The 537,331-nt window shown below is 45.1% G+C and overlaps 10 protein-coding genes across 17 annotated transcripts in view; 3 read left to right on the plus strand and 7 right to left on the minus strand.

The window, feature by feature from the left end:
- Positions 1–13,777, minus strand: part of FAM81A (family with sequence similarity 81 member A) — a 23,192-nt gene extending 9,415 nt beyond the window's left edge. Inside the window, exons 1-3 of the mRNA XM_035132252.2 lie at positions 13,716–13,777; positions 10,986–11,259; positions 9,317–9,435 (exon numbers count right to left, since the gene is read on the minus strand). Of these exons, the coding sequence (XP_034988143.1) occupies positions 9,317–9,435; positions 10,986–11,259; positions 13,716–13,762 (440 nt within the window). The 5' untranslated portion in view covers positions 13,763–13,777. The remainder of the gene's footprint in view (positions 1–9,316; positions 9,436–10,985; positions 11,260–13,715) is intronic.
- A 33,810-nt stretch (positions 13,778–47,587) lies between these two features.
- Positions 47,588–173,133, plus strand: MYO1E (myosin IE). The gene is made up of 28 exons (XM_035132347.2): positions 47,588–47,765; positions 90,162–90,305; positions 93,862–93,951; positions 94,820–94,914; positions 100,510–100,597; positions 106,779–106,868; positions 109,531–109,662; positions 110,440–110,574; positions 114,852–114,984; positions 115,951–116,147; positions 124,846–124,926; positions 126,222–126,308; positions 132,573–132,659; positions 133,428–133,595; positions 134,147–134,232; positions 135,551–135,632; positions 136,619–136,725; positions 141,711–141,809; positions 145,197–145,341; positions 152,267–152,381; positions 153,146–153,315; positions 153,583–153,728; positions 158,018–158,164; positions 165,900–166,057; positions 166,172–166,267; positions 167,425–167,626; positions 169,168–169,337; positions 170,217–173,133. Exons 1-28 carry the CDS (start codon positions 47,763–47,765, stop codon positions 170,291–170,293), a joined length of 3,330 nt encoding a protein of 1,109 aa, XP_034988238.1. The 5' UTR covers positions 47,588–47,762; the 3' UTR covers positions 170,294–173,133.
- On the minus strand, positions 173,127–180,118 carry CCNB2 (cyclin B2). The gene is made up of 7 exons (XM_035132348.2): positions 179,875–180,118; positions 177,932–178,087; positions 177,115–177,273; positions 175,646–175,882; positions 174,907–175,047; positions 174,368–174,478; positions 173,127–173,319 (listed from the first exon to the last, which is right to left on the minus strand). Exons 1-7 carry the CDS (start codon positions 180,001–180,003, stop codon positions 173,197–173,199), a joined length of 1,056 nt encoding a protein of 351 aa, XP_034988239.1. The 5' UTR covers positions 180,004–180,118; the 3' UTR covers positions 173,127–173,196.
- Positions 180,119–186,799: 6,681 nt separating this feature from the next.
- RNF111 (ring finger protein 111) lies at positions 186,800–240,828 on the minus strand. Of its 4 annotated transcripts, none has more exons than XM_035131178.2 (14): positions 240,559–240,827; positions 226,779–227,684; positions 221,021–221,147; positions 203,662–203,825; positions 202,860–203,057; positions 201,451–201,764; positions 200,243–200,492; positions 199,602–199,968; positions 197,631–197,756; positions 195,934–196,060; positions 192,294–192,386; positions 190,896–190,991; positions 189,395–189,498; positions 186,800–188,171 (listed from the first exon to the last, which is right to left on the minus strand). In XM_035131178.2, exons 1-14 carry the CDS (start codon positions 240,599–240,601, stop codon positions 188,054–188,056), a joined length of 3,033 nt encoding a protein of 1,010 aa, XP_034987069.1. In that variant the 5' UTR covers positions 240,602–240,827; the 3' UTR covers positions 186,800–188,053. The 4 variants fall into 4 exon arrangements, with proteins under 4 accessions (XP_034987069.1, XP_034987068.1, XP_034987070.1 ...); XM_035131177.2 differs by having other exon boundaries at positions 189,395–189,522; XM_035131179.2 differs by lacking the exon at positions 240,559–240,827 and adding an exon at positions 239,982–240,236 and having other exon boundaries at positions 189,395–189,522.
- Positions 240,829–247,664: 6,836 nt separating this feature from the next.
- SLTM (SAFB like transcription modulator) lies at positions 247,665–291,451 on the plus strand. 2 transcript variants are annotated; one of them, XM_035130871.2, is made up of 21 exons: positions 247,666–247,953; positions 256,912–256,999; positions 262,523–262,587; positions 262,984–263,145; positions 264,811–264,858; positions 265,905–265,929; positions 267,262–267,730; positions 268,301–268,350; positions 270,000–270,112; positions 274,061–274,210; positions 275,023–275,132; positions 275,919–276,073; positions 279,950–280,041; positions 280,603–280,766; positions 281,457–281,637; positions 282,492–282,616; positions 282,750–282,917; positions 285,066–285,380; positions 286,265–286,385; positions 289,326–289,483; positions 290,832–291,451. In XM_035130871.2, the coding sequence occupies exons 1-21, from the start codon at positions 247,714–247,716 to the stop codon at positions 290,938–290,940; spliced, it is 3,108 nt and encodes a 1,035-aa protein (XP_034986762.1). In that variant the 5' UTR covers positions 247,666–247,713; the 3' UTR covers positions 290,941–291,451. The 2 variants fall into 2 exon arrangements, with proteins under 2 accessions (XP_034986763.1, XP_034986762.1); XM_035130872.2 differs by lacking the exon at positions 264,811–264,858 and having other exon boundaries at positions 247,665–247,953.
- A 3,477-nt stretch (positions 291,452–294,928) lies between these two features.
- Positions 294,929–315,342, minus strand: MINDY2 (MINDY lysine 48 deubiquitinase 2). Of its 3 annotated transcripts, XR_004693572.2 has the most exons (10): positions 314,342–315,342; positions 309,694–309,751; positions 305,655–305,746; positions 304,732–304,890; positions 304,046–304,148; positions 302,752–302,894; positions 301,874–302,047; positions 300,893–301,090; positions 299,665–299,784; positions 298,386–298,522 (listed from the first exon to the last, which is right to left on the minus strand). XR_004693572.2 is itself a non-coding variant. In XM_035131438.2 (9 exons), the coding sequence occupies exons 1-9, from the start codon at positions 315,191–315,193 to the stop codon at positions 298,397–298,399; spliced, it is 1,878 nt and encodes a 625-aa protein (XP_034987329.2). In that variant the 5' UTR covers positions 315,194–315,341; the 3' UTR covers positions 294,929–298,396. The 3 variants fall into 3 exon arrangements, 2 of the variants coding, with proteins under 2 accessions (XP_034987329.2, XP_034987328.2); XM_035131438.2 differs by lacking the exon at positions 299,665–299,784 and having other exon boundaries at positions 294,929–298,522; positions 305,682–305,746; positions 314,342–315,341; XM_035131437.2 differs by lacking the exon at positions 299,665–299,784 and having other exon boundaries at positions 294,929–298,522; positions 314,342–315,341.
- Positions 315,343–321,439: 6,097 nt separating this feature from the next.
- On the plus strand, positions 321,440–370,140 carry ADAM10 (ADAM metallopeptidase domain 10). Of its 2 annotated transcripts, none has more exons than XM_035132174.2 (16): positions 321,440–321,784; positions 335,372–335,522; positions 338,558–338,676; positions 340,325–340,483; positions 347,615–347,718; positions 348,830–348,979; positions 350,616–350,708; positions 352,242–352,425; positions 355,018–355,181; positions 356,052–356,235; positions 357,377–357,527; positions 360,759–360,942; positions 361,351–361,459; positions 362,602–362,822; positions 366,593–366,719; positions 367,811–370,140. In XM_035132174.2, the coding sequence occupies exons 1-16, from the start codon at positions 321,730–321,732 to the stop codon at positions 367,903–367,905; spliced, it is 2,250 nt and encodes a 749-aa protein (XP_034988065.2). In that variant the 5' UTR covers positions 321,440–321,729; the 3' UTR covers positions 367,906–370,140. The 2 variants fall into 2 exon arrangements, with proteins under 2 accessions (XP_034988065.2, XP_034988066.2); XM_035132175.2 differs by lacking the exon at positions 321,440–321,784 and adding an exon at positions 331,942–333,036.
- A 2,307-nt stretch (positions 370,141–372,447) lies between these two features.
- Positions 372,448–438,873, minus strand: LIPC (lipase C, hepatic type). The gene is made up of 9 exons (XM_035132173.2): positions 438,717–438,873; positions 394,185–394,360; positions 390,871–391,050; positions 386,655–386,772; positions 384,298–384,531; positions 382,752–382,994; positions 376,868–376,988; positions 375,486–375,704; positions 372,448–374,300 (listed from the first exon to the last, which is right to left on the minus strand). The coding sequence occupies exons 1-9, from the start codon at positions 438,799–438,801 to the stop codon at positions 374,201–374,203; spliced, it is 1,476 nt and encodes a 491-aa protein (XP_034988064.2). The 5' UTR covers positions 438,802–438,873; the 3' UTR covers positions 372,448–374,200.
- Positions 438,874–457,682: 18,809 nt separating this feature from the next.
- LOC118093108 (tetratricopeptide repeat protein 24-like) lies at positions 457,683–478,993 on the minus strand. Its single transcript, XM_035131902.2, has 8 exons — positions 478,876–478,993; positions 472,251–472,948; positions 470,878–471,093; positions 469,079–469,207; positions 466,603–466,724; positions 462,819–462,923; positions 460,199–460,238; positions 457,683–458,942 (listed from the first exon to the last, which is right to left on the minus strand). The coding sequence occupies exons 2-8, from the start codon at positions 472,918–472,920 to the stop codon at positions 458,893–458,895; spliced, it is 1,332 nt and encodes a 443-aa protein (XP_034987793.2). The 5' UTR covers positions 472,921–472,948; positions 478,876–478,993; the 3' UTR covers positions 457,683–458,892.
- Positions 478,994–483,450: 4,457 nt separating this feature from the next.
- Positions 483,451–518,490, minus strand: AQP9 (aquaporin 9). The gene is made up of 6 exons (XM_035131855.2): positions 518,116–518,490; positions 499,665–499,791; positions 491,843–491,980; positions 489,709–489,827; positions 487,245–487,462; positions 483,451–484,123 (listed from the first exon to the last, which is right to left on the minus strand). The coding sequence occupies exons 1-6, from the start codon at positions 518,215–518,217 to the stop codon at positions 483,934–483,936; spliced, it is 894 nt and encodes a 297-aa protein (XP_034987746.2). The 5' UTR covers positions 518,218–518,490; the 3' UTR covers positions 483,451–483,933.
- Between the last annotated feature and the right edge of the window lie 18,841 nt (positions 518,491–537,331).

Below are 537,331 nucleotides of genomic sequence, written 5' to 3' on the forward strand. Positions count from 1 at the left end.
GGGATTATTTGGAGTTGTCATAGGCACTTTTTCTCTTGCCTCCCGGCAGCTTATTCCAAAAATACTCACCTTACCTGCCATACTATCACAGACTAGAATGTCATTTAATTGTTGATAATTTTATTACCGTGCTCTTTAAAAAAGAAGAAGTTTGAATTCGGACACACTTCTGGCACATGGGGGTTTTCAAACTCGCACTCTGAACCTATGCCAACTTACTCATAAGAAAAGCAGAAGGTTTGGCAGTAGAGTCAGAGCATTGGTCCATCTTGCTTGGTGTTGTCTATGACTGCAGCAATTAGGGGCTGCTCTACCCAAAAAACCAATACAGAATGGAAATGTATAGGGGAATACATGAAAAATATGGTGTTAATGCAGAACTTCTAATGGGCAATTGTTAAGTTATGTAAGGATAAAAGAAGCAATCGCAATTCACTAGACATTATAGAAATAAGCTCTTATGACATTACTGTATACTAAAGCAACTAGAAACAATTTAGTGACAGTAAGATCTCACACAGGTGAAGGGAAGCAATGGGGAGGAGGGGAGGGATAGATAGTATTTAAGAAATAAAATAACATATGCGAGAGAAAAGGATGTAATAGATTCTTACAGAATAGCAACACAATGTAACTAGAACAGAAGCTAAATGAGGAAGTGAATGTATTTTTATTAATGTATTTATTATTATTATTCCTTATTGGAAGAAGGTTATGTTGACTTAGTTTCTCTTTTGTCTTTTTCTCCCCCCCCCCCTTTATAATGTGTTGCTTGTATATGGTGTATGTGCAGAATAAATAATAATAAAAATAGTTTGGTGTTGTCTACAGTGACTAGCAGCAGCTCTCCAGGATTTCAGGCAGGAGGTTTCCCTCAGCCCCACCTGGAGATGGAACCTGGGACCTTCTGTATGCAAAAGAGGTGCTCTGCCATTGAACCCAGCCACAAAGGTGTCAGAGCTGATTCAGTGTTGATCCTCTGTGCAGTGTCCACATAGAGCCAAACTATTTTGAAAATGGGTTCTCATGTGAATCCCCTAGAGCCCGGGTCTCCACTTCCTTTTGATCCTGCAACTTCTCCACATGTGTAATCACCTCCTCATTCACTGATCTCCCTACCTGGCCTGTTCCTGTTCATAATACCAACGGCTGTTCTCTTCTGGCACAACTGTGTCACAGTTGGCAGCCACTGGCTTAGTTACGCTCACATCAGAGAGAGGTGCTGGACAAAATTGTATCTGGTAACTGAGTTGTATAACAAACATGGGGAATGGATTTCCATGTACACAATTAACAGTTGTTGAATATAGAAACTGCTAAGATAATAGACCTAGCTCCTGTGTTTTATATAAAACTAGCTGGCCCTGCCAGGCCCTGTAGGCCCTAAATGGTCCCTCAGAGTCCCCCTTCAGACCCCCCTGTAGGCCCTAAATGGTCCCTCAGAGTCCCCCTTCAGATCCCCCTGTAGGGGAGTCTGAAGGGGGACTCTGAAGACCCCTTTCACAGACAAAACCACAGGGGGGCCTACAGGGGGGTCTGAAGAAAGACTCTGAGGGCCCATTTCACAGACTAAGCCACAGCAACGCGTGGCAGGGCCAGCTAGTTAATGATAAAAATGATAAATTGGTGATAAAGCTCATATACAACAGTGGACACAAACCTCCACTATAATATGATATAATGTAATACAGATATGGATAACAACCAATAAACAACTGAAGACCCGTGTATCAATTAAAATGCATCATGATACTAAATTTAAGTTTTATTGAAGTTGAACAACCAATATGAAGGCTATCTAAAACAGAAATAACAGTCCATGAAAACTGTAACATAAATAATAGTCCAGTATAAGTTATATGAATTCCGCATATGTGAAGTCAGGTGACATGTCTGATGCATCAAATAAAGCTGATGTACAGATTCCATGTGGCAGCAAATTTAATAGGGTGAAAATTCCAGAATACTGTATGTTTTCATTTTTGTGTTTCCTCAGAAACTACTGTGATGGATGGCAGCCAAGCTTGACTCTTACCAAGAGATTCCTAGTTGCACAACAATACAAAAATCCATAGGTAACATAAAATGGTAAGCCCTCATGGCAGATGTTCTGGGCTACAAATCCCATCAGCCTCAGCCAGCAAGGTTATATGATACTGGGACTGATGGAAGCTGTGATCCAAAACTTTTGGAGGACATCAGTTCAAGGAAGGCTTCTGTTCAAGAAACATCCAAATCTGTCTAGTAAAAAGTGGACTTGGGGTACACAGTCCCTCTTTTGAACTGGCTTTTGCTGCCTGCATAAAAGCTACCAGCTCTCCCCAACTTTCAGGAAAAAATGGTTCCTGAAAAGCTTTCTCTGCCTGCTACCCAGAAATAAACCCCATGTATGCTCCAGATATATCCAGATACAGAGGGGACACAGGTGGTGCTGTGGTCTAAACCACTGAGCTTAAGGCTTGCTGATCAGAAGGTTGGTGGTTTGAATCCCTGTGATGGGGTGAGCTCCGGTTGCTCGGTCCCTGCTCCTGCCAACCTAGCAGTTTGAAAGCATGTCAACGTGCAAGTATATAAATAGGTATTGCCCCAGTGGGAAGGTAAACGGTGTTTCCGTGTGCTGCTCTGGTTTCGCCAGAAGCGGCTTAGTCATGCTGGCCACATGACCCGGAAAAACTGTCTGCGGACAAACGTCGGTTCCCTTGGCCAGTAAAGCGAGATGAGCACCGCAACCCCAGAGTCATTTGCAACTGGACTTAACTGTCAGGGGTCCTTTACCTTTACCTTTATGCTCCAGATAAGCATGCTAGTATAGTGCGGTATACAAATTTGATAGCTAGATAGCTAGATAATTGTCTGGCTTTAGCAATCAACACCTTTCTTACACACACTCTTTTGCCTAGCATAATCCTCTCCTCTGTGTGGCATCCTCTATAGGCCAATGGCCCATCTAGTCCAGCATTCAGTTCTCACAGTGGATAGAGAAGTGTCTGTGGGATGCTGACAAGCTGGACATGAACACAAGAGCACTCTCTCCTCCTGTGGCTTCCAGAAACTAGTACTGTATTAAGATGCCTGCAAATGACTAGCCTGCTAGTGTTCCCTCTACTAGCTTAATTTGTTGCACTGGGAGGGGGGGCCTACTAGGGAAGATCTGTCATTACACCCTCTCTTATCCCAAGAGCGAGGGAAGAGGAAATACTGGTAGAATCCCAGACTTAACTGCAGCTCTGTGCCCTAGTGTTAACTTTCCTGCCCTTCACACTTCCATTTGTCTAGGCACAGGTTGGCAGTAAACAACAAGTTTTCCCTATGAAAGCAGTAGGACAAAATAAAACCTATTGGACTCGTGCCTAGGAATCGCAGCACAAACGGAAGTGTAGATGCGCCTTAGGTGCTGCTGAATCAGCAGCTGATGCCGCTCTCGGTTCTTCCCCTCCTCCCCGCAGAAAACCTGCTTCCCAGAAGGGCTAAAGGTAATGGTCCAGTCGTGACCGACTCTGGGGTTGCGGCGCTCATCTCGCATTATTGGCCAAGGGAGCCGGCGTACAGCTTCCAGGTCATGTGACCAGCATGACAAAGCCGCTTCTGGCGAACTAGAGCACGGCACGGAAACGTACCTTCCCGCTGTAGCGGTTCCTATTTATCTACTTGCATTTTGACGTGCTTTCGAACTGCTGGGTTGGCAGGAGCTGGGACCAAGCAACGGGAGCTCACCCCGTCGCAGGGATTCGAACCGCCAACCTTCTGATCGGCAAGCCCTAGGCTGAGTGGTTTAACCCACAGCGCCACCTGCGTCTGTCACCTAAATGCAGTTCTAATTTCACCACGGCAGCGTCAACATAGCGCATGCACGGAGAAATGGGCTAAGCCCACACACCATTGTGGTATTTGAGATGGGCTAAGCCCACACACCATTGTGGTATTTGAGATGTTAGGATTTCTGCTCCAGGAAATAACTTTTTCCAACGAATAGGTTTTTTCCCCCAGGAAAGCCGAATAAGAAATATATTTTTTGGCATAGGCTAACTTGAAATGAGGTCATTTCTAAAACATAATGCAGTATTCAAATTAGGAAGAATAAAAAACTTTCCCCCATTTTCTTTAGTTGGAAAAGGGTCAAGTGTTAACATGTGCTACGCAATATACTTCACAACTGATTTTTATTTTTTTTTAGTTACCTGATTTTTTCCATGGGCACAGCAGTCAGCAAATCAAAACAGTTAAGTGTGTTGGCTTATAATCTCATGCATTCTTACTAGGAAATAAGTCCTACGGAACTCAGTAGGACTTGCTTATGAGGAGGCGTGTATCGGATTGCACTGTGTGCAAAGTCTTAGGCAATATGAAAGGTTGAATTACAATAAATCAAAAGATTCAGTGGAATGTGGGCTGAATTAAGATAGCTTTTTTGAGAATGGCCCCTGTTAATAATGTAACTACACCTTCTGTACTTTTGCCATAATAAATTTGTGAGCATCCACAGACTAGCATGGCTACTGTCATCCTAAACACACTTAGCCCTACAGAGCACAGTGGAGCTTACTTCTGAGTAAACAGATGTAGGATTGTGCTACACATGTTAAGATTTGCCTGTTCTAATGTGATTTATTTATTTTTACTCAAGCACTTTTTAACACCTCCTGTTTTGGATATGTTTCCCAACATCTGACTTGGACTCATAGAAAGAAATCAGTTTGCAAACCTCTGAAAGGATCTGGATTTGAAAAGCAGCAGCAGCAGCAGCAGCAAGCGGGCTCACCAACACAAAAGCAATCGGAAAGAGCTGGTTTTTGTGCTAGATAGTATAATCTTGACAAACCAGAGTGAGTGTCTAAAATAAACTGTAAAATTATGGCACAGTGCTGTCTTCCAGATCTCAAAGAGGTAAAGGGAGGATTTCTTCCACTGTGTAGCTGAAAAGCCTTTTTAAAATCGCTGACAGTTCTAAGAAGCGGCTGCATAATGTGAAAAAACTCACTGTTCTATTACTTCTGCCAAAGCTGTGCCAAACAACACGCCTTGCGCTCTGTGAGGAAGGCACAGAAAAGATGTTTTGAAGTAAGGTGGGCCCTCCCTGGCCTCCATCGCAGCATGATGTTCCTCTTTGAACAGCCTGTTCCAGTGCAACAGAGGATGGTCAGTGTGACCCTCCAGAGTTCCTGACACAGCTTTGAAAGGGGGTTAGTCAGATTTGCAGAGGATTAGTCAGTCCATCCTTGGCTAGTAATGAGAGCTGCATGAAACTTCCACATTCAGAGGCAGTCTAACATTCAGAGCCAGTTATGGGGGATAGAAAGCAATAGCAGGGAGAATGCGACCTCCCTCTGCCCACAGCTCAGCTGTTACACACACCAGTGTCAGTGTCAGGACATACTGCAAGAGCAACTAAAGTGGCAAATGAGATGTGGCTCAACATCCTCTACTAAGCTGCAGATTCAGGAGCTAAGAACCCTTCACCTGTGGGGCATGCAAGCTAAAAAGCCTCTCACAGGGCTTTGCAGGGTGTGCTGTGCAATGTGAGAACTGTGTTGTTGGGACGTTGGATCCTGAACTATGTTCCTCAGGTCTTACACTGCCATTATTCTGAGCAACAAAACATCCTGAGAGCGGTAACATGGCTAGCCTTTGGTCATGTTCACACAACACTGTAAGCTGTAAACCGTGCCCATTTGATTTCCTCCTGGCTTGTGCTGAGAATAAACAAACCATTATCCCTGGCTTGGTTCTTACACCCCAGCCTTGACAGAGTACTCTGAGGAAGCTCTACAGAGACTCATCTCCATGGAGTTTGACCTTATCATCAGCTGGATGAAGACTAACACCTTGGGTCAGAATGTCCCAGTGGTGCAGTGTTCCCTGCCTGCACCCGGGGCATACGCATGCAGGGGCCAGCACACCATGGGCGGCGGGGGGGAGGGCACACCGCCAGAGCAACCCCTACCCACTGCTGTAAAGTGGGGTACATTCACGTTGCCCCACAAGCTCAGTGTTACTTTGCAAGATTTGCAAAAATGATGCAGGGTGCCCCAAGTAGGTGTGCACCCTGGCCCCTGCAAGCTCAGCGCTGCTTTTGTGAGCGGCATTGGGCTCGCAGGGGCCAGGGTGCATGCCTGTTGCGTCCTTGTCAGCTGCCCTCAGGATGCAACAGCTCACAACGGGGCAGGGCACTGTGATGCCCCCCCCAAATTGCACTCAGGGTGATGGCCCCCCTCAGCCCCTCTCCACACCATGCCACTGAGCACTCCACACAAATCAGCATTGGTTACCACATTCTTTAGGTGGTAGATGATTTTGTCTACTTGAGCTCCACCATAACCAGCAACCTCTCAATTGACAATTGACAAAAGAGTACTGGTAAGTATGTGAGAATGTGAAGCTAACAACCAATACCAAGATGAAGATCTACCAGGTTTGTGTGTTGAACACATTGCTTTATGGAAGCGAGTTGTGGGTAACTTACAACACTCAGGAGTGATGCCTAAACACTTTCCACATGTGCTTGCGTCAGGAAGATTTTGGGCATCAAATGCCAGGACAGAGTCTCAAACAAAGATGTGCTCTCTCAAGCCCACATTCCCAGCATGTTCACACTCCTGTCTCAGCAACATCTACCCTGACTTGGTCACGTCCACGGACTTGAAGATGGCAGGATCCCCAAGGATGTGCTCTATGGGGAGCTGGCTTCAAGTACCAGGCCCACTGGCAGACCAATTCTGCAGTACAAAGATGTCTACAAATGTGACATGAAGGCTGGCAACATTAATTGTGCCATGTGGGAATCCCTCGCAGATAACCACAGCACCTGGAGATAATCAGTCTGATTGTGTATCCACAGCAGTGACCAAAAGAAGAATGACCCCGGGAGGAGCACAGAAAGAAAAAAATGCCATCGTGCATCTGCATCAGCACAACTGGATGCCTTCAACTGCCCCAGCAGCAACAAAACATGTCTCTCCTATATTGGTCTCTACAGCCACAGCAGGTGCTATAACTCTCCAATGGTTTGACTTCACCCCCCCAAAGGCACACTCTTCCACTGTCTTCCGAGACAGATGGGTGCCAACAACAACACATTATAAATGAGCAGACGCAACAACTGTGTCACAGGGAAACACAGAAAAAGCAAGAGTGGAATGGAAGGAGAAATCATAGCTAAATGTTTCGGATCCCTCAGCAAAAAGAAATAGACTGGTGGTGGTGGCTCATAGGTTGAATGGAGTCCACCAAGACTCTCTATCAAACTCCCAGGACTTTCTCCAGGCCACAATCCACGTCAATCCTGCTTCACACTCTGCTTAATTGCCCTTGCCAAGCTAGACTATGTCCTTACATTTTAATAATGCCTCTTGTGCCCTGGATGGAGGATGGAGATGGGGGGGCACTAAGTCCCTGAAAGAGCTGTTTCCATTCAGAGTAGACCAGCCTTCCCCTAACATCTGGTGCCCTACAAATGTTGCTGGGCTCCCAATGCCACCAGTCCCAGCCAGCATGGCCACTGGTCAGGGATGATGGGGGTATCTGGAGCATGCCAGGTCAGAGAAAGCTGGAGTAAGCAATTCTGGGGTAGACTGACATGTGGCCTGGCTTAAGTCTATTAATGCAACTTCATGTATGTTACCACATGTGTCATTAGGGACCGTTGGGGCTGAAAAATGATCTGCCAAGGAGCTATGATCCCTCCCCATAGGAGGTCCCAGGCTCAGTCCCTGGAATCTCCAGGTAGAAGGATCAAGTAGCAGGTGAATGGAGGAGGCAATGCAGGGCTGGATGGACAAATAGCCCATCCTGTTGTAAGACATTTCTGCATTCTCAAGAATGCATGTGTATGCATATAATGTACATGTCAAGTAGTAATTTAACTGGTGATTGAACCAGCCTGCCGTCTTAGGAAATACAGTCAAAATTATAGGAATAAACATGGAATGGATGAATCTGCCAATTTTGGTTCCCCCTCATTGTTCCAATCTCAAATTTGGTTTAATGCACCTAGCCCATCATTTGCAATTAAAAAAGAAAGTCCTCCCAAACAGTTGTCAGTATTTTAGTGACTATTTAGCCTAACGTTTTCATTTAGGATGCAATTTTGCCCAACACACACATTTTTGCAAACAATTTTCCTTAATAGAATGCATGTTTTGTGTTGTTTTCACAAATTTATGTGTTTTCTGCACACTTTCCCCTAGCATGTTCAGAGATGTGCCTTGCTTTGTGTATTGCTTTCAGTAAGGGCAACTTTAGAAGGTTCACATAGAAAGTTTTGCAACCATAATCAAATCTCTCTCTCTGCCCCATCCTTGTTATAAACAGATCTGAAACTGCCCTTGAGCAAGGCAGTGGCAAGCCAGTGAATGGCTCAGACCCCCCCAAGTGGGTGTGATTTTGGTCCACAACCGTTTTCTCACATAATCTTCTACAAAGAAGGATAATCTGCCATGCTGCAAGATACCCCAAGTTCTACCACCAAAGGGCAGCAGCCTGCTTTTTCTGACTCACAACAATGCACATCCCTGATCACTGGCACAATTACACCTACAATTTTTCAAAGAATATGATGACACCTACAAGGAAGAAAACAACAACTAGCTTTCAGAAACACCTGACAGTTTAATGTGCAGAAGCAGTAGGCTTCAGTGTGCTATTTTTGCTTTCCTTGTGTGGGAGAACAAATGATCAACAAATTGTCATGGACAGGGAATTTTGCCGATTGCTCCCTTCAGCTGGTCTTCAGCTGCTGAGCTGTGACCCAAAGGCAGTCATTCCCCATCAGTATTGCTACCATTTTCTCTTTGTCTTCTTTAAAGTGGGGAAGGCAAAAAGATAGTGGAGAGAAAACGAGAAACAGACCTCCACTAGAGACTTTGCCTGAGTCATTGCTTTGAAAATACTGATCTTTTACATGTGAAGAACTGAATGTTTTAGGCTGGGATGAAGTCTTTGCAAAACACCTTGTTGATTACTATTGGTGTTGTGCGTGACTGGAGAGGAACCATAACACAGTATGTAGAATATGCAGCAGCCTACCCCAACCTGGGGCCCTCCAGATATTTTGGACCAAAACTCCCATCAGCGTAGTCCAAAATGTTTGGAGGTCCTCAGGCTGGGTAAGGCTGATCTACAGATTATATTCAGTCCCAAAGCATACAAAGCTTTGCAGAAGCAGCTGCTTCTCTGCTTTGCTTCAGTGCCAGGGAATGTTGTCCACTCTCTCACTGCTGTGGGTGCAAGTATGGCTGATTCTGCCTGCCCACCTCCCCCCAAAAAACCCAGAAATCTGCTTTAGCTGCTAGAGAAATAACAACAACAAAGAAAAAATTACCTTGCAACCCGACCTCTGAGATCTCCCAGACCAGATAACTGACGCATCTCCAGGCTCTTCAGTGTCGAATTCGTCCCGTAACTGAGGTTATCCCTGACACGGATCTGTTCCTGTAGAGCCTATAATTGCAGAGGAGTGAAATGGGCAACTCCCCTCTTAAGTGTGTGGTGCAGAGAGGCTGATGGAGCGTGTCAACTGGCCAGAGTCCTTCACACATGCTCCAGTTACCCCGGGGTTTGACTGCAGGACCCGTAATCCCCATGCACATTCATGCATCTACCCAAATCTTATCATAGACCATGCTGGCTGGGGCTGATGGGAACTGTAGTCCAAAAACCACTGAAGGGCACCAGGGTTAGATGGAAGGCATGGAGAATGGATCTATCACTGGCAGTTTTGTTCACATTCAGACACACTCTGCTGCTACATACCAACTGTGAGAGGAGGGTGCTCCCTTCATGCTGAGATTGTGGGCTACCCAGAGATATCTGGTTGGCCCCTCTGGCAAGGAAGATGCCACAGAGAGAGGCCTTTAGTATACCTAAGCAGGACTCTGTGCTGACTGTGTATACATATTGTTGACACATGAAAGACACACATGATCAAGCCCATCAACCTGGCTTGTGAAAGAACCACACACACACACACAAAAATCCCTCCCATTATTTGCCCATATACCACAGCCAGTTAGGGTTGCTTCACTGACAAGTGGTGTGTGTGTGTGTGTGTGTGTGTGTGTGTGTGCGTGTCTCTTTGTGATTTTGGGTGAAAAACCAGAAGGTGGTAATTATGCATCTCAGATATTTTGATTAATTAAAAACAAGTAGACTGCAATGTACCTTAGTGGGGATGGTAATTATCCCAGACTAATTAACACTGTGTGTAAATGTGTGATCTTATGTGTGTGGTACTCATTTGCTCTCAAATAGAACTGTAAAGAATTTGTCCCAATTCTTCCTGTAAATAAGCCTGCACCTTAGCCTAACGGCAGGTACATGAAACAATTGCATGTTTCTTCTCTGTGTATGTTCTATGTGCATAACAGGAGCCCCCCTGGATCAGGCCAATGCCAATGGCCCATCTAATCCAGCATCCTGTTCTCACAGAGGCCAACCAGATGCCTATTATGGGATGCCCACAAGCAAGTCCTGAGTGCAACAGCAGTGCTCTCCCCACCTCTGCATCAGTCTCTACTTTCCTCTGTGCAGAAATTGAGACTGTAGGTTCTTTGGCAGCAGTGAACTGTCTATTTGTACACTATAAAACACTAGGCACGTGGATGGCACTATACAAGCAATAAATCCAACATTTGCTTTCTCTTGATTAAAAAGGAAACATGAAGAAGGGCTGCAGATTCTTAGGTTTGAACCACTCATGTGGTGTAACTCTTAGTGTTGGATAATGACCTGTAAGGCCTGGGTTCAAATTTCCATGAAGCTCACAGGGTGACAATGAGCTAATCACTGTCTTTCTGTCTAGCCTATCTCACAGGGCTGTTGTGAGGATAAAAATGGGGAGGGGAGAACCATCTATACCACGCTGAGCTCCTTGGAGGAAAAGGTGGTATATAAACGTAATAAATTTAAAAAATAAAAATAAACCATGCACCTTCAGAAATTTTAAAATGTAAAGACTGCGTACACCATACCACCGGAGAATTACCACTGACCTCAATGTCCCGGTTCAGCTGCCTGACGATGGCTGTGATGTTGCGGATGTGCTCCTCCAAGAGCTGCCTGGCCAGCCGGTCCCCTCCGCCTTTGTTCTGCATCCTATGCAGCGTGCAAACAATGTCCTCCTTGATGCGAAAAGCGTGTTCCACAAGGGCAGCTGTCGTCTTCTCATGGCTGAGAATCCTGTCTTCTAGCTGGTCCACGAGTCTTGCTGACCCAAGAGGAATGGCCGTCAGAGCTTGGCTGTGGAGGGGGATGTTCCGGATTCGTCTAAAAGAAGGAAGTGATGGAGATGCTTGGTTTTATGGAGCAAGTGCTCATCCAACACCCTGCTTATTTCTACAATATCTTATCCTCCCCCTCCTCCAAGGAGGTCAATAAAGCACCTTCTGCCATTTCATTGTCACAATGACACTATGCGGCAGGCCAGCCTGAGAGACAGTGACTGGTCTAGGGTCACCCAGTGAACACAGAGTGAGCGAGGATTTGAACCTGGCTCTTGCCATACTTAGTGCAGCACTCTAACCACTACACTACACTGCTGAAGCCATTATAATTAACTGTTTGTTGTGCACCAGAATCAGCCAGGATATGCATTGGTCTGTGTATTGTGCAGCATTGTTGTGAGCCATGAGAGGAGCAGGATTATGCTCCCAAGGACCAGGAGGGATCCATCCACACACCTGGTAGTGAATCAGTTTCCCCTCATCTGGACTGGTGAAAACTGATTTTTGGGTCAGGCTCAGATCTTCACCTCAGCAAGAGCCAAATTCTGGCCTTTTCTCTGTGGTTTTTAGTCTCTCCAAGCATCAGTGCTTGTTCCTCTTCTGTCTCCAGGTGTGCCAGCCAGTTGTAAGAACCTAATAAGAGCCTACTGGGTCTGGCAGAAAGTGGCCCATGTAGTCCAGGACCCTGTTCTCACAGTGACCAATCAGATGCTTCTGGGAAAGTCACAAGGACCTGACCACACGAGCACCAGCCCCTCCCATGGTTTCCAGCAACTGGATTCAGAAGCACAACTGCCTCTGAAGCAGAGTATAACCATGATGGCTAGTAGCCATTAATAGCTTTCTCCAACATGAATTTGTCTAATCCTCTATTATACACACCTATCTTACTTGCCTTTCTCTAAACCACCCCCCCCAAAAAAATACTGCAACCTTTCCTCATATGGAAGTTGTTCTATCCCCTTGATGATTTTGGCTGCTTTTCTCCCATGTTTCCTATCCACTTGTTCTGCGGCCAAATGCATCCTTGGCCTAGTCCTCCTTTGAATACACCTCTGTGCTCAGATATTGGACTGCTACCGATTCCACTGCCAGATGGGCACTGGCGCTTTTGTGGCTCTTAGGAAGGGTCCTGCCAAGTCAGAGACAAGATTAGGGCAGGGCGATATCTGGTTTTCAACATCGTGATACATCACCAGCTAAACATTGTGATATATCACGATGTCTGAAATAAGGATGGCGCTATGTAGAGACATTGGCTGGCAGCACAGTTTTCCTCACATTGTGATTCCTGCATAACACACACACACCATGATTTGCGATGTATTGCCAGGTGAAAAATTATGAAACTGATATCATGATATGGACTTCAAACCGGTTTTGGATGATATATCAATATATGGCCCAGCCCTAACCAAGATCCATTGAACCCAGCATCCTCCTTCCCACATCAGCCAATCAGACATTATCAGGAAGAAGCCTACAAAGAGAGCTGGAAGGCAAGAGGCCCCCTCTCATGGCTGCTCCCTAGCAATGGGCAAAAGTATTTGGGTCCAAACAGGCAAATCCTTTTTTGACTCCTCTCACATTCAGCTGAGCCAAACCTGAAAATGCACCATAGTGGGGAAACATGAACCCTGTGTGTTTCCTGACATGCACTGAACCTGGGACATTCTACAAGCAAAGCACCAGTTCTTTTGCCCCTGAGATTTGTCCTGACCCTGTAAGAGCTCCATGGAAGGATAGACATAGAGTAATAAATGGGCCTTCCTCACCAAATCTTAAAAATCTTAAAAAGCAGAGACATCACCTTGCCGACAAAGGTTTGTATAGTTAAAGCTATAGTTTTCCCAGTAGTGATGTATGGAAGTGAGAGCTGGACCATAAAGAAGGCTGATCGCCAAAGAATTGATGCTTTTGAATTATGGTGCTGGAGGAGACTCTTGAGAGTCCCATGGACTGCAAGAAGATCAAACCTATCCATTCTTAAGGAAATCAGCTCTGAGTGTTCACTGGAAGGACAGATCCTGAAGCTGAGGCTTCAATACTTTGGCCACCTCATGAGAAGAGAATACTCCCTAGAAAAGACCCTGATGTTGGGAAAGATTGAGGGCGCAAGGAGAAGGGGACGACAGAGGACGAGATGGTTGGACAGTGTTCTCGAAGCTACCAACATGAGTCTGACCAAACTGCGGGAGGGAGTGGAAGACAGGAGTGCCTGGCATGCTCTGGTCCCTGGGGTCATGAAGAGTCGGACACGAGTAAACAACTGAACAACAACAACATCACCACCAAATGTTGTTTGACCTCCAACTCCCATCATTCCCAGCAAGTACATTCAATGGTTGGCAGTGATGCAAACTGGAGTCCAGCAACATATGGAGGGGGCTACTGGGTCTGGGAAGCCTTCAATAAATAAATATTTCAAATCACACACACACACCCCACACACCCTTTGCCACCTCATTGAAGCCAGTTCCCTCACATGCCTCAGGATACCTTTCAGTTGGGCCAAGTGTGGAGAATATCGGGCTTCGCTGTGCCATCCTCTCTTTCCAAGAATTTATGCCTGTTGGGGAAACAGCAACACAACATGACTGAAGCAGTTAAATTCATCTGTTTATAGCTGGCACTGAACAGCCACTTTATGCCAGCAATGCCACCGTTGGAGGGCACTTTTGGAATCTGCACAGCCAAGACAGCACAAAACTTTCCCATGGAGAAGGCAGTGGCTTGTGGAGACTCCCAGGGTTATCTGCAACATGAGTTGGGCAGAAGCAAAACACATGGGCCAAGACCCCTGGCATAGCACCAAAGAGCCTTGGGGCTACACTATCAGAAACACATGAGGACACTGTTCCCATATTTAACATGCAGGTAAAGCTTACCTGTGTGCAGAGGTCCAAAAGAGGATGTGTTAGGCCCTGGCACTCTGATGGAATACAGGAAGGCCCTCTAACATTGAGTCAGGAGCAGGCCCATGTCCTGATGGGCAGCCCTGGTTCTCTAGTCTAGGATTTTAGTTACCTCACCTTCCCCATCATCACCCAGAGTGGTGAAGAAAACCTTTCCTCCACAAGTGGCCACATTCATACCACACATTTAAGTGCTATGAATACCATTGAAACAGTCATGACTTCCCTCAAAGAATTCTGGGAGCTGTAGTCTGTTAAGAGTGCTGAGAGATGTTAAGAGACCCCTACCCCCCCCAGCTACAATTCTCAGGGTGGTTTAACTGTCAATCTCTCTTCACAGGGAACTCTAGAACTGGAACTCTGTAAAGGAAATATGGGCCTCCTCACAACCCTCAGAACGCTTAACAAACTACAGCTCCCATAATTCTTGTGGGGAAGCCATGTTAATTTATAGCAGTATCATTGTGCTTTAAAGGTATGGTGTGAATTTGGTCAGAGTTGAGGGTCCCAGAAGCAGGGGAGGGGAGGGAGAGAACAGCTCCAGTACTGCTCTACAGCGCTGTGTGATTAAGAAGTTTAAAATAATATATACATTTTAAGCATCCCATCCCTTAGGCTGATGTCAAGCCTTTTGAAGGTGACTTCTGACCCTTTTGTATCTCTTTGGCTTGGGCTGTCTTTCTGGGCGTTACTTTGCACCCCTTTCTCCAGCCCACTGGTCAGCAGCTACTGCCCAGATACCTTCCTGGAAAATGTCCAGATCTTACTCTCCCTCTGATCGACCATAGGTTCCCATTCCAGCCTACTTTCTTTCTGCCTCTCAGCCAACTTTCATGTGACTGTGCAAAAGGAAAGCAAGAAAGAGAAATAAATGGGAGGGGAGCTGATGGAGCAATGGAAGGAGGGGGACCCCTCTGCAAGTGACCAGTTTGGACCCCTGGAGACAGACTCCTGGCTGTCCCCCAGCAGCCTGCTGGGTGGGGAAGAGAGGGAGAAAAAAAGGGGTAGCTCAAGCCACTTTTTGTCCTGTCTCCATCTACCACCTAAACACCTCACATTGTTCCCCTGTATCTGTTTTAGATTGCGAGCCACTTGAGGACAGGGACCTTTCATACCCATTCATTGTAAAGCACCCAGGCGGCACTATGCAAATCATCATAATCATAATAATAACAAAGGCCCATTTCATTCCAGCACAATAACCTGCAATAAAAAATTAAATCAGACTCACTGCTTTGCTTTCTGAATGGAATTCACAAAGATTAGTTAGTCACCAAGGCCGGCTACCAAAAAAGAAAAGAAAAGCTGGACTGGAGTCCCACTTGCCACCTCAGAGGCCATTTGCTCTGAGGCTGATCTCACATGCTCTGAAAACACTGGAACACCCACTGAAACCTGGCAGGATGTGCCATCAGGAGGACTGCTTGGGGATTGCTGATTAAACATGATGCAATATGGTGCGCAGATGGAAAGGGAACAGAGGGGTTATTTCGATGGAAGTGCCAGCTTTGCAGAGAAAAACCCCCACAAGGGATATCCTGCAAAACATCACAAGATACAGCTTGTCCATTAACCAAGGCCATGCTTCCCAAGCACTGCATGGAAAAGAAAGACTTGCTGTGTGCTCCTCCACTCAAAATGATACCACTTCTCTTGGAGAGAGCTTTTGAAAATAGACCTGCTTCCATGTCCGTAGGAACACTATATACATTAGAAATTGCCTGTCGCCTGTCAGCCCCCATCCCACAAGCTGTTGACTGAGATTCTGGGGGTGCCATGGAATTCTCCAGCTGCTTAGGGGAGAGGTATCAGCAACAGATTGTCAACAGGCAGTGCTGCTTATGAGAGATGAGTGAGAGGTCATTTGTTGGATAGGAGAAAAAGATATCTAGCCTATTGGACTTGGAGGGGTTTGACTTAATATACGGTTGGCATGCGTACTTATGGTATGACAAGTACATAGAGCATGGGTAGTTAACTAAGGCCCAGGGGCCAGATCCGGCCCAAACGCCTTCTAAATCCGGCCCACGGATGGGAATAAGCATGTTTTTACGTGAGTAGAATGTGTGCTTTTATTTAAAATGCATCTCTGGGTTATTGTGGGGCATAGGAATTCATTCATTATTTGTCTTTTCAAAATATAGTCCAGCCCCCCACAAGGTCTTAGGAACAGCAAAAAAGTTTGCTGACCCCTAACAGAGAGGGTTCCTAAATCATATAATAAGGAGGAGTTTATACAATTTGGATAAGGTATAAGGACCTTTTAGAAAGGAAAACACCACGATGGTTATCACCTGTGGAATAATATATATATATAATTTTCCAGGCTAATAAATTTAAAATGGCCTCACAAAATAAGAATCTGGCATAGACAGCTGGCCAATCAAGGAAAGGCTTTATTCAAGAGGGAGAACCAAAGATGGACCTTGTGGAGGTAATGATGGAAATGCGGAAAGATCTTCAAAGCCACACCAAAGTGGTAGGTGAATTATCAACAGAAATAAAGGCTCTTGCAAGTAAAACAAGTAATTTGGAGAAAACAGTGCAAACTCTTCAAGATGCAGTTCAAATAAATAAAGAGGAAAATAAAAAAATAAGGAAGGAACAGGAAAATATGCTGGAGGAAGTTGCGGCAGCCAGAGCAACTCAGGAATTAATGGTGGATAATTTGGCCTTAATTGAATTAAGGCAAAAAGCGATGTTTTTGAGATTCAGATCTATTCCTCAGCAATCAGATGAAGTAATAGGGAATACAATAACTGAGGCATTTCCATCTTTGCTTGAGATGCAACAACAGGACGTGGATACAGCTATTGATTGTGCATTCAGGGTTAAATTTCCATATGCTAAGAAGAAAATATTTCCAGGGACTGTCTGGTCCTTTTTAATTCTAGAAGTATCAAAGACAGGGTGCTCCAGACATTATTAGAAAGGTATTGAAATAGATGATGAAAGGATTATAAATTTTAAAAGAGATTCCAGTAAAACTATTGAAGAAGAGAGAGGATTACAAATTTTTGACAGAGGCCCTTAAAAAGAAAAAATCCCGCTTCAGATGGGAATGACCTGAAGGGATTTCCTATACTTTGTTGTTTAGTCGTTTAGTCGTGTCCGACTCTTCGTGACCCCATGGACCATAGCACGCCAGGCACTCCTGTCTTGCACTGCCTCCCGTAGTTTGGTCAAACTCATGTTCGTAGCTTCGAGAACACTGTCCAACCATCTTGTCCTCTGTCGTCCCCTTCTCCTAGTGCCCTCAATCTTTCCCAACATCAGGGTCTTTTCCAAGGATTCTTCTCTTCTCATGAGGTGGCCAAAGTATTGGAGCCTCAGCTTCACGATCTGTCCTTCCAGGGAGCACTCAGGGCTGATTTCCTTAAGAATTGATAGGTTTGATCTTCTAGCAGTCCATGGGACTCTCAAGAGTCTCCTCCAGCACCATAATTCAAAAGCATCAATTCTTCGGCGATCAGCCTTCTTTATGGTCCAGCTCTCACTTCCATACATCACTACTGGGAAAACCATAGCTTTAACTATACGGACCTTTGTCGGCAAGGTGATGTCTCTGCTTTTTAAGATGCTGTCTAGGTTTGTCATTGCTTTTCTCCCAAGAAGCAGGCGTCTTTTAATTTCGTGACTGCTGTCACCATCTGCACTGATCAAGGAGCCCAAGAAAGTAAAATCTCTCACTGCCTCCATTTCTTCCCCTTCTATTTGCCAGGAGGTGATGGGACCAGTGGCCATGATCTTGGTTTTTTTGATGTTGAGCTTCAGACCATATTTTGCGCTCTCCTCTTTCACCCTCATTAAAAGGTTCTTTAATTCCTCCTCACTTTCTGCCATCAAGGTTGTGTCATCTGCATATCTGAGGTTGTTGATATTTCTTCCGGCAATCTTAATTCCTGCTTGGGATTCATCTAGTCCAGCCTTTCGCTTGATGAATTCTGCATATAAGTTAAATAAGCAGGGAGACAATATACAACCTTGTCGTACTCCTTTCCCAATTTTGAACCAATCAGTTGTTCCATATCCAGTTCTAACTGTAGCTTCTTGTCCCACATAGAGATTTCTCAGGAGACAGATGAGGTGATCAGGCACTCCCATTTCTTTAAGAACTTGCCAAAGTTTGCTGTGGTCGACACAGTCAAAGGCTTTTGCATAGTCAATGAAGCAGAAGTAGACGTTTTTCTGGAACTCTCTAGCTTTCTCCATAATCCAGCGCATGTTTGCTATTTGGTCTCTGGTTCCTTTGCCCTTTCGAAATCCAGCTTGCACTTCTGGGAGTTCTCGGTCCACATACTGCCTAAGCCTGCCTTGTAGAATTTTAAGCATAACCTTGCTAGCGTGTGAAATGAGCACAATTGTGCGGTAGTTGGAGCATTCTTTGGCACTGCCCTTCTTTGGAATTGGGATGTAGACTGATCTTCTCCAATCCTCTGGCCATTGCTGAGTTTTCCAAACTTGCTGGCATATTGGGTGTAGCACCTTAACAGCATCATCTTTTAAAATTTTAAATAGTTCAGCTGGAATATCATCACTTCCACTGGCTTTGTTATTAGCAGTGCTTTCTAAGGCCCATTTGACTTCACTCTCCAAGATGTCTGGCTCAAGGTCAGCAACCACACTACCTGGGGTGCACGAGACCTCCATATCTTTCTGGTATAATTCCTCTGTGTATTCTTGCCACCTCTTCTTGATGTCTTCTGCTTCTGTAAGGTCCTTACCACTTTTGTCCTTGATTATGGTAATCTTTGTACGAAATGTTCCTTTCATATCTCCAATTTTCTTGAACAGATCTCTGGTTTTCCCCATTCTATTGTTTTCCTCTATTTCTTTGCATTGCTCATTTAAGAAGACCCTCTTATCTCTCCTTGCTGTTTTTTGGAAATCTGCATTCAGTTTCCTGTATCTTTCCCTATCTCCCTTGCATTTTGCTTGCCTCCTCTCCTCCGCTATTCGTAAGGCCTCGTTGGACAGCCATTTTGCCTTCTTGCATTTCCTTTTCCTTGGGATGGTTTTCGTTGCTGCCTCCTGTATAATGTTACGAGCCTCCATCCATAGTTCTTCAGGCACTCTGTCCACCAAATCTAAATCCTTAAACCTGTTCCTCACTTCCACTGTGTATTCATAAGGGATTTGATTCAGATTGTATCTTACTGGCTCAGTGGTTTTTCCTACTTTCTTCAGTTTAAGCTGGAATTTTGCTATAAGAAGCTGATGATCTGAGTTACAGTCAGCTCCAGGTCTTGTTTTTGCTGACTGTATAGAGCTTCTCCATCTTTGGCTGCAGAGAATATAATCAATCTGATTTTGATGCTGCCCATTTGGTGATATCCATGTGTAGAGTCGTCTCTTGTGTTGTTGGAGAAGAGTGTTTGTGATGACCAGCTTGTTCTCTTGACAGAACTCTATTAGCCTTTGCCCTGCTTCGTTTTGAACTCCAAGGCCAAACTTGCCAGTTGTTCCTTTTATCTCTTGATTCCCTACTTTAGCATTCCAATCCCCTGTAATGAGAAGAACATCCTTCTTTGGTGTCATTTCTAGAAGGTGTTGTAGGTCTTCATAGAATTGGTCAATTTCACTTTCTTCAGCACCGGTAGTTGGTGCATAAACTTGGATTACTGTGATGTTAAAAGGTCTGCCTTGGATTCGTATCGAGATCATTCTGTCATTTTTGAGATTGCATCCCATTACAGCTTTTGCCACTCTTTTGTTGACTATGAGGGCCACTCCATTTCTTCTACAGGATTCTTGCCCACAGTAGTAGATATGATAGTCACCCGAACTGAATTCACCCATTCCCTTCCATTTTAGTTCACTGATGCCCAGGATGTCGATATTTATTCTTGTCATCTCATTTTTGACCACATCCAGCTTACCTCTATTCATGGTTCTTACATTCCAGGTTCCTATGCAATATTTTTCTTTACAGCATCGGACTTTCCTTTCGCTTCCAGGCATATCTGCAACTGAGCGTCCTTTCGGCTTTGGCCCAGCCGCTTCATCAGCTCTGAATCTACTTGTACTTGTCCTCCGCTCTTCCTCAGTAGCATGTTGGACGCCTTCCGACCTGAGGGGCTCATCTTCCAGCGTCATAACTTTTATATGCCTGTTGTCTTTGTCCATGGAGTTTTCTTGGCAGGGATACTGGAGTGGCTTGCCAGTTCCTTCTCCAGGTAGATCACGTTTAGTCAAAACTCTCCACTATGACCTGTCCATCTTGGGTGACCCTGCATGGCATAGCTCATAGCTTCTCTGAGTTATTCAAGCCCCTTCGCCACGACAAGGCATTGATCCATGAATGCCTTGTCTTATTCCTATACTTATGAAGGTAAAAAATTCCTATACTTATGAAGGTAAAAAAAAATAGAGGTGTGTAGAACCAATGAAAGCACATGCCTTTGTAATGCCTTCGTGGTGAGATTTTGGAAGAAGAAGAGGAAGAGAAGGAAGAAGAACAGGATAAACAGTAAAGAGGGAATGGGGTAGAAGGAAAACTGGAACTGTCAAAATATATATGTATATATATGTGAATGATAAATAAGATATAATAGAAAATTGATCTTATAGTTATTTCATGGAATGTAAATGGACTAAATAACAAAATGAAAATGAATAAAACGGTGCATATATTGTCAAAGCAGAAATTAGACATCATTTGCTTGCAGGACACACAAATAAAAAGACAACATAGAAAACTACTACAGTGGTACCTCTGGTTGCGAACGGGATCTGTTCCGGAGGCCCATTCGCGACATGAAAAGGCCACATCCTGAAACACCGCGTCTGCGCACACGCTGAACCCAGAAATAACCTATTCCGGGACTTCCGGGTTCGGCGTGTCCATAACCTGAAAATATGTAACCCGTGGTGGACGTAACATGAGGAATGACTGTAATAAATAAATATTTATAAATAAATAACAAATAAAGGTCTGGGGCAAGAGTTTATATCTTCTGATAAAACCAAAAAGGAAGGGGTAATTATGTATGTTAACCCCAAACTAGATCCTAAATTCATCTTTAAAGATGAGGAAGGCAGAATGATGGTTATTGAAGTGAGACTAGATGGAGAACCAATTACTGTAGTGGGAATTTATGCCCCCAATGAACGGAAAACTGATTTTTTAAAAAATGGAAGAGAAATTGTTTGATTTGTGTGGTTGTAAAATAATAATGATGATTTTAATTGTGACGTTTTCCTTGACCTAGATATAACTGTACGGAAAACAGATTCAAAATAAGGGTCATTGCCGAATGCCTTTTTTGCTATGGTGTCCAATTTTGACTTAACTGACCTATGGCGACTTAAGCATCCAAAAATTACTTTTTTCTCGAATGCAAACAATTCTTCAAGCAGAATACACATTTTAGGGGCTTTGAAAGAGTTAACAAATAGGGTAAAAAGGGTAGAAATCCAACCTAAGATATTATCTGATCACAATGGCATCTTGATGACAATAACAAGAAGGAAATATTTTTCATTTAGGTGGAAGTTAAATGGTGTGGTATTGCAAAATGAACAAATTGTGAGTAAGGGGCAACACTCCCTTACAAGAATTTTTTGATCTCAATCTAAATAAACAGATTTAATTGTAGTATGGGATGCCCGTAAGGCAGTGGTGAGAGGTTTCCAAATTCAACAAAATATTTTTCAAAAGAAGAGAAAGGGGGAAAAAGAAGGAGGAGATATTAGATGCCTTATTGAATAAGGAGAAGGAGTTAATCGCAAATCCAAATGATAAAGATGTGTGTCAAGTGATTAAAATACTGCAAGCACAATTTGACTAGCCCAAAAGAGATAAGAGATTTGACTAGCCCAAAAGAGATAAGGAAAGCGTTTAAAAAATATATATTTCATTATATCATTGTGAGAAAGAGGACTTTAAGAAAATGGACTCCAATTTAAGTGACTTTAACATACCTCGAGTACTTTAACATACCTCGAGTATCTAAGGAAAATTGGCAAATTTTGAATGTACCCAAATTGATAGTGGAATTGCAAATGGCAATAAACTGAATAAATATGGGGAAAGTGGGCGAGGTCGCAACCAAAGAGGACTGACAACTTAAGTTGACAGAATATGCAGAATTTGCAGATTTAACACACATAATAAGAGAGCAAGAAGAACATATAATTAAAGAAGAGTGGAAAACATTTATTGAAAATATGGAAAATAAATGTATAAAGCTGAAAACACTGGCAGCAATAAGATAAATTCAACCGAGTAAATAATTTTAGATATAAAAGTGGAAAACTGATTTGAATGGTTAGCGTAAAATATGCAGGAATGTATGATATGTAAAATGAACCATGGAAGGAGAAGAAGGGAAGTCATTGGATATTTTAAATTTTTTAAAATGTTTATTTTTAAATGAAAAACTGACAACTTAATTTTAAAAAATTAAAAAAATAAGTCCTCCAAAAATAGACTGGCACAATAAGCTAATAGAATACGCAGAGCTAGCAGTGTTGATTGCAAAGATAAGAAAGCAAGATGAGTCTGATATAAAAGAAGACTGGGAATACTTTGGCGAACATTTAAAGAAATATAACAATCAGATAAACTTCCAAGTGGGGTTAAGCTTCCAAGTGGAGCAGCAGTTAAAATAAGCAGAAGTGGGGTGGTAATTAAGGAGATGCAGCTTAAAGGTAAAGGTAAAGGGACCCTTGATCATTAGGTCCAGTCGTGACCGACTCTGGGGTTGCGCGCTCATCTCGCATTATTGGCCGAGGGAGCCGGCGTACAGCTTCCAGGTCATGTGGCCAACATGACAAAGCGGCTTCTGGTGAACCAGAGCAGCACACGGAAATGCCGTTTACCTTCCCCCTATTTATCTACTTGCACTTTGACGTGCTTTCGAACTGCTAGGTTAGGTTGGCAGGAGCTGGGACCGAGCAACGGGAGCTCACCCCGTTGCAGGGATTCGAACCGCCGACCTTCTGATTGGCAAGCCCTAGACTCAGTGGTTTAACCCACAGCGCCACCCGCGTGGAAGTCAGAGTGTAAGATAAACGATGACAATTGTATAACTGATGTACTGTACTAAGATATGTAAAATGCATAAATTTTAAAAAGGAGAAAAAGATATCGGGGCTGGCAGGTGGGAGTGACTATTAGCAGGAAAGGGATTCTGAGAAAAAACTAAGAGGTTGGGCAGATGAGATACAGTGTACCTAGCAGAAGAGGGTTGAGGGACCTGAAAAGAATAGGCCACATGCTCCCAGTTTCCCAGGGGAGGGCCTCTCTTCTCTGTCCCCTGCTATCTTTGCTACATCCCCGCCACCATTCTTCCCTTTGAGGGAGGGATGCCTTATGGCAATGTTGTTACTGTGCATCATCACTGCACAGAAACACTGACTGGTTGGGAGAGCAAATTATTCCTCAGTACAAATGGAAATAAAATGAGAGGCATTAATGGGGGGGCGGCGGCGGCATAGCTGTCAAGTTTTCCCTTTTCTTGCTAGGAAGCCTATGCAGCATAAGGAAATTTCCCTCAAAAAAAAGGGAGAACTTGACAGCTATTGGGGGGTGTCGTCCCATGCTGTGTGTAGTTTCAGACCTTCCAAGTGTCTCTGTTTTCCAGGGAAAATTCTGGATTTACAGCAGCTGTTCCAGTTTCTGATTTGATCCCAGAATGTCCCACTTTTCCTTAGGACAGTGATGGGCAACCATTTGAGCTTGGTGTGTCAATATTCGCCAAAAACCTGAGCATAACTCGGGTGGTGTGTCACTTCGAGAGAAAAAAACCATAATTTCCCAGAGTTGTTGAGATTTTGGGGAGGAGCTGCTGACCCAAGTTTTGGAGGTTTTTTGGGGGTGTGTGTGCAAAAGTTGCTTTGCTTTTGGGGGGATGCCCCAAAGCTGCTGTGCTTTTGGGGGGGAGAGAACAGAAATAAATGACGAATAATACCTTCGCTGGAACTAACACGCAGCACTGACATAGTCTGCCAAAGCGCCCCAAAAAACCCACCACAGAACAGGTTAAAAAACGAACACTGTTACACCCAATCATCGTCTGCCAAAGCGCCAGAAAAAACAGCATAGAAAGGGTTAAAAAACCAATCACTGGCTACCAGCAGCAGCAGCAACAACAATAACAAAAGGATCCAGTTTTAACAGCGGAGACAAGCTGTAGCGTGAGGAGGAGCCGGAGAAGAAATAGGGGGACAACAACAACAGCACGAATGGGCCGATGGGGCGCGTGCCCGCAGTGAGGGCTCTGCGTGTCATGTCTGACACGCGTGTCATAGGTTCGCCATCACTGCCTTAGGACGTCCCTATTTTCATCAGAGAAATGTTGGAGGGTATGCAGTTTGCCATTTCACACACACTGCCATTACTGAGGTCTATTTTGAAGGTTTGAAAACATGATGCATGGCAGTTAAAGTTGTCTAATATATCTCTTCGGTCAAAAGAGCTGCTGCCCTCCTAGCTTTCGAGACAGGCTTTTGAAGAGGCAGAGGGGTGGAGATGAACTTCAGAGAGCCCAGCAGAAAGGTGGGCTGGAACAAAACCCTCACTGCAGACCCCAAAATAAGTAGCATATTGTGGCATCCTCATGGATGATATACAGCACATGCCAAGTGATGTGGGTTAGAAAATTTTCCAATTTTTTTCATCAGGTCATTATTAACAATAAATGAGTGTCAATAGCAAATACAATATTATGGAAGCTTGGAGATTTCCCCCCTTTTTGCTTTGTTCACAAGTAAAACGAACACTATAGGTCTTCAGGAAATTTCGCAGTGCAAAGTAGGCTAATTTGCATTGGAAATTTTTCCAGTACAACTTATTTCCAGAGAAGTCACATTACTGGCACAAGCTTTGCATGCAGAAGATCTAAGATTTAATCATTATTAAAGGCAACCACATTAGTTATGGCATGAACTTCCAAGGACTAGCAGAATCTCCTCCATCAGATGCATGACGAGTCACATCAGATGAAGTGGCTTCATGAAGGCTTCTGCTAAATTTGTTAGGCTTTATGAGGCTGCAAGACACTTTGGTTATTTTGCTCCAATAGAATAACACAGGCTTCTCTCTGGAAGCTAGTAGAAAAAACCTCAGGAACAGAAGATGGTTCTAAGGGGGGGGCAGGCTTCCTTTGAAATGCTAATAGGTGTTTTGAACTGTGACAGGAAAAGAGAGTAAAACCCCTCCCTCCCAGCAGTCCTGGGGCTGCTCAGGCATTTGCTATTTGCTCAGCAAGAAAAAATACATGTTAACTGTATTCACTTCACACAACATAAGACCATAAGAAGAGCCTGCTGGATCAGTCCAATGGCTCATTTAGTCTAGCATCCTGGGGAGGGTGTTAAAAGGCCTTTCACAGTGCAACATGCTTTATGGATGGGCTCTGTAGCTAGAAGGAGACTCGCTTTGCTAATCACAGCTGTCAGCGGTGGAGCAAGGTGACAGGAGGAGTTTTGCAAATCACCTGAGGTTCAGTTGCGGAACCAAAAGGCTGGACATAGTTTAAGCAATCTCTATATATATATATAAATGTTCCCACTGCGTGCGCGGAGGTCACAGCCTTGCCCTGTAACCGCTGAACAAAATTGCATCAAATTAGGACAAAGCGTACCTTGCCCATCAGGGAGGGATCGGGCATATTTCTTTTCAAAAAACCACACCTTTCACGCCTAAAATAATGATTAAACACAAAAAGGCGCCCAAAATAGACATCACCAACAAAAGGTCTGAAGACTCCAGCAGCATCCAATAGAAAGACAGATCGCACACTGCCTCCAAAGCCGCGCCACCAGATGACATCACAAAATTTCACAGCAACCAACCGAAAACAGGCCTTTTGCAGCAACAAGGCGCAACATTGCCCAGCAGACTGAATAGCCCGCAGACTAGGCCGCCTTCCAGACTAGGCCAAGTGAAGGTAGGGGCCTGCCTGGGGGGTGTGGGGGGCCAAATAGGGGGCACAGATAGGTAATGGGTCAGAACAGGGTGGGGGGAGACACAGGGATGAAACCTGCACTCTCCACAGTATCTCGCCTCGGCATTTCAGACTAGGGCACTTTCCATACTAGGCCAAGTAGAGGTAGAGGCCTGCCTGGGTGGGGGATGGGGGGGCCAAATAGGTAATAGGTTGGGACAGGGTGGGCCCAATCACAGGGATGAACCGGGGGTGGGGGGGAGGGACAGAACAGGGTGGGGGGAGACACAGGGATGCGCCTATGTAAACATAACACATGAAAAACAGGGGGACTCTGAAGGTGAGGGGAGTCTGAAGTGGGACTCTGAGGCTCCATTTAACAAACTGAGCCACCGCAACATGTGGCAGGGTCAACTAGTTATTTAATAAATAAGCTGCTCTCCAAGTGACAGAGGGAAAAGTTGAGAACTTGGGAACTTCCCACCCACATGCAGAGATGCCTTCACGAACAGCTGTCTGGGCGAAGGTGTTGGGCACCATTCATGGTGGCCTAGCAGCAGACCAGAGAGAGCTGACCCACAGCCTAAAGAGGGAGGAGGCGGAGAAGGCGGAGGGGTGATGAAGAGAGCACCTGTTGCTAAAAAATCAGGTTAAGTAGAGCACCTGTTCCTTTCATGCAGAAGGTTCAAGTTTCAATCCATCTCCATGGAGGCGAGAGAGGTTCTGTGTCGGCCAGGAAGTAATGGCTTTTTCCACCTGCCATGCCCCACGCTCCAGCCCTAGGAGATCTTATACGGGAGCTGTTTCTAGAGGAACAACGGTGAGGGGAGAGAGACACTGTTTTCCATCAGGGGGTGGCTGGTTTCACCTGTGCTGCCCCATGTCTGGCCCGAAGAACCTTCAGAAGGGAGTTGCTACCCATGGGCATTATGCGCATGTGTACTTCAATGAGCTGAATAGAGTGAAATAATGAGTTGTGGGAGTGTGGCGAATGTGTGCAAGAACCTAACAGTGCTTAATGTAACTGACCTGTAGAAAGGACTCTATGAATTGAAAAGAGAGGAGCTTATGTACCCTTTTTAACTATGAAAATCCTTTTAAAAAAGAACGATTATTTAAAAAACAACAATGCTTAGTGTATTTTTTGGCTGCTATTTTGTTAATGTTACTTTGTTGACTATGAAGGTTGCATTGATTTGTTAATCATATGACTTTTGCTTTAATTGTGACGTATAGCTGCATTTTTAGTTGCTGCTTTGCTAACAGTGTTTTATAGATTGTAATTGCCTCACTGATGATTTGTTAATTACTCTATATGATCTATGCTGCATTTGTGATGTTCTATGATGTTTCATAATGTTATTATTTATTGTTTGCAAGTCACTTTGGGATTCATTTGAATGAAAAGCAGTATAGAGATATAATAAATCAAATCAAATCTCCAGGTAAGACTCCCTGCCTGAAATTCTGGAGAGCCGCTGCCAGTCAGTGTAGACAATACTAAGCTAGATGGACCAATGGTCTGACGTATTTTCTATGTTCTATTTCCAATGATGAGAGGAGGGGAAAACCTCCTAGCTGATGGAATGGCAAACACCAGGGATGGCTGTGCTCTGCCTCCAACTGGTATCCACAGTCTGGATACCAGTTGCTGGAAACTGCAAATGTGGAAGAGGGCTCTTGCATTCAGGTCTTGCTTGTGGAATAATAATAATAATAATAATAATAATAATAATAATAATAATAATAATAATAAAGGATTGTGGACCATGATGGGCCTTTGCCTGGATCCTGCAGGGCTCTTCTCATGTTGTTATGAAAAGACAGAGGCTGCAACTCTCCCTGCTTTGGCAGGGCCAGCCATTGAACCGGCTACCAACAACTGACCCCCCTGTTGCTGGGAATGTGAACTTTGGATAACACTGTACAAACGAGCATGTTGGATGTTGGAGAGTAATAATTAAGCAGAGATTCCTGCCACCCACCCTCAGACACTGTAGAAATCTCTCCCCACTGTAAGAATAATGTCAAGCAAGTGAGACGTCTCACTCTTACCTTGACTGTGTGTGTGGGGGTGCCTCAAGAGGGGGCTGGATCCCTGGGTCCGACTTGCAGACTTCCACTGTCAAGTTCTCCTGCCCAAGCCTCATGGAAACAAACGAGAGATGAGCAAGAAAGCCCTTACACCTCTCCCATTCATTTCTAGGAAACTTGTGCAGGAGAACTTCTCAGCTCATGCCTCATTAGGAATGGGGGAGGAGGAGGTGCTATTTGGATTCCCCACCTCAGGCACCAAAATAAGCCTTGGCCCATCTCATCCCAGCCTGAAAGGCATCTTTTTTATGTATGTACATCAGCCCATTACAATTAACACAACGGCAAACATACCCGAAGAAAGAAGCCCCATCAAAAACTGCTTGTCATAAGGTGCAAAAAAGCTCCCCACCACCAACACAATGCACAGATCTCCCTGCTGTTGATTTGTTTGTTTCAAGTCACCCGCTGAAATGCTCCCTCTCAGATGCCAGTTTATTTTGGATTTTCAAAGGAACATTTCTTAATCCTCCACCCCACTGTACGCTATTTTGAGAGAAGTCACAAATGTACAACACATCCCCTCCCTAGGGAGACCCCCCCAGCAGCATCCCCCCCACAGCCTAAGAAACTCACAACAGAACATGCCACAGCTGCATCCAGGGCCCCGTTGACAGCATTCAACATGGCTTTGTTCCCGACGCCTCAAACTCGTGTCTTCGGAAAACCAAAAGTCGTTGGGATCATGGCATGGTGGAGGGAGGCGGCATACAGTGTCTCCGCTGGTCTTGACAGCGAAGGCTTCCCTCATTCCCCGCCCCCACTCTGCTTCCCCACCCTCATGCGAGAGACGTGTGGTCTCAGTGCCAACACACCTGAAAATATGGAGGTGGTGGGAAGCAAGGATGACAGAAATGAACCGAAGGTCAACGCCAGGAACCTCAGCACATCCGAATGCAAGTTAAAAGTCTGACTGGAAGCAAGTTGTCTCCCAAGGCTGCTTACCTGGGTCTGGTTAGGGCATGGCTGGAGTGCCCCAAATCTGCTTCTGAGCATCATAGCAGCATATTCGATTACACTTCTTGTTTGGGGGGGGTGTAGGTATTTTTCAGGTCAGCAGCCACACCTAAAGGCTTTCCAGGATGAAGCTGGGATGTACTGGTGCCCCTCTGTTGCTGCTTTCCTGTCTCCACCGCGGCAACCGAGGAGCATGGCAACCGAGCAGCCCCCTCGCCTCTTCTTGGCTGGGCCTCGTAGAAGGAGAAGCAAAGCAGCAGCTGGGAGTTGTTGCCAGGACGCTGTCGCTATAGCAACATGCATCTCAACCTCCATGAAGCAAGGCCCTCCTCAAGAGGAGAGAGAGAGAAGGAACTTATTTATAGGGAACAAAATATCAGCACATACAAATCCTCTTTGAAGAGGCTTAACCCCACAATTATTTCCTAGCGGGGTCAGTTTCTCTCAGAAGATTGGCAGGGGGAAGAACAGTTTCTTCCCTTTTTCAAAAGCAAATTGCCAGCTGTGACGAATTCTAATCCAGGCAAAGCACAGACACAGAAAGAACATTTTGGCTTCCCATAGCTCAAGCTTATATGCTGTTCAATGTGCGCCACAGAATTCCTGCAGGCACACAATGCTCGGCTGTAAGGAAATGAAGTTGGTACACATAAAAGGTCCTGGTGACATTTCTTTGGGCTGTCATTCACAGAAATTAATTACCCCCTCTCCCCCCACCAGTAAGAGAGTTTGGCCTGGTGGCAAAGCAACATGGTGGCCAACCAAAGTCAAGACAGGCAGTATTGTTTTTTTACAGAGAACTAAAGGAACCCCATGCAGGGCCATTGAGGCAACCTTCCCACAAGGAGGATGTTGGGCTCCATGAAAGGCTACAAACCTCAGCCATGTAGCATCATCCCTTGGGAAGTTCTCCTGCACAAGCCCCCCCCCCAATGGAAAAGCACACACAAGAGTCCTTACGCAGGATAATTTCTGGCAGGTTGTGCCTCCAATGGGAAAACTAGGAGGAACTGTCACTTGGCATTTCACCCCAGCACCTCAATGCTATAGCAAATGGCCTGCTCCAGGCAGTCGGGTCCTGGGACTGGCTGCGAAAGACATCATTCACATTTGGGGTTCAAAACAGGCAGAGATCAAGTTTCAGAGCAGCAAATGTGAGAGGCTGAAGGCAGGTGTTTAGGCAAAGCCAGGTGGGGCTCAAGAAAACCCACTGCAAAAAGTGGGAAAATAGGAGGTTGGCAACAAGGTTTTTGCACCAAATATGATATTTTTTATTATAAATTTCTGTACCAGCTTTCCAAAGATCACAGGGTGATTTACAATATCAAAACACAAAAATATACACCAGTTTAAAAGGCCAAATATTGTTTAATTAGCCATAGGCCTTGGAGAAGAGACATGATTTTGCTTGTAATGAAGGCACCAGGTGAGCCTCTCTGGGGAGAGCATTCCACAAGTGGGGAGCCACTGCAGAAAAGGCCCATTATTGTCTTGCCACCCAGTGGACCTTTCATCACAGAGGAGGCACACGAAGAAGGGCCTGAGATGATGATTGCAGGGTCTAGGTTTATATGGGGTTTATATGGGTAGCGGCATTGAGGAATTATGGTCCTGAGCCATTTTAAGACTTTATAGGTCAAAACCAGCACTTTGAACTGGGACTGGAAACTAATTGGCAGCCAATGCAACCAGGTCAGGATCGGTGTAATATGCTCAAACAGTCTTGCCCTGGTGAACAACCTGGCTGCCAAATTTGGCATCTTCAGAGGCAGCTCCACATATACATATAATGCGTTGCAGTGATCTAACCTAGAGGTTTCCAGAGCACAGACAACAGAATTTAGGCTAACCCTGTCTGGATAGGGGCACAGCTGGGCCACTAGCCAAAGATAATGGGAAGCACTCTGCACCACTGAAGTCACCTGAGCTCTGGAGCCAGGATTTATGGGATCTGCTGGATAGAAATAGGTCCCTTTGGGTCAGCTGACAGGCTGCTCAGGCAGGCTGGTACTGCAGTCTAGATGGCATCCTGGCTCAGCTTGCCAGGATTGCAGTGGAAAGTGGAAGTCAAGCCTGGTGGTGCAGGAAGGGCTGCAGCTCAGCAGCAGAGTATCTGTTTTGCATGCAGAAGGTCCCAGGTTCTGTTCTCAGTGGCATCTCCTGATAAACCTGGTAAAGAGAAAGACCCATCTTTGGAACTCTGGCGAGCCATTGCTGGTTAGTGTAGAGAATGCTGAGCTAGATTAACTAATGTTCTGACTTAGTCTAAAACAGCTTCATATGTTCCTGCCTTTTTAAACAGTCACAGATCCGCTGCAAAGAATCCTGGGGATTATGTTGCGTGAAAATGCTGGCAACTATTCTCAGGGTTGCCTGGGAAAAGGAAATGATTTAAAAACCAGTTTAAGCCTGCAGTGTAGACATGTTCATAGTTTTTGGTCCCCCAAAGAATCAGTCTTTAGTACTATTGCCACCACCCAAATTTATATCCCATTTTTCAGTTCAACAAGTTTCCAAAGATGCATATAACACATTTCAAAATGCAAATATAATAATGAAACAACAACACACGACTCGGAACCAGCACAAAATAATGAAAACATCGGAGAAAAACATATAATTTTGCAGCAGCACATGAAATGGTGGCATATGACAGCAGGAAAATAACAAATTACCCATCAGTTGCAGAAGATAAAACTCAAAATTACCATTCAAATATCAGGCTGTACCTAGCCCCTAAAGCTTTCAGGGTGCTGGGTGGGTGTCTCTGAGAAGGACATTCTAATAAAGGGGAGCCACAACTGAAAAGGCCACTTGCTTCTCCCCTGAAGGAGGATGAGGCAGCACCCACAAGAAGACTTCTGACATAATGTTTTGGCAGGTTCATATAAGAGTAGCAAATCCTTCAGAGCTGTCAAAAGGCTGGAACTGTCCAGGAAGAGATCTGTCCATAAAAAAGGAGCTAAATAAATAAACATTGACAGTCACATCACCAGCTCCCTGCCTAGCCAAGAACACTAAATTCAGAGTAAGCCCTCCCTCCCCCCACCTACATGTATTGGGACAGATTACAGGTTAGGACATCTCCATGGCTATCCTAGCAGCCATGAAGTTATTGAAAAATCAGTCGGAATAACGAGGTCCCCAAGAATGAGCGTGGCGTACTAAACAACAAGCCTCACCTTTCTGAGACCACTTCTGTTACTGAAGATGCGAACATTGATAGCCAGGTTTCCTGGAGGAGATGGGACCATGATGTTCTACAGTAGAAAGCCCTCCTGCCCCATCAGCGAGCATGAGAGCTAGTGTGGCACAGTGGTTATGGTACTGGACTAGGACCTGGGAGAGACGGGGGTTGAAATCCCCACTTGGCCAGGAAGCTTGCTGGGTGACCCCTGGCCAGTCACTCACTCTCAGCCTAACCTACCTTGTTGTGAGGATAAAATGGGGGAAAGGAGAACCATGTATGCCACCTTGAGCTCCTTGTAGTGAAGGTAGGATATAAATTAAACAAACAAACAAACAAACAATGGCCTGGAGCAGAGCTTTCCAAACTTTTCATGTCAGTGACACACTTTTTCACACTTTTTAGACATGCATCATTTCGTGACATGGCAATTCAGTTTTACTAGCAAACCAGAGGTTAAACTAACACCTTTCCAGCTCTGGAAAGAGTAAGAGGAACGCTCGTGCGACCCACCTACACACTGCAGCTGACACACTAACGTTTGGAAAGTTCTGCTCTATTCTGTTATTGCTGTAAATAGGACTGTCAAAGGTAGAAGGTAACATTGCTCAATAGTTATGAACTTCTGTCCAGTGTGGCAGCAGGCTGTTTTTTGGACAACAAATACAATCAGACTGAATAGGAAGCTGTGACTTATTTGGAACATGGAGGAAACAAGACGTTCTCAGAAAAGAAAAAAGAGCAGAGCAAGAATAGCAGACTAGGGGCAGAGCTAAGGGAAATGTGCCTCCCCAAACCCATACTGTGCATACTTTAGATTTTAAATAATAATAATAATAATAATAATAATAATAATAATAATAATATATTATTTATACCCCGCCCATCTGGCTGGGTTTCCCCAGCCACTCTGGGCGGCTTCCAACAGAAAAATGAAATAAAATAATCTATTAAACATTAAAAGCTTCCCTAAACAGGGCTGCCTTCAGATGTCTGCTAAAAATCTGGTAGCTGTTTTTCTCTTTGACATCTGATGGGAGGGCGTTCCACAGGACAGGCGCCACCACCGAGAAGGCCCTCTGCCTGGTTCCCTGCAACTTGGCTTCTCGCAATGAGGGAACCGCCAGAAGACCCTCGGCACTGGACCTCAGTGTCTGGGCAGAACGATGGGGGTGGAGACGCTCCTTCAGGTATACAGGACCGAGGCCGTTTAGGGCTTTAAAGGTCAGCACCAACACTTTGAATTGTGCTCGGAAACATACTGGGAGCCAATGTAGGTCTCTTAGGACCGGTGTTATGTGGTCTCGGTGGCCGCTCCCAGTCACCAGTCTAGCTGCTGCATTCTGGATTAGTTGTAGTTTCCGGGTCACCTTCAAAGGTAGCCCCATGTAGAGTGCATTGCAGTAGTCCAAGCGGGAGATAACCAGAGCATGCACCACTCTGGCGAGACAGTCTGCAGGCAGGTAGTGTCTCATTTTCCATACATTTTAAACTACAATGGTTTGGAAAAACAAATCTTGAGTTTCACTCAGTGCTGAAAAGCATAATTTGTTTGGGCTTCATCTGATTGAGGTAGATCTGAATTATGTGACTCAAGGAAAGGCAATGCCATGAGAAGCACCTGGGGTCTGGCTTGAGCCAGCGACAGTCCTAGAGATTCTGCTCATCTCAAGGGGAATTTCATGTTGGAGTCAAGTTGTTTCCCACTCACAGTCCTGGCCCAATTGCTAGCTTATTGCTTAGCATCACGACAGTTATCCCTTGTTAATGATAGGTGCTGTTGGCATTAGGTGTATGAAACTCACTACATGGTGGGCAGGATGAACCATTAGCAACATGGCTGGAGTGTGGCCAGTTCAGCCCCAGAGAAGTACTGAAACCCTGTTAGGCCAGCTCTGGGTCACTTGATTCCTCAAAAAGTTGATGATTCATAGCTGAACTGTTTGAACTGTCTCTACTGGAATGAAAACCACTTTGTCTGAGGGTTGGATAAGACCCAGGTGGGCTTACCACCTTAAAAAAAATCACATGCCTAGCTTGTTCATTAATAGGGTTGTTGGGGTGGATGTCTAGTTTTAATTTGAGACGGGCTGGATCTTAACCCTGTACCTGCATTTCCTCCCTTGGATCCATCACTACAAACACTTTAAGCCCAGCTCACGCTGCGAAAAAAGCTCAATTGGGGAAGTAAGTGGAAGCTTTTTCTATTTATTGTGATTCAGCAACCATGGCTGGCCTTGTCCCATCAGTCATCACATCTAGTTTGGTCCTGAGGTAAAGTGAGGTGGGGACACAGAAGCCTTCTCCGTGGGCCCTTCTGGTTTCTGCTGACCCGTTCACATGTCCGAGTTATCCACTTGCTGTTGCAGACATTAAGAAAGACAAACGTCTTCCTTGGGAGAGAATCAGAGAATCGTAGGCTTGAAAGGGACACCAAGGATCATCTTGTTCAGAGCTTTCCAAATGTTGCATGTTGGTGACACACTTTTGAGACACGCATCATTTCACGACACAGTAATTCAGTTTTGATAGCAAACCAGAGGTTCAACTAACCCCATTCCAGCTGTTGGGAGCATTTGCGTGACACACCTACACATTGCAGCTCACACACTAATGTGTTTCGACACACAGTTTGGATAACTGTCCTCGAGTCTGTTTGACTTGCCTGCTGTTCTGGCTCATGCCCACTAGAGGCCACTGTTCTCCCTGACAGGTTGGACATCCATTCCCCCAGATTTCTGCTCCACTGAAAAAGTGCCCACTAACTTTACAAACTGGACACTTACATTTAAGCAGATCTTTGGGAGGTGGGGTGAGGGTGTTAGAGGAAAGCTGCTCACTAGAGAAGATGATTTATGAGCCTATGGTGATTGTGTAGGGCATGTGGGTGTAAATGCAACCATTACCTCTCAATCCCAACAACCCAAGTTTCAATTACAGTCATACCTTGGTTTAAGTACGCTTCTGTTTGAGTACTTTCAGTTTAAGTACTCCGCGGACCCGTCTGGAACGGATTAATCCACTTTCCATTACTTTCAATGGGAAAGTTCGCTTCAGGTTAAGTACGCTTCAGACTTCTGGAACCAATTGTGTACTTAAACCGAGGTACCACTGTACATATAAACCACGCTGTCTCCTGTGTTCCTTGAAAGCAGGAACCTGGTTGTTTCCTTTCTTAAATTTCTTTATGAAGTTGGATCAAATACCATAACCAAAACCTAGCCATATCTAGTACAAGTGGGGGCAGGGGGCAACTAACCTATGAGTGTAGGTCCAACCAAAGAAATCATATTAGGCTTCTTCAAGGTGGCGTTAGATAATCATAGAATCTTAGAGTTGGAAGGTACCCCAAGGGTCATCTAGTCCAACCTCCTGCAATTCAGGAATCTCAGCTAAAGCATCCATGACAGATGGGCATCCAACCTCTGTTTAAAAACCTCCATGGAAGTAGAGTCTACCACCTCTGGAGGGGGGGGTCTGTTCCACTGCTGAACAGTTGTTACTGTCAGAAAGTTTTTCCAAATGTTTAGTCGGAATCTCCTTTCTTGCAACTTGAAGCCATTGGTTCAAGTCCTACCCTACAGAGCAGGAGAAAACAAGCATGCTCCCTCCTCCATGTGACAGCCCTTAAGATATTTGAAGATGGCTATCGTATCTCTTCTCAGTCTCCTTTTTTCCAGGCTAAACATACCCACCCAGCTCCTTCAAGTGCTCCTCATAAGACTTAGTTTCCAGACCCTTGATCATCTTGGTCTCCCTCTCCTGCAGGCCCGTCTTAAGCACATCCAGTGCCGTGGCGCAAAGGTCCCTCCGGTGCCCCCTCCCTTCCCAAAATTTAGCCTGGGGTGGAGGGTACCATTGGGGAGGGAGGGAAATGAAGACAGAAGACTCTGAACATTATACTTCTGTTGCTGCAGCCTAGAATAGCATTAGCTTTTTTTGCTGCTGTATCACACTGTTGACTCATGTTAAGCTTGTGGTCCACCAAGACCCCTATATATCCTTTTCACATGTATTGCATGTAAGCCAGGTGTCCCCCATCCATATAGTTGTGGTTGAAATTTTTTAAAAAGGGTTTAGTCAAATTAACAATGGTTGAAGCGCCCTCTCCGATTGCCTGGAGCCTGGACCGCCCCGTGGTTTTCCACGGATCTGAGGGCAATGAAACAATCACTGAGACGGCTAGAGCGCCGGTGACGGATAACTCATTCTGAAGCTGACTGGACACGGGTTAGAGCTCAATGTTGAGCCTACCAAGTGGCGGTAGCGACGGCGAAGAAGACTTTCTTCACCGCCTCTATTGCATCTGCATAAAAAAGCAGCAGGAGACTTTTTCAGGTGGTTCGCAGTTTAGTGGAACCACCTGCTCCATCAGGGCCCAGTACGGGCCGCATAATCTTCTGCAATGATTTTGCAAAGTTTTTTGCAGATAAAGTCGCTCAGATTCGGGAAGAGGTAGACTCCACCGTGGGAGCAGGGCCGGGGCGGGAGATGCTAGAGTCTGGTCTAGTCCAGTTGTGGGGGATCAATTCCAATCTGTTACCTCTGAGGATGTGGACAGGCTGCTTGGACGAGTGAAACCAACCACCTGTCTCCTTGATCCTTGCCCATCCTGGCTTATAAAAGCGAGCCGGGAAGGGTTGGGCGATGGGCTCCGTGGGGTGGTAAATGCTTCCCAGACCCGCTGAAAGAGGTGGTTATTAAACCACTTCTTAAAAAACCATCTTTAGATGCGGCCAATATGGCCAACTATCATCCAGTCTCAAATCTTCCATTCTCTCTCTTTTTAAAAAAATAATTTTTATTGGATTTTATAAAGAAAATACAAAAAAGGAAAAATACAAGACAAATTCAACAGATCTTATTCCCCAAAATTCTTCACATCTTAATAGCAATAAAATAGGTAAAGAAAATGAAAAAAATGAAAAAAATGAAAATAAAACAATAATAAAAATACAATAGTTCAATTCTAGAACTTCCAATCTGAACATTTCGGACTTCCTCATTTCCCCTTCTTGAGTTCTAATTATTACAATAACTCTTGCAGTTTCCAAATCTAAAATCACATTCTTTTTTCTAGGTTGTAACTTCTTTATTGCTAATAACCTTTCTCACTTCAAATTACTATTATTTAACTACTACTCTCTACCCCTTACCCAAAAATATTTCAACTTATCATCAATATCTCTTACCCCCTATTATTCCCACCCACAAAACAGAATCTAACCCCCCTTTCCCTGGAGTCAGTGTCTCCAGATGCATCAGCCAGTTCCTTAATACATTCCTTAATACATTCCGAGTTCAGGCCATTTTTGTCAATCAATACAAAGTAATACAAAACTCCCTCAACCCACGCCTAATCTGTTCCAGTCCAAATTTTGCCGAACCCTTACCCCCCTCTTCTGTGGTCCCCACACTTTATTTCCATTCTCATTGTCAATCTCTTTCTGCACCTGTTTGTTTCTTCCCCTCTCTCACTGGGGTATTAACCTTTCTGTTCCCCTTTTTGGGGTGCTTTTGCACTCCCACCCTGCGCTGTTTCACCTCTCTCACCAGTGAAACAGTGGTTTCTTCTTGATTTCCTCCCTGTTCCACCTCTCCCACCGGTGGAACAGTATCTTTCTCACAAATCAAGTCTGTTGGTTCAGCATATTGTCCTTCAAAATTGCATTTATCCTCTTCTGGGCTTTCTCCATAAGTCACACCAACACAGTCATGCACCTCTAGTCTTTTTTCTTCTCCCTTTTCTTGCTTTTTAAGTTCAAATAATTCCTCTGTTTCAATGTTTAGTGCTGGTACTTCCACAGTCTTGTCCCTCAAAAGGCATGTATCAAGTTTGGAGATGCTCGCCTCCTTTGTCAATTCCACAATTGTTTTCAATATTAATAAATCCCACTGTGTGTCTTCCTCACCACCATCCAGAACTTCCTCTCCCAGTCCTTTGCCGGATTCCTCCTCCATGTTTGTTACAGACAGGCAGTGTGTTCTTCCGATCTGCCGCGCTGGTGAGAGGACGCAGAGACCTCGAGCTCCGAGGTCTCTGGCATCGCGGAGGGGGGGGGGAATCCGCGGGGCGTGCGGATTCCCCATAAAAACCCCGGGAAGAGCGTCCCGGGGGCTTAGCAGCACAGCGGAGCTTCGGACGCGATTCCTCCGCTGCCCGGGAGGTTCGGTAGAGCCCCCGAGAGCCAGCGGAGTGGAGTCGCAGGAGCCATTTTGGGCAACATCGTCACCTCCTAGAAGTGAAGCCCCGAGTCTTCAGCCTGCAAGCGGCAGATTCTTCCCACCAAAATAAAGATTTGGACTAAGTAAGTGAAATCTCTAATTAGGACTAAGAATTGGATAATTGGAAATTTAGGAATAGGTTTTTTTTAAAAAAACGGAAGTCAATCTCTTCCTACTGCTGAATTAAGAAGCGCTAAAATATCCCAAAGTCGAAAGAGAAATTGATTCCCTGTGAAAACCCAAAGAAAGGAAGGTTCTTTTACCCCTACTAGCAGGGTGTAGGGGGCTAGACTCCTCGGTAATAAGAAAAATCCCTGCAAAAGAAGGAGAGAGGTGGGGGGGAAACCCCTTCTCGGTCCTGGGCCGGCACCCTATGAGGTACAGCAAGGAAATATAGTGAAGTAAATTTGACAGCTGTCAAAAAAGGAAAGAAGAAAAAATAGTGACTGATGTTATTTGATACTTGAAGAAATTGAATTGATTTAAAGACTATGAAAATGGTTAGCCAAGATGGATTCTACCGTTCTTGAGGATGGAAATTTCCATTGTCTTTTGTCCTCTAACCTCCATTCTGCCTGCGATTGAGAAAGAATGTCAACATCCGGAACATCTGCCTTCCAACAGACTGTGTTACAATATTTGGAAATACTGGGAGATCTCTTAAAGGGACAGCAACAATTCAGCCTATTGCTAGCTAGCATGGTGGATCAGGGACAGGATTCAAATGACACTTTTGCAAATGAAAGGGATCTCAAAAAAACAAGCTTCGGATGATGCACCACAAAACAAGGAGAAAGAAGAAGAAAATGCTCAACATGAAGAGAAGACTTTCCAAAAAACAACTGAGAAATCAGCCACCGTGGAAATGCATCACCAACAATGGGAAATGATTTTCGAAGGAAATGGGGAGGTTTGGAAAAATGCAATTGGGCGAAGTAAGATTGAGGGGTGGGAAAAGCAGAGGGAGGGGAAGACAAAGACTTGGACTTTAAATTGGATCAGACTTGGTGTGGGATGAAAAAATTGGTAAAACTGTATTCAGGCTGGTTGAAAAACTGTTTTGAAATCTTGGCTTGACAACGGAAATGCTGAACCGAATGGGGGAAAGAATCCAGGGGGGGAGGAGGAGGTAGCTAGGAGAACAAGGTTAAGAGGTATGAGCAGAGACTTGATTAAACATTTGGCATTTCTTGTGGGGATGTGGAGGAAGGGCTGGGGAAAATAATCTTAGATTAGTATAATAGAAATTGTATGTTTAGATAGGTAGTTAGGGGGATATCTGCCTGTCTCCCTCCCTGTCATCCTGGAGCCTCTGGTGGCAGGGGAGGCTCTGGGGGTGGGAGGGTGGGGTGGGGTGAAACCCAACTACAAAATGGACCTCCTTCGGATGGTCGCCTCTCATAGGTTCTCCTAGTGGCAGGAGGGGGCCTGTGGGGAGGAGGCACGAAGAAGGCGGAAAAATTAGTTTTATTTTTAAAGAATAAGAATTGAAGCTAAGAGTAAGAAACCCGCTAACCAGGAAGAAGGGATTTGAGGAAGTCACTAATATAAGGTTTAACAAAGTAAGAAATTGAAAATTATGATATTTTTTTAATTGTTTGTTTTTCTTTTTTGTCTATTATGTTATGGGACTTTATGTAAATAGCTGGGGGGACACCAACCTGTTTCTCTCCCTTCACCCTAGGGACTCTTGGTGGCAGGGGGAGGCTCTGGGGGTAGGGAAGGGGGTGAGGACAAACCCAGCTATAAAATGGACTACCTTTGACTCTCAACGCCCGCAGGATTCTCTTGTGGCAGAAGGGGACATGTGGGGGGTGGGAAAGGTGGATGGATATGTTCTGTATGTTCCTTTTGTGTGTGTGTGTGTGTGTGTGTGTGTGATCTTATAAAACCAATAAAAATTATTATTATTATTTTTAAAAAAGACAGGCAGTGTTGTTATTATTTGTCCAATATAGGAAAAGGAAAAAGATTTTAATCCAGTTTGGTCTGAATCTCACCCTTAGTTCTTCTTTTTTCTTCTCAAAGTCAGTACTGAGCAGCCTTGGAGTTATTTTTTAAAAGAAATCCTCTTTATCCGTTTACAGCTCTCAGTCTCTCACTCTCAGCCAGGCACATTCCTTTGTATTGTGAAGACTAGCCGATATTTCCTTTGACCCGGCTCCAAGTTCACAGGGAGTTTCTTTCATGTCAGATCTCAGTCTTTTGCAGAGATTAAATGCACATTTAACTTTTCCCTTTACTCTGCATCAGGAAAAAGTTATTTAAGGCAGTATTTCTGGGTTTTCCAAGCTTACTGCTTCATTCTGTGCTCAATTAGGGGGGGGGGCTGACTTCCTTTTTACGCCTCCTCCCGATGCCAAATTCTTAATCCCAATTATTTAATTTCAATTTACTTAGTCCAGGTCTTAACTTTTTCAGGAAGAATCCACCGCTTGCAGGCAGCAGGCTCGGGGCTTCGCTTCACGGAGGTAACGATGGTGCCCAAAATGGCTCCTGCGACTGCCACTCCGCTGGCTCTCGGGGGCTCTACCGAGCTTCCCGGGCAGCGAAGGAGTCGCGTAAGGAGCTCTGCCGGGCTAACTATGCCCCCGGGACGCTCAACCTGGGGTTTTTGAGGGGATCTGCGTGCCCCCACAGATTCCCCCCCCCCCTCCACGATGCCGGAGACCTCGGAGCCCGAGGACTCTGCGCCTTCTTGCCAGCGCGGCAGACCAGAAGTTCAAATCTCAGGCAAGGTGATTGAACGAGTGGTTGCTGAACAACTCCAGTCGGGATTCAGGCCTCATCATGGGACTGAAACTGCTTTGGTCGCACTGGTTGATGATCTCCGGCGGGCTAGGGAGAAAGGTGAGAGCTGTTTCCTAGTTCTGCTGGATCTCTCAGCAGCCTTTGACACCATCGACCAGAACATCCTTCTGGACCGCCTAGAGGAGTTGGGATCTGGGGCAATGTCATACAGTGGTTCTGCTCTTTCCTCCTGGGCCGTGTTCAGAAAGTGGGGGGGGGGTGAGTGTTCGGACCACTGGGCTCTCACTTGTGGGGTGCCTCAGGGCTCTTTCCTTTCCCCCATGCTTTTTAACATCTACATGCAGCCGCTGGGAGAGATAATCAGGGGGTTTGGGCTGGGTGTTCATCAGTATGCGGATGATACCCAGCTCTACCTCTCTTTCAAATCAGAACCAGTGAAGGTGGTGAAGGTCCTGTGTGAGTGCCTGGAGGCAGTTGGAGGATGGATGGCAGCTAACAGATTGAGGTTGAATCCTGACAAGACAGAAGTACTGTTTGTGGGGACAGGAGGCGGGCAGGTGTGGAGGACTCCCTGGTCCTGAATGGAGTAACTGTAACCCTGAAGGACCAGGTGCGCAGCCTGGGAGTCATTCTGGACTCACAGCTGTCCATGGAGGCACAGGTCAATTCTGTGTCCAGGGCAGCTGTCTATCAGCTCCATCTGGTACGCAGGCTGAGACCCTACCTGCCTGCAGACTGTCTCGCCAGAGTGATGCATGCTCTAGTTATCTCCCGCTTGGACTACTACACTCTACGTGGGGCTACCTTTGAAGGTGACCCAGAAACTACAACTAATCCAGAATGCAGCAGCTAGACTGGTGACTGGGAGCGGCCGCCGAGACCACATAACACCGGTCTTGAAAGATCTACATTGGCTCCCAGTACGTTTCCGAGCACAGTTCAAAGTGTTGGTGCTGATCTTTAAAGCTCTAAATGGCCTCAGTCCAGTATACCTGAAGGAGCGTCTCCACCCCCATTGTTCTGCCCAGACTCTGAGGTCCAGTGCCGAGGGCCTTCTGGTGGTTCCCTCGTTGCGAGAAACCAAGTTGCAGGGAACCAGGCAGAGGGACTTCTCGGTGGTGGTGGCGCCCGCCCTGTGGAACGCCCTCCCATCAGATGTCAAAAAGAAAAACAGCTACCAGATTTTTAGAAGACATCTGAAGGCAGCCCTGTTTAGGGATGCTTTTAGTGTTTAATAGATTATTTTATTTCATTTTTCTGTTGGAAGCCGCCCAGAGTGGCTGGGGAAACCCAGCCAGATGGGCGGGGTATAAATAATAAATCTGATGTATATGCTGGACTGAGGTCTCCTGGTCTTATACTCTTAAATTGTGTGTGTGTGTGTGTGTGTGTGTGTGTGTGTGTGTGTGTGTGTCGGGGGGGGGAATACAGTGTACTTTAGAAGCTGTTGCTGTGGTTACCTTTTTAATACACACCTGTTGCCCTTGTATGTCAACCCCCCTTATCTCTGTTTGCAGAGATGCTCTGACGTTGGGGATGCTGCAGCAGGCAAGTTGCCACCAGCCACTTCCTCCTTCCTTGAGAGCTTCCAAAAGAAGTCTGCTTGGACTCCAGATCTGTCCCAACTGCTACAAAACTCCTGTTCTTAAGCAGAGCCATAGCTAGGTGATCTTGCACCCCTGGCAGAACCATCCAAATTCTGCCCCCTAACCACAGACAAATTAGCTCTTCTTTCCACCTCTCCTCCAACCCCCCTCCACCCATTCAATTCACCCTCTATTTAAAATCTTTTCTTATGAAGCACCAATCGATATTTTTATTTATAGACATATTTATGGACAAATTTTTAAGCCGATTTTGCACACCACCACCCCGCCTGCATCCCTAGTGGGGGCTCCTGCCCTGCTGCTGAAAAGAGGCTGCGGGTCTGGCTGGGCCCCTTGGGCCTGATCCTGCTGCAGAGCTCTTTGGATGCTGTGCTTTTATTTTTGGCCCTTCTCCCTCTACCCCTAACCCACCCAGGAAGAAGCAGAGGCCTGGGCCAGCCACAGAATGAGGACCGGTCTGTAGGGGAAGCAGACTTACTATGGATCTTGAGGAGTTCTCGTAGATTGGGGAAAATGAGGGCCAGCTCCTCCTGTGGTAGTAGTTTGTCCTGATACATCTGCTGGTAGAATAGGACCACCAGAATTTTCAGCGAGCTCAGGTGGGAGGCCTCCATCATAAACAGCTCCGTGCAAAGAGGCAGAAGGGGAAGAACGTCAGGTAGAGACCGAATCCTAGCAGGGTCTGGAAAAGAGGCAGCTAAAGCAGGCTGTTCTTTCAGAAAAGACTAGGGCTCTGCCTTACAGGAGAGATGGATCCTGCTATCCTCCTGAACTGGGGGAAAAGCCCAAAGAGTGGCCATTGGTGGGGCGCCAAGGAGTTGGGTCTTCCTGGCCCAAAGTGACCTCCATGTTGACCAGCAGGTGGCTTTCCAGTGCCTCAGACAGGGGTCTCTCCTTCCCAGGCCTTCCTGGAGATGCCACTGTACTTGGAGCTCATGCAGGCAAGGCAAGTGCTCCACCGCTGAGCTATGGCCATTTACCAGCCTGGGCACCAGGAAGCACCCCATGGCTCTGGCGGTTTTAGGGCGGCATGCCCGGTGTGGCCGCACTGGGTGCCACATTGCAGGGGGTGCCAAAACAATGCTTTGGAACAGAGGTGGCAGTGGGCTGGGGGGGGGGGAGTTGCACAAGGTGGCACTGGCATTTGAGAGCCCAAAGGCCACCACTGCCATTCTGGGTCTTGTTTGGAGAGAAATTCTCTCCTGGCCATTTTCGAGAACTCAAAAGTTCCAGGCCACTCTTTGGAGGGAGAAGGACTCACTTCCCAGCAGATCTCCCAGGCACTCCCTCCCTCCCCATGCTTTAAGAAAGTGAAGATCCCCCTGGACTCCCTTGTACAATATTTCTGAGTGAGACCTGAGGTAAGAGCCACAGAAAGACCCTCATCATGGATGGCTTCCTGACGGAGGACCTCCTATGACGGCAGAGAACTGGTGATGTTCTGGCCGGCCGTCTCTCTCCATAGGCTCCCATCGTACTGAAAGACTTCTTCCAGCTCAGAGGGAAGGGTCTGCCTTGGCTTTAAGGTCGGAGACTCTGGCTGTTCTGTGGAAGAAGGGAGAAGCAAAGATCTGTTAGAATGTAATGTTAAAGTGATGACTAAAATGCATAAGATGTTATTGGAATGGGAAACAAAGGCTGAAGAAGTGAAATCTTCAACAACACGTTGGACAATAGATATTGGTCATAACATAGAAATGGAAGCATGAGAATTATTGTGGAATACGGATATCAAATTTACAACTTGCTATGGTATAAGAGAAAATTATATGATGAATGTTATATAGATGGTATTTAACACCTAGTAAACTGGCAAAAATGTAGGAATCAAAAGCAATTAAGTGTTGGAAGTGTAAACAGAAAGGTTCGTTTTTTTCACATGTGGTGGTCTTGTAAAAACTAGGCAGGTGGCAGGGACATGAATCTTCAGGATGCCTCCCCCCTTCATAGCTATGCCCCCCTTTCCCATGACTTTACCTTCTACACCACCAGCGGCACATTATGCAAAAGATCTTCAGAACCAAAAAGGCCCAGAAAGACCACAAAAGAAGGATCACTGCTTTATGGGCTGCTAACTGATCCAACTGGCTTTCAACTGACCCAGGGATCCTTTTAAACAACTCACCTGGTCTCCTAGGAAACAAAACATTATGCAGGGTTCCACAGCTGGTTGTGAGGTCAGAGCCTGGCCAAGGACTGGAGCCAATGGGCTCTGGGCTCCAGGAACGCTCTCTGTTTCAGACAGCTGGATCTAGGCTCCCCTTAAGAGTTTCCCCAAATCCTCCCAACTTTGCACCCCTCTGGAAAATCGAAGAAAATAAGGCAGGCCATGACTGTGGTTCAGTTTCTGGCACCTCCTTAAAACTCACCTGTTTGCCCAGGTGTTGGCTGGCTAGTGGTCCATCATTTGGTCATGGTGTATTACAGGGGTCACCCAACTTACCGTGCTTCGGGCCGGTGCCTGCAGAGCCGATTGCGCTGGAGGGCGGGAGAGCGCGTGCCCATACGCGTGTGCACACGCTATTTCCGGCGCACTTCTGGGTCGCAGGAGCACCGGAAATAGCTTGTGTGCATGCGCACGGGCCTCCTCCGACCCGGAAGTGCACTGGAAATGGCACTTGTGCATGTGCAAAAGCTATTTCCAGTGCTCCTGCAACCCAGAAGTGGGCAGCCGCGCTGCGCTGGTAAAAGCGGGCGTCGGCAGGCGTCGGTGCGGGATGGATAAATGAGTCATTTGGGCCATAACTGGCCCCCGCGCCGTAGTTTGGGGGTGCCTGGTGTATTAGATTCCAGTGGGTTGAATATTCTTAAAAATTGATCCAAAGTCACCCAGGGAGCTTGATAGCTAAGAGGGGACCTGAACCTTGGATACCGCAGTGTATTAACAACTTGGATGGCTTTAAAGGAGGATCAGACAATGAAGGAGAAGGCAAACAATGGCTACTAGCAATGGTTGCAATACTTTGCCTTCACAATCGCAATCAGTAAGGCTTTGGAACAAGGCCAAATTATTCAGGGGTGTTTACCAAAGGCAGAACCAATCAACAGTGTGGGTAAATAGTTCAAGCAGAGGGCTTTATAACAGGGAACACTTTTGGGGGGCTGGGGAGGGAGGACTTTTCTATCACTCTGTAAGTTGGGCCCTTATATGTCTAACATGCTTAGGACTAACACAGGAACACCACAAGGATGTGTGCTTAGTCCGCTCATTTATACTCTTTATACGTATGATTGTGTCGCTGCCCACCCTAGAAATAGGGTTGTCAAATTTGCAGATGACACAACCATGATCGGGCTCATCTCTGATAAGGAGGGTGAAACTGAGTATAGAGATGAGGTGGAGCGGCTGACAGAGTGGTGCAGAGTCAACAACTTGCTCATAAATACAAAGAAAACTAAGGATCTTGTGGTGGACTTTAGGAGACAGAAGAACGAGGTCCAGCCACTTTTGATTGACGGATTTTGTGTGGAGAGGGTAACAACGTTTAGATTTCTAGGCATTGAGTTACAGGAGGATCTGTCCTGGAGTGTTAATACAAGGGGGCTTGTGAAGAAGGCACAGCAGAGACTGTATTTTTTGAGAATTTTAAGGAAAAACCATCTTCCACAAAAGCTGCTGCTTGCCTTCTATCACTGTGCCATACAGAGCGTGCTCACGTACGGTTTATGTGTGTGGTACGGAAGCTGTACTCAGAACAGAGCAGGGCTGTGTAGAATTATTAAAACACTCTCCACCTTAGAACAAATCTACACCACCAGGTGCCATAGAAAACCACTAGACATATCAAGAGATCCAACGCACCCTGGTCACCATTTGTTTCAGCTCCTGCCATCGGGACGGAGATATAGAACTATGCAGGCAAGAACGAGCCGTCTCAGGAACAGTTTCTTCTCTAGAGCAATTTTGGCCTTAAATGGAAAGCCTGGACTTTGGAGTCATCTTATTTTACTTGTTATTTTGTATTATATTTACTGTTTTTAATTAGGTTTTTGTAATTTTGGATTATGCGGAATGCTTTATCTGAGTGGATGTAGCAGCAAGGGGACAATGACAATAAAGATATCTTATCTTATCTTATCTTAAGTTGTCTTAAATCTTTTAGCTTGCGGGGGCGGGGGTTCCTTTCCTTCCCCAACAACACCTTCCTGGAAGCAATGCTGGCTTAGAAGATGGAGAGTGGAAGGACCTGGTCCTCGGCCTACCTCACAGGGTCGTTGTGACATAGCTGCCAAGTTCTCCCTTTTTTAAAGGGAAATTCCCTTATGCTGAATAGGCTTCCTCGTGAGAAAAGGGAAAACTTGACAGCTATGCGTTGTGAGGAAAACGTAAGGAAACAATACCAGCCATCCAAAACCTACATCAAACCAGCTGCGTGCATGCACACGAAAGCTCATACCAATGACAAACTTAGTTGGTCTCTAAGGAAGAATTTTTTATTATTTTCTTTCGACTACGCCAGACCAACACGCCTACCTACCTGTAACTACAGCTAATCTGAGACACGGAGGGCAGGACTGTAATGCGTGGACTCGACAGTAGGCTCCTGTCTAGCGCTCACGGAGCGCGTAGCCGTCTCCCTCAGCGGAGCCGCCCGCCTGCCCTGGCTCCACTCCGGGCTCTCCCCCTCAGGAAAAAGCGTGCAGGGCAGGATGGGCGGGCCGGCGCCGGTTCGGCCTTGTATGGGAAACGAGGCGCGGCTCGCGGGCCCGCGGGAGGAGCCCGGAGGGGAGGCACCGCCCAGCTCCTCTCGCGCCGGCTCCAAAGTTCCCTCAGGACTCGGCGGCGGCGGCTGGCTGTGTGATGGCGCGGGCGCCCCGCCGGCCTCCCCACCGCCGCGCTCGGGCCGGAGCGCCTTGAGCCCAGCCTGCCAGTGAGCGAGACAGCCGGAGCCGGAGCGCAGCCGGCCAGCCAGCGAATCATGGTGAGTGAGGCGTCCCGAGAGCGACGGCTGCGGGCCTCGGCCGCGGGGTACCAGGGGCGCTCGGCTCGTAGCGCACGCGGCCTCTTCGTGCCCGGAGGACCAAAGCCTCTCCTGCCGCCTTCGCCGCTCGGTTTGGGGGCCAACTCGGAAAGCCGCGGGCGGCGAAGTTCGCTTGGTTCTGCAAGAGTGGGGAAGCTCTGTTTGTAGCCAGGGCGGAGAGAAAAAGTCAGAGAAATACAGTATAGGCATCGCACGCCCACCGAATATATTCTTGTGTCTTTTGCACTTTGCAATTAACCCCCCCCCCCCAAAAAAAAACTCGGGCAGTTAGTTACTCAGGAATAAGCCTCCTCGGATTTGCGCACATTTGTTTCTCTCCCTCTTGGTTGGCGTGGATTCTGGCCCGTGGAAGCTTTTGTGTCGCGGTGTAGTCTTGTGTCTGTAACGTCATTGGCGTGTACTGTATAGCGCTGTTTAGAGCTCCGCGAGCCGGAGTGAAGGTTGGACAGGCCCTTCTCGCGAGGAGCTGCCAGTGTAAAATCAGCAGCGGGCGAAGGAGCTGCTGGCTACCCCTTTGCGGTGGTGCAGTAGTAAAACTGCTAGCACATGGGCCAAGCTAAGCAGGGTTCTGTATGGTTTCAAACTGGATGGAGGGTCACTTGTTGAGATTGCAGGGAGTTGGACTAGATCAGGCACCCCCAAACTGCGCCCCTCCAGATGTTTTTTGCCTACATTTCCCATGATCCCTAGCTAACAGGACCAGTGGTTGGGGAAGATGGGAATTGTAGTCCAAAACATTTGGAGGGCCAAAGTTTGGGGATGCCTGGACTAGATGATGCTTGGGGTTCCCTTCCAACTCTACAATTCTGTGTTTGCCTCTTGAGAATCAGTGTCCACCTTAGGAAGCAGCCCCTTGGTCTTGTGCTCTGGCTTTCCAAAAGTCCTCCAAATGGACTAGTAGATTAGTCCACTAAACCACTGTGGATCTTTGTTTTGAGACCAGCTTGGAGGGAGGATGAGGATGGCTGTGCTAGACTCCCAACTCCCGTCACCTCTACCAGCATGGCCACGGCTTCAGCTTGATGGGAGTTGTAGTCCAACAGCACCTGGAGGGCCACCTTGAACTAGGACAGCCTCCCCCACCTAGTGTCTTCCAGAAGTTGTTGCACTGCAACTCCCATCAGTTCCTGGTAGCTGGGGTTGGAATTAGCACTGCTGTGCTGGCTGGGCTGATGCAAGTTGTAGTCCAACAACACCTTTTCTTCCTTGTGACTTGATCCATCACATACCCTCCAAAATTTCTCCAATGAAAATAGGGACATCCCATTCTATAATGATACTATTTACAATTTTACTATTTATACCCCACACATCTTATTCTGATCTTGCCGATCAGAAGGTCGGCGGTTCGAATCCCTGTGACGGGGTGAGCTCCCGTTGCTCGGTCCCAGCTCCTGCCAACCTAGCAATTCGAAAGCACGTCAAAGTGCAAGTAGATAAATAGGTACCGCTACAGCGGGAAGGTAAACGGTGTTTCCGTGTGCTGCTCTGGTTCGCCAGAAGCAGCTTTGTCATGATGGCCACATGACTTGGAAGCTGTACGCCGGCTCTCTCGGCCAATAATGCGAGATGAGCGCCGCAACCCCAGAGTCGGTCACGACTGGACCTACTGGTCAGGGGTCCCTTTACCTTTACCTTACAATTTTACTATTTATACCCCACACATCTTATTGGGTTGCCCCAGCACTCTGGGGAGCTTCCAACATATACAGTATAAAAAACATAAGTGTGCATGCACACGAAAGCTCATACCAATGACAAACTTAATTGGTCTCTAAGGTGCTACCGGAAGGAATTTTTTAATAATAAAACATTAAACATCTTTTTAAAAACAACCTTCCATATACAGGATTACCTTCAGATGGCTCATAGGTTGGATAACTCTTTACTCTCCAGTATTTCTCCAATGGCTTCTCTAATTCAGGAACGTCCCTGGAAAATTGGGACACTTGGAGGGTTTGGAATCAGATTTATTTTGCTGTGGTCAGCCCCCCCCCCTGCAGCCTGGTGTCCTGGTTTGTGAAGACTGGACTAGGAGTTGCTGGAGCTACTTTTGTTCTTTTCTGGAGGAGGAGGGGTGGCAGTGTGTGGGAGGCTGCTGTGGAACATCTGGTCTGCATTTCCATGGGGGGTGGTTAGCCTGGCATGAGAAGGAAGCAGAGAGAAGCTTTACCACCCAAATTACTCATGCTACAACTTATTCAGCAGATGTGTGCGCCTCTGCTGCCATCCTCCTTCAATGCCTTGCTGGATCCTTGCCAGAAAGGAGATCCTTGTTCACATGCTGTGCTTTCTTGGGTTGCTTCTGCTTCATTGCTGCCTACCATGAGGATTTTGGCCATATGTAAGTGTCTCAGAATGGGAGCGATGCATAAGATCCAGTCCCGTGGGGCACTATACCAGTGTTTCTCAACCTTTTTTGGGCCACGGCACACTTGTTCCGTGAAAAAAATCACGAGGCACACCACCATTAAACAAGTTAAAAAATTTAACTCTGTGCCGTCCTATATTATAATTATGACTGTAAGAAACACTTGCCAAATATTGCTTTCCGGCGGGTTAGTGTTGTGTATTGGCGGCCGCCAGGCTCGTTTGCACTGAGCTTTGGGAAAGAGGAGGAGAAATATTGCTTTCCGGCGGGTCAGTGTTGTGTATTGGCGGCCGCCAGGCACGTGACAATGCAAATCGCCCTTCTCATCGCCGCACGTCGTGGCACACCAGCCAGCGTCTCGCGGCACACTAGTGTGCCACGGAACAGTGGTTGAGAAACGCTGCACTATACTATGGAAAGTTCTCCTGCACCATTGTGCTGCAACTCGGATTCATTTCAACGGGGCTTGTGCAGGAGAATGTCCTGCAGGATTGCGTCTATTGTTTCTGAGGGGCGGTGGTGGAGAAGTGCCCCTTGGATTTCTCACTTCTTGGCATCAAAAAGTCCTGGGCAGGCCCATGAGCTCGAGAACATGCTCTCCTGGCTCTTGGCTTCCTCTTTGGTGTTCTCTTGCATTACTTCTCTCCATCCTCTGCTCAATATTTCTGGAAGGAAGTCCCCAAATTTTCTCTGGTTTTTGCAGTCTGACTCTGTTCTGGGTGTTCTGCTGATTTGCAAGGCTTTTTAAACTGTTGGTATTCCCAGACTACAGGTTGGCAAACAACTTCTGGGTTTCTGATGACCACCCACTAGTGCAGAGGTCAGCAAACTTTTTCAGCAGTCCACTGTCCCTCAGACCTTGGGGGGGGGGGCAGACTATATTTTGAAAAGAAAAGAATTAATTCCTATGCCCCACAAATAACCCAGAGATGCATTTTAAATAAAAGGACACATTCTGCTCATGTAAAAACACCAGGCAGGCCCCACAAATAACCCAGAGATGCATTTTAAATAAAAGGACACATTCTACTCATGTAAAAACACACTGATTCGCGGACCGTCCGCGGGCCAGATTCAGAAGGCGTTTGGGCCAGATCTGGCCCCTGGGCCTTAGTTTGCCTACCCCATGCACTAGTGGAATGGATACCTCTGCCTGCCTTTTCATTGTCCTTTAGAAATGGATGATGGCGCCTTTTTCAGAGCTGTCCTTTCTATTTCCTCTCCTTTCTCTGAACCAGTGCCAGTTTCTTAAGCATGTAGAAGTCTCCATCTCTTCTCTTCAAAGGTACTGAACTTGGAGGCCAGGGGTACGCCACATGTTGGTGATGATGGCCCAGCTTTTGGTGAGGCAACTGTCACTATTTTTGTCCTTTAAAGAGGCTCTGGTTTGCTTGCAGCTTCTCCTCCTTATAGCACAAGGTGGGTGGAAAGGAGGAAGGAAGCACAATTCATTAGTTGGATGGGTTACCTGGAGAGCTGCTTGTTTACCACATGAAAGCAAACATCAGAGAGCCTGGAGGTGGAGCTGGCAGGATTCCTGCATATGTAAGAAGGTATCTTGGTGTCCTCAAGGCTCAAATGAATGCCTTTCTTGAATGCTGGGCGTTGGCATAGTTACTAGGTTAGCTGGACTGTCTTGGCCTGAGGTGGAGGGTGCATGACGTGAAGGCATAGAAGCTGGTCTGTCCATATGCTCATTCAGGAATTTGGTCCTCCCTCCCACCCTTTGCTGGCATATGAGGAAAAGTAAACACCTACCTCACAGACTCATTGAGACTTCTGGGAGACCAAGAAGCCACTAAAGCCTGTCTGCCATTTCAAAACTGAAGCAAACACTTGTGGCTGGCCCAACTGAACAAGGAAGTCAAGCGGTTGCTTGACTTGGATTTTAAGGGGTGAAGAGGTGCAGCCAACAATACTTTGTGGTGGATTCTGGGGTGTGGCTCCTGTTTTGCACAGTGCATCTGGTCTGAAATATGCACCCGACAATGTCTTTGAGGCTTCAAACAATATCTCTTAAGCATCACATTTCTTACCAAAGCCCATCCCTCAAGTACAGTGTGTGTGGGCTGGTGCCAAGCTAAGACCACTGTGCCAGCAGATCACTAGGGTTTGATGACCATCTTGTCATTGCTGGCTTCTGTGAAACGGTCAGGCCTGCCACCTGGGCCTCATTTGTTGGGCAGCAGTGGTGAGGTGGCAGTGTGTTTTGGAACTTAGGGACTTCTGTGGCCTTATGCAGGGGCAAAGCTAGGCTTTATTTCACATGGGTCAAAGACCCAGTTTGGCACCCCCATGTGCATTTGCACACACATGCATAGACACAGGCTGGGAGCTTCAATGGTGCCCTTCTGGAAGCTTCACCCGGGACAAAAACACTGGCTACACTGGGGGATTAGATTAGACGGATCAATGGCGGTGGACATCTTGCCTCTTCACAGGCTAAATAGAGGCAGATGCTGGGGGCAAATAACAAGGGGTGGGGGGGGGGGGAAGAGGATACTCTTGTGTTGGTGCCTTGCTCATAGGATCCCCTGAGGCACCTGGTAGGAAACCAGGATGCTGGGAAAAGTTGGAGCTTTCTGTGCTGCTCTAATTGACCATGCCTGCCTGTTTAATCTGTTGAAGAGACTGGAAGCTGTTCTCTTGTTTTCTTTGGGCAGCCATCAATGGTGACTTTTTCCTAACCTTGAGGCTTGACTGTGGTGATGCATCTTAGGAGTGCTTTTGGAGTCTGCTCTGACACCATACCTGATGCCCTGCACTAGTGTTTCCCAAAGTGTGGTAGGCGTACCTTCAGGGGTATGTGAAAGGCTTTCAAAGGTTATAGGGCAGACTTTAATTTTTAAATACCACATGTATAGTATTTGCTCTAGTCTGGACAAAATACCGTAGTATTATTAAAAATGCCCTCCAAATGTTTTTGCCTGGGAAGGGGTAAGACTAAACTCTCAAAAGGGGTATGCAATTATTATAAGTTTTGGGAATACTGCCCTGCATGAACCTTCTCTCCTAACAAGGTGACCCATTGTGAATGCTTTGTACCCATGCCCACATGTGCTTCTTCTTGAGCCTTCAAGGATGGTTTAGCCCCCCCCCCCCCGGCCAGTCACTCGCTTTGAGAGTAAACAACTTCCAGGTGGTTAGATTGTCAGACAAGCTTAACTTATAGGTGTCTGCAGGAGGGCTGGTTTGAAAATAGTACTGTAGGCTGATAACTTCTGTCTTTTTTAAACACTTGAAGACAGAGAGAACATGGTCTTCTGAAAAAAGAGAGAGAAAAAATACAACACATTTATTGGGAAAACTTGTAGACCTTTTTCTGATCCCTCCTTGCTTATGAGTTGATCCATCAGATTTCTTTTGCTTATCAAAGACAGGCATCTTCAATCTAGTGTCCTCCAGGTGTTTTTGACCATGATTCCCATCACCTCCAGCCCAGGTTGTATGATGCTGTGGTTGATGGGAAAATAGCTGTGCTAGCTAGTCCAAAACATCTGGAGAGCACCAGATTGGCACAGTTGACTTGTGGAGCCTTCTATTGGATTACTATTTCAAAGCGTAAAGTCCTGTAATGGTGGTGTCTAATAGCTGAGTCTGTAATTAACCCTTATCCACCGTGGCATGTGGTTGCTTCCACACCTCCAGCTGTCACATGCCCCCACCTCTGACTTGGTGGTGCCATGGCCAGGTGATGCAAGAGGCTAGTGGGGGTTCACGGGTCTCTGTGAAGCCATAGCCTCTGAACATAAGAAAAAAAGATGCATCTGCTGGATCAGGCCAATGGTCCATCTAGTCCAGCATTCTGTTCTCACTATGGGAAGCCTGCAAGCTGCACATGAGCGCAACCAAACTCTGCCCACCTGCGATTCCCAGCAACTAGTCATAGTGGATAGTAGCCATTGGTAGCCTTGTCCTCTACAAATTCATTCAACTCTCTTTAAAAGCCATCCAAGTTGGTGGCCATCACCACCTCCTGTGGGAACGAGTTCTGTAGTTCAACTGTGCACTACACGAGAGGTTTTCAACCTTTTTGGGTCCACGGCTCCCTTGACCAACTACATTCTTTCTAAAATAAAAAAAATTCCTTCAGTAGCACCTTAAAGACCAACTAAGTTTTTATTTTGGTATGAGCTTTCGTGTGCATGCACACTTGTGCATGCACACGAAAGCTCATACCAAAATAAAAACTTAGTTGGTCTTTAAGGTGCTACTGAGGGGACCCAGGTGGCGCTGTGGTTAAACCACTGAGCCTAGGGCTTGCTGATCAGAAGGTCGGCGGTTCGAATCCCTGCAACGGGGTGAGCTCCCGTTGCTTGGTCCCAGCTCCTGCCAACCTAGCAGTTCGAAAGCACGTAAAAGTGCAAGTAGATAAATAGGAACCGCTACAGCGGGAAGGTAAACGGCGTTTCCATGTGCTGCTCTGGTTCCAGAAGCGGCTTTGTCATGCTGGCCACATGACCTGGAAGCTATACGCCGGCTCCCTCGGCCAATAATGCGAGATGAGCGCGCAACCCCAGAGTCGGTCACGACTGGACCTAATGGTCAGGGGTCCCTTTACCTTTACCTTTTAAGGTGCTACTGAAGGAATTTTTTTTATTTTACTTCGATCCAGACCAACACGGCTACCTACCTGTAACCATACATTCTTTCTGCAACTCTCCTGTGGGGGAAAATACCCTGAGACTCGTCCCTGAGCTGCCTTGGGAGGCAGCAGTGACAGTAGCTGGAGCCACCGGGCCTTCATGGCAGAAAGGCTCCCCTTCACCAGAAACTCAGCTCCCAGGCAGGCATTGCACACAGCAAGCACAAGAAAGGCCAGTGCGGCACCTGCCTGCCTACCCAGCCTCCCACTTGTCTGTTCATTTCCAACAGCAAGGACCGGCTGGCTGGGCTTCCTTGCCCACTAGCTTGCTTACTCTGAGGCTGCCTCTGCTCCTGGCAATCAGTACCCCCTGGCCGGCCCCAGAGGCACTATTCACCTGGGGAGCTTGTAGCCAGGCCTGCAACAAACAGCTGTGTGAGCCTTTGGGAGGCAGAGAAGTGAGAGGGCATAGGAGGAGTGAGGGAAGGAAAGAGGGGCAGAGGCCAGTGTTGCCTGCGGCACTCCTGACCACCATTCAAGGCACCCCAGATTGCCATGGCACACTGGTTGAAAACCCCAGTGCTACACAAAGAAGTACTCTTTTACCTGTTTGAGGTAAGATGATGATGATACATCTGTTCAGGGCCAGGCAGTTTTAAAATCCTTTCTTGGATACATGCATTGTGTTTTAAGTTACTGATTTACGAAATAATCAGCCTGTCTGGATGGAGGGCTCCTTAGTCTGAGCCATGAAGCACAAGATGCTACCATACTGTCCTGGGTGAGATGCTTGTGCTGCATCCTCCACTTGGATCAGAATCCATGGCTGCTTCTCAGTCCACCTCAAGTCCCAATAGAAGCTGGATCTCGCTGGGCACACTGTTTACTGGCGTTTGTGGGATTTTAGGTAAAGGTAAAGGGACCCCTGACCATTAGGTCCAGTCGTGACCGACTCTGGGGTTGCGACGCTCATCTCGCATTATTGGCCAAGGGAGCCAGCGTACAGCTTCCAGGTCATGTGGCCAGCATGACAAAGCCGCTTCTGGCGAACCAGAGCAGCACACGGAAACGCCATTTTACAACCCCACTAAACAAGCTCCTCTGAAATAGAGGCAAAGCCGTGTTCAGGTCACACAGGTGTGATTGCTTAAAGTTGTTTTGGCTCTGGGGCTATTGACAGGTAGGCAGGGGGGGGTCAGGTGGTAGCGTTGAATGCATTTTATTTCAACCCTAGGACTGATAGAGAAAAATGTTGTGCTGCAGGTTAAACTGGTAATCCAGGTTGACCCAAGACATTTTGACACTTGAGGTAGAAAATCTGAATCTCTCACTCTCATTCTCTTTCATTTCCCTTGCTCCTAAATTAAGATTAGATACAATCTACTGCAAAATTTGTTATTGTGATTGTGTCAGTCTCAACCATCCCTTCATAGATAGCTCAGTGATGGAGCCTGCTTTGCATGGAAAATGTTTCCAGGTTCAGCAGCCTCTGGCATCTCCAGTTAGGGCTGGGTAAGACTCTTGACTGAAATATTAGAGAGCCTGACAAATATCTGTACTTCTGAATACACTTTTTATTATTCTGTACCTACATATTATTAATAAAAATAGGCCAAAAACATAGAATCAGAAGAACCTTTATTTTCATCAGCCACTAGTCATAGAAATAAAATAAAACAAAATACAGTGTACTGAAGATAGAGGTAAAAACCTAACTTTACAAAATACATTCTGGAGGTTTACATCAATAATCAAATAATAGATTTTATTCTGATTTTCCCAGCTAATTTTTTTGCAGTTTTTGCTGTCACCTGATTACCTTTATCTGCTAGAAGAAAGGACACAGTAGCAATGGTTGGGCGACCTGGTATGGATAGTAGTAGAGGGCTAATAACCGCACTTCTCAAATCTTTATAAAAAGTGGAAGCCAGAAGCACATGAACTACTGATTCAATACTGCCATCTCCACATAGACATAACTGTTTTTCCAGTGGATTTTTTTTTGAAATTGGCCCTCAAGTACAGCTGAAGACAGTATATTTAATCTTGTGTAAATGAAAGCGGATCTGTATTTTGGAATTGTTTAATTTTGGAAATAGGATGCAAATGTATCAAACTGACTAGGTGGAAAATAATCATACCATGGACAAAACTTCCTTATCATGGCAAAATTATTCTGTCGCTCAATATCTTATAGGCGCTGTCTAATTCAATTATTTGCTTTACTGAAGCCCAATGTTAATAACTGTTGTGGTGATAAACCAGAAAAGTAAAGCTTTTGGTTGACAATTTTAGTCCAAGTGCTCTCATGACAATCTTGTGATACTAAGGGTAGTAGACTGGTGAGGTTTAAATTTAGCTGAAGCCAATAATTAAATGTCCTGCACCAAATATTTAATTCAGCAGAGGGGAGATTAGCTTCCAAGTGCAATGAAACATTTGAAACACAGAATGGAACAGAAAAAAATGCCTTAGGAACTTAGACTGAACAGCTTCTGTAGATACAGGGTGAGCACCTGTCCAAATCTGAGCCCTATATAAGAAAACATAGTGGATAGCCACTGCTGGCATAAATGGGCCAATGGTTTGACTCAGGGGTCCCCAAACTAAGGCCCGGGGGCCGGATGCGGCCCAATCGACTTCTAAAGCCGGCCCGCGGACGGTCCGGGAATCAGCATGTTTTTACATGAATAGAATGTGTCCTTTTTAAAAAAAATGCATCTCTGGGTTATTTGTGGGGCCTGCCTGGTGTTTTTACACGAGTAGAATGTGTCCTTTTTTAAAAAATGCATCTCTGGGTTATTTGTGGGGCATAGGAATTCATTCATATATTTTTTTCAAAATATAGTCCAGCTCCCCACAAGGTCTGAGGGACAGTGGACCAGCCCCCTGCTGAAAAAGTTTGCTGACCCCTGTAATGTAGGCTGCTTATTCTGTTTCTGTATTGGTGAGAGGTGCCTTGAGGAATTATACTCCAGGGGGCCAGATGTATTCATCTCCCAGTCTGCCACTGTGAAAAACACCCCAAAACTAAGACAATTTACATTGCCTAGGAGAGCAGCCTCTGCTGGTAATCTTTTCCCACAACCTGTCAAGTCTTCCAAAGTAGTTTTGTATGGCTGAAGAAAGCTTGAGCTGATGGGTCTGGTGTAACATCATGTGGTTGAAGCAGATCTGGTCTCTGTGCAGCATATGAGATTGTTGGCACTGGTCCTCCCTTTTTGCACTCCTGAAAAGTGCACTGGCCCACTCTTGTCCTAAACCAACCTAAAACTGGAAACCAACAATTCTCTTTTGGGCTGCTGTGTCTTCTCTAAGTGTTTGTGCTGTCGTTGCATCCTGCACAGTGGTGCCCCCAACACTGCAGTCTGAGCACCGCAGCACTACTTTTGATTTGCTGATGCAACAGATCTGTCCATGTTTTTTATCCACTGCAATAGATCTGCCATTGCAGAATAAAATGTGAAGTGCTTGCTTTTCTTTTCCAACACAGTGCCCTTTCAGGGTGAAATCATCTGGCAAGCTAGCAGTTACCTGTGGGGTGGGATAATTAATAATAATAATAATAATAATAATAATAATAATAATAATAATAATACAGTACTCTGCCCATCCGGCTGGGACTCCCCAGTCACTCTGAGCAGCTTACAACACATATAAAAACATAGTAAAACATCAAACATTAAAAACTTCTCGATACAGATGCCTACAGGTGTCTTCTAAAAGTTATATACAGTGGTACCTTGGCTCCCAAATGGCTTGGTTCCCAAACAAATCGGCTCCCGAACGTCACAAACCCGGAAGTAAGTGTTCCAGTTTGCGAACGTTTTTTGGAAGCCGCATATCCATTTCGGCTGTCGGCATTGTTTCTGGGGCCAGTCAGCAAACTAGCAGTCATGCTTTGGTTTGTGAACATTTTGGAATTCAAACAGACTTCCAGAACGGATTGAGTTCAGGAACCAAGGGACCACTGTAGTTTTTAATCATCTTGACATCTGAAGGGAGGGTGTTCCACAGGGCGGCACTACCAATAAGGATGCAAGGAGGTTCCCTGACAGAGCTGTTAAGGGCAGGAAGTGGAAAAGGAATCCACACTCTGGGCACATCAGGACAATGTCTGCAGCCTTCCAATGCCAAGGGTTCAGCTCCACATTATATTTAATGCATACTGTAAAGCTCTGGCTCTTGTTTTTCATTAATTAATTGCAGGCATAAAAAAGGTAAAGGGACCCCTGACCGTTAGGTCCAGTTGCGGACGACTCTGGGGTTGCGTGCTCATCTCGCATTATTGGCCGAGGGAGTCAGCGTACAGCTTCCGTGTCATGTGGCCAGCATGACTAAGCCGCTTCTGGCGAACCAGAGCAGTGCACGGAGACGCCGTTTACCTTCCCGCTGGAGCGGTACCTATTTATCTACTTGCACTTTGATGTGCTTTTGAACTGCATATCTCCCTCCAAATTACTGTCACAGCAAATTACAAATCACAGCACAGAGTGAGGAGAGATTTATCCCCTTCCCTCCCTAATCACCACCACCCCTTAAAAAAAAAAACTCTGACCAACTGTGCAGCTACAAGGCTTAGAGAAAAATCCTGTTGGAATCAATGGGAATATTTCTAAGCCTGGGGAGGGGAGGTATAAACCTCTCATTTCTCTGTGCACTGTGATCCCAATCCCTGCCCTAACAGGAGACAGTTAGCAAAATGTGTAGTTAGGCCCAGAGGTGTTGTAATATTAGCTTTACAACAGTGACTTACAAATTGTGTTTTCAGCAGTCCTGGACTACTTTGGGAGCTAATTGGTGGATTTTGAACTAGACCAGTGATGGCCAAACTTGGCCCTCCAGCTGTACAGCTCCCATCATCCCTAGCTAACAGGACCAGTGGTGAGGGAGGATGGGAATTGTAGTCCCAAAACAGCTGGAGGGCCAAGTTTGGCCATCATTGAACTAGACAATTAGAATGTTAACCGTGGACATGTTTCTGCTGTAGTTGAACTGATGTTTGCAGATGTTCCTGAGTTCAGTCCCCACCATCCCCAGTAAAAATAAGAAAAATTGATTGTAGACTTGGGAAAAGCCCAGAGAGCTGCTACGAGTCATATGAACAGGACTGGGCTAGATGGATACTGGTGTCCTGCCCCGGTGCAAGGCAGTTTCTTATGGCAGCTGTATTGGATGTTTTAAGAGCTCCTCATGTCAATTGGACTGATGCCTCTTGAAGCTTAGATTCTGATGGTGACGCCTGGCTGGCCATTTGTGAACTAGGTACTGTATATAGAATGTTCCAGGCTCCACGTCCAAGATGTAGCTGTTCCTCAGCAGATGGATTGATCAGTTAAAGGTTCCCCAGAGGCAGAAATTGTGAAAACATCTCCTTTGCAATTCTGATCCTACAGAACCGGTGCATTAAAAAAAGCAAACCTTGACATGTTTGTGTGAAATATATCTGTTTCATAAAGCTGCAGTTCTGTGCACATAAATGTGTAGCCTGGTCTCTTCTTTCTAAAATTCTTGCCACACTGACCCTATCTCCTGCACCCTTCCCTACATGCTGTGTAGGAGTCCTGGGGTCTCCCTTTTTGTAGTACACAAAATAAAACAGGTCCCAGGAGCTACCGCTGCTGTCTCTTCTGATCCAGCTCTGGATTTGAAGCTTACAGGAGGAATCTCTGGATTGGCAGCTGGAAAGCTCTATGGAGTTTGGAATTGGATCCCTTGAAATCAGTGGGGCCTATTTCTGAGAATCCATCAGCAGAGCTTTGGGTTCCATGTCCCCTATAGGCATGCAGGACAGTTAGGTTGGATCTTGCAGTCTTTGTGGAGTTAACTTGGCTGGGGCTGTTTGGGTGGGTGGATTGCTCAGCATTGAGACTCCCTTTGCAAATGAAGCATGAATTACTGCTCAACAGTACATTGGAAGCTTCATGTAAATAAGCTTGCATAAGGGTCTTTTCTTTCTCCCCACCCCCACCCCCGATCATGGTGGGTGCCAAGCCACAGCCACAAATGCCTTTGCTGTGCTACAGTTATGAAACTGATGCCCTTAAATGAAAGTCTATGAACTTTGCCCCTTTAATGCCTTGATGTCTGGATCAGGTGGGGTGTTGTATAAACATATTCAACTTTAGCTCATTTCCTTTTAGGTCAGAGGCCCAACTAGATGATGTAATTAGCAAAGTGGGGAGTGATTATTTAATGTATAAATTGCAGGCTCACAGAACCCAACATGGATCAGAACTTGGGTGGGGTGAGGGATTTAACTATCTGTCCACACAGTGGTCCTGATCTAGATTGGGGGTCCCTGCACCTGCTGTTTGCATGAAGAAGAAAGCTCCCATTGGCACCAATGGGATTTCCCCTCCCTAGTTCAAATCACAGGGGCAGGGGAGAAGGGGTAATGCCCCTTACCTTCGTGGGGCACAATCTTTAACAATCCCTTTGCATCTGTTTCCAAACTTGCAGCATTTACTGTTGAGGTATCAAGCACTTGCAGCCCACTGCATTTAAGCAACAATTTTTTGAATACTTTCTGGTGGTGTAGTGGTTAGAGTGTTGAACTAGGACCTGGAAGACTAGGGTTCAAATCCCCACTCTGCCATGAAGCTCACTGGGTGATCTTGGGCCAGTCATTGTCCCTCAGCCTTACCTACGTCACAGGATTGTTTGGGGGATTAAATTAGAGGGGGAGAATCATGTACGCCAGCTTGAGCCCTTTGGGAGAAAAAGAGGGAATATAAATGCATTAAACAAATAAATAATGTTCAGATTCTAATATAATACAGTGGTACCTCGAGTTCCAAACACCTCATCTTACAAACTCTTCAGGTTACAAACTCCACTAGCCTGGAAGAGTTACCTCGAGTTGAGAACTTCGCCCCAGGACAAGAATGGAAATCGTGTGCTGGCGGCGCAGCGGCAGCAAGAGGCCCCATTAGCGAAAGCACTCCTCTAGTTAAGTACAGTTTCAGGTTAAGAACGGACCTCCGGAACGAATTAAGTTCATAACTAGAGGTACCATTGTAATCTCCTATAGTAACTTTTCTAGCAGAAACTTTTTGACATTCCAGGGTTGCAGCCTCTTCAATGAAGTGTCCATATAACACACATTTTAGAGCCTATGTTTTCATAATAGCACGTGAAAGTGCTTCAGAGTGTGGTTCTTGGGAGAGCGCTATGCCTGTGTGCATATGTCTGGTTACAGGTAGGTAGCCGTGTTGGTCTGGGTCAAAGTAAAATAAAAAAATTCCTTCAGTAGCACCTTAAAGACCAACGAAGTTTTTATTTTGGTATGAGCTTTCGTGTGCATGCACACTTCTTCAGATACACTGAAATAGGATGCACACTGAAAATAGGATGCACACTGAAAATGTGTGCATATGTACTCATCATAAAGGGTTTTCTCATCTCTCTGCCATCCATTTTGGTACCTATTAATGCTTCCTTTGTCAGGGTTACCTTTTCAGATGTTGTTACTCTTGCCTTATTGATTTTGATGACAGGTGTGACATTTCGGCATCTCAGCTGTGGCAGCTCATGAACGTTAGACTGCCTTTCTAGAAACGGGAATATTCTTTGTTTGTCAGCCACTGAATAGTTTAGGAAGGCAACAATTTAGGCTTATGCTGGGGACACCATTCCCACTCTCGGAGAGCTGTGTTGTGGACATTGAAGTTACCGAGGGAACATGGACACTTCAGGCCTTGATGCCACAGACGTTCATCCCAAGAATGCAAGGGGAGAACGCCTCCCACAGCCAACGTTTCCTGCAGCCAATCAGAAGCCACACTTTGGTTTCTGAATGTTATGGAAGTCGAATGGACATCCGGAATGGATTCTGTTTTACTTCCAAGGTATGGCTGTAAACCTGTTTGGAAGCCACTGCAGCCAGAAGTTTATTCTCCCAGAGACTCCAGAAAGTTCTTCCTGCAGCACATAGTTAAACTTTGGAACTCACTCCCACTGTATGCAGTGATGGCCAGCAACTTGGATGGCTTTAAAAGATGATTAGACAAATTCATGGAGGAGAAGACCATCAATGACTACTAGCAATTATAGCTATGCTCTGCCTCCATAGTTGAAGGCCATAATGCCTCTGAATACCTCGTTGCTGAAAGCCATGGGAGGGGAGAGTGTTCTTGAGCCCTGGTCCTGTATGCTAGTTTCCCACAGGCATCTGGTTGGCCAGTATGGGAAGAGGCTGCTGGACTAGAAAGGTCATTGACCTAATCCAGCACTATACAGAAACCTGGCTCTCCCCCTGCTATTCTTATTTGTCTGCAGTCCATCAATCAAAGTAGGGCAATTTGTACTGCTTTTTTAAAAAATCTGAGGCTTCATGTCAACTTTTAATTTAGATGATCCAAGAATGCAGGTGGCTGAACAGTTAAATGCTTCCTATTACATACCTGCTTGAATGTGGTGCTATGCTGGTCACAGTCTTAAAACCACAGAACTGTAAATGCAATAAGATGAGTTTGCATGTTGCTCGCTTTGTGGTTGTAGGCTTTGGTTAAAATCCTGACTACAGAACTTTGGTTTGCAGTCCCCAGAGACTCTTCTGTTTCAAGTGTATCTGAAGAAGTGTGCATGCACACGAAAGCTCATACCAAAATAAAAACTTAGTTGGTCTTTAAGGTGCTACTGAAGGATTTTTTTTATTTTGCTTCGACTCAGACCAACACGGCTACCTACCTGTAACTAGTCCCCAGAGAGTTAGCGACGCATACCTGTGAGGAAGATCACAACCGATAGGGGCACCACCACCACTACTCTCCTTCTTTCCATGGACTAATCCTTAACTTTATCCTCTCCTCCAATAAAGTCATCTTGTTAAAATAAAACTAGAGTATCTTTTTTGCTGTAGAAATATCTTCAAGACCTTGTAAGCACTGATGTGATTACGTAAAATAGGAAGGGCAGAGAAGGGGCACCTAATCCTTTCCCTCTGGTCATCTATAGATATATTTGCTCCAATTGTCATAGAAGTTACTTCACTTTCCTCTGCATACCATGAGGGTTTCAAATGCTGTGTAGAGGTGGGTATGAAAGAAGCAGCTGGAATGGTAATTGGTAGAAGAAAAGGAGGCAGTCTTTCCTCCGCACCCCCACTCTGTTCCTGGATTGCATCCACTGTATCCACCATCCACTGTTCCTGGATTGCATCCACAGTGGTAGTTTTCCTTAAGGGTGCCTGACTTTTCTCTTTGCCTTGCATAAGGTAATCTATGCACATATCTGTCTTGGAACCATGGTGGAAATGCAGCCCAGTGCACACAGAGATTTCTAGTGAGGGTAAAAGGAAGAAAAAGTGATTTGTGTGTGCAGCAATAACTGGAGTTTAACTAAAGAGTGTTGACAGATTGTATTATCCAGTTGATGTGTCTTCATGAGAGAGAAGATTGCGCCTCACCGATGCAGCTTGTTTCTCCCTCTGTCAGTATGAGGGCAGAGTGGGATGGTGGCTTCACTCAGTGGTATATCACTGCTGGAACTGCCACTGCTCCTGAGACCCTTTGCTACCAGCGCCAGCTGGAGGGAGCCAAGAGTGGTGGTGGTTTCACCTGCGATATACTGCTGAGTGAAGCTGCCATTGCGGTCTGCCCCTCATCCCAGTCCTGGGTGCTGTATCAATACATCACCCAGGTCTATTTAGTGCAAAAGGCAACCTGCATGAATGTTGTTTTCTTGTTTTCTGCGGGAAGCTACGTGGTTACATTTGGGGGTGGGAGGAAAGAGATGTATGGCAGAATCCTAATAAATTAAAAAGCTGGTGGTTCCTATTGGGTAATCAGCAAGAATAAAAACCTCACTCCAAATAAGTACCATATTTAACTAATTAATCTCTTTAAGCCAGGGGATGAAATGTGGGCACAGGAGGACTAAATAATAATAATAAAATCCTACTACTACTACTACTACTACTACCAACATTACAAAATTCCAGTTGTTTTCTACTCAGTCTTCACCAATACTTTATCCAGCTCTGTCCAAGCCTTCACCTATGTCTTGAATGTTCAAGATTCCTCAGTTAGCAGGACCATATGCTGCAAAGTTTTGCTAAGATGTACCATCTCAGGTTACAAGTAAGGAATAGCACGTTTGAATACTTTTTCATATAAAAAGCCTTCTGCATATAGAACACTTGCAAGTTAGGGGACACAACTGCTTTTTTATTATTCAGTTGTAGTGGAGTAATGGAGACAAGTTTTTCCTGCTGTGGGGATAGGCAATTTGTGGCAATACAGTGGTACCTCTGGTTAAGAACTTAATTCATTCTGGAGGTCTGTTCTTAACCTGAAACTGTTCTTAACCTGAGGTACCACTTTAGCTATTGGGGCCTCCTGCTGCCGCCGTGCAATTTCTGTTCTCATCCTGAAGCAAAGTTCTTAACCCAAGGTACTATTTCTGGGTTAGCGGAGTCTGTAACCTGAAGTGTCTGTAACCTGAAGCGCCTGTAACCCAAGGTACCACTGTATCACAAATTTTATGGTCTGTTTTTTAGTATACCTAAAATCCTTTGCTTATTAGGGGCTATCCCACATTTTCTTCAAAAATTGGCTTTGCACAGGTAACTATCATAGAGTTATCTAAATTTTCAAAAGTAGGAGGTCCGTAGCTTGACTTTTGAAAAATAGGGGGTCCTCAGTAAATAGCTAATTGGAAACCACTGCCTTAGAGATCTGATGTGGGAGCAGTGGACTTTGGTGGTGTCTTTGAGCACTTGAGCTATGTGTCTCCCTCTACGTACAACCTGTGTGTGTGTAAACCAACTCACATGTTTCACTAAGCCTCTAGTGACCTCCTTCCAAAGGGAACCTGACCTCAAAGAAGTCAGATGAGCACAACAATATTGATTGCACTTCAGAATGCTTGCCTATCATGGTATATGACAAAGCAGACTCTTCAGCCCTTCATCCTGACTTCCTGTCTGCAAAGTTATCATCTTGTTAGCACAGGGGTAAGGAACCTCTGGTCCTTCAGATGCTGCTGAATGCAGTTCCCATTACCTGTGGCCAGTGACCACGCTTACTGGGGCTGATGGGAGCTGTAGTTCAGCAACATCTGGAGGGCAAAAGGTTCTTCACCCCAATGTGAACAGTTTCTCTAACTCCATTAAACTAGGGACCTGAACTTCTTGGCCTGCTTGTATTATTTTTTGGCACCCTCAGCAATTGAGAACGACTGTGAGGCATTGCTGCTCCACTTTGTTCCACCTCTGTGAAATTAGAGCCAGAGGCCTAATTTCTAGCAGATTCTGTTGTGTTGGCTCGTGGTGGAGAGCTTACCGTCGACCTACATTGATGTGTTTCTTTAACCTAGTTTTTGCTGACAAAATTGGCTGAATCAAAGAAAAAAAAACCCAGTCCTTGTTCCTCCAGAAGTTAATTTGGAACTTACCGGTAGATCAGCCGCCTTCTTCCTCAGCTATGAGACGTTTTGGCACCACAGGCATTGGCCTGAGAGGCCTCCTTGCTACTGGCTGTGAGCATCTCTGCACAGGAAGCCAGTGGCGGCTCTCAGAGCCCTCTTGCACTCGTCAGCTGAATCACCTGGTCTGCTGAGCCCAACATCTATAAATTGTTTGCTGCTGTCACCCTTGTGACTAATCTGTATGTCTGAAGCTGGTTGCCGTCTGGAGGCTGCAGCCTTGATTTATGGCTCTTACAAAGCAGGGCCTCAGTTTTGGCAAATGCTTTGTTGCACTTGGGTGGAGTTGCAGCCTCAGTAGTGCTAAAAGAGGCGGGGGAACTCTTTAGAAAATGAGTGGTATGTGCTAGCATGAGAGAGCAAGAGAGCCCTTTTTATTGGGTGACATTTGTTATGTAAAAGATTCTGGTTGTTCAGTTGTACCAGGCTTGGGAATAAATTTACAAGCACTACTAGCGCACCTAACTTTTTATTTGCTTGCCTGTTCACAAGTCAAAGCCCAGTGATTTAACAGCCGAAAACTTTACCTTTTTGGTACAAACTTTTAAGTTTGGCCCTTATATTTTTATTTAAAAGATGGTTGAGATGTTGCTACCTTAAATTTTATATTGTTTCAAATGTTGTGTTTATACTTGTAACCTGCTCTGGGGTCTTAGGAAGAAGGGTGGAGTATAAGTCTGAAAGTAAACAGACTAGCCACTTGTGGCAGTGTAGCAGCCTGAAGAACAAGGAATTGGTGTTTTTTTTTCCAGTTTACAAAAATGTCTGTAATTGTGCATCTTTTAAAAATATGTGACCAATGACTGGCTGTCTTCAAGCCTGAGCTACAAGAGCATAGAAAGCTTTGAGTGACTACCCCGGGTCAAAACAAAATAAAAAAAATTCCTTCCAGTAGCACCTTGGAGACCAGCAAAGTTTGTTATTGGTATGAGCTTTCATGTGCATGCACACTTCTTCAGATACACTGACCCCTGGGTCAGTAGTCTGTGCCACCCTTCCCCAGATGACAGATTAATAATAATAATAAACTTTATTCGCATTAGCCAAAGGCCATAGCAACAATAAAACGGTACACTGTATACAATAAAAGATTTGTTAAAAGCACAAATTAGAATCCAGAATTATCAGTCAGTTAGTGGCCCTTATTCTAATTGCCCCAGCAATGAAGCTAGCAACCTTAGCTGTTGTCTGGTCATTTAGTTCTAATAGAAGGAAATGCATTATGGCCATGGTTGAGCGCCCTGGGATGGTTAGAAGGAGTGGAGTAATGATCTCGTTCCTCAAGTCTTTATAAAGGGAACAGGACAGGAGGACACATGCCACTGATTCTATACTACCATCTCCACAGGGGCAATGTCGTTTCTCAAATAAGATCTTTTGGAATCGACCCTTGAGAACTGCAGATGGCAGAACGTCCAGTCCACGGTGTGGAGTTGTGAGGGGTGGGCAGCAAGCTGTTTATCCTAGGAGCCTCGCTGGTCAGTTGACCAGCCCTTCAGGCTTTCCCAGGCAGCAGCAGCAACAACGTCTGCTATGTCCAGTTCACACCAATATCCTGATAATGGTACCCTGGAAATAAGGGGACCAGCTTCCCGCCAGGACCCCACTCTAGGCAAGGAAGCTCTGGGGGCTGCCGAGGAGCCTAGTGGCAGGCAGGGTGAGGATCCAGCCAAGGAGGCGGGCAGAAAGGTGGAGAGGAAGAAGAAGTCCTCCAATGATCAGGGGTGATTGGAGTTGTAGTACAGCAACACCTGGAGGGCACCAGTTTGAAGAATGCTGCTTTTTGTTGCAGCTCTCCAGGATTTTGGACAAGGGGGGGGAATATCAGTGGGGACTAAACCTGGGACCCTTTGTGTGCAAAGAAGAAACTCCAGCCTTTCCATCTCTGGTTCTGCTCTCCTTGACCTGAGAGGGTTTGTGGGGGCTTATTTTGCAAGGTGCTAGAAGAACCATAGCAAAAGGCAGCAGATCTGAGTAGAAAACCCATTGTAGAAAGTGTCTTGCTCTGCTATTCTGGCAGAGCGTGGAATCAAAGTAACATGGCTACTGCTACTTTCCACTGAAAACCCTTAACCGGATATGGAGATACTTATGAACAGGGACTTGCTTGCCAGGTTGATGCAGTGGCATAACTGCTTTAGGGATGGTTGTCAGGTTAAGCCAAAGCCAGTGGCAAGGCAGCTGCCAGATTTCCTGAATCTGAACGTGCTACATTCTTAATTCTCTGTGTCAATTCCCCATGTTGAGTTAACTTGAGATGTTCTGGTTTCATTTTGTAAGAGATGTGTCATTGAGCCATATTGGTGACAGGTAAGAGAAAACCAACTGCATTCTGAATTATTTCTTGTTAGGGAGTGCCAGGATTCTTTGATGTTGTGCTTTGTTCCTTCCCTGAGTTGGGTCCTGCTAATAAAACAACCATGAAAGTCAGCGCAGAGTGTAGACTTGGGAGGGGAAGGGAGAATAATCCAAATGAGCACATTCATAGCCCCTCCCTCATTTCCAAATTTAACCAAGCTTTAAGTATGTGTTACTGAAAATGACCACATTTTCCCCTCCTCCTGTTTCCCTCCTGTCTATTTTAGTTTGTAAGTGCTAGGGCAGCAGAGAGCGTCCTAGGTTTTCTGGGTAACCCTGGAAGGTGTTGCATTATATACCAGCTTTCCCAAATGCTTTGGACTAAAATTCCCATCAGCCCAGTTCGTTCAGCCTGGCCCAGGGATCAGGGTTGACTGGAGTTGCAGCCAAAATATCTGGATGGCAGCAGGTTGGGGGAAGACGATATGGATATGCCTCAATGGAACTAATTTGTACATTATATAAAACACACTGTGGTTGATGTGGTGGAAGATGCACAAACATTCACATTCTCTTCATGTGAGTATGGCAACCCTAAATGTGTGAAGTGACTCAGGGAGGCAGTGGCTCACTGGGAAACAGATGTTCATATGTTCCGCTTTTCTCTTCTTTCCTCCATTTCATTCTAGAAAGGAACAGTGTCCTGAATCTAGGGAGTGTGAAAAATGGTCTGGTGTTGTCTCCCTTTCTAAAACTTGACCCATTGAAAGGGCCATAGGGCAGAGGTAGAGCATCTGCTTTGCATGCAGAAAGCCTCGTGTTTAATCTCCACCAAGGGGTTGGGGAATGTCCCCTGCCACCAGCCATGTGATATTGAGACTGTAGTTCAAAACATCTGGAGGTCACCAGGTTGGCAATGGCTGATGGCTAGCTGTCCACAGCTGAGCTAGGATTTGACTGGGAAGCTATGCCTTCCTGTCCTAGCTGTTGTTTCCTTTGGCTTGCCATCAATGGCCTTGGTTTTGCTTCTCTGCAAGAAAAACAGCATGCCTATGCTAGCTATTTTTTAAAAAAACAAAAAGCCCCCGGATTTCAAAGATAACTAGTGTTGTGGACAAAGCTAATTGTATTTATTCTTGGATTTCTTGACTTGTTCATTTTTACAAGGTACATATTTGAGTGCCCCAGACTTAACAGCTGCAGTCAGTGTGAGCCACTGCCACATTTTTCTTCCGCTATTGCTGTTCCAGAGGCAGGAACTGACCTATAAATGTGTTTATCCTCTGTTGTCCCAGAGTATTTTTCCTAGGGTTGCATTCCCTTAGTTTTGAAGCCAGTGAGGTGGGCAGATTTCAGGCTTCAGCATCTCTATGTAATGAGCCAATTCAATAGTATTTCTCAAAGCAGTGGAAAGGAAATACTTGGTCTGGGCTGATGGGAATACAGTAGTCTGAAGCTCAGACTGCATATTTCTCAAAACACACTCAAGGAATTTTCTCCTTCTCTTCTCTTTCACTAAAACTAAGCTGAGGTTTTCCTGTTGGTTCATAGTTTTAGTCTCATGTGTTACGTATTTAGGTGAATTCTTGTTCAGCCAGGGTAACTTGGGGTCACTTTCTACTTCTTGCATAATCTACCTCTCAGGGTTGTTGTGAAGAGAGAGGTCAGTGATTGCTACCCTGAGTTGAGCTCCTTGGGAGGAAGGGTGCAGTAAAAATGAAATGTTATATCTAATAGTCCTTACTTTGACATATTGAGCTGTAATTCATTTGCTTCCCTTCCAACTTGCTATTCTATATTTTTTAGAAGTTAGAATTCCAAAACCAATTGTCATTCTTCATTTTTGCTTCTTTTCAAAGCACGCAGTACAGTCTCTCTCTTTTTCATACTGGACTGAATACTCTTGAGATCCGTATCATGATACAGTTTAAACATGACTTGTGTGTTCCTTGTGGGTTTATTTCTCAGAAGAATGTTTGTGATTCAGTTTTTCCTCTAGATAAATGTTCTGGCTTCTGTTGCTTATTAACCCTCTTTGCATCTGGCTCCGCAGCAGACAGAGATGAATAGTATTTCAGATCCCTTTTAAATTTCAGGACTGAAATTCATCCTGAAAATATGTGGTTGAGTTGCAAGAGCTTATTTAACGTGCAAAAGCTGGGTGGGATCCTCCTCCTCCATGCAGATCAGTTATTCAATTCATGTGTTGAAAAATGAGCCAATTCTTTGGGAACCTACCATGAAATAAAAATTACCACCCTAAAATATGCTGGTAATAATAGTGGTTGGATTTCTGTAGCCATTATGGAAGAAAATGGATTAGTCCTCCTGTGAGGAAGAGTTGGGGCATGCTCAGCCTGGGGAAGAGAAGATTAAAGAGAGACAGGAGAGTGGCCCTCCAAGAGTTGGAGGGCTGCTGCAGAAGGCAGAACTGCAGCCAAGCGGATGGATTTGTCAGGGGAGTAGATTTCAGCTGCACGTTAGAGAAGAAGCTTCTGAACAGTAAGAGCTCTTGGGACAATGGGACTGAATCTGCCTTGGGAGGTGGTGGCGGCTCACTTGCACAGAAGGCATTTAAACCAAGGCTGGAGGATCAACAGCCACTAGGGATGCTGGAGCTGCCCTTCTGCACTGTAAATCCTGCAGATGGTTGGGGGGGTTGGACTAGATGATGTCTAAGATCCCTTCTGCATCCATAATTCTGTGATTATAGTCTTGTTCTATGGTGTGGGGAAAGCTTTGGCTTTCAAATAAAAACACACACTATAAAATTAAAGGCACATTACCTCTTGAATATTATATATATATATATATATATATATATATATATATATATATATATATATAAGCTCTCTGGTAGCTAGCAAAGAGCATGAGCGGGAAAATCCCACTTCAGTCACGAACTGCTAGGTGGCCTTTAAGGAAGCCTCTGTTGCCTCAGCACCACATCTGCAATAGATACTTAATGTTGCTGACCTGCCTTGCAGGGCTGTTGTTTAAGAATTGCTGTGAAAATGTTGGTGCTTTGAAATGTGATCTATCAGAGCCAAATACAATTATCCAAGCTGCAATTCTGTGGGGGTTATGAGTGGCACACTTAAGGCCAGGAAACATTTTCTTTGTTTTATTTAATTAACAAGATTTATATACCACTGACTGCAGTAAAACCTCTAGCAGCATCTATGTTGCAACCCAGTCAGATAGGCAGCATATAAATAAAACAACAACAACAACAACAACAACAACAACAACAACAACAACAACAACAACAACAACTAGTCTGGATAGGCTTGTTTTAAGCAGGTGCCAAAAACAGTATAGCAAAGGTGCCTTCCTGATGTCAACAGGTAGGGAGTTCCAAAGTGTAAATGCCACCATGCTAAAATATTGATTTCTTACTGCACAGATCAAAGCAGTCAAGTGAACACGTATGGGGAAAGGCGATCCTACAAGTAAATATATTCCTGGTTTTGTACAGCTTTTGGGGAGAAATCTGCCCCACATGTGGTGGTATTTCTGTGACTCTGTGCCACCCTGGCTTAGTCTTGTTGCAATTCTCACTTAAAACATAATTGATAAACTTGGACCTGGCATTTATTAAAGCCTTCCTATTAACCCATGGGTCTTACCTTGGGGGCTTGTGTTGAAATGAATTTTTGGGGACAGACTCTGCTCTAAAAAGGAAGAGAAGTATTGAAGAAGGGAGGGCTAAAATGGAGCTGCATCATATGCCAACATCTTATTCAGCCAGTGGTTTACTGTACATGGGTTTGTCTGGTTACAAACTTAATTCATTCCGGAGGTCCGTTCTTAACCTGAAACCGTTCTTGACCTGAGGTACCACTTTAGCTAATGGGGCCTCTCACTGCTGCTGCGCCACCGCCGCACAATTTCTGTTCTCATCCTGAGGCAAAGTGCTTAACCCGAGGTACTACTTCCGGGTTAGCGGAGTCTGTAACCCAAAGTGTTTGTAACCCAAGGTACCACTGTAAATGGAAAAAAGTAATACAAATAGAGCATTTGTCTGTTAGTGTCACACACAGTAACTCTTGCTTAGAAAGTGGCAAATTTATGTTTCTGGTGAGGAGGGAAAGACAACAGGGCATTAAACACCTGTTATGTTCTTGTTTCCTTTCTTTTTAAAAAACACCCAGCAGAGGGATTCAGTTTGTGCTTGGTGTAATCAAGTTTGCATGTATCATAACTTTCACACATGAGAACCAAGGCCAAAGCTGGATTGATTTATTTTTAAAGTATGGACATTGTCCTAAGGAAGGGGCAAAACTAGGCTTTATTTCACTCAGGTCAAAGACCTAGTTTGGCACCCCGCCATGCGCATTTGTGTGTACACACACACACAGGCTGGGAGCCTCAATGGCACCCTTTTGGAAGCATCACCTGGAGCAAAAAAACCTGGGCTAGCATCCCCATAGCTACGGCTCTGTCTAAGGCAGGGTGGGATTTCCTTTTCCAGACCTTAGAAGTTCACATATTAGTCTGGACTCCAGATTGGCCAGTTTGTGCTTCACTGCAGGATTCATGCTTAGCAAAGAGCCACAGTGAGATTTTTTTTTATGTTGTTAAAAGCAGCAGAGAAGGATCCTGGGCTGGCTCAAAACGTACTGACAGGATGAGCAGCTGAATCCGAATTCAACAATGTGAATGGGGCTGTGTCCTGCACTAGAAGGAAGCAGGCTAGTTTACTGGGGGCAAGGTGGGGAGGGGAGTGCAAGCAGTTGATTCTCCATCTCTGGAATTACAAAATGCAGCTTTTCCTCTGGTCTGCCTCATGGGGCGAAACACACAGAGGTTCCCTGATAAGTGTAAAACAGAAATAAGGGGAAGCTAGGCAGTTTTCATATTATCAAACAAGGTTTTATATAAAGGTAAAAAGGTAAAGGACCCCTGGACAGTTAACCCCAGTCAAAGGCGACTATAGGGTGTGGTGCTCATCTCGGTTTTCAGGCTGAGGGTGCCGGCGTTTGTCCACAGACAGCTTTCTGCGTCATGTGGCCAGCATGACTAAACTGCTACTGGTGCACGGAAGACCTTGACGAGTGCCAGAGCGCACAGAAACACTGTTTACCTTCCAGCCGCAGCAGTACCTATTTGTCTACAGTGGTACCGCTGGTTACGAACTTAATTCGTTCCAGAGGTCTGTTCTTAAGCTGAAACTGTTCTTACCCTGAGGCACGCTTTCGCTAATGGGGCCTCCTGCTGTGTGTGCGCGCCACTGGCACGCAATTTCCGTTCTCATCCTGGGGCAAAGTTCGCAACCAGGAGCAGCAACTTTCCAGGTTAGCGGAGCTCATAATCTGAAGCATTCGTAACCAGAAGCGTTCGTAAACAGAGGTACCACTGTACTTGCATTGGTATGCTTTCGAACTGCTGGGTTGGCAGAAGCTGGGACTGAGCAACGGGAGCTCACCCCGTCACGCGGATTCGAACTGCTGACCTTCTGATTGGCAAGCCCAAGAGGCTCAGTGGTTTAGACCACAGTGCCACCCGTGTCCCATAGGAATCTATATATAGCAAGGGGTAGGGAACCTTTTTGCCCCAGTGGGCCAAATCATGACATCAGATGACTGACAGGTCATCTGCCTTCTTTGCCAGCACGTTCCCCGCAGTGCCAAACAGCTGATGAATGGAGGGTCTGCTTTCCTTCAGGGAGCATGCTGGCAAAGCAACACCCAGTAGGATTGAGCCCCACCTATCAGCTAACAGCAACAGCAGCAACAACAATAATAATAATAGAGGGCTGCCATACGTCAACAACTTTCAGTGTGTCCTTGTTTTTACTTTTTGAAATATGGCAACCCTAAATAATAATGGTGATGATGGTATTCTAATTTATACCCCACCCGTCTGGTTGAGTTGCCAACTGATGATATCAGCTGATTGACAGGCAGGCATCACTTGGGGGATAAAGGGTAGTATATCCAGGGTACATATCTAGTACAAGTCTTCAAAGGACCTGATGCTGGAAATCCTTATAGTGGACTTTGCCAACCTGGTGCCTTCCAGATGTTTTTTACTCCAGTTTCCCAGCAGCCCCAGCAGCCTTGTAAGGCAAATTGGCATTATTTCCATAATACAGACCTGTGGATAAGGCTGTGATATGAGACTTGCTTAACATCACCTCAGTGCTTTTTTTCGTTAAAAAAATGTTTAGGGGTACTCTCATATTTCCTACTCATATTGAAATACTGTCCCTCATTGAGGCCAAACTTAGATTCACAAAATATTTAGGGATATGTGTACCCCTGCGTACCCCCAGAAAAAAGTACTGTGACACCCCAATGAGTCGGTTGCAGAAGGAGAGGTTTGTGGCTTTTATCCCTAAGAGATTCTCTCCTAGGGACGCATGCCTGGCACCTACATACAAATTTCTTCTTAGTTCACTGTGAAGCCTTAAGCAAGCATTTGAACTGGAGAGTTCTGCACCAGCATCCATTGCCAGGGATTTCTGAGCTGTGCGTCTCCCATTATGCATGGCATCCTCTGTGCCCCTTTGTATTTCCTTTCCAAACCGCTGCTTGGGTTACTTATTCAGTCTGGACAGCTTTGGGTGTAGCCTAGCTATTGTGTTTGTTATGCAGGAACAGTTAAGTCACTTGGGAAGGCAATATTCAAAGATGATCCTCTGCCAAAACACCATTAGTAACTTCCTTCTTTTCATATGGTCTGAACCTTCTTCACCAACTCCTTCTGTTCCTTTTAGAAGAAACACTGAAGATTCATTTAATTAGTACCAGCAGGAAAGTTTCAACATTAGTAAAACTAATTCTGACAACCTCTGTGATCTGTGAAAAGCATATGTTGTTTGGTTTTTTTTAAAAAAAATTGTAACACCAGGTGAAACTGAATAAAAAATAGGAAGCTGTTGAGGGGTCCCTTTTCAACACACATCAATCCAGAGTCCCAGAGAAGGACTTGCATTATTACTGTTATTATTAGTATAGTAGTAATAATAATAATAATAATAATAATAATAATAATAATAATAATAATAATAATTTATTTATACCCCGCCCATCTGGCTGGGTTTCCCCAGCCACTCTGGGCGGCTTCCAACCAAATATTAAAAACAATACAGCATCAAACATTAAAAACTTCCCTAAACAGGGCCGCCTTCAGTTGTCTTTTAAAAGTAAAATGGTTGCTTATTGCCTTGATATCTGCTGGGAGGGCGTTCTACAGGGTGGGCACCACTACCAAGAAAGGCCTCTGCCTGGTTCCCTGTAACTTCACTTCCTGCAGCGAGAGAACCGCCAGAAGGCCCTCAGCGCTGGATCTCAGTGTCCGGGCTGAACGATGGGGGTGGAGATTCTCCTTCAGGTATACAGGACCGAGGCCATTTAGGGCTTTAAATGTCAATACCAACACTTTGAATTGTGCTCGGAAACATACTGGGAGCCAGTGTAGATCTCTCAGGACTGGTTTTATGTGGTCCCGGCAGCCACTCCCAGTCACCAGTCTAGCTGCCGCATTTTGGATTAATTGCAGCCACCTTCAAAGGTAGCCCCACGTAGAGTGCATTGCAGTAGTCCAAGCGGGAGATAACCAGAGCATGCAGCACTCTGGTGAGACAGTCTATAGGCAGGTAGGGTCTCAGCCTGCGTACCAGATGAAGCTGGTAGACAGCTGCCCTGGACACAGAATTAACATGTGTCTCCATGGACAGCTGTGAGTCCAAAATGATTCCCAGGCTGCGCACCTGGTCCTTCAGGGGACAGTTACCCCATTCAGGACCAGGGAGTCCCCCCAAAACAGTACTTCTGTCTTGTCAGGATTCAACCTCAATCTGTTAGCCGCCATCCATCCTCCAACCGCCTCCAGTACTCACACAGGACCTTCACCACCTTCACTGGTTCTGATTTGAATGAGAGGTAGAGCTGGGTATCATCCGCATACTGATGAACACCCAGCCCAAACCCCCTGATTTTCTCCCAGCGGCTTCATATAGATATGAAAAAGCATGGGGGAGAGAACAGAACCCTTAGGCACCCCACAAGTGAGTGCCCAGGGGTCTGAACACTCATCCCCCCCCACTTTCTGGACACGGCCCCGGGGAAAGGAGTGGAACCACTGTATAACAGTGCCCCCAGCTCCCAGCCCCTCTAGACAGTCCAGAAGGATGTTATGGTCGATGGTGTCAAAGGCCGCTGAGAAATCCAGCAGAACTAGGAAACAGCTCTCACCTTTGTCCCCAGCTCGCCTGAATCCCGATTGGAAGGGATCCAAATGGTCCGCATCTTCCAGGCGTGCTTGGAGTTGTTCAGCAACCACTCGCTCAATCACCTTGCCCAAGAATGGTGAATAGTTGGCCATATTGGCTGGGTCTAAATATGTTTTTTTTAAGAAGCAGTTTAATGACCGCCTCTTTCAGCAGGTCTGGGGAGCCTCCCTTGTAGAGGGAAGCATTCACCACCCTGCCCAGCCCTTCCCGGCTCGCTTTTATAAGCCAGGATGGGCAAGGATCAAGGAGTCAGGAGGTCGGTTTCACTCGTCCAAGCAGCCTGTCCACATCCTCGGAGGTAACAGATTGAAATTGATCCCATATAACATGACTAGACAGGGCTCTAGCACTCTCCCACCCTGGCCTTGCTCCCACAGTGGAGTCTACCTCCTTCTGAATTTGAGCGACTTTATCTGCAAAAAAGTTTGCAAAAGGATTGCAGGAGATCTTGGGGTCCCTACCAGGCCCCGATAATGAAGGTGGTTCCGACAGATTGCGAACCACCTGGAAGAGTCTCCTGCTGCTGTTTTCTGCAGATGCAATAGAAAGGCGAAGAAGGTCCTCTTTGCCGTCGCCATTGCCACTTGGTAGGCTCGATGTTGAGCTCTAACCTGTGTCCGGTCTGATTCAGAATGAGTTTTCCGCCATCGGCGCTCTAGCCATCTCAACGATTGTTTCAGCACCCTCAGCTCCAGTGAAAACCATGGGGCTGTCCGGGCTCCATGCAATCGGAGAGGGCGCTTCGGAGTCAGACAGTCAATAGCCCTGGTTAACTCCACATTCCAGTGGGCCACCAGGGAATCAGCTGAAAGGCCATCAACATGGGATAAAACATCCCCTACCACTCTCTGGAAGCCAATTGGATCCATTAAGTGGCGGGGGCGGACCATCTGAATCGGTCCCACCTCCCTGCAGAGGGTAAGGGTCGTGGAGAAGTCCGGTTGCACCAGGTAGTGATCTGACCATGGCACTTCTTTTGTTTCGCTTTTACTTAGTGTCAGATCACCACCATCCATAGAGGTAAACACCAGGTCTAAGACATGTCCGCGGCTATGAGTTGGGCCAAACTTTTTCAGGTTCAGCCCCATGGAGGTCATGCTTTCCACGAAGTCCCGAGTGGCCCCCTGTAGGTTCGTGTCGGCATGGATGTGAAAATCCCCCAGGACAACCAGGCTAGGTGTCTCCAGGAGCACATCCGCCATGACCTGGAGCAGCTCGGGCAGGGAATCCTTGGCGCAGCGGGGATGTCGGTACGCCAAAAGGAATCCTGTACTTCCCCTATTGCCCAACTTCCAGAACATGCACTCAGAAAACTGGGTCTTCCCAATAGGACGCCTGGTGCAAACTAATGACTTCCTAAAAATCACTGCAACCCCCCCTCCCCACCCACATGCCCAGTGTTGCTGTGCATAAGAGAAACCTGGTGGTCAAGCAGCGGCAAGGACAGGCCCATCTGCTTCATCCAACCAGGTCTCTGTCACACATGCCAGGTCAAATCCACCATCCACAATCAGGTCGTGGATGGCAGTGGTTTTATTCATCATTGACCTGGCATTATACAGCAACACTTTCAGGTCGTGTGGGTTTCCCTTGCAGATTCCAGTATCCTTTCGGCCAGGACCAGACCTGGAGACAGGGATAGTCCTCAAAAATGACTAAGCCTGCCTCCTCGGTAATGACATGGTCTGGTCTTAGCGTAAAAAATCATTAAAAGCCACCATTCAAGGTGCAGCAAATTAAGAACACTTAAAGCATTTAAAATCATTTTCGTCACTTGTTGCAGATTGCTGCTCAGAGTATGTGTGAGTGCAGGCCCTGCCCCCTAGGCCTGATGGAGTTGGCTGGAGGAGGGAGCGGTCTTTGCAAGCACTCACTGAAGCAGCAACGGCAACAGTATTAGTAGTAGAACAGGGGTCAGCAACCTTTTTCAGCCGTGGGCTGGTCCACTGTCCCTCAGACCTTGTGGTGGGCCGGACTATATTTTGGAGGGGGGAAATGAACGCATTCCTATGCCCCACAAATAACCCAGAGTTGCATTTTAAATAAATGGACACATTCTACTCATGTAAAAAACACACTGATTCCCGGACTGTCCGCGGGCTGGATTGAGAAGGCAATTGGGCCGCATTCGGCCCACGGGCCTTAGGTTGCCTACCCCTGTAGTAGAATTACACAACTTTTAGGAGACATCTGAAGGCAGCCCTGTATTGGGAGATTTTTAATGCTTGATGTTTTTACAGTATTATGTTTTTTGATATGCTGTAAGCCACCAAGAGTGGCTGGGGCAACCCAGTCAGATGGGTGGGGTATAAATAATAAAATTATTGCTGTTATTATTATTAGTAGTAGTAGTATCTTGCCTACCTGACTGGGTTGCCCCAACCCAGGATAGCTTCCAACAAAATATAAAAACACAGTAAAACATCATTTCTGCAGCAACCTGAAAGTTTTATAAAAAGCAATAATTGATTTAGAATTTTATTATCCCCACACTCATTTGTTTTGTTATTATTATTCTAATTGTTTTGTTTTACATTTATGTACATTATATATGATGCAAAAACTTAATAAAGACTTTTTTAAATAAAAAAGCAATAAACCTTTACAGAAGTCTCCCTCCACATTTGTAAACATGTTTTGCATGCTATATTGATATTATTTTCCACTATAGTCCCATTTTATGAAACCACATAATCCAAATGTGCAGAAATTATTCCAAATGTTAACAAATTATGGTTTAACGTGAACAAGAAGAGTGTTTGTGCCCTTTGTTAGAAAAGCCCTTGCTTCACTCCTCCTCTGCACCTGCTCTTGCTATCCCAGGGAGGAAACAAACCAGAGGCTGGCTTTCTCTTACCTTTGAACCAGTGCTTGAGGTTTGTTTCCTGCAAACAAACTATGGATAAGCCAAGAACAAACATTTGCTTCCATTTGTAATTTGGAGAGAAGCAAACCTTGAGCACTAGCTCACACACAATGGTTTGGGCCTGCAACAGCCTCTGCACAGCCTCTGGTTTGGGGCTGCAGCAGCAGGAGCAAAGCAGGGACCCTTTGAGCACTGGGTGCAAGCACACTAGTGCTTGTTCATGTTAAACCATAGTTTATTTTTAACTGCTATGTCCAAGTCAGACCAATACAGTATGTTGTAAATAAACTTTTCCCCTGGAACAACTTAAAATCAGTGCTGCGTGTAGTGGTTTGAGTGTTGGATTAGATTAGAACCTGGGTTCAGCTCCCCACTCAGTCATTAAGCTCACCAGTCACTGCTTCTGAGCCTCAATTTTCCTCACAGGGTTGATGTGGAGATTAAATGAAGAGGGGGTGAATGATGCGTGCCACCTTGAGCTGTTTGGTGGGAAAGTGGGCTATAAATGCAGTAAGAAAGCGTATAGAAAATATAGTTTCCCTCTCTGTCAAAATCTATATTGTACTTGAAGGGATGCACCGAGGGATGGAGGATAAAGGACTAATGTGGTATGTTTCTCTATTGATGGTGGGGTGGGTGTGAAGAATAGTGAGATATTGCTATGTTCACATTTGGGCCAGTTTGTTTGTTTTAATACTAGCTTGACTTCTGATGCGCAAAGAAACAGACAAGACTCATAAATATTTTTGCTGTTACAGTACTTAAAAAGAAACAAAAAGAACAAGCTTTTTCAGGCAGCAGAGCAACTCGTCTGATTATGGAACTTTGCATAAAGTTCCACGTATGTTGATGGTATTATATGTATAATTTCAGCTGGATTTGCTGAATGCTGGGAAAATAAATTCAGCTGTGGTGGCCCTTTGCTCTCCTTTGCCAAATGCTTTAAACTTTTAAGCAGGTTTGCTGGATTTCCTTCTAGCAGGTGAAGTCATGGAATGAAAGATTATCCCCAGAGCTTTGTTGCTATTGCTGTGAAAATGCAGGTGTGCAAACAAGGAAGAAAACAAAAGGCAAGCTGGCCTCTCTGTTTGCCAGATCAACAGGCAAGCTGCCTACTCACCATACACTGCGGAGTGCAGTCCCTGCAGCAGCGATAGCAACTGCAACAGGACATGGCAACAATGCCTTTCTGGTCAAATCCAGTGGTGGCGAGTATGTCCTTTTAAGGGTCTCCTTGCATGCTCTCATGGGTCAGTTGCATTGTGCTGGGAGGAAAAGGGAAGTTCTCTCTTGCTATATTTGGATATTGAGCTTTTATGGGCATAGAGAAGAGCCTGTCCCTCAGGAGCAGCGAGTCATGGCTGCACTTGGGGTAGATGCCAACCAGGAGGTCCAACACCTCCTTACTCAGGATGTTCTTGCTGGGCCACGGCCCACCCAGCAGGCATAATTAGGACAGGTTGCAGGATTTTGATCCTTTGGAGCCGGATGAGCAATGTGAGTATGCCATACTAATGCAGTACTGTCTTCATAGTCTTTGGAGAAGGCAGCATGGGAAACTGCCTTAGACAGAGCCACACCATTACTTGCATCTGGCCCAGTATTGCTTCAGGCTATGGAAATGCCAGGGAGTAAATTAAGAGGACTCCTATATGATAAGACTAGGAGTGGATTGGTAGGACCATGCACCACAGGGCAGCCTTCGCCGACCTGATGCCCTGCAGATGCTTTGGTCTACAACTGCCATCAGTCTCACCATCATACAGCCATGAGGTTTGCGGCTGATGGGAATTGTAGTCCAAAACATGGAAGTCTGCATGGGATGAGGGTGGGGTTATCATGGTGCCTTCTTGTTTGTGCAGCTCCTTCCTGCCATTCAGTGTAGTGCTATGTGACATAGAGGAGGGCGTTGAATGCAGGCACATGCTCTAAAAACAAATAATTAATCCAGACGCTTGGTGCTGAAAGGGAAGGGGAGAGAGAGAGAGAGAAGGCAATGTTTGGCTGGGCACTTTAGCTTGGAAGAAGATAATTGCATAGCTGGTTTTTCAGCTAGCACTATGGGTTTAAGGGATCCTGCAGAATTTTGCACATGACTCTGAATTTTACCACACCTGGGCTCTTCCCTGTTGTGTCACCTCTGAAAAAGTGACACTGCCAGCACTTAATGCCACCTGAACTCTCAAGTGGAGCTACTGGCTCAGCAGTGACTCTGGACATAGCCATAATTAGTACATTGCCACCCTTTCTTCCTAAGTTACCACCCGGAGTGCTTCTTGGTCTTGCTCCAGGCCAAGGGCAAGACCCCCAAAGGAAAAGCTGCTGGTGTCATTCAGACAGGGAAGGAACTTGAGGTTCTAGCATGTGGGGTCTCTCTCTCTCTCTCTCTCTCTCTCTCTCTCTCTCTCTCTCTCTCTCTCTCTCTCTCTCCCTCTCTCTCTCTCTCTGTGTGTGTGTGTGTGTGTGTGTGTGTGTGTGTGTGTGTGTTGCTGAGCCTGTCTGAAGCCCTGACAAGATGCTTGAGTTTGTTTTCGCAGTTTATGTGCTGAACTCTTTCTCTTCTCTTGTGTTCAGAAATAAAGTCTTCAAGTTGGCAGAAGCAGTGAAAACAAGAGGGTAGTGGGGTTTTTTAAGCACTGCTTTTGTGGGTCTGCCTTTTTTCTTTTCCTTTTTTCAAGAAGAGCAGGTGGAGTGGAGTATACTCCCTAAAAGCTGAAATTCTTAAGAAACAAAGGCATAAGTCAACCCATAGCTTGGTGTTGTCTACATTGACTGACAGCAAGATTTTCATACAGGAGTTTTTCCCAGTTCTCCCCAGAGATGCTGAAGACTGCACCTGGAACCTTCTGCATGCAAAGCAGGTGTTCTGCTATGGAACAGTAGCCCTTCCCCATGGAGGAAGAGCCTTGTCATAGAACCGATGACCCTGAAATTGAACCGATGACCCTGAAATTAAGAGCCTTTTGCTCTCCCAATTGAGCTGTCCTAGGTTGTTGCCTCCCACCACATGGGGCCAATTCCCTGGACTGTGCATATGATTTTAAAATGCATTAGATCCATGTCCAAATCCTGCCTTTCTCTGGAGATCCCTGGTGATTGTGAGCAAACATTTTCATTCCAACCTACTTGACATGATAGTTGTGTGGAGGCAAGTTATGGGAACTCTGTTGGAACTGTGCTCCTACAGAGCTTGTGTTCATTTCAGTGAGGCTTGCACAGAAGATTTCCCAGTGTGCCTTGTGCTCTGTTCATGTAATGGGAAGACGGGGGCGGGCTAGGAGACTCTGCTTATGTTCTTCCTTGCACAACTATATTGCAAGGTAGGCCTGTCACGTCCCAGTGCTATCCAGCAATCACTGCCACTACCACCTCTCAACACGTACAACGCCCAGATGGGAGGGAATTATTTGTTTGAGGAAATATTTTGAAAGGCTTTTGCTGTGAGGAGTCACTCAGCAATGGGCAGTGCACATCACCCCTCCACATCTGGTACAGAATAGCTTTCGGGAAAAAGTTGCCTATATTCCAAAGCATAGGCAAAATATTTATGGAATGTTTCCTACTGCAAATTAACTCCCCCCCCCCCCACAATGAATTGCTTTTGTAAGAGTGATCTTAAGTGCTTATTATTTCTCAAGCTGACACAATATGAAGAGTGTCTGTTTATTTTGGCCTCTTTAGGGAATTTCTTTGGAACACAAAATCTCACAAGGGATTTGCTTGATATCCCACCCAGCAGACTTTTCTGGGACCCTGTACTGTTTATCTTTGTTCTAATTCTATGTGTGGTTTTTCCTTTGCCTCAGAATAAGATGGCTGGTTAGCAGCTGCATATATGACAAATGCATCTAATGAGTATGGAAATGCAACTTTTGGCAATTGCTTTTGGAAACCTCACCTGTCTAGAATGGCGACCTGTGATGTCTCAGGTTTAGTCAGCCAAATGTGGATACCCTGTCCTGGCTATAACTTTCTGCAGGCAAACATCACCTTGAGACTTGACCTCCATCCAGCGGTGGACCTACATTTGGGGGCCCCTGAAGCTTGAACTGTTATGGGGGCCCTTCACAACCAGCAATGAGGTCTGGGTAATCACTATTCTCTTCTTCAATGGGGTTGTTCCATGAAAGATCACCACAAATTTTCTGTGAGTTTGCGTTTTTGGTATCCACTTAAGTACATTTGTGAACTCATTGTTATTTCCCTAGTGTCTTGACATCTGTTAAAAGGGGGTGGTGGTGATTAAATTAGCCACAGTGGAACAGACAACTTACAACAACACTCCACCGTTACAACATCTGTGCTACTGACTCTCAAACTTTGGGATTGTTGAAATATATACAACAATAAAATTACTGGTAATCAATTTGACTCAAATTGGGTCTAGACCCCAAAATTTTAAGCAATGTGGACTAAAGTTGCCTCTGGGGCTCCTCCAGTATTAGGAGCCCTGAAGCTTAAGCTTCATTAGTTTCATAGTATATCCACCCCTGCTTGTTTGTGTTCTCAATGGTTCCATTCAGTTCCTTGAGGGAGCCCTTAGATTTATCTAGGAATTTGCTCTGCCCTGTTACATGGTCTCTGTAGGCCTTTGTGGCTGTTGTGTCATCATCTGTTGCATCAAATGCACTATATATTTAATGCAGGATCATACCACTTTAAACAGCCATAGCTTCCCCCAAAGAATCTGGGGATTAGTTTGTTTAGAGTGCTGAGAGTTGTTAGGAGACCCCTATTCCCACACAGAGAGCAGCAATTCCCAGAGTGGTTTATTGATCAGTCCCTGTTCCCAGGGAACTCTGGGAATCCTAACTCTGTGCAGGGAATAGGGGTCTCCTCCTATCAATGCTCAGTACCTTTAACAAACTGCAGTGTCGAGGATTCTTTGGGGGAAGCCATGACTGCTTTAAACATATAGTGCAGATGGGGCCTCCCTCTCTGATGTCAAATTTTATTTAAATAGCTGCTGGTGCCTGGTGACTGTGAGAAGATGAGCCCCGGAAACATGGTGACTTCATTTCCTTTGAAGGTGGGCAGGCTCCACATGGCTGATGAGGATGTGGATGCTATTCATCCTGAAGGGCTTCTTTTTGTCCTCAGGAGACCAGCTCAGACAAGGAGACTTGAGTGGAACTTCTGCCCAACAGAATGAAGTCACTCCAACTTCAAAGAGGTTAAGATCAACTACTGAATACCACAACATCTTCAGATCACTTTTTTTTGTCCTAAAGTTGTGTTTAGAGAAAATATTTGTTTTCCTGACTTAAAAAGATTGCTGTGGCTTGCCTTAGCAGGATCCAAACTCCCTTTTGTAACATAAAATGTTGAGGAGGAAAATGGGCACCAGTCATCTGAGGCCACCAGCACAAGATGGACGTTTTTGGTTTGGTTTTGGTGGTAGTATGAGAAGATTTCGTTCAAACAACCAAAGGTGTTCCTGGTGTAGAAGAGAATTCATGTTGGCTCTTCTTATTCATCTGGCAATCAGCTTTCCATCTACACAACTTATTTTTGTTGGATATTCCTCTTCTGCAGCAATTCACAGAGCGTTACCGATCTCAAATGAAGCTTCGTGCAAATAGAAAAAAAATTATGGAGGTAGCCATGTTGGTCCATAATAAAAAAACACCAAAAGACACTGTCATCACATCTTTATTAGAACGAACTAAAATGTCGCCATCATGAACAAGCTTTTGAGTTTTGCAGAGTAGAAGCCACTCCTTGGGAGGCACCATGGAGGCAGAGCATAGCCATTCTGTCTAGTACCCACTGTTAAGACTTATCCTCCATGAATTTATCCAATCTTCTTTTCAAGCCATCCATAGCTTAACTGAGCATAGTGTGAATAATTCTGCCTGAGCCTTGCAATGACCCTGAGTTCTAATATTGTGAGAGGAGGAAAAGCTTTTTCTCTACCCACTTTCTTCACACCATGCACAATCTATCTGTCATGTCCAATACAAGGAAAGGTCTTATTTGAATAACTGGGACCAGTTGAATTGTTCAGGACTGTGCTTGCCCTGGGGTGCCCAGCCCAGTGGACTGGGCTGGGTGGGATGACCAGAAACTCACCCGGGGCTGAGCAGAGGCGTGGTTAACAGTCCAGGTCAGCAGCAGTAGGTCCAAGTGAGGCAACCAGTTCCAGGGGCTGGGCGAAAGCAGAGTCAGGAAACAGTCCGTGGGTCTAGCCAGCAGATAGTCAGAGGTCAGGAACACGCCAAGGGTTTGTCCATAAACAAGGTCAAAGTCCAGTCCTAGGTCCAGGAGTCCAGCAAGGGGTCAGTCCAGCAGGGAGCAAGGCAGGAAGCAGGGCAAGGTCACAGGTGGGCTCACAGTAGCAACTATGTTGCTCACGCAACTTGGGTCTGGGTCTGGCTGGCTTTTATCTGCCCTGAGGCATGGGGTGACTCTGATCCTCTGGTGACTCACCTATCTTTCTGGCCTGGAGGCGAGCACTCCTCCTGCAAGAGCTTTGTTCCCTTTGCCTCTCTGCCCTGAGCCTCTGCAGCTCAGGAGAGGCTGGTGGGTTACTGGACCCAGGGGCAGCATCGGCTTCCCCTGACGGGGCTGGGAGTGGAGCAGCTGCAGGCAATGGGTCCTCCATCACATGGGGCCCAGAGCAGACTCGGCTGATGACTGCACCTGAGGATCCTGCGCAGGTGAGGACCCTTCAGGCTCAGGCCCTAGACCAGGCTCAGCTGGTTCTGGAGGCAGGGAACCTTGTGCAGGCTGGGAGACCTCAGGTTCAGCATCTGAGTCCAAATCCCAGGCCATCACAAGGACTTTGTATGTGAACACTAAAATTGGACTCAGTAGCACATAGGCCAGCCTCATCCACTCTGGTCTCCTCCATATGTTTTGAACTACACAACCACAGAGAAGATGGGACTTCTAGTCCAAAACATGTGGAAGATACTAGGGAGGCAAACACAGAGACAGGTAGCCAGTGGAAACTTGCTGCTAAAATATTTGGGTCCTATAACTAGGAATTGAGGCCTGATTCTCGCATGTCTTACGCACGGCTGAAATCAGCTCTGGGGTCTTTGATCTGCTGCCACAGTTTAAGCTGTGCTTTCCTCAGACAGCTGCAGATCCAGGAAGAATGTGTCTTTATTCCAGCATTATCTCGTAGTTTTAAAGACGTTTCTTGCAGCAGCTGAAAGCCAGAAGGAACTTTGGTGGGTGCAAATTGGCTTCCGTTTGTGGAAATAAAGGCTTGAGAAGAAGCAATACTGCAAAAGAAACAGGGGGGATCAAATATTCTCTGGAGCCAAAGTTCAGAGAAGCATGTCAAACGGGTTGGGTGGAGGAAGCAGGAATCAAGGGTGTGTACTGTGATTGTCAGCTTTTAAACTCAATCTCTGTCTCTGTCTCTCTCTCGTTCGTTCATTGCTTGGAGGCTTATGATCTGACCCACTTTACCCTCTGACCAAAATAATATTTGTGGGTCACAGATGGCTTCCTGTGAGGCAAAAACCTATCTGAACTGTTTGTATCTCATTGCAGCAGTAATTATATCCTTCTGGTTTTGAGTCATAGCATGAGAGAGAGAAATGTTTAAACAGTAAAGAAGCAAAAGAACTCTGGGAAATGTCCAAATACAGCTGGTGCCTGCTGCCCTCTTTGCTATCAGCTCTCCATGACTGTGAAAACTGACGTAGGCTGAGCTATAGATGAGAAGCTGGATTTCATGTTGGATTTCAGCTCAGCTATGAATGCATTTGTCAGCTTTAAGTAACTCCCTGCCCTGCTGATTTCCCTTCCCACTCCCAAATATACAGTATTGTGGGGGCATAATACCGGTACTTTATATCAGCCTTCTCCAACATGGCAACCTCTAGATGTTGCTGGACTCAAATTCCCATCGCCCCAGCCAGCATGTGGTTAGGGATGATGGGAGTTGTTGCCTAAAAAATCTGGAGGGCAATAGGTTGGGGAAGGCAGTTCTAAATGTCTGTGTTGACATCATCCTAACATTAGCACTTCTAATAGGTGTTTCGTGAAGTCCTTCAAAGATGGAAATCCTCCTGCATCCTTGAGCAGTGTATACAGGTGGTGCCTGACTTTTTAGTTTGTTGCTTTAGATCCTGTCATCCAGGCATTTGGTAAGCCATTATATTGGTATTGCCCCCTCTGTCCATGGGCACGTCTTAAGCAGTGGTTAAAACTGTACATTGTTAAAGTTACCAGTTTAGCTTCCAAGGTTTGAACTTCTCTCTTCAGTTCTCCTGCTCCAGGGTTGCTAATGTGGTGCCCTTCAGAGATTGCTGGACTACAATTCCCATAATCCTTGATCATTGGCCATGTTGGCTGGGGCTGATGGGAAGTGTCTCATTGGCTACTCCTGTGCTAATCTGAAGGGCACCAGGTTGACAAAGGCTGGCATGAGGTTTTTTAGGGACTTACAGCTGTAAACTTTTCCCGTTTTCTTAAAAAATAAATAAAAAATCTCTTGTTTAGTCTTGTCCATGCAAAAGACAGATTTCCCAGGCTTTCATTTGTCTGGGACACATCCTTTCCAAGCCAGCTCTTCTCATCTGACTTATGTCTCTCAATGTTTATTGGGAAACAGTCTTCCATGGCGTTAATTCGTCTTCAGGTTAATTGCCTTTTATCATGGGGGGGGGGGGCGGTTCTGATCAGCATTTGTCTACTCTGATGACTTTCCTGTTTCTATTCCAGGCAGTGTTTTGGTTCCTGGTTTGTATTGTGGGGGGCGGGGAGTGTGTTGGTTCTTTCTTTAAGGATCAAAGGGCTTGGTAATTGTGTGCTTTATAAACTAGCTCTGAGTTTTGTGCTTCCCCAAAACAGCAGTTGCACCTGTGTTTCTCTACAGGTAATAACACTGTTCTAAGGAGATCACCATTGGCTTCTCATGCATTTTCTGGGTTCAATCCAAGGTACTTGTTTTAACATTTAAACATCATACAGATCATTTGTCCACCAGGCTCAGTGGTTTCAGTGCTGACTTGCAGCAGCTCTGAAGGGTTCAGGTGGAGGACATTCCCAGCCCTACCTGGAGGTTCTGCTGGGGACTGATCCGGTGGCCTTTTGCATGCAAGACAGGTGCTCTGCACACAGCTAGGGACATATCCTGAAGCAAAGGTGAGGAAGCTGTGGGGGCCCTCCAGGTGTTGCTGCACTCCAGCCCCCCCCCCCCCATCCCTAACCATGGGCCATGCTGGCTGGGACTGATACAAGTTATGGTCTGATAACATGTGGAGGGCTCCAGGCTCCCTATCCAGGCTTTATTTGGGACTTTAAAGACCCTCCCATGCAAACCTGCACCAGATGCCCTTGGCCAGGGTGGGGGGATTAGGGCAGCAGTGACTGGGGAGAGGGAGTTGAAGGAGGGGGTGTCCCATTTGAGAAATGCCCTTCCCTGGCATGTAAAGAAGACAGCAGCCCATTTATCATGCAGGAGGCAAGTTGAAACCTTTCTGCTGGCTGATGCTTTTAGTGGTTTCTATCATTTTACTGCATGTTTTAATTCCTTGTTTTATTACAACCTTGGGACCAGTGGCAAAATGCTGTTGCCTCAAGCCCTGCCCATATGTGAGCAGGGCTTGGAGAGCGTAAACATCAGCCAGAAAATCCTGGAAGCCACAATGCAGCTCACATGCCCTCCTCCCACAGCCCCTTCTGAGTAACCTTCATTCCTCAGACTTGTGTGGTACCGGTATTTGGATTTCAGTGACTGTTTGATGGGCTTAATAAAAAAATTCCTTCAGTAGCACCTTAAAGACCAACTAAGTTTATATTTTGGTATGAGCTTTCGTGTGCATGCACACTTCTTGTGAGCCTTCCTCCTCCATTCTCCTCAGTGCAAAGTTATGGTGTGTAACTTTCTCCCTCTTACCTTTTGGTCACAAATGTTGGAACAACCTTTTTATGTGTTTATGGCAAAACCTTTACGGGAGACATATACATAATAAATCAAACATAAAATCCAGAAAACATAGTCTGCGTGTTTTACTGTTGTGCAAATTATTCAGAGCCATATTTATTAAAACCTGACCTTCAGGACTGGGTACAATGGTCAAAGGCAAGTGGGAAAGTCCCCCCCCTAAAAAAAAGGTCCCTGGGGATCAGAGGTTGAATATCACCATGATGCATTAATACATGCAAGAATATGCAAGGACAAATCTTTAGAAATCTCTTCCAGCCAATCAGCATTGCTGCATTTATAAGAGGAGAGTTGTTTGACAAATCCTGTGATGCCATTGTTGAGTAGAAAAGCCGCATTTGCATTTTCAGAACTTGTGATTGAATAGTGGCAAGCATGTCAGGAGCAGAGCTCACACCTTTGGTACACATTTCCTAATGTACACTCCTGACTGGGAGGAGAACGCTGGCTAGGTGTATCATTTGTCTCATGTAGCAAGCTCTTTTTTATTATTCATTCCATAAAATTTATGTCCCAAAACTCATATTGACTAAACCAGCACCTCCTGTTTTATGCTGGGAACTGCGCTAAGATCTACAGATAAAGGGCTTTATGCAAATTTAATAAATAATGATAAAATCAAATAGTCATTTTCTTCCTGCAGGGGAGCAAGGGGCATTACCGATATCACTGGCAGAGCCACAATGTCAAGCACAGCGGGGTGGATGACATGGTCCTTCTCTCCAAGATCTCAGAAGATTCCATTGTGGAGAACCTCAAGAAGAGATACATGGATGATTACATATTTGTATCCTTTACTGCAGTGCCTGGGGGACATTTATCAGCTCGATGGTGGCATTTCCTCATAGGCATAATTCTGTGGTCATTTGTGCATGCTTGGATGTGACCAGAGATGGAAGTAGAGCAATGGATGTGATTCTTACCCTTTTGTGTACAGGAGGCTATATTCTAGCCAGGCAAAAGTTAGGTTTCTATGGGCACGCCCCCTTTAACTCCACCCAGACAAGTAAGAGGCCCTGTCACAGTTCAGGAACACATTCCAACCAGACAGAAACCCTCAGGGAGGATGTCCAGTGGGGTGTGTGGTCCCAAGTTCAATCCCCTTGAATTGTCTCTTCTTCTCTGCAGATGGAAAGCTAGCACACCTAGGGTTGATTGGTAGTGACCCTACACAGCAGAACAGAGACTATTTTTAGCAACAGTTTTCCCCATGCCAAAAGTAGAATAAAGATGTCAAATGACCAGGGCCAGTCTTTTCTCCCATTGTTGCCAGTCTGTCAAGGGAAGCTGCACCCGTTAGATTTTGTTCTGTCATGTCTCCTGGGGTTCGGGAGAAAAAAGTAGTTCTGTGCCATGTTACGGGTGTGGGGCACACGCTAGCCCTCGTTTGGCTTGTAAATGTTAGCTGTGTGTTTGAGGATGACGGGTCTGTGGGCTCTGAAGGGCCTTGAAAGAAAGATGGAAGCAGCAGGGATGTTGTGGAGGAGAAAGTGAACGCGCATAAGAGCATCATCCCACCCCAGCTGCCAAACCTGCTTTCGTGCTTGAAATATCAGGGACTTATGAAAGGATTCCATTGACGTGGGACACAATGGCTTGCTATTCTGCTCCCCGCTTTCACACTCTCAGGCATAATCTCTGCAGACATAAAATCCAGTTTTGAGCTACTCAGCAGAACGTAGAGTCTCTCTCTCTCTCTCTCTCTCTCTCTCTCTCTCTCTCTCTCTCTCTCTCTCTCTCTCTCTCCCTCCCCCTCCCTCCCTCTCTCTCTCTCTCCCTCTCCCTCTCCCTCTCCCTCTCCCTCTCCCCCAGTTGAGTCTTTGCATTCCCCTTGTGTGTTTGAGGGCAGAGCTATATAAGTTACACATGTGATTTGGGTTAGAGCAAAGCAGCTGGGAGGGGGCTGCTATGGAGTGGGAAAGCAGGGGGAAGTGATTAATTCTTCACCACCCTTTCCTCACTCAGGTGTGTGTTGAACCTCACAAATGTGTGAACCCCCCCCCTTCTCCCTTTGAAGGTGATAAAGCACTATGTTTGCATCACTTGCCATAGAATAGTGGCTGGTGGGAAAAGAGTTGACATCTCCCCACATACAGTACTTCTTCTTCCCAGCCCAGCCATTGCACCCCTTCCTTTGTAGATGCTATGTCTCTATTGCTAGGCCCCTTGCAGAGGGTTACCATATTGACCTGAACATAAGCCTCACACTGGACATCTCCCCACATACAGTACTTCTTCCCAGCCCAGCCATTGCACCCCTTCCTTTGTAGATGTTATGTCTCTATTGCTAGGCCCCTTGCAGAGGGTTACCATATTGACCTGAACATAAGCCTCACTTTCCCCCCAAATTCCGACTGTGGAAAGTGCGGCTTATATTTGTGACCTTACGGTATGCAGCCAGGTGTGAGGGGCAAACAGCACCAGGGGTAGGGCAAAGTGGTGTCTGCCCCGTGCGTAGTCCCCCGTCCTCTCCCCTAAGGCCGGGAAGGGAGAGAGTGAAAGGTGTGGCTTATATTCAGATGCGGCTTATATTCGGGCCAATACAGTAGTTCATATGCTGCTTTTCCACACTGGACTGTGCTAGTAAAGCTCAGATATCAAAATAAATATCAAATAAATATCAAAATACAACACATGTGCTTTGTTACGCAGTTCTACGTGTCACTTACGGTTCTCCCTTAAGGACTGTTCTTAAGGACTGTAATCTTGTTCTGGAGTCAAACAGACTTGAGCAACCAGGCTGGAGTTTGTGTGTTGTCTCAAGCTGCTTTTATCACAGGTGGCAGTCTTCAGTTCTGTGGAGAGATCCTTCAGTCTCTTCGTCTGAATGGGTTCTGCCACCATGACTGTCCTGTCAGTGCAGATTGTTGCAAAATTCCAGCACCAGTCTGGTGCCACCTCATAAGCCCCCCCCCTCATAAACTTACTGGGCTTCTAACCTGCACAGACAGGGATGATCCTTTTTCTGCTGCTCTCCTAGTCTGTAACAGGTGTCTTCTCAAGGCTTGGCATCCCATAATCTCACTCAGGCCTAAAAAGCTTTGCAAGATCTGGTGCTATTCTCCTGATAGCTAAGAGCAACACTCACTGCTTTCTTTTTTCCACTTCCCAAATTCCTAAAAGGGAGGCCTTTTAGTTTTCATCTGGGCATTGGCTCCTGAATGGCGCAGCTGTCACCTCCATCAATCATGGGATATTTTTTTACAGTGTTCCTCATATTGGAAAAGGTTATTGAACCATTCAATAAATTATTTACACTGAATCAACAAGTTGCTTCAATATATTTTATGTTCACACAAACAGTTCTGGATTTGCCATAGAGATGTCCTGAGTGGTGCCAGAGTTCCATGGACATCTTCCAAATGTAGCAATTTCACACAATATGGAAGTTATGCTTGTTTGCCTTAGTTGCTTTTTTATTATTTTCAGCATGACATCATCTTGCAGTTATTATCCCAAGACAATGGGCTGCTGTGTGCAACACTGAGTGCTGATTGTGCCTGTGTTGAGTGTGTGTCTGTGTGTTGAATAGCAAAGCGTTAAATGTTGCTATCACTCATGCAGCACCAGTCATCCAAACACAATATGCATATCCTGATACTAATGTATAGGGCTGCAACGTTGAATTGCTTACATGAGTCAGTAGAAAAGCATATTGATCAACTAAGGAAGTCTACTTTGAGAGTTGGAGAAACTGCAAATGGCAAGTGTCATCCCAAAAGAGACACTTCCTCTTCTCGCTTGCACAGGAGGAGATGCCTCTTCCAAAAGGGCAGCTGTTGTGACATACCGCATGGACATCATCTTAAAAACAAAGAAAGTGTGTATTTTGTGCCTGAACTGTTCTGCTCCTATGCAAATTCATGCAAATTTTATTATTTCATTAATTGACTATAATTTCATTTAAAAGAACTGGAGGAAGGGAAAGCATTGTACACAGAAGGCCCCAGGATGAAACCCGAATAGCATCACCAACTGAAAGGGTTGGGAACAGAATCTCCACAGCCCTGAGACCCTCTCCCCCCCCCCCACCCCAGAGAGATGAAGCTGGTCAGGGCAGAGGGTGGTGGGGACTGGATGGATAAAGGGTTTGATCTGGTTTAGGGCAGCTTCCATATGAATTTCTCTAATGTTCCTGTATGATTAAACAACTAAGATTTATTTTGCTTGGTAAGCATTCTACTACCTATGTTTGAGCCTGCAAGCTGAAATGTTCGCACATTCACACATGGGCTGCAATATAGAAAAGCAGAGGGTGGGCTAATTGGGTGAAAAGGGAGTTTGCATCATAAATTGATTTTTATTTTTTTAAACATTGTGAACCTTGACTGTTCCAAACACAGACATATATTGGATCAGTGCTGATCTCTGTGAACCCATTCAAGCAGATGCCATATTTTGGAGAGAAAGAAATTGAAATGTATCAAGGAGCTGTAAGTGATGATTTCTCTCTTAGCTTATTTCATTCTCAAAAAATGTTTAAAGGTTTGCTGAGGTCAGTTATCTCTTCTCTTTTTTCTTTTTAATTTGTTTTCCTAACAACAAAAACAGACAAGTCACATGAAAAGAAAATGGATGTTAACAAAATAATATAAATACAAAAAAGGAGCTTTTGAGGATAAAGTCCCAAAGAAAGATTTAAAAAACAGGAGTAAATGAACAGGGTACAGTACAAGTATGAAATTATTGTTGGCTTCTGTGCACATCTGGGGGTGAAGCCAGACCGCTGCATTAGCAGCACTGAAGTGACCTCCCGGGGTGCAAGCCTGGGCTGACCAGATAACAAGACCTCCATCTTGGCCTCGTTGAAGTAGTCCAAAGGAAAGCAGAGCAATATGTTTGGCTGCAGGAGTTGCCGGAAGGAGGCATACAAGACGCCATCCAACTGTCTCAGGGCTCTGTTTTGGATTTGTGTAGGGTTTAGTCCTTAGCCTTTTCTTCTCCTGAAGATATCCCACAAGGCGGCAGAGGTTTTGGATCAGAATTTTCCTTCTGTTAGATGGGCTACCTTCCATTGAGCCCCATCTGCCCCTCACTCCCCCCCTCTACAGCATGTGCAGAAGCTTCTTGACCATTGGACCCACTATTGGTCCCCTCCACTCAATCCACCTCAGTATCTCATTGCATCAAATTATCTGTTTCTAGAAGCTGTCTGTCAGTTTCTGGATGCCCTTTGGGGGAAAAGGTTGATGCTGTACTGTTTAAATGGCTGAGAAGTTATCTTTTTGTTGTTGATATGACCTTTCTTAGTAACAGTTTCATTTATTGCCTGGTGCTTCACATGTATTTCCCTCCCCGTAGGCTCAGTATGAAAATCCACCACATATCTATGCTCTAGCGGACAATATGTACCGAAACATGATAATTGACAGAGAGAACCAATGTGTCATCATCAGGTAAGGACCTGCTCTTTAACCTCATGATTTGCATTTATGCCCTGGTTTGGATAAGGGGCACTGGACACAGTCTAGAAGCCCACCCTGCTTCTATTGCAAATAACTTAATGCTATGCTTGAGCAGACTTGCTTCAAAGTGTTGTTATCTGACTTAGTGTAGGCCCACTGAATTAAATGGATATAAGGCAGTCACAGTTAACTTAGTCATGTGTGAGAGAGCAAGTGTGAGTCTCTTTGTGTGTGACAGCAAGTGAGCACTGTGGCTGATGAGTAAAGAACATGAGTTTCCTCCCCAGAAAGCATCTGGCTTTTTGAGTCTCGAGTCTCCAGGTCTGTTCCACGATCCAGGGCCCACCTCTCCCTTCCCTTGAGCCTCCCTGGTTGTAATGTCCATCCTGTTAAATACGTCTTGCTCAAGTGTCCACCATTCATTCTCATGTGGCCTTCCATGTACCAAGTTCCTTACATCCAGCCTCAATTCTGGGTGACAGTGCTAATCTACAAATCTTTGTCAGGGCCCCTTTTCTATTAGCTGGCTGATTTCTGTCAAAGACCCTTTGGATTATTGGGGACAAGTCATTTTCATTTGTTTTTTGGAAGGCTAATGTGATGCAAGAAGTACTGGCTGATATGTTATAAACTCCCAAGTACCTTCCTGCCCTTGAGCCACTAGTGGCCAACTCTGCATTTCAGAAATCTTTTTGTGCTGATCTCTGTATGGGGTGGATATGTTGCTGTGGCAATAAATGAAATGCGGTCATCTTCAGGGTCCTTTTCCCTGCCATGCTCGATTATGCCCCACACTTCTTTGGCCTGGGAGCAACCAGCCGTCTTTTATTTCCCAACGTATCATCATTGTGGCTTTTTGAGTCTATTTCTGGAATCTGAAGCTTAAAAATAAATGTACTCTTTACTGCTTACAGGAATTCTCCTTGAGTGTGGCTAGGGGTAAATAAAAGAAACAGTGACGTGGTTAGAAATGCAGCTTCTTGTTTTACGCTGTGCAACACACATGCGGCAGCGCTGTGGCTGAAGTGTTCTCCTCCATATCAACTTTATGACACTCAACACTTAGGTCCCAGAATGACTGTGCTTGAAATAAAATTTTACCTTGAGGCATTGGATTGGTGGTTACAAACATAGTCCCTACAACAGATGAAATTACATTGCATATTAATTTGATAATATCTAAATTTATTATTATTAAATAATTACAGCCCCTTCATTATAACGTCCCAGGATAGGCTGCAACAATTAAAAGGCAAGCAGCTCATCCACAGGGGTTGAAGGGGGCAACTGCAGCTATTTATAAGATGCTACTGGGCACTCAGGACCCGGATGGAAGAGGACTGTGAACCATTTGGAAAGCAGATCCCATTGTCTGATTTATTGATTCAGAATGGGTTTGTGGACTAAACCTCATTTAAAGGCCACCTCTGCAAAGATGAGAAAGGCAGGCTTAAAACTAATACACAAGTGGCACTAAAACCCTGTTAGACACAGTTACACAAATCTGGACCTCTCTCCACTGGCTCTACCTTTGTGGATAATGGAGGAGTTCTGAGCCTGGGGAACACGGGTAGTGAACCTGTGGTTGTTTCTCCACCTCCCATCAGATCCAGCCAGTGTGACCAATGGTCAGGGATGATGGAAAGTATAGTCCAGAAAAATCTGGATTGCCATAGTTTCCCAGCTCTGTTGTAGAGAATAACAGAGGCCCAGACAATCGGGTGTGCTTGCCCTGTTGACCCCTGGAGCTGGGCAAGCCTCAATACAACAAAGAGGGTGTTGCATTTAATTGAATAACCCTTTAAAAATTATACATCCAGTTGCTCATTATGGAGAAGCTTAATTTTACCTAGAAATCAGGGTGTTTGATACCGCATGATTTCTTGGGTTCAGTTTTCAACTTTTATATTTCAACATTTAAATGCATCCTCCTCTTTCAGGGATTTTGTAATCCATCTCTTTGTGTGTTTGTAGTTTATTTGTCATGGCATTATTTTTTCTAACTTATTCTGCTTTTGCTCTTCCAATGAATATGGTGTTGCATCTTCTAGCACTTATGCATGCTTCGCGTGAATGTAAACAGCTGACTCAATACAATTGAGGGGGGTGTTGCAGATCTCTCCACCCTATACATGTGTCTGATGGTGGCATTGGAACAGGGACACTGGACTGAGCCTGTTCAATGCAGCCTCCACCAGCTAAACTCCTGCTTTGTTCTGGCACCAAATCCTGCTTTGATTTTTCATTTAATTGTAATAGCACTAATGCATGGACTTCGTAATTTATTTAAGCATATAGTTGAGTCTGACTTCTCAGAGGCTGCTGAGCTGCCTGTGGCTGTTTCTCTTCCCCCCCCCCCACAAACCTCTCCAAATGGAATGCATAATAATAATCATAGAATTGCAGAGTTGGAAGGCACCCCAAGGGTCACCTAGTCCAACCCCCTCCAATGCAGGAATCTCAACTAGGTCATAAGATGACATGTGAGTCCAATTCAGCTCAATGGGACTTGAGTAAACATGACTACTGGCAATCAGCTTTTGTTTTAACTGTTTCACACAAGAATTGTTGCCATCCTCAGTGGCCACCTTTCCCCCCTCCATACCACAAACTCTTTGAATTTGGCACTACATGTAGGCATTATGCCACCTTTGATAGCTCAGATATCCCCTCCCCCAGCTCTCTTGTTTCTGTTAGAAGGCAGGTTTTTAATCTTCTTTGTTGAGAATATGGCTGTGTGTTCTTTGAGTCCCCAAATCCTTAATTCTGTAATCGGACTATTTATGCACTTTCTAACAAAAGCCATGTTTTTAAACATCTTGGAACTTCCTGTCAGCTGGTTGGTTGTTAAGTAACGTGTGTGAGCAGCTGTACTGGTCCTCCCAGAATGATAAAAGCAAGCCAAATGAGTATTTAGAAACAGGATTTACAGAATGCTTTTTGAATTTTCAAAATGGCTTTACAGATGCTGGGAAGGCTCAGATGTAGCATTGAAGATCAAACCTAAGGAAGCCTGCTTTGCAGCTTCTATAACTGCTGGGGTTTCAGTGTTGTATTTTTAGCTGTTCCTATTGTTCACATTGATTTATAGTTTCAGTTGCTTTAAGTTGATTTTATGTGGGCTGTGCATTGTAATTTATGCACTATACTCCACCCTGGGATCTATTATGATGAAGGGCAGGCTTCACATAATAGGCTTGTGGGCTCTCGCCTGCTCAGGAACAGCCACAACCAGAGGTTTAGAAGCATAACTTTCTGTTTTCACCTAACTGTGGCTTCAATACCTCAAGAGCACCTGCTCTGCATTCAATGGCTGACCTCTCCAGTAAAAAGGGCCAGGGAACAGAAGGGCTGTTTCCCACCAATAATCTTTCTCAGCACTGATGGGCCCCTTTCAGGCGTAGTACATGCCTGCTTATCGTCTTCCAAAGCAATTACTCTTTTCCCAACTTAAGAATGGGAAGCGTAATGTCGGTGGACAGCAAAAGAGGTTTAAAGACACTCTCAAGGCAAATCTTTAAAAATGTAATATAAACACCGACAACTGGGAAACACTGGCCTGCCAGCACTCCAGTTGGAGAACAGCCTTCACTAAAGGTGTCATGGACTTCGAAGAAGCATGAACTCAGGACAAAAGGGAGAAACGAGCTAAGAGGAAGGCACATTTGGCAAATCCTCACCAAGATCAACTCCTGCCAGGAAACCTTTGTCCCCATTATGGAAGGATGTGCGGATCCAGAATTGCCCTCCATAATCACATATGGACACACTGTTCATATTCATAGAAGAGAATCTTAACTTGCCTACGAGTGATCACCAAAGAAGAAGGGGTGGCCTGGCTCATAGCTCCTGTTCTGAGCCACCTCAGCACACCATCTTTTAAAAATAATGTTTTTTACTTAGGCCAACCAGTTTTTAAGAGTGCTAGAGAAAACTTTTGTATTGTTTGGGGCTTGGGGCAAAAGTAGCCTATGGTGTATTATATCAGCCTTCACCAACCAGGTGCCCTCCAGATGTTTCAGATTACAACTTCCATCTGCCCCAGTATCGTACAACCATGCTGGCTGAGACTGATGAGAACTGTAGTCTGAAACATATGGAGGGCACCAGACTGGGCAAAGCTGTATGATATCATGTCTGGTAGTAATCTAACTCGGATACGGGTGGCGCTGTGGTCTAAACCACTGAGCTTCTTGGGCTTGCCAATTGGAAGGCCGGCAGTTTGAATCTGTGCTATGGGGTGAGCTCCTGTTGCTGTGTCCCAGTTTCTGCCAACCTAGCAGTTCAAAAGCATACCAGTGCAAGTAGATAAATAGGTGCCATTGCTCTAAAACCAGCATCAAACTGTGGTTTAACACTGTAGTTGTTTTCCACAAGATTTGAAAGAGGCCACCAGCATGGGCATCAGTAGCTTCTAGGCATGATGACTATATATGCTCCCTCCTGGATCAGAGGCAGTATGTAGTTGGACATCGGCATCCTATGAGGACTAAGTAAGCCTTTGATCTGATCCAACAGCTAGGCTTTTCTTCTGTGAATCAAAATGTATATTGTTAACCTATATATTATTTGTTTTTCCATTATAATTTTTTTGAAAATGTCCGCTGAAATGAGGTAGTGCAGAAAACAAAGGCTCTCTGTAAAACTTAGTCATCACTCTTGAGTGCTATACAGGATGCTTTTATTGCCCAAGTTTCTGTACATGGGAACACTTAATAGAGGCATCAAAATTCCATGAAATGGATATGGGGTGTATTATGTTTCTCTCTCTCTCTCTCTCTCTCTCTCTCTCTCTCTCTCTCTCGTTTTTTTTTTACCCCAACCTTTAGTGGCTTTGAGTCACTTATAACTGCTTTGTTTTTTAAAATTTAAGATACATGTTTTTGCAGAATGCTTCTGGTGAGAGATCCCTAAAGGGGGATGGAATTAGAAAGGAGAGTGCACATTTTTATATGCTTATTGGAAAAGCAATAGAAGAGAGAGGAACTGGTGCACAACCACTCTAGAAAAATCCTTTTGCTGGAATGACCACAGTTCCCTGGAGGGATTTCACTGATATTTAAGAAGGGCTCAGAAAGAGTCAGGCCAGCAGGAATAGGACTCACTTCTGGTTATTGCAGTTCATAAATATTGTACTCTTGTCTTGCTTAGTTTTACAGTTTTTATACGGAACAAATTTATCAGGCTCCTGATCAATAAAACTAGAATAAAAAACATTGTGTGCAGATGTAAAGGAGATCAGATATAATGTGCAGAGATTAGAAGCCTCAGTTTCTGGTTTCATGCAAACTGTTGTTTGTCTTTGCATCCAAATCTTGAAACTATGGGTTGCCTGCAAATCAGGATTATAAATTCACTTTGAACTGCAGTTTCAATCCAAGAAGGAGGGCATACTATGCACAAACCATAGTTCACTGGATGTGAATGAAATGACAAGTTAGAAGGGCTGCTGCAAAGCGAGAATGGAAGGGAGGAATGCATAAGGTTGAGGCTCGAGTCTGTTTGTACTTGTAATGCCAAACCATGTATTTGGGGTCTCTGCCTTTGGATGGCTTCAAATATATCCTACTTCTGTTTTTCCCCTAGTGGTGAAAGTGGTGCTGGGAAGACTGTGGCAGCTAAGTACATCATGAGTTACGTCTCCAAAATATCAGGAGGAGGTCCAAAAGTGCAGGTAAGTGGATACTGCTGGGAGAAGTATTTGGACCATTGACTTGGGGATGTATTTGTACCATTGGTTATCATCAGATGACATTCCCTTTGGGCTCCTGTGTAGCTTGTTCATAGGCTAAGTGGGTTAATCTGAGGTTGAAACTTATTGAAAGGAGCCTTGGGTTAGTTGTTGTTGTTTAGTCGTTTAGTCGTGTCCGACTCTTCGTGACCCCATGGACCATAGCACGCCAGGCACTCCTGTCTTGCACTGCCTCCCGCAATTTGGTCAAACTCATGTTCGTAGCTTCGAGAACACTGTCCAACCATCTCGTCCTCTGTCGTCCCCTTCTCCTAGTGCCCTCAATCTTTCCCAACATCAGGGTCTTTTCCAAGGATTCTTCTCTTCTCATGAGGTGGCCAAAGCATTGGAGCCTGAGCTTCACGATCTGTCCTTCCAGGGAGCACTCAGGGCTGATTTCCTTAAGAATGGATAGGTTTGATCTTCTTGCAGTCCATGGGACTCTCAAGAGTCTCCTCCAGCACCATAATTCAAAAGCATCAATTCTTCGGCGATCAGCCTTCTTTATGGTCCAGCTCTCACTTCCATACATCACTACTGGGAAAACCATAGCTTTAACTATACGGACCTTTGTCGGCAAGGTGATGTCTCTGCTTTTTAAGATGCTGTCTAGGTTTGTCATTGCTTTTCTCCCAAGAAGCAGGCGTCTTTTAATTTCGTGACTGCTGTCACCACCTGCAGTGATCAAGGAGCCCAAGAAAGTAAAATCTCTCACTGCCTCCATTTCTTCCCCTTCTATTTGCCAGGAGGTGATGGGACCAGTGGCCATGATCTTGGTTTTTTTGATGTTGAGCTTCAGACCATATTTTGCGCTCTCCTCTTTCACCCTCATTAAAAGGTTCTTTAATTCCTCCTCGCTTTCTGCCATCAAGGTTGTGTCATCTGCATATCTGAGGTTGTTGATATTCCTTCCGGCAATCTTAATTCCGGCTTGGGATTCATCTAGTCCAGCCTTTCGCATGATGAATTCTGCATATAAGTTAAATAAGCAGGGAGACAATATACAACCTTGTCGTACTCCTTTCCCAATTTTGAACCACTCAGTTGTTCCATATCCAGTTCTAACTGTAGCTTCTTGTCCCACAGAGATTTCTCAGGAGACAGATGAGGTGATCAGGCACTCCCATTTCTTTAAGAACTTGCCATAGTTTGCTGTGGTCGACACAGTCAAAGGCTTTTGCATAGTCAATGAAGCAGAAGTAGACGTTTTTCTGGAACTCTCTAGCTTTCTCCATAATCCAGCGCATGTTTGCTATTTGGTCTCTGGTTCCTCTGCCCTTTCGAAATCCAGCTTGCACTTCTGGGAGTTCTCGGTCCACATACTGCCTAAGCCTGCCTTGTAGAATTTTAAGCATAACCTTGCTAGCGTGTGAAATGAGCGCAATTGTGCGGTAGTTGGAGCATTCTTTGGCACTGCCCTTCTTTGGGATTGGGATGTAGACTGATCTTCTCCAATCCTCTGGCCATTGCTGAGTTTTCCAAACTTGCTGGCATATTGGGTGTAGCACCTTAACAGCATCATCTTTTAAAATTTTAAATAGTTCAGCTGGAATATCATCACTTCCACTGGCTTTGTTATTAGCAGTGCTTTCTAAGGCCCATTTGACTTCACTCTCCAAGATGTCTGGCTCAAGGTCAGCAACGACACTACCTGGGGTGTACGAGACCTCCATTGGGTTAGTTAGGGGCATCTATTCTTGCTTGTTCATCTAATGGTATCATTAATCCTGTCAATATCTTAGTTCTACAGAGACTGGTGGAAGCTAATTCCTTCAGTGCCTCCTGATGCTCTTTTGACATAGACCTGTTCAGCTGTGTCACTTTTTCCTCCCAGTCCTCGCCCTCCACTCTGTAACTGATGAAGGCCCCTTCTCCTTTGCTAACATACTCCCACTTGCCTTCCCTTGGCTCCACCCATCCAAAGCTGCTGTTTCCTGCATAACCCATGGAAGCCCCGTCCCACCAGCATGGTTGGCTCAATGGAACCTCCATGTTTGGGGGCAGTATAGCTCTGTGCTGCAATGCTGAGAACAAGCAATGGATTTCGAGGATAAGTTTTTTTTAAAAAGTGTCCTTTTCAGTAGAGGGCTGTGCTGGAACAGCACTAGTGGACTGCTTCCAATGCCAGTCAGTTTGACTTTACCTAAAACATTCAAATGCATTCATGTTTGCCCTTCAAAAATTTATTTGTTCTCATTTCTGCCTCTGTTCCCCCATGCTCCCACTAAAAGAAAGGAAATCCCAGTTTCCACCACTTCTGTTTGATCACAACCAGGCACCCCAGCAAAGCAGGATGTGGCAGTCAATGGCAACTAGTCATGATGGTTATATCACCTCCAGCATCAATGGCAGTATGCTTGAGAGGGAGAGTGCCCTCACTGGTGGGCTTCTTAGGGACATTGCATTGGAGACCGGAGGAAAAGAATGTTGGGGTTGGTCTGGGACTTCCGGTCTGCCGCGCTGGAAAATGGAGGCGCAGAAACCTCGCGCTGCGAGGTTTCTGGCACCGCGGAGGGGGGGGGAATCCGCGGGGGCACGCGGATCCCCGTAAATACCCCTGGTTGAGCGTCCAGGGGGCAAATTTTGCCTGGCGGAGCTCCAGAAGCGACTCCTCAGCTGCCCAGGAAGCCCGCAAGAGCCCCTGAGAGCCAGCCGAGTGGCAGTCGCGGGAGCCATTTTAGGCATACCATCGTTACCTCCAAGAAGCGAAGCTCCGAGCCTCCAACCTGCAGGCGGTGGATTCTTCCTGAAAAAGTTACGATCTGGACGAAGTAAGTTGAAACCAATTTGAAACAAGAATTTGGCAGTGGGAGGCGGAGATTAAAAAGGGAAGTCATCTCCCCCCCCCCCCGATTGAGTAACTAAAGATCGCAGCAAGCTAGAAAACCCAGAAATGCTGTAAAAAGAGCTTTTTCCTGAGGCAGAGTAAAGGAAAAAGTAAGCGGTGTATTTATCTCTGCAAAAGACTGAGATCCAGCATGAGAAAAGCCCCCTGCGAGCCTGGAGTCGGGTCAAAGGAAAGATCAGTCAGTTTGCTGATTAACGTCACAATACAAAGGAATGTGTCTGGCTGAATGTGAGAGACTGAGAGCTGTAAACAGTGAAAGAGGATTTGTTTTGCCTTGAGGCTGCTCAGTATTGACTCTGAGGAAAAGAAGGAGTAAAGAGAGAGATTCTGACCAAGTGGGACTGGATTCTTGGCTTTTTGCCTATTTGTTCACTTTTCATATATATTGGACTAAAATTTCAACTCCACGGCCGGTCTGTACAAAGATGGAGGAGGTTTTAGACAAAGGAATAGGAGAGAAGGTTCCAGAGAGTGGACAGGAAGTCACACAGTGGGACTTAATATTGGCAACAATTTTGGATCTTACTAAGCAAGTGAGCATCTCCAAGCTTGATGTAAACTTTCTGAGAGAAGAGACTGTCGAGACATTTGTTTTTGACTGTAAAACACAGGATCCAACAGATATAGAAGATCAGGAGAAGGGAGAAGAAAAAAGATTGGAAGACCAGGACTGTGCTGGAGTGACGTATGTAAAAAACATAGAAGAGGAGAAAGATAATACTGAAGGACAATATGCTGAACCAATGGATTTATTTCCTGAAAAGAACACTGTTCTACTGGTGGGAGGGGTGGAACAGGGAGGGAAAGTAGGAGAAAACACTGTTTCACTGGTGAGAGAAGTGAAACAGGAGAGGGTAAAAGCAAAAAAGCACTCCAAAAAAGAGGTTGGGAAAATCAGCGCCCTGGTGAGAGAGGGGAGGACACAAACAGTTGGGGGGCAAAAAGAGGATTAAAAGGTGCAAAGATACAAAGTGATGGGATTACAGAAGAGGGGGGCAAGAGTTCGGCAAAAGTTGGTATGGGACAGACTAGGGGTGGGTTGAGAGGTCTTGGATTATTTGGTATTGTCTGAAATAATATGGTCTGATCTTGGAATGTATTAAGGATTGTATGAAGAACCTGGCTGATCCATCTGGAGACTTCGATTCCAGGGAAGGGGGGGTGGGGACTTTGTTGTGTGGGTGGAAGTAAATGGGTAACAAATTAGGATGTGAATCTTATATATTTTTGGGTAAGGGAAAGAGACTAGGGATTAGATAATAATAATTTTGGAGAGAGGATGTTAAGAGAAAAGAGGTTAAAGTACAAGGAGAATGGATAATAGCAATGAAAAAGATGAAAAAGTTGAAATTTAGAAAAAAGAATGTGAAGTTAGAATGGGAAAATGCGAGAACTATTTTTAACAATAAGAACTCAAGAAGGGGAAATGAGGAAGTCTGAATCTGTTTTTTTTTTGTTTTTTTTGTTTTTTTTGTCGTTTTTTTATGTATTTTTCTTTTTTGTGCCTTTTTCTTTTTTCTTGTATTTCTTGTTAAAATCTAATAAAAATTATATTAAAAAAAAAGAATGTTGGGGTTGGTCTGATCCAGCAGGGCTCTTCTTACTTCTTTCTACTTGCTGCATCTTGCTCTCCGCTTCAAACGTAAAGAGGCAACGGGTGTGTATGTGATGTTTCTAGAACACTGAAATCTGGTGACCAGCTGCCCACCCTCTAGCCCTCCCATTCTCTATAATCCACACAGGCTCTCCTCTGTAGGAGGATTTGGACAGGGAGTCTCTTCAAATCCTGTTGTGTACCTGTACAGGTACACAGCAGTGCCAGTTCTGGAGGCTCAGAGCCTTCTCTATCCTGAATGCCATCTTAAATCAGAAAAAGTAACAGCCTGAAAATCAACCACTTTGACCCTTGCTGCGTGTGCACTTCCTTTTCAGGCAGAGGTGTAGAGGAGTTGCAGCAACTGAAGGGTAAGGCAGTGAGCTAGCGGTGGCATCTGGCTGACAGGTGTCCATGAGATCACCAGCGGATGGGTAGATGGGCTATTTTAAGAAAGCTGGTAGCTGCTTCCTCCTACCAAGCGGCTGCTGTCATTGCCCCTCAACTCCCTGCTGTTTATTTGCTTTACTGTACTCGCGTTGATTATGCCCTTCCTGTTTTCTTTCCATGGGAAACAATGATAACTGTCTGCATGGTTTAGTCTCTGTTAGTAGTCAAAGAAACAGTGACTGGACGGAAATATGCACTGTGTTGTTTCTGGAATTGGTTTAATTGTGCACTATAAATAGCCTTTTCCGTTATTTTGGGGGGAAATTCTACCGTTTTCTGCAAAAGCCAAACTGAAAACTGTACTCTTGCCAGAAAACAGGTGATGAAATTGGTACAGTTGTCTTTTGATTGCTGGATAGGGTGCATATATCTGTCAGTCTGTGAATATTAAAAGTCCACCTGCAACCTTGTTGGAGGCCTTGTGCACTCATTTGAGGCTGGTGTCTGAAGGTGGATTTAGCACATGAATAAAGTGCCAGAGACGGTCAAGTCACTTGTCCCTCTGCCTCATAACTTTCTCTAAGAATGATCTCTGGTACAGGCAGAGGCCTCATTCCATCTCTGTTCCTCAAGATCCTTCTAATGTTCAGGTGCCTGGGAGCAAACCAGGGGCTTATGCCCTCTATCAGTTTTTCTTATCCTCAAACCTCCTTTTGACCAAGGGAGCAGGGTTTGAACCTACAAGCACACTGGAGCTAAAACTACTGGGAGTGCCAGATCTAGACCCTAGCTTTTGTTTACGCTGGATCCCCTCTGCCCAGAGTAAGAGTGAAGAGCCCACGTGGAGGCAAAGGGAAGGAAGATGAAAGGCCATTAAATACTTAGCAAGATTTCCCTGGAAGTGGGCTCCTGAGACTGCATTGGGGGGGTCTCCTTTTTGCTTTCCCAGCTCCTGGTGAAATCAGGTCTCTCCTTCACAGAATCGAGAGTAATTTGAGGGGCACTGTAGCGTCCTATCCTCTTTCTCCCTGCACCACACAAATACAATAGGATTCCCTAATAATTGGGGCAGGTGAGTATCCATGGTTCTTTTGCCAAAACAATGCAGAAGAAGACTCTGCAGCTCCCTGTGGGAACCTGTTACTTGAAGATCATAAGGATTGCCTTGTTGGGACAAATGTAAAGGCCCAACTAGCCCAGCACTGTTTAACAAAAACTTTTGGAAGGTTTTTTTTTTAACTAAGGTATTTTTTCTTATATGCAATTAACCGCATTTATTCTTTTGACTCTAGCATGTGAAGGACATAATTCTGCAGTCTAATCCCCTTTTGGAAGCCTTTGGGAATGCCAAAACAGTTCGGAACAACAACTCCAGTAGATTTGTAAGTCATCCATGGAAACTTGCAAAAGGGCCACCACATTGAGAAAGGGGACACATTGCTTTGGGGGGTGCGGGGGGTGGGAAAGGGATATTCTCTCAGTACTTGGAATGAACTAGGGTAATTTGGTTTAACTTGTTCAATGAATTAATTAGAAAATCTCTTAATTGCATCTGAAAGCAGTTCCTATAATTTCCAAGCAAACTGAACATAAGTTAAGTTCTTTTTGTGCTGGGACGTTGAGGCATTTTTAATTCAATTCCATTTTAATTTAAATTCCATTGTTTATTTTCCTATATACATAAAATGTTGCCATGCTCTGCAGTTGGTGTGAAAGCCTGATAGGAATGCCAGCCCAGTGAGAAACGCCAGCACAGGCAAGCTGTTTGGGGAAGCACCTGCCCTCCCTCTGTTAAACTCATCAGCAGTAGGGTTTAACAGAGGGGTGGGGATATGCTTCACACAGCCTGCAGGAGGGAGAAGGGGAAAGTGCTTCTTGACCCCACTCCATTAAGCCTTGCTTCAGGCAATGTTGGCTAGCTGATGGGAGGATGGAGGCTCACACCCACCCCATGACATGGGTTTGTATGTGGTTGGCAAGTGGAGCGAGCAGAGGCAGAGTGTGCGCAATTTGATGTTTTCTTAGTCTTAAATATATATTTTACTTTAGCAGAGCAGCCTGTGCAATTCTGTAGTAAACTACTGACTCAACCAAGAAATGGAGTAACATAATCCTCCCACCACAGCGGGTGGCACTGTGGGTTAAACCACTGAGCCTAGGGCTTGCCGATCAGAAGGTTGGCAGTTCGAATCCCTGCGATGGGGTGAGCTCCCATTGCTCGGCCCCAGCTCCTGCCAACCTAGCAGTTCGAAAGCATGCCAAAGTGCAAGTAGATAAATAGGTACCGCTACAGCGGGAAAGTAAACAGTGTTTCCGTGCGCTGCTCTGGTTCCCCAGAAGCGGCTTTGTCATGCTGGCCACATGACCTGGAAGCTGTATGCCGGCTCCCTCGGCCAAGAACGCGAGATGAGCGCCGCAACCCCAGAGTCGGTCACGACTGGACCTAATGCTCAGGGGTCCCTTTACCTTTTTAAACCCCCCCCCCAATGTGTTGAGGATATTGATTTTGTGCTTCCTTTCCTATACTCCTGCCAAGGAGAGAAAGAGAGAGTTTGAAGGGGAAAGAGTTGCAAATGTTTGTGCCTTTTTTGTTCTAGAAGCATGAAGGAATATTCCCTCTTTGGGTTAGGACAGACAGAGTAGGGTTTCCCATCCTCTGCAATGTTGAAGGTGATATGATAAGTGTCATTGTACATGGTATGTACACTCATTTTCCCCCACCCCACCTCATTCTTGTCTCTGGTCTATGTTTTATTTGTTTGTTTTGTCAAGGAAGTTGCAGACATTTGTTTGTTTTGTCAAGGAAGTTGCAGAAATAAAACAATTATATACTCAATAACATAACACAATAAAATCATGCAGCACAGTTAACTAAAAAGTTGCCCTGGCAGAAGGCCTTCTCCGTAGTGGCACCTGTCCAGTGGACTTCCCTCCCATCAGATGTCAAGGAGATATAACTCTGAGGTCTTCTAAATCTGAAGGCAGCCCTGTATAGGTTTTTATGTTTGATGTATGTCTAACTGTGTTTTTATATTTTGTTGAAAGCTGCCCAGCGTGGTTGGGGCAACCCAGTCAGATAGGTGGGGTACAAAGATGATGATGGTATACAGGCAAAATCTTTGCATTCAAAGGCCTGCTGAAAGAGGCAAGCCTTTAGCTTTTTAGCACCTTTAGCCATCTTAAATGTTTAGGAAACCCGAAAACCTGTTTCACCACAGTCAGAAAAGGAGTTTCTTCAGGTTTCTCCAGTTAATAAAATAAGGCAGAAGACTTACAAGGGAGAGAGACTTTTTGCTGGTGGCCCAAGTTTCTCCTTAGCTGAATGTATATTGGTTTTAAATTGTTTTAGCTGTTGTGTCTTCGCATGATCCTAGTTGCTTGTTTCCTGCTACAGTATTGTGATATATTTTAGTTTAGTTTCCATGTGCATATTGTGAATTGAGTCGTGTAATTTATTATTTACGTAAACCACACAGAAAACTTGGTTGGACGGACGGCATACAGATAAAGTAAATAAATAAGGAGAGAGGGTCTCAAGGGTGTGGAAGAATAAAGGTTTAATGATGCATTTGGGGGGATATTTATATTGGGGGAACTCAACTGTGTCCTCAACTGTGCTGGGTAAGCAGATGAATCCGGTCTCTCCTTCTATTCCTGTTGCTTGTGATTTCCCTGTCCACTGCCATGCCACCTTTAATAATAATAATAAAAAACAAAACAAAACAAAACCCCTCCATTCTAGCCCAAGACCTCACATGGAAAGTTCTTGGAAGAATGTATACCATGCATAAAATTATTATCAGTGACTTTTTTCTAGAAAAATAGGTGCCGGTACTCACCATGAAGTTATTACAGTAAGTGTCACACTTTTCAACAACAACAACAAAGAGGTATCCTTGAGTACCCCCTGAAAAAAACCCGCACTGATTGTTGTTATTATGCAACTTAAACCTTGCCTGCAACCAGTTGGAAAAGGCCTAGTGTCATTGAGGTTAATGTTTACTTCATCCATTTCCAGCAGTCTGCATCCTTTATGTCTTGCAGGGAAAATATTTTGAAATCCAGTTTAGTCCAGGTGGGGAACCAGATGGAGGCAAAATATCCAACTTCCTGCTGGAGAAGTCACGGGTGGTCATGAGGAATCCTGGAGAAAGGAGCTTCCACATTTTCTACCAGGTTAGCTACCTTTCGGGGAGGTTTGCATTAGGCCTTTGGTTTTCTGTTGGAGTTTCTTTGGGGGGGGGCGGAGATGGGGTCCCTCGTTGGAATGTTGGGCACAACCCATGTCACAAGAATGTTCTTTTGAGTAAGCCCCTTTGTAATGAGCAGGAACTGCCCCCGTTTGTTTCTATATGTTAGGGGCCAGGAACCTTTCTTCAGTCTGAAAGCTGCGTTCTTTAGTGCATCATCTCCTAGGGCAGTGATGTGGAGCCTCCAGCAGAAGTCCTAATTTGGCTGAAGAGGCCAGTTTTCCCCAAGCCACATCCACCTCCCCTACTGGTAAAAGTAGCCACAGGCAGATAAAGATATGGTTCCCAGCTGAAAGTGGGGTTTGCAGGTGCCGCTGACCAGCCCCGCCCACCTGTAAAAATGGCCTGCAGGGGTTGGAGCAGGCTTCCTCAGCCTCGGACCTCCAGATGTTTTGGCCTACATCTCCCTTGATCCCTAGCTACCGGGACCAGTGGTCAGGGATGATGGGAATTGTAGTCTCAAAACATCTGGAGGGCCAAGGTTGAGGAAGCCTGGATTGGAGGATCTACTTCTCCACCCCCCTTCTAAGGGGTACATGACTGTGGTGGGTGGGGCCAGACATAAAGTGGGTGGAGCAATAGATGTGATTCTAACCTTTGTACAATCAGCTTCATTCCAGCCACACAAAGGTCAGGAGCTTCTCTGCTGACTGGGAGAAGCTGGCCATGCTAGCTGGTCTATTTTCGGCTCTTTGTCCTGCAGATGATTGAAGGTGCCTCCACTGAGCAGAAATCCAGCCTTGGCATCACCAGCATGGACTATTACCACTACTTAAGCCTCTCAGGATCCTACAAAGTGGAGGATATTAATGACAAATCTGATTTCCAGGAAACTTTGGTAAATTCTTCACCATCTTACTACCTCTCCCCTCAATAACTTTGTGGTTTAAGTAAAAACAATAAAATTTCTGCTTGTACAGCAATTACAATGCGTGTGAGATTGACAACTATTTTGCACATTTTTTTCATTTAAAACCTTAGAGGCCCCAAACAGATTATGGGCTATTGACAAGCAGTAGCTGAAGACCAAGGGGAGTAGGGGCACCAGCACCCTTGGGGAGTTGTGAAGGCTGGAGGAGCCCCATACCTCAGCCACTGGAAACCCTTTTTCAGGCTCTTCAGCCAAGGATAGTAGCAATTTGCTTTTTTATTTGAAAAGCAGGGGAAAGAGCTGTGCGTTCCTTTATTATGTGCAGTGGTCTGTTTGACTCTCACCGTTTCTTCATGTGAAGAAGGCACCAGAATCTCCCCTGTGGGTTGCCCATGGCAGGCAAAGATTGGTAATGGCAGAGAAACTGCAATTTCACAGAAGGTGCTTTTTGGGGCTCTTCCCATTGACTGGATACACACTGACTGGATATACACTCCCATGGAGCACAGCCCCAAAATTATCTGACATTGTTGTTGTTGTTTAGTCGTTTAGTCGTGTCCGACTCTTCGTGACCCCATGGACCATAGCACGCCAGGCACTCCTGTCTTGCACTGCCTCCCGCAGTTTGGTCAAACTCATGTTCGTAGCTTCGAGAACACTGTCCAACCATCTCGTCCTCTGTCGTCCCCTTCTCCTAGTGCCCTCAATCTTTCCCAACATCAGGGTCTTTTCCAAGGATTCTTCTCTTCTCATGAGGTGGCCAAAGTATTGGAGCCTGAGCTTCACGATCTGTCCTTCCAGGGAGCACTCAGGGCTGATTTCCTTAAGAATGGATAGGTTTGATCTTCTTGCAGTCCATGGGACTCTCAAGAGTCTCCTCCAGCACCATAATTCAAAAGCATCAATTCTTCGGCGATCAGCCTTCTTTATGGTCCAGCTCTCACTTCCATACATCACTACTGGGAAAACCATAGCTTTAACTATACGGACCTTTGTCGGCAAGGTGATGTCTCTGCTTTTTAAGATGCTGTCTAGGTTTGTCATTGCTTTTCTCCCAAGAAGCAGGCGTCTTTTAATTTCGTGACTGCTGTCACCATCTGCAGTGATCAAGGAGCCCAAGAAAGTAAAATCTCTCACTGCCTCCATTTCTTCCCCTTCTATTTGCCAGGAGGTGATGGGACCAGTGGCCATGATCTTGGTTTTTTTGATGTTGAGCTTCAGACCATATTTTGCGCTCTCCTCTTTCACCCTCATTAAAAGGTTCTTTAATTCCTCCTCGCTTTCTGCCATCAAGGTTGTGTCATCTGCATATCTGAGGTTGTTGATATTTCTTCCGGCAATCTTAATTCCGGCTTGGGATTCATCTAGTCCAGCCTTTCGCATGATGAATTCTGCATATAAGTTAAATAAGCAGGGAGACAATATACAACCTTGTCGTACTCCTTTCCCAATTTTGAACCAATCAGTTGTTCCATATCCAGTTCTAACTGTAGCTTCTTGTCCCACATAGAGATTTCTCAGGAGACAGATGAGGTGATCAGGCACTCCCATTTCTTTAAGAACTTGCCATAGTTTGCTGTGGTCGACACAGTCAAAGGCTTTTGCATAGTCAATGAAGCAGAAGTAGACGTTTTTCTGGAACTCTCTAGCTTTCTCCATAATCCAGCGCATGTTTGCTATTTGGTCTCTGGTTCCTCTGCCCTTTCGAAATCCAGCTTGCACTTCTGGGAGTTCTCGGTCCACATACTGCCTAAGCCTGCCTTGTAGAATTTTAAGCATAACCTTGCTAGCGTGTGAAATGAGCGCAATTGTGCGGTAGTTGGAGCATTCTTTGGCACTGCCCTTCTTTGGAATTGGGATGTAGACTGATCTTCTCCAATCCTCTGGCCATTGCTGAGTTTTCCAAACTTGCTGGCATATTGGGTGTAGCACCTTAACAGCATCATCTTTTAAAACTTTAAATAGTTCAGCTGGAATATCATCACTTCCACTGGCCTTGTTATTAGCAGTGCTTTCTAAGGCCCATTTGACTTCACTCTCCAAGATGTCTGGCTCAAGGTCAGCAACCACACTACCTGGGGTGTACGAGACCTCCATATCTTTCTGGTATAATTCCTCTGTGTATTGACATATGGTACACAAAAGGAATATGCCACTGGCAGGAAATTGCAATATAAAGCAAAACAGACAAGCTTTTGCCAAGAGGCAGTAAAAAATATTGGCCTGTAAAGTTTACAGTTAGTGGGACTCTTGAGTAGGGGAGGCAGGACAGCGGATTTATTATTCCAGTTTCAAGGGCAATTCAGAATTGACTCAGATGCAAGGAAAGGCACACAAGTGAGCTGTGGTTTCCCTTTCTCCATTTTAGATATAATATGGGGAGGAGGGATGGGGGCATGTATTTTGGCTTGCTGTGAGATCCCTGAGCCCCTGATGACTTCCAAAGTTTATGGATCTTGCAAGAGGCAAATTCAGCATTCTGCTTTATAAGAGATGTATGAGTTGATGATTGTACTGTGCTGTGCATGTACATTTTGACACTTGAGACATATAGTTTTAGGACCCACCTTATTTATGTGATTGTAAGTTGTTTCAAACTGTTTTTATTACTGTGTTTTAATGCTGTAGCTTGCCTTGGCATCTTAGAGTGATACTGCCCTCTTCATCTGCAGATTTCAGGGTAGTTCACAACATGAAAATGCAGTATAAAAGTACAAATGCATGATAAAAGCAAGAACAAAGCAGATCAATAGACCCCCCTCACCCTCCCACAAACCCTCACCCCCCTCCCAAACACATTTAAATGGGGCATAGGATGTTACCGTAATTCTCATCCTAGGCTTTTCCAGCTGACTCCTGTTCCCCTCCCTACCCCATTCTCTGGACTGCCATTGCTCCTACAAATTTCTGTGCCATTTGCAAAGCCTGCAGTTTCCTCCTCCTGTGGACAGATGTGCATTGTTGCACTATGACAACCTTTGTTAATAATAGTAATTGATAATGCACCATGCTTTCTAGTGGCCAAGGGTATTTTGGCAAACAAAGCAGGTCTCTCCTCTAAGGGGCTTATAAGAGCCCAGGAGGCAGTGGCAGCTGTAGAGGTGAGAAAGCAAAAACAGAAGGGTTCTTCCTTTGTCCTATCCCACTCTAGAAGAGAGGACTGTTGGGAGCTCCTTGCTAGATCAGGCCAGGGGCTCTTCTAGACCAAGGGTAGCAAATCGTCATTACATGTGAACTTGGGCTGTGTTTCAGTTGGAATAGGCGACTGAGGATTTAACATGAAGGATTTATGGGAAAGGTGAGTTCTGAGGAGGGATTTGAAGGTTGAAAGAGTGGTACCATTTCATTATTATCGGTATCAAGTTTATTGCTTATAGCCAAAGGCTGCTGCGATGTATACAATGTAATTCAGTAAAATATATACAAATTTAGTACAAAACTTAGGACATTTACATTATCAAAACATGGCCTAATCAGCACAAAGCTATGGAAACACGTTAATATACCAGTTGAAACATTAAATAATAAAATTTATAAACTAAAATTATCACATGGCCACTGATTTATTAAAAGAAATATTAAACAATACAATTGATAATTCTGTACAACTTTGGTGAGAGAGCTGCATCTTGGTATGGATGGGGGTCAGATAAATTCATCTGAGGATTTAACATGGTTTATGGGAAAAATGAGTTCTGAGGGGGGATTTGAAGGTTGAAAGAGTGGTACCATTTCATTACCGTGTTTCTCCGAAAATAAGACACAGTCTTATATTTATTTTCCCTAAAAAACACACACACTATGGCTTATTTTCAGGGGATGTCTTATTTTTCCTCCTCCTCCTCCCGCGGCCGGCATTGCTGCTGCGCCTATCACTATGTCTTATTTTCGGGGTATGGCTTATATTCCTTGAATGCTTAAAAATCCTGCTATGGCTTATTTTATGGCTACGTCTTATTTTTGGAGAAACTGGGTAGTTGCTATAGCATGGTGGTTAATGGAAGGCAGTTCAAATGTCAGCTCTGTGAAGAGGTGCGAGCTCACCTCTCCCTCAGCCTCTGCTAGGATAATGATACCAGGCTACCTCACAAGGATTGCTGCAAGATAACATTTTGAATGCTATAAAAGTGGTGCAGAACTACTACTAGAATTTTGCACAAATGTCATTTGGTTATTAAGGTGGGCTTTTAATTCAGCCACTGCTTTTTTTAAAAAAATAAAAATAAAAACCTTAATTTTTGCAGCATGCCATGAATGTGATTGGGATCTTTGCTGAGGAGCAGGCTTTGGTGCTGCAGATCGTGGCTGGAGTCCTTCACCTGGGCAACATCAGCTTCAAAGAAGTCAGCAACTATGCAGCTGTGGAGAGCGAGGAGTGTAGGTAGTCCCTGTGGATTGCCAGAGCATTGAGATTTGAATGTGAGGCAGAGATGGCAAGGGGGGAAGCTAGTTGCGTCAGGGCATGCTCAGGCGCTTTGATATAAGGGTCATGGTGACACATCCCATTTCGCTGCTTGAGGCAAAGTGGGAAGTGCCGCCCTACCCCTACAGTACCCCATGGCCCCTGCCAAAGTATCCCTTACCCAGGTTGCATGGCACTGCTGAAAAGTAATGATGGCGACAGCTGGGTGCAGCAAGATCTCACAAGATTTTGCTGATACTGGGGCCACTTCACCACCACCAGCGGAGGCAAGATGCCAGTGGGGGTGGGGTGGGGGCGCCCAAGGCAGCTGCTTCACCCCACCTTGTGGGTGGGCTGGCCCTGGTAAGGATGGACCCAAGGGACATGATGGGCTATTAATTTGGGGAAATAAATTAATTTAAGGTGTCTTTATTTAGGGGTGATTTAGGGATTAATGAATGGGGGAATTGGATTGATGTGGAACAGGGTCTGTTGGGAAATTAAATGGGGGTAAATGAATCGAAGGTGTGGTGCAAATTAATTGAAGGAATTACTTAGGGCAATTTGGATAGGAAATTAGTTCCCCCGCTGCCTGTGACTCTAAATTTGCATCTGTACATATAAATTAGCATTTGCAAATCTGTGCCTGTTTTCCTTTTCCAGATCAAGTGTGTAGGCTCTGATCTAGAGGTGCCTCCATGCTCACAGGAGACTCATGGACACTTAGTGATTTTCCCATTCTCCTACCCTGACCCCCAAAGCATTGTGCCCAGAAAATTTTAGAGAACCGGTTGATAAGCATGTTTTACTACTACACCTTTGTGGGCTGCTTTGTTGGATGCAGCGTCACTTACTTTGATTCTGCTTTGGGGTTGCCGTCCCCTTGGCTAACCTTGCAGTCATTGTAAATGTTCTATTTATGTATTTGTTATTTCTTGCAGTCTTGGCATTCCCGGCTTTCCTCCTGGGAATTAACCAGGGCCGACTCAAGGAGAAGCTGACCAGCAGGCAGATGGACAGCAAGTGGGGCGGGAAATCGGAATCCATCAACGTGACCCTCAATGTAGAGCAAGCCTGCTACACCAGGGATGCCTTAGCCAAAGCCCTTCACGCCAGAGTGTTTGATTTCTTGGTGGATGTAGGTGTGACAATTCAAGTTTTTTTTGGGGGGGGGGTGTTTTTGGTTTAGGTGGTTGACTTGAATCAAAAATTGTGGTCTTTATCATAAACATAGGCACCAACTCATAGGGGCGTCGTCGTCTTAAGCCCCCTCAATAATTGTTGGCAGCGGGCTGAGCTCCCCCAATGTTTAGGGGGCATAGGAGGCCAAGTGTAGAGCCATGCATGGCACAGCACCAGCGGCCAGCTCCTGAGCATCAAGAGAGGAGCTGCCAGCAATTAACATATAGCCAGCAATTAACATATAGCAATTAACATATAGCCAGCACGTGTAGAGACAAAGTCAGAAAAGCTAAAGCACAGAATGAACTCAGGCTCGCCAGAGAGGTTAAAAGCAACAAAAAGGGCTTTTATGGGTATGTCCGTAGCAAAAGGAAAAACAAGGAAACAGTGGGATCACTCAGAGGAGAAGATGGTGAAATGCAAACAGGGGACAGAGAAAGGGCAGAACTCCTCAATGCCTTCTTTGCCTCAGTCTTCTCCAAGAAAGAAAAAAACGCCCGACCTGAAGAATATGGAGCAGATGATTCAGCAGGGGAAACACAGCCCAGAATAAGTAAGGAGGTAGTACAAGAATACTTGGCTAGTTTAGATGTATTCAAGTCTCCAGGGCCAGATGAACTACATCCAAGAGTATTAAAAGAACTGGCAGAGGTGATTTCAGAACCACTGGCAATAATCTTTGAAAAATCCTGGAGAACAGGCGAAGTTCCAGCAGACTGGAGGAGGGCAAATGTTGTCCCTATTTTCAAAAAGGGGAAAAGAGAGGACCCAAACAATTACCGCCCAGTCAGCCTGACATCAATACCAGGAAAGATTCTAGAGCAGATCATTAAGCAAACAGTCTGTGAGCACCTAGAAAGAAACTCTGTGATCACTAAAAGTCAGCATGGGTTCCTGAAAAATAAGTCATGTCAGACTAATCTGATCTCATTTTTTGACAGAATTACAAGCCTGGTAGATGAAGGGAAAGCTGTGGATGTAGCCTATCTTGATTTCAGCAAGGCCTTTGACAAGGTGCCCCATGATATTCTTGTAAAGAAGCTGGTAAAATGTGGGCTAGACAATGCTACCATTCAGTGGATTTGTAGCTGGCTTACTGACCGAACCCAAAGGGTGCTCATCAATGGCTCCTCCTCATCCTGGAGAGTAGTGACTAGTGGGGTGCCACAGGGTTCTGTCTTGGGCCCAGTCTTGTTCAACATCTTTATCAATGACTTGGATGATGGGCTTGAGGGAATCCTGAGCAAGTTTGCAGACGACACCAAATTGGGAGGGGTGGCTAACACCCCAGAGGACAGGATCACACTTCAGAATGACCTTAACAGATTAGACAACTGGGCCAAAGCAAACAAGATGAATTTTAACAAGGAGAAATGTAAAGTACTACACTTGGGCAAAAAAAATGAAAGGCACAAATACAGGATGGGAGACACCTGGCTTGAGAGCAGTACATGTGAAAAGGATCTAGGAGTTTTGGTTGACCACAAACTTGACATGAGTCAGCAGTGTGATGCAGCAGCTAAAAAAGCCAATGCAATTCTGGGCTGCATCAATAGGAGTATAGCATCTAGATCAAGGGAAGTAATAGTACCACTGTAGTCTGCTCTGGTCAGACCTCACCTGGAGTATTGTGTCCAGTTCTGGGCACCACAGTTCAAGAAGGATACTGATAAGCTGGAACGTGTCCAGAAGAGGGCAACCAAAATGGTCAAAGGCCTGGAAACGATGCCTTATGAGGAACTGCTTAGGGAGCTGGGTATGTTTAGCCTGGAGAAGAGAAGGTTAAGGGGTGATATGATAACCATGTTCAAATATATAAAAGGATGTCATATAGAGGAGGGAGAAAGGTTGTTTTCTGCTGCTCCAGAGAAGCGGACACGGAGCAACGGATTCAAACTACAAGAAAGAAAATTCCACCTAAACATTAGGAAGAACTTCCTGACAGTAAGAGCTGTTCGGCAGTGGAATTTGCTGCCAAGGAGTGTGGTGGAGTCTCCTTCTTTGGAGGTCTTTAAGCAGAGGCTTGACAGCCATCTGTCAGGAATGCTTTGATGGTGTTTCCTGCTTGGCAGGGGATTGGACTGGATGGCCCTTGTGGTCTCTTCCAACTCTATGATTCTATGATTCTATGATTCTAATTGATGCTGCGATGTGCTGGGTTCTGGGCTCCTAGCCTCCTCCTGATGCAAACACGTGCATGACGTAAGAGGAGCGTGTCACAGAGCCGACAGGCAGAGCAGGTCATTCACAGGTCAGAGAGAAATGAGGCGAACTTGCAGTTAGTTTCTTTATTAAGGAAATTAAAAAATACAACGAGGCTCATAAAGGCAGAATCCTCCAATGAAGCAGTTGTTCGAACTGGCATGCAGCCCCTGCTTCGCTCTCTAGCCTTCTGAGTCAGGGCTCCTCCCTCTGTGGTCCAGAAGTCTCTCTCTCTGTGCCTGTCTGGCTCGTTGCTCAGCAACGTGTAACATTTGTCGCGTTCTAGGAGTAAGGGGCTGGAGAGCCACCAACAGAGAAGCTGTCAGGATGGATCACCCTTCGATCACCTCTGTCAAAGCCTTCATCCAAACTGGAAGCCTCATCACCTTACCCTGTGCTGGACCACCTGCCTCTTCTGCCTCTTCATTATCGCTCAAGCTTCCTGCTTCTAGTACCTCCCGGCTTGTCCCCTCCTCTGAGGTGTGACAGGTCTGACCAGGATCCAGGATCTTAGCCATCATCTTCTGTGCCTTCCTCGGGGGGGGGGGGAGTTCTTTTGGTGTGTGTCTTTCTACCACTCTTCCTCATCCAGCCAGTCCCTGACACACACATGTGATGTCGCATAGTGGGCCCCCTCAGGATCAGTGCCTCTGATCCTAAGGACTGATCCTTTGTTGCAAAACTTCCCCAAATCTGAAAATACTGTTCAGGACTGCAGCCTGTTCCACATACTACTAGAAGTGGCTAACTTGTGGTCCTCCAGATGTTGTTGGACTCCAACTCCTTCCTGAAAATTAAAAAAATATTTTAAAGATCTTGGCAGCTCCTGTCAGCCCCAGCCAACATGTCTGATGATCAGCGATTATAGGTCCACAGTCCATATTGAAGGCCACAAGTTAGCTGCTCATGATGAACGCACACAGACACTTGAAAAAAAAAAAAGTTTGCCTCATAGAATAATGGAATAATAGATGGAATAATAAATGACCAAGGGTCATCTAGTCCAACCCCCTGCAATGCAGGAATCTCAGGTAAAGCATCCATGACAGATGGCCATCCAACCTCTGATTTAAAACCTCCAAGGAAGGAGAGTCCACAACCTCCTGAGGGAGATCGTTCCACTGCCAAACAACTCTTTACTGTCAGAAATTTGTTTTGAATGTTTAGTCAAAATCTCATTTCTTGTAACTTGAAGCCATTGGTTTTAGTTCTCCCCTCCAGAGCAGGAGAAAACAAGCATGTTTCCTCTTCCATGTGACAGCCCTTAAGCTATTTGAAGATGGTTATCATACCTCCTCTCAGTCTCCTCTCTTCCAGGCTAAACATACCCAGCTCCTTCAAGCGCTCCTCGTAAGGCTTTGTTTCCAGAACTTGATCATCTTGGTTGCCCTCTTCTGCACACTTTCCAGCTTGTCAATATCCTTCTTAAATTGTGGTGCCCAGAAGTGGACACAGTAGTCCAGGTGTGCATCTTATATTTGTACATCTGTTTCTTCCTGCCTAAGTGCAGAACCTTACAATTTGTCCCTACTGAAATTAATTTTGTTAGTTTGGGCCCAACTCCAGGCTGTTAAAGTCATCTCAATTCCTTCATCCAAGTCATTTATAAAGACGTTGAACAGCGGGCCCAGGACAGAGCCCTGCGGCATCCCACTTACCACTTTTTTCCAGGATGATGATGAACCATTAATGATAACTCTTTGGGTTTGGTCAATCAACCAGCTACAAATTCACCTAATAGTTACCTTTTGTCAGCTTCCTTGCAAATCCACATTTTGTCAGCTTCCTTGCAAAAATATTATGGGCTTTGTCAAAAGCCTTACAGAAATAAAGATACACTATGTCCACAGCATCCCCCCGACCCAAAAAGCTTGTAATTCAGTCAAAAAAAGAAATCAGGTTCATCTGACATGACTTGTTTTTGAAAAACCCATCTTAGTAATCACAGTGCTCACATGCCAACTTTTGAATTGTCTGTTCTAGGACTTTCTTGGTATCAGTGTCAAGCTCACCAGTTGGTAGTTACCTGGTCTTCCTTTCCCCCCCATTTTGAAGATGGGGACAGCATTTGCCTGTCTCCAGTCTGAAGGGACATCACCTGTTCTCCATGAATTCTCAAAGATCATAGAAAGGATCTATGAGATTACACCCGCAAGCTCCTTTAGTACCCTTGGATGCAGTTTGTCAGGCCCTGGAGATTTTAATTCATTTAAACTAGCTAGGTGTTCCTTACTACCTCTTTTCCTCTCTTGGGCTCCCTCCTTACATCATTTATTCTGTTATCACCAGGTTGGGCATCACTTTCCTTTGGGATGAAGACGGGGCAAAGTAGGTGTTGAGTAGTTCTGTCTTCTCTCTATCACCCAATAGCATTTCTCTGTCTTCTGCATGCAGAGAACCTCCCACTTGCTTGTTCTTCCACTTACTTCGGATATAGCCAAAGAAACAATATTATTATTATTATTATTATTATTATTATTATTAACCTCTCTTGCAGGCCTGAGCTCATTCTGAAACAGAAGTGGGGAATATTTTTCAGTCCAGGGGCCACATTTCCTTTTGGGTAGCTTTCCAGATGCCACACGTTAGTGAAGGGGGTGGGCAGAGGCAACTGGGCAAAGCAGCAGATGTGATTCTTTTCTTTGTACACTTGACTACATTCCAGCCACATAAAAGCCAAAGGTTTACACAGGCAACACATGTGCACACCTCCATCCAGGCAGGAAGCAGGCATTACCCCAAATCAAAGACACATTTCAGCCAAGGGAAAGCCCTTGAGGAGGATGGGTCAGTTGGGGTGTGGCTTGGGGAGAGTCCCAAGAGGTGGACAGAGAGCTGCATTCAGCTCTGAAGGCTGAACTACTCTAGCCCTGTGCTAAAACCTAAAGCTGGCATGAGGTGTGTGTGCAAAGCAGGAGAAGCTGAAAGAGAAACATTAAAAAGAGCAGAACTGCAAGAGATGAATATGCCAGCCTCTGTCTTTTAAAGGGCCAGAATGTTCTGCTGAAACCCATATAGAGGATTTCTAATGAGCATGGCTCACTGTTGCTATCATGTGGCTTTTCTGTAATGCGTGTTTTGAAGCTGGTAATTTTCTCCAAGAAGCAACACAGTGACTGTAGGATTGCCTCTGTTTTCACTTTTTGCTTTACCAGATTGTTTCCTAGGCCTTTTTTTATAGCAGCTTGGTTTACAAGCATCACTGGGTGATAATAGGCATCTCAGTGCCATGAAATCTTCACCTGCTGACCCATAGATGAAGTTGTTGTTCAAAGTTCAAGAACAGGCTAGGCTGGTTTTTTTCTATTCCCTTTTTCTGGTTGCTTGGCAACCATTAATATACTGTGTCCTGGGCGTGGGTTTCTGCAATTGCTTTTCACGAATCTGTTCAATGAATTTATCTATTACTTGTTTTTATGCAAAAGGCTAAAAGCATGTTCTAAAGAAAGGAGAGCCACATTTTTGCCACAGGGTGTCTTGCACCAGAGGTTCACCTGATATCTTCCCTTAAGCATCACACCTCCCATATTCTGTAGTGGCTGCAGTGACCATTTCAGGCAGCCATGCGGCTCTAGCTCTGTGACCCTCCAGATGTTGCTGATTTCATCATCCTTGAATCATTGACCAGGCTGGCTGGGATTAATGGGAACTGGAGTCCAACAGTATATGGAGGGCCCCTCATTCTCCAGCCCTGGTCCTACTCACAGCAGTCCCTTTACTGTTTGGGCCAGAGAGGTAATTGTGTCTTTTTTCCTTCCTTGTTCCTTCTGGTGTTTAATTTATTAGAGAAAGAGATTTGGAAGACATATTTCTACTCTCCAGTAACAGAGTTAACACAATAGTGATTGCTCCAAGCACATTCAAACTTGCTTAGATTTGCATCTGCCCTCATCCACCTTTAGACAAATATTCGCCACAAAAATACTTAGACTAGAATAAATTGCAGACACTTAGCTTTGAAAATAAGTGAATATCTTACTCACAGCTCTCCATCCCCGGCAGTAAAACAAAGAAGGAAAAAGTTCCACATAACTTTTTAAAAGATCATGCAATCTTTGGGTTAGCAAAGATGCTGGCTATAAAATATCATTTTAGATTCAGTTCATTTGATGCATTTGAGTTGTGAGGCAAGCCGCATGGCTCCTTCTTGCTTGTTTTAGGAAGCACAAAGAGAAAGATACAAGAAGGTAGAGAGCAGAGACATCGAAGAAAAATTAACCTCTCTTTCTCATTCTGAGCTTTAGCCAGCCTGACTTTCCCCCTGCAACTGTTGGCTACTCATGTACAGTATACTCTTCCTTTGTGATTTCCCCTTTCTTCCATTTCGTATACATGCCCTTCTTAACTTTCAGCTCACCTGTAAGCTCCTTATGCAGGCACACCAGATTCCTTAGATTCCTCCCACTTTTCTTTCTTGTTGGAATTTGGACCTTCAATATTTTTCCTTTTCAAATCTCCCATCCTTGGATTCAGTTCTCTTTGAGTATTTCTGACCATGGGGTCACACCCAGTAGCCCCTTAAGCTTTTTGAAATTGGCCTTCTTAAAGTCCAGAGTGCACGTCCAGCATGCTCAATTTTCCCTTGCCTCTGTATCCTGAAACCCAGGAGAACATGATCACTTCCTCCCACATTTCCTAGTGCAGTACTTCCACTGTTGGTCAGTTCCTTCCTAATGGTGAGGACCAGATAGATGATCCCCTTCTGAGGATAGATGATTCCACCTTCTGGGAAATGAAATTGTCAGCGTGGCAATGGAGGAATTTGTCAGACCTTACATTCTTGCTAGAGTTTGAGTCCCAACAGATATCAGGGAAGTTGAAGTCCCCCATGATTACTATATCTCTCCTTTTTCAGTGTTTGGTTATCTGCTCTAGTAAGGCACCATCCAAGTCTTCAGTCTGGCTTGGTGGTCTATAGCAGACACCCACAATAAGGTCACTGTAGATTCTCTCTCCTACAATTTTTACCCATATACTCTCAATTGCCTTTCCATGCTCCAGGTCATGGATTTCTTCACAAGTATATATATCCTTTACATATAATGCCACTCCTCCTCCCTTCCTGTTTGGTCTATTCCTTTTGAACAAGTTATACCCCTCAATTCCTACATTTCAGTCATGAGTCTCATCCCACCAGGTTTCAGCAATGCCTAGCAGGTCGTGTTTGCCATCCTGTACTAAAAGCTCCAATTCTTCTTGCTTGTTTCCCATACTCTGTGCATTTGTGTAGAGACAACTGAAACCATGAGTTGTCCAGCTGCTTCCTTCCTGTAGTTTTTTGCCCTTTAGCAGGTTTCTAAAGCACCACCTCAGTTTCCTGTGCATCAATGAAGCTATTATCCCCAGTGCCAGGTGCTCTTCTGTCATTTGTAATGTTGTCTCCCTTTCCCTCGAGATATAGTTTAAAGCTCTCCTGATCAGGTTCTTGAGACTCTTAGCAAGCACAATCTTGCCAACCGCTGTGACGTGTGCAGCCTATCTTTCACTAGAAGTCCTTCCTCAAGGAAACAGAGATGGTGATCCAAGAAGCCAAATCCTTCCTGATGACACCACCTCCACAGCCAGTGGTTTATCTCAAGTATTTTCCTCTCCCTGGACTACAACCTTCAACAGGAAGGAGTGATGAAAAGACTACCTGTGCCCCAGTTATCTTCAGCTCCCTGCCCAGTGTCTCATATTCCATTGCTATGTTTTGCAGGCTGTGTGTGGCAGTATTATTTGTACCCATATGAATCAGAAGGAAGGGGTAGGGGCCAGTGGTTACTCTGGTAACTTGAGGTCAGGGCTCAGGTTAACCCAGGCATCCCCAAACTGCGGCCCTCCAGATGTTTTGGCCTACAACTCCCATGATCCCTAGCTAAGAGGACTAGTGGTCGGGGAAGATGGGAATTGTAGTCCAAAACATCTGGAGGGCCGAAATTTGGGGATGCCTGGGTTAACCCTTTCATGCATGCAAGTGTAAGTCAGTATTACAACATACTTGTATTTTCTCTCTCTCCTGTCCAGCAAACAATCCTGATGCCAGAGAGAGGGAGGGAGGGGTCTGCGGCAGAGGTTTCTTTGTTTCTTCTGGTGAGAAAACCAGCTGCATGCTGTTTGTGCTGCTGAGAGACTGGACAAGTGAAGATGCCCCAGAGAGTCCCCCTCTCGCCTTTCAGGGCAATATCACAGAAGAAGCAGAAGCAGATGGGGTTCAGATACTAGCCTTCCCCAACCAGTTCCACGCCTGGGGTTTGGCCCTGCAGTTGCCATCAGCTCCAGCATGATATGGCTGTGATGGTTGGGACAGGTGGAAGTTGTCGTTCAAAACATCTGGAGGGGACCAGGCTGGGGAAGGTTGCCTTAAATGTTTTTTTAGTTTGTGCAACTAATTCATTCATTAAATTCTTAGTCCTTTTTTCATCAAATACTTAGATCTTTAGACAAGTCTCTTTCTGTTTTTGTTTTATTAGTCAATTAATAAGGCTATGGAGAAGGATCACGAAGAATATAATATTGGTGTCTTGGACATCTACGGCTTTGAAATATTTCAGGTAACAACTTAAAACATTATTTCAGTGACAGCAAAAATATCCCTGTTTTTCTGCCTGGTTTGGGCAACCTGTGGTGCTCCAGGTGTTGCTGGACTCCCAGCACCCAATACCTTCAGCGTCCAACATGGCCAGAGGGCAGAGGTTGAGGCGAATTGCAGTCCAGCGGTATCTAGAGAGCCATGGCTTCCCAACCACTGTACAAAGAAGAAGGAAATTTACCTCCTTTGGCATCATGGCTTTGTCATTATCTACATGGCAATGATGATAATATTGCATAAATTAAATTCTACTGCATACTGCCCTGAAATCCATTTTTGGATGAAAGAGAGAGGTAGGGGTGTGTGTGTGTGTGTGTGTGTGTGTGTGTGTTAAAATTTAAATAAACTAAAAAACTATATAGATGCATGGTTTTGCTCATGCTATCATGATGGAATGTTAGGGAAAAACTGGAGTCAAACTGTTGGGACTACTGTAGCTTATTTACGTTTTGGATTTATCATTTACTTTAGTTAAAGCAGTTTTATCTCACACTCGCTCCCAGAGTGACTTAAAAATGGAATTAATAAGAGTTTGCCTTGAGTATATTTGAGAGAAAACAGTGGAATACTGGAAACACTGTTAATAGCATTGAGAAAGCATAAAGAAATAAGAGGTATAAAAGAGGGCCCCTTGTCCTCAGTAATACAATTTAAAGGCTGTGACACAAAAGGAAATAATTTGGAGGGAAGAGGAAAGAGGCAAACTCAGGCATTATTTCTTAGTTACAGAGTTCTGAAATGGGAAGAGTTCAAGAAGTGGAGCCAAAATTTGCTGGTTTTTAGCAGAGTGGAAAGAGTGGCCACACAGTCCTATTTCTCTTTCTCCTATAGTTTGGTGGAAAGGCTGTCACAGTTTTTAAATTTAGTTTAATTTTCATAAAGTTGCAAAATTTATGCCCTGCACCCACAGTACATGAATGGAAACCTTTGGAATAAAGTTGGGACATACATACTGCTTCCTATAATTGGAAACAAATATAATGTAAAACAAAAATGCTTCGTATAATGCAGGGTTTGAATGAACTTGTTTAAGTTGTTCTAGGAACAATAACTGTTCCTTTAATGAAAACTCAAGTCTTGGAAAGAGCTTTGGAGAATCTAGGCTACTGTCTTCTCTGCTGAGGTTTACAGTGCAAATGTAAAAACCAGCTGTTAAACTTACTGAAAATATATTGCAAAAATTGACCTAATTGGTAAAAGGGGTGTTTTTATGTAGGACCTGAAGCTAATGTTTTGATAGCTTGTTTTCTCTCCCAGAAAAACGGGTTCGAACAGTTTTGCATCAATTTTGTTAATGAAAAGCTGCAGCAGATCTTCATTGAATTGACGCTGAAGGCAGAACAGGTAAAAAAAAAACCAATTTGTGTAGGGTTTTTTTTCTACAAATACCCACAAAACTGCCTTCCCCTTGTCAAATGTGGCCTGGCTTTTTGGGTGATGACTATTTAAAATTTGTCTGGCAAGTATATTTGAGAGAAAACAGTTGTGGTTTTGCTAGTACAATTTTGGAAAATAATGCAGCCACAGTTGTAAGCAGATTCTATCATCTGACATGGTGACTCAAGAGTGAGTCTCAGCAGAGAGAACAACCATCCTGTCAGCTGACTACCTTGTGGATGTTGACTTGCTGCCACAGATGGCTGGCTTACATTTGTGTTGGATAGGGCTGTCAAGTGAAAATGGGGAATATCTGCTTCCTCAATTTCCTACCAACCTGTCTCTTTGAAAGAAAAGGGGTTTGTATTTCCCCTGCTACCAGCCAGTCTGAAGAGCCTGTGCATTTGTTTGTTTTGTTTTGATTTATTATATTTCTATGCCACTTTTCATTCAAATGAATCCCAAAGTGGCTTACGAACAATAAATAAGAATAACATGATAGATAGACAATAATAGAACATCACAAATACAACATAAATAATATAGAATAATTAACAAATAATCAGTGAAACAATTACAGTTTGTAAAACGCTATTAACAAAGCAACAACAAAAATAAGCTAAACATCATAATTAAAGCAAAAGTCATACTATATGAATAACAAATCAAAACAACATTTATCTATATATATAAAAATGTAAAAATCGTGAAAGTGCGTGTTCCACTTTTCTCTGTAACCACTCAACCGATCGTCCTGAAATTTTGATACAACGATCCAGGCCACTCCCCGAGCGTTGTTGGAAAAGAAAATCCCTCAAATCTCACACCTGGGCAGGTATAAACCTGGTTTTCCACCAAGTCAAACAGTGCCCTCAAGTGGCATTATTCCCTCAGCTCCTCCTCCTACACCCCTCCCTTCCTGTGAAATTATGCCACACCCACAAACCAAATAATGACATCATCAACCAAGCAACTGAAACCACCAAGGCGGCCTTTGTTGTATGTAGGCCCCTGCCAGGCCCCCACTAGGCCCGGGGAAGGCGATAACCCACAGCAACGCACTTGGGGGCACGGCAAGGGGTTTTTAGTTTAAAATTTAGCACCACTACCCCCCCTAAATCCCCCACCAAATAACCACAAGACAAATATAAATACCATCCTTCAAAACGTCATGAGATACGCCGGTCACGGAGGGGGGGGGTAACAAACAGAATAGATCATGGATCGGGACACGTGGGGGCAGTCACAGGGATTAGCCACAACAACGCGCCACACCCACAAACCCCGCCTCCACCATGAGATCCTGCAAAACAGGGGGACTCTGAGGCTCAGGGGGATCTGAAGGGGGTCTATTACCCTCCATTTGACAGACTAACGCACAGCAACGCATGCAGGGCCAACTAGTTATCTATAAAACAGTACTGTATTAACAATATTAACAAAATAGGAGTCAAAAAATAAACTTAGCACTGTTAAGTTCTTGCACATACTCCCCACACTCCCATGGCTCATAATCTTTCAATCTATTTAGCTCATTGGAATACACATGTGTGTAATGCCTGTGGTAGCAACTCCCTTCTGAAGGTTCCTTGGGCAGGAGGTGGGACAGCAAAGGTGAAACCAGCCACCCCCTGATGGCAAATAGAGTATTTTGCCCCCTAAGTACTGCAGGAAGCAACAGAGCTCATTTATCCCTTGGAATATTTGGACTGTGATACTGAGTGGGGCAACTGAACTTAGGCCTCAGAGTGTGTGGTCTGCTTGGTCACTTGGAACAACTTCGTCAAGTAGTTTTCTAAAGTGGGAGTGACAAACCCAAGAGCCTTCATCACACACAGGAAATTTATCTCCCTTGCTCCTGGACCCCACCAATTTTGGTAGATGTTGGTGAAAAGAAACGTTTTTTAAAAGCAGACAGGGATGGAACGATTTTTAAAAAACCAAGTCCAGTGTCTTAAGGGGGGGGGGAGACAAGTCACTACCTCCCCGATCACCAGATTTGTCAGTTGATGATAACCTCAGCTGGTCTGTATGTGTGTGCAAGCGTGGACTCACCCACTTTTGGCCACACACACTCCTGGGAAGCAATCCCTGGATGGTTGGCCAAGGGCGACTGAGCCCCAGGATGGTTGGCCAAGGGCAAATGTGGCCTTTGAGCCAAAGAGAAAGGCTAGCCACCCCTGAATTAAAGGAACTTCGAGTAAGAACCCTATGAAATGTATAATTTAACCTCCTCCACTTAAAATTAGTAATTGTTGAATCAGGGCTTAGACTTGTAGGCTGTTTCCAGTGTCAGTGGTGACTCAGCCTGGTTTTCCTTCCTCTGAAAAGCACCCATGATCTATGATTTATGGAAAGCAAGCTCCAGCTCCAGCCCCTCATATTTTAGAAATTAAGCTCTGTCATACAAACACACACCAGCATCTTTACCTTCCTTGTTTTGAAACACTTGGAGTGACAACTGCTTTGGTATCGAAATCTGCAACAACTAGGCAGGACCTAGTGTGTCTCATCTCACACAGTTCATAATTTTAATTACAGTAGGCCGAAAACGTATGTGGGGGTTACTGCCCAGCCCCCCATGCAACCATCGCTACCTGTCTGAAGCTGGTGCACTGAGCAGGCGAGATCTCAGGAGCCTTGCAGGGCCTTCCAGAGTCCTTGTGCAACCATCACAGAGCCTGGAAAGGACTTAAAAACACTTTCTGCAGCAGAAAACCTGGTGCTGAAAGGGCTTTTTAAGCCCTCTGGGCTCTGGGAAGGTTATGTGAGGGCGGTCTCCCACCCTCTTTCCATTCATTCATTTTTTCATTTGTTGACGAAGTGTGCAAAGCTGTGATCGTGTAGGTTTGGGGCCTAGTGTTCAAAACCACCACAGTGTCATGGGCTGGCCAAATCAGGACAATGCAGATGAAGGGTTTGTCAAGGACCAGGGGGAGGGCTCTAGCTTGTTATGGAGTTCTTTGCTGGAATTGGGGCAGCCTGATAGCAAGGATCTGGTTGAGGAGGTGATATTCCTTCAACCTGCTCTCTTGTCTTACTCATCTCTACAATGAGAGCTGAACCCCACCTCTCTCTCCATCTCCACCTCCCTCTCCACAGTGGTCAGAGCCCTTCTCTGGCACTTCCACAGTGCTTGCTGCACCACCTACCCAGGCGCCATCAGACACTGAAAGGAGCCCTACCTCTCCAGAGGGGGATGTTCTGCTGGTGCTGTCTGCCTCTCAAGGGGCAGAGACACTTCCCCAATCACCTAGATCCAGGAGACGCCAGGGGAGGAGAGAACAGGTGGCTCCACTTAGTGAGAGATTGCAGAAATGCTCGCTGTACTAAGCTGAGCCCACCCCGTTCCTATATATAGGATAGCAAGGGGGTGTATCCGTGTCAGATCAGCATTCAAAGCTTTGGGAGTTAGTTAGCCTGCCTTTGTTTTAGCTGACTCTAGGATTTATTATGTGGCTTAAGACAGCAATTTGCTTATGTACTGCAGAACTCTAAGCATTAAATCCTTTGGAGAGTATTCTTCAAGTCTTCATTCTTGATGAGTAGGAATCAGGACAGACAGCAATTGCCACAGTTTGTAGATACTGGGCAGACCCAGGGCAAAAAGTCTAAGGCCAAAGGCTGTTCTTGGGTGTTGGGGTATCCAGAGTGGAGCTGCCTGCCTGCCTGCCTGCCCCTTCCTATTTCATGCATCCTTTGGCTCAGGTCCAAGAACTCACCCCTGATATATGTCTAAGCTTGTAAGTAACAACTCAGCTGATCACTTGTGGCAAGTAAGATCCTCCCCACCTGCCCCAAACCAAACTCTATAAAGGTTGTGGCTTTTTCTTTTAGGCCACAAATGGAAGCATGACTGGGGAAACACGTTAATCATTTGTGTGCCTTCTCACAGCAGATTAAAATGGTTCCACTTTTCCCTCCTGAAACAATTCCTCAAAGAAATTCTAGTGACTTTTGTGTTACGCAAGCACCACTCAACACTGTGGGAGGAATTCAACACCAAGCTAAAACGAATGGTCTGCCAGCACCCAGATTTCTGCTTCCTCGGCAGAATGTCCTCCCCTCTCCTCCCTCTGTGGCTGCTCTGGGGTTTCCCACGACCTCCTACAGTGGGTGGGGAGAAGAGCATTAGTGCAGAAGCCTTTGCACTGGCTTCTGCTAGTGGAACTCCTTAGCTCAATCTGGCCTTGTATATTCAAAACTGGGTGTTTCCCCTAGGGAACAGGCAGCTATTTGACTGGGAGAAAGGTAGCTATATATATATATATATATATATATATATATATATATATATATATATATATTTGTAAATAGAACAGGTTTTATTTAAAAATTTTATAATTTACTAGCTGGCCCTGCCACACGTTGCCGTGGCTAATCCCTGTAACTGCAACTCCCCTGTGTCGATCCATGATGTATCCCGCCCCTCCCCACCCACCCCCGGCTTATCCCTGTGATTTCCTCCCCCCCACCCCACCCCTGGCTTATCCCTGTGATTTCCCCCTCCCTGTTCCGACCCATGACGTATCACGTCCCCTTCTCCCCCCACCCCCGGCACACCCCTGTGACTAGTCCCATGTCCTGACCTATCCCGTCCCCTCCCCCCACCCCCCACCCAGGTGAGTCAGTACCTCCATTTGGCTTAGTTTGTAAAGGCTTCGGCCTCCATTCGGCCTAGTCTGCAAAGGCTTCGGCCTAGTATGTAAATGGCAGCTGAGGTGCTGTTGAGAGGTAAGGTTCTATAGGTGTAGTACCAGTGTAGCCGCCACTAGAGGACGCTGGTTTGCAACCTGGTTCTTTTCCCAGCATGCACTTTCGGCTGAGTGGTGTGTTCTGGGACACATTGTTTTGGGGGTTTTACATGGTGCAGGTGTGGCATCTGTCTTAGGTAACTTTCTAGGGTCCTTTGGACATTCGCTTTGGACGTTGTGTTCAAATTTGAACACAATCGGTGAAGCAGTTTTGGAGAAAAGTGGATAATAACCCACGTGCCCAGTTTACATTTATATATAGATAGATAGATACAAAATACAATTACATAAAATGATAGGAACATAATGAAATATTGTTGAAGCAGAAAAACATAGAATCATAGAGCTGGTAGGGCCATCTTTCTAGTGCAGCCACCTCCAATGTAGGAAACTCAGCTAAAGAATCCATGACGGATGGCCAGCCAACCTCTGCTTAAAAACCTCCAAGGATGGAGGATCCAGCACTTCCAGAGGGAGATCCATCTTCCATTTTTCATAAAAAGTAAACACTTATTTGACACAAGTTATTTGACACAGGGGGGAAACCTACGGATACATTCTGTATATGTGGGAGAATTTTTAAAAGCAAATGTCCCTCACTGACCTGGTGCAAAAAGATATTGTCGTCTGGAGGAGTCCTCACTGGTTAGATAAAACACTATAGTCCCACACAGCCTTACTTGGGAGTTCAGTGTGGATTTCTTCTGAGTAGACAGTTATTTACTAGATGCAAGTCAGCAGCAGCAGATGACCCCGCTTGGCTAGGCACTGGGGTGGATTTCACCCCGTGCCTTGCAGAGCCGGGCCAACACTGCCAACATGCTCTGCGCCCCTCAACAACATCCGAAGGCGCTGATCCGCTAGGCGCTGAGGTGGATTGCACCCTGAGCCTTGCAGAGTCAGGCCCAGGCTGCCACCAGACCCAGCTCTGGCGGTAGCAACAAGCACCTCTGTCTTGCCCAGCCCTATCCATTGCCACCCCACCACTAACCTGACCTGGGGGTTCTGGATCACAGACTCTACTGGTCAAAATGGGAGCCTCAGCGATCAGCCTTTCCTGCCAGAAACTAACCAGGACTGCTCCAAGAAAATGCACATGGCAAAAAGGAGTGCTAGGCCCTGGTGGGCTGCCCACTTACCCGCTTCTGATTGTCCAAGCAGATAGCCAATCAATGAGGATTTTTTTTAAAAAAAAGATTCCCCCCTTCACGTTTTACTTCCCTCTGTGGCCCCCTAGCCTTGTGCTATGCCCCCCCTTACACATTTTTCACCATGGCCCCCTTGGAATATCCTGAAGCCCCCAGTTGGGAAACTGCCCTAATGTCAACTGGCTGGGCATTCATTGCTTTAGATGCTACTTGCTATTGAATCTGTTTCACAGACGTTTTGATACTGCAGAGTTTTGTGTCAAAAATGTCCATAATATGCGCCTGAATCGCTGTATGTGTGTTTCTAAGCTCTTATTTCTGTACTGCAGGAGGAATACGTGCAAGAAGGAATACGCTGGACACCCATAGATTACTTCAACAATAAAATTGTGTGTGACCTCATAGAAAATAAAGTGGTATGTGTCCTGAGGGCCTCCCAGGTCTCATGCAGAGAGAAGGCCAACATGTCACTGACAGGGATTGAACCTGGGGCGTTCTGCATGCAAAGCGGGTGCTCCCTCAGTCTACTGTGGCCTGTCTCCGCATGTTCAGCAGCTTCTGGTTGGATAGCTCCCAGTGGGCCACAATGATAGCCCTATGACACATGGAGAAAACTGGGGGGAAATCCATGCTAATTCCACTAAACATGAACTAAACACGAATGGATGCCAGGAGGAGCAACCACACCTCCTGCAGAAACCAGCCAACCCCACAGGCTTCACTGGTAGCTTAGTCTCTGACCAGTTGGAAACAATCCTTTAAAATTCTACAAAGAAAAATTGAAAGAGAGGTCCTAATTTATGGCACCTCGGGGTATCTGAACAAGCATCACCTTGTCTTAATTGTACCAAAATCTGCTTCTGTTTTGTGCGGGTTTCACAGAGTCAATAGGTGTGAACAAACAGAAGTTTTCTGAAGTGCAATGGCAGTGTGTGTGCTCATCACTGCCCTGAGCCTTTGATCTATAGGTGTTTGAGGAGGGTACTAAAAGCTGAGATGACATTTATTCATAGTATATATAGATATCCTTTCTGTCAAAAGGCACTCAGTGACCTTATTTGTTAAAAAATGACTAAAATCCAATTAAGCACCTTGAGTGCCTGGCCTAGAGATAGGGGCAAGAAGCCTTGAAGGTTTTGCTGGAGAGAGGTTTGTACACCACCTGTTTCTTCTTGGTACACTAGAATCCTCCAGGCATCATGAGCATCCTGGATGATGTATGTGCCACGATGCACGCTGTGGGTGAAGGGGCCGACCAGACCCTGCTGCAAAAGCTCCAGATGCAGATTGGGACTCACGAGCACTTCAACAGCTGGAACCAGGGATTCATCATACACCATTATGCTGGAAAGGTGACTCTCAAAATGCATCGGTGAAAGAGGGGGGGGGGCTGATTCACTTTCTTTCCCTTTTTTTTTAAGGCTGATTCAATTTCTGACTGATCTGAGACTTGATTTTGCTAGCATATACCATGCAAGGCTGTAGGGAGCAGCCAGGGTGGGGGACTCCTTGGCATGGTGCCGTCATATCCTCAGTGTCAGTAAACAGGCTTTCACCGGCCCATTTTAAAGACTTGTTTACATTTTTATTGGGAGGTAACATTTTTTTTAACCCTGCATGGGGAAAGGTTCCTGGGTAAGAAGCAGGAAAACAGAACAGGAAAAAAATCCAGCCTCTCCCTGGATCTTCTGGTCTCCCAAACTCTCTTTTTCCAAAGCAAGCAGCATTGGCTGATTTTAAGAGAGAGCATGCATTTAGCCCCCTAATTTCCAGATTGTGCCTGAACAGATTGCATTATTTTCCAAAACTGCATTGGCAATTACAAGAACTATTTTCCGTAAGTGAAGTACATTTCACTGCCATATCCCTTGCAAATGGAATAAAAGCTCACTCCTTTCCCCAGGTGTCCTACGACATGGATGGATTCTGTGAGAGGAACAGGGATGTTCTTTTCATGGACCTGATTGAACTCATGCAAAGCAGTGAACAGTACGTAAGACATGTTTCCTCCCACTTAGGGTGGGCATTGCACATGTGTCCCAGATGTAACAGTTCGTATTTCTCCCCTCTCCCCCAATCTCTCCCCATCTGTGCTTTTGGGTACAGTTTCCACTTGCCTGCTGTAAATTTAATAACATAGAGTAATCCGGGCAGTGGCTCAGGTACCAGCCTTCACCAACCTGGTGCCTTCCAGGTGCTTTGGGCTGTACTGCCCATGAGCCTCGACATCATGACCATGCTTGCTGGTGCTGATGGAAGTTGTAGTAGAACACATATGGAGGGTCCCAGGTTAGTGAAGGCTGAGATAACCCTTACACTGCACTCTTCTGGCTAGATGGGAGGAGAATTAATTGGTTCCATATAACAGTCCAGGAATTCCAAAATAGGGAAAGTGACCATTTGGAACTAACTGTTGATGGTATAAGCAGTGCTTAATTTCTAACATTTAATAAAGATCTGGGCTATTTCTTAAATATGAAAAATGCTGTTTGGAATAATGTCATCTTGAATCAGGATTCAGAAATACGCAATTTCTCTTCAATGAAAGAAGGTTCAATCTGGAACTTGAGGAAAATCTGCAGCATCCCTTGGTTACTGTCAGGGCATTACTCTGTTGGACATTAAAGTCATAATGAGAGGACTGCTTTTGTTTTTTAAATAATAATAGCACCTAATATAATATTATTATTAACAGGAGTGAGACCTTGTCATCATATATCACCTGTGTTAGAGATCTCCAGTGGTTGCCCCTTTGCTATTGGGCCAGGTTCATGGTGGTACTATTAGTATATAAAGCCCTTAACAACTTGGGACCAGTTTACCTGCGAGATCTTCTTACCCCACATGCCCCCTTCTGACCACTTTGATCTGCAGAACTGGCACTGTTGCAGGTGCCACATGGTAATTGTAAGAAATTGGTCTTCTAGTATGGCAGCACCCACACTTAGGAGCTCCCTCCCTATGGAGCTGTACTCCTTTCACTGCCTACTAAAAACATTTTTGTTTAGACTAGTTACCTAGACACGTAGAGTGCTGGTGTATGTTTTAATCTGTTTTTATTTTATTTTGAATAGTTTTTAAACTGTTTTTCCTGATAATTTTATTGTTTTATTCTTTTTGCAAACCACTTTGAAGTTTGTTTGTTTTTATAATCAAGTGGTGTATAATTTTTATGAAATAAACAAGTCAGGATGGCCCAACTGACTGATGGAGGAAATGATCATATATTCACCTGCTTCTCCATCAGCCTCTTGGTCTTTTGTATTATCACTCTGTGCTGACCTGTGTCTTATTTTTCCTCTCCTAGGCCTTTTATAAAGGCTCTGTTTCCTGAGAATCTCCAAGCTGACAAGAAAGGCCGACCCACAACAGCTGGTAGTAAAATCAAGGTGTGCTCCAGTTTTTTGAGAGTCCAGTCCTACAATTGCACACTTGGAAGTGTTATGTGGAAGTTGTTGATAGGTCCTGGAAAGTTTCAGGGCATGGGCTCCATAGACCCAGATTTGCCTATGCTCATTTATATGTACAGATGCACATTTAAAAGTCAAATAAGGCAAATGAACTAATTTACGATCCAAATAATTAATTTGTCTGTTAATTTGTCCCCCCAAAATGTTCTTCTCCAGTTCATTTTCTTCCAAATAGATCCTTCTCCAAATCAATTCATTTTCCCTTCAGTTGTCTCCATTCATCAACAACCCTCCCAATCATCTCTAGATAAAGTCATCTTGAATTAATTCATTTTCCCCAATTAACATCCTGCCAGGCAACCCAGAATCCCCACCCCATTCAATTCCCCCATAGTTCATTATTTCCTCCAAAGCACTTGGGTACCTAGGAAAAGATTTTGAGCCCACTCCCATCAACACTCCTGACACTTGCATTGGATGGTAGGGGAACCCAGTCAGCATTGCCAGCCGTCTTCATCTGTGTGGGAGGAAGGCTCTTACTGTGGTTTCCCCCTCAAACACCCTGACCCTCAGCCATGCCAGGCAAACTGTATACCAGTGTGAAGGGATTCTTGGAACCTGTTGATCTTGGCAGGAAGATTGCCCATGCAACAATAGTTCTTCTGAAGGGCGATTTCAGGAGAGACTGCTGTTACAAATCAGACATCCTTCTTTTCTCAGAGACCAGGGTCAGTAACATTATCGCTTACAGTGCGTTAGTTTTCTGGCTTCAGTAAATTCTCTTGGGATCCTGTTTCTGATATAGTGAAATTACCATCTAATTAGAAAACAAAAAGGAGCAAAATTATTATCAGTAGCAGTTATAAGCAGCAGCTAGTACAGTATCTAAATATATGCCATTATTATTATTATTATTATTATTATTATTATTATTATTATTATTATTATATTATTATTATTTGCAGAAACAAGCCAATGACCTTGTTGGCACCCTGATGAAATGCACGCCCCACTACATCCGTTGCATCAAGCCGAATGAAACAAAAAAGGCTCGAGACTGGGAGGAAAGCAGGTACAGAGGAGACAGTTCCCACTGCTAATGCATATTAGATTGTTCCCTGCATTATGCCCAAGATGGCGAAAGATTCACTTCCGTGGCATGTAGTATACTTAATGTGTGGCTTCATGAGCAAGAGTAGAATCATCTACAGATGTAGGTTGCCTGTTAATTGAGACCACAGCAGAGACACCCATGGAGAAACAGCAGACAGGCAAGACAAATGCAAATACATTTTGTGCTGGCTTTATAGCCCTTCCCCCATGACTCATTCCCTTTACACCTCACCTATCTCCTTGACTATCCCCCACAGCTCTGCCCACCCCTCTCCCCAAAGCTTGCTCCAAGCCCCTTCACTCACAGCTCAGCCCAACCCCTTTTAAAGGAGCATGGAGATGCTTCTGACGGGTGCCTCCCCCTCCTCTATTAAGGAGCTCATCTGGGCTGCCTGCCACTTGCACTCCTTGCTCTCTGTCCTACCTGCCATTCTGTCATCAACATTTTTATGTATATAGAAAGAAATTCTAAATACAGTGGTACCTCAGTTCTCGAATGTCTCCATTGATGAGTGTTTGGAACCCGAATGCCGAAAACCTGGAAGTAAATGCTTCCGTTTTTGAAAGTGCCTTGGAAGTCGAACAGCTTCCGCTGCATGTTTTTCAATTTTCTCAGTTGAATTTGCAGACAGCCCTTTGTGCCTCCTTTTTCGAACGTTTTGGAACTCGAACGGTCTTCCAGAATGGATTACGTTCGAGAACCGAGGTACCACTGTACATTATTTTGCATGCACTTTTGCAACCAAGTGTTAATGGTGGTTAGAGTGGGCAGAAGTTACATAAATCTTCTGGTCAGTCTAAAGGAGGGCTGTGAAACAGAAGCCTCCATTTCCTTGTAGGTAATACTGTCATAGGCCTCTGAATACCAGTTGCTGGAAACTGCAGGAAGGGAGAGTGCTCTTGTGCTCAACTCCTGCCTGTGGGTTCCCCCCCCCCCAAGCATCTGGTCAGCCACTATGAGGTCCGGATGCTGGATGGGCCATTGGCATGTTCCAGCTGGGTTCTTCTTATGTCCTTAGCCTTCTGAGTTGGGCCAGAAGCAACAGTGGGTGGGATCAAAGGGGAAAGTGGGTGGAGCAATGGATGTGACTTACCTTTGTAGACTACACTCCAACCATACAGTAGTCAGGAGGTGTGTGTGTGTGTGTGTGTGTGTGTGTGTGTAGATAAGTACCGTGTTTCCCCCTTTTTAAGACACCGTCTTATTCTTTTTTTTACTCAAAAAAACACACGGTGTCTTATTTTCAGGGGATGTCTTGTACCTTAAGGCTCACTCCGCAGAGGCGCCTTGATTCTCAGGACGCTGCTTTTAATTAAGCTGCCTTTGATCTTCCCCGGTGGTCCCGGGGGCCCTTTGCCAAATCGGCTACGCCCGCGGCACCCGGGAGAGGGCAGCAGTTCGCGGCGAGCCTTCGCCAGCGTCCTCTTGCTCCCTCTTCCCGCCGCGCAGAGCAGCCGTGGGCGCGGAGATGCTGCAGCGCCCGGAGAGGCTCGCCAGGGAGGCGGGCCGTTTCCTCGCGCCTCGTGGGCCGTGTCCGTGCGCTCAGCGCCGCCGCCGCCTGCGGCCCAGACCCAGCCGCTTGGGGAGCCTCCTTTGCAGCCAGTCCCCGACGTGGAAAGAGGCAGCTCCCGCCGGGGGTGTCTCTCCTGCCCCTCTCCCGGACCTACACAAAGGAAGGAGGCGGAGAGTTGCGCAACGCCGCCGAGAGCGACCGAGGCGCTTGGCTGCTTCCATTCCCGCCGAGAGGCCGCTCGGGAGCGCCATGAGCGAGCCGCCTCGCCGTCCTCCAAGGTTTCCTTAAGCCGGAAGAATATGGGAATGCCGTCGCCGTCGTGGGATCGCAGCAGGCGCACTGATCTTATGTGGGAAGCTGGAGGATGACCGAGCGCTAGTAAGGAAAGCCGCGCTTCTTTCGCTTTGCCTGTTCGCGTCCGAGGGACTTCCTCGTGGCCCCTTGAATCCCGGCCCCATTTACCTGGGGGTGGGGGTGGCGTGGCTACAAGACCCACAGAATTCGACCTAGTTGGGATGGCGCTGCAAAGTTGCAGTCCTCGACGCACTTGCTCCATTGCACACGCTGGGGATTATTTGCGCGGAAGCCCGCGCGGGCTTGCGCTGCGCGGGATTTAGGCTGGTTGCAATCCTTTTGTGGGCGTCGACCCCCATTGCACTCCGCGTGCTATTATTGTGGCGTCCGCTTCTATGCACTAGAGGCCACTTCAGCGCACGTAGGCTTGTACAAGGTTTTAAGATATGGCTTATTTTCAGGGTATGGCTTTTATTTCCTAAACGCTTAAAATCCTGCTATGGCTTATATAATGACTACGTCTTAAAATAGGGGAAACACGGTACATAAACATGTGCATCCACACACGCACACATGTGCGCACGCACAAACAAACAAACAGTACTCCATCCTCCTTCCATCCAGTCAAGCAAGCACTGAGAATTGTCACAGTTCAAGGACACATTCCAGGCAAGCAAAAGTACTTGAGGAGTTTCTGGAGCAGGGCTGATGTGAGGAGTAGCCTGGGGAAGGGGCATGACCTAGGGCCACTTAAGGAAGCTCATTTGATCCACAAACATGTATCTTTAAATGACATGCAAAGCAAAACTCAGAACACTTTTTCAGCAAGCCTATCAAATCCTTATTTTTTCCAATTTATATTTAAAAAAATTGGTTATCTTCAAACCTAATATATTTTTCCTAATTTTATTCCCATACTGTATTTTGCTATTTTTCCAGACTGCAGTGTTACCAACTTGGAGAATTCTTTTCCAAGCTGAACTTTTAAAAAAGCCATCTAAGTACAAGATGCATTGCCAGTTAGGGTGTGTAGCTTTTTTTCTAAAATCAAGACATTCCTTTTGCATTTTTCACTGCACAAAACCAAGGGTATTTGGGGTGATGTAGAAAAAAATTAAATCTCTAAAATCAATTCTAAATCTCCATGTTGTAACTGGCACTGCCCTCTAGTTCTTTCAAATTTTTAAAAATGCCTTCCATTACAGTTGTTCTGCCCCCATCCCATCCCATCATACTAGTTTGCTGTTCCTCCACCAGTGGGGAGGGGAGAGGGGAGGAAAATCAAATTGTTCACTTTACTGTTATGTTTGGAGAATTGGAATCCAGAATCTTGTTCCCCTTCCAAAGCCTTCTGGTGGAGTAGCCATAAAAAGAGCTGATCAGCCAAAGTATATTTTCCTGTTTATAGATTCCCGCCTGCTGACATATGGAATAATGCAATGGGGGGGGGGGGAGAGACAAAGTCCTTTTTTCTTACTGCTTCACCAATGCCAATCAGTCTCAAGCTACAAAGAACTTTTAAAACTGTTTTTAAAAAGTTTTGGGAAAAGGCAATTTTGAAGCATTCTCTCTCCCAGAACCAAAGCCTTTCAGGTCTGAATATCAAGCTAATGAGAAGCATTATTGTAATTCTGGGAAAAACTGTTATTTTTAAAGCACACACACCATTTTCATATTTTTATGAGGTAGACTAGCAAAATTATAAGTCTGGCTTGGTTCAAAACTAAAGAACTTAATTATTCTTACGATAGCCTGAAACAAAAGTTTGCTTACTACTGACTTGGGATGGAAAGTTCTTAAAATTCTTTGTTAATATTCAAATGTCCGTATTCTTGAAATGTGGAATTTGTTAACTTAAAATCAAAGAAATAATGCTGCTACACAAATTTGTTCTCCTATGTCCTGGAGCTACTTACATTAGAAGATACTGCTTTCCAAAAGTGGATCCAATATGATTCAGAGGGCTGTAGCCAATGCTCTTCATTGTGGAAGGATGTACAGATCCAGAATTGGCCTCCACAGTCATTTACGGACACACTGTTAAGACCATATTCATGGAAGACAATCTTACTCAGCTACGAGTGATCTGAGTAGGACTAGTGTTGAATGCAACTCTGAAGGAAGGACCCTAGTCCAATGGCCAAGCTGCTTTGCATGGTCCAATTCTCCAGCGGGATCCCCAAGTGGCGCCAGGAGAGATTCCTGTCTGCAACCCTGGAGGACTGCTGCCAGTCAGTGTAGACAACACTGAGCTAGATGGACCAATGATCTGACTAACTCTGCGGCAGATTCCTCTGTTCCTGTGAAAACTGGCATGGATATAATTCCAACTGGCCGATTCGTACTTTTCTTGCACATGCAAACATTGCAACATGTTATGTCACAAGAGTTTCCTTCAGCATAATTCTCCACCGTTGAAATCCAAAGTGTTGTTTAGGGGGTATGTGTCCCCTGCATCTTTTTCCCAGCACAAACACAGCAGGATATCAAGAAATTGTCTTGACAGCTGTGTATGCTAACTCAGGCCAACATTAGTTGGATTTCCCCTGACTTAAATCATACCCACAGACACACATTGGGGTTGGGGGGGGGTCTCTCTTGCTATTTACACTTTTTACTGAGTTTCTTCATATTACTACATAATGAAAGAGGCAATGCTTTAACCCTCCTCCATTTCCCATATCCATGCATGTTACATTCTCCTGGCTGCCAGGGCTGTTGGAAGTTGATGTCCAGCATTTTGGAGGACCTGGACACTCTTGCCTCTGGATGTTTCTAACAAGCACTGCAAATTCCCTGTGCAGTCTTGACCCCAGTTATCTGGTGGCACTTGTTTTCAGTGACTAAGAAAGATCTTATGATAGGAAGGTCCCAATATCTGTTTTGCACATTACAGATGAGTGCACCAAGCTTTTCCATATGATAAGGAGATTGCCCAATCACCCCTAACCTGGGTAACAGCAGCCTTTCCTGTTACCCAGACTCTGGGTGCTTTGCTGTCACTTGAAACTGATGCTTTTTTCCCTTCAATCTGTGACTGTAAGGGCTGTGAGTTGTTCTCCATGTAGAGCTTCTGAAAATGACTTGAAAGCTTGATTTCTCCCTATCGTCTTGTTTTCTGACCCTTTCCCTGCAGGGTAAAGCACCAAGTGGAATATCTTGGGCTCAAAGAAAACATCCGAGTGCGGCGAGCGGGTTATGCCTATAGGCGAGTGTTCCAGAAATTCTTACAGAGGTATAGTATTCCTCTATGTTACTTTCTTCTCTTCAGGGAGATTTTGAAATGGAAGGGAATATCACATTCCACACACACACACACACACACAAAAAAAAAACATTCCCAAGTTTTCCTCTCCATTACTGCATAGAATAGATAGGAGCCTAAAGAAGCCCAGGTGTGTTAAATTTTGACTCTTGTTTGCTTGTCAACAAATCTAAAAATAATGTTTCTCTTAAAGTGAAGGCAGACCTAAGATTTGAGGAGCAGCTGAAATGCTCTTGCACCCCCCTTGTGTGTCATTGTTATTGTGTTAGTATTATTATTACTAACATAGCACAAATACTTAAACATACGCCACCTTATAAATAGAGAGTTGCAAAAGCTGCCCTGGCAACTGTTTTGTTGCTGACACTTCCCAGTCGATGTCTTCCTTCTGTGTTTGTCCTCTCCCACCCAGCGCCACGTTCAAACTGACCATGCTTGAAACTTGCTACTGTATTCCAGAGCTTGTGTTATGGTGGAATAAGGAAGCCTTCCCCAACCTGGTGCCCACTAGATAGGACTCATGGGAGTTGTAGTCCAAAACGTCTGGAGGACCTCAGGTTGGGTAAGGCTGGAATAAGGTATGTCATTTTTCAAATGAGCCGTACTGCTTTAAGGAACAACAGCTTTGTCTTCTCCATATTTACTCTCCGTACTGTTTTCGCTGTGATGGAGTAGCAAAAATGACAGCTGCTGCCTGATGAAAGGAATCTTAGTTGATTAATCATATAAGATTACATTAGTTAATCAGTTGATTGTTCAGGGACCTCCTGCATTGCATTTTTGAGTTGTATGTCACTTTGCAGTGTGTTATATGAAAGTGTGGTTTATACACATTTAAATAAATATATGTAAATGTGCAATTTAAATTCACACTTTAGGGAAATTGTTCTAAAGAAAATAAAGCATACGTTCTTTTGATTTTAGATTGTACATACATACATCCTAGATCATTCACAAAGCATCCTCCTCCTCCTCCTCCTCCTCCTCCTCCTCCTCCTCCTCCTCCTCCTTCTTCTCTCTCTCTCTCTCTCTCTCTCTCTCTCTCTCTCTCTCTCTCTCTCACACACACACACACACACACACACACACACACACACACACACCTTCACCTTCTAAGATGTCCCCCTGCCATCTGTAGTTTTTATCATTATAAAGAAATAAATTATAACCAAGAGCACCCTTTTAGTTTATCAAAATGCTTTAAAGTCGTCCATGCGTTGCAGCCCTAGCTGCTAAAACTCCTCCTTGGCTCTTCTTCCTTCCTCCCTCCCTTGCTCTGCTTTCTCGTAACAATGGCTTGCTTTTGCTTCTGTTTTGATTTTGTGTGTGCTGCAAATTCTTTCAAGCTGGAAATGCCCCACATCTCTGCTATGTCTAAGGGAGGATGGAAGCTGGTGCAGTTTAATAAAGAAGCGAAAGGCAGTTGTTAGGGAGGGAGAGAGGAAGTGGGAAAAGGATCCCACACCAGAACTGCAAGATTGGCTCCCCTGAGGCAGCAGGCATTGCTCTTTGTGCACTGCCAGAGAGACAACTGAAGGATAACATCTTGCTGTCTAAACTGTTTGGTCAGCCCTTGTTTTGTTTTGATGTTGCCACAACTGTCCTGTCTTTGCTCACATATTAATTATGATTTCCAAGGTTGTTTTCTTGTTGTAACAGCCTTGTGGTGGTGTAGCGGAGAGGCTGGGGAAACACAAATCTTAGTCTAGCAATGAAGCTCCCGGTGACCTTGAGCTTCTCTCTCCCTCTCTCTCTTTGCCTGACATGCACCACAAGGCTTAGGATACAATAAGGGAACCCCCAGGTAAACAACCTTGATCATACTGGAGGAATGGTTAGGTTAAAGGTAAAGGGACCCCTGACCATTAGGTCCAGTCGCGAACGACTCTGGGGTTGTGGCACTCATCTCGCTTTACTGGCCAAGGGAGCCAGTGTACAGCTTCTGGGTCATGTGGCCAGCATGACTAAGCTGCTTCTGGCGAACCAGAGCAGCACACAGAAATGCCATTTACCTTCCTGCCAGAGTGGTACCTATTTATCTACTAGCACTTGGATGTGCTTTCAAACTGTTAGGTTAGCATGAGCTGGGACCGAGCAACAGAAGCTCACCCCGTCGCTGGAATTCGAACTGCAAGACAGTAAATATGTTAGACTACACAGCTGTGATTATATAAACCCTAAGTTGACTTTTATGTACAGTATTATCTTTCTTCAGCTAGATATGGTGCCTTGGGTAGAAATTTAAAAAGCTATAAAATGTAAGAAAATACCTTATACCAAGTCAGTCCAATGTTTTCTCTGATTAGTTACAGTTCTCCATGGTTTTGGGGCCTGTTCCAACTCAGTAGGGTTAGAGGCCAGATTTTAATTTCTCATGCTTCAGTTGCTTCATTATCCCAGAATCCTTGGTGTAGAACATTTCTGTAGCACCTGGGAGGGAGGGGCTGACCTCCATCTTGGAATTTCCAAGTTTTGTACTTCTTTGCTTTTTGTTTTTCCTCTCCTGACCCCCCTCCCGACAACTCCCCCCCCCCCCTTTTGTGTAACATCTTGCCTGATGAACAGTTCTGGAGAACCTGAAAACTTACCTCACTTTATGACATTTTGGTCAGCCTCAAGTGTGGATTTTGGAATAACAATGATGCTCTTTTATTCCTTGAACTGCATTAATCCATTCTTGAACAAACTGAAGTGTGGGTGGCTTTGGATGGTGCTTATATTAGAGCAGGAATTTCAATTGGTGTATCTCAACAACTGATTTTTAATTTGTCCTGGAATTGCTCGTAGATGAAATCTATCACTGAGTGGAATGGCAGAATCATTTGATGATGATGAAGATGATTAAAATTTCAATACCACCCTTTATCTGAAGATCACAGGACAGTTTACAAAATAAAAACACAAAAATACATAACCTAGTAACAAACAAAAACAATAACTGCCCCCAACAGTTTAAAAGCCCATAGATGGTTAATAAGCCAAAGACCTGGGAGAAGCGGGATGTTTTTCCTGGCACCTAAAGATATGTTACAAAGGCACCAGGCAAGTCTTTCTGGGGAGCACATTCCACAAGCAGGGAGCCACCACAGAAAAGGCTCGTCCTTGTGTTGCCGTGCCCCCCCCCAGGCCTCTTGTGGAGGAGGCACCTGAAGAAGGGTCTCAGGTGATGATTGCAGGGTTCAGGTCAGTTCATATAGACCTTAAAGCCAACAGCAGCAACCACCCGTTCTCTTAAAAGGTGGACCTTGAGATATTTTATTTGTGTTTGTCTTTTATTTTTAACCATGGGGCAACACAGCCAGATGGGGTGGTGGTGGTGATGATGATGGTGAAAATGATGATGATGCTTTTCTGCAGGTACGCCATCCTGACCAAAGCAACCTGGCCTTCCTGGAAAGGGGACGAAAAACAAGGGGTTCTCCACCTCCTCCATTCTGTCAATGTGGATTCTGACCAATATCAGCTTGGGAGAACAAAAATCTTCATCAAGGCACCAGAGTCTGTGAGTAGAAGGGCAAAGTCTTGACTCCAAAGCTAGGTCTGAACTGTAGAATTGGGGAGGGGGAAAGGGGAGGTCACTTGTCAGTTCTGCAGTGTGTTGCATGTCTGTTTGTGTGTGGTATGTGTGTGCTTTGGTGGGTCGGTGGGAGTAAATGTATAGTGCATCACCTGGTAACACAGGCAGCCTTTCCTAGATGTTGTTGGGACTCCAACTCCCATCAGCCCCTGCCAACATAGCCAGTGTCAAGGATGAAGGGAGTTGCAGTTAAATTATATCTGATGGCCCTTACAGTTTCCTCTGCCCTGCCCTAAAGAATCCTAAGAATTGTAGTTTGGTGCTGAGGACGATTCACCCCAACCCTATAGAGCTAGATTTGATAGAGTTCCCTGGCAGTAGGTAATGACTGCTCTCTCCACACAGTTAGGAAGCCTGGGAGGAATGTACAGTTTCCAGTCAGAAGTGGAGAGCCCACTGCTGAGACAGCTGGGTGCATGTAGACACCATGCAGTCATTCACCTGAACGCACATAGGCTGGTGGTGGATCCCACTGCTGCTGTGATCTTGCTTCCTCTTGGGTGTGTGTTGAGAGGACTGGACTTCTGCTCCCCTGTGAACTGCAGCTACCTGCCTCAGCAGTGTAGGCTTTCTTCTTGAGTGAGAGAGTGCATATTTTCTGGAGGTGATTCCCAGTTTGCCACCAGGGTTTGAAGGCAACTGGGTTAAGTATGGATCAGACCTAGGCCTTCTACTAATTGCATCTCTCGCTTGGGTGCACCAAGATAAAGTGTTTTTAAGAAGGAACAGTGAAGGAAATAGAAGATCATTCTTTATAAAACTTCTCTTATATGTTTGTGTTGAAAATCTATTGCAAGTCATGAATGTGTGGTTTTTTAAAAGAGGGATGCTGGTTTTTCTTTCTGGGCACAGGAAGTGTGTCTGATGCAAACTTTAATTACTTCTGATGGGTTGCTCTGCTTTGATAGATTTGCTGCAATTAGTACAACTTTCTGGGAGTCAGTGACTCCCAGAAAGTTGTACTAATTGCAGCACATCTATCAAAGCAGTCAGCCATGCAAGTAAAGTTGCTGTGAGCAGCTTGTTCTCCCAGCTCCCTTTTCCATTTTTTTAAAAATGAGGCAGAGAGGCATGCTAATTATTTCAGGAGAGAAAGGTTGGCCACAGTATGCTGAAAACTGTAAGCTGTTTACATATGTGTGAGGACACGTGTAGAAACTCTAGGACAGACTTTGCTAACAGCACAGCAAATGAGAGCTGTAGTCCAAAATATGTGAAGGGCTCCAGGCTGGTAAAGGCTGCTGTTTTGGAGGCAGAAGGATCAGACCCAGAGGGTGCAAATGACACAGGGGAGTTCCTCTACGCAAGCTGTTCCACAAGTCCTGTTCACTTCCATGGAGCTTGTGGAGGAAAACATCCCAGTGGATTATGCCACTTGCTAATTAGTGGGAAGGCAGTGGGCACCATCCCACTTTAGACACCAGTAGAACTTGGTGGAGTTGTGGCTACCATCCTTTGCTTTGTCAGCTATGTTGACATGTAAGTGGAAAGAATGGATAGGCACAGACTCGGGGATGTGAATCCTGGAAGATCTGCTTCCTTACCTTGCAGGCCTTTCCCCACCTGGCTTGGGAGGGTCGAGCCTGACTGACTCCAGCTACGAAAGCTGAGGCTGCTGAACAACAGAGGGTTTTTGTTGGGGGGTGATTGCTGCTGTTGGCTTTTTGTATATTTATTATAGATCTCCTTGTGATTTACCGTATGTGGAAATGGTTCAGTTTGGTTGTACATTTTAAAATGTTTTTATTTATTGTTTATGACTACCTTTTTTTACCTTGTAGTTATGTATTTTTTCCATGTTGTAAGTAAGCCACCTTGAGAATGGCTTGAGCTATGGAAAGGCAGCATACAACTAAAATTATCTATGCATGTGGATGCTGGGGTTCTCCCTTCCTGCTCTACTGAGCTACTGCAGTCCTGGAATGGCAGGATTGAACCCTGGTGGCAACTTGCAAGCTAGTTCAGGACTAGGGAGGCTGTCAATTTAAAAGTCCCACTGCACCTGCTCTGTATGCAGGTTGGTGTTCAACCTCCACTTCAAGAGAGCCAGGTTGCAGGTGATGAGAAACTCCTGTTCTCTGCCTGAGGCTCTGGAGAGCTGCTTGCTCACCAGAGCAGGATAGATGGGCCAGACGTTTGACTTGGCATGAACCAGTTTCATATATCACTCCCACCCCAGCAAAAAATCTGGCCAGACTGGAGGATTGTGCCACACACCTTGGAAGCCAGAGGCTCTTGGCAACAGCCCACGGAGCTGGGGAATGTGCAGGGTTAGGAGTGCATTTAGGAAGGGTTGCAGGACTCAGCTCTGTCCAGGGCACCCTGAAAGATCTCTGCATTGTATCTCTGCATTGCTTTCCTCTCTGTGAGCATCACACTGTGTGCAGGAACTCTGTGCCAAGACTCCAGCAATCAGAACGTCAAGCAGATGCTGCTAAATCCCTTGTCGGCAGCCATCATGCTCTGCTGTCTCTCTCCTGTCATCTGCCTGAAAGCAGATGTGAAATGTGTGAGATAGGCCAGATCCCCTTTTGACTTTAAGATGAACCGCTCCTTGTTTCCAAAAATATCCTCCTTTCATCCGCTGCTGGTTGATTGAAGACATACATGTCTTGAAGGAAGGTGAATCTCTGCATTTTCTGTCTGCGGGACTTCCTAAATCATTTCACATTTCCCACACCTGGCCTTTTCTTGCAGTGCTGGAATTTCTATTTTTAAAGCAGGGGAAACTGACCCACACTGACCTATTTGTGGCAGTGGCATATTTGTGGCACACTCCACATATTTGTGGAGGTTCTGTCTGTTGATCCAAGTGGGTGGCGCCCACTGAAAGTCAGCTTCAGTATGCAATTTGTTAATGAGACGTTTGTTGTTGTTGTTTAGTCGTTTAGTCGTGTCCGACTCTTCGTGACCCCATGGACCATAGCACGCCAGGCACTCCTGTCTTGCACTGCCTCCCGCAGTTTGGTCAAACTCATGTTCGTAGCTTCAAGAACACTGTCCAACCATCTCGTCCTCTGTCGTCCCCTTCTCCTAGTGCCCTCAATCTTTCCCAACATCAGGGTCTTTTCCAAGGATTCTTCTCTTCTCATGAGGTGGCCAAAGTATTGGAGCCTCAGCTTCATGATCTGTCCTTCCAGGGAGCACTCAGGGCTGATTTCCTTAAGAATGGATAGGTTTGATCTTCTTACAGTCCATGGGACTCTCAAGAGTCTCCTCCAGCACCATAATTCAAAAGCATCAATTCTTCGGCGATCAGCCTTCTTTATGGTCCAGCTCTCACTTCCATACATCGCTACTGGGAAAACCATAGCTTTAACTATACGGACCTTTGTCGGCAAGGGGATGTCTCTGCTTTTTAAGATGCTGTCTAGGTTTGTCATTGCTTTTCTCCCAAGAAGCAGGCGTCTTTTAATTTCGGGACTGCTGTCACCATCTGCAGTGATCAAGGAGCCCAAGAAAGTAAAATCTCTCACTGCCTCCATTTCTTCCCCTTCTATTTGCCAGGAGGTGATGGGACCAGTGGCCATGATCTTGGTTTTTTTGATGTTGAGCTTCAGACCATATTTTGCAATACCCAAATGCCTCATTAACAATAGCGGGCGATTTTAATGCTAGGGTGGGAATTGACAATGAACAATTAAGTAGCGCTTTAAATTGGAATACCACTGATGATATCAACATTCAATGAAAATAGGAAGATTCTCTAGAGACAAGGTTGTAAACAGGGAAGGTATATACTTGCTCAAGCTGTGTAATAATTTTAATTTACAAATTGTGAACGACTCAATAGATGGGGATAAAAAGGTAAAGGTAAAGTAGAAATGGGGAATTTACATCTCCCCCCCCCCCAAGATGTAGTGTCATTGATTATAGTGTCTCTTGTGGCACTGTAAATCTGATAGTGGACTTTAGAATTGGGACGCGCACCGAAAGCGATCACCAACCATTGTTGATGCCTATAAATTTAAACTTTGATTTAGAAATAACTAATGGTAACGACACAAAATTCCGTCAATACGAGCAAATGACCCAACTAAAATGGTCCCAGGAAATGAGTGTCAGGGCCGGCCCTACGGCCAGGTTGGGTGGCCAGGGGGCTCTGCGCAGCTGCCGCTCTGGGAAACAGGGCGGGGCGGGGGCGCCGGAGGGATCTGTCGCACCACGGCGCCAGGGCGCCAAATATACTTAAGACTGCCCTGATGAGTGTAGTAGGGGGGGCAAAACCTTACAGTTGATTTTAGAAACCAGGTTCTCTCTAAAGAATATCAATTCTCGTAGTGACATTCTGGAAGTATATAGTGAACATTTGAAGAGCTTAACACTCCACCAAAAGTCAGGGCACTTAAAAACAGAACTAGTCCCTGGTTCAATGATGAATGTCTTCAACTTAAAAGAAAATGGTGCCAAAGTTCAAAGATAACCATACCAAACTAGAACCCCCTACAGGTGGGTAGGAGTCCGGTATAGTAATTTTGGGTCCAATGCCTAAAGCCATTTCGGGTCTAATGCCTAAAGCCAATACCACTCACTTTCTGTAACCAATAAAAGTTGTGGGCTTTTTTCGTGCATTAACTGAAAATACTGGTGTCCACGTGTTTTATTCATCAAAGGAGGGGGTGCAGGGCCTTGACGCACAAGCACCTTTTTCTTACATTAGTTACCAGGATGAAAAATCTAAACTTACCAGGGAAAGAACAAATAGGTTTTTCCAAAGGCTACTCTATCTTAGACTATTGTCTCATACTTACACATTTGGTTGAAAAATAAAGACTTCAAAATCATTCCAAGATTTTTGCAGCTTTCAAAGATTTTCGTGGTGCCTTTGATTCAGTTGATCGTGTGATATTGTGGAGGAAGCTTGTAGAGTTTTTGTTGTTGTTTAGTCGTTTAGTCGTGTCCGACTCTTCGTGACCCCATGGACCATAGCACGCCAGGCACTCCTGTCTTGCACTGCCTCCCGCAGTTTGGTCAAACTCATGTTCGTAGCTTCGAGAACACTGTTGTAGAGTTAGGAATCAATTAACGCTTGCTGATCCTAATACAGAATTTATATTATTTTAACATCTGCCAAAGCAAACTCAATGCCAAAGGTCACCTCTCTTCCAACATCCCTAATATGAAAGGTGTAAAACAAGGGTGTATTCTTGCCCCCTTTTAATTTATTTTTTATCAGATCTTCCAGAGCACATTAAAAAAATAGAAACACATGCCCCCCAAATCAATCAAAACCCAGTTGCACTGCTACTGTATGCAGATGGTGCAGCCTTATTATCACTAACGGGGGTAGGTCTGGAACATCTTTTACTCTCCCTGATTTCCTATTGTGAAACCAATAAATTTTCAATAAAATATGAGAAGAGAACAATTCTGGGAAAATTAGAGAAATGGAAAATAAGAGGACAAGGAATCCAGCTAGTAAAGATGCACAGATATCTCAGAATTTTATTCCAGATGGTTGGTCAAACCATCACACAAGTGCTATAAAACAGGCAAAGTGTACTTCCTCAGCAGTAGCTCGGTTTTCTTTTAAAAAAAGGTAACCAATTTATATCAGCTGCTATTCAGATTTATCAAGCTAAAGTGTCATCCCAGCTACTTTTTGGGACCCCAGTATGGATACACGCATATAATAGTGATTTAGATAAGATACACGCAAGTTCCTTGAGATGTATCCTGGGGCTCCCAAGTTCAATCAAGTATGAGACGATGTGTGCAGAACTAGGTATACACACGATGGAATATTGGGCATGGGCCAGCACTGTAAAATACTGGTTGCGTTGCCATTTTCATTGCCCACCTTGGAGTTTGCTTTCTGACTTACTTAAGGACTCTTATGAATCTAGTTGGTTCCAACTCTTACATAGGAAAATCAGATCTATTGGTACAGTGGTGCCTTGGTTCCCGAACAGCTTGGCTCCTGAACGCCAAAAGCCCAGAAGTAAGTGTTCCGGTTTGCGAACGTTTTTCGGAAGCCGAACATCCGACGCGGCATCTGATTGAGTGCAGGAAGCTCCTGCAGCCAATTGGAAGCTGCGCCTTGGTTTTCAAACAGTTTCGGGAGTTGAATGGACTCCCGGAACGGATTAAGTTCGAGAACCAAGGTTCTACTGTATTGACTTGGAACTCTTGTATAATTCAAGTGAGCAATATATTTATCGCAATATTCAAACCAGATTAAGGGACATTGAAAAACAAAATATCGAGTCAGCTGTAAATAAAATTTGCTCCCCTAGGTTTTGTGGTTTAAATAAAGATAACAGGGTCACTTATATCTCAAAATTAATAATTCCAGTCCAACACAGGGCCTTTATATTAGCTTGACTGAATGTTTTTCCCTCAGATTTTGTCAATGGCAGATATTTAAACTTCCACACAAATGATAAACATTGCAGTTGTTCTTTGAATGTGCCGGACACTGTAGAACATATTCTTTTCTACTGTCCATTATACAACCAGCTATGCAAACTCATGCTATCCCCCTTTTTTGGGTAGTCTTAACATCATGACACAATGAAAATATCAGATTCTATCTGTCTGACATTAACTGCAAGGGTGGCTGAGCTTTTGTCAATAGTATCTCTACGGTGGTGAGTTTCACTATTTAGTGGGAAGAAACCCCAAATATATTTTACATGCTATTTATTTGTATATATAAATTTTTACATATGGATGTTTCCTATATTTTTACATATGGATGTTTCATGGCGGCCTATACTTGGAATGCCTTATAAAGGTTTGGCAAAGTAAGCAATTGGTTGCCCAATGCGGTGTGCCATTTGACTTCTGCTTCCCATCCTTTCCTCTTCTCTCCCACTTGCTGAGGTGATGGGCTTTCTTTTTATTGCAGCTGTTTTTGCTGGAAGAGATGCGGGAGCGGAAGTACGATGGCTATGCACGGGCCATCCAGAAGGCATGGCGGAAATACGTGGCCAGGAAGAAATATGTACAGATGAGAGAAGAAGGTATGTCTCAGCTGATAATAATGTAGTAACTCAGGACTTTGCCCCTGGCCGCTCCCGCCTGTCAGTATTTTTATCTAATGAGTGAAGTCAGCGCTATGATTGACAAGTGAGTTGTTTGGACACTAGGCAGTAGAGTCCTGGAGTGATTCTGTTTCTGCCTCCCATTTTGTGCGCCTTCCTGCTTCCTACAAGTTATTTTCTGCAAGTAGTACTACAGAATAAGGGTGTGTGTGTATGTGTGTTACAGAATCGCTCCCCAAATGGCAAATGCAGGTTGTGAAAACTCTGCAAAGTGGCTTAGGCATGTCTGCTGCTGTGCAGGAGCTGATATCCAGGCACTCAGTAGGAATTCACTGCATTGTTAACTTTCGAGAATAATGGTATATGTGTCTACTTAAGATGTAAAGTTCTTTGTGTTTAATGGGGCCTACTCCCTGGTTAAGTAGGTGCAGGGTGGCAGCCTGTGCATTTGTTTAAGGTTGGCATTGTGAAAAACAGGGGTATTGTGCCTTTAACAGCTCTGTTTCCACAATCAGAACCTGTAGGACATAGCTTATTTCCCATAGTAAGCATGAGGGTCTCTGAGGGCAAGGAGTAGAAAATCAGCAATCACTGTAATTTTATATTATGCACTTCCCTCTCTCCCCCTCACCTCTAGAAAAATGTAAATGGAATGGCATCTCCTTGCTTCTCAGAACTGTGAAACTCATCTTTATAATTGGGGCTGCAGAGTAATCACTTCTTCCTCTCTCCCCATTTTAAAGCCTCTGACCTGCTGCTGAACAAGAAGGAGAGAAGGAAAAACAGCATCAATAGGAACTTTGTGGGTGACTACATAGGCATGGAGGACCACCCAGAGCTGCGGCAATTTGTGGGAAAGCGGGAAAAGATCGATTTTGCTGACACTGTCACCAAATACGACAGAAGGTTTAAGGTAGGAATGGGTCAGGGCAAAAGAACTACACAGTGAATTCTGCCTGGGCTGGCTGGGTCTCTGTGCCATCTTACATTTCCCCCCTGTGGGCATCAGAATATATTGAGCTGCCTGCTGGAGGCAAGTTCCATCACACCCAGGTGTCTCCTTATTTCTTTCCAGATGATGGAACTTGGGGCCTAAAGCTAAATCAATCCTTATTCCTCATTTTAAAAAAAATCTATTTAAATCTTATGGGCATAAACACAGGTCTGCTCTCATTTCCAGGGCATCAAGCGAGACCTCATCCTCTCCCCGAAGTGTGTGTACCTGGTTGGGCGTGAAAAGTTGAAGCAAGGCCCAGAGAAAGGCCTGGTGAAAGAGGTGCTCAAGCGACGGATCGAGGTGGAAAGGATTCTCTCAGTTTCACTAAGGTCAGTCCCCACCTCCTCTTTTTTTCACAGGAATAGGCCAGTGGGGGAAGGGAGAGAGGAGGAGAGCTAAGTTCGGTGGGAGGCAGGGTTAGGGGGCAGCAGCAAACTTTAAAGTTCCAGAGCAGGGCCTGTTGGGCCCCCCCAGATGTTACTAGCTTCCTGCTGCTATCAGCCCCAACCAGCATGGCCAATGGTCAGGGATGATGGGTATTGGGGTCCAGCAATGTCCAGAGCATGGCCACAGGTTCCTCCTGTTCTGCTTCATGACATGTATTAAATTTGCCCATTTCCTGGAGGTATCTGTTTGGCCAGTATGGAAGGAAGCTGGATCCTGGGACTGGATCTGATCTGATTTAGCAAGGAGGTCCTTCCTACTGATATTAGCAGTAATAGCTCACCAGTATACCGCTGAATATTAAATTCTGGAGATGGCAGTTTACCTTCCTGCCTCGCTTGTGGGCTTCCCTGGTTGTCTGTTGTGGGAAACGGGATGCTGAACTAGAGAAAGATCTCGTTTGACATCATCTAATAACTAATCTGCATTAAGTGATCCTGAGTGCCGGCTCTTTCTCAACAATTTGGGAAGTGCCTTGCAGGATCAGACCAAAGTCTCCCTCATCCAACATCCTTGTCCAGAATCTAGTCAAGAAACAAACCACTCAGTCACAGTTGGGGAACCTGTCTCTCCAGATCTTGCCAGCTCCCATCATCTCTGACCACTGGCTATGTTGGCTGCTGGAGTTGGGAGCCCAACAGCATTTGGAGGGGCTCCCACAGTCTCCCCTCCCATGACTCTCTGGGGCTGATGAAAGTTGGCAGAGGCAGCAAACATGCTGCTCCCCATTTCAAAAAATCCACTGTTCTAATGCTGATCCTGTAACTATCACAGTACTAAAGGGATAAAGGGACCCCTGACCATTAGGTCCAGTTGTGATCGACTCTGGGGTTGCGGTGCTCATCTCACTTAATTGGCCGAGAGAGCCAGCGTACAGATTCCAGGTCATGTGGCCAGCATGACAAAGCCGCTTCTGGCGAACCAGAGCAGCACATGGAAACACCGTTTACCTTCCCGCTTTAGTGGTACCTATTTATCTACTTGCACTTTGAGGTGCTTTCGAACTGCAAGGTTGGCAGGAGCTGGGACCGACTCCCCCCCCCCCAATTATTAGTGATCAAACCAAATTAATTTAATACAATTTTCCACTCTTATTGCAATCATGTGTCCAAGATTCCCCCCCTCATAGCTGCTTCATTTCTTATTTATATCCAGTTGACATCCTTCACTTGCCATTAAACCATTCTTCCAGCTGTCCGCTTTTTCACCTTAAAACAGCACCTCAGTTTCATCTTGTAAATATATAATCCATTTCACGTGTGTAGCCCTTTAGGTACATTTTTGTTCCAGACCTGGAGTGTTGGAAGAGTTTGTTGTTCAGTTCTTTGCAGTGTTTCCATTTCGCTGTTATTAAGCTGACTTGCGAACCGCAGCCATAAAAATCTCACAGAGTGAACTTTCCAGACATCCGCCATTAAGTTCCCCTCTGGAGTTCTTTCTCAGCCCAGGATATACAGCAAAATCTTTTCTAAGATTCAGCCTCACTTCAACAACTACCGTGTTTCTCCTAAAATAAGACACGTCTTATATTTATTTTTTCCTCAAAAAAACACACCATGGCTTATTTTCAAGGGATGTCTTATTCGGGGGCTGGATCATAACAGGGAAATGATTTTTTATATGAATTTTACAGATGCTGTACAACAGAAATCACGTTTCTCTTTCTCAGGACTGATTAGCCAGATGCTGCCTGAGATCACAATTGGCTTTACCAAATAGCTGTTAAGTACTTTCCTTTGATGCCCAGATCTCATGGCTACCATAAGGTTTCTATCTTTCAGGACAAAGGCAAGGTGATAATAGGAAGTTGTCTTTATCTATCTCCTTAATCTCCTCTTTCATATGCATAACCTTTGAAGCCTAGGAATGCAAGTTGTCTGGGTCTCTCGGCAAAATGAGAAGGGAGGGGATGTCAGTTTTAAAAAAACCACCCGCATGTCTGCGAGAGCTCGCTACTTTCCTACCGTAGCTGCAGTTTGCCTGCCTCGCTCTCTGTCTCGGCCATCAAGAGGAAATCAACAAGCAACTCATGGCTGGGCACATACCGGTAGAATGGAAGGGGGAAAAGGTGGGGGGAAGCGAGAGGTGGGCTGTGTGTGTGTGTGTGTGTGAGAGAGAGAGAGAGAGAGGGAGAGAGAGAGAGAGAGAGAGAGAGAGAGAGAGAGAGAGAGAGAGAGACGCACAGGGGGAGAGAAAGAGACTCGCACAGGGGGAGAGAAAGAGACTCGCACAGGGGGAGAGAAAGGGACGCGCACAGGGGGAGAGAAAGAGACTCGCACAGGGGGAGATAAAGGGACGCGCACAGGGGGAGAGAAAGGGACTCGCACAGGGGGAGAGAAAGGGACGCGCACAGGGGGAGAGAAAGAGACTCGCACAGGGGGAGAGAAAGAGACTCGCACAGGGGGAGAGAAAGGGACGCGCACAGGGGGAGAGAAAGGGACGCGCACAGGGGGAGAGAAAGAGACTCGCACAGGGGGAGAGAAAGAGACACACACGGAGGTCATTCATGAGGCGTCTTTAATCGCTCCTCTTTTCTTCTTCGTGCCTTCCTCTCCTCTCCACCGCAAATGCCACTTTTGTCCTCTTCACCAAGTAGAGCTCACATACGGTAGCACTACGGCTTATTTTCGGGGTATGTCTTATATTTTTTCAACGCATGGAAATCGTGCCATGGCTTATTTTATAGGCATGTCTTATTTTAGGAGAAACACGGTATCTAGCTGTGGGTCATTCCTCCAACAACATCCCCATCCAGTGGTATTCATAAATAAAATACATTCAGCCTCGGTCAAGGGGGGGGGCATAGCAAAACCTTGTTATATTTCTTGTAGAGCATAAATCAAAGCCCCCCCCCCTTTTCGGAGTATCAAACAGAGTAGCAACTACAGTCGCACCTTGTAAGTCGGACAGAATCCGTTCCAGAAGTCCATTTGACTTCCAAAACGTTCAGAAATCAAAGCACGGCTTCTGAATGGCTGCAGGAAGCTCCTGCAGCCAATCAGAAGCTGCAGAAGCCTCATTGGATGTTCGGCTTCCAAAAATAGTTCACTAACCGGAACGGTCACTTCGGGGTTTGCGGTGTTCAGGAGCCAAAACATTCAAGAACTAAGCTGTTCGAAAACCAAGGTACATATGCCTCTTTATTGTAGGGTAGGACAAGAGAAAGAAAGACCATTACAAAACACAAAACATAAAGCTCCTTGTCCTCCCCCTTTCCTTTCAGGCTGTTGTAAGGATTCTCAAACTTCAGAAAATCATTCAAATACCTTCAGAAAACCAGTCCCGGTTTTTTGGCAGCTGATTGATTGCAGCCCATTAGCATATGATGCTTCAAGAGCACCTCTTGATTAATGCCAATTATCCAGATTGAGGAGGAACCTTCCACAAGCCATGCCAGTAAAGGAGGCTCGTCCATGGCCGGGGCACACTCCCAGATCGCTCCCATTCTGCCTTTCAAGTTGGCAGACACGGGGTTGCGCGACATTGCGGGATGCAGTGAACTCCCCAGGCCCCACTGAGGAACATCGAGAGGATTTATGCCTCATCTCCTCTGTCCCTTGCCTGAACTTCTTCGCAACCCCCAGAGGGCTATGAAGAACAACTGTCACTGACTCGTAGGTGTGACTGGAAACCACTACTTCCTGTTCTTGAAATGTAATTCATTCACTCACCTTCAGAACAGCTTGTATGCTGTTCTGAAGGTGAGTGAATGAATTATGTTCTGCCAGCTGTTCCATCTCATTCCATCAGACATAGAGGCCTGATCAATCTAAATGGGAATCAGCAGTCAGCCAGAAGGATATGAATATATTTGTATTTCAAGAACAGGAAATAGTGGTGGGCAGGAGCTACATAAATGAGCTGACAGTGTCCTCTGCTGGAGAAGTAGAAGCAGCTCATTCTCCTAGAGCAGGTATGTCAAAAGTCTGTTTCAGGGGCCTGATCCTGAGGTTAAATCCTAAAAAAGCTCAACAATTTGGGGGTTAAATCCTAAAAAAAGCTAAACACCTTTGGGGTAAACTTCAGTTCTAAGAAAAGCTTAACAACTCTGGGATAAAATTGTAAAAAAAGCTCAACAACTTCAATCCTAAAAATAGCTGTCAGCTCATTTCTGTCCTAAAAGGGGTTAGAGGAGAGGCCAGTTTCCTTGTGACCCTGGCTTTTATTTCTGCAGCATGATGCAGGATGACCTCTTCATCATTCATGAGCAAGAATATGACAGTCTCCTTGAGTCAGTCTTCAAGACGGAGTTTCTCAGCCTTTTGTCGAAGCGCTACGAGGAGAAGACACAAAGGAGGCTACCTCTCAAGTTCAGCAATACGTGAGTGACAGGCTTAACAGCAGCACTTTCCTCCTCTGTCATGCTGAACCACATGAGCAGCCACAGCTGTGCCTTTAGGGGCATCAGCAAAGTCAGTCGGAAGTATGGCCCTGAGATAGCGTGTGATCATCACAGAGCACATGATGATGATGGTAATGGTGATGATTTATTTAATCTATATACCACCATTCATCTGTGGATCACAGGGTGGTTTACAATATAAAAATGCAAATATACATACTATAAAAAGGTAAAGGACCCCTGACAGTTAAGTCCAGTTGAGAATGGAGCTGGCGTTTGTCCACAGACAGCTTCCGGGTCATGTAGCCAGCATGACTAAGCCGCTTCTGGCGAAACCAGATTAGCACACGGAAACGCCATTTACCTTCCTGCCGGAGTAGTACCTATTTATCTACTTGCACCTTTTGACGTGCTTTTGAACTGCTAGGTTGGCAGGAGCAGGGACCGAGCAACAGGAGCTCACCCCATCACAGGGATTCAAACCTCCAACCTTCTGATTGGCAAGCCCAAGAGGCTCAGTGTTTTAGACCACAGCACCACCCGCGTCCCTTATACATACTATAGTAACAAAAAAAAGCACTCCGCCTCCCACTTTAAAAAGACATAGATTGTTTAATTAGCCAACGGTCTGGGAGAAGAGGAATGTTTTCACCTGGTGCCTAAAGATACAGTGGTACCTCGGTTTACAAACACAATTGGTTCCGGAAGTCTGTACTTAACCTGAAGCGTACTTAACCTGAAGTGAACTTTCCCATTGAAAGTAATGGAAAGTGGATTAATCTGTTCCAGAAGGGTCCGCGGAGTACTCAACCTGAAGCGTACTTAACTTGAGGTATGAGTGTAATTGGTTCCGGAAGTCCATACTTAACCTGAAGCGTACTTAACCTGAAGCGAACTTTCCCATTGAAAGTAATGGAAAGTGGAGCAAGCCTACCTGGAGAGAGCATTCCACAAGCAGGGCGCCACCACAGAAAAGGCACGTTCTCGTGTTGCCACCAGGCCTCTCCCGGAGGTGGCACACATCAGGGCTCAGATAAATGTTTGGGCCCAGTACTTTGTGCCTTGTGAAAAAGACCAACCCTGCAGTAAAGATGAACATCAGTGTGAGGAGGGTGTCAGCAGTTTCCTTATGGCATGCCTGGAATGACCTCCCCAGCCCGCCTTTGGGCCCAGTCATACAGCCCGGCTCTGTCACCAGGCTGAGCAGTCTGTTGAGGGAGGCAGGGTGTAGTGAGCTCACTTCCATTTGGTAGGAAGCACCAGAGTATGGCTTTCAGTTGAGATTTCTGGTTTCTGAATGAGGGCGAGGCCCTGCTTGGGCCTGGGAGAAGGAGAGCCAACCCGTTCTCACCTGGACACCCTTGCGGTGGGCGTCTCTTTCCAGGACTCGTTTTTCCAAGGTAGCCCCCCCCCAGGCTCCTGGAGTCCTCATTTCTGTGGGAAGGAGAGACCACAGCCAGGTCCTTCTGGCTGCAGGAATCCCCCCTCTCCCCATGGTTTCATAAAAAGTCCAGCCCCAGGCCTTTTCCAAAAGCATGAGAAGGGATAGCTTTTTCCACAGCTGGGCTTGCAAGAGAATGGCGACCATTTGTGGTGATGGGGGGGGGGGGACTCGCTCTGCTCTGTAAGAAGGAAGAGGGAAATAAATGCTCCATCAGAAGGAAAAATAAATTCTGACACAAAGCCCACCATCCCAGAATGTTTTTTGTTTTTAGGCAAGTCATTTCCCAGCTTGTGTAGGAGTCTCAAAAAAAAGCAAGAAAAAAGGATAGTGAGTGCATTTTGCTGGTGTCATTTCCTGGCTGAGGCAGGGGGCTACGAATAGCTTTTTTGTAGCTCAGGGCTCATTCTCTGTGTATCAGCTTGTTTGCTTTTTGTGTATGTCATTAAATGCATAATGCAAGGGTGGGCAAGTCTGCTGTCCAAAACACCCAGCAACAACATGACATCAGCCCTGATGGGAGAGGCATATTCTTGTGCAGTGGGCATTCATTTCAGTGAAGCCTGACTTTAAATTTCACCTCCCAAAGCAGCAGAGATTTTTCAGAATGTCAACAACTCTGCTCTTCAGAGATGAGACCAAACTTTGGGAAACAGACCCCGCCTTTTGGGGTCGAGTGGGAATTCGTTTTTGTCCATAAGCTTTAATTAGCTTGTGTTTAAGTAAACAAAGTTACCGGTCCAGTCGCGCTTCCAGACGTAAATCTTCCCTTTCAGCAGAGCTTTTTAGCACAACGGCAAAGAGTAAGGTGAGTCAACAAGAGTTAATTCAGGAACTCTGGAGCAGGTTGCAAACTCAAAAGGCTTTATTTACAAAAACGTAGCCAGGAGATAAGGCAGACATTCTTCATCTCTGGCCAAGTAAAACTTAAACAAAACTGTGCCTCAGTGCACAAACTTGAGGCATCACTCCTACACACAGCAACCAAAACTAAGAGATAACACTACTGAGAGAAAAAACGCTCCTAAGAGAAAAAACGCTTGCAAGGAACTGACTATTTATACAGGCTGTCAAACATTCCCGGATGTTTAATTAGGTTCAGCTGCTCAGTGTTTAGAGCGACTAGTATAACTTAACCCTTTAATACCAACACCCCCTCTCGCTCGTGACACTGAGCTGTAACAAACTTAATTCAAATTCAGACCTGAACAGAAATCTTGATGTGATTGCAAACTTAATGCTTTTGTAAAACCATCTGCGAGATTATCTTTACTCGGGCAGTACTGTAGCTTTACCAAACCTTGTTTTACACTTTGATAAACGTTTTGATAACGGATGTCAAGATGTTTCGTATGTGCCTTGAATTGTCCTGATTCAGCTAATCTAATGCAAGGTTGATTATCTTCCCATATTCTGATGGGTAGAGGACATTTCCCAAACAATTCCTGAACCAGTTGTTTATAGAACTCAAGTTCTCTGCAAACATCAGACACTGCAGTGAATTCCGATTCAGTGGAACTTAAAGCTAAGAGTGATTGCTTTCGCGATCTCCAACCAATTAATGCATCTCCAAATTTTATAGCCATTCCTGAAACTGATTTTCTATCTTGTCCAGCATCTGCCCAACTACTATCAGCCCAGCATTCAAGTTCTGTGCTGCCCTCTGCTGACAGTTTTAGGCAAAGACTTTTGGTAGTTTGGAGATATCGCAACACTCTTTTTACTCCTTGCCAAGCATGAGTGGATGGTTTTTCAGCTTGTCTACATAACATATTCACAGCGTACGTAATGTCAGGCCGAGTCCACTGTGCAATGTGGAGTAGACTGCCTATTGCTGACTGGTAAACCTCGGGGTTACTGAACTCTGCTTGTTGCTCGGCTTGAGCATCTTTTACATAACTTAGTTCCATTGGGGTTTTTACACCAGCACATTTATCCATTTTAAATCTTTCTAGTAATTGTTGGATTTTAGCCTCTTGGCTGAGCCAATAACTTCCTTTTTCATCTTGCTGTATTTTAACTCCTAGATACACGGATACAGTGCCTAGAGATTTTAGCTTAAACCTTTTCCCAAGTGTTGTGGCAAACTTTTGTGCACATTTATCATCCTTTCCACAGTACAATAGATCATCAACAAATATCAGAACCACTTCTTGCTTACAACCAGCACTTTTTAAGTACAGACATGCATCTGCCATGCTCTTCTTGAACCCCATGCTCTCTAGAGCATCAGATAAACAGACATTCCAGTTGCGGGCAGATTGTTTCAGCCCATAGATGGATTTGTGTAGACGCCAGACCTGGTTTGGCTTGTCTCCCTCAAAACCTGGCGGTGGCATCATATACACTTCCTCCTGTAAATCTGCATTCAAATAAGCCACATTGACATCAAAATGAAATAGCTTGTTTCCCTTCTTAGCTGAAGAAGTTAAAAGCATTCTTAATGTCTCTGACCTCGCAGTAGGGGCATAGATTTGGGAATAGTGTATGCCTTTGCGCTGCGAAAACCCTTTGGCAACTAGTCGGGCTTTGTATTGCAGCTCACCAGTGGTTGTGGGCTTTATACGATATACCCATCGACATCCCACTGCTTGTTGGCCTTTAGGAAGTTCAGTGGATGTAAACACACCGAGAGACTTCATAGAAGCCATCTCTTTCTCCATCGCTTCCTGCCACTTTGCAGCTTCTGAGCTTGAAAGCTGTTGTACCTCTGTGTAGCTTTCTGGCTCACATTGGGCTAAATTTACATATACACTTGTCACTTTAAACCTCTCTGGTGGTTTGCCCTTTGTGGTGCGTTTGGACCTACGCAATTCCACCTCTTGTTCCCCCTCTGACTGTTGGCTGTCAGAACCTTTCTCAGACTTTAAATCTGGATGCGCCTCTAGGGATAAAGACCTTCGTTTAGATAATTCCCTTGGGCTTGGCGTTGTTGGCGACCTGCTGCGCTTTTTCTGCCTGCTAGGTCTACCTGTGGGCGATGTCGGAGCACTCCTAGACTCAGGCTTCTCTGCCTTAGGAGATGTTCCTTGTGCATGGTCAGAGTCTACATCTGAACCCTGTGCACCATCATCTTGTTCTGGTTCACCAACCTCTGGATTTTCCTCTCCAGTGTGAGTTCCTAAATCATCCCTCAAAATATCGGGGTTACCATGCAAGCGAGTCCAACCGGACTGCTCACAAAATTCAGCGCTCCTGCTGATGACCACTTTGGTAGTATCCCCATCTGGATTCACGAACCTCCAAGCTTTAGAGCACGGTTCGTACCCACAGAAAATGAGTTTCTTTGCTCTTGGACCTCCCTTTCTCCTTAACGCTTTTGGAATGAGAACATAGGCTGGAGATCCAAACACCCTAAAGTAATTCACTTTGGGTTTCTTGCCATATAAAGCAAAATATGGCGTGGTGTCTATAACAGAATTATAAACGCGGTTCAAAACATGAGTGGCCGTCGTCCAAGCTTCCGCCCAATAACTCTGAGGTAGCTGCGCATCGTACAGCATAGAGTTTGCCAACTCCTGCAAAACTCTGTTTTTGCGTTCGGCTACGCCCCCTTCTTGGGGTGAGTAAGGGGTGGACAGACGATGCTTAATTCCCTTTTTCTTAAAGAAATTTTGCAGCACAGACCCGGTGAATTCCGTACCGCGGTCCGACTGAAAAGCAAGGACTCTAGTACCAAATTCAAGTTCTACTGCTTGAACCCAATTTTTAACTGTTTCAGCAGCATCCCCTTTTGTCTTAATTGGAAAACACCATGTGACCTTTGTCTTGTCATCTGAGAGACAAAGCGCAAACCTCGAACCTCCGAAGCTAGCAGTAGGCATCGGACCACATAAGTCCATATGCACAAGCTGAAACGCTTTGTCAGATTTCCTATCTGACCTGGGATAGCTGCACCTGTGAATTTTCGAACTTTTACAAGCAGTGCAATCCAAAAACTTTGTACATTTGTTTAGCTTACACCCTTCAGATAATTCAGGCTGTCTCTTAACGTATTGGAAGTTAATGTGTCCGAGACGCCTGTGCCAAAAATGAACGCAATAATCATGAGTGGGAGAGTTTATACAGCCAGCTTGGACCTGTTCAACTGCATCAGAATTAGTCTCAAAGCTGTATAGTCCATTCTTGCACTCCACCTGTAAAAGAGACACACCATCCTTGGAAATAGTGCAAAACCCACTTTCAAACACAGTTTTAAACCCATCTCTGTCAAGTGTTGATACAGACAAAATACACCCTTTCATCCCCTCTAGCACATAGGCATCAATTTCTGTGTTCAAACAGGTCAGGAACACTGTGCCTACGGATCCTAGAGAACGTGTGGATGAATCAGCCATCTTGACAATTTTTGGAGTTTGAAGTTGCCTGCAATTTTTCAAACGAACACTAGATGGCGCCACCAGGTGATGGGATGCACCACTGTCAATAATCCACCATTGATCACTCTTGCAGTCACGAGCTCCCCTTAAAGCCATAGCTGAAGCTATGTGCTGTGAGCTGTGGGCTTGGCCACGCCCTCCTCCTCGTCTCCGCCGTCCTCTGGAACTCCTTATCTGGTAACTAGGGGCAACGGCTTTGAAGTTGTCCTGGCCTGCATCACGTGGACAATTCCTAATTAAGTGGGAGGGAGAACCACAGCGGTAGCAGCGTCTAACTGCAAAGGCATTCACTGTGTTCTCAGGCTCTGCACCCCCACTCCTGGGCACAGCACAGCCTCCCCTTTCAGACAAGCCTTTTTCTCTTTGTCTCTTATCCTGTTCATCTGCAAGTCTAGATGAAATATATTCCAGCGTTAAGTCACTGGCTTTCATGCATTCCAGAGTCAGAGCAAGAGTCTGGTAACTTTTATCAAGAGAGGACAACAAAATATACGACTGCTGCTCCTGTGTAAAAGGAATGTTCAGTTGTCTTAATTGGTTAAAGACAGAGACCATCTTGGCAATGTGCTCTTTCACACACGCTCCCGGCTGCAGACGTAACTCAAACAGAGTCCTCGTGGCATGGATCCTGGCCCCAGCAGTGTTTCTGGAATTTAACCGCTCCAGGGTCGTCCAGACCTCATGCGTGGACTGTAACTCAGCTACATAAGGCATTTGTTCCTCGCCCACCGCTAACGTTAAAAGACCTTGAGCTTTACGATCACGTCTCTTTGCAGCTGCAGCTATCGCCCTGTCTGCTGCTGAAGCGTCTTCTGCAGCCTCCACAGGAGATGCCTGTGTACAGTCCCATAACTCTTTAGCTTGCAGCCAGACCCTCACCCTGGCCTTCCAGTCCTGCCAATTTTTCCCATTCAGCCTTGCAAAGGGGACTATAAAACTTTCCTGGGGCTGTGCCATCCTCCCTGGGGTTTAGGAAAAAATACTCACACACTTGTAGACTGCTTGCTTGCTTCCCAGCTAATGAGGTGGCTCCTGCAGGCGTCTTCCAGCGAGTTCAAAACTGCACAGTGCCTCTTTAAAACTTTCAGCACATTGCAGGACTCAAGCTGCTTTCTTTTGGCTGCTTTTTTCTGCTTTCCCCTTTGCTGGCAGCCTCTTCTTGGCTTTGCTCCAGTCCTTTCATAAATCACTCTGGACTTCAAACCTTATCTCTTTTCACGCACTGACCATAACCTGTCCATAAGCTTTAATTAGCTTGTGTTTAAGTAAACAAAGTTACCGGTCCAGTCGCGCTTCCAGACGTAAATCTTCCCTTTCAGCAGAGCTTTTTAGCACAACGGCAAAGAGTAAGGTGAGTCAACAAGAGTTAATTCAGGAACTCTGGAGCAGGTTGCAAACTCAAAAGGCTTTATTTACAAAAACGTAGCCAGGAGATAAGGCAGACATTCTTCATCTCTGGCCAAGTAAAACTTAAACAAAACTGTGCCTCAGTGCACAAACTTGAGGCATCACTCCTACACACAGCAACCAAAACTAAGAGATAACACTACTGAGAGAAAAAACGCTCCTAAGAGAAAAAACGCTTGCAAGGAACTGACTATTTATACAGGCTGTCAAACATTCCCGGATGTTTAATTAGGTTCAGCTGCTCAGTGTTTAGAGCGACTAGTATAACTTAACCCTTTAATACCAACAGTTTTCCGTGCCCCCAAATTATACAACGGTGGTGTCTGACCCTAGAGCCACTTTCCTCAACCTGATGCCCTCCAAATATTTCTGACTACAACTGAAGCTTTGATGCTGAAGCTGATGGGCTGCAGCGGCTGCTCTTGGGCATGTGGGTGATATTCTTCTCATGCAACTAACTTGAGTTTTCCTGACCACTTTGTTTCAGGCTTGAAGTGAAGCTAAAAAAGGAGAACTGGGGGCCCTGGAAGGCTGGTGGGTCCCGCCAGGTGCAGTTCAGCCAAGGCCAGGGAGACGTGGCCATTCTCAAGCCAAGTAATAAAGTGCTGCAGGTCAGCATCGGGCCTGGACTCCCAAAGAACTCCCGTACGTATGAAGTCCCCTGAGGTCGCAAGGAGGGAGGGGGAGGAGGGTCAGCAACCGTGACCACCTGGCCCCTGCTGTGCAGCTGCCTGAACAGGTTTGCATCTTGCCTTGCAGGCCCCACCAGAAGGAATGTAACCCAAGGCAGGAGCTGTTCCAGCAGAACCACACAGGGCCAGCACTACCCTATGAGGGCCGCACCGCCTCCCCCTGGTTTGTATTTTGAAGCAGATGTTAGCAAATGATGCTCTGGTTAGGGGAACAGACATGGCCAATAATGGAAGACTTCCGAACTCCTTGACTGGGGTGAAAGATGGCACCTTTGATGGTTGTCTTTTGCCCTCTTCTGGAGAACTTCCCATTTTAGGAAGAGCTTCCCTTTTCCAGGCAGCTGTTTGGGCCCATCAAACTTAACATGGCTTTAATTGACTCCTTTGGAAATGAGGTTTAGCAGTCACACTTCTGTATTTTTTTCTTAATGTGGTGTGTGTGTGTGTGTATTTGTGTACAACACACCAGGCCAAGTTCAAGGTGGGACTAATTTGCTTGCGTGATCACCTTACCCCCTATGTGCCCCATCAACTGCTTCATGCCGCTTAATACTTCTTCCACACTATGTTTGTCAGATGTAGCAATGAGAACCAGGTGTAGTATTGTAGTATTCCTCAGGCCATTTCTGTTCTAATTTCTAAAGGAAAGGCAGGGTATATACTGTGTATTTTTAACAAATGAAGTCCCAAAGTTTGCCACAATGGGGTTTTTTTTTTCAAAGCAACTGCTGTCACCTGTGAATGTTTGGGTGAGGGTGTTATACACTAGCCATGAAAGCTGAGAGAGGCAAAATTTCAAAGATAAAGGAAGGTAGAACTGGAAAAGCGATTTTAAAAATGCAACCAGAATTACCAAGAGATTGGAAAATGGTGAGTTGCCTTATCAAGAGTCGAATGACATTTAATACCAATTAGTGGGAGCAGCAGCAGCAGGAGTTTGCTTCCCCAAAACATCTGGTTGTCCACCGCAGGAGCAAGGTGTTGGGTGAGAGGATTCTATGCTGGCCTAAAGGGGCAGGGCCTGCTTTTGGTGGCTTTATGAAGACTGGGCAGAATTTAACTGGGAGAATTTTCAAATGGGTAGTAGTCCTTGTGGTAGTCTCTTGAAGCAAAAGCAACAAAGAGTCCTGTTAGTTAAAGACTAATAAAGAAACATCAGTAGACATGCTATAATAAATGTGTTAGTCTTTAGGGTGCCACAAGACTCTTTGTTGTAACTGGGACAGAAGTTATCCAGACTTAGAAAGGTATTCTGTGAGGGGGTTCCCTGTGAATGGAGGGTGTGGGCTCCCCCAGGCTCACGTCTTGAACTATTTCTAGGTCTTCATCAGAATGGGGTGATAAAAATCCCACAACACACACCCCACCCTCAAGGCCTTGTGAGCCAGCGAGCCAGCCAGAGAAGCCTGTACACAAGTATGGCGCAGCCCCCATTGCCTCAGGTCTTGGGTGGATCAGATCGAATTTCCCAGCAGCCAGACAGCTTGGACTTCCTCAAGGTCCCAGACCAAGGGGCGGCCGGGTAAGTGCACCATCCAATACATTTAAGTGGCTAGCTTGCTTGTCTGAAGTCAGGCAGCTGATTGGCTGAAGGGTTGTTTCTGCGTTCATGAAGGAGGTCTTCTGTGCCTGGCAGTTTCTGTGAACTGCAGTGGAGAATCTGGTGCCCTGCCAATTCTGTGTTCTGTAGAGTGCTTCATAGAGGCATCTTTTGACAGGTGGTCCCTTGATAAGAGGCCGGTCATCATCCAGAGAAGCACACGTGTCAGGCCTGCTCCCCAACTCTCTGTACCTGTTTGGGCAGCAACAGAAACCTGATGCAATCATTACTCCCATGTAGGGTATCCTCAACTGTTATGTTGAGTCTAGTTGCCTATGTAGGAAGGCCAGCACACAAGTGCCTCTTCCATGACTAGAAAACCTAGGGCAAAGCTAAAATGCAGGCCCCCGCCCTGGGTCTGTAGGTGGCTGTGCCTTACAGATGACACATCCATAGGGCTAGAATCTCTCTTTTATAGAGGTTTCAAGACGTATGAGAAATCTGGCTTAGAGTAGATAACTTCAACTCATTTTGCTGCAAAATGGAACACAGGAAGCTGCCATTATAGCGAGTCAGACCACTGGTGCACCTACACTGAGCATTATTACTTGGCAATGACTCTGGGGGGTTTCAGAGAGGGGTATTTGCCAGCCACACCTGGGAATGTGGGAGATTGAACCAGGGACCTTCTGCATGAATAGCACATTCCCTATCACTGAGCTATGATTCACTTCTAAATATTAACATGCACAGGTTTCCTAGCAATGTTCCCTGCCATCTGCTCTCCCCCCCAAAAAAGTGAACATGGAATCTTTTTCCTGCAAAGCATGTGCCATGTCAGGGAGCTACGACTCTCTCGTGCATGTGTTTTTTTCTATTGATTTTAAAAAAATCATTTGCAGGGAAACAATTTCAGTAGGTTGGAGATTAATGTGATTTGAGGTGCTGCATGTCCCTGCAGCTATTCTTCCTAGCTCAGATTATCAGTGTGTCTCTTATCGGATTTACAGATGTGGGTGGCACAAGTACTGTTTTGAAAACATCTGTTGGGAGGGCCGCAGATGCTATTTATGCTGTGGAGGTGTTAACTTTGTACAGTGGCCAGCAGTGCCACCTGCTGTTTTTTCAGAATGACTGCATGCTTTCTGATGGGAATCCACCTTTAATTCATGGGTTCACATTTAAGAAATTAGTAGACTGTATATTTTAATTAGAAGGTGTGGAGTTCAAAGAGTGCTGTTGGATGAGACCAAAAGTTCTTAGTCCAGAACAGGCATAGGCAAACTCGGTCCTCCAGATGTTTTGGGACTACAGTACAACTCCCATCATCCCTGACCACTGGTCCTGTTAGCTAGGGATGATGGGAGTTGTAGTCCCAAAACATCTGGAGGGCAGGGTTTGCCTATGCCTGGTCCAGAATCTTCTTCCTCACCTCTTGGGTACTTCTTATTCTAAGTGCCCAGGTGTGGCAACAAATTGTGGGTGCCAGGCAGGCCTAATGACTTCCCTGTGTGTCTCTGCAGCGTTCGCAGGCAGACTACAAACCGGCCCCCACCTGCAGGAGGCAGACCCAAGCCACAGCCGAAACCAAAGCCTCAGGTACCCCAGTGCAGGGCGCTGTATGCCTACGATGCTCAGGACACAGATGAACTCAGCTTTAATGCAAATGATGTTATTGATATCATCAAAGAAGGTAAGGCCTCTTTGTTTTTACATTTTCTCTTACCACTGGTGAGGTAGAAATATTGAAAATATGTTCCACCTTTCCATCTTCTAGAACAGGCATAGGCAAACTCAGCCCTCCAGATGTTTATGTTTTGGGACTACAACTCCCATCATCCCTGACCACTGGTCCTGTTAGCTAGGGATGATGGGAGTTGTAGTTCCAAAACATCTGGAGGGCAGAGTTTGTGTGTGCCTGTTCTAAAAGGACCCTCCCCCCACCTCTGCTCCAGAGAAACATGTGGAAGCTTTTGCCTCTGCTTCTAGTTAAGCAGTTTGGTTAACCATCCAAACAGGGAAATGTGATTTAACCTTAACCATGGTTAGAAACAGACCTAGTATCCAGCCAGTTAATATTAAACTACAATCCTACCAGTATTTGGACTACATGGGAAATGATTTAACTAAAATCTAAAGCTTTCAAAAACTTGCTTGGCTCTGTGGGAGAAGGGAAGAGACCAGGAAGACTCATTTACATCCTCAGTGCAAGGGTGGCTAACCTTTGGCCCTCCAGATGTTGCTGAACTACAACTCCCATTATCCCTAACCATTGGCCATACTTGCTGCAGCTGGTGGGGATTACAGTTTAGCAACACCTGGAGGGCCAACGGTTCCCCACACCTGGCTTAGCAGTATATGCAAATATGGCCACTCTTTTACCATCTCCCAGTTTTATTTATCTGATAAGTTCATTCTCACAAAGGTAAATGGCAGCATTTTGCTCCCACCCCTAGTTTTCTTTCAAACCAAGTCAATCTTGTTGTAGATGTTTCCACAGTGGCAAGTTTGGAGAAGGTTACGTTGGGACAACCCACAGATTTGCTTCTAACTCACTCCCTTTCTTTTCCAGATCCCTCAGGCTGGTGGACAGGCAGGTTAAGAGGGAAAAAAGGACTCTTCCCAAACAATTATGTGACCAAAGTATAATCCTGCAGCCCCCTCAAGAGGCCCTTGCGACCATAAAGGTGCTGTCAGTTGTGCTTTTCCAACTGCTGTGGTCTCCTTATAAAGCTACAGTTCTGTGCAGCATTGATAACAGGCAGCAGTCGTTCCATCAGTGAAACTGAAAGGCAAAAGATGGAAGACGGGAAAGTCCCCATGTTTACTCTCCAAAAAGCCAAAGCCGATGTGTCAGCTGCCCATGAAACCAAACCAAGGAATTATTTATTTTATTGAATGCTTTTTTCTCATGAAGGAAGAGCGTGTTTAAATTCCATTCTTTTTTTAAAAATGCCTCAAAATAGCAAGGTGCTCTGTGAGGACTTTGGAAGAGTTACATACACACTTTTTACAAGTGCCTTTAGTTGCTCTGGTGACTTTCTTCTAAATTATGTAACAAAATAATGGCATTATTATGCACATTTCCTCTGTTGATGACTTTGCGGAGGATCACAGTAATAAGTTATGCTGCTACCTGCCTTAGAATAGTAGGATTCTATTTCTTCTTGGACTCTTGTCATTCTCTTCCCCTGAAGCATGTATTTTAAAAGGCCTCACAGCAAGCTTGACCAGGTTTACTTGGGAGCTACAATGATTCTGCAAGGGCACTGCGACCAAAGAAAGGCAACCTTGTATGCTGTAAATGGTTTGCATTTATGTTGACTTGTTAATGTGGCTGGCCCATGTTGGTTTTTATTATTGATGCATCTGTGGGGGGGGGGGCTTCCCAAGGAAGCTTTGTGCATTTAATGAATAGAACTTAAGAAATATACATTTTAAAAATGAAATAACAGGCAAACCTGTATGAATGTACACAGCAGTAACCCACTGTACTTAATGATAAAGGTAGCTCAGTTAGCATTTTGGGGCTGGGTACTTCTACCTATGCACTATTCTTTAAGGATAAAGTCAGTGTTACAAAAGCTTGATTAAGCCCAGCTGCCTTTCCCATCAGCCACAAAAGCTGTTGCTTACCCAATGCATGTTAATTTATCCATTCTCTTCTCAACCATCATCAATAAAAACATAGGAACTACCGCAGCAGTGTGGGGGCTTTTATCGCAAGTGGGAATTATGCTCTTGTTAGTGAAAAGTACTGATTAACAGTACACATTGCAGCTGAAGCATAAAAAGTGTTCCGAGAAAGAGACCGCAGCCTAGTGGCAGAGTGTCTGCTTTTGCACACAGGGGGACCAAGCCACATTCAATCCCTGGAGGTCTCATCAAGGTGGTCAGTAGGATGTGGCAGGTTCCACTTGCTCTGCATCTTATGGCTGCTGGCCCATTCTCCGTGGCCAGGAGCCTGCCAGACTCTGCACCAACCTTGCCTTGTCCTGAGGGGCCTGCAGATGGGGCCAGCTCCAGCCAACCTTCTCTTTGTACAGCATTAGGGCTTTCCACCATGACAGATGCCTTGAGAATAAAAACATTCATGCTGCTTTCATGCATATTTAGCTGCTTCTGCTCCAGAACAAATCTAAGCAACACCAGGAAGTTCTGTGCCATAGGAGCTCTGCTCTGTCAAATGTAGAAGAAAAATGGAGCTCAGAAGCACGTAATCTCAAATCTAGCTGCATCAAAGCACTGGAGCAGGAAGACAGAAGTGTTTTCAAGTGGCTTCCAGAAACGCTAAACTTTTAAAGGTAGCTGCTACCACCAGAAGTTCAACACACTCTGCCACAATACAAGATTTAAATGCTACAGTCAGAAATGCTAAGGATGGTACCAACAAGCTTACAGAGAAAGAACAGCAGCAGCCCCCCCCCTGTCTATCCCCTTCCCACAGCACCCTACAATCAAGGCTCAGGCTGTATTTACACACCAAGGGCAAGAGGACTAGGAGTGATTGGGCACCTCCTTGTTGTTCATGAGGCTTTGTTAAACTCTAATTGTCCCATTTTACCTAAACCTGCACACACATGGAACAATCCCCCCCAAACTAGGATTTCAGGCCATGGGTTTGACAACATTGAAAACGATGGCTTAACCAGCCTCCGGCCTTAGCAGTAAGGCTGCTTAAACTTATTAGTAAATGGTAGAGTAAAGCTAAGGCTTTGCCCAGAGCTTCTCATTTTCAAGAAGCAAAATATTTCAAATACTATCCTTTAGTAAGGTACAGTGGAATTCTTACTGATGCACAAACACAAAACCAGCAGTAACTTACAGGTATTTTAACACCATCGGTTTCAGATCTCCTGACCTAAACTGTATAGAAGGCAAATTGTAACAAGGTGTGAAAGTGGAATGAAAAGCATAATTGCTTGTCATTTATTCCAGATGTTTAATTTTGGTTACAAAAAATGTTGAAAATGACCAAAAGCATTTTCTCTTGGCCTGTGAATGCCACTCTGGCTCAGTGCATCATTTTCATTTCCGGGGGTGGGTGGGAGAGAGGGCGGCAGCAGAAGCTGCTTCAACCTGAAGTCTTAGTCAGTGTCTGGCCAAGAACAGCAAGTCATTGTTGGCCAAGAAAACACACGGCAGTGAGGGGAGTGGGGACCACTTCTGGCTCCTGTGCATAAGGAGATGTGCAACATTTTCAAGGCACTGAAATGCTGTGGAGCAGAAACAAGAAAGGAAGCTGCCTCCTGGCCTTCTCTGGCTTTCACTTACCCTGGTAAGCCCAAGCAGCACAGTGAGAAGGCCAGCTAGAAAGAATGAATGGACTTGCAAGACTGCCAAACTAGCAAAGTGCTGCTCTACCTTGGGAATACCATTAAGACTCCTGCATTTTGTTTTTGTAAAAGGACATTTTTTTACAATATCTTTATTATGTACAAGAACATGGAATATTAGTTTAAGAGAAACTGTAAGCATCCACCTTAAAAAGACCTCCAGAAGGCCACATCCAAAAAAGGCATATTTTCTTCAATGTAATGATTGGGCAGTGCTCACATCAGCTGCCTGGCTTCACCCAGCAAAGGCGCTGCAAAGTCTTTAATGGTGCTGGAGTTCAGCTGAGGGATAGTGCTGATCCTCAGGAATTTGCTGCTAGAATATTTGTTCTTGACAGCCTGTCAGAGGTGTGAGGCGGGAGAAGGTTAGGTTGCAGAGAATATGTTTACCTTGCTGCAGGAATTAAGCTGTTGGTTTTGTTCCTGAGAAAGTCATCACTTACACTTGACTACTTATAGGTGAATGTCAAATTCTCTCAACATCTATTGCTTTTACTTTTATTTTTGATGGCAAAGAAACCAATATCTCCCAGCTCCCTGCTGCTCTGCTTTCTTTGGCCTAAGGGGCTTCCAGCATTCCAAAACAGAGCACCCAGGAAGGCAGCCTTTGCAAACATGGTGCGCTCCAGGTGTGGTGGCTTGGGCTCAATGGAGCTTTAGCCTAAAACACCTGGAGGCCAACAGCTTGGTGTAGTAAGATATTGATGCAAGTGTTCCTTGCTTGTGTTATAAAGAGGCAATCAGAAAAGAGCAGTAACATTCAGACTATACAGGCTCGAGTGTCAGATGTTTCAAGCTAAAAGGGGCTTCCAGCAAAGGAAGCACACCAATACCCAGGAGTAGGGGGGGTTGTGTAATTTTTTGCCCTTGTTTTCTGTATTCCTCTCATGAGCATGCAGAACAGTCAGCATGCTCACCAGAAGCAAGTGGACAAAGTGAACTCCTCACTTCCCCCTTTGGGGTAAGGAGCACAATGCAATGCTAGAGCAACTGGTTTAGTACCAGGTTCAAACCATAACAGCTTTTCCAGAGGGCTGCTGCCAGTCAGTGTATACAATAATGAACTAGGTAGGCTCATTGGGTCCAAATATATAAAGCAGCTCTTTATGTTCCTGGAACTTCAGCTGTCCCCCCCATGATCACAGTTGGTGGGGTGGCAGCATTGGTAGAGGGGTTCTAACCCCCAATATTAAAGGCAAATAAAGCCAGGACCCAAATCTCAAAGTGTCTGGATTTGCCTTATTTTAAGAGAGTGGCAGTTTGCATTCTAAGCAATGTTCTCTTTCCTGGAGTGAACACACCCACCCATTCCCCACAGTAGTTGCTTGTAACAGGAACATTAAGCCTACTAGCAGCCAAGGCTGAGGAAATAGGAGCAGATACTTACAAGGTGTTTTGTTAGATTCCTGTTGACTCTGACAACATTCTTGGCCATGTGCTCCATAACAGGGGTAAGACTCTCCTCTTCATATCCAGTATAATAGCACAGCTTGGGGTTCTACAAGGGAGAGGTGGCGGCGGTGGCTATCAGAGCCTGTCCCAAGAGCACTGTAAACCCCCACCTGCCAGGGCCACCTGTAGCAGCTAGGCAGGGCCCAGCATATCCTTTTGAGCTGTCAGTGGACCTCACAAGCAGACTTGCTCAAACATTCATGAGTCAGTAACATGTCTGTAGGTTTGCAGGACTGCTTTAAAGGCATCTTAGAGCAAATCAGTTTCAGACTTTAGGTTATGATGCCGGTAGGGCCTGAAAGCACCTGTGGCCAGCACCTTGTTCATGCTAAGAAGGTCCAGGTCAGTGCCTGGAGGCCAGGAATGCCAGGTATCATCTTCACAGACTGTTCCAGGGGCCTCTAGTCCAGTTACTTGGGGGGAGGATGTGGACTCTGCCCCCTTCCATACTGCTTTCACTCAACCAGGACTCACCCACTGGCCTTCTGAGAAGACCTTCCGAGACAGGCAAGCTGCTGCAGCTGCAACCACTGAAGGATTATAATGCACCATATTGTAGTCCAAAAGGGTCAGCTCCATCAGGTACTTTGCTAGCACGTACGATTCAGCAGATGCCTGGCAAAACAAGAGCACTTGCATGAATGCAGCCTGCCTCTAGTTTCAATGCCTACCCAGAGAAGCTCATGTATCTCAATCTTTGATTTTACTGGAACTTAAACAAAAAATGGCTTCCATGGGACTAGAGGGCTTGCACAAATTACTGAATATTCCTGTGTACAAGACTACTTTTTAATCCAGGAAAATCTTCTCAAAAGTCGGGGGTTGTCTTATACGCCGGGTCGTATTTCTTATACGGTGAGTATATCCTAAACTCTGTATTTTAACTGGAAAAGTTGGGGGTCGTCTTATACGCCCAGTCGTCTTATACACCGGAATATACGGTAGTGTGTTCACCTCTGGAATCTACACACAGCACTAGGAGACTGTTTGGCTTGCACATGCCCCCTCCCCTCATTACCAGATACTGAATGTAATGCCCAAATCAAGTGATGCCATAGTTGGGTCCTAAACCTCCTTCCCACTCACTCCAACACACAGGTGTTGTATGGACACTCCTTTCAGAAGAGGCTGGTAAGCACCCCTACCCCCTCAACCATACTCAACATCCTATTACCAGGCTACCCAAGCTCAAGGTACTGGCAGATGGACCTACATTGGAAACTTTGGCTATTCGCCTCAGGAAGTGGATTGGTAGCGGTCTTCCTAAGGCAAAGTTAAGCTCCTTAAGGGTCTTCTGCTCCATTGCCCGGATCTGAATTGGTGTGTATGCTCGGTCAGTCATGTAGACAAAATCCAAAATACTTGGTGGATAGATCTCTTCATATTTTGCAGCCAGAAGCATCGCAGTAACACCGACCAACTGGAGTTCCTTGCGGGAGACAGGCTGAGCCTAGTTTGACACACACAAAACTGGTTGTATTACACAAATGTTGAGACACAAATGTTGAGATATAGAGACACTGCCTTGCTCCTCACTTCTGCACAGGAACAGCTCTCAGGAACTGACAAAGAGGTTACTTAATAGGACCTTCCTTATAGTTCTCAGATGCGGGTGGCGCTGTGGTCTAAACCACAGAGCCTAGGAGCTTGCCGATCAGCAGGTTGGTGGTTCGAATCCCCACGATGGGGTGAGCTCCCATTGTTCAGTCCCTGTTCCTGCCCACCTAGCAGTTCGAAAGCACGTCAAGTGGAAGTAGATAAATAGGTACCGCTCCGGCGATAAGCTAAACAGCGTTTCTGTGCGCTGCTCTGGTTTGCCAGAAGCGGCTTAGTCATACTGGCCACATGACCCGGAAGCTGTCTGCGGACAAACGCCGGCTCCCTCGGCCTATAGAGCAAGATGAGCGCCGCAACGCCAGAGTCGTCCGCAACTGGACCTAATGGTCAGGGGTACCTTTACCTTTACCGTTCTCAATAGTTTGGGTTTCAAGTGTGATGGTGTTTTGGAATCAAGATAGACAGAAGCCCCCCTGCCCTCTGCAAAATCAGCTGCACCATGGTCTCAAGAGGGCCATGTTCTGCTACCTACAGCTTCCCAGAGATACAGCTCCTAGGGGCAGTTTGGAGAAACGAACACCTCACGTTTTAAAATGGGGGTGGTCCCAGAGTATGTCCACCACCTAGTTGAAGCTAAGTTGGTTTGAGTCTGATCAATGCCTAGAGGGTCATCATGCACACACATTACACTTTGGGTTTCATGTGTGTGGGGGGGGGGGCGCGGATATAAGCATAAGGAAACCAAAGTTTGGCTAACTGGAATGTAGTGAGTGCCAACAACAAATTCCCAGTATACCTTAATTCAAAGCATGGGAAGAACCCAGTCACTGCTTTTACATCCCAGTGCGAGAGATTAAGCCCATGCTTAAACCTCCCTAGTTGACAGGTCCACTGTTTCAATATAAATCTCCCATCCCCAGTGTGATTATGCCTTCCGTGCTCTGATAGTTGTGGTCCAAAACATCTGGAAAACTCTACTCCAGAGCTCAGTCTATGCAACTAGGAACCCCACATCCATCCAACAAGCCCCCCACCCAGCAAAAGCAGCATCTCAGAGCTCAAAACAGGGTTTCATGCACAGCTCCACCGTTCAAGCTTCATATGTGCTATAAACGCCAAGCTTACTTGCAAGAAGCGATCTATGATGGCCACACACATGTAGAGAGTGTCCTGCATAAGTTGGAACCTTGCATGGAGCTGGATCAGCCAGTCAACAAGAATAGCCCGCATCCGACCATTGATCTCTGTGCCATCAAGGTAGAAGGGAAAGACACGCTGCTGGACCTGTTGGAGAGGGTCAACTAGTTCAGAGGCTTGTCCCATGTTTAGATAATTGGCAAGTGGGGTGCAGCCAGAAGGGAATCAGACCTAAAATGCATTTGTCAGGGTCCAAGCCCCAAAGACTCTGGGGGTATGCCTACTTAGTTGTTAGCAGCTCCAAGTAGGTGTGTTGTTCTAGGAAGAACTCATGATGCAGTAGATTCATTAGTAAAAAATTACTAAGGCAAAAAAAGCTTGACAGTTCATTGCCAGATCCCTGGAATGACAATCTCTTTACAATCCAGTTGCAGCAAAATATAACAGTAAAAAACTTAAACGTACTATATACACTAAGCAAGTAAAAATCAATTCAAAAAGACAGAGTGAAGGAACAGCAGAGAGTGAAAGCAAGAATAACATGAGATCCTATTGGACTGCATTTATAGGCAGTTCAGGGGCAGTTTGACCTTGAAACACAACGAGCTCATTCCAGCTGCATGTCTGTCCCTTTGGAAATCTTCCAGACACTCTGGAAAATGCTAGAACATTTCTGTTAGCTTCTACATGAGTTCTGTACCTCAGAAACGCCATCATAGCTGACAGGATTCCCCATCCAACAGCAGTGGCCCAAACACCACACACCAAGTGGGTAGGAGGAGGTTTCGCTGCCAGGCATAAATACCTCCAGTTGCCTCAGGTACTGGTAGATATCCTTCACGTAGTCACTGCACATCTGGGGGTCCTCCCTGTCACCAGCATCAATATCTTCTATATTGCCCCGCAGCATCTCAGAAAAGGCTTGGCACAATTCCACTTCCATAGAGAATGAATTGGGATCCTAGTTTAAGAAGCAACCCCACACACCCCAGTTGAAATTATTTTTAACTGGTACTTTGTATGATTTTCTTGGTATTTCACCCTGACCTTTTTTGTATTAATAACCACCTGATGACCATTTGGTAGAAAGGCAGGATGCAAGTTTAATAAATAACATCTAAGAAAATGAGATCGCAGAAGTGAAGCCACAACACCAAATGGGAGATTTTGGAGGCCCACCAATGCTCTTGTAATAAGCTACATAAAAAGAGGATGGGAGAGTTCTGATCACTTCCTGCTCATGGTCCCTTGCACGCTTGCACTCGCTTACCGTTTGCCAAGCATCTGACCTTTGCTTTCTTCCAAATAATAATCTGGCAAGTTGGGTTATACTTGCTCAAGGGCACACAGGTCAACATCAAGTCTCAAGAGGAGTCTGAACCCGCATGTCTTTCACCAAATGAGGATAGAAAAACTTGCATATCATTTGCAACAGCCACATTCCAAGAGAAGTGATATTACTTGAATCTCACATAGGAAGAACAAGCCTCCCCCATGCCATCTTCATCCCCTGTCTTGCAAAGCAACTGAAGATAGCAACTGGTTCCATTCGCCTGGTGCACCAGGCACCTGCCTGAAAAAGTCGAAAAAGAAAACTGGGACCAAGCAGATTCCAGCAGCACCAGTAGAGCCTGCTAGACCTCTCCCACTTTGGTGCAGACATGCTTGTCAAAAATAGGAATTAATTGGGTTGGGAGAGCCAAGTTAGATAAACTGTAGCAGCACAGTTGGCCATGAGAACATGGGAAAATGGGTATCAAACACTGTATTTGTTGTACTGAAGACAATTAATGAATGTTCACAGACCTCTTTACTAAACACCTGTAAACTACACTGCTACTTGTGGAGGTGGGAAGCAGAAAAGGGGAGAACATTTAGAGAGGTAGCCAGTGCTGTGGTGGAAAGAGTTAGGAAGAGAATTTGGGGGGGGGGGCTTCTAAAAATCCCCAGGCAGCACAAGTCACTCCCCACTAGACAAAAAAAAATAAAAGCAGTATGCCACCAATATGTGGTCTTCGCCGCGGGATCACATCCAACCAGTGCTATATCAGCTGCACTGGCCCCCAGTGGAGTACGGGGTCAGGTTTAAGCTGCTGGTTCTAACCTTTAAAGCCCTATACGACCTGGGACCCTCATACCTATGAGACCGCCTCTCCTGGTATGCCCCGCGGAGGACCTTATGGTCTGCAAACAACAACGACTTGGAAGTCCCAGGCCTCAAGGAGATTAGACTGGCCTCGACCAGAGCCAGGGCCCTGCGGGACTTGACATCTTTCTGCAGAGCCTGCAAGACGGAACTATTCCGCCAGGCCTTTGGTCGGGGCTCAGCCTGACCCCTCTCCTTTTACAAGACCCTGCCTCTCTAACTCTTCTCACCGGCTCATACAAATTGCTGAGCCTGGGGAGTACTTAAGGTTCCCAACCCGTATAGTTATAGTTAGTTTGCGGGTAGCCATCTGATCTTATTTTGATTTTAATCCAATTTTAAGCTGTATTTTAGTTGATTGTTGAATTTTATGTCTTAATGTATTATATATTTTGATGTTAGCAGCGAGAAGGGCAGGATATAAATAAAACTTATTATTACTGTATTATTATTAGGTTAATTAAAAGTTCTCACTTCCAAAAACCAACGATAAACTGCTAAGGCCTTCAGCTGCTACTTGGGAATTCTCTGCTTCCTGATGAGGGAAGGCAACAACAGAAATCAAGAGGCAACACCACCCACAGCTAAAGGGCTCAAGTTACCTTGAATCCTTTGGGTCTTTGGGTCACCACCCTGTTGCTGATTTCTTGCAGAGGCCACCGTGGACCATTCAGCAGGCTGCAGGTCTTGCCATGATCTACTATCATGTCTTTCTTCAGATGGTTTGGCATCTAGAAAGTGAGGACCAGGCATTACTTCTTCAAGGGGCTGTGCCCGCTCCCCAAACCCACTGATTAAGATTTAGCCACTATGTGGGCCAGCATACTAGATTCTAAAAAAGGCCCAGAACATTCTACAAGGTCATCCACACTCGAAACTCTGCAAACTAAATTATGTAGTCGTAGGCACTGCATGTCTTATTGCTTAAGCAACACTCCCAAAATACTGTGAAGATTTCTGCAAGTTCAGCCATGGAAAAGGTGGGACATCAGACAGGATGACAAATAAGCCCACAGTTTACATGTTGGTTAAACTCCAGGGGCCACACCTAAAGCCAAAATCACATATAGTCAAAACCCATTCAGTTCAATGGTGGGTGGGATTGCCAAAGTCATTTTTTTCACAGAACCCCACCCCCTTTCTACCCGTTTATATTATTACAGTATTTAAGTGTCACACACACAAAGCTGGAGTTAAATGTGTGTAAATTGTGGGATTACTGCACATGGATTTTGATTGTCATTTCCCACACACTTCCAAGCATATATGTGAGGCCTTAGAGTTTTGATGCCAATAGGAATGAATTCTGTACTATCTGGTACAGCTTATGTTTTATCCACCCCTTGAATGGAATAAGAGAATTGTACAGTTGGAAGGCATCCCCAAGGTCATTGAGAGTCCAACCCTGTCTAATGGAATCACAGAGAAGTCTGTGCTCCCACAGTGCCACAACAAGCCTACAGGACATTTCAGCAGTATCTCAAGAGCAGTACCTGCAGAGAGAAACTGGGATAAGAAAGGCTGGCGCTGCCATTACAGCATAATGACTGGACATAGAGACACAAAGCTGGTTAATAATAAATTCATTACAAAGATAACTGATGTGCAACACACACACACACACACACACACACACACACACACACACACACACCACTCTGTTCTGTCAGGGGGTTAGTGCAGTTTTGGTACCTGCTCCATGTCCAGAAGGGGCATCAATCCATCCCACCTGAGCTTGGAAAATATAGAAAATGTGCCACTAAGGGGGAAAAAACCTATGCCAACGCTAAGGCTGAGGTTCAAAGACGAACCAGAGAATTAAAGAACTCCTGGTGGATAAAAAAAAGCTCAAGAGATCCAGCACTTAGCCGGCACTCATGATGCACAGAATTTATTTAAAGCCACAAAGACCATCTATGGGCCAATAAATCATGGCATATGCCCCCTACGCTCAGCAGACAGTATCACACTTCTAAAAGATAAAGAAGCTATTGCACTGCGCTGGAAAGAACATTACCAACATCTTCTTAACCACAACTCCCCCGTAGCTGCTGACATCCTCTCACAAATCCCACAAAAACAAATTAAAGATGAGCTTGCAGTACCTCCAAATGAAAAACAACAAAGCCAGCAGATCTGATGGGATACCTGTCCAAGTCTTCAAAGTGGGCGGAATCGAACTTACACAACTTCACAAGCTCATCGAAAAAATCTAGGAGAGAAAGGAGATCCCAGTAGATTTTAGGGATGCCAAAATTATCACTCTCTTTAAAAAAAAGGCAATAGAACGGATTGCGGAAACTATCGAGGTATCTCTTTATTAGCTGCGGCCAACAAAATTATTGTAAGGATCTTAACAATATCCAAGGCTACCCTTTCTGAATCCCAAAATGTTTTTAGACCTTCTAGGGGAACAATGGACATGATTTTCACTGCTCGACAGCTTCAAGAAAAATGCAGAGAGCAAAACCAACCCCTGTATATGGCATTTATTGACACTGTAAATCATAATGCCCTGTGGAATTTGTGAACATCATTCGGCTCCTGCATGATAATATGACAGCAACAATCTCAGATAACAATGGCTCTCAAAGTGAACCATTCATAGTGGGATCAGGTATTAAACAGGGTTGTGTTATCGCCCCAACTCTATTCATTATTTTCATTGCTGTGATCCTACACTTGGTTGAATGGAAACTCCCCACCGGAGTAGAAATCATATATCAAACAGATGGAAAGCTCTTTAATCTCAGTAGGCTGAAAGCAAAGAGTGTAGTTACTGTAACTTCCATCTTAGGGCTTCAGTATGATGACGACAACGTAGTGTGTGCACACTCAGAGGATGACCTCCAAACCATCCTAAATATCTTCACAGAAGCTTATGAAAAGCTTGGCCTATCGCTCAACATCCAAAAAACCAAACTGCTGCACCAACAAGTACAAAATGGGACCCAGGTGGCGCTGTGGTTAAACCACTGAGCCTAGGGCTTGCTGATCAGAAGGTCGGCGGTTCGAATCCCTGTGACGGGGTGAGCTCCCGTTGCTTGGTCCCAGCTCCTGCCAACCTAGCAGTTCGAAAGCACGTCAAAATGCAATAGATAAATAGGAACCGCTACAGCGGGAAGGTAAACGGCGTTTCCATGTGCTGCTCTGGTTTGCCAGAAGCGGCTTAGTCATGCTGGCCACATGACCTGGAAGCTATACGCCGGCTCCCTCGGCCAATAATGCGAGATGAGCGCGCAACCCCAGAGTCGGTCACGACTGGACCTAATGGTCAGGGGTCCCTTTACCTTTACCTTTACAGCACCACAAATCCAACTCAGTGGTGTAACATTGGTGTTGATCACTTCTCCTACCTGGGCAGTTATCTTTCCACAAGGACTGAAATTGATGCCAAAATCCAACATTGCCTGAGCTCTGTGAGTGCAGCTTTCTCCCAATTGAAGTGCAGAGTGTATGAGAACCGGGGCATTTGCAAGGAAAACCAAAATGCTTGTTTACAAGGCTATTGTACTACCAACTTTACTGCACACTTGTAAAACATGGACCACTTAAAAATGCCATCTCCAACTCCTTGAAAGATTTCATCAGTGGTGTCTGAAAAATTGCACACTTCACTTGGGAAAACAGGCGAACTAATGCCAGTGTACTGGAAGAAGCAAAGATTCTTCAACATCAACTTCGTTGGACTAGTCATGTTGTTCAGATGCCTGGTAATTGCCTTCCAAAGCAGCTACTCTATTTCGAACTTAAAAATGGAAAGCATAATGCTACTGGTAGTCAACAAAAGAGCCTTAAAGCTGCTCTCAAGGCAAATCTTTAAAAATGCAGTACAGTGGAACCTCGGTTTATGAACACCTCGGTTTATGAATTTTCGGTTTATGGACGCTGCGGACCCATCTGGAACGGATTAATTCACTTTGCAATACTTTCAATGGGAAAATTCGCTTCAGTTTATGAACGCTTCAGTTTATGAACAGACTTCCGGAACCAATTACACCCATGCTTCGGGTTAAGTACGCTTTAGGTTGAGTACTCCGCGGACCCGTCTGGAACGGATTAATCCACTTTCCATTACTTTCAATGGGAAAGTTCGCTTCAGTTTATGAACGCTTCAGTTTAAGTACTCCGTGGACCGTCTGGAACAGATTAATCCACTTTCCATTACTTTCAATGGGAAAGTTCGCTTCAGTTTATGAACACTTCAGTTTATGAACAGACTTCCGGAACCAATTGTGTTGATAAACCGAGGTACCACTGTATAAGCATAAGGTGATTCCATGTTCATGGAAGACAATCTTACTTGGCTACTAGGGATCGTTGAAGAAGAAGGAGGGGTGGGGGAGAGAACAGTGGAAACCAAGTTTTACTCAGAGTAGACCCACTTAAATTTATGAGCATGACTAAGCTGGGTCGTCTAATTTTAATGTGTCTGTTTTGAGAAAGACTTTGCAGCAGAGCACCATATTCACCCCCTTGGAATCATTTATAACCTGCTAGATATCAACAGTCAGGGGTACCTTTAGCTTTTTTAGATATTACAGAAGGCCCCAGGGGTTTACAACGAAAATGCCACTAGCGGGCACAGAGAAAGTGGAGCCAGTCCCAGAGGGAAACTCAACCTTCTGTGAAAGTTTGTCAAAAGGAAATTTCTCTACACCCAACAACAACACGTGACCAGCGCCGGTCGGTCTTCAAGGGGCAGCGCGTTCCGCAGGCACAAAAACTACAGTCAGGCCAAGGGCGGCTTCTTGGCCCAGCAGGGGAAACAGCCAGGAGCGGCACTCTGCACAAGCGCCGGAACCACTCCCCGCTCCGGCCTTTAAAGCCAACGAAGCTTTTCCCCTAGACCCCAAACCTGGCCGTGGGGTGGCAAGAAGAAGCCCCGCCCCCCGCGGCAGGTCAATCTCGGACCACCCAAGCGACCCTTGGACCAAGATACGCGTCACGGCGCACCTCATGCACACGTGCAGTTGGAGCCGCGCACGAGTGGAGAACAAACCCAAGAAGAAGGAAAGCCGGTTCGCCACACGTTGCCACCGAGCCAGTGGCGGGGAGTTTCACGGGCCACGACTCAACAGACCCCTTCGTAGCTGCGTTGCCATGGCCAGGACAGCCGGCTCCTCGCACTTTTTCAAGGCCGCCGCCGCCGTCTCGCCCTTCTGAGGGGATCCTAGCGGCGTCGCCATTGGCTCTTCGCGTCGAGCCCGCCCCGCACAATTGGCTGCCACTCTCTTGCGCCCGCCCCTTATTGTGTTGCCAAGGCGACTGCGGCCTTCAGCTGCGGGCTCCGACGCCCGAGAAGGGAGAAAAGACATTCTCTCAGGGGCCGCTAAAAGCGCGCAAGGCGACATGGGAGTTGTAGTTCTGTCTGGGAAGAGGGGAGCATCTTTAGGGTTTTTTTGGAAGCCGTCGGATCAAAACCTGCCGTTTCCTTTGAGCGGAAAGTAAACAATGGCTGCTTACAAAGATCAATAAAGTCTTCAGCTTTCGAGACTCAAAGACAAAACACAAAAGAAACGGGGACTGAGAGGGAGGAGGGGGAAAGTAAACCTGGGCACTTGTTACAAAGTTCTTCTAACGATCAGGTGGAATGGAAACGGTTCAAAGGAGAGAAGCCCAAAGTTGCTGGTCTCTCATATGAGTTGATGGGAGAGGCCCTGAAACCCCATCCCAGACCCTTTACAGCAGGCATCCCGACTTCAGCCCTCCAGATGTTTTGGACTACAATTCCCATCTTCCCCGACCACTGGTCCTGTTAGCTAGGGATCATGGGAGTTGTAGGCCAAAACATCTGGAGGGCCGCAGTTTGGGGATGCCTGCTTTACAGTAACCTCATGCATAGTGGAATGACCCACAAGAATTGCCCTGCTGGGTTCCTCTGTTACTTGCTTGCAAATGATCCTTGGTCTGCCCCATGGTAGTGATATTTAAGAAAAATAGTTTTATGTGAGTGACCTGGTATTTGGACCATGAATAATTATTTTAGGGTGTGGTGTGGTCCTATGGATAAAATTGCTGTTACTTTTTACATTTTATTGGATTCTGTCCCTTAGCAAAAAAAACCAACCCAAGTTATGTGAATCTCTAGACCATGGGTAGGCAAACTAAGGCCCGGGGGCCGGATCTGACCCAACTGCCTTCTAACACCAGCCTGCGGACGGTCCGGGAATCAGTGTTTTTACATGAGTAGAATGTGTCCTTTTATTTAAAATGCATCTTTGGGTTATTTGTGGGGCATAGCAATTTGTTCATCCCCCCCCCCCCATATAGTCTGGCCCCCCACAAGGGTCTGAGGGACAGTGGACCGGCCCCCTGCTGAAAAAGTTTGCTGATCCCTGCTCTAGACCTTCCAAAAAGGAATTAGCCATGTCTATCATCTCTGATAGACAGTAAGAGCTGTTCGACAGTGGAATTTGCTGCCAAGAAGTGTGGTGGAGTCTCCTTCTTTGGAGGTCTTTAAGCAGAGGCTTAACAGCCATATGTCAAGAATGCTTTGATGGTGTTTCCTGCTTGGCAGGGGGTTGGACTGGATGGCCCTTGTGGTCTCTTCCAACTCTATGATTCTATGATTCTATCAAACAATGCAGGAATTGCATTCAGGTTTCAAAAAACACCCACACCAAAGCCCAAATGTGTTCTTAGCATCAGTCAAGAATCCATAATGCACACTCTCTCTGAATCCTAAATAGCTGTAGTGAATTTTGCTGGCCTTAGGAGTAAATCATCTCACCCAATTCAAAGAATCAATGATCACTGCTACATGAAATCACTTTTCGTTACATTGCATTGTGTTCCTTTTGTGATACTAGTATAGGTCTTGGGGGGGGGGATTAGCTACTGTATATGTTGCCAACTTCCTAACATGCTGTACTAGAAAAAATCAGTCCTCACTAGAACTTGATTAAGAAAGCACAGTATGCCCACAGTAATTAATAGCTTGAAGATATCTTGATTGAGGTATAATGAATGTGCACAATAACACTCATTCACCTCAATTGGAGAGTGATATTGAAACTATAACCATGATTGGGGGTGGGGTGGGGGAATGCTTTGGCTAGCATTAGTTCAGTGGCATTTTTTCTTTTCCTGTACTTCTCTATTCTGTTCCCCAGCAGTCGGCACAGACGTGTGAGTCTCCATTTTCAGAGGTAGCATGTCATGCACCATTGGTGGGTAGAAAGTGCTGTTCAAGGAAAATAAAATTCAAAACCCAGCCTTTGGGGCTAGTTTTATTCTAATTGGATTTGGGCTTCATTTTGCAGCCAACATCACTGTATATAATAAAGATTTATAAGCTGTGTCTTTATGGATGTTATTGGACTCCAACTCCCCTCCATCACGGCCGGTGGTCAGGCACAATGGGAGTTGAGTGTACCATCCTTAATTATGTCATTCATTCCTTGTACCTGGGGTGGCTGCCTGATCTTAGGGCAGTCAGTACAAAGCTAGCAACAGCATTAACAGTCTGATTTCTACCCCAAAAAATTAAGCAAATTGATCCTCAGAAACAACACAGGAGACAGGTGGATTCAGCTAACTTTATTAACTGTAAAACTAAATTTAAAAAAAAACCCAAACACCACCCAGTTCCCATGACAGGGCAAGGGACCTTCCAAAGTTCTATGAAGTCATGGATATTTGCCTTAGGAAGTTAAATTCAAAGTCTTGATTTAATCTTTGTGGCAGTTACCCCAAACCCCAACCCCAATTTTTGTATTTTTATTTTTTTACAAAACCAGCTTGTGCAGATCTTTAGATGAATTTAGCATTAAGACTGAGGAGCAAACAAACAAATAAAAACAGCCTGTCCTCCCCCCTGTTTTCCTGCAAACTTATTTTATTCAATCTGCATGTATCTACAACCCAGCTAGTTGAAATCAAATATTTAGTGTTCATTAGAGCTGTTTCACAGCAGCAAAATATTACGTTAGAGAAATTCAAATTGCTAGACATAAGAAAATGGTACATACAATCAGACAGCAGTCTAAATGTTTTTAATATTGACATTCAAATATATCTGCATTGTGCTGAAGGTTTAAGAACATGAACATGTGATCTGAAAAGGATGATCCAATAATTGGTTATGCCATTTGAAATAAAAGGATTTGAAGGTTATGTTCCCAGTTATTTATTACGGATGGTGCAACTTGGAACAAACAGCGGCCTGCAGAGCTCTCACAAGGCTCCCATTCACTTTCAGGAGGCTTGTACAGGAGAAGTGCTTGGCGTCTCTTTCCAACACAAGTATACAGCAGCTTTTCCCCCTAATTAAGGAATGTCTTAAAAACACAATAATATCCTTTTTGATCTTTATACATTTAGAACTAAAATACATGATTAAATTAAGGACTCTGAGGTTAGTATTGAGTGAAATCATACTCTGAATAAGCCTGACTCTATGTAAAAAAAAACCCAACCCAAAACCAAAAAACCACACAATTCTACTTTCTAAAGCAGATAATCTTGCCTGCAAGTTTGGAGAGGTCACTAAGCCCATAACATGTGCAAAGAAATGCAATACAAGGAACCATGCAAAATGTACAAGAAAATGTGTTAAGAGTAGGGGAAACTGTACGGTCTAAACAAACAAAAGAAAAGCTTTATAAATACACTGAACTGTAGGTTTAGCATTAGGTATACCATAGAGCAGACAAACAGCACTCTAGCAGGTTCAAATGCTTCCAACATCTGCACAGGTAAGTCATGCCATCTTTGGTTGACTGCAGTACCAGGAAGGATGAGCGTGAAGGAGAGCAAGAGGTTTTAGGCAAAAGGGTGTCAACTTTCGCTTGGCAGCTGAGCCTCAATGTCCACTCTGCAAATGGGGCACTTCTTGTTTGTGATCAACCACTGATCTACACACACTTGATGGAAGAGATGCATACATGGAAGGCGCCTATGAACAAGAAAAATGGAAGGAGAGAGGTCAGCATTTTGCAGCCAAGTATGGCTACCTGAAAAGATACATCATATAAAAGTCCTCCATTAAAAAAACACCCTACTTTATTTTATATTGCATTTTAACATACTGATTAGGAGATCTGACATTTCTTTCCAAAATGATGGGCCTTGTGGCATAGGGCACCTATATTTTGTAAAAGGATGGCATAGTTTCTGAGTCTCTACTCGGCCTTGCAAGCTTGTCTCTGCAACCATGAAAGTCAGAATTCCCCCCCCCCCCAAAAAAAGTTTGCAATTCCCTGGGTATTATATGGTGATCTGAGGATGTACTAAAAGCACATGGCCACAATAACACTAGCACCCTAAACAAACTAAATTAGATGGTTCAAGATGCTGAACTGAAATAGTACAGCAGAGCTTTGTCCTAATGTCTGTCAGTGCAGAAGAGTTCACACTGTCTACGGCAAGGAAAAAATGGCACTGACCAAAGGGGATATAGGGGGATTTTCTTTTTATCAATAGCAGAAGTATGCAGTCTTGAAGATGGTCAAAGGCATGGGTGAGCCGCCTTAACCCAAGTCAAACCACTGGTCCTTCTAGCTCAGTATTGCCTACACTGTCTGCCAGCAGCTATCCAGGGTTTCAGGCAGGGGTCTCTCCCAGCTTTCCAACTGGGACCTTTTGCAAGGCAGGTGCTCTACCACTGAGTTATGGCCTGTCCACATCATGTTTAAGAAGTGTTTAAACATTTATGATTCCAGGTGAAGCACTACAGCAAGGAAGAGCTTTTCAACAACACTCAATATGAAATTGGCTACATGAAACTCAGCCTTTTCTCAGTTTTTGGACTACTATAGTGTTAAATGTTATTTTTCTGTTTTTAAGTATGTTTTGATGTTATGTTCCTTCTTATTGAAACATTATAAATATTTCAGTTTTTTCACTTCAGGCCCTGTAAATGTCAAAAGGGAAATACACTACAGTCCTGTTAACTGATGACCTCTAAAAATCCTGTGAACAGTATTTTCTGATGACAGTTCATTATGGCACTTTCAATGTACTGATGACAACTAACTGGGACTGGAATAGACTGAATTTCCAAATGCATCTAGTAATCCTCAATTTTGAGAAATATAACATTTCTAAAAATGGTTTTTAGAATGCCAGGGATTTGGTCCTGGCTTGGGGTTTGGTTTGGTTTTTAGTTGCGGTATTTACCTGACATCTTCACCTTCCTCTAATATAGATAAACAAATGGTACATTTTTCCTCTGTATCTTCCTCAGTTCCTTCCTCCCCATCTTGTTTGCCGTGCAGTTTCCTCTGTGAGAACCAATCAGTTGTTACCTTATTAGCAGAGATGACATTATTGGCAAACTGAATAAGATCTGTTTTATGCACATTTATTAGTTCTGTTATGACTGCATTGGAAGTACACACATGAAGGTTTTAACAAAATGCAACAAGCAGGCTAAGCAACCCACCCATTTCTAGCCTCCCCACAATCATTTTAACAACATATTAAACTTCAGTGATTGGCATAGACATTTGCAACAACAAACTGGCATAGACATTTGCAACAACCTTAACAATTTAAAAAAGCTAAAGAATCTAAAATTAAAGGGAAACCAGTCCTGGACAACATTACATTAGGAAACTAAACCGATAGTGATGATGACATCTGGGGCTCCAATCCTAAAATATGCATTGGTGTACAGTGGTGCCTCGACTTACGAATTTAATCCGTTCCGAAGGCACCTTCGTAAGTCGAAAAACGCCATTGGAAACGCGATTTCCCATAGGAATGCATTGGAAACGGAAAAATTCGTAAGTCGAAGCAACCCTATCTAAAAATTCGTAAGTCGAAAAATCCCTATCTAAAACGGCTGCGGTTTTTTTCCGGATGCCGAAACATTAGTAAGCGCCGCGGCCATTACCCCCATTCGTAAGTCAAAAAATTCAGTTGTAGAGTCGTTCATAAGTCGAGGTACCACTGTATAATCCTGGAAAAATGGTGCAACAAGCTGGCACAAACTCATGTGATGCAATAGGTAGGCCTGATAATTGGGGTGAAAAGCTCAAATTTCTGGTCAGCTGATGTTGGTGACTTTAGGCAACTCTTATTCCCCAACTCAATTTCAGCACTATAATATAAACTAAAACTCCACTGATAGGATTGCTGAGATTGAAATTACTACAAATCACTTTTGCATGCTGCACAATCAGCAGACTTGTATTACATGCCTGTTTTTGTGGCTCTACCTTTTGGGTTATCAAATGTCCCTACAAATACAAAGAGCACATCAGGGGAAAGGAGAGGTTGGACTCTCCCAACATGCTAGTTTGTATGTGTTGACATTTGATGGAACTTGTGTCTCTCACCTATTTAATAACACTTCTGAAAAGAATGTAAGCCTCCAAAACTGTGGATTGAGTAAGAACTGCATTTTCAGCTCCTTAAGGAGAAGCATTCAGTAGCAGTCCTAGGCTAGGTACACTTACAAAACATGTCATTTGTCACTTTCTATAAAAGAGCCATCTAGTCACGATCTTTCTAGTCACGATCTTAAGAGTACATTCTTAAAAGGGGGTGTGTTCTATTTTCTATTATTTACAGATAGGTAAGTAAGAATTTGTGGAACTAATATTTGCAAGTTTAGTTGTCCAAAATGTATTCCCACCCCTCCACATGGCCCTAAAACAGCTCAAGACATGCTCACCTTTTTGTATTTGTGTGGATATGTGCACCTTTCAATTGTCCCTTGCGAAGCTCCACGATTCACATTTCCTAAACGTTCTTCCAGATGAATTAATTCCTGGAATCAAGGAGGAACCGAGAGAATTTAATATCTTGGTCCTCTCACTTTCTCGTTTATTCATTCTTCAAATGGCAAAACAGTTGTCTCAACTGCTTAATTTACATGCATGTTATTTGAAAAGTAGTATGTAAGCAGTATTCTATTTCTGATCTCCTCTAATACCACAGTGGTCCTGTCAATCATCAGCCCCTCATGCTGAGAATGGCTTACCTGCTCTGATGTCATAAAGAGGCTCAGCATGAGATGGCTTAGTGCTTAAGGGGGTTCTTGAGTCCCTACATGGATAGGGAACATCTGTAACTCTCCAGATGTTGTTGGACTCCAGCTCCTATCAGCCCCAGCCAGCATGGCCAATGGTCAGGTATGCTGGGAGTTGTAGTCCAGCAATATCTGTGGAGGGCACAGGTTCCCCATCATTGCCTTAAGACTCTGCAATCCAAGGTTGGCAAATAACCTTCATGAAACAGATCCTCTCAATCCCCTTGTCAGGGCTCCACAGGCTTTTGGAAGATACCTAGTTGGTTCAAATAATGTCAGCTCCGCTTGCTGGTGAGCAGTCAGCTTAACTCTTGTGCTTATGCACAGGATGGTTTGTTGCATGTTTAATAATGATGGTAGGATGACGATAAAATGCACTGAAAAGGCTGCACTTCCTGATTCTATGACAAGAAGGGCACCAAGGCTTTTGGCTGAAACACAGTAAATCAGTTTTTGTCCCCAAGAACACAACTTAAATTGAAAGCACTTCCTGAACATGTTTCCAATGTACTAGAACAGCCTTCCCCAACCTGGCACCCACAGGATGTTTTGGACTGCAACTCCTATCAGCCCCAGGAGTTATAGCCCACAACATCCAGAGGGCACGAGGCTGGGAAAGACTGAACTAGAACATTAAGAGTTCATTAACTCTCTGCATCCGATGTCTTAATTTCTCTGATGTGCATAACAAACCTCAGCTGCAAACGTGGCCCAGCTTCACTTAAGCAAGAGGAGTTTAACGCCAACTGTCCTCCCCTTCAGCAAGCCACCTCAAGCAGTACCGCATCCTCTCAACATAAACATTTATTGCAGTACATAGTCCATTAAATGCCACCTACTGCTGCATAAAAATAATAAAAAAGTATTCTATGCTTTTGAAACACCAGCCTTGTTCCCAAGGCACAATTAAAAGGCCAGAGGTCATTTTAAAAATATAATCTAAAACCAGAATAGTTTACATTTAGCTCTGCAATGTACCCCTCCCCCGTGTCCCCTCAAGCAAAAATCCTGCCACATAGCCAGGTTTATTCTATTACAAACCTCAAAATTGCCCCTGAAAGGGCCTCTGAATGAAGTTCCATCCAATCCCGATGAAATGTAACGAATGTGAGGGTAGCCCGCCATGTCAGGAACCTATTCAAATAGCAGAATGAAGTTAAATCTAATTGCAGAACAGTTTCGAGTATTTTACTGTCCATGTTGCAAAATACAGAACCCTGCTGCTTTGATTCTCATCAGCAATTGACAGAAAGCCATCCCTTCTCTTTTTGTAAGGGCTCCTAGAAACAAACTCTTTCAAAGAAGGAAACCATTCTGAACATGGTCTGAACCTGGTCCAGAGGATGACTTGTTCTCACCCAACCAAGACCTCAGGTGTGAGAGTATTTCAGAAACATTTTGGCAAATTATGTGCCTCAAACATAGTAGACATGAAATCTAACATGATGATGGTTATTATAACAAAGCTTGCAAATTATCTAAGAACAAGTCAAGGTAGTTCCTTAGCTCAGTGTTTCTCAACCAGTGTGCCTCCAGATGTTTTTGGGACTACAACTCCCATCATCCCTAGCTAGCAAGACCAGTGGTCAGGAATGATGGGAGTTGTAGTCCCAAAACATCTGGAGGCACACTGGTTGAGAAACACTGCCTTAGCTAGCCAGCTTCATGCATTGTTCACAAGAATTCAAATATGGTCTTAAAAGGGCAGGGACTCCTTCCAACAATGATACAACACTTAGAATAAACTGCAGTTTCAACTGACTGTTGGTGCATGCCTCCCCATACACAACCTCACCATGTTAATTCAGAACCTACACACACACACACACACACACACACACACCATTAGAAATTCCAACACTTTTTTATGGAAAGGAGAGAACAAAAAACAAACCCCAAAGGGAACACAGCAAGTCCCTTCAACAGAGGAGAAAATATAATAATAATAATAATAATAATAATAATAATAATAATAATAATTTATTATTTATACCCTGCCCATCTGGCTGAGTTTCCCCAGCCACTCTGGGAGGCTTCCAACAGAACATTAAAATGCAATAATCTATTAAACATTAAAAGCTTCCCTAAACAGGGCTGGCCTCAGGTGTCTTCTAAAAGTCTGGTAGTTGTTTTTCTCTTTGACATCTGGTGGGAGGGCGTTCCACAGTGCGGGTGCCACTACCGAGAAGGCCCTCTGCCTGGTTCCCTGTAACTTGGCTTCTCGCAGTGAGGGAACCGCCAGAAGGCCCTCGGCACTGGACCTCAGTGTCCAGGAAGAACAACGGGGGTGGAGACGCTCCTTCAGGTATACTGGACCGAGGCCATTTAGGGCTTTAAAGGTCAGCAACAACACTTTGAATTGTGCTCGGAAACGTACTGGGAGCCAACGTAGGTCTTTCAAGACCGGTATTATGTGGTCTCGGCGGCCGCTCCCAGTCACCAGTCTAGCTGCCGCATTCTGGATTAATTGTAGTTTCCGGGTCACCTTCAAAGGTAGCCCTCGATAGAGTGCATTGCAGTAATCCAAACGAGAGATAACTAGAGCATGCACCACTCTGGCGAGACAGTCCCAATGCACACTGTAAAGTCAGTAAGAACGCAGCAAGCAACCCCACTTCCAGGAATGCAGGCCTAACATTTGCGGAGCAGTATTCACCAGCCTGGTACTTTCCAGATGTTTTGGGTATACTGGCTGGGCTGATAAAAGATTTAGTCCAAAACATATTGAGCGACAGCAAGCTGCTAATGGTGAAGGCTGCTTTTGCAACATTGCTGGCATTGGCTTCAGAATCTCATGTCTCCTAAAAGGCCACAGAGATCTCGAGTTAAAGTCATCCCACCAAGCAAAGCAAAAATGAAACAAGAGACATTCCAGTATGCCTTCATGCCTAAAACAAGGAAGCAGTCAAAAGAACTTCAGGTTCAGAGAGTGTTTACCACAGCTAGATGCCTATCAGGTAGATTCCACATTCTGCACTTCCTCACCAATTTAAGCAAACCGCAGTTCCTCAGATCCTTTAATTCTTGAATTAAGATGCAATAGAGGTCACTGGATAGAAAGGCAGGGACTAAATCTTTAAAACAATAAATGCCCAAATCTGGATGATTTTCTGTCCTTCCAATGACATGGAATTAACCTTAGCAGAAATGATGCCTTCCCACCTGGCTGACTAACTAGAGCACTTCTAGTGTACTCTTATGCATAGCAAAGAAAGCCATCAACTCACAAATCCAGAAATTTCCTGGAGACCAGCCATAACCGGTGCAACTCTACTTACACAGACCATCCTTCAGGACTTTGTAAGAAAGGCACAAATAAAAGTTTTAATTCCTTTGTCAACCATCATCTGATCACACCTCTTTTGCTTTTCCAACAGCAATTTTCTAACTGTTTCATTTAGGTAAGACACCCTTGACAAGGGGTATTCTCTGACACTGACAAGCTGCACAGGGTCAAAGATAGTGATGCATAAGGCCCTTGCACAGTTACGCTAAGTGCTGTACAACAGGGTTCATGACATTCTCTGTAAACTGGGATGAAGAACCTGTGGCCCTCTAGATGTTACTACATTACAACTCCCATCATCCCTGACCACTGGTCATGCTAGCTGGGTTGAAAGATGTTGGGAAACCAACAACATGGGGCCATAAGCTCCTGTTGTAAGAGAACCTGACAATCCAGGTGCTATCATTTTAACCGGCATTTCATCTAGCACAAGAAGAAAAGCCAGAGATGTGTGTCATCTTGTTAACCAGAATCGCAGAATGTGGATTGTAGTACTACAAGCAGAATTTTCCTTTCTAATTCAGGAGCCTAAGCAGTCAAGTAATGCCACTGGAAAAAGTTACAGTATTCAGGTACAAAGCTAGGCAAGAACTGCCAGAACTTGTCAAAAGTGGTCTCTTCCTTTTGCATAAGCTGCCTTTGTGTTCTGGAGTCTGTGATCAATCTCAGATTCTGCCAAATTGCACATAAAAACTTCATGCGTGCAGACCAGCAGCAAATAACCATCCTTGCTTCCAATATGCCCTTCCTGTAATCCCAAACCCCAATATTTGTATTAAAATAGAGGGGCTGCTAGAATTCAAAACTACTTCCACCAACCACATCAAATGTGAAATTAAACAGTAGCAAAAGTAACTAGAAGATAATCCTCTTAGCACTTTCCAGTTAATCAAGGAGTATTGTAACTTAGCCTTGCAAAGTGAGTTATAAACTAAGCAACAGCAACAACAAAATCAGATGCAGAGTGTCAATGTACTACTGGCTAATTTAATTTGGGTTATATTCTGATTTCCAATTGAGAAATGTGGGCGAATTAAATCCAATAAAAGTTCCTGCCAGTTAGGACAGAGATGCAGAACAGATGCTGCGGGACTAGAACTCCTACCATCCCATGCTGGCTGGGGTTGATAGGAGTTGGGAGTCCAACAACATATGGAGAACAACAGGTTTCCCAGCCCTGGGTTAGGAAGCCCACCTTTTTCTTTTTTCACAAAAATCTTTGTATATGTCAATGTTCCCAAGAACAAAATTTCAAATGAAATGGAAGCAGGGACAACCTGCCATGGACTCTGACACAATCCTCACTCTTTTCAAAAGGGAGGAGCTGCCCCCAGTCGCTCTTGTGCAGCAGCAAATGTCAAATACTGGCAGTGGCTTCAGAGTTGTTCTCCTTACCATTAAAGGAAGAGCACCTATTTGCAAGTGGTGAAGTCGAGGAGGTGCATGATAGTGAGCCAAGTGAGGATGCAGCGGGCCTGGTGGGTAGGTAGCTGCAGTCACTCCTGCTTCGATTCCCAGCTCCCTATTGGGGGAAGGAGAGAATTCACTTTTAGTCTAGCTAGTTCCTGTCTTCTAGGCAGTGAAGGCAGCATCACATTCCCCATTCAGGAAATGAAATTATTTCACAGCAGCAATAACTTTGACTCATGCAGTTTTCTGGAGATGCTGTACATAAACATTGGAAACAGGAGTTCTCTGTTGATTATCTGTTTATTTCTAGGCCCGGATCAAAATGCCTGTTTTCATTCAGGTATGTTAGATGCTTTTGAAAGCAAAGCCTTCTCAAGGAGGCTTTCATAAAACGTAAAATGAAACATACCAGCCTTTCCCTACTTGGTGCTGTTAGAAGCTGTTGTCCAAAACATGTGGAGGGCCTGAGAAAGGCTGCAATATGCAATATGCCTACTCATAAAATACAATTACTAATTTACTAAACAACCATCGTATAACACAATATAACCCCTGCACAGACAAAAAACAACAAAACAAAAACAAAATTAGTAGCACACAACTGGCTCACACTTAATAATAATAATAATAATAATAATAATACAGTAATAAATTTTTATTTATACCCCCGCCCTTCCTGGCCCAGAAATCGGGCTCAGGGCAGCTAACAACAAATATAAAACATTAAAAACTTCTTAAAAACAGCTTAGAAACAACATAAAGTACAACATAAATGAAGCATCACCAGAGCTAACTGACCAAGTTAGTCCTGCTATGGCCAGCAAGGAGACCAGGGAAGTATTTTGATGTGGGGACCCAGAAAGGTTTCTTCAGAGAAAAAGGGAAGGGAAAAAGGAATGGAGGACCAGGGTAATCAGGGATCAGCAAACTTTTTCAGCAGGGGGCCAGTCCACTGTCCCTCAGACCTTGTGGGGGGCCAGACTATATTTTGAAAAAATATATGAACAAATTCCTATGCCCCACAAATAACCCAGAGATGCATTTTAAATAAAAGGACACATTCTACTCATGTAAAAACATGTTGATTCCCGGACCGTCCGAGGGCCGGATTTAGGAGGTGATTGGGCCGCATCTGGCCCCCGGGCCTTAGTTTGGGAACCCCTGGGCTAAATTGAAGGCCAGGCGGAATAACTCTGTCTTACAGGCCCTGAGGAAGGAGAGCAAGTCTCGCAGGGCCCTAGTCTCATGGGACAGAGGATTCTACCAGATTGGTGCCATCACTGAAAAGGCCCTGGCCCTAGTGGAGGATAATCTGACTTCTTTAGGGCCCAGGACCCTTAGGCTGTTATTATTCGCGGACCTTAGGGTCCTCTGCAGGACATACCAGGAGAGGTGGTCTCGTAAGGATAAAATGAGAAATCTCTCACAGTTGCTTTGAGGAAAAATAGGACACAAATGCAATAGATTAAAAACAAAGCCTATTTAAGGAGGAACTCAAACACAACTCAAAGAAGCATTTGCATCTTTACAAAAAGAACTGATCTACAATAAACTAAGAATTTATTATTGATCAGTTGTCTTTGCAAGTATGATGAACATGGATGCTTTGCTATAACTTCTAAAAGTAAATGTTGCTATATGTTTTGCTGATGTAAATCAAGAGAAGGTAAGAGCTTACTAACCAGGCAGATCTCTCTGGTGCTTGACGTGGGTGCGAAGACATTGTCTGTGGTACATGAATGTGATGTCCATGGCCGTAGTTGGGATGCATCCGGTGAGGATGTGGTGGTGGTCGTTCATGTGCTCTCCTGGTGGGGGGGAGTAGGAGTATTGAAACCTTAGGAATGCAAAGCTTTTCTTCCTTTCTATATTACCTCACACTGCAGCCTAAGGGTGATACGTTTCTCAGCTTTCATTTCTGAGCAGCCTGCTTCATTCACAACCTCCCCACCCTGTCTCAACCAAAGTTCAATCTGGTGAAGGCAAGGAGAGAGATTCTTCATTGAGAAGTATATGGCTAGTGCGGGGCAAGATGCTTGTGGACAAATAGTCCTTTGATGTTTGTTTTTAATTTCTTTTTCCTTTTAACATGTTTTTAACTTTCTATAATTTTTTGTCTGGTTTTATGTTTATATTGTTGTAAACTGCTGAGATATATTTTATTATACAGCAATATATAGTAGTTTAAATAAACAAATAAATGTGAGAAAGGCTGTATAAATGCTTGACACAGGATATTTTAAGTACTATATAAAAATGGCATATTTCTAAAATGATTCACAGATAAATTGAACTTCTAGACTTGAGGTGGCCATTTCCCATTTCCCATTTCCCAATAACCAAGCCTCAGTAACTCGAGCTTTTTAATGAATATCAAGTGAAAAGCCCTATCTCAATTAGCATTCCTTTTTAAAACCCAGAAACTGGATGGAGTTGCTGTGATGTAATTATTCAAAGTGACAGAGGCTGACATTTTAATTAATAGCAGTTCCATTACATCTAAACATTAGAGTGCAGATGATAGGTTCCTGTTCTTAATGAGATTTGCTCCCAAGTAGAAGTGAGTCAACTATTTACATCCATTCATGTCTTTAGCTGTCTGCTCAAATTAGAGCCCAGGGAGGAGGATAAGGATGGTGCAGCTTTTAGACCTTGCTGTCCTTACATCACAGCAAATACCAGTTAACCTCCCCAATCCTTTCTTCTGAGTTTAAGAGTCAGTGTGGTGTCCTGATTATAACGCTGGACTAAGGCTGAGGAGACACTGGTCCAACTAGCCGCTCAGCCATAAATCTCACTGGATGAACCTGGGCCAATCAACCACTAGCTGCACAGTGCCTTTCACAGGGTTGTTGTGAGGAAAAAATGGGTGGGGAGAGAAGCAGGTCTACCAACCTGAGATCATAGGAAGAAAGGGGGCATTAAAAGAAAAAGGTAAGTAATTTGCTTTCAGCTGCTGTTCAGAGGCAGACTTATAGCTCCTTAGCTACCTCTTGGCAATTGCAACTAAGTGGGTGAACAGTCTTCCTCAACCTGGCGCCCCCCAGAAGCTTTGGACAACAGCGTGGGGAATCTTTGGCCTGCCAGATGTTGCTGAACTACAAATCCAATCAGCCCCAGCAAGCATAGCCAATAACCAAGGATGATGTGAGTTGTATTTCAGTATAATTATTATTATTATTATTTATTTATTTATTTATTTATTTATTTATTTATACCCCGTCCATCTGGGCGGCTTCCAACTGAATATTAAAAACAATACAGCATCAAACAAAATCTGGAGGGCTCAGGGTTTCCCTGATGTCGGTCCCTAACCAGCACAGCTGAAGAGCTGCTGCAGTCCCAAAGTTCTGGAGGGTGCCAGGCTGGGGAATGCAGTGATAAAAGATCAGGTGATCTGCCTGTATTCTAAAGGATTCAGAAAGAACCCTTATTGAAGCTGTTCTGGGTATAAGCTTTCTTATATCTGAAGAAGTGTGTATGCACACGAAAGCTTATACTGTACGCAGAACAAACTTAGTTGGTCTCTAAGGTGCTACTGGACAATGTATTATTCATTTCCTCACTGAAGCTGACATTCTTCTATGCCACTATCCACCACTAGCTGGCAGCAGCCACTGCCTGTTCCTCCTCCAGGCTAAAGCCCGACTTACGTTGGATGCTGCATCATTCTTCTCCTTTGGACCTCCATCCTCTGGATCACCTCGTGAGGGTGCAGCCTTTGGGCCGGAGATGCCGTGGCAGGGATGTGATGGGAAATAGACTGGTGGGTGGCTGGGAGGGGCTGTGGGATTGGGGCAGCAGCATTGGCCAATGGGTGTGGGGGCGGCGGAGGTGGGACAGGGTGGGAAGAGGCATGCGAGGATATGGAAGGGTGGAAGGGGTGGACGGGGTGAGGGATGACATAGTCCACTTGTGAAGTGGGTTGTGGCGGCTGAGGGGGAACAGGGGGAGGGGGGTTTCCATGGGAATGGGGACATGCAGCAGCTTGATGATGAAGCGGCCGAGTCAAAGAGGCATCTGAAAAGGGGTAGCAGAGAACAACAAACCCTGTTAGTTCATTACAACTATCTGCTAAACTAAGATCATCAGCTGCTCTTGACAGCAAACACACACACACACACCCAAAAAATCAGATGCCCATGGCAGATGCTTTGCTTTACCCTGCCACAAGGGGAGGCTGCACCACTGCCAATTGCACCACTTTGCAGAGACCCTGCCAGTTGCCATGAAGCAGGATATCCCTGGATGGCCTCCCCTGCCCAACTGATATAGAGACCGCAATCATTCTTACATGACATATAATGCCGGCAGGATGCCAGAGAAGCCTGCGGTGGGGGCTGAGGCTGGGGCTGGGCAACCATGTTCGCACTGTATCCATCTATGGCAATGGGCTGGCTGGGAGTAGCACCCGCCTGGTGCCCGTATATGGCTGTTCGGGAAGAGGCTCCTGGACAGCAGGGGTCAAAGGCTGATGCTCCGTGGAAAGAGCTGCTTCCGTGGTTCCTTATGCCATTGTTGCTTAAGTCCACTGGGAGTGCCTGCTGCAAGGAGGGAGAGCAAAACAAAAGATTATTTGAATATTCGTGGAACTGTGATCAAAAGGCTGCTATAGGACAAGTCACACAAAAACACATATGCACAATGCTGTCCATTAGCAAAAGATAATAAATAAGCTTTTGTCTCTGAATGGTATGATTAACGTTTGCCATTAGTAAATTTAACAAGAGGCCCGCAACTAGTTTTTCACCATGAAACTGGCATCTCCCTTGTAAACCTGCTAGTCAGAAGATAGAAGGAAACCCATTTGATCTCCACAAAGAGCTACTTTAGGATTCAGAAATAAGAAGTTCCTCCTTGGGCTATATTGGCCAACATTCCAGTTCAAGTCAAGGCACACAAGTAGTGCTTGGGAAAAGCCATGACTGAAGCCTGCCAGCAGCAAGAGGCATAGGAAAAATCTGAGTTTCCCTAGCCAGATACCCTAACTCCAAACTTTCCCTAATCCCACTTTCATCTCCACCAGCCTTTGCCCTCCAGATGTTTTGGGGGTAACGGGTTGAGTGCATACATTTACATTTAAAGCCTGGGGCCCAAAAATCTGAGAGAATGTCTGCCCCCATATAGACCTTTCCTTGCCTTGAGACCTGCAGAGGATGCCCTGAGCAGCAGCCCTGAGGCAGCATGTAGTGCAGGAGTATGTCAGAACATCAGAAAAGCCTGCCCGCTAGCTCAGGCCAAAGGCCCAACTAGTCCAGCACCCAGGTTTCAAAGTGGACTCCCAGGTGCCTGCAAGAAGCACACAAGCAGAACATCAGCCCAGCAACACTCCCTTCACTTGTGATTCCCAGCAACTGCTATTCAGAGGCATAGTGCTTCTGACAGTTGAGGCTAGTGACCTAGTACCCTAGAAAAAGCACTCTGCACAGCACAGCACATGGAGAAACTATTATCCGTAACTCTTAACCATGACCATAGTGAAGCATTCTCAACCAAACCTACCTGCTCATGGTACGGGGTGCCAGAACTGCTACTTGATCCTGCAGGTGCTGGCACTGGGGGAGGCCTTTCAACAGGGCAGCTGGATTCGCTGAACGATGGTGAGAGAGGGACGCTTGCGTGGGGGTTGTGGTGGTGGTGATGGTGGAAATGATGGCTGTGTTGTTGAAAACAGCTGGCGTGAGGGTGCCCCAGGATGTGGTGGTTCTGCGAGGAGCCGCCGCATGGAGAATGCTGGGGGCAGCATGACGGCAGCCTTGGCATTGCAGGAGGGCCAGATTCCAGTGTTGTACTTGAGGTATTTCCTCTTGAGTCATCTTAAATTGGGGGTGAAAGAAACATGTGAACTCAGCTGATAACACAGGTGCAGTAAAAGTAAAAGCCAAACCTGAAAACTCTGCAGGGTGTACAACTGGATTAGTTATTTGCTTATTAAAGTGAGACCACTGTGACCTGCAACAAAATGTTGCAGTGTGAAACGCTCCTCTTCACGGTACCAGTTAGTCACACCCTGCTCCACGATACTCCCCTCCTCCACCCCTCTTGTTTTGCATGCAGAAGGTCCTAGATTCAAATTCTCAGCACCTACAAGTAGCAGATGATGGGGAGGACCCAAAGAGCCACTGCAAGAAGAGTAGCCAGTCTTCGGCTAGACTTAGGCCAAGGTTTCAATCTCCCTGGTGTGGGATTTTTCTGCACAAGCTGCATTACAGGGCATTCTGAGGCACTCTGTTTGCACTGGGCACCAGAGTAAACTGTTAAGACTCACCAGCAGCCCCTACAAACTGGATGCCCTGGAATGTGCTTCAAACTTTCCTGGGGCTGCACACTGTGGGTTAGGCACAAGTTGTCACTCAAATGTTTGCCATTATAACATTTTCAGTAAGAAACCCCAGCATTCCCAGGAACACATGCTCCCCTACTAGGATCACAACATACAGGGCCGTCTTAAGCATATCTGGCGCTGTGATGCGAAGATCCCTCCGGTGCTCCCCCCCCTTTCCCAGCGCGACTGTCTGGCGGGCGCAGTGCGGCTACCGCGGGTGCAGCAGCGCGGCTGCCTGGCGGCCTGACGCATTGCGTCACCCAGCCTTGCCTTAGGGCCAGCCCTGACAACACAGTCAAGCTTACCTCAAGAGCCTGTGGAGTCTATATTTGCTATCCCAGTACAACAGATTGACCCCAAACTGGGTAACACTCTTGATTTTAAAAAATCACCGCAGCTCCCTGTAGTGGAATCTCATATGTCGTCAATAAAAAAAATACACAGGAAGGAAACACTGGCCCCATAAATTCTTTGCCTCTCCAGCAAAAAACATGCACTACATTTTCAAAGTAGTAAGCACATCGACTTTGTGGTACGCCAGCACTTTCACCTACTGCAGAACGGTAAAAATAAATAAAATTCATACCTCCTGCTGGATTCCCTGCAGTCCCACTATTGGTGAGGACAACCAAAGGCTCTGGGGCCAAGGAGGACTGGCTGTTGGAGATGCTAGAAATTACGTCAGAGACCTGCTCTGAGGTCGTGACACTAGGGCCACCATCGGACGTGGAATTTGCAGTCTGAGATTCCACTCTAGATGAAGTTGTTGGCACAACAGAGGGCTCTGTATAAAAATGACAACAACATAAAGAAATTTAAGCACCTGCAGCCTGTTTAAGTGGGTTATAACTCAGAACTCATTTGACACGCATCTTGGGCAAACACAAGACAGACAATGTGGGGTTACTATGTGACAGGCTGTGCCCAAACAGTACCCTTTGGGAGGAGTGCATAGAACCAGTCTAACAGTGATATCCACACCACCAACCTCAATAGTTCCACAGTTATTCATATCAGAATCAGTTTAACATTGTTGTGTCAAATGTTCCCATGGGCCGAAAAAAGGCTGGCAACCCCTGATTTATTCTGATCGCATCTGTGTTGGGGGGCAGGCCTGCAAAAGCTCAGGGTACCAACAGTAACATCTGAGGATGCATGTATACAAACATAGGAGTGATCCAGAGACTTTTCCATATCTGAAACATCATGAAAGGCAGCTCTGAATCTGGCCAGACCCAAAGTACCTTATGTGATGCAAGCAGCTTTTAACATGGCAATCCAAAAGTCAAGAGTTTGGAAGGCCAGCTAACACATCTTGTTTCTTTTCAGAACACTAATCTGCTTCTCACTGATGGGAGGGTCAAGGCTCTGTCACGGCTGCAACCTACCATCCTCATCCACTGTGAGGTCCACTACTTCTGCTGCATTCTGTCTCAGGGGCTGAATGACTGTGGAGATTCTACTACGGTTGCGCTGCTCCTGTGGCCGTGAAGCATGCGAGTTTGAACTGTGGCCCCAGTGGGATCGAGAATGCCCAAGTGACGATCGAGACCTGGAAGCATAAAGTACAAATGCCTGAAAACTCAAAACAAAGGTTCTCTTTTTTTTTACCATGACAGGTCTGGTAAGATGACCACTTCTCCAATCTGTACCACCGACAGCTTCAGATAATTCAATTCAAAACTGTGTTTTGTTTTAAGTGGTATTTTGTTTTCCGGATCAATTGTGGGCCACCTTCAGTAACATGTGCTCTATTTAGGGTCCAAGGTTCAATCCCTGGCATCCCCAGGTAGGTGTGGGGGCAGGGGGAGGCGGAGGAGACTTGTTTGAAGCCAGACTTAATGACTGGTTGGTGTACAGCCTTGGCTACCTATTACATCTGAAGCAGAGGTCATCGTTTACGGCTCCACAACAAGTCACAAACCCTGGCTTGGACATAATGGGAAATCAGGTTTGTTTATCCCACTCATGCCGGGGAACAGTGAAACCAGAGCATACCTGCCAAGTTGCTGTCAGAGAAATAAGGGACCGGGCCGGAAATAGACCGGAAGTAGCGCTGCTGCCATTTTGGAACTGGGCGGAGCATGCTCAGAAGTGACTTTTGATACTGCTTTGCCCAGTTCCAAAATGGCCGCCGTGCCAGAAGTCGCACTGCAGCCATTTTGGAACTGGGCAGAGCAGCATCAAAAGTCGCCGCCCAGTTCCAAAATAGCCGCCGCGCCAGAATAAACCGGGGGAAAACAAAAAAGTCCATTATTTTCAGCTAGGAACAGCTGGAAAAATGGGCATTTCCCGGGGAAAACGGGAGACTTGGCAGCTATGAACCAGAGTGATTAGGCAGATACACCAACATGCTGCTTGTTCACATTAGAAAGTCTGGCTCCTCAAGAGAAATTGTAACAAATCTGAAGTTTGAAATTAATTATGAAAACTTAATAAAATAAATACATAATAATAATAATAAAACCTGGCTTCTCATTACATGTGACCGCTTTAGTGTGGAGGATAGCTCAGCCAGGGCCAGCTGACCCAGGATGCATGGTGAGGCATCTGCCTCAGGTGGCAGGATCCACAAAGTCAGCAGATCTGGCTTGCAAGGGGCACACGGCTTACTGCCGCTGCAGCAATGGCTGAGGTGCACTCCTTGGAGGATGGATCTGCCTCTACCTTCGCAACCCACCCCTATGCCACGGCAATCTCTTGGCCCTGGCATGGTACGTAGGTGTGTGCTCACCATTTTGTGGTTCACATCAGGTGCCAAAATGTCTGGCACAAGCCCTGTGGATCAACGGTCTGAATCAGGATAAGGCAGCTTTCTATGTCCACAAGACTCTCAACGATTAAGGCACTAACTAGTCTGTGTCATCTAATCCTGGGTTTGCATTCTCTTACGATCATACCGTGCAAAAGTGACGAGATACCAACCGAAGATGAATGACAAGACAAACTTATGGACTATGCCAAAATGGCCAAATTGACTGAGAGACTAAGAGACAAAGATAATAGATGTATTTACAGAAATATTGTAAAGAAATGAACTCGCTAGCAGGATTTGACTAAACACTTACAATCACAAAATAGAAAATAGAAAGGACTTGATTCAGAGAATACAGTATTAAGATACAACCAAAAAGCAGGGAAATTATTATACAACAAACCAGAAGAAGTTGGGGGAAGTCGTAGGGAGGAGAGGGGGAATTAGGTTTGTGTTTATATTTGAGATGATGCGATTGTGAAGACAAAAAATGTAAAAATCAATCAAAACTATTTAAAAAGAAAGAAAAGAACATACTGTGCAATAACACATGGGCTATCTTTGCAAAATTCTAGCCCCAAGTAGTACAGGGTGGTCCACCACATACTGGCTAGAGGTCCATGATGACCTGTCACAATCCAGTCTCATTGCCCCAAGAATATGTAAACAGATTTTCTACTGCAGTGTAGCTTTGGAGAGTATTGAATTACAGAGTGGGAGAGATTCAAAAGGACAAGGCTTAGACTGAACCTAGCTTAACTGTTAAACTGCAGGTGTGAATGCGCAGTACAATAAGAGTAAAAAATGGCACAAAGGCTACCTTTTACATCACTAATGTACAGACCTAATGAGCAAGTGTAGTGTCATTATACACAAGAGCCTCAAATCGAAATTCATGCTTTTAATATATATATTTATTTATATATATATATAAATGCTATTTTAACCACATTACATAAAAATAGGAAGCCATTGTAACAAGACTGAATACTCAAACCCTTTACTACACAGCCAATTCAGAAAAAGCATGATGCGAATATCAAGTTTGCCAGAGCATCTTCACTACCATCCATCCAATCAAAGATCAAATTATAGGTACCCATTATAACAGTAATGTTAGACTGTTAAATTGAGTTCTCATAACTGCATCCTTGATTGGTTCAAGAGTTTTGCCAAGTAACAATGCTTACTTCCAAGTGCCATTACAGCAGAAGAATCGTATACAACACAGAATTAAAATTACAAAATCCATATTAGGAAAATTAAGAAACCAAACGATCAGGAAACCAAAATAACTCTGACAAGGCATAGACTGGATGGCTTTAACAACAGTCAAAATACCTTCCCCGCCGCCCTCTCACTACCTAGCCTGATGAAGTGTTCTAGAAAATTCCAAAGCTGACACAGTATTTTGTGATATTTTGATTGGCCTAATAAAAGTATTGCCCTATTACGTATTTGCAATTTTTCTTAGAAGCCAACATAAGCTACCTTTACTTTTTGAATTAAAGTTAGACTTGAATTAAAGTTAGCTCACCCACATTCTGGGACGTGGGTGGCGCTGTGGGTCAAACCACAGAGCCTAAGGCTTCCCGATCAGAAACTCGGCGGTTCGAATCCCCGTGACGGGTTGAGCTCCCGTTGCTTGGTCCCAGCTCCTGCCAACCTAGCAGTTCGAAAGCACCTCAAAGTGCAAGTAGATAAATAGGTATCGCTACAGCGGGAAGGTAAACAGTGTTTCCATGTGCTGCTCTGGTTCGCCAGAAGCGGCTTTGTCATGCTGGCCACATGACCTGGAAGCTGTACGTCGGCTCCCTCGGCCAATAATGCGAGATGAGCGCAGCAACCCCAGAGTCGGTCACAACTGGACCCAATGGTCAGGGGTCCCTTTACCTTTTACATAAGATCCCAAGTATAATCTTTGACATCTCCAGTTCAAGAAATCAGTACGCAGACTATGCTTGCAGAAGTGTTGGGAGAGATGCTGCCAGTGAATGCAGACAATACTGAACTAGATGGACAAATATTCTGACCTGCTAGAAGCAGCTTCCTGAGTTCCTAGTTGGCCAAAGTCGCAGTCCTAGTTGCTCTGCAAATACAGGGATGCGGATGTTCGGGCAGGAAGCACTCTGAGCCAGTCTCTTTTTTTTAATAGTTTAGGGAAAGGTGCATTTTGTATGCTTCCAGAAGAAAGCAACACTACAGTATCTTGTTCTCTTTCAAGCAAGCATATGTATTAAGTAACAATTACATTAGTGAATTGCAAAAATATGTTTACTGGAATCCTGTGCCCACAAATTCAATCCCACACCTCTGGGAAACATGCATGGATTTTCCAGCCTATTATGGGCAGGACCATTGCTGCTGACCTTACCCTACCTGTTTCCACCATCATCCACCATGGATGTAGCAACCGAGTAATTTCGTTGTTCCCGCAAGGGGGCAATGACAATAATCTTATCTTATCTTATCATCTTATCCCCAGTAGACAAGCGTTCCCTGCTGGTTTCTCATTCCTGTCAATCCTGTTATCTGCTTCTCTCTTCACCTGCTTTATTATGGTCTGCCTCTCTGGAGTTCTTCAGAGTTTGCCTTTCTAGTCCATAATTTAATTTTGTCGCTCGCTTGATAATTTGGGGAAATCAACCTACTGAGAAATGCCTGAGCCCTCCTCTCCACACCTCCAAGACTCACTCTACTGTGGGTGGGGGGATGAGACACATTTCTGCCTATATTGATACCCCTCATATACAGTCATGGGGAAAAGAAGTATACCCTCTTTGAAATTTTAATATTTTTTTACATATGAGGACATATTAACATTCACCTGTTCTTTAGCAGGTTTTAAATTAGGTAAATACAACTTCAGATGAACAGAAGATGACAAATTACACCGTGTCATGATTTTTTTTAACAGAAATGAAGCAAAAATGGAGAAGGCATGTGTGAAAAACTAAGTACACCTTATGATTCAATAGCTTATAGAACCACCTTTAGCAGCAATAACTTGAAGTAAACATTTTCTGTATGACCTTCAGTCTCTCACATCGCTGTGGAGGAATTTTGTCCCACTCTTCTTTACAATATTGCTTCAGTTCATTGAGGTTTACTGGCACAGCGCTTTTAAGGTCCCGCCACAGCATTTCAATTAGGTTGAACTGGGTCATTTGACTGGGCCATTGCAGCACCTTGATTCTTTTCTTTTTCAGCCATTCTGATGTATTTTTGCTGGTGTGCTTGGGATCATTGTCTTGTTGCATGACCCAATTTCGCCCAAGCTTCAATTGTTGGGCAGATGGCCTCACATTTTACTCTATACATTATGGCCAAACATCTCCACTCATCTGTTGAAAGGACACTGTTTCAGAAGTCTTGTGGTCTGCTCAGATGCGACTTTGTAAATCTAAGTCGTGCTGCCATGTTCTTCTTAGAGAGAAGAGGCTTTCTCCTTGGCAACCCTTCCAAATAAACCATACTTGTTCAGTCTTTTTCTAACTGTACTGTCATGAACATTAACATTTAACATGCTAACTGAGGCCTGTAGAGCCTGAGATGTCTCTTTTGGTTTTTTTGCAATTTCTCTGAGCATTGCACGGTCTGCCCTTGGGGTGAATTTGCTGGGACATCCACTCCTGCAAAGATTGGCAACTGTCTTGAATGTTTTCCGCTTTTGAATACCGGTAATCCTTCTCACTGTAAAATGATGGACTTAAAATTGGTTGGAGATGGCCTTATAACCCTTCCCAGTTTCATGGGCAGCAACAATAGCTTCTCTAAGAGCATGGTGTCATTTTCCCCCCTTGGCATTGTGTTAAAACACACCTGAATGCCCTAGACCAGCAAACTGCTAAAATTTCAGCTTTTATAGAAGTGGACACATTTGCTGATGATCAATTAAGCAAGGGCATCTGCTTAGCAGCACCTGTCTGCTGCTTAGTCCCTTAATTCCTATGAAAGCAGTAAGGGTGTACAGTGGTGCCTCGCTTAAGCCCTGTAAGACGAAATTTTCGCTTGAAGAAAGGGTTTTTTCTAGCGGAGGTTGCCTCGCTAGACGAATTCGTTTTACGAAAAATTCGTCTAGCGAATCACGGTTTCCCATAGGAATGCAATCAAATTCAATTAATGTGTTCCTATGGGCAAAAAAAAATTCAAAAAAATTCAATGCATTCCTATGGGATTCGCTAGACAAATTTTTCGTTATAAGAATAGACCCGTGGAACGAATTAAATTCGTCTAGTGAGACACCACTGTACTTAGTTTTTCACACATGGCTTCTCCATTTTGGCTTTGTTTTTGTTAAATAAATCTTGAGACGTTGTAATATGTAATGTGTTGTTGTTCATCTGATGTTGTATTTACCGAATTTTAAGATCTGCTAAGGAACAAGTGATTGTTATGTCCTGATATGCAAAACCACAGAATTCAAAGAGGGTGTACTTTCTTTTTTCCATGACTGTATACTGTATCAGTATTTTACAACGATGTCAATAAAGTAACCAGATACACATTAATGTTGCAGTTTCAGCATTTCCTAGGTCAGAGCTTTCCAAACTTTTCACTTTTGTGACACACTTTTTAGACATGCATCGTTTTGCGACACAACAGTTCAGTTTAACTAGCAAACTGAAGGTTAAACTAACCCATTTCCAGCCCTGGGAGGAGCATGGGGAGTGTTCACATGACACATCTACACACTGCAGCTGACACACTAATGTGTCGTGCAAGGTGGATTTGATTTAAATCAAATCTACTTAAATCACAATTTAAATCACTAGTCAGTAAGACTTGATTTAAATCATTTTTTTCACAGAAAGACTCATTCTTGATGGTATAATCTTAATATTGACAACCAGAGGAAGGTTACATTTTTGGAATAATAAATTTTCAGAGTACTGTAGTTTTTACAGTTCTATCAAAAATTACTGATTTCGTTATACTACATATTAGAAATACATAGACAGTTAACTATGAAATAATGGTGAGGTTTAACAAGTTAACTGTTTCTATTTGGACAACTTTTCTGCTGTACTTTATTGGAAGGAGAAAAATAATCATTTCCATAATAACCATTTAAACAATTTATTTGACTGAAACAATAACATTATAGCATATGTATCCATGTTTGTTAACTGATGTGGTTAAACAGGTTTTTTTTAAAAAAAATAGACTGAGTTTTAGCACACATGGAAAACTTAAAACAAATCCTTATTTCCTGATGAATAGCATTTGGACTATAATGTAACTTAAATAGAAAACTATATTTAGAAAGATTTTTCCTCCAAAAGCATTTTATTTTAAAAATCTGATTTAAATTTAAAAAAATCCAATTTAAATTTTTTTAAAAAATCCAATTTAAATTAAATTTTTTTTTAAAAAAATCATTGATTTTTATCCACCCTGGTGTTGTGACACACAGTTTGGAAAACCCTGGCCTAGGCTGACCATGGCCTCATGCAAGTACCTTTTGATTTCTCTCTACTTTAAAACTGATTCCAACTGACTCCTTGATGAATCCAGTGCTGGACTCCATGGACAAATGAGTGATACTCGTGCCAGGCATAAAACTGGGTGAAAACTCCAGCTCAAATAATCTTTAATAACAAACCTGATCCCATGATTTAGACAGGCAATAAGCTGGATATTATCAGCTGTGATCAGGAATCTCTGCATGCTCAGCCAATCAACAGGCTGTTGGTGCGGTGCTGAGGGGAGGGGCTTAGGGAGGCAGATTCATTTTAGACTAGGAAGGGATTGGTTTTTGTTTTTTTGTATTTTAATGTACATATTGTTAGAAATAACAGCAAAGCTCCCATCAATTCTACAGGGTGAGGGATCCATACATTTTGAGAGTCTGAAAACGAAGGAGAGAAGACTTTACTTGGGTCTCTTTCTCATTTGCTGAGGAGACTGAATTCAGGTTTATTCATTTATCTTTGATCAAGGCATCATGGCATCTATCAGCAGAGTTTCATCCAGGTTGACACTTTAAAGCACTGCTGCAAGATGAAAGGCCAAAATAATAGACAGCTTGAGAACTATATGCATATCTGTCCCTAGTACAACTACAGATTATTCCTGCAGTTAGATGGAAAGAGACTTTCATGTGCAGCACAGATAAAATAATAATAAATGGTTTAATGAAGCAGGAGCAAGGAAGATGGTGAGGCCTAGAGTAAAATGAGAGAGAAAAGCAAAAAGAAACCATGTATTAAAAGTAAACTCACATTTGTTGACTTACTTTACACCCCTATACAATGGCAGGACCAACTTTTCATATGCCTGAGGCACACGAAGGACCCACACTGGAAAGCTATGAAGTAATCCTATTAAATGGATTGTGTGGTAACTGGTTGTCTGTGTTGAGACAGATATATTATGAGGTAGCTGTAAATATATTTGAGAGTAACCATAGAGCAAATAAATTGTGTTTTCAGCCTGAAGTCATGCACTGCCTTGTTTAGTAAAGCTCCGTTTTGAACCCAGGATGGCAGCTAGAGAAACTCAAGACCCGGAGACATAGCAGCCAAAATTAACAAAATATTGAGCTAAAAAACTGAAAGGACAAACTTCTGCTTCGCCAGTAGAAAGCAATGTTCTAGTTTAAAGGTAGCTGACATAAGCAGCTGCTATAAACCATGTTAGGCCACTGGCCCACCTTGCTCAGTGGGATTTAAACTGACTGGCAGCATCAGATAGGAGTCCTTTCCAGCCTTATCTAGAGATGCCAGGAATTAAACCTTTGGACTTGCAAAGGAGCTGGTTCTCTGTGGAGAAACAGTTCCCACTCCCAAATTTGATTTCTAAGGCAAAAGCTTTGTTTTAACAGAATGTGTAACAGCATTCACACTACTGAAAGTGAAGAGAAATCTGTACAGTATATAAATGGTCCTCACTTCTATATACAAGTTATCAACAGAGGGCAGCTGGCTGTTTAACACTGCATTGCCTCGAAATAGAAGTGTCTCTGAGAGAAGGTACATGAGGGAACGAAAACTGGTCAAATCTGATTTGTCAAGTTATTGGACATTGTATCTCATCCTACTGAACAAAAGTAGTGGCCTGTTGATCACCACCGACTCCACGTAAATCTTACCAGTTGGGAAGAGACCCTGGTTGGAAAGAAAAGGGGTGTCTCAAGGAAGAGGCAGTTAATGGCTGGGGAAACCCAGCCAATGGGCAGGGAATGAATAATAAAATTATTATTATTATTATTATTATTATTATTATTATTATTATTATTGGGTAGATCACTTAGAAGAAGTCAGTCAGGGGGGAGTGGTCAGCCAGTAATCAACCTCTCCTAGACAATGACAGCCCCGTTTCTCAAGCTCTGGGAGGAAGACCTTTCATTGCCTACAGACAGCCACCCAATCTTAAACAACTCCTCACCCACAATAATACCACCAGACTTAACATGGACACTGGTACCAGAGCCTGCAATTAACCCAGATGCCAACTTTGCTGCCACATACAACAGCATTACTGGCCCCAACAACATCAAACATACTATCTCAGGACTATTTAATTGCTCATCTTCTAACATTGTGTATGCCATCAAATGCCAACAGTGCCCTTCAGCTCTCTATATCGGCAAACAGGCCAAACCCTATGCCAAAGGATAAATGGACATAAAACTGACATGTTTGTCTCTCCTGTTCATAGCTCACAATCTTTAGACTTTATATTAACCTCTGCCCAGTGTCAAAATCTCAGATATATAAGCTAGGTGCCAAATAGCTCCATAAACCAAGGTTACAGTCGCCAAAACAGAAGGTATAGTTGCCATTTTAGGGCAATACAGCTCTAAATCTAAATTTTTCAAATGAAGGACTGACTGTGATTGATTTTGCAGAAAGCTCATATATTGGTGATATATTGATTTTTAAAGGAAGCACAGACAGCTCATATACTGGTGAAATTAACATAACAGAACACGCTCCAGTGAGCACATACTTCTACAGTGGTACCTCGCAAGAAGAAATTCATTCGTTCTACAAGTTGTTTCGTATTGCGGAAAATTCATCTTGCGAAGTGCAGTTTCCCATAGGAATGCATTGAAATTTAATTAATGCGTTCCTATGGGCAAAAAAGAAGCGGGGGGGGGGGAGGCGCCGACTCACCCGCCACGGCCAGAAGTCTTTAAGGCTCTGGGGAGGGGGAAGCAGGAGGAGGGCCAGGGTTCTCCTCCTGCCGCAGCCTCCGCTCCTTCAGGCACCGCCACTGTTGCCGCCAAGGGCTGCCTGGCGAGCCCCGCTGCTGCTCCTGCCGGATCCTGCCAGCCCACTGGGGAGGAGCCGCGGCAGCCACCATGACCGCCGAGGAGGGTAAGGCCGGAGGTCGCCAAGGAGGACAAGGTCGGAGGCGCAGAGGCTGCCATGAGCGCCACGCCGTCGGAGGCAGAAGCAGCGGCTGTGGGCGTCACCCCCGGCCGCTACGGCAGAGTCCTAAAGGTAAGCAATGGCGGCTTCCCTTCCCGTCACGAGGCTGCTTCGTCTTGCGAAGCATGGCCATAGACGACTTCGTTTTGCGAGTCTTCAAATATGGAATAGTGGTAGCCAAGAAAGTAAAATATTTGGGAATATGGTTGACGGCAAAGAATATTAATTTGTTCAACGACAATTATGAACCGGTGTGGAAAGAAGTAAAGAAAGATTTGGAAATGTGAGCTGAGAGGGTTAATAGCTCAGCAGTCGCCCTGCATCACGGGGCCTCTGACATTTCATTCATCCAGAAATGCTGGGAGCTGTGTGCTGTTGTGATTCTGTGTAACATGAAATGTCTGTATATTTTTCTGTCTGTTCCTGTTTTGCTCTCAGTCAGAATGGAACTGAATAGTCCTGGCTGAGGAGCTCTTAATACATCTTCTGTATTTTAACGAGCAAGGAGTCGCCCTGATTTATCACAGGCACAAGAGGCTGATAACGCTGATCGCTGCTACTCTGTGCTATTTGATCTGAGGAAGGAAAAAAGCTTTTAAGGGACTTTGAAAGTAGAAGACTGGCACAGCGGAAGTGTGCCGGGCATTATGTGACGCAGCTGGAATGTGAGTGGACAGAAAGACTTTCACCTTCTGCCCCAGCTGCTGCACCAACAACTCGCACGTTATCCAACAGGAAATACGGAATAGACTGAAGTTGTCGTTTTATGGAAGAGTAGCTGCAATCAAAATGAATGTATTACCTAAGATGTTATTCTTATTTCAAACAATTCCTAAAATTAAAGGGACAGGACAATTCAAAGAATGGCAGAAAATTTTATCTAGATCTGGCAGGGGAAGAAACCACGAATAAAATTAAAATTATTGGTTGATAAGAAAGCTGAAGATGTATTATGAGGCGTCCTGCCTTTGTTGGTTGAGAGAATGGATAATATTGAAAAATACAGATCTGTTAGATTTGGAAGGTCACGACAACAGATTTGGTTGGCATGCTTACCTCTGGTATGAGAAGGCAAAAGTACATAAAGGTTTTACAAATCATGTGATAAGAATATCGTTGTATGAGGTCAGGGAAAGAAACAAAAAACTGTCGGAAAGGAAAACACCATGGTGGTTATCACCTATAGAGGTTTTGACTGTTAAGAAGGTAAATATGAAGGGAGGTGGGCCACATATGAAGAGATTTTGGTAAAATCAGACAGAGGTTGGAAATTAAAACCATACAATGAAATGGAGGTGGTTTTGACGGGATGGTTGCAATACCACCAAGTGAATGATGTACTGTCAAAAGATTAAAAAATAGGATTTGAAAATAAAAAGTCTAAATTTCAAATTGAATTGTTGGAAGGCAGAGAGAAATTGTTATCGAAAATGTATAATTTTTTGTTAGAATGGTTTACAAAAGGTGAAACGACAAAAGAGGTGATGACAAAATGGGCAATAGATTTTGGGTACAATATTGAATATGATGCATGGTTGAAATTATGGAATGAAACAATGAAATTTACTGCATGTACCGCCTTGAAGGAAAACATAATGAAGATGATGTATAGATGGTATTTAACACTGGTGAAATTAGCTAAAATGTATAGGATGAGTAACAAAACATGTTGGAAATGTAAAGATGGTGAATTTAATCATATGTGGTGGACATGCGAGAGAGTGAAAGGATTTTGGGAAATTATATATAAAAAGTTGAAAAAGATGTTTAAGTATACTTTCCCCAAAAAACCCAAAGCATTTTTATTAGGTTTAATGGGAGAAGAACTTGCAAAAGGAGATCAGAGACTGTTCATGTATGCTACAACCACAGGAGATACCAATGATTGAGGAGTGGCAAACGAAGATGATGGACTATGCTGAACTGGCAAAGCTGACCTGCGGGATCCGAAACCAGGGAGAGACAAAGTTCCAGAGGGAATGGAGTAAATGACTACATAGAGAAGAACTTCAGAAGTTTGAAGACACTTGCGGGACTGAAATAAATCCTACGATGTGAACTTGTTAACTTCTATAAAAAGGAACTGTGAGATGAGAGGAGCAATAAAGCCAAATGGCGGGAGGGATGGAAGTCACAAGCTCGGCAGAGCAAAAGGATTGAGAAGGGTGAATTTAAGATGAAATGTAATTTGTTTGTTTGTTTATTTGAAAAACTTAATAAAAATTATTTATATAAAAAAGAAAAATAATAGAGGGACTAAGTTCAGGATGGCTGTGGGAAACAATAAAGGCAGTGTATTCAAGAAAAATCAGGACTGAATAAAATCTACAGGACACAAAAGATGCAATTAGAACAGGAAATCTCTTCCCTAGAACAAAAGCAAAGGACAAGAACTTCAAAACAAGTTTACTAACTATTACAAATTAAGCAAAAAGAACTAGAAGCAATGGAAATAGATAAAACAATGGTACTACAATTATATATTTTGCCAAGTTGCAAAAAGATAAACAAAGGAACAATTACAGGTATATTTAAAAAGTTTTTCTCCTTTCTGTATACCTCCACCTCTCTCCCTCAGAAGAAATTAAGAAATTTTTAGACACTATAGTCTATACACTGGAGCTGAGGCTCCAATACTTTGGCCACCTCATGAGAAGAGAAGAATCCTTGGAAAAGACCTTGATGTTGGGAAAGATGGAGGGCACTAGGAGAAGGGGACGACAGAGGACGAGATGGTTGGACAGTGTTCTCGAAGCTACGAACATGAGTTTGACCAAACTGCGGGAGGCAGTGCAAGACAGGAGTGCCTGGCGTGCTCTGGTCCATGGGGTCACGAAGAGTCGGACACGACTAAACAACAACAATAGTGATACAGTGGTACCTTGCAAGACAAATGCCTCGCGCAACGAAAAACTTGCAAGACGAAAGCGTTTTGCGATCTTTTTGTTTACTCGCAAGACGAATTTTTCTATGGCCGTGCTTCGCAAGACGAATATTTTTGCATTTTTTTTTGCTTTGATTTGTTTAAATTGGAAAACCGTAAGATGAATTTTTCGCAATACAAAACGACTCACGGAACGAATTAATTTCGTCTTGCAAGGCATCACTGTACCTATAACTAAAGGACGACGACAGTAAATGTATGGAAAAGGAGGAGATAAAGGAAGTAATTAAAAACTTGAAGGTGGGAAAATCAGCTGGCCCTGATAGATTCTCAGCATCCTTTAACAAAACAGTTAAGGGACAAACACTTCCACAAACGACCATGCTATAACAACGATATTTTAGCTGATAGCAGACTTCCTGCAACCTAGAAATATTCAAGAATAGTAGTTATTCCCAAGCCTCACAGGGACATCTAATTTTGAGTCATACAGACCAATCTCTTTATCCAATGTTGACCAATCTCTGGTCAACAGATTAAAAACATTTATTGACAATTATAAATACCCAGACTCCTAAAAAGATGGGAGAGGAGAGGAGGCTGAGGGAACAATCCAAAAGGGAGGGTGTTTTCAAAAAAGGCTGAGAGGCTGCCAGCTCTGCAGGCAAGGAGTGACATAACTGGGTTCCTGAGCCCCACAGGGGTGCCACAGAAAGAATGTATTTGGTCAAGGGAGCAATGGACTCAAAAAGGTTGAAAACCTGTGCTGTATGTAATTAAATGCATAAATTTGAAGAGAAGGGTTCTCTTGTTCTAAATTTAGAATCAGCATCCAACTGTTGCAGAGGCGGAAGGACAGGGACTAGAGAATACAGTGGTACCTCGGGTTACAGATGCTTCAGGTTACAGACTCCGCTAACTCAGAAATAGTACGTCGAGTTAAGAACTTTGCTTCAGGATGAAAACAGAAATTGCATGCTGGCAGCGCAGCGGCAGTGGAAGGCCCCATTAGCGAAAGTGGTACCTCAGTTAAGAACCGTTTCAGGTTAAAAACGGATCTCCGGAACGAATTAAGTTCTTAACCCGAGGCACCACTGTACTCGGCATCTGTACCATCAGATAGTGAAAAGCATGGGTAGGCAAACTAAGGCTTGGGGGCTGGATGAGCCCAATCGCCTTCTAAATCCAGCCCGCGGACGGTCCAGGAATCAGCGTCTTTTTACATGAGTAGAATGTGTGCTTTTATTTAAAATGCATCTCTGGGTTATTTGTGGGGCATAGGAATTCGTTCTTTTTCTTTTTCCCAAATATAGTCCGGCCCCCCACAAGGTCTGAGGGACAGTGGACTGGCCCCTGCTGAAAATGTTTGCTGACCCCTGCTGAAAAGGAAAGAGCATAGCTGGGCAGAAGATTTAACATATGACAAAAATGGCAACAATCTGGCCCATACCAGGGGCTGCCTATAGCTAACTTGGAAGTTCCAACTACCAGAGAGTGACATAAATCAATACAATGAAATTTAAGCAGTGCCAGAAACTGGGATATAAAAGCTAGGACCAAATGGCTCCTGGAATCTGGGTTATAGGCACAAAATCAGAATGGTTAGTTGCCACACACACACACACCCCAATGCAGCAGCACATTCCATTCATTTTTGCGAAATAGGTCTATGACATCAAAATTCTTGGAAGAACAGGTCCAACAGTACAATCCTAGCCATTTCTACACAGAAATAGATGCTACTGAATGAATTCAATAGGGTTTACACCAAGGCAAATGGGAATAAGATTGTACATGTGAAGAATTCTTCTGGATTCCTAGCAAACTGAGACCAACATTTGCAATCACCTAGAAAACTTTCTTTATCCATCAATTTTCATCAGACAAATCTCTATTTCACAATATGGAATTCTGTACAGGCCAATTCACCCCATGAGAAAAATGCATGCATTTAGAATGCATTTTACATTAAGTCTTTAAGAAAAGTTACATGGGGGGAAATATAATAGTTATTTCTTTTTAAAAACAACAACAACAGATATTCTACCAACACTACAGGTTTTCTGTTTTAAATTTTGGCCCAAAAAACTAATTCAGGCATGTTTAATAACATGAAATTTAGCAGGGATTTTTAATACAACTATGTGAATGTCATAGCTTCCTGGCAAGAGCAACACAAGAATGGGGGAATCCCATAATGAAGGCTCTGCTATTTCCAACTGCAAACAGCCTATCCACCAATTTTCCTACAGGAATTTTTGTGGAAGAGAGCCTGCTAGGAGAAATTCGCCTGGAGCCTTCATTTTACACCTTTAGGTGCCAGGCAAAAAATGGTTCTTCTTTCACCAGGCCTTTGGCTGACTGACATCCAATGCCCTTTTAAAATGTGTTGGGTTGTTTCTATTTTTAATTTGTTTGAGTATTAGCATACTTGAGCACTGCTTTCTATGGCTTCTTTAAAGTGCCCAATACAGCAAACAAAAGTGTTCTTTTTTAAAAAAGGCAGCTACATATGAAGCCTGGAAAAAACATTTTAGAATTGTAGCTAGGGGTTGAAGTCAGGCCAATTAAGAAAGGGGGTTGTTTTAAACTTTTATCTTTTTATTTAAAACTAGCTGGCCCGGCCACACGTTGCTGTGGGTTTTTGTGTTAAATGGACCCTTTTCTGTTAAATTGACCTTCAGAGTCTCCCTTCAGAGTCCCCTCACCTGCCCTGTCCCAACCCTGACTCCCCTACTGTAAGTTTCAAAAATAAGACTCTCCCACCCACGCGTGTTCCTGAAAATGTTCCCACCCCCACTGCTTTGGCTGACTCAGGGTCCTACCTTCTCCCCGCATGGCTATGTGTCCCCCCCTTTGTTGTGCCTCATTCCTGAGACACCCCCCCCCCCCGTTGTGAAAGACCCTATTCTGTTTGCTTTTGCCTGTGGCCTACTGAATGGTGTGGCCTACTCAGTTTTTCCTGCTTGGCAATGCTGCGGCCTATTGAAAAAGCTGGGCCTTGTTGCAGCAAAAGGACTGTTTTCAGTTGGTTGCTGTGGAATTTTGTGATGTCATCTGGCAGCGCAGCTTTGGAGACGGCAGGGTGCGATCTGCCTTTCTATTGGATGCTGGAGTTTCCAGAGCTTCTGGTGGTGACGTCTAATTTGGGTGCCACTTTTTTGTGTCTAATCATTATTTTAGGTGTGAAAGGTGTGGTTTTTTGATAATTTTTTAATGCCAGATCCCTCCCTGATGGGCATGTAACGTTGTGGCCAAATTTGTTACATTATGATTCAGCGGTTACGGAGAAAGGCTGTTACATCTGCGCGCGCAATGCCTACATTTTTTAATATATATATATATAGATAAACAAAAATTATCCAGTAGCAGCAAAAATGTAATGTTTTTTAAATCAACTGTGATGTCTTAGCATTCTAAGATCAGCAGTTAATAATATTTTATACAAATTGGTATAAATTAGGGAGAAATGAACATGTGAAAAAGCCCTAACTTATGATGAACACAGGAATTCTGAATATATAAAAAAATTGTCCAGTAGCACCTTAGAGACCAACTAAGTTTGGTCTTGGTATAAGCTTTCATGTGCATGCACACTTCTCATGATCAGTAATAATATTATTTTCCCCCATTGAAAACATAAGTTCTCTTTCTCGTAACATCATATATAATACACAGCTCTTAATACAAAAAGAAACATAAAAGGGAGCTTTTAGTATCAGCTTACGTAGTAACTTGGTTATATTTTGAAGTAAGTTTGAATTAAGTGCATTGTAAAAAATATTCTCCTTACTTCTAATCATTTCAACAAAAAATATAGCACCCAAAGCAGAAAGCCACTGATTTCTATTAACAGTTATACATCTCTGAATTATTCCAAAAGCAGAAACACCAAGCCTAAGGAAATACACATATACTTTGGGCAGGATTTTTTTTTAAAAGGTGAACATACTGTGTGTGCTATTACTTAATCTAAAACAGAAGGACTCAGTGTTAATACCAAATTATATAAAGAAACTAATGTGTAGTGATTTTAGCTCTTGATCACACTCCACATTTATCAACATGATTTGCCCTGAAAAGAAATACTGGTAACTGACTAACTCTCCAGACATTCATTAGACCTCATACTGTTTTGAAGAGATTTCAAACATTAAACTCTAACCTGCCTGGCCGAGGGAGGCTCCTGGGAAGGGTAGCGAGCCATCTAAGTTATGTTTATCCTTGATGGCTCCCACATCCCTTTGCATTTGAAAAGAGCTTTATAACCAAGACTTTCCAGTACTTTGACTTGTTGCCACTGACCTGTGTCCTCCACTGTTAGCAGCACCAGTGTACCTGTGTGGGGAGAAGGTGCTGTCCTATATCTCTCCTCCCAGCAGCAAGTCAGATCACTAATGTGTTGATTAGAATGCTCTTTTCAAATGCAAAGCGCTGTGAGATCCCTAGTTGTGTTTCCATTGAGCTATTGGCTGGGAGGCATTTTTCTTCCTGTGCTCTCAGTTGTCAGCTGCAGCATTTGAATGGTTCATCTAAGTCTCAGTCAGCAGCCGAATACCATGACTATGCTTCAGGAAGTGATCTCAATCAGGGAATTCTTAGTTGCAAAATGCACTCCCCCACCACCACAAATTTTGAACCCTAACTTTAAGGAACAGCTGTTCAATAAAGTCTAGCCCTTATTCACAAAGTTATTATCATATTCTAAAAGAAAAGAACATCGGTCTTACCGGTAACTTTCTCCAACTGTTACAATCTCTACTTCACTGTCTGTTGAGGTAACATTGATTTCTTCATTGGCAGTGACTTGGGGGGTGGAGGATGCTTCAATCACCACCACATCTTCATCAATACTCCCTGAAAGGCAGAACGCAAAGGAAACTGAAGACTGAAACAAGTTGCATTAGATTTGAATCGCACAAGGTATTAACTATATCTGGTGCACAATGGAGGGAATCAGTAAGTGTTGCAGAGGATGTACCTTACAAAAAGTAATAATACAACTCTTCTACGCCAATTACATTTAGTTTTAATGAGAGTGCTGCCACTTTTCAGTGGTGCCTGGGAGCAGCTTTTGCCCAAAATAGACAAGGAGCTATTTGATGAGTCAGGAGCAGATTAGAGCTACCAAATTGTTGTTCCCATATCAGAGTAACTCAACATTGTTTAATTTATATCCTGCTTTTCTGTGAAGTTCAAGGAAAGACACATGGGGGATTGGAACACAACCTCTCATCCAGGTACCAAATGGCTTAGTGTCAGCAAAATGCTTGCCTCATGTGCCTTCATACACAGGGAATCTGCAGCCCTTCAGATGTTGCTGGACTTTCTCACTGGATCCCAACATAAGAAGATAAGAGGATCCCTGCTTGACCAAGCCAAAGGCACATCTAGTACAGCTTCCTGTACTCACAGTAGCCAACCAGATGCTTGCAGGAAGCCCGCAAACTGAGCAAGAGCATGAGTACAACAGCATCTTTTTGACCTGCAATTTCCAGCAAGTGGTATTTAGAGGCATTGTGCCTCTGACAGTGAAGGCAAAATATAGCCATTGTGGCTGGTGGCATGGTCAGTGGTCAGTAACATCATGGTCAATGGTCAGGAGTTGGAAGTCTAGAAATATCTGAATGGCTGCATGTTCCCTGCCACACAGTTTCAATGGAAAGCAGATAATTGAGAATGGATTTGTAACCTCGGAAACTGTATTTTATTTTCAAAGCTGTGATTAAGCATGCCCTGAAAAACATTTCTAATTCCTAAGCATGCCCCAGCACTAGAGGCTTTTACAGACTTTCCTGGATTGTGTAGTATTTCAGTTTAAACTCGAGTCACTGAACACGTAAAATAAAGCTTTGTCTTACAAGTGAAGACAGATCCTACAACTGTCTATTTTCTGCATGTACAAAGAGAGAAGCCACTTGGGGTCATACAGTGCAACTGGATGGTCAGCAATACACACAACACATAGCTAAGCTATGGAATTTGCTATCTCAAGATGCAGCAACATAGATAGCTTTAAAGGGGATCAGACAAATTCAGTGGCTGCTAGTCATGAGGGTTGTGTATTACCTCCAAGATCAGACACACCATACCAATATCTGTCACAAAGAAACATTAGGCTTCCCATTAGGCCATCTGTTTGGGTCCCACAGGAAACAATATGCCAGCCTATGCCTCTGAAATGATCAAGCAGGACTCTTCTTATGCTGAGGCATCCAAAAGATGAAATGCTATAGTAAGGTGCCTTTAGCTACCCTCACATAGACTGAGTGCATGTGTGTTGCAGTCATGACAAAAAAGTACCATTTCTAAATGCCTGCCCTCTGAACAACCATCATGGAACCAACCAGACGGGCAGCAGGAACTCTGGATTTAATCTTAAGCAATGAAGCGGTCCTGGTGTTGGATACAAATATTATTGAACTGACTGGAAACTGTGGCTATAGTGCTATCCAATTCAATATACAGTGGTACCTCGACATCCGAATGACTCGACTTCCGAAGTCGACAAACCCGGAAGTCTTTTCGCCGCACGCGTGGTCAGCGCCTGCGCAGAAGCTTTGCGCATGCGCAAAACAGGCACTTCGACAACCAAAGACTTCGACTTACGAAGAGCGCCACCCATGGAATGGATCGCCTTCGTAAGTCGAGGTACCACTGTATGTGTAAATGGAACTATTTCCAAACAAAAACAAAACAATCACATTTGACTTCAAAAGAGGTACAGCAATTGCTTTTCAGCTTCCTTTTCAGCAAACTCAAGAGGGTCAAAACTCTCCAAAAAATATTGGGAGTTGTTTAGAATCATAACGTGAGAAGCTCACCTGGAACATATACCAGATAAAGAAAAGTACCTTTTTAATACATAAAATATGGTGCAAAAATGTAAGATATAGAGGAAAAACAGAGAAGAGGAACTGCGAAAGAAACAGTTTATTCAGTATAGAACCAGACCTGCGTTGAGGGGGAAGGAAGTCAAATAGAAATGAATAAGAATTGAAATAGGAATGTACCAGTATGTAATAATACAAACAAACAATAACAATAACAACTTATTATTTGTACCCCGCCCATCTGGCTGGGTTTCCCCAGCCACTCTGGGCGGCTTCCAACAGAATATTAAAATACAATAATCTGTATCATTTGTTCTGTGTTATATCTTTTTGTAAGTTTGTATTTCTTGTGAGTGACGTCTGTGTTGGTGTTGGTATAAGAAGCTAATACTGTAAAAGCATTTTAAAAATTAAAAAAGAAAGAAAAGAAAAACAGATAAAGAAAGGCACCACCAAAGGCTAGAGGATGCTAGTGTGCTTAACAAGCAAAGAAGCTACCATTTTAGAGGCATGACAGCTTCCTTTAGAACAGGCACCCCCAGACTTCTGCCCTCCAGATGTTTTGGACTACAATTCCCATCTTCCCTGACCACTGATCCTGTTAGCTAGGGATCATGGGAGTTGTAGGCCAAAACATCTGGAGGGCCGCAGTTTGGGGATGCCTGCTTTAGAAAATGGAGTAAGGCGAACAAAAAGGAATGCAAACTTTGGAAAAATAAATGCAAGCAGACAATATAGGACGCTGAAAAAGAATTTGAGGATCACACTGCTAAAAACATTAAGACCAGCAACAACAAAAAATATTTAAATAGTTGCAGGGAACCAGGGAGGATGGTGGACACTTTCAATGCCAATGGAGTCAAAAGTCTGATCGAGCAGTCTCTCTTTGTGCTCCTCAGCCAAGACTGGTTGAAAAGCCTAAACAGAAATTACTCCCATGAAAGAGTTTGGTCATATGTGGTCCCTTGTGGATGGGTTACCACTGTGAGTTTTGAAAGAGGGAACACCAGTCATGAGCGGGAGAGTTAATGTCTGCATCCCAATTGCTGATTCATACAGTTTCCATTTCTCTGTTTCATAGTAACAACTTCTTGCATCTTAAAGACTAACAGATCTACTGTTAAAATGAAGTTTTAATGGACTAGAGTCCATTTCATCAGGTGCATCAAGAGTTATCCTCGGTGGACAGCTATATACAGGAGCAGAGATGTATATACATGTACCCAATGCTTTTTAAATTAGGGAAAAAATGTGCCTGTACTCACCATGAAGTTGTTACAGTAAGTGCCACACTTTCAACCTTTGAGGGGGCACCAGTACTGTGTACCCTTGAGTACCCCCAGAAAAAAAGCACTGCACATACCTGCCAAATGAAAGTAAACCTTTGTGCATCTGATGAAGTGGATTCTACTCCACAAAAGCTTAGATACAATACAGACGAAGAGATCTAAGGTAGTATGAATTCTTTGTTGTGTGCATTGAATTCATATCCTATTATTCAGATTTTACAGAAAACCTCCATGGGATCTTCCTGCTAATATGAAAAAAGCATACTTACAATGACTGTCCACCCAAAGATGAGAAATATCAAAAACAAATGGGCTCACTGGATACATGCATCAACTTTTATTCTAGTCATGTGGAGCCGTTTCACATCTTTGTCAGCAAGAGGCAAAGAGAGACACCTAAACGAAGGCAGCAGGAGTGTGCAGGTAGAACACAACCAATGTACATGCTAGTATGGGCCAGCCTACTTCAACAGTTAGGTAAAAGGCAAAGGTAAAGGACCCCTGGACGGTTAAGTCCAGTTGAATTCGACTATGGGGTATGGCGCTCATCTCCGCTTTCAGGCCGAGGGAGCCAGAGTTTGTCCAGACAGCTTCTCTGGGTTATGTGGCCAACATAACTAAACCACTTCTGGTGTATAGAACACTGTGACGAGTGCCAAAACGCACAGAAACACCATTTACTTCCCACCACAGCAGTACCTATTTATTTACTCGTGCTGGTATGCTTTAGAACTGCTAGGTTGGCAGGAGCTGGGACAGGAGATCACCCTGTTGTCTGGATTTGAACCGCCAACTTTACAATCAGTAAGCCCAATAGGCTCAGTGGTCTAGATCAGTGGTCCTCAACCTTGGGCCTCCAGATGTTTTTGGCCTACAACTCCCACGATCTCTAGCTAGCAGGACCAGTGGTCAGGGATGATGGGAACTGTAGTCTCAAAACATCTGGAGGCCCAAGGTTGAGGACCACTGGTCTAGACCACAGCACCACATGCGTCCCTAAACAAAGTTAATAGAAAATTGGTGTACAGTGGTACCTCGTGTTACAAATGCCTCAGGTTACAAATGCTTCAGGTTACAAACTCCGCTAACCTATAGGAGTTACCTCAAGTTGAGAACTTTGCCCCGGGATTAGAACAGAAATCGTGTGCCAGCGGCGCAGCAGCAACAAGAGGCCCCATTAGCAATATCATGCCTCTAGTTAAGAACAGTTTCAGGTTAAGAACGGACCTCCGGAACGAATTAAGTTTGTAACTAGAAGTACCACTGTACTACATCCATACATCATGGGCTCATTTTACTCTCATTCATGGAATGTTTCTACAGACTATAGTACAGCAAAGGCTAGCAGAAAGTGGGCAGTCACAAGAGTAACCTATGCTGAATTTTTAGAAACAATACTGCATGGGCTTAGCATGTTGTGTGAACCAGGCCATTGTGGTTCTGATTATACTGGAGATCAGAGATGGACACAGGAGATTATGTTTTTTTTTTGGCTACTTGCAGCCTTGTGACATTCTGTCTCTGCTGACTATGTGACACTTCTAGGGTTATCAGAAGTTTGAAACAAGACTGTTAAAAGTGTGTCTCTTTGCCTGTGCTTCTGCATGGCCAGATATAATCCAGAATCTCTCACACCTAATTCATGGTACATGCAAGAGATGTTCTGCAAGAGGTACATAACTGTTTACCCTATAGATTAAGGGAAATGAACTGGACCCAGACCAACGCTCACCCTTCTAAGATGTGACAAACTTAGATATGACAAACTTAGTTGGTTAAGGTGCTACTGGAAGGAATTTTTTTTATTTTTTGTTCCTTCTTATGTGTGTGTGTGTGTGTGTGTGTGTGTGTGTGGTGGGAGGTTGACTGCTGTAGTAATAGGACTTGTTGGCAGGCCACCTTGGGCAATAAAAATTTGGCACACCTCATAGAAGCCTTTTGCTGAAATCAGGCAAAGTCTCTTCCCTCCCAAGACGGAGTCACTTTGCCCAGCCGTGGGAATAAAACCCAAGAATCTGGGCTGCAGCCTCCTCTCCAATCATCTCCAAAATCCCAGCACCCCAATAAATGGATGGCTGGATCCCACATAGAAAGATATGAAGCAACTTCTACTGCGTCAGAGTACTTATCCATCCGGCCAACATTGCCTCCCTGACCAGCAGTGGCTCTCCGTAGTCTCTTGCCCTGCAGCCCTGAGAGCCTTCACCTGAAATCCCTGCAGCCTGAACTGAGAACCCTCCACTCACAAAGTACATGCACTATTTCTTACCCTCCAGCTAAGCAACCAGAGCTGCAGATTAACTATTTGGAAAACTCTATGAAGAGGAGCAGGATAACACAGTTATTTGACAGCAAGGTGGTTTTACCTGAAGGAACAGCAGTACTGTTTGGGTGGTTATCGCCAGTCGACACAAAAATATCTTCCTCTCCTTCAGTGGATGAGCTGGAAGAAGAATCACTACTGATGTCATTCTCACTAGAACTGCTCGAGCTGGGCAGCAGAGCATACTTCCGCCGAGCCAATACCTCCCTTTTCTTCCGCTGCATTAAAATCCGCTCTTTTTGGTTTTGCGTCCGCTGGGAGGAGCTGGTTTTCACAAACCGCTTCCTATAAGGGAGCCTCCTCAGAGTACTGCTGCTATGGAAACAGGGCCTTTTCATCAAGAGCCCTGGAACAGACTCTGTCTCTGTCCGGGGCCACTTTTGGGGCCGAGTACCATGAGTTCTGCTTGAAGCATTCAACACCGGCCGAGCATGCCTCACAGGGGCCGCCTCCTTGTCCTCCTCCTCAGACGTTACTGTGTCAGAGTCTCCAAAATGCAAACTAGATGAAGGTGAAGAGACACAGTCACTAAAAGATGAGTCATTGTCTTCGCTTTGCGTATCGAGACGCTGCCTTAACCCTAAAATCCGGGGGTTCTCTTTTCCGCCACAGTTCTGAGCATAGGAAGGACCAGCCTGCTGGTTTTTACGCTTCTTGCGCATGACTATGGTTTCTTGCTCCGGGCGATTTCCATTGAGGTCCTTCTGCTTCTGAGAGTCACCACAAAGGTGAGAGAATTCATCCCCGACTTTGTTGGCAATCATCTCAACTTCTTCAGGGAAACTTTTGGCTGCCTCAATGGGCTGAGGAGGGTTCAAAAGGATCCCTTTCAGGCTCTCCTGGCTCTTTGGTGCACCAGAAGAAACGTCACTCTTCATATCCGCTTCGAGGGTATAGACTGTATTACATGTAGGAGTCCATTGAGACATGGGAAAACGGCAGGGAGGGCCTGACAGAAATAAAAATGGAAATATTAGAATAATGAACAATGCAAACACTAGCTGTCAGAAGAACATCCCAGTAACTAAATAATTCACTTCTTCCCCTTCGTAAGTTGCAGGAAAGTCTGTGGAAATCCAGTGTTTGGCACCTACCATCACAGGAAGTTATGCTGTGTTTTAAAACTCTATACAGTCATACCTCATGTTAAGTCCACTGCGGATTGCATCTTTTCAGGTTATGGACGCACCAAACCCAGAAGTCCTGGAACGGGTTACTTCTAGGTTCGGTGTGTCTGTAACCTGTGCACATGGGCAGAAGCGCTGTATTGCATCACGCACATGCACAAATGCGCCGCTTCAGGGTGCGGCCTTTTCATGTTGCGAACGGGCCTCCGGAACGGATCCCGTTTGCAACAAGAGGTACCACTGTACTTCATTCAGTAAGTGCATGCCAACAGCTTTTGAAACTAACCGGGTGCAAGCTGCAACCAAGTGGAGATTTCTGGTCTCAAGGAATGCAACTTGAAATCTCCACCACTCACAAAAGCTGTAAAGCTGTTAGCAGTTATTGAGCTTCTGGCATTCCCTTGTTATTCCTCATCAAGCCTTTTCCATAAGTAAACAAGCAAGCTCCTCTTTCAAAATCCCAGAAACAATGCTTTTTGGAAGGCTGTAGCAGCTACTTTTTCAGCCCCGCACACCCCCACCTCCCCTCCCGAGCAGCCTGTTTTTAAGCCTTTGCCTGTTTTTAATACAGTTTTGCTTTAGGTTTTCAGTTTTGCTTTAGGTTTCTGATGAATAGTACGGTAGAGGGGTGGATTGGTACTACTGGAAAGATACTGCTCAAAAGTAACAAATTAGGTTGCAATCCCAGTAGGAACTAATTCTGTGTAGAAATGGTTAGGATTGTGCCTTTCTTCCAATAATTTTGATATTATAGAATAGACAGTTTCTTGCCTTTTAGTATTTTTCTTATTCACTGTTTGTTAGTGGCTTGGGAAAGGGGGCTTTATGGTGGGGAATAGATACTTAAATCTCATTGATTTCAATGGGAGCATTTCAGCCTGATTCAGTACATGCTTTCAGTACTTATTTTCTCTGAAGTAATTTCCAGTTTATTAAATAGAATTTATCACTCAAGAAATCATGTGATAAGGATTACACCCCTAAGCATATCCTTAACTCTGGCCCACTGAAAATAGCACAACCAAAAAGTACTTAACTTTGGCTGGATGGTGCCCAGTAACTAGAAAATACAGTACTCTTATCCTATACAGTATCATAGTTCATTTAGCATTTACCGGTAATTACTGTGTTATTGTAAATGAGACCACCGCATTTTGTGAGAATGAACATTAGTACACCTGTTCTGTTGGAAAAACTGAAACACTTTGCAGCTAGTTGTTTTATTTCTCAAGAAAATGGTGTGGAAGATGTAGTTTTGGTTTTTAAATACTGCAATTAATTTCCAGGTCCGTAATTTTCTATGTCATTGCAATCTTTGGTTTCTTGATGCATAATTCTGGGCATGAACAAAGCCCAAAAAAGATGCTTGCATTTCTCTTTATTTTAAAATGATTTTTAAGGTACATTAAAAAAATCATCTGTTAAAAAAATTACATCAACATTCTACACAATGTGTCTCAATTGGTTTACCGACACAGTTTCATTTTGTAACATTTCCTGAAGGCTCCAAGATGTAATAAATATTGTAAGAGGTCAATCGGGTGTGGTGGCTTTTTTAAAATCCCATGTCGTTTTCTAAACAAGCAGCTTCTGAATGAAGCACTGGAAATTACTATTTCATTGTGAAATTTCTCACAGAATATGAAATGATTACAGCTGATCCTGAGCACCCTAAGATGTAGTGTGAAGCTTTTTAGTATAAATAGTTCATATTTTAAGATGCATTGTTTATACAGGGATTGCAGATTAGACTATACCACGGGTGTCAAACACAAGGCCCGGGGGCCAAATCCGGCCCGCCAGACCTCATCATGTGGCCCGCCGAGCGCCCCAGCCAGCGGAACCCAGCAGCGGGACCTTGCTGCTGAAGCGCCGCGCCGACAAAGTGCCGACAAACAGCTGGGGCCGGGGGGGGGGGTAGAAAGGTGGCCGGAGCAGCGCTGCGTGGAGCGTCCCGAGCCACAGCAGGAGAAGGAGGAGGCAGCTTGCAGGGTCAGCGCCCGGCAGCGCCGCACGGAGAGTCCCTAGCCCCTGCGACGCAGCAGTGCTCTGTAGCACTTTGAATCCTCCTCCTCCTGCCACGGCTCGGCGCCTGGAAACGGCTGCTGCTGCTGCTGAAGCACAGACAAAGCACCCAGCAGCGCCGCGTGGAGGAGGAGGAGGATTCAAAGTGCTACAGAGCACCGCCGCCTCCTCCTCCTCTTGTCTCTCCTCCTCCTCCTCCTGCCGCGGCTCAGCCTCATGAACGTGAGCTCAGCAGCGGCTCAGCCTCACGAACGTGCAACTCTGAGGCTTTACGCACTTCTCCTAAAACGGACACCCGCTGCCTCACGCTGCACGGGAAATGCTTTTTGCCCCTGGGTCCCTTCGCGCTCTTTTCTGGCGCTGAATCAAGGCGGCGACCCCCCCTTCCCTTTCTTTCTTCCTCTCTCTTGTTCTTATTCTTTCTTTCCCTCTCCTTCCTTCTCCCTCTTTCTTTTTCTTTCCTTCTTTATTCCTTCTTTCCTACTCTTCTTTCTCTCGCCTCTTTCCTCCCTCCCTCCCTCCCTCCCACTCCCTCTTTTCTTCCTTCCTTCCCTCCTCCCTCCCCTCCCTCTCCCTCTCCTCAGAAACATAGGATGCTGCTTTATACTTCTGGCCCTTAAACCCTGGAACCAGGAGAGCAGCTCCAGTGAGTCAACCTCAGCCAGTCCCTTTGGTGAAGGGTGGTGGCTCACTGGCAGAACATCTGTCCTGCATGCAGAAGGACCCCAGCATCTCCAGGTACTAGTAGCTCTGCAAAGGTCCTGCATGAAACCCTAACAAGCCACCACCACCCAGTGCAGTTACCAAAAATCATTTTTCAATAAATTGTACAATAATTGTACATTCGAATATCTACTTGCCATTATTCTGACTATGTTTCTGCTTTCGGAGCTAGTTATTACTTACATTATTACAAAAAACAGTAATAATTGAATGCAGTGACAATAATTTATGATAATAAAGAGTGGACACATAGTCCTACAGATACAACCGGCCCTTTGAGGGTGACCAAACTGCTGATGCGGCCCCCGATGAATTTGAGTTTGACACCCCTGGACTATACTTATCATCTTCCTACCTGTTTGCCGTCCCAGTGTAAAAATAACATAAACATATGAATGTGGGTTGCAGGAAAGGCTTTCATGTTTTCGAGATAATTCCAGTTTTCATATTTATTTTATAAAATCTCAAGTATAAAACTGACTTCTCTAATCCTAGCTTTCATTGCAGTTTGAAGAAATCTAACTAGTCATAGAGTCATAGTTGGAAGGGACACAAAGGGTCATGTAGTCCAACCCCCTTGCAATGTCTGACTCTTGTGTGTGTGTGTGTGTGTGTGTATCTGTGAAGCTGGTACAACTGAATGACTGCAATTTATGAAGAATTGTGATGTGATGCAGGTTATTTCTTTTGCCCAGTAGTGTAGCTCAAGTGGTTCAAGCAAGGGGGTATGGGTGTAACTTAACAGCCTTTGAGTGTGTTCAGAAAGCTGTGGTTATTCACTGCTTGACACAACCAGGAAAACTGTATGATGCTGGCTGTTTACAGACAAGCAGGGAAGGAGGAGCATTTTAAGAAAGAGCAGCACTAAAGGAACTAGGGAAAGGCTGAGGCTGAGGCATAGCTGGGGGGCCCACTGGGCGGCACTTACCACACCCGAGCCACGTGTCTCTCCTGGGAGTGACATGGTGGCTTGGGTGCCTGCAGGCTCCGCATGTGGCACCGCTGTGCTGAGGGACAAACTCCTACATAGGGTGACTTCTTCCTTTCTTTATCAACAAACAGTGGGAGAATCACGATCAACCTTGATGTTGCTATGTTTTATTTTGTGCATTTCTACTTGACCTTGTCAACAGATTATTTCTAAGGTGGCTCACAAAATTGCAATACTTAAAAAAAATACAAATATTAAATACATCATCACTATAAATGTTTTAGCAGTAGAGAAGTAAAAATCAATTATTGCATCATTTATAATTTATTATTATCCATCTTTCCAGGAGGAGGTAAAGGCATCATATGGCTCTCCCACTCCACATTTTACCCTCACAACAACCATGTGAGGTAGCCTTGATCTGGTGAGATGAAAGACGGTGATTGGCCAGGTCAAAATCACCCAGTAAGCATCATGACTGAATGGGGATTCAAACACTGATATTTCAAGTCCTAGTCTACCACCCTGACCACTGTACTAATATTATTCATCATCAAAGCAACACAACGAGTAGGCAGAACTAAGGACACCACAATCTTGGACAGAGGTGCAAGTAGCACTATTATTACCTGGCACTAACCTCACTGAGGACCTAAACCTCAGGAGCATCGAAAAACAGAGTCACCACACCCTTCACCACAGTAGGTAGGGATTTCCAAAGGGCCACCCCTGACTGGAGGGCAGAAGGTTCGTGCGGGACTAGGTGGCCCTCAAGACATTCTGGTCCTGAGCTGTGGGGCTTTTATAAGTTGATGCCAACAGTCTTGGCTTGAGCCTAAAACCATTGAAGAAGTCAGTGAATCTTTTCCAACACCCCCTCCCCAATCCTCTAAACATCAGGAGCTGACTGAGCTTGACACTCCAGAGAACATCCTACATGATGTATGACAACTCTCCTAAGCAGACATAGAAACATATTCCACTCTGCAGCCAAAACTCAGATTCTCTTCTCTCTATCATGCCCCCTCCTATCAGCAGGGGTGGGAGACCTATTTCAGCCCCAAGGCCACATTCTCTCATGCATAACCTTCTGGAAGGCTGCTGCATATGAATGGTGGGCAGGGCACAAAAGTGGGTTTGGGCAGAGCAATGGACATGGCTCTTCCCTTTATACCAGGGATGGGCAAACTGGTGGTCCTGTTTGCTGATCTACAACTCCCATTATCCATGGGCTGATGGGAGTTGGGAGTCCAACCACATATGGCACCCAATCTTCCCTGCTTTATTCAAGGCAAACAAAATTCAGAGGTTTCTACACCTACCCACATTTCTCCATCCAGGTAAGCAAGAGGTCTCATTACAGTTCAAAGACACATTTCAGCCAGGCAAAAGCACTCAAAGAGGACACAGAGCAGGGCCAGTGAAAGGTATGGTCTGGGTAGACCACCCAATTTAAAGTGCTAGTATGAAACTTTTAGAGGACCAAATTGTATGAGGAAGCCTACCTGAGCCCTAAGATCAGCTTTGGAGTTTAAGATCTGAGTGGCAGATAATAGGGAAAGGGCCTTTGCTGGGGGCAGTACAGATGCATAACTCCCTCCCTAGTAAGATCTGTCAACCCCCCTCTCTTGCCCACTTATTGTAAAGACCTTTCTGTTCAACAAGGTATGACCCACCCCTTCCCAAATTGGGCAGCGGAGGTCTGGAGACTCATTCAATGATGTGAGCTGGCAGAGAGGCCCAGGAGAGCCTCGGCTGACAAACCATGCACATTGGCAGTGATACTGGGTGGTACCTGAGCTTTACTCAGAATAGACTCAGTGAAATTAATGAACATCACGTCAGTGCCATTAATTTCAGGTCTACTTTGAGTAAAATGCTTTGGATGCCAAACCAGAGAGTAAAAACACTGCAAAGTTAAATAACTAACACTGGAGACTACAAGAGGTATTGCATAAGCCATACTTGTAAGCCAGTTGTTAGCAAGGGTTCTTTACAGGCCTTTCCATGGGCAATGCCTCTGCAAGAGATTCATTCCACAGAACAGCTGCAACGTCTAGAACATCACCATCCCCTAGTGGTACGTGGGATTACCTGGGGGGCAGTAAGAGGCAAGGGGGTGTCAGGGGGGTGCTGGAAGTAACTGAGGCCAAATCTGTCATCTCCATATTTACTTCAGAGCTAACTCCATTCAAGTACAATAAGGAAACTGTACCCATTTCCAAACCTGTCTTTGAGCTAGAAGAGAAAAGTGGGATGTTGTTGACAGACAATGGAGTGCGCCTCTGGGGGTGAAGTCAAACCGCTGTAAGCACCGAAGTGACCTACCTGGGATGCAAGCCTGGGCAGTATGCAAGCAGGTCCTGGGCTGCCCAAACCAAAGCTCCCCTCCCCCTCTTAGCCTCAATGATGTGGTTCAAAGGAAAGCAGAGCAATACGTTTATAAGCTTTTTGTCACCATTTGGATATGCTGCTTAAGATATGTCTAAGTGATATGAGGGATCTTCTTTTGATAGAAATTCTATATTAGAAATCCATGTTCAGGTATATTGAGGAAGTTGTGGTAGTGGAGAAAGAACTACCTGAGCTACAAAATGACTGAGCTGAAGCCAAAGATTAAGAAATCATACAAGTTTTGGTTACAAAAGGAAATTTCTGATTGCTCTCTGCACTATAGACAGAGGTTAAGAAACTCCTTGCTGCATTTCCAACATGAATCTTGATGGAACACAGTTTAGTGCTGTTGTCCAACTTCTCCCCAAGCAAAGAAATTGACTTCCAGATTACTAAATGTGGTGATTTAAGAAGACTCTGCTATGTGGCTTTAGACCAGAGAGTGAGAAACTGGTATAACTTCATCAAGCCCATCCATTGCATTCAGAATTTATGGAACAGTGAAGGAGTTACTAAATGTGATATCTAAGAAATGACGCTCAGACTTTGAAAAGCTGGTAGCACTGGATTAAGATAATCAATTTTGTTGAATTAATTAAACTACAGTAGTTCTAACTGGATTTTGAATAAACGTGCAATTAATTGTTCGTTGAAGTTTATTGTGTTTTCATCTTCCTTAGTGGGTCATGCACACAGCTATTCTGAATAATGCTGCTTATATGGTAGGGAACACTGAGTTTATGGAACCAAGGGGGCGGTGGCCCCAAAACCACTGATCTATAAAGTTGCAAAGACATGTGTGGAAAAGACTCCTGCAATCACATGCAATTCCAAGCCTTCAAATGTTACAGCTGTGCTGTGGAATGAACCCATAGAAAAGCAGTTTCTACAGGTGTAAAATACGTTAGGAAGGCACCACATATTCATGTCACTATGTGACGGGGACTACCTCTGAAAATTGATTCTGGACACGGATTTTCCATTTTTAAAAAAGCTTATTTTAAAGGGCAGCAATAACCAGAAATGAAAGGAAAATCTTACCATGAATTTCTATTCCCAGAGGCACCTGAAGGACAGCCCTTCCATCTGGGATAACTCTTCTCTCTCACTGGTAGGCCAGTGAGAGGGAAGAGTCATCTTAGATGGAAGGGCTGTCCTTCAGGAGCCTCTGGGGAACATAGCTTTCTACTGGTATGGAAGATATCAGCATACAACAAGAGTTAAAGCTAAGGAAGAAGTGGCAGCATCTACCAGGGTTTCCATTTGAGCTCAGACTTTTATAGTTTGTATTGCGGCAATTCAGAGTATCGGCCTAGAGCAGGAATGGGGAATACGTGATCCTCCAGATTTTGCTGGACTATAACTCACATTATCCCTGACCAATACTGGCTGGGACTGATGGGAGTTTGGAGTCAAGCATGTGGAGTGGCAAAGGTTGCTCACATTATTGGTGCTAACGTCACAGATGAGGTTGATGCTCCGGCTTCCTACACCCTCAATGGGCATATTGCAGAGGAAGGGAAGTGGACTAATTGTTACTGACTAGCACCACAGTAACTGGTGCTTCCATTGTGCTGTACAGTAGCTTGTTGCTAGGTAAGAGACATTATGATCAGGGTGGTGGAGTTGCACAATTGCTGCAAACTCTGTACTGTAGTGTGCAAGTCACAGTCCCTGTGCTTGGGACTTCTGGCAGCATTCCTATGATAGCATGGCTGGCTAAGTTCAGAATATTGAATGCAGATCACAACAATATCAGAGGCTCCATGTTACCCATCTTGGCTGCTCATTCAGACATAAACACAGTTTTACTGGTTTGCCGCCACCCCCCCACCCTTTCTGTTTCAGGTTGGTGTGTGTTGGCTGCTATCCAACTGATGCTTTTATTAGTATTCATGGATAATCTGTTTTGCTCTGCTGTGTTATGTTTTTGTTATACTGCTGTTTTTAGGAGACTTGCCATGTCAACCCTGGTAGAAATGTGGCATGCACAATTTATAAAAAAAATTATAAAAATTTAAGGACAGCCCAATTTTCTGGTCTCATTGCTACCCCAGTTGTTTTCCCCCTACTGCCATTTTAATAGTAGCAGTATTCAGAGTGGTATATTAACAAGTACTTTCATTAATGTACTGAAGACCAAGCACCACAGCAATCCTCATCCGTTCACATTGGAGAGAGCTGCTCATATATCACCAGGATTAGTTAGTAGCACTGCAACAGTATTAGAAATTCTGATAGATAGATGGATACCACCAAATGGCACTTTAAACCTGGGTTATGGTTGCCACAATGGAATAGCTAGGTGCCGTTTTTGTTCATTTTTTTGTTTTGCAGTCGACTTCATTATCATTATCATCATCATCATCCCTATCATTTCTATATCACTTTATATTTTAAAAAACAAATCTCAAAGCCATTACCAACCTATCAAATAAAACAATCCAGAATAAAACAATGACATATTTCAGATCCTTCTCTAAGTGACTTTTTGCTTTCCCCAGCCGTCATCCAGAAATTTCCACCTGGTCGCAATTGGACCTGTGCGAGTCGCAAAACATACCTGGCACCAAGCTAATTTTGAACACTCCTATACAAACTTTACCAGCTTACCCCAATTATTTTGGGCTACAGGAGAAAAGGTGGGGTATAAATAAATATATTATAACAACAACAACAACAACAACAACAACAACAACAACAACAACAACTTCACTCAGTCCCACCAAGCATGACCATACTGTGAGCCAAAGCATCTGGATAGTGGAAGGCTGGTCCATAGTGCTATATCTCCTGCTATGGACCCCTTACGATCCTGGAGTGGTAGTGGTTGGGGGATAAGCAGATCACCACCAGTCATTCCAGTTAGCATCAGGGGATCTCTTACTATCATGTGCAAGATAGAACTAGACTATCATGTAACCCAGGGAGGGGGGAGCTTACCACTTGGGAGATTCATTCACATGAATGACACCCCACTCAACTTTGTAGAGAGAGACACAATACATTGAGTCCTTGTTAACATGATTTCCTCACCACTGTGACCCACCATTTCAGGACAGACCAGATGGCATATAGCCAGTGTGTTTAACTAACAGCAGATCCACAGCCAGACACAGTAGTTCTCTCATCCCACTCTATGCATATACAGTATATGTTGTGTATATAAACACAATATACTCTTGTACATTTGCCCTTCATAATCTTCTCACCACCTTCACTCCCCCAATTGCATGCAAAAATTGAACCTTGATTTACATTAAATTTACCTCCAACCTGCCTGGCAAACAGATTTCACAGTACAGTTAACATGTGATTCCACAAAATATATACCCTGGGAGGACAACAAAGCTTGCCAAGAACCAGAGTTGCCACATAATCCAACTTGCTACATGGCCTTTGACAATGTACAAAGATACCACCAGATATTTTATTTTGAGCGGGGAGGAGTTAAGATTGAAATGCTCTCATCCTCTCTCTGTCCTACTACATTTAGATTTCTGATTCCCACCCTGTTCCCATGCTGAAGTCGAGGCTTTCCATGTAGTTCAGGCACTGACCCACCCCAGACCAGCTCAGATTCAGCAGGGTCGGTCCATTGCATTTGTTCAAATCAAATTTCAAGCATTAATAGAAGGGCTACACATTGATAAAATAAGGACTCCAGGTCACAAGAGTAATTCACTCCTCTCCAACCTGCAGACAAATTGTGAACAACATTTGGTTTGTTAATTTTGTATACCAACCATAGCACAAAAAACCTTAAAACAAATTACAGAGCAATCTTCAACCACTGCAAATACAGTATTTCATCTTAGTCCTACTAGAACCCCATACAACCACCCCAAGTCCCAAATCCTGTTCTCCTTTTCTTCAGGCTCTCTTCACATCAGGGCCATATACTTAAGCTTTTACTCTCCATTCATCAGAAGTCCAATGCCACATCCCTACTCTGTTTTAGAATCCACATTCCATTCACAAGCAAACACTTAAGTAGGGGGATAGAATCCACTCTGAACATGTGACAGAAATAAAAGGGGCTGTGTTGAAAGTGTGTCAAGAGATACTGTATTGAGTTCACATTAAAGCATCTTGGGCATATTTTCTCTAGGGATAGCATACAGCAAGTGATCACCCTAAGTCTTGCCCTTGGGTCATTCCATATCAAGTGATCCTTTTTTTCTCTCTCATGTCATCCAATTTTTGTCATATTTTGTACACTTGTTGAATGATCAAAACTATGTTTAAATTATTATTTTTTAATCTCATCCCGTTTTTGAGTTATGAGGGTTTGAAATTTCAAAAAAATGGCACTTTTGGCCTTGCCAGACTACACAAAAACCTTAAAAGCTCAGCCCAGAATTGAGACATTTATAAACTAAAAATACCAATCTCTTCAAAACTTCATGGGCTTTAATGTGATATGTTGCATGATTGGCTTACTTTATATTTTAAAGGTAAGTTACAAAAATTTTAAATTTCAAAAGGTGATTAAAAATCATTATGATTTAAAATATCCAAAAATTGTATTACCGGTATTTAATATTTCTAAGAGCTACGTGCAAAATTTCATATTGGTATCTCAATGGGATCACATTACAAAATTGTTCTGTACACACGTCTGCCTTATGGGGTTCTATTTAGGATAAATGTGTCTTCTTAGAGTAAAATATAACTTCAGGCATTTCTTTAGAAAGTTATTCAATTAAAAGGTATCTGAACACTAATCAAGTTTTTCTTTTAAAAATGTGTTCCAAAGCAAAGTGATAGCTTGTTGTTGCATGACAGAATTAACACTTCAAAAGAATTCTTCTGAGTACTTCATTTCATGAACATTGCAACAAAATACATGGAGGAGATATATCCAATGAAAATGCTGTATTGAAACTTTTGAATAAACGTTTTTTTATTAAATAAAAATAGAAATAAATGCTTCTTATCAAGCAGAAATGTCAAATGAAGAGAGGCATTTATCTTGCTAAACACACTCATTCGTTTGAATGAATGAAAGTCTAACAGCCTTATGTAGTGATCCCATACACACTCAGAAGCAAGCACTAGTGACTTCCAGCAGGTGTTTTCACAAGTAAACCTGCACAGAATTGAGCTGCATGCATGTTTTGTTTGCTTCAGCCACTTTCAAGCAGATTCCCTCTTGCCATCTTTTTATGCCATCATATTCTGTTACCTTTGCAACTCATCTCCCCATTCCAACCACATTCTGGCTGTAAGTTTCTAAAGGCAGAGGACTGCCTTTTGTTTGGGTTCCCATACAAAGGTGCCATGTGCACCGATGGTGCTGTATTATTAATTAATCATCACACTTCATAATGGAAATGACATAAAAGACAACAATCCAGGAGGACCCATTTATAAAGCTTCATTTCGTTTTTCCACCCTCCACTTTAAGCTTCCACACCCTTAAGGTGCTGGAAGGGGAGGGGCTGCTGTATAGTCGTGGCCCTTACAACTCCCCCTCTTTCCACGCCCCTCCAACACATGCAGCAAAAGAATCTAAATTTAGATTGTTAACTTCTCAATGCAGCCACTTGCCATTTTTTTTACTCATATCGCCGACGTTCACTAGACCATCGAGGGCGCTAGACCAGGGCATAGTGATTACCAATAATTCCATTTCTTTATCCAAGATCACACAGGCCCAGCGCGGGGAGGAGGAAAGCGAGGCACAAGAGGCCGGCCAAGCCCCAGCTGCACATATTTTGCCTTCCCTCCTACCCCACAAGCTCTCACGCTGCGTGGAGCTGCCACCCTTCCGTCTCCCCCCACCCAACCCAAACTGTACACCTCTCAGGACAGGGGCACCTCTCACAAGAGCGCTCCCGGGAACGCGGACGGCGCTGCACCAGTCAGGGCCATTAGCCCATCGCCGCCTATTAATCTGCGGTCTCACACCTTCCCTTCCGCTGTGAAGCGGCAGGAAGCGAGCGGAGACGGCGGCCAGCCCCAGCCCAGGGGAGCCCCACTCTCAGGGCAGCCTTTCTCCCTCCTCCCATTCCCAGGGCCCACGGAAGCCTCCAGCGCGTACCTGAGGGCGCTGAGGTGGGCGAGGGCGAAGCGGCCTAGCCCGGCCCAGCTGGCGCCGGACCCTCCTCAAGGCTGTGCTAGGCGCGACGTCCTTCCTCTCGCCCGGTCCCCTCCTTCCCTCCCTGGTTCGGGGCCGAGGGCGCAGCCCCGAGCGGGGGCAGTTTTGTTTGCTGCGCAGCCCCCGCCCCCGGTCCTGTTTCTCCTGCCGCCGCCACCTCCCTCGTCTTCTTCTGCTTCTTCTTCTCCTCTGCCAGCCGCTCCCTCCCTCTCCCTTTCCCCCTCTCTCTCCCTCCGCGGACGCAAAAGCGCGACACTCGGCGACGCTTTACGGCAAAGCCGCCAAGCGCCACCGGGCAGCTACCTAAAGAGGGCGCGAGGCTCTCCTCGCAGCGCGCACTTCTGGAGTGCGATAGGCGACTCCACGTGCGGGTGCAGGGCAGGGAAAGACAGGGAGGGGTGGTTGGGGTTTCTTTGGTTTTTTGTTTTAAATAAGCCTAGTTAAAGGATGGTGGTCTTGTTTATTTTAATGAGTTAAAACAAAAGGGAACCCTGACAAGATACTTATTTCATCAGCCTACCTGCAACCACAGGCGGAAAGCCACGCTCTCCTCGAGCAAACATCGAAGCAGCTGAATGAATGCACACCTTGGTTTTTCTGTGTGTGCGTTTTTAAAACGACTGAATAAACGCAAAACTTATTTGCCACCACTTTCTACGCACCGTCCAGCCGAGGCATATTAGCGAGCCGGAAGTGTTTGTACGGAAAGCCGTTAAGATTGCAGCCACTTTGTCATCACCAGAGAGACGCACTAACGTCCCTCCCCACCCCCCGCTGCCGCTCCTATCACCGCTGTTCCTCAATATGGGCGACGCGCCACCTACTGGCCGGAGGAATACGCAGCGACTTGCTGCAGAGGATCAGCCTGCAGGAAGGGTTCCTGTATGCGCCTTGGTGCTGCTGCAGCAGGACTGCGAAATGGGTGGCTATGGCCCATTGTAGCGTCACTCTGACAGCCCCACACACTTCTCAGAGCCGGCTTTCCAGCAGCGAGCTGCCTTGGGTCCATGAATGGGTCTTACTGGTAGCCCCACCACCACCAAAGCAGCCTCAGCTTTCCTCCAGATGCGGGGCGGAGTAATGCTACCTAACCCACCTCGCGGGATTGTTGTGACGGTCTCAAACGATCAAAGAATTGTAGAGTTGGAAGGGACACGAGGGTCATCTAGTCCAACCTCCTGCAATGCAGGAACCTTCTGCGCAGGCACACTTAACATGAACCTCCGAAATAAGTCGAGTCGACAAGTTCTGACAGCTGGATGCTAGGAGGAAACCCCTGTGTGTGTTCAGTGGGACTCCCAAGTCAACAAAGCGTCCGCCACAATGTAAGTGTTAGTTTCTAAGACGCCTCAAAACCCTTCGGAGATTTGGATCGAGAGGGCTGCAGCCCTGTGCTGCCTTTAGGAGGCAAAGAAAAGTGAAAGGATCCCCAAGTTTCAAAATTAAGAAATTAAAATGAGTCGAAAGTGGGCCCGTATAGGGGAAAAGAGGGACGTGTAGAAACTATTAAATTCTATTTAAAATTTTAACTATTAATTTCGGAACTAGAGAACTTAATAGCCTGCACTTCATTATCCGCACGTACCAAAGCTTTTCACCCGACTGCGTAGTCTTTTCTCACAATGCTCCATGGAGTTGGGCAAAGCTAATCCTGCAGAGAGGAGTCAGAAATAAGCGTCGGTTTGCGCCACTTTAACGGCCAGCTTTCCCCCGAAGAATCCTGGGAGTTGTAGTTCGTTGCGTGGCCAGTGAACTGAGCTATTCCAGCCCCCGCACAGAACCATGGCAAAAGGTCATCCAACTGTGGACTTTACAACCCTAATTCCTACCCTACCCCACGTCTGCTCTAAAGCACTACAGAATTTAGAGGGGGTTACTCCCAGGAACTGGAGTTAGGATTTTGTGTGTGTGTGTGTTTAATGCTTTAGGGTTTTTTGTTTTTTTAAAAAAAATGCTTTATTGTTTTTAAACAAACATAACAAAACAGAAAACCAGATCAAACAGTATATAACGATCAACAACAAAAAATCCAAAATTAACACTCATTGCATACCAAAAAGACACAAAATTAAGTTCATCCTTAAGTTAATTCTAATGTGACTTCCAGTCCCCCCACTGTGGTTCCTAAGTTCCCTTTCAGTGCGCACTTAATTTTATCTCTCCTAAATTCTCTATCACTCATATTCTTCAACAATCTCTTGTTTTTAAGGATTTCCACTTTAGGAGTAAACAAAAGGGGGCTAATGTACTGTAGTTCACATTTCTTTGGAAGATTGTTAAAACATATATAGTATTTGTGTGCACATCTGTGTGTGTACACACACACAGAGAGAGAGAGATTTATTACAGTGCCTAACAAAACGGAGATTTTCAATTCTTTTTTTCATTTTTTTGCAATAATTTTTATTAAGTTTTCTATGTTCATTACATTATATTCATTACATTCATCATGGCTTTAAATTCTTAAATTTCCAATCAAATAGAAAGAAAATAAAAGGAGAAAAGAAAACAAAGGAAGGGAAAAACATAAAGCTAGAAACAAAAACAAAAATATTATTAAGTCCAATCTCTATTCGACTTTATATGTTGGACTTCCATTCTTCTTTCTTCTGTCTTCCTTCTGTCATCTTTCCCTTTTTCGCAGATATTTTCACAGTTCGTTTTAATTTTCTTCTCTCTTTCACAAATTATAAACATAACATTGAATATACATACATTATATAACCTGACTTTTAATCAATCATGTATTTACTATACCAAATTAATGATTTTCAATTCTTATAGCAAAAGGTTTTGGCTACTGCCTCCTTCAGGTGCTCTGAAGTGAACCAAAGGGTTCTTTAGCCAAGGTGGCAGTTCAAAGAATATTTGCAAGTGCGCCCTTTGCTGTAGCTTAGCAATGCTGAGCTGGAGAGGCTTTTCTTATAGGGCCATCCGTAAGGGAAGTGCAAGGAGCCATCTCCCAGAGCAGCGTTTCTCAACCGCTGTTCCGTGGCACACTAGTGTGCCGCGAGACGCTGGATGGTGTGCCGTGACGTGCGGCAACGAGAAGGGCGATTTGCATTGTCACGTGCCTGGCGGCCGCCAATACACAGCACTGACCCACCGGAAAGCAATATTTGGCAAGTGTTTCTTACAGTCATAATTATAATATAGGGCGGCACAGAGTTAAACTTTTTAACTTTTTAAATGGTGGTGTGTCTCGTGATTTTTTTCACGGAACAAGTGTGCCGTGGCCCAAAAAAGGTTGAGAAACACTGTCCCAGAGTGACCCTTCTCACCTGTAGCACCCCATTTATGGATCACCAGACCCTTCAAGTGTCTCTATTTTCCAGGGACAGTCCTGGAATTTCAGAAGCCGCCCCGGAATGTCCTGCTTTTCCTTAAAGGTAAAGGGACCCCAGACCATTAGGTCTGGTCGTGACCAACTCTGGGGTTGTGGCACTCATCTCGCGTTATTGACCGAGGGAGCCGGCGTACAGCTTCCAGGTCATGTGACAAAGCCGCTTCTGGCAAACCAGAGCAGCACATGGAAATGCCGTTTACCTTCCCGCTGTAGTGGTACATATTTACAGTATCTACTTGCACTTTGACGTGCTTTCGAACTGCTAGGTTGGCAGGAGCTGGGACCAAGCAACGGGAGCTCACCCCATCGCGTGGATTTGAACCGCCGACCTTCTGATCGGCAAGCCCTAGGCTCTGTGGTTTAACCCACAGCGCCACCCACATTCCTCGCTTTTCCTTAGGACAGGCATCCCCAAACTTCAGCCCTCCAGATGTTTTGGACTACAATTCCCATCTTCCCTGACCACTGGTCCTGTTAGCTAGGGATCATGGGAGTTGTAGGCCAAAACATCTGGAGGGCCGCAATTTGGGGATGCCTGCCTTAGGATGTCCCTATTTCCATCGAAATGTTGAACGGAATGGAGTCATGCAACCCCCGAGCCAAGGAAGTAACTACACAACCTTGAGAAGACATCTGAATGCAACCCTGTATAGGGAAGTTTTTACATGTTTAATGTTTCATTATGATAGATGTTGGAAGCCGCCCAGAGTGATGGTATAAATATTATTATCATTATTATGATTGCTGAATAAGACATCCCTATTTTCATTTGAGAAATATTGGAGGGTATGGAACACACTCCTCCCCTCCTTATAAATTCAGTTGGCACAAACTTTGCTTTGTTTTAGGTTCCAACTGAAAATGTGTCTTTTTGCCTGGTCCACAGAATGCAGTGATTTGACAGTTAATATTGTTTTAATATGTTGTCATTGTTTTCCCTTCCTGCAATCCATCCAAAGGTTTACAAACCAATCCAGGTTGTTGAAAAGTTGTTTAGATTTACTAAACAAGTATTAATTCTCTTACACAATGCAGAATGTATTAGTACATCATCATATAGCATCATAAAACTGATTATATTTTAATTATTCTTTGGCGATCACTGGTAGCTGAGTAAGATTGTCTTCCAAAAAAAACAGTTTAAACAATGAGCAGAGGCAGAGCTTCATGCTCCGGCACTGGGGGCGGAGAGCAGGTGGGGCAGGGCTGGTGCACGTTCTGGGGGTGTGGTGCACAGTATGGAGGCGTGGTGTGGCACAGCCCAAGGGGGCATGGTGCACGTTCTGGGGGCGTGGCGCGCCGCCCGCGGGCGGGGGGGCACACAGCATGGGGGGAGCAGCCGCAATGGCACCCTCGGGATCGCGCTGCCCAGGGCGAAGCGCCCCTATCACCCCCCCTCTTTCTACGCCCGACAATGAGTCTGTAAGTGACTGTGAAGGCCAAATCTGGATCCACATGTCCTTCCAGTCCCCACTGGTTTCCAGGCAGGAGATGATCACGGTGTGGGCCTTCCTTCCTCTTAGCATGTTTCTCCTAGCGTCCTGAGTTTGAGTGTCTTCAAAGCCCATGACACCCTTGGTAAAGGCTGTTCTCCAACTGGAGCGCTCGCAGGCCAGTGTTTCCCATATGACAGTGTTTATACTATTTTTTTTAAAAGATTTGCCTTGAGACAGTCTTTAAACCTCTTTTGTTGACCACCAGCATTACGCTTTCCATGTTTAAGTTCGGAATAGTTTGCTTTGGAAGACGATCATCAGGCATCCGCACAACATGACCAGTGCAACGAAGTTGATGTTGAAGAATCATTGCTTTGACACTGGTGATCTTTTAATATATTTTAATAGCAAGCCTTGTCACCGTTATGGTTTATAGAAATAATGATCACCTATGAAAATTACATTGGCTCAGCCAATCTGCTATCACGCAAGCATGGGATTTTCCATAAAAAAACACTATATACATATCAACAATTGGCCCTTTTTAAATCTTCCTATAATAATACGGTGCAGTATATTCCTAATCACTATCGCCTGTCTTTCATGTTGTCTTGATTACAATTTATATAAAAATGCAAGCTTAATTATTACAACCCCCCAACCTTAGAGCATGGGAAGTCCGCTCAAAAAATTAAAATTTGGTAAAAAAAATAAATGCAAGCTTCATCAAAACTATCTTCAAAGAGAAAAGAATATTGTGAACAAATAATTTGGATTACAGTAAATGTACTTGGTTTTCAGATGGTGGATTAAGGCCTACTAGTGGGTCATGGTCTGTTCTAAGGTGAGTCATAACAGTAGTTCTACCACCATACAAACATATGTTAAAAAATTAAGAAATGGGTCCCCACTTTAAAGTTGTGGATCAGCTGGCGATCAAATACAAATAACTGCCATAATCTGGATAGGAATTATTTAGACACCTATTAAAATTTACATAATAATAATGTAGAAGAATAAATAATTTATACTTTCTGGTGTGTGGTTTTTATAATACAGTCGTGAGATATTCATTTATTGTTGCTTTAAATCAAAGTTAAAAATGTGTATGGCTCACTTAGGATTTAAGCTGTGCAAGGCTTTATCCTGTATGCTTAAGTACAGCTCTCACTAAATTTGAAAGTGGTGTCATAGTGCTTTAAATGTGCGGTGAAATTGTGGCCTTGCTCCACACCTTATTTGAGTGCTTTGGTTTGGCAGGAATGTGGCCTTAGTCTGTGATAACGTCTCTTCCTTGCCTTGAAGGGTGAGGAGAGGAGATGAGGATAAATAAGGGAGTGATGCAGAGCCTCTGACCTTTGTGTGTCTGTACTGGAACCTACCGTACTATTTGTCCTCTTCCCTTTTGCCTTTGGTCCTACCTACTTGTAGGATGCAGACCCCAGAAGGCTGCCTGTCAGCAATTGCAACCCCCAGGGCTGAAAAAGATCCCCCAAGGCAGAGGATCTCAGGGTTCTTGTAGATCCCACAATCCTGAAGTCTGTCCATCCTTGGTGTAATGAGTGTGTGCCTGTTTGTATCTACGTATTCACACATTACATACCTGCATATATTACTGTATTTGTTCTATCATTTGTGTTCTGCTTCTTGCCAAAAAAGGCTTCCAGCTTACACACAGTTTGATCAATTGAAACAATAGATTGATCATCCTTACCTGCAGGGTTTATAATCCTGTAAGCAAGCCATGGTTAGGCAAACTAAGACCCTGGGGGCTGGATCAGGCCCAATCGCCTTCTAAATCTGGCCCGCGGACAGTCCGGGAATCAGCGTGTTTTTACATGAGTAGAAAGCGTCCTTTTATTTAAAATGCATCTCTGGGTTATTTGTGGGGCATACGAATTCCCCCCCCCAAAAAAATATAGTCCGGCCCCCCACAAGGTGTGAGACCTTGGTGGACTGGCCCCCTGCTGAAAAAATTTGCTGACCCCTGCCATAAGCCCATTGAGATTAAGCACTGTACTCTTTTTGGCACCTGTGGAAAACATTCTTCTTTAGACATGCCTACCCAGATGCTTAGAAAGTTGAGGTAATTTAAATCTGTTTTAGTATTTTAATTTTTGCACATTTTAAAGTAGGATTGTGAATTTTTCTGTTCTATTGCTCTCTCTTTTCATAAACCGCATTGAGGTTTGTTTTTGCAATCAAGCAGCGCATAAATTTTATGAAATAAATGAACAATAAATGAAACAATAAATAAAAGTCAAGGCACAAAAGGGGGGGAGCACAAAGAAGGATAAAAAACAAAAGCAAACTCAATTCTTAAAGTTAAGTAATAATAGTCCTTATAAGGACTATTATCAGACTGGAAGCAGTCTGATGGAATCAGCCGAGGTGGGAGACCTGGGGCTCCACTTATCTCCCATCACTCCTGCCTATAGTCAGGCTGCCTGGCCTAATGGCAACTGAACTCCAACAGCATTTTTGAACGCTCAAACGCCCCGCCCCCTCCACAATAAGCCCCGCTTCCCTTTCTCTCTCTTCCAATAAAGTTCAGGCTCCTGCCTTCAGGCAGTCCAACTAACCAATCCACATGCTTGGAAGACGCCACTCGCGGCGTGCGAGAGAAAAGGCGCAGCAGAAGACAATGCTCCATCCAGTTACACGCATGCGCTCAGACTCGTGCACGGCCCGCTCGCCCGCCCCGCATGTCCGCCCGCTACGCAGCCTCGGTGTCTCAGAGCCTCCTCTTGCATCCGGGTCCTTCCTGACCGCTACTCGCCAATAGGCGAGGAGGCGAGAGGAGTGCGCGTGCGCTCTCGAGGGCCGGCCTGGCTCATTCTGTGGCTGAGGGGGAGGGGCGCTGCATTGTGCGAGCTGCAGAAGCGACAGCAAAATGGCCGCTGCGCCGTCTGGGGCCGCCGCCTCCTCCTTCGCCTCCCCATCCCCCTCGGCTACTGCCGCCTCTTCTTCCTCCTCCGCCTCTTCGGCCAGCGGCGCCCCGGGCCCCAACCAGACGCCGATGGAAAGCAAGAAAATCACGGAGCTGCGTGTTATCGACCTCAAGTCGGAGCTGAAGCGCCGCAACCTGGACGTGGCCGGCGTCAAGACCGTCCTCATCGCTCGCCTCAAGCAGGTGAGGAGGAGCGGGGTAGGCCGCGGGCCCTGCAGCCAAGCGCCGACCTGGCCTCGAGGGAGCGGGTAGGACGCGGGGCCTCCGTGAGCGCCCGGTTAGCCTTCCCTCCCCGCCCTCTCCCTCTCTTCGGCGCTCGGCGTCCTTCCGATCCCTCCTAACCGCCTTCCAACGGGGCAGCGCTGCAGGCGGCGGGCGGAAGGTTTTCCCGCGTCCCGTGAAGGCTTTTCTTCGTTTGTCCCCGCATTTGCAGGCTGATAGCGCATTTCTCGCTTTGGGGACGCCGTAGGGTTTGATAGGGCTTTTAAAAAAACTATTTCGAGAGATCTATTTGTAGGCGGTTCTGTGGCAATGGCTGTTCTGGATCCTGCCTTGAGATCTATTATAGGGCAGCCGATAAAAAATGTGCTTAATAAAACAAATAGGTAAAATTGAAAGTGAAGGAAGGAGGCGGGAAACCCTCAACAGTCAGCGAAGGAGAGAGGGCATGTGTGGAGTTGAGTTTGTGCTCAGCTAAGTCACGATGCATCTTCGTTTTCTGCATAGTGGTGGTCTCTCCGCCCCGCCCCCCCCCAAAAAATTTGCTCCGCACAACAACCCTTGTGAGGTGAATCAGACCAGCAGTTAATGACTGGCTCAAGCTCTTCCAGTGAACTTGATGGCTAAGTGAGGATTTGAACCTGGCTGGTCTGACTTGTCAAACCATTATTCCATGTTGTCTCCTGAGAATAATCGCATATGGCTGTGCATTTATAATTCAGTAAATGTTGTTCATACCACACTTATTTTGAAAGTTCTGCATTGGCTGCCTTATCACTTCTGGGTTTCGCTTAAGGTGTTCATGGTCTTTAACTTTTAAAACTTTAAAAGATCTGGGACACAAATTCATGAAGCAGCACCTTTTCACATACTGTACCAGCTTGCCCATATCTTGAGAAGAGGCCTGCTCCAAGTTCCTGCTTTCACCATGATTCTACAATAGAGAATCACAAACGAGAGTGATGTTTTCTCTAGTGGTATCCCAGATTTTTTTTAGACACCATATGAAAACATTTCTATATGCTCGGGCATTTTAGATTAGATGGGATATTTTGTTTTGTTTTATTGAATGTTATTAGATTTGCTTTTGGTTTTAAAATGGATTTTTATATTGAATGAAATTTATTTACTCTTTCTACACCATTATGGGGGACATGGGTGGCGCTGTGGGTTAAACCACAGAGCTTAGGGCTTGCCGATCAGAAGGTCGGCGGTTCAAATCCCCGGGATGGGCTGAGCTCCTGTTGCTCGGTCCCTGCTCCTGCCAATCTTGCAGTGCAGTTCGAAAGCACATAAAAGTGCAAGTAGATAAATAGGTACTACTACAGCGGGAAGGTAAACGGTGTTTCCGTGTGCTGCTCTGGTTCGCGAGAAGCGGCTTTGTCATGCTGGCCACATGACCCGGAAGCTGTACGCTGCCGCTCCCTTGACCAATAAAGCGAGATGAGCGCCGCAACCCCAGAGTCGTCTGCGACTGGACCTAATGGTCAGGGGTCCCTTTACCTTTACACCACTATGGAATTTTTTAACGAAGGGTTGTTAAATATTTGAAATAAAGTAAAATCTTGTTTGTTAGGTTCTCAAAGGCCTATTGTAGTTTAATGTTCGTACAGCACTTATAAATGTTGGGGGCTTCCTAAATAATCAGGTTATATCTTCAACCCTTGGCATATTTAAGAAAATCACAGGTTTGTCTCCATGACAGTTATCCTGCTACAAGTTGTTTCTTGTACCTGAAGGCATATGTAGTGAAAGTTCTGTTAATCACTAATTGCTGTTAATGTTTTCTTGACCGATTTTTAATTTGCAAACTGTTGAATCCTGTACTGCTGTACCCCCATTTCTTCACAGTTGTTACCCTACTTGCAGATGTCATAATTCCCGAGTCTCAGTTCTTTTGCCCAAGGCACAGAACAAGGGCAGCTCCATAGGTTGAGTGTTAGATTCATTGATTTATTTAAGAACACTTTTAACCCATTCTTCATTGATGGGCAATCTCAGAGTGGTGTACAGTAAAACAAATTAAAATTGCAGATAGACAGCTTAGTCTAATCACAGGGTAGGCAAAACCAACACCTAAGCATTAGTAAAACAAGAATCAAAAGAAAGTCAGAAATAACCCTCCTGCTTAACAAAACCTGTGCAAACAAATAATACTTTTAGCTAGCAATGAAAAAAGAATTTGTGCCAGCCATAACGATGGCATTCCACAACCATGACACCTCTACAGAAAATGTCCTTGTATGCTGTCTGTATGGCATAATCAACATGTTACAGGTGTGAGCTGAAACTCAGTGACTTGCCCCTCACCTTTGAACACAGATCATATATTGTTTTCAAGATGAACATGAATAAACTGTGATTAAAATACCAGATTAAATGTGTTGGGTATGGCCAGGAGATTTAGTCCCCCTCCCCCCTGCTCATCCCACGCATTTATTTTCCGCCCAGGACTACAATTGTTTCAAGTACGTACTAGATTGGTTTAACTTTGTTGGGCACAGGTGTCATCATTTAGTTGCAGAGAATCTACTGGGACTAACAGGGCTGCTGCATGACGTGTGCAGCTATCCTGTACCTGTGGAATTGCTTGGACTGTACCTGGGTCTCATATCCATGCATAACAGACTCTCGGCACAATTATGGTAGTCGGTCTGCTCAGTCTTGTTCATGTTCATTCAGAAGTCTCGTTCACTTCTAAGCAGTGATGTGGGTGGAAGATTTTATCAAAGGAGCAATTTCCAGAGCTTTATTTTTCCACGGTAAAAAAAATACTTAATAGTTTATTTGGTAACACTACATGGTTGCCATTTGCAAATAAATTTTAGGCAACCTTGGCAATTCCAAAGTTTTTAATTTGAGTACAAAATACAAGTAAAATATCCAAATACTACTTGGGGGGGGGGAGGCTGTGACCATCATTCTTGATGATTGGCCATGCAGACTGGGGCTTTAAGGGAAAACATGCTGTGCTTGTATTATTTAATTATCATCATTATTATTGTCATTCTGTGCTACTTTTCCTCTCATAGGAGGAAGCTCAGTATAGCGTAGTTTACAGCATAGTAAAATTTGATCTTAAGAAATCATGTTATAAAGCTACATATCTTGACAAAAACACCTAACTCATCCCAGGGACATTTAAATTTCTTGTGATGATGCTGGTATGATCCTGTTCAATAAAATTTCTGTAGCAGTCAATCCATGAGGTCTCTCAGTTACCCCTTTATATATTTTCATTGGAATGAAATCCAAGGATACTTTGCAGGAGAAACTGGAGAAGGAGAGAAACCCGCACATGGTTAGGCAGCTTAAGTCACATTGAACTCAGTGACAAAGGTGTACAGTACCTAGGGTCGTTTGCACCCTTGCCAAGGAGTGATATCTGCACCCCCCCTCCCAAAAAAATAACTTCTCCAATTTTTGATCTCACCACTTAATGAACATACATTTAAGCTGGCTGGGGAAGGGACCCCAAGGGTCGTTTTGTCCAACCCCCTGCAATGCAGGATTTTTTATTTTTGTATCTCATTGCCATTCAACTCCTGTCTTATAATTTTCTCCTTTGTACAGTAAGTTTTTTAAATGGTTATTAAGGAAATGATTACTTTTCTCCTTCCAAGTACAGCAGAAAAGTTGTCCAAATATAAACAGTTAACTTATTAAACCTCACCATAATTTCATAATTATCTGTCTATGTATTTCTATTAGTAATAATAATAATAATAATAATAATAATTTATTATTTATACCCCGCCCATCTGGCCAGGTTCCCCCAGCCACTCTGGGCGGCTTCCAACAAAACAGAAATTCTAAAATACAGAAATCCATCAAACATTAAAAGCTTCCCTAAACAGGGCTGCCTTGAGATGCCTTCTAAAGGTCTGGTAATTGTTGTTCTCTTTGACCTCTAGTGGGAGGGCATTCCACAGGGTGGGTGCCACTACCGAGAAGGCCCTCTGCCTGGTTCCCTGTAACTTGGCTTCTCGTAGTGAGGGAACCGCCAGAAGGCCCTCGGAGCTGGACCTCAGTGTCTGGGCAGAACGATGGGGGTGGAGACGGTCCTTCAGGTATACTGGAACGAGGCCGTTTAGGGCTTTAAAGGTCAACACCAACACTTTGAATTGTGCTCGGAAATGCACTGGGAGCCAATGTAGGTCTTTCAGGACCGGTGTTATGTGGTCTCGGCAGCTGCTCCCAGTCACCAGTCTAGCTGCCGCATTCTGGATTAGTTGTAGTTTCTGGGTCACCTTCAAAGGTAGCCCCACGTAGAGTAGTATAATCAAATCAGTAATTTTTGATATAACTGTGAAACTACTCTGAAAATTTATTATTCCAAAAATGAAACTTTCATCTGTTTGTAAATATTAAGATTATACCAGCAAGAATGAGTCTCTGTAAAAAAAAATATGACTTAAATCAAGTTTTACTGACCAGTGATTTAAATCAAGACTTACTGACTAGTGATTTAAATCGATTTGATTTAAATCGATTTGATTTAAATCAAATCCACCCTACAGTAAAGCAATGCCGCTTTTCTCCCATTGCTTTTCATTTCTTCTCATAGTATTTTTGCTGGCTTGCCTGGAAAAATAAAGGTTTGCTCCCTTTATTTGGATTCTGCTACATCGTTTTTTTCTAGGAATGCTGGTTGAGCACGGGGGTGGGGAGAGCAAACTGGAAATCATGACAAAAAGGAGGGGTTTTTTTGCTGGTGGTGGGGACGTCCTACCTGTGTACCTGCCCGTTCTGAAGTTTGATTTTGGGTATCTGGTGGTGTATCTGGTATGCAGGGAACAGTGTAAGTCAGGGGTCCCCAAACTACGGCCCCCGGGCCGGATGCGGCCCAATCGGCCTTCCAATCCGGCCCGCGACGAGCCCCGCCGCCCGCTGCCGCCGCCCGCTCTCACGGCGCGCGGCGCAGCGGCGATCTAAAAAATCGGCAAAAAATCGCCGAAAATCCTTTGTGCGCATGCGTATGGGCCTCTCCCGACCCGGAAGAGGTCATTTCTGGTGCACTTCCGGGTCGGGGGAGGCCCATACGCATGCGCACAAGCGATTTTCGGCGATTTTTTTCCTGCCCGTGTGCATGTGCGCATGCGCACGGGCGCGCACTCCCCCGCCCTCCGGCCCGCTGCGCGCGCACTCCCCTGCCCTCCGGCCCACCGCGCGGTCGGCGCGGCGGGCACCGGCCCGCCGCGCGATAAGTCTGGGGACCCCTGGTGTAAGTGTTTCTACTGTATTTTGAAAAAAAGAAACCCATTCTGGTCTAATTCTTTGTTCTGGTCCTGCCCATTTGTGACTGATATTTACTGGATGTGTTGTCGTCTGCTTTTTGAACCTAAGTCTGCAGCATGAGACAGAGCATCTTTCTAACCCTTCTTGGAGATGACACCATGTTGTTTGGTGTAGTTTTCAACTAAAAGAGGCTGTAAGGCACGCCAAAAGGATCTCTTCAAACTGGATGAATGGTTTAATCTGGTCCAGTGTTAACAAATGTAATGCTGGGGCAAATATTCTAACATTACATATATGCTGTTGAGGTCTGAGCTTGCGGTGACTGACCAAGAATGAGATCTTAGGTTTATAGTGGATAGCTCAATTAAGAAGTTGATCCAGGTTGTGGCAGCAGTAAAATGGGTGAATTATAGTTTAGTGACCATTAGGATAAGGATTCAAAATTAAAATTCAAAGAGAAAAAATGGTCTTGGTAGGAATATATGCCCCAAATGAAAATAAATCAAAATTTTCCAAGAGTTAGAGACAGAATTACTAGATTTTGCAGATGAGAAGATAATAATGATGAGGATCTTAATGGAGTCCCATCATTAGAGAAGGATCAGGAAAAAAGACATGAAAGAAGGTAGACACCCTAAAACCTTTTTTGAAATGACAGAATTACTGAAGTTGACGGATATATGGAGAGTTAAGCACCCGTTCGAAAAACATTTCACTTTTTTCTTTCATGTTCATGGAAGCAGGGCCAGACTAGATGTGGATTGGGTCTCTAAGGAATTGGAGCCAAGAATTTAAAAAAAATGAAATAGATCCAAGAACATTGTCAGACCATAATTCTATAATTATGGAAATACAAAAAGACACTCAGTCCACCTTTTGGTGGAGACTGAATGAAGAAATATTGGATGACAAAGTTTTCCTGGAAAAGACAATAAGAGAGTATTTTGAACAAAATTTAAATAAAGGAACCAAACCTCAAATAGTCTGGGACGCTAGCAAGGCGGTGATGAGAGGCCTATTCATTCAACAAAATTCATTTTAAAAGAACACAAGAAAGAAAAAAGAGATCTTATACAAAATAGCAGAAAATGAAAAAGAACTAATAAGAGCACCAAATAAACAGCAAAACAGGCAATAAAATTATTACAATCACAATATTCCATGATAATTAATGAGGAAATAGCATGGAAAATTAAGAAAACAAAACAGGGTTTTTTTTAATGCCAATAAATCAGGGAAACATCTGGCATGGCAACTGAGAAAAAGTGAAGAAAACAACTACAGTGGTACCCTGGGTTAAGAACTTAATTCGTTCTGGAGGTCCGTTCTTAACCTGAGGTACCATTTTAGCTAATGGGGCCTCCTGTGCCGCCGCCGCACAATTTCTGTTCTCATCCTGAAGAAAGTTCTTAACCCGAGATACTATTTCTGGGGTAGCGGAGTCTGTAACCTGAAGCGTCTGTAACCTGAGGTACCACTGTATTTAACAAACAAGAACATTATAGCATACTAGCTGGCCCTGCCACGCGTTGCTGTGGGTTTTTGTATTAAATGGAGCTTTTTCTGTTAAATGGACCTTCAGAGTCTCCCTTCAGAGTCCCCCTTCATTTTGTATACAATCATTCCCCTCAGTACGCGTGTTCTGTAAAATTTTGCCCTGTCCCAACCCAGACTCCCCTACCAACGCATGTTATGTGAAATCCCCTCACCCTTCCCCGACACATTTATCCTACCCAAAGGCACGGCCCTGTAATAGGCCCATATTTAGTTTGTTGTTGCCTGCAGCCTAGTCAGTTCTCCCAGCTGGACAATGCTGCGGCCTAGTCAGTCCTCCCGGCTGAGCAATGGTGTCAGTTTTCCTGCCTGGGCAATGCTGAGGCCTAGTCAGTTCTCGCAGCTGGGCAATGCTGCGGCCTAGTCAGTTTTCCCAGCTGGGCAATGCTGCGGCCTAGTCAGTTCTCGCGGCTGGGCAATGCTGGCCCTTGTTGCTGCAAAAGGCCTGTTTTCTGTTGGTTGCTGTGGAATTTTGTGATGTCACCGATTGTCTGCAGCCAATGGAGACGCTGCTTCTCCGTTCTTTTCCCCAGCATGCACTTTCGGCTGAGTGGTGTGTTCTGGAACAGGTTTTTTTTGGGGGGGTTAACGGGCAGGTGTGACATCTGTCTTAGGTAACTTTCTAAGGTCCTTCGGACATTGGCATGTGATGTGTCAAAATTTGAACGCAGTCGGTCAAGCGGTTTCGGTGAAAAGTGGACACACACCCATATGCCCTTTCTACATTTTTATATTTATATACAGTGTGTGTGTGTATATATGTATATGTATATGTGTGTGTGTGTATATATATATATGTGTGTGTGTGTGTGTGTACGTACATGTTTGTTAACTGATGTGGTTAAACATTTTTTTAAAAAACACCGACTGAGTTTTAGCACACATGAAAAACTTAAAGCAAATCTTTATTTTCTGATGAATAGCCTTTGGACTATAATGTAACTTAAATAGAATATATTTAGAAAGATTTTTCATCCAAAAGCATTTTATTTAAAAAATCCAATTCAAATAAAAAAATCCAATTTAAATTTTTAAAAATAAACAGATTTTTTTTTAAAAAAAATAATCATTGATTTTTATCCACCTGCTTTACTGCTAGATAAGGCTGGGCCATGTCAGCTTTTCAACATGTATTGCCATATCGCGATGTTTGGCTGGTGTTACATCACACTGTTGAGATGCAGAGGATGCAATACACAACACACACACACCCTAAGTTAGGGGAGGGATGAGCGCCATGTTCCTGCTTTGCATTGCTTGCTAGCCTCCTCGGCACCACAATCCCTTTCCCTGGGATAGCCGTTTTCCCAAGGAGCCAAATTCTCCTATGGGTTCTGCTGTGCTCCTGCCTGATTTCAAGCATCCTTCACAGCACACCCAGATCTCTGTGCTCCGTCACCCATCCTCCACCACCACCACCACCCTCCGATTTCAAACATCCTTCACCACACCATTCTCCATGCCCCACAGAGGCCTAGGAAGAGGATGCCCCCCAGCCTTAGTGGCCCAATGGAGACTGGCCAAACGCAAGGCCATTATCTTACCTTGGGCATTGCTAGGCCTGCAACAGGCACTCAGCTCCCAGGCAGGCATTGCACACAGCAAGCACAAGAAAGGCCAGAGCAGTGCTTGCCTGCGTGCCCGGCTTCCTACTTGTCTGTCCGTTCTCAACAGCAAGGGCTGGTGTACTGGCTGGCTAGGTAGGCTCCCTCACCCACTTGTTTGCTTACTCCAAGGCTGCCTCTGTTGCTAGCAATCAGCACCCACTGGCCAGCCCCAGAGGCACCATTCGCCTGCAGAACTTGTAGCCAGGGCTGCTACAACAAACAGCTACACAATTTGGGAGGCGGAGAGATGAGAGGGCATCAGAGGGAAGGAAAGAGGGACTGAGGCTGGTGTTGCCCACGGCACCCCTGACCATCATTCAAGGCAGCCCAGGGTTGCCTTCTCATTATATAAAGTGTTATTACGATCTTCATCAAGCACCTCACCAGAACTATGCAATATGAATTACACTTTGTCCTTTGCAAAATGCCCTTAACATGATGTTTATTGTATCAGTGCAGAAACTAAATTGTACTTCATGAGTAAAATGTTTGTATAACCCAGGCCTGTGTTTCATTTTGTTAGGCTATTGAAGAAGAAGGAGGGGACCCAGATAATATTGAAATAGCTGTCTCAGCTGATACTCCAAACAAGAAACCAACCAAAGGAAAAGGTCAGAACTTCTGTGAAAGTAAACTTTATGAAAATGGTGATGTTAGTTAAAGAATCTGCTACTGAATTTTAAAATACTTTTCTGCAAGTAGAAGGTATCCTGGTATTTATTGAGATACTATTTAATTGATATCCTTGTCTTGATCACACCAGTTTGTTTGAAGCCTGCGACTACACTGCCCTTTGTTCCTTTATAGTACAAATTGCTAATTTGCTAATCTCCAGATGTTACCAGACTCCAACTCCAGTTTTTGCCATCCTGGCCATAATTGGGGCTTCTGGGAGTTCTAGTCCAGCAGCATACAGCGTGGTAGCCATTCTTCCTTTCTTGGTTCAGTCAACATTTAAAATTTATGCCTTGTTTTTCTTAACTTAAAAAGCACAGCTATCAATATAGTTAGTGGTTCAGCTGAAAATTTTGACTGAAATTATTCTTCTAAATGCATTTGATTTGTCATCATAAGTTTATTCTAGCCAAAGGCCATGACAAATTTGTAAAATCATACAGAACATAAATCTACAATATAAGAGAGAAAAGATACCAGAGGTACCAACTAACTTAAATGTAACTTGATTTCAGATTATACCTCTGAATCACCAAAACAACTTATAGCAATTTTATCTAAAACACATTTTTCCTCAACTTTTTTGCTGCCAGTGTGTAGAGGGCCCTTCCATTATTGTCATTCAAAAGAAGCTCAACCATTTCTGCCAGAATGTAACTGCTTGCTTGTGAGAACAAAGGTTTCCGAAAGTGATCTTCTGGATCTCTATATAAAGAGCAATCTAACAGATAATGAGTGATGTCTTCCACCACAAAGTATTTCTGCATACAGGACCTTGTTATGGTAGTGGCCACCCAAGGTTGCAGTTGGCATCACTTGGAAACACAGCTCAATAAAGGCATTTCTTAAGAAACGTGAGAGTTTGGTCAGATAACTAGCTCTGAAATGCTTTGCTGCCAGGAGTGGGTACGAAGGAGGAAATATGGTGTTCCTAATTAGTTACAAGTCCCGTCTGGATTGTAGCCAGAAGAGCCAATCTCTTAATTGACACCAGTGTTCGAAATTAACCAGTTGCTAGTCTTTTTTTTTTTTTTTGCAACTCAAGACCGCCATCTAGCAACCAAGTTCAGCTTTCCGGTCGCGTGCTCTGCCACTACCTGTGCAGGAGAGCTGAGGGGAACATCTTTGACTGAATTTGCTCTGAGGACTGCTAGGGAGCTCCAATACAAAAAAACCCACAAAAAAACAGGCCGCCAAGCCAGCCAGCCAGCCTTCCTCCAGGTTCTAGAGAAGGTTGCTGCATGCTTAACGCAGGCAGCACAGAGGAGAACAAGTGCTGCTTCTAGTTGCAAAAGGAAGCATATTTTACCTCAATAAGCCAACTCCTGTTCCCAGAAGCCAAAGACCAGGAGGGTCTCCCTACCCAAGAGAAGAAAATCACCCACTAATGTTTCCCATTTTTTTTATGTCAGATGACAACCCTCCCAATGCCACAAATTGCAAAATGAACCAAATAATTCTTTTTACAAAAAAATAAACAGAAAGTGCTGTTGCATTGGGGGTGGGGGAATGGTGACTAACCATTCTGTTTTTGTGCCCACAACCCAGGTTCCAGAAGACATTTGGTGAATAGTTTTTGCATCTCAGTTTCTAAAACTGATTGACAGTTATTCAAGGTCAATGCAGAGCTCAGTTCTGGAAAATAATAGTCTAAAACAGGCATCCCCAAACTTCGGCCCTCCAGATGTTTTGGACTACAATTCCCATCTTCCCTGACCACTGGTCCTGTTAGCTAGGGATCATAGGAGTTGTAGGCCAAAACATCTGGAGGGCCGCTGTTTGGGGATGCCTGGTCTAAGACATCTTGACAGAGTTTGTTATCACCCAATTCCATATAGCACAGCACAGGAAAACACTCCATTGGCATAGTAAAGGTAAAGGGACCCCCTGACCATTAGGTCCAGTCGTGGCGATTGTGGCGCTCATCTCGCGTTATTGGCCGAGGGAGCTGGTGTGCAGCTTCCAGGTCATGTGGCCAGCATGACAAAGCCGCTTCTGGCAAAACAGAGCAGTACACAGAAATGCCGTTTACCTTCCCGCCGGAGCGGTACCTATTTATCTACTTGCACTTTGACATGCTTTCGAACTAGGTTGGCAGGAGCTGGAACCGAGCAACGGGAGCTCACCCCGTCACAGGGATTCGAACCACCGACCTTCTGATCGGCAAGCCCTAGGCTCTGTGGTTTAACCCACAGCACCACCCGCGTGGCATAGTAGTGATTCTTTTAATATATTTTAACTGGGTGCGGTCTGCTTTTGCCTCACAGGTTGACCACCTGGATTCTATATATGGATATTGTGCACATTTCCCAAAACTTTAATGCAGTTAAAACAGACCCACAAATTTCAATGCTATAGGGCATTAAGTAAGCACTGCTACCAAATATCTTTAGGGCAGGTTCAGTCAGTTTCCCTCCCTTATTGTAATAGAACATTTATCAATGCCCCTATGGTTTTCTAGGCTTGGACTTTCCATTTCACACTTCAAAGAGACAGTTTCACTAAAGAGTACACCCAAGTATCTAAATGACGCAGTTTGTTCTATAGCTTGCTTCTCTAAACATCATTTATACCAAGGTCTGTCTTTTCCAAAATCACAATCCTGGTTTTATAGTAACTTATAGATAAGCTTTCCTGTTTATAGTATTTAGTGAGCACCTCCAGGAGATATTTGAGTTCCAGTCAGGAAAGTGAGAGGCGCACTAAATCATCTACTTACATCAAGATTGAGATCATTCTGTTCCTAATTACCAGAAAGTTAAAAGCCATGGGAGCCAGTATGCAACCATGCTTTCACTCCTCATGACATTTTACAGGCATCAATCATACTACCATTTAAACCTACTATGACCCTCATTTTTGTGTTTCTGCATAGTTCTTGAATCAATCACAGAAGTCTATATAGTAGTCAATGTTGGCAATTTGAAATTTCTTGCACAGTCTCTTGCAATTAATAGAACTGAATGTAGCAGCAGATCAATAAAGGTTGCATAGATTATTCTTAATGTTATTAATATATTTCTTTATAATATGGTTTCGAGTAAAACATTGGTACTGTGTCCTCTGAACCCTGCTTATGCTTCATGAATAATGTTACTTTGCAGCCAGCTATCAAACAACCTAATTGGCTGGGCCCACCCATGAATGTAAGTGGAGAACACACTGGAGAGTCCTCATGGCCCTGAAGAGACTTTTCCCAGAGCCCAAAGGGGACTTCGTCTTCGAGCTCTGGGAAAAGTCCCTTCACGAGTCATGAGGACTTTGGAGCCAGAGCCCGAAGAGGACTCTTTGGGCTCTGTGGTTTCCCAGCGAGCCAGAGAGGTAGCAGGGCTTTGTTGAGACTGCTCCGCCTCCCACCTAACAGCTGGTGTGCAGGGTAGTCCTGAAGGAGCATCTCCACCTCCATTGTTCTGCCCGGACACTGAGGTCCAGTGCCGGGGGCCTTCTGGTGGTTCCCTTGCTGCGAGAAGCCAAGTTACAGGGAACCAGGCAGAGGGCCTTCTCGGTAGTGGCACCCGCCCTGTGGAACACCCTCCCACCAGATGTCAAAGAGAAAAACAACTACCATATTTTTAAAGGACATCTGAAGGCAGCCCTGTTTAGGGAAGCTTTTAATGTTTAATAAATTATTGTACAGTATTTTAATATTTCTGTTGGAAGCTGCCCAGAGTGGCTGGGGAGACCCAGCCAGATGGGCAGAGTATTAATAATAATAATAATAATAATAACAACTATCATTATCATTATTATTGTCCAGCAGCAGCTGCTTCCCTACACATCAGCAGAGCAGCTCAAAAAAGTCCCACTGGGCCTCCAGCTCGTGAGGACACCCTCTCCAGAGCCCGAAGAGGACATTGGGGAGTTGCCTGTTTTTAAAGAGCGGAAAAAAATTATGTTCCCTTATTTCCAGGAAGTTGTACCATAAATTATGCAAAATTTCAGCTTTTCCCATCACAAGTTCTGTAACAATGAAAGTTTAAATATAATTTAACATAAAGAGCTGTCAGACAAGTAGCTTATGTTGTGCAGTAAAGACAAAACTTTGCTCAGTAAATTTACTAAAGATTTTGTTTTGTAGTATATGAGGGGAAAACCAAGAAGTTTTTTTAAAAAGAACTTCGCTCAGTTAAAAAATTACAGGCCACTCTATGAAGTTGTGGAAGCACAACTGCTGAAAAATAAATCACCCATTGCTAAATCAAATTGAGTGATGTGATTCTCTGCTCAACTGAGCTAAATAAAGATATTCAAACACTGTTTTTTGCACAAATTGAGTGCTTTTCAAGGCAGGCATCTTGAGTTCCAAGGAATAGTGTTCAATGAAGTGGCTTTTCTGAAAAAATCTGAAACTGCCATGTTTCCTTAATATTGTACTGGCATTTAGGGGGGGAAATCTCCATAGAAAAATTAAGCATTGGGATTTTTTCACTTTTGGAAACATTTGTTTCAGTCATCATTAGTAGTATGTGTGCTCTAACCCCACAGGAACAGTGACTAGTGGGGGCATGTGAATACTACTTGTTCTTCGTTTTTAGTGGTGTACATTAAATTTACAAACCCCTTAGAATATTTGGCTGTGGTAGTTGTTTGGTTAGTAAAAAAATGAAAAGCATTAAGTTGGTTGAGATGCATTTATTTTAAATGGCTACTCCATATCATGTCATCCAATTTTCTTAATATTTTGTACACTTGTTGAATGACCAAAACTAAGTTTAAATCTAAAATGTTTATTTTTTATATCATCCCGTTTTTTAGTTTTGAATGTTTGAAGTTTCAAAAAAAAAAAGGCCGATTAATTTGTCTGATGTTGACATCAAATCTTAACCTGGGGCAGCAAATGTACCCCTCAGCTGTTGTGAACTCTTAACTCCTTGTATTACTGTACTTTATGATACCTGTTTGGAAGATTTCTTAGGCTAACAAGGAGAGTTGTATAGATACGCAAGTGATAATGTGATATGAGAATATAAGTTCAAGCCATCTGTTTCTTGCAAGAAGGGGGTATTCTGTGATTCCTGTGAAGCAGGGCCAAGTAGCACTGCGTGATCCTAGGGCCAGTAATGCAGCCGCACTACGCAGTAGAATAACACATGAAGGGGATGTTAATGATGAATTTCCATAACTGAGAGGCAGAGATGCTCACCAATTCAAATCTTTTACTTAATAGCAGGCAATTGCAGAAGACTATCAATCTAGATTGTCACAGGATAGATTTAGATTAAGTTGATTAAGTTCTGTCTGCACCACAACCTCCCCCCAAAATTTAATGTGAATAAGGCATCCTACAGCATTCAGTATGTTGTTGCTATGGTTTGTTTCTACTTGGGGTAAGGGGCTAGGTTATATGTTTGTTTTTCTGGCGTGCCTTATGCGTTGAGGGCTTTCCTGAGTCTTGTGGTGAGAGAAACACTTGAAATGGAGCAGATACAAGCCTGTCATTGGCATATCATGTCTTTTAGGTAAAAAGCAGGAAACTGATGAATTAAGTGGTGATGCTTCAGTGGAAGACGATTCCATGGTCAAGGTAATTCTGCTATGAAAAATAAAACTGGGGATCCAGTCCTAAGTTTTGCCAATTCATTCTCACTTCTAAACAATTTTGACTGTATCTTTGATACTGAATTTGCAGTTCATTGTTATTCAGACTAAGTTAGGTGCTATTGGTTGCCTTTGATTTCAGTGGGAGTTAAGTCATCACTAATACGTCCCATTGAGCTCAGCTTCCTTCATCTGTATACAGATGAGACCTTGCATATCAACTGTAATAAAGTATTGTTGTGCAAGTTATCTGTCAAGGAAGCATGAATTTGATGAAGAGATGTTATGTTTAGTTAGAATCCTAGGTTTTAAGGCTACTGAATTCAAGATAGAAGAAATTTCCTTCTGATATATTAAGTTTAAGTGTTGCTCCTATTGAAAGGAGAGTGAACTGGAAGCTCAAGATGCAAGTGACCAGGATGGAAATGATGAATTGAAAGAGTCGGAAGAATCCGCAGAAAATGGAGAGGAATCTAAAACGGTGCCTCGTGTAGACAAGAAGAAAACTCATTCAAAGCAGACAGAGAAGGACTTGGAAATCCAGGTATACTGCAATATAAACAAATTTTTAGGATGGCATCTAGACTTTCCTTTCAAAATTTGTCCCATTAAGATTCCATAATGGGCCTGTCCCGTCTTGGGTCAGTGCCCCTTCTTCCACAGCAACATCCACCTCGTTGGTGTTGCTGCCTCATACAAAAGTCAGACCAAGGGATAGAAATTGCACCTCCTTTCCTCCATGAACAAAGTGGAGAAAGAAAGAAACACATTCCCTGAGGAAGGAGCAATGATGGAAGCAACAGAAACAAGTGTTTTGTTTCCATTTGTGTATGTGCTAATCTGTTGCCTCCTCTCATCCTCTGTGCAATGTGAATGTTTAAACCAATGGAGCTCTTATGCACTAGCCTGAAGGTGTCATCTGAATTACTCATGGTTGCTTGGGTTCTGTGCAGCAAAACACGCTTTGTTTCTGTTTATCTGTCTTTCAAGGCCCCTTCTGTGTGATGCCATCACTCTCATTGGACATGAGAAGAGTTGGCATTTATGAAGTTGTTGGTGGGATCAAGATGAGTCGGCGGGAAACTTTCCCCAACCTATTCCCACTAACTTGGGAGTAAGTGCCATGGAACTCTGTGAGACTTACAGCTGACTAAGCCTGCTTAGAATCAAGCTGTTAAGAACACTTTCTTTAGCTAAATAAAGTAAGGGAGAACAGTAGTAAAATAAAATAATTCCATCGATCTGCTCATGCAAGAAGATAAAAGCCCTAAATAGGATTTTTGCCATGGGAAACAATTGCCCAAATTTTGATCAAGCTATAGAACTTGTAGTTCTTTGTGCTAAACAATCGTAACAACCAGCACATATTTGATTAGACACAACCTCTCTGTTTGTCATCTTCCCTACTCTTCTTTTGGCAGGAATGTTTGTTTGCAAGTGATGCTGGGACTAAGTACATTGCTAGAAAATGATCGGCCATCAATTCCAGACACATTTGATGCTAAGATCTAATTTCCCTTTGCTTCTTGCGGCAACAATGTAGTATAAAAAAGTGCATTAACTGCAAGTGCGAGTGTTTACCATTTGTGACAGTTTTTCTGGAGAAACGGAGCTCCTTGCTTCCCCATATGTCTCCAGAGATTGGAGTGGGAAAGAGAAGCCTTCCTGACCTGTTACAGGGTATTGTGGTGCTGTCTGGTTAATGGAAGGACCTTATTAATGAGAAATCTTCGCATAGCACTGTTGACATTAGCTCAATGTATGGACATTTTGTGACTTGTCAAATAATACTGTTCATTAACTTTAATGTACTTGGGAATGGAGACTGCCCTTTGTAAGCTCAGAAAGGACTTGGTGTGGTTTTGATGGGTCTACAAGAACTGAAATTTTGGTTGCCCAGCCACAACTGTGCAGAAGATGAAACAAAGAGAACTCAATGAGCTTTGTTCAGCTGGTCGGCATTCTGTTAGACAGGTCTGCTCCACTGCAGGAAATTATGGCAAGGTAGAAAAGCTTGCTTAAGCAGAGGGTTGCAACATTACCAGCTGTCCCTTGTTACTGTGCACCTCCCCAGTTGGAGTGAACCACACCCAAGGCAACTTGTAAAAAGCAGTTGTCATTCAAAGTTCAAGTTCTTGGTTAGTGCATCTGCTTGCTTCTGAAGTAAGCCAACTTACTTAGGGTGTTTTTGTTTATTTCCTCATGTTAGGCCAGCAATATTCGAGATACAGAAGATGAAAGCTTTTCTGCTAGTCATGTAAGTTTCTAAATTGCCTTCTTAAACCTGATTAGAAAGCTGATTATATTTGAATTCAGCTAGAAGGGGTCTATAGGGACCACCTCTAAAGTGTCAGGTTTAGTTGCTTTGTAGAAAGGCTTTTTATACCTTAGGCTCTGTCGTCTAATTCCACAAAACTACTGAAATACATACCATGTGTTGTGGACTGTTGATGAGATTATGGCTTGCATCTTACTGTCTCAAACCTGATTACTTAACTCTTCCCAGAATATTCCAAGATCTCCCTGGGTCTGGTGTAGCACATTGTGCAAACTGGTGCCTATGCCCCCCCCATTTTATTTTATTTTTAAAATATTGCCCTGCATTGGCTTTGCTTAACAGTCACCACTGCTGGACATGGATTCTTCCTTCTTGTGTAGTGAAAGAACAGCCTTCACTATAGGTACTTGCTCTGAACCAACTTTTAATGACATCTGCAAGAAAGTGAACTTGCCTTGAAACAAGGGTTTGGGGTGCTATTTAAGGGACACCACAAGGAAGGGAGATGAACCATTAGCAAGTTTGACTGTACTAGTTCTATTGAAATGTGTGGGAGCAGGAGAATTTCATAAATGAGAAGGATGTCTCTTGGGTTGCTGTACCTCAGTCACCAAAATCTTGTGGAGTTGTGTGGTCTTGGATTACGTACACAAGACATTTAAAAGGCTTCCACTGGAAATTTTAGGACTTCCTGAATAATGGTCAAAAGTGAAATGGCAGTGCCTACCCTAGATCTCGTAGTATGTTTTTGGAGTTTCCGTATTGTGGACAAATCATTCTTTGAAATAGTGGAATGTGCGAACCATCTACTAGTACTAGCTTAGAATCTTACTGCAAGAGTAAAGAAAAATGAATAAATGTAAAGCTTAATAGATTTCAACTGGGCAGATACCTGTTAATTGGGTCTTTGCATTATTAGAACAGGTACCTCAATTTGTTCCTCTAGATTGCCATTAGTTTACTGACCTCTGTTTAAATTGAATCACAATCTGGAATGCTTATTTGATTATTATTATTTTTTACAGGATGGAGATGAAGAGAATGAGAGAGGTATGTTAGAAGTTCAGTAGAGTTTTGAGTGTTCTAATATGCTTCAAGTTGCCTTTTGTAAATGGCAGTTGCTCCAGTTGGTTCTCTTCTCAGGCATTTCGGCTATATCTGTGCCTTTGCAATGAAGAATGGTTGGATCCATGCTCTCTGTTGGCTTTTCTGCTTTTAAATTGTGCATGTTCCTATCAGTTACTTCAGTGGATGTTGTTACATGCATATGACCACCACATGCCTTTAATGGAACAAAGATCCCAGACTCCGTGGATCTGAATCTTTTTTGGGGGGAGTGGGGGGTACGGTAAGTCTTTATATCTATACATTCTCTTGCACTGCAGTAACAGATAGGTGCCATTTGAATATTACGTATTCTGCAGTTTGCAAGCCATTTGAACTACAGGCCACATTCTGCTTCCACACATTGGCAATTGCCACATCATGCTTTACAGCCTAACGTGAAATTTTGGAACAAGTAACAGTGGAATCATCTATTCAGCATTGCCTTTAAAAGCTACAGAGACCCATCCTTGCTTCACATTCTTGCTAAAGAAGACTTCTGGAGAGCATGCTAAGGACCTTGCATGTTGTGGACTAAAGGACATGGAATCATTGTGACTCAAGCATAACAGTGGAAATCCTGAAAGGGCACTTGTGGGTGTAAGCCACAGACTTGGTGTTTGGAAGGGATCCGAAGGCAGAAGCTTTTGTGGAAAGTAAGAATGCTGATGGAAACACTATTAACAGAACTGAGAGTATTGACCCCATGGACACAGGATGAAGACTCCGCATCCTTTCTGAACTTTGGCCTAAGTTGGTGCATGAACAAGAAGAGCTGACATCTACGACTTCACCATGGTTGACAGCAAGAGTTGGAACAAAGAGGACAGTGGTTATGCAGCTATGAAGGATTTGTCTATTGAACTATGAGCCATTAGAAGGATATTGGAAGACAAAAAGACTTGTCAGTTGAAGTGTAGATATACTGACAAGCAGTCACTATTTGGTCATGAAGAAAAACTTCTTTGCACATTAATGCCAACATTGGAAGCCAGATACTTGTACTGAAGAACAGGTATCTGCTGGATGGAACCTTTGTCTAACTCCTGTTCTATTTTGGTATTTATGTCTAGAGAATTTGTTTGCCATGAAGAATGAGTGCTCCTGGGTAAAGGATTGCTTTATATGTTAATGCCCCTTATGCTTCCCCCCCACCCCAACCTTCCATCAGTTCTAATAACTGGCTTTGTATTTTCTAGGTCCTCTCTTCTAGCTTATACATATGCAAATGTTTAAACTTCTTGTTTTGCCATATTTATTCCTATTAAATCCTCTTAGATAAAGCAGGTTCTGGTGATGGTACACAAGAAGTATCTAAGCCTCTTCCTTCAGAAGAGAGCCTAGCTGAGGCTGATCACTCTGCTCAGGAAGAGATGGAAGCTAACGTGTCTGTGAAAGAAGCTGAGGATGATAACATATCGGTTACAGTCCAGGCCGAAGATGCCATCACTCTGGATTTTGATGGAGATGACCTTCTAGAAACAGGTAAAAATCTGAAAATTACAGATTCAGAAGTGAATAAGCCAAAAGACGGGCAAGATGCCAGTGCACCGAACCTGGAGAAGGAAAGCAAGGATTATGAGATGACAGAGAACCATAAAGATGGTAAGAAGGAAGACTGCGTGAAGGGGGATCCTGTCAAGAAGGAAGCCCGAGAAACCTCGAAGAAAGCAGAATCTGGAGACAAAGACAAGGATACTTCGAAGAAAAGTCTCTCGTCTACTGGGGCCTCAGGTCAAGCAAAGAGGTTTGTCTTTCTATGTCAGTTCTTTAAGATACTGCCAGCATTCGATAAGATCACTCTGCATTAAGGGGGTAGCAGCAAGAAACTTATAATTAGTATCTTATGCTCCTGCCTATAAAATGTTTTGACGGCCATAAGTTACCTGTGTGTTCCTTAAAAAAAAATCGGGATCTTCGTATATGCTTTGTCCTGCTGGCTGCATTGGCGAATTGACAGCATTTTATTTTTTATTTTTTCAAATAGTCAAGTTTTATGTATCCTTGTGATGATGGTAATGAACAACTCTCAGTTCTGAGAAACACCAGTATGAAGTCAAGTCCCAGTCCTGAAATGTGGAGAAGATTACCATATCCACTGAATAAAATTGTCAGAAAATCTAGATCTTCAGGCATCTTGGGGAAAATCAGTGCAAGAAAACCATGATGAGGGGAAATCACTTTTCCTCAAATAACAGTCCAGCCCTCCTTTTTTTGTTTTTGTTTCATTTTTTTGAAATGACTTGCTTAATAATGTAAGATTCTGGACAAGCAAATTCTGCACGTTCAATTTTCTTTGATTTGTTCCTCCTCCTAGCTCTACTAAGGAATCTAAAGAAAGCAAGCCTTCATCAAAGGATGAAAAAGGTAATGTGTCCTTTGTGATATGTTGCTATCTTGGATCTGGTAGCAAGGCCATGAGACTAGAAAGCTTCAGGGATGTTTCTGACTGTCCTGGAGTGGGCGATGCTAATGCCCTCCTTACCTTCAAGTTTTTTCCTTTCTGCTATTCAGCTTGGCTTCAGTTAGCTGATTTGAAAGGTGGTTGTTTTTTTTTTTACACAGCAGGCTACTTTTAAGTGGGATGGTATGACTGTAGTTACTTTAGATGACCAGGTGTCAATCATGTTCCACTGCTGCTTTTTATGCTATTGAGTGAGTGGGGAATCTTTATAGAAGAAAAAGTGTTCCTTCCATTACTACTAACTTGTGCCTGTGTCTTAACAAATGTTTTCCCAAACATCTTTGTGGAGTAGGAGCATCCTACTGAATATCCCTTTAGTCATATTCCAAATATTGTTTGTCACTCGAAAAATGTGTCATGCATCCAGTTGATGATTACGTTGCTCTGTTGTATTCTCATCCTGGAAAGAATCTGTAGATTGTTCATACTAGGTAGTAAAGTTAATTGTAAATGAAATTTTAAATAGAAGACATCTTCATTTGAGACGATGGTCTCCTTACAATATGGCATCTTAAATAGGGTGAGAAATCCTAGGCTTAGGTGTTTGACTGGTCAGGTACAGTCAGCAAATAAGTTAACTTCTTTAAATTTAGTGGATTACTATAACGTAATAGTTTTTGGTAAGGTTTTTGTAACTGAACAATTTCTTTGGGCAGTGTCTTTAGGTTTTTCCCCTGGAATACTTAGGGCAGCCTATCATTATACTTTTTAAAAATGAAATTCCAAGAAGTAAAGCAAAATAACAGCACAATTAAAAAAAAAATCAGTTGTGCTAAGAGAGTTAGGGGCATTTGCCACTAACTGCTTATATTCCTCTTTGGAGGAGCCTGCAGTTACTGCAGCCAGTCCATAGAAGCAGCTTTGCACTGCTCCTGTGTTTGCCCCTGACTACTGCAAGGCTTGGCTGCAAACTGCCTTTTCTGCCTCTCTTGCTAACAAATGGCACCATCATGAAATAAATGCAACATAGTGGCATTCTGAGTTGCATGGAATAATTGACAGGTCTGCTGACTCCTGCAAACCTAATAGATCTTTGCTTGAAATATGTCCTCAGCCAACATAACTTGATGCAAGAATGCTAACTAATGGGTATTTTTTTTTATAAAACAACAACAACCATGAAGTTTGTAAGGTGTGATTTTTTTAAAAAAATGGAGGCACATACCTGTCATTGTCTTCTCAAAGGTATCTTGGAATAGTCTGCTTGTTGGGACCATAGAATAGTAGAGTGTTGACTAGTCTGAGCTGTGGCAGTTCTCTTGGAGCTCAGAGAAGGGTCTTTCTAGTCACCTGCTATCTGAGTGGTTTCTGGATGTGCTTGCTTTAGAAAATCTTTAAAAGCGCATTGTAGGTGTCTTTGCTGCTGTAAAATGGGTGGCACAGATTGCATACCCTCCAAATCTCCCCTCTTGCTCTCTGATCTTGGTCTTCATGCACTGTTTGCTTATTAAAAGAAAATTGTGTGTAGAAGTCATCTTCCAAAACTGCACTTTCTCATTTGAATGCTAGTTTTTAATTTTGACACTGAAACGTTCTGTGAAATTTGTTTTAGGAAGTGCAAGCAGTGGGAGCAGCAGCAGCTCTACTAAGAACTTATGGGTTAGTGGCTTGTCTTCTAACACAAAAGCCGCTGACTTGAAAAATCTCTTCGGCAAATATGGGAAGGTATGGTTCCATTTAACAGTATCAGTTAATGAATATGACGTTGACTGAGGTTGCAAACCGTGTTCACACACTTGGGAGTGGTATGGCTTTAAAAACAAACGGACAATAGTTTCACTTAAAATAGCGTAGATTTGAATGTATTACTTAAAATCTACACTCATTTCTCAGAACTAAATCCAAACCCTTGACAGTTGCGCTAAAGCCTACTTTCCTATATAAAAGAACAAGCCAGAAGCTAAAAAATAAAGACTTGAAGATCAGACTTTATACAATAACCTATTATGTGCAAACTATGAGTACTTGGACATTCAGCCAAAGAGTGTGGAGACCTAATTTTCCATCTTATGGAGAGAAATGCTGTTTTGTCCAGCTACCAGTCTTTTCTTCTGTGAACTTTTCTTGCATGTGAACAGGAAGTCAGGACAAAAAATTTTAACTTAAAATTGTTTCCCTACACAGTTATAAACTCTGTAGTAGGTACCGGAGGCTTGTAGGCTATATGACCAGAGGACTTGAGAGCGTAAGAAGAGCCCTGTTGGATCCAGCCAAAGGCCCTTCTGGTCCAATATCCTGTTTTCACAGGGTGTAGCGGACTCACCCCACTAACTGCCCCCAATTAAATATACCAGGCCCACCCCACAGTACGCCAACGAATTTCTACCATTTACCACAGGCTATCTTGTGGGGGCCTTGTGTGAGGGGAACTTTGTTTCAGGGAGTCTCCGGCAGGAGTTGATCAAAAAGGAGTTTTATTTACAAAAAGAGATTGGTGGAACAAAGTTGGGTTAGGAAGAAGTTAACTTTTACTTAAACTAAATATATAAAGATGTCACAGGCTTAAACACAGTGGTATATGCACATCTTTTCTTGAACTTCAGTTGCTAAAAATCGGTTGCTAGACTTCAGGTAGATGTTCCAGTTTCTAGAATAGGTGGTGAAATGCTTAACTCAGTTTCTCTTGTTCCTTCATATCCTTTATGACAGGTGTTTCAGGTAATTACTTTGGGCACAGCACAGCTTCCTTCACAGCTTGTTTTGTGAGCAAGGGGCGCTTTTCGTCATTTACCCCCTCTCTTAGCAATCCCACTCCTGAGTTTTAAGAGACCTTGGGAGTCTTCTTTTCCTAGAAGAGCTCTCCCCGCCTGACGGGAAGGAGACACAGGGGGGTCTGTAGTCCCACAGCTTCCCCCTCCTCTGGCTCAGACTCAGCCCTCCAGGCACCTCCTGTCTCTTCACATGGTCCTCCTCTCTTCAATACGAGGCTCCTTCCTCTAGCTATAGATATTCTCCTCAGAGCGGATGCTAAACTCACATTTGAACCCACTCTCTTGAACAAACCTATTCCTAATCCCTTTCTCCCATCTCAAACCAAACTAAACCCTGTCTCCCTCCAGCTTTTCCCCTTCTCTATCCCTATCTCAAGGCTCCCTCAGAAGCTGCTCCTTTTATGTGCCCCCCACATTCTGCTCCTCCCCCCTCTGAGGCCAGCTGGCTTTGTAGCCAATCAGAGAGAGGCTCCGACCCTCTGGTGGAACTCTGAGGGACTGCATCACGAGGGCTCTGCTGTCTGTCACATAGGGGCCAACCAAAAGCCGATATGGGAAGCCTGCAAGCAGAATCTGAGTGCAACTGTGTTCGCCTCAATTATGATTGGCAGCAACTGATATACAGTGGTACCTCGACTTACAAAGACGATCCGTTCCGTAAGTCGAGGTTTTCAGATGTCAAAGCATGTGGTTGGCGCATGCGCGAAGCGCGTTTTCGCACTTCTGCGCAGGCGCAGAACGCGCACACCAGGCTCGCGCGGCGAAAAGACTTCCGGGGTTGTCGACTTTGGAAGTCGAAACCTTCGAATGTCGAGGTATGACTGTAGTGAATTGCATCCAGTTAAATTTTATCAGAGTAGACCTATTGAAATGGACATACCCAAGTTAGTCATGCCCATTGATTTCTTTTAGTCTACTTGGCGTATGACTAACATTGGATACAACTTGCTGCCTCCAATATGCTCCCAGGGAATAAAAAGTCTCTAGTTGCAGGTGGATCTTTAATTTTGTTAGAGTAACAGGTAAGTGTGCATGCTTCTCTTGTTCAGGAAATACAGAAATTAGTTGGGAGTCCATCACTGTCTGGAGGCCCACCAGTTCCCCATCCTGACTTTAATACTACCTCAGGGAATGTTACTAGCTAAGAAGCATATTGTCTTCTCTTCCTTTTAAAAAACTGTTTGTCCCATGTTCTTCCATGTACACTCACCTTCGGTTGAAGAGACTGGGAGGCCGGGTTAGCAAAAGCTGAGTTCTAATCCCAGCTTCTAATGGTTGAAAGTAAAGCAGATGCAATTGATGCTAGTAAATTTTGAGAGCCAGCAACAGGCTAACCTGTTGAAGTTTCAGGGAAGGAGACAGAGAGATGCCAGTGCTCTTTTCTTCTCTACCCACTTTCCAGTAAGGAGCATAAACTACTATTCATGCCCAGCCTTTTCAGGTTATGACAGTCAAAAATAGCAGGCTATCATAACACTAGATATAGGAGGGAGAGGACATGGATTTGTATGTTTGAACAAAGATGGTGCATCTTGATGTAAACAAGAGCAACAGTTAAGCAAAGGGATGAAAATAGTGACCTCTTTAATACAGTAATGCAAGAGGATCTCACTGTTGTCAAACTCGCCATTTATGTAGAAGACATTTTATAAACTGCCATCTAAAATATAATGGCATTGTACAATATTATAATTAATACATAAGATCAATATTTACACAGCAAATAGCCGATTCTGCATTCAATTAATTTATAAAAATGCTTGGCAAAACCGACAGTTTCAGCAGACAACAGAATATCACAATCCTCAGGTTTCAGTAGAGAGTGCTCCAGGACGCTTTGCTTTTTTAATAAAGAAGTCTTGGTTCACAAAAAATAAACAAGTGATAACTGTGAGACAGTCAGTAGGGCTTCTCCAGATGATGGCAGTGTGTAAGGGACAATTTGGTCCTTCAAGTAACCTGGTCCTAGGCTTTTTAGGACTTTACACACAAACAGAAGTATAGGCATCAACTGATTGAATGCGTGTCTAAAACACTTGGAATTGTGTGCACGTGCACAATGCTGAACCCAGAAGTGACCCAAAAAGTCACTCAGCGTGTCACAGAAAGGGCGGGGTGGGCTTATACACACATGGGGGCTGGGAATGGAACCTCTGTGCAAAACGCTTGTCTACTGTACTTTGAAGGTAGCTCTATAATATACTGGAAGCCAGTCAGAGCTTTCACCACTGGTGTAATGCAGCTGATGCAGAGCTAGTATAGCCAGGAGACACACCCAACATTCTGCACTAGCTGCAATTTCTGAGCCAGCCTCAAGGGTAGCCCCACATAGGGCATATTACAATAGTCCTATCTAGAGGTTACCAAAACCCACATCACTGTGACCTTTGTATCCCTGTCTGGGAATGGTCATAACTCAATCTGAGGGCAAGCACTTGGCCGCTGAGGACGTGGTTTTTGCCATATAAACTGCCTAAAACGGGCTCGTAAGAAAAGTACATTTTAGTATGGCTGTTCTCATACCAGCATCATGGCCAAGCTTGCATGCACCATTCACACATTCTGATCACCTTAATAGATCTATGTTCAATTGTGTTTCTTTGCAAGAAGACAGGTGTCATCCTGTCATCCTCATCTCTCCCCCCCCACAGGACTAAAAAGCTGCTTTTCTCCTGGCCAGCAAACCTGATGTTGAGGCATATGAATTGCCATGTCTAATATGGTATCAAATCATAATGACATAACTGTTGTCTGCGATTTTTTTCTTTGGCTGCCCAGTGCATGAGATGTATGCAAGCTAGTTGTTTGCTGATATTTAGGTATTGCCTTTCTGGATGTAGAGTAGCAAATGATGAAGATGTCAGTTTAAAACCATGACTGTTTCCATTTCTGTTTCTTATAGGTTCTTGCTGCAAAAGTGGTCACCAGTGCCCGAAGCCCTGGAGCCAAATGCTATGGCATTGTGACTATGTCATCAAGCACAGAAGTGGCAAGGTGTATAAGCCACCTTCACCGTACAGAGCTGCATGGGCAACAAATTTCCGTTGAGAAAGTAGGTGTGACATGTGCTCTCTTAACAGACAGGGGTCGTATCTGTGGAGGGGAAGATGCATCTCTTCAAAAAACTGGGAGGGAAGAACTTATCCCTTCAGAAGAGGGATGCCACCTCCTTGACTCTGCTCAGTGGGCCTTGCTGACCTGTTCCAACCTTGGGTTTAAAGTAGATGCTGTTGGAAGTGAACTCAATCTGAAACTAAAGCCAGGCTGCACATTTCATATCTAGACCAACAAACAGTTGGTCTGGAGTTGATTTGGGAAGAGAGATGCTTTAGCAGTTAGGCCGGCCTCCTACTGAATTATAACAGTGTTAAATAATTTGGAGCAAGTTCTTATGTGACTCTCCTCCTACAATGTATGTATGGGATGGGCTTCCAAAAATCAAAAAGGAGGAGCTGTATTGGAATTCGTTATCCATGGTTTCTCCAGGGTGCTGTCCTGTGATCTTCTGTTTCCTCCTCCGCCTCTTACTCTGAGTAGCAGCAGGGGCGTAGAAAGGGAGGGGCGATAGGGGCGCTTTGCCCCGGGCAGCGCGATCTCGAGGGCGCCATGGCAGCTGTCCCCACCGCCCGCGCTGGGCGCCACGCCCCCCAGAACGCACACCAGCCCCACCCAGAGCATGAAGCTCCGCCAGTGAGTAGCAGTTGGCTGGATATATAACAGAAAGTGAGAGCAAGATGACTGATGGCAAAAAGGAATGCATCCCTTTTAAAGTTTCTTTTAGTCCATTGAGAAATGGCTCTATGCTACACATCCTGGTTGGCAGTCAATGTGTAATGTACTTTACTTTAAAAAAATAAATTGCAGGTAAAAGGTGATCCCTCCAAGAAAGAACTGAAGAAAGACAGTGATGAGAAATCTGGCTCCAGTAGGAATCCTGGAGAAAAGAAGATAACTTCAAGCGACAAAGCCAGCAAGTAAGAGCCTGATCCTGCAACTTTTGTGTAACCAGAATTTGTTTGGGGAAAAATGAGCCCAAGTGCTGCTTCCTAGCATGACTCTGTGTTCCCTGTGATCCCTCTTTTTAAAATAAAAAAAAATGCTTCATTAGCAAAAGCTGGATTCTGCAACCTATATAAAGTATGCAGACTGAGGAGATATGCATAATACTGCTCTTGCTAGACAAGACAAGGGGCAAGGAGCTGTGTAGTGTGCCAATTACTCCCACCTACTAAAAAACTTGCTTAGTCACCTCTCTGGTTTGAGATTTCAACCTGTGTTGCCCATGTGCATTCAAGCGTATTTGATGACCATCTATCAATAATCCATCAGGACCAGAAACTTACTTTTTCTTCAAATTATAGTTATACAGGCAACCCCCAATTTGCTCAAGGGTTCCACACATTAGCAGAACACAATCCTGCCCTGCTCCACTTCCATTCTGCCCTCTTCCAGGTCCAAGAGGACCTACACCACCGGTCTGTCGCCTGTATATAAAACATACAATAACAAAGTTATTGTGAATTTTACATTGCTCAGTAACTCAATCCATAACTCATAAATTCAGTCCACTTAACTTGGTATAGTGGTACCTCACAAGACGAAATTTTCGCAATACAGAACGACTCATGGAACAAATTAATTTCGTCTTGCGAAGCATCACTGTAACTGTAATGGCTATCCAAAGTCCTTTCCACTACTAAACAAAAATTTATTTTCTCAGAAAGTGAATTCTATACCACCTCTGTTTGTTACCTTTTTAGGACCCTCTCCAAAAAGGAAGATAAGAAGTCTGACAAATCAGAGAAAAAAGAAAGCAAGGATGGGAAGAAACCTGAAGGCAAAGATGAGAAGAGTGACTATGGATCCAGTTGTCCTGCTCAAGATCCTAAAACGGCAGAAGAAAAAAAGCGAATAAGTATGCATTGCAGCTACTCTCCTTACAAACAAATCTCCACCATGTACTTGAGTTTCTACTGTATTATGCTATTGCTTTTTATGCTAATGCTTTGAAAAGGATTAGGCTGTATAGTCATACATTTTTGAAGCCGCGAGCTGGCATTTTAACAGGTATTACCTAGAGTTTCTCTTAATGGTAACAAATCTGCTTTGAATATTTTAGAGTGGAGTAGTGTTAGGCTCACTTGACAAAAAAAGGTGGTGCTGGGGCAGTCAGAAAATGGTGGCATAAGAAGGCAGAATTTGGCAGTCAGTTGAAAATAACTGATGTCACTTCCTACTGATATCTTATACACCTTTGGAAATTGCTAAATTCTTTGTCGCAGTGTTTTCCTTGTAGCAAGGAGTTCTATGGTTCAGCTTTCCTCAAGCTAAGAACAGACGTTTGCACTGGAATGCGGAGTTAACCAGGGCTATTGACTGTTTGGCTCCGAAGTGCCCTCTCTGATTGCATGGAGCCCGGACAGCCCTGTGGTTTTCCATGGATCTGAGGGCAATGAAACAATTGCTAAGACGGCTAGAGCGCTGGTGGCGGATAACTCATTTTGAAGCTGACCGGACACGGTTTAGAGCTCAATGTCAAGCCTACTAAGTGGCGGTAGCGACGGTGAAAAAGACTTTCTTCACCGCCTCAATTGCATCTGCAGAGAACAGCAGCAGGAGACTTTTTCAGGTGGTTCGCAGTTTAGTGGAACCACCTGCTCCATCGGGGCCCAGTGCGGGCCACATGATCTCCTGCAATGATTTTGCAAAGTTTTTTGCAGATAAAGTCACTCAGATTCGGGAAGAGGTATACTCCACTGTGGGAGCAGGGCTGGGGTGGGGAAGTGCTAGAGGTCTGTCTAGTCAAGTTGTGTGGGTCAATTTCAATCTGTTACCTCCGAGGATGTGGACAGGCTGCTTGGACGAGCGAAACCAACCACCTGTCTCCTTGATCCTTGCTCATCCTGGCTTATAAAAGCTAGCAGGAAGGGCTGGGCGATGGGCTTCGCGGGTTGGTGAATGCTTCTCTCTGTGAGGGAGCCTTCCCAGACCCGCTGAAACAGCTTCTTAAAAAAGCATCTTTAGATGCGGCCAATATCGCCCAGTCTCAAATCTTCCATTCTTGGACAAGGTGATTGAGCGAGTGGTTGCTGAACAACTCCAGGTACGCCTGGAAGAAGCGGACCATTTGGATCCCTTCCAGTCGTGATTCAGGCCTCATCATGGGACTGAAACTGCCTTGGTCGCACTGGTTGATGATCTCCGGTGGGCTAGGGACAAAGATGAGAGCTGTTTCCTAGTTCTGCTGGATCTCTCAGCGGCTTTTGACACCATCAACCATAACATCCTTCTGGACCATCTAAAGGGGTTGGGAGCTGGGGGCACTGTCATACAGTGGTTCCTCTCCTTCCTCCTGGGCCGTGTTCAGAAAGTGGTGGGGGAGGATGAGTGTTCAGACCCCTGGGCTCTCACTTGTGGGGTGCCTCAGGGTTCTGTCCTCTCCCCCATGCTTTTTAACATCTACATGCAGCCGTTGGGAGAGATCAGGGGGTTTGGGCTGGGTATTCATCAGTATGCGGATGATACCCAGCTCTACCTCTCTTTCAAATCAGAACCAGTGAAGGTGGTGAAGGTCCTGTGTGAGTGCCTGGAGGCGGTTGGAGGATGGATGGTGGCTAACAGATTGAGGTTGAATCCTAACAAGACAGAAGTACTGTTTGTGGTGGACAGGAGGCAGGCAGGTGTGGAGGACTCCCTGGTCCTGAATGGGGTAACTGTGCCCCTGAAGGATCAGGTGCGCAGCCTGGGAGTCATTTTGGACTCACAGCTGTCCATGCAGGCACAGGTCAATTCTGTGTCCAGGGCAGCTATCTATCAGCTCCATCTGGTATGCAGGCTGAGACCCTACCTGCCTGCAGACTGTCTCGCCAGAGTGGTGCATGCTCTAGTTATCTCCTGCTTGGACTACTGCAATGCGCTCTACATGGGGCTACCTTTGAAGGTGACCCGGAAACTACAACTAATCCAGAATGCGGCAGCTAGACTGGTGACTGGGAGCGGCCACCAAGACCACATAACACCGGTCTTGAAAGATTTACATTGGCTCCCAGTACATTTCCGAGCACAATTCAAAGTATTGGTGCTGACCTTTAAAGCCCTGAATGGCCTCGGTCCAGTATACCTGAAGGAGCGTCTCCACCCCCATCGCTCTGCCGGACACTGAGGTCCAGAACCTTTTAATGTTTAATTGATTACCGTTTTTCTCACACCATAGGACGCACCTAGTTTTTAGAGGAGGAAAACAAGAAAAAAAATATTTTTGCTTTCTTGAATTGTCCTAGGCATAGCAGCCAATTCCTAGAGACCTAGGTGCCTCCCCCCCCCCAATTAAATATTTGAGGAAGCTTCTTTTGCAAAGGGGGAAAGCTCCAATTTTTTAGGATCAGCTCAAAGTTGTGCAGCTTTTTGTTGCAAATGGGAAAAGCCCCGTTTTGGGGGGGGGGAGTCAGCTCAAAGTTGTGCATCTTTTTTGCAAAGGGGGAAAACTCCATTTTTTAGGATTAGCTCAAAGTTGCTGAGTTTCCTTGCAAAGGGGAAAAATCCTGTTTTTATGGGGTTCAACTTGCAGTTCTGCAACTTCTCTAGGAAAGGGACCCATTTCTACAGTTTCCAGACAGATAATCTAATCAGCCAGTCACATATCTCCCTCTGCAGACAACAATTGAGACCTAGGCAAGGGGCCGGGAGGGGCCTGGAAGGGAGCTAGCCCTCTTATCTCCCTCCCAGATCTCTTGCAGTCAGCTGCTGAGCTGGTTCCTTTCTCTTTCCCTCTTGTTAGCCTTTAGCTCTTTATTTTTATTTTTTTTAAAGGCAGAAAGGATCTGCCTTTCGCCCCTGGGCAATTCAGGCCCAGGGACCACACATTCGCTCCTTAAGACGCACAGTCATTTCCGCTTACTTTTAAGGAGGGAAACAGTGCGTCTTTCGAAAAATACGGTATTTTATTTTTCTGTTGGAAGCTGCCTAGAGTGGCTGGGGAAACCCAGCCAGATGGGCGGGGTATAAATACTTATTATTATTATTATTATTACTGGAGGTATTGTGATTTAGCCTCCCCCTTTTCAGCAGAATTTGCTGATCCAGAAGTTCTAAGTGGAGAAGGCCTTTTATGCTCTTTCTTTTCCACCCTCACATGCTCTTCAAAGTGTTTTTACCCATTTCCTGTAATTTCTTCTCCCATTCCCCTTTCTCCTGTACTTTATCCATACCGTAGTGGCAGTTTCTTTCATCCCTCCTCCCTGATTTTTTACTTTCACTTCTTCCTTCTATAGCAGCTTCCCTGTCATGCCCTCTTCCATTCTTATTCCCGGTTTGTTTGTTTGTTATTATTTAATAGCAAACTTTTCTCTCACTTTCTAATTTCCTTCAAAACTTCCTCTGGCTCATTCTTCCCTCTTCTCCCTGCTCCTCTTCCCACCATACACTCCAAACACTTCTGTCTCTTGGCCACTTTTACTCAGCATGCAAAGAGTTGCTGGTACTGTCCTTGTTCCAGCCAAAAAGCTGTGGCAGGGCTGGGAGGCAGGAGAGGCAAATAAAGATATGTTGGGCAGGCTTTGACCCTTAGGGCCCACCTGAAGATATTCCAAGGCCCACTGTTTAAGAAACATGGATCTAGAACAATTAGCATCGCTTCTTGTAAAATTCAAATCCAAATTAGTTGGCCTTCATGTCAGAAAAATTATCTTTTTATATATATATATATATTCCTGGAACATGTACAGATTTAGCGAAATGGCTTTTGTGTTTTTTCTTATGTGGATAATTAAGCATGTAATTTTATCTTCCAAAGGTGTAAAAAGTCCAAGTCATATGGTAGTTCTAGACCAAACGAAAGGAGACCAAGTTCACACCAGGCCAATAAGAAGGGGACGGTTTGAAAAAGTAAGTATTGCTCAAAACATTAGTCTGTTTAGGCCCTAATTTGGTTTATGTGAGAGTTGGTTTTAGCTGAGACAGAGGAGTGATGGGCTGTGTCACAAAGGAAACTAGCTAACCACAATTTGACTTCTTTCTGAAGCCTAGGCAACTATAAGGTAGCTCTAACAGCAGAGTTTGGAAGTTCACTTGTAAACAGTGTTTTTTTTTGCAAAAGTCTTGAGTAAATGCTGCAGTCAAGATTGCTGTGCAAGCATCACTCCTACCTCCTGTGAGATTGGCTCTTCTGGAGAAAGATTTGATAGGGTCTGGAGTAGGAGGCACTTCCCACTTCCTCTTAGAGCCAGTCTTTCTCTTGCTGCCTCTGTAAGCAAACTTCCATTTCACCTAAGACCCTGTCATAAACTGTTCTTAGTGGGAGTTCATTGTTTATTTTACAGAGAAAGGGAGCTCTTGGGCATTGGGACCCTTCATGGTCCGCAAGAAGCCAGATGACTCTTGGCATGCTGTAAACATGTAAAAGTGTCCCTAATTCTCATATTTATATTTAAAAAAACTTGTCTCCAGCCACCTATGTTAAGGAACAAAGAGCGTTTTCTTCAAGACAAAATGAAGTTCAGAGACTACCGGGGCAGAAAGGACATACTGCCTTTTGAGAAGATGAAGGAGCAGAGAATGAGGGAGCACATTGTTCGGCTAGAGCGAATACGCCGTGCTGTAGAGTTACGAAGGTAGGAGGGATGCTCAACACTGTTGCCATCAAGCTTCTCAGGTGCTTAGGAAAAACAACACCTTGAGGCCAAAAGTAGACTCTGGCAGTTGGACTCCTGTTTCCAGGCATCTCATTGGCACTGAGAGAGGCATGGATGGAAGTGGCGAATGGGAGGAGGGGTGCTTAACCTTTTTGTCCTCCCAAGTTCTAGACAGGAGAGTTCATGGCAAACATGTAGTCCTATGTAGCTCCACCCTAATGTGATGGTTGCTAGTGGAAAAGGAGAAGAACAAAAGGTGACACCAATGAAGTGCAAAATGCTTCAGAAATCATTACTCACAGTGATGTGGGAGAGAAGAGAGAAATTGCAAAGTGCTAAACTGTTTTCTGCACAAGTGCAGTTATCCTCGCCCCAAATTGCACACTCTGGAAGAACCCCATGCCCCGTTATAACAAACCCCAGAGCATCCCTCAGAGCAGGTTGATGTTATTGCCATTGTCAGTAGAGAGTTCTCCGCCCATCTTGCTCGCCAAAGCACAGGAAGCTGGCAAGCGTATTCTGCCGTAACTTTCAGCATTGCCGTAACCACCAGTCGTGTGACTAAAGAAGGAAGTCAAGCCCCAAAGGAGCACCTTGTTCACTTGTTGGCCTTGGGCCTAAAATGGCTGCCTGCAGCTGCCCCACCTTTGAAGCTCCCGCTTTTTGCAGGCGAAGAGAAATTGCTGAGAGAGAGAGAAGAGAGAGGGAGCGCGTCAGGCTCCTCCGGGAGCGTGAAGAGCGTGAGCGTTTGCAGAGGGAGAGGGAGAGGCTGGAAATTGAGCGGCAGAAGCTGGAGAGGGAACGGATGGAACGAGAGCGCTTGGAGAGGGAGCGTATCCGTATTGAGCAGGTGGGTTTCCCTCTTTTATTTTCTGTTGCTTACAATCTGTCCAGCTTCTTTGAAGGGTGTTAGCGCTAGTTCCCTGGTATCAGAGACTCCTGCCTGGTGCTTTATCACACAGAACCCAGGAGCTTGTCTGCTTCTTTACATAGTTGAACTTTCTGGGATACGTTTTGGTGCTAAGGTCCAGTTTCTGCCATTGCAACAAAATATGCAAATTGAGCCAAGTCTGCCTAGTCTTAATTAGCACAACTTGGTCCATCATTCATGGCATGATGGGAGGCAGCTGAAGACCATGAAGAAGGATTTTTAGTCTTGAATTGTTAGGGTATGTGGTTTCTGAGGAGGGTTGGTAACATCACCATTGCACTTTGTAATGAAATCCTTTCAAAACACTAGGCACATCCACTTCACTGCCTTTGGTTGTAACCATGGTTGCATATGTGCTTAAATTAGTAGCTTCTGAGACTACCTGCATAGTCAAATGGTGTGTTTTGTACGTATGGCAGCCTCCTTTTTTGGTAATTAGAGTTTTATTCTGTGAACAAGCCTCAAGTATTAGGCACTCACATCTCGGCCCCCATCCAGCCAGGTGCCCCTTTGGATCACTTTGAGCTCTTGTACAGTGGTCAGTGCTAATTCTGCTACTTCCCCAATTGTAGCTGAAGCTCTATGGCAGGGATGGGGCTCTCCAGATGCTGCTGTACTACAACTCCCATCAGCTTCTGCCAGCCTGGCCAATGGTTAAGGATTATGGGAGTTGCAGTCCAACTTCTGGAGGGCAACAGATGTTCCTTATCCATGTCCTCTGGCCTTAACGTCTTCCAGTGCTCCTTAGAGATTCTTTCTCTTCTCCTGGCTAGGAGCGTCGCAAGGAAGCAGAGCGGATTGCTCGTGAAAGAGAAGAGCTTCGGCGCCAGCAGCAGCAGCTTCGATATGAGCAGGAGAAGAGGAATTCCCTGAAACGGCCTCGGGATGTTGATCACAGGTTGTGCTTTTTTTCCTTTTCAGGCTGGATGCCTGCTCCTCTGTCCCATCAGCCCTGACAAAGCACAAAACAAAGAAATGTGTGTGGCAGGTTGGAGTCCTAACAGCAGTGTGTCTCTTCCCCACCCCATTAGGAGAGAGGAGCCCTACTGGAATGAAAGCAAAAAGATTTCCTTGGACACAGATGCACGCTTTAGCCATGGGTCTGATTACAGCCGGCAGCAGAACCGGTTTACTGATTTTGACCACCGAGACAGAGGGCGATACCCAGAGGGTTCTGCAGTGCAGACTTCCTTTGACAGGTATGCTTGGGGATGATGGTCACAACAGTATATTCTGATGTTGTCGTGATTCCTCAAGTGGAGCAGACTCCCTCAGAAAGTTGTGGACTCTCCTTCATTGGAGGGTTTTAAGCAGAGATTGGATAGCCATCTGCCATGGAAGCTTTAGTTGAGATTCCTGCATTGCAGTGGGTTAGAGTAGATGACCCTTCTATCTCTATGATTCTAAGTGCCCCACAATAATTTTCACCCTGGGATAGTTTACACCATTCAAATGTGTGTTCTCTTAGTTAGAGAGGACAGGGTATTCTGATTCTTGAAGTGTGATCTCATAAATAAGTTATTATTACAGCTGGGAAGTTGCTGTTTGTTACACTAATGCAGGGGTCAGCAACCTAAGGTCCATGGGCCACTTGTCCATGGGGTTGTTTAACCGGCCCATGGACCCCCGCATGCCCGCTCGGTCAGCTCCCATGCACCACGCTAATCCGGCGTGGAGCAGAGCGGGGACTGTCTTCCGTGACGCTGGCCAACTTCCCATTGGCTGCAGGAAGCTCCTGCAGCCAATAGGAAGCTGTGCACGCCTCCTCTGAACCAGAAGGAGTGCCAGAAATGGTGTTTGCGCGTGCATGCACACACACACACACCGCGGCATCTGCGGGACCTTGAACCGGCCCAAGCCACAAAAACTTTGCCGACCACTGCACTAGTGTGTTCTTGGGTAATGGGAAGTGTAGTCCAACAATATCTATAATAGAGATGGGGAATCTGGTGCCTCCCAGCATTGCTGAATACCAGTTCCCATCAGCCCAAGCTAGCCTGGCCAGTGGTCAAAGAGGATGGGAGTTGTGCTCCAACTACATATGAAGGGCACCAGATTCCTCATCCCTGATTTTGGGTAAGAAATAGAAATCAACATGCTCTGAATAAAACATAGTGCCTGCCTTGGAATCTTTTCCCTGTATTTCTGCTGTCTTTTGCTTTCAAAACTGTTTTTGTGGGTTGTTGTAATGGCAAAGACGACACGACTCAAGGCAGGTTGAACTCAATGGGAAGGCGACCAAGAGCAGAGCTCTAGCGCTTCCTTTTATTGAAAGCTCAGGATGACAGTTAATCATTACAACGACAGTGTAACTTCTAGCCAATTACAGCAGTGCAGTCCCATACAAGGTGATGTTTCCTGTAACGTCACACCCGGTCACTCCCTAAGACATCCTCCATAGCCCACGTGTTGTTTTGCCATGCCCTCTGTCCATGCTCCAAGCACATGTCACTCTGTAAACACCCCCTCCTCATTCCCATTGTGTTGCTCTCCTTGGCTTGACCCATCTGGTTTGTCCTGATTCATCCAGTTCCCTCCAGATCCTCCTAGATCCTTCTAGCTCTGTTGTGACCTGTTGCCCAGCTGACCTGTCCTTCACGTGTTTCCCATTCTGACATTAGCCGGTTTGCCATGCTAATGCCCGCACTCTCGAAGATCAGTGTGGCTTGCCAGCACCAGATCTCAGTCATTCCCACACATGCCAGCACAATTTCCTCGTGTAATCCCCACAGTGGGTCTTTTGACCATAATAAAGAATGTGTGTGTGAACTTGGGGGCACCATATTGGCTACCCATGCTAGGCTCTGATTTTCAAGATGATAAGTTTGCAGTGTGATCTGAAGCATATTTACTCAGGTGGCAGTGGGATTTACTCTGGGATAGACGAGAGCATCTGGTAGATTTCTGCAAGGACTGGCAAAAGTAACTCTCAACTGTTAAACAATAGTAGCAACACAAAAGCTCCCCCCCTTTCTAAATTAGCTTAGTTCTGCTAGTATCAATTCTATGATTCTGTGATACTGAAAACAAATTTCTGGGCTGAGCATTTGCTTACATTGCTCCTAAATACTAGCTCTTAAACACCCATCCCCCTGAGCCCTGGTTGGTGAATTTTCACTTGCAGGCTCAACTTTGTGCTTTACTAGAAGCCCGAGAAGTCTGCCCACCCTCAAGCTACTCAGGTTACTTGCAGCTGTATCCCTAATATCCTCATAATGCAGTCTTCATAATGATAAATTAACTTTATGCAGCAAAGCACCTTGGGGTATTGCAGGCAGATGCTGTGCCAGACAGAACCAGTTTAGGGAGTGACCCTTAATCTGAAAAACTCTTGCCTTTCTGAACAGGCGGGAACGATTTGTCAACCAAAGTGATGGGAAAAAAGCTCGGCCAACCACAAGACGGGAGGAGCCTGGTTTTGAAAGATACCCAAAAAGCTTCAGTGAATCCAGAAGAAATGAGCCCCCTCAGCCCCGAAACGAAATCCGTGACAGTGACCGGCGGGAAGTGAGAGGAGACCGCGATGAGAGGAGGACTGTGATAATCCAGGACAGGCCTGAGATCCCTCATGGCCGTCACCCACGAGAGACTGGGACCAACTCATCCCGGCAGAGTTCTTGGAAGGGTGAAGGAGGCATCAACCCTGACAAGCGAGATGCCAGGTGATTCTTCAACCTGGGTTAATAGCTGGGATGTGCAGGTTCATTCCTGCCCAAAACGTGGGGTGGGGATACATACCGGTATATGTGGCTGTGATTCACCAAGACAGAACAGGTATGGCTCTGTTGCCCTTTCTTCAAGTGGAAATTCTTCGGAGTGTGGGATGTGCTGGGTAGAGAGGAAAGATCTTGCTACTTTGCCCTGGCCCATTTACAGCCTGTCACTTGTGCATCAACCTGGCTATGTAAGAATCTGAGTGCTTTTCCTCAATACGTTGGGTCTGTGCCTGTTCCATAAGAGGCCTTCAGGCTCATTATATTTTGATCGTTGATATGCTCCAATACATTAATACTTAATTTCTAACCTAGATTTCTTTTAACACACTTCACTGGGTGCCCTTTTTTGGCAGTGAACAGCATGACTTGCATGTGCCTAAACTGAGCAAATGCCATGTTAAATGACTGGGCTTCCATGTCATCTTCTATTTTGCATACTAGTGAGCAAATGCACAATACAGGCCCTTCAAGTCACAGAAAGAACCCTCTTCAGTGAGGTGATGCTTCCCAGGTCTGCAGATCTCCTTGCCAAGCAGGGGTGATTTTCTAAACCTAGCTGGGACAGGCCAAGAGAGCTCTAGAGTTACTTCGCTTTCCCAGTCAGCAGGAGGCAAACTATATTGCTTTATATTTTTGGCACATTTCAGCCAGTCAGGGATTGGCTGGAAGTGCACAGATAGTAGGAGATAATTGTTTGCACTTCCACAATTTGAAGAAGGTAACGTCAGCCCTTTATTCTAAGGTGTTAAGAATGATGAGTAAAACGGAGCCCCCCAACTCAAGGTGTGAATTATTACTTCCTGTACCATGTTGACTCTTTCCTTCTGCAGAGAGAGGCCAGAAAGATCAGGCCGAGAAGTCTCTGGACATTCTGGGAGTCGTAGTACCACATCTGGCTACGGAAGCCGGGAAGCAGAGCGCAGTGTGATGGAGCGTGGAAGTGGGGGGCAGGTAAATGGAAGTCATAAGTAACTTGCATATTCTGATTAGGAATGTGGTGAGCCTTAAGCAATAATTGGTCTTTGTTGCATTTTCTGTAAGGTCACTTGAGCAGAGGGAAAGGCAAGGTAGTGTTCATCTGCTAATTTGGGTTCTGGTTTCACTTCATTTGTATACCACCTTCTGGCCAAAATATTTGACCCTTTAGGCAAATAATACTATATTGCTACTACGTTCTTTAAAAACCCATTGAAATACAGTGGTACCTCGGCTTAAGTACACAATTGGTTCCGGAAGCCTGTACTTAACCTGAAGTGTACTTAACCTGAAGCGAACTTTCCCATTGAAAGTAATGGGAAGTGGATTAATCCGTTCCAGACAGGTCCGTGGAGTACTCAACCTGAAGCGTACTTAACCCGAAGTATGAGTGTAATTGGTTCTGGAAGTCCATACTTAACCTTAAGAAGCGAACTTTCCCATTGAAAGTAATGGAAAGTGGATTAATCCATTCCAGGCGGGTCTGCAGAGTACTTAAACTGAAAGTACTCAAACCGAGGTGTACTTAAACAGAGGTATGACACTAATGAAAATGATGAATCAGTAAGAGAAGCAGAAAACTGTTCACTTAATAGTGTGGCAAAAACAGAAGTGTCAAAGCAAAGTAGTGAGGTAGCCAAGTGGGTTGATGATACCAAATGGTTCAAGATAGCTGAAATAAAAACAGATTGTGAGGCTTTTTTAAAACTGGCTGAATGGACAGTAAAATGGTTAGCACAATTCAGCATAATCAAGTGTAAATTGACAGGCAGTGGGGCAACACACACACACACACACACACACACACACACACACACACACACACACACACACACACACATATATATATATATATATATATATATATATATATATATATATATATATCACTCTAAATTAATGGAGACTCTTAAGGAATGAATCCCTGGGACTGTAGTGGATAGCTTGATGAAAATGTCAACACTGTATGGCAACTGGAAAAAGTGGATTTCCTGCTAGGAGTCATTAGGGAAATAATTTAAAATAAAACTGCCAATATCATACTGCTGTCATACAAATCTGGTGTGACCACGTATGGAGTACTGTGTATGGTTCTGATCACCTCACTTCAAAAAGGCTATTGTAGAGTTGCAAAAGTTTCAGAAAAGAGCAACCAAAATGATGGTGAGGATGGAGCAACTCCTTTATGAGTAAATGAAATACTTCATATAGTGCATAGTTAACTGTTGTAGTGATGGACACCAATTTGGATGGCTTTTAAAAAGAGAATTAGACAAATTATGTTTGTTCTGCCTCCCCTGTCAAAAGCAGTATGATTCTAAATGCCAGTTGCTGAGAATCATAAGTGGGGAGAGCACTGCTGCACTGAGGTTCTGCTTGCTTATAGGCTGCTGTGAGAACAGGTGGTTGGACTAGATGGGCTTTGGGTCTAATCTAGCAAGGCTGCTCTTATGTTCTGTGCACCTGGTGAGTGAATGGCAACCGGGCCTGGCAGACTTCATAGGGAAAGACATTGAGAGGATGGACCACGAGTGAGGGAGCCCTGCTTGATGCAGCTACAAGGGCAGCCTCTAAAAGCTGTTCTAACTCAGAGTCTCCTGGGGTGGCCCCCACAAATGGGGAAGTTTTATGGAAAAGGCTTTTCCAACTTGCTATGCCCCCAGATTCTTTAGGGCTGAAAAGGCAAGAAGCAGCATTGCAAGGTGTGTCTGGAAACCAGTACAGAACGCACTATTTCTAGCAGCCAGGCTGCTGCCTTTTGATAGGCTGATGCATTGGGGTGGTCACTGAGCCCAAGTTGGTGACTGTTGTATCGATTGATCGATTGCATTTATATCCTACCTGCTTCTCCAAGGAGCTCAATAATGATTATTATTATTATTATTATTATTATTATTTATTATTATTATTTATACCCCGCCCATCTGGCTGGGTTTCCCCAGCCACTCTGGGTGGCTTACAACAGAAAAATGAAATAAAATAATCTATTAAACATTAAAAGCCTCCCTAAACAGGGCTGCCTTCAGATCAAGGTGGTGTATAAGGTTTGCTCCCACCTCAGTTAATCTCCCCACAAAACCCCTGTGAGGTAGGTTAAGGTTGTGAGGCAGGTCACCCAGGGAGCTTCATGGCCAAGTGGGGATTTGAACCCTGGTTTCCAAGGTCCAGGTCTGACACTCTAACTGCTACACCACACTAGCTCTCATGTTTTTGTGAGTAAAACCTTGTCTTGCCAGGCTGATATTGTCTGCTCTGTGTTTCCTGCCTTCACTTGATTTTGGGAAGAGTGATTATTGTACAGTAGAGTCAGAGCAGATGGAGAGGAATGCTTCACCTTTTCCCTGAAGAGCCATGTTAGGCATCACACTCTGAGGAGAAACCCTCAACATTAGCAGTTGCTTAACATGCAAGGGTGGGTGTCCAATTGAACAGAAGCCCTCTTTTCCCATCTCCCCACCCACCATAGTCCCTTTGTTTTTCTTCAGAGAAAAAGCAAGAACAAAAACGTGCATTCCTCCTAAGGGGCTATGCAAAGTACTTTGCATGCTAACCTCTCGTTATATCCAAATTTGAGGTTTTCTTAGTGCAACATCCAAGACACAATGCATGCAAACTTTGAATATCGGTGCAAAAAGTGTACCTATGTGGGTGTTGTCCTTTATAGTCCAAGGGCTGAACTTGAGACAAATTGAAAGTTCCTGATGTAGAACATGCTTTGCAGAACATTTCCCGCTTTTGTTGGCACTGCTTCTCTGAAGTTCTTCCGAAAGAGCTGCAAACCTTCCCAGGATGCACATCTAGAGAAGGCTGTACTGGAGCCAAGTGTGTGCAGCTGTTCTTCCTTTGGGTCCGTTTAGGAAACACAAGTCAAAAGGTGGTGGCACTAGCAGAGTAACCTCCCGTGTCTCTTTCTAGCATTATAATGAAGATCGCCACGTGGTTGAGCGGCATAGCCGTGACGCTGGACCAAGGAAAGAATGGCATGGGCCCAGTTCACAGGGCAGCAGCTATCACGACACAAGGCGAATGGGAGATGGCCGAGCAGGAGGTGGCATGATGTCTCCCCACTCAAGGTACCTGTGATGCTTTTTGCTTCCCCACGCCCCAAAATATCACACTTCTGAGGTTGCTTTTAAAACCCAGCTTTACATATAGGGCTGAAAAAGGACATATTCATATTCAAGGAGCACACACTTGATTGGTGTGCTGGGGTGCCAAAGTTTCCATTAGGACTGTGTTTGCCACCCCTTCCCCCACAACGGATTCAGAGCCCACTTTGAATTGGCCCCGAGCTCTGGATTTCAGTCTAAAAAAGCAAAGCTTCAGAAACCCCAGCAACTTGCATTGGGACACCAAAATCACCATTTTCTTTACATGGGTGTGAGGAATTTGGAGACATGGTAGCGCCTATAAGAGGGGTTTAACTCTGCCCCATTTCAGGCAGGTGGTTTACTTTTTTATTCTGGATCACCCCAATCTCTGAGGCAATGCAGTATTGGGTACTCTGCCCCCACTGCTGGCACAAATCTGAATTGCCCTGATTGAGGAAGGGATTCAGCACAAACTTTAGACCTCTATTCCTAGAGAAGTTGGACTGGCTCCCTCCTTGTCCTTCTGTCAGCAGGTGAATACATTTTTATTCCAGCATTGGGTTTTTTCTATTCGTGTTCAATTACTGTTTAATGAATATCTTGCCTATGTTTCAAGCTTTTTATCTTTAAGCCACTTGAGTCCTGCTCTAGGAAAAAGCTGGGATAGAAATAAATGTAATAACAATAATTTCTATGACTCAGTGGAAGCTTGGCAGTACAGTTGAGTAGGCTTTGCAGGAAGTTTCATGACCGCATACAATTTTGTCTGAATCTAGTTGGGCTTTGGAAACACATGAAACTTAACTACTCATATTGTTAGTTTTGTAACCATGATGTGCTCTGGATAAGGAGAAGTCCCCTTGGGCCTGAGCAGATAAAGCTTGACCAGTGAGGAAATTTGACAGAGGCCCTGGGCCTGGGACCTTCTCCCATGTGTGTGAGGCAGCCACAGACATTTCTTGGGCAGCATCTGAATAGGTCACAGTACAAGATCCAGGAGTTCAGTTGGGCATCTTTTTAAAGCTCTCTCCACTTGAACATGATTACGCTGAATGTTGCCCAGAATGTGCCGGTCCAGCATGAGTTGCTAGCTCCCTGATGCCTACTAGGGAGTGTTCTGTCCCCAGTCTCAAAAAAGTGGCTGCTGTTCTCTCAATAGCCTGCCAGTCTCACAGCATGGTTGAGTGGGAGCTCCTCCATGTGTCAGCCTTTACACCTGTAACACGATCAGGTTATGAGAACTTTGCCTTGCCTAGCACTCTGGATAGTGAGACTTTAATTCCCCTGAAACTTCTTTTTAAATTTGCTTCTTTTTCAACTTTTATTCCAGTAATTCTTCACCCATTAACAGAGTTGTACAGATTACGGGCAATTCCATGCAGAGGGGAAGTGGTTCAGGATTTAAACCATTTAAGAGTGGACCACCACGAAGATTCTAAGCTCACTGACCTGCTTGACCTCCCCCCTTGGTTTCAAGATAACTTATTGGAAATCTTTTATGAACGAAGAAGCCTTGGCTAAGAGAACTTGTCTTTTTTAATTTTACCATAATTACTTTTTCCTCTTTTATGGAGGCATTTTAAATAAGTTAGGCTGTTTGGATTTTGGATAGTTCATTGTACTTTTTTGATGAGCATTTCCCCCTGTAACACTAGGAGCTCTGAAATTAATTGGAACCAAACATGTGAACCGCTGTACAAAGAGATGATTTGTTTTGCACCCAGTAGTTTTAATTTACAATTTAGCTCTGTGATGTCAGGCTTGAAAATTAGGTACTTATCACAAAACACACAGATAACCCAAATGTACATTAGAATGGGTAGAGAATAAGGGTTGGGTTGGTTGTTTGATTTCTGGGTATTATGTAACCTATTTTTGGAGAGTTGTTAAACTGAGTGGATCTGTATCCTGGCCACTGTATCCTTTTGAAATAAAGCTTCATAATATGTATTGCTACTTGTACAGTCTGGTTTGTTTGTCTGGGAAGCTGAAATAGGCTGGTCCTATGCAGTAAATCATTCTACTGGTAGGAGTTACTCCTTTTTCTGTTCCTGTCACTGAGGTAAGATCACAGTAAAAACAGACACATTTAATTAAGCAATGCTGTAACGACATCTGAAAACTTTGTGTGAAAAGTGATAAGAGTCTTCCTCTTACTTGGCACCTGCCCCGTTTCCCTTCCAGCAGCCCCACTCATGGCCTGCAGTAATGGAAATGGCCAGACCCAGATGACATTGCTAAACAAATTAAGACTCCATTTGCAGCAGAGCATAGTGGCCTTAAGATTTGGCTGTGTTCTTCTCTTGGCCTTCTGCAGCCAAGCTGGGGAAGTGACTGTTCACATATGCCTTCTTGAAATCTGCCTCATTCTTAAGCTACATCCCATTTTATCTGAAAGATTAACTTGGGTGAGATACAGAAAAGTACCCATAGTCTGCATTTTTCAGTATTCATTGCTGCAATGTCCATTGTCAAGGAAAGCTGGATTCTCTACCCTGTGTAAATTGCGCATATTAGCACTTCTGTCCAATTTTACATTTGTTTTTACTCTTTTGAATAAAAGCACAGTGATTCTGGAGGACGGGAACAAGGAACGCAACAGGACAATGAAACACCACTGCTGACTTCTGGTCTAGAGTGTTCAGGCATTTATTTAATTTTAACATTTTATATACTGCCAATAACAAGCTCTTTGGGCAGCTTAGAATTTTAAAAAGTACAATCAAAGCATAAAAATAGAAATACAGCATCAAATTTTAAGTTATATAGTATAACAGCAAAGGCATTGTTCAAACTTTTGAACAAATTTTAACCATGAACACTAGAAAGTTGAGCTTAAAGTTAAATGAAAATTAGCTCTCAGGAATGTGAACTATCTAATCAGTATCCTGTTCTCTCATTTGTCTGTACTTCTTTGATACCATGGCATGTACAGCCTTACCCTGATTGCCATTTTTTTCAGAAATTAAAAAATATATAACACGTTTCCATTGGATGACATTCAAGCAGGCTATCAACAATAAAACAAGCAACAGCAAAATAGTGCTAACAGTCAATACAAACAGCAATTTAATTACACCATCTCACATTCCTTTAAAGTGCTGGGTTTTTGCTGTTTGTGTGTTTAAAACTAGTCAGGTGAACACCTGTAGGCGCTATTGTAAAAACCAGAACCTGTCTTGTGTTCCACTTCTTCTGCAGCCATCTGGATTTTATATAGGAAATGATGTAGGTGGGCCACTTTGTGTGGAAGGAGATGGTTTTTAAAGAGCTCCTACTTGCAAATGTTTAGGGCCTAATTGTGTTACGGAAAAAGCGATCCACCTGTTTTCATTCAGGCCCAAGTTCTTGCATACCAGTATGCTGCTTGTAAACAGTGTAAAATACCTATGTAACATCCAGGGAGGGAAACATGTATTCTATACACTTGGCCATTTTAATTCTTAAATGCCACTGGGGTAGCCCTCTTGGACAGCTGCAATAAAAAGTGTCCTGTGATACAGACATCTGCCCACATCAGAGGCATGTCAGGTTTGTGTCCATTTATTCTTAAAAATTATTCCATGAAACAAGTGTGTTCTAACTTTCAAATAACCCCACATTTGGCATGTTTAGCTGTGACCTCTGCTCTTTACAAAAACCAGCAAACACTGTGTTAACCATATCTTCTTCAGTTGCACAATAAAGGGGCTATCAAATTTAAGGCAAGTAATATAGCTGTTGAAGTGCTTACATATTTAAAATAAAATTCATCAACTCCAGCATCTTTCCCATAATGGCAAGCTCATAGGAAGGCAGTGGCCCTTTCCAGTAGCTGAAACATTGCCTCTGCCCCTGAACGTTTGTTATATCCTGTATAAATTGGTTTGGATCCATTCTTAAACCCTTCTAAGATGACAGACATTACCACACATCTTGTGGCAGCAAACACTATAAAGCAGCCTTCCCCAATAATTATAGACACCACCTCCTACATTGTGAATAGTCTGAGAGCACCAGGTTGGTGATGTCTGTAATTATGTTATTGAGACATTAAGGGAAGGTTAAATTTCCTGCTAAGTGATCCAAGTTTCAACACAATATATATGTATACACACACATCCCTACTGCTTTCTGTACCACATCCATAATTTTAGAAACCTGTTATGAGCCTTATTTACTATTTCTCAACAACAGTTTTGGTAAAGGTAAAGGACCTCTGGACAGTTAAGTCCAGTCAAAAGCGGCTATGGGGTGCGACACTTATCTCGCTTTCAGGCTGAGGGAGCTGGCATTTGTCCACAGACAGCTTTCCAGGTCAGACTAGCAGGACTAAACCACTTCTGGCGCAACGGAACACTATGACTGAAGCCAGAGCGCATGGAAACACTGTTTACCTTCCCGTCGCAGCAGTACCTATTTAGCTTGCTTGTATTTGCGTGCTTTTGAACTGCTAGGTCGGCAGGAGCTCACTCCATCACAGGCATTCGAACCACCGACCTTCTGATTGGCAAACCCAAGCGGCTCAGTGGTTTAGACCACAGTGCCACCCGCACCCCAACCCTTCTAGTGATGGAAAATACAATGGCTCTTCAGTTGTTGGATTCTCTCATCCACAGGAATCACTGCTAGTGGCCAGGGATGAGTAGAGAGGCATAGCTTGCTCACCCCTGCTCTAATAATTTTGGCTGGTATCTGTGCCTACTTCGGTCTTTTGGCATGTCTCTGTCCTTTCAGTGGAATGTGTATCAAGGAAAGCCTACTGATAACTGAATATGAACACAGCATTCAGCACCCTGCAAATTACGGCTTTGCCTTTTCAGAAAAATATTAAGGCTCTTGCCTGACTTTGGGCCAGCAAGGGAAACTGCTTTCAATGAATGTTTCTACATGCTGTAGATGCAGATTTTTCAGCTAGAGATCTATCCCTCTGCTCTGTAACACATGTGGCTATAATTGGGAAATGTAATCCTGAAGGCAGCCCTGTATCGGGAAGTTTTTGATGTTTGACTTTCCCCCCTTTTTTGCTGTAAGCCTTCCAGAGAAGCTGGGGAAACCCAGCCAGATGGGCGGGGTATAAATAATAAAATAATTATTATCCTGCACCTGCTGGCAGCTACCTAAAACTAGAGCTGGATTGCATGATGGACAAGGTCTTGTTTATGGCTGCAAAGTGCTCATTACAAATTGCCTGTAAAAGAAGCTTGATTGCTTTTGAAGCTAAAGCAGCCACCCCTTGAAGCTACCCTTGAGATCATGGGATTGACATTGTTCCACAGGTGTCTCTGACCTTGTTTGTGTAGGTTCTCTTTGGTTTTTAATAGTTCCATTGTGGAGGATGTTGGCTGAAGCAATAAAACACAATTAGCAGGATGCTACAGTACAAGTTCAGCAAACCAGACTGTCCCCCTATGGGTTTTGTTCTTTGCTTAAATACTCCATGAGTCATTTCAGCAGTTGAATCAATTTTTATTACATGAGGAAGTCACTTTTAAGACTATTAAAAATTATAAATATATATATTTAAAAATTAGAAAGAAAACAGTGAGAATGCCAACAGTTGTCAGCTCAATACATCTTGACAAGATCCAACAGAAAACAGCTAGCTGCTGATCACAGTGTAAATCCATGCAAAGTATCTGATCAACTAGAAGCCAGCCTGTGGCTGAGATATGTGGGTTGGAATCTAAAGAATGACAGAAGCCAGGAAGTGCTGCTGTATTTGCTGCCTGAAGGTTGCACATACATGTATTTGTGTGTTTACGGAGTAAGACAGATACCGCCCCCTGCAACACACTAACTGAGCAAGCCATATGGGAAACCAGCTTTCAGTGGTTCTACCCCACGCAGTGGGAGCTTGTGTTTCTGAATACTGTCATTGCAGGCAGAGCTGAACTTGTGTGTTATTTCCCAGCCAGTAATAAAGAGAAAAATCCATACGATTGGCCCCAGCCACAATGGTTGCACAACATTCACTCCCGCTCTACAGCCATAAGCCAAAAACAAAAAGAAACAGCTGCAGTGAAAGAGAACTAAGACATTCTAATTGTTAAAGGATGCCATTTAAGACAACTGTCATGATTTTTTTCAAAAGCAACGTCTTACACATAAGAGCCTTTTACAAAATTATAAAAGTATTTGGCAGGGCTTTAAGTGGTGACATTGATGAATCTCTGCATTTATAACATCAATTACATAGCCACAGCAAAAAAGAAAAGATCCTACACTCCTGCTCTACATTATTAAGCTTTGATAAGGCAAAAGCTTGTGTTCATTAAGGGCCTTAAGTCTTTCCACACCATTCACTCTCTATATAATCAAGTCTTCTGGAAGTGATGTGATGTTTTGTTTTTAAGAGGCAGCAGAAGGGAAATACATGACAAGCATGTGTTTTTGTGTTAAACTTGTTTTTGCTTGCAAGTTAAAAGCCCAGGCTAAGTCTCTGCAGGAATGATCAGGAACCCCATCAATGGCAGCAACCTTATGGAGAGGTATGCAGCCTTGAGCACCAACAACACAGCATGGCCCCTATTACTATGCCCACCAGCTACTCACAAATACAAGCAAATAGACCTGGGACTAAAAATTGGGCTGTTATGGCTAGAAGACATAGATACTCGATCTTTCCTCTCAGCAGCTTCAAAGAGGCTACTATAAGGCTTTCAGAACACAACCACACAAGTCTGCCAAAAACCTAAATGGTAAGGTCATGCTGTTAGGGCAAATCCACATCTTTAAAAGGTTCTGCATGCTGCACCAAAGTATGAGATTGTCAACTTAAGGCCAGGCATGACCTCAGAGCTAGCCCTCCTAGAAACTACCTCTTGCCTAATGGGATGAAGTCATAGCTTATTGCACACAGCAGGCCCTCCATCTGCTGGAGCTTTCTGACTCCACAACACCAGCCACATCATAGAAATCTAACTTTCTTGATATTCAGATAAAAGCAAGAGAGCCATACCCTACTGTAAATGAAGAGGGAACAATGATAGGAGCATCAGGCATTTCTTTCACTATGACTGACTATTGCAATTGCCAATGAAAAAGCATACTGGAAATTGTACAAATGTACACTTAATGTAAACACCTTAGCATTTTTTCTGCAGAAAGAAAAGCCTTGATACAGCTTTGTGCTAACGTTTGTGTTAAAATTTCAACCATAATGTAAGATGACACTATTGTCTAACAGAGGGTTAGGGTAATGTGCATATGTGAAATAAGATACTTTGAAGTAGTACAAGAAGAGATACTCTTTACATTTAAAATGTTATGCAATACAAGGGTAAATTCAATTCTGAATAAAGCCATTCTGTTTGTTCCATGTTTGTTCACAAATTTGCCAGAAATGTTTACCTTTCAGACCAATGGTTGAAGGCCAATTTTAGACTTGTCTAAAGGGGACAAATACACACACTCTGTCAAGCAGTAGGCATCTCTCATGGAAATGACTTTGGCTAGAACCAACTTCAGGACATGGCCTCCCCCTCATCTGAGACTTAAGGTATTTTGGTGCTGCTGCAAAATGGAAGTTAGAAACAGGGTACCTAACTATATAAACTTTATTCGCATTAGCCGACGGCCATAGCAACATAAAACAGGAAATATCATTATGGTACCTAACTATTAGACTGGACTCTGCTCCTAGAGGAACTTGGGGGGGGGGGAGTATCCAACCCTCCCATTTCAATGGTACTTTGTTACCAACCACCTCAGTAGAAAGATTGCCACACTGAATGTTAGGCAGGGATGAGGTTTGTCTTTAGATGCAATTATCCAGGCTTTGTGATTGTAGCAAGTAGCCTCTACAGACTGAAATATAAAGGATGAAGGCCAATGCCTCCCTGGTGAGGATGGCCTGGAATTTCCTCCCTCTGACAGTAACATTCAATACCCCACATCAGCAACTTATCAGTACTATGAGAAGTGTTAAGTGTTTACAACCAAGTATCTTTTCCAAATATTCAAAGCCCTCCATAACTGCCTTGTAAGTCCCACCAAAATCCAGGATATTTGTTCGCATATGCAGTTAGGACCACAGCCCCAGGGCGTAGTGGAACAATTCTTCATACTCTGGAAGTGTGCTTTAGAGCTGCATGGACATGATACAGATTATCTACCTACAGTACACTTGATAAGGCATATAATCACACACATCCTCATATTACTCATCCAAGGTACTTTGGGTGAGGGGGGAGAGGCAAGTATCAAGAAATTTTAATTCCACAGATTACAGCACATCAGATTTCCCTTCCAGTCACCTACTCCTGCACAGAGGAGATCAATAAATAATAGAACAGCTTTGGTCTCACTCATCTGTACTGAAGAGAAAAGGGCCAAGTACAATGGTGAGCTTGACTTAAATATGGTACAAGCCTCCATTTCTCTTGCCATTTCTGAGTAATCTTAACCAATACTTTTCAGACCCAAGTCTCACCTAGGTTGAAGACAGCTCAGGGGACACCTGCCCATAAACCAATAAAACAGGTGAGCTACAGGCTGCAAGATGCCCAGAAGCCTGAAAGATTGCTTTCACACCATAAATGGTCCTCTTCTGGCAACTGATGTACAGACCTCTGGCAGAAGCCCAATATGAGAACCACTTAACTCCTTTCATCACTGAGACAAGCAGATTTACTAACAAATATTTTGAGTTAGTTATGTTCCAACTAGCCAAAACCTGTGGCAGTGTGGACTCCCCCCTCCACAAAGGTGGTTATTTTCTCACAATGCATTGAAAGCAGAGGCAGCCTCATTCAAATCCCTCTGAAAGAGAGCGTGCATGACTTCAATGGTCTTGGGGGCACCATCCTCTGTGGGGCTATCAGGCACAGGCGGCATGTGGAGCTTGGAGTCCTTAGAATTCCTTGTTTGTGTTTCAAGGATATGTGCTTGGGTCCAGGTAAGGCCCCCCTCCTGTTATAGAATGGCACAGCTGTTCTTCTCTTTCTCTCGCTCTTTTTCTTTCTCCCGAGGTTCTTTTCTTTTCCGCTCACTACTCCCAGATTGTCTTCCAGTTGATGGAGACGCAGCTTCTTGCACTTGCTATCAATAGGAAAGGGAAGGGGGAAAGGCAGCTTATTTATTTGAAGTATTTTCATCCACTGCTCAGGCAAAGAAAGGCTCCGAGCAGATTAGCCAGGCATCATTTATGCTTAGAAACACTCATTAAGGCCAACTAAGATATACTATCCACATTGGGCCAAGCACTGCTGAACATCGAATGGTGACCAGCCAGCCAAGTTCATCACTGGAGGGGGGCCAAGTGTACTGTCCCCAACTACTCCCCACCCCATTAGGAATTTTCACATTTCCTTTTCTGGAAGATGGAGGCCCACCACTCACTTCACTCCGTGTGAACTTGTTGCAAAGAAAGTGATTATTGTGCCACCATAAAGACAAAGAAAGATAGCCTAACAACGTTGTGTTCCATTCCTAGGAAAGGTGGCTTGTCAGTTTCAGGCAGGCCTTCATGAAGCAGATTATCTAGATCCATTTCATGAAGTTGCCTGTACTCTTTTGTCTGTTGCCTCACATCTTTGTTTGCAGCACCATTGCCACACCTGTGAGCTATTTGCTGAGTTTCTGTGGGAAAAATGGCTCTTAGTAGTTTGTATGGAACTGCACAAGTGAGCTTTTTTTTGTTCTGTTTTGTAATTCACAAATGTAATCTTAACTATTTTCTAATTGTATTTTCACAGAATGCAGGTTTGATTTTACACTATTATTTTTATTAATTACTTTAATAAATCTTCCTTTTCAACCCTGATGTAACTTTTTTGGAAGCCTTATTACTGAATCCAGTTTTCATAGCTACTGAACAGTTTTTGTGGACTAGAGGTACAAGAACAGACGGTCTGGTTTTTTGCTCTTGTCCCAGTGTATTTCAGGCAATATCTGGTAATGTTCTGCGAGTTTCCTGGTCCAGCCTAGTTGAACCAGTGTCACGGTGGCAGCTGTACTACCTTGCAGGGTTGGTTTTTCAACTGTGGTTGCTTGGCACCTGCTAAACCAACAAGGGCTAGTTCCCAGGGTTTTAGGAGTCCAGTGCTTGACACCAACTATAAAAAATAGTACCTTAATCCCTCAAGATGGTACCAAACACCCTATGTTAAAGTCCATGTCATTGAAAGAAAATATGCCAATAGATGAAAAGGGAGGGGAAGCATTAGTTTACATCAGGTTACCTCAATAGATATGTGATCAGTGTCAGATAGCAGGCTAAATTAGGAATATATTGGTGTATAACATGCAGAAGACAGACCAATCCTCAGCCTCTAAGAAACAATTTCATCCATAAGTGAAATCTAAAAAATAAAAATTTCCCTCGCATTATTTACAGATTTTGCACTGTGTGTTCTGCATTTGTTCCGTAATCATGTATGTTTTCCAAGGTGTGAAACCTATAGCTACCAACTGAATTTTACATATTGTCAATTATTTTTGATGTAATTAAGGATTTACTTATTTTTATTGAAAGCTACTCATTGCCAGCAGCCAACATGGCTGACCATTTTACCAGGGTCACAGGCTATTCACCATAGCTACCACCCCTTCAGGCCTATGCAGGCATGCCAGGCTCCCCCACACACATTGTGGAAGCCTGGAACATGCGATGTCACACCGTGGGAGGAGGCCTGACGCAGCCTGACGCGCCCAACAGGGCTTGACGTGGCTGCAATGCGCTCTGTCGGGCCCTCCCACCACTGCAATGGACTCCAGTGGAGCCCGCCACTGCAGTGGGAGGGCCCAACAGAGCCTGTTGCAGCCGCAGCACATCCCATTGGGCCCTTCAGAGGGCATAGCTGCCAAGTTATCCCTTTTTTAAAGGGATTTTCCCTTATGCTGAATAGGCTTCCTCGTGAGAAAAGGGAAAACTTGGCAGCTATGTCAGAGGGTGCAACAGGCCCCATTTACTCCCAAGGGAGAAAACAACCTCTGAGTGTCCACTGATTTGTGATGTGTGCATTTGCTGGAGAAAATTGCAAATGGGCCTTGGGGATACAGGCTTTAGCAACTCACTTTTATGCCTAAGAATGGTAGGAAGGCCTCTCAAATGTATGTTCTAAGGACTTCTGCCCCAGATGGAGCTATACCTCATATCAGCTGTGCAGCTGCAGAATTCTTTGGATAAATTTTTACCTCGCCTTTCAGCATTACACTTCCAGAACAGTTGACAGTTAAAGTCATATCACTCACTGGTCCAGTGAACTCAGTATTGTCTACAACAAATGGCAGGGTCTCTCCAGGGTTTCAGACAGAAGTCTTTCCCAGCACTACTTTACCAGTTCTGTCGCTGAGCTACAGCCCCAATCAACCCAACAGGAAATGCTTCCGTGCAAGCATGCAGAAGACAGGACTATGAGGAAAGTTGCTGGCAGAATACAAGGGCTACCAGGAGCCAAATTTCCATACCTGAACCTGAGCAGCGGTGGCAGCAGCGGTGGCAGCGGCAGCTTGCTCCTGCTCCTGATAGTACTGAGAAGCCCGTCTGTCCTCCTCTTCCTGAAGTTTCTTGGCAAGTTCAAGGTCACTGATTCCTTCTGGTATCTGCTCCCAATTAATGTCTTGGCTTTGCTGCTCTTGTTGCAAGGATAATGCCATCAGATAATCCTATTATGTAAATCCATGGTGAACACTGCTTTAGTTGGCACAATACAATCAACCAGTGAGATTGTATCCACCATACAAATTTTCAGCTTTCCTCCATACATAAAAGAAATATCACTTTCAGCAGCTGGTGTGTGAAGCCTCCTTCCACAATGAACTGGGTAAGAAATTGCTGGGCACCATGCAGCCCTGACTTGGTTACAAGTTGTAATTGCTGGATCACTGCAGCAGCTTTTAGTGTACAGAATCTAGCAGGCTTTTTGTCCATCCTCAGCTCATGCTTCCAGATATCATGGACAAAAGGCATCCCTCAGATACCTCCTGCCTGCCCTCAAGATCTCAAGGACGGAGAATGATATTTCGAATAATCCAATGTCCTTATAGATGTCTTTAAAAGGGCATTAGACAAAGTCATGGATAGGACTATCAATGGCTAAATGTTACTGCATGCCTCTGAGTATCACCAAATGTTGGAAAATGGAAGTGCAAAGGACTGTTGCCCTCTTCATGGGCTTCCCAGGGGCATCAGGTTCGCTGTTGCGGGGAACAGGATACTGGAATAGGCAGGGCTTTCCGTCTCATTCAGCATGACTACTGAGGTTCTTAAGAAACGTAATGTCATGCTACATGACTACATAATTGAAGCAGACATTGAGTTCTGCCCAGTTTATTCTGCTTTCGGAGAATCAGGAGGGAAAAGGAGTCTGACACAAGGCACAATTTACATACGGCGCTAGTGGGGAAACTGCATCCATCCCAAGTACTGAAAAAGCAAAGCAAATCTACCTGATCTATCTGATCTTGCTGTCCTCTGTATACTGTTTCTGGATCAGATGGAGGTCGTAGATGGAATTCAGAATCACAGAAGTTTCCATCCCCATCTACATTGTGTAAGCTCTCCCAAACAACTTTGTCTTCTGTAAGGAAACCCTGATCTGTCACCAGGAGATAAAGCTGGCCCTAAATGAAAAGGAAATTCTTTTACACATGTGTTGTTGGAAACTAATTTGGATAGGGGAGGGAGCACTGATTCCTGCTAATACCATGCGACTATTTCGTGCATTATTATACCTCCTCCAGAAGCGCAGCTTGCCATAAGTTGTTGGATTCCAACTCCCATCAGCATGGCCAATGGCCAGAGATGATGGGAGTTGTATAGTTTTACAACTGGAGGGTTGCAGGTTCCCCACACTATAGTCTCTGAATGCACCCAGCAGAGGTTCAAGGAGACATGGCACTAACAGTGTGCAGATGTAGGAATCAACTTAATTCATTGGCTGTACATTTTGATACATAAGATTCTAGTAAAAGAAGGCTGATCATCAAGTCACAGCTACAACCCTAGAGAGAAGTACTAAAACTGAACTACTTGAGCATACATGTATGTGGAGTTTGAAAATATGCCAAAGGAAACACATTTAGAGGCCAACAGGCATTCCTCAATAGGAAAAGATCTGGGATGCCAGCATAGTCAATGACATGGGACAATGGGACTAGTAGTTAACATCTTGAAGGCCACAGGATCCTTATCCCTGTTCTCGGGCAAAGCAGCTACATGACACTTTAGGGGCAAATGGACATCAACTAGAAGCAGGCCACAAACTCATGAGCTTCATTAGTTAACAAGCTCAAATAAAATACAGAAACTGTTCACAGCCATATACCTTATGTTTGGTCATGGTGCTAAAGTGGTTGTTTCTAAAGAACACACATAGTTCTCCTTCTTGAACAGTGGAAGTCAACTCACATAACCCATGGTAGGTCAACTGAGTGGCTGTGTTGTTTAGGAACTGTTCTGCTATGGAACCTGCGAAGAAAGGTGGGTTACTGCAATTTAAAAATACAATATTAAAATCAGTTTAAAACAATTACAGTCAAGAAAATATGGTAGGTCCACACACACACACACACACACACACACACACACACACACACACACACACAGTCAAAGGCCTGTGTAAAAAGGTGCTTCTTCAGCATATGGCTATGGATAAAACTATACAATGCCAGAGACACCTCTTATAAACTGCCACAGAAAAGACCCTCTCCCAGGCCACCCACCCACCCAAAAATTATGAAGAGTAGTGGAAATACCAAGGGGAACCCCTCTGTTTATCTTCAGTACACACTCTTGGGTATTAAGAAGGCATATTTCAGATATTTGGGGCCTAAACCTGCTGTACTGTAGTACCCAGCTAAGCATGACATTTATCTGAAAATTGGAGTGTTAGCTTAGAACCGCATGGAGGACAAGACAATTCTAGCGTAAGACAGCTCAGTTAAGGATGGTTTGCTGATAAAAGAAAAAGGAATTAAATTACTACAAAGCCTGTAAGACTCAAATGAGATGAAGAGTTTGATCGTGAAGCAGAGTTACAGGCTTGCTTCTAGGTTAAGTGGCCACTGGATTGCAGTCACAGACTATTCAATGCTAGTCCGACTCAGAGCACACCCATTTAAGTTATTGGACATTACTAACTTAGGTTCATTAATCTCAGTGGGTCTACTCTGAGCAGGACTTAGTTGAATTCTACTCAATAGGTCTATCCTTAAAATCAGTGATTTCCCCACTAATACTCCTCATTCATGCATGTGACCAAGACGGCTTTATAATTGTGGAAGCTGCGAAACAACCGGGTGGGGCCACTGCCTTCATGCTCTGCTTGTGGGCCTCCCAGAGACATTCAGTTAGTTACTATGGGAAACAGGATGCTTGGTTGGATGGGCCTTTAGTCTGCCCCAGCAGGGTCCTTAAGTTCTTATGGATTCTATTCATGTCAGCTACATGGAATTTCCTTACTCAGAGGAGGTAAATGCCTTCCAATACCAGTTGCTGAAGAATGACAGCATTGTCTTAAAGCTTCTGGCTGGTCCGTGTTTGAAAAAGGATGATGGATTAGTTGGACATTTGATATGATCAAATAGTGTTTTTCTGACATTCTTAAGCAATTCACCCACCTTCATCAACAAGCTTAGTGTTGTCTGACTGCTTACAACAAATTATTTTCTCCACCAGCTGATTGTAGCTGCAGTTACCAACTGCTTTCACAATGTCAGCAGCCTGTAGGGGAAAGAAAAGGTACACCAAGCTTGACCGATATTTTGTGTCTATTATGAGAAAGACAAGTTAATGCTACCGCTAGTTAAAACTACAAGTTAACACTACCTTTTTTTTAAAGAGCTATAAACAACTCTAAGCACAGACACACTACTGTGGTGGCACACACAGGTGGAATGATATAACGTTGTAATTTCCAGTACACAATGATGACTAAAACAATATGCAACTGCCCATCCACCAATATCATTCTTTGCATTATTCTTTCTTAGGAAGAGAGCTGGGTGACTACTGGAAAGGTTTTTGCTGTGGTAGCACCCACAGTCTGCAATTCCTCAAATCCACATTTTGGACCTTCCATGCTATTTCTTAGGTACAAGAAGGCCACTGTACTGATGCACTTTTAGTGGTGTTTAGGATCTGTAATAAATTTAGTTACTTTATTTATCTTTGTGTTTATCTCTTGTAGCTTTTAAATGTTTACTTAAGTTTTTATCTGGACTTGTTTTGCAGGCCACCTTCTGAACTGGGGACTAATTCCATAAACCACACCCATAGGCTTAACACATCCCCTCTCCTTGCTTACCTGGGGATCTACTAGCCATCCATGGTATAATGGAATATCAAGAAGGTCAAACACTATGCATTCAGGTGTGTACTCAAACACTCGTACACCAGTGAACCTCACATTCACATCAAGACCTGTCTGAAGCTTATGCAAGATTGCCATTGCATCACTCATATTCTGCCAAAAAAAGGAAAACTTAACTGTTTGCATCAGTCAACACACAGTACCAGTATTAGTAACAGTATTTTAAAAGCAGATTACAGAAAAAATCTGAAGCTGCCGACTTCTTAATGCTTTATGAACTCAGTGGAAAGTATAAAAAAATGTCATTTACAGTAGAACGAGACTTGAACAATAATCAGATTATAACCTCATTTACCAATATGTTAAAACATTACCAAAGGACATTAAGTGTCCAGTTCTTATAACCATAGCTTCTGAGAGCAATAATATCCAGGAACTTTTAACAAATAAATAACATTTAACCCAATTTACTGATTCATATTGAAATCTACCAAGGGTTAGCAAATGCCCATCATTAAGAAATTAACTGCTTCATGTTTTTCAGGAAAATCAGGAATTTCTCAACTCACTGCAAATTTCTTATTGGTAATTTACTCTCCTCAAGTTTTTATTACTTAAAAACTCTATGAAAGTAATGGAAAACAAGATTACTAAGCCATCCTATCATTTGTTAACTAGACTTTAGCAGAAAGAGGAACTGTAGGTTAATTCACTAAAGAATTTCATCTCACAAACAAGATAAAGAGTGTAGCTCATGTTGCTATATGTAATGCATACTTCTTTTTTAATGTAGCAGTCTGTCTTCCACTGATTTACTCTTGCTTTTAATATGATTAAACAGAAGCTTTAACTTTACAATATGAATTGGGGGGGGGGAGATTAAGTTGTTTAATTCACTACTAGAAAATGCCACTTACTCTTAAGAAGAGCTTGTTATTTATTACCTGCTCATAGTTTAAGCGCTGAATTTCAGATATTTCTTTTGGTTTTGCATCAAGGATATAGTCCCCTATAAGAAAACAAAAGATTCTAATTTGAAAGCTGGAACTTTATAATCAAAAGCAGTCTAATCTTGTTAAAGCTTTATTGGTTCTTTCACGGGGAAAAAAACTATCAATCAGAGGAGAAGATGTGAGAGTGTAAAGATGCAAGAAAATACCCAAAATTAGAGAGCTGCTGCTTACTAGCACGAGTCAGCTTCCTTTCAGGTATGCCCTGAAAGACAATGCTGGAATTTATGAGACAAATCAAGGAGTGTATTTATATGCTGAGTAATCAGTTCCAATAAAATTAGTTTTTCTAAAAACCTGTACTTTGACCTGCAAATTTCAACTTTTGTTTCATTCTGGTAACTGGAATGTTCAGCCTTTTGTTCTTAAATGGTGTGGTTAGATACAAGAAGAGTTTCCAATACTAGTCCTCCAAAGGTGTGCAAAAGTGATTATTTCTGCCTTGATCAGATCACACCTGGAGTACTGTGTCCAGTTCTGGGCAACACAATTTAAGAAGGTTATTGACAAGCTGGAATGTGTGCAGAGGAGGGTGACCAATACAATAAAGGGTCTGGAAACCAAACCTTCTGAGGAATACTGCAGGGAGCTGGGTAAGACGAGACTGATAGGAGCAAATATAGCCACCTTCAAATATCTTAAAGCAGGCATAGGCAACCTTGGCTCTCCAGATGTTTTGGAACTACAACTCCCATGATCCCTGACCACTGGCCCTGTTAGCTAGGGATCATGGGAGTTGTAGATCCAAAACATCTGGAGAGCCAAGGTTGCCTATGCCTGTCTTAAAGGCTGCCAGAACCAATGGCTTCAAGTTACAATAAAAGAGATTCCATTAAACATCAGGAATAACTTCCTGACAATTAGAGCTCTTTTGACAGTGGAATGGACTCCCTCAGAAGGTGGCAGACTCTTGTTCAGTGGAGACTTTTTAAGCAAAGGTTGGGTGGCCGTCTGTCATGGATGCACTAATTCAGGCATCCCCCAACCTGCGGCCCTCCAGATGTTTTGGCCTACAACTCCCATGATCCCTAGCTAACAGGACCAGTGGTCAGGGATGATGGGAATTGTAGTCCAAAACATCTGGAGGGCCGAAGGTTGGGGATGCCTGCTCTAGTTGATATTCCTGCATTGCAGGGGGTTGGACTAGATGATCCTCAGGATACCTTCCAACTCTACAGTTCTATGGTTCTATGATTAACTCAAACACACACAGAGAGAGAGAGAGAAATGAAGTGGGGAAAAAGCTAACCTTCATTAGCCTGGGGCCCTCTAGATCAGGCATAGGCAACCTTGGCTCTCCAGATGTTTTGGAACTACAACTCCCATGATCCCCAGATAACAGGGCCAGTGGTCAGGAATCATGGGAGGTGTAGTTCCAAAACATCTGGAGAGCCAAGGTTGCCTATGCCTGCTCTAGATGTTTTGCACTATAAGTCCCATCAACCCCACCCAACCTCAACATGGCTATGCTGGCTGCAGCTGATGAGAGTTGCTCTCCAGATGTTTGGGACTGCACCAGGTTGGTGAAGCCTGGATTAAGCTTTGGCAAGAGAGTCATTATCCCTGAATCATGCTTGCCTGAGCTTTACATTCCCCACTCAACTTTGAGTGGCTTCTTCTTGTTTATACTGTATCAGCTTTAACATCTATTTTAACACTTCAAAGTGTTGTATTCTTCAGTAACATAAAATGTTTTAAATTGTGCATTCAAGATTTTGCTTCCAGCGTATCAAACTTTTGTCACCAATTAGCAACCACAAAAACAAATACTACCTAAAGAGTAACCAATAGGCCCATGGTGCATTCCCGTCCAGCTTTTAGTCTCTTCTCCTCAGACCCCCCAAAGCCCACTGTGCTGCCTTGCAGGACAACAAAGAAGACACTTCTCTTCCTTCTCCAGTACAGAAATACAGTGAACTACTTGAAAGAAGTGTCTGATCTTCCCCTTTTCTGGCAGCTCAGTTCTTCCTTCCACTTCTTTTCCTCCACATTCACCGCATAAGCCAGGAGAGAATGGGTGGCCCCACTTTCTTTTTGCTCTGGACCAGCCTATGGCTAGTATGCAACCCAAAAGGAATTCCCACCCCCATCCCATTAAAGGGAGCAGAAAAGGTTCCCTGCCCCTTGCTATAATATTCCTACAGTATACAGTGGTACCTCGACTTACGAACGACTCGACAACCGATTTTTTCGACTTACGAATGGGGGTAATGGCCGCGTGCTTATGAATGTCTCGACATCCGAAAGGAAACCGCGGCGGTTTTAGAAAGGGATTTTTCGACTTACAAATTTTCAGATAGGGTTGCTTCGACTTACGAATTTTTCCGTTTCCAATGCATTCCTATGGGAAATCGCGTTTCCAATGGTGTTTTTCGACTTACAAATTTTTCGACCTACGAAGGTGCCTTCGGAACGGATTAAATTCGTAAGTCGAGGCACCACTGTATATCAATCAGTGTATCCTATATTACTGAGTAGCATCCCTCAAATTTTAGCTGTTAAATTATTCCCTGGAGAGACAACCAAACAAGTCTATAGTATTCTGAAGTAACATACTAATCTTATTTAAAGGCAGAATGAGTCATGGCCCCTGCAAATCCATTCTATGAAATTAAAGTGGAGCCACTGAACTCCCTCTGCAGAATGAACCAATACATTTCAGGACTGCTGGACTGTGGATGCTGCTTCCAGCCTACCCAGTTCCATTTTAACTAAAGAAAAATCTGATTTCCCATAGAAATCATGCCAATTGTAGCAAGTGTTGGAGATACTTTCCTTTTCAAATTTAAAGAGACAAAATCCAAGAACAGAAATAACATTTGCAGTCTTACATCACCCAAACTAACCAAATCAGTGAGAAGGGTAGGTACACATCCCCAGGCCCTCGTTTCCCAACCATTTGCCAAGATCCAAAGTGAAAGGCCAGTGGGAGGGGAGAGAAATAATAGTCCCTAGTTGGCAAAGGTGAGCTAGTTAGGGCCCCAGTAATTAGAGCCTAGGGCTTGCCAATCAGAAGGTCGGCGGTTCGAATCCCCGCGATGGGACGAGCTCCCGTTGCTTGGTCCCAGCTCCTGTCAACCTAGCAGTTCGAAAGCACGTCAAAGTGCAAGTAGATAAATAGGTACCGCTACAGCAGAAAGGTAAACGGCGTTTCCGTGTGCTGCTCTGGTTTGCCAGAATAATAATAAATAATAATAATAATAATAATATATTTATTTATTTATATCCTGCCCATCTGGCTGGGTTTCCCCAGCCACTCTGGGCGGCTTCCAACAGAAAAATAAAATAAAATAATTGATTAAACATTAAAAGCCTCCCTAAACAGGGCTGCCTTCAGATGTCTTCTAAAAATCTGGTAGCTGTTTTTCTCTTTGACATCTGATGGGAGGGTGTTCCACAGGGCCCTCTGCCTGGTTCCCTGCAACTTGGCTTCTCACAACGAGGGAACCGCCAGAAAGTCCTCGGTACTGGACCTCAGTGTCCGGGCAGAATGATGGGGGTGGAGACGCTCCTTCAGGTATACTGGACTGAGGCCATTTAGGTATACTGGACCACCAAAAAACAGCTTTGTCATGCTGGCCACATGACCTGGAAGCTGTATGCCGGCCCCTCGGCCAATAACACAAGATGAGCGCTGCAACCCCAGAATCAGTCACGAATTGACCGAATGGTCAGAGGTCCCTTTACCTTTTTTTATAGCTTCTAGAGGAGTCCCTCAGTATCCAAGGATCATCTCACTCTAGCATGGGCAGGTTTCTCCAACCCACAAGCTGACTACACCCATGATATTTTAAAGTTAACAACAAGTTCAAGGCTAATTTAAATGTTCAACTACTGCCAAGCAGGCTATCCTGCCGGATTTTAAACAATCCTTGCTTAGGAAGCCAACCCACAATTAACCATTTTTCTCAATACAAATCACACATGCAGTGTTATTAGTACTAACCTAAGTATTCCATCAACTGGTCAGCAGTTATGATTTCCATCATTGGTGGCAGTTTCACCTGTGAGAGAAGAGAATTTAAGCTCAATTATTTTTCTACAGTACTTAAAAGTCAATAAAGGTTTGTAAGAGTTAAATATCCAAATTTGCACTGTAGATGTACAAGAGCCACAGATATTTTTGTTACATGTAGAAATAAGCCTGCCTATCAACTATCACGGACCATATTAAAAATCACCAAGAAGTACAAAGGTCAACTCCCCAAGTGAAAGACACACATTTCTCTGCTGCTTCCAAATTCCTACATCTAGGGAAAGCTGCAGAAGAGATTCTTCTTCTTTTGATGATTTCTCTTTCCATTGATTGTGTTTTTACTACCACAACTTAAGAGTTCCATATACTTCAGAAAAGCAGTATTAGTATTTAGTTGTCCTTGATATTGAAGCACCTCACAAGTTTAGGCTCCAAAATAAGTCCCTTGATGTTTATGTTTCAGTCGACAGAGGTTACTCATTTATATAGAACTATATAAGCATACTGCAAGTGGTGAGCAGCATTAGCACTGCATACCTTTTTTTAATGTGATTGCAAAGAAACATAAATGTCTCCTCAAATGCAGAAGCTACCGAATTCATTCTGATGTGCAACTTTCAACCATTTATATAAAGTCTGCATCAACACCTGGTACACAATGAGACCTAAAGAGCCTTACCAGACTGGAATAGTGTGTGTCGCTAGGTCACTGTGCAAGTGATATTACAGCAACATATGCATAGGACTGTCTTTCAGGAAGACTTGAATTTCAGTGGGTCTCTTGGTGGAAACAAATCCCTGGGTCACTTAAGATTCTGAATGCTGGCCTACAGATGACATTATCTTAGCTGCTGAACTGCTATGCTTCTCAGAGCTATTAATGTACTGTTCAAAGCTACATTAACAAAGCTGAGAAGCATAGCGAGGACACAGATTGCAAATGGAATGTTTTAGGCAGCAGTAAGGTTAAAGAAGATGCGTTAGTTGACAAAGTAATTCTCTCTTCCATGGAAACTTTCAAAATGGAGAAGTTAATATTCAACATAAAAGGATGCCATATGTACACATTCCTTTATATGGAGACCATAATTATTTCCATTTCTGTAAGATGCTGCATGCATTTCCAGAATGAGATTTGTTTGGCAAATAGCTTGGTTTCCAAGATGGAACATATCACATTTTGTATGACATTGTTTGTAACAATGTTGTTTGGCAACAGCTCTCTGTTCTGAGAAATAAGCTTGATTTAGGTTTCCAGCACCTTGCAAATAAATATACAGAGCTGAAAGGAATTTGCACACCCTTGCCCCATGCACTAAAAGTCAGTAGGTTCCATGGGTTTGGTATGTTTTCCTACTATACTACACCTGCAACGTTTTGTGCAACACTACCCCAACTAGGCAGGTAACAAATGCATTATTCTTGAAAACAATATCCCAACAGGAAGCCAATGTTCAATAGTTCATGTTTTACTTAATGAGAAAGTGTAGATTCAAAGAAACTATTTGTGTGAGGCTTGTAACAGCACAAACATGAATTTTTTCCCTGCTGGAATTCTACTGCCAAATCCCCAGCAAAACATGTGATTTTTACCACTAGGAAAATAAACCCTTTTCAGATCAACCCAAGTTAATCTAATAGTAGTTGATCAAATTGGAGATAACATGAAAAAATCCTTCCCAAATGAAGAGCTTATCATTTGCTCCCAATTTACCACTCCTTTCAGCATCTTTGGCTAATGGCAACCACAGCCCTTCTCAAAATTAGCTTCTCTCTTGTCCCCAAAATAGTCATACAGTGGTACCTCGGGTTAAGAACTTAATTCGTTCTGGAGGTCTGTTCTTAACCTGAAACTGTTCTTAACCTGAGGTACCACTTTAGCTAATGGGGCCTCCTGCTGCCGCCACGCTGCCCCCGTGCAATTTCTGTTCTCATTCTGAGGCAAAGTTCTTAACCCAAGGTACTATTTCTGGGTTAGCGGAGTCTGTAACCTGAGGTACCACTGTACTAGATTACTTGAGAACACTTTGTACTTGTAAAGCCTCTTCGGACTAAAAGGTAGGATATAAAATAAACGTTAGCTTCCTTCCATACCTAGTCAGCCACCTAGCAAGAATAATACTGTTAGCGTATTCTAATTGGCTGTCAGTGTCTTGGATATTAAGGAAACAGACAAAATTCTTTTAATGGGAGGTCAACCTGGAACCTTCTGTAATCACAACATGGAATCAAAAGCTGAGCTGTGGCTTCTATAGGAGAGGTGAGAAAACAGTAATGGTGTCACCTCACACCTCCCAGCACCAGATTTAGGGTGGTGCAGGTGGTTCCCCGCCACAGACCACCAAGCCAAGGGAGCACAAATTTGAGGAAATCCATAATTGAGAAGATCCATTTGGGGTGCAAAATGTTGGCCTTGCACAGGTTGCCACATTATGATAGATTACCAAAGTCCATCCCTGTGCCTCCACAGATCTTAGAGCACATTGCTTGCCTTAGACCGAGTCAACCTGTTGGACCACTACCTGCTATTAGCTCCTCCAAGTGGCAGCAACATTCAGAGTCATCATGGCTGGCTACAATTCTGTTGCAGAACACATACATGCTCTTCTGCTTTTAGCTACAGGGGCCATAGTTTATATATCTCTGTCAGATGAAATTGCCCAGGTCTATAGATGGACAATGGGTTTGACTGTGCCTAAGGCTACTTGCTTCATATGTTCTTTTTTTGGCTTTTTGTCAGTCAGGACTCACAGAAACTGAGTTCTGGCACCTCAGGAATTCAGGAACTATCAGGTGGGTGCCATTGCTATTATTAGAGAAGAAGGGATGTGTTCATGGTGAGTTCCGGCACCTCTTTTCCTAAAAAAAATAGCACTACAGTGGTACCTCGCAAGACGAATTTAATTCGTTCCGCGAGTCAAATTCGTTTTGCGAAAAAATCGTCTTGTGAATCACAGTTTCCCATAGGAATGCATTGAAATTTCTTTTTTTGCCCATAGGAACGCATTAATTAAATTTCAATGCATTCCTATGGGAAACCGCGATTCGCAAGACGATTTTTTTGCAAAACAAATTGGTCTTGCGAGTCACCATCAGATCGCAAAACGCATTCGTCTTGCAAAAAATTCGTCTTGCAAGGTACCACTGTAGTTCTTTCCAACATACTGTATGGGGGGGGGGGGCTCACCTCAACAGCAAATACAGCTTTGCAAACAAAAGGTTCCACTTTCAGCTTCCTACACCACAGGTTAAAAAGGGTCAGGTGGTGGGAATATTCCCATCATCCCTAGCTAACAGGACCAGTGGGCAGGGATGAAGGGAATTGTAGCCCCAAACATCTGGAGGGCCGGAGTTTGCCTATGCCTGGGCTGGAGAGTAGCTACCAGTCACAGCAAACAATATTGGGCTAGATGGTATAGAATGCATTCACATGTAATGCGGCTTAGGATGAATATGTGTGGGCTCCCGTCCCATGGAGGAGATCACAGCTGCCTTGCTCCCCCTCCCAGTCTTCAGCTCAGTGAGGTGCATGTCACACCTAAGCTAATGGTTGGCCTGCCCTACATATTGTCCAAACCCAGACTTAGGGTGAAGTTTTCTTAATACAACTTTGAGGTTAAGAAGAGAGCTTAACTGAGCCTGGGTTTAGATAACAAGACAAGACAAACCTTGGCTTAGCAGCACACTGCACTGAACTAAGAGAACCAGGGAGAAGCAAAGTGGGTCTGAGCTCCTTTCTGACAGCACACTTGTGCAGTCTCAATAAGCCATAGCTTGGTTAACCATGTGCAAACTAGATCCTATTTAGTATGAGACTGAACCTGGGACTCTCTACCTTCCCAAGACTAACTGTGGAGCTGTAGAAAACTTCCAAAGGAGAGGCACCCTGCCAGGGCTTGCTGCCTGAGGCAAAGTGTGCATACCCCTGCTATGCACAGAATCAATGAGGCAGTGTCATTCCAGGAGCTGCATCGCAGGGTAGGTCCCAGGTTGTGCCTCCAACCTCACAGCATCAGCCTCCTGAAGCGGCTATCTCACCTGCATTCTGCCCATACCCAGAGAGAAATTCAGCTAAGGCAGTTGTGCCAACTCCAGGAGGTCCACTCAGTATCTGTGGGCAGGGTGCCCTGCCCGCTGAATGTTGAGGGGGCATTCTCACTAGCCCGTCTCTGTAATAATTGCCGACAATCTCAAAGGAACATGCCAAAGTGATGTCACGCATGTGCAACCCCCACCCTCCCCCCAAAAATGTTGGGCGCAACTGCACCTCTGCACCTAGGGTGATCCTGGGCATGGCAGACAAGGGAAGACATTCACACACATAACAGAGGAAGCAGCCTTACAAGAGGGATCACGCTCATCCTCTAGCCCAGTGGTTCCCCGGGATGCCACTGCGAAAGTGCTTCCCAGCCCTACCTGGAGGTACCTGGGATTGAACCCAAGATCTTATTGAATGCAAAATGCAGGTGCTCTGCCCCTGCCAGCTGGCCCTTCCCCTGAAAGGATAAGGAAAGCTTACAGCCCTCCTGGCCAATTTATCTAGGAAGCTGCCTGTCCCTCGGGAGGATAGCAAGGCGTGCAGCTGGCCTCGCCCTTCTCCCCCAGCCGCGCCACGCACCTTCCAGGCCAGGAGCAGTACGTTCATGATGGCCAGGAGCGGGCAGGGCCCGTTCTCGTTCTGGGTGATAATGGGCGTGTTCTCCTCCTTCCAGCGCACCCATTTGATGTGGTAGACCGACTGACCCGGGAAGCGCTCCTTGGCGCCCGGCGGGAGGAGCAGGAGCGGCGATGGCGAGGCGGAGGATGACGACGAAGAGGAGGCGGCGGCGGCGGCAGCAGCAGTTCCTGCCGCAGCCCCCTTGCTAGGGCTGACTCCATCCTCGTCGTCGTCGTCGTCTTCTCCGCCGGCGACGGGGGCTCTCCTGTGCGTAGCCGCCGCCGCCACCTCCTCGGAGTCGTCGTCGTCGTCCTCACCGCCGCCGTTGAGGTCGGAGATGCTGGCCCCGTCGCAGGACGGCAGGTTGGAGAAGGAGCCGAGCGAGTCGGCCAGGCTCGCGGACTCCTCGCCGCCCGCCGGGCTCAGCGAGCCGGCCCCCGAAACCACGCTGCTGCCTCCGCTGCCTGAGAACGGAGCCGCGGTCGCCTCAGCCTGGGAGGGGCTTTCGGGCGGCGTCGCATCTCGGTCGCTCTCGGCCACCGGCGGCGGCTCTTCCAGGCGGGAAGCGAGAGACGCGGCTGCCTCTGAGAGGACCGTCGAAGAGCTTCCCGCCCCTCGCTTCTCCTCCTCCCGCGTCTCCTCAGATGCCGCCGCTGCCGCCGCCTCGTCAGGCTCTGAGGCGATTCCCGCCTCTTCCTGAGGGGAGACGCGACTCGCCTCAGGGGCGCCGCCGCCCCGCTCGAGTGCGCCCAGGGGGGCGGGAGGAAGCAAAGCTGGCGGCGGCGGGGGCGGAAGCTCCGCCAGGCCCTCCATTGCCCTCGGCGTACAGCTCCCCTCCCTCTGTCAGCGAGGCGTTTCCGCTACAGGCAGCGGCAGCATGAGCAGCGCCGCCGCCGCCGCCGCGATCGAGACGGCTGCTCCGGGCCCAAGCGGCCTTCGGACGCCATGACAGGCAGAGGCCACGCCCCTTCCCCGCCCTGCCCGGGGGAGGGGCTGGCTGTGCGGGGCGCATGCGGTTTAGTGGGGAGTCCTCTGTTAAGTGTGCTGATGGGGGGGACAGACAGACCCCCCCATATATATACACACACAAGGCCGCAGCTTCAGCCCCCTCTGTTAGAGTTGCTGTAAGTGAGTTCCCTGATCTGGACCTTGTGCAGAGCAAAATAGAAATGAATTTGCTCTCCGCCTCAATAATGAGTGTCAAAGCTTTACTGGAAACAGTCTTAAGGTAGTTACAAATAAAAGTTGCAGAACACAGAGCAACTTGCGATGCTGTCCAACTCTTCTTTGTAATCCTTAATGCAGTTCAAAAGGCTTTCCTCTCTCTGGTCCCAGATCCTAAGCAACTTGCTCGTTAAAACGGTTAACTTCTACTCCTGCTGTTGGCTCCATCCACTGCTTGAGACGCTGAGTTCTGGTTCATCTTAGCTCTGTGAGAGATCTTTGCTAGACTTTCCAGTACTGTAATGAGTCATCAATTAGCATAAATCCTCAAATGGAAACATCTACCCCCTTGTGCTGCATTAGCTAGAGACAAACATGCCTAATGCATACTTATCTTTGCAAAATATTTTCATAGAATCATAGAGCTGGGACCATGGGGATTGGGGAGTGATCTACTCCAACAATGCAGGAATCTTTTCTCCCATGCTGGGTTTGAAACCAATACCTTGAACTTAAGAGTGTGATGCAAACACAATACATACAAGCATAACATTCTATGCACAATAAATTTATATGCCTTATGCCTGCCCCACATTATACCGTAACTGCTTCCTCCCTTTCTGCTTTCTCCATCTGCACTCTTACTTAGATTATAATTCCCGGTTATCCACTGGGTTTCTTATACAGTATAGGCAATACTAACTACCTAAAGTAATGTACCGCATACAGAGGACCAGGGCACCTATCTGTGTTGGATGTATCCAGGGCTTTTTTCAGTCAGAGCTTGCCAGAACTTAGTTCCAGCTCCTCTCAGGTGGGTTCCATTGCCATTATAATAAGGGAGGAGTTCATGGTGAATTCTGACACCTCTTTTTCTAGACAAAAAAGCACTGGGTGTAACAATACCTCCTGGGAAAGCCAGGTGGCATCTCACAGAGAAAGCTCAGACACCTTGCCATGTCCAAGGCAAGCCAAGTTATTTTGGCACTTGAGGCAAATTCCCAAAGGTGCCTCTTCCTGGGAGAAAATATACACAAATAACTGAAATAGCACAATTTTCAGCCTTTCAGTGACACCCAAAGCCAGGTGCTGTAAACAGCCCCCCTCACTCACGCCCATATAAAATCTCTGCAACAGTATGGACTAGTGTGGTGCTGTTAGTGTACCAGACTAGGACCTGGGAGACCCAGGTTCAAAAACCCACTTGGCCCTGAAACCCATCACTCCCAGCCTAACCTTCCTCACAGTATTGTCCTGAGGATGAAAAAGGCCTCCTTGGAGGGAAGGTGGAATATAAATGAAATACAGGTACACACATAAAACCTTGAGTAGGATTCCTCTCAGGGAGAGAGAATCCAAATATCATCCCTGGATAAAAACCTTTCTTTTCCTTCCCCTCCTCTCTCATTGTCCCCCCTAATGGTAAATCTGTTGATGTAAACTCCTTGGGGCAGGGACTCCTGCTTGGATTAATCTGCACCAAGATCTAAAAGGCAGTGGTGGAGTGGTAAATTCTGAAGTGCAGGTGTCCGCATAACAGCCATCATAGCCACAAGCCTTCTAAGTGTCAGCTTGGCTTTTTACCATGCATGCTAATGTCAGTTATCAACCCCCTCTGCTTAGCTTATTTTGTGGATTTCTCCACTGGGAATGAAACTTTATATTTTACATACATAATATTTGCAAAAAGTGCCTCAGGAGATGACAGGCATGCCCCTCTTGTGAAATAAAAGGCAGAGCTTCCTGCCCCACCCCACAACACCTCTTTGTAAAAGAGTAAAAATACATCAAGGGAATATACTAATCACAGAGGGCTAGATGAGACAAACCACAGCTTCATGGCGCTATGGGGCAGCAAAGTCAGAAACTGCCTTTTGTTTTCAACTTCATCTGTGTTCTCTGGAAACAGCTGTTTCCTGTGTTCAGTCAAAAAGGACACACTTGTGGAGAGGAGGCCTCCTGTGTCAACAATACAGTGCTTCTCACATCACTCTCTTCAAAATAAAGCCTTTTAAGCAGTGTAACTTGCTTTCAATAACACCCGTTAGTTATCCCCCCCCCCAAGTGCCAATAATATTCCAACAAACATACATAGCATTTCAAACTTTTAAAATGTTACGCAGCCCTTGAGTGAACTCCAAAGTCACATACACCATTGGTTTGGTCTGCTGTCCATCCAGCACTGATAGCAACTGAATAAAACCCATGCAGCTGCAACAGATCAAAGACCCATCAAGCCAAACATCCTGTTTCTACCAGCTGTCAACCAATATCTAGCTCTGCCACTCAGACTCTTAGAAAGGAGACACCTGAACATTATTGTTAGTGCCTGAGGAACCTAACTCGTATGGTACAAATATTTCCATACAATAGTGTTCTAAGACACACATTCTATTGACATTTAGGGTTGTATTTATATGCCACCTTCCCTTTAAGGAGGTCAGATGGTTGCCCGATTTTCCTTGCTCCCCTTTTTGTACTTGCAACAACTATATGAGGTAGGCTAGGCTAGGCTAAATGAAAGAAACTGGCTCCAGCTCACCCAGTGGGCTTTATGGCTAAGTGGGGATTTGAACCCAGGTCCCCCAGACCCTAGTCCAGGCATCCCAAAACTTCAGTCCTCCAGGTGTTTTGTACTATAATTCCCATCTTCCCTGACCACTGGTCCTGTTAGCTAGGGATCATGGGAGTTGTAGACCAACACATCTGGAGGGCCGCAGTTTGGGGATGCCTGCCCTAGTCCAACAGATGTGTGCAGTGCAGTGCTTGCAGTTGTAATCTTCCACCCCAAAAAGAATAATTCCATTGTTTACTATATGTTTCGTTAAGTAATACTTCCTGAGGTTTGCCCTGAACAGAGGTGTACCTGAGCTCCCTTGTGCCCTTGATGAGCTGTATTGGAGACCAGGCCAGCAACCGAATTCCTCTGCCAATATGCTCAGAGGAGCTTGTGCACCTCACCTGGTTGCCCAGAGCAGTGGAGGAGTGGCCTTGGGAGTGTGTAAAAGGGAGGGGGAGGCTCCTATCCACTCCAAGCATACCTGACTGAGCCCTAGACATGCCCCTGGTCCTGAATCTTCCAGCATTCAGCTTCATTGGTTCCCCCAAGCTCTAATGTTTGGGAATCCACTTTCTTTATACCATGCATAACATTATATCTGTCTATCGTGACACCTCTGACGTGCCTTTTCTCTAAACTAACAAGTCCCAAATGTTTTAACTTTCCCACATAGCTTACTAGATCCATGCTTGGGTGGCCTCAAGGTCAAACTGTTACATTGTGCTCAACATGGGGACTGAAGACAGTCTGGAAGCTGCATCTAGTGCAGAATGCAGTGGTCAGAGTGCTGATGGACACAGCGGATTGGACCCATACATACTGATCAAGGGAACTTCGCCGGTTGCCAATCCACATCTGAGCCCAAATTAAGGTGACACATAAAGCCCTACAATGACTGAAGACGCAAATATCTGAAGAAGGGCATCTTTCCATATCAACCTCCCCATTGATTTGTGGATGGGTCTTCTCTGTGGTGGCTCCCTGTCTCTTAAATGACCTCCCACCCACATTAAAATAAGTGAATCATTGCTGGGAACCATTTGCACTTTCTGCAGCCTGGGAGGCTGTTAACATACCTACAGCTGGGGTTTCATACTTTGTTCCTGTTTGGATGAAGCAGCACGCTTCCTTCTGTAGATATTGGTCCCCAACAATTGGGGCATGAGACTCGAGAAACAGGTAAAGGCTTTGGTTTATGTGCACTGTCACATATCTTGCAGGAGTGGCCCAGAGCTGAGGAGCTGTCCTTAGGAACTGCAGACCGCACACAAGTCTTTGCCTCCTGGTGCACTGTATGCCTTTGCTTGTTACCCGTATTTTGAATGTACAGTATTGTAAGTTGTAAGGGCTTGAGCTCTGCAAATGTTTATTGCTTTAAAAGGTGTGAGACCAGAATGCTCAGTAGGTTTCTCTTTTAAGTTGCAATCAAGGATGCTAAAAGCAATTTTATCTCTTATCATCACATCCTCTAAGGCTCCAAACTCACTGTCCTGAGCTTTGTGCTAAAATAGCAATGCCTTCTGTTTAATTGAATTTGAGCTATCCAAACTGATAGCATTCAAACTATCTAGTGTCACAATGTTATTTAAAGGCTGGTGATGACTTATTGACCGTGACTGGGAAGACTCCCCCCCCCCAATATAATAATAATAATAATTTTTATTGATTTTCCAATAAAATCAGCCAATGAACATATCCATAAAATCGTAATAATAATCCAATTAAAAAAAACTAAAATAAAAAAACCAAATAACAATCCAAATTATTAATTATTAATTTTTTCAGGCTTCTCATAGTCTGGACCTCTGAAGTATATCTCCGTTATCTTCATCCCTGCCTTCTTTTTGTTGTTATAATATTTTCCACATTCTGATCTTAACGCTTTAAAGTTCTCCGTCCCTGGCTATGCGATTCTCAATCATGTCAGAAATCATATATCCTTTCATTCATCGAGTACAGCTTTATTTGTGTATATATATTTTTTCAACTAAATTGGGACACGTCCTGCAGCCAATGGGAAGCTGGCCAGTGTTGCGGAAGTAAAAAGTTTAGCGCAGCGCAGGGGAGTTGACCAAGCAGGCTGGGGGCGGGGTCCATGGCCCGGTTAAACGACCCTCATGGGCTGCCAACCCGATATAAACCCCTAAATTTACAGTAATGGTATTGTAAAACACTTACTTCTGCCAAGGTTTTCTTGGTTGAATCTGTATGTTACATGTTATTGTGTAGTCTATAATGCCTTGTTACCAATGTAATACAAAATGTAATACAATGATGTTATAGATTATGGGGGGGGGGTCCCCCTGAACCCTATCAATTAAGAAATGCCAGGATTTTGATTAATTGGGATTAATTGGGCTGCAGAGCTATGCCAGACAGGAATTCCTGGGCTTGTTTATGCAAACCACCCGGAGTGGCTTAAAGGTAAAGGACCTCATTAGATCCAGTCATAGATGACTCTGAGGTTGCAGCGCTCATCTTGCTTTACTGGGTGAGGAAGCCGGCGTACAGCTTCCGGTGAACCAGAGCAACACACGGAAACGCCGTTTATTTGCACTACTTGCATGTCTCTTTAAAACAAAAACAGGCAACACACGTTATAATGGGGGAAATGCCTCTGAAAGCTTAGAGGTGATCCACTTGCAAAACCTTTGTGAGATTCTGTAGAAAAGATCACGGAATAGACGAGATCCTCCCATGCAGTTTTTCAGTCTGGTTCCAGTTTTTATTCTCTCTCTCTCTCTCTCTCTCTCTCTCTGTGTGTGTGTGTGTGTAGATGCTAGAATGTTTTTCTCCCCCAAAGGCCAAATATCAAGGGGCAAAAATGCACCGCAAAAGGATTTGCAAATACAGCAGGTTAGATTTGCTGCACGCCGTTGCCCCAGCCATGACCCAGCCGCCACCTTCCCCTTTAAGGAAACAATGATGGCAGGAAAAAACAACGCCCCTCACTCCAGCCCCAGGGGAGGGACTCACTGCGCACGCGCCAGCCGGCTCCGGCCAAGGCCTTCAAGTTAACAATAACAACCCCGGGCCACGTGATAGACAGGAGGCGAGCTTTTGGCTTGTGCCGGGCGGGAAAGAAAGGAAGAAAACACGAGACTAGAAGAGGCGTGGCCCAAAGCAATGACCGCCGGAGGGCGAGTAGGCGGGTTTAACGTAGCTACGCCTCCTTTCGCCTCCCCGGCGATCTCCCAGCGCTTGCGTGCTCGGCGCCGCTAACCTCCGTCGCCCCTGAGTGGCTGAGCGGAGGCGGCCAGGCGCGCGCGCGCACGGAGAGGAAGAAAGAGGGTAGCGGCGGCGGCGGCGGCGGCGGCGGCAGGGAGGGGGAAGAAAGAAGGACTGAGGGAGGGGGGGAAGTGCGCGGGTTCGCGCGCTGGGCGCTGACTGGATTCTGAGGCGACCGAGGGATTTTGTTCCGAGGCACTTTCGGTGGGCGCCTGAGGCGAGGCCGACGGGAGGCGGAGAAGGGGAAGGAGAGCAGCCCCAGCAGCGGCGCCGCTCGGCTCCTCCTCCCCCTCCTCCTCCTCCGGCCGGGGCGGATGCTTTGTGGGTAGGAGGAAGAGGAGCAGAGACGGCCGCCTGGCTGGCTGGCAGGCGGCGGCGGCGGGGCCTTGCGGAGAAGATGGTGCTGCTGAGGGTGCTCGTCGTGCTTTGCTCCTGGGCGGCCGGAGCCGGAGGTGAGGCGAGGCTAGGCTAGGCCGCGTCGGAGGAGGAGGGCTAGTGGTTTCCCCACTTCTTCCTTCCTTTTCCCTCCCTCCTTCCCTCGCCCCGGGAAGCAACCAGTTAATCAGTCGAGGTTCCTTCCTGCCCCCGGGGGCAGCTTCCCTCATGGCTCCCGCTCCACTCTGGTTCTGGATCCCCCGTCGCTCTTTCCTTTCTCTGCCCCGATAGCGGCTTCGTTTCTTTTTCGGTGTGTTTTAATTGTTGGATTGGGCCCATTTTGAAAAGGGAGGGTGGTGGGGAGACTCCTCCACACACCATTGTCTCTTTCTTTCACACCTACTCCTACCTGCCCCCGCCACACTATTTATTTCGACCCCTCTCTTGCTTTTCTATTTAAAAGGACAACTCCGGTCTCTATATAAAAGAAGAAACTGTAATTATGGAAAGTATAACTATACACACACGCACACATGCAAAGGTGACCGTTTGACCCATTAAGGGGAAAACCAACAAATAAAAACCCACGGTTGGGTAATCCTTTTACTAGAACCAGCAAAAAATGTCACTACTGTGTAGCAGTCGTTTGAGTTCTCTAGAACTCTTTATTAGACAAAGCCCAGGTGAAACGAGGCAAAATAATAAAAATAATGGGGAAAAGTGCAAAGCTTGCAGCCGTGAGGTCAGCTTAGAGACTCCAAGATGGAGCTTGCAGGCTAATTTATTTATTGTTTTGATAAAATTTATATACCAATTGATTGAAAAAACACACTCCCTAAAAGCAGTTTACAAGTAAGGCTCTTTTGCAGTGACACTTGGAGGAGACTGTTTCTCCTCCACTTAGTCTTATGAGCATACAGTAATTGCTTTGGGGTAGCACACTCCCCCCAATAACTGTAAAACATTAGAAAAATATTGTAGTTTAAACATGCCTTCATGTATTTCCTGCCTTTTCTCTACCCCCCCATATTATCTGACTCCCCCCCCCCTGAGATTTCCTCTCCTCCCTGCTGCTGCCTCAAATGAATGGAGAGGGGGTTGTGTGAAAAAGGGGAACAAGGCAGGTATGGTAAAAGTACATGTAAATATTCCCTCTGCACTCATACCTAGTATGGGGTAGTTTCCAGGGAGTTTTCTGACTTCCTGTTGTGCCATCCCTCTTTCTCACCACTGTCATAGGCCTGGAGCTGAGTCTGATCCAGTTTGGCATAACGAAAGAGCTAGAAGACTTTCAGGAGGGAGTAGGCCTTCTGAAAGTTGTGTATTGTATCTGATACTTGGAAGGGAAGATACATTAAATGAGTTTCTAAAGCAGGGTGACGTATTTCTAAAAAGAGGAAGTGCCATATTGTTGAGATTTGCTAAAACGTTACTTGTAATTAATGGCAGATCTGCTTCTTCTACTTTATCTTTTGCTAGCATTCTGTCTGTGGTTCACTATTCATATTTTGAGTAAGTTGAATAATTTTGCTTAGTTAAATCAGAAAGCAATTCTAATTTTGATCCACATCATTGCAACTTACTGTGAGTGCTCAAGAAGTGGCTTGGGATTGTGGCTGTGTCTATGCATAACATCGCTAAAGTGTCACAAAGCTCCTAGCACATTTATTGTGTCATTATCTTTTGTGGAACTGTACCTGATGAAGGGGGCCTCTTGTTGTGATGCAAGTTTTCATAGACTTACAGTGCAGTCCTAACAATGAATACTCAGCAGTAAATCCTATTAAATTCAATAGGTTATATGACCAGCTAAACAAGATTAGGATTGCAGCCTAATCTATCAGTCCAGTGGTTCCCAATTAGCTAACTACTGTGGCTTTTCAAAGGCCAAGTCATGAACCCACTACTGTACTTTTAATTTTTTTTGTGATATGTGGGTGGGTTGTGCGGACCACCAACTGGGAACCACTGTATTAGTCTTTAAGATACATGGGGACTTTTTTTTGCTCTGTGCTGAAGTGGCAGCTACTCTAAATTTTGATATTATGGAAGGCAGAATAAACACATTTATCTAATAGTTTGCTTCGATTGAAGGGTGTTTTGGTTTTACTTGCTCTTTGATACAGGTTGGAATCAGAATAATTTTGTCTGAATGGTGACAAATTCCTCAGTTGGCTACTAATTCAAGACATGCAGCCCTGCTAGCAAAAAAACAAAAAAAAAGTTTTAAAATACATTTATTGTGGTGCAAACTTTTGTTGACGAGAGCTGTAAAGTGGGCTCTAATTCACCAAAGGTATGTCATAAATGAGGCACCACGGTTTCCCCCCACATAAGTGGCAAAACATGTCTTCTTTGGAAGGGCACAAGGTGTGGTCCTGATGATGTCATAGAACTTGGTTATGAGCAATTCTTATCAGGAAGTGCAGTAGGGTGTGGATTAACAAGATTAACTAACATTTCAACATAACCTGTGTAGTATGGTTTCAGTTAAGATCCTGACTCTTGGAAAGGCTCTATTTAAAAGTAAATGACTTTTACATTTCACTAAGATCATGCAAAAGCTTTTGTGAGTTAAATAGGGGGTTTTTCTACTTAAACAGTGGATCTCAAAGGGTGTGGCATGCCACACTAGTGTAGTGGGAAAGGATGGCAAGTGTGGTGGGAAGATTCAAAGACAATTGGAGAAACATTTAAACATTTCAGTGTTGTATAGTATCAAAATAAAATTATTTTTTTGCAGAATAGGGACATATCTTTTCAAAATGAGAGCAAGAACATCAAGTGTGTGGGAATGATTGTTTTATACCAGAGGTCGGCAACCTCCGGCCCATGGGCTGGATCCAGCCCACGAAGGCCATTTATCTGGCCCACGAGCCACCCGGTCACCAAGCTGCCCGCTTGGCAAGTCCCCTGCGCGCTGCGCTAAACCGCTAAACTTGCTAAGCGGTGCCGGAAATGACCCCTGCGCAGACTCAAAAAATTGCTTCTGTGCAGGCGCAATTTCCGGCATCTGAGCAGCCACAGAAGCGATTTCCGGTGCTGTGGACATGTGCAGATGCCATTTCTGGCGTCGCACTGTGCCCATCCGTGGGAACGATCCAGCCAATGGACGGATAACCTTGCTGAAGCCTGTTTCATACTCTGCATTAATTTATACTTTCTGGATGTCCTGTGATCATATTATAAAGTAGTTGTGTTCTGTATTATAAATCAAGCACTGCTAGTTGTTGTCCCCCCCCCAATGTATTTCTTTTCAATTAAAAAATTGGTGTGCTGCAAACAAATTTTTATTTTGAAAGTGTGGCCCAGAACCACTGACTTGGGATATTCACATAGGAGTATGTGCAGACCAGTGGTTGCAAATGATTGATAACACACTTCAGACTTATTCAGTTATCAACCTTCTGTTGTTCAGTACTTAAATAATAACACCGCATTAAAGGTTTCAGTCCTTCAGAAATTCTCAGTTGGAGTCAGTGTTTTTAAGTGTTGGAGGATTTGCAGTCTTAAGTATACTGATAAGAAACTTTTGTCTACCAGCATACTTTTACTTGTCTCCTCAAAGTCTGAATGTAGTTGTGAGACCATATAACCTATGCTGTTGAGATGATTGGTAGGCTTAATGGCATGTTGGGTTTAGTTTCACCTTTTCTGATAATATAGTAAATTTCAACCTACTTTCCTTCTAAGAGAAAGTCCATGATTGCATTTCTGCATGTGCATTTTGGCATCTTCTTAGCCTTCCCAGTCTCCAGTTTACTTTAAAAAATTGGTATAAAAGTGGCTTCACATAGTGTAAAAAACCCAGAACCTAATTCAGGATTGGGAACCTGCAGTCCTTCAGTTGTTGAACTCCAGTTTCCATCATTTTTGACTATTACCCATGCTGTTTAAGTAGATGAGACTTGGAATTTGTCTGACTTAGTCAAAGCTCAGAACTAGAGAGCAATTCATGAAGTCAAGACATCCTTACAACTCTTTCAGCATTTTACATGGAACACGTTTGCCTGGTTAAGATATTCACCAAAACTTTGACTCAGATGACCTGAAACTGTCCATGACATTGCCCTTTCTTTTTCCCCTCTATGCCTGAGAAAGAGTGGCAGCTTTTGTTTTTATGCTGGAACTAACTACAGTTTCATATTACATTACATCTGAATTGGGAAGCTGAGGATTAAACAAAGTTAGTTTAAACAAACACCGGATCAAAACACCTCAGTTCAGATTTCAGCTCTGCCATAAATTTGCTATGTGGCCTTTGGCAAGCTGCTCTTTCAGACACAGCTTCTGTATCTGCAATATGTGTGATAATAATGCTCAGTTACTTTATAGGGTTGTTGTAAGTATTACAACTAGATAGTGCATGTGAAGTGCATTTGTATGGTGCTTTCAAGTATTCAAAGTGATGTGAAAGGGCTATACAAAAAGCATTACAGTATTATCAAACTGGTTTCAGAAGTTGGTTTAACTAACTTTAATTTGAACAAACTGAGCTCTCCCAAGTTTAGATGTTACAGGGAACTGTAACTGTTCCAAAGTGAAAGCAGAAGCATTAATTCTCTTCCTCTTGCACATAAATTAGTACTAAATAAGGTGAAAAGGAGAGGCAGCACAAGTTTGAGGCTTCCTGCCCCTTATTTCCAGTCACTGAAACAATAGATGATAATCTCAACACGGCCCCTATTTCATATATCTGTATTGACTGATTGTAGTGTCAAGCTTTGTGTTTACTTCTATAAGAGAAAGTAAGGTTGTTTGACTTTGTGGCTACAGTAGTTTAATTCCTGGAAACTAAAACTTTCAAGATAAGGTCATTCTTTGGAGCATTTTCTCAGTTTGAGCTGAGAATGGAAACCCATTAACTTTCATCCAAGCAGTCAGCAAAATGATCCAACAGTTTGCATATTCTTTCAACCCCAGACGTTTTGAATAATTGCTGATAGTTGCAGGCTGTGAGGTAAGGTGTGCTCCTGGTCCTACCCTGTTTCTCTGAAAATAAGACATACCCATAAAATAAGCCGTAGCAGGATTTCTAAGCATTTGCGCAATATAAGCCATACCCCGAAAATAAGACATAGTGATAGGCGCAGTTCTGGAGGGCGCCAAGGAAGAGGCCAGGCTTGACACGTAATAAAAATAAGACATCCCCTGAAAATAAGCCACCGTGTGTTTTTTTGAGGAAAAATAAATAGACGGTGTCTTATTTTCGGAGAAACATGGTAAGTTCTAGTGTTTATTAACATGGTATGTTGATGAAAGTGAAATGTGTACAGTAGATGCTCTTGCAGATTACATGAATCTAGGAGTACTTACGTACTTGAGGCTAGTATTTACAAGGCATTTAAATGTTCCTGTTCATTTTGGTTAGTCTGGTTTTCTTCGGCTGTTCATGTTAAAACAGGCATCGGCAACCTCCGACCCATGGGCCAGATATGGCTCATGGAGGCCGTTTATACGGGCCACGCGTGAACCGAGCCGCCCGCTTGGCAAGTCCCCTGTGCGCTGTGGTAAACTGGCACAGCGCGGCGTGGGGACTCGCTGAGCAGCGCCATCAGAAATGGCTTCTGCGCAGCTGCAGAAGCCATTTCTGGTGCTGCAGACATTTTGGAAATGGGCGGCCAGCACCAGAAATCGCTTCTGTGCAGCCGCGGACATGCACAGAAGCGATTTCTGGTGCTGCGCTGCCCATTTTCAAAATGTCCACAGTGCCAGAAATCGCTTCTGTGCATGTCCGCGGCTGCACAGAAGTGATTTCTGGTGCTGGCTACCCATTTCCAAAATGTCTGCAGAGCCACTGGAAATGGCTTCTGTGCCTGTGCGGCCCATGTCCGGCCCACGGATGATAGTCCGTGGGAATCCTCTGGCCCACAGGAAGAAAAGGTTGCCCATGCCTGTGTTAAAAGGACAGGCAAGTGTTTGCTTGTATGGTGGAGTTGCCAGGCACCATTCTGATATGGAAAATTCCAGCTTCACAGTATTCTTTATTTTTATAGGAAACTTATTGTTGTCCAAAGTTATGAAGTTTATGAAAGTTTTCTTACCTTAATTGTTTCTGTATTAAAACAGATTTTGTATTTACTTGCTTGTTGGACTTACAGGGCTGTCTATAAAATACTTGCAAAAATATGCAACCAAAAATAAGGAAATATTGCCAGTTTGTATGAAACTTTTTAACTTGTTTCTGAAAGTCCCTATTTAACAATTTTTGTGGAACCTGGTATATAAAGAATAAGCTATTTTGGAGCTACTTAATGAAAAGTCATATTTTTGTGGAAGAATGGAAGTCTTTTTCAAAACATTTAAAGAACTATTATAGTATGCATTCGTGAGCAGGGTTTGAACTATGAGCAACAGAAGGAATTAGAGATTGTTGTACAATGGAACCTCGGTTTATGAACACCTCGGTTTATGAATTTTCGGTTTACGAACGCCGCGGAACCATCTGGAATGGGAAAGTTTGCTTCAGTTTATGAACGCTTCAGTTTATGAACAGACTTCCGGAACCAATTGTCTTAATAAACCGAGGTACCACTGTATGATGGTTATGATATAAGAGAGAAAAGATAAGGTACAGCAAGGGGAAGAAATTAAAAACACCATGGAAACCGGGAGGGGAAGTTGGAATGCTTTGTATATGTGAAATTTTTGTAGTTTTGAATTTTAATAAAATGTAATTATTATATTATGCTGCTCATTTATTCCTCTGAATACTGGTTGCTGGGGATCATGAGTGGAAGAGTGCACTCTTGTCCTTGTTGTGGGATTCCCATAGCCATCTAATTAGGAGTCTTAGAAACTGGGATAGAAAAGGTATTTGCCACATGGCTCCCTGGAACCTGGGTTATGAGTGCAAAAACCGAATGGCTACTCCCCCCCCCCAAAAAAATAATAATGTTGTGGCACTTTGTTTATTTTTCCATAGAGAATTTATTTGGTATATTTTGCAATTTGTGGTATTGGGAGGGTTGTAACCAGCCATAGCAAAGCAGGCCATACAGAGAGCATAGTGGGGCTTAAAATTAGGCGTGTAACACCCAGTGAACTTCATAGGGATTTAGAGTGTCTAGCCATACAGTCATACACCACACTGCTTCTCAATAGGGAGAACCTTTTTCTTTGTTTTCAAAGTCACAGCTTCTGTGATAGGTAGAGCTGCCAGTGAGGGACCTTGTCTCATTCTGTACAATCATGCCCACATAACGTGATTTTAAAAGTTATAATGTTTTTATTTCTGAAAAGGAAAGCACTTCCCTGTAAATGGTACAGGAATAGCCATGCAAATATTTTAAAAAGTAGGGTGGTACTCCACCAGTCGTTGTTTTTTAAATCCAGCATTATGATATTCTTTAAGAAACAGGGTGACGAGAATTGCACACAATATTCCAAGTGCAGCTGCACCACAGACTTGTATAAGGCCATTATGATATCAGGACGCGGGTGGCGCTGTGGTCTAAACCACGGAGCTTTTTGGGCTTGCCGATCAGAAGGTCAGCGTTTCAAATCTCTGTGACAGGGTGAGCTCCCATTGCTCTGTCCCATCTCCTGCCAACCTAGCAGTTCGAATGCATGCCAGTGCATGTAGATAAATAGGTACTTCTGCGGTAGGAAGGTAAACGGCATTTCCGTGCGCTCTGGTTTCCGTCATGGTGTTCTGTTGTGCCAGAAGCTGTTTAGTCATGCTGACCACATGACCAGGAAGGCTTTCTGTGGACAAACACCGTCTCCCTCGGCCTGAAAGCGAGATGATTGCCGCACCTCCATAGTCACCTTTGACTGGACTTAACCGCCCAGGGCTCCTTTACCTTTTTATAACCTGTTATGATATTTCCAGTTTGTTTTCAGTCCTTTTCCTAATGATTTCTAAAATATACCAGTAGTATCTCCCCTTTTTACTGCTGCCACAACTGGGGTCAACTTCTTAATTGCGCTATCCACTATGACCCTAAGTTATTGGTCAGTCACCACCAACTCAGACCTCACTAGCACATATGTAATGTTAGGATCCCCCCCCCTTCAGCGTGCATCACTTTGCACTTTTTAACACTGGATCAGATTTATCATGTTAATGTTCATTCATCCAGTTTGGAGAGATCCTTTTGGAGTGCCTCACAGCCTATTTTAGTTAAAAGCCACTCCAAACAACTCTGTGTAATCAGCAGACTTTGCTAACTCATCTCCAGAAGTGAAATCTCATACCAATGACAAATTTAGTTGGTCTCTAAGGTGCTACTGGAAGGAATTTTTTTTATTTTGTTTCATCTCCAGGAAAGGTTAGAAATGCTGCAGACTTGGGTTCACAAAGCAGAAAACCCACATCCAGTAAATCTCACTCACTGTCACAAATGGGCAAGACTGGAACAAAGAACTAGACCTGAATGTGTTTCTTATCTATTTCAAGAGATAAGAATGTTTATTCGACTTACACACCTCATGAATGTTTATTCGACTTACACACCTCCCTCCATACCAAATACACAATCACACAAAATCAAATTTCAAAATGTGATACACAGGAATGAACCCCACCCCCACAAACCCTCCTTTTTGTCATAATTTCCAGTGTGCTTTCCCTGCAAGAGATAAACAATCAGTTCAACTGTGTGAGAAAGTTTTTTTCTGTTTGCTTACTTTCCTACAACAATGAAAAGGTTCCCCTTGACCTGAAAGGGAACACTTCAATGATTCCCCCCACCCGCATGATATCTGTTGCGAACCACTAGACTGGAAATCTCAACTTGGCCACTAGGTGGTGCTCCTGAGTAGCAAAACTGGTGATAAGAGTAATTTCAAACGCAGTGCCTGGACCAGTGGCATAGCATTGTTTGCTGGTGCCAGGGGTGGGAGCGTGCATGCTGGGCAGGGGCTAGGTGTGGAGGGCGAACGAAACCTGCCGCACCAGCCTAGCGGATGCCACCAGGCAGATGCAGAGTGTGAATGGAACCCGCCATGCCAGCTCAGCCCTTGCCACCAGAGCCGAGGGGGGGTCCTGCTGCACTGCCCACCCATGCAGCGGGGAGCCTGGCCAGCCGACACTGGCCTTGGTGGGAAAATCTCCCCCAATGCTCGTTGAGAGGAGCACTGGGCTGGGCAACGCAAGGGTTGTCCTTTGCCTCCCTCCCTCCGTCTGAGCAAGGAGCAGGCCACTGCTGGCTGGGTTGCCATTCAGCGAAAGGGGTCAGGGATGTGACAGTGAGGCCAGGCCAGGTTCTGGGGCGCAGAGACCTCAGACGACACGCAGCACGCAACAGAGAACCCTGCATGGGGGCGCCTGCTTCACACCCCCTCAAAATTGTGTGCCCAGGGCCACGACCCCCGGCCCCCCACTCTATGCCCCTGACATGTCCACCCTCTGGGGATCATTAGATTTTGACTGTTTTTACACGCTAATACCACATCCTGTAGAATTCAATCAGTTACATTTTATCTGTACAATCAGAATGAATTTAAAGATTCCTAATGCTTTTTTGTGCAGCTTGAGCAGGAGCAGTGAACAACATTATAGTTAATTGTTGTAGCTTGTCTTTGTTTACCCTACCCCTCTGCCCTGCTCACAGTTGTGAAGAGTATTATTACGTTATGAATGGTCTGTCCCCATTAAGAAAAAGAGGTAGGAATAGGCCAATATATATGAGGATATCTTGATAGGATATTGTTAAATTCTCAACGTTTTTAACCTAGCTCAAGGTTGTTATCAAAACTAGCCAGATGTTTAAATCAATCACAGTCAGTTCATCATTTGAAAAATAAGACTTTAGAGCTGCCTTGCCCGAAAATGTCAACAAGACATTCTGTTTTGGTGACTCTAACCTTGATTTAAGGAACCATTTGGTGCGTAGCTTATATACCTGAGTTTCTAACACTGTTTTAAAGCCCTACGGCCTTGGCCCTGTATAGCTGAAGGAGCGTCTCGACCCACTTTGTTCAGCCCAGACACTGAGGTCCAGCTCCAAGGGCCTTCTGACAGTTTCCTCACTGCGAGAAATGGAGTCATAGTACAGAGAACCAGGTGGAGAACTTCTCCATAGTGGCGTGCACCCTGTGGAATGCCCCCTTGTCAGATGTCAAACAGTTAAAAAACGATGTGACTTTTAGAAGACATCTGAAGGCATCCCTGTTTAAGGGAAGTTTTTAATGTTTGATGCTTTATTGAGTTTTTAATATCCTGTTGGAAGTCGCCCAGAGTGCCTGGGGAGGCTAATAATAATAATAATAATAATAATAATAATAATAATAATAAATTATTTTCTTTGGCACATTACAGAAAGGTAGGGTAAAATGCTTTCTTTAATTTTATTGAAACTATTACAAAAATATCCAGATTTAGATAGAGTTGCCTGCAGCTTGAGCTGGTAAACAAGAAGGGGAGGGGGAGTTAAAAATAAAACAGAAACTCAAATCTGACAACATTTTGGTAGAAAAAAAGTGATGGTTACATAATTTGGGCATAACAAAAATAGCATGTAAAGCCCAAATTTAATGTAGAAACAAAAACCACAATTTTCGGAGAAAAAAGTTGAGAAGAGAAAAGAACAACCATAGGATTAGTTCTTTATTTTTAATGCTGGTCAGTGATATTTTATTAGGTGCCCCATAAACCTTCTTTTCATATCAGTTGGAATATTATTTCCCCCACCTCACCCATAGGTGTTGCATGACTAGTTCAACAAATGGTTTGGTTTGGTTTGGTTAACTTAACTTGAAAAATGCTAGAGTGATTTTGCAGAGCCAAGAGATCCAAAAGTGATCATTTTTCTAGATTGGAAGAAAGTGAGGAAGAGATCAGGAAACCTTTTTTTAAAAGCTCATTAGCCATGTCCACTTATTACTATTTAGATCAGTTCCATATCAGTGTGTGCTTGTAGCTCACTATCAAACCAGGTCTTGGATGACTATGCTGTTGCTGTTGCTGTTTGGGTTGGGGGATGGGGGAGAGTTGCAATTCCACAAAGCAAAATGGTGTATCATGATAAAGCCATTGCTGGTAAGATTGCTGTCTGAAATGCTGTTCACCCAAAAAACTGGTGCTGGCTTAACCATTGAATTGCCTCCTTAAAAAAAAACTATATTTGCTAAATATCGCCTTGTAAGTATTTTGCTTTGGCCCTCTTGCTCATTTGTGTCAGACCTATGTTCTAGCATTGTCCCCCCAGTTGACTGGAAGTAATGGAACTTGGGTTCCTTTTAGTATTTGCACATGTTTGGGGCCATGTGCTGTGAGACCATTTAGGGAGCAAGTGGTTGCTGAGGCTGGGCAGTGAAGCATACAACTGCCACCAAAGCAGAGACTGTTAACCAAAAAGGCTCCCAGAGCAGTTTCCAAAAATCGGTAAGTCAGGTTTGCAAATTAAAAGACACAACACAAAAAGAAAAGGGCTTGGGAGACAGGCGGGGAAAATGCAAACTTGGGCATCTGTTCTTAGTCATGAAGTTCTTACTACAATCAGTTGGATTGGAAGCAGTTCAGGGAGAAGAGGTGCCAAACATTGCTTGTCTCTCAGATAAACTGGTAAATTAGCTGTACAGTGGTGCCTCGCAAGACGAATTTAATTCGTTCCGCGAGTCAATTCATTTTGCAAATAATTTGTCTTGCAAATCGCGGTTTCCCATAGGAATGCATCAAAATTTCTTTTTTTCCCCATAGGAACGCATTAATTAAATTTCAATGCATTCCTATGGGAAACCGCGATTCACAAGATGAATTTTTCGCAAAACGAATTCGTCTTGCGAGTCACCATCAGATCGCAAGACGCATTCATCTTGCAGGGCATTCGACTTGCAAGGTACCACTGTACTTATCATCTCTCCCTTGGATGCTGCATAACAGAATGGCTGCTTTTGGATGACAGTTTTGGGAAGGCAAATGTCCAATGGGGTTGGCTTCATTTGGGCAGGAGAAAAATAGTGTTCTAGCACCTTGACCACCAATATATGAACATAGGAAGCTGCCTTTGGTCCATCTTGCTCAGTACTTCTAGGATTTCAAGCTGGGGACCTGGAGGTGCTGAGGATTGAACCTGAAACCCTGTGTATGCAAAACAGATGCTCAACTACTGATCTACAACCCTTTGTTATATGGCTGCACATATACTTGGACAAGTTTTGTTTCTTTTATAAAACTCCCTGTGTTTGGTTCAAAACTTGTCAGATGGAAAATGCACACTTGAATTTGAACTTTGTTTCAATTCCATATGATGCCTACTCATTTTACAATTGGTGTTCTCCTTAAGCTCAATTCTCCCATGAAAAATATCCTCAGTTCTTTTCTCTGACTATATTGGCTCCATTTTCTTCTGTCATCTAACCCTTAGTCTTTTTAATTACAGTGGGTTAACTCTTTTAGCAGTCTATTCAAACTGAGAAGTACAAGCATAATCTAGTTCTCAATATTTTTAGGAAAAAATAATCTTGGAAAGCTGTTTTATAGCAGGCCAGATTATAATTTATCTGTACCAGTATCTACTATTGTTAAGTGGTAGTGGCCTTCCAGACTCTGAAGCAAACATCTTTCCCATCACTTGATACTGATTTTTTTTTTTAATGGATATGCCGGGTAAGGCTGGTGATACCTGGTTTTCAAAAGTGTGATATATCACTAGCTAATCATAGCAATATACTAATATATCACAATGTCTGAAATAAGGACGGAGCTGTGTAGAGGCATTGGCTGGCTTCATGGTTTTCCCCACATTGTGATTTCTCAATAGCACAAACCATGATTCACGATATATTGCCAGGACAAAATTTATGAAACCAATATCACATTATGGACTTCAGACCGGTTTTGGGTGATATATTGCTCAGCCCCAAGACAAGGAATTTAATTTAGTAATTTCTACATGCCAAGCATGTCTTCTGCGTCACTGAGCTGTTGCCCCTCCCCACTAGAAATATAATTTCTTTAAAGTGGAAGTGTCTAACCCCTAAGAGGTTAGGCTGATGGAAAGAGATTTGTCCGTGATTCTGCTATTAGCTTCAAGTATGGGTGAGTATCTGTACCTTTGTCTTCTGCATCCACTTCTAAAACCTGCTCACTCTCCAAAGAAAGTCTGTTGGCTTTGTTCTGCCAAAAACAGAGCACAGCTCAAAATGCTAATATTTATCAGTGTAATAATAAATTTACTAGTTCTTCACCAGCAGATCCAGGGAAGGTTACAGCAATTCAAAATTCAGAATTAAAAACATTTAAAATATTACCGTCTCAGGCCAGGGTAAAGAGGTAGCCCAATGTGTTTCAGTCTAAAGGCTTTCTTCAGAAAGAGAAGTTAGTGTCCCTGTTTCTTTTTCTCTTTCTTTTGGTTATTTGCTTGGTGGGTACTTCCTAGTGTGTATTTTTATAGTTTTGAAAAGGACAAGTTATCCTGACCATCTATTGAAAATATTTGATATTTCCTAATCTGAAGTAATAGTGTTTGGAATAAAAAATATAAGTTATAAGCAACATCTTACATGTATTTCAACATGCTTTGGAATTACAACTGGTACATGCAAGAATATCACTACAATTGAGTTTGTATTAACAAATCTCAATTTACTTTTCTAAACAAGAGGTTTAGAAAATTAAAGGAGAATGAAAGTGAAAATAGTTTGGGGAAAGAGCCTTTCCCTTATTTCTGAAATGTGCCTGGACTGACTGATTTATCAATCCACTGTTTTGTTCACAGGTCAGTACGGAAATCCTCTAAATAAACACATAAGACATTATGAAGGCCTGTCATATGATGTGGATTCATTACACCAAAAACACCAGCGTGCCAAAAGAGCAGTATCACATGAAGACCAATTTTTACGCTTAGATTTCCATGCTCATGGAAGGTAAGTATTACATTAGGCTTATTACTTTATATCCCTTAAATTTCATCAAATATAAAGGAATGAATTATCTTAGTATTAACATTGCATTGTACTTAAAGTTGTGGTTCTTGGCTGTTGAATTCCTTCAAGTTTTTCATTCAACATGTAAAGGCACTTAGTACTTTGCAACTTTCTTCTGCAACCTGTTTGCTTCAAGACTTATGTTTTCAGGAACTGGACAGACTTTGACTAATCTGGTTTACAGTCTGAGGCACAATGAAATCTCCATCTTTGTATATACATAGCTGGTTTTTCATCTGTTAATGTTCAAGGCTGAGGTGCTGAAAGAATGAAGGAGAAATTGCTTCTTGCTGCATACATTTATAAGCCAATGCAGCTACATTAAAAATAGACAGCTGAAAAAATAACATGTTTGTTCTCTTTTCCTTTACTCTTGCTATGCACACCACTAGTTCTGTTCTACTTGCATTTACAAAAACTAACTTTCAGATGTTTATCTTATAAAATTCAAGTGAATGTAATTTTAGTAGATAGTTGTCTGGGTAGAAGCAGGGTGTTTCCATCTATCTCTTAAAAAACCAGTGAGTTTTGTATTTATAGTGTTTAGAAAACAGTATTTTATTCTCATAGTAGTAAACCAGGGATAGCGGACATCTGACCTACAGAACAAACTTGATCTACAAGGCAGTCTTTCTGTGACAGGTGGACTGGACAACCTGACATCAATATTAATTGAAAAGCAAAATTCATTCTGGGAAAGCCTTTACTCTCTTGCGTGGTTCCAACTATGAATTTCCTCTCCGTGTTATGGTCTGGGCCTGCTTGTCTGTTAGCTTAGTTTCTTTTAGTTAGAATTACTAACAAGCAGAAGTAGATGTAGGCCCAGCTGGTTAATAGAACGGATTACTGCAAAAGAGCATTATCCTATACTTGGCTTCTTGCCAGAAATGAAAGAGCAAAGAGAAATTGCCCTGCTTTAACTAACTAATAAAAATGTATGGGTTTCTCCAAGATTTCTGGGTTTTGGAGTGAGAGAAAACTCACTGCAACTTGCCTTGCTTAGACCTGACTCCCCACCCCCAGTATTTTGTCCCCTGCTTATAAGATTTTGCCAAGTGGCACTGTCTCTTGCAGCTTTAATCAGAGCAGTATTCCTAATATGTACTTCTAGGCAGGGGGCAGATGTTTTCCTATAAGTGGTTGAAATAGGAAACCTAAAGATTATAATAAAGGAAACTGGAAATGGCTGCAGTATCAGATGGCATTTTGGGATAATTGGGCTACATCAGGGGTGTCAAACTCAAATTCATCGGGGGCCGCATCAGCAGTTTGGTCACCCTCAAAGGGCCGGTTGTATCTGTAGGACTACGTGTCCACTCTTTATTATCATAAATTATTGTCACTGCATTCAATTATTACTGTTTTTTGTAATAATGTAAGTAATAACTAACATAGTCAGAATAATGGCAAGTAGATATTCAAATGTACAATTATTTTACAATTTATTGAAAAATGATTTTTGGTAACTGCACTGGGTGGTGGAGGCTCGCTAGGGTTTCATGCAGGAGCTTTGCAGAGCTACTGGTACCTGGAGATGCTGGGGTCCTTCTGCATGCAGGACAGATGTTCTGCCAGTGAGCCACCACCCTTCACCAAAGGGACTGGCTAAGGTTGACTCACTGGAGCTGTTCTCCTGGTTCCAGGGTTTAAGGGCCAGAAGTATAAAGCAGCATCCTATGTTTCTGAGGAGAGGGAGAGGGAGAGGGAGGGGAGGGGAGGTAGGAAGAAAGGAAGAAAAGAGGGAGTGGGAGGGAGAGATGAAGGAAGGAAAGAGGGGAGAGAAAGAAGAGTAGGAAAGAAGGAAGGGAATAAAGAAGGAAAGAAAAAGAAAGAGGGAGAGAAGACAGAGATAAAGAAGGAAGGAAGGAGAGGGAAAGAAAGAATAAGAACGAGAGAGAGGAAGAAAGAAAGGGAAGGGGGGGTCGCCGCCTTGATTCAGCGCCAGAAAAGAGCGCGAAGGGACCCAGGGGCAAAAAGCATTTCCCGTGCAGCATGAGGCAGCGGGTGTCCGTTTTAGGAGACGTGCGTAAAGCCTCAGAGTTGCACGTTCGTGAGGCTGAGCCGCTGCTGAGCTCACATTCATGAGGCTGAGCCACGGCAGGAGGAGGAGGAGGTGAGGCAAGAGGAGGAGGAGGCGGCTTGCCGGGTTGGTGCCCGGCAGCGCCGTATGGAGAGTCCCGAGCCTCTGGTACGCAGCAGTGCTCTGTAGCACTTTGAATCCTCCTCCTCCTCCACGCGGCGCTGCTGGGTGCTTTGTCTGTGCTTCAGCAGCAGCAGCAGCCGTTTCCAGGCGCCGAGCCGTGGCAGGAGGAGGAGGATTCAAAGTGCTACAGAGCACTGCTGCGTCGCAGAGGCTCGGGACTCTCCGTGCGGCGCTGCTGGGCGCTGACCCGGCAAGCTGCCTCCTCCTCCTGCTGTGGCTCGGGGTGCTCCACGCAGCGCTGCTCTGGCCGCCTTTCTACCCCCCCCCCAGGCCCCAGCTGTTTGTCAGCGCTTTGTCGGCGCGGCGCTTCAGCAGCAAGGTCCCGCTGCTGGGTCCCGCTGGCTGGGGCGCTCGGCGGGCCACATGATGAGGTCTGGCGGGCCAGATTTGGCCCCCGGGCCTTGTGTTTGACACCCGTGGGCTACATTGATGGCCTATGAATATCAAAGAAAGAAAGTATTTAACAAGATTCAGGATGCTCATTCTCACTCACACTTTTAACAGCTCATGTTCTTGAGGTATTTTTGTAATTGAAGAGCTATATCGCCTGTAGCTTAGTGGTAGAGTACTTGCTTGTATGCAGAAAGTCCCAGATTCAACACCTGGCATCTTCAGGTAGGGCTAGAAGAGAATGCCACCTGCAACTTTGGAGAACCCCTGCTGCCCAGTGTAGTCAATATTGAGCTGGATGGACCCAATCGTCTGACTCTGTAGAAGTCAGCTTTGTATGTTCCTTTGTTTACATTTAAGTTCTGTTGTCTTCCCTTTACAGACAATTCAACCTTCGAATGAAGAGAGATATGTCTCTCTTTAGTGATGACTTCAAGCTAGAGATATCAGATAAAGTACTTGATTACGATACCTCCCACATATATACTGGGCACATTCATGGTAAGTTCAATCATTTTGTATTTAAATAGTTGTTGTTGTCTTAAGTTAGTGATAAATCTATTTTAAGTCTAATAGTGAACAATAGATCAGTTCTCAATAATTGAAATATTTTTGGAAAGTCTACCTAAAAAACTGCCTCTAAAAGTTGCAAGTAATGTGTATTTAAGCTGAAGTACTTTCTTTCCATTGGTTTTGTCAAATCGCATAAGCTACAGCTACTTACCTCAGGCAAGCCTCACATCTGGCCTACTGCCTTTAACTGAAGGTGCACTATATGTGCACCCTGCCTGCATGTAGCACCCTCTCACTGTTTTGACTGCACTCACTACTGGAGGGTGACCTTCAGAAAATTGGCTCTGAAGAATGGTGGGCCTTGGGCTCAAAAATATTCCCAACTTCTGCATGAGACCTTTGCATCAATGGAGAAAAGAAGTCAGAGGTGTAAGTCATCTTTCAATTTAAAGTCACTTCAGCAATATTTAGATGGCCAAAGGTTTCTGAACTACAGCTGCCATTATCCCTGGCAATTGGCCATGCTTGCTGGGGTTGATGGGAGTTGTAGTTCAGCAACAAAAGGAGGGCCAAATGTTCCTCAAACCTGGATTAATGAATTTATTTGTATGAACTTATATGAAGTACCTTTGTTACTTGTGTTAAAATCCAAGCATGGATCCCTGTTATGCCTTTGAATCGAATAAAGCCACACAAATAAATGCATATAGCACATGCTGCACACACACACACACACACATGCAGATACTTTGCATGTATTTTTCAACCCTAGTTGTCGAAGGGGAAATGATCTTCATGGAGATGCACCCAGGGAGGATTAAGTGATCAGTTGTTATCATATATAGACCCAGGGAGGATTAAGTGATCAATTGTTATCATATATAGATGGAATCAGGGCAAAGGTGTTTTTTAATATATAAAAAATTAGGATCACACTACATGTATTAATTAACCTACCAATGCTAGGATGTTTGCTCCCCCCCCCAAAAGTTTATTGGCCATTATCAATGTAGCTATCACTATCTGTGTCTGCATTTAATTTCTTTCTGATTTCACTGTTTACAATTCTACCACCACTACCAGCTATGTGTTTAGTTTCCTGTAACACTTGAAGGCATCTGAAGAAGTGGAGTGTAGTTCATGAAAGCTTGTATCATAGTAAATTTGTCAGTGCTTAAGGTGTCCCATGATTTGTTGTTTAGCTATAACAGACTAACATGACTTAACCTTTTGGAAATTATTAGAAAGGAATCCTTTGCCATTCCTGCATAGCACAAAAAGTCAGCAAATCAGCAAGTGGCTTGGTAGTGTCAGAAATATTGCAGGACATCTTGTTTGCTAAAACTCACTATTTATTTATTAACAAATAATGTTCACAAAGATAATGTTTAGGAGTCTTTTTATGGATAATTGAGACATGGTATTTAACACAATTTTGAAGCAACTGGGATAGCCCTGCAACTTTCCTGCTTTGAGCAGAGCACATTAATGGTGGTTAAAGGAGAAGGCGGCTGGCAGGGGAATGTATCAGCTGTTTGCAAGCATAGCTTAAGAAGCTTAATTATTGGTGGTTGATGCCTGAGTATGAAAACTGCCAGTGCACTTTTTTCTTTAATCTTTTATTTCTCCCCCAAAGGTGAGCAGGGAAGCTTTAGCCATGGATCTGTTGTTGATGGAAGATTTGAAGGATTCATTAAGACTCACACTGGGACCTTCTATATTGAACCAGCAGAAAGATATATTAAGGACAGAGCCCTGCCTTTTCATTCAGTCATGTATCACGAAGACGATATTAGTAAGTATTTCTGTTTATCATGTACAGTGAAAATAATCAGTACAGCACAAATATCCTAAAATGATGTGACACTTGATTTTTTTATTAAAGTAAACGGAGTGAAAGCTGTTCTCATACTCATGTAGGCATTCACTGTTGTGCTACTGTGTAAATATATGATAAAAACCATAAATCTCTTTGATTGTGATTGTGGGGATGGCAGATGCACAAGGGCTAACTTATGGTGGGGTATAAACACCACCACCACATGGGAAGTGATATTACACATGTATCCTTGGTCTAGGATACCAAAGTATTAGGGAATGCATGTAACTGAAGAGTGACATCATAGCTATGAATTGCCATAGGTATGTTGCCTTGGAATGTTATATCAGATGTGTTTCTTAAGCAATAACTATTAGTATCCTACAAGATAAGGGTGGGCAAAAGCTGCACATACTTTGTAGGTTTGTCCTAGTAGAAGCAATGTGAGGAGTTAATTTTCCTTAGTATTTTAATTTATTGGATATGTTGCATTGGCTGTCAGTCTCTGAACTTAAATGTGTGGCTTAGCAGTTCTAGTGATTGCCCATGTATCAAGGATAGCATTAGGGAAGGCATCCCCAAACTTCGGCCCTCCGGATGTTTTGGACTACAACTCCCACCTTCCCCAACCACTGGTCCTGTTAGCTAGGGATCATAGGAGTTGTAGGCTAAAACATCTGGAGGGCCGCAGTTTGGGGATGCCTGCATTAGGGCAAGGGTCAGCAACCTTTTTCAGCCATGGGCCGGTCCACCATCCCTCAGACCATGTGGTGGGCCGGACTATATTTTGAAAAATAAAATAAAAATGAATGAATTCCTATGCCCCACAAATAACCCACAGGTGCATTTTAAATAAAAGGACACATTCTACTCATGTAAAAACACGCTGATTCCCGGACCGTCCGCGGGCCGGATTGAGAAGGCGATTGGGCCGCATCTGGCCCATGGGCTTTAGGTTGACTACCCCTGCATTAGGGAATCCTGGAAGGACTTCTGCCAGCAATAAAGCTTTCCTTTGTTGTGTTCTGCTCTCTGTCCCTTTCCATGACCCCTTTGTTGTCTTAAAAAAGGACCAGCCTAGTCTCTTCATTAGGGAGGACAAATTGGTTAAAAACTATCTGTTCAGGCAATGTGTCAATAACTTCTGGGTTCAAATGAAAGGAATGGCTAGTACATTTCTTGAGATCATATGGAAAATCAGTAGCCCAAGTTGATAAGGATAATTAAGAAGATATAGCCAAACATAGTTCAAATCAACTCCTATTTTCCACCTTCATCAACTTCTCTGTTGCCTCTGCTTTTTTAAAAAGCTTCCTTGAGGTTCCTGTTTGTCTTCAGTTACCTCTTCTTCTGGGATCCCTACCCCTTCACCTCCTTACCTCAAATTCCTTCCCAGTTCACAGTCTTCTTTGCAAGGCTACTGCCCTTAAAGTCTGTATTAGGTTCTAATCTCAGGCATTTTCATCTCTCCTGGAAAGTGCATGACCAACATTCCATCAGCTTTGAGCTTTAGAATGTTCATGAACAGCCCTTGCCATCACAGCAGCTTAGTTAATGCTGTTAGTCTTCACTCATGAGCTCAGATACATGATACAATGAACTCCCCAAATTATCATTGCACTGTTCTAATTTTGCAACTGGCAACGGACCTTTTGAGACTGGTTGGAGATGTCCAGGACATAGCTGCCAAGTTTTCCCTTTTCTCATGAGGAAGCCTATTCAGCATAAGGGAATTTCCCTTAAAAAAAGGGATAACTTGGCAGCTATGGTCCAGGAGCCACCTTTGTGCCTAGCATCTTCAGCTGCCTGTCTGCTGGGCAGCATGGCAGCAAAAGACCTGGGTCTTTTGCTGCCACTCTGCCCCGCAAAACACCTGATTCGCTGAGCAGAGCAGCAGCAAAAGTCTCGTCTCTCTCCCCCCACCCTCGCCTCCTGAAAGGGCTGGGCGGACTCTTTGCAGCTGCTGAGGTGGCCAGTTCTGTAAGTTTGAACCGGGAGGAAAGAGGGCACTATCCTGGCTGGTTTACTTCAGCTGCGTGGAAGGAAAAGGAAAGGCGTCCATGAGGAGTTTTATTTCTCTCTCTCTGGGAGATTTTCTTCTCAGCGTGCTTGCTGTGGGATTAAAATGGCCACAACTTTATTGAATTCAGGTGTAGTTAAGCCTTGGCATAGGCCAGGCTTCCTCAACTTCGGCCCTTCAGATGTTTTGAGACTACAGTTCCCATCATCCCTGACCACTGGTCCTGCTAGCTAGGGATCGTGGGAGTTGTAGGCCAAAAACATCTGGAGGGCTGAGGTTGAGGAAACCTGGCATAGGTATTGGGCGTTTGTCACTCTCAGCCCCCTGCTGGGGATCTGAGGCATGATAGGGTCAGTTAGGGGAAGATGGGTCCAACGCAAAATGCGAGTTTATGAAGCTGGACACTCTCCAATTTGCTGAAGGGAGCTCTGTTGCCTTTCCCCCGTGAGCTTCTGACACTTGGACAGACTCCCCCATGACCCCTCTTACCCTGTTATCATCGCCACCACCCTTCCTTGCTTTCTCCCTTCCCGATCACAGCAGCAGTGAGTCTTGTATTAACATGAGATGTGGGAGACTTTGGACAGGGAAGTGAGCACTCAACAGCTACTCTTGGGACAGCAGTCCCTTGGAATCTTTTTAGAGAGAGAGGGAAAGGGGAGGAGAAGCCGGAGCCTTTGAGGGGAGAGAGAGCCAAGAGCAGCCACTTTGCCTTGAGATCTCGAATCAGTACAGTATAGGCAAAGAGAGTGAATTTTTCTCAGCTGCAGAACCTCCCCCACCTTTACATCTAACCCAACTATACCTACTCTGCTATTGGAATTGGAAGCAAAGTATGGCATTGGCAAGGCTACAAAGGAGAGGTAGAGATACTACTGCAAACCCAAATGTATGGGAACAGCTTGATGTTCCTGTTTATGACATTCATTTTGAAAAACTAGTTTTTTATACAAACAGACCACCTTGTATGTGTCCATCATTTTGTGTCAGGTTTATCAGATCAAAATCAAATTCAGCTGACAGAGAATAAAGTGAATTTAGTGAGTGTTTGACTGTGAGAAGTCTTGTCTCCTGTGCTTTGAGACACTCTACACTCTATGGGAAGGTAACAAGACTGGCATCAGCTGAGAAGAATGCTTGAGATAGACAGAATCTGTATTTCTAATGGATGAGCCTGTTGGTTGCCGGATCTTTCAGTTTTTGGCAGGAATATCCTTTTAGCTTTTCAGGCACAACAATGCAACATATGTTTAGCATCACAATGAAGTCTTATTCAGAGTTTAAACAAAAGCCTATTTTGCAAGTGAGGATCTTCTTGTCCACTTTCTACAAAGCCCTTTGTCCATGTTGCAGTGAAATTGGTGGCCAGTAAAAGGCAACCTTTCTATTCTAATTTCAAAATATGGTGAACTATTTTAGGACTCTCTTGATCTTGATTCATACCTTTTATGTGAGTGATGTTAAATATGTAATTGATAAGGGTTTTTTCTTTTTTAAAAATCATTTCTATTCTGTTTCGAAACGAATTGTCTTCATTAACTAGTACTTGTTCTTTGCCGTAAGCCAGTGGTTTTCAACCAATGTTGCGTGGCACCCTGGGGTACATTGAATGATGGTCAGGGGTGTCATGGACAATTTTCCTTCTCTCCCTCCTCTAATGCCCTCTCACATCTGTGCCTCCCAAAGGCTTGCATAGCTGTTAGTTGCAGCAGCCCTGCTGCCACCCAAGATAAGGTACTGTGCTTATGTTCACTTTTGGCCAATCTTAGTTGGATCACTAAAGCTGGGGGCATCCTCCGCCCAAGCCCCTGTGGGGTAGCAGGAGGAAGCACCTCTTTGGGGGTGCAGCAGCGGCTGCCCAGAGGACTCCCGAGGAGAGCGGAGAGGAAAGGAGGCTGAGGGAGGGTATTCAAAAAAGGCTAAGAGGCTGTCAGCTCTGCAGGCAAGGGGTGATATAACTGGGCTCCTGAGCACCACAGGGGTGCTGCGGAAAAAAGATAGTTGGTCAAGGGAGTCGTGGACTCAAAAAGGCTGAAAACCTCTGCTCTAAAGCTATGTTATGAAATGCAGAAATCCCTTGAAAAATTGCTCGTAGAGCAAGATTTGCAGTTTAATCATGGTTTTTAAATATACTATTAGTACTAAATAAATGGTGGGTAGTAGGAAATACGACTGCTATGGGGCTTGTTGGCACATTTGATTATACCCCCCTTTTCTTTCATATGTTCAGATCAGAATTTAAAGCTGATAATAGAATCAGAATTGTAGAGTTGGAAGGGACCCTGCGGATCATCTACTCCAACCCCCTGCAATGCAGGAATATACAGCTGTCCCTTATGGGAATCGAACCTGCAACCTTGGCACTATCAGCACAATGCTGTAACTGAGCTATCCAGCTGAAGAAAGTTTAAAGAGAAAAGAAACTATCTAGCAGTAGATCTAGATCAGCACCCATTCGAAGCTGTGACATTATGAAGAAAATATTGATTAATTGGTCAAATTGCAAATGCAAAAGCCTGGTATATATCTAATTTTAGCATTAAGTAGTAGTTTGTTAAATATTTTCTAAAAATAGCTTGACTGAATCCTTCCCCCACCAAGTGCCTTGGATTTGCTTTATATAGGAATGCTTGTTTTGTTTGTTATGTCATAGTGTTTCTTAATACATACTAGGAAAATGAAATGATAGTCATAATATAATACAGTGAACAGCATTCTTGTGAAATGATATTTTTCATGAGAGAAGGTGTGAATACTGGAGCTTTCAAATTCTATTTTTACTACTTTAACTATTTCACCTTATTGTAGAGGATTGCAGTTGGGAAAATAGCCACCCGGAAGATTGTGCTTGTTGAGACTAGATTTGGTCTCATGACATTAAATCATGGCTTAGATCTACAACCATGTTTCAAGACAGAAAAGCTCCCACTGAAATATGGGCAATTTGCATAAAAATTCAATTTCCCCTGAGCTTCAAAATCCAAGGTTAGGGGCAGGAATGCATTGAATAAGGTGAAGTGTGTCCTGCTGAACTCTGTGCAAGTGTGACCAAACTGTTTCTTGCATCATTGTATAGAGTAGTAATGGTGATGCAAGTAGCATCCTGCCCTAGAAGTCATAGATGACATGTATATTTTGCATTATAGTATCATTTACTTAATTGGGATGAAAAAAAATAAACCCCAAATAAATAAACTTGGAGTACTGTGATGTTAAAAGGTCTGCCTTGGATTCGTATCAAGATCATTCTATCATTTATTAGATTGCATCCCAGTACAGCTTTCGCCACTCTTTTGTTGACTATGAGGGCCACTCCATTACTTTTATGGGATTCGTGCCTACAGTAGTAGATATGATGGTCATCTGAACTGAATCCGCCCATTCCTGTCCATTTTAGTTCAAAGATGCCCAGGATGTCAATATTTATTCTTGCCATCTCATTTTTGATCACATCCAGCTTACCGAAGGTTCATGATTCTTACATTCCAGGTTCCTATGCAATATTTTTCTTTACAGCATTGGACTTTCCTTTCGCTTCCAGGCATATCCGCAACTGAGTGACCTTTTAGCTTTGGCCCAGCCACTTCATCAGCTCTGAATCTACTTGTACTTGTCCTCTGCTCTTCCTCAGTAGCATATTGGACACCTTCCGACCTGAGGGGCGCATCTTCCAGTGTCATAACTTTTATATGCCTGTTGTCTTTGTCCATGGAGTTTTCTTGGCAGGGATACTGGAGTGGCTTGCCAGTTCCTTCTCCAGGTGGATCACGTTTAGTCAAAACTCTCCAGTATGACCTGTTCATCTTGGGTGGCCCTGCACGGCATAGCTCATAGCTTCCCTGAGTTATTCAAGCCCCTTCACCACGGCAAGGCAGTGATCCATGAAGGAGCCTAGGGAGGGCATAATGGGTGACTTCTCCTAGTGTCAAGCAGTTTTCATTGTTTGCTGAACACCCCCCCCCTTTACCTTGGCCTTTGACAGATGAGATTTTTGTGAGGCCACCTGTATCGCCTGATACATATTCTTTGGTTTGTTTAAATTCCTTTATTATCTTCCTCTAGACCAGGGGTAGGCAACCTAAGGCCCGGGGGCCGGATGCAGCCCAATCGCCTTCTCAACCTGGCCCGCAGACAGTCTGGGAATCAGTGTGTTTTTACATGAGTAAAATGTGTCCTTTTATTTAAAATGCATCTTTGGGTTATTTGTGGGGCCTGCCTGGTGTTTTTACATGAGTAGACTGTGTGCTTTTATTTAAAACGCATCTCTGGGTTATTTGTAGGGCATAGGAATTTGTTCATTATTTTTTTCAAAATACAGTCCAGTCCACCACATGGTCTGAGGGATGGTGGACCGGCCTACGGCTGAAAAAGGTTGCTGACCCCTGCTCTAGACGAACCATGAGCTTGTAACCAAAGTCTGCTTTAGGGTTTACAGCTCATGGTTTAGTCCATAGTGAGACAAACCCACAAGCCAAAAAACGAATAACATTTTAAAGCGAAACCATGGCTTAACCTCACAGGAGGTCCAGAGGAGGAGCACAGTATCCACACACTCATAGTAAGCCATGTTAGTATTACTTGTGCAACCTGCTGGTAGCAGTGGCATTTGGGCCTAATTATTACTCATATCAGTAATAACTAAGTTGTAGCTGGAGGCACTATTTAACATTAGAAAACAATTTGTAAATAATTGCAGCCTTGTTGTGAGCATGTGGTATCCAAGCATGAACATCTCTTTGTTGGCTCCTCTTTGTAAATACCTACTACCTGATTCTTCTGTGCATCTCCGGTATGCAAGCTCTTAAACGCTGCATCGTCAAAACTGATATAGTCCTTATTAAATTGTTCATTGACATTAGTTAACTCTTTTTTTCTTCTTAGTTACTTTGAAATCACTGTAATCTTAAAAGAGGATGTGTTTGTTTTAAACATGGAGGGAAATGGATATCTTAAGTTCAAAACGGCTTATGCGGGAAGCATGCAGATTGTTTTCACTAAAAAGATTTGATAGTAACTTACAAGTATTAGGCAGATCTGTCACTAGTTTCATAATTAAGATCTAACTAGTCACTTGGTTTGTGTTCTAGGATATCCACATAAATATGGACCACAAGGTGGCTGTGCAGATCATTCCGTATTTGAAAGAATGAGAAAGTACCAAATGACTGGTGTAGAAGAGCCCATGAACCAGGTATATAAATATAATCATTTACTACTCACCCCCACTACTCCATATTAGGATGCTCATAGCTTTGTAAAGGAACTTACACTCTTTAGCCAGAAGCCAAAGAGCTATTTACTGTAGGCATGACCAAAGACTTGATCATGCCTTGTGATAACTATGTCATTATTGCACACTCTCCCCCTTCAGTTTCAAAAAGGAATTGATATATGTCATAGGAGGACTGTATGAAAAATACAAGCTCAAAGAACCCTTGATGGCACAAAACTAGTTAAACTGTTACTTGGATCTGAATCATATTACCTGATAATGCAGTTTACATTAAATTTCCTGAAGCTTTACAGTCAAGAACATGGATACCATTAAGCTAAGTTGATTTATTAATTGCAGGTTTTAAGAACATTTTAAATACTTGTCAGTAGCAGGCCTAAAAACTTGGCTGAAAATTTCCTCAGGCTGCAGAAATGTGTCTTTATTCATTGAAACTTCATTCATGCATTCAGCTGGCTCATGAGCTATTTTATTTTCTCTTAGTCCTTTGTATGTGCCAGATTAATTGAGGCAAACATTTTTAAGAGCCAAGTCACTGTACCAGTACATACGGTAATAGGAGAATGTGGCTGGATTCAAGCAACTGTAATTGTGGACAGTGCAGAGATGTGTCAAACCACTATCTAACTAAAGAGGACAGCCAACTCCTGTATGATGGAGGATAGAAGCTTCAGTGTTGAACACATCTTTGCATATTACTGCATCTAAATTTACCAGCCAATACAAATTGTTAGTCACCACTTGCCCACAGTTGCCTTCTACATGTTGGAGCCCTGCTTGATTTGAAGGTTCTTAACAGGCCTTTTCTCTCATCCTTTCCCGCCCCCCTGTTTTTAATGCAGATTGTTACTATTGTGTTATAGTGCATAACATTTTTCATTGTGTGTAACTGAGGCTGTAATCCTAATCCTACTTACCCAGGAGTAAGCCCCACTGAATTCAATAGAATTTACTCCCGAGTAGTCATGGTTAAGATTGTTCTGTTGGTCTCTGTGTTCTTTGAACTGGAAGGCTGTATGGAAGTGTTATTTATCTATATTGCTAAGCTCCTTGGCTTTATATGCTGCAGCAAACTTCAGAAGAATCTACCAATCATGGCCCAGAGCTTTTAAGAAGAAAAAGAGCTGCACAAGCTGAAAAAAACACTTGTCAACTCTATATTCAGACAGACCATCTATTCTTTAGATATTATGGAACAAGAGAAGCTGTGATTGCGCAGGTAAGTGTTTAGCTATTGCTTCAAGTGATAGTTTTCTTTTAAAGAAGGTGAAAGGAGGATGTCCTTTATGCAAAAAGTTATCTTAATGTACAACTGCCTACATTGTTCTTTTCTGGGAAATTGTCGTGTATACAACTTTTTGCACACCATATAAAAAGCACATTGTCAGCAACAGAATCTATATTTACTTGTGGGTGTGCATTATGGGTATTTATGTACTGTATCTCTAGAACATACGATAAATGCCCATGCAGGGGGTGGTCCCTGAAATTTCCCTGGGATGTGGTAGAGCACATGCTTAAATGGACCCCTGACCATTAGGTCCAGTCGTGACCGACTCGGGTTGTGGCGCTCATCTCACGTTATTGGCCGAGGGAGTCGGCGTACAGCTTCCAGGTCATGTGGCCAGCATGACAAAGCCGCTTCTGACGAACCAGAGCAGCACACGGAAACGCCGTTTACCTCCCCGCTGTAGCGGTACCTATTTATCTACTTGCACTTTGACGTGCTTTCGAACTGCTAGGTTGGCAGGAGCTGGGACCGAGCAACGGGAGCTCACGCCGTCGCAGAGATTTGAACCGCCGACCTTCTGATCGGCAAGCCCTAGGCTCTGTGGTTTAACCCACAGCGCCACCCGTGTCCCATGCTTATTATTATACAAAAGGTTCCAGGTTCATCTCCAGGTAGGATTAGAACCCTATTGCAACAGCCTGTTATTTTATACTGCTTTTAATGTTTTTAAAACTGCTTTTATATTGCTGTACATGGCCCTGATGTATTTATGAGGGTGGTACATACCCTATGTTTCGGTCCATAAGACGTACTTTTTTCCTCCTAAAAAGTAAGAGGAAATGTCTGTGCGTCTTACGGAGCAAATACATGGTCCCTGGAGCCGGATTGCTAAGGGCGAAAAGCAGATTTTATTTTATTTTTAAAGAAAGAGCTAAAGGCTAACAAGAGGGGAAGAGGGAGTTGAAAGGAACCCACTCAGCAGCTGATTGCAAGAGATCGGGGTAGGAGATAAGGGACGCTAGCTCCCTTCCAGACCCCGCCCCCTTGCCCAGGCCTCCATTGTTGAATGTTCTGCAGAGGGAGGCTGCAGCGACATGTGACTGGCTGATTAGATTATCTGTCTGGAAACTGTAGAAATGGCTCCCTTTCCTCTCCTTAAGAATATGCAGAACTGTGAGTTGAACCCCATAAAAGCAGGATTTTTTCCCCTTTGCAAGGTAAGCTCAGCAACTTTGAGCTGATCCTCAAAAATGGGGCTTTTCCCATTTCCAAAAGAAGCTGGATAACTTTGAGCTGATGCTCAAAAAATTTGGAGCTTTCCCCCTTTGCAAAAAGCTGCACAACTGTGAGGTGATCCCCCCAAAACAGGGCTTTTCCCATTTGCAAAAGAAGCTGCACAACTTTGAGCTGATCCCCCCAAAAAACAGGGCTTTCCCCCTCTCCTCCTCTAAAAATTAGATGCCTCTTTTGGTCAGGTGCGTCTTATGGAGTGAAAAATACAGTAAATACTTCTTTAAATAAACAAGTAAATGAACTAAATGAATCAATGGTTTAAGGAAGCTCCCTTGACACTTTGTGTCTCAGAGAACTACATGAACAGAACTTTAACCTTCTTCTGTTTTAGATATCCAGCCATGTTAAAGCAATTGACACAATTTACCAGTCAACAGATTTCTCAGGAATCCGAAATATCAGTTTTATGGTGAAACGAATAAGAGTAAGTACTCGGTAATTTAATTTTTAGAATTTCTGTTTCTTGCAAGCTCTAGCTAACTTAGCCATTCTTGCTAAATAAAGTGTTTTCAGTTTATCTTTAAAATCAAATAAATAAAGTGTTTTCAGCTGCATAAATTCCATTACGTAGTCCAGTGCTGGTAAACATACTGTTCTTACCCTATTTACACTAGTGGAATAAAAGATGCGGAGGCAACTTTTAAATTTTCGCTACAAATGAAACCAGCAACAAAATGTTGCATTTACAAATGTTCTTGGTCAGGGTGCCAGCCAGCCATACCTCTTCCAGATTACCCAGTTCATTCCTCCTCCCGCAGCTTGCCATCCTCCCCCAAGCACATTCAGTCTTCCATGGCCTCAGAGCAGCATGAAGTTCTTCCCTCTTGTGTGTGGTACCGAGATTCTCCTCCAAATTCCACTAATAAATGGGTGACTGGGTTTCTGAAAATCTCAAGGAAAATCAGTTGGTGAAATTAGATTCTGTACTAAGAAGCCCTGCCTGGTATAGTGGAGAAGTTTTGGACTTTGCATTTGGGTCTGAATACCTGCTCAGCTCTGGAACCCGCTGGTGGGCTTAGACCAGGCACCCCCAAACTGCGGCCCTCCAGATGTTTTGGCCTACAACTCCCATGATCCCTTGCTAACAGGACCAGTGGTCAGGGATGATGGGAATTGTAGTCAAAAACATCTGGAGGGCCAAAGTTTGGGGATGCCTGGCTTAGACCTAGTCACTTTGTCTCAGAGAGATTATATAATGGAATATTAATATTATAGCACTCAGACTTGATGACATGAAAAACAAACCTTATGGGTTTGAGAGCAATAAAAGGCAAATGTTATTTATTTCCACCCTTTCTTAAAGTGTTGGTTTACCTCCATCCCTCTGACACTCAGATTCTGGGTGTGATATTTTATCTCCATATTCTGTCCAATATAAATCTTATGCCACTCCATCTGTACTATTGGGTGATGGTATTGAGGCCCTGAAGCTTTCCTATAACTGCAAATGTTCTTTGATTCCAATTACATTTTCCCTTAAAATTCAAGGGATTTCTCCTGTGCATTTGCTTCCTCTTTGTTTAAATTTGCTAACCCCTAGGAATTGGAGTACATCTGTTGAACTTGTTACATTGTTACCATTTACTTGTTGTCCTTGGGTGGTGATTAAAGCAGTTCTTTGGCTCTTGGCAAATAATATTTCACTGGTCCTGTGTCACTTCATACCATGCCTCTTAATGACTGCAACATTAAGCCACAAATTGCATGTGTTGAACTGCTTTTGCAGATGAAGCACCACAGAGTTTTCCTTCCTCTGAATGCCTATCAGTGGGCACTGTTCATATAATTCATCTGAGTCACTGGATGTTAAGCTGGTGAGATTGTGTAATGTATATTATTATATCTGTGAATCAGTCTTTTGCAGTGTGGATTCTTACAGTGAGCATAGGTTATATCTTTGAAAAGCTGCTACTTGGCTAGCAAGAGTTATTTGACATCACATAACCTTTTCTTTTAGATCAACACTACTCAAGATGAAAAAGACCCTACCAATCCCTTTAGGTTTCCAAATATTGGTGTGGAGAAATTTTTGGAACTCAATTCTGAGCAGAATCATGATGACTATTGTTTAGCCTATGTGTTCACTGATCGTGATTTTGATGATGGTGTCCTTGGCTTGGCTTGGGTTGGAGCACCTTCAGGTAAAAAAAATAGTTTGTGTTGCTTGAGTGGCATGTAGAGTTAAAGATCTTAAGATCAAGACCAGTCTGGCATCTCCAGTTAAAAGGATATCTATTAGCAAGGTGGGGAAAGAATTTTACCTGTATCCTGGAGAGCTGCTCCCTGACAGTGTTGTGGCAATAGTCTGGCTCTATACACAAGAGTTCCATCATGTCCATCATTCTTAAATGATTGTGTTGCCTAGTTGAAATGGTTAAACTCCTAGTGGTACTGAAAATGGTACTTGCTACCATTGAAGTGTCTGGCAGGCTTGCCTGACTGAGGTGATACTTCTTTTCACTTGTACTATGTAGTTGTATGCTCCTTACTCCCACAAAAGTATATGAGGCACAGGAGATTAACTTCCATCCCACAGTTGAAGTGTTGAAATAAATACTCCTATCAGCCTCAGCATCATATGGCAGTGATGGCTGCAGCTGATAAAAGTTGTAGTCCAAAATACCAGGAGGACACTATGTTGGGGAATTCTATGCTAGGCAATACCAGAACAACTGCCATTCAGTATCATCGGTGCCCATTTAAACTGTGTACAGTGGAACCTCTGGTTACATACTGTCCTCCTTACAAACGCTTCGGGTAACGAGCTCCGCTAACCCGGAAGTAGGTGTTTCGGGTAACGAACTTTGCCCCAGGATGGGAGTGGAAGTTGTGCGGCGGCAGCAGCAGCAGCAGCAGCAGCAGCAGCAGCAGCAGCGGGAGGCCCCATTAATGAAAGCGTTAAGAACGGTTTTGGGTTAAGAACAGACCTCTGGATCGAATTAAGTTCTTAAATGGAGGTACCACTGTAGTATAAAGGGAAGAGCCTTGCTTTTCAATTAAGTGTCTAAAACTGCCCTCATTGCAGGGCATGGCAAAAATAACTTCATTTTTAAGCTGCTTTGGGAGTCAATATTGACTGAAAAACAACATATACATTTAATATCTAATGTATAGCAGAGGGAAGGAAAATTATCAACCTTATCCTTCTGCAAATATTATTTTTAAAGCCCACAGATGGCTGGTTATTTTGGCAACTCTTGCATTATTTTTCTGCAGACGTAACATAGCCCCTTCCTCAAAAACAAACAAACAAAACAAAACCCTCAAGAGACTACTGTTAACCTCTGCATAGCACAATTTATGTTATTTTTCAGGTCACAACCTATCCCACCATCATATTAAAATTCCTGTTGATCAGTAGTTTCATCTTCAGGAAGACAATTTTGGATAACTGTGGTAACTCAGAAGTGGGTGTGACTTGTCTAACGGATATTTTTGTCTTTGTGGTTCAACCCAAACTTCCCGAAGAACAGTTGGTCTGTAAATATACTCTTAAGAATGAGTCATACTGCTTGCTGAGATAAGCAGATATTCTTAGGCTAAGTACTTTGCAACAGCAAAGTGTGCTATTTAAGCACTTGAACTGTAGCACTTGGAAGAATCACAGTTTAAGAAGCACGTATTTGAGGACCTCAAGAATTTATAGTCTACCCCCTGCAAGTGCATGTTAACCTCCATATAGAATAGACTGTTGGCCATTGGGGGTTGCAGCTGAGGGCGGGAAGAATTTGTGGCAGTGCAGGATTGTAAAGCTTTGCCTCTGCCCCACTCCATCTCTCTCTGAAAGCCATATGAAATTAGGCTAAGGGTCACATAAGGGCTGCAGGTTCTCCTCTCCAGTATAAGGACTTTTTTTTCTTCAGTCCAAAAATAGATATTTTACAGAGGCATAGTTTGCAGGTCTCCCCCCCCCCCATTACGTGTCCTGCTAAAATCCCAAGATCATAGAATTGTAGAGTTGGAAGGGACCACAAGGGTCAGCTAGTCCAACCTCCTGCAATGCAGGAATGTGGAGCTCGAACCCACAACCCTGAGCTTAAGATTCACATGTTCTGGTGATTGAACTATCCCAGCTGTGAGACCCTTTCCAAACTTGGCAACAGAATGGAAGGTCAGTGATACATGTTGGAGCAAAGAATCAAAACTTCAAATGGAGCCTGAATGGAATGATATGATTGTGGAAAGTGGTCATAGGATCATGGAAAGCTGCCTTGCACTGAATGAGACCATTGGCCCATCTAGCTTGGCCTTGCCAGCACTGACCAGCAACTGCTCTCTAAGGTTTCAGCCAATTCGTAGGAAAAACTCACTGTGTCAGTTTGTTGTTCTGTGGCAGAAGTTCTGTGTTGGAGATTATTCGAAATGATGGGGTAGTAATGTTACATAAACTAAAACAGTTCCTCACTTAACCCCAAACAATGAAATGTCCACTTAAGTAAAATGTGGAATATGCCAGAAATTTGAACTTCCGATGGAAGGGAATGCTTTGCAGGGGATTAAACATGGTCAATAAATCTGCCTGTTGTTATTCACTATTTGTCTGTACGAAGAGCTTTGTTACAGTTGCTCCTTGCTAATTGTGCCAGAATATAGGGTGAGATGTTCTGATAACAAAAGTAATGACGAGAAAAGCTCTATTGTGGCATTTTCTTAGCTGGAATATTTATTCATAGATTTCTAGTGAATCTAGAATAATCCCCTTTTAAAATGTTTTTGCTTAATTTTAACTGCAGGGAGCTCTGGTGGTATATGTGAAAAGAGCAAGCTTTATTCTGACGGCAAAAAGAAATCTTTAAATACTGGCATCATCACAGTACAGAATTATGGTTCCCACGTCCCTCCTAAGGTCTCTCATATCACCTTTGCACATGAAGTTGGACATAACTTTGGTTCTCCAGTAAGTATGAGTGTTACAGCTGCATTCCTAACTGGCCCTGCTTCTACAGCAGATTCAGGAGTACTCAAGAATTGTGCTGAAATTCTCCCCTCCCATTTTGTGCAAATAGAACTGATGTGAGTTGTTGTGCTTCTCCCAAGTTAACAGTTTGTTGCATCCAAGCCTTGACTCGTGAACTTGGGCAATCAGGAATTGTCATACTTTCACAGTGCACTTATGACCTTGTGCAACCTCTGCTTAAAAACCTCCAAGGAAGGAGAGTCCACAACCTCCCAAGGGAGAATGTTGCACAGTCAAATACAGGCATCCCGAAACTTTGGCTCTCCAGATGTTTTGGACTACAATTCCCATCTTCCCTGACCACTGGTCCTGTTAGCTAGGGATCATGGAAGTTGTAGGCCAAAACATCTGGAGGGCCGCAGTTTGGGGATGCCTGGTCAAATAGCTCTTACTGCCAGAAAGTTTTCCCAAATGTTTAATCAGAATCTCCTTGATTGTAACCTGAAACCATTGGTTTTATCTATTGCTAGAGTGGTTTGTTGCAGTTTTAAGTCTAAATTTTACTTCAGTTAGTGCTCAGACTGTTCAGATTGTGCAGATAAGGGGATAACATATTGGTTATTAATGCATAAACATTATAGAAACAATCTATTGAATGTAACAAACAATATAATATTGCTTATCGGTGCTGGTGCTGGTTGGTGAATGTTCTATGAAAAGTTTTCAAGTTAATTCCAGGAAAACTGGCTGCAAGTATCATTTACTCCTGCCTGCCTCTAATCCTGAGCACATTCACTCCTCCACTAACACTTACTGTAAAGCTGCCTTTAAGACAACAGAAAATTAAACCAATAATTATCTCTCTTGCAGCATGATTCTGGAACAGAATGCACTCCAGGAGAGTCTAAAAACTTGGGACAGAAAGAAAATGGCAATTACATCATGTATGCAAGAGCAACATCTGGGGACAAACTTAACAACAACAAATTCTCTATCTGTAGCGTTCGGAATATCAGTCAAGTTCTTGAAAAAAAGAGAAATAATTGTTTTGTTGGTAGGTATCTCTTCTCAATAATTCATCCATGTTGGGGGGGGGGGAGAGGGTGATATGGGAATAGGGTATCAGTATGAAATCTAGACAGTCTCAAGACTTTCCAATTTGTCATTTTTGAAATTTTCACCGGCCAGTTGTCCCTCCAATAAAAAAGAAAGCCAAGCAAAACCAAGCAAGAACCTTGCTTGTCACTTATAAACCACAGCTCTGCTTGTTCAAAAGTGTGTCCCACCCCCTAGCTCACACAGATGCAATTTTTCTGAGCCCTGTTCAAGGTGCTGGCCTTCACCTTTAAAGATACAAATGCCTGTCCCAGCCTACCCATGTTTTGAGATCTGCTTGAAGCTCTTCTTCAAGGGCCCTTCTTGACAGATGTGCACTGTGTCACAACAAAGGAGAGGGTTTTTGTGTTGGTGGTGTCCTGATTGCAAAGCATCTTCTCACAAAGAAATGCACCACACCATTAAGTGGCAACCTTTTTGCTCCTGGTTACGTTTCTGTATTCCCAGGCATATAAATGCATGTGGTGCCTTAGCCTATGGTTTAGCTGTTGTCAAATATTATTGCTAAAGTTACAATTTAAAGTTCCAGCAGAGATTCAGCAAGCACCCCTTTCGACTTGCAGGCATCACTTAAATATTTTTTCATGCCTCAGGCCTATGTGGCTGTTCAAAGGATATTTTTTTTAACTGACTAGTCATTTTAATGATTTTTTCATACAGTTTTTTTTATTTTACATAGTCATATATAGCTCTGATACTGCAGCATAAAAATACTTTTATCAATAAAATCATTATATTTGTTCGCTATCTTGGAATCTACTGGATGGAGAGCAATATCCACATGTTTTGAGTAAATAGAACATTTTAAGCAACAAAAAATGCAACTTGGTATTCTTCCCCCTCCCCCACCCGCCCCGCTCTCTGTGAAAGTCAGAGCAAGCTGATACCGATACTTGCCTCCTGCAACGCACTCATTAGAAGCGTGCTGGAAATTCTTCCCCATACCTGCTCTGGTTATTTAAAAGGAATTTCCCTTTTGTTTTGGTTCAGTTAATCACTGTGTCCTCCAGTGTTTCTCCAAATAACTCCCAATATATGCTTAAGGGACAAAGTGTTCTGAAGATCTTCCTGCTTTTCAGAGTCTGGTCAACCTATCTGTGGGAATGGATTGGTGGAGCAAGGAGAGCAGTGTGATTGTGGCTACAGTGACCAGTGTAAAGATGACTGTTGCTATGATGCAAACCAACCAGAAGACAAGAAGTGCAAACTAAAACCAGGCGAGCAGTGCAGGTATTGAAGTCCAGCTTGGTTTTCACTATCCGACTGCTTGACTGTTGCTGCCCCTGAACATTTTGCCAATAAGTATCTGTAATCCTCAATTTACAGTGGCAATTGAAATTATTCAACCCCCATTTCAAACTGGGTTTATTATCAAAATTTTCAGACTTTCAGCTGTTTGCAGTGATCAGATCAAACAAAAGCAATTGAAATAGCTCAACACAGTGGATGCTTCCGTAAATTCAGCTGGCATATTGGCTTCTCCAGTCTCACTATTATTCAACTCCCTGAATAGAATCCCTCACAACAGCACAAATACACCAGGTGTTGTCTCAAGCACACTTGATGCAACTAATCAAGAGCTTCATTAGTTGCACCAGGTGTGCTTGAGTTGGAACACATGAAATAAGTAAATTGGTCAGGGCAGTGGTTTTCAACCAATGTGCAATGGCATCCTGGGGTGCCTTGAATGGTGGTCGGGGTGCCATGGGCAACACTGGCCTCAGTCCCTTTTTCCTTCCCTCCCTCCTCTGATGCCCTCTCGCATTTCTGCTTCTCAAAGGCTTCTGCAGCTGTTTGTTGCAGCAGCCCTGGCTACAAGCTCCCCATGCAAATGGTGCCTCTGGGGCTGGCCAGTGGGTGCTGGTTGCCAGAAGCTGAGGTGACCTTGGAGTAAAGCAAACAAATGGGTGAGGGAGCCCAGCAAGCCACTCCACAAGCCCTTGCTGTTGGGAATAGACAGACAAGTGGGAGGCTGGGCACGCAGGCAGGCACAGCTCTGGCCTTTCTTGTGCTTGCCTGGGAGCTGAGTGCCCAGCACTGATGGGGAGCCTTTCTGCTGTGCAGGCTCAGTGGCACCCATTACTGCCTCCCAAGGTGAGTAAGGTGCTGGCCTCATGTTCATCTTTGGCCAGTCTGGGCCGCTAAGACTGGGGGCATCTTTCCAGGTCCTTGTGGGTGGGGTATGGAGGCACCTCTCTTTGGGGTGGAGGGGCCTCAGAGACCAGGGGTGGTGGTGGCTGCCGCCTGGAGGATTCCCAAGAAGAGGAGAGGAGACTCAGGGAACACTCTACAAGGGAGGGTGTTCGAAAAGGGGTGAGGGGCTGCTGGCTCTGCAGGCAAGGGGTGACATAATTGGGCTCCTGAGCCCCACAGGGGTGCCACAGAAAGAATGTAGTTGGTCAAGGGATCCGTGGACACCAAAAGGTTGAAAACTCCTGGGCCTAGGGGGTTTGCTGAACATCAAATTTGACTACATGTTAGAAATATGACTAAGTCAAGAGAATGGTCCAAGAAGGTAAGTGAAGAGGTCATTGGCCCTTACAAACAAGGAGCAGGATACAAAAAGAAAGTGAAGGCACTGAATGTTCCTAGAGGCACCATTGGGAACATAGTTTGCAAGTTCAAAGTTAAAGGAACAATGGTTACATTACCTGGACAGGGCAGAAAAAGAAATCTGGCACCAACCAGATTTCTGAGAAGGCAGGCTGGGAAAAATCCTTGAGCGACTGCAAAAGAGCTGCAGCAAGACTTGGTGGCAGCAGGCACTGAGGTTTCAGTGAGCACAGTAAGGCACATACTAAATGCAGAAGGTTTCCATCCCAGAATTCCGAAGACGTACACCACTACGAAATCAAAAGCACAACAAAAGTTGGATCCAGTATGCTTGAAATCATATAAATAAGCCACAGAAGTTTTGGGATTCTGTTCTGTAGAGCAATGAAACAAAATTGGAACTTTTTGGCCCCATTGATCAGCGCTATATCTGGAGGAGGAAGAATGAAGTATACGCTGAGAAGAACACTCTGCCTGCAGTGAAGCATGGTGGTGGCTCGGTGATGCTCTGGGGCTGCTTTGCATCCTCTGGCACTGGAAACTTGCAGCGTGTGGAAGGCAGGATGGATTCACTGAAGTATCAGGAAATCCTAGAAGGAAACATGCTACCTGTGAGGAAGCTGACGCATGGACGTCACTGGAGAATGATCCCAAGCATACCTCGAATTCCACCAAGGCTTGAACCTGGAAAGTTCTACAGTGGCCATCACAGTTACCTGACTTGAACCCCATAGAAAATCTCTGGTGGTGATTTTAAGAAGGCGGTTGCAGCACACAAATCCAAGAATATTACTGAACTGGAGGCCATTGCTCCTGAGGAATGGGCTAAGATTCCTCAGGAATGCTGCTGGAAACTGCTGTTTGGCTATGCATCTCTTTTGCAGAAGGTCATAGCAGCAAAAGGCTGCTCCACTAAGTACGGTACTAAAGATGCTTGCCCTGAAGGGGTTGTGTTGAGCTATTTCAACTGCTTTTGTTTGATTTGCTCATTGCAAACAGCTGAAAGTCTGTAAATTTTTATAATAAACCCGATTTGCATTGGGGGTTGAATAATTTTGATTGCCCTGATACATGTGAATAGGGTCACTATTTGAGGCTTTATAGTACCTCAGGTTAAGAACTTTGGTTCAGGATGAGAACAGAAATCGTGCAGCCGCAGTGGGAGACCTCATTAGCTAAAGTGGTACCTCAGGTTAAGAACAGTTTCAGGTTAAGAACGGACCTCCAGAACGAATTAAGTTCTTAACCCGAGGTACCACTGTATATGAGTTTTTTAAAAGAACACTTGTGGTGACAAAGTCCATGTCTTTTTGTATTGTCGATCATGCTAGCTTTAGGCATCTTTTCTGGCTTTTGCGTTCCAAATTCCAACTTTCTATTTTCCTTCTGCTGATGGTATAAAACACATCCCTTCTGTTTGGCTTTTGATTCAGCTGACTAGGCTGTTTGCTCCTATTGATGTTGTTACTTCTGTTTTGCTTTTGTTGAATATGTTTTTTTTTATTGCCTTGAACACTTGAAAGGCAGCTAATAAATTATTTGAAACTGACGGAAGTGCCATAAGTAGGGCTGAGTGTGTTACAGGTGGAAGGGGGACCCACATGTTTATTTCAGTGCCTTGTTCTTTTTAACACTGATTTAAGCTTTTGAATTTAGCTAAAAACTATCAATGAGACTTTAAACAACCCTGTTATTCCCACAGTCGTAGGGATTAAAGAGTGATAGGAGCGACTTTTTTAAGAGCAAGCTTGTTGGTTAAAGTTTTGATCTATTTTGATGATGGGCTGCAGGACAAGGGCTAAAGTTAATCATTCCAGCTAAATAATGAAAGGGTATGTGTGGGATGAATAAGGTGACAGGAGGTACCTGTTAAGAAGTGACAACTGAGTATTTCCCCCCCTTTTACAGCCCCAGTCAAGGTCCCTGTTGCACACCGTCTTGTACATTCAGGGTATTTGGAGCAAAGTGCCGAAATGATTCTGAGTGTGCGGAAGAAGGGAGGTGCAATGGCAACACGTCTTTCTGTCCAACATCTGCACCGAAGCCTAACTTGACGGACTGCAACAGAAATACACAAGTTTGCATAAATGGAGTAAGTCTTCTAGAGATGTTACAGAAAAGCTAAGGAATCAATATCAGCTTACATGCTGCTGGCCCAGGATGATTGTACAGTATATTTCCCCCTGCTGGAATAAAGCATTTCCTTTATCGGGTAGCAAGTGGAGAACCTGTGAATTTTCTTACTGTTTAGGAAATGGCATTCTGAAGCTTTGCATTGTCAGGCCTTGTATTCTGCCCAGTTAATATCAGAAATGGGCATGTGCCACCAGCCGATGCATCCAGTTTGATTATTTCCAGAGTGGGAAAGGTATTACTCTCTGTACCGAAAAAATTCACAATATATAGTGGTGGTGGTGGTTTTTCCTGTACAAATGATGAACCTTACGTTTTTTGGAATGTAAAGCATGTATGGAGAATAATTGTAGCTTTTCTTCTCTAGCAATGTGCTGGCTCTATCTGTGAGAAGTATGGCTTAGAAGAGTGTACATGTGCCAGTACTGATGCAAAGGATGATAAAGAATTATGCCATGTATGTTGCATGGAGAAAAGTAAGTTCTCTTCACATTAAAACATAAATAGCTTGGATTTTGATACTAGAATTTCAGATACTTTTATTCAATAAAACTGAAGCTGAGGAAAACTTCGCAGAACTCTTCAGTTATTTAGAGAACCTTACCATGAAGAAAGATGATTGCCTCAAGAGGTAGGTCTTGTGTGCCATTAAGGACAGCTAAGTGTGAGGACACAATCCATTGGGAGGTCCTGGTAAAAGCACTTCTAGCCACTGAGGCTCCCTGGGACTCCAGTGACAGAGTGGGATCCAGAAGCATCCCCAGACTGTGCACCTGAACAGGCAATTGACCAACATCTCTGACATGGAAGCCCCTCACCGACCCCACGTCCATCCTGTCAGGGTTCAAGCTTGGCTTATTCTGTGCACAAGCTGTATTTAAAAAATATCTGTGCTCCTTTGCAGCAGGAATTGAAATGTGTGCTATTCTACTAGTCCAAATGGTGTTTCTCCATTTTCTCTTTCAACCACCAAAATGCCTTGGCTCAGTCCTGGTTGCAACACTTCAATCTCATGAAGACTATTTATTTAAGCTGAGGGCAGGAGGAACCTCCAGACCTCTGAATTTGACCCATGAGGTCTTTTGGGCAAACTGTATCCATCTATCAGTTACCCAGTGACCTGTGATGTCAGGTGTAGAGATCTGTTGTCTCTGATCTTGACAGTAAGTGATAACAAGGGATCTCAGATCTTAGTGCTAAGTGCATCAGTACTTGTACTGAGATAAGCTTATATCTGGTCTTTAATGCTGTGGTGTTTAGCACTGAGATAACAAATAAGCCTCTGCCTGCTCTTTGTAAATGGCAACCCACTCTTGGAGCATTTCCATTCACCCACAGATTTCTTGCTTTGCAATCCTGGCTTGAATTTGAAGTGGGGCGGCAAAGGAAGAATCATGACACAAGAAGTGATTGGCAGTTGTGTGGCCCCTCCCACCTGTCAAAATGGCCCATGGATCAATTTCCTACCCCTGATTTAAGTAATGATTGCTGTCCTGTACCTCTTATGTTCTTTCAATACACTTGTAATTGTAGGCGGGCTGTTTCATGTGATGCATTTTGTTGTATTGCTCTTCCTAAAAATAACATCTGTTCTTAAAATGTTTTTTGCTTTTTTCAGTGCTTCCAGACTCCTGTGCAAGTACAGGATCTGCCAAATGGAAGAACTTCTTCGATCACAAAACTATTACCCTGCAGCCTGGGTCACCCTGCAATGATTTTAAAGGTTACTGTGATGTGTTCATGAGGTGTCGATTGGTAGATGCTGACGGCCCCTTAGCCAGGTTAAAGAAGGCCATTTTTAATCCAGAGCTGTATGAAAACATTGCAGAATGGATTGTTGTAAGTTTTTAAAAATAAGAAATATCTAATATTATGTTGTAAAGATTGCCATTGTCAGTTGTTTTGAATTTTAATTAATTCCCACCTCCAATACACCCCCTTTGATTGCCACAATTCTACAATGCTACCTTGATGAGTGGTGCTTTTACAAGAGCAGTAGTTCATTTTCTTCAGAGCCATTGTAGCATCTGCTTTGCTAATATGTAAATATTTACCCAAAGGGTAGCATGCTAGCAGTTTTATTGCTGCACCACTAGGAGCCAGCCCCCCCCTATGGATAATGGTAAAATTCTCCTGCAATCATACAGATTCTGCTTTAAGACTGTTGTATGCTTTTTCTGATGAAGCAGAGTGGTTCTGTTGAATAAAGTAGGGTGGGAGAATGACGAAAAGCCATTAAGAATTGCTAGAAGCTCTATTAGTGAGCACTTGTATTTTCCAGTTTTCAGAATTTGCATATGTGTAACATTGGCCATGGTTGCTGGGGCTGATGGGACATATAGTTCAGCTACATCTGGAGGACCAAAGGTTCCCTGCATATAGTATAGTATAGTATAGTATAGTATAGTATAGTATAGTATAGTATAGTATAGTATAGATAAAGGTAAAGGTAAAGGTAAAGGTAAAGGGACCCCTGACCATTAGGTCCAGTCGTGACCGACTCTGGGGTTGCGCGCTCATCTCGCATTATTGGCCGAGGGAGCCGGCATATAGCTTCCAGGTCATGTGGCCAGCATGACAAAGCTGCTTCTGGCAAACCAGAGCAGCACATGGAAACGCCGTTTACCTTCCCGCTGTAGCGGTTCCTATTTATCTACTTGCATTTTGACGTGCTTTCGAACTGCTAGTATATAGTATAGTATAGTATAGTATAGTATAGTATAGTATAGTATAGTATAGTATAGTATAATAATGACACAATTATATAGAGATTAAGCTTGTTGCCAGCTTTGGGTATGACAAGAGGTGAAAAGGGCTGTTGTGTACTTTCCAGGCTTTAGAAGACAGTGTGCTATGTGGCTAGAACATTGGACTTGTCCAGGAAGAGCTGGCTTAGATCTTGCTTGGCCATGAAGCTTACTAGGTGACCTTAGGCAAGGCATGATTAGTCTTAGTACAGTGGGAGTTGTCATGAGGGAAACTGCATAACAGCTTCCAGGTCATGTGACAAAGCCGCTTCTGGCGAACCAGAGCCTTCCTGCTATTTATCTACTTGCACTTTGACGTACTTTCGAACTGCTAGGTTGGCAGGAGCTGGGACCAAGCAATGGGAGCTCACCCCATTGCTATAATGAAACAATTTCAGGGTAGTTTAGAAATGGAAAAGAATGGGAATTGCCAGATAAGAAATTTTCATATATGTAACACACACACAGTAACTAGGATTATTGCAGTAATGTGTTTTTGACTTGGCACATTTTCCAAATAGTGACCATTGCCCGTGTCTATGGGTGTAGCCAGGATTTTTGTTAAGGGGGGCAGGCTTTGGTTGGCGGAGTCAGAACCTCAGTTAAGTATTTTTATTGATATGTGGGGCGGCTGCACACACACACACCCCTGGCTAAGCCCATGCCTGTGTCCTTTAAATTTGGTCTTTTGAGGGGCTGATTCTCACCTCATTACATTAGAGAAGCTCTGCCATTGTCTTACCATGGTTGGTGGCTTGTTCAGGCCTGGATGCCACTGCATTCCTTTATTTCTGCTGAATTGTGATTGTCAGACACGTTCTGTTTTGTCTGGTGACCAGTCAGCTTACATATCTGTACTACTTCTAATGAGAACTCATGGGAGGCAGGTCGTGCAGTCAGCTCTTCCTTAGCAGCTCTCAGTTTTGTGTGCAGTAAATGGTGGTTGGTAGAATACTTTGGTGCCCTCTGATTTCAGAATCTATAGCTGTCTCAGTTGTAAATGGTTCTTTATACACTGCCAAAAGTGCAGCCATTTCAGCTTCCTTTTGCCACCTTACTCTGAATCTGGACAATCCAACTGCTGGTGCAGTATCCATCTTTTCTTAACAAATTTTTTGTTTGGTCACTTTTTAAAAATTTCAATAAAGTGTTGTCCTGTTCCAGTTTTATCTTTAGCATTTTCAGATACAGGGGACATTGTTAGCTCTAACATGCAACTTGTGGCTAAGGTTTAAATATTTTGCCATACAAATATGTACTGTGTACCTGGGCATGGAAAGAAGGACTCTGCCTCCTTTCATCACTGATGTATCTTAGCCAAAATGATTAACATGCCATAGTTCCCAAATGCCAGGTCAGAATAGCACCTGTGCCCAGCCCTCTGCTCCCAGGAAGATTTGCATATGATGATTGCCCTTTATGACACAGATTACAGGACAAAGAACAGGACCTGTTTCCCCACCCCAATTCCCACCATGTCTGCCCACAGGAGATTCACTTCTATAATATATAAAAAGTGAGATGTCACTGGTCTCTTATTTGTTTTTCCTGCTCTTGTCCTGTGCTCTTTTTCTCTCTCAATTGCTCCTCCCCCCAGGAAAATGCAGCTGCCATTGTCCTGTTCCAATCTCCTCCTTTAGTAATTCTATTAGTGCGGTATTGTCTAGTTTTTCCTATGGAGTTTGCGGAGTTTCCAAGATGGAGCTTAACCTTTTATTCTCTATATCAGTTCTGGGAAAATTTACTTTTCCTCACTCAAGTCAGTTTACTTTTTAAGAAAATGGTTGCATTAATGTATGGATGACTGCTCTTGATTTTAACCTACAAATTCGAATTGAATTAAAGCCAGAGAATGCAGTGGAGAAACTTTAACACAATGATTAGATTGCTAATGGTTAAATGGCTTTTGCTTTGCAATTTATGAATCGTCCAACTTCAGCCTTGTTTCTAGTGCTGGGGTGGGGGAGGTGTGAGGAGGGCAAGTTGCCTGTCCTGAGAAAGCAGATGACCTGTCCAGGTTTGGGTAGTTGAACTGGTTTCTGCATTCATTTGCCTCCCTCCTGAGAACTTTAACCATTTGATTTTTCCTTTAGTGCTGTGACTGCTTTTATAACCATCTAAACCACTCCCAGATATGCTTTTATAAAAGGTTTAATTAAACAGTAGGTGGTTGACAGGCCCTCAAGGAGGCTGCTTCGTTCAGCTTTACTTGTTATAGTCAAAATAAGGCACCTACCCTGCTTGCATTCCTGGGATCTGCATGCCCTCTGCTGCCACCACCAGCACCCCCTTCTGGTGGACCATAGAGTAAGGCAGGTGGGCTGCAGCTGAGGAGCCAGCAGCTACAGGTGAAACTCGGAAAATTAGAATATCGTCGAAAAGTGCATTTATTTCAGTAATGCAACTTAAAAGGTGAAATCAATATATGAGATAGATGCATGACATGCAAAGCAAGATATGTCAAGCCTTTATTTGTTGTAACTGTAACTATTTGTCGTTAGGCGGGTCAATTATAAATGCAATGTGATTAATGAAATGTAATAGCGATGTTTATTTTTGTATTATTGTAACTATTTGTTTTATTACCATGGAATTTCCAAAAGAAAACATTTGTAAATATTAAAAGAAAAATAAAAAATAAAAAGTTGTATTACTGAAATAAATGCACTCTTCGACAATATTCTAATTTTGTGCCTCCCCAGCTCCATGGGGGCTCATGGGTCTTAGAACCTCTTTCATAGAGACCTCTGCTGGCATTTGAGGAATAAAGCTATGGCTTTGCACTGATTTTAAGATGTAGTAGGGTTGTACATGCACATCTATCTTAAAAATGGTATTTTGTGTTCTGTCACAAAATTTCAGATATACTGGTGGGCTGTACTGCTTATGGGGATTGCGCTGATCATGTTTATGGCCGGTTTCATTAAGATATGCAGTGTTCATACCCCAAGCAGCAACCCAAAGCTGCCACCACCTAAACCTCTCCCAGGTAAGCACCTTCATGTTGTGACTTCTGTACATTCTTTTTTGAACCTCTTCTGTATAATGGAAAATGTAGCTGGCACCTTCCAGTAGTTGCACTATGAAAGGGCAGTGCTGTGTTTGCTGCAAAATACTCTTGTATATAGAAGAAGAAAACCTATGAGAACTCTTAAGCCTCTGAGTGTCCAATAGGGACAAATCTTTGTGGACTTAGTATAATGTCAAATCTTTGTGGACTTAGTAAAATGGGTGGCATCCTCAACTCCTTCACACTGATGGGCTTGTACTGCCTCTAAAGGAGTAGGTATGTAGCTTATGTTTGTTGTTGGAGGCCCAAATGACCTAGGTGGCTGTTACCTGTTTAGTCTGGTGCAACAGCTGTATCTGGTAGTCCATGTGTTGGTAACATTGAGAATGGATTACAGCAATGGGCTCTATGTGGGCCTTGTTCACACAGGACAAGCTAGGACAGAATGCAGCAGCTAGACTACTGATGAGGGCAGAAAGCTGGCAGCATGTGAGACCTCTGCTAAAACTTCTGTACTGGTTGCCCATGTGCTACAAGGCCAGGTTCAAGGTTCTTGTGTTGATATACAAAACTCTGAACAAAACTCAGGATGCTTTAAGAACCGCCTGAGCTGTTGTATTTCAGCCTAGACACTGAGAACATCCAGAGGAGGCCTCTTGTCCTCTGTGTTGCAGGGGCCTGACTGGCCTCAACCTAGAGATCAGACTTTTTGTGTCACCACCAGTCCCATGCTGCGGAGCACTCCACCAGCAGAAACTGAGCAGGCATTTTGACTTTCAGGCTTCTCCTGACAACTTACTTACGCAGACAGGCCTTTGCAGTTGCATAAAATGTTGCCTCAACCATTGTTTTGTTTTGTATTGCTTTTCCTTTGTTTAATGTACCACCACCCTGATGTTTTGCAGGAAGAGGGAGAACTGACCTTGGGTGCTCTGTGCTTGGCATCTTTGTTCTTACATTAGATAGGCAATCAAAGGCCTTGCACATTTGCATATAGCACATTGAGCCTTAGGTTTTGGCTGGTCTCTAAACAGGCAATATGCTTTTTAAAACTATGCTTTTTTCTGTAGGCACTTTGAAGCGAAGGAGACCGCCCCAAACAGCTCAGCCTCCTCCACGCCAGAGGCCCCGAGAGAGTTATCAGATGGGACACATGAGACGTTAAGTGCTGCTTTTTGCCTTGGTTCTTCCTAGTGCCTACAGTGGGAAAAATTTCACTCCAAAGAAAACCTATATTAAGTCATTGTCCCTGGTCTAACTTTCAACTAAAAAGCAGAAGAAAGAAAAAAAGGCAAGATGTGGAGATGTTCAATGCTCACATTTCCCTGCCCAAAAAGAGAAGCGGATTTTTGACCGTCTTCAGCACCATGATTTCGTCCTTCTCCTCCCTGTGCTCTTCGTTGTTGCCTTTTCTTCACTTGGAGGCAAACATGGCTCTTGTGAAACTCCTCTTCACATGAATTAAAGCATATATTTTTCAACTGTTGAGGCTAGGAAGCTAGACATTGGAGACATTACTTTGCCAATGTACATAAAACGTTATATGCAGACATTGTATTTCTAATGTACACCTGTACTTCTGTGTGCAATTGTAAAACAAGAGAATTGCAATATGGATGTTTCTTTGTATTATAAACCTTTTACGCTCTTAATGAAGAAATTACTGTTTAATTGACATACTCAGGATAACAGAGGTTGAAGGTGTATAAAAGTCTGGATTCTGTAATGCTTTATGCAGGAATTGTGAATCGGATCGGATCCTTTTTTAAATGTATCTATATTATGCTCAGAATTACTGCTAACATTCACTCTGGATGCAAAACCCAGATTGCTCATCCTGCACAAGCCCCACTAAAATGAACGAAGCTCTGCTCTGATCCAAAGGGGGCTTGTGTAGGAAAAGTTCTCCCTGGGTTGTGCTTTCTCTCTCGCATTGTGCCGCTGCTGTCCTGGGGATAGCACATGCCAGAATGTTCCCATCGTTAATTTTTATGTAAAATATATGATTTCTGAGAGCTCAGCATAAGTATTTTCCAAAAAAAGGAAAAAAAATATCTTTGCCTGTTAAATGATCGACTTCTTTTTTCATGCTTTGGTAGAAAGACAAGTGTGTTATATTTTTCCTCAGAAGATTGCAACTGACTTTTCTTTGATATGCTCTGATAGTCTTAATATGTGGTAATTAGGTTCCCAGTTCTGACAGATATGGGAGAGATGAGAAGTTGTTTAATTTTTTTGTTTAAGTATTTTGGTAATTCTTCAGCATGATACTGTTCTTAAGGATAACCACTAAAACAAAAGTAACTGCCGCAGAGTCTGCTGTAGTTGTGTTTTAATTGTTTAGGCTGGGGAATGTCCACAAAAGGCGCTTAAAGGAGTCCGGAAGCTCAACAGCACAATGGCCCAAAGTTTTTATTATGAGTGTAAATAATTGGCATTTTAAAACAAAGTAGAAACAAAAGCAATGTCATAATATGCTTAACTGCTATGCAGGAAATGGAAGAGGGCATTATTCAAGCTTGTGATACACTGCTTCTGTTTTTCCAAAAGCACCAAGCTAATTAGGGAACAAATGGCTGTAAAAATATTTCTGGCTTTGCTTGGGAAGCAAATTTTATTAAGGGGTTGGCCAGGGTTTGGTTTTGTTTTCCAAGAGTATACAGTTTACACACACATTCTCATAATGTGAAGCAAGCCAGCAAGGCCAAAAATGTTAAAAGAATATAATGAAATCTCTTCCTTGTAAAACTTGTACAGTATGTGGTGACTTTTTTCAAACTACAGCTTTTTTGTACATGGTTTAGAGACAAATTTTGTACATGAAACCCCCAGACCAATAGACTATAAATAATTCTGAAGGATCTTAACTAGTTAGAAATCTGTAGTTGCTTTTAAACCATTTTAAAATACATTTTGGGGTGGTTCTGTTCTTGTTCTGTTCTTCAGACTGTGCAAAGACTGGAAGCTAGGTTTGCATTTCTAAAATGGTGACTTTTGTTCTGCAAGAGTTCATATTAACTTCTTGAGTGTGGTAGATCTTGGAACATGTAAATTCTTTGCTTGTAATGTTCTCCTGTGGCTAGGGTGCCTGGCAGAGAGCGGGCTACCCTATTTTATTTTGGGTCTAAGTTTAATGTTTTCTGCAAAGAGAAAAGTGCACTGAACTCTCCACTACAAGTTAAGGTGTGGTAAATTAAAACAAGATTATCAAGGCAAATTGCAATCTAATACTACTGTCAGTTTAATGTCCACTGTGTTTTATACAGTATCCTTTTTTTTTTGGTTCACTTTGGAAATTTTTACTAAAAAGTTGCAAAAATAAAATAAAGTATTGTGCAAACAAATGTAAGGTTTTTTTTAAAACTTGAAATGCATTAATAAATAGACCTGATGAAATCACCCTGGAGGTTGAGCTCTTTCTCAGAATTGAAGGGCAGTCAATTCTGATGTGCCTTCCTACATTTCACTGCCAGAAGCAGGCTGTGCTTCTTATTAGATCTCATTTTATTGGTGTGGCTCAAAAAAGGGGTCTCAGTTAAACATGCCTCAAATCATACTGCTGCTGTATCTGCAAATGCTTCCTCCAGGCCTTTAAAACTTGTATCTCAGTACAGTGCTATGGTGTGGTTATCAAACTATTTGTGCATTATTGAAATGTGTGTTTGGGTTAGAGGCTCGTGTGCATGTGTGTAGTGTGTTGGGGGGGGCGTGTTTTAGGGATGGATTGGCCCAATTCCACATGCGTTCCTAAGTACCTTCTGTCTCCTTACTGCATCATTCTGTGAATTTTCTAAAGCCCACAAGCAAATTTTGTTTTAAAATGTGTATTTGCTTTATTTCACTGTTATTTCCAAATGTATTGGATCTTAAATAAGCATTTGTTAACATGTTTTGGAACACTTTTAAGCAGAGAACTATATCACAAAGTTCAGAACTGCAAAATCCGAAGGAGAGTTACATTCCAAATCTGTTTACCAAAATCCACGCACCACTAGTTCTACTTTTTTGCCAGTGTGCTTTTCAGGGTTTTTTTTATTAGTGTGACACTATGCATTGGTGGGTGGACTGCACAAGTAAACTGATAATGACAGTTAAGTCCAGTCGCAGATGACTCTGGGGTTGCGGCGCCGAGGGAACCGGTGTTTGTCTGCAGACAGTTCATGTGGCCAGCATGACTAAGCCGCTTCTGGCACAACGGAACACCAAAACCAGAGCAGCGCACGGAAACGCCGTTCACCTTCCCACCGGAGCGGTACTTATTTATCTACTTGTACTTTTTGGTGTGCTTTTGAACTGTTAGGTTGGCAGGAGCTGGGACCAAGCAACGGGAGCTCACCCCGTCGTGGGGATTTGAATCACCAACCTTCTGATCGGCAAGCCCTAGGCCACAGTGCCACCCGTGTCCCTTTAAAGTAGCACTTTGGATGCAACTAATTTTACTGCACGTTTCTGTTTAAGGTGGCTGAGTAATAGGCATGCTAGCATGTTTTCCCTCATCTCCAAGCGCTGTCCTTCTGGTGGACTTCTTTTGTGGAAAACTCCCTATTATGTGGGAAACAAAGGATTGTATCCCAGGAAGTTCTGCTCAAAGTAGACCCATTGAAACAAATAGACTTGTTACTCATGCCCATTGACAGGCCTAATTCTCAGTAGAACTTAACTCTGGATACAAGCCAAAAGAACAATTTCACTTTGGCAGTGGAATTGGAAAATGTCCAGCTTGTTTTCAAAAGATGTTTGCAAAGATGTGGATTACAAATGGCAACTTAAGACATGGAAACAGTTGCTTAATTTACTTGAGCTTAAAAAATGCATTCCACTCCGACTCTTGAATCTTAGGGAAAAAGTGGCAGGGATGTAAAAGTCCATAAAGGCTAGACCAGGGACTCATGCACCCTTCCTCTTGTCTCACTGCTTTGCCCTGGAGAAAACTCTTCCTTAGCATTCAATCAGAGTAAACAGCAATTCAGGTTTTTCCAGATTGATGTTTGGTCTAATTTAGAGCTAAAGAGCAGATTTTCTCTGAGAAAGGAGTGGGGTGAGGGAAAAACCGCTTGAACCCCTGCTCTATAGGCATGGGACAAGCAGAAGTGTAGACGAGCCCCCAGTGGCAAAACAATGGCAGCCTATCCCTGCACTAAGGGTTGTAGCTTGGTGATAGGGCAACTGCTTTGCCTTCAAACAGTCCCTAGTTCAATCTTTAGTATCTCCAGTTAAAAGGTGATGAGTCCTGGAGCCCTACACAGAAACATACGGCTCGGCTGTAGCACCTTTTCCAAGTTGTGAAAATCCTTAAAGTCTTAAACAGACGTAACGTCTGCAGAGCATGTATATGTTTAGGATTCTAGGCATTCAGTAGCTGTGGCTAACCTGCCCCGTTAATTTCAGAAAGTATGGCTAAGTCAGGATCAAACCCATAGTTTGCAGAACTTTATTTTCTGGTTCACATTGTTTAAAAGCAAGGTTTCAGTAAGTATAGTCAATATGTTCAGACCAGTGTTTCATTTGGGGACTTTACAAATTTGAAAATGGCTTCAGTTGACCATGCTAGCCAGGGCTGACCCTACTATAACACAGAGTGAGGCAGCAGATGCTGAAGGGAGGAGAGCAGGCAAAGCTCAAGTGCCATGCCCAGTGCCCCCTAAGCAAGCCTGTTGCTGTCAGATGCAGTGGAGGGCTTTGTTCCATCAATGGTGTTTGGTCTTGTCTCAGAGAACAAAACGTCTTGGGCTGGCCTTTATACTAGCCACATGCTCATGGGGTGGTTTCAATTATCACTTTAGCTTGGTCACTTGAAGCTTCCATAGCCTTGCAGAAGACTGCCCTTAGCTCTTATTGTTGATGGGGTTGAGAAGGTGGTTTGTTCTTCTGCAGATGCTGGTCAAAGTGGGAATATGTGTTCATGCCATACTAAACATGCACCCAAACCTGTGATTCCAATGAATTCTTGCTTTTAATTTAGCTGGTATGAAAGTTAACCTTGATCTTGTGCTCATAGTGTGTTAGAATTATAGACTATAATCCCAAAACACATTATGGGCACAAAATAAGCCTTAATTTTACTAATGCTTGTATGGCTAACAGGACTGGCTTTCCCTCTTAAGGGAAGCAAATGGGCAGTATTTTCCCCGCAGAGCTGTCTAGCTGGGTTTGACCCATTTGGCAGGAGGCAGCAGCAAGATGGAGAGGAAGGGGTGTGTGTGGATGGCATGTGGCCTGCTTGCTGCCCTTGGGTGGAGTGGAAGATGCTGTCCTATGGCCAGTGTTGGTAGAAGAGTCAGCTACCAATCCAGTCAGATTCTAGTGCTTCACTAGAAGCACTGAACAGTCTTGGGCCAGCCCTCTTAGATATAGCAAAGGGAATCCAAATTATGAAGGTGCCTTCTACCATTTCATTGAGACCTACGGGTATGGCGCGGTATATAAATTCAATAAATAATAATAATAATTGTTGAAGGGGTGTTATATGAGTGCAGGAGGGGTTATACAAGTGTACTTTCAAAATCGCCAGCTATGTAAGTCTTCTCTATAGTACAGTGGTACCTCCGGTTACAAACCTAATCCGTTCCTGAGGTCCGTTCGTAACCGGAAACCACTTGTAACATGAGGCGCGCTTTCGCTAATGGCGCCTCCTGCTGCAGAATGGAGCGCGACTTCTGCTCGCATCCCAGGGCAAAGTTTGCAACAAGGGGCATCTACTTCCAGGTTAGCAGAGCGCGTAACCCGAAGCATTCGTAAGGGGGACAGTATGTAACACGAGGTACCACTGTAATGAAATGCCCCAGCATTTCAAAGAAGTTTGCACAGGACACAAATGCCCCACTGGACAGTATACTATCATGACATGGTCATCTTCAGGTGTAGCTTTATGAACTAAATCAGCTTTCACCAACCTGGCCCCCTCCAGATGTTTTGAATTCCAAATCCCATCAGCCCCAGCCAGCACAGGAGGGCACTGGGCTGGCAAATGTTGAACTAAGTCCATAGCCTAAGTTGTTGACTCAGAACATAAAAATGCCCAGACTTTTAAAAATAGGGACACACATTAGGGTTTAATCTTAATGTGTCTATAATCCTCAAACGATTCTTGCTAATTTCGAGATCTCGATGTGGTGTTTAAATATCCTAACCAGATTGGACCAGAAAACTTTTTGTATAAAATGGTATGTCCCTTTATTGAGTGGGCTGATAATGAAAAATCCATGCCATCTAACTATCTATAAAATATGCATATTCTGGCCTACTTAACAGCTGATTTAGTTGTTTTCACAGTCAACATTCGGGATAAATGTAAACAATTGAACTTTGGGATCCAGCAGGGGTTTCTGTGCCCCCACCCCACCCATGTTATATACATAAAAATTATAGATGTTAAGAAATAAAAACCCAAAGAAAAGGTACAGCTTGAAAGTGATTGAAGAGCAGTGCCAGTTTTTCCAGGCTCTTGTTTATTTGTATCCTCACCTGAGCCGCTGGGAGCTTACTTCACATCTAACAAACATTTTCTCCTGGCCTGGATAGAGGTGTAAATCATCAAGGCTTTGAGAACAGAATGTCATTCTATGAGAAGATTGGGGTGGGGGAGAGAAGGGGGAGAAACAAAATTTTACTTGTTTATTTAATTGTAATAGTCATATCTCCAAGAGAACGTGTAGTGTTTAAAAATGGCATCATAAAATACTAGACTGGACGCTCAAAGACCAATGACAGGCGTCAGTTCATCATTACACAGCAGGGCACATGGACGATTAGCAAGGAAAGCCAATGATCATAACAGCTGCAACAGCCTTTAGAACAAAAGCAGATTCATTGCCTGGTGCAGCACTGCAAGGCTGATAATCAGCTGGACTTCCTTTGCCAAGGAAGTCCACATAGAAAAGCTGTCTTAAACCAGGTCATGTTATTGGTCACTTCTGCCATAGCTCTGTGCTAGAGCATATGTTTTGCATGCAGTAGGTCCTGGGATCTTGCTCTGCTTTGCTAGATGGACTGCGGTCTGAGACCCTAGGCTGCCATAGCCAAGGAGTAGGCAGTGCTGAGGAAGAGGGGACAGTGGTCAGAGGCACCATATGAGGCAGTTTCCTGTGTCCAACCATTGTCTGTCTACTCTGGGAGCAACTTTCCAAGGCCTCAGATGAAAAATACTTTTCCCCCCTGCGATCTGCTCCTTTTTAGAACTGGAAATGCTTTCCAGTCCTGACCTTCCTGCCCGAAAAACACAGCCACTTAACTATGGGGGACTCCTCTTTCCTGTGGGACTGTCTATATTGTTGTCAAATTGGAACACACGTGTTCTATGATGTAATACAGGATTCAGGGTCTTAATAATCTCTCTGTGTTTTTTTTGGGGGGGGGGAGCAGGCAAAATCCATCCTAGTGCAAATGCAGACCTTGCTGTTGAAAGAGGAAGGGCAGCTTGTCCCTTGGAGCAAGGGTGAGGGACATGGTGTTCTCCAGCTAGCATGCCCAATGTTGAAAGGTGATGGGAGATCTTGTCCAGCAATGACGAGCCTCACAAGTGCCCTAGCCCTGCTCCAAGACATTAGCTGCAGAAAGCAAGCAGCACTGGAATTGGCTGTGGTCATCCTCTAATGCAGCCTTTGCCTACCTGCTGCCCCTAGCTCTCATCAGCCCCGGCCAGCAAAGATGTTGACTGGAGTCATCTCGAGAGCACCAGCTTAGCTCAAATGGCCCAAACCCAACAGGGCTGTAAGCAGTCCTCCCTCTTTGTCCCATGACACTTACTTCTGTTGAGTTTCGCCTGCCTTGACTCGTATCGTCTCCATGATGAGTCCCAGTCGGCGGTCACCCTTTCCCCATGGAATGATTGTTTGAACCGTGTTCCAGATGTTTTCCCAAATTGCAATCCCTTCCCACTTCAGCTTGATCATCATCAGCTCACCAATATCGATTTCCAGAGGGACAAGAAAAGTGTATGTTTTATTCCCTGTAATGCCTTCGACTCTTAAGGAAGAGTTGGAGAGAGAGAAAGCAACAATCCAAGCATCATACAAGGCAAAGACCCATTGAAATCAGTGGACAAGTCACTCTGAGTAATTCACCCAAAATGTATGTGTGACACCAATGCACCATTCACACATTCGTTTATTTATCCTTGGGTCTCTTTCCCACCCAATCATGCTTGCTATATGTCAAATGAACTTCACTGATAACACCAGTTCAATACTTAACCTACAGTAATATAAACAAAATCAATTTACAGAGTCAATACAAAATAGTATCAGTAAGTCAAGTAACTATCCAGCCAACCCCCCGCCCCCAAAATGGAGACCATGTGAGGAATATGTGATACAAAGGATAGCAAACACGGTGGTCAGTTTGGATGTCCAGGAGCTCATTGTGATTACCCTTAAAGCTGTGCTCCCAATGAGTGACCAAAAATGCAGGTAGCTCTGTTGATCCATATTATCTTCCTATATACATAAAAGTGTAAGGCTGTTGTCGGCAGCCACGCAGATAAGCAAGGAAGCAGGGTGGGGTACCAGCCTGGATGAGCTGCTTAATGTGGGGGAGGTAAGACGTGCAGCAATCCAGCAGGAAGTGAGTGCTGGCAAAAAGCATCAGCTGACTGGCGGGCAAACTGAAGCTGCCTGCTTTTCTTGGTTTCCTTTTCCAGTGCACTTTTAAAGCTCCCAACTGTAGTGGCAGCAGTGTCTCTACCTGCCCCACACATGATGTCAGGTGTGAGATGGGCTTGGATTAGGATTAATGTCCTTGTGGGCCAAATTTGAATCTTTGGCTGGCCAGGTGTGGGCTGTGGGCTGAAGGCTCCCCACCCCTATTCTACACAAAAATATTTTGTATCGCCCACGCTCCTCTCTGAGCTGATACACACACATATTGGTTTCAAAGATAGATTCTATATCCAGCACAGTAAAGGAGCACACTCGGTGTTAATTTGGCTTATAATTCAGCATTTAATTTGGCTAATTAAACAATCTATGGTCTTTGAAAACTGTAGGGTAGGTTGTTATTGTTTGTTACAATGTTATATACTTTTGCATTTTTATTTTGCAAACTGTCCTGTGATCCTTGGTTGAAGATGGTATAGAAATTTAATAAAAAATAAAATAAAAACAACAGCAACAATATTATCCAGTACTCACAAAGTGATGGAGAGGTTTTCAACGTTGTCTTTGCTGCCTGTCAGTGAGATTGTGAATGTTGGGTCTATTTGCCTCTCTTTGAATTCGTTGATGAAACGGAACTTGAACTGATAGTGATGAACTGTGGAAAGGAGGAAACCACTGGCTGAAAATATGCACCTGCCTTTACAGGTACTCTCTGGCTGTCTTCTTTCTCCCTACTCCAGGGGCAATCTTGGCCTGCTAGGGGATCCACAAGGCCAAAGCCACCTCTCATTCAGATGGGGGAGGACAGGGTTCAATCCTGCTGGGTGCTGCTTCACCAGGAGGTTTCCTGTGGGGAATGTGCTGACAATGCAGACGCCCCTCCTCGCACCCCTCAGACCAACTTTAACCAGTGGGTAGGACTGCCAAACTATCAGTTGCCTGATGTCATCATGATGTCAGATGCTTAACAGCTGGGGGCTGGGGCCACCCATCTATCACAGTTGGCCTATAGTGTGGGAGGAGATAAAATCTGGCCTGCTGGGCCACAAAGGTTGCCCACCCCTATCCCATTGCAAATGCAACAGGATGTTTGAATCTTTAGCTGAAAATTCAGATCAATAAAATGGTATAAAAAAAGAAATGCAGTGGTTCTCCCATAAAATAATTCAGTTTGTTTGCTTTATCTAGTGCACCATTCCACAACGTGTTGCCCTTCAGATGTTGTAAGAATATAGATTATGCCATCTATCATCCTAAAGGGTCATCCTTTCCAGGGTCAACATGGTAGGGCACCCATTCATGACCCCCTCCATGGACTGGTTCCTCCTCACCACTGTTGCAACTGGCTGGCTGGCTGGCTTGCCTCGCACTCTGGCACACAAACAACTGCCATGTTGGCCTTCAATGGCACTGGCTGGTAGGAAGACACAGGCAGTAATAATGATGGGGCAGAGGAGCAACTGCAGTAGCCGGCAACAATGGTAGCAAGTGGATAAACTCACTGAGAAAAGGGGGGCATTCAGAATATATTTCCCAAAGACCCCCCCAAAAAAGAAAGCCTGAAGCCAGCATTGACCTTTCTCTTGTTTTCAAGGCAGGGGGTAGCGCTTGTGCAGAGGAACTCCTCGTTGGGTTCAGCCTTGAATCCCTGATTGCTTTAATCATTTGCAAAATGCATCCATGTTCTGGTGTGTGGTTTTGTTGTTCCTATCTGGCATTCTCACATGATCGCTGCAGCGGTTTGAGGAAAGTCATACCAGATCATTTGACAGGCCCAGGAATAATAGCTGCCCTGTTATTCTCTGTTGCCTATGATGAAAGGCTGCTCTTGTTCCATGCCTTGACCTTTCGGATAACTTGACATTCTCAAAATGTCTTTTATTTCAATGGTGGCGGCACCAGCCCCAGCAAGCAGATCTCAGGGTGGATGCCGAGTGGGGGAAGAGCAGTGCTGGGCCTCAGGGGAGGGAGGGTCTTGCTTCCACTAATCCCTCCCCGGCCAGGTCTGAGCTGTGAGTCATGAAGTCACACTGCATTTGAATGTCAGGTCTCTATTTCATAAGTTCAGGAAACCTTTGGCAACTTGCCAGCTTTTAACTTCAGGGTGCAACTTGGGGACAATAATTTTGACCCACCTTACATGGATGATGCAAGGAGGACCAAGATAATCTCTCCTTTACATCTGCAGGTGAGGCAGTGGAAGTGCTGGACCAGTGTCTTGGCTCGGTAATGGACTGAATGAGAGCCAACAAACTGAAGCTCAAACAGATAAAACTGAGGCACTGTTAGTGGGTGCTAGACCAGATGGGTGGGAGGTTACCTGCTCTTGATGGGGTTACACTTCCCCTGAAGGAGCAGGTTTGTAGCTTGGGGGTACTCCTGGATCCTTTGTTGTCACTTGAGGCTCAGGTTGACTCAGTGGCCCATAGTGCCTTCCATCAGCTTCAGTTGGTGCCCCAGCTACACCCCTATCTGGACAGGGATAGCCTAACAACTGTTGTCTATGCTCTGGTAACTTCAATGTTAGATTACCGCAATGTGTTATACGTAGGGCTGCCTCTGAAGATGGTTCGGAAATTTCAGCTGGTGCAGAATTCAGCAGCCAGGTTGCTTACGGTTTGAGAATATTACACCGATCCTGGTCCGACTGCACTGGCTACCAATTAGTTTCCAGGGGCAATTCAAAGTGCTGGTTTTTACCTATAAAGCCTTAAAATGTCTCAGGACCACAATATCTCAAGGACTGCCTCTTTCCATATGAACCTACCTGGACCCTGAGATTATCTTCTGAGGCCCTCCTTCATGTGCCACCTCCTTAAGAGGTCTGGAGGGTGGCAACATGAGAACCGGCCTTCTCTGCAGTGGCTCCCCATCTGTGGAATGCTCTCCCCAGGGAAGTTCGCCTGGCGTCTTCATTACAGTGGTACCTCGGTTTATGAACACAATTGGTTCCAGAAGTCTGTTCATAAACTGAAGCATTCATAAACTGAAGCGAACTTTCCCATTGAAAGTAATGGAAAGTGAATTAATCCGTAAACTGAAAATTCGTAAACCGAGGTGTTCATAAACCGAGGTTCCACTGTATACACCTTTAGGCACTAGGCAAAAATGTTCCTTTGTAACCAGGCCTTTGGTTGATCCGATTTACATCCTATGCCCTTAAAAAAAAAATTGGGGGGGGGGGTGGCTATAGGATTGTTGTTTTTATTTTTATTAGATATTTTGTGATTTTCTATCTTGATTTCATTCTGTGAACCGCCATGAGACCCCTGGGTATAGGGCGGTATATAAATTCAAATGATGATGATGATGATGTTTAGGACCACTTGGAACAGTCTGAAATGCCATGTAAATGCAAACTAGCATGATTGATTAGAATCTCTGACCTTTCTCCTTTGTTCAATTCAGCCCAGCTGGGCCCTTACACCAGGCAGGAGGGACTTTTCAGTGGAAGTACTTCTTCATGCCGTGCAGAGTTAAACCAGTGTTTCTCAACCAGTGTGCCTCCAGATGTTTTGGGACTACAACTCCCATCATCCCTAGCTAGCAAGACCAGTGGTCAGGAATGATGGGAATTGTAGTCCCAAAACATCTGGAGGCACACTGGTTGAGAAACACTGAGTTAAACTGTGGAACTCGCTCCCATGGGAAACATCAATGCCACCAACTTGGATGGCTTTAAATTAGACAAATTTATGGTTATTGGTGGCTGCTAGCCATGATGGTTATGCATTGCCTCCACAGTCAGAGGAAGTGGTTGCTGTTGAATGCCAGTAGCTGGAAACCACAGGAGGGGGGAGTGACTCCTGTGCTCAGGTCTTGCTTGCTGGTGTCCCACAAACATCTGGGTCATAGCTGCCAAGTTTTCCCTTTTCTCATGAGGAAGCCTATTCAGCATAAGGGAAAATCCCTTAAAAAAAGGGATAACTTGGCAGCTATGATCTGGGTGGTCACTGTGAGGCGAAGATGCTGGACTAGATGGGATACTGGCCTGATCCACCAGGCTCTCCTTATCTGCAGCAGGGGCACAGCAAAAGTGGAAGCCAGTGCGTTGCAACGGGGCGGGGGGGGCAGTGCGCTCCCAGTAGCAAGGGATGACAAGGCGGCGCCCGGCCCCAGCAGTGCAAGCAGCCATCGCGCTGCCACAGCTGCATGTAGAGCAGGGGTCAGCAAACTTTTTCAGCAGGGGGCCGGTCCACTGTCCCTCAGACCTTGTGGGGGGGCTGGACTATATTTTGAAAAAAAATATGAACAAATTCCTATGCCCTACAAATAACCCAGAGATGCATTTTAAATAAAAGGACACATTCTACTCATGTAAAAACACCAGGCAGGCCCCACAAATAACCCAGAGGTGCATTTTAAATAAAATGACACATTCTACTCATGTAAAAATATGATGATTCCCAGACTGTTCGCGAGCCGGATTTAGAAGGCAATTGGGCCGCACCCGGCCCCTGGGCCTTAGTTTGAGAACCCCTGATGTAGAGGATCCTCCCAGCCTCCCTGGCTCACCGTAAGCGGCTCCTGCTTTGCTGCTTTTTAGCAAGCCAGGGAGGGGCGGACGGGAGCCACAGCTCCCCCGCCCTGCCTCCCTCCCCGGTTTGCTGCAGCAAAGTGGCAAAGCAGGAGCCACTTACGGTGAGCTGCCCCTCCCACCCTGGCTGTAAGCGGGGGTGTGACAAAAAAAAAATCTGCACCGGGTGTCACCTAGGTTTGCCACGCCTCTGGTGGAAGCTGCTCTTTTGGGTGAAAACGCAAGCCTGGCTGCTGAGCGTCTTCTGTAACAAAGTCAAGCCTTTCATAGTTTAGAATTACTGTTTGAGGCGGGTTGACTCTGCTCTGTTTAGTATGAGGCTGTTATTTAAAATAATGTTCAATGGCAATTAGTAGTCCTTCCCCCCCCAAAAAAGTGATGTAATACTTACCTGCTTTTATTCTGGATTGGACAACTGTATGTTGTTGTCCCTCTGTACATAACTTTGAGTAAAATGTTGGGTAGAATTTCTCTAATAACAACTATGATAGTGAAGAACAGACTCACATGACTAGTAGGCTGTGTTCTGTTTTGGAGTTTTGCAAGCCTCAATTTGGAAGGCAGTCAGAGCAGTTAGAGGCAGGAGGGCAGGAGAGGGGGGCAGGGAATGCACCCTACCCCCCCATGGGAGGGACAATAAGTGTGGGAGTGGTTTTAATGGGTAGGAGAGGATATATTAATTGCAATTTATCCCTCCAGGCACCCACATGTGTGGGTTCAACAGAGTTTCAAAATCCCATCTTTGGCAGCAAAAATAAAAGCATAGAAATTAGACTATAAAGCCTTCCATTGGACAGGTCCAGCTATGAAGTAAGCTTGCTCTCCCTTCCTTACCCTACTTAACTAAGAATCAGGCAGCAACTTGTAAAGTAAGTTTAAAATTATATTTACTTACTTTATAATCATGTGTTGGTTCACAGCAACAGTAGCAGTAGCAACTATTCAGGCAAAATCTTTATATTTACAGGATAACCAGCTTCAGGCATCTGCTCGAAGCTGGAGCAAACAGAGGCATGTCTGCATCCATGGCTAGTCAAAGGGAGAGGGTGAGGAACAGGGAGCACTATATGTTCCTTCCTCTCCAGGAGAGGAGGCAGGAATGACATCACCCAGAGCCCTCTCAACCAACTGTATTTCTATGGCCCACCTATCAGCAATACAGCTCTGTGGGCTTAACCCCTTCTCAAACTAAGTAGCAAGAATATGCATTTGTTAGCTTTTGCTGCTAATCTCCCACAATAAGCCACATTATCACCTTGAAAATGCCCAAACTCTCCAGCTGCCTACACTTTAAAAACAAGGCCAATGTGAGTGACTGTTTGTCTGCAGACAAATTCCAAATAAAATCTGGAGTGCCATCAAAGGAGGAGGTCATTTATGGCCCTCTCTGGGCAAATACACTGGCATGGCCTGTTTTTTCTCAAATTCATCAGAACCACTGAGTAATGGAAGCCTGCAGATCTGACAATCCTCTTTGCGTTTTTCTTAACCTGTCCCCACCCCTGCCCCTTTCCATCCTGAGATAGCACACCTGGCGAGTCTGTCTCCAGCCAGAGGCCCAAGAAGGGTGGTTCTTCATATCAGGGCTGCCAAACTCTGGTTCAACCGTCACCATGGGCATAGCCGGGGGGGGGGTGTCAGGGAGGTGCAGCTGCTCCCCCTAAATTGATAAAAAATACAAAGCTAGCTAACTGAGGTTCTGCCCCCACAACGAAAAGCTTGCCCCGCCCCCCAACAAAAATCCTGGCTACGCCTATGATCCTCCCATAGAGACACACCTAAATCCACATGTTGTGCAAGCACAGATAGACGTTGCCTGCCTTGGCTTCACAGGAGACATGGCTGCAATCTCTTGCTCCCTCCTCATCTGCTCGCACCAACCTTTGAAAGGCACCTGGGCTCGCGTCTTCAGGAACAGCTGCCGGCTGCCGGGGACCCTCTCCTTCCGAATATGGTAGCCCAGGATGTTGCACCTCTTTGCCCTGCAGCTGAGGCACCGGCCCTTGTCAAAGGTCTGCATGTCTTTGCACCAGTAGCCCTTGATATTCTGGTTGTTGTGCCACAGGGAGTCGATGAACAGGTGGACGGACCTTTCGTGTGCACACTTCACGGTCTGAGCCAGACCTGCACAAAAACAGGGCAGCAGACCGAGCGCTTCTGTGATCTCTTGTTCATAGAGAATGAGAAGAGCTCCCAACCTGGTCTCTTCTCCCCCAGCACTCTGCTGCCATGTCCCTCTTCCGACAAGCCCCCTCCTACCAGCACCAATTTGAAGGACAGAGCCAGCTATCTATATCCCAGGGATGAATTCAAGAATAAACCACCCGCTGCTGCTCTTGAATTATTCCATCAGCAGAGCCAGGAGACAGGCTGAAAGGAAGATGAAGACAGGATCCGATTTCAGCAATCTTTTATGATATGGCGCCATGTGCAAGGCCAAAATTTGGCATTCCCAAATGGATCCTCTCAATTATGGATTGTCTCAAATTTGCACCCCCTCAGGGAACCACCTGCACCACCCTAAATCTGGCACTGATGAAGAGGAAGGGCTACTTGAGGAACTCCAGAACTTTTGCCCGCAGGGAGACCATCCCGGAGACCCCATCCCCTTAGGAAGGGCAGCAGCGAGGCAGAGGCTCTCTCAGTGCCAAGCAACAGGAGCAGCAGCCAGAAGTCCAGTCCTCTCCCTCTCTTTGCATCTTGGGAAAATGCCAGGCTCTAATGGCAGAGGCAGAAAAATCCAGGAAGGTGGGGGCAGCTGGTTGGCAGCCTGTGTTCTGTTTGTGGGCCAAGACTGAATGAGGGGAACAGCAGGAGAAAAGGCAATAGGAATTGGGGACAGGAGTGCTACGGGGTCAAGGCACAGGGACATTGCCACTATGGGGATCCTGAAGCTCTTTCAGCTGATGCTTAGAAGCACTAAGGACACCCCATCCTGTTCTCTTGCTTGGGCCTCCCCACAGTTCCAAGCACACCCGCCTGTAAACTTTGGAATTCAATCCATTTCACTCAAGAGAAGGGGGTGCTCTTTTGCACATTTTGCATGAAGGGAGCTCTGCTCCTCAACAGCTTCAGCAACATTAAAACTGTCAGCCTTTAAGGGGCCACAGGACTCATTGTCGGTTTTACTGCACCAGGCTATAACAATAATCTCCTTCAAAGCTGTGGAAATATCACATGCACAGATCCTGTGGGAGACGATTTTGCCTAAGGGTGTGTATGGGATGCAACAGTATATTATGGGGTGGGGAGGAGGAGTGCTGAAAGTGTGGGATGGCGGCAGGCACACTTGTGGGCCTCACCCTGCAGAGCCCCAACATTGCCACACCTCCTTCTCTCTTCCTGGCTGGCCTCTGTGAGAACAGGATGCTGAGGGGCCACTAACGTGATCCAGCAGGGCGCTTCTTACATTTGTAATGTTCCTTACCTGTAATTCCATACTGCACTATGTGGTTATAGACATGCATGATGTGGCATCCAGGCTGAAAAGTCCCTCCATTGGGGTAGAAGTCAAAGTGAGCAACAGGCTGCTTGATGCCAACGCTGAGGCCCATTTGCTGCTGGGTGAAGGTGTGGATGGCATCGACAAAGTCTGCGTCATCTGGTGATAAGCGGTCTGTTGGGGACATGCCTTCAAAGAGAGGGCCAGCCGGGTCAAGCCCTGTAGGAAATGCAAACCAGGGCTTGTGATGAGGGCACCATCTCCAGACTGTGCCCGTTGACAGGGTACAGAGACTTCCGCCCATCTCATGATGTAAAGTTCAATGCCTCCAAGAGGGGGAGAGTAGGGGCAATGGAGGTGGTGGGTCATAGCTCAGTGGTAGAGCATGTGCTTTGCCTGCAGAAATCACACCATATTTTTGTAATTGCAAGTTTTTACTACCGGTAACTGTTTTGAACATTGTGCTTTAATGTTGTAACAGGCCCTGGGATCCTGGGGTGAAAGGCAGGCAATAAATGATAATAATTATTATTATTCTAATGATAACACAGGGAACAGGGCAAAGGTGTCATAGACATGGTGAGGGGTTCTGCAAAGTTTCAGTAAAAGTGTGGGGAGGAGAGCACTGTTAGCCCTTGATTTCCCCCGAGGTGGAAAATCCCAAATGGCTCCATCTTTCCAAGCCTCAGTCTGGAAGTGATGTTTATGGGAGCTGCACCAAAAGTTCCTCTGCTGAAGACCCTCCTCAAGTTTTGCTTCTGCCTCACCTGTAGAACAAAGCACCACCATTCTCACTTCTGGCCTGGGAGCAGCGCTCGCTCGTGGCTTAACAAAATCAAGCAGGTGGAGCAGGGACAGGGGAGTAATCAGACTGCCCCCTACTTTTGCTCTGTCTTTTCCATCCACTCAACCTTTCATTGTTGCTCCTCCTCATGTTTTTGGAAGGCATCTCTTTGACACAGAAAACACACAGCAGCCTATTGTGTAACTGGGTTCAAAGAAGGGGGTAGATAGCCATGAAAGATGTGGAGATAGGTTGCTATGAATGAAGCTATTCAAGGCAGCTTTCATTTTGCAAGAGGTCTCCTTTGCACTAATTCCTCCTAAGCAGGAATTCTGCACTGTTCTAGACTTCCTGGAAGCATTTGGAATATGATTATTTAATTGCAGAAATGATGGGGCCTGCTTCTATGACTGGGAGCCTGTTGGGCTTGGGCCCTTTTTACACACCAGGCCCAAGACAGAACCCAGCACTTTCTCATCTTTGATGCAAGCATTGTTTGCATGTGGCTTGCTCACTTGAAAGCCCCTATTTCTCAGTCCCATGAAATCTACGAGAATTTTCCCAGACCCTACAATGAGCGTCGTAAGAGCTCTCATTAATGTGACAAGTCACAATAGGAGCAACTTCAACAAAATGCACATCAGAAGGCAAGACAACCATTGTTCTGGGTGCAATTAGTTCTGAGCACTGAGGTTTTCTTGCAGCTGTCAAATATGAGCAAATGCTACAGAGATGCTTTCTAGACATTATCCTGCCCAGCCCAGGACCAACACCACAGGCGCTGAGGAGTGAGGTTATCACCCCTCTACTATTGTCCATTGCTACAGTGTCCTTTCTTTTGGCAGTTCAAGATGAACAGGTGACAGCAAAAACTGAAAAGTTTTTAGCGGGGGCAACTAGAATAAGATCTGTCATTTGATTATTGATCTAAACCCCCAAAATGTATTTTATAATTTTTTACCTTTATCTTCTGTACATTGTATTTTATTTTATTGCTATGGATGGTGGCTGACGCAAATAAAGATTATTCTGATTCTGATTCACAGGTACTTACTGTTGAATGAAGCGAAATGATTTTTGTTCCCAAACATGTACAGTAAGCTATGCCTTAAAACAGGAAGCGTATGGCAGAAAACCTAATTAATATTATTAGCTGATAATTGATTTTGCATACAGGTGTGTGGGTATGTATAGAAATTATCCTAGTGTATAAAAGTAAACTTTACATTCATTACTCTCTTTTTCTACTGAATGGGGTATGGGGATGTCCCCTCACCCCATCCCCAGAAGAGAATGCAGGCTGGAAAAAGTTATCCACCTTGGTTTTGACTGAGGGGTTTAAGACAGGTAGCTGCCTTATATGGAGTCAGACCACTGGTCTATCTAGCTCAACTGTGTCTACACAGACTGGCAGCAGCTCTCCAGGATTCTGGGCAGGGTTCTTTCACAGCCCTACCTGGAGATGCTGTCAGGGATTGTACCCAGGGCGTTCTGCACACAAAGCAGCTGTTCTACTGCTGTGCTACAATGGCCCTTCCCCCCCAGGGGTGCTTCTTACCTGTAATTCTGCCAATCTTCCTTGCACCCCTAATGTAGCTGCCGGCAAAACCAGAGACATGAGCGCCAAGGCTGTACCCAATCAGGTGAGCATTGCCTCTGGAGAACTGGACAGATTCCTGGAAGATATCCAGCAGCCATGTAAAGTGCAGGCAAAATGCGGAGCATGCATTGTTGTTGCAGGCTTAACCTGGGGCTGGCGCAAGACATTTGGGTGCCCGAGATGGGAATCTAACTGACCTCAGTCTCTCCCACTCATGAGCATGGGGCACAATTTGGTGGGAAGTTCTCTTGTGTAAGCCCCATTGGAACAGTACAGTTGTGCTCTTGCATTGCTCCCATTCATTTCAATGGAGTTTGCCCAGGAGAACCTCCCAGTTGGGTTTTTTTATTTGTTCCATTAGAATCTCAGCTGTTCCTCCAAGGCTATTTTATCCTCACAATGACCCTAGAAAGTAGGTGTGAGCAACTAGTTCAGGGTCAAACAGGGTGCTTCATGGCTGAGTGGGGATGATGATGATGATGATGGTTAATTGCACTTAGAATCATAGAATTGGAAGGGGATCGTGAGCGTCATCTTGTCCAAGCCCCTGCATTGCAGGAATCTTTTGCCCAATGCTCAAACCCACGACCCTGAGTTTAAGAGTCTCCTGCTCTACTGACTGAGATAGTTGCATTTACTTTTTCACAATATGACTTATAATATGCAACTTGCAATATGATTTGAACCTGGGTCTCCCCAGTCTACGTGTGACACTCTCACTCAGCCTTCCCAACCTGCTGTTCTCCACATGTTGCTGATTTACCCATTGGTTCTGCTGTCTGTGGTTGATGGGACTTGCTGGACTTCAACGCCATGTAGAGAGCTCCAAGTTGGGCAAGTCTGCTCTAGTCAGCATGTCAAACTGGATTGTACCCCGTGGCCCGAATCCATCTGGCTCCCTTGCAGGCTGAATGTTGCCCCAACTCCCTCAATTTACCTTATCACGCACCCACTCTGGTCTGGGAAGCTGTTCCTATGGTTTTTGGACCACATTCAGAATTAATTTGAACTCTGAGATTCAGAGAAAGGCTGCACTCAATAAAAGCCCTGCTTGATCAGTCTGCCGGGCCACGTAGCCCAGCATCCCATGACCCACTGTGGCCAGAGCCTCCTGAGAAACCCCCAAATGGAGTTTGAAGTCAGGCACGCACACACACACACACTCCAGCTCTTGGTCTCAAACAGCTGATATTCAGGGGCAGACAGTCTCTGTAGGTAGAGTCTTGACTTAGCTCTCATGCCTTATACTGTAGCTAGCTCCTGGTGGACCAGGAATATAACTTGCCCTTCTTAAAAGCTCTATAAGCTAGTGTTCATCACCACCACCACATCATGGGTCAGTTAATTCCACAAGTTAGCAGTGCACCCCCTGCTGGCGGCTTAATCCCACTCTGTAGGGCAGAAATCACAGGGAGTTGCTTGATTTCCTTTACAAATAATGCAGGAACTGTGTTCCTTATTAAAGGTAAAGGGACTCCTGACCATTAGGTCCAGTTGTGACCGACTCTGGGGTTGCACGCTCATCTCGCATTATTGGCCGAGGGAGCCGGCGTACAGCTTCCAGGTCATGTGGCAAGCATGACAAAGCCGCTTCTGGCAAACCAGAGCAGCACATGGAAACGCCGTTTACCTTCCCTCTGTAGCGGTTCCTATTTATCTACTTGCATTTTGACGTGCTTTCGAACTGCTAGGTTTTCAGGAGCTGGGACCAAGCAACGGGAGCTCACCCCGTCACAGGGATTCGAACCGCCGACCTTCTGATCAGCAAGCCCTACCATGGCAGAAAAACTGTGTTTAAAAACGTATTTCTTTAGACCCAGATATGCAGATTGTTGATATGTTTTTAAATCTGTTTTTAGTTTATGGTTGACTTTAATTATTTTGTAAAATGTTTTAAGTAGTTGTTTCTAACTGTTGTCACTTATGATTTTATTAGTTTATTATTTTTGTAAACTGCTTTGAGTGGGGTTTGTTTTGTTTACAATCAAGTGGTATATAAATTTTATGAAACTAATGAAAAACAAATAAATGATAAATAAAAGGGATTGCTTTGCAGACGTGAAAATTTTCATGCTTGTTCATTTCACCCTTTGCTTCAAGCAATGCTCTCTACCTTCCCCTGAGACACTGGCACATTGCAAGTTCCGCATCCTTGTCCGAAATGTAAGACGCCTCAACTGCATATGAATTGACAGAATGACAGGCTATAGAGAGCTGATATGAATACAAGCCTGTGGGGTCAAAATTGGCCCGGGGCACTCCACTCTCCCTAATCAACACTGAATATACTTTACTTCCTTGTTTAAATTCTGCCACCACAATGATCACTCCCCCTTCTAGACTAATGCTCTCTTTGCAGTACCGTATCTTCAGTAGATTGTATGGTTGCAGCTGGTGATCAGTAGGAAAACCCCTAGTGCAGGCTTCCCCAAACTTCGGCCCTCCAGATGTTTTGGACTACAATCCCCATCTTCCCCGGCCACTGGACCTGTTAGCTAGGGATCATGGGAGATGTAGGCCAAAACATCTGGAGGGCCGCATTTGGGGATGCCTGCCCTAGTGCAACCTTTGAGGCCTCATCCACACTTCTGCTTGTCCTGTGCTTAGAAATCCTGGATCCAAACAATTTTCCATTTGTCCCACGGCTTTTGCTAGGGAAACCCACTTTTTACCATGGAATCGGAGCAAATGTGAATTTGCTGGTTGACATTTGCTCCAATTCTGTGGTAAATAGGGGGTTTTCCCAGGGGAAGTTGGTGGGACAAGCAGGAGTGTGGATGAGCCATGAGAAAAGAGCTTCCTCCAACCCTGCCCTGATGGTACAGCTCACTGCATGTAGAAAATTAGCACAGCCGGGTGAGGACTGAAGTAGGAACCAGCATGGTGTAGTGGTTAAGAGTGGTAGACTCATAATCTGGTGAACCGGGTTCGCTTCCCCGCTCCTCCACATGCAGCTGCTGGGTGACCTTGGGCTAGTCACACTTCTCTGAAGTCTCTCAGCCTCACTCACCTCAGAGAGCATTTGTTGTGGTTGGGGGGAGGAAGAGAAAGGAGATTGTTAGCTGCTCTGAGACTCCTTAAGGGGAGTGAAAGGCGAAATATCTTCTTCTTCTTCTTCTTCTTCTTCTTCTTCTTCTTCTTCTTCTTCTTCTTCTTCTTCTTCTTCTTCTTCTTCTTCTTCTCTCCTCCTCCTCCTCCTCCTCCTCCTCCTCCTTCCTCCTTGTCATGCTCGTTTTTTTCTCAGGCAGAGAGTTTGAAAAATGGCATTGCCCACCTGCTGCCTCAAGGTGGTAGAGTCTATACCAGGCTTCCTCAACCTCGGCCCTCCAGATGTTTCTGGTCTACAACTCCCATGATTCCTAGCTAGCAGGACCAGTGGTCAGGGATGATGGCAATTGTAGTCTCAAAACATCTGGAGGGCTGAGGTTGAGGAAGCCTGCTCTTGCGTAAGTACAATGTCAAACAAAAATTGATGATCTCTTTCTACTGGTCCACAATAGAAAGTGTCATTTCATACTGTATTACAGTGTGGTGCGCTGGTTTGACAGCCATGGACAGAAAGTCCCTACAGAGGGTGGTGAATACAGCACATGATATCATGGGCTGTCCCCTGAGTTCACTAGATGACATCACAGGAGACCGCTGCCTCAGGAGAGCGAGGAAAATTCTGAGGGACAAATCACACCCCGGGCAGCACCTCTGTAATCTCCTACCTTTGGGCAGGAGATATAGAAGTATAGTCAGCCGCACCAACAGGTTAAAGAACAGTTTTTATCCATGGGCTGTTGGGCTGCTGAATGGGAAAAAAAATAGTGCGAAGAAGACTGAGTGTATGTGTAGGGGTGGAAGGGGGCTCGTTTAATTTCACTGCACACAGGTAGTGTAGTGACAAAAAAGGTTTATTATTATTATTATTATTTATTATTATACCATCACATCAGGACTTTACCACCTCCTGCGTAGACCAAACCAACAAAGGCAGAGGATCTGTTGCCAGTGGTTTGCACTCCAGGGTTGGTGCTGGAAAAGTGGTCCCCCACCTCTACACCAGCCCATAGCTATAAGTGGCCGGCACAAGACACATTTACAAATTGTAAGTTGCGGGAGCTGGGGTGGTAGGGAAGCGGCATTAAACACACACTTCATACTGTCTCCTGTCTCTGAGTACGCTTACCTCCAGCCATTCCAGGAATCGAGCGATTTCTTGGCCAACATCTCGGGTGTTCTGCACTGCAATGGGGTAGTGCGCATGCGCAAGGGCCAGCCAATCAGTGATGATCACGTTTGTTTGTGTCAGCTGGGATTTTAGGGCTTCGGCCAGCTTCCAAATCCAGCCTTCTAGCCTTCCATCCACCTGCAGTCATGGAAGAAAACCAAGTCTGTAAAATGATGCCCTGTCATGAAGTAGCGAGCCTGTGAGCAAGTACCCCTGGGTGGAGACCCTCAGGCAGGTGGTAACAATTGGTCCCCAAAGTGGGACCATGTGATGGGGCTGGATGATTGACAGAATTCCCCAGCCCCTATAAATTGAGTTAACCTGCCAGGGGAGAGAGAGAGAGTGCATGCCCGCTGTGACGGGTTGGTCTGGTTGGCAATAGGGTGGCTCAGTAGAGGACAAAACTTACCTCGGGAATAGAGGTGACAGTTTGTGTCTTAGAGTTACACTGAGGAGGCTTAGGAGGATAACCTGGGGTGCCACAAAGTTGCCAGAGTGGAAAGGGCAAACTTTTGCAGTGGGAAATCAAACTGTGTGAGCCCCTTTACTGTAGGCAAGAGGTTATTCCGTCAAACAGCCTAGAGTTTCCCAAGATACCAGGCCACGTAAGCTGGAAGACTCTCTTTACTAAGAAACCCACAAGTAAAAGGGGTTTATCTTAAGGCGGCAGGAGAAGAGGGAGGGTGGTTTCACCCCTGGATTCCTGTGTCGCATTTTTAGTACTAGAGAGGGAGGACATTTCGTCACATAATTGGTGGCAGCGGATCCCTGAAAGTTTAGTGACAACGCCGGGACTGGGTTTGTCGCATATTAATTGGTGGCAAAGTCCTTGGGTCCGTCGCACCCGCCATGTATTAGACTTGCTGGTTGGTGTTCTGTAGCTGGTGCCAGAGAAGAAGCCAATAAAGCCTGGTAACTCGCTTGGTGCCTGCGATTGATTCGTAGCTTGGAGGGAGGACTTGGGAAAGAGACCCCCTCCCTGATAGCCCAAGCAAGGGCAGGCCTGGAGAATTGCTCAGAGCCAGCTGACAGCCAGGCCACCAACTCCTTGCAAACCCCAACAGTGTGCCTTGGGTGATTGCTTCCTAATGGCCAAAGACAGCCTGTCACATCCTTGAATTGGGGCTCCAGTTTTGTCCATCTGCTGCAGCATGAACAATTCCCAGGACAGAAGTTTTATATTTTTGACATCTGTATGGTGACATGCTTATATTTACTCTCACACACCCTTATTTCGGTGGAAAGAAAGAGTATAATTCTGCATGTGAGGCCAACTGAATGCAATAGCATGTTGCTGTTGTTTTTTAAAAGGTGTATGGTTAAGACCATGACTAAATAGATTCTCCTCATCCTTTTGGGGTGAGTGAATATAATATCTTGTTATAGGTTTGAGGGGGCGGCCTGGGACTCTTCCCCCCCAAACCCCCTAGAAATTAATAAATGGTAGGATTTCGATTATCTGGAGTATTGAAAGGAAGACTGCAGGCCAGTGGAAAAATACAGGCTAAGCTACCTTTCCAAGCCAGGGCCTCACGTGGGATAGAGGTGTTAACATGACCAAAGGTGCTGATGGCCCATCCAAGAGGAATCTTGGGCCTGGGCAGAAAGAAGGTTGCTAGGTTAACTGGGTGTGAAGTGACAGGAAATGAGAGTCTTTAGCAAGGTGTGCTGGGAAGAAGAAGGGAGAGAACAAAGTGAGAGATCCATCTTGGGCAGGTTGGCTGAAGGCTGGCTGGGAGAGATGCCTTGCAATCCAGTGCTGCATTAATGTGGGGAACTAGTCCCTCTTGAAATGGCCATGCTGTAAGTTCTGGAATTCCTCCAAGCAGACTGAAGGTGTAAATATGTGAATAAATAATATTTCTTAAAACTATGACATCTTCAATATTCCAAAGGACCACAAACTTTGGGTGAGCGCTAATGAGTTCTTCCCAATGTTAAGTCAGAATCTCCTTTCTTGTAATTTGAATCCAATGGTTTGGGTCCTGCCCCCTTGGAGCAGCAGAAAACAAGCTTGCTCCATCTTCCATGTGTCAGCCCTTCAGATATTTGAAGATGATTATTACATCTCCTCTCAGCCTTCTGCTCTCTAGGCTAAATATACCCGTGTCTGCAAATGGTCTCAGGGCCGGTGCGTCCATTTAGGCCAACTAGGCAGTTGCCTAGGGTGCGAAAATGGAGGGGGCGCTGACCAGCCTGCCCCGCAACCCCCCCGCGCAACCGCCGCCCTCCCATGGCGCGCTTGCACTCCTCCTGCCCATGGAGAGGACGCTGTGAGCTCCTCAGCGGCTGCAGCGAGCAAGCGACGGCAGCGCCCGTAGCTGAAACCTTCAGCTATGGGCGCTGCTGCTGCCGCTGCCGCTGGCGCTCACTGCACTTTTGGCTTGCGCTCCTCCTGCCTACGGAGGGGATGCAGTGGCCTCAGTGGCGTTGTGCGTGCGTCATGACACATATGCCTGGGGGGCGCCGGACGGTGCTTTTGCCTAGGGCGCAAAAAGCCCTAGCACCGGCCGTGAATGGTCTGGAGTCATTCAAAACACTTGCATTAGGCATCCTTGGCGTAGCAAGAATTTGAGATTGAGCAAAAGGAGGTGGCAGAGGTGTAGTGTGGGCAGGGTGAGAGGGCCAGTGCCCCAGACACACTTTTTTCCAGGGTGCATTTTGCTCCCCACGCCGCCCTTTCCAGCCCCATGCTGGTTTGTGAGTCTGAGCCCACAGGGCATCAGAAGGATGCAACAGGCACGTGATCAGGCTGAGTGGAAGGGTGCATGCCTGCCCAGTGTCACCCTCCTCACATTGCCCTCCATGTCCCGCCTCCCTGGGGTGCCCCAGGTATGCCCGCCCCAGGCGCTGGGAAGACATGATCCGCCGCTGGGAGGTGGTAAAATCCTGAAATGGGAGAAGGGGCTGTGCCAGTGCCGTGTAGGTTTGAATGCCCCTTTGTTATGCCCCTCCCTCCCACCCCACAAAAACCTCTCTTCATGTAGAAAATTAGCACAGCAGAGTGAGGAAGGAACCTTTCTCCCTGCTATGCTTGTCTTTTCTAGTAGGGAGTTTGAAAAATGGCAATGCCCACCTGCTGCCTCTAGATGGTACAGCCCATAACAATGGGTCAGGACTCTACCACCTCCTACACAGAGCAGGCCAATGAACAACCTTTGAGAAAAAATGAAGAGGGGGGATCCTGTATGAGACCAGATTTATCTAGATATCAAAATTCAGCTGAGCAACATCCCTGGATAAGAAAGAAAAAGTGCTGTGAAGTTCATTACCGACCATCCGTGGACTATCATCACCAAAGGAAGAGAGGCATTGAAACGGCATTTTTCAAGAGTATCAAACTGGTTAAATTCAATCAGGCAGCCTTCTTCAATGGTATTTGAGTAGAGCAGGAACTTTGTTTCGGAGCGGGAATGACTGGTCCTTCGGATCGGCTGCAGTTGTGGCCCTGCAAAGAGATGTTTCAGAAATTTATGGTTTTTTTCCCCCCATAAAGTTCACACACCACTTGATTGTAAACAAAAAATGAAAAACTCAAATTGGTTTACAAAAAAGATAAAACAATAAACAAGGTGAAGAAAAAAACAATGCAAGACTTTCAAAAAGTATGATACATTGGGCAAAATATATTGGTCATAATATTCAGTTAGAAGATGGGGAAAATTATGGAAGGATGGAATAAACTTTACAGCATGCAGTTTACTTAAAGAGAATGTAATGAAAATGATGTATAGATGGTATATAACGCCAGTGAAATTAGCAAAAATGTATAAAACAAATTTCTAACATTGATTTCTAACAAATTTCTAACAAATTTCTAACATTGATTATGTTAGAAATGTAAAGAAAAAGATGGTACTTTTATCAAATGTGGTGGTAAGGAAGTAAATGCATTCTGGGAAATGATATATAATGAACTAAATGATATATAATGAACTAAAAAAATGTTGAAATATACATTTGTAAAAAAAAAACCAGAAGCCTTCCTCTTAGGAATTGTAGGTGGAGAAATACACATGCAGGATAAGACATTATTTTTATATGCTATAACTGCAGCGAGAATATTATTAGCCCAACGATGGAAGCAGGAAGAGATACAATCGAAAGAAGAGTGGCAGATGACATTAATGGACTATGCCGAATTGGCAAAATTGACTGGGAAAATTCGGAACCAGCAGGACCAGAGTTTTTTGAAAGACTAGAATAAATTTATGTTGTACCTGAAAGACAACTGTAAACAACTGACATTGCTAATAGGATTAGAAGAAGTTTTGTAGGCTTAAATTATCATTTATTACTAAAAGTAATTTACAAATTGTTTATTTAAGATTATGATTTAATAGTAATATTAATAAGAATAAAATGCATACTAGAGATTAAGCTGGAAAACCATTAGTCGAGGATGAGGGAAGTTCCAGACTTATATAGCCAAATGTTTGCTTATTCTATTTACAAAATTGATGTTATGATGGAAAATATTTGGAAAAACCAATAAAAATTATTATAAAAAAAGACAGTAAACTAAAAACAGATCAAAACTTGCATCAATTTTCTAAATATCTGGGTAGGCTTGTCTAAACAATTCCCCCCCCCCCCCCGCAGATGCTGAAAATGGTACAGTGAAGGTACCTGGTATCAATAGGCAGGGAGTTCCAAAGTGCAGGTGCTGTCACACTAAAAGATGGAGTTCTGACAAATGTGGAATGGGTTTTATGTGGCACCTGTAACAGTGCCGGTTCTGCTGACTGAAGCAATCAGGTGGGTGTCAATGGGGTCAGGTGATCTCGTAGTCACCCATCTGATGAGTTTTGGTTGGTGGGTCTGGTGCAGGCATCCCCAAACTTCGGCCCTCCAGATGTTTTGGACTACAATTCCCATCTTCCCCGACCACTGGTCCTGTTAGCTAGGGATCATGGGAGTTGTAGGCCAAAACATCTGGAGGGCCGCAGTTTGGGGATGCCTGGTCTGGTGCTTTCTTCTTTCTTTCCATGAAAGGCCCCAGGGTCTATGGAACAGGGTGGAAGGAGATCCTGCAAACCTATCAAGTTGTTATTTTTGAAAGGAGATGGCTGCCTGTTTCACAGGTCTTGTTCCAACGTTCTAGAGAGCATTTTGGTTGCCAACTTCATTCTAATAAGGCTCCTGTGTTCTTATAAACACACTTTTCCTCAACAAGGTGACAAAGAGAATGGGGGAACTGGCTGACACTGCGAAAGGACTCCTGGTGGCCAGGAAATAAGGCTGGTGCAGTGAAGTTCACCAAGAGAGAACTTTGTTGCTTATGCTTTATCTCTCATTCAGTGGGTCAAAAAGTAAAAAACAAAACAAAACTTGGGGCAGTGACAGATGATGAGACCCCCTTTAGTTGCCTTCATTGGCCATGCATGTACATTATGAATGCCTTCTACTAAGCATGTTGCTGCATCATCTGTGAAGGACAAGAAACCATCTCTGATGACGCTAACCATTTTCTTTCCATTTGGCAGTTTTGCCACAATTCAAATATGGGGGAGAAATTTAATTTTGTGTGCATTTTAATGTGAACCCCCACCCCCTGCCATACAACCAAATGGTCCTCTGCCAAGTGGCAGCTACCCTGCAGAATTTGCCGTGCAATTGTCCAACCAAAGAATGCATAAAAGTATACATGTATTTGGGAACATAAAAAGGCATTGACTTCAGGGAATTTGTTTCTAGAAATATTTATGGTAGGCAAAATTGCATATAGAATGTGTCTATTTGCATAAATGTACCCCAAAATGCTGACTTTAAAAAATAAATTGGAAGCTGATACAAAAATGTGGTGAACTGAAGATTGGAAACCCAAATCCATAGTGTCATCGATCTCTAGTCTCGGAACCAGATTCAAACGTCTACTCATTTGCTGGAGCTTGAACTGGTTTTCCTGAACTGTTTACCGGTACTTCCTCTGTTCATCCCTGTTAATTTCTACCCCATTAATGTGACTTGCATCCTGATATAACTTTAACAAGACTTTATCTGCCACTGAGCACCACAACACTAACTAATCACATTAAGCAAAAAGGCAAGCTGTGAGCTGTAAATGTCAGAACAAAGCCATTCTTTTCATCACTTTAATTAAAAGAGAAATTCTTAGCTAGGATTACACTTATTAATGTTAAGTATCACTTATTCAAGGAGAAACACTTTCACCCAGCAGCCTCTTGCTGGTGCAGGCTCTCCATACCCACAGAGAACCAGCCCCACACCTGCAAAAGCTCCCTTTCCCTCTCTCAGCTCCGTATGTGCAAAGCTCACATTGTCAGAGGAAGGAGACTTCTCCTCACACAAGAGTTCCATGTGTCCATCAGAGCACAGGCGAAGAGCAGGCCTTTCATCATCCTACTCTTTTCTTTTAGGGCTGAGCACAGGAGACTCCAGATTCTGAAGAAGGAACCTGTAAAGCAGGGCTGGGGAAGTTGAGGGGTGGACTGACATGAATGGACTCCAGCTCCCACCTTTCCTTACTGCTGGCCATGCAGACTGGGGCTGACTGGAGTCCAGCAATGTCTGGAAGGTCCCCACAAAGATTGGGCCATGGCTAATTCAGCTGCTAGAGTTTTGGAGTTCCCTCTCTGATTTCTACAGAAGATGCTGGTAGTCATCACGAGGCTTTGTTTTCCTTCCATTGTCCTGCTTTCTCCCTCTGCACTGTGATGTTACAGCAAGGTAAAGGTAAAGGGACCCCTGACCATTAGGTCCAGTCGTGACCGACTCTGGGGTTGCGCGCTCATCTCGCATTATTGGCTGAGGGAGCCGGCGTATAGCTTCCAGGTCATGTGGCCAGCATGACAAAGCTGCTTCTGGCAAACCAGAGCAGCACATGGAAACGCCGTGTACCTTCCCGCTGTAGCGGTTCCTATTTATCTGCTTACATTTTGATGTGCTTTCGAACTGCTAGGTTGGCAGGAGCTGGGACCAAGCAACGGGAGCTCACCCCGTCACAGGGATTCAAACCGCTGACCTTCTGATCAGCAAGCCCTAGGCTCGGTGGTTTAACCACAGCGCCACCTGGGTCCCTGTTACAGCAAGGTAATCTTGTGCAAATGCCAACTTAACAAAATATGATGAAAAAGACCTCAATTCAGCATCAGCTCTGCATTGCAGACTTAAAGAAATGAGCAATGTACCACCAGGAATGTGTCTTTTGAAATGGGGAGGGGGTAGAGCCAGAAAGATGCTGCTTCTCTCCCCACTGCCAGCCTGCAAGAAAATATTGGAATACTCCTGGCATAGAAAAGCGATTAAAGTGTCAGTAAGAATTGATGCTTTTGAATTATGGTGCTGGAGGAGACTCTTGAGAGTCCCATGGACTGCAAGAAGATCAAACCTATCCATTCTGAAGGAAATCAGCCCTGAGTGCTCACTGGAAGGACAGATCCTGAAGCTGAGGCTCCAATACTTTGGCCACCTCCTGAGAAGAGAAGACTCCCTGGAAAAGACCCTGATGTTGGGAAAGATTGAGGGCGCAAGGAGAAGGGGACGACAGAGGATGAGATGGTTGGACAGTGTTCTCGAAGCTACCAATGTGAGTCTGACCAAACTGCAGGAGGCAGTGGAAGAGAGGAGTGCCTGGCGTGCTCTGGTCCATGGGGTCACAAAGAGTCGGGCATGACTAAACGACTAAACAACAACAACCTTGCAGCCAAGCTTGGGCCTGCATCTCAAAGTTGAGCTTTGGCACATGGACCAGTTGAGCTGCCAGCCTGGTGTCACACTGAGCCAGACAGAGCCAATACAGCCAGACAAGAGGTTTCAGAACCATTTTTTAAATTTTAATAATTGTTTTAATAGTGGGTGATTTTTATTGGCTTTATGGATTTTCTTTTCTTTCTAAAACAAACTGCTTTGGAGAAAAACAGAGTAAAGCACTAGAAAGGTTTAAAAACAAATGATCCCAGATCATTGTCGTGGAAGAATGGAATGGACTCTGGGCTGGGCCTCGGTGGTTGGTGGAGTGGGAATGGGGCTGCAGAGGTACACAAAGCAGCCCACAGAAATGGGCTGTGATTTGTCTGAGAGGAAGCCAGGCAGGGTGTGGCTGGGAAAGACTCACTCCAGTTTTGTGATGTGTCCATTGGCCCATATCTATCCCCTGAAGAGGCGAGAGCACAAGCCTCTTCCACAAGAGGAACATTGGACATGGGCTTCTTATCCCAGGCCAAGCCACTGGTTCCTCTAGGTCAGGACTCTCTATGACTGACTGGCAGTGGTTCTCTAGGGAGTCGTTCTTAGCCTTCTCTGGAAATGGCCCATCAGGGATTGAACCTGGGACCTGCTTGCAAAGCAGCTGCTCTGTCATGGATCTGTGGACCCTTCCCAATGCACACTCTTCTTAGACAATGGATGGTGCTGTCTCGCACACCATAATTCTATACGTATGCCAGTTTCCTTCCAAAGAATTCAAGGCAACCCCCCTAGCAGCTCTGGTGATGCCTCCATCATCCACCCCTAGACAGCAGCCTGGTCATTAGAAGAAACTGCAACCAAGAATTTATACATGAATTTGCTTATCTCCTTCTCCCACCTAATCCGTTTCCTTTTTGTGTCATGTCTCTTTAAACTGTAAGTCTGAGGGCAGGGACTGTCTTGCTTATAGAGCCCTTCCAGAGCTTTTCTGGGGGTGGGGGGGCAAAGAGATCCGATAAATACACTTAAAACAATGGCTTACTGAAATATACTCGGAGTCGAGAGTGAATTTCATGCTCTTTATTCAGCTCATATTCATCAAGGAGAAGAAGAGAAGACGAATGGCTCTTTTCCCAAAACCATCTGCTTATATACATTATTTACACAATGGGCCTTGCGTGATTGGCTACTTCAGGGCTACACCTGTGGGCCAATTATATTGTGGATTGACTTCTGCCTGCAGCCTGATTGGCTGCTCCTACAGGCCAATCAGGTAGCAGATTCACTTCTGCCAGCCGCCTGATTGGCTGCTCCAGCAGGCCAATCAGGTTGCGGATTCACTTCCACCTGGAGTTGGATTGGGTAGCTCCCGCTGATTCTGAATCCTATTGTTCTAGGATTCAGCTCAGTACATAACACCCCTCCCCTCTAAGTTCCAGTCCTGCCCGGGAAGTTGCATTCGTAGTCCCCAAGGTCTGCTGGCCGCCTCCGTGTGCGTTGTGGCCTGGGGTGTTCCTTGGTCAGGGATTCTGGTTCTGGTTCTGGCTCGTGTTCCGAGGCTGCTGGCTGTGCCGGGGCTGTCTGGTCTGGCGCCACTGAACCACTAGGTTGTGACTCTGGTTCCGGTGTCCTTCCAGCCTCGGGGCGCCCCTCTGTGCCTACTGCTTCTGCTTCCCCTGCCCACCCCTCTCGCTCTACAGGCCTCACTGCCCTGCTGTCCCCTTGGGACCCCTCTGTCCCGCTCTCCTCCCGGGTTCCTCCTGGGAATCGTCGCCGTAGCTGGTCGCAGTGGCGGCGCCAACATTGCCCCCCTTCCGTTAGTACCTCGTACGACACGGGACCGGTCACCTTGGTGACTGTGGCGGGTACCCATGCTGGGCCTGCCCCAAAATTCTTTGCATACACTGGGTCCTGGGCCACAAATGTCCGGGGGTTCCTGCCTTTCCCCACCACTACCTCATCCTGAGCTCTGTCGGGGTGAAGTCGGTCCAGTCTAGTTGCAAGGCGCCGGCCCATGAGTAGTTCAGCTGGGCTCCGGCCCGTCGTTGTGCTTGGGGTGCTGTGCTGTGCTAGAAGAAATGCGGCAAGGCGGTATTCCCAGTCCCCTTGTGTTATGCGGCGGAGGCTGTCCTTGGTGGTCCGCACCATGCGCTCCGCTTGGCCATTGGTGGCAGGGTGGAATGGTGCTGAGCGGATGTGGCGGATGGCGTTCTGCGCTGTGAAGGTCTGGAACTCCTCTGACGTGAATGCGGTTCCATTGTCCGAGACGAGGGTGTCAGGGAGCCCGTGGGTTGCAAACAGCTTACGTAGTACCCGGATGGCTGCCGCCGTAGAAGTGGACGGTACCAGTGCGACCTCCAGCCATTTGGTGTAGGAATCCACCACTATGAAGAATGTTTTTCCCTGGAAGGGGCCAGCGAAGTCCACGTGCAAGCGTGACCATGGATGTCGGGCGGACTCCCAGGGCTGGACTGGGGCCCTTGGGGGATCCGGGCGGGATTCTTGGCAGGTCTGGCAGTGTTGGACCCAGGCCTCTATCTCTCTGTCAATCCCCGGCCACCACACATAACTCCTGGCGAGGGCCTTCATCCTCACTACCCCTGGGTGTGTCTCGTGTAGGGCTGTGAGGACCCTTTTGCGGAGGGGCTGGGGAACAACAACCCTGCTTCCCCATAACAGGCACCCCTTGTGGGCCGACAGTTCATGTTTGCGGTTTGTGTAGCCAGCGAATTCTGGCCCGGGGCTGCTGCTGGGCCATCCTCGCCACACCCAGTCCAGGACCCGGGAGATGACCCTATCTTTTGTGGAATGGTGCGCAACTTCTTGTGCCTGAATGGGTCGGTCGGGAAGCAGCTCCAGGGTCATAACCTCTTGCGCAGGCGCTGGGTCGGGGCCTGTTTCTGGTAGTGGTAGCCTGCTGAGTGCGTCTGCGTGGCCCATCGCCTTCCCAGGGCGGTGGATTAGTGCATACTGGTAGCCGGCAAGGAAAATTGACCACCTGAGGACACGTGGAGACAACACTTGGGGGGTCTGCTTCTCGGGGGCAAACAGGCCAAGCAACGGCTTGTGGTCAGTCACTATGGTAAAGGGCCGCCCGTACAAGAAATCATGGAATTTTTTTACGCCCTTCACGATTGCCAGACCCTCCTTGTCAATCTGTGAGTAGTTTCGTTCGGCTGCAGCAAGCGTCTGGGAGAAGTATGCCACCGGCACCTCTCTTCCATCCGGGAGTTGGTGTCCCAGGACAGCGCCGATGCCATAGGGAGAGGCGTCGCATGCCAGCACCACTGGCAGCCTCTCGTCGAAGTGTGCCAAGACCGAGTTCGAGACGAGCAAGTCCTTGACTGCCTGGAATGCGGCCCTTTGTCGCTGGCCCCACACCCAAGGGGCCCTTTTATCTAGGAGTCTGTGTAGGGGCTCCGCTACCGCTGCCTTATGGGGAAGGAAGGCATGGTAAAAGTTCAATAGTCCCAAGAATGACTGAAGTTCGGGCTTGCTCTTGGGCGCTGGGGCCTCACAAATGGCCCGTACCTTGTCACCGGTTGGATGGACCCCTTCTGCGTCCACCTTAAATCCCAGAAAGTCCACCTGCGGCACTCCCAGTAAACACTTTTCCCGCTTCACCTTGAGGCCCGCCGTCTGGAAACGGTGCAGGACGGAGCGGAGGCGGTCCTCAAATTCCTCTGGTGTGGGCCCGGCGATCAGTACATCATCGAAGAAGGGGGTGACGCCAGGAATCCCTTTAAGGAGAGAGTCCATTAGATTCTGGAATATGCCTGGTGCCACGCTAACGCCAAATTGCAGCCGCTTTACTCTGAATGCCCCTCTGTGCGTCACAATCGTCTGAGCCTCTGCTGTGGCTTCGTCCACAGGCAACTGTTGATATGCTTGGGCCAAGTCCAGTTTGCCAAAGATTTTTGACCCAGCCAGGGTGGCGAGGACATGGCTGACCACTGGCACTGGGTATGCATGGGCCGTGAGAGCCTTGTTTATGGTGCATTTGTAGTCTGCACAGATGCGGACCGAACCGTTAGGCTTTTTTTTTTTTAATTTTTTTTTAATTTATCACCTCTGTAAAAGTCATGTTTTATTCTGTATTTGAACGCAATGAACACCTTTCCTCTACCCCCCCCCACCGCAATTAAAACACAACCCTCCATGTACAGATCAGAAGGCAAGTGCCAAAACTACTACGAATCGAGAAAGGAGACTGTCGTGGAGTTTCACAAGTGATCCATCGCCCTAGAGAAACAAGGAGGAAGGTCAGCAAGTCAGCCTGTCCCCTTTCCGAGAGCGGCCACTTTTTTTTAAAAAAAATTTTTTTTTTGAAAAGCTTTATTAGTTTCAAAAATGTACAAACAATTAAAAAAGAAAATAATGTACATCAACAATATGTTGTCGTGTATTTGTTCTTTTCCCCTCCCCACCCCTCCCCCCTCCCCCCCCCTCCCTGGCCCTCCTCCCTCATGACTTCCCAACCTGTACCGGGCTCCTCCCTGAAAAACCATATAAAATATTACACACTACCAATCATGTTACACGGAATTATCAATAACATATAAATATAAACCTTTTACAATTTACAGTTATGCTTATACCTATGATAGAACCCTTTAAAGGTCTGAGATCAGGTTTGGGTTCTCCACTTTATCTTTTATATAATTGGTAAATGGTTTCCATATTTTTATAATTGCCTCTGTGTCCGTTCCCTTGAGTTCTTCATATCTTATCGCTAGTCTACAATATTGTAATACCTTGATTTGCCAGTCCTCTCTGCTGGGAATTGCCGAGGTTTTCCAATTTTTTGCAATTAGAAGCCTAGCGGCTGCTACTGCATAACTTATTATGCACCTATCCTCAGATTTAACATCTTCCGGTAGCATTCCCAAGAGGAACATTTCCGGATTTTTCTTGATGGGATATTTCAGTATTTTTTTTAATTCTTTGTATAACATTTCCCAAAATCCCTTAATTATGTTGCAATTCCACCATATATGAATATATGAGCCAATTTCCTTTTTACACCTCCAGCATAGATTACTGACCCCCGGATAAATTTTTGATAGTTTTAATGGCGTCAGGTGCCATCTGTTTAGCATTTTTAGAATATTTTCTTTCAAATCATAATTTGGTGTAAAGTTTAAGTCGCGTTTCCAGAGATTTTCCCATTTTTGTATTGGGATTGGTTTTCCCAAGTCTTGGCCCCACTTTATCATGTAATCTTTAGTCATCTCCTTTTCTGTCTTCCATTGTAACATAATTTGGTACAAATTTTTAATATATTTATCTTGGTTGACCAATAGAATCTCTTCCAATTTAGATGTTTTAGGTTCGAATCCTATTTTTTTATCTAATTGTAATCTTTGATTTATTTGAAAATATTGTAACCATGAGGTCAAATAATTTTTTATTTCCGAATAATCTTTCAACTTCAATACTCCTTCTCTTTCTTCCAAAATTTCTTTATAAGTGGGCCAGGTATTTTCCATATTTGTTCTTCTGACTGCGACTATTTCTAATGGTGAGACCCACCAAGGGGTCTTAGGTTCGAAATATCTTTTGTACTTTTGCCATACTGAGAATAGGGATTTTCTAATTAAATTAAACATAAAGATATTCCTGTTACTTATCTTATCTTTCATTAAATAAAAATGCCATCCAAATGGTAGCCCTTGGCCTTCCAGGTCCAGGAGGTCCGGATTCTTAAGCTCTATCCATTCTTTAATCCAAGTGATGGCTGCAGCGTCGTGATAGGTTTCAAGATCTGGTAGGCCGAAGCCTCCCCTGTTTCTATGATCAATCATTATTGTATAGTTAACCCTCGGCCTTTTCCCATTCCAAATAAATCTTACCAAATCTTTTCTCCATTCTCTGAAAATTTTTTCTCTTCCTAAGATTGGGAGGTTTTGAAAAAGGAAGTTCATTTTTGGAATCACACACATTTTTATCAATGAAATTCGCCCCATAATTGATAATTTAAGTTTACTCCATATTTCAAAATTTTTCTTTATCTTTTTCCAAATTTCTTTATAATTTTCTTGCACCAGGTCTATCCCTTTGATCGTTGTATGAATGCCTAGATATTTTAACCGTTTGTCAATTTTTAGGCCTGTTTTTTCACGGAGCTCCTGCATCTCTTTGTTTTCCAAATTTTTCACCAACATCTTGGTTTTCTCATAATTTATTTTCAAGCCTGCTAGTTTGCCATATTCTTTAATTTTTTCTAAAGCTGCGGGAATGCTTTGAATAGGGTCTTCTGTAGTTATTATAATGTCATCTGCGAAAGCCTTTACTTTAAACTTTTTTTTCCCAATTACTATTCCTCTAATATTTTCTTCCTCTCTTATATTTTTTAATAAAATTTCCAATGTTAATATGAAGAGAATAGGCGACAGAGGGCAACCTTGTCTGGTGCCTCTCTCTATATTTATTTTTTTAGTTGATCTTCCGTTTATTAAGATAGTGGCTTCCTGCTTCTTATATATAGCTTTTATTGCACTTTCTAAATGTTCTCCCATTTTTAATTTTTCAATTGTTTTTATCATAAACCTCCAGGAGACTCTATCAAATGCCTTCTCCGCATCAATGGCCAGGAGGGCTGCACCTTTATCTCTCCTGTTCTCGAGGCATTCCAGGATATTCACTATACTTCTAATATTATCTTTAGCAAATCTTCCTTTTACAAAACCGGCCTGATCTTTGTGTATTAGGTCTTCCAATATAGTATTCAGTCTATTAGCGATGATTTTGGTAAAGATTTTATAATCACTATTTAATAGTGAGATTGGTCTATACTTGTCTGGCAAATCTGCCTCTGTTTTTGATTTTGGTATTAGTATAATTTGAGCTTCTCCCCAGGTTTTGGGGGTAATTCCTTTTGTCAATATATTATTCGTTAGGTCCTTGAATGGGGCTAACAAAATTTCTTGGAAGGTTTTATAATATTCTATTGGGAAACCGTCCGGTCCCGGAGCTTTACCTTTTTTCATAGATTTTATTGACTCTCCTATTTCGAGGGGTGTTATTTCTCTATTCAAAGATCTTATTTTTTCCAATGGGATTTGCGGCAACTGATATTTTTTGAAGAACTCATCTATTTCTTGATCACTTATCTCTTCTTTTTTATATAGTGTTTCAAAAAATTTCTGAAATATTTTCATGATCTCTTCTGATTTATCAAAAAATTTATCGCCTGATTTGATCCTATTTATTATTCTTTCATTTCTCCTTTTTTTTATTTGCCAGGTCAATAATTTATTCGGCTTGTTTGCCCATTCAAAATTCCTGTATTTCCATATTTGTAATTGTCTTTCTAACTCCTGATCAATTATTCTTTCAAATTCTGATCTTAAAATTTTCAGTTCTAATTCTATCTGCTTATCAAATTTGGTATATAATATTTTTTCCTTTCTCTTAATTTCTTGCAAGAGATTTTCTTTTTTTGACCTCTCTGATTTCCTCAATATTGCGTTCTGCTGGATAAAATACCCTCGCATAAACGCCTTCCCCGCATCCCAAACTGTAGCTAAGTCCACCTCACCGTTATTATTCAATTCTAAGAATTCTTTAAATTTCTTATTTGCTTCTTTTATTATTTTTGGATCTTTTAACATAAATACATTTAACCTCCAATTAACTTCTTTTTTTCCTTCTTTTAGGATCATGGTTACTGGGTTGTGATCTGATATAATTTTGGGATCGATTTCTGCCTTTTGTACTCTTAATGCTAATTCTTTAGATATCCATATCATATCGATTCTACTAGCTGTCTGATGGCGTGCTGATATATGGGTAAATTCTTTTTTTATGGGATTCTTATATCTCCAAGCGTCCAATAGGTTATAATTTCTTGTCAATTCCATAAATTTTTTTGGTAATTTTTTAACTCTTTTCCTATCTTTGTTCCCGTTCTTATCAAATTCTGGATCAATAATCCCGTTCATATCTCCCATTATTATATATTTGCCATCAATCTGATTCATTAGCTGAGCTTCCAATTTTTCCAGGAAAGCTATCTTGCTCCCATTAGGGGCGTATAGGCCCACCCAAACCCATTTCTCGCCTTCGATTGTTGTTTTCACTATCACTATTCTCCCTTCCTCATCTGCCCATAAAAATTCTGGATTCCATTTTTCTTTGATATAAAGCACCACCCCTCTTTTTTTTCTTTCATCTGCCGCGACGAATTCCTTCCCCAATTTCTCATTTTTTAATACCCTTACATGTTTTTTGTTTATATGTGTTTCTTGAATACATATTACATCAAAGTTTTGCTTTTTTAGTAGATGTCCCATCCTGTTCCGTTTCTTTTTATTATTCAAACCATTTAAATTCCATGATAAAATTTTTAGATTCATATTTACTTTATTGAAATTTCCTGTAAAATTTATTTCTAAAAGGAAAAAGGAAAAGGAAAAGGGGAAAAGAAAAAAAACTAAACTAAAAAGAAAAAGAAAAGAAAGGGGGGGGAAAGGAGGCGGAGAATCAATAAGAAAAGGAATAGGGGGTGGGAAAGAAGGGGAGGGAAGGGAAGGGAAGGAAAAAAAGAAACAAAAAAAAACAGGGGGGAGAAAAAAAGAAAAGGGGAAAAAAAAGGAAGGAAAAGCTCAAAGGAATTAATATTCAATTAACTATGCTAAGCAATTGCAAGAGAAAACAAAGCTAAATTATTTCTTACGCAGTGATCTTTAGGGGGATAGGTGAAAGGGTGAAAGGTTTGAGAGGTGGAAAGTGGGAAGCGAACTATATAGTAAAAGAGCTGTATACTGAAAGAAAAAAAAGAGAAAATAATCTAGGTAGGAGACTCAAATTGCTCCTGTATCTATTTAGTCAGAGTTGGTATAACCAATGTATATATTTACACTTAGCCATATCAAACCAACTGTCTTTCATTCTTCTGTTTCTCCTTCCTCTCTTTCCTCCTCCCTCTGCTCCTCCCCTTCCACCTCCTCTCCACTCAGGTGTTCATCCTCTTCTTCAATGTTTGTCTCGGCTAGCTGTTCTGTAATTGATTTTGCTTTATCTCCTCCCAGTTCTTGGGAGTATGTCCTGAAAAATCTATCTGCCGCTTCTTGGGTGTCAAATTTCCTCCATCTCCCTTTAAAGGCGAAGGCCATGCCTTCCGGATACTCCCATTTAAAAAAAATTCTTTTCGCTCTCAATGCTTTAGCTAAGAAGTGATATTTTTTTCTCTTGTGCACCAGTCTCGGGGGGATCTCCTTCAGTATGATTATCTCAGTTTTGTCCATAACAAACTTCTTTTTCCCCTTGGTTCTTAAGATCTTGTTCCGTATCCACATAGTAGTAAAAGACACCAGGCAGTCTCCAGGCCAGTTATTGGCCTTAGCTTTTTTGGAGTTGATCCTGAAGATTTCATCCACGCGTGCCTCAATTTCCCGTTCCTCCATCTCTAACCACCTCGCCAGAGCCGTTATTATTCTTTTTTCGATGTCCTCGTTTGCCACCTCCGGGATATTGCGGAATCTCAATATCTTCTCCCTCATTTTCATCTGAAGCATAGCAAGGGCGTCCAGAGATGCTTCTGAAGTTGCTTTTTGCTCATCCAAAACTTTCTTTATATTTTCTGTTTCTTTCTTCCCCTCCCTCTTTTCTTTCGTGAAATTCTTCAATAAATTTTCGAGGGTTTGATTTTTACTTTGCATCTCTTGAATTGTTTCTTCTGTCTTGCTAGAGGCTTCTTCCATTTTGGTTAATTGGTCTCTGATTTCCTGTTTATCCTTATCGTTGGCCTCCAAGTTTTCTTCAATTTTGCCAACTTTGTCTTCCAGGCCTATAAGTCTCTCATTCATATCCTTCTTCATTTCTGTAAGGTCCTGCTTTATTTCACCAATATCACTCTTTAGGCTTAGGATCAATTCTCTGAGGTCCATCTCGTGTTCAGCTTGGGATGTTCGTCTCTGGGAGGTGCTAGCTGTATTTGGTCTCTTTGTTCTTTCTCTATCTCCCATCTTTTTCGCTTCACCACCTTAGTTGCTATTTAGTTATTCAATTTACAGACAGTAACACTCTTGTTTCAGTTTTTTTTTAAAAAAAGAGAAGCAGTAAATGTCTGTATTTTCTGTAGTGTCCACCTGGTGTCACCATGTAGCAGTTTAAAGTTACTTTTTGCCCCCTTTCAGTCTTTCTCTTCCTTAATCCTATGCACTGCAAACGTCACTTCTGGCTTCTTTGTTTCTCTGCCTGCTTAGTCATAGTTATTAATGTAGCGTCGCCATTTTCTTTTACACTTTTCAGCTTGTAAGATTTATTAAAAGTTATTCCCAATTACGCACTTAACAGTCCAACGTCAGAACAAACGCAGTGTCTGTCTCTCTTTCTCTCAGGAGATCTCCTTTAGTTCTTGTTTACACCATCAAACATTGGTTCTATCTTTTATTGTGTGAAGTTTACGATTATCGGAGCCCAGACAGGTCCTATTAAAAGTGATTTCTTGCTTCCCCACTTTAAAAATTCTCTTTGTCTCTCCCCTGTCGGCGTCACTTGCACACGCGAATTTCTTCACTCTGTTCCTTCCCGCTCCCCCGCTCTCCCTTAGAACACACCCAGAGACAAAACCGATTTGTGGGGGGGGGGGGGATTCTTCGCTATTTTCTTAGATCTCAATTGTTATTTCACGCCCGGGGTAGTCGTAGGGGGTTTTTTTTTAAAAAAAGGGTTTTTACCGTCATGAGCGCTGCTGGTTTCGGCTTGCGCTGGGAAAGTTTCCTGTCGCAGTTTCCAGGTCTCTCCCCCTCGGACCGAACCGTTAGGCTTGACGGGTGTGACAATTGGAGTTTCCCAGGGGGCGTTGGGCACCGGCTCCAGCACTCCTTGCTCCACGAGCCGGTCCAATTCCTCGTCTATGCGGGGTTTCAGGGCGAACGGGACCCGGCGGGCCTTGTGCCTGATGGGTCGTACAGCGGGGTCTAGCTGTAGGGCAATGGGGGGTCCTGTATATCGTCCCAATGCCCCATCGAAAACCCCTGGAAACTCTTTGCATATGGCGTCCACGTCCACTTGTAAGCTAGTGCGGTTCACCCCGGTAACGGCTAGCCCCAGAGGTCCAAACCATGCCAGTCCCAGTAAGCTAACGTAGGGGCCCTTAACTACCAGCAAGTCCAATTGTTGCTTTCGCCCTCGATATTGCACCCTGAAGGTCCCCACCCCCATTGTAGGGACCTTACGTTTCTGGAAGTCCCGGAGGGTGAATGGGGCCGGCCTTAGTTTGGGACCCCCATTAGGGCACAGTTCCCTTAATGTTCGGGCCGAGATTATGGATAGAGTTGAACCCGTGTCCAGCTCCATGCGGCATGGGGCTCCCTCTATCTGTACCTCTATATAAATTTTCTCTGTGCTGGGATGGGGCAACTGGAATACCTGGTAGTCCGTGATCTCCGTCGAGTTGCCTTGGTGCATGGTGCCGTGTGACCTGGGGCTCCTGGGTCGGTCATCTGATGCTTGTCGACGGGTGAGTCGAGCCCGACACACCCGGGCGATGTGTCCCAATTTTCTGCACTGCCTGCACTCTGCGTTGCGGAAACGACAGGTCCTCCTCTCGTGGTTCTCCCCGCAGCTTGCACAGTTCCCTCCTTCTCGTCGAGGCTGCTGTGGTGTGTGTGCTGCTTGAGTGCGCCGCTGTACTCGGTGTACTTCCTCCCTGTCAGATTCGGATTCGTCGGTGAGGTCTTCGTGGTAGACCCTCGGTTGGGATGGCGGGGCCGGTCGTGCCTCTTGCGTTGACCTCTCGGCGGCTTCGGTTGCCAGGGCTTCCTCCAGAGCAATCTGGAACGTGAGGTCTTTTTTGGCGTAGAGGCGTCGTTGCAACATCTCGTCCCTCAGGCCACCGACGAGGCGGTCACGAAGCATGTTCTCCAACTCTGAGAAGTTGCATAACCGGGCGGCTTGGCGGAGGGAGGTCACAAACCCAGTTATGGTTTCCCCTGGGGCTTGCCGCTTTGCGTAGAAGGCATTTCGGCAAGCTACCACCGAGGGCTGTGGTGAAAAGTGCTCCTTCAGCCGTTCCATTATTGTTTTGTAAGAGACGGTAGCGACATCTCTAGGTGCAAGGAGAGCCCGGGCGATTTCAAACGTCTCCTCTCCACAGACGCTGAAGAATGTCGCCCTCTTCATGGCATCGTTGGTGACTTCTTTCGCTTGCAGGAGGAAGTTGAAACGGGCGGCGTACCCTTCCCAGTCTCCTGATGCTGGTTTGAATGGCAAGAAGCTGCTGTCGGTTGCCATTCTGGGTTCCTTGGGTCCTGGAGCTGAAGCCTGGATGCACGGTGCGATGCAGCGGTGCAGCAGGTGGCGGTGCTGCGGTGCCGTGCGTGGTGGCGGTCAGCTCAGCAGGATCCCACCTTCGTCGCCAGTGAAATATACTCGGAGTCGAGAGTGAATTTCATGCTCTTTATTCAGCTCATATTCATCAAGGAGAAGAAGAGAAGACGAATGGCTCTTTTCCCAAAACCATCTGCTTATATACATTATTTACACAATGGGCCTTGCGTGATTGGCTACTTCAGGGCTACACCTGTGGGCCAATTATATTGTGGATTGACTTCTGCCTGCAGCCTGATTGGCTGCTCCTACAGGCCAATCAGGTAGCAGATTCACTTCTGCCAGCCGCCTGATTGGCTGCTCCAGCAGGCCAATCAGGTTGCGGATTCACTTCCACCTGGAGTTGGATTGGGTAGCTCCCGCTGATTCTGAATCCTATTGTTCTAGGATTCAGCTCAGTACATAACACTTACTATGTAAGAAATGCAACACAAATGGGAAAGTGACAGGGAGGAAAGGGGAAACCCAGTAAAATCCAGGTCTCATGGCCACTGTTCAAGACAGTTCAGAGAAGGGAGGGGCCCAATGCCAGCTGGTCTCAGCCAAGCCGCTGGAGGGATGCAGCCGAGTGGAGGGAAACCATTCTGAGAGCTCAGGAGCCTAAAGGTCCCTGCCATGGTGCCCATCTTTGGGATCAACTGCCCTCTTGCAAAAGGGTTTCCTGTGTCATCCGACCTCAGCACCTCCTTTGACAAATGCCACTTCCTTCTCTGCCTTCTATCTCACCTGCACTGGAGTGGGCTGTGCAAAGAGAGCCCTGTGAATGCCAGTCAAGGCAGTGGCATCAGGCTGGTGATTCCTCTCCAGAGTCCAACAGATGCAACAGCATTTATTTGTATTGTAAGCTTAGGAACGATTAACGTGTAACAAATCAATGAACAATTGTAGCAGCAAACATGCAAAGCAAACATTCCACTCCATATCCCAACCCAGCCCACTGCTGGTGCCTTGGCAACAGTGAATTTGTTGAATTAATGAGCGTATGACCATGAACTATGGTGAGTTACGTGCGTCTTTCTGTCCCAGGTCTGTCAGAATCCACTTCCCCCTCTCCTTTCCTGCTTTAGTGGTCATTCATTTCTGTGGAGATGGGGTTGGGTGAGACAGAGTAGTTTTGATTCGAGTAGAGCTTCTGAGTGGAAGACCTTGCAGTTAGAAGGGGCAGCGCAAGTTCCTTGGGCCAGAGATATGCTGGCTCAATGTACCTTTCCTGACTTCTGTTCACTATGGACATCTGGCACTTCAAATCCCCACACCCTCAAGAGGGGGCATCCAATCCTAGGTTTTGGCAACATTAACTCCCTGCTCAGTTATAGGGCCTGGAGCTCCGTGGCAGAGAACCTGCTTTACATGGAGCAGATCCCAGGATCAATCCCCAGGGGCATCTCCACGTAGGGCTGGGAGAGAATCCCACCTGAAATCCTGGAGAGCCACTGGCACTCTGGGTAGACAATAGTGAACTAGATGGGCTAATGGTCTGACTCAGGATAGTGTATCTGTTTAAAATATGTATGGCCCACTTCTCCCCTCAGCAAAAAAGCTGCTCAAAGGAGTTTACATGCAAACAGCCAACATAAAAGCCACAGCGGTCTAATTATTACAACACAAATTAACAATACTAAAAACAGCAGCACGAGAAAGCAATGCACTAAGAAGAAGCAGACTCAAAAGCTTGTTTAAAAAGGGACACTTTTATGAAAACTGTCCCTTTTTAAACAAGTTTGGGAGTCTGCTGCTTCTTAGTGCATTGATTGCAGAGTTGGAAGGGATCCCAAGGCTCATCTAGTCCAAACCCCTCAATTGCCAGTTGAACAAAGATAAAAGAGGAGGAGCTCCCCATAGCTCTTGGAGCAGGGACAAAGAAAACCTTCCTGCATGTTGACACCAACCCTGCCTTTGAAAACAGAGTGAAACACTAACCTTAAAATATGCTGGGCAGATTTCACATGAGAGGAGATGGCCGTTCCAGGAGTGCCTTCGCAAACTATGAAGGGCAACCAGAATTACCCTTGGAAACAGACTAGGAGCTAGTGCAACTGATACAGTCGAGGTGTCATGAATTGGCAGAACAGCGGGGAGGAGGAAGAGGATCCTGGAGAGGGGTCTAGCCATGCCTGGAACACACCGGGACAGGCTGGGGATGGAGAAGGAGAGGTTGGCGTAGAAAGTACTCATGGGGCAATGGAGGGTGGCAAGGGCATGGAGGTCAGTGCACAGGAACCAGAGCAGTAGGACCCGTCACCAGAGCGGAGGTGCTGTGTCTGCTCAACTTCCCACGTTGGTTGGACCACAGCTTGGGTGTTCCAGGGAGCTCTTTGGGGCTGTGCTGGTAGCTGCAGAGGCAGGAACTTGGACTTTGGACTTGTTGGCCTGCCAGACTGTGTGCTAGCATTTGTCATGGGATCGTGCACTCCTGCGGGACTTGCCACCAGGTACCCCGTAGTTTAGAAGGGGCCCCAGGAGGCAGGTTCATGTGTTCGTATGAAACACACCAGAGTTTTGGGGAGGGGCAGAGCACCTCTTTTACATGCAGGAGGCTGCAAGTGCAATCTCTGGAAGCATCTCATTTTAACAAGGCACAGGTACTATGCCATGGGGTCCTTGCCATGCTGGGTGTGACTCACCACTACCCCAACACAGGCTGCAACGGTACCACTTGAGCACATCCACACTGGGGGTGGGGTTTGCAGCAAAGAGCTCCCCTGTCTGTGGGGCAGGCACAGGCAGCGCCATGGGTCAGTTGGTGGGTGTTTTGCCTCTGATAAGGCCCCTTCCCACTTGCCCAGTTCCACAGCAGCTGAAGGCACAAGGTGCCACAAACGTTCCGTATGCCAATTTCCTCAATTACTGCTGAAAAATGTATTGTGTTTAAGGCCTGCTCTGAGGTACCTCATTTGGAATGTCTTCCATAAGTTGTCCCATTTATTCACAAGCCCATTATGGTGCCATCTGAGAGTACGGCCTGCTCTAGATTAGATGTGCTACATTAACTTGCAAGAAGCAGCAGCAGTGAATCGGAGACGGAAGATGCTCTGAGGCGAGTGCTGGGTTGTTCTTGTTGTTTCATCCTGCGGTGTGACAATCCTAGGCAAGTTCTACACTAAACAAATTTTTGACAGAAACCATTTGGCCCGTTTTGGCAAGCTCAAAATGTAAAGGCCCTTTCAAGTAAAGAGAACTTACAGAATGCTGTGCTCAGTAATAATGATCAGCAAAACCTCTGTTCTGGATGCTTCATGAAAGTCTTACAATGTGAGACTGGGCAAGTATTGCTGCCATTTGTAGGCTATGTGGGGGGAAAAAACTCATTTCTGGGGGGCAGGGGACGGGAAGCATTTCATTTGCTGTTATAGCTTAGGTCTCCATTTCTAATTAATGGGAGGGTTCATGGAGCTACGATGGGCACTCCCTTGCTTGCCAGGGACATTTCCCCCTGCCTACCCCTCCCCCACAACTTTTATCTTTGTTGAGTGAATTGTTGCCTGCTTTACAATCAACTCACTTTTCTCAAAAAATTCATCTGTATTATTACAGTTGTACTTTGGAAGTCGAACAGAATCCGTTCTGGAAGTCTCTTCGAGTTCCAAAACGTTCAACTTCCAAAGTGTGGCTTCTGATTGGCTGTAGGAAGCTCCTGCAGCCAATCGGAAGCCCCGTCGGACGTTCGGCTTCCAAGAGAACGTTCTGAAACTGGAGCACTCACTCTCGGTTTTTGATTGTTCGGGAGCTGGAACGTTCGACTCCCAATTGTTTGGGAGCTGAGGTACAGCTGGCTTATTATTATTATTATTACTAGCTAGCCCTGCCACGCGTTGCCATGGCTAATCCCTGTGACTGCCACCACCCTGTGTTGATCCATGACGTATCCCGCCCCCCCGGACCATCCCTGTGACTGGCCCCACCGTGTCCTGACCTATCCCGTCCCCCCCCACCCAGGTGAGTCAGTACCTCCATTCAGACTAGTCTATAAAGGCTTTGGTCTAGTACGTAAACGGCAGCTGAGGTGCTGTTGAGAGGGAAGGTTCTATAGGTGTAGTACCAGTGTAGCCACCACTAGAGGGCGCTGGTTTGCAACCTGGTTCTTTTCCCAGAATGCATTTTCGTCTGAGTGGTGTGTTTTGAAACACATGGTTTTGGGGTTTTTACGTGGCACAGGTGTGGCATCTGTCTTTGAAAATGGTATGGGCTTGCTCTCATATTCACATGCAGCATTGTGTCAAACTTTGAACGCAATCGGTCAAGCGGTTTTGGTGAAACGTGGATACTAACGGACATGGCCAGTTTACATATATATATATATATTATTATAATTATAACTAGCTGGCCCTGCATGCGTTGCTGTGCGTTAGTCTGTGAAATGGAGGGTAATAGCCCCCCTTCAGATCCCCCTGAGCCTCAGAGTCCCCCTGAGTCGAGGTGAGATACTGTGGAGAGGGCAGGTTTCATCCCTGTGTCTCCCCCACCCTGTTCTGACCCATTACGTATCCCTGCCCTCTATTCGGACACCCCATCCCCCCCAGGCAGGCCCCTACCTCCACTTGGCCTAGTCTGGAAAGTGGCCTAGTCTGCAAAGCCGAAGTGAGATACTGTGGAGAGGGCAGGTTTCATCCCTGTGTCTCCCCCCACCCTGTTCTGACCCATTACGTATCCCTGCTCCCTATTCGCCCCCCCCCCCCCGCATCCCCTCCAGAAAGGCCCCTACCTCCACTTGGCAATGTTGGTTATTTGGTGGGGGCCTAGGGGTCTGATAATGGCCGCCTTGCTGGTTTCAGTTGCTTGGTTGATGATGTCATTTGGTTTGTGGGTGTGGCTTAGATTTCACAGGAAGGGAAGGGGTGGAGGAGGGTATTACGCCACTTGAGGGCGCTGTTTGACTTGGTGGAAAACCAGGTCTATACCTGCCCAGGTGTGTGATTTGAGGGATTTTTGTGCCCAACAACGCTCGGGGAGTGGCCTGGATTGTTGTGTCAAAATTTCAGGACGATCGGTCAAGCGGTTACGGAGAAAAGTGGAAAATGCAGTTTCACGATTTTTACATTTTTATACATATAGATATAGATTATAATTATTATTTCTTGTATCCCTTCCTCCCAAAGGAGCCTATGCAAATAAAATCAACATAAAACTTTTTTACTAGGATATGTAATATGAATCCTTTGTTGCAGTGGCCTGTAGGTCACGCAAATAAATAAAGTTTTACTTACTTACTTACTAAAACAATAAAACGGCCAATATATAGTAAAATAACATACAGTAAAGCAACAGCAATAAGTGAACTGTAAGGCTGTGTATCCACTATTCATTTAAAGCACATCCAAAGCACCTCCCCCACCCACCTACCCAAGAATTCTGTATTTTGTTAAGGGCTGCTGGGAAATGCAACTCTGCTGATGGGTGAACTGCAGCATCCAGAATTCTTTGAGTGGGAAAATGTGCTTTGAAAGAAAGACAACTGGGTAATGGAGAGAGGTAGCAGGGTCTGAATTCTGTAAGGCCTTATGTGTAGTGATAGACGCCCAGCAAACCTTTTGGTACGGTCTTTAATCAGGTTAAGTTGTATAGGAACTGAGAAACCAAAAGCCTTCCCCGATCGCCTCCCAGCAGGGCCAGCTGACCCATGAAGCAAGGTGAGGCGATTGCCTCAGGTGGCAGGATCCACAGGGGCAGCACATCTGGCCTCCAAGGAATGGGTTGTCTTTTGGCAAATAGGAGTTGCTGCAGGTCTCCTCCCCTTCCCTAGGTGGGGGCTGCCCTCTGGGGGTCTCCTGGGGTCTGCACCTGGCCAGCTTGAGTCAGCACAAGCCCTCAACCTCTGTGATGGCCTTTGGTTCACCTCAAAATGCCTTGAGCCAGCACTGCCTCTTAGCATATGTCCCTCTGCCTAATGGTAGGACTGGTCCCGGGGAAGCACTTTCAGTTTAGCCCCTGAATTAAGGGGGATTATTTAAATACTTCCTTGCTGTGCAGAAGGCAGTGTGAAGTGCTCCATGCCTTGTATATCCAAGCTCTCATAGAGTCTCACCCACACAGTTTATTAGATCTGGAAGTTTGGGGCTCTCTCTCAGATTCTCTTTTTATTTTTTGTGTATATTAGGCTCCTGGGCCAGTTGGGACTTTCTTATTCTAGTTTTGTTAACCTAATATATTGCAAAGCCACACAATTTGCTACTAAATGCACTGAAATATGGGCCAAACAAGCAACTGCCATTTCTGCAGATTGAAAGTTGGCTGCTTTCAGACTCAATGGCCTTTATTTTTAGCATCACAATCTCAACAGTGGCCGATTCTGGCGTCATAAAACTAAGAAGCAATGCAGTTCGTTTACCGCATCCCCCTTTTTTCACCCCTTTCTTTCTCATTCTGCTGCAATATTGTGAACTGCTCTGACAGCCTGTCTTTAATGTAATAAAGCAGAAGTATTTTTATTAGGTCTTTGGAATAAGCACACGACATGCATATTTCATTGGGCTCCATTGCAATGCAACCTCCAATCTAGGCAGCCAGAAGGTTGCGGCAAAAATGTCGAGGCAACCCTTTTTCATGATCCAAGGTTTTGAGGAGAATGCAAAACAGAGAAAGATGCTCGGCTTGGGCTCCCAAACGTGTTGAGACCTCAGCAACAACCTGCAAGGGTGCCATTACTTTGGAAAACATTACAAATGTGAAGGATTTCGTGATATCTTAAAGATTAAATGAATTTACTGTTTTTGTTGTTAATTCCACTACAGTCAGATGTGTGAAGGTCTGTTCCTGGGTGCAGAATGGGGGCAGGGAAAGTAAACAGTGTGAGATCAGAGGGAAATAAAGTGCTATGGTGCCATCAGGATAGGGCAGGGGTCAGCAAACTTTTTCAGCAGGGGGCCAGTCCACTGTCCCTCAGACCTTGTTGGGGGCTGGGCTATATTTTGAAAGAATAATAATGAACGAATTCCTATGCCCCACAAATAACCCAGAGATGCATTTTAAAGAAAAGAATTCCTGGACCGTCCGCAGGCCGGATTGAGAAGGCGATTGGGCCCGATCCGGCCAGTGAAAGTGGGCAGCAGAGCTAAGAGTAAGAAGGACCTAAGGAAATCAGGCGCTGAGGAGAAGTGGGCGTCCTCAAGCACTGCAGAGGTTAGTTGATTGATTGCCTTGATTACTAGTAATTGTTCCAGGTCCTTTTGGAGCACCATTCCCTCCTCCCCCCTTCTGTAGTAAATTAAAAGCTTTCAGTTATTAATTGCACCTATACATCAAGAAAGGTTGTTGTTGTTTTCCTGGGTTGTGACTGAACTTTACTTATGGGCCTCAGGACCCCCTTTGGGCATGGAACAGAATAGGAGTGTGCAACATCAGGGCCTCCGATTGGCAGGAGCATGAAGACTCTGGATTGGCCAGGCCTGGTATGGATCCACAGTTGCCTGATCCAGACCATTACTTCCATCAAACAGCAATAACAGACAGTGACTCTCCTGTTTGGGAAGGATTTAGCCATGGCTGCCCACCACCCTGTCTTGGCCTCAAGAACCATGGTGTTGTTGTTGTTGTTGTTTTTTGTATTGTAATTTTATGTTGTGAACCACCCTGAGATCTACAGGTATAGGGCAGTATACAAATTTAATAAATACCCTACTACTACTACTACTACTACTAATAATAATAATAACAACAATGCTAAAAATAAGCCCCTGTTCAACTGTGACATTTTCCCAAGGTGGTGTCTAACCAGGATAACTTGGGGAGAGGGTAGGACCCCATTTCCAACCAAAACAAGGAGGTGAGTTTCAAAAGGTGCTGGAAAAAAATGTATGTTTTATACATAAACAAATTGCAATTTACCTCCTCCCAAATGACAAAATAACTCCTCATTCAGGAGACAACGGAACGGAGATGAGTGCCTCAGATGAAGAGGGATTACAATCAAAGCACATCCCATTCTCTTGGGCACCTTCTGAGATTGGCCTTTTTGGTACTCCAGGATCCGTAGGGTTGCCATATGTCCTCTTTTTGCAGGACACACCCTCTTTTTTCATGCATATGTAAAATGAGAGTTGTCATAGCGATCTATAGTTAAAAGTCAAATTTGGCAAATGTGTCCTCTTTTCTTGCTCTTCAAAATATGGCAACCCTAGCGCCTCTCTCTCCCTCACTCCCTCTCAAAGTGGCCCGTGCTCTCCTTAAACCCTTTGGGTCTCTTTCTGTTCAGTAAATAAGCACCTGCCTGTGCATTGATTTCCAGAGAGGTGGCAGCTGTTGCTACAAAAACAAGAAAGGAGTCTTGAGGCACTTTAAAAGGCCAGCAGTTTATAACAGATTTTGGCTATAATCCACTTCTTCAAAGGCCAGGAACTTTCCAAAAACAAAAACAAAAACTGAGATAGTTGCATTCCATCAGGGATGCATTTAGGCTCTGGACTTCAAGCCCTTACCTTGAGACCAGGAATGGGGGATCTGTGGGGCTCCCATCAGCCCCAGCCAGCATGGCCAGTGGTCAGGAATGATGGAAGTCAGAGCCCAACAACATCTGGAGGGACCCCACAGCTTCCCTGGGTGTCTTGGACTGGCTGGATGCAGAGGAATGGTGGAAGGAACCAGCTGGGGACATAGCTGCCAAGTTTTCCCTTTTCTCGCGAGGAAGCCTATTCAGCATAAGGGAAAATCCCTTAAAAAAAGGGATAACTTGGCAGCTATGGCTGGGGAACCCCCAAGGGAAGAAGGCTCAGAGTGGTGGTGGGACAACAATGAGGGAGAAGAGGGAGGAGACTGAGAAGAGGCGGTGTTGAAAGCTGAAGAGGCAGCAGGGCTTAGTGAACTGTGGCAGGGCAGTTCAGAATCAGGGCCAAATCGGGGCCAAAAGCCAAAGCAGGTGAGTGGTCCCAGAGGCAGAGGTCAGTCCAGCTGGTGAAGAGTCACAGGTGTCTCCCACTCCTGCTGCAAGAAGCTCCCTTCACACACCCTAGTCTCTCAGAACCAGAAAAGGCATGAAAATAGCGGAGGACAGGTTGGCTTCACACAGGCGCAGCCTTCGATTGCTTGGGGAAAGCCCTGGAGAGGAGGGGACTTAGATGGGATGGCTGTGTGGAGGCACCAAGGCAGGGACTTTCTATCTCAACAACTGATTCATGGAGTAAGCTGTGCTTGTTAGGTTAGACACTCAGCCAAGTCTGTGAAGATCATGTTTTTGCTAATAGTTAACTTCAACTTTCAATAGAAACAGAAGGACTTCTGTTTCTAGTGTATCTGAAGAAGTGTGCATGTACACGAAAGCTCATACCAAAATATAAACTTAGTTGGTCTTTAAGGTGCTACTGAAGGAATTTACTAATTAGGAATGTAATTATTTCACTAACTTTTGCATTTAGTAAGACACCCCTGCTGCATTTGGGGCCCCTGCAATACCTGTGCTGGTGAGGGCCCCAAAACCTTATCCCATGTGTATGCAAACTAAGGCCCAGGGGACGGATCCGGCCCAATCGCCTTCGCAATCTGGCCCGCAGACAGTCCAGGAATCAGCATGTTTTTACATGAGTAGAATGTGTCCTCTTATTTAAAATGCATCTCTGGGTTATTTGTGGGGCATAGGAATTCGTTCATTCCCTCCCCCCCCCCATATAGTCCGGCCCCCCACAAGGTCTGAGGGACAGTGGACTGGCCCCCTGCTGAAAAAGTTTGCTTACCCCTGTTTTAAACTGTTGACTTGTAAGCCACATGGAGGCCACTTGTCTTGAAGTGTGAGTTAGAGTATAAAATAAAACAAATACCTGTGGCTTTTCCTTGAAATCCCAGGGTAAATGTTTGCTGCTGTTTTTTCACACGGGATGCTAGGTTGCTGCTGTGGCGTCAAAGCAGGGAGGGGACTCTTGTGCCCTTCCCCCACCTTGCAGGCTTGCCACAAGCCTCTGGGGCACCATCTGCATTCTACAGTATCATGTCATGGCTTCCCCCAAAGAATCCTGGGAGTTGTAGTTTGTGAAGGATGCTAAGAGTTGACAGGAGATGGGTCTTCATTCTGATCTTCTGCTGCACTTATCCAGCTTTAAGATTCATTCCACCTCAATTTTGGCATACCTAGGAATACTTTTAATCAGTGGTGCAGAGGAAGGCAAATTAACTATGAACCCTATAATTTGGAATCTCATACAAACTTGTGTCAAAGTTTTGCAGTTTTTGGCAGCATTTTGCGACAAAATCCCCACATTTTGCAGAGTTCCACAAACTGAGTACCGTACTGTTCCTCGTATGATATGAAATTTTTTACTTTAAAATTACGTTAAAAATTGGGGGTCGTCTTATACATGGGCAGTGCATTGTGGGGATGTGGGGTTGGTTCATAGCTGCCAAGTCTCCCGTATTCCCCAGGAAACCCCTGTTTTTCCAGCTGTTCCCAGCTGATAAAACAGATTTTTTTGTTTCCCCCCGGTTTATTCTGGCGCGACGGCCATTTTGGAACTGGGCGGAGCATGCTAGAAGCGACTTTTGATGCTGCTCTGCCCAGTTCCAAAATGGCTGCAGCACGACTTCTGGTGCGGCGGCCATTTTGGAACTGGGCACAGCAGCATCAAAAGTCACTTCTGAGCATGCTCCGCCCAGTTCCAAAATGGCGGCAGCGCTACTTCCGGTCTGCTACTTCCGGTCCGGTCCCTTATTTCTCAGGCTGGAACTTGGCAGGTATGGGTTGGTTGCTGCCGCGAGCCTGAGATTGTCGGCGAGTATTTGTCATGTTATTGGTGGCTGCGGCAAGGGCTGGTGTTGATTGGCTGTTGCTGTGGTAATTGGGCGGGTGATTGGTGGCTTCTGCTGGTGAGGGGACAGATGAAAGCTGGCTTTTTCTATGTGTGTGAGTTCTCAGAAAGACACGTGCGAGAGGTCAGGTGGATTATCAATATTCAGCAACCCCCCCCTTAAAAAAGCTCAACAACCCTGGGCCACCCCCCCCAAAAAGCTCAACAACTATGGACAATCCTCCCCCCCCCAAACAACTCTTGGAAATCTCCGCCCATTTTCTTAATTTTAAGTGTTATACAGGGAAAAATACAGTAATTGCTACTCACACCTGGGGTCATAGCTATCACCCCCAAAGCCAACGTTGTCTGAATCACTCCAAACCAGTGCCAAAGTGTGGGACCTGAATGGGACCTGAAGACCACAGTCCAGCAGCAGCAGCAGCAGCATTCTTCCCACTTATAATCCTCAACAACTGCTATTCAGAGATCTCCTGCCTTCAGTACTGGAAGTAGTACATCGTCGTCATGGCCAATAGCCATTGATAGCCTTATTGTACTCCATCACTTTGTTTAGCCTTAAAAAAAGCCATCTGAGTGGCCCTCACCAAATCTTGTGGCAGCAACGTCTCTCAATTAGATGCTGTGTGATGATATTCACAGATTATTGAATATCTGTATTTGCGTCTCATTTTTTTTAAAGCCAGACAAGTGACAAAGTTGCTCAATGATAAAGCCATTATGCAGTTGTAATAATACAATTGTTGATCAAAAACGGAGTAAAGAACAATGCAATGAGTATCACCGTATCTGTGGTTCCCAAAAGCAAAAGGAAACCAATTCTGAAGACAAAGCATATTTCTTAATAAACCCTTCCCTCAATTTTAGAGAACGTGTTAATTTTAATAATATCAGGATACTCGCAATGTTACCTCTGCATTCACCACCAGGTGACAAATGTTTATGAATTGTGATTACCAACCTTTCTGCCACAATTAAATTCAGTAAAAAGGAATGTCGTCCCTTTGTGGACAAGGCTTTTTGTTATTATTTAGAGTAACAGTTCTGGAGACAGTTGGTCTATCTACTCCAGACATGATTGATGTCACCCTTCTGACTTTACTCTGGTCTATAAATCACTCTGCACTTTCAGAACAAATGTAGAGTATTTATCTTGACACCATCTCCAGAGCTTATCTGAATTAGTACTGTAAAAGTTCTGAATTTTGGCTAGGATAGGACACCATCAAAACATCATTTTATCCTGCTTTTCTTTTAACATGACACAATGAGGCATAACAAAGTTCATGCACCAAAGCTGTAGCCAAATATCACCTGATAAGCATTCTTTAGACACACATATTCTGGTGCCAGTTAACAACCTAAGTATATGCCTTAATATGTTATCCTCTTTTGCTGTCCCTTCAAATTTTAAGAAATGTTTTAAAACCCCCGAAAACCTTTATTAGCTGGTAACAAGACATGCCTTTTACATCCTGGTCATTTTGATAATTGTCAAGGTGACAAATGCCTCCTTCAGAGGCCCCTGCTCCATGTAGGGATGGGGGGGAGAACCTCTGGGTTCCCAAATGTTGGACTCCGCCTTCCTGTTATAAAGGTAAAGGTAAAGGGACCCCTGACCATTAGGTCCAGTCGTGACCGACTCTGGGGTTGCGGCGCTCATCTCACATTATTGGCCGATGGAGCCGGCATACAGCTTCCAGGTCATGTGGCCAGCATGACAAAGCCGCTTCTGGCAAACCAGAGCAGCACATGGAAACGCTGTTTACCTTACTGCTTGAAGCGGTACCTATTTATCTACTTGCACTTTTGACGTGCTTGCGAACAGGAGCTGGGACCGAGCAACGGGAGCTCACCCCGTCACGGGGATTCGAACCACCGACCTTCTGATCGGCAAGCCCTAGGCTCTGTGGTTTAACCCACAGCGCCACCTGCGTCCCAGTTATAGAGTTATGTGAGCAGAATTCCCTTATCTGGACCTTGGGGACTTCCCATTCCCATTCAACAGTGCTATTTTTCTAGAAAAAGAGGTGCCAGAACTCACCATGAACGCCTCTCTTGTTCTCTTATATTGGCAATGGCGCCCAGCTGGGAGGTGCCGGAACTGAGTTTCTGGTGAGTTCCGGCTGAAAGAAAGCCCTGCCACTCAACCTGTTGAACAAACTTTCACTGGGAAGGGCAAAACTCAGTGGTTCTCTGCCCCCCCTTGGCTGAGCTGAAGAAAGGATTGAAACAGGTTTAAACAGTCAACATTTGAGTGCTCACTTGGATCCCTTTCTGCTGCTGAGGTCCTTTGAGTTAAATGCCCCGAGTTATATACTGGTGAGACCTGTGTTAGACAGACTCCCAGCCATTTGGGAGCTGCTTCCGAGTTGCCTTCCTAGATCTGAGTGCATCTCTGTCGTTCCCTCACCTTGAGTGCCCCTGCTCTGCAGGTGGAGATGCTTGTGGGTTTGCTAATTAGAGCTAATAATAACTTCCACGAGCTGCCTTGGCACACAAACGCTTTTTTTTTTTTTGCAGCCGGATGTCGGCCCTTCTGGGCTTGTCTGATGGGGTAGAGCACGTCACCCTACATGCCCAAGGACTGTACAAATTAGGGATAAAAATGGTCTTTAATCACAGTATTGTATTAAAGACAATGCACTCAAAAAGGCTGGTCGGTGTCTCCACATTGCTTTGCCTAGATGCAGAGGGAGAAGGATCTTCTGCAACTAAAGCACTTCCACCTAAAGCTTGGATTTCTTTCTGTATGTGTTTCCAATCAGCTGGAATAAATAGTCATTGAGTGGGCCAGGAAATTCATTTCAGCAACTTTTCCAGGAAGGACACGGAGGTAAATTTTAAAACATTCATAGAATACTCTGAGTGTACAGGGTAACAATCTGATTAGTGGCGTCTCCTTGCCCCCTAAGGTCACTAGGTGTGCCAGCCACAGTATCAGATAGGATAATACAGTACAATAAATACAGCAGGGAACCACAAAAACAAATCAGTAAAAATCCCTGAAATCTAGGTCAGAGAACCACAGTATTTCTTTAACTGGAAACATATAATTGACAGCTCAGCACCATCTTGAAATGCCTGAGCTAACAAACTCTCTTAAAATATTTTGCAGAGTAATGGGAATTTTTTTTTAGTGCTTTCCTGAACATTATTATTGCCAAATGAAAGCTGTAAATGGACAAGATAAAAAACATGTAGGTGAAAGTTTTACTTTAATTGACCACAGAAGTATTAATAATTAGCATTTATGCAATACTCTAGGTTGTTTTGGATGCCTCATGCATAGCACCAGAATTCTTACAACAACTTCATTGGGGTGTGTGTGTAGAGGGGGCACTGCCAAGTCCCTCATGGGAAGGGCCTATAGATTCATGGGAGAGCATATGCTCTGCAGGCGGAAGGTCTCAAGTTCAATTCCTGGCATAGCATCTCCAGGTAAGGCTGAAACCCTGGGGGAGATGCTGCCAGCTAGTGCTGACAATATTGAGCCAGGTGGGCCAATGGTCTGACTCGGCATGCGGCTGCTTCCTATTTACATAGAACTATGAGGACTAGAACCTTACTTTTTAGAGGAAAGGCCAATAGGTGGTAGAACACCTGCTTTGCATGCAGAAATGCTCAAGTTCAATCTTTGGCATTTGCAGGTAAGGCTGGGAAAGATTTCTATTTGAAATCCTGGGTAGCTGCTGCAAGTCAGAATCAAGAGGACTGAGCTAGGATGGAGAGAAAACCAGAGCAACTTGGCCATACCCTTGGCCATACCCTAGCAGCCCCACCAGGTATGGGGGACATCAGCTGCCATTGGCCAAAAGGTTGGTGCTTTGAGCCCACTCTGCAGACTTGAACTCACTGCCCTTGAGTGGGGTGGGGGCTGATGCTGGGAGGAGGCAGTAAACGTGCCACCTCCTAATTGATCTTGAGGTCTAAGCCACTTTGTTTAAAATTTTGGGAAGCAGTTGAGCAAGCCTGCTATAAATCGGCAAGGCTTAGGGAAAGCTGCAGAGTTCGAATGATGAATATCTTTGACTCAAAAAGGCATTGGCCTTTGGGGTTGACCTTGGCGTTCCTCATTGAACAAAAAGCAAAAAGGATCAAGAACTACTCTCTTCTTCTTCTTCTTCTTCTTCTTCTTCTTCTTCTTCTTCTTCTTCTTCTTCTTCTTCTTCTTCTTCTTCTTCTTCTTCTTCTTCTTCATTAAATTTCCTGATTTGACTGGGACAACCTGGAATTACAGAAGCCATCCTGGGGCATGGCCCCAAAAGATGTGTGTCCTGATTTTCCTCTGCAGCATGTTGGAGGGTATACAGTCGCCTTGGTACTCAGACATTTTGGCTCCCAAATGCCACAAACCCTGAAGTAAGTGTTCTGGTTTGCAAACGTTTTTTGGAAGCCAAACTTACGTTTTGACTGTTGGCATTGTTTCCAGGACCAATCAGCCAATCAGAAGTGTGTGAACGTTTTGGAAGTCGAACGGACTTCCGGAACGGATTCCGTTCAACAACCAAGGTACGACTGTATTCCACAAGTCAACCAATTTTATTTTAAAAAACATATCAGAAGAGAGGTTTCGAAATGTTTTAAATACAAAATTTATTAGAATTGGGAAATAATTGTTTCCATTTCCAAATTGCAGTCAGCAGCTCTTAATGGTCAACCAAAATCTCCCCTTTTGTCACTTGAGCCCTTCAGATTGTTCCCAGCCCACTGGGACAAGAGCAGCTGAGGACAAGACTTCTCCACCCCCATGCATATGAATCACCCCCCCCCCCCAATCTCCAGTCATGGCTCCTTCACACACAGATTGTCAGAGCAGGGTGTGATCACACCTTGGGGAAAGTGCTTCACCGCCACTGTGGGTAAGCGTGAATTGGTCCCATAATTCCCATTGGTACATATTTATGTATTTCTCTCTCCTGTGTTTTCCTTGATATTGATATAGGCAAAAATCTGCCTTTATTCCCTTATTGGGTTCTCCATCGGTTGGAGAATATAACAGAGGCCAACCAGAGAAGTTTGAGAAGCAAAGCCTTTATTTTCGCTGTTGCAACAGGGTCCTTCCTCTCACGCAGGAGAACAAGGAAGGCACCCCAAACAGAGGTGTCTTGCCCTTAAAAAGAAATTTGAAATTGGTTTCAGCCCACCCCCCAGAAGCATCATCCATATGTCACAGAAGGGGTGTAGCCCAAGACCCCCCTCCCTAGATTCATCATAGGTACATCATGAAAGGGGAGGTCTGGTGGTAGTAATCTGAGCATCCTGGACCCTGCCCCCAAAACCTAATCAACAAAAAAGAGATATTTACATTTCCCTGTTTCCCAGCCAAGTTAATCACACCCTTTTGTCTGGCACCCAGGTATCAGGATGCCAGGGATTATCACTTTAATTCCTGAGACAATGAGAAGGTTCCCCCCTCCCTTCTTCTTCCTTGCAGAGGAACACCTGGTCAGAGAGAGAGTCAAAATGGTGTCAAAAAGGCCTGTCTTCCTGTGCTGCTTCAGACATGTGCCTGTACTGTACATTCATGTGCATGTTTTATGAACAATTATTATATATATATATATAGATATGACCTCAAAATTCTTATAACAATATAAACTGTATGTTGTTAGCCCGGAGAATGAAAATATCCTCCAGCTTTCCGTGCTGTCAATAATTATAGGAAATCGGCACACAATGTTCATTAAAAAACGTATTATTTCATCAAGGCAAGACATGGGAGCTGTAGAGTGGAAATGGCGCTTGTACTCAGGTATCTTCGTTCCTTTTTTTTTTGCAGGGGGGGGCAGGTTTTTTTAAAGCAGAGTTTGAGGCCCCTGAGCCTGGGGCCTCACTGCTGGTGTGTTGATTGTTGGACATAGGAAGTTGCCTTCTACAGAGTCAAGGCTCATCTTTGCCTCGTGATTGGCAGATCAAAGAGATTTTTTCTTTTGCCCCATCGCTTTCCGAGGGAAAACCCACTGCTTACTGCTGAAGCAGAACAAATGCCCACTATTCTTTCTGCAGATTGACGTTTATTCCAATTCAGTAGCAAATTGTGTGTTTTCCCAGGTAAGTGGTGGGACAAAAGAAAAACCTCTGGCCCACTGCCTAAAAATCATGGGACAAAGGAAAGTGCGGAGGAGCCCTTAGCTTAGAGACCATAGCGAGGAGAAGCGGCAGCTCTCCAGGCTTCCAGGCAGGAGGTCCTTGCCAGCCCCACATGGAGATGGAGGCAGCCCCAAAAGGGACACTGATTAGTACGTGCAGAAGGTATTTCAGAAACAATTACTCTGACTTGAGTTGAGAAACAGCCTCTCTTACCCTTGTTGGAAAGGCCTGTGACCAGGTGCTCACTCAGTCTGCGGCCCAACAGGTGCTGCTCACTGCGGTGAGGCCAACTCTATGGCCCCTCCTGTTCCCCCTTCTTAGGGTCCCTTAGCTTTCAACTGGGCTTGGGCCAAACATGATGGAGGACTCCTTCAGCACAGAACCCACAGGCTGCACACTGACTTTGCACACGGGGGCGGAGGGGAGTGGGGCCAAAGTTTGACACCCCCGTCCCAGCCTTCCCCAAGCTGGCTAAATTAGGAGCTCTCACACATCCTTCCCAAAGCTAAGTGCTTCACTTACCCAGCTTTGGTTAGGCAGCGCAAGAGCTGGGTGGGTGTGTCAAATGTTGCCAAGGGCTGTGTTTGGCCCTTGAGCCACCATGCATTAGAAACTCAGAAAAAATAAGCTTAAAGCTAGGCACCAAATGGCTCCTGAAACCAGGGTTACAGTCACCAAAATGGAACGCCTAGTAGATAGGGTTGCCATATTTCAAAGGGTTTTTAAAGGAAAACCCAAAAGTTGTTGAGAGCCAAAAAACCCCACAATTTTTCAATTGACTTGCCTAAGATCTGCCTTTTGGAAATTCCCCCCAGACATCAATTCCACTTTTGAAATCCCGTTAATGTCCAGGAAAATGGACATATGGAAGCCCTACTAGTTGCTATTTGGGGGCCGGGCGGCTAGAAAGTCATATCTTTCAGTGTGAAAACAGTCCAGATCCAATGATCCCCAGGAACGCATCTCCAGATGGTGGAGATGTCCGGTGCCATCCTGGCACCCGGGCATCTTGACTTGGTTGCAAGTGGCTGACAGCCAGGTGCAAACTGTGCCTGGTAAATTTTGAACACTGCGTCCTCTGACAACCCTTCCTACCGCATATAGGGCTGTCCTTCGCAAAACAGGACCCCATGACACCCTGCTGGAGCCACCCTCTGTCTAGTAGTGCGTAAACCTGGGACCTTTTGCATGGCTCATGCCTGTGCTCTTGCGCTTCTCTCCCTAAAGGTGGGTGTGGTCGAGGGTTTCCCTGGAGCAGATCCATTTATTCTGCAGCAGCCAGCCTTGCACCAGCTTCTGAAGCTCACCAGATGTAGCTTCATTTTTAAGGGACTGTTAATTAATGCAGTAGAAGGGAAGGGAAGCTAATTCTGTGGTTCCCAAGCTTTTTTGGGCCATGCCCCACCTAAGCACTTCTAAAATCCTGGTGCCCCTCCCCCCCAGTAACATATTATTCTTATTCAAAAAATGAACTCCTATTCACGTGGAGGAAGCCTAAAAGGCTATTCACTGTTAATAACACATTCTCAAATTGCCCCCCCATAAAAATCAAATTGCCCCCCCCCATGGGGCGTATGCCCCCTGTTGGGAACCATGGGTCTAAGTTAACCAATCTCCAATAGGCATAAATAGTACAACATAAAAACTGACTTAACAGGGTCCAGAATACAGCAGGGACTGTTGGTGAGGAATGATAACACTACAGAGATTATTCCAGGCTCCCACAATTTTATGCTCTCCCAATGTTTTGTACTACAGCTCCCATCAGCCTCAGCATTGTATAGCCATGCTGGCAGGAGCTTGGGCAGCCCCAGGGTGAATTATAGCATTACTGTGTTGAATCAGGCCCTGCAAAGGGCTGACAGTTCAGACAGCAATCTCTCTCTCTCTATGCCTACGGTAAAGGGGGCAATAATATATTCCACCACTGCCAAAAAAAATATGGTGCTTGAGGCACAAATAATCTGAATGTTATTAATATATGAAATAGAATATAAATGAATGAAATTCGGTCCTCAATCTGCAACATCAGGGCAAAAAATGTATGATGAAAGGTTACAGCATTTGGGACTTTTTAGTAGTGATAGTAAAGGTAAAGGGACCCCTGACTATTAGGTCCAGTCATGACCGACTCTGGGGTTGCGGCGCTCATCTCGCGTTATTGGCCGAGGGAGCCGGTGTACAGCTTCCAGGTCATGTGGCCAGCATGACAAAGCCAGAGCAGCACATCTTTGGCACTTTGACGTGCTTTCAAAATGCTAGGTTGGCAGGAGCTGGGACCAAGCAATGGGAGTTCACCCCATTGCGGGGATTCGAACTGCTGACCTTCTGATCGGCAAGCCCAAGGCTCTGTGGTTTAACCCACAGCACCACCTGCGTCCTTAGTAGTGATAGAAGTTTATAAAATTAGGCATGGCACGGAGAAAGTCAATAAGAGAAAAGTTTCCCTCCCTTTCTCATAAACTAGAAGTTGTGGACATCCAATTAAGCTGAATGTTGGGAGATTCAGGACAGAGAAATGGCAGCTTTTCTTCATGCAGCTGCAGCACATAGTTAAACTATGGAACTCCCTCCCACAAGAGGCAGTGATAGCCACCAACTTGGATGACTGTAAAAGAAGATTGGACAGATTCACGGAGGAGGAGGGGGCTATCAATGGCTACTAGCCATGATGGTTATGCTTTGCCTCCACAGCTGGAGGAAGTCACAGGAGGGGAGAGTGATTCTTGTGCTCAGGTCCTGTTGCTGGTTTCCCACAGGTATCTGGCTGGCTGTTGTGAGAACAGGATGCTGGACTAGATGGTTCCACTGGCCTGATCCTGTAGGCTCATGGTGCTCACCCACCTTAGAGGGTTGCTATGAGGATTACTGTGAGATAATGCGACAGAGCGTAACTATGTTAAAGTGTAACTATTATGCATGAATTTTAAAGGATTTTTAATCTATATGTATCTGAGCCTTTTAAAAAAATGAGGTGAAAAAATGTATCTCCTCCTGGGGCTCTTAATAGTATAACCTTCGGAAAGGAAGCATAGCAAACACTTAGTTAAACATTAATGTATGACCTTTGGTGGTCCCCGTAACCTCTCCTTACCCAAAGGTTAATTCCAGTTTATACAGTCAGCTCAACCAAGTGTTAAAATGATGCATTGACTCAACCACTTCAGGCTTGCAGCGTTGTGTGGGCTGACAGTGTTGTATATCTGAAGAAAGGAAAGACATCCCTGATGCTTAGAAATTTAGCCTGTGAAGGAGAAGAGCTCGGGGCTCATTGTCTTCCATACATACTATTTTCTTGCGCTTGTGGGGCATCAAACATCTCTGCCCCACCAGCCCACAGTAGGGCCTTCCAAGAAGACGTTGGCACTCAGCTCCTCTGACTGTCTAGAATGGCCGTGAAGAGGTCAAAATTGTGTAACGGGCACAAAGAAGGGGGGCAGAACTGTGCCCACCCCTGACCGCCACACACTCATTGTTTGTGCAGACACAGCACATTCTCCACTTAGAAGTTCTTCCATTAGGCATTTGGAATCTGGAGCATCTTATTCTCTTGCAGGACACTGGGTGAGGGAGCTGATGCCAGCAAGTGGGGGAAGGGGCAACAGCTTTCTGGACTTCTGCCTTGGCTTAGTTCCCCATCCGTTAAATGACCATAAAAGTAACATTTTTTAAAAAAAGGTAAAGGACCCCTGACAGTTAAGTCCAATCACAGATGACTCTGGGGTTGCGGTACTCATCTCGCTTTACAGGTTGAGAGAGCTGACATTTGTCTGCAGACAGTTTTTCTGGGTCATGTGGCCATCATGACTAAGCTGCTTCTGGTGCAACGGAGCACCGAAACCAGAGCAGTGCACAGAAACGCCATTTACCTTCCCACTGGAGCGGTATCTATTTATCTACTTGCACTTTTTTGGTGTGCTTTCAAACTGCTCGGTTGGCAGGAGCTGGGACCGAGCAACGGGAGCTCACCCCGATCGGCAAGCCCAAGGGGCTCAGTGGTTTAGACCACAACGCCACCCGTGTCCCTTAAAAGTAACATACCTCACCTAAAGTCTGTAAAACTATGCTGAAATCCTGAACCCAGTTACCTGTGCCTTACTGAACTCCATTTAATTTATATCGGAGCAAATGTGCATCGGCAGCGATGGAATTGGATACGTACTATGGTGCCCTGTGTGAGGCCAAAATTTGGCAGCCCTCCCCCAGCCCTCCTACCTCCTTCCCAAAGCTGGAAAAGCACTAACTAGGCTTTGGGAAAGAGGAGGGAGGACTCCAGGATCAGAGGACCCTGTCAGAAGCACATGCCTTCTTCCAAAGCCCAGTGTCTCGCTTATTAGGCTTTGAGAGGGCGCCCCCTTGGCTCAGTGCCTAGTCTTTGTTTATATGATGCATTTATGTCCCACTCTGCTGTCTTTAATGGTGCCCAGTTTCAGGGGCGTAGCCAGGATGAAAATTAGGGGGGCAAGGGGCAGGGCCAAGGGGAGGGGGAGGGGCCACAGCGGGGCAAGGAAAGCTCCCTTCTCCCTTGCCAGCTTTCCCTCCACCCGCCCCGGCGATCGCGGAGGGGGAGGAGGGGATCGGAGCAGCTCGATTTCGGGCTGCTCCGACCCCCATCCTCCCCCTCCTCGAACGGCAGGGGCGAGGGGGCGCCAGGATCAGCCCGAAATCAGGCTGCTCCGACTCCCTCCTCCCCCCGCGCGATCGGCAGGGGCGAGGGGGCGTCTCCCTTCTCCCTTGCTGGCTGTGGGGCAGGCAGAGGGAAAGCCAGCCAAATTCTTTGCACGGCTCTAGGGCTTTCCCTCCGCCCGCCCCACAGCCAGCCAGGGAGAAGGGAGACGGCACCGGGCGGGCAGCGGGGCAGGCTGGCCAGCGGCCCTGCTTCTGGGGGGGCAATTGCCCCCTCCTGCCCCCCTGTCTACGCCCATGCCCAGTTTTTGGTTCCTGTTGCTCAGCTTGTGCCCTGGGAGGGCTGTTCCTGACTAGAAAGAGATGATCAGGCCTGGGGAAGGTATTAATTCAAGGAGTGTACAGTACTTATTTACTGCTGGGTTGCAGTTAAACCCCTCTATTCATAATTAACTAGGGTGAAAACTTCACACACACATTTCTAGCGAGCATTTCTTATTTGCAGATTTTGGAATAATTGAATTTAGAGCCTGAAGACCAAGGGAGAAATTACACCCCTCCATTCATAATTAACTAGGGGGGAATATTTCACACATTCTAGCTAGTATTTCTTGTTGGCAGAGTTTGGAATAATTGAATGGAGAGAGTCTGAGGCCCTGGGAGGGATGTGGTAGAGGTGAATGGCAAATTCAGCTCAGCTTAATTCAATCCATGTGTCCGCCCTGTTTGTGAAAGAGGAAGAGGAGAAGGGAAGTACAGGATGTCAGGTTCTGGGAAATCTCATCCTTCAAATCTCAGCACATTCTCCTGCTACAAAAGGTTTTATGAAAACAAACCAGTCCTCATCTGGCCATAAACGGAGTCCCTGGAGTTGTGACCAGAAAGCCTTCATATTGAAAAGTCCTTTACAATATGGCATGTTCAAGGGTTAACATTAATCACAAAAGTCTGCTTAGGCTACTGCCCAAAGGGGTTCTCTCTGTCTGCTGTTCCCCACAGCAGCTACTGTTCCAGAGGGGTTTCTTTTTTTAGAGAGAGAGATACATGATGTAAAAAAACCCAGCTGCACCTGTTGTTGTTGTTTTAAAGACATGCAATGCCCTTCATTGCACCCTAATGCTGTTCAGGTAACTGGTAACTGTACCTGGGCCACAGGTCAGCAGAAAACCTCCAGCCTTTGGCACATTTTGAAAAAGGGATGAAAGGTGACAAAGAAACAGTTCCTTTTGCATCACAGGACCCACGCCTGGCACAAAGCAAAAGGTTCTTTTTTGAGTTTCTTAGGCTGTTTGTTTCCAGCATTCATTTCTCCAAGTGCTGCTCTTTCTGTACCCAAAGCAACACTATCCTATGGCTGAGCCACTTCTGGAGCCAAATGCCCCACCAATCCATTGGATGGACTGTTGCTGTGCTCCTATTCTTTTTCCAGCTCGGGGTAGGAAAACACTGATTACAATAGTTGCTTATCCAACATCAGGCCCCATCAGAAAATAGTTTACTCAGTGCCACTGGCAAACGGGTGGCCTTCACGAGGCAGCCTTGGCAAATGCCTGGAGCTGGGCCCTTCTGTGACTGCCATGAAAACGTACTTATGCTGGTCGGAAATGGTTGCAGGCAGAACTGCCTGGTGCCAAGCATTTTCCCTGAGGCCCAGCTTAACCTTTGCCAAAGGCGTGGTTTCTCTCTTTCCGAAATGCTAGGGAAGGGGAGAGGATCCCGTTGGAGAAGCCATGTCATGTCTACCATTTATTCATTTTGCACATTCAACACCAGAACACCAAGCTGCAAAATCAGCTCGCAATATACAGGGCAGTGGGGCGGAGAGGAAGCAGAATTTCCAGCCTTGTGTTTCATTCTGGCTGGCATCTCTCATTTGTTTTCTGTCGCCTGGAGGTGCTTTTTAGATAAGTGTTATCTGGTAGACAGCCCAAGTGAAAGCAGTTTAGCAAAGCGACAAAGAAACCCGAAAACACATGCATGTTTTTAAAACAAAGTCAGCGAAAATTTGGGTGCAATCTTATTGCACCCCCCAATGTCTCCTGAATAAACCTTGTAGTTGAGAGTGTCAAGGTGAAAGATTTGCAAGCAACTGTTGCCATGTGGCCTCTTCTGTCCAGGGTTTCAAAGGCTCCATCTTCCGACCCTCCTCCCCTTCCAGATTTCATCTTACAGAGGACTCTCTGGAGTCCTTCAGCAATGAGGGAAATGCACTCTGCACCTGCTCAGGAGTAGTTCGATCTATATTTCTGTTTCCTTTTTTTCCAGAGCAGAACCCTCAAAGCAGGTGCCAAATGTGAGGCTAGGTTTATTAAATATATATAATGCCTCCTCCCACTTTGAAAAGCAGCCTCCTGATTAGGGATGGGAAAGCTGTCGACCTCCTTATGCTGCAGGACTGAAATTCCCACAATCCCTGACCTTTTGCTGTACTGACGGGGACTGATGGGAGTTGGAACCCAACAATTCCAGGTTCCTCATCCCCTGTTCTAGTATATATTCAACACCCTTGACTTTGAAACCAGTTGAGGACAGGCTACTACAGAATTAAAACAACAACACATCCAATGTAAATGAGCTTTCCCCACCTACAAATGTGCAAGCTGGTAGGCAGTAATCCTTTCTATTTCCACCTGTGAAATGTCTGTGGGTCATGCTATCTATTTAGCCACCAGCAATATTGAGGAATGGCAAAGGCTTAGAATTTCAAAAGGCACCCTACAATTGTTAAGAAGCTGGCGTGGGTGTTTTCCAGGCCCTGGGAAATAATATTTTGAGGCTAGTTGTATTCTATTTAACCCATTTCAGTATACAAAAGCAAGGTGGAAGCAAAATCCCCTAACTTCAAATCTTAAAGCAAAATCCCCTAACTTCAAATCTTAAATTGACAGTAAAATTAATTTCTCAGATGTTGTCGTGGAGCCAGGATCCTCCTCCTGCTCTTGCTTTTCTTTGCATTTCTCCACCCATCGGAAAAAGAATTCAGCATCTTGATGACTGTGGCACCGGGCAACATCATTCCAATTAACCATAGTGAAAGTGAGTGCGGTATTTGACAGAAGAATGGCTGCCGTTGCTAAGCAAACACTGTTCAGCTATGCCTGTCAGAGATAAAAGATGGCTGAGAGGGCTGGGTCCAAAGTTCTCATTAAAAGAGCATTACGGGATGCTGCTGTGCTGTGCTGAGTGGAGAGGTGCCCAGCTCTCTTGGCTTTTGGACAGCTCAGTCGCTTGCTTAATGGCTTGTGATGACTGGTGGCTACTCTGAGCAACCGGAATCTGCAGCTGACATGTAACAGGCAGAGCTAGGACTGGAAATGAGTGTTCTGCTTGTGTGCATTTGTAGCTGGAGACTGGAGAAATAGCTTGATGCTGGCAGTGAGAAAAGCACTGAATTTCGCTATTGGCTGGGGAAAAAACAGCCTCGGTGGAAACTGAAAAAGTGTGTGCTTTTGCGGGGAGTCGATGCTGTTTGAAAGGTTGGCATTCCTAATGGATGTGTAAGGTAGTAAAAGCATTCTTGCAAATGATATATAATGAAATGGAAAAAAAATGTTTAAAATAAGCTTTATAAAGAAACCAGAAGCATTTTTATTAGGAATTGTAGGTACAGAGATTCCAAATGAGCAGAAAAGACTTTCCACGTATGCAATGACAGCCACATGGATGCTTCTAGGCCAGAGATGTAAAGAAGACAAAGTCTCTGCCAGAGAAGAATGGCAAATTAAGCTGTTGAACTATGCCAAAATGGCAAAACTGACCGGAAGGCTCAGGAACCAAGAAGACAAAACTTTCAAGAAAGAATGGGAAAGATTTATAATTTATTTAAGAGACCACTGTAAGCAAATGAAAACTATAGCAGGATTTTAACAACACTTTTAATGTAACAAATACTTTGGATGATATGGATAGGTTTAAAATCTGGATGATGAAATAATATGCAGCTGAAATTGATGACAATAGGACCCATGGAGGGGATGGTGGGAAGTCTTGCGATTCAGAGAAATCTCTAAATCCGAGTGCGCATTTCATATGATTATAATTTTACACTTGTAAAATCAATTTAAAATTATTTACAAAAAAAGAGAAAGGTTGGTATTCCTAGGCCTAGTGACTACATTGTGTGGCTCAGCTTGTCTATTTGCAAATAAGCAGTTTGTACTTTATTAAAGGCTTACAGTGTGTCTTTTTTTACTGACGTGGTTACAAGCCACTCCTGGAACATTCTCTTCTTTGTGGAAATGGCAAGCATGACGCCATAAAGAGACCCATGTCCGTAAGAGGTTGATTTGGTTCGCATTTTGATACAAACCTGCTTGCAGGGTGGCATAACCTTACATTATGTGCTGTATGCAGTCTCTATTTTAATTGTGCTTCCTGCCAATTGCAGAAAACCAACAAGACTAAATTGACCCTCATCAATGTGTATTCAGCACACAAGTTGATGTTCTATTAGGTGTGCTCTTTTAAGTAGGTATTCCCTTTGCAAGTGGGTGCATTTAAAAAAAGGGTTTGCAATATCCTTTTGCAATAATGCCTTTTGCAATGGGACCATTTCAACACATGGTTCAGCAAGACTGCTGTTAAAGGGCTCCTCTGGCTGCTAGAAAACCCCCAAGCCCAGTACAGGTCGATGGTTTGTTTGTAAAGGGGTGACCTTTCGGGGAAATGGTTTAAGCGGAATGGATTGCTATGCCAATTACATTGCAACCACTGGCAGATTGAACAGGTAAAATGGGTTATGAGCAGCAATAGAAATTATCCAAACTTTAGCTACAAGGAAGAGATAAAAAATGCTAGGCTAGGTGGAGGTTATTCAGGGAAAGCTGGCTGTTCAGATTTGACACCCCCCCAATAGCTGTCAAGTTTTCCCTTTTCTTGTGAGGAAGCCTATTCAGCATAAGGGGATTTCCCTTTAAAAAAGGGAGAACTTGACAGCTATTCCTCCCCCCCCCCCCGCTTTAAAAGGCTACTCCTAAACTCTGCTAAATTCAAGTTTCAGACTCATTCCAACTTAAGTGTTTAGGGAAGTTTTTAATGTTTGAAGTTTTATTCTGTTTTTAGTCCTCTATTTGGGAGCCGCGCAGAGTGGCTGGGGTATAAATAATAAAATTATTATTATAACTGTTGAGGCTGCAGAGCCATTGCTGCAACCTCCTATAAGTGCAGGAGAGTGAGAGCAAGAGACAGCAGGCAATTGTTGGTGCAGGAGTTCAAAACCAAAAAGCAGCCTTTCTGGAGCTGCTCAAAGGGTCACCTACATCCTGTATTTTAAAAAATTCTCCTACCAATTCCCCATCCCCCATGCTATTAATTTTTTACTAATATTTCTAGACTGCTGTTCCAGCAATAAGCCTTCAAAGTAGCTAACAATATTTTGTGTTTGTTTTTTAAAAAGAATTCCTGGTAAAATAATAAAAAAGCACCACTCCTTCCTTGCAGTAGGCATATTCACCTGTGTGTAAGCACCCAAGGGGAGGCAATGCAAGGAGGGGCATAGTCCCAATGTTTTTTTAAAAGGAAACATAGTCTTCAGAAGGGGCTGTTTTGAGAAGTGATGGTGAAGACATGCTTAACCTGACCCCTCCCCCCCAACTGGGCTCCCCCCACCAGGCTACAAATTGCCACCTGTGCTCTCTCCTCCTCCATCGCCATTGCCCAGTTGGCTCCAGGAATGGTCTGGGCTCTCAGGCCCAGTGATCAAAATTTCCTCCCACCATGTTAAAGTTGGCCTCCGTCCACTTGTAGACCGACAAAAACATTACTTTATTAACCTATTGGTTAAATCAACAGAGCTTGCAGCAGCCCTTCTCACTTTACAATGATCTTACACAAACGGATGTTTTGCCAGGATCTCTCTCTGATTCAAAGGAACAGGATGCTGTGCTACTTCAGGCAACACAGATGAACAAAAGGGGGCTGAGAATGAGAGCCCAGATGTGGGATTTTCCTTGAGACCACAGATATCACACACACAACACACACACAATTAAACTATTGCAAGCAGATGTGCCTTGCTCGATCCAGCCATGGCTGGCTTTGCTCAGCTACCCTGAAGTCGCCTAGATTTTCACTAGTATTTCAGTCTTTGTTACAGAATACTGTCCCCAGTTTCCCAATGAGCAGATACTTAGGGGTGCTAATCTTTTTTTCTTTTTCTTCCGCAAAGCCACTTCAGTCCAGTTATAAGAGTTACCGTACCAATCTGGGGAGAATATGAGCCCAATCCTGCCTTCCTTGCACTCGGAGCAGACCCACATTTTCCCGAATTTTCCCATTTTTTTGTCCTCGAACAGCACCTACCATTTAATCAGCACAATCAGCCACAGCACAGTGCCCACAAATGCATGTTAGAAATCTGGAAAGTTGGCAGCTCACCTTTCTTCTTCCTGCTCTTTGGAGTCTCAGGACTAGCAGCAAAGCAGGAAAGGAACAGAAGTGAGAGGATCAGGAAACTTCTCATCTCTTTGCCTTTTTACACAAGAGAGGCTGCTCTCATGCGTGATGTAGGCACAGACAGGAAAGGAATAGCCCCCCTTGCTCATCAATACATAGTGAGGACTAGCAGCTCATTAATGATTAACCTTTAAAATGGAGTTCAGTGTCTTCCCCTCTTTGGCCCCAAAGAAACATCACCTTAATCTGAGTTGGTCTTTTCTTTTAGGCCTAACAGCACAGAACCACCCCTAGCCTAACCCCAAACCACAACGGAACTAACTAACTTTGTTCAATCTTGTACGGATCAAAAGGTGAGGTTGTGTGTTTTGCTTTATGAAATACTGTGGTATCCCCTCCCCACTTCTCTGAACTATATTGTGATAAAGCTAAGCAGAGTGGCGGACATGGGGCGGGGGACAGCTGTCCTCCTAGATCAGGCATCCCCAAACTACGGCCCTCCAGATGTTTTGGCCTACAACTCCCATGATCCCTAGCTAATAGGACCAGTGGTCGGGGAAGATGGGAATTGTAGTCCAAAGCATCTGGAGGGCCGAAGTTTGGGGATGCCTGTCCTAGATCAAGTAAAACAAAAGAAATACTTAACTAACTGACCAATCACATCAGTTCTGCCCTCCCTAACAAACGTCCTGCCCCCTCCCCCAAAATCCTGGCTGGCCCATGGTGATGGAGGTAGTGAATCTAGGAAGGAACGGGGCAGGATGCAAGGATCTGTCCGTATTGTTTCTCTCCATTTTTTATTTTTCCAATATTAAAATTCAGTTCACCAAATTTATCCAGCAATTTGCAGATTTAAATCCTCATGAAAATTCATCATTTTTTTTGGTATGAATTTCTCCTGATAAACACATACCTGCCAAGTTCCTCTCTGAAAAATAAGGGACCGGACCAGAAGTAGCATACTGGAAGTAGTGCTGACGCCATTTTGGAACTGGGCGGAGCATGCTCAGAAATGACTTTTGATGCTGCTGTGCCCAATTCCAAAATGGCCGCCACACCAGATGTCGCGCTGCAGCCATTTTGGAACTGGGCAGAGCAGCATCAAAAGTCGCTTCTGAGCATGCTCCGCCCAGAAAAAACTGGGGGAAAACAAAAAAATTCGGTTTTTTTGGCTGGGGGCAGCTAGAAAAACGGGGGTTTCCCGGGGAATACGGGAGACTTGGCAGCTATGGATAAACACATTTTTTTGTATGCAGTTTTAACTAATGGACATATTTTTGGCAGTACTGTCCCTGGTTATAATGCATCTTTGTAAACATTGCTCAGCAATAAAATATAATTTACAGCAATAAAACACAATACCTTAATAAAAACTTATTAAAAAGTTAAAAACAGGCATCCATTAACCAATGTGGAAGGATGTATTTTTAATTGCATGTGGAGTATCAAGGTTTTCAGCAGGCATTTTAAAATTGTCAGAGAAAGCACCTGCTGAATTTCTACTGGCAGAGTCCGATTCCACAGAACTGATGACACTAAATGTTCAACATCTTGATGTTGTCAAATGAGCCTTACCAACTCAGGGAGCAACCAATTATGTCCTGCTGACAATCTCAGTTATCAAGCTGGGATATAAGTGTTCAGATGATCCCTAAGGCTCCTCTGTGTGTGACACTGATTTAGTAATTGTCCTTGTGCCTTATGCTTTTTATGAATTCCTTGTAAGCAGCTTTGATTTGATTTTATAAAGAGAAGCAGGGTGTACATTTAAAACAATACATAAACTAGGGCTGGGCGATATATCAATATATTGTCCAAAACTGGTTTTAAGTCTATATGATATTGGTTTCAATTTTTTTGACCTGGCAATTTATTCTGAATAAATAATATGTGTGTGTGCTGTTCAAAAATCACAACATGCAAAAAACCATGAAGCCAGGCAATGCCCCTTATTTCAGACATTGTGGTATTTTGGTATATAGTGATGGTTAGCTGGTGATATATCACAATGTTGAAAACCAGATATCGCCCAGCCCTAATATAAACATAAAAGCAGTTGGCGTTTGGAAAAAGCTGTTGAGGGCCTTTTTCAGCAGAGGTTTTGAAACTGAGGCTGGAAAAGGCAGAAGATAAAATATGGCGCACACACCCTCGGTGTCTCCCTTTGACAGAGTGACCAAAACGGGGATCTGGGTGGGGAAAAGTGGTTTTTCTGAAGATGTAGTGAAGTTACGGAGCAGGGAAAAGCTGTGGGCTAGGACAGACACCAAGGACAATTCCAGATAAGATGTTTGCACATCTTAACAGCAGGAAAATGTATAACCAGGTCAGAAGGAAACAGTCCTGGACAGGGGGTGAAGGAGGGAATGCCATCAGTAAGAGGCCTGGCACCCAGAGAGACCAACCTGCTGTAGAGAAAAGGGGCATGCCCTGCTGCCCTTGGTTATCTAGCATACTCTGCAACAAAAGGCTAATGCTTTCTGGCGTAATTCCATGATCCTGCAGAACAGTCACACCCAGGGCTTTGTGCAAAAAGATAAGATCAAATTCTGCAGCTGTTCTTCAGCCAGTGTGAAGATTGATTGATTATTTAATTTATATACTGCCGAATATATTTAAAATGTCTTTTAAATGGTGTACAAAAAAACTGAAGCAGCAACAGCTAACTTAAAAAAATTACAAAAACACTGTTACATATGAAAATGTTACACATTAATACAAAGTTACACACACACACACACACACACACACAGAGAGAGAGAGAGAGAGAGAGAGAGAGAGAGAAAGAAAGAAAGAAAGAAAGAAAGAAAGAAAGAGATTCATTTTCATTCTGACACACCCTCCCTCTCAGTCTCTGGATTCTCACCAAGGGTCCAAACAAGCTCTCAGCTCACCCACAAAAATCTCACGACAAGAAGAGTTTCTGGAAACAGCGGACATCACCCTAGTCTCCCGCTCTAGACGTGCTTTTTATGGGCAGGCCCAAGGTGGATGGCACTTCCTCAGGCTGCATCCCAATCAGCTGCACTCTCCACACCCAGTTCCAGGGCAGCAGGTTTGCTGAGTTTCCTGGGGGGGGGGGTCCAAAGGATGGGGAAAGGCCCCCCCCTCCACTCACAGCTCTTGCTTCACCCTCTGCCCTCTTCTCCTCCAGCTGCAAATTGCAAATTAGCCGAAGGATATTCTGAAAGTAATTTTATTAGTTACAAGAGGGAATGTAGAATCCGCTCCCACAAGAGGTAATACTGTAATGTCCATCAATTTTGTTGTTGTTTAGTCGTTTAGTCGTGTCCGACTCTTCGTGACCCCATGGACCAGAGCACGCCAGGCACTCCTGTCTTGCACTGCCTCCCGCAGTTTGGTCAAACTCATGTTCGTAGCTTCGAGAACACTGTCCAACCATCTTGTCCTCTGTCGTCCCCTTCTCCTAGTGCCCTCCATCTTTCCCAACATCAGGGTCTTTTCCAAGGATTCTTCTCTTCTCATGAGGTGGCCAAAGTATTGGAGCCTCAGCTTCAGGATCTGTCCTTCCAGGGAGCACTCAGGGCTGATTTCCTTAAGAATGGATAGGTTTGATCTTCTTGCAGTCCATGGGACTCTCAAGAGTCTCCTCCAGCACCATAATTCAAAAGCATCAATTCTTCGGCGATCAGCCTTCTTTATGGTCCAGCTCTCACTTCCATACATCACTACTGGGAAAACCATAGCTTTAACTATACGGACCTTTGTCGGCAAGGTGATGTCTCTGCTTTTTAAGATGCTGTCTAGGTTTGTCATTGCTTTTCTCCCAAGAAGCAGGCGTCTTTTAATTTCGTGACTGCTGTCACCATCTGCAGTGATCAAGGAGCCCAAGAAAGTAAAATCTGGGTTGCTTTAAAAGAGGATTTTAAAAGAGGATCAATTTGGGTTGCTTTAAAAGAGGATTAAGGGACCCGGGTGGCGCTGTGGGTTAAACCACAGAGTCTAGGGCTTGCTGATCAGTTCAAATAACTGCGACAGGGTGAGCTCCCGTTGCTCGGTCCCAGCTCCTGCCCTCCTAGCAGTTCGAAAGCACGTCAAAGTGCAAGTAGATAAATAGGGACCGCTCCGGCGGGAAGGTAAACGGCGTTTCCCTGCGCTGCTCTGGTTCGCCAGAAGCAGCTGTGTCATGCTGGCCACATGTCTGCGGACAAACGCCGGCTCCCTCGGCCTATAGAGCAAGATGAGCGCCGCAACCCCAGAGTCGGACATGACTGGACCTGATGGTCAGGGGCCCCTTTACCTTTACCTTAAAAGAGGATTAGACAAATCCACAGAGCATAAGGCTATGCTCTGTCTCCAATGTTGGAGGCAATGTGCCTCTGAATGTTAGTTGATGGGAATCGTGGGGGGGGGGGGGAAGTGCTGCTGCTGTTGTGATCAGGTCCTCTTTGGGGCTTCCCATTGAGGCATCTGGCTGGCCACTGTGAGAACAGGATGCTGCATTGGATGGGCCATTGGCCTGATCCAGCAGAGCTCTCTTTAGGTTATTGAGGGTATTTGCAAGTGTGCATGTGTACATCCTGCTATGGGTGTGAGGTGTAACACAATCGGTATGGATGATTGATGAAATTGTGGGTGGTTGATGACGGTTGCAGCCAGTGGGGTCCCTGATGCAGCTCACAGATGGCACTTTGCCAAGCCCTCCCCCCAACCTTTAGATGACCCTAATTTTTGGGTCAACTCTGAGATTCTTTGCGTTCCTTGAGCCACCCCCCTCCTGCTGCCTTGGCCCCCAGGTCCTTGCACCGGGGAGGGGGGCATCTGCTCAGCTCCTTCCTCTGCACATGACACCAGCACAAACACACACACACACACACACACACACACACACACACCTATGGATTTCAGCTGGGTTACCATTCTGATGTTCCCTTTTCCCCTTCATTCTTGTGGAACTCCATAGCCAAGCACTTTTGGGATGGTGCTTTTGAGGTCTATGGGCAAACATCCAAATATTTTGTAGTCACTTGTGATGTTTGGAGGCACATCAGCAGGCGGGCTTGCAAGATTCACGACTGTGCTCCAGAGAAAATTTATGTCTCTCCACATTGCAAGCCACAAACACGCAAGTCTCCCTCTGTTGTTGCTGCTTTTGACAAGGCTGTGTTCTGCCCCCCCCCGCCTTGTTGCAGCATGTGTGTTTTGGGGGGTCTGCTTCTTCTTTCCCTTGAAAGTAAAATAAAAAATGACCCTCTTCTCTATTTGATGTACATGAGTGCGGTAATTCCAATTAATTTTAATGTGCACTCATCAAGTGAAGAATGGCCAGCCTACAGCAAAACACTGTTGCTCCGTGGAATTGGGTTTCTGCCCATGTCCCTTGCTTCATGGATCCAAATTGTGATTGAACCAGCAACTCCTGGAACCGTGATTCTTGGGTGTCTGGCTGTTCTTCTTTTAGCTTTGGAATATGGGAAGCAATAATAAAGATATCATTTCTAGGATACAGACACTAGGAGAGGATATATTGTTTAGGTATTATCCTTCCATGCTCATGTTTGTGAGATTAACACAGTGCCACCCTTTGAAGTTTAAACTTGGAAACTAAGACAAGGTTTATTTAACCCTCTACCACAACAATCCAGGGCCCTTTAAGATGGAATGGATTTCCCCAGTATTATCCCCTTTCTCCCCCTTAAAAACAATAATGAAACAAACATAGTTATAAAAAAATAAATAAAAAGTTCTTAATTACATATTGCAGGTCTTGAAGTAGCAGTTTACAGCAGCAAAATGAAGGCAGGTTTAAAACTACTAAGTTACAAAAGTACAAAATGTACGGGTATGTTCAAAAATGGTGTCTCAGCTGCAGAGCTCAAACACGCACACATGGTCAGCTTGCCAACATTATGAAGAAAGATGCAATCAGAAAGTATGTAGTGTTACAGCTTCCTGCCAAGGCAGACAAAGGAAATGATCTCACAGAGATCTCTAGCAAATCTTACAAGAAAGCTCTATGAATCTCAGTCTCTTCATGTGCCCATCTGCCGAAGCAGGAATTGTTGGTTTGACTGCACAAATGTCCTTCAGCTAGTCCCTCCCATTTTAACAATTAAGTGAAGGATTTCAACAGCCGCCGCCACTAAAGTAACTCTGCCTCCCTCTCCCCAGTCAGGACCTGGGAGTGTAATGTGGGTGCAGCAGTCCCAGAACATCTGGGGCACACAATGGGGCCAATAGTACTCTTTGCAATGAAAGGGACAGTGTTCTAGGGAGTGGGGTTGAAATGAAGAAGTTATGCGGAACAGTGGCATATTGTGAGTTGCCAGTGCCTGTGGCGGGGCAAGTATTGCGCCCCCTGGTGGACTCAGGGTAGACGCACCTGGGTGGGGTGCATGCGGAGCCCGTGCAGAGGGCAAACATGGAAAGCAGCCTTGGCGCTTCTGACATGCGCCAAGACATCTCTTGCTCCGAGAGGTTTGCCTCCCCATGTGTCAGGAGTATGGGCAGGAGTCAGGCTCTGGGGCCTGTAGTGCTTTGCAGGACTGGGGCCTGCCTCAGCTTGTGCTGGAGAAGCAAGGAGTGGCCACTCAGGTGAGGCCTCAGCTTGTGCTGGAGAGGCAAGGAGTGGTCACTCAGGTGAGGCCACTTGATACCTCACTGCACCTGGTGGCAGGAGCTGGGAGGGATAAAAGCTCAGCATTTCCCTTCAGCTCTTTGCCACAGCAATGCTATTCCTGCCTGGTTGCCTCTGGCCTCTTGCTCCTTGGACCCTTGCCTTGCCGACGTCTTGATCCTTGACCCTTGGACCCTTGCCTTGCCGACGCCTTGCTCCTTGACTCCCAGATCTTCGCCTCTGTCTTGCTCCTTGACCCTGCAACTGCCTGCTCCTGGACCCTCAGCCCTGCATCTGTTCCTGCTTCTACACCACCATCTTGCCTCTGGTCCTGACGTCCTCAGCCAGGGCTTCAACCGCCAGCCGACCGGACCGTAACACCATGGTTCTGGAAGGTGGCAGGAGCTCAGGCCAGAGGGAGCCAGTTACGCCCTCTCAGATTTGTGCCCAGTTCAGTCACCCCTTTTGGGGACCACCACGCTACGCCACTGATGGGGAACACCAAGGAGGAAAGAGAGCCCTCGTGCCACAACTGTTAATTATGTCATCCTGAATTGCATAGTTCAGTTCCAGACATAATCCTCTGTTACACCCCTTGCTTTGCTGTTTGCATCACTTACCAAATATTATTCCCTAAAATTACTTTCCCCAACCTCCAGACATTTTGGACTACAAGTGCCCTCAGCCACAGCCACCTTTAAAACCCTCTTAATATGGTTAACTTAAGCATTCTCTTAATTTGCTGAGTCCCTTCCAGCTGCCAAATTGTTCCTCTAAAACCCCCACCAGAGCAATCTGGGTGTCCTTTCTAGCTAGTTGCCACCAGTCATCAAAAGCCATTGAAAAGGTGTATAGCTACAGAGCTTGGGGTTGTTTACACACCACCAAAAGATATTTCTCGTAAAACAAGAACTGTGTTTCTTGCCTGCCCAAACGATGGACATTTTTCTAACATACCGGTACCTCTTGAAAAGAGCAAGTTTTTTTTTAAGTCCTTACTTAGAGGCATATGAAAGAATGCAAAATGTATTTTATTCAGCACCAGGTGGGGACCAATTAGAAGAGTTCCTCTTCTTCACACACCAAAGCCAAGTTTTAAAGGTAACAAATTGGGTTTCCTTTAAGGTCTAGATTGCAAAATTGAGTCCCTGGATCACTCTCCCCAGAGATGGAGACTGCAGACATTTCAAGCTCTCTTCCTCTCCTGGCCTTTCCCCAGTGGCACCTCCCCCCCCCCTTCGCCCACTGTCGCCACTGTCTGAGTTGTGAGAATCTGTGATCGCCAGAAGGGCTGCTCTTAATCAGGCCCTCCATCTGCTCCCAGGCTAGTGTGCCAATTAGAGGCAGACATGCACGTCCAAAATGAAAGGTGCACTTTCGTGATTAGCGGAAAGAGCATGGCTGGGAGGTGGATTCTATCCTGCCCAAAGCACCACTTAAAATATATCGAAGCTGGGTGGAAATACAAAAGAACTAGCTGGGGAAGTCCAGTGCTCTCCTCTTCACCTCTCAGATGGCAACAGATGGTGCCCTAAGGGAGAGCAGTACTCTCAATTTGGCACCACTAACGTTAACATTTGCTAAAGGAGAAGTAAAAAGGGAGGGGGGAAATTGTCTGGCTACCTCTAAACTCTGTTCTCAAGTCATCTGAGGAGCTTGGGGTGAGGCTGGTTGTTGTGCCTTTTTGCGGGGAGGGGGGGGGGACTCAATATGCCATGGGGAAATTCCCTCTTTTTTTAAAAAAAGTAAATTTTATTAATATCACTGCACAATAATTACAATCGAATAAAAAAATACAATCAAATAAAAAATACAGCCATAACGTTGTTGTTACAGTTGTCTTATTTTCCCTTCCCACCCTTCCCTCCACCCTCCTTTCCCACTGTCATCCCTCCCCTTTCCCTCCCCCGACGACTTCTCAACCAAATCTGAGCTTCTCCCTTATTTTTTTTATACATCCTCTACATACTTCACTCTTATTTTACTTTACTTTTCTTAATCCTTATAAATTCTAATCATTTTTTCTTAATTTATCATTTCGCTATATGCTATCAATTTCATTATTTGTTCATAGAACCTTTATATATCTAATATGAGATTTGGTTTCTCCACTTTATCCTTTATATATTCTATAAATGGTTTCCAATTGGGAAATTCCCTCTTCAATAAGTGGAATTTGGGGATAGTTAAATGTCCCCCCTCAGCCACCCAGCATTGTCCAGGTCACAGCTGCTGCCCATCCGCAGGACCCACCTGGAGGCATTCTGTCTAGGACCCCCTCAAATCCGGGGCTGGCTGTGGGTGGTGGAGAAAGTTCTCCTGCATCATTACCTGGTTGACAACAAGTGAGGCCATTGTTAAAGCATCTGTACTGGCTGCCTATCTACTACTGAGCTAGGTTCAAGGTTGGGGTCGGCTCATCAAATTTCACCACCTGAGGCGAAATGGAAATGTGCTGCCTCCTGCCCCTCTGCTTGCCCCACTACTTCTGGCGCTGGCTGAATGCCCCTCGCTCTTGCGGAACTTGGCAGGAGAAGGGGGCATTCTGTAAGGTCTTGCCACTTGTCTTCTCTACCCCAGCGGTGGGGAAGATGAACAGTACAGCAACGCCACATCCCAAAACGTCTCCCTCTCGCCAAATGTTATGTACTGAGCTGAATCATAGAACAATAGGATCCAGAATCAGCAGTCTGATTGGTCTGCAGGAGCCACCCAATCAAACTCCAGATGGAAGTGAATCCGCAACCTGATTGGCCTGCAGGAGCAGCCAATCAGGCTGCTGGCAGAAGTCAATCTGCAAACTGATTGGCCTGCAGGAGCAGCCAATCAGGCTGCTGGCAGAAGTCAATCCACAAACTGATTGGCCCACAGGGGTAGCTCTGAAGTAGACAATCACGCAAGGCCCATTATGTAACTAATGTATATAAGCAGATGGTTTTGGGGGAAAGGGCCATTTTCTTCTCTTCTTCTCCTTGATGACTACAAGCTGAATAAAGAGCATGAAATTCACTCTCGACTCCGAGTATATTTCACCAAACTTGACAAGAGCAGAGGGAGTTCTGCAAGGCCTTGCCACCTGTCTTCTCTATTCCAGGGAAAGGAAAGCTGAGCAGCGACATCATGTGCTGGAATGCCTCCCTCTTACTGAAATTTGGTGAGAGGTGGGTGTTCCGCCAGTGGTGGATGTGGAGGGGAGGGCAGGCAACACCTCTTGCGTTTCCACTGCTGGAGTCGGCCGCTTTGCATTTATTTACAAAACCCAGAACAACTTAAGTCCAGGGTACTTCAGGAACCACCAAAACCCTTATATCCCAGCTCAGTCTCCAATATCATCTGCAGGAGCATCAATGCCTGTTGCCCAGGGTGGCAAGGCTCATTTGACTACAACAGGGAGCCGAGCCGTAGTGTCCTTGGCCAAGTCCTGGGGAACTCTGCCAACAGAGATGAAGCAGGCACCTTCTGTGGCAACTTTTAAACACCTGCTGAAGTAGGGTCGCCATATTTCAAAAAGTGAAAATCAAGACACGAAAGTTGCCATACGTCTGGATTTTCCCAGACGTTTAAGCGATTTCTGTCCGGACACTGTTTCCGACGACTGAATGTCTGGGAAATTCCGGACTTATTGTAACCCTGTGCTGAAAACATTTCTGTTCCATCAGGCTTATACACACAATTCAGAATTACATCTTACAATATTAGCTTATTTCCAATTTTAACTTTTTAATATAGCTTTTATTGTACGGTTTTATGTGCAACAGTTGTAAACTGTTCTTTTTTCAATGAATGTAGATATTTTTTATAAATTAAATATAAAGGGGGGGGGAGGAACTGTTCAGGCTGTCTGCCCTGCTGATGCCCAACTTGTCAGATCTGAGATTCTTCAGGCTTGTGTGTTTTTTATTCTCTGTTCCAGGAAGAGGACTGAAGTGAAACCTACAATGTCAGGGACCGTTTTTCTTTTGAAGCTGCCTTGCTTGTTCACCCCTCTCTCTCTTCAAACAGGAAAAGATCTGAGAGGCCTACGAGAGACAAGGGCCCTTGCTCCACTTGCTCCAGGTGGAAAGGCAGGGCTCCTTTTTTTTTTCTGGTAACAGGGGTTCTGTTTCAGGAAGAGATTAATAACAGTTCGTACAGCAAGTACAAGCCAGGCAGTGACGTCTTTTTGCAGATGAGGTGTTTGAAAGTGGCTTTCAAAGAAGATAAATAAAGAGGCAGAAAAGAGCTCGAAAAGCGATTAGTGTTTGAGGGCTGTTTTGATGGTGCCACTTCAGAGGCAAAACATTTAGGAGAGCAAACCCCAAATCTCAACCCAGAGGGGAGGAAGGACAATGACATGTGAGGACAAAGCCTTGAAACAAAGCCCAAGTCTGAAAAGCAAATTTGAATTTGTAAAATGTGCAAAGCAGCTGGAGAATCTGGAGCCAAGCAATGAAAAGGGACTTCTACAAAAATCCAGGAGGGAGCACATCATGTCTGGTGGTGGTTTTATGGGCATCAGTGAACGCTTAGATGTAGGGGAAAAAACATAGCTTGCTACAGCATACATAATTTGTGACAAAAAAAGTACTGCACCTAGCCAGCAAGTATTCTGTGACAGAGAAAATGGACCCATCTGCGCTACACATTTAAAGCAGCATCACAACACTTCAAAAAGTCACAGCTTTCCTCAAAGAATGTTGGGAACTGTAGTTTGTTAAGGGTTAGGGTTGTGGCAGAATTATAGTTCTGCAAAGACTCCAGAGAACTCTCATCACCCTTACCAAATTACATATCCCAGGATTCTTTGGGGGAAGCCATGGGTGCCAACCATTATGTCAAATTAAAACATTGCCACAGCAATTAATCGACAAAGTCTAAAATACTTCCCCCCTCATCCCAGATTCTCGGGACTGCCAAGCCAAAAAGAAAAACCCTATGTGTCACAAAATTGTACAGGCAACTCCCAATTTACATGGGGTTTATGTTGGAAGGCACTGCACATTTAAGTGAAACCCCTTTTTGGTTTTTTTGTGTGATACTACTTAATTTTTTTATATAGAAAGTTATATTTGTTACAATTATATTCTGATTCAACAAAACTAGTGAATCCTGCTCACTCACCAGCCATGTTTATAACTCAAATTACATACAATTGCGTTTTAAGGTTCTGTCTTATCTAATTTCACCCTCATGTTTCTTAATATACTCTGCTGCTTTGTTACATTTCAAACCATGCTCTGGTCCCCACACATGGGAATTAACTTTTTGTGACATTTCTGGGTCACTTCCGGGTTCAGTGCGAATCACACATGCGCAGTAGCACACATACCAGACATGCCTAAAAGAGTTGCTGCCTCTATCAGCTTCACCATACCTCACAACTGCCCCATTTTGACTGGAACATTTCGGATCGACAGAAGCCATTCCTGGCTTCTAATTGCATCCTGGAATGTCCTGGACATTGCCAATAGGAACAAAGATTTTCCTCTCCTCACCTCCGGTGAACATGGTGCCACCTGAAGCTGGCAAGCTGCTACCCCTTCCACTTTCCCTCTCTATGGCTGCTAGGGAGGTTTGTGGGCGGGGAGCCAGGTCACGGTGATGGCAGCAGGTATGTGGGTGAGTTGGGCAGCGCTAGCGGCTGTGAGGGGGGGGGGTGGCGGAGGAGCCTCTACCCTCAGGAAGGCTTGGGAAGAAGCCTGAGAATGTGGCCCTTCTGATGTTGTTGGACTACATCTCCCATCAGCCTCAGCATAGATGACACTTCAGTCCAATCCCCACATGGGGATTCCTGGGTTCTCTATCTCCCAAAGCTGCTCTCTCCTGGGTCCTCTTCCCATGTCTCAGCCTGCCATACAAAGCTATTCCTGTTTTTAGGACCTCTTTAATCTCATCCAAACAGACAGCTCCCCTTCTCTCACAGGAACAGAACAGCAAACACCTTTGGTGTTTAGTTGCCTGAACAGGTGAAATGTCGATGCAGATTCTTCTCCATCGCACTAGCTCAGCTGCTCCACATCAGTAGGTTCATTGCCACCAGCACCATACAATATAGATAAGCTGGCATAAAGTAAAAAGTTATCGCCTTGGCTGTCTTGCAGATCAAAGGTATGCAAATGTGGTCTAAGGTGCCTTTAATATTTTGTAGCTTTCCATTTCCTTGGCATGCACATTTTGGCATGCACATCAATCACTCACCTGTATGGCAAGCTCACTTGAAAAAGAGCTCCCCTGCTTCAGTCTGGCCTCCCATGGTGGCAAGTCATAGCTGTCTGAAGCCTTCACATGGCTTTTTGCTACAGCTTCATTAGTGCAGTGGAGGAGCCCTGGGGTGGGAATTTACCATTGGGGGTGAAGTCCATCAGTCAGGTCTGGGGAAAGAATGTATTTTAGTCACGTCGAATTCATCCTGTGATGGTGAACCAATTCTCTGCTTAATTATAGTCCCAGCTGTAAATATTAAAGGATCAGGCCTGCTTCGATTCACGAAAGTATTCTATTTTGATGGTAAGTTATAGCATGCCTGCCTATTTGAAAAACTAAAAAGCAGCAGATTTAGGCACATCGCTTTTGGCTGCCTCCAAATACCTTGACTCAGAAGTGCTGTCTCTATTCCCATATTCACTAGACTGGAGGTCTTCCTGATCAGTTCCCTCGTGCATCCTGCTTTCCTTTAGAAGGCAGCTTTCACTCAACTTGGGGTCCCAACACAACCACATTAAAAACATTACATGTGATCTGGCGGCACACAGGGATGTTGTGGGATATTTTCAGAGCTGCTTCAAACACAGAAGTTCTCCATCAGTGGGAATTTTTTTTTTAAGCATTCCTCATGAAAACCCATCAGCATTTCAACTAACAGAGATGCTTGTATTATGAAATTTAACCCAACATACACAGTTTTGCAAAGCAATTTTTCCTTAGGGTTGCCAGACTCAATAGTGGACAGGACTTCTGTGCCTTTAATTGCCCTGCTCTCTTTTGAGTCTGGGAACCTTAAAGAGAAACCAGCAGACCCTTTGTTTAAGCAAAGGGTCTGCTGGTTTCTCTTTAAGGTTTCCAGACTCAAAAGAGAGCAGGGAAATTAAAGGCACAGAAGTCCTGTCCACTATAGAGTCTGGCAACCCTATTTTTCCTATTGTAATGCAGTTTTCAATGTCATCTTCACTAATATGCACATTTTATGCACAACCTTCCCCAGTGTATGCAGTTTTGTACACATTACTTGGCTGGAGAACTGCATTGCAAAATTCAGGGAAGTGCGAATTTAATAGAATGCCTGTCTTTCAGCTGCCATATTGTTTCAGGAAGTGCAAACCAGGTAGATTTGTGAAGTGAATTTATCCCCCACCCCCATGGGAGGGACCGGTAGCAGATGTCCACTCCAATCAGGTAGAGCTGTGAGCCTATCAGCAACGCTGTAGAATCCCACATGGAGCAATCAGCTGCTTTTGACAAAGGAGGACTTAGAAGAGCATTTTTATGCCTTGCAGTCTGATGCCAGACTCTACATAGGCAGCTGGAGAGAAGCAACACAACTGCTCAAGTGTGGCTTATGTGATTCAATTCTGAAAATGTTGCAGAACTCGTGGCTAGTTAGTAGGGTTGCCAGACTCAATAGAGGACAGGACTTCTGTGCCTTTAATTGCCCTGCTCTCTTTTGAGTCTGGAAACCTTAAAGAGAAACCAGCAGACCCTTTGCTTGGAAATTAAACAAAGGGTCTGCTGGTTTCTCTTTAAGGTTTCTAGACTCAAAAGAGAGCAGGGCAATTAAAGGCACAGAAGTCCTGTCTTCTATTGAGTCTGGCAACCCTACTAGTTAGGGTGGGATTCTGGCCTCCCCAGAAAAAAAATAAGAAAAGAAGTTTTCCGTAGGAAAGTAAAGAATGAAGTTTATCACTGAAGAAGTTGCCTGTGCTTGCAACAAAGTACCATAGAAGTTGTGGGAGATGAAATATATACTGATAGGCTGTGTTGTATCTTCTGGAGATTTTAACCTGGAGTTTAAATCTTCAGGTGAGCACCTTCTCTTGGTGACACAGGAGAGAGAGCATTTTCTGTGGGGCTGCTTCCAGGTTGTGGAATTTCCCCCCCCCCTAAGAAAAGGGGGTTAGACTGGCTCCTTCTTCTTCGTTATTCTTCTGCTGGCAGACAGGCTTTTCAAAAATACGGCCGATGCTGCCCACTGTGCTGCTGTCAGGGCAATCTATAATGCAATGCTGATTTTAAATGTGTTTCAATATATTTTAAGAACAGTTAAAAATGCTGTATTACTGTGTATTTAAAAAGATGTTTTCATATGCCAGAAGCCGCATTGAACCCAGTCTGGAAGAAATACTGAATATAAATACATTTTAAATCATAACAACAACAACAACAACAACAACAACAACAACAACAACAACAGTAATCTTTTTTATTATGCTGATTCATTTGTTTTTTATAGCATTATAATATGCTGGAATAATATGTCAGCTCCAGCAGAAGAGACTGCATTGCAGGAGGTGGGATTAGATGACCCTCAGGGTCCCTTCCAACTCAACAATTCCTGTCCAGTGCTCTGAGAAATTCTCAATGCTGAAATCCTGCTGAGGCAACTATGAGCAGAGAGCTATGTTCCTCCCAGTCTCCACTGTGGCTTTGCAAGTGGGATCCCAAGGTCTTGGCTCACATCAAAGGTGCTTGGGAAAGGAAAAAGAAGCTCAGGCCTGCCCTTGCCACTTTCTCATTCGCCACCTAAGCTGCTTTCTCTAGTACGTATGTGGTACAATCTTTTCAAGTGGGGAGGAAGGGCAGACAATGGTGTGAGCATGAAATGAAATGCAATGATGAGAGAGAGAGGGAGGGAGAGAGAGGAGAGACTGTATGACAGTAAGATGCAAATGTAAGCAGTACTGTACTTTATTCTTAATATCATCCTTTCCACACACCTCAACAATTAAAACAGATGCCTCTTGGTTCAGAGCACATCATCCTAACCTATAATTATATTTAATTCTTTGCTCCTCCAGCCCCAAAGAAAAGGAATCACATGAAGGGTGTACTGCAAGGAATTGGGGGGGAGGCTCATTTGTGTGCAATATTTTGATAAGTCTCTACCAGAGTAAGAATAGTGTCATACTGGTTATCTAATCAGACTTCAACATTGTACATTAGCAGAGGGTTGGGAAGTTCAGACCAGACTCAAGATTAGAACTGAACAAAATCAATCCATTTAATGATGCACAATGCTTCATTCAAGGCATAGTATTATCTTCATATGGAAGACAATGACATTCTGCACTTGGAAGGCAAACATAGCAAGAAAGAGGAATGTAAGATAGCAATATAGTACAGTACGAATATTAAGAATGGCATAAGAATAGCATTATAATTACAGCAACAGAGCAATCAATTCAAGTAATTTGAACGAGGATCTTGGGCTTGTAGCTTCCTGCTCTAACTCTGGCCTCCTGCCTTGTTGAATAGTGGGTTGACATAGCAGACGACACAGCGATTTCTCCAAAGCAGCTCTTTATTTGGAAGCTGGAACAGACAGGGGCGTACCCAGGATCAAAATTAGGGGGGCAAGGGGTGGGAGGGGAGGGGCCACAGTGAGAATGTGGGTGGGGCTACATGGCCTGCGCCCTCCCAGCTCTTCCGAGGAGGCGGCCCCACGCGCCGGGAGCGGAGCTCCTGAGGCGTGCGGGGAACGCGAGCCTATGGCTGCCTCCTCTGTGCCTCCCAGGTCTTCCGAGGAGGCGGCCCCAGGCTCCCGTTCCCGTCACGAAGCTCCAGAGGCACGTGGGGAACGCGAGCCTGTGGCTGCCTCCTCCGCTTACGCTCCCCGCTCCCGCTTAGCGCTCCTCTGCTTATGCTCCCCGCGCGCCTCTGGAGCTTCACGTCGGGAGCGGGAGCCTGGGGCTGCCACGCTGCGCCCCTTAGCCTTTTGCTTCTAGGGGGGGCAATTGCCCCCTCCTGCCCCCCTGCCTATGCCCATGGGAACTGAACTGAACTGCACTGCTGAGCTGGCCTGCTTTTATAGATGGCTGGCTCAAACAATGTATCAAACATAATTCAAAGTTCCCTCCTAAAGTCCCCTCCTAAAACAACTGCCAAGGACCTGAGGGAAAACTACAATACATAACATGCCTTTTTAATGATTATATTTGTTTCTTACGAGGGGCTGTTGCCCCTGCTTGCTGCACTTAAGAACTACTTGCTAAGGTAGTTAATTTGCTTATTGTTTATTTGATTTTGCCATGTTTATTTTGTATTGTTTGTAGAATTGAAATAAAGTCTTTTAAAAAAAAAGAACTACTTGCTAAGGTCATCTTGGATAATGTTGGCCTTGAGGAAAAAACTGGAGATGTACTCAGGCATAAAATGCAAGGGAAGGCAGATGTTGAGAAGTGGGAGGTGGCAGCTCACTCAGAAGAGCCCAGTGCTCACAGTCCGCTCCTGGGAGACATCTGCTGTGACAAAAGGGCAGCTCCCCCAGGCAGAGAGATTTAGTCAGGACTCTGGGAAGAGCAGAGCGTCTCTTTTGGGGAGAAAAAACTAGGGGAGGGAGGTGGTTAATCTTCTGTATGGAGGAGGCCAAGAAGCTCTTCAATAAATTTCTGTGGTTTGCGTTCCGTAGTTCTACATGCTGTAAGAAGTGGTAACAGAGATCTCAGAAAGCAGACTTGGATGTTACCTGGCAGCTTGGGAGAAAGGAATGAGGTGCTAGCTGCTTCGTAGAGGGGCATCCAATGTTGTTGGTTTCCTTCCCCCACTCAGCCTTGGAAACAGCTTTAGGTACCAGGTCAACCTGCTCATGATGTGGGCGTAGCCAGGATTTTTGTGTGTGTGTGTGGGGGGGGGGGCAGAACCTCAGATTTGTGTTGATTTGTATTGATGTGTAATTTATTTAGGGGGAGAAGTTGCCCCACCCTGGCTATGCCCATGGTCCATGAGACTTGGCGAAGCAGTTGCCTCAGGGCAGCAAGATCAGGAAAGCTGGGAGGGGCAGCAGATCTTGGCCCATGAGGAATGTGCCACTCACTCCCCCCACCACCTTCCCACCTTCCTTTACCTCCCATTTTTCTTGGTGTTGTCATAGGCAACAGGGGTGGAGTCACTGGCAGAGGTTGCGTTTTCTGTTTTGCCTCAAGTGACCAGACAGCATGGGCTGGCCCTGTTGGGTACTATGTGCACAGGTCATACAATACATCCATTTGTCTGCTTATTTTGAAGATTTATACCCAGGGCTGAGTTCTGGCACCCTTTAGGTGTGTTCTGGCACCTCTGTAGCATTGCCTATTTTTTTAAAAAAAGCTCACCAACTTTGGTTGGTTGATCCCCCCCCCAAAAAAGGCAAGTTCCAGTATCTCTCTCCTTTTTTTAATAGAAAAAAGCCCTGATTATACCTCACCTTTCAATCAGCACAATCAATTTCAAATCAATTACAAATTGTAATGATTTTTACAAAGAAAGCTGATCTCTCTCCCCCCCCCCCCCCGGTCACCAGCCCTAAATTCTCTGACAGGTGAATGGTGCCAGCTCTTGCTTCCCTTTGGTTCTGCAACCCCAGAGCACAAATGAGAGGCTTCTGATTTGTAGGGCTATTGCCCTAAGCAGCATGGTTCCTGGTTGCAGTGTCCCCCAGGAGGCAAGAAACACATAGCTGCCAAGTTTTCCCTTTTCTCGCGAGGAAGCCGATTCAGCATAAGGGAAAATCCCTTTAAAAAAGGGATAACTTGGCAGCTATGAAGAAACAGTTGCCCTGTCGCCGCTTGAACATTGGATTGTCACGTGTCCAGCCCACACTGCTTTCTCCAGAAGCTTAAAACTTACTTGATTAATCACCTTAGTTTAATTGGCTGACAGTCCTGCCCCACAAAAGAATAAAAGAAAATGTTTTAAAAACCAGTTATAGACAGTGCCACAGATTCTATCAGCACTGTCTCTGGGTAAATATTTTCAGGACTTGGGGTTTGTCCTGAAAGATCAGGTGGGTCAGTGGGGCATCCGGGGAAGAACTGAGCTAACAATCTGCACCAGCCCCAGACAATGAGGCCTTTGGAATGAAGCAGTGACCAGCAGTTTTCTTCTGGATGTGTGCCTAGAAAAGGCATCCATTCTTTCTCTGCAGCCCTCATTATATTGCAGCAACAGCTAAAAAGTGTTGACGGAGAGCTTCAAAGCGGCACTCTGTGATATTGTTAGCAGAGTGTGGGAAACGACCGACCCCTTTAAGCCACGAATTGCGATTTCTCCCTGTGAAAACCCTGCACAGCAGCAGAAGCCGGCACAGCAGAAGACTCTGCTTAAGCAGAGGGTGCATTTTGAACAGGAGTAAAAAAATGGCATTACTACAGTTTGTGGAAATGCTGATAAGGACGGTTTTGCGGAAGGAAGAGAGGAAGTGGTTAGGCAAGCTTGCATTTTTATTTTTCTAAGGAAGGAACAAAAGGATCTCTGTGTTGTGGAATTAAGCTCTTTTCCTTTGAATTTAGACACTCTACACAGAGAAGGCTACTCCTGTGTAAGTTTCATGAAAACTACTGCAACTTCTGCCATGGCTATCTTGAGCCTTCCTCTGGATTGGGACCCCAGAGTGTAAACCTATTGGATCCCCCACACTTTCACTTTCCCTGGTGCTAAGGTGTGTGGCAGGCTGAATCCCAGGAGAGCCACTGCCAGTCAGTGTTGACACTATTAAGCTAGATGGACCAATGGTCTGACTCAGTATAAGGAAGCTTCCCGGGTTCTCTGCTTCTTTAAGGGGGAAGGCTGTAGCTCACTGGATGTATGGGGTATTGGGAAATTCCAACGAAAACAGAAACAGGAGCAGAAACGGCCGACACTCACTTACTCTGTAACAGAAAATGATCCAGTGAATACAATCGGTATTCGGTGTTCTGCTTTCTATCTGCAAATAAAACGTAATAGAGTACGTCCTCCCTCTCCCATTTGCATTAGATTTCCTTTGCACTGAAATAAATGAAAATGTAACATGTAATTAATTATCTAGATTATGTAAGCTAGGTAGTTTTGCCATAGTGGACAGCAGGATAAACAACATGGTTTTTGGCAGGAAGTGAACTGCAGAGGAACAGAAGCAGTGTTGTGTCCCATGAGTGCAGCATCTTCCATTTCTGGTCGAAGAGCAACTGTTTGGGATACAGAAGGCTCCGGGTTCAATCCACAGCATCTCCAGGTATCCATGGCATCTCTGCCTGCAACTCTGGAGAGCCACTATCAGTCATTTTGGCAGGCAATACTCAGTTAAATGGATCAATGGGTTGACGTGGGGTAAGGCAGCTTCCTCTGATTCTAGGACCTTTGGACAGAGCCAGGAGAGTTCTTGTGATGTTCTTAGACTTAGGCTCTGTCTCTTGACTATGCAGGCCCTGAAACCACAAAGAAGGTTTCCTGGGACAGCCACCTCCAGGTTCTGCCTCAAAGACACAAGGTGTAGCTTTGACGTGTTTGCTTCATTGTATGCACACACACAGAGCTTTCTTTTTAATTCTCCAAGGCTTTTCAACCAAATTTGAAGCTTTGCGTGAGTTTAATTTTATTGCTTAGTCTCTGCTGTGATGCTTTTTCTTCTTCTTTTTTTACTGCAATAGTGTTTCAATGTTGATTTTGCAGGAGAGTTTCACCTATAAGGCGGCCTTTCAGTGCTGTTGATAAACAAATAAATAGGTACTCATTCTCTAATTTTCAGTAGAAGCCCAGATTTCACAATGCATCTTAGAATGCAATTAAAATAATATAATTTTAAAAAGCAATAAAAATTTCCTAATACTGTGAAAACATTTATTCTCTCCCCTCTTCAGCTTAATTTAGGACAGTCCCTCCCAACCTGGGGCCCTTCAGGTGTTTGCAACTACAACTCCTATCAGTCTCAGTCTGGTTGACCATATGATGCTGTGGCTGATGGGAGTTGTAGTCCCAAATACCTGGAGGGGCCCAGGATGGTGAAAGCTGCTCCCCAGGGCCAAGTTGTCCAGGGGGGATCCTCTCAAAAGCTGGAGCCAGCCAACTTTCACTGGTTCTCATGAGGAAATGGAAGGTTGATGGGAAATAATTTATGACTTTCAACGTGTGGAGGGAAGTTCATTTAAGAAGCAAGGAGACAGTTGGAAATTGGGGGACATTTGCATTTTAATCTGAGGATTTCCATGTACCACCAATTAGAGACAAAAGATACATAAGAGATTCTGATGAATGACGCAGGCAGCTCGATAGCCTTCTCATTACATTGGCATCTGAAGTGGAACCAATGCCACTTATTAATAATTTTATTAAAATGGCAACACATTATTTTTTCCTGTACTATACAGAACTGTAAACATTAATTTGATACGGTTGAGAATCATGAAATGCAATCTTAATTACTTAGAAACTAGGATAGCCAGTCAAACTGAATCAGGCAGGCAATTAACTTGAGTTCCCCCCCTTTCTTCTTCTCCTTTTCAAAATGAGCATCCATCTTAAAGAGTGGAGATAAATAACAAGATGAAAAAATGAAGAATGGAGAACTCTTTGTATAAACAAACAACCCTCCTCCCCAAACTGATCAAACAGTTCTATGACACTGTTAAAGAATCTCTAAAAATGAGATGTTTTGGTGCCCAAGGCACCAAGCGCTTCAGGTGCAATCATCCAAACGGTTCTTCTATGCAAGCTCCATTGAAGTGAATGGAGAACTGCACCACAGTGCTCATAGAATCATAGAATTGTAGAGTTGGAAAGGACACAAGGTTCATCTAGTCCAACCCCCTACAATGCAGGAATCTCAGCTAAAGCATCCATGACAGGTGGCCATCCAACCTCTGCATAAAAACCTCCAAGGAAGGAGAGTCCACAACTTCCCGAGAGGGACCGTTCCACTGTCAAACAGCTCTGTCAGCTCCTGCTCTTTGCAATGGGATACCTGGAGAGTAAGCTCCACATTCTGGAGGGTGGAGAAGGCTCTGAAAAAAGGTAGGACAGGAGCTCAATTCGTGTGTTTTTTTGAAGAAGGTGGCACATAAATTTGTCACATGTTTCATAAGAACAGGATGCGAACACACAAAATGCACTGAATTTAATTGCCGTATTTCTAGGGTTGAGCCTTTGAATTAAAAATAGCTGCTCCCTGTGTGCCCATTCCATGAGCCATCATCGCAGCATGAGCCGAACGCCACACCCGCTTGCAACAACAGAGATAAAGTGGCTTTGTGGAATATGAGGTCATCTCTGGGAATAAAAGAGAACTACAATCGGCAACCCCTGATGTCTTTGGCTATTCAGCCTAACGGGGTTCATGAGCAGGCATGACTCACACACTGAGCATGATAGAGAAATGGGCCCCAAGCACTGCCTTCTTTCGCTGGGCCGATTCTCACAGACCCACGTCCACAGGATGAGAAATCCATGGTCTGTGTAGAGCACAAATTCCCAGGTTTCCATCTCTTCATTGCAGTCGGGCAATGCAAAGAAACCTGAACGTGCCTCTTTCAATGTGAGCTGCTGTCATGAACTGGCAGGACAGCGGGGAGGAGGAAGAGGACCCCAGCAAGGGATGTAGCCATGACTGGGACACACCAGAGAAGCTGGGGATGGAGAATGAGAGGTTGGTATGGAAAGTACTCACTGGGCGACAGAGGATGGCGAGGGGATGGAGGTCAGTGGACAGGAACCAGAGCAGCAGGACCCATCTCCAGAGCCAGAGGGGCTCCTGTTTCCCAAACACAGCAGGCTCTGAGGTATAAGGAGCAGCAGGAGGGGCGCTTGAGGAGGCTAAGGCAGGCACGGGCCCCCAACCCAGATCATTAGCTGCAATGAGGTGTGATTCCTCAGCTGGAGTAGGCTCGCGACAGGTGAATGTCATCTGCCTCATCAAGTTCAGATGCTGCAGTCAGTGCTGAGGAGCGCAGCCCTTTATCCCTGACAGGGCCGTCTTAAGGTCATCGGGCGCCCTGGTGCAGGGATCCCTCGGGCACCCCCCCACTCTTAAAAAAAAGAAAAACTCTTACCTGGTGTGCCAGGCGGCGGGAGCCTCACGGCGGCCCCCGCACCTCACAGCAGGGCTGCGCTGTGCCGGAGGCCGGCTGCCTGTCCGATGCCGCCGGGTTGAGTGGGGGAGGGGGCGCCGCTGCTCCGCGCGGCCTTCCTCCCTTCTCCCAGTGGAGCGGGGTGCCTGGGCAGGCTGGGCCACGGCGGGTTCCTTCCCGCCAACAGGGTGCTGCGTTTCATTGGTAGAGGTGCTGCCATGTGGCGTCACCTCTACCAATGAAACGCAGCACCGGGGTGAGGGATGACCCTGGCACTGCAGAGCGGAACAGGGCCCTAGTGCCCCTGTTCCGCTCGCTTCCCTCCCTGCTCTCGTGGTGCGGCTGGTGGAGGGAAAAGGGAGGCCGCCGCGAAGCTCCCCCACTTGCTGGGGCGGCCCTCAGCGCCCCCTGATCGCCCAGGCGCCGTGGTGCATTGCGCCACTAGAGTCAATGGGCAAGCCGGGCCTGATCCCCGATATGCTAGCTTTGTCCTTTTTTCCTTGGAGCAACTGGGCAGCTCCTGCACCAAATTGCCCTCCACCCTCAGCTCGCAAGAGCACATTGTCCCTGCCTGCATCCTCTGGCCAGCAAGCAAGACTAACTCAACAGCTTTAATAGGGGTCAGGAGGGTCCCACCTGACCCACCCTGGCCTCCATTATCCTCCCAACAGATAAAAATGGAGAGACATTTTAGCATCATTATACTCATTCCGACAATAGCAGCTCATGCTAAATTCCTTTGTTTGGCAATTGCCTCCCCCACCCCAGACTTAGCTTGGTGGTCACATTTAGATGTACGCAGATTGCAGGAAACATGAACCTAAACCTCAGTCAGAGATTTGATTCTGAGAGCAGCGGTGGGGACCCCTAGGGCCTGGCAATGAATGTGGCCCTCCAGTCCTTTCTCTCTGGCCCTCTGATGTCTCCCCTCATGGCATCTCCTTGAGTCCTTTGGCCTGGCTGGAATGTGTCCTTGGTGTTTGATGACACCTTTTGCCTGCCTTTGCATGACTGGGATGTAGCCTGCTGAGCAATGGTAAGAGACTAGCCATTGCTCCACCCACATTTGCTTCTGGTCCTGCCTACCATTTGCATCTGCCTCCTAGAAGGTCCCCCACGGGGAAATGTGGTCCTTGAACTGAAAAAGATTCCCAGGCCTGTGGGGAGGGAGCTGAATTTGATAAGGCTGGCAATGCAATATTTGTTAAGGCTGGTGATTTGGTATAAGGCAGCTTGCTTTGATCCTAAACACCACTCACAAAACATTACTGAGGCCAAAGGCCAAAAAAAGGGACAGTGACTTCCTAGAGTGAGCTGAACAGGAACAGCTGGAGCAAGTGTCTTCCATGGATGGAAGGTGGGGGTGAACTCAGTCAGGGCACCCTGGGCCAGCTGCCCATTTGAACCAATGACCAAGCATGCTGAGGTAAGCAGGAGGAGGCTGAAGGGCCCAGGTGGGCCCAGCACGGCAGCAGCATGTGTGCAAACGTTTGCCCTCCCCCCCCCAGCCATTCTTACGTCTGTTATTGCCGAATCAGCAAACTCATCCTGGGCGTTAGTTTGAGAGTTAGCAACAGCAGCCAGTTTCTCCCGAATCCGTTTTCGAGGGATTTCAGATGCTTCCTGTTGATGAGGGAAGAAGAGAAGGAAATAAAATCCAAAAGGATGCAGCATATGTCATTGCGGGAGACAAACACGAGAGCAACCATGGGAAAGTGGCCGTAGGTCCGTGGCAGAGCACCTGTGTTGCATGCAGAAGGACGGTCACAGGTTCACTCAGAAGAGCTGCTGCCAGTCAGTGTCAACAGTACTGAGATAGATGAGCCAAGTTCAGCTTCCTACTGTCCAAAGTGGGGAGGGCAGCCATTTCCCCTCCAACATTAGGATCCTGGTTCTGGAGGCTTCCACTTTCCTAAGAAACCCAAAACTTTCCCTCTTCCTTTTCCAAGGCTGCTCTGAGTGGCTTGTCTCCTGCACTCTGTGGGCAGCTCAGCCTCCCTTCAGCCTTCCTCCTTTTTCTACCCTGGGCCAGGCTTGGTTGGGCAATTATTTCAGTGTGACTCCAAATAGCCACAGATCAAATCTGAAAATGGCGTTGGAGATGGCTAGGCTAGAGAACCTGCAACTGATGGCTCCCTCATGAAAAACATCTATGCAGGATCTAGCGCTATAGTACTACTGCAACTGTGTCGTTAGCCCACCCCCAGCGCCCCAACCTTATTCAGGGCCAACCCACCTGAAAAAGCAACCCAAGCAACATGTTTAGTTGCCAGTGGAAGCAACTAGTCCCAGGGTAATCAATGTGGAGCATTCCAGATGTTGTTGGCGTGCAACTCCCATCATCCCTTGCCATGCTGGCTGGGGTTGATGGAAAATGGAGCCCAACAGCATATGGAGGGCACCACGCCAGTCACCCTGGCTTAATGCGAGGAGACATCCAACAGCCTCTATTAACTGAGTTTGCTAAATGGAACCTCCATGTTCAGTGGTATGCCAGGAAGTGACTTTTTGCCCTGCTTAGGGGCATAGAAAACTGTCTTACACCAGTAATAATAATAATAATAATAATAATAATAATAATAATAATAATTTATTATTTATACCCCACCCATCTGGCCGGGTCTCCCCAGCCACTCTGGGTGGCTTCCAACAGAAGAATAAAACACAACAATCTATTAAACATTAAAAGCCTCCCTGTCGTCTAAAAGTCTGGTAGTTGTTTTCCTTTTTGACATCTGTTGGGAGGGCGTTCCACAGGGCAGGCGCCACCACCGAGAAGGCCCTCTGCCTAGTTCCCTGCAACTTGGCTTCTCGCAAGGTCAGGGCCTTGGTCCATCAAGCTCAGAATCATCTACACCAGGAATAGGGAGCCTCACAGCTGCTGTAGGTCTTCTCCAGCTCCCACTAGCTCCAGTCAGCATGGTTAGGGGGATGATGGGAATTGGAGTCCAGCAGCATCTCCCTCTCCCTGGTGAACACTGATTGGCAGTGGGGTTTCAGACAGGAATTCTCTCAAGGTCTATCTGGAGATGCCAATAATAGAGCATGGGCCCTTCTGTATGTAATGCTGATAGGAAGGGATGTAGCCTAGTGGGAAAGTATCTGCTTTGCATGCAAAAAGTGCCAGGTTCAATCCCCAGGTAGGGCGTGGAGAGCTCTCTGTCTGAAATCCCGGAGAGCTGCTGCCAGTCAGTGTGGGAACTACTGAGCCAGATGGACCCAAAGGTCTGACTCAGTATAAGGCACACTTATTATGTTCCCGTGTCCTGCCCCTGATATAGCCCCCTTTCCTAACTTCTACTTCTAAAGCTCCCAGAAGCATCCATTTGCCTACTCTGGGAATTTGGGTGCTGGACTACCCTAGACTTCAGTATGTTTCTGTAAGGAAGTTTTGGTGTCCATATGTCTAAGGCCAGCCATCTTTCCCTCCCCCAGTGGACTCTGGGATAGCTCCTTTTCTGGACCATGCAAGAATTGCTACCCCCTTGCTCACCTGCCCAGTGATGCTGTCTAGGGCAGGGCCCATCCGTCTAATGGACAGCAGAATCCAGCCCTTGATAAATGGCCCACTAAGGGCCGTCTTAAGCGGGTCGGGCGCCGTGGTGCGCGGATCGCTCCGGCGCCCCCGCCCCGCCCCTTCCCGTGGCTGGTGGGCGGGCGCAGGGCGCAGCGTGGTTTCTGCGCGGCTTTGCCGTGCAGCGCCCCCTGCCGATCCAGCGCTCTGGCGCCCTGCGCCACCCAGCCTACCCCTAGAGCCGGCCCTGGGCCCAATTGCACCAGCTGCTTTGGTCTGTGTTCATTAAGCTACAGTTTTGTTCTTTTGGCTTCTTTTATTTAATGATCCTCTTGTCATTAGAAAGTTGGTTGTTCTCTTGGGTATTTAAACTGTTTTAACTACTTGTGTATATATCTCTACTTTGTCAGCTATAATGGCAATGGTGGGGGTGATACTAATCCCTCTTAAATCTTTTTTTTTTAATATATAAAAATCCTGTAAATCTATCTATGAAAATAAATTCAGTAAGAGTTCAGTGTTGATTCTTTCTCTCCAGGAGAAAGGCAATTCTGGCTCCCTCTGTTTCTTATTTGATAATCCCTCAAAGAGTGCAGTCTCTAGATGGGATTGGATGGTGTGATCTGGGGTGGTGCTTTCAGGGTACAGGGCTATATTCAGGCTCCCTCTGCACCTCTCAAGTGATTAAAGAGCCAGGGCCTAAGAATAAGGAACTGAGAACAACAACTGAGTTTCTGCCTTCCCTACAGGCCAGGCCTCCTATCTGCTGTTCTTTCAACTTCAGAGAGGCACCTGGCCTTGGCACTGAGCTAATCTTGCTGCGGTTTATTTCTGGGTCCTCTTGTGCTGGTACACCGGAAGGTAGGGCAGGGAATGATTAACATCAAAATGAGGAGGGGAAGTCTCTCTCTTGTTTTCATTTGCAGACTGTTCAAAGTCAGCAGCAGCAATGCCAACAGGCAGCAGCAGGGTAGAAAGGAAATTTCAAAATTTCACTATCCCTTTCATCTGTTTGCACTTCCGGGCTCTGATCTCCAGGTGACAACAATTCAAGGAGGGACAAGCACTGCTGCCCCTTTCGTATCCTGCATGTGGCCATCCCATAATGGGCATCTGTTTGGCCACTGTGAGTACATGATGCTGAACTAGATGGGTCCCCTTTGGGCTGATCCAGCTGCAGCCAGGCTCTTCTGATGTTCTTATGTCCCCACAAGTAGAGGGGGAGGGAGATATGCCCCCCATGGTAAGCTCAAGGGCAGAGCCGTCTTCCCCATAGGGCTTAGTGGTGCGTGGCACCAGGGCGCCGGCCTATCAGGGGCGCCCCAGTGAGTGGGGGAGCTGTGTGGTTTTGCCGGCGGTCTCCCCTTTCCCTGCACGCCCATCAGCTGCGCCCCGTCAACCATATGGCTGGCAGGCGCGCAGCTTCCCTCCCAAGCCTTTGCGGGGATTGCTCTCCCGCAGTGGCATGGGAGAGTTGCACCCCCCATGGTAATTATCCGTGGTAATTTGGGGGCGCTGGGCGGATATTTGAACCCTGGCGCCACATTTGCTAAAGACGACACTGCTCAAGGGGTTTGAATTTCAGTAGGACACGAAGGCAGAAACTGAAGCGTGGGTGGTGCCACACTATCCTCCATGGTTGCTAGTTTTAGAAGCCCCTCTAAGAGGGGAGGGAGAATCAGGGCAGTTTCCTGATGTATCGAAGGCCTTTCTCCTCCTCCTCCTCCTCCTCCTCCTCCTCCTCTGTATGCAGTACAAAGCAAACAAGGCAGACAAACACAGATGTACCTTTGACTTTTCAAACAGAGCCAGGGCTTGTTTGTAGTAATGGATGGCTGGACCAAAGTGGCCCTGGCAGAGGTGAGTCATGCCCAGCTGTTCACAGGCCTGCGCCTCACCATAGGAGTCACCTGGAGGAAGAAACAGAGCCAAAAGTTGCAGGACAGGGGCCAGGAAGTCCAAGATGGAGTGAGGAGGAGCATAGGGTCAATGGCTTGTAGTTTCTTGCCTGGGATTGGGGACAGTTTGATCTGCAACTACGGTAGCTCAGGTCTTTGGCTGGCATATGAGCTGAGCTACTTTTCAAAGTGAAACAGTGCCTGTCTGCCCAGTTAGAAGCAGGACTATACAAAGCTACTCCTTTTAGTTTCACCTGCATTTTCTCCTTGTCAGGCAGCAGGCATTGTAGGTTTCTGGAGACATCAGTGCAAAAACAAGGCTTGCAGTGCTGATTTGCTGGAAGTTCTTAATAGCCCATTGCTCCACATTTAAGAGGACTTTCAATTACCATTTGATTACCTTGTATAAAACAGGTTTTATTGTTCCATTTGCATTTTGCAAGCAGAAGTAAGGCAGCTGGCCCTGGAGGCCTCCAAGGGATAGTGAGAGTTCCTTCCCCCCTGGCTGCACAAATTCAGAGGCATTTTGCACTCTAAAACATTCCTTCACTCACACTCCAAAATGTATCAACAACACTAACAGTTGTGTCCTATATACTTATAGAGAACTCATTGCCTGTGTGTGGATTCTTGTGTAGCCAAAGCAGCAGTACCCAAGCCCAAGAGAGAGGAGGAGATACTAGCAGGCATGGAGGGAATGATAAGGTGTGCAGAAGTACAAAAAGGCTTTTGGGGCGCAGGGGACCAACAGCTCAATGAACGATACCTACAGAACAGGTCAATTGGGGGCCCAGGAGGATGGAAAACCAGGGAGAAGGCAAAATGGAATACTGTAGTGTAAGGTTACCAGATTTTTTTCAATGAATCTGGGGACGCTTTTCAATTTCAATGGATTTTGTATGGGGACTGATTTGTAAATCCAGGGACTATCCCTGGGAAATGGGGACATCTGGTAACCAGGGCCGTCTTAAGCATACCTGGCGCCCTGGCGTGACGGATCCCTCTGGCGCCCCCCCTGCCCCGTTTCCCAGCACGGCGGGCAGGTGGGCGCAGGGCGCAGTGCGGGTGCCGCCTGGAGGGCCGGCGCCCTGCGCCATCCAGCCTGGCCGTAGAGCCGGCCCTGGGTCAGGGGGCGCTGCCCATCCCCTTTTGCGAGGCCCCTGCGCGCGGTGGAGGCGGCCCCAAGCCCGCGTACCTCTGGAGAGCGGCCTGAAGCTGCTGAAACAGGCTGAGAGGCGTGCCTAGGGCTGTATCCGGCGCGCCTGGGGCGGCCTCCACTGCGCCGCACAGCAGGCGCAGCAAGCGCAGCGGCGCCCCTGGTGGCCTGGCGCCCTGGTGCCCCGCACCACCGGACCTGGGCCTAGAGACGGCCCTGCTGGTAACCTTACTGTAGAGTCTTCTGAATACAGGCGAGGTGGCATGCATGTAACATTGCAACATTTTGCTGCTGGTCCCACCTGCCTGTTCTGTCTCCCAAATTGCTTAGTATGAGCTCTACTGGAGGTTAATGTGACTCTGTCCCAAGCCCCACTTGTAGTTCATGATCTTAGCCGGGAGCCTGCAGTGTCGGGTTCTGGAGTCAGCAATGAAGGAAGCAGATCTCCCTTGTCAGCGAAGTTAACTCTTTATTCAAGGAAACAAACATACAACTCAGCCTAGTGGTCCCAGCAACACTCTCCAGTAGGTCTTGCCCCTATGGAGCAGTTGCCAGGACTGAAGGTCCCTGCCGTCCATCCTCTCTAAGCCTCCTCCTCTCCTGGTTGTTGCCCAAGCAGCCTGAAACGGTGTCTGTGCACCTCTGACCTCTGCTCTCCTCTACTTATTACTCTGCGTGTTCTTGGGAGACCAGTGGGGAGGAGAGTTTGTCGCAGCAGGAGAGGGAGTCTCCTGGGGTTCTTCAGCAATCCCTCGACCCCTCTCCTCTGCTTCAGCCTCAGAGTCTGAAGCCTCAGAGTCTGCTCCCTAAAGTTTGTTGCCCCTTCAGCACCGGGCACCTCCTCCTAATCTTCTCTCTCTGGGTCTCCCAGCTCCAAGTCTCGCCCTCTAACCACCAAACCACCACTGGCTCTCTGCTTTGCATACAGAAGGACCTCAGCCTTCTCCCCAGCATCCCAAGCTAGCTAATACAGTAGGATCAGTAGGTGTTCCCTGCCAATCAGAATGGACCTGCTTTCCCCACCCGGGCACTCTGCACATGTTTTGGACTGCAACTCCCACCCCCGCTGACTCAGACTGGGGCCAAGGGGAGTTATCATCCAGTCATTGGGAGAGCACCTGGCTGGAGATGGCTGGAGCGGGTCATGCTGGACCAGAGGCACCAAAGGACTGACCTGATATATAAGGTGGGCTTCACCACAGTCTCCTACCTGCATCCACAAAAGCTTTCAGCGCTTGCTGGGAGTAAAATCCGGCCATGTCATAGTTTTTCAGCTGGCCGTGAGCAGTGGCCAAATTGTAGTGGCATTGGGCCTGAGCAGCCCTCTCTCCTAGTGCCCCTAGCAAAAAGAAAAGAAAAGATCCAGCATGGATTATGTCAGCAGCTCGGCAAATGGATCCAGCCCCTTCCCAGAACTCTAGAAACTTTCCCCCAAAAGGATATTGTTCTGAAAACATCCCTAGCAGGGGACATTTTAGTGTTATGCAGTCCTGTAGGCATGAGAGCGAACCTGCCACAGGGGAAGTGAGAGGGCTCCTGCAGGCTTGGAATTCTGCATCAGAGTGACCAAAATTATGCACCAATGAAAGCTACGGTCTGCAATCTGCATATATTATACAAATCACCATACTGTCTCTTATTTGCTGAGAATTGAGGCAGAGAGATCTACATGCTTCACTGGAAGTCACTACACCATGAACATAACATTTTAGTTGTATTCTTGTTATAAAAAAAAGTGCACCAAGACATTCCGTTGTTGCACCCATAACCTACGTTCAAGGTGCCATTTAGCTCCTAGCGTTCATATTTCAGTTTCTAACACCGGTCATTTGTCCCTGTCCGACCCAGTACCCTATTTTCCACATAGGCCAGCTAAATGCCTCTGGGAAGCCCACAAGTAGGGGATGAGAGCAAGAACATTTCCCTGTTGCTTTCCCCCAAAATTCAGAGGTAGACTGCCTCTGAACCTGAAGGTTCCATTTACCTGTTGCAGCTTACACAGGCACAGAGAGGGTGGAGAAGGGAGGAGGAGCTTTGGGTGGCTGGAAGTGGTTTAGTAGCGTGCAGCACCCCTGCACATAGCTGTCAAGTTCTCCCTTTTTTAAAGGGAAATTTCATTATGCTGAATAGGCTTCCTCGCGAGAAAAGGGAAAACCTGACAGCTATGCCCTTGCAGTTTGGAGGGCAGCACTTGGAGGAGGAGAATGCCAGGGAGCCAGCGGTGGGACTGAGTGCTGAGCCCTTGAAACATGCGGCTGCCAGCCAGCGGAGGTGATCTGGGGGTAGGTGGGCTGTGGGATTAATAGCCTGGCAGAAATAAGGACATTTGCTTTGTTACTCAACCAGTGCTTGCTTTATGGCAGTGGTGGCCAAACTTGGCCCTCCAGCTGTTTTTGGACTACAACTCCCATGATCCCTAGCTAACAGGGCTAGTGGTAAGGGATGATGGGAATTGTAGTCCCAAAACAGCTGGCAGGCCAAGTTTGGCCACCACTGCTTTATGGTGTCTCCCAAGCTCCACCCCTTCCTGCCTCTTTCCTGCAAGAGGCAGCCATGAGAAATTGGCTACCACCATGTTAGCTTAGAATCTGAAGCCCTCCTTGCAAATAGGACAGAACGGAAAGCAAAGAACACCCCCCCCCTTTACCAAGGAGCCCTGTGTAGCCTCCCAGGGCTCTTTCCAGCAGAAAGAGGCACAAATCTCTGCAAAGCCGCTTAGCCAATGCATACCCCAGCCTAGAAACTCGAGGAGGACATGTTTTCAAACAAGGATTGTAACATTCTAGGTAAGAAGGAGTGCAAATGAATTGAACAAGCACAGCACCACACAGATGAGACCAGTGACCCACAAACTTTGTTAGCTGACAGACAGAGGGCCCAATTGGCAAACAAAGCTCAGGAGTTTAATTTTTTTGTTTATGACACATCATTATCATATGTATTGGTACAGCAATGTGTTTTAAAGACTTGAATAAATTGGCTTAAAAAACCTAACCCAATATAACTCACCGTACATGTCAGCTGCTTCGCTGTGGTACTGCAGGGCCCTTTCGAAGCACTCCAGGGCATTGCAGGCAGCCCCCAGGTTCTGCAACAGGACTGCTTTCTTCTGCACCGAAAAGCCTTTCCCGCTGCAAAGACGGAGAGCTGCGTCAAAGTGTTGCTCTGCCTGCCGGAAGCACCTCATTTCCGCATAGTGCAGCCCCAGGTGATTGTAGAGTTTGCCTGAGAGCCAAAGTGGGGCGAGAAAACCCAACATTAGCTGGAGAGAGTTTGGGATCTTTCCAACTGATCAAGCAGGACCTTGTAGTAGGCATTGCACAGTTGACGGGAGCAAGACTCGGAGGAAATGTGTCCCCCAAAGACTGGGCCTTTCCACTGGGATGGAGCATCCCCCTCGCCCCTCGACTTAAAGGGCCCCTGGGTGTGGAAAAGGTTCAGACGATGCCCCTCCCACTCAAAAAGTGGCAAAACCCCCATCCCTCCTTGGATCAGGCCATGTTCAGTTACTTAAAAGAACCTCCGGCTTCCTCTTCTTGCAGAAGTACTCTTAGCATTGTGGCGTCAGTGTGAGTTCCAGCTACGACTAGAACATAGGAGTCAACTCCTAGGGGCCAAGGCCCCTTCACACCCCAATAAAATATTTGAGAGGGCATGCCCCACCCAGAAGTTGATGGACATTGCCATTCAAAAGGTGTGCGTGAGCTGCATCTTGTGAGGGGCTTACCTGGGCCACCCTAATATTTTATTCAAGTTGGCACCCCTATCGGAGAATGAGAGGCAATTAGAGTAGCATCCTGCTAGGCCAGCCTTTCCCAACCAAGTGCCCTCCAAATGTTTTGGACCACAACTTCCATCTGCCCCCAGCCAGAACAGCCGGACTCCCATTAGCCCTAGCTGTGCAGGCTGGGGTTGTGGTCCAAAACATCTAGAAGGCACCAGGTTGGGGAAGTCAAGCCAAGATGGTGCCTATTTGCCTGTTTTCCTCTTCCCTCCCCCCCTTTTCCCTTTGTGATGTGCCCATTGTAAACATGTGAACAGGGACAATCTTGTTTTTAATGAATGATCGTATGTAAGTTGCCCTTGGTGCCTTTTTAGCTGAAGAGTGGGTGGATATATTTTGAATGTGTTAGTACATCTCTCTCTCACACACACACACTGTCCCTGGGCATGAGATTTCTTCTTCCACTTCATCTTAATACTTGTCTATCAAAAAGCCTGCATTTGGGAATCCCCATTTCTGCTGAGATCAAGGGTGGGAACTGGGTCCCCAAGGCAGAGTAGCTCATCTGGTTAGAGCGCATTCTGGCAGCCCCCTGAGATTTTTGGGGTGGCATGATTTTTCCTTAAGGAGACCCAATGGGGACTACGGAGGTACTTACCCAGCAGCTCCCGGTTCTTTATCTTGGTGCACGACTGGCTGCAGGCCTGCAAGCTTTCCAAGACGTCATCTGGGGAGTACCCTGGGCTTCGCAGGAAGTAATTTGCTGCCTCCCTCATAGCCATGGCTGCGTCTTCCGGGAGTTGCACTCCTTGGTAGGCCTGGCCGGCCAGGCGAAAAGACTGTGCGGCTGACTCCACGTCACCTGTGTTCACCAGGCAATAGGCCAGCTTGATCAGGGCATCGGCTGCGCTTTGCGTTTGATTTGTGCTGTATTCCTGGATGGCCTTCCTATAGAACTCTGCGGCTTTTGCATATTCCCTCATGTCGTCGTAAGCAGCGCCCACGTTGAAGGAGAGGTCGCCATCCTCCTCCTCAGCTCCAAGCTCCTTGGCCTTCAACAGACACTTGAGGCCTTTCTGGGGCTTGCCGGTGACAATGTAAGCTGCCCCGAGGTTGAAGAGACACTTGGCTTGGGAGGAGCGAGGCTCTGGGAGGCTACCTGAGAGCCTGTATGCCTTTTTGAACGCAGCCAAAGCCTGGCCTTCCTCATTGCTGCTGAAAAGACATATACCAGCCTTCAACAGCCTTTGCATTTCAGCTTGGACAGAGCCCAGCTGGCTCACAGGCTGGTTTCCGACAGAGCCAGAGATCGGAGGAGCAGAGGCCATTTCTTCCGAAGGGGCAATGGAAGGGGAACTGCAAAAGGAAGCAGAGCATCACAACTATCTGCACTTTGCAGCACAGTTTATCTGCATATTTAGGTTTTTTAAAAAAATCTAGACTGCTTTTCAAGGCACAGACCCTGGCTGTAGGTAACCACCTCCCACCTCCCAGTGATGGGTCAGAAAAGAAATGTAAGGGAGGCCCATGGCTGGCATCAGCACTCAGCGCTTCCAGGGTGCAAGTTGTCCAAGTAAGCCACCCTTCTCAGAAGATGGAGGTGCCACTTTCCTCTCTTCCTCCATGTACTGAGCAGGAGTTCAGGCAAGATGATCTCCACGGTCCCCCCCCCCAGCTTTATGATTTGCCTCACTCCCCTTTTTATAGCTCCCAATCCAGGGGCCATCATCACTACACCTTGTGGCGGAGAATTCCAAAGATCATCAGGATGTTACACAGAGATCTCACCATCTTGTCTAATGCCTCAGTTTCCCACTGATCTTGCAATGAGAATGCATCATGTAGCTATATTTGTATGTTGCCGTTTCAAACGATCTGTGTCAAGAGGCTATAAAATCATAGAGTTGTAGAGCTGGTAGTGACCCTGAGGATCTTCTAGTCCAGCGTTTCCCAACCTTGTGCCTCCAGATGTTTTGGGACTACAACTCCCATCATTCCTGACCACTGGTCTTGCTAGCTAGGGATGATGGGAGTTGTAGTCCCAAAACATCTGGAGGCACAAGGTTGGGAAACACTGTTCTAGTCCAGGCACCCCCAAACTTCGGCCCTCCAGATGTTTTGGACTACAATTCCCATCTTCCCTGACCACTGGTCCTCTTAGCTAGGGATCATGGGAGTTGTAGGCCAAAACATCTGGAGGGCCACAGTTTGGGGATGCCTGTTCTAGTCCAACCTCCTGCAAGGCAGGAATATGCAGCTGTCAAATATGGGGATCGAACCTGCAACCTTGGCGTTATCAGTACCAACTGAGCTCTAACCAACTGAGTTATCCAGCTGGTGTCCATGCCTTCCATTTTTTCTACATGCATTTTATTATCCCATACTGGTTTCACTTCCCCCCTCCCCACAATGTAGCGTTAAAATGATTTCTAACAGGCAAAAGGGAGCAGAAAAAGTGTGTGTGTGTGGGGGGGGGGGAAATATTATGAACTAGTAACGTGTCTTCCATGAGAACATTACTGGCAGGTAATGCAATCAAGTCAGCAGAAAGAAAAAAGGAGCTTTTGAAGAGAGAGATGCAGATTTTGGTATAATATTAGCTTCAGCTATCCAGGGAGCTCATTAGTTCTTCATTAAATGTTTGCTATAAACATACGTTTTGATTGATAATTATGTAATGAGCTGGAGAGCCTCGTTTCCCATCATCATGCTTTCCAGCTTGCGTGGCTGTTGTGCAAACTAGACATTGATTAAAAATAGTTAATTGATTGGGGGGGGGGTCAATAAAGGAAGCAGTGCCATTTATGATCTGTGCAGTGGGAATCCTCTCGATTTCCTGGCTCTGGTGGATTATCTTCGGCTGCTTAAATGCCTTTCCAGGGAGCTATTTTGGTGTGTGTGTGTGTGTGAGAGAGAGAGAGAGAGAGAGAGAGAGAGAGGGAGAGGGAGAGAGAGAGAGAGAGAGAGAGACGGAGAGGGAGGGAGGGAGGGAGGGAGGGAGGGAGAGAGAGAGAGAGAGAGAGAGAGAGAGAGAGAGAGAGAGAGAGAGAGAGAGAGAGAGAGAGAGAGAGAGAGAGAGAGAGAGAGAGAGAGAGAGAGGAGAGATAGATTCTGGGAGAGGAGGCAAAATTCTCTGCAAAAGGGGTGGAGGAAAGCAGCATATATCAAGGAGGACAAGTTGCAATTCCTTTTGATAACTCAAGATGGCTATAGCAATGTTGTTGTGGTCACCATGGCACAGGAATGGGAAACCTCAGTGTTGGTGGAAAAGTCCATGGCAGACCCAACAGGAAGGACACCGAGAATGGCCAAGTCTGTCTTGGGAGAGCAGGAGCTGAAAAATGGTCTGGATTCTGGAAGGTGTGGGGTGAACATAAATCCTTTGGAAAGGATAGTAAACTGTGCATAGAATGGTAGAGTTGGAGGGGACCCCCAAGGGCCATCTAGTCCAACCCCCTGCAATGCAGGTAATCTCACCTAAAGTATCCATGACAGATGGCCATCCAAACTGCTTAAAAATCTCCAAGGAAGGAGAGTCCACCACCTCCCGAGGGAGTCCATTTCACGGTTGAACAGCTCTTACTTTCAGAAAGTTCTTCTTGATGTTTAGCCTGAACTTCCTTTCTTGTAACTTGAAGCCATTGGTTCGAGTCCTGCCCTCCAGAGCAGGAGAAAACAAGCTTGCTCCATCTTTCATGTGACAGCCCTTGAGATATCACAGAGCCTAGGGCTTGTCGATCAGAAGGTCAGTGGTTCTGTTCGGTCCCTGCTCCTGCCTATCTAGCAGTTTGAAAGAACGTCAAAGTGCAAGTAGATAAATAGGTAAACGCCATTTCCTTGCGCTGCTCTGGTTCGCCAGAAGCAGCTTAGTCATGCTGGTCACATGACCTGGAAGCTGTCTGCCGACAAACGCCGGCTCCCTCGGCCTATAGAGCAAGATGAGCATACAACTCCAGAGTCGTCCGCGACTGGACCTATTGGTCAGGGGTACCAATAGGTACCTCTTTATCATATCTCCTCTCAGTCTCCTCTTTTCCAGGCTAAACATACCCAGCTCCTTCCGCCATTATAAGGCTTTGTTTCCAGACTCTTGATAATCTTGGCTGCCTTCCTCTGCACATGTTCCAGTTTGTCAACATCCTTCTTAAATTGTGGTGCTCAGAACTGGACACAGTATTTCAAGTGTGGTCTCACCAAAGCAGAATAGAGTGGTACTCTTACTTCCCTTGATCTGAACACTCTACTTCTGTTGATCCAACCTGGAATAGCGTTAGCTTTTTTTTGCTGCTGCATCACACTTTTGACTCATGTTAAGCTTGTGGTCCACTAAGACCCCTACATCCTTTTCACATGTAGTACATGTACATGACCAGGACATGGTATGGAGGCTAAAGCTACAGAGCTCTAGGGATGAAGAGGGGGAGGAGATGGGGAGGTTTCTAGCCATTGCCAGCTGCATGGCTACCTGCTCTTTTGCTGGGCTTCTCTCCTCCTAGGTAGACCCATGGCAGTCAAATGAGCACTACTCTGGGCTCCTGCTGCCTGCACTCCTGAGGCCTGTCAGGGGGAGGGGGAAATGGGTGAGAGTGGAGATCAAGTCAGGGCTTGGAAATGGATCAGTCGGGTTCCTGTAAAAGGTAAAGGGACTCCTGACCATTAGGTCCAGTTGTGACCGACTCTGGGGTTGCAGCGCTCATCTCGCATTATTGGCCGAGGGAGCTGGCGTACAGCTTCCAGGTCATGTGGCCAGCATGACAAAGCCGCTTCTGGCGAACCAGAGCAGTGCACAGAAATGCTGTTTACCTTCCCGCTGTAGCGGTAGCTATTTATCTACTTGTACTTTGACGTGCTTTTGAACTGCTAGGTTGGCAACAGGAGCTCACCCCGTCGTGGGGATTCGAACCGCCGACCTTCTGATTGGCAAGCCCTAGGCTCTGTGGTTTAACCCACAGCGCTACCTGCGTCCCATGGGGTTCCTGAAGAATCCCGAAAAGGGCCCTCTGAATCCAGCCTGGTTCCTCCAGGTCTTCAGTTGGGAGCGAGATTCTCTGCAGGGCCTTAAGCAAAAGAGGTCTCTCTAGGGACAGGGCTGGATGGGGTCCTGTTGTAAACACAAAGCAATGTCTGGGCAGCGCCGTCTTAAGCGCCCCTGTTGCCATGGTGCGCCGGATCTCTCCGGCGCCCTATGGCGCCCCGTTTCCCGGCGCGGTGGGCGGGTGGGCGCGGCGCTGCTGCGCGGCGGGCGGGCAGGCACAGCGCGATCTCTCCGGCGCCCTCCCGCCCCGTTTCCCAGCGCGGTGGGCAGGTGGGCGCCGCGCGCAGCGGAACGGCGGAACGGCCGGCCAGCGGGTGGGCGCAGCTCGCGGCGCCCTCCTGGCAGGCCGGCGCCATGGTGCCCTGCGCCACCGGGGGTCCACGACGAGCCGGCCCTGTGTCTGGGGAAGACTTATGAGGATGGACCAGGGAAGCAACAGCAAGCAGTACAAGGAGACAGGGCTGGCCCCAACAGCAGGATACTTCCAAACCAAGGATACTTCCAGACCTGGACAATTTAGCAGTGGCCTGTGGCAAAACGCAACCAAGTCGAGCCTGTAAATTTGGTCATTTTTGAGAGACAGAGGCTTTCAAAGGGAAAGTGTGCCTTGGACTCAGTGGCATCGCAATTGGGGGGTGGGGGTGGCGGTGCACCCTGGGTTCCATTTCTGCAGGGGTGACAAGAAGTCAGCCTGTGGGGGCTCGCGGCGCCACCGCATGTGGAGGATCCTCCGTTCGTGACTGCAGCCGCGAGCAGAGGATCCCAGCACCGTCCATACGGCGCTGGAGTGCTGGTGCCGGCAAACTGCTATACAGCACATGTGCAGCATCACTACATACAGCGCATGCGTCATACATAGCGAAGCCGCACATGCGCCTTACGTAGTGATGCCCCGCCCCGGGTGTCATGACGCCTTCCTTCGCTACTGCTTGGACCAGGGGTCAGCAACCTTTTTCAGCCATGGGCCGGTCCACTGTCCTTCAGACCATGTGGTGGGCCGGACAATTATGGGGGGGGGGAATGAACAAATTCATATGCCCCACAAATAACCCAGAGATGCATCTATATATATAAAAATGTAAACTGGGCATATAGGTTAGTCTCCACTTTTCTCCGAAACCACTTGACCGATTGCGTTCAAATTTGGACACAACGTCCCATGTGAATATGTGAGTGACCATATACAGGTTGCGTAGATAGATGTCACACCTATGGCAGGTAAAGCAGGTAAAACCCACTGTTCCCAAACACAAAACTCAGACAGACAAGGATGCTGGGAGCACAGGAGAGGTTGCAAAACAGCGCCCTCTACTGACAGCTACACTGGTACTGCAGCTAGGAAACCTTCCCTCTCCACAGCATCTTGGCTCGGCTTTGAAGACTGGGCCGAGGGGGAAGAATAGGTCATGGGTCGGAACAGGGTGGGGGCAGTCACAGGGATGAGCCATAGCAACGTGTGGCCGGACCAGCTAGTTTTAAATAAAAGCACACATTCTACTCAGGTAAAAACACCAGGCAGGCCCCACAAATAACCCAGAGATGCATGTTAAATAAAAGGACACATTCTGCTCATGTAAAAACACACTGATTCCCAGACCGTCCGCGGGCCGGATTGAGAAGGCGATTGGGACGCATCCGGCCCATGGGCCTTAGTTTGCCTACCCCTGGCTTGGACTGTCAAATAATCTAGTTACAGGTAGATAGCTGTGTTAGTCTGCCATAGTTGAAACAAAATAAAAAAAATCCTTCCAGTAGCACCTTAGAGACCAACTAAATTTGTCATTGGTATGAGCTTTCGTGTGCACGCACACTTCTTCAGATACACTGAAACAGAAGTCACCAGACTCTTATATATAGTGAGAGGGTGGGGAGAGTACTCCTGGAAGGATTTTTTTTATTTTGTGTCAAATAATCTGTCCATTTATATTTAAATTAACTTTGATACATTTATGAGTATTTCCCCTCAACCTCAGTTGACCTGTTGTTGGGTTTTAGGTTGTTGTTGCTGCTATGTTTGCTGTGCCCCCTGCTCCAATATCTCTATTTTTTGCTTCCCAAGAAACTAATCTATTGTTGGGCATCTCTAGGTGAAATGTTGCATTATGGGTGGTGTGCCATACACAGGCCAGGAATCTTGAGGTGCTTTAGTCTGGAATGGCTGACAGGGAAGGAGAACCGGAGGTGGGGTGGGGGTGGGAGAGAGAGAAAGCACAACCCTAAGGGGTATGCAGAGCTGCTCATCACTTACCTGTGCAAAGTTTTGGAAAGGAAAGTTCTGAATTGTACCAGAAACGGCAACTGCAGGCAAGCCCAGAGGCAGGGAGGAGAGGAGGCAGAGGCCTTTCTGCAAAACTCTGTTAGGCAAATGCTTGTGGAGGCATAAGACAGGCTTAGCAACAATGCCTGGTTGTCATCAACAAACTTACTAAGGCTGTGCACACATTATTCATTTAAGCCACTCCCCTAAAGAAGAATTATTCTTGGAACTGTACAGTGGTACCTCGGTTTATGAACACAATTGGTTCTGGAAGTCTGTTCATAAACTGAAGCGTTCATAAACTGAAGTGAACTTTCCCATTGAAAGTAATGGAAAGTGGATTAATCTGTTCCAGACGGTCCACGGAGTACTTAAACTGAAGTGTTCATAAACTGAAGCGAACTTTCCCATTGAAAGTAATGGAAAGTGGATTAATCTGTTCCAGACGGTCCATGGAGTACTTAAACTGAAGCGTTCATAAACTGAAGCGAACTTTCCCATTGAAAGTAATGGAAAGTGGATTAATCCGTTCCAGACGGGTCCGCGGAGTACTCAACCTGAAGCGTACTTAACCCGAAGCATGGGTGTAATTGGTTCCGGAAGTCTGTTCATAAACTGAAGTGTTCATAAACTGAAGCGAACTTTCCCATTGAAAGTAATGGAAAGTGAATTAATCCGTTCCAGATGGGTCCATGGCGTTAATAAACCGAAAATTCGTAAACCGAGGTGTTCATAAACCGAGGTTCCACTGTAGTTGGTTAAGGGTGCTGGGAATTGCAGCTCTGTAAGGAGCAAACTACAGTTCCCATGATTGTGTGTGTGTGTGCGCACATGCGCGTGCACACACTTTAAATATATGGTGTGTTTGCAGCCTAAGACTGCGAACCCAGAGGTGCCTACTTGGCTGCCTCTCAAGCCAGCAATCCGAGTACAGCTGGCACGGCACCACCAGAAAGGGGCTGGGTGGCTTTCCTGGGTTGAACGGTTGGGTTCCTCTGGCGCACTGTGGGCTACTTCCTGCCTACCTGGTGAACATTGACAAGTTGCAACACTCACTAGTCCAGGAAGTTACCCTCTTTGCCAAGGTTTGGTCCTTTCAGGTCAAGGCTGATAGAAGCTGCAGTCCTAAATGTCTGGAGGCACTAAATTGTTTTGTGTTCCATAAATACATTGTAAACAGTTGTGTGGTATCATGGGTGAGGAGCCAGGGTAGGGGTGGAGGGAGCTGAGCTCAAATTCCTTCCCAGCCATGGAAGTTCATTGGGGCGACTTTGTTGGCTCAGCCATACTTTCTCAACCTAGCTTATCTTGAAGTGGGGCTGTGAGGATCAAATACAGCGAATCATGGACACTCGTCTTGCTTGAACTTATGCTCTCCAGATGCTGCTGGGCAATAATTTCCACCTCCTGCCTGGCCACTGGCCAGCGTACCTGGGGCTGAGAGGGGTTGGGAGTCTAACAACATCTGAAGACCATCCGTTTGGGGAGGGACTGATGTATACAGACCTGGGCTTTCTGAAGGAAAAGTGGGAAGACAAATGTAACAAGCTATTAAAAAATGAAACAGATGGCCAACCATAAATCTGAACTCTAAAGATGCGCCGAACCTGCATTGGCTACCAATTTGCAACCAGGCCAGTCTCATGGTTTCTTGTTTAGATTATTGCATTGGGTCGCAAAGTTCTAAGCAATTTGGGTGCAAAGTCCACCTGATTCCTTATGCTCTGCCTCAACTGCTGTGATCTCCTGATGGGGCACTTTTGGTGGTCCAACCTGCCCCTGAGGTTTCACCTGGACTTTTTGAGGCGCTGAGCCTGGCCCTGTGGTACACTGTGCCAAGAGAGGTTTGGCGGGAGCCCATCCCTGCTTGCTTTAGTCAGCTTCTGAACAGGGGCGTAGCGCTGCTCATTGGGGCCTGGGGCAGGTGTGTGGGTGCATGACATGTGTGGGGGTGGAGCACACTTGCCCAGCTTTTGCCGCCAGGTGGGTGCTCTCTTCACCCTCTGCTCTCACCAAGCCCACGCTGCTGGAGTCAGGCAGGCACAGGGATCTCTGTGGGGCCAGGGGCACCCGGTTTGTGCCCCCCGATTCTGCACATGCCCCCCCCAACACTACACCACTGCTTCTAAAAACAGTATTATTCAGGCAGGCCTTTCGAACCTGTGATGCTCTTCCAACCGGCTCATAGAATCATAGAGTTGGAAGAGACCACAAGGTCCATCCAGTCCAACCCCCTGCCGAGCAGGAAACACCATCAAAGCATTCTTGACATATGCCTGTCAAGCCTCTGCTTAAAGACCTCCAAAGAAAGAGACTCCACCACACTCCTTGGTAGCAAATTCCACTGCCGAACAGCTCTTACTGTCAGGAAGTTCTTTCTAATGTTTAGGTGGAATCTTCTTTCTTGTAGTTTGAATCCATTGCTCCGTGTCCGCTTCTCTGGAGCAGCAGAAAACAACCTTTCTCCCTCTTTGATGTTTCCGGAGTAACACTGTGTTTTTAGTCTGTATGCTGCCTTGTGATATTTTACAGGAAAGTGCAGCTTATAAATATTTCAGCAGGTAAGCAAACACTTATTTAGCCACCCATCCTGCCTTCTGGGAGCTGACCTTGGCCTCCTACATAGGCCAATGTTGCTTTTTGTTTTTATTAGCTGCAGTGTTGTAGTAGTGGAGAGACACCCTATCACCTGCACAGGCAATGCAGTGACCATCCTGGCATGCTGCTAAGAGGGAGTATATGCCAAACAAACATACACACACAGCTTATTTTGCCCCGGATAAACCTTTGAATTACCAGAAGACAAAAAAAATCACTTTATTTGTGGTCATTATCAATGTATAAATCAGAGAAGGCTCTCTTCTCTCTTTCCACTGCTGGAAACCAAGAGAGAGAGAGAGAAGAGAGAGAGCACTTCTGCAACTAAAGACTAATGCCCAAGCACCTCCTGCCCACTCTGTGTTGGAGAAAACATTGGCTGGTTGCTGGTTGGGTCCTGCAAAGAGTTTTGGAACCTCTTAAGTAGGTATAAATACTTTCCACTGAAAGGCTAGTCCTTGGGTGACATGCCAGGGAAAATATGGCACATTGCAGAACTTCCCTGACAAATTTGGCATTACTGAAAGATGCTATTGGTGTTGTTTGGCGATGGATTCCTCCCCACATTTACCATGAATTAACATGGGGCACAGTCTGCTGGGAAGTTGTTATTGTAGGTGTTAGTGGAACTTGTCTAGGAAGGAGAGTGTCCAGGTGGATTGGGCCCTGTGGGTCAGACCTGCCTGTCTCCTGCATCATTGCACAGCATGTTTAAAAGTTCTCTGTGCAGGGCGCCGTCCAATGTGTTCCTCCCACTCTTTTGTGCAGAGATAGCTAAAGTGTAGCCTTCTTTCCCTGAAGTTGTCGGACTACAACTCCCATCACTCTTGAACATTAGCTATGCTTTGGGCTGAGGCTGATGGGAGTTGGGAGTCTAGGAACATCTGGAGGGCCATGGGGGGCCACCCCTGCATTGAGGTTGCTGCTTTGGCCTAAACTGTTGAATTGAAAGATGTGGGTGGAATGAGAGGAGTACATTTGTAAAATGTTCTTTTCCCTCCAGAGCATTTGCCTCAAAAGAGGTGTATGTGTGTGTGTGTGCATAAAATCAGAAAAGTGTATTTGGTGGATGGATACTGATGAACAGATGTCATAGGAACAGCAAAGTTTTGACTAGTGATGCGTGTATTTGAACACCTGACAGTGAAATTAGATGGGGCTGCAGACACAAACCAAGAAACACAGGAAGGGAAGTACGGGGAACTCTTCTGGTTTAGGAAGATCCCATTAAGATTAAGATACAGTATCTGGCATGGGGAATAAATCTGAGCACTTGGAAGTGCCTGTAGAAAACCTTTGGTGTCCCAAACTTTAGTGTCCCAAAAAGTTAGAGACTGACAATTTTAAATTTGGTTTTCCAATATTCAGTTTTCCACATCCATATATATATATATATATATATATATATATATATATATATATATATCCCTACAAAGATTGTCAGGATTTTAGTGTGCATTTCTTCTAAAATACACATTTTTGCATCCAATTTTCCTAATTAAAAAAAATTTCCTCCCAACATAATGCATTTTTGTATATTTTCACATATTTGCATTTTTATACACATAGTGTGTGTGTGTGTGTGTGTGTGTGTGTGTGTGTGTGTTTGTTTGTTTACTCTTTTGGTTGAAGGATTGCATCACAAAAGTTCTTTTCCATATATTTTGAGAAAGTGTATAAGAAAGTATATATTAGTGAAAACAATATGCAAAATGCAAAAATGCATTATATCAGGACAAATGGGACCCGGAAGCCAGCCAGGAGCCTCTGGGGAAACTGGCAGTAAGTCTTTCCTATTGTTTGTTCCCAGCATTCAGTCGTGTAGAGGCAGGCTGCCCGTGAACAAGGAGTTCCCCCATCAGCCTTCATAAGACATTGCTATACTTATCTGCCATCATTGGTCTAATCTTCCATGAAAACCATCTTAGTTCATTGCTGTTTGATAGCTGTGCTGTTAATGCCTTTAAAACACAGCCAGGCCAACCTCATTTAAGGTTATCTTATTCAAGGGTATATTTTCTTTTTTTAAAAAACCCTCAACCCTGTAAAATATAGCCTTTTTCAACAGATGCTTTTGGCAATAATGAGTCTCTGCTAGTGGCACCACGGAACAATTAACAGCCTCTGTCTGCAGCTTGTTGACATGAACCTCACTCATTAGTGGTTAATTAGGCTACATTATTTAAATTGCATAGGTTGCATTAGCAGGTCAGGTGACTGCTCCCCCTTTTAGATTCATGGGTGGGGGTGGGAACTGGACTTCAGCTGTGCAAAGAGGATGGCAAACATCCTTCCCCAGGCGATGCAGCCATCTTCCGGTTCCCATTCCACCTGTCTTGCAGTGCAAAGGAGAGGGAGGCTTGGCTACCTGACCCAACTCGCAAGACCCTCTTTTTTTCATGTGGTCCACCTGGCAAGGGCTGCTCTGTGGGGCGTGGCCATTGTCCATTTTTAAATGGAAGTGTGGAGCTGCTTCTCTTCCTCCATGTTTGCGAGGCCATATTTCTCATGTTCTGCGTTGTGCTGGGGTGGCTGCGGAGGGGTGTGGTGAAGTTCAATGAAGAGCATGTAGACAGCAGTCCCAATAGCTGCCCCAACCATTGGGCCAACGATAGGGACCCACCACCAGTGGTTGCCAGCTCTGGGAGAGAGAGAGAGGGAGAGAGAGAGAGAGAGATTAGCATTCCAGTGTTTTCGGTGCCTACATTTTTTTTTGTAGACCTGATTTGTGGTGGCTCCCCACTTCCACTATTGACTGCCTCTCCAGTGTGCTGAGGCAGTGTGGCACTGAAGCTTTGAATGGGCCACTGTGCTTTCAGTTAAAGGCTTCCTGTCTGCAGGACAAGCTGCCTCTGCCCTCATTTCTCCTTGCTAGGTTGTTAAAGGCAAAGGAGCAGAGCCAGTAAATGGATCTGCAAGGGACCCACCTCTGCTACTGTCACGCTTTGGGTGCAGCCACGTGGGGGCTGGTTTGGGAGCAGGCAGAGCTTGTTTTGAGGGGCACTCTGTTCCCTGTTCTGTTTGCAGGCTACCATTGCTGATCATCAGAGCAGGAGGGCTGGGAAGCCCTTTGACCTTGTAGCTGAAGCACTGCAACTTCTTGCATTTTAAGGACCAGGCCTGGCAGCCTGCAGACAAAACCGCTTGAATGGGAAGTTTATCCACATTTTGAAATGGAACAGAAATCAGGTCATAGTGCAAGGATGCTAGCAGGGGTGGGATTGGGTAAGATGGTGCCCTGAGCGAGGACAAAATCTTCACCCATACCCACAATAGTTTTTATTTTCACAATAATTCCTTTTGGTACAGTTGCTTATTATCATTGTTTTGCACAACCTTGGCTCAGCACCCGGGGTGGGGTGGGGGGGTGGGGAGAGAACCACTCACACTTCCCTAAATCCAGCATTGACGCCAGCCACACTGGAGGCTGCAGGAACGACAGCACCAGAAGCACTGTTGGAAAGAAGCTCGTATTCTTATTGGAGTCTCCCAAGAACAATTTACTGTTTCCTCTGCTCCGATGAGAAAGAGTTGCTTGTGTGTGTCCACTAGAGGTCACCCTTGCAACATGATGGAGGGGAAGGCAGTGGCATCCTCTCCATCACCCTGAACTCCTCCACCTTCCTCTGTCTTTCCTGAGCCATGGCGCTCAAGGGGATGGAAGGGCCACCCTCTTATTTCAGTGAGCTTTAGAGAACCACTCCTGCTTCCACAGCCAGGTGAAAGAGCTTCAGTTTAGGCTTTAGAGCACTAAACCCCTGCCCCAGGTTCAGATCTCAGTCTCTTCAGGTAAAAAGTAGCAGGTTAGGGAAACACGACAGCCACGTAACATACAACTGTGTTTTAACATGGAAGTTCCTGGGGAGCCCCCCCCCAACTTCTTCTTCTTCTTCTGCACCACAGACAAAACAAGCCAGAGTCCGGCTTCTGGTACTGTATTCTATAAACCTGGACTCCTACCATGAGCCAAGAACAAACCTTGGTAACTGCTCAGGGTTTGTTTGGAGTGAAGCCAATTCAAAAGACAAGACAGACTCTCTTGAGACGAGTGCACCAGCATGCTGGTCTTTCACATTAAACCATAGTTTGTTTTACATTATGGTTTAAAGTGACATTAAAACTGGGCCATTATAAGACAGCTTCAGATAGATAGATAGATAGATAGATAGATAGATAGATAGATAGATAAGGTAAAGGTAAAGGGGCCCCTGACCATTAGGTCCAGTCGTGACCGACTCTGGGGTTGTGCGCTCATCTCGCATTATTGGCCGAGGGAGCCGGCATACAGCTTCCAGGTCATGTGGCCAGCATGACAAAGCCGCTTCTGGCGAACCAGAGCAGCACACGGAAATGCCATTTACCTTCCCGCTGTAGCGGTTCCTATTTATCTACTTGCATTTTTTGACGTGCTTTCGAACTGCTAGGTGGGCAGGAGCTGGGACCGAGCAACGGGAGCTCACCCCGTCACAGGGATTCGAACTGCCGACCTTCTGATCAGCAAGCCATAGACTCTGTGGTTTAACCCACAGCGCCACCTGGGTCCCTAGATCGATAGATATAGGCATCCATATACTGATATCTATGGGGCAGAGTGGTGGTTCTGCCCATCTCTGCTTTTGTTGGCAGGGTGAGGAGCTTCTGAGGCTAAGACTGAGCTATGAGTTGGAATCTCACCCCTGCCATGAACACGGATCTCATGAAGTGACTTTAAACTACTCACTATCCCTCCGAGTGAGGGTAATCATGCTGATTTACAGGATTGCTCTAAGGATTAAAAAGGTAAAGGACCCCTGACAGTTAAGTCCAGTCGCGAATGACTCTGGGGATGCGGTGCTCATCTCGCTTTACTGGCTGAGGGAGCCAACGTTTGTCCGCAGACAGTTTTTCCGGGTCATGTGGCCAGCATGACTAAGCCGCTTCTGGCAAAACCAGAGCAGTGCATGGAAACACTGTTTACCTTCCCACCGGAGCGGTACCTATTTATCTACTTGCACTTTGACATGCTTTCGAACTGCTAGTTGGCAGGAGCTGGGACTGAGCAACGGGAGCTCACCCCATCGTGGGGATTCAAGCCCTAGGCTCAGTGGTTTAGACCACAGCGCCATCAAAGGATTACAGCAAGATAATTCACATGAAAACAATGATAAGAACATAAGACAACCTGCTGGATCAGGCCAGTATCCTGTGGTCACAGTGGTTGACCACATGACCATGGGAAACATGCTCGCCAGATAAGAGGAAAACATCAACCCTCCCCACAGACCCACCTATGAGCAAAGCCATCATGGCGCGTGGCCCTTGATAGCCACGTTCTCCGTTAATTTGTCTAATCCTCTTTTAAGGCCATCCTAGATGGTGGCCATCACTGCCACCTGGGGGAGTGAGTTCCACAGATTAACTCTGTGCTGCATGAAGAAGGACTTCCTTTACTCCACCTTGAACCTCCCGGCATTCAGCTTCATTGGATGTCTGTGAGTTGTAGCGTTGCAAGACAGAATTACAGTCATACCTCGGTTTAAGTACGCTTCGGTTTGAGTACTTTCAGTTTACGTACTCCGCGGATCCGTCTGGAACGGATTAATCCACTTTCCATTACTTTCAATGGGAAAGTTTGCTTCAGGTTAAGTACAGACTTCCGGAACCAATTGTGTACTTAAACCGAGGTACCACTTGTATGTAAATATAATTTCCTACGATAATAATATGATGGGAAACGGTTCCACAAATTCAGTTTATCCTTCTGCCGAGGCGAGCAGACTTACGTGAAGACTTCAGGCCCCCATCCAGCAAAGTAGGTGAAGAGGCGTGGGGACAGGTCTCTGGCAGGGTTCATGGCACAGCCACTGTTCCTGGCCATGGAAGACGTCAGCAGTATGATGATCAGGCCAATGGCGATGGGCTCCAGCCCCTTCGGCACAGGAAGGTTGCCCGTGTCAAAGACAGCAAAAACACCCAGGAGAAGGATGGCTGTCGACATCACCTGGCCGGTGAAAAGCAGATGGATTCAGTCCAGGAGGGAGGACCAGCCCAATACATTTGGGTACCAGAAAAGGGTGCCTCCCCCACCCTGGCCAGGGAAGAAGGGGTGAGTGAAGATCTACAACAGGACCAAGGGGCGGGGGGAGAAATATTGACATTGGGATCTGCTGCCCCTGTGGATCCTGCCACCTGAAGCAGTCGCTTCACGGATTGGCTGGCCCTGGCTGAAGATTTACATCTGGCTCCATTGTCTCAGTGGATCCTACCGCCTGAGGCAGTTGCTTTACTTGGCCTCATGGGTGGGCTGGCCCTGCCAGGAAGAAGTAATTTTTTATTATCGAGGGAGTGCTCAGCCGCTCCGACAAAACTTTTTAAAGACTTCCCTTTAACCCACCACAGTGAGCAGCTGCCAGGGGCACTGTAGGCAGCCTCGCCAGCTGCCTATGCATAGAGGAAAGGCCAGCTGAGGACATTGTGGGGTCGTCAGGAAGTGCAGGCACCCGGGGAGGCTGCAGACCACCAGAGAGATGATTTCCAGAGTTAGTCCTCAACTACCTCAAAAGTAAGGTGAGCAGAACAAAATGCCCACATGCTAAAAAATTTGAATAAAACTTCTTAATTGATGTGAAATGTTTGACAAGAATGTAGAAGAAAATTTCAGTACAGCATCAGTGGCTTCAGCCCTCCTCCCCCCGTCCCCAAATGGTGGTAGAAAGGTTGCATGAGCAGAGCTGGCCCCCAATGAGCCCTTGATACAGGACTACCCCTGTGCGCAGTCTCCAGTACACAAGGTCGGAAAATCCCTGGCCCAAGATTTGGGGTGTGGGGAGGTCCTATAGCAGGGGTTCCCAAACTAAGGCCCGGGGGCCAGATCGCCTTCTAAATCTGGCCCGCGGACGGTCCAGGAATCAGCATGTTTTTACATGAGTAGAATGTGTCGTTTTATTTAAAATGCATCTCGGGGTTAATTTGTGGGGCATAGGAATTCGTTCAATTTTTTTTAAAAAAAATAGTCCGGCCCCCCACAAGGTCTGAGGGACAGTGGACCGGTCCCTGAAAAAGTTTGCTGACCCCTGTCCTATAGAGACTTGGAACCCCCAAAGGTGGTGAAGATTCCAGCTCCCTCATATCCAGTTTCACCCAAAGGAAAGCTCTTTTGTGGGCAGACCCTAACATTATTGCTCTCTTACTGCACTTTGTGCTGGTAAAGCTAAAGGTTAAGAGACCCCTGACCATAGTTCCAGTCGTGACCGACTCTGGGGTTGCAGCTCTCATCTCGCGTTATTGGCCGAGGGAGCCAGCGTACAGCTTCCAGGTCATGTGGGCAGCATGACTAAGCCGCTTCTGGCAAACCAGAGCAGCGCATGGAAACACCATTTACCTTCCCGCTGTAGCGGTACCTATTTATCTACTTGCACTTTGACATTCTTTCGAACTGCTAGGTTGGCAGGAGCTGGGACCGAGCAACGGGAGCTCACCCCGTCACAGGGATTCGAACCGCCAACCTTCTGATCAGCAAGCCCTAGGCTCTGTGGTTTAGACCACAGTGCCACCCGTGTCCCTCCAGCTTCCAAATCCATTTTGCAGGGCTGGAAAAATAAAATCGACCTGGAATTTGGCACAGCTGGTTCCCGGGCAATGGAAATGTTATTCCAGCCTTGAAGTCCTGTTTCCATCCCATGCCTTCCCAGGGGCTCAGGTGTGTAATAGCAGCAGGGAGTCAGTCACTTAAACCCATATATGCCCCTCAACTGCTTCAGCCTGCAGAACTGGCGCTGTTACAGGTGCCACGCCATACCCATTCCACACAGGTACTGTACATAGTTCATCATTTAGTGTGGCAGAGCCTGCACTTTGGAACTCCCTGCCTATTGACACCAGGCAGGTGCTTTGCTTTACTCTTTTTGGCGCCTGCATAAAAGGTTTTTGTTTAGGCAAGTCTCTCCAGACAGGTAGAAGTGAAATGTGTTTTTTCTCTCTTTTAGCCACTGTAGATTTCAATCCATCTGTTTAATGCCTTTACATACTTGCTTTTAACTGTGTGTGTTGTTTTTTTTTTACAGAGAATCTTAATATTTAATTTTAATTTTATGTAGACTTCTTGTTTTACAATCAAGTGGTTGTATATCAGTTTTGTTAAATAAAGAAACACATGAAAGCACTTAATAGCGGAATCCTCAGCTCCAGCTCCCTTAATCCTGCCTGCTAGATGCCACACAGGAGACAGGTTTAAATGGGTGAAATTACCTGATCTGAAAATCCGTTTGCCAGGGATAGATACTCCTCTGGGTAAGTTGCAAAAATATGTGCCGTTTTATTTACTCCTGTGACGGTGAACTCTCCCCCAGTGTAGAACATCAATAAATCTAAGGGGAAATGATGGTTAATAAATATTAAGCATTTAAACAGCATATTTCAGAGCACCTCATAGAAGGGAACTGCAGGCCCTTTTGTGCTCTTGAAGCATTGCTTTCTTGCAACTAGCGTGAAGTGAAATTACACACACACACACACACACACCTTAAAACCTTTCAGGTGGGGCACATCCCTGTTCTCTCCCTGAAGGAGAGGGGAGATTTAATTACTCATTTCCTCTTTGCAGCCAGAGCAATTGCTGAGCGTTTTTTAATGTTTTTGTTTATTATAAATAATGATCAGAATTATTTTTTTATGACTGCAAAGAGGAGACCTAGAATTAAAGCCTTCCGCCATCCGCAGCAGGGAACAGGGGCTGACTAACCCAGGAATGTTGGCCATGGCAGAGGACAGGAGACAAGCAGGGGCAAAAGTCTCTTTAAAAGAAAGGGGCAAGGAAGAAACTTCTAATTAGAGAGACGGATCCTCTGAAAAGAGGAGTTTGTTGCTAGTCCACATGGGACAAGTGGAGGCAAAAATTAACTAACTAATTAAGTAATTAATCTGTCACATCTGAAGAAAGGCAGGAAGACCTCGCACACTTTGGCAGAAACCTTTTATAGATTTTCTGGGAATAAAACAAATGAGAGTGAACGAGTGAAGTTAATTCTGGAGAAAACGGCTTCAGTGGAAGCAAACCCCAGTCTGCATACCCTCCAACATTTCTCCGATGAAAATAGGGACATCTCATTCCATAATGATAATTTTACTATTTGTACCCCACATATCTTACTGGGTTGCCAACATATATAAGGATATAAAACATTATACATTAAAAATATATATACATTAAAAAAAACCTTCCCTATTCAGGATTGCCTTCAGATGGCTCGGGAGTTGGATAACTCTATACCCTCCAACATTTCTCCAATGAAAATAGGGACATCCTAAGGAAAAGTGGGACATTCCGAGATCAAATCAGAAACCAGGACGCCTTCTCTAAATCCAGGACGTCTCTGGAAATTAGGGATACTTGGTGGGTCTGCTCTCTCCCTCCTGTCTTTCTCAAAAACATGCTTTGCTTTAACTTTGTACATGTGTGTTGTTTAGCTCAGCATCAAGTCTGATGAAGCATGAGTAGCATCCTAATAAGAAGAATATTAATAAATGATACCCCCTACTGTTACTTCTGTTTGTTTTCTAATGGCACAACAGGGTTACCTCTAATGATTATCCCTGCAAAGTGGGTGGATACCAGCTTTCATATTTGATAGCTAAACCTTATTTCTGGACAAAATCCCTTAAAAAGTATTGTTGCATGCCACCTCAATCTCTGAGTGGTGTGAGATTCCAGGGTTTCCAGGAACTTACCCAGGGTTCAGTTTCCTTAGAATGAGGGACAGTGGAGACTGTGGTGTCTTTAGGATATATGGCTTATTCACATATATACAACCTCACAGCATTAACACCCTAAAAGGTCTTGCTTCTGCCGTAGTCCCGGCCTCTGATTCCAGCAGAAGTCAAGCATGGCTCTGACACCCAGCTTCTGCCTGCAGCCTGCTCTCAGCTCACACACCAGCCAAGTGACGAGGGGCAAAGACCCCCATTTGCCCACTAGTACAGACCACTAGGGTTATTAACTCACAAAGAAACTTGCTTGACTAGTTCAGCAATGGAATTCTTCATTAAATTCTTCATTAAATTTTAACCCTTGCTGGATCTACAAGGACCTCAGGAATTAGAAGAGACTCAGGCATCATACAGACTGACACCACAAACTCACAACACTATTTTCCATTGTCTACTAGCCTGTCATTTCAGTTTGGGCACCTCAAAACACATTGAATCTGGCGGGACCTTTTTTTTTTTTTTGATGGGAGGGGTCAGAAGCTACCTTGAAATGACATGAGATTCCTACAAGAAATTTCAACCTCTGAGCGTTTTCCAGGAGCTTTCAACCTAAGCGAAACTTTGGGCTTTGTTGGGAAGTTTCCTGAGGAGCAGGAGACAGGTCTCTTCCACTCACCGTAGTTGATCCAATAGACAGCAGCTGCTCCAACAAATGCGCCAAGAAACTGTGCTACGACGTAAACAGGGAATTTAACCCATTTCATCTTCCCTGACAGGCACATGGCAAAGGTAACAGCTGGGTTTATGTGACCACCTGAAAGAAGGACGGTAGGGAGAAGAACAAGGGTTGGGAATAATTTTTATATACACGTTTCTATGAATCAGATATTTCCCTTCAGTAGATTTATTTCTTACTTATTCATTGCATTTATATCCCCCCCCCAAAAGAAGCTCAAGGTGGTGTACATGGTTCTCCCTACCTTTGTTTCATTCTCACAACAACGCTGTGAGGTAGGTCAGGCTGAGAGGGAGAGTGACTGGCCCAAGGTCACCCAGTAGTATCCTGAGCCTCTAATCACTACACCACTACTACAACTAGAGGTTTGGTGAAATAGTACAGCCTATCATAGTACAGTGGTGCCTCGCTTAACGAATGCCCTGCTTAAAGAAATTTCTGCTTAACGAAAGGATTTTTCGAGGGGAGCTTGCCTCGCTAGACGAATGCGTTTTACGAAAAATTCGTCTAGCGAATTGCGGTTTCCCATAGGAATGCATTGAAATTCAAGTAATGCGTTCCTATGGGCAAAAAAAAAATCCAAAAAAATCCAATGCATTCCTATGGGATTCGCTAGACGAATTTTTCCGCTATAAGAAAAGACCTGTGGAACGAATTAATTTCGTCTAGTGAGGCACCACTGTACCAGCTTCATTTGGGGTGGCTGGGTGGTTGATCCTTCTGCTGGTTCCATTCCAAGCCCAGTCCTTGGTGATTGTTCTGGCACAGAAAGCCATAGACAGCTTAGAACCGAGGCATTTGATGGGTTGCCCTGAGCACCTGCCCAGACATGGCGATGGCTTTGGGCATGGGGAACACCCATTTAACTGCGCCACATCTGCTGAGCTCATGCTTTGAGGCTATGCTGGCACCCGGATTGCAGAAGGCCCTTCCCTCTTAGTCTCAGGTTCGACTGGCGCCAACTCTGCATGGCTTGTCAGCACAGGTTAAAAGCAAATTTATCTTCCCACCTGCCTTTGGATGAATTGGCACTGCTGGAGGAGGGCTGCGCCCTTGTTGAATTTAATGAATGAATGAATCTTTATTTGCATCATTGCCATCGGCCATAGCAATAAAACAACAATACGGTATACAAAGAATAGAAATAAAAGGCCAGTTATATAATATACATTTTAGAGTTTTGAATCAATAGTCAAATAGTGGATCTTATTCTGATTGCCCCAGATAAAAATCCGTTGAATTTGTTGGTTTCCTGGTGATACTGCTCTTTTAAGGTTCTGTTATGTTTTACTTATAATTTGGTTTTGTTACATTCTAGGCATTATCAGTGCTTTTTTTAACCTAGAAAAAATGATGCCTGTACTCACCATGAAGTTGTTACAGTGGTACCTCGGTTTATGAACACAATTGGTTCCGGAAGTCTGTTCATAAACTGAAGCGTTCATAAACTGAAGCGAACTTTCCCATTGAAAGTAATGGAAAGTGAATTAATCCGTTCCAGATGGGTCCGTGGCGTTCGTAAACCAAAAATTTGTAAACTGAGGTGTTCATAAACTGAGGTTCCACTGTACAGTAAGTGCCACATTTTTAACATGGGGGGAGGTGCTGGGACTGGGTACCCGTGAGTAACCCCAGAAAAAAGCACTGGGCGTTATATTTTTTACATAATATCCTGCTGCACGATTGGATTTTATGAAGAGCAGGCTAGAAATGCCTCAGATAAAGAGGTACATGCAAAGCAACCATAAGTGAGGTGGTATACAGCCCCTGACTTTAATGAAATGTTTCTGATAACAGTGACCTTTCCCTGTCAAAGGGGAGCTGGGAAGAAGGGGCCCCCTCTACGTGATTCCTCTGTTTGCTTGCACTGGGGGGGTCAGGGTGTTATCTCAGGCACCCGAGAGCACCTCTGATGTATCACGAGCAGCAAACACAGATAACAAAAGTTGGACAAAGGCCAGCATTGTAATGTCTCCAAAATGGTGTGACCCGCAAAGAGCCACGGGGGGGGGGGGGGAGTTAATTCTGAACTTTGGATTATTTCTCCTTTCACATTCTTCGTCTAAGGATTGATGTCTGCTGCTTCTATGTGCTGAAGAGGTGGCTTTTCAAATTTCCTTGCCTCTTGGTTTTCTTTTAATCTGAATGAACCATTTTCTTCTCTTTCAGCAATTGCAAATATGGGCAGCACATGGTAAGGTTTGGAGTAAAGAATTCATTTACTTTGTCATGACGCCTTGTCCATCACTGACCGTTCCTGTCAAAAGAGTGATTGTGTCTCTTGCTATGGATTCAGCCATTGAGCAGCACTGATGTGAAATGATTGACTGGTATGTGAGGTCTGGGGGGAAATGTGGGAGGGGCCACGTGCCAAAGGTGGGCAGGGCCGCAGGCCAAAAAGAGCAGGGCCAAGGAGAAGCTGACTTTATACAGTAGGCTGCATTCCAGCCACACACAAAGCAGAGGCGTCCCTGCTGGCCCTGCTAGCATTCTCTCCATCCTGCACCCAGGCAAGCAAGAGGCACTGGCCATTAATTCCATGGAGGCATTGCAACCAGGCAAAAGCACTCGAGGAGGGCAAAGGAGAGAACAGAACAGATGAGGCACTTGGCCTGGAGGCTCAGAGAGAGATTCCTTTTTTTATAATAATTTTTATTAAGTTTTATAATAAGAAAAAAATAGCATCCACATAATTTTACATTGTTATCACATCCATATTAAGCATAGAAAAAAGAAAAAAGAAGAAGAAGAAAAATCAAAAGAAAGAAAAAAAGAGAAGACAACAACTTACAAACCCTTATTTAATTCACATTGTTTTGGTGGATTCCTCGTATCCCTCCCTCCTGATTTTCATTTCTTCTCATATTTATTCATTGCAGTTTCATTCTACCAATTTTAACCCATACTCTTTCAACATTATATTCATACAGCTAATCGCTATCCTTAAACTTTACTCTTATTCTAGTTAACATAAAATCCATCTTCTTCTACCCCCCTCCTCTACAGGGCCCCTCCTGCCACGAGTAGGTCCCATGGGTGACGGGCAGTTAAAAATGGTCCATTTTATAGTTTGGTTTTTCACTGTCTCTCCCTCCCTCCCCCAGAACCTCTCCCTGCCAACCGGAAGCCCCCAGAGAGAGACTTCCAGGGCTGTCTTGATCTCCTGAGTTTGCTGTTCTCCACCCCTAGCTCAGTCAGTCTGAAACATCCTGGTAGTGTCGAGCCATTTGCAGAATGGAGAAAGGGGAGGACTGTAGCTTGGGGGCAGAGGCCCCCATTTTGTAAAAAGAAGCTCCTGCGGCTGGGAAAGACTTCCACTTGAGAGAGTGGCTGGAAGAGCCATGGCCAGTCAGCTTAGGCAACTGTGGGAGAGATAGGTGGACCAGTGTCCTGACTCAATATAAGGCTGTCCCCTCTCTCTGGGCCTTGGAGCCCTACATGAGAAGAGGATGAGGATTGCTCTCCTCTCCTTCTGTCCCCCTAGAAGGCCAAAAACCATTTTGGGATTCAGGAAGGGTCACCTCGGATATTGTTACCAGACAGTTTGCTAAGATCCTTGCAAGAATTTTGTCGGCCGCAGCTAATAGAGAGATGTCTTGATAGTTTCCACAATCAGTTCTCTCACCTTTTTTAAAGAGATTGATAATTTTGGCATCCCTAAAGTCTCCTGGGATTTCTTCTCTTTCCCAGATATTTTTTTGATGAACTTGTGAAGTTGTTGTGTAAGTTCAATTCTGCCCACTTTGAAAATTTCAGCAGGTATCCCATCAGCTCCACTGGCTTTGTTGTTTTTCATTTGGTTAATAGCTGTACACAACTCTCCCAGATTTGGAGATACTGCAAGCTCATCTCTAACTTGTTTTTTGCGGAATTTGTGAGAGGACCTCAGCAGCTACGGGGAAGTTGCGGTTAAGGAGATGTTGGTAAAGTTCTTTCCAGCGCAGTGCAATAGCTTCTTTATCTTTTAGAAGTGTGTTACCGTCTGCTGAGCGTAGGGGGCATATGCCATGATTTATTGGCCCATAGATGATCTTTGTGGCTTTAAAGAAACTCTGTGCATCATGAGTGTCGGCTAAGTGCTGGATCTCTTGAGCTTTTTTATCCACCAGGTGTGTTTTTTTAGTTCTCTGGTTCTTCTTTGAACCTCAGCCTTAGCGCTGGCATAGGTTTTTTTCTTAGTGGCACAGTTTCTATTTCTTTGCCAGATCTGAAAGGCCTTCCTTTTCTTGTCAATCATGCATTTCACTGTCATTCTCATCAAACCAGTCCTGGTGTTTCTTGGTTTGTTATCCAATAGTTTGTTCACAGGCTGCAATAATGGATGTTTTTAGCTTGGTCCAGTGTTCCTCGATGTTATCAGGGAATTCTGAAAGCAGATGGTCCTTAAGAGTCGTTTGGAAGCAATCCCGCTTAATGGGATCTTGAAGGGCTTGAGTGTTCATTTTGCGCCTTGGTTTCCTTCCTTGAAGCCTGCGTTGAGGTATAATCTTGATAGTCATCGTGGAGCGTATTAGTCGGTGATCTGTCCAGCAGTCGTCAGCGCTCGTCATAGCTCTGGTAAGGAGCACATCACAGCGATCTTTGGCACGGACAATAACATAGTCTCAGAGGTGCCAGTGGTTTGACCGAGGATGCCTCCATGAAGTTTTAAATTTATTTTCCTGTCGAAAGAGTGTGTTGGTAATAACAAGGTTGTGCGCTGCACATATCATCAAAAGTAAGATTCCGTTCTGGTTGCTGTTGCCAGCTCCTTCTTTCCCAATAGTCCCAGGCCACAGATCGAAATCTCACCCAACTCTTGCATTAAAATCACCCAGGAGGATAATTTTATCTTCCTTAGGCGTCTCTGATAGGACGGTATCCAACTGAGAGTAAAATTTTTCTTTAATGTCTTCATCGGCATCCAGTGTTGGTGCATAAGCGCTTATAATACCGGTAGTAGCCTGTTGATTTTTGGAGAGCTTTATTCGAAGGGTTGAGAGTCGCTCATTAATGCCGGTAGGGACTTCTGACAGGAGCGTCACAAGGTCGTTTTTTGATAGCGAAGCCTACCCCATGTATTCAATGTTCTTGTTCAGATAGACCTTTCCAGAAGAATGTGTAGCCTCCTTTTTCTTCTTCAGTTGTCCCTCGCCTGCTCTTCGAGTCTCTTGAAGTGCTGCAATATTGATGTTAAAACGTCGCAGCTCTCTTGCAATGATAGCAGTTCTGCGTTCAGGACGCTCGCTGTCTGTGTTATCTGACAAAGTCCGTATATTCCATGTTCCAAAGTTCAATTGTCTTTTACGACCGCTAGGCGGTGACCCCACTGGGCGCGGTAATCCAGTCAGGGGAAAAGGGAGGCAGACTATGTTTTCTAGCCCTTTTCTAGCCCCTCCCCCTTCTCGGGGTGAGCAGAGTGGATCCTAAAAAGGGCTTCTCAGTCATGGATATAGCTGCTGAGCTGCTCAACTGCCTCATTCCTTGAGTCAGAGCGACTGAATCTCTATCCACCGCCCATGTGCCGGTTCATGACTAGGGGCTTCCAGATTTCACGATCCTGCCCCTGTTACCATTTGCCAATCGCCATGGGACTTTTGGGGTTTGGGTTGGGTTTTTGGAAGACGCCTGTGCGTGAATTTGTTTTATGTGTGTAGATCAGTGCACGCAGTAGGGCTCTGTTCCGATGGCATGAAGTAGTCACGACAAACCGGTAGATTCCTATCTGCTGCAGCCTTCATCCGCCTTCACAGCCGTTGTAACATACCACTTGTTATCTTCCGCCTGTTCTGCCGTTGAGGACTTCTTGGATCATTCTTTGTCTAGCTCACCCTGCTGGGAGTACGAGATTCCCTACGGCTTCGCTCACAAGGGTCATACCGGTAGGAACATGCAAGCCCACTCACCACAACAAGGTGATGATCTATCTGCGTGTGACCTTTGCAAAGCGGCAAGAAAACAGATGAGGCTAATATTTTGAAAAATGCCACTTTGACAAGCAGGTAGCTGTTTTCATTTGTGGCGTGTTAGAAATTATGGCTTACACAGTGGCTCTTCTTCACAAACTGTTGATAAGACTTCTGTGACGCTTCCTTTGTTGTTAAATGATGTGCAAATTTGTTGTCCCAATCATTATCTTAGAAGAGGTACCCAGGAGAAAACGACTCTTCCAATATTGGTATTTGCCATGTGCAGTTATTATAAATACTTGCATTAAAACAGTGTTTTAAAAATTTGCTCCCCAATTAATTAGGGGGCACATTTTTAGCCAATCAATGTGTGATAAGTTGACTAATCAACTGAAGTGTTGAAGCTTTGCACCAAATACTCTTGTTCAGGGTATACAGGTGTGGAGTATGTGTCAATGTTTAATTAGGAGTAGGGAAAAATGGAGATCACCATACAATCTGTGTATTTGTGGGGGGAAATGGTGATGCATGGATTTGGAAAGGCAACATCTAAGTTGCAAATATTTAGTACAAAAGCCATAAAAATGCCATCAAAACAGAAGCCCTGTTTCCAAACCCACCCACCCCCGAATTTTGCAAATATAATTTCTTACAGACCTTGGCTGTTTCTGAACATTTTGGATTGCCTTTTAAATCCACAACTCTTCCTTCCTTCTTCCTTCCTTCCTTCCTTCCTTCCTTCCTTCCTTCCTTCCTTCCTTCCTTCCTTCCTTCCTTCCTTCCTTCCTTTTCTTGCAACACAGTTTACCACCAGCTCTCTTCTGAATTACTTCTCCTTTGATAACTCCAACTGTAGGTTCAACCAGGACCAGCAAAAGCACTTCTTCCTCCCTCCCCCACCCATGGATAGGGTTCTTCTTGTGAATTCCTCCTGAATGGTTTCCACGTGCAACCCCACAGCATCATATTGCAGATTATTTTCCAGTGAGTCACCCATTATAAGGTGGATGCCTCTCTTGGTATTATTCCTGCATTTATTTCTTATGCAACAGGTTTTTTGTTTTGTTCCCAGGGGGCAACACTTGCCTGCTGTCTTTAATTCAAATCAATCCACTCATTTTCAATGGATTGATGTAGCCAGTAAATTGATTACCCAGTGCAGCCTTACTAAACATTTTCACTGTTGTGGACACTATGAAAATAGCCATAAGATTTGCATAGCATTTTCAAGTGTTCAAAGTGCTTCATTCACTGTTACCTACAGAAGCTCTGAATAGAACTCACTGTTAGGTTTCTCTTCCTCTCACAGTACAGGTCACATGCCTGTGTTATGCGTTCCAGCAAAGATCGTTGGAATCACGGGAGCGGATGTTTGCTGTATTCTGTTTCCGTTTGTTTTTTCTTCTTCGGACTTCTCTCAGCGAGAGAAGACATGTTTTCTTTTGCTCTGCCTTACGCTTAATAAAGTAGCTTTTAGTACACAACCTCAGCCTGGCTCCATCTGCGTCTTATCTCTGCTGGACTCTGAATGTCTCTAAGACATGGGTCGTAATAAATCATCAGGAAAGGGCTGTCGGAACTCTCTCTAGAGCTGCACGCTGGATTTGTTCCTGCATTATGCCTGGGGATCGTTCTTGCCCCCGGCTGACCCGACATAATAAGGTAAATCAGGAATATTATCCCACCCTCTTTATTACAAAAGGGGGAGGTGAGCCAAGAACGGGGGCTTTGGCTGAGGCCACTGAGTTTTCTCATGGCAGGGATAAGATGCAAGCTGTGAACCTCCTGATCTGTAGTCTAGTTTCTTAGCCACCACTCCATCCCACCAGCTCTCTTCCAACTTCTTTAGCAACACGGCGAAAATGTCAGCTTACCAGAAACACCTCCGGTGACATAGACGGCGATAGTGACAGCCATGGCAAAGCCAATGGACACCATTGGTGCACCTCCCATTTCACCTCTGCTAAGGACAGACTGCGCAACTGAACCACACCCCAGGGCCTGTAGTTTGGGAGAGAGAGTGAAAGAGAAAGAGAGAGAGGGTGGATGTAGACTCATGGTTTATAATGTTAAGGAAGGCGGGTTAAGGAATGGTTTTCATAATGTAGTTGAACACATTACATTCTACAGTGGTGCCTCGCTAGACGAATTTAATTCGTTCCATGGGTCTTTTCTTATAATGAAAAATTCGTCTAGCGAATCCCATAGGAATGCATTGAAATTTTTTTGAAATTTTTTTTGCCCATAGGAACGCATTAATTGAATTTCAATGCATTCCTATGGGAAACCGCGATTCGCTAGACGAATTTTTCATAAAACGAATTCGTCTAGCGAGGCAACCTCCACTAGAAAAAACCTTTCGTTAAGCGGAAAATTCGTTAAGCAGGGCATTTGTTAAGCGAGGCACCACTGTACTTTGAACGTTCTTAAAGCATTATTAAAATGTGACACCAGAGGGTGCTGCAGAGCAATCAGGAACCAGCAAGAGGCAAACAGTGTTTTGACGATTAAAACAGGTAAGAAATGTTTATAATTTACAAGTAGGCCCTGTGACGTTTTATAATGATATATCTAATATCATTCTAACAGCTTAATAATAATAATAATAATAATAATAATAATAATAATAATTTATTATTTATACCCCGCCCATCTGGCCGGGTTCACCCAGCCACTCTGGGCGGCTTCCAACAAAACACCAAAATACAGAAATCCATCAAACATTAAAAGCTTCCCTAAACAGGGCTGCCTTAAGATTAAATAGGTCAGTGCAGATCCACCCAGAGAGAGGGAAAAGTATGCTGGTTGCAATCTGCAGCACTGCTTTTGAAAGGTCGGGCAGTCAGAATTTCATCCTCTTGCCCAAAGTGGGCACATGGATCTTTTTAAAAAACCTGTTTCCCCATCAAATGCATGTTGTGCATATCGCATACATCCTTTGTCCATTAAAACAAAACAAAATGAAGTCAGTTCTTTGAAGCAGTTTGCCCACTGTGGGGCCCCTGATGTATTTGTGAATACCTTGTTCCTCTTGACAAGGGTGGAGAATTTTTGGAAAGGGCTACTCATTATTTGCAAATGCAAACTTTAACTTAAGCATTATTTGATTAACTGGCATATTTAAATTGGTGAGTCTGCAGAGCAAGGAGGGCACAGGGTTTTGGGGGGAGATTCTGGTTCCAGCATCTTAAAAAGTCACCTATATTTAGGTTTTGGTGGTATGCAAATATATGTCAGCTTTAGTCAATTGATTGGTCAAAAGACTGCATTTTAATCTACCTCAAATTCTTTAATCTATTGTTGGGCCTTAGAAAAAGCTATATGAAGCAAATAAAAGTGAAACCTGACCCTTTTAGCCAACTTAAAAGCTTCCTTGGGAAATGAAAGGGGAAGTGGAGAGGTCAGGAAATCCTGATGCCAAGGTCAACTGAGAAAAATACAGTTTAAAATGAGAGATCCTCTATAAACCATTTGGTTTCTCTGATAATTTATCTTCCCCCAGCCCCACCCTGACACTAAACATTTCATGAGAATTTAGTCTGTTTTATTAGATGTCAGTGGAACCCATTCCTCTTTGGGGTCTCCTCATGACCCACATTCAGGGTATTATTAATGGACTCCACTATAAAAATGTCCCTTCCCACATTAAAACTTCTGCCCAGTTCAGAGCAACCCCAAAACATGGAACTCTCTGTAAAACTGGGCTGCATTTCACTTCCTTAAATGTTATGAAAACAAGGGTGAATTTGACATTTCCTTCCCCTCCTTACAAGCAGTGACTCAGACTTTTTTTCCCTCCTTAAAACAATAGCAGAGCTTCTCTTTGTGGCAAATGTTGAGTCCAGAGGGGTGGGAATGGGGCTGCCATTAGGGATGGCAAGGAGGGATTTAGTTTGTTTCACTTACCAAATTTACACTTCCCCAAACAATGCACAAATCACAACACAGACATCCTTTGAAATTTACACCTCTCTGAATTTTGCAGTTTAGATCTCTGACAAAAACGAATGCATACAAAACTGTGTATAAAATGCATATATTGCTGAAAATGACATAAAATGTACGGTAAAATGCACACAATATGAGTTTATTAAGAGTAATGCCCACTAAAACACTGACAATTTTTCATGGGATGTTTTGCAAACACACACACACTGATATGGAAATGTACCGTAATCAACTGATTTTTCAGTTTGGCTAAGTGAGAAACGGAAGAGAATCCATAGTTGCTGCCATGGACACAAAACCACCCTACATGCCCCAGCAATTCCATGCTATCGTTTGAGGCAGCCCTGTTTTCAGGGGTGCTACTGACATGGCATATGGCCTGAGATCCATACTTCCAATAACCTCTCTGATGCTGCAGCCCAGAATCCTTTGTGACATTGCAAGAGAGCTCCCATTTATTTCACTGATGGTTGTGCAAGAGAAATTGCAGATGGCGAGAGGTGAGGAAATGCAGTGCCACCTGGATTGTCCCACTCAGGCACAGTGCAATTGGCTTAATCTGAATAAATCAGCCCCTCTTTGCTGACTTTGTCAGACGCTGGCCTGGCAGATATGCCCCACACAATTCCCCCCTGTTCCATTTCCTTGTACTGTATTATGTGACATTACACAAGTGGCAACTTAATATGCAGATAATCTCTTCTCAGGTGGTTTGGATTGTCTTCTCCAATGATGAAAAGGGACCCAGGTGGCGCTGTGGGTTAAACTACAGTCTAGGGCTTGCTGATCAGAAGGTCGGCAGTTCAAATCCCTGCAACGGGGTGAGCTCCCGTTGTTCAGTCCCAGCTCCTGCCAACCTAGCAGTTCGAAAGCACATCAAAGTGCAAGTAGATAAATAGGGACCGTTCCGGCGGGAAGGTAAACGGCGTTTCCGTGCGCTGCTCTGGTTCTCCAGAAGCAGCTTTGTCATGCTGGCCACATGACCCGGAACCTGTCTGCGGACAAACGCCGGCTCCCTTGGCCTATAGAGCAAGATGAGCGCCGCAACCCCAGAGTCGGACATGACTGGACCTGATGGTCAGGGGCCCCTTTACCTTTACCTTTAATCTCTTCTCAGGTGGTTTGGATTGTCTTCTCCAATGATGAAAAGGGACATTATTGTGCTTGTATAACACTTACTTTCCCCTCTTCACTAAAGAAGGGGGAAAGGCAATTTCCTTCTTTGTCTCCTGCAGCCATTTACTCTAGAGTAGCCTGTCTTGCATTGGCTACACCAGCAGATGGCTGGCCTGTCACAACTCAGCTCTGCCCCAGAGGAGGGGAGGACACCTAAGAAACCAACCAGGACATGATACTGTGGCGGTTCTCTCTGACACCTATAAAACAGCCTTTGTCAATCTGGTGCCCTCTAAATGTTTTGGACTACAACTCCCATCAGCCCCAGCCTGCAGGGACACTGCAGTTCAAAACAACTGAAGGGAAATTGGCGAATGTGGCTCTCCAAGGTTTCCAGACCAGGCTTGTTTCTGGGGCTGCCTGGGCCTGGGTCCTCCCTGGCCTTCACTATGCTTGGCAGGAGCTATGGCAGGCAAATCTGCACCTTTTTGCCCTCACTTCCCAATTCTCATTATCCTTTCCACTCAGCAATAAATAAGAAAGATGGTAGCTATTAACCTAAAGCTTCGTTTGGCTGCCTGGGCCGCCTCTGCCAAAAAGCCCTTGCCTCACAAGACACCGGATCTTTGTTTTTGTCTGGAAGGTGGCTAACTTTACATGGAGGAAAACAGTTCTCCCTCCGAGGAGTGAGTGGCTCCCTTATCCCCTAGGAAGTAGCCGTGTTTCATCGGCAGCCCACTCATACGGGAGATTAAAGATCGGCAGTGCCGGTGCGTCCATTTAGGCAAACTAGGCCATTGCCTAGAGCGCCAAAATGGAGGGGGCGCTGACCAGCCTGCCCCCCCGCCGCCCTCCCATGGCGCGTCTGTGTGCTGTGGCTTCCTTTTTTTATTTTTTTCTTCTTCCGACATTGCTGGGCGAGGGGTGGGCTAGCGAGGCACCACGCTAGAGGCTGACTGGCGTGACACGCCTCCTTGCTGGCCCGCCCCTTGCCCGGCAACATCGGGAGAATTTTTTTAAAAATGGAAGCCCACCAGATCAACCACATCTGCATGTAGCTTGCCGACCATGCTCCCCCCCCTCTCAAAATTTTGCCTCCTCTTTAGTGGTGCTGAACTTGCCCTGCTGCTGTTCCCGGATTTCATAAGAGAATATTGAATTTCTGAGGAAAGGAGGGAGGGGGGCACAAGGGAGAAGCCGATTGCTAGTGCCTCAGCGGGCGAGCGGGCGCTCTTTTACCTCTCCGCCCGCCCCGCTCCCCTCCTTCCCCCTGGGAGGAGAGAGAAGCAAGCGGGGATGTTATGGAGAGTGATGGGCTGACAGAGAGCAGAGGCTGTTTTGAAAACATCACCACCCGGCGCTCCAGACGGACTTTATTTCCCTTTATTATTTTTTAAATCCTTAGAACAACCCTCCCTCTAACACAACAGCGCCTAGGACAGTGATGGGCAACCTTTTGAGCTTGGTGTGTCAAAATTCGCCAAAAAAATGAGCATAACTCGGGTGATGTGTCACTTTGAGGGGGAAAAAACATAATTCCGCGATATTTTTAGTTTAAATAACAAAAATGTATAATTGTAATATATAACTGTATTTAATAAACCAAAAACTAATTATTTAACCAAACCAAACCAAAAACCCCCTATTTATCACAAAGTGCCAGAGTTGTTGAGCTTTTGGGGGGGGAGCTGCTGACCAAAGTTTTGAAGGTGTTTTGGGGGGTGCAAAAGTTGCTTTGCTTTTTGGGGGTGAAAGAGAACAGAAATAAATGACGAATAATACCTTCGCTGGAACTTACACACAGCACCGACATAGTCTGCCAAAGCGCCAAAAAATCCAGCACAGAACGGGTTAAAAACCAATCTCTGGCTACCAGCAGCAGCAACAACAACAAAAAGGATCCGGGTTTTAACAGCGGAGACAAGCTCTAGCGGAGACAAGCTGTAGGAGGAGCGGGAGAACAAATGGGGGGGAAACAACAACAACACCGTGAATTGGCCGATGGGGCGCGTGCCAGCAGTGAGGGCTCTGCGTGTCACATCTGACACGCGTGTCATAGGTTTGCCATCACTGGCCTAGGATCTGCCTGCCCTGCAACACTCACTTTAACTGACATGGTGATTGCTTTCCACTCATTTGGAACGCCTTTCAAAAGAAAAGCGGGGTGCGCGCGGGGGTGGGGTGGGGTGGGGAGAACTGCTGGAAAGACCCTGGAGGTCTTCCCTCGATCAGTGCAGTTTTTTTAAAAAAGTTTTGCCTCTCCTCTCTTAAACATCTCCCCCACCATCGATCGATCTCTCGCTCTCTTGAAACTTATCATGCTCTCTCTGCCTCTCCTCCCCGCCCAGTCTTACTCCTGCTCCTCCTCATTTGTTGTAACAAACAAGTTTCTGGTTTGGGTTTTTTTAAGTTGCTTTTGAAACCCCAGAATCATATCTTCTTGTTGTTCCGGAGTTCAAAAGGGGGTGCATGGTTCTCGCACGCTCCCTTTTATCCATACAACATTCTTTTGAGGTAGGGTAGGCTGAGAGATAGCCAACAGTCTTCCGGGGATTTTCGTGGCTGAGTGGGCAATTGAATTCCTCTCTCGAACACCCATGTCACCTCTAAGAGATGCTGCTCTCTTAACTTTTCTTAATTTTAAAAACGGATTGGGGAGGAAATTCAACTTCTTTTGGTAAATGCAGGCAGTAAGCTTTGGGATGGCACACAATTGTTCCTTGAGGTTATTATCGTTTTATTTTTATTCTTTTACAAATGGGACCTGTTTGCAGTGTGGGGGGCTTGTGGCCAGTCAGGCCCCTTTTCTGGCTACTCCATTCCAGCCTGCCGGGTTTTCATCCTCTGTCCCAGCCTTCTGCAGCCACTGAACATACTCAGTCCACATTTGGGGTATTTTCCGCCATCAATGGTTCCTCTTCCCCTTTGTACTTCTGCAAACTTTGGAACCCCCACTCCCACAGTTCTAAGTGTGGTACTGCTTTGGCTACATAAGGATGTAGAGGTTGCTATATTCTATTATTATCTTGTTAATCTATATAGGGATAGAGTGTCATCAGTGGGTATGGGACTTTGAAGAAGGTCTGTGCCCCAAGGAGAATACAGTCTAAAATCTGACACAGGGGAGACAACAGTGGGGAGTGAAGTATGGTGAGGCATACAAGGGAAGAACATAAGAAGAGTCTATCTCCTGCATCAGGCCAATGGTTCATTTAGTGCAGAACTCACAGGTGCCAACCTGAAGCCTCTGGGAAGCCTGCAAGCAGGAAATGAGCACAAAAGCACTCAGGTCCTTAGGCTTTGTTTCAGTGCAACATGAGGATGGTTTGTGTGAAATGAAGAAAATCAATTACTTTCTACATAATTACCACCTGTGAAGGCTACTGGAGTATAGGAGAGACGGTCAGGCAGGAAGCCTCTAGTTCAAATCTAGACAGAAATTCACTTTGTGGACTGAGGCAAGCCAATCTCTCTCCCTTGGGCTCAGTATTCCCATTCTGCAATATGGGGTCAATATTACTGGACTTTTTTGCAGGGTTGTTCTAAGGATTTTAAAAAAGATCACACACAAACACAATTTGATGACCCCTTTCAGGGCAAAACTCCCCCCCCCAGTGACTCACATGCAAAAATAAAGCATAAAATGGAAGCAGTCTATTCCCTATTAAAGCATCTGTTTAAAAACAATTTCACAGCCTGGTACAGCATTCAATACAAAACCAGATTTAACAATTTGGAAAAGGCAATTTTAGAACCAGCTGCTGTATAAATCATTAAGCCCAACCTCTCTGCTAAACTTAGGTCAAAATTAATGGCTTTTAAAGTCTTGTTTAAAAAACAGAACGAAGCCAAAACATTTATTACAAGTATGAGGCTATCACTGCAAAGGTCCTGTCACTAGTGCCCTGCTCTTGATCGATCACTGTTTCTGTTTTGTCTTTTGAAGAGATTTTGTAGACGACCTTGAAAAAAAAATCTTGATGTAATATCCACAATAGCATATTAAAAAAAACCAAACCCAACCACTCCATACCTGAGAAGACTGAGCTACAAAAACAAGGCAGTTGATATAACATGCATAACCTTTTCCCAATGCCTACAACAACCATGGGGGGGGGGGGAAGGAAACCGGTGGCTCAGCTGCCCCCCGGAGAACCACAGCTGGGCTCATAGCTGCCAAGTACCCCGTTTTCCCCAGGAAACCCCCGTTTTTACTTAACTTTTCCCGGTGGTCCCCCGTATCACTTCGTCTCCTGTTTTTCTCCGTTATTTTCTCCTGCCAGCGGCCTTTTTTTCTTTCTGATTTGCCCTTCTATGGGCACAAAAAATGGCTGCCGCCGGCTTCAAAAGTCGCATCTACGCATGTCCGGAAGTGCATAGACGCGACTTCCAGTGTCGGCAGCGGCCATTTTTGGTGCCCATAGATGGGCGGGGTGACACCGGAAGTTGTGTCGACGCAGTTCTGGCCATGTGTAGAAGCTACTTTTGAAGCCGGCGGTGACCATTTTGGGTGCCCATAGAAGGGCAAAGCGACACCGGAAGTTACGTCGACGCAACTTCCGGTGTCACACGGCTGCTGGTCCCGGATTCTGCAGTCCGGGACTTGGAAGGTAAGGCTGGGCTGTGCCCCGATCCAACCCATGAACAATGCGGAGCAAGCACCCCTCGCCGCCCACATGGAGGCGAGGCCAGGGTGCGCTGTGGAAAGAGCTCTGGCCGTTCCCGAGCCCGGCTCCTCCACGGTGTCTCCTCCCTGCTGGAGGGGGGGGTGCCAGAAGGTGATCTTGCCTAGGGCGCAAAAATCCCTAGCACCGGCCCTGAAGATCGGTGTCTTCTTTCAGCTGCTTTCAGGGAGTATCCACTAGTGTTTCCAAGATATATAAATATGACTTTCCAGTATAAATAGGGTTTTTCTAAGAGGTCTGGGCCCTCAGCTTTCAGAAGAACAGGGCCTCCCTGGGTGGCCTTGGCCAGGCTGGTAATTCCTTTGGCCTCCGTTCTCACTTTGTTAAATGGGAATTAGAGAGACAGCTACCCTACAGTTGGGATCGGCCTTTGTCATAGGATGTTTGATGTTAGTGAAGCTGACTAGAAACTGAGGCAGAAGTGTGTGATAATAAATAAAGTTACCTTCTCATCCTTTCTTAAGAAATGCATTTGGGGCTGGATTAATGAATAAGCTAAGGATGATTTAGAGTCCAGGATAAATTGTCTCAAGACAAGGAAAGGCCCATGGTGTACATCGATTTTATCCCATTTTATCCAATCCATTTTATCCCATTATCAACTTTGGTCTAACAGGTGTGGTAGGTTTTTTGGAGAACCACAGAAATATTCAAAACCTATTTAACCACAGTTCATAGAATCAAAGAGTTGGCCTTGTAAGCCACTTAGTAGAGTGCACTGCAGAAAAACGGAAATCCTCGTTATTATGTATTTTTACATGGCTGTTTATTTGTATTTTTTTTTAAAAAATTATACAGTATGGATGTTTTTATGATGGCCTATATTTGTAATATATATTACTATAATATTGTAACATAATATTAATTATTAATATTAATAATATTAATTAATATTGTAATATAATATAATATTGTAATATAAGGGACCGTTGTTTGGTCCCTGCTACTGCCCACTTAGCAGTTCGAAAGCACATCAAAGTGCAAGTAGATAAATAGGTACCGCTTCAGCGGGAAGGTAAACGGCGTTTCCGTTGCTGCTCTGGTTCACCAGAAGCGGCTTAGTCATGCTGGCCACATGACCTGGAAGCTGTGCACCGGCTCCCTCGGCCTATAACGCGAGATGAGCGCCGCAACCCCAGAGTCGGTCACGACTGGACCTAATGATCAGGGATCCCTTTACCTTTACCTTTTTTTGTTTGTAATGCCTAATAAAGGTTTGGCGAAGTAAGTAAGCATTGCAAGAAAATGACAACGATTTGCATACATTTGCATGTGTATAGATGCAAATTTTGAAATAACAATATAAATGAAAAAGAGATACAATATATCTTACCATAGAGAGATTCGCCCAGATGACCCTTATGGCCCTTTCCATCTCTACAATTCTATGGTTTTAGAGTAGGATTGCTGTACACCTAGAATTTCTCGGACATAGACGATATTCTGCTCTTGCTAGGAGCGTCTGGGTGGAAATTGCTATAATGTCTAGGAAAATCCAGGTGTTTGGCAGCCCTATTCTATGGATTTTCACCTTTTTAAAATATGGCAACCCATTTGCGAACAAAGGTCCATATAGTTAAAGCTATGGTTTTCCCAGTAGTGATGTATGGAAGTGAGAGCTGGACCATAAAGAAGGCTGATCGCCAAAGATTTGATGCTTTTGAATTATGGAGCTGGAGGAGACTCTTGAGAGTCCCATGGACTGCAAGAAGATCAAACCTATCCATTCTAAAGGAAATCAGCCCTGAGTGCTCACTGGAAGGACAGATCCTGAAGCTGAGGTTCCAATACTTTGGCCACATCATGAGAAGTGGAAGATTCCCTGAAAAAGACCCTGATGTTGGGAAAGATTGAGGGCACAAGGAGAAGGGGACGACAGAGGACGAGATGGTTGGACAGTGTTCTCGAAGCTACAAACATGAGTCTGACCAAACTGCAGGAGGCAGTGGAAGACAGGAGTGCCTGGCGTGCTCTGGTCCATGGGGTCACAAAGAGTCGGACACGACTAAATGACTAAACAACAACAAATTCTATTCATGTTATTGGACTCCAGCTTCCATCAGCCCCTTCTGGCATGGCCATCGGTCAAGGATGCTCCTGGCCAGGAATGATGGGAGAGCCAGTGTGGTGCAGTGGTTAGAGTGCTGGACTAGGACCTGGGAGATGGGGGTTCAATCCCTGCTCACCCATGAAACTCACTGGGTGTGAACCTGGGCCAGTCGCAGCCTCTTAGCCTAACCCACCTTGCAGGGTGGTTGTGAGGATAAAATGGGGCGGAAGTGAACACTATATGCCACCTTGAGCTCCTTGGAGGAAAGTTAAGATATAAATCTGATGAATAAAAATGAAGGAGCATAATAATAGAGGACACAATTGATTCAGCAGTACAGAAATGCCTGAATGAGTAGACATGCTGTCCAAATGATGGTGGGATGACTGTGTACACAGCATAGGCAACAACTGTGCTCTCTTTTCACCTTCAGCTCTTTCAAAAACTGGCATCCATCTGCAGCCGAGCAAGAGAGCAATCTGAGAAATATCCTCTGCGACATTGTCAGGGGGCTGGGGAGCAAAGCCTGCAGCTGGCCGTGTGGACATTAACAGTGAGTGAGATTTGACCCATTTCTCTTGGTGCAGGTGACACATAACTCTCTGGTAAAGTACTGAATTGGCTGGACAACTAAGTGGCTCTTCCTTGATAATTAGTTATATATTTATCGTTTCTCTGCTGCATATTAGAAGGTAATCAAACTTGCAGTAATAAAATGGGCCAGATCCATTATTCCATAGGTCTCCAAGGAACACAATCAATACCCTTTCAGGTTCAAATGGATTTCCCTTCATTTGGTTTCAGGCCCAAGTTTAATTTATATATTAAAAAAGCAGCTTAGAATTAAAGATGGCCATTTAAGTACTCAAAAACTGTGGATGTGAGCCATACCAAGATTGCTTTTTCAAAGACCGCTTCCATTCAAATGGCAGAATGTGAGATTATTGCTCAATCACAAAATGTATGTTTCATAAGGTGATAGCCAAACTCTATACATTTTAAAGCTTTTAAAACTCATAAAGATCTAATTCTAATTGCACAAGGAAAATGAAACCCATACACTCAAAACATTATGACTGCGTTTTTGTAAAATGAGAAAGAAAGAAAGACCGTTTTTACATGTAAAAAAATTAAGCAGGAATAGAGGTGTTAAATAGTAAATAGAAAAGGAACTGGCTGTATTTTCTCATGTGGATGAGTTCTGATGCTTTGTGCTTGGGTGCTAAAACCCTTTTTTATACATAGCTGCCAAGTTATCCCTTTTTTAAAGGGATTTTCCCTTATGCTCAATAGGCTTCCTCGTGAGAAAAGGGAAAACTTGGAAGCTATGTTTTTTATAGACAGGCAAGCATGACAAGGAGTTAGAAAATGACCACTATGCACTATGGTGGCCATGAATCCCACAATCAGAACAGCAAGGAAGTGTTGTTTTACATTGTCTTGGCATCATATCCCAGATTAAAGTCCCATCCTTCCTCTGAGAAAAGGTGGAAGTGGTTACCTGCCATTTACCATCACTCACAACAATCAGGTGAGATAAATTGGGCTGGGAGAGAAAGAGGCCTGATTCACAGATGCCAAATCAGGGTTCATTAAACTACAGTACACTTTCTTAATTGTTCATTTGTTTGAACCCCGCTGAGCAGCTTAACTATGATTTGTTTACTGGTAACAAACTGTGATCTAAAGCCATGATTTGCTCTTGGCTTACAAACTTTGGTTTTTACTAAATAACTAAGAAGAGCCTGCTAGATCCGGCCAGTGGCTCATCTAGTCCAGTATCCTGTTCTCACAGTGACAGATGCCTGTGGGACTCCTGCAAGCAGGACCTGAACACAAGAACAGTCTCCCCTCTGGCAGCCTCCAGCAACTGGTATTCAGAAAGCATGCTGCCTCCAAGCATGTTTCAGCTGTGGCCTGGTGTTATGCATGGATCCAGCACCCTTCCTTAACCATGGTTTCTTCAACCACCCCATCTCACATGCTCACCAAACAACAAAAGCACTTGGCAAGAGCAACCGGGAAACCAACCCAACCCAAGCTCTCTGGTATGTTGAAAGGATAGCTCAGTTGGTAGAGCATGAGATTCTTAATCTCAAGGTCATGGGTTCGAGCCCCATGTTGGGCAAAAGATTATTGCTGTGCAGGCGGTTGGACTTGAATGACCTTGGGGTCCCTTCCATCTCTCCAGTTCTATGATTCTATTGGCACCCAAAAATTCAGAGGTGGCCTAATAGTAATGAGTCACAGGATACTGGAGCAGGCAACAGGTGGCCTCCCCTGCTAAGAGAAGGGTGGCTGATTTAAGCTGGGTGAGTGTGAAGAGGAAAACAGCAGTTTGGGTTGTCTGGGGGAGAGAGAGGGAAAGTGTCAGGGAAAGAAGAGAGGGAGAGAAGGCTGTGATCTGACTGAGGATCTGATCTGGGTTCACAGGTCTGCTGCTTTTCAGGCATGCCTCCACTTATGCTCTGCCTGCAAATTTGTAATTAAAGCGAGTATTTCAAAAGTGCCCCATGCCATTTGCAGTGCTCTAAATTGTCTCCAAAGGAAGCCAGACTCAGGCACTGCAGGAACTTCTCAACACTCTGGAAAGTAGAGAATGTCCCTCAGCTGAGAGTATGAAATGGGAAAAGTAAACATCCACAGCATGAGCCTTCACCAACTTGGTGCCCTCCAGATGTTTTGGACTACAAGTCCCATCAGCCCTCATTTTCTCTCCTCTCTCCCACCCCCGCCTTGAGCATCTGATTCATTTCAAATACCTGTAGCTTGCTTTTCCATTTCAAATAAAGTTCCCAAACTGAGTTGCAATAATTTGAGGAATCAAAGGAAGTCAAGCAGAATACCAACTCATCAGATTGCAATGCTATAAAAAGCACCACCAGACAGGCCTCCCTTTATACAATATCAGGAGCTGGAATCAGGAGCAGGTCAGTAATAAAGCAGCCAGTGTCAGTTAACTCTTTGTTCAAAGAAACCAAAAACAGTGCAGGCCTAGTGATCCCAGCAACTCTTCCCAGTAGTCTTGCCCCAAGTAGGCGGTTGTGAGGACTGAAGGTCCCTGACTCCCCACCGCTCTCTTAAGACTCTCTCTCAGGTCCTTCCCCAGCAACCTGAGGCTCCTCCATATCGTCTTTCTTTGCTCCACCCTCTTCATTCTTTTTTGTGTTCTGGGAGACAAGGTGGGAGGGGAGCTGGTCACAGCAGGAGGGGAAGACTTCCTGGCTTCTTCAGCAGCCTGCCTGACCTACTCTTGGCCCCCTTCCTCTCCAGCCTCTGCTTCTGCTTTTGAACTGCTCTCTGCCCCAGCCTCTTCCTGCTCATCGAACCCTGTTACCTCTTCAGCTTCTGACACCTTCTCCTCCCAGTCTCCTCCCTCTGACCATTCATCGTTGTCCCACCACTGATCCTCTGGCTCCGAGCCTTCTTCCCCTGGGGGTTCCCTTGAGGGATCCCCACCATTCCTCTGCATCCAGCCAGTCCATGGCATAGGACCCCCAAGAAGCAGTCGTCATGGGAAAGACCTGGAGAAGGGCCTGTGCTGAAAAGTCGTGATTCTCAGGCATGTTCAGATAGGAGAAGAGGACCTCCTAGCATTTGTTGTATGCAAAGGGAAGAGCAATTGTGTTTCCTCCAGAGGTGGTGGGTGGTGGTTGCCATCTATGACACAATTTGCATGCTGCAGGTCTCAGATTCCCCCCCCCAGGTTTTTCCTGCTCCAGGCAGCTGCTGCCTAGATTGCTGGCTACCCCACACCAGAGGATCACACAGGGGCCGGCAGGCTGCAAATCGTGGGGAGCAAAGCCATGCCAGACTATTCTTCTTCCCTATGATCATTCCAGGGTTCTCTCACTATCTGGGCCAAGCATCAGCCACCTCCATCCTGGCTCTTGCCCACCCCTTGCTTTCAGCTCTCAGTTTACCCTCCTTTAGCCCTGTATCACTCTCTGATGTCCCCTCCCTGCATAGGCAAATAAATGTCCACTAGCTGTGCTAACAAAGCCGCCCCCCCTGCTTTCCTAACCTTTGACCTTTGTCTGTGCAGTTTGTTGTCTTCTGGTGTCTGTTTGATGTTGTGCGTCATTGCAGGTCATTTGTTCTGGAAACCAGCTGGAATAATGTAGAAAAAACCCCTGATTGCTCGTAGGAGATCTCCTCCAACATTTCTCTGATGAAAATAGCGATGTCCCATTCCATAATAATAATTTTACTATTTATACCCCACCCATCTGCCTGGGTTGCCTCTCTGGGTGGTTTGTAACATATTTATAAAGTGCAGCTTTAACATTTATAAAAACATCATTTAAAAGTTTCCCTATACAGGGCTGCTCAGATGGCTCAGGGGTCGGATAAATCCATAGCCTACAACATTTCTGCAATGAAAATAGGGACGTCTTAAGGAAAAGCAGGACATTCTGGGATTAAATTAGAAACAGAGACTGCTTTTGTAGATCTCTACGATGTCCCTGGAAAATGGGGACACTTGGAGGGCATAGCTGTCAAGTTTTCCCTTTTCTCGCGAGGAAGCCTATTCAGCATAAGGGAATTTCCCTTTAAAAAAGGGAGAACTTGACAGCTATGTTGGGGGGTCTGCTAGGATGCTCAGGACAATATGGGCCTAAGCTGAGAGCCACCACCTGGACTTTGAAAAGAATTAAAATTATGCAAGTGTCCATTTTGTGTTTGCTTTTATAGGTAGGGAGAGAGATGAATTCTCTACCCAGTTTGAATTTAATTTCCAGTTGGGGGAGTAACCCAGGTTCCAGTTGGCAGAGGGATGGTTTCTTGAATAGATCCAGGGAATCTACATTCCACAATGTTCCAATCAAGAGTTTGGGTAGAGCGGAATGTGTTCTGGACTTAAAAGTTCTGTTCTTAGACTTCAAAGTGGCAACATTCTTAGCGGCATGCGTCACCAATTGTAGGATCATATAAAGGTACAGTGATACCTCGCAAGACAAAATTAATTCGTTCCACTAGTCGTTTTGTGTTGCGATAATTTCGTCTTGTGAAGCGCGGTTTCCCATAGGAATGCATTGAAATTTAATTAATGCGTTCCTATGGGAAAAAAGAAGCGCCCCCCCCCCAAAAAGTCGCCGACTCACCCGCCACGGCCGGAAGTCTTCAAGGCTCTGGGGAGGGGGAAGCAGGAGGAGGGCCAGGGGTCTGGAAGGAGTCCGGAAGTCATACAGAGATTGGAGAAAGCAAGACGGAGTCGCGGGGTTTCCTCCTGCCGCAGCCTCTACTCCTTCAGGCGCAGCCACTGTTCCTGCCAAGGGCCGCCTGGCGAGCCCCGCTGCTGCTCCTGCCGGAGCCATGGAAGCCACTGAGGAGGGCAAGGCCGGAGCCGCGGAGGCTGCCATGAGCACCGCGCCACTGCAGGAGGCAGAAGCGGCGGCCGTGGACGTCACCAGCGGAGCCGTCCAAAAAATCGCTAAACGCTTTCGTTTTGAGATTTTTTTATTGCATGAGGCGTTCGTCTTGCGGGGTACCACGGTAAAGGTAAAGGTACCCCTGACCATTAGGTCCAGTCGCAGACAACTCTGGGGTTGCGCGCTCATCTCGCTCTATAGGCCAAGGAAGCCAATGTTTGTCCACAGGGTCATGTGGCCAGCATGTTGCAAACCAGAGCAGTACACAGAAACACCGTTTACCTTCCCACCAGAGCTGTACCTATTTATCTACTTGCACTTTGATGTGTTTTTTAACTGCTAGGTGGGCAGGAGCTGGGACCAAACAGTAGCAGCTCACCCCGTCGCGGGGATTTGAACCGCCGACCTTCTGATCGGCAAGCCCTAGGCTCTGTGGTTTAGACCACAGCGCCACCTGTGACCCGTGTCCGTGTCATATAGGAACTTTTTTATACGCCCCTGAACAATGCATTTTCTGTTACTTGTCCCATGAAAATCACCAGGTGTCCCATCATTTATCTCATATAAATGTTCTCCTACTGGTTTGGCATTTGATGGCATTTGATGGCATACACAATGTTAGAAGATGAGCAATTGAATAGTCCTGAGATGGTATGTTGGATGTTGTTGGGGCTAGATCCAACATACCATCTCAGGACATATCATATCATCTCAGGACATCTCAGGATCTGGCCCCAACAACATCCAACATACCATCTCAGGACTATTCAATTGCTCATCTTCTAACATTGTGTATGCCATCAAATGCCAACAGTGCCCTTCAGCTCTCTATATTGGACAAACAGGCCAAACCCTACGCCAAAGGATAAATGGACATAAATCTGACATCAGGAACCAGAAGACAGAGAAACCAGTAGGAGAACACTTCAATCTCCCAGGACATTCTATACAAGATCTCAAAGCAGCTGTTTTATTACAGAGAAATTTCAGGAACAGACTGGAAAGAGAAGTTGCTGAATTGGAACTCATTACCAAGCTTAAAACCATGGAGCCACCTGGGATGAATAGAGACATCGGATTCTTATCTCATTATGCATGATCAAGCTTTCTTTAGCGCCTCAGCCCTTGCTTCCCCCCCCCCCCAGGACTAATTGCAGTCATCATCAGCCGTTAACAGCCATCCACAGGTTTACCACTCCCATCAGCCCATCACCCATTCCCACCCACCCCCACCACCCTCTGTATATATATAAGGGTCTGACACTTCTGTTTCCAGTGTATCTGAAGAAGTGTGCATGCACACGAAAGCTCATACCAAAATAAAAACTTAGTTGGTCTTTAAGGTGCTACTAAAGGAATTTTTTTTTATTTTACAGCAAATTGTGTGATCAAAATATGGGGGGACGGACTTGTTAGATAAACACTAAAACAGCATGTATGGTGTATTCTGAATGTGACTCCGATTATGTAGTGCAATTTACTATATATTTATTTCATAAAAGCTTGTAAAAAAAAACCCTCAAAGTGGTTTACAAAAAAGATAAAACAATAAAATTATCAATAAGAAGGCATTGTCTCTTTCAATGTAGTCTGCAGCTTCCATTCATTTCAATGGGGCTTGCAGGGAGAACACTCTTGTGGATGTACCGGTAATTCCTCACTTCCGGCACCAAAATGTGCCAGGCCAGCACAAACTTGCAAAGACCTGAACTTACCTCCTATTTGGAAGCCCTCAGCAGGGGCAGATTTAGGAGAGCATGACTGGTTTGCCCACACTGGGTGCTGAGCCGAGAGGGGGCCTCAGGGGGTGCTGCAACAATGACTTGGAACAGAAGGCGAGAGCCAGGGTGTGTGCAGAATTTGGGTGTCGCACAGGGCGTAGCTGAGATTTGAAAGCTCAAAATCTGCCACTGCCCTCAGGCACCTTATTGTTCCCCAGGCTCAGTTTCTCAGTCTGTAAAATGGAAGTTCTAACTATGGCTGGAAGTAAGTGTGAGCTACAGTTTCACTGGCAAACCACTCTAAACACACAGGCCCTGGGTTGTTGCAAGGACAAATAGTATTTGTATTATTTAGCGTGTTGCCATAGAAATAGGTAGCTATGGTTGTTAACTGAAAACCAATTACCCAACATGTTTTGGATTAAGTCAGGCTTCTCCAACCTGGCGCCCTCCAGATGGTCTGAATGCTAGCTGGGGCTGGTGGAAGTTGAAGTCCAAAACATCAGGAGGCAACTGGGTTGAAGGAAGGCTGGGCTGTATTTGTGATACATTCCTGCCTGCACTTCCCTTCCCATCCTTTGTTGTCTTTCCCTGTCCTCTTGCACTTTTCTTACGCATCAGGCACGCTGAGAGCACCATAGAAATACCAGTCATAATGTGCTGGGCATAGAAAGGGCAGCTGGTGCATTATGTGAACAACAGCATGCACCCAGTCACGCTTTGCACAGCCCACCCAACACCAGTTTAGCCAGCAAGCACTGGGGATGAATAAACTGGGGTGCAAATATGAGAATTTCACTTTCTCTCAGTTTCTTATTTTTCTAGTCCTAAATTCAGTTTCTCCACACTTCCACATCAGTTAGCAAACTTTTTTTTTTAGGTCCTGAAAATTCTTCAGCATTTTAACGTGCATTTTATACCTAATACAGTACATAACATTTCTTGTAAATGGCTTAGAGGTTTTATTACAATCAAGTGATATATTTAACTTGCCAAATAAAGTCAAGCAATAATATTTTTGCAAAGCAATTTTCTCTAACATGATGTGCTTTCGTACATCATTTTCACTAATGCATGCATTTATTTGCACACTACCCTAGTAGACACATTTTTTGGTACACATCACTTGGGCTGGAGAAATGCAAAATTTGGAGAAGTGTGAATTTCAAAGGATGGCCGCATTTTGCTCGGCACAGTTTTGGAAATGGCTAATTTGGTGACTTTGCCTTTAAATGAAAACAGACTTGAATTTCCCCCTCATCCCTAAATCTGGGACTGCTATATTTTATAAGGCAGCACAACAGTTGAGTGGGCAGCGCGCCTCAACCTTCCTTGCTGAACAGCTGTGGCAGAAGATATCACTCACCAGTTGCCTGCTTTGGGTCAACCCTGTTAGGAAGGAAAAGAGGGAGGGAGGCAGCTCTCACACTTACTATGAGAATGAACGTCCCCAGGAATTCTGAGAGGCCTTCCTTCACCAAGCGGTTCTTCAGGGCAAATTTTTCCTTGAAACTCCTGTTCATTTTCTTGCTCATTTTGGCTCCTCCTTGCTTGGTGCTTCTGGAGCAAGGCAGCAGAAGAAGGGTAGTAGCTTTACAATTTTCTCTGCAATTGTCACTTACTTCCCTCCCTTTTCTTCTTCTTAACTTTGGCACACCTCCTCATATGTTGAAATATGAGCTGTGGAGTGCCCTAACGCAGTCCTTGCAATCATCCACTCGTTCCAGAGCTTTACAGAGGCCACTTCACATTCTCTGCTCGTTCATTGAGAGCTTCCATCATGTGCTTTTCCTTTCTGGTCCTGCAGGCACTATTTATATCAGGCCTGACTAGATAATTACGTCAGCTCACTTCCAGGAGCTAGCCCACACTTTCCCTCCTAATTTCTGGCTCTCTGGATTAATCATTATCTGCTAATCACGACCCCCCCTCCAAAATAAACACCCATGCAATTAAACAAGCTGAGGGCAGGGGGGGGGGGCAGGACAGAAAGGCAGGAAAAATGATCTCTTATATCACCTGCCAAATGCAAAAGCACTGCAGTAATTGGCTGGTGTTTTTTTTAAAACAACCCTCAAAAGATTTTTCTTCTGGATGGTTACCAGGAGGTGTGTCCATACTGAAAAGGTGAGAGTCAGATTACTGCTCGCAGTTGTAGAATGCATTCTGTCTCCACATGCCCAGGTGAACCGAGGGCATTGCAGACAAGGCGAATCAATGGCATTGCTCTGGCATCCCACCAGAGAATCTTCTGGGTGTTAAAAATATCAGGAGAGCTCTGCTGGATCATTCAGACTCCTCTGTCCAGGAGCTTCTCAAAGCAGTTTACAAGTAAGCAAAGAAAAAACCCACAAAGGTCCAATCATTACAAAACAAATTGGCTAATACTAAAAAGAGGAACAAAGAGCAGCACCAGCTATCAACATATTAAGCAGGAACAGAATCAAAAACTTGCTTAAAAATGAAAGGTTTTCAGTTCCCGGTAGAACAAAGAGAAGAAGAGGACCCCTAGCCTCTTGAAGCAGGGAGTTCCACAGACAGGGCCACCACAGAGAAAGCCCTGCCATGTGTCGCACCATGGGGGGGGCAGGGGCAGCAGCGAATCTCAAAGGATTTTAGGCAGAGTCACATAAGAGGAAACCACCCTTCAAGGAGCATGGTCTCAAGCTTTTTTAGACTTTAAAGGGCCTCAGTTCAAGTAGATCAACAGCCACTTCGGGTCTTAGATCACAGGTTCATTCCTTGTGGAGCCCTTCAATTTCTCTTTGTTCTCCCATCTGGTTGTGGATCATGTGGGATGGAACACTGGGACAGACAAGTCACAACAGTTCCTACAGTGTCCACTAACAGGAACTCACCTGGAGGGACACCTGACTAAGTTCAGTTCCTGTTCCTCCAGATATGCAGATGTGATGGATTAGCTGGCAGACAAAAGCCCCTAGTCAGCAGCCATTCTCTCTCTTAGCCTTTTCTCCTTCAACGGGAACTCATCTCCAGAGAATCTCCAGTTAGGATGGTTCTCCCTCTTGGCCTGCTGCCAAGAGAGAGACCAGATGGAGCCTCACTTTACTAAGTAGACTCCAGATGTATATATTTGTAACTTTTCTACGCAAGCCTGCCTTTCTGAGATTATGCTGTTAACTCAGGATGAACCTGTAAGTAAACTCTATCTTATTTTATGAACACTGTGTTGTGTATTTCTTTTAAGAGGGACAAAGGGGATTGTCAGGAAGTATAATATTGAAGTATAATATTGTTGTAGAGGTTCTAGCAAACCTAACACTCACACTTTGCTGCGCACAAAAGGGGAAATGTCACTCTGCTGATATTGGAAGCTTGCTAACACAAGCTTGGATAGGATCTATCTAATAATATATCCTAATCCACATCCCTAACATTCCCACAGATCAGAGGCTCCAAACTTGGACCCCAGTCCCCAAGTGGTCCCAAGCGGTCTCTGTAGTTGCACCCAGGGCCTCAAGGCACAACTCCGCAATCAAATCTGATTTCCCACTGGTACCCTGGGAGTCCCTTTCATCTTTTTTTCCCTCTTGCTGCCCCTGGACCACTTCATCCCCTGCTCCAAAGTCCTGCCACCTTCTTCAGGAACAGTTTGCCCAGTCACCCAAGCTGACAGCCACGTAGTCCCCTCTCTGGTTATTCCCAATGTCTCTTGTGCCCCTCATGGGCCCAAATAAAGGCAGGTAACACAGCATCCCTTGCTCCCCAAACTCACAGGACCCTGGCTGCTGGGGCCTGCTTAAGGACTGCACTCAGTATAGGGACTGATCCCCACCCCACAAGGCCATCTTGGGGCACCCAGAAGGCAAAGTCATGGGAGGGTTTTATCTCACCCAGTTCAGCAGGCACTACCCTGCCTGGTGCATGTGCCCACGGATCTCCAACTTTCCCTGCATGTTTTTCTCCACTGCCACTTCCTCAGGTACCAGCTGCTCTTCCTGCATGCTCATACATGCCTCCCATTCCTTCTGCTGCTCCCCTTCTTCTGGCATTTCTGCAGGCACTAGTTCCTCTTGCTCATGCATGCAGACCTCTTCCATCTCCTCCTGCACCGCTGGCACACATGGAGTGAAGAGGTCTATAAGCAGCAGCTCTTCACCTCCATCCTGCAGTTTGCTCTCCACTCAGTCACTTCCCTCCTGCATCCCTTCTTCCACACCAGGGGGTTGAGATATCGATCAGAAGCAGCTCCTCAGCTCCAACCAGCTTGTCCTTCTCCATAACAGCCAACTCCTTGGGGCTGTGGGAATTTCAGCCCCACAATAAAATATTTGAGGGGGGCTTGGCCCCCCAAAGTTGATGCATTCAAATGGTGTGCATGCACTGTGTCATGTGATCAATTATGTGGGGCGGGGCTTACCTGCGTCCCCCGCAATGTTTTATTCAAGTTGGCACCCCTGCCCTTCCCCCTTGCTTTCAGCTACTGACTGCCTCTGTTTGCAGTCCCGGCCCCCCTGCTGCCCATTCACACTCTGGATCTCTTTGCCCACTCCTTCCATCTGGGTGCCTTGCAGCAGGGTTCCTGGGTCACTTTCAACGGCCTGTAGCATCTCACACAGCATGGCCCTCACCTCGCATGGAGTCACGCTTTCCTCTCCATGGAGACTTATCACCCACTTTGCCACCAGGGAGAGCACCGGGGGGGGGGGGGGGAGCACTTGGACACAGCTACTTTCCGGCAGAATTTAATCAGGACCAACACAGGGCTTTGTCAAGGCGCTGTGCAAAGACTGCAGGAGTAGGTTCATCAAGGACGTAACAGGAAAAGTGTATGTCATCCTGTGTCTGATTTGGGGTTTTCTTAGAAACTTAGAAGCCGGTTTCATCAGAAAACAAACTTCTGCTTTGCAAAATGCCTTGGTCAGAAGGGTGGGCGAAGCAGTTGCTGGCATCTGTCTTTCTTGAGACAATGGAGGAATGCGCCTTTGGGAGTGAAGTAAAACTGTTGGAAGGTTTCAGTGCCTGCCGTGGCTGTAGAAACCAATACAGGAGGGACATGTTTTGTTGCAGCTGGGGCAGATGGAGGCATCTGGTTGTGCTGCTGCAGATGCACCATGGTCACTGCTATGAAAGTACAACCTGACTCCAGGCACTGTGGCCGTCTGCAAGGGAGTCTCACACGGGGTGGGGGGGTGGGGGTGAGGGGGTTTGATGTTGCCAGCCTTCATGCCACATTTGCAGACATCCTTGTAACACAGAGCTGGAGAAGCAGTATAGACACCAGAAACTGTTTCCAGCCTTCCTCCTCCTCCTTCCCCCCCCCACTTCCCTTGCTCTTTCGCATCTTATTTATTCCAGCACCACTCCCATACCCTCCAACATTTTTGCCCCCAATTGGGGCATCAAAAGGGGTGCACCTTCCAGTCTAGCGCTCTGGCGCTTGCCAGCAGGGATGCACCAGAGCTCTGGTATGACCCCGCTGACCCATGCCAGAGTGAGCCCTCCATGTTAAGCTCTGACCTGTGGAGAAGGCCCACCATGGGAGCTACCATCAGCAAACTGGGTACTGTAGCCCCATGGATAATTGACACTGAAGCTTCTTTCTGGGAGAGTCTTAAGTCCTTCTTGGCTAAACAAAGGGGAGGATATAGGAAGATCAGTCATCTAAAAGGGGGACGGGACGGGACGCTTCACACAGGGGACATTCCCAGCCCTATTTGGAGATGCCACTGGGAACTGAGCTGTGACCTTGTGTGTGCAAACAGGGCCGGTGCTAGGGTTTTTTGCGCCCTAGGCGAGATCAGCTTCTGGCACCCCCCCCCCCCATTTCCCAGAGTTGTTGGCCTTTTTTTAAAGAAAAAATGTAAGTGGAACAAAAAATATAAATAAATAAAAATAAAAAATAAAATAGTAAAATAGAAAATAGAAAAAAATAAAAAGTAGGAAAATAAAAATAAAATAAAATAAAAAGAGAGTTTCTTGATTGTTGGTGAGGGGAAGGGGTAAAAAGCAGTCTCTTTACCTTGTCAGCTAGTGGCCTTTCCCTGTTTCTGGCGTGGCCTTCCCCTGCTTCCTCTGGAGCCTGATCTCGGCGCGCTAGCTGCTGGAGGGTTAGGCCCGGCTCCAGCGAGCAAGCAAGAGGGTGCCTCCAAGGCTGGGTGGCACACGGCGCCAGGGCGCCTGGCCATCAGGGGCGCGGAAGGGGCGCTGAACTCAGCAGCTTCAGGTGGGTAGCGCAGGCAGCGCAGGCCTGGGGCTGCCTCCGCTGAACAGCTGAGAGGCGCGGCACGGCGGCCCCAGGCTTGTGCTCCCCACGCGCCTCCGGATAGTGGCCTGAAGCCGCTCAACAGCTGAGAGGCACAGTGGAGGCGGCCCCAGGCAGCACCGGGGGGAGGGGGCGGTGGGCAGGCTGGCCAGCGCCCCCTCCATTTTGGCGCCCTAGGCAGCTACCTAGTTCGCCTTAATGGATGCGCTGGCCCTGTGTGCAAAGCATGGGCTCAACCACTTTGTTCCAATCTTTCTCCCAGTATCAGAAGAATAGGCAGCAAGTCTCTCACCAGAGGCAGGTTTCTCAGTATGAGGAGCAAGCACTGAGGTTGGGCCCAGGGCTTTATAGGGCCTGGTGTGCTGGGACTGGCTGGTTGGCAGCAGCTGATGGGATGCTCTGGAAAGTTGGCACTGTAGCCTAGAAGCTCCAGTCTGCTGGGTTTGCAGAGGGAGTGAGGAGCATGTAGAATAGTAATACAGTGGAACCTCGGTTTATGAACACCTCGGTTTATGAATTTTCGGTTTATGAACGCTGCGGACCCATCTGGAACGGATTAATTCATTTTCCATTACTTTCAATGGGAAAGTTTGCTTCAGTTTATGAACGCTTACTCCGCAGACCGTCTGGAACGGATTAATTCACTTTCCATTACTTTCAATGGGAAAGTTTGCTTCAGTTTATGAACGCTTCAGTTTATGAACAGACTTCCAGAACCAATTGTGTTCATAAACCGAGGTACCACTGTAATAATAATAATAATAATAATAATAATAATAATAAATAATAATTTATTTATATCCCGCCTATCTGGCTGGGTTTCCCTAGCCACTCTGGGCGGCTTCGAGCAAAATATTAAAAATACATTAAAACGGGAGAAATCCAAAACCAGAGTGACCAAGCGTTTCAGAGAGACTGAAATAAATTCATTCAATATATAGTTACTGTAAACATGTAAAGACACTGACAGGACTGAGCTAAACCATGCAGCGTTTATTGGAATAAATTTTCTATTTTGTGCCTCAAGTTTAGGATAAGATGGGATAAATGTAGAATCGTGATGATATAAATGTGTGAAATTAAGATGTGTTTTATAAAAACCAGATGACGGAACGGAGGGAAGTCGAATAGCTCGGTGGAGCTAAAAACTTATAAATGGAGATAATATGTTATAATACTGTTAAAAATGGAAAATCAATAAAAAAATTTTTTTAAAAAAAATTACCTTGGAAGACAGTTGGGGAGAGAAGCCCCAACATGTGAGTGTGAGTGTGTGGGCGCACATGTGCATGGAAACAAACACACACCCTTTCTCTCTCTTACTGTGTTATATAATCCCTGGCAGGAAATTTGCCATTGCTGCCGCCACAGCATGCCCCTGTCTGAACCCTGTCTGCACATTCCCTTCCCCAGTTAGTCAATATGATATTATAAAATGGGCGTGAAATTCAGGCATTAACATTTACCCAGAGCAGTTTTTGTTTAGTCACCTGTGGCATACCTGTTGGGGCTTGTGAGAGTCCCCTGGAGGCTTCAGGTGCAGCCTAAGGAGTGTGAGGCGTGCCCTTGCCCAAGGCAGCAACATGCAGGGTGCTTGACCCTGTATTCAATAGGCAATATGATCTATCTACAGTAGCTGTCCTTTGTTCCAGGTCTCTTATTCAGGGCTGCAAGGTGGGGTGGAACAACACCCCATGTAAACCTACAATCTACATACAAGGGGAAGTGCTGTAGCTTAATGACAGAGCGTCCGACTTACATGCTGAAGGTCCCATGTTCAGTCCTTGGCATCTCCAGCTGGGGTTCAGAATGTCTCCTGCTGGAGAGCTGCTGCCAGTCGGTGTAGGAAATAGAAAGCGAAATGGACCAAATTGTCTGACTCAGTATAAGGCAGCTTCCTATGTATGTATGTTTGTTCATTCCATCAGCAAAGCCTTTTAAATTTCAGATCCCTCCTTTCTTCCATCAAGAAAAAGGTGGTGTGCAGGGGGGCTTCCCAAGCTGTCTCTACTCCAGATCTGCTTCTCTTCAACAAGGCAGCTGCGTCCGGATGGCCCACAGCAACATTTTGCTGCCTGGAGCAAAGGACAAAGGTGTCAACCTCCCCACTGGCTGAAGTTGGCCAGGTGGAGAGTTGAATTTTACTTCCACCCTGGGGCCAAAGCAGCGTTCCCCCACCTCATCAAGCTAGTTTAGGGGGACACTTCTACTCACCTGCCCTCCAACACCTCACTGCCCATCCCATGGCATCTACTACCTGAAGCAGCTGCTTTACTCTACCTAATGGTTTTATTTCATTATAAACTGATTACTGTCTGAAAGATCTCAAAGCAATTTACAGTAGATAAACACATAAGGTTGTATCAGAGGTACACACAGTAGGGGCGCAGGAGAGGGTCTTCTCGGTGGCTGCTCCCAGGCCTAGGAACTCCCTTCCTAGAGAACTTTGGTGGTTGTCTTTTTGCTGGCAGGCGAAGACTTTCTTGTTCCAACAGGCTTTTGGGAACTGACTGTTTGTACGGAAAGGGCTTGTGCTGTGATGTTTCTATTGTAACAAACTGTATGTTTTAATAGAGAGAGTGTGTGTAGTCCCTCCCCCCCCTTGGTTTTCTAATCATTTTTTAATAGTAGCTAATATCTGAAGGAGCAATGGACTCATGCCCCAGCCACACTGGTCACTGGACCATCTAATACTCCTTCCCATCCCTCACCTGAGAGGGGGCCAGATTGATACCAGAGCAAGCTCTCACCCTGGAGGGTGTTGAACTCCTTCCATCCACTCACTTGCAGCTACAGAGTCACAACATGCCTGAGTCTGCACAACTGATAAAGGGACCTTCAACACTGGTAGCAGATGCAGACACCAACCTCACACTCAAGGTGGCTCTGAAGGTCACCATGAACTCAGTTGGTTGGGCCAGCCCTCATGCCTGAGACTCCTTGCCTTGGTTACTGTGTGTATTGGGCTTTGACACCAAGGGGGTAGATCGCTTTGTTTCAGAAAAATCTTAAGGGGCCTTTAGGCAGCAGTTTGCATTTACTGGGTAATAAGTAGACTTATTTTTGGACTAGGGAATGTCTCTGGGTGATGCCTTTACGGGAGACAAAATCTTGGAGGGGTCGTGGCAAGTACCCAAAAGGCTATCGGAGGCAATAATGATTCCCCTTCTGTGTAACATTTTATGAGCTCCTGCATTTCACCCAGTGTCACAAAGAGAGATGCAGGCAAGGTACACAGGGAGGAGTGAGAGAGTCATAATCCTTTAAGACCGCAATTACCCTTTTATGCTGTGCCTGTTTCCTTTTACTGCTGCTTTTCTTCTTGGGGCTGCTAACTTAAATAAAGGAAAGGTGATTTATGGTCACAGTGCAGTGTGTTAAAGGGCGTGGCGATCTTCCTGTGGCCTTGCATGCTGGGAGTGCTATTTATGCCATATTCTCTAAGAGCCAGAGGACCCAAGCAGCCTGCATTTGACCATTCAGATTCTGTTTTTATCATCAGTGTCCAGGATCAGGATCTGAAAACCAGGCTCAAGCAATGCCAACTTTTGCCCTGAACCCAGAGCTCCTCCTTGGGCTCTGGGTTCCCATCCTCGGTCCAGTATACCTGAAGGAGCGTCTCCTCCCCCATTGTTCTGCCCGGACACTGAGGTCCAGCGCCGAGGGCCTTCTGGCGGTTCCCTCACTGTGAGAAGCCAAGTTACAGGGAACCAGGCAGAGGGCCTTCTTGGTAGTGGCGCCCACCCTGTGGAATGCCCTCCCACCAGAGGTCAAAGAGAACAACAACTACCAGACCTTTAGAAGGCATCTCAAGGCAGCCCTGTTTAGGGAAGCTTTTAATGTTTAACTCTCAGTTGCCAGGTTATTCCAGGCTTGACTCTGAGGGACTCCAGGGCTAGGCCCTCCTTTGCCTCCAAGCCTGACTTTGGCATCAAGTGCTGGCAACGTCATTGCATACTGCCTCAGATTTCATGCAGGCATTGCATTTCAGTCCTAATCTTCGGGATCATCCCCCGTAGGAGACTCTGGTCTTCCTCCTTAACCCACTGCTATTGTTTATCCTGCAGGGCTGGAAAACAGAGCTTGGTGGTACCATCTAGGCTGCAGTACCAGCCAGTGTGCACATTCCATCAGCTGAGTTCCCCCTTGCAGCACCAGGCCCTATCCTGGCCCATCAGGCCCTGTAACAAAACCTGCTGCTAGTGGTAGCCAACTTGGTCTCTCTGGATGTTGCTGGACTCCAGCTCCCACTGGCTGAGGCTGGTGAGAGCTGGAGCTGAACAACATCCACAGGGCACCTGATTGGCTACCCTGCCCTACATGTGCCAAGCCAGCTTTGGAGACTCAGCTCACTATCCTGCCCACATGTGAGACTCCACCAGGCAGATAGCCTTCTTGGTGGCACTGGGACTTAGAACAGTGATGGTGAACCTATGACACGCGTGTCAGACGTGACACGCAGAGCCCTCACTGCTGGCACGCGCCCCACCGGCCCATTCACACTGTTGTTGTCCCCCCCCCATTTGTTCTCCCGCTCCTCCTTACAGCTTGTCTCCGCTAGAGCTTGTCTCTGCTACAGCTTGTCTCCGCTGTTAAAACCCGGATCCTTTGTTGTTGTTGTTGCTGCTGGTAGCCAGAGATTGGTTTTTTAACCCTTTCTGTGCTGTTTTTCTGGCGCTTTGGCAGACTATGATTGGGTGTAACAGCGTTCATTTTTTAACCTGTTCTGTGCTGGGGGGGTGGCGCTTTGGCAGATTATGTCAGTGCTGCGTGTTAGTTCCAGTGAAGGTATTATTCGTCATTTATTTCTGTTCTCTTTCCTCCCAAAACAGCACAGCAGCTTTGGGGCACCCCCCAAAAAAAGCAAAGCAGCTTTTGCACACACCCCAAAAAAACCTCCAAAACTTTGGTCAGCAGCTCCCCCCAAAAAGCTCAACAACTCTGGGCACTTTGTGATAAATAAGGGGTTTTTTGTTTGCTTAGGTTAAATAATTAGTTTTTGGCTTATTAAATACAGTTATATATTACAATTATACATTTTTGTTATTTAAACTATAAATATCATGAAATTATGGTTTTTTTCTCGAAGTGACACACCACCCAAGTTATGCTCAGTTTTTTGGCGAATTTTGACACACCAAGCTCAAAAGGTTGCCCATCACTGACTTAGAACTTCCTCTCTTGGTGACACAATCTGGCAGGTTCCTTCCTTCCCAGTCCGAGACAGCTGGTAAAGCTTTTGCTAATTCCGGCCAGCTTTTAAGGCAGAGGTTCTCAGACCTTTTTCTCTAAGCCACACTTTTTAGAATAAAAAATATTTGTGCCACATCACATTTTTATGGATAAGAAATACAATGGAAAACAAAAAGAAACAACTCCTAGCCGTGCTTGATTTATAACATAGACCACAACTACTTTTATAATATGATCATGGGACATCCGGAAAGTATAAAACAAGGCAGCTACATAAGAACATGAAGCATTAAAAAAAATATGAATCATTCCCAAAATGTAATTATAAACATATGTACCCTTAAGTATGTATGCAAACTTAATGAGAGGTGTGAGCTTGCTTTTGCTGGGTAATCTCGTTTAGATTATGTCTAATTTGAGACAAGCATACTCTCGTTGCCTCATCAGCACAAAGAAGCCTTTCTCTTTTCTGATCTCCCATATTTGCCAGAGTTGGAAATCCCTGCTCTATGTCGTGAAGAACTATAGAATAGCCAATGGCCGAAGAGAAGTGTGGATACTGTTTCTGGTTGTATATCCAAAAAGAGTCCAGTGCCACACAGTAAAACACACTGAAATGTTTAAATGTTTCTTTGATGGTCTTTGAATCTTCCTGTCACACTTGCAATCCTCTCCTGCCACACCAGTTTGGGGCGCCACAGTCTTTCAGAACCACTGTTTTAAGGTATGTTTGGACTACATCTCCCATCAGCCCCAGCCCCAGCCCCAATTAAGGTAAACGATAACGCTTGAGCTATTGGGCTTTCTTTCTGAACAGTCTCAGCACCTTGACACTTGCACAAGGACAGTTTCTGCCTGCGCTCCTGGGCTCAATGGCCAGTCCACTCTGGACCTTGCCCTCTGCTTGATGTTGACTGTGTGTTGCAGCCTTCTGGGACACTGGGATGGGCAGTCTGATAGCCCCGCCAAGCTCCCTGTCCTGTGTCTAAACCTTGCCAAGGCCGGACAGAGCCCACCCCTCACACGGACCGCTCTTGTTTGCAGCTCCAGACAAGGATTTGGGTCCAGGTGTTTGCTGACCTCAACCCTTCCCTCCTTTCCAGGGGTGTGTGTGTGTGTGTAAAAGAAGGATTGCTTCAGGATTAATTCCAGAGCCCTTTTCATTGCCAGCAGAAAAAAATCTCCATCCCCTTAACCCAGGCTCCATATTCATTAAGCCATAATGACTCTATTAATTGAATATGTAAGTTTGCTTAATTAGACACAAGACTTATTTCTTCAGTTTAAAGGGTAAAAATAAAAAATTTAAGCAGGCGGACGAGATCGAGCATTTAGCGATGATGGATGGGAACTGGGAAAGTGCAATATCCCAATATGGAGGTGGTTAATGGCACCCACTCATTAGGCGATGTACATTAGCAGAAAGGTCAGTCCATTTTAGGGCTTGATGCGTTTCTCAGATAGTAAATTTTAAGCAGGGGCGGGTGGGAAGGGGAAGGTACAGTGAGAAAGAGCTGGAAATGGTGGTGGGTGCCATTGGATCCCAGGGGGAGCACAGTGGTTTTCAGAAGCAGCACTGGGACCAGATTACTTCACATGGGTGGAAAACTTGGCATTTCACTATTGGGGACGATCTGTAGGGGTGTGTGGCTCTTTTGGGCTCTGTATCATCACATTAGGCCTCTGGAACTCCCTGCCTCATGAGCTCTGTCTGAATCCTCCCCTCAAAATCTGTTCTGAGGGAGCCTAGCTAGAAAAAGAGAATCTGACCTTTGGCAACGGTGTGGCGGAAGGGGTCATAGCTCAGAGACAGAGCATCTGTCTTGAATACAGAGGGTCCCAGGTTCAGTTCCTGGCACCTTCAGGTAGGGCTTGGAGAGAACACAGCCTGAAATCCTGAGGAGCGGCTGCCAGTAAGTGTAAGCAATACTGAGCTAGATGGACCAGTGGTCTGACCCAGTATGCCAGCTTCCTATGGTTCTTCCTAGGCCAGGGGTCAGCAAACTTTTTCAGCAGGGGGCCGGTCCACTATCCCTCACACCTTGTGGGGGGCCGGATTATATTTTGGGGGGAAATGAATGAATGAATTCCTATGCCCCACAAATAACCCAGAGATGCATTTTAAATAAAAGAACACATTCTACTCATGTAAAAACATGCTGATTCCTGGACCGTACGCGGGCCGGATACAGAAGGCGATTGGGCCGCATCCAGCCCCCGGGCCTTAGTTTGGGGGGCCCTGTCCTAGACTATGAGCTGAATTCTCCTCACTGGGGGGCCCTACTCTGGCTTCCTGTTTCACTTTATTGTATTGTATTTTAATCGCCTTGGGCAAAGTATTTTACCATCACAGCACCTGGTATGTTTTGCCGTCAGGATCCCCATCTCAGGGCCAACCTAAGACCTTGTGCTGGAGGGAGAGCCCTCACTCAGCTTCCCTTTGGAGCATGGGCTGAGCTCCTTGGGACGTTGGAATGCAAAGCATGTCATCTGCCTATGAGCTTGGTCCATCTTGCCCAATATTTTCCACTCCAACTGGCAGCCACTTGCCTGCCTTTAAATGAGAGAAGTCGGAGCTTAAAGCAGTGGTCTCCGCATGCAAGGCCTGTCTCCCACCATGACTGAATGATGGTCTCTTCCCAGGCACCTTGGAGAGTAGTTGCTTGTCAGAGTAGCCAGGACAAGGGATGAGCCAAAGGACTGGACTCAGGGGTCAATAAGGCAGCTTCGTATTTTTATAGGATGCCAGGCAGGGGAGAGGCTGTTTGGGGTGGCAGCCTTGTGTCATCATGTGCAAAGGGTAGTCCCACCCTCAATTCAGGATTGGCTGTCAGGCCCTGTCCTTCCCTGTAAAAGGTCCGAAAGAGAAGAAGCAATATTTTGACAGATGAACCATTTGGTGGGAACACTTCTCCCTGCACAAAGCAGCAGGATCATTTTGCAGCCAGCCCGAAAGGCGATAAATTTGCAGGGGCTTTCAAATGGTGACCTCCTCTCAAATCATCATCAGGCTTGGGGGCATTTAAAGAATTGATTCAATTAACCCAGGTGGTGTGTCTTGGATGGGGGAGATGCTATAAGGCATGATTTATTCTTGCACTAAAATTAAAACACAAGTATCTGTTGAAGAACATTTGCTGCCAATGTGATGACTAATGAAAGTGCCAAGTAATTAATGAGAGAAAGCGAAGGCTAAAGCACTTGAGATATAATAGCGCATAAAACCACCAGCACATCGTAAGGGCTGCCTTTCTGGACCAGACTGAAGCTCCATTAGTTTAACATTTTGTTTCCACCAGCAGCTCCCAAGGTGACAGTTCCCTGGCTTGGGTTTGGTCCCCACTCGCTTCGAAAAGGTAAACTGCATCTAAACCTGGAGTTTCTATATTGTTATTACATGTAACAGACACCGACAGACCTTCTTTCTCTCTGTCCTCTTTTTGTCTAATTCCCCTTTGGAAGCTATCCAAACCTACATTCATCTCTACATCTTGTGGCCATGAGTTCCTAAGTTAAATATGCATTGTGTGAATAAAACCTTTCTTTTCTACTGCCAGTACATCAACAGGGCTCCCCCTACTGGTGGTTGACCCTTATGAGACTACCTGGAGTCAGGTATAGTCGGTTCAGTTCCAATACCTAAGCAAATACCGCTCACATCTGTAACCAATAAAGTTGTGGTCTTATTTATCTCATGAACCCAAAATACTGGTGTCTGTGTGTTTCATTATCTAAGAAATGGGGTGGTGTTCGGAGCCTCGCCATGCAACGCCCCTTCTCAGTCCATTTAGGGCTTTAGAAGGCACCCTCAAACAAGCTGGAAGTAGCCAAAGCTGATCTTTCCATGCTGCCAAGATGTGATCACAATTGCAGGCTCCCATTCACAGCCTCCCTGCCACCTTTTGAATCAACTCAAGTTTCTTAAAACCTTTCAGTGGCAATCCCATATGTGGGGCACTGTAGGACTCAAGCCTGGGTTGCATGTGCCCCCCCCCCAAGGGATAGCTGTCTCCCTTTGGCACACATTTTACCTCCCTAGATTCTAGAGAGATTGGCCCCAGGCCGGCGTCAACTTGTCTGTTCAAGCACCGAAAGGAGTGTGGGTGGGTGTGAAGCAGTGTGTAATCTTGTGATGACTGAAATTAGCTACTGGGCTAAGTTCAATGTGTTGGTTTTGGTGTATAAAGGCCCATACATCTTGGGTCCAGGATACCTGAAAGTTTGTCTCACCCCTTAACTAGCAGTTGATCACTGTGCCCTGCAGAGATCTTCTTCTCAGGAGGTCCATTCTGCACAATCTAGGAATTGGCCCTTTAGTGCTGTGGTACCTGCCTTCTGGAATTACCACCCCTTTAATATTAGTCAACGTTGGTCTCTTTTCAGTACCTACTGAATACCTTCCTCTTCCAGCAAGCCTTTCAAGCTGAGATTTTCCCCAGTCTGCATCTGTGCTAGAATTATTTCTAAGTTGTTTTAATGGCATTTTTATTTTTTTTATCAATTGGTTGCCACCCTGGGCTCCTTTGGGGGGGGGGAAGGGTGGGCTATAGATTTAGTAATAATAATCTAAGGTAAAGGTAAAGGGACCCCTGACCATTAAGTCCAGTCGTGACCGACTCTGGGGTTGCGCGCTCATCTCGCATTATTGGCCGAGGGAGCCGGCGTATAGCTTCCAGGTCATGTGGCCAGCATGACAAAGCCGCTTCTGGCAAACCAGAGCAGCATATGGAAACGCCGTTTACCTTCCCGCTGTAGCGGTTCCTATTTATCTACTTGCATTTTGATGTGCTTTCGAACTGCTAGGTTGGCAGGAGCTAGGACCGAGCAACGGGAGCTCACCCCGTCACAGGGATTCGAACCGCTGACATTTTGATCAGCAAGCCCTAGGCTCAGTGGTTTAACCCACAGCGCCACCTGGGTCCTTAATAATAATCTAGGGTGCACCTATTAGCCCACGCCCCCACGCACACACGAACTTCTTGGACTGGTGATTAAGAAAGTTTTCCAGCCTCTTGCTGACAAGTTTGATTCCTTCTCTTTGGGTTTGCTTGGAGGAGGCCCTGCAAAGATTCAGGAGTTCTAACAGTGATTTGATTTGTCAAGATTTGTGCTGCAGAGTGATTCTCACACCTCCTCTGCAGAAGGTGAGACTGGCAGGATTTGAGGTCACCTCCTCTTCCCTCGGCTGAGGCCAATCTCCGCAGGGTTCAGAGCAGCCTCGTCCTCCGCTCCCTATGAGCGTGTGTGCTGTCTCAAGTGAAGGGAGGCATCAACAGCCTCCCTCCTAACAGCATGGAGGCTCATGAAGTTTAATTGAGCAGATTTAATGTGCTCCTGCTGCTGACAGCTGGTCCTTCTTACAATGCTGGAGCTGCAGCTCCCTTTGGAACAAGAGAACATGAATTCTTGGAAGGAATGTTTCCGTTCGCAAAAGGTTGCTTACAAATGCCCCAAAATGTGTTCAAACATAGACTCTTTGGCCTAGTCACATTTACTTTCTGCACTTCTTCCTTCTCTTTGGGGCTACATGCTGAAGCATGCAGATTTAAGAGCAGGCCCCACGGAGCTCAATGGGGGTTACAGTACTAAGGGAAACAGGACACAGGAATATGGGAAACTGCCTTATACTGTACTGAGTCAGAACATTGAGCCATCTAGTTCAGTATTGCCTACACGGACTGGCAGCAGTTGTTTAGGTTTCAGGCAGGGTCTCTCTCCCAGTTGTATCTGGAGAAGCTTGAGATTGAACCTGGGACGTTCTGCAAGCAAGGCAGATGCTCTGCCACTGAGATACAGCCCGTACTTCTGAGTAAGCATACACAGGGCGTGGATTTCTTGCAAAATCTCTGCGGAGGGACCTAAAAGAATGAAAAGTGATTATTCAGTCCATCTCTGAGATCTTTCAACCTTTGTCCTTTGGCTACAATGCAATAAAAGGAGAGGTCTGTGCCACCACTTAAGTTTGCAAGCCGACCATAGATCATAGCTGCCAAGTTTTCCCTTTTCTCACGAGGAAGCCTATTCAGCATAAGGGAATTTCCCTTTAAAAAAGGGAGAACTTGGCAGCTATGCCATAGATAGAAGTATTGATTTGACGCATGGTGAAGTGGGCAGCCTGGGAACTGTAGTTGCAGCTCTGTGAGGGGTTAGACTTCAGGGTAGTCCCTGGATTCTTTGGGGAAAGTTTAAAAAACAAAAAACCGAGCTTGATTACTTTCATTTCAAAATGTTAAAAAAGAAAGGATACTACAGTATTACTATTATTACTACTGTATTACTATTCCCAGTGGCAGAAGGAGCAGTGTTGGCTGTGGCAGTTCCCCGCTTGGCCCAGCAGATGGCAGCAAACACACGGGAGATGCTGCTGCTGCTGCTGCCTCCGCCTCAGCCTCTGCCCGGGAAGGTGATCTTGGGCTGGGCATCACCCCAGCGCGGCGCCCTCCAGGCCCAGCCTAACGGACGGGGGTCGCGGAGAGGCAGTGGGCTGCCCTCCTGCCGACATCCAAGCTGCAGAAGAAGCAGCCGCGGGAGCGCCCTGCTGTGCCCATCGAAGGCGGGCTTTCTGCACGAGCCCCGGAGCTATGAAATAAGACGCTGCAGGCGAGACCAGAGCTCTGGACATGTGCGGAGCGGGGAGTTAAGTCGATGCGGAGTTCGGGCTGTCAAAGTAGCGCGAGCAAAGAGGCGCCGAGCGGGAGTCCCCGTCCAGTCAACTCCACCTGTGGCCCTTGCGCCCACTGGTTGCCCACTGCGCCCCCCTCCCGGCAGGAGTGGCTTCAGAGGCTCCTGCCTGGCCAGCAATCTGCGAGCAGAGCGGAGTCTTTCCTTCCCTGCGCTTCTGTGGTCGCCCCTCAGCCAGCAAGCCCAGTGGTCGGAGGTGCTATGCATGGTGGGGGCCGCCCGCTCAGGGTCTCCCTCCCCGGACATAAAGTTGGGACGGAGGCTGGTCCTACGCACGTTTGCTGTCACTGGATTCAAGAAAGCTTAGCAGGTGACTCTTGCGCGGATCATGAAACTTTATTTGCATCTAGAATGGATTTATGGACACACACACACACACACACACACACACACACACACACACACTGAGAAAGAGACAGACAGACAGACAGACAGACAGACAGACAGAGATCTAAAACATCGGCCGCATCCGGAACCCACTCCACGGGTCCCAGTCGCTGCCTTCGAAGATGGCAACGGGACTTATTTCCTTGGGGACACGCAGAGCAGGGGGCGGGGCATGTGGCCCCCCAGGTCACGTGCATGGCCCAGCGGTCTCGGGGTGACGAGCGCTGGGGTCCAGCAGCCCCTGAAACGGACAGAGCTGTCTAAGCCATGATGGAGAGGACCACCCTTTCAAGTCCTGTCCTAATTCTCGCCTATCGAACTTCGCAGGACCCACAAACTCTTCCCTTGGGCCGGAGGATCCGGCAGGGGTGGGTGGGTGGGTGCTGCTTCCCTCTGGATCTTGGCCCAAATGCCAAGCGCTGTGTTTGCCCCTGCCCTGCCGCCCCAGCAAAGGAGACAAAAGGGGTTCTCCCTGGGAACATCTCTCACCGGCATTTCATACTGAGCGAGTTTTCCTGGCAAGCCTATTCCTTGCCAGGCCTACTCAGAGGAAGGACTGCGGGCATGGCCAAACTTGGCCCGTCAGATGTTTTGGGACTACAACTCCCATCATCCCTAGCTAACAGGACCAGTGGTCAGGGATGATAGGAATTGTGTAGTCCCAAAACATCTGGAGGGCCAAGTTTGGCCACGCCTGACTCAATGGGACTTGCCCCAGGAAGCAGGCGGGGGGAGGGATCCTCCCTTGCTGCCGGACCAGGACCTTGCACGGATCCATTGGGTGAGGGGAGCAGAACTGACAACCCGTCTTTTGTGGCTAACTGGACTGGTGACTTCTTTTTAGTGGAGAGTTTCTCACATCCACGCCATCCATTTGAATCCCTCTTGCTCCTCTTTAAGAGTCTTGGCTCCTCTCTCAAAGAACCCTGGGAACTGTAGTTCGTTGAAGATTTAACAATGCACCCTTCATAAACCACAGTTCCGAGGGTTATCTGGGGGCAGGGAGGCAAGACTCTTAAAGTGGCCTACAAGCATGGGCAGGGTCAGGCTTTATGTTGGGGGTGGTCACAACCTAAGGTGTTTTTTTTTAAAAAAAATTGATTTACTTGATTTAGGGGGCCAGCTGCCCCCTGCTCACCCCCGGGTACGCCCATGCCTACCAGTGTTTTACATGGATGGTGCCAGATGCGACAGAGTATCTGGGGCCTTGAGCCTTTTGGTCCCTTTGTGAAAGTCACCCAGCAATGAAAGGGTGGTGGTGGTCTTCGAGTGGCTCACTTGGGCCTCTCACAAGGCTTAGAGTCACAAAGGAAAGCGGGTCTGCGGATGGGGCTTAGCGTCAGGGGTTGCATTAGATGACCCCTGCGACCTCTTCCAATTCTACCATTCTATGATGTGTGCCGGGTATCGGCCAATGAGCTTTACAAGCGAGACTCCTGCAGAAGAACTTCAAACCCACTTCCTTCCAAGGGCGTGCACGTGCGGATGTGCCAGGATGAGTCCCTCCGACGCCTCACATTCTCCTCGCTGGTGACCAAGAAGCCAGATTGAATGCGAAGATTGGTTTTTTTCCCGTTCTCCGAGCCGTTTCTCACTTTTGAAACTGAAATAAGTTTCCAATTAAAACAAAAACAAAAAAACCGATCTGCCAAACGCGGAATAAAACAGCCCCTCAACAACAAAGGGTGTTTTCTTTTGGGGGGGGAGTGGGCGTTCTGCCCCTCTTTGGATCTTCTGCAATCCTTGAACTGGTCTTCAAAGCAGGTGCTGTCAGTCATGTCTCAGCCCAGTCAGCTCCGTGAGGCATAGGAGCCAACTCCTAGGGGCCGAAGTCACTTTGGCGCCCCCAATAAAATATTTGAGGGGGTAGCCCCCCAAAAGTTTATGGGTATTGCCATTCAAAAGGTGTGGGGCTTACCTGCCCCCCCCAATATTTTATTCAAGTTGGCACGCCTGCTGTGAGGGGAACAGGGGTCTCCCAACAACTCCCAGCACCCTTAGCAAACTACAGTTCTCACGATCCGAGGAAGCCATGACTGTTCAATGTGGTATCACAGCGCTTTAAATGAATAGTGTGGATGCTGCCTGCGGCTGCTTCTCTCACCCGCCCCTTCTGCCATCCATGGCTGAAGTGGCTTGGGGACACCCTGGCTTCCCCAGAC

Source organism: Zootoca vivipara, chromosome 14 (assembly GCF_963506605.1).
Source record: "Zootoca vivipara chromosome 14, rZooViv1.1, whole genome shotgun sequence".
Classification (NCBI taxonomy): Eukaryota; Metazoa; Chordata; class Lepidosauria; order Squamata; family Lacertidae; genus Zootoca; species Zootoca vivipara.

What these genes read in the sequence shown, in the direction of transcription:
- MYO1E (XM_035132347.2), top strand. An exon ending in CTCATGCAAAGCAGTGAACA is followed by an intron (nt 134,233 to 135,550) that starts GTACGTAAGACA and finishes TTCCTCTCCTAG; the next exon opens with GCCTTTTATAAAGGCTCTGT. An exon ending in TCATCAAGGCACCAGAGTCT is followed by an intron (nt 145,342 to 152,266) that starts GTGAGTAGAAGG and finishes TTTTTATTGCAG; the next exon opens with CTGTTTTTGCTGGAAGAGAT.
- CCNB2 (XM_035132348.2), bottom strand. Translation starts at nt 180,003, where the DNA reads ATGCCAAACCATCTGAAGAAAGACATGATAGTAGATCATGGCAAGACC. An exon ending in AAAGACCCAAAGGATTCAAG is followed by an intron (nt 178,088 to 179,874) that starts GTAACTTGAGCC and finishes TTCTTAAACTAG; the next exon opens with GATCCCAATTCATTCTCTAT. An exon ending in AGTACCTGAGGCAACTGGAG is followed by an intron (nt 177,274 to 177,931) that starts GTATTTATGCCT and finishes CCTCTCCAACAG; the next exon opens with GTCCAGCAGCGTGTCTTTCC.
- RNF111 (XM_035131177.2), bottom strand. Translation starts at nt 240,601, where the DNA reads ATGTTTGCTCGAGGAGAGCGTGGCTTTCCGCCTGTGGTTGCAG. An exon ending in ATCCACACAAATACAAAAAG is followed by an intron (nt 189,523 to 190,895) that starts GTGAGCATGTCT and finishes TCTGCTAATAAG; the next exon opens with GTAACAACTGATTGGTTCTC. An exon ending in GAGGAAGGTGAAGATGTCAG is followed by an intron (nt 188,172 to 189,394) that starts GTAAATACCGCA and finishes TCTTGTTCATAG; the next exon opens with GCGCCTTCCATGTATGCATC.
- SLTM (XM_035130871.2), top strand. Translation starts at nt 247,714, where the DNA reads ATGGCCGCTGCGCCGTCTGGGGCCGCCGCCTCCTCCTTCGCCTCCCCA. An exon ending in GTGCAGACTTCCTTTGACAG is followed by an intron (nt 282,918 to 285,065) that starts GTATGCTTGGGG and finishes CTTTCTGAACAG; the next exon opens with GCGGGAACGATTTGTCAACC. An exon ending in CCTGACAAGCGAGATGCCAG is followed by an intron (nt 285,381 to 286,264) that starts GTGATTCTTCAA and finishes TTCCTTCTGCAG; the next exon opens with AGAGAGGCCAGAAAGATCAG.
- MINDY2 (XM_035131437.2), bottom strand. Translation starts at nt 315,193, where the DNA reads ATGGAGGGCCTGGCGGAGCTTCCGCCCCCGCCGCCGCCAGCTTTGCTT. An exon ending in CCAGTTGATGGAATACTTAG is followed by an intron (nt 305,747 to 309,693) that starts GTTAGTACTAAT and finishes GTTTTCTTATAG; the next exon opens with GGGACTATATCCTTGATGCA. An exon ending in CACTAAGCTTGTTGATGAAG is followed by an intron (nt 302,895 to 304,045) that starts GTGGGTGAATTG and finishes CTTTCTTCGCAG; the next exon opens with GTTCCATAGCAGAACAGTTC.
- ADAM10 (XM_035132174.2), top strand. Translation starts at nt 321,730, where the DNA reads ATGGTGCTGCTGAGGGTGCTCGTCGTGCTTTGCTCCTGGGCGGCCGGA. An exon ending in TAGAAGAGCCCATGAACCAG is followed by an intron (nt 347,719 to 348,829) that starts GTATATAAATAT and finishes TATATGCTGCAG; the next exon opens with CAAACTTCAGAAGAATCTAC. An exon ending in GACATAACTTTGGTTCTCCA is followed by an intron (nt 355,182 to 356,051) that starts GTAAGTATGAGT and finishes TCTCTCTTGCAG; the next exon opens with CATGATTCTGGAACAGAATG.
- LIPC (XM_035132173.2), bottom strand. Translation starts at nt 438,801, where the DNA reads ATGAGAAGTTTCCTGATCCTCTCACTTCTGTTCCTTTCCTGCTTTGCT. An exon ending in TGATAGTCCACGGATGGTCG is followed by an intron (nt 391,051 to 394,184) that starts GTAATGAACTTC and finishes CCATGACTGCAG; the next exon opens with GTGGATGGAAGGCTAGAAGG. An exon ending in AGTGCAGTATGGAATTACAG is followed by an intron (nt 382,995 to 384,297) that starts GTAAGGAACATT and finishes GTTTTTGTGCAG; the next exon opens with GTCTGGCTCAGACCGTGAAG.
- LOC118093108 (XM_035131902.2), bottom strand. Translation starts at nt 472,920, where the DNA reads ATGGCCTCTGCTCCTCCGATCTCTGGCTCTGTCGGAAACCAGCCTGTG. An exon ending in AAAGAACCGGGAGCTGCTGG is followed by an intron (nt 471,094 to 472,250) that starts GTAAGTACCTCC and finishes TTTGGCTCTCAG; the next exon opens with GCAAACTCTACAATCACCTG. An exon ending in GAAAGCTTTTGTGGATGCAG is followed by an intron (nt 466,725 to 469,078) that starts GTAGGAGACTGT and finishes TTCTTCCTCCAG; the next exon opens with GTGACTCCTATGGTGAGGCG.
- AQP9 (XM_035131855.2), bottom strand. Translation starts at nt 518,217, where the DNA reads ATGAGCAAGAAAATGAACAGGAGTTTCAAGGAAAAATTTGCCCTGAAG. An exon ending in TGGGGACGTTCATTCTCATA is followed by an intron (nt 499,792 to 518,115) that starts GTAAGTGTGAGA and finishes CCCAAACTACAG; the next exon opens with GCCCTGGGGTGTGGTTCAGT. An exon ending in TGGGGGCCTGAAGTCTTCAC is followed by an intron (nt 484,124 to 487,244) that starts GTAAGTCTGCTC and finishes TCTCTCTCCCAG; the next exon opens with AGCTGGCAACCACTGGTGGT.